The sequence below is a fragment of the Podarcis tiliguerta genome (genome assembly GCF_965153285.1).
Source record: "Podarcis tiliguerta genome assembly, chromosome: 2".
Classification (NCBI taxonomy): Eukaryota; Metazoa; Chordata; class Lepidosauria; order Squamata; family Lacertidae; genus Podarcis; species Podarcis tiliguerta.
Window position 1 is genome coordinate 66729841 of NC_139535.1, and position 576716 is coordinate 67306556.

At 41.7% G+C, this 576716-nt stretch overlaps 1 protein-coding gene across 3 annotated transcripts; it reads left to right on the forward strand.

The window, feature by feature from the left end:
- Positions 1-88859: 88859 nt before the first annotated feature.
- On the forward strand, positions 88860-432832 carry FSTL4 (follistatin like 4). 3 transcript variants are annotated; one of them, XM_083428816.1, is made up of 16 exons: positions 88860-89319; positions 103964-104099; positions 111604-111637; positions 204959-205207; positions 279700-279887; positions 285237-285357; positions 383585-383751; positions 392830-392950; positions 406368-406529; positions 408274-408408; positions 410804-410830; positions 414629-414747; positions 416293-416442; positions 425128-425235; positions 428502-428611; positions 431952-432832. In XM_083428816.1, the coding sequence occupies exons 2-16, from the start codon at positions 103974-103976 to the stop codon at positions 432652-432654; spliced, it is 2520 nt and encodes an 839-aa protein (XP_083284942.1). In that variant the 5' UTR covers positions 88860-89319; positions 103964-103973; the 3' UTR covers positions 432655-432832. The 3 variants fall into 3 exon arrangements, with proteins under 3 accessions (XP_083284942.1, XP_083284943.1, XP_083284944.1); XM_083428817.1 differs by lacking the exon at positions 410804-410830; XM_083428818.1 differs by lacking the exons at positions 383585-383751; positions 392830-392950.
- The last annotated feature ends 143884 nt before the right edge of the window (positions 432833-576716 follow it).

Consider the following 576716-nt stretch of genomic DNA (forward strand, 5'->3'; position numbering starts at 1 on the left):
TGAATTCCACCCTCAAGAGCCCTTTCTCAATGCACTGATAGGAATCCAAGTGGATCCCTGCATTTTATCTCTGTTTGCAGAGAAAGGGGAGGAACTTTCCCAATGAACAGAGAACCTTTGAGCAGTTCCTCTGTCTATTGCTGAACTAGCTCCCCCACCAAGTCATATTTATACAATCTAGTCCTTTCTTCCAAAACTTCATAAGTGTAGGACATTGCATAAACATATGTTTCAAAGAAGTATTATTCTTGTTACATCTTGTAGACAGTCCCTTCTATACAAACATAACAGAGTTCAAAAAATATTATTTTTTGTTTTATAAGACGTAATTTAAAACTCATCAACACCTTTGTTACAGAAGCTCGCACTGTCTAGGTAATCTAGGAACCTCTAATTCTTTATTCCATTCATTTCTCAGAGTCTGCATATCAAATTGATTTATTGATACCAATTATCTATAAAAAAATAGTCACCACCTTTGGGTCTCAAAGGATTTAAACAATTGTTCTAGTATCTCTGGTGTCTTAGATACTGTAAAAGTTGCTGGTCCAAACAGGGTTATTAACAAATGCTTCAATTGCAAATATTGCCATTGAGCCATCTCCAATAAGTGCCATTTATCTTTTAACACAGCATATGCATAGAATTAATCTCATTCACATATCAATTGGTCCAGAGTCAATATACCTGCATACATTTAATCCTTCCATACTACTCCCCCAATTTTTAGAGTAGAGTTTCCCCACCGTCAGTTTACTGTACAGTGGTACCTCGGGTTACATACGCTTCAGGTTACAAACTCTGCTAACCCAGAAATAGTACCTCGGGTTAAGAACTTTGCTTCAGGATGAGAACAGAAATCGTGCTCTGGCGGCGCGGCAGCAGCGGGAGGCCCCATTAGCTAAAGTGGTGCTTCAGGTTAAGAACAGTTTCAGGTACCACTGTATAAGTAAATAAATTTTCGCCTAATAGCATTAATTCTGATTTAGCCCAGTTTACAGAGTATCCAGATATTTTACCAAAGGTATAGATTGTTTGCATCAATGCAGCAATACTATTGTGAGGTTTTGAAACAAACAAAAGTATATAATCATGGAATTGTGTCTTGAAAAGGCCACATCAGTTTTGATTCAGCATTCGATATGGCAATAGTGCTGTTAACCAAGTTAAGAGATCCCAAGTTAGGGATATTCGTATTTTGCAAAGCAGTTCTGGTGGTGAATCACAGCTTCATTCAAAGAAAGGTGCAGCTGTGTGAGGACTGGAAAATATTCCAAGCATTCATTTAAAGAATAATGGCATAGTAATCTCACCTGTAAATCTCCTCTGTGCTCACATCCCATTCAATTTATCTTCTATGAACATTCATACAAGTGATAGCCATCCATAATCTTTATCTTTAAATTACTAAACAATTCTTTTTAAAGATTTGGCTCAGTGTGGCTAAATAAATCCACAATTCCTGTAGAAGTACTTTCTATGGGAGATGACACATTTATTGTTTTCTTCTAGTCTTTACTCTTTGGTGAAGGTTAGCCTGGCCCTCTCCTGATGTAGGCCGACAGCTTTTGAAGTATTGTGCCATTCCTTAGCTTGAATATAGAATTATGACAAAAGTAGAATTTTGACAAATCTGTATTATAGCACTTACTTAAGAACAAAAGGGGAGCCCTGCTGGATTGGATCAGCATCCTTTTCTCAGATTGTCCAACCAGATGCCTATGGGAAGCCCATAAGCAGGATATGAGTGCAACAAGACTCTTTCACTCATGACCTCCAGCAACATTTTGCTATCACAGCTGGTGCTTTGCTTTAGACAGGATAAGTAGCAACCCACAGTAATCCTTAGGTGGAGTTACCTTGGAAGGTGATGGGACTATGAGCATCTAAGATGGATACCTTAGCTGGGTCTGCCACATCCTCAGAAGGATGGCCAAAGGCATAGAGATTCACATGCATCAGTTCACCAAAGGCATAGAGATTCACATGCATCAGTTCACCACCTCTAGATGTTCCCAGATAGTCAGACTGGACTGATCTCTACCAGTAGTCAGGCCAAGATACACCCAACCTTTTGTATGGCTGCTAAAGTTGTGATGTACTATTCACCCAGCTCTGTTTCATTGGCTCTCTCATTTCTTCCATCCACATTCCTGCTGCAGGTAAAATGAGAGATTTTAGAAAAGTGCATCAGAAAAAATGTTCCTGGAAGGCAAAGTGCTGTTGTTGATAACATGCAGAAAGCTTCATAGATTATGAGGCATTCTTTGATTTTTCTGGAAATTTCTTCATAGCAGAACTAATACGGGTAACTTTTGTTGGGTGGTTGACAAAAGGACAAAGGCGCAAATATAAGAAGGTGGGGGAATCACTTTGCTACCTAAACTATAAGAGAGAATTGTTAAGCAGAAGTGGCTCGCTGGTTAAAGTAAATGAAGCAGAGAATGGATAATTTTCAGAATGGAGAGATGTACACAATGAGGTCCCTTAATGGAACTGCATTATGACTGGTGCTTTGTAGCTTGTTCATATATTATCTGGAGTTAGAGGTGAGAAGTGGGGTGGCCAAGTGTATTGATGGCGTGAAAAAAAATTAGGTGATGAAAATAAAGATGGACAGTGAAGAGCTGTAGAAGGATGCCTCCAAATTAGGGAAAGGGGCATTAAAATGGCAAATGCTCAGTGGAATGGACAGTGCAAAGACAGCCCAATAATACTCTGTTGTCCCAAAAACCTGCAGCTGGCCTTGCACATTACTATCTAAACCCTGTAAGATCATTATTATATCCAGAGTCTAAAACAATAAATTGCACCACTGCTTGCTCTCAAGGAAGGAACACAGCCAGACTCAGAGAGAATGATCTGTACAGTTTTGATGTGTTTGCATGTAATCTTCCCACTCTTAGAAAAGTTATATAGGAAAGAATTAATTCAGCATTTGTCTTTTACCTCAACTTTATTCAAATGCCTCCAGAGATCAGTTAAACTGCAGGCAGCTTCTTGTGTTTCCTTCAGAAGACCCAAGTGCACCCTTAGTGGGCTTCAGTCACAAGGACATCTGAAGATGGATGGAATTGTAACAGGAGTCTAATCCATGTGTCTGCAGTGCAGAGAAGATTTGAAGTTGCTTCCCTGATGTAAAGAAAGCTGAGAGACAGACAACTTGGAGGTGAGGCTCGCTGTGTGTTTGAGCACTTTCTGTACAACTGACAGTCATAATGGAATACTGTCTGTGATTTGCGAATATGAGCGAGTGGATTGAACTATGTGGTGCTTTATTAACTGCATTGCCAATGAAGCATTATCTCATAGACTAATTGCCACAGTATAAAACCCAAGTATGAACTCCTGCTAAAGAGAATCTCCCTTCCTTGGTCCAACACCTGCATAACAGACACTATGCCATCCCAGTTGCACTGCTACTCCTCAGCCATGAAGGAATATGTGGGACTTGTGCCTATATACATATATGCAATGTTACAGGATATATGCAATACAGTGGTACCTCTGGTTACGAACTTAATTTGTTCCAGAGGTCTGTTCTTAACCTGAAACCGTTCTTAACCTGAGGTACCACTTTAGCTAATGGGGCCTCCCACTGCTGCTGCACTGCCAGCATGTGATTTCTGTTCTCATCCTGAAGTAAAGTTCTTAACCTGAGGTACTACTTCTGGGTTAGTGGAGTCTGTAACCTGAAGTGTTTGTAACCCGAGGTACCACTGTATATGCAATGTTACAGGATAGGCTTAAAATGCTATCTTTAATTGTTGGAATGCTAACAGTACCTTGTGCTTCTTGAGAAGAAAGAGATGTCCAGTGGTTATCTTTTGCCATCTAAATCCTTAAAAGCAGCCGAGTGGATCAGAAAATGAAAGCATCAGAGGGATCACGATGTGGCTTTAATGACTCATAGTGTTTCACGTGCGAGCCACTCCATACTAGAATTTTTTGACCTTCTCACCACACAGCAACACATGGAAGCATTTTGTACAGTTCTACCAACAGATGTTGACACACCAAGGCTCAGGCCTTACTACTAGTATAGAGTAGCCAGTTGTGTTCTTGCTCCGATGCTGGAACAATACTACTCTGTGGAGTCAGATTATGCATGGGGAATTGGTTAGGTCCAGTAGACCAGCTGGTCTGTGGTGCCCTTTTGGCTGAGCCAGGTCTTTACCAGCCCCACACAAGTCAAGTGCAGGGCAGTGGGTGTGTCTTGGCTGATATGGCCTGGTGGGCCTAATTAAGCCACCAGCCAGAGGTCCTCAACCCTTGAAGTAGACATTGTGAAAGTGCACTGTTGCTACCAAAAGCAGCTAGTCCATGTGGAATTCTCTGCTCCACACCCCTAACCTCTTGGGAGAAGTGTCTTCCTTAACCTCCTTATGTTGTGCACAATGACTCTCATGAGGTCTAGCCAGCATGGCCAGGGATGATGCAAACTATGGCCCAAAACATCTGGAAAGCACCAGGTTGGGAAAGGCTGGTGTAGAGCATCTCCACATCCCTGTGGTGCAGGGAAAGGGAAAGAGTGTCATCATGTCAAGCCAGATTGATTTATTGACTTAAATCATTGCCATACTGCTTTATAGACATTCTTTTAAACCCCTCAAAGTGGTTTACAACCTAAAGCATGGAACAGAACACTACAAAATATCAAAAAGAAAGAAAGAAAGAAAAAGACGACAGATGAAGGTCAAATACAACACACACATTTAAAGCAGCATAATTAACAGGAAAACAAAATGTTCCCTTAAACATTGCAGATCCCAAAATACCACAAAACAGCATCTTTAACAGCTAAATAAAACAACTGAAATAGAAGCTGCATCCATACTTCCCTCTCCCCCAGAATAACTTCTCCCAAACACATCCTTTGCAATTTCCCACACATGAGCCTCGCTCTCAAGTATTCCCTCCAACCAGACAGACAGCACAGCTAATCTGCAGTCAGCCATTTGTCACAAAGGGGACGTCTGGTTTTCCAAAAATACCTGGCATAATTTGCAACCCGCACATCCTCCCGCCTCCATTTAGGGGAAAACAGCAACACAACTGCTCCCTTCCCATCTCCCATTCAGACAAGGTTCATGTAGTTCAACCCCCTGTGCTGTAGGAATCTTTTGCCCGATGTAGGGCTTGAACCCACGACTCTGAGATTAAGAGCCTCATGCTCTACCAACTGAGCTACCCCAGCCCTCTCACACAGAGTGATATTCAAAAGACTTTGAAAGTCATGAAAACATTACAACCCAGACTCTCACTCTGGACAGTCAGAAACACAATTCCAGTTACTACCCAATAATGCACCACACACTTTCTCCCACTAATACATTCAGCAGTACAAATTTAAGATGGGTAGTGCCCTTGTGGTGACTTCAGTCACACCACTTCCTAGTCTGTGGGCTGGGGTGCAAATTTCTTAGCTGCAGCTATTTCCACTCTCCTCCTCCTCCTCCAGAGGCAGCAAGAGCACCTCAGGGTTGTAGGACAACCAGGAGCAAGGTGGGCAAAGAGATGGAATGGCATCTCCTCTGCCCCCAGGTTCTCCCCCCAGCAACAGGCAAAAAGTATAAGAGGCCAGTCGATGTGCCTGCTGTGCATCACATTAGGGGAATGCTAAACTCCAAAGCTACTGCTTTTTGTATCAGCCGTGAGGTTTCCTTCTTTGTTCGTAATTGCCTAGTTTATGTTTTATTGAGGCTTCCAAATGATTTTACAACAACATAGCGAGAACAAGAATACCCTTTTACAGCACGTTCCCATATCTATATCCGTTCTCCCTCCTGCCTTTGCCTCAGACTGCCCTGTTTTTGAAAATTATATAAATACTTAACAAGGGATTAAAATAATCCCTCCCCAGAAAAAAAGGCGGGAGGGAAAGGGGAGAACCAAGAATAGCTGCTTCTCTTTTCTATTAGTATATGCGTCTTAAGCAGTTTCCCAACATTTTTGGATTTTCTAAAATTTAGGGCAGCATACATGGTCTTTTCTCCCCCCCCCCCCACTCCCCCATTTTATCCTTAAAACAACTCTGTGAGGTAGGTTAGGATGAAAAAAATGACTATTCCAAGGTGAAATTCATGACCGAGTGAAGGTTGGAACTTGGTTCTCTTGTCCTACTTCAACACTCTAAACATTATGTCACAGGGGCCACTTCCACTCTCCCTCCAATGAGTTTCGTTGCTTCTACAAATTGGGGTGTTTTGCTTAGTTTGAGACATAATAGTTTAGCTTGAAAACAACAAAAAAGAAAAGAAGAAAAATTGCTTGCTGCACTGAAATGAGATTGAGTGTTTTCTCACATTATTAGCACGCCACTAGATGTATGCAGTGATAAGTGTCAATCTGCCACTTATCCTGGTACTTTTCACATATCCCTAGGTTTATTAAGAGACATGCTGACTGCACATCAACATTGCTTAAGTCAACTTATTTTTCCAGAACCAACTTTAGTGAAGAATTCTTTCTAACGTGCATTAAGGCTGCCTCTTGAAGCAAACTATTTTGTAGAATAGCCTGGTCAGTGCAACAGATTTCAAATATTAAGTATAAATAAAGATTTGAATAACCCACAAATCATTAACAGGCTCAATTTTCAGTTGGGGATAATTAATCCAGAATCACTTTGCTGGGGCTTTGCTGCTCTGTGTTCATTCCTCCCTTCTCCTTAAAAACCATAAACAAAAAACAAGGCTTATTGTGTATCTTCCTTTCATCTCCTCTCGGAGAACTCTAAATGCCTCTGTTTTCCCCACTGTCATTAGATCAGCTGGGTACACAGGGTTTCAAGAGACGGGGAAGAGATTACTTGCAGGATGAAGGACTTTGTTGGTAAGTTCTAATGGGCTCCTAAAATATGTCATTTGCCATATGTTGGGGGAGGGGGGGGAGGAAGGAGGTATCTTATCTTGTTTTCTGAGCCAATCCAATGCGAGTCTGGGGGAAGTTGCTCATCCCTGGTTGGCACAATACAGAGGGGCAGAAATATTTGTATTAGAGGGTCTAATTCCCCCATATGATCGGTGCACAGATTTCCATTTTTATAATGGACTTTTTGCCTTCTCCTTGTCCCACACTATCCCCCAAACTGCTCTCAGAACAGATTTAGAGATCATACAGTGGGTGGGTGAAGGCAGGAAGTCCCATTGTGCAAGTGGAAATCCTCGTACATACTTAGTGTTTAGTGTCTTGGGTACAAGCCGAACTTTCAAAGAATAAAATTTTGATGTGGCCAGAGGTAGCTTGTATGATAAACAAAATGAAGATAATTCTGGGTATTGTGTTAGCATTGAGGAATTTCTTCATATTAATATTAATAAGGGCACTTGTATGCAGTGGGAATAAAAGTCTAAATCTGTGCCCTCAAGTTAAAGCTGAGTTTCCAACCTGCACACAATCGCTTTCTCCTATCAGAAATAATATCTATCTACAATGTACCCCTCTCTGTGGTGATCTAATTAGAACGCTAACTGATGTAGCATTCTGACAAAGCCAACAGTAGGAATGAAGATTTAGTTGAATGGACAAATTAGCTTTGGATTTTCCTGCAGTCATAAAAGCTTTTATTGTAATTTTCCATTTCTGCTCCTGGCATATTTGCATTTTGCTTAACAATTTATCTTCCGTCATTTGTCAGATATTATCAATCTCTTGTTAATAAGTTAAGACAGCTCACATTAAGTCTTCTTAATATGCGTGTGTGCTCATTGTCTTAAATAGGCTTCCTTAGGCTCTAGCTGTGCAGCAAACCCATCTCCTGCTGCTTCTACTAGCAAGAGGTCAGCCATCAAGGATGGGCATAAATCTCCCATGTGTGGAGCATTAGCAGGAGGGCTTGGGTTTGACATCATGACCTCTCAAACTCTGTGTGAGCTACAGAAATGGCACAAGCCCTGTATGCTAGCATAAGGAGCGCAGGTGGTTGGCATCCCTCTGTCTCAAAGAGACAATGGAAGAGTGCGCCATCGGGGGGTAAAGTCAAACCACTGGAGAGCTGCAGGACAAAGCTACAAGGACAACATGGACAAAATGGGAAAAAGATATTTCTCAAAGGGCATTGGTAAAATTGGAAGACATCTTCTATATGGCATCAGCTAGCTTGCCTCTTAAAGCCACTTTCCCTGGTATCCATTACAATTCTATGCCAACTCCTGAGATTGGGGAGAAGGCAGTACTGCTGTGCACTCTGAGAACAGCCCAGCATCAGGGGCACTGTATCTCCCCAGGAACAGACTTTTTATTGATTATTGAGTCTCATCTCATACTTCCTAAGATGGTCAATTTTGCTGCTGCCTCTGCATCTATTATTCCTTCATGGCTAGTATGTGCTTTTCCAAGAAAAGGTAATGGTGATTGCTCATGCTTTTCCCATTCTCTAAATCAGGGGGACTTTTCTGAGCCCTTCTGGTCATCCTTCCAAGGGCTAGTGATGGGCAGGGCCAGAACCAAAAGTGGGCAGAGCTTTCAGTGTAAATTGCCCCTTTGTAAAGAAGGCTACTTTTTACATATACACGCCCCTCTCTAGTCTCCATCCAGACAAGCAAAAGGCATTATCAGAGTTCAAGGACATATGAGGTGCACAGCAACAGCAGAGCAGGGTGGTTGCCACTGAGCTGCCTTGGCCTATCCTGGCTGTTCCTCTGAAGCTCACCTGGACCACTTGCTCACTTCTCCGGGCCACCTGCCTGCTGTTCTATTGTCATGATGCAGCTCACCTATCAGTGGCCATGTGAAACCGCAGCATGACAACAGTCTCAAACCTTTTTTATATAGTAAGAAAAAAGAAAGCAAATTCCCACGAGGCTTCCTTAGAACAACTAAAAACAAATTCCACAAGGCTTCAACTACAACAGGGGATCTAATTACTATTCAAAGATGGCTCACTGCAACTGTAAGTATGCCTTCAGCAAAGGAAGTCCTGGATCTTTTCCAGTTAGCCCAAGGCAAGGCTTCACCAAAGGAACAGACAGACCATCCTGCAAAGTCCCTAAGGAACATCCAGTGAGTTCTTCTTTAAAACCTTGTCTGCATCTGCAGCTCATTGTGTCCAATGTTCTTATTCACTTACCTTCCAATTTTCCTCCCCCCTTTTTATAACCCCTCTTTCTCTCCTTATGCAAGAACGTTCTATTCCCTGTTATTGCCAAAATTATCCAATGGCCTCATGGATAATTATCCAATGGCCTCATGTTGTTAGCTGCTCCCCTCATGGTATGATACCTGCATAAAGTGTCTTTGTAAGTGTCTGAATGAAAAAGGAAGCCCCCCCCCAACTCCTAGAGCAAAACTATAAACATAGAATCATAGTATTTGAAGGGACTATGGTGGTAATCTAGGGGGTCATTCTGCATGCAATGCAGGAATCTTTTTGCTTAAACTCATGATCCTGAGATTAAGAGTCTCATGCTGTACTGACTGAGCCATCTAAGGATATATTTACTTTATGTTCCTCATATCTCTGACCATTCAACATGAATATCCCCAACATTGTTCATCTGATCTCTCCCTCCATCTTCCCTTTGCTGCTTCCAAATTGTGCCTACTCTGCATAGCATACTGTGGCAGTCTACTGTATAATCATTAAAAAAAATTCCCCTAGAAATGTTTCAGCTCCAAGAGCCTTCTGGAGGTTCCCTCATTGCGAGATGTGAGGTTGCAGGGAACCAGGCAGATGGCATTTTCAGTAGTGGCACCTGCCTTGTGGAACGCCTTTCCCTCAGATGTCAAGGAAATAAACAACTATCTGACTTTTAAAAGACATCGGAAGGCAGTCCTGTATGGGGAGGTTTTTAATGTTTGAGGTTTTTTGTATTTTAATACTTTGTTGGAAGCCAGCCAGAGTGGCTGAGGTAAGATACAGCCATTTCTGTATCTTAAAACATGCACTACATTCTGTTCTGTGTAGTTCAGCACCACTACAGCTTTCATCTTTACCTTTGTTACTTATCTTTAGGTGAAAATGTTTCTCAGAACTAGGCCTTTGGCTGATTAAACAATCTATGGCTTTTTAAAATATGTTTGGGAGGGGGGATTATTGGTTTGTTTTTGTTTCATTGTGCATTTTGTGTTCTCATTTTGTACTTTTATGTTGTGAATGGCCTGGTGATCTTTGGCTGGTGGGTGGTATACAAATATAAATCATCATCATCATCATCATCTGATTACCTGATGATGTCAAGACAGCCATTGCTCTAACTCTGAATGATGAGGGAAGAAGAAAAGCCAGGAAAATGTTCAGGCACTTAAATCAATTCTTTCTGTCTCATCACATTGGGCTGGTGTTTTCATTGCCTGCCAGTCCACAATGATCCAGCTCAAATGATCAAGTCTATTCCTGAAAGGAAGGAAATTAATTTATTAATGGTTGATTTTTAAAAAACAAACAAACCCCTGTTTGCAGAAAAATGCACCCTACAGTAAAACTGCTTATTCAATAGTAGTTCCATTGACTGCTGAAATGCCACAAGGGAGTGGATTTATGGACTCCAACAAACCACCCAACAAACACTAGTTCAATACTGGAATATTGAAAAACCAGTTTCTAAGAAAGACCAGTTTCCAAGACCAGTTTTTAAGAAAGACCTGTAACCACACAGAGATTCTATTGACAAATACTGTACTTAAGCTCAGGAATCGTTAACTGATTGATCTTCAAGTCAGATACAGTATCTGCTATGTTTCTTGAAGAACCTTTGAACAAGAAAGAAACAAGACAGCCCATCCAACAGAAAAATAATAATCTATGGAGATCCTGCATCAATAAAGAAGCTCACCAAGCTACAGAGGTTTTTAATTTTGCCAGCGACTGTATAGGGTGGGGCATGGTTTCATTCATTCTTCTGAAATATGGTAACCAGTCCTTAAATTCACTATGTTAACAAATACATTCTTCAAGTCTGAAGTGAAACATCTCAACAAAAGCTGCAGCACTCATTTTTAGTAGGGATTTGAGCTTTAAGTTAGCAAAAGTTTTAAAAATATCTGACACAGGAACCAGACTTATGTCTAACACAAGCAGTTTTCAGCTGACAAACTCTGAACTTCTGTGACCCTAAAAACCTGAAAGTGATGATGCCCTGGCTCCCTCGAGTCAACTCACTAAATTAACTGTGTTTTGGGGACCAACCAGGCTTGAGCAGACTCCAGATACTGTCATGCTTGGTAGTGCAATATGATTAAACATCAAAGCTGTTCGTTCTGCTTGTTGTGATCAAAAAGAGTTTTAGTTCCTGCCAAGGGCCCAAAACAAGTTGTTTAACAATAACAGAAATCTGAAGAGAAAACAACAGCACAACAACATGACAATCCTAGTGCACAACTCTTCAGTGTTAAAAGGAATTCTGCTTCATTATTATTATTTTAAAACACGTTATTCAGGAGTTTACAATTTCATGGCTGTTTTGATAAACTTAGTGCATGCGCTAGTCCACACATGACTCCTGCCCTCCAACACAATTATTTATTCATATTTTGTTTTATCATTACTGGAACAGTTATAGACCAGTAAGCTTTTAGCAGTACCGTACCAATGTACAAAATTAAAACAAAATACAATTTAAGATATAAAAGGCAGTTCTCATACAGTCAACCACAGTGACTATGATATAAGGCATACAGAAATAGACTTGAATCTTTCAGATGTTCCTTCATTTTTGTGAAGAACAGAGCAATATCTGCCAACTTCCCCCTGCACTCCTCCACCACACCCCACAGCATTGTGAAGACTTCCCCCTCACAATTCCCAAGAGCAGATATTTCTGTGGGAGGAATAGGATACAAAAGGGAAAGAGGCAGCAAAGCTCCATTCTGTTCTGTGACTTCTGCTCTATTTGCAGAATAAAAGTTAGGATCTAAACAATAGCACTCTCCTTTCAGAAGAAGGACAAGAGAAACTGGATGAATGCCCCTACGGCCCTAGAAACATAGCACATAGTACCGTGATAAATTTATAGGGCTAATAGCTTTCACACAAGGGTTTTGAAACTCCAGTGAAAGGGGGAAGTAGGTGGTTGGAAAAAATAGGTTGTAAACACACACACAACAGTGCACAAAGTAAAGGTAAGCATTAATGACTTCTGTAAATTGCATTAATAGCTTTCATTCTACATATACCAAACTGGGTTTACATTTCCAAAGTCAATATGGGACACTGAATTAAATGTATGGGTTTGATTCCTGGCTGGGTAATTTACATATGCTGATAGGTCTTTTTGTGCACTGCATCATTTGCAGACATACATCTTTTTTAATTGACCCAAATATTTTTGCCTTTTTTATAACAGCTGACTAAGCTATGTGCCCAGCCTGTTTTAGCACCTCTTTAAAATTAGAAGTGCACACAATTTCTATGTTCACATTTATGTAGATAGAATGAGGAATTTATTGGGAAGAACATTCCCCCACAGACCAAGTTATGTCATAGTTTGTTATTTAAACTAGAGTAGCTTTTGCACTCCAGTTCTCTCTAAAAATAAAGGGTGAATGAGCCTTGAGAGGCAACCATGCAATTTAGATAACTTTGTTGTTGTTTAGTCGTTTAGTCGTGTCTGACTCTTCGTGACCCCACAGACCAGAGCACACCAGGCACTCCTGTCTTCCACTGCCTCCCGCAGTTTGGTCAGACTCATGTTTGTAGCTTCGAGAACACTGTCCAACCATCTCATCCTCTGTCGTCCTCTTCTCCTTGTGCCCTCAATCTTTCCCAACATCAGGGTCTTTTCCAGGGAGTCTTCTCTTCCCATGAGCTGGCCAAAGTATTGGAGCCTCAGCTTCAGGATCTGTCCTTCCAGTGAGCACTCAGGGCTGATTTCCTTAAGAATGGATAGGTTAGATCTTCTTGCAGTCCATGGGACTCTCAAGAGTCTCCTCCAGCACCATAATTCAAAAGCATCAATTCTTCGGCGATCAGCCTTCTTTATGGTCCAGCTCTCACTTCCATACATCACTACTGGGAAAACCATAGCTTTAACTATACGGACCTTTGTTGGCAAGGTGATATCTCTGCTTTTTAAGATGCTGTCTAGGTTTGTCATTGCTTTTCTCCCAAGAAGAAGGAGTCTTTTAATTTCGTGACTGCTGTCACCATCTGCAGTGATCATGGAGCCCAAGAAAGTAAAATCTCTCACGGCCTCCATTTCTTCCACTTCTATTTGCCAGGAGGTGATGGGACCAGTGGCCATGAGCTTAGTTTTTTTGATGTTGAGCTTCAGTCCATATTTTGCGCTTTCCTCTTTCAACCTCATTAAAAGGTTCTTTCATTCTTCCTCACTTTCTGCCATCAAGGTTGTGTCATCTGCATATCTGAGGTTGTTCATATTTCTTCCGGCAATCTTAATTCCGTCTTGGGATTCATCCAGCCCAGCCTTTCGCATGATGAATTCTGCATACAGTGGTGCCCCGCAAGACGAATGCCTCGCAAGACGGAAAACCCGCTAGACGAAAGGGTTTTCTGTTTTGGAGGTGCTTCGCAAAACGAATTTGCTATGGGCTTGCTTCGCAAAACGAAAATGTCTTGCGATTCCTGGGGTTTTTTTTCCCTCCCAGCCTTTTCCCCAAGCCCCTAAGCCGCTTAACAGCTGTTCGCTAAGCCGCTGAACAGCTGATCTAAGCCGCTTATCAGCTGATCTAAGTCGCTAATAGCCTTTTAGCAGCTAATCCGCTAATCCCTTAAGCCTTTAATAGCCACTAATAGCCTTTTAGCAGCTAATCCGCTAATCCCTTAAGCCTTTAATAGCCGCTAATAGCCGCTAATAGCCGCTAAACCGCGACTTCCGAGTTGAGCGCCAGCGATCATGGCGGCCCCCTGCTGAGCACCGGAGGGGGAGCTCCGAAAAAAACAGGGTTCTACCGCTACGGCGACGTGGTGAACCCCTGAAAACGTAGGCGGAGGAAGCCTACGTCCGTGGGACTCGGCGGGCACCAACAGCGATCCCCTAAAACGTTTCTGGGGCTCAGGAAGAGCTCCGGAGTGTGGAGGGGGTAACGCGGTGCTGAGAGTCAATCGCTTCTTTTTCGGAGAGACGTCGCACAGCCGTGATCGGAGGAGCGCTCAACTTCTTCTTGGGACAAATTGGATTATAAAAGAACTTTCCGTGAGTAGGAGAATTACAAATTTTAAAAGGGAAAGAAACAAATTAAGGAACTTTTGGATTTGGCAAGTTAAAAAAGCAAGCTAAATTAGAACCGAAGCGGTAAGGTTTAACCAGGAAGTCAGCCTTCCGCTCTGTATATAGCTGGAAACAAAGACTTTTGCGTGCCAAACCTTTAAAAGTGCTTTTGAAGAAACGGAATCTGGCGTTTTGATAAGGATCTTTTCCCCCCCCTAAGTGGCAGGGAAAAGGGGGGGAAGGACTGGAAACTGTATTGCCTGCGTAAGAAAGAGCTGACTGTGGGGGAACCACCGCCCGGCGCGCCCAGAACCACCGCCCGGCGCGCCCGGCTCTGATCTGTCAATCTGAAAACACAGGGTAAAGGAGGGACTGCGGAGAGAGACTCTGAGATTTTAAGCTCTGCAAACTGGATTATACTGTTAAAAGCTGAGACTGTTTAAGTCTTGTTACTGGGAGGAATTAGCTGCAAAGTTGCTGGGAAGGAGAAGGAGAAGACGGGAGCCATTGTTCCCAGGGGCTATTGTATCCCCCTGGTGGACATAAGGATTGTTACAAAGACTGATACAAAGAAACAGAAAGCAACTGGGAATTTTCCACTGTTTGGTTTTAAAATCTGACAGCTTGCTGCAGCTGGGAAAGTGACTGGGGACTTTCCACTGTTTTGACTTCAAGTCTGACAGCTAGCCTCAGCTGAGAGTGACCTTGAAATAAGTTGCTGTGGTATGGCAAGTGATAAGGGAAAAGTAGACCAGCTGCAGGAGAAGACTACAAGATCTGGGAAAACCTTTTATTCAGGAAGAAGAGCCTCTATACCTGACCCAATTGGAGGTGCATCTGTACAACCTAAACCAAAAGCTATGTCTTCAACTGAGGACCTTTTCAATACAGGATTTGCAAAAATTCAAGAATCATTAAATAAATTGACAGAGGAGGTTGTAGAAACAAACAAAAAGGTGTCAGAGACATCTTCTAAAATAGATCAAAATACAGCTTGTATTAAACAAAATACGAATTTAATTCAGCAATTATTGCAGGAATCATCAAAAACAAGGAAAATTGCAGAAGAAGCTAAAGCAGCTGCAGAGGCCACAGAAGAAAAAATACCACCGATTAACAGGCAACTTGAGGACTATAGAACAAGATTTTCCATGCTTGAATTAAAAGATAAACAAACGAATCTCAGGATCAGATCCTTGCCAGAAATTGAAAAAGAAGGTCTTAAGGAATTTCTTGCACAGGAATTTGCAGATTTCTGGAAACTGGATCTGGATAAAGAAGAAATCAAAATAGTAAGTGCTTTCCGACTGGGTAAAACAAGCAGGAGAATCAAGACAAGAGACTGTTTGGTCACCTTTGGATCTAAAGAGGAGAGAGATAAAATTTTGGGACTACATTTCCAAAGGCCTTTGGAAGTTGGTGAATCAAGAGTGGAATTGTTCAGGGACATCCCCAAACATCTCTTAGACCTCAGATCTAGCTACAGAGACTTGGTCACACAGCTGAGAAAGAACAACATCATCTTTAGGTGGGAGTTCCCTGAAGGGCTTTCGTTTAGTATAAAAGGAAGGAAAATAAAAATAAAATCAGTGGAAGATAAAGACAGATTTTTAAAGGACTACGAGGAGGACTTACAGAAGGAATTCTTTAAAGACCAAGACCCGTCCGATACACAAGAGAGAAAAAGGAGAGATATAGCTAAAGCAATCTTGGATTTGGACAAGACGACACCACCGGGACCAGAAGAGAAAGAAGACACATTGGGAGCTTCTGGAGGAATATAGCAGACCAATTTCAAGATGTCTCTGCAACTATTAAGTTGGAACTGCAACGGTCTAAACGTGGTTTCTAAGAGAAAATCAATTTTTCACATTTTAAAAAAAGAACAATTGGACTTGATTTGTTTACAGGAAACACATGTAACTAGGCTCCATAGAAAAATTCTAATTAATAAAAGACTAGGTCAAGAGTTTATTTCATCGGACAAAGTTAAAAAAAGAGGAGTGGTGGTATATGCAAAAGAGAGCCTAGCACCAAAATTAATTTTTAAAGATGAACAAGGAAGATATTTGGCAATTGAAATTCAACACCATGGACAGAAATATCTGATTGTTGGCGTATACGCACCGAACGACGGAAAATCGGAATTTTTCAAAAAGTTACATGAGACATTGATGGACTATCTGGAGTACAATGTGATCTTGATGGGAGATATGAATGGAGTTGTTTCTACAAATATGGACAAGGCACAACGGCAGGTAGTCACCAAAGATGGGAGACTACCGAAAACCTTTTTTGAACTGACTGATAACCTGGACTTGGTGGATATCTGGAGAACCAAAAATCCTTTAGAAAGAGAAGGAACCTTCTTTTCTGAAGCCAAAAAGACATGGACAAGAATTGACCAAATCTGGATCACAAGAGGACTGGCACCAAAGACAAAAAAAGTAGAAATCTGCCCAAAGACTTACTCCGACCACAATGCTGTAAAGATGGTAATGAACTTACAACCAACTGGTTCTTTCAGATGGAGGATGAATGACTCTCTGTTTAGAGATGAGGAAATAACCAAGAAGGCCCAGAAAACTCTGAAAGACTATTTTGAGATAAATTTAAACACTACGGTGGAAAAAAGAACTGTATGGGACGCAAGTAAAGCTGTTATGAGAGGATTTTTGATACAACAGAACGCACTCAAGAAGAGATTACAACAGGAAAAAAGAGAAAAGATATTGGAAAAGATTAAGGAAGGTGAAAAAAGACTGAGATCAAATCCAAAATCACAACAAATCTTGAGAGAGATAAAGTTATATCAAGTACAATACATGCAAATGATAAATCAAGAGATTGAATGGAAGGTCAGACAAATGAGACAAAGAACTTTCGAATCAGCAAACAAATGTGGAAAGTTATTGGCATGGCAAATAAAGAAGAGACAGAAAATGAATACAATAACAAATTTAGAAGAGGAAGGAAGAATTATTCAGAACCCAGTGGAAATTAGGAGTGCCTTTCAAAGATACTTTAAACAGCTTTATTCACAACAACCACAGAAGGAAGCAGATATGGAGGAATTCTTGAAAGAAAATGGGCTACCGGAAATATCTCAAGAAAGTAAATTTAAATTGAGCTGCAGGATAACAGAACAAGAGGCAGAGAGCGCCATCCAAAATATGAAACTTGGCAAGTCCCCAGGACCTGATGGGTTGACGGCAAGATATTATAAATCAATGAAAGACTGGCTAATTCAACCCTTGAAGGATATATGTAATGACATATTACAGGGGAAAAAGACACCAGAAACGTGGAAAGAAGCTTTTGTGACTCTCATACCAAAGACAGAATCGGAAAAACACCAACTTAAGAACTATCGGCCTATATCATTACTTAATGTGGATTATAAAATTTTTGCTGACATTTTGGCTAGAAGATTAAAGAGGGTTTTAGCGGAGGAGATTCACAAGGACCAAGCAGGCTTTCTCCCAGGAAGGCACCTATCTGATAATGTAAGGAATATAATTGACATTTTGGAACTTTTACAGGAAAGAATAAACACAAAAGCAGCTTTAGTATTTGTGGACGCGGAGAAAGCCTTTGATAACATTTCTTGGGGTTTTATGAAAAAGAATCTCCATAGTATGGGGGTAGGCCAAGAGTTCGAAAATGGTATAGGTGCAATCTATTCTGAACAAAAAGCAAAATTAATTGTTAACAATGTTTTGACTGAAGAGTTCAGAATAGAAAAAGGAACACGACAAGGTTGTCCTATTTCCCCTCTGCTTTTTATATCGCTCCTGGAGGTGTTGCTGAATATGATTAGAAAGGACCAGATGGTAAGAGGGATACAGGTCGGAGTTAAACAATTTAAATTAAGAGCATTTGCAGATGACTTGGTTTTGACATTGCAGGAGCCAGAGTCCAGTGTGAAGAGGGTTTTAGAACTGATTCAAGAGTTTGGTCGATTAGCAGGTTTTAAACTCAACAAAACAAAAACTAAGGTTTTGACAAAGAATCTAACAGAAAAAGAGAAAGAAAGGTTTCAGAATGAGACAGGTTTGACAGTGGTGAAAAAAGTGAAATATCTGGGAATTATTATGACCTCAAAAAATGGGAACTTATATAAGGATAACTACGAAAAATGTTGGATGGAGATAAAAAAAGATCTAGATATATGGTCTAATCTAAAACTCTCACTGTTAGGTCGTATTGCTGTGATAAAGATGAATGTATTGCCAAAAATGTTATTTTTGTTCCAGACACTGCAGATTATTGATAAAATGGACTGTTTCAAGAAGTGGCAGAAAGATATATCCAGATTTGTCTGGCAGGGCAAAAAGCCAAGAATAAAATTTAAAATATTAACAGATGCAAAGGAAAGAGGAGGCTTTGCCCTGCCAGACTTGAAACTTTACTATGAAGCAGCAGCTTTTTGCTGGCTGAAAGAATGGCTACTTCTTGAAAATACAGATATACTGGACTTAGAAGGATTCAATAATGCGTTTGGGTGGCATGCTTACTTATGGTATGACAAGGTTAAAGTTCACAGAATGTTTAAGATTCACATTGTCAGGAAAGCATTGTTTAATGTATGGATTAGATATAAGGATTTCTTTGAAAACAAGACTCCAAGGTGGTTATCTCCGATGGAAGCAAAAGCAGTCAAAAAACTCAATATGGAGGCCAATTGGCCAAAATATTGGGAGATACTAGAACAAGATGGAGATAAATTGAAACTGCAGAGTTTTGACAAATTAAAAAGTAAAGTCCGTGATTGGCTCCACTATCATCAGATAATGGAGGCATATAAATTGGATAGAAAAATTGGCTTCCAGGTGGAAAAATCAAAATTGGAAACAGAATTGCTAGAACCCAAAACTAAGGTATTGTCAAGAATGTATAATCTGCTGCTGAAATGGAATACACAGGATGAGGAAGTGAAATCAGTAATGATTAAATGGGCACAAGATGTGGGTCACAACATAATGCTAGCCGACTGGGAACGGTTATGGACCACTGGGCTAAAGTTTACGGCATGTAATGCCCTAAGAGAAAATATTATGAAAATGATATACAGATGGTACATAACACCAGTCAAACTAGCAAAAATTTATCATATGCCCGATAACAAATGTTGGAAATGTAAAGAAACTGAAGGTACCTTTTTTCATCTCTGGTGGACATGCCCAAGGATTAAGACCTTTTGGGAGATGATCTATAATGAACTGAAGAAAATATTTAAATACACATTCCCAAAGAAACCGGAGGCCTTTCTCCTGGGCATGGTCAACCAAGAGGTACGTATGAAAGACAGGATATTTTTTATGTACGCCACAACAGCAGCAAGAATACTTATTGCAAAGTATTGGAAGACACAAGAATTACCCACGCTGGAGGAATGGCAGATGAAAGTCATGGACTATATGGAATCCGCAGAAATGACTGGCAGAATCAGAGACCAGGGTGAAGAGACGGTGGAGGAAGATTGGAAGAAATTTAAAGACTATTTACAGAAACACTACAAGATTAATGAATGTTAAAATAACATCAGATTGAATGTAGAAGGTTATTGGAGTAAAATTTTAAGGATCAGAAGACCCAACATTCTAAGTTCTAAGCATTGAATAAGCTATATTAAGACATTCAAATCAGAAAAGAGGTTAATTATGATAGAGGGAAGGGATTTGTTGTTTAATTGTATGAATTGGAATACAGGGAAGGGAGACTCGGGGAAGTCAGAGAAACAAGTTAATGCAAGATTAATATGAAGATAAGATTGTTTTTATTTCTGTTTTTTGTAGTATGTTATGTTTGTGTAATTCTGTATGTTTTTGGTGTATTGTTTGTTGCTTTGTTTTGCTTTGTTGTCTTTTATGCAAAAACGAATAAAATATTTATAAAAAAAAAATAAATAATAGCCGCTAAACCGCTAAGAGCGCTAATCCGCTAATGGGCTTGCTTCGCAAGACGAAAAAAACCGCAAGACGAAGAGACTCGCGGAACGGATTCTTTTCGTCTTGCGAGGCACCACTGTATAAGTTAAATAAGCAGGGAGACAAAATACAGCCTTGTCGTACTCCTTTCCCAATTTTGAACCAATCAGTTGTTCCATATCCAGTTCTAACTGTAGCTTCTTGTCCCACATAGAGATTTCTCAGGAGACAGATCAGGCCCTCCAAATTCTTTAAGAACTTGCCTTAGTTTGCTGTGGTCGACACAGTCAAATGCTTTTGCGTATTCAATGAAGCAGAAGTAGATGTTTTTCTGAAACTCTCTAGCTTTCTCCATAATCCAGCACATGTTTGCAATTTGGTCTCTGGTTCCTCTGCCCCTTCGAAATCCAGCTTGCACTTCTGGGAGTTCTCGGTCCACATACTGCTTAAGCCTGCCTTGTAGAATTTTAAGCATAGCCTTGCTAGCATGTGAAATGAGTGCAATTGTGCGGTAGTTGGAGCATTCTTTGGCACTGCCCTTCTTAAGGATTGGGATCTTCTCCAATCCTCTGGCCACTGCTGAGTTTTCCAAACTTGCTGGCATATTGAGTGTAGCACCTTAACAGCATCATCTTTTAAAATTTTAAATAGTTCAGATGGAATATCATCACTTCCACTGGCCTTGTTATTAGCAGTGCTTTGTAGGCCCATTTGACTTCACTCTCCAGGATGTCTGGCTCAAGGTCAGCAACCCCACTACCTGGGGTGTACGAGACATCCACATCTTTCTGGTATAATTCCTCTGTGTATTCTTGTCACCTCTTCTTGATGTCTTCTGCTTCTGTTAGGTCCTTACCACTTTTGTCCTTTATTATGGTAATCTTTGTACGAAATGTTCCTTTCATATCTCCAATTTTCTTGAACAGATCTCTGGTTTTCCCCATTCTATTGTTTTCCTCTATTTCTTTGCATTGCTCGTTTAAGAAGGTCCTCTTGTCTCTCCTTGCTATTCTTTGGAAATCTACGTTCAATTTCCTGTATCTTTCACTATCTCCCTCGCATTTTGCTTGCCTTCTCTCCCCCGCTATTTGTAAGGCCTCGTTGGACAGTCACTTTGCTTTCTTGCATTTCCTTTTCATTGGGATGGTTTTCGTTGCTGCCTCCTGTATAATGTTGCGAGTCTCCATCCATAGTTCTTCAGGCACTCTGTCTACCAAATCTAAACCCTTAAACCTGTTCCTCACTTCCACTGTGTATTCATAAGTGGTTTATGGAATAACTTAGGGATAACTTAGGACAGAGCTAAAAAGAAATTGAAGAGTGTTAAAAACTAGCATGTCGAGGAAGGGAGGAAGAAGTTAAAAGTGGAAGATCGAGCAAGCAATGTGAGACGGATTCTCCACATAGAGGTCTATACATCTGGTCACCCAAATCATGCAATTCTTCTTCTTTCATAAAAAATCACACAAATCAGGCTTTTGTGTGTATTAGGTCCTCCCCATGGACCACTGGAAGGTTTCTGAGCCTTGGCAGATCACTTTTCTGTCTGCCAGAGTAGTTGCATAGATGCTATATGATTTCTAAAGCTTCTTTTTCCCCCTTATATTGCATTTTTTAACCATGTATTTTATTAGTTTGAAAACATACAACTAACTAACTACATATACAATATACTAAAAAAAAACATACAAAGCTACAACCAAGAGCCTTCCTCAAGCCTCATACAACCAATCACTAAGGTAAAAATTGTGTTGAGTCTCTTTTCTTTGCCACCTTGCACCTACAGCAGTTCAGTAGCTGCATGATTGATAGGATAGGGCACACATCCACACAAATACTGGTGCCCCCCCAGGTAAGTGTCTGAACTTATTTATAGTCATAAAAAACTTTGTTTGTTAAATATTTCAGGGGCCTCAGGACAGAGCTATAGGGAAATCATTGAAGAGACAGGAAACTCTTGCTTCTCTTTATTTCAGTACCCATGTAGTGAGTTCTATCATTGCTAAGTACAGTTCATTCAGAGATTTCACAAACTTTGAAATGATATTAATTAAGAAGCTACTTAAAGGAAGTCTGAGTCAGTTATATAAAATTCTAGAAGATCTAGATAATATATTATTATCAGCGTAAATGGGAAGATGTGCTGCTTACAATTATCTCACAAGGGAAATGGAATGGTATGTTGAAGCACAGTCTGCATGAATCTCAAATAAAAAGTTTAAGTGAATGTTCAGGTGGTATTTAACAGCACAGAGACTGAGTTGAATATATACCAATATGACAGAAAAATGCTGAAGATGCAGTGTAGATTATTCTAGTGTAGATTATTCTAATTTGTTTCATACTTTTGGGACTTGCTCCCAAATTAAAAACTATCAGACTTCAATATCAAATGAGATTAAAAATATTAGTGGTTATGAGTTACCTATGAGTAGCTTAATAAATGTCCTAGGATATCTGAGAGATGCAATACTTCCAGATGATTAAATGTTTAATGACTATACATTTTATTGGCAGTGTTCTGGTTAGCTGTTGGTTAAAAATGGGGGGGGGGGGAATATTAATCTACCCTTTGGACAATTGAAGAATATGTATTTAAGGATACCTCCATTTCTTCCACTACTATTTGCCAGGAGGTGATGGGACCAGTGGCCATGAGCTTAGCTTTTTTGATGTTGAGCTTCAGTCCATATTTTGTGCTTTCCTCTTTCAACCTCATTAAAAGGTTCTTTAATTCTTCCTCACTTTCTGCCATCAAGGTTGTGTCATCTGCATATCTGAGGTTGTTCATATTTCTTCCGGCAATCTTAATTCCGGCTTGGGATTCATCCAGCCCAGCCTTTCGCATGATGAATTCTGCATATAAGTTAAATAAGCAGGGAGACAATATACAGCCTTGTCGTACTCCTTTCCCATTTTTGAACCAATCAGTTGTTCCATATCCAGTTCTAACTGTAGCTTCTTGTACTTTCCCCTAACTTTCAAGTTGCACATTATATTTGAGCTTTCACATGATGTAAAATCCACTTCTGGAACTATAGTTTAGTGTCCCTTTCATATATTCTGGGGGAGGGGTGGGGTGAAAAATCTGTTTGCAAATAGTATAGAAATGAGTGCTAAATCTGTGCTATATTCCACTATAGCTTTGCTATATCTATATTTTGCTATAGTTCCAGAAGTGGTTTTTTGGGTTTTTTTTACATACAGTGGTACCTCGGGTTACAGACGCTTCAGGTTACAGACGCTTCAGGTTACAGACTCTGTTAACCCAGAAATAGTACCTCGGGTTAAGAACTTTGGTTCAGGATGAGAACAGAAATCGCATGGTGGTGGCGCGGCGGCAGCAGGAGGCCCCATTAGCTAAAGAGGTTAAGAACGGACCTCCAGAACAAATTATGTTCTTAACCCAAGGTACCACTGTAATTTGAAAGCCCAAATATAATGAGGAAATTAACTTTTTGGGAAACATGAAAATGGAATAAACTGCCATGTGAATGCAACTTAAAGTTCATTCTGTTCCTCTCCCTAGCTTCAGATGGTAGCCAGCAGCAAAAATATTCCAAAAGGGAGGATATTAAGCAAGCATGCATTGATGATGAATGCCTCCTGTTATCCCAACAGAGTTATCATTCATTTGATTTAAGCTAGCTTCAGTGGCATCTTCTTGCCCTTGAGGATTTCTTCACTTTTTCTTTCAGAGCTCTGTGTGCTTTGTTGAATTTCTGTCTACAGCTGTGTAATTACAACATACCAAACTGGAGTCATGGCATATTGCAGTGAACGGCATGTTATTAGATCATATTATCAAAAGGCGTCCATGATCATCTTTGATGTTGCTACCAAAGCTATCCATCTCCGTCTAAGTGAAATTGGAAGCTGGGATATTTCCGATCTGTTTCAGGTGGTAATTGCCAAAGGTAGTTTCAGTCTTTGTATGGTAAATAATCCCTTGCACATAATCCCTTCTGCCATCCAGATAATGTCATCAACAACAGGGGCAATGCCTGAAAGGGTCAGATACATGCGGATGCTCAATTTGTGCAATTCTTCCACATCAAAAATATGATGGAGATCAAGCAAAAGGAGGGGTCCACATAATTTCATTCATTCAACCAATTTATTTGCAACCAAATTTTCCCTCCAAAGGAAACATCATACAACAAATACATTTTTTTAAAAAAATAGACATGAAAAATTATCTTATTTCATATTTTATATGCAAAAAACTTAGTGGCAACTTTTGACAGAGTATGCATAAGCCCATATTTTCTCTCTCATTTTGATTTATTAAAAATATTACCATTGCATTTACTTCTCTTCAGAGAGCTCTGTTTAGCCTATTATTTTATTTCATATTTATTTATATCCCACTTTTCCTCCAAGGAGTTTAAGGTGGCACATATGCTTCTCCTGCTCCCCATGTTATCCTCACAACAACCCTTTGAGCTAGGTTAGTCTGAGAGGCAGTGAATGGCACAAGGTCTCCCAGGTCATAGTCCAGCACCCTAACCATGACACCTCAACACGACTCTCAGTATGATTCAGGAATACAGCTAACCTAAACAAAGAAGTCACTATACGTAGCGGAAAGCATCTTCTCCATAAATACATGTGCACAGTAGTCAGGTAAAAGCTGTGGAGTTGTCTGTAATGTGCATTATTGCAGGGGTCAGGAAACTTTTTCAGGAGGGGGCCAGTCCACTGCCCCTCAGACCTTGTGGGGGCCAGACTATATTTTTTTTAAAAAAATTATGAATGAATTCCTCTGCCTCACAAATAACCCAGAGGTGCATTTTAAATAAAAGGACACATTCTACTCATGTAAAAACATGCTGATTCCCAGACTGTCCATGGGCCAGATTGAGAAGACGATTGGGCCGGATCCGGCACCTGGGCCTTAGTTTGCTTATTCATGCATTATTGTGTCTTCCAGGTGCTGAGAAATTATACTGAACTACAGTGCACCAAAAGCAGCATTGGGATGAAAACTGACTTCTGATTATCTATCTCCTTATAAAGAAATACTAGGTTTAAAGCCACCATAAAAGGTTAGCCTTTCCGGAGAAGAAATTAATGGCTAACCAAGGGAGGATAGATTGAATTATTTCTCTGATCACTGAGGTCCAGAATGCTCCGTAGGTGGTAATATTTCAGAAACCAACTCCACCATACTTTCAACCAGTTTCCATTTATCTCTTATGTGAAAGGCCTTCAAACATCTTGTAAAATTCCAAAGGTACAAAAGCAAGTATATTTTTATTTGACTATGATTCCACAGGATTCTGTTACATAAACTTTCAATAGTTGCTCAGCTTCTCCATAGCTTATTATACCACAATTGTCCCAGAATTAGTCAGTCCGGCAAACAGCTATGCTTGTGTTGATATAAGTGTGTATTGGGTTGCAGCCTTAATGCCCCTTAGTGGTTTTATTTGGGTTTAATGCCTGAAGAATGACTGTGATTCATATTTACTATTTTCATGGTTGATTTTTAAACTGTTGTCACCTGTCCTGGGACCTGCTGGTGAAGGGCAGATAAGAAAATATCATCATTATTGTTCTTGTTCAAAAATATGGTTCGTGCGCTGGCTAAATAAGGAAAAGAGCACCAAGACAGTGAAATTTAAAACACTAGAATCCTAGTTCCCTGTTTCACAGAGTGTCAGAGAAAACAGTAAAATAAATTTGTCCCACAAAGGAAAAGGACAATTTTGTCATTTTCTACTTCTACTTTTTATTAAGATAGTGACTAAAAAGAGAAGCAGGCAGCAGACTCACAAAGGGAAAATATATGGATAGAAATATGGTGAGATGAAAATGCCACTCTGGGATAACTACAATAGTTCTTGTTTGTGTTTTCCCATTATAAGTACTTATCATCGTAAAATGAGTTCCTGATTGTTACCTGGCCAGTTTAAAACTTGCAGTGTGAACATGCCTAAGGAGACTTTGTCCTTACCATTCTGCTTTTTTGATACTGAATGGGTGGTTGGAACATTGCTGTCAACACTGCAGACATTTGCAGAAAAAGAACCCATTTCCTTTTTACACATGAAATAATTGTGGTGTCTGAAGAGACAATTTATTCTCTCAATATGCAGCCACTTCATTTGCAGCAGGCAGAGCCTGAAAGCACTTAAAAAGAAAAGAATCAAGTATGAGCTATAAGTAGAAAGAAACACAGCCCTCCTTTAAGCTGGGATTGCTGGCAACCTCTTCCTAAATCTGGGATTTATGGGAATAGAAACAAGATCAGGGCTCTAGAAATGGGATGCTGAGTCTGGAGAAAAGTCCACCAAGCATTGCTTGTCTGGGTGAAGCTGATGGAGTAGGAATGTCAAAGCATCATGGCTTAGGAATCAATCGAGGGGCAGGAATATGCTGGAGTTTGGCAATTCTTGGAACAAAGGCAGGGAGAAAAGCTGAAGGAAGAAGCAGACAACAGGATCGGCTCATAAAAACAAGAGAAATCCAAACTGCAAACCCAAAGTTCTAGAATGCATACCTTCCAACATTTCTCCAATGAAAATAGGGACATCTCATTCCATAATGATAATTTTACTATTTATACCCCACACTTCTTACTAGGTTGCCCCAGCACTCTGGGCAGCTTCCAACATATATAAAAACATAATAAAACATTAAACATAAAAAACTTCCCTATACAGGATTGCCTTCAGATGGTTCTGTGGTCTCCATATCTTCCAACATTTCTCCAATGAAAATAGGGACCCGGAAGCTGTACGCCAGCTCCCTCGGCCAATAAAGCGAGATGAGCACCGCAACCCCAGAGTCGGTCACGACTGGACCTAATGGTCAGGGGTCCCTTTACCTTTAAGGAAAAGTGAGACATTCTAGGATCAAATCATAAATTGGGATGGCTTCTCTAAATCAGGGACGTCCCTGCAAAATAGGGACACTTGGAGAGTCTGAGAATTCAGCCTGAGAGACGAAGATGACAGATAGTTGATGAAGGACCTTGTATGAGATGCAGGAAAGAGAAGATCTTCCAGGGTGGGAGGATGGGAGAAGAAAGGGAAGCTCCCAGGTAAGACCTGGGAGGGTTCAGTTCTCTTTGCATGGGACAACTTAAGATTTACCTGTGAAAGAGGACTTCATATCCTTCTTTTTTCTTCTTCTTTGTTTTTATTGTTGTTCAGATTAGTTTGTTTTGTTTTTGTAACATACAGTGGTACCTTGGGTTAAGAACTTAATTCGTTCTGGAGGTTCGCGCTTAACCTGAAACTGTTCTTAACTTGAGGTACCACTTTAGCTAATGGGGCCTCCCGCTACCGCCATGCGATTTCTGTTCTCATCCTGAAGCAAAGTTCTTAACCTGAGGTACTATTTCTGGATTAGTGGAGTCTGTAACCTAAAGCGTCTGTAACCTAAGGTACCACTGTATTATGAAAGGTCTGAATAAAATAATATATATGAATGGAGCCTGAGGCTGGTGTCATTATGAACTCTGGGTCTGCATGGATCCACAGGACTTAATTTGCACACTGCCCTGTATCCACATATTAGGCATAGGATTGTCTGGGGGAATGCTTAAAGGCTTTGTAGGCCTCTGCTTTTTCTAGATACACATTCTAGGGCAAAGTCTGAATGCACTTCCAGCATGGCAAAGCAAGTTAAAAGTACCTCTGCATAAAACCAACAAACTTTATCTTCCACATAAATCCCACCAAGGACTGGAAGTGTTTTAAGGCGCATCAGCTTAAAGAAGTTTTAGAATGTTCTGGGAAAGAACTATAGTGCTGCAATCTATAACAGGGAACATTCGCTTGACAATAAGAAACCTGATGCACTGGGCTGCAAAATATGCTGCAGTGTAGTATTGGCTGGTTTGTGGTTTTCTTCTCAAGGCAGAATTGTACGTTTTATTGGCAATTTATCGCTGCTTCTTGATTTCAGAAATATAGTTAGTAAGCCAAAGGAATAAAGTTGCTTACTGCAAGGTAATTGTCAATGCCAGAAAGAAGAAAAAAAGTAAGATCTAGCAATATAATACGCTTAAGGGCTTTCACAAAGGGCTCTTTATTAGGAAGTGAATGTTGTGGAGACTGGTTCTCAGCAGAGTGAGGGTGGCTTTTCACCAAAGTTGTGAAGAGGATTAGATGTACATCTGGGCACCTCAGTCCACCCTGTTATGTCATTTTGGTGCGGAATCTTACCTTGGCTCAATTTGGAATTGGGAGAGACCTCATATGTTTTCCCAAGAGTTAAGAATGTAAAGAACAGTAGAAGAGTCTTGCTGGAACAGGAGAAAGGCCTATCTGGTCCAGCATCCTATTCCCCTCAGTGGCCAGCCAGATGTATCTACGAAGCCTGTCAGCAGGATGCAAGGATCGGGATTCAACTAAGGAATTTCGCTAGTGGATGCCCACACATAGATTTCCAATAGCACAATTGGGTCCCCCTCCTCATTGCACCCCTCAAATTGGCTCTGTGGGGGAGGGGCATCACAAGACTCCCCAGAACAGGAGGAGAGATGGATCATTCCATCTGGCAAGCTGAAATGATTGCACTGATGGAACAAGTGCTGTGTTGAATAATATGGGGAAAGTTCTTCACCCTTGCAGATAACCATTTGTATCTGATGAGGGGCCCACCAGCACATATCTAGTAGGATTCGGTACCTGGGCATCTCTCCCCTCTCAGACATTTTCTTGCTGCCAAACTTAGCAAGTTTGACAAACTTTCATAAAATGCTTTCTCTGTCCCATATTGTGCCTATGCCTCAAAATAACTGAGCCGATCTTTCAGGCACACCCACTACAATTTCCTTGGATAGTACAAGAGCCTATTCTAAGCTATTACGGCTTCTGCTTAATGGTCCTGTTCAAGCAGTTTTGGATGGCTAGGCCTTATCTCAGTGTCTCACCTCAGAGATTTAAATAGGCTTGTATATCAAAGCTAAGTCTTTATCTCCTATTTCTATCACTATTCTAAATCACAAGGGTACCAGGGATTTCTCCAAAGCAGCTATATGGCTTGCTGGCATTAGGCAGTACCTACAGCTATCAAAAACCACCCTTGAATATGCATGCTTAACTAGCAAATTTGTTCAAATCTAATGTTCCAGTTGCTAAGCAGTATTTTAATGCATCTCGGGACGTATCTTTTCATCAGTGGTAACCAATCTTTCCCCCCCTGTTCCACATTTATAAGGCTGTGTGTGTGTGTGTGAATTTTCATAACATCATTTCCTGAAAACAATTCTACACAGAGCTCCCTATACTTTCCTTTGATTTTCCTATGCCAGACAATTCTGTGGCAGGGGTATCTAACCTGTGACTGTCTAGATACAGCCCCAGTCAACATGGCAATGACCAGGGATGTTGAAAGCAGTGGTATGCAGTCTGTCAGGAGGGAGATGTGTGATGCTTCAATGGGTCCAAGAGCCCTCCCACCACCCGCCTGGCTTTGGGAAGGAGGCAGCAGGGCTCCAGCATCCTGTCAGAGCCCTGGCGCCCCATTCCCAAAGCCCAGTGAGTTTCTGCACAACTTAGCAAGGAAGGCACAATGCTCTCTCACACACAACATCAGGATGTCAAGATGCCACCCCCCCCCCACAAAATCACCATCACAAGTTGGCACCTGTGGCCCTAATTGTGGTCCTAATTGTTCCCCTACAAAAAAATAATAATTCACTGCATGTCACTGGATGAAAGCTTAGCCTTCCCTGCATATTTATTTTGGGTGGAAAAAAACAACCCTACACTGCCAACATGGTGGTGAACAAGATAAAATCAACAGTAAAATTATAGTGATCAATAGAAAATACATCACAAATCAGTAGATCAAATTAATGCAAATTAAGGAGTTGGATCACTCCTTAGGGAAAACCTGGGTGAACAGCTGCCTAATGTCAATATTCTAGATGCCTGCTTTATGTTCTTTCGGGGTCTGTTTTGAAGGGCAGGTGTCACCACACTAATGGTCCTTGTCTAAGTGGACACAAGATAAACCTTGCACTTCTCCAAATTTTGCATTGCAGTTCTTTAGTCAAGACAAGTGTACCAAAAATGCATTTAGTAGTGCAAAGTGTCCATATGAATGCATATATCAGAAAAATAACATACGGAAATGCATTATATTAGGGGGAAATGCTTACAAACATTTGTATATAGGGCAAAACTGCATACAAAAATGCAGCACTTTTTTCTTAAAAAAAAATGTTTAGGGGTACTCTCATTTTCCTACTAATATTGAAATACAGCCCCTCAATGAGACCAAACTTAGATTCACAAAATGTTTAGGGCTATGCGTACCCCCAGAAAAAAAGCCCTGCAGAAATGAATTTAGGAAAAAAATGCTCTAAAATGTTGATGAATTTTCATCATTGCAGAAATGTAGAGAGCTGAATTAAGATTGGAAACATGAGAAAAAAAGACAACCAAAATTGACAGGCTTGTCCATCCCTATAACGGTCTATATACTTCAGTGTTAAGAGTCAAAAATACTTTATACCCCTTCAAATAAGGATGAGAGCTCATTGCTATCTCTTTCTTACACAGCAATATATAAGAAGAGCAAAAGATGCTCAGAGAAAGTGACAAGGTCATTTGAACCAACACTTCTTATAGTGTCATTTGGACAGTCACTTCTCAATTGCTTTGCTGAGCTCCTCGGTATCATGTTTGACCAATCCTATGAAAGTGACAAGAGTTATGATTAGTCTTTGCACTTCCTTCTCTATAATAGGGTCTTCCAACAGCACTCCAGTGCCTTTCAGCATTTACTTTTTTTCAAAGCTGCAGCTCTTTATTCAGGGGCTTTCTATTATGGGTTTTTCATTGGAGATGTGCAATCCTAGAGAGGAATTTGGTCTGTAGTCTATTCAAATGACTCAGAACCATGGATTACCACTGAAAATTCATTTGTCCTGCTGGATTGTACCTGATGCCATTTCTGTTGTCCTCCATCACAGTTGTCAATTCCGATTTCCTTTTAATGAGCCGGATGTCTGAGTCCATTTGTGCTGCTCTCCATCACACTGTAACCATTGTGCGATCAAAATCCAATTGCATCATGGGCTTCATAGTGTTACTGTTAAAGTACTTCACATTCCAAGAGAATGTTCAGCACAGCTGAGAGGTATGCACTGTTTGTTCTGAGTGTGTTAAATCAATGATGGGGGGAACCCGTGGCCCTCCAGATATTGTTAGACTCCAATTCCCATCAGCCCCAGCCAGCATGGCTAAGGGTGAAGAATGATGGGAGCTGGAGGAGTCCAACAACATCTAGAAGGCAACAAGCACCACATATCTGTGTGAAGAGTTGCGTAGTTGCACTTCATATCTTTCAAATGAAGGTGAGGACACATAGTGGCACATCACTTGTAATTGTTGTTGTTCTATTTATACCCTGCCCAACTGGCTGTAACATAATATATGAAAGAAGCAAACAGGTTCTGAGAAGGAAGCGTCATTTGGGAAGTCAGCATAGGGATTAAGTAAACTGAATTGTTTGCCTTGACTTTGAATTCCTGTCAGCAGGACTTAATTCGGAGTAACCATGCACAGGATTGCTCTTAAAGGCTCACCACGACCACTTTAAGGAATTGGAGTGCTGCAGGAAAACCCTATGAAAGAAAAGTAAGTATAAATTATTATAACTACAGGTAATCTTGAATAAGAGCAATTCTCTTATATAAAAAGAAAAAAGATGCTTTAACTAGGTGGCTTAACATTTGACTAAACAGAAAAGCTCCGATCCCTCAACGTTTCTGGGTCTGGAAATCTGAGAAACTTGTGGCATCACTGCACATTGGCTGCCATGGAAAAGTCTTCCTGGTCACAAAATGGCTGCCTAGGGGACCTTCCTCAGCACCAAGGCCAAATAACCTCCCAAGAAACTGAGTACAAAAGTCAGAATTGAACACCGAGTACCAAGTCACACATTTACCCTCACAAAACACAACAGGAAAACACATTTCACAGAAGGAAAACTGTAGATGCTCAGAGGAACACAAAAAGTCCAAAAAGTCACGAAAATTAAAACCATCCACACACACCCCAAAGCCAGTAATGCATATACTCCAAGAAACATGCAAAACATCACCCCAAAGACAAAAACCACCTACACCACTTCTTAAAAATGGGCAATGCAGAAGCATACAAACACTTAAAGTAGGACCCCAGAATATCAGGTAAAATACCACCTAAAGTCATCCCCACCTATATTACTCCAGTCCTCCATCTTCCACACTTACCAGACAGCAGTCGAGTCAGCTTTAGCAGGCACCTAGAAGACCAAGCACCAGTGCCCAGCTGCCTCCTCCTCCTCCTCCTCCTCCTCCTCCTCCTCCTCCTCCTTTCCTTTCCTTAGTGAAATGTCTATGGGACTCAGAGATATTCTTGGAAAAGGAAGAGCCAGAAGTCCACATTTCATTTTCCAGGTAGCCCAGTGCCATTTGAGGTAGAGTTAAGAGGGGTATTGAAGAAAACTTTTTTAAAAATTTCCAGAAACAGCAGGGACATCCATGGGTGCCAAGCGGCACTACAGAGCCCAAGAATACCTGAAATGCACAAAAAGACATATTCTCTGTTGCCAACACTGCTACAACTTCCCATCACATCATAGAATAATTGGCCCGTGACTGTTGTTTTTGTTATCAAAATGGCCAAAAAGAAACAGAAAATCCAGTTAGAATAATTCCTAAATGCAAACCTTGTTCAATAACTAAGCAGCCCGCCTTCATTTTAGATTAAGCTATCAACATACATTAGTTGATTTGGGGGGTGGGTGGGAAGGAAACAGGCCTAAAAGACTTGAGACCTGCTAAAATGGACCTAAACTGGCAATCTATCCAGGACTTGATAAACATTGTGGGTTATCATCAGCATCATTATTACTACTGCCTGCCTGGGATTGCTAACACAAAAGGAAATCTATGAGACTATCAAGCACCTGAGAAACCACATATTGAGGGAACTCAATATATTTGCCTTGGTATGGCACAAGATGATTTAAAGACACAAGGCAGATGAAAAGATCTCAACCCTATTACTATGGAGAAATCCTTTTGATAATTTCACTTAAAGTGCTGGGAATCCAGGGATTCTGTGAGGTTTTAACTCAGGTTTTCTGACAATGAGTTAACAGTTGAAATTAAACCCTTTAAAGGGGCATAATGGCATTACTTGCTCAAGCTAATACAGCTCCAGTAATGCCTGTATTAAAATCTTTAGTATTTGAGTAGGCTACCTCATTAAACATACTGAGCTGTATTTATAGCAGGATACTGATTATTATTACTGACCAATCTGCTCCTTAATGATTCGGCAAGCATGTTGGTTTTTATAGTAATGAAAACGGAGCTCTTAATCAGGTGATCTGACAAGTGTGCAATTTGCCCAGGGAAATTATGCCAGGCTGGGAATGGGGGTGGGGAAGGAAAACACAAAGGTAAATGTCAACACTAAGCACTAGAACACAGAAACGAATGGCAACTAAATAATGCATTTATTCATTTTTCTTATGCTTTGGATCAGAGGAGTGCTCAAAGCCTTAAATGAAGGACTTGATGGCATATAAAGATACCAAGGTTAGGATAGCCTATCTTGTACCTCAGTGAAGACTAAACGATTGTTTCTTGGGTGTGGAGGGGAGTAGAATAATTAATCCATTTTATAATGTTCTGTGAATAGGACTATGACTGAGGGAAAGCTTAAGGCAAACATAGGCAACCTTTGGCCCTCCAGCTGTTTTGGACTACAATTCCCATCATCCTTGACCACTGATACTGTTAGCTAGGGATCATGGGAGTTGTAGGCCAAAACATCTGGGGGGCCGAAGGTTGCCTATGCCTGGCTTAAGGCAAAGCCTAGGTAGAAATTTTGGACTTCACAAAGGAGTGTTAATAGCCTGGGATATTCAGGTGATGTGTTTCCATGGTAACCAATTGTTACTCAATCATAGGTAAGTCTTCTGAATGAGATAAATGCAGACTTTGCTGGCCAGGGTGCAAGTTGGATGAGAAGGATGATCTTTGCGCCAATATGGAGCTAGTGTAATAATCAGGCCTAGATGAGGCCTAATACAGTGGAACCAGCTCAGGATCCAGTGGATCCCATTCCACTCACTTCTGGCTGCATGGATTCGGTCACTGCCACTTACTGCTACTATTTAGTTCATTTCTTCCCTCCCTTTCACCATGAGTTCTCAGGATAGGTTGCAACAAATTAAATATTAAAGGCAGTTTTAAAAGATTCAGTCAAGGTAATAGGATGGGTCCTAAAATATATATCTCAGATGTCAAAGGCAAGAGGGGTTTTTTGGCATATGATGAAAATTACATAATGAAAGTGTTAGGCACCTATCTGTGGGGAATAAATTCCACAACTTAAGGGCTGCCACAGAAAATCTCCTCTCTGAAACACTTCTGAGGGCATTGGACCTATCAAGCAGCTGATCTGGTGTGAGGTGGAGTAGTAGTCCCAATGTTAACCTGAACCCACCCCACCCCCACAATTGGAGCCACAGGGCAATTTGAGGGGACTATGCACAGCCCTCTCCTGCCAACCTAACAGTTTGAAAGCACGTCAAAGTGCAAGTAGATAAATAGGTACTGCTCCGGCAGGAAGGTAAACGGTGTTTCCGTGCACTGCTCTGGTTCGCCAGAAGCACTTAGTCATGCTGGCCACATGACCCAGAAGCTGTACACCTGCTCCCTCAGCCAATAAAGTGAGATGAGCGCCGCAACCCCAGAGTCGGCCATGACTGGACCTAATGGTCAGCGGTCCCTTTACCTTTACCTTATGCACAGCCCTACTGTGTACCTTTCAAATGATGTTCATGGCAGTTAACCGCAATTACGTAATACAATATGGAGTAAAAAAAAATACAAACATAAACACAGACAGGTAAGGTGCCAATAAAATGGATAAAAACAATTAGCTAAAACAAATGACAGTATATTTACAAGTGAGCTTATGCAGTGGCGTAGCAAGGTCAGGTGGTACCCGGTGCGAAAAATTTCTTGTCAACCCCCCCCCCATTGAAATTATTTAAAGAAGGAAAAATAAGATACAGTTGCAAGTGTTATTTTCTGGTTTATTTACTTAACACTGTGAGCATAAGCACTTAAAACCTTTTCTCGCGATGTGAATTTCTTATGAATGATTTTTTTTTACTGAATTTTGCAGCTTTGGCTTAATGTACAAATACAAACAAATAGCATGCACATAATGTTTATGTTACTTACCAAACTCAATATCATAGAGAAGAGGATGATCACAATGAATAAATGAAATAAAAAATTAACAAAAACAAATTCAGCACAACTAACTCAACAGAATGACGTGGGGTGACTAACCGGCACGGCAGCGGATAGGATTGGTTGTGGGTTGAGTGATGATGAGTCACTGGTTGTTTACATCTTGCTCGAGTACAAACTGCAGAGACAGACTTCAGCGAATCAGTGGAAAGAAACACCCCTTTTCCTTCCTTATCCATACGTTCTCCACTACACAGCGCTGAGTTCAGCCTATAGCTGTCAACTTCTCCCTTTTCTTGCGAGGAATCCTATTCGGAATAAGGGAATTTCCAGTAAAAAAGGGGAAACATTGACAGCTATGGTTCAGCCACGTTTCATTGCATTTGTTGACTGAACTAAAAAGTTCCAATACGTATTATGTTGACTTGCTGAGGTTAATTAATTGTCAGACAAAGTTATTAAACTCTTTTTAAATAATATTATTTTTTCAAAAAAAAGTGTTGTGAGCCCAATTTTATTTTATTTTATTTTAAAAACACCTATTTTTGCCATTTTGTCACCCCCCTCAGTGATGACACCTGGTGCGGCCTGCACCCCCCCTTCCTATGCCACTGAGTTTATGAAACAAAAGCCAGTCCAAATGAAAAAATATATCCACCAACCAGAGCAAGGGCTTCTCTCCCTCATGGCTGCCAAAGAACCGTAGTGGCAGGGTAGTGTGTTTCCCTTGTATTCAGTACAAAATCTGCATGCCCAATACAGCCTACCTGTTGGGCCCCTGATTTGCTACAAATTAGTAATGCAACCAGAGAAACGAAGGAACAGACCCGTATCTTTTTGAGAAAAAAGGATTGTTCCTCATCTAATGCAGAGCTGGCTTTGAAATGTTGGAGACTGAAAGCTTTATTCCTGTGTTCTCTGTTGCAACCAGCCGACCCCTCATTTGCCCACTCTATACCCTTGGTATGAAGAAGCTATAAAAGAGGCAGGAGGAGTAGCCACCACCCCATCAAATTATACAGCTGGGAAAAGGTCAGTGTAGGATGGAAGGGTAGTATAATTCACATGACTGCGAACAGAGTGCCAGGTCAGTGTCTGATTTTTATGCTGAAGGTTTCAAATGTGAGCAGAAAATAGCTCAAAATTGGTTCCTTTTCATGACAATCCTGGGGACTCTTATGGGGAGGGGGAGAGGCATTTGTGAATGTAATCCCATTAATTGTCATATTTGAAAGAACACAGACTCAGTATTACCAGGCTATAGTAGGGAACCTTCTGTTTTCAAAATGCCAGTTGCACACATTTTAAATTATAATTTTGAACCTTTTCCCCTGTTAAACTTTACTTAACAACCATCTTCGGTTCCTGTGTTAATGTCAAAGAGCTGGAAGGTATGTGAGATGTGATAATTGCAGGGGGTGGGTGTTAGTGTTGAAACTTGAGGAGGCGGAGGCTCTGAACTTCTTTGATGCAAGTAGGTTGTGTGTGCATGAAAATAAATACCCCAGATATCCCTTATAGAGATTACACAAGCTCCAGAATGTGCCCAGAGGAAGGAGACAGAGAAGATGAGGGCTCTAGAGACCATGTCTTATGAAAAGCTAGAAATAGGATATGTTTAGCCTGAAAAAGATGGTTAAGAGGCAATATGATAGCCATCTTCAATTTTTTGAAGGACTGCCACATAGCTCTGGAATGGAGAACTAAACTCTCATCAGCTGTAGCCAGCATGGGTAATAGTCAGGGATGGTAACTGTAGTCCAGCAACATTTGAAGGGCAGCTCATTCTCTGCTACTGGCAGAGATGATCGGGGGAAATGTTTTTGGTTCCTCCAGAGGGTAAGACCTGAACTAATAGATTCAATTTACAAATTCTGAAATTGTTCTCTGGGTCTTTGGACCTCAATAAAGATTTATATTGTTATTAATTACAGTGGTACCTCGGATTAAGTACTTAATTCGTTCCGGAGGTCCGTACTTAACCTGAAACTGTTCTTAATCTGAAGCACCACTTTAGCTAATGGGGCCTCCTGCTGCTGCTGTGCCTCCGGAGCACGATTTCTGTTCTTATCCTGAAGCAAAGTTCTTAACCTGAAGCACTATTTCTGGGTTAGCGGACTCTGTAACCTGAAGCGTATGTAACCTGAAGCGTATGTAACCCGAGGTACCACTGTACAACAATAGGGATTTAGACTAAACATTGGGAAGGCCTTCCTCTGAATATGACCAGATTGCCTTAGAAGGTGGCCGACTCTCCTTCATTAGAAATTTTTAACTGGAGATTTGTTGGCCATGTATCAGGGATACAGTAGCAGCTGATATTTTGTGTCTTCAGGCATTTCAGCTAGCTGTCAATTTAGTCCCATCCAGCTTTATATTCCATGATGCTTCAACCTAGTTTCTATTGCAGAATTTACTTCTCTGAACATTTCCAATGGGATAGAAGTTTACCAGATCCCTTTACCAGTTGATCCTTACCTACTCAGACCTACCAATTTCAAAACCATTCTGCAGTGGTATATAACTTAACTTGAGAAAACATGGGGTTTTACAACTGGTACCAAATGTAAATACTGTTAGCTTTACAAAGATTCCTCAAAATTTGTGCAGCTGCACTTGAACTAAAATCAGTAGCTTCATACAGGACTTGGGATGTTTCTGAATCCCACCCCCAATAAATTTGTCTAAGGATTATAGTTTGGAAGCAGAAGCTGGTATTTCAATGCGGAACAAATGCATTAGAAATCCTACATTTCACATACTCTCTCTTTCCTAATTTTTGAGGGAGTCTTGAGCATTTGTGGTTTGCAACAAGTTTTAGTTCCTTGCATTCATTCTGCCCTCCCCACATTCTTGATACCACATGCACATTGACAAAACATTGTAAAAAGCAGCTGTCATGTGATTGCATGTACAGTTCTATCAAGATTCTCTTTGAATTGTGTTTTGCTAACAGAATGGGTGTTCACACCAGTAATACACAGCAAAGAAAGAATGTCAGTACAATTATACCTCAATCTCATTGGTGTTCTTTTCTCTTTTGCAGTGTTTTATCAATGCACATGCATGCATTGGTAATATATGGTTGTTGGTGGTAGGAAGAATTGAACAAACTATACGAATTGAAAACTGCAGCAAAATTATCCTTCCAGAATTTTAGATACTTTCCTTGCTGTCATGGGAGACTTTGAAGGCACAAACACCAGGAAGCTAGAAAAGAACTTCCTTGCTCCTTTTAAAACAAGAGCAGAATAACAATAGGAAACCCCTGAGTCCACACAGATACAACTAAGTCCAGTGGTATCTGGCCTCATGACTAAGGTATATTATCACAAGATTCACACTGCTTAAGCAGGAGCATAATGCAAGGCAAAATGGACCCATGGAATAATGTAACTTTGCTGGTTACATGTCAGCTCCTGACAGTATTTTCACCAGGTATCCATTACAAACCAAAACAGAGACAAAGCTTTTGGGTCATCTCAAATGCTCTCTTTTGGAAAGCAACTTTCCAAGGCCACAGGTGGAAGTCTTTTTTTGGTCCTGCCAGAGATCCTTTCAGGTGAAGAGGGGTGGAATTGAACCTGCGTCATTCTGCGTGGAAAACAGATGTTCTACCTCTGTGATGTGGACAAATACAAAAGGAGTGTAGGAGGCAGACACAAAATAGGCATCAGTGGAAATCAATAAAAATGAATTCATCTCTACATGAGAGGCAAAACTACATTGTGCAATGTCTCTATAATCCCTCTGTTATTGGACATACCTGGGTGTCATTGATCATTTTGCAATACAGTGGTACCTCTAGTTAAGAACTTAATTCGTTCTGGAGGTCCGTTCTTAACTTGAAACTGTTCTTAACCTGAGGTACCACTTTAACTAATGGGGCCTCCTGATGCTGCTGTGCAATTTCTCTTCTCATCCTGAAGCAAAGTTCTTAACCTGAGGTACTATTTCTGGGTTAGCTGAGTCTGTACTCTTGAAGCGTCTGTAAGCTGAAGCGTCTGTAACCTGAGGTACCACTTTATATTTATCTGCATGGTAAACCTGGATTTTGTTTGTCTTCAATTTTTGGTCATCAAAAGCTGTTATCCTGGTCACAAGCCTCCTTGAGGACTTGGTTGTTATAGGGTGGCATATAAATACCTAAAATAAATTAAAATAAATATGGTAACCTGCACAAGGTTCTATATGACCTGCACAGGGTTGAAGTGCTTCAGTGCGACTGTCTCAATGCATTTGCCTGAATGCAAAAAATGTACCCTACACAGTATGGGTAAGACAAACGCAGAAAAGGATTTATGGCAGCCCCCAGAGAAATTCCACTCTATTCTTTTTCAAAATACTTTAAACTTCCCTTGAAATTCCTTGGAGGTTTGGCTCAAGCAGAACCCTTTGGAGCCACCTCAAATTTTGTGCCAGGTGGAATCTTGGTGTAACTTTAGCCATCTTCAGGCAAGAACAGCATCCAGCCCCCTTCCCAGCCACAATTTGTCAGTCTCTTTCTGGTGTTACAGTCGCCATGTTGGGCATAAGCTCTTGAAGAAGGGAGCCTGCTCTCTGCATGCTAAGCTCCCTGTACAATTGAGAAGCCTGATCCCCTAGCCTTGGCAGTCGGATTCTATAGACATGCATTACCATGCACTCAGTTACAAGCAGTAATTCAGCTGTTATCAATTGCACCGGGATTGGAGGCTTATAGGAAAACAAGCAAGGCAAACTGTGAGGAAAATGGCAATGAGCTGATTTTTAAAGAAATCTTTATGTTCCCTCTGTATGCTGCTGAGTAAACACATTGAAAATGTATGTGGTTTGATTTTCTATTAGAATTACCTTTGAAAGACTGTTGTTGAAATATCTGAGCCACGCACATAACTGAGTGAGAAAGGAGTGGTCCCATCTTCAGCAAGAGGCCTCAGAGAATTAGCTCATACATAGATGTATATCACTTGAAATCTCGTTATTTGATTGGTTAATGCTTAATGAGTTCCAGCTCAACATGCGAATTGGCTCCATTGGAAAACAATAAGGCTCAGGTGATTCAGGGTACTATGCAAGTTCTGCCTTGCAGAACTTCTGCAAGCATTTGACCAATGTTGGTTCTCATTCATTCACACTTTCAGACCTGCACTTGATAATATGGTGGCCATCAAGTGACTAACACAGGCATAGGCAAACTCGGCCCTCTAGATGTTTTTGGGACTACAACTCCCATCATCCCTAGCTAACAGGACCAGTGGTCAGGGATGATGGGAGTTGTAGTCTCAAAAGAATCTGGAAGGCCGAGTTAGCCTGTGCCTGGATTAATGGGTATGTGTGTGAAACAGCCCATAAGAGGCTCATAAACTTTCTAGTTCCTAATTTTTCTTAGATACCTTTCTCCACACACCGAAACACGGTAATATGCTCCAAAGGCGTATTGGAAGTCTCTGAATCCAGTCTGAGGATCAGGATGTAAGAAATTGCCCTGGAAATCTTGGCAGGTATGATTCTTGTTTGATATCATATGGTTAACCAGATTGAGTTTGGGGAAACTGTTTCATGTCATTAAGGAGCTTCTCTTCATGAATTAGCCAGAACCTGCAGCAATATTTAATTACAGAGGGTGGAATCACATGCAGCAAATACTCTCTTTTCTTTGTAATCTTCTGTTTACTTGCCTTCATAATGGCAGTGTCCCACAACTCCCTCTGGAGAGGCATCTCATGAGGTCTGAGGGGCTGCCAGAAGGAAATCTTCCTATTCCTCATCGTTCAGTACTGACACCGAGGTCGAGTTCTGAAGGCCTTCTGGAGGTTCCCTCACTGTGAGAAGTGAAGTTACAGGGAACCAGGCAGAGGGCTTTTTGTAGTAGCACCCTCCCTTTGGAACGCCCTCCCATCAAGGAGATAAACACCTACATGACTTTTAGAAGGCATCTGAAGACAACCCTGTATAGGGTGGTTTTTTGTTTGTTTTTAAAATGCTTGATGTCTCACTGTGTTTTTATATTTTCTTGGAAGCCACACAGTGTGGCTGGGGCAACCTAGTCAGATGGGCAGGGAATGATGATGATGATGATGATGATGATGATTACACTGGAAACATTTTCTGTTTGCACACTTCATGCTGATTGGGGCGGATAAGAGTTGTGGTTCAAAACATCTGGATGGTGACAGGTTTGTGGAGGCTGACATGGAGTCCCAGTCGTAAACCCAGCCAGGGATGCCAACTTGAATAAAATATTGTGGGGGCCCAGGTAAGCCCCGCCCTGCATAATTGATCACATGACGCAGTCCACACACAACATTTGAATGGGGATGCCCAGTCCCCTCAAATATTTTATCATAGGAGCCAAAGCCCCCAGGGCCCCTAGTAGTTAGCTCCTATCAACTCAGCCTTGAAACAGTACCACTCATAATATTGTAGCATATTTGTGTGTGCACATGTGTGTCTTTGTCTGTGAAATATGCCTTTGTTTTCTTTCAGATGCTACATAACAAAGTAAAAAGCATTTTTCTGTCCTTTTAGTGGCTGATGTGTTAAGTCATTTTTTGGTGTTTTAAATTGTGCTATGTGTGTGATTTATTATAATTACTGGTATTTTACTGTTTTGGTTATTATGTATTGTGTCCCTATATTAGTTTATTTTATTTTTTTATAAACTGTCCTGTGATCATTTTAGGTGAAGGGTGGTTTAAAAGGTAAAGGTAAAGGTACCCCTGCCCGTATGGGCCAGTCTTGACAGACTCTAGGGTTGTGCGCTCATCTCGCTTAAGAGGCTGGGGGCCAGCGCTGTCCGGAGACACGTCCGGGTCACATGGCCAGTGTGACATCGCTGCTCTGGCGAGCCAGCACCAGTGCAGCACACGGAACGCCGTTTACCTTCCCGCTATAAAGCGGTACCTATTTATCTACTTGCACTTTTAAGGGTGCTTTCGAACTGCTAGGTGGGCAGGAGCTGGGACCGAAAGACGGGAGCTCACCCCGCCGCGGGGATTCGAACCGCCGACCATACAATCGGCAAGTCCTAGGCACTGTTTTACCCACAGCGCCACCCACGTCCCTGAAGGGTGGTTTAGAAATTTCTTAAACAATATACAAATAAAATAAAACTTTGATGTCTTAATAGATGGATCTGTGTGGTTTTTGCCTAGTTTCCAAAACTGAGAAAGTCAGCCAACTGTGCCTCATTCATAGTTTAATTTCCCTTGCAATGTAGGAATCATTCCCCACCCTCCATATTATGATGTGGGACGCCTCTGAACAGAATAGCCACATGACACCTCCTGTAATTCACAGGCTAGTGAGTATGCAGTAAATTAAGATACAGAACCAAAGCTGAATGGTAGACTAATGCAATTACCAGGCAGCTATTCTTATTGGGACAACATCCTACCTAATAACATGTTATTTATAGTCTTTAATTTTATCAGAATAAAAAGCCTTGATTAAAATAGGCTTTTAATTTCCGTTATTTAGAGCCTTTCAAATGAACCCCCTAAAATACAAATATTCAAAATGTAGTTAGAATGTGTGAACAATTAATGTTAGCAAACTAGTATTAACTGGCACAATGACTGTATGACATGAATGTTTCTTTCACCTATTCCACTGCCACTGAAGGATCACTAATAATAATAATAATGATAATAATTTTTTTATTTATCCCACCCATCTGGCCAGGTTTCTCCAGCCACTCTGGGCATCTTACAACATATATAAAAACACACACACACACACAAAAATTAAACAAAATATCCTATACAAGCAACAAACAACCCAATAAATCAATAGAAACCAATAATAACAATAACAACAACAATAACAATTATAACAAAAGGTTTGCAGTTATAGCCGAATCAAAATAACCACCAACCCTAAGTAAACATTTAACCAACACCAACCTGACAAAAACAAAACAGAGGAACCAAAATTAGAACCATTTTAAACATTTTAGCCAGTTGCCCCAACCCAAGCATTTTTCCAGCAATGTCCCAGGAGCCTCCCAGGAGCCTCTTTTAGCTGTTCAAGGTGAGTCTGTTCCTTCCTACTAATTTATGATTAAATCAATGATGGTCAAATAGTGCTTACAGCAGGCATCCCCAAACTCGGCCCTCCAGCTGTTTTGGGACTACAATTCCCATCATCCCTGATCACTGGTCCTGTTAGCTAGGGATGATGGGAGTTGTAGTCCCCAAACAGCTGGAGGGCCAAGTTTGGGGATGCCTGGCTTACAGTGTTTAGTGGTTATGTTAATGCAGAGGGCAATGCCCAGTTCCCCAAAGTAAGCATTTAAATTGATTTTGACCCATTTATTATTATTTAACATCCTTGTTTAGGAATTCAATACGGCCAAAGTATACCAGCAGAATGCCTCCCCCTATATAGACTTAATCTGTTAGAACATCTGGGGACGTTGTTTCAAGTGTCATCTTTCTAAGATGCTAAATCAATGGGTGTCTGCCATAAGAGCTATGACCCATTTAGTCCAGCAGGACTTGAGCACCAGAGCACTCTCCACTTCTCTGCTTTCCAGCAACTGGTATTTGGAAACAATGCAGCCATCAAGTATAATAGCCGTGCATAGTCCTCTTGTCCACGAATTTAAAGCCTTCAAGGATGTGGGGTAGCAAGGTCCATAGTTTAACTATGTGCCGCCACTTCTCTGTCTCTGTGCCTGAACTGAGGAATATCTGTGCATGAATTACAAGGAGACTAGGGGGAAATCCATATGTTTCATGCTGAACTCCTAAACTAGTGTTTTAGAAAGCTTAAACTGGAGAGTCAGGCTTTAGAATCTCATCAAGGTCTCCTATATTTTTCTTATGTAATTTGAGCACTGCGAACTATATTCCCCAAGAGGAAGGCAAAGCCACAAGTCTGCTGGAGTTTAGACACAAGGGAAACCCTTTTAAAATTATTATCTCAGTCTCGTACCATCCCAGATTCAGTCCCTGGCATCTCCAGCTAGGGCTAGGAGTGCCCCCAATCTGAAACCCAGGAGAGCCTCTGCCACTCAATATAAACCAGAGGTGGGTAAACTGTAGCCATACAGATGTTTCTGGACTACGACATCCACTGTCCTTGATTATTGGCCAAGCTGGGTAGGGAAGATGTAGTTCAGCAAGAGCTGGAGGACCACAGGTTCCCCACTCCTGATGTCAGCTGAGCTAGATGGACCAATAGTCTTATTCAGTACAAGGCAGCTTCCTATCTTTGTAACGCTATGCAATCAGAATCGATAATAAAATAAAAAAATTCCTTCCAGTTGCACCTTTGTTGTTGTTTAGTCATGTCCAACTCTTCGTGACCCCATGGACCAGAGCATGCCAGGCACTCCTGTCTTCCACTGCCTCCCGCAGTTTGGTCAAACTCATGCTGGTAGCTTCGCGAACACTATCCAGCCATCTCATTCTCTGTCGTCCCCTTCTCCTTGTGCCCTCCATCTTTCCCAACATCAGGGTCTTTTCCAGGGAGTCTTCTCTTCTCATGAGGTGCCCAAACTATTGGAGCCTCAGCTTCACGATCTGTCCTTCCAGTGAGCACTCAGGGCTGGTTTCCTAAAGAATGGAGAGGTTTGATCTTCTAGCAGTCCATGGGACTCTCAAGAGACTAAGTAAGTTTGTTATTGGTATGAGCTTTCGTGTGCATGCACATCTGGTATCTGTAGAAGTGTGCATGAACACGAAAGCTCATACCAATAACAAACTTGGTTGGTCTCTAAGGTGCTACTGGAAGGATTTTTTTTATTTTGTTTGACTACAGCAGACCAACATGGCTATCTACCTGTAACTAGGATCGATAATGGCCACCACAATGTGGTGCTGATAACACCAAGGTTGCAGGTTTGATCCCTGTATGGGGCAGCGGCAGAGGGTTGGACCAGATGACCCTCAGAGTCCCTTCCAACTCTATGATTCTATATGGACTGATGCATGGAGGAATATACCTTATGGCATAAGGTTGCATTACATCTTTATTCCTTTGGCCACTATATATTTCTTTATTTTTCTCTTGCAGACAGTTGTTGACCCTGAGGTGGTAAAATAAGCAGGCACACAACTATATCATTTCTATGTCCTTGGGAATGAGGCAGTCTATTGCAATAAATCCCAAACTCTTATGTGATGAAAAACTAACAATGGTCCCTTGTTACAGCCCCTTTAAAATGTTATCATGAATCAATGAAGTATTCAGCCTTAACCGAAGAAGGGGGGGAAGGTACATAAATCAGGGATTCTTAAAACACAGAGAAAATAAGGAGTTGTCATGCTTCATATACAAAATGCGGTTTTGCATTTGAATATTTCTCCTGGATACCTTTTGCTTACATTTCACTTTTAATCAAGATAGCCGAGTGTAACCTGAAACAAGACCTTTCTCTCACGCTAAGCTTAATGATCCTTTTTAATATCAGTACAGTTTGATTTCTTCTAGCTATCTGCTGTGTCCCTTCAGCCTTGAAGCATTAAACATGTGATTAAAAAAGACTTTGGGGCATGGTTCACAAATTAACCAAAAGGCACAGTGAAACTCTATATTCACCCAGCATGAAATAGAAAGCTAATCAAATCAGATTATTATATTAGATTATTATATTACAATTATATCAGATTATTATATTAAGCTGGTAAACAATTAGATAAATTAATGCTACCTTACCTTCAACATAGTCCTTCAAGATGAACAGCTGATTTTTCTTTTTTGCAGAACTCCAACTTCTGCTTGTAAGTTATTTGTACAAGATTATATAGAAGAATTTAAGTTGCTCTGAAATTGATTTTTTGAACTGCCTTTGAAATCATGAACCATCTGTTGTGTCACATACTTGAATCAAAATATTCAGATGCTCCCTTCCTCAATGAGACTGAAAGAATTTCATTTATGACCTCCAGGACTGAAAATTGTTGATGTTTCTTTTCAAAAGCTGGTTTGTCTTCATGTATTGTTAATATTCAGTAAAAGCAATAAGTACAGCAGAGATCTATAGAAAATTATGACCTCTTTTTTCATTCTTCCATAGTTCATCCTGAGAAATTTATTTATTTCCAAAATATTTATTTCTACGAAGAACTGCTACAGCTGTAGTTTACATTTGAGAACATTAAAACTAATGTGAAATGTGAAAAATGCATGTTTGAAATTGAAAAACACCTGTAAAGAACACCTGTCAACATTACATTCCTATTCCATTAATCCAGGGAAGATTTGGAACTTTTCCTCCCACTAAAGAAGAACTCCCCATTACTTGGAGAACTTCATGCGTGCAGCAGAATATGTCACTTTGGGTGATGCAGACAAAAGAAACCTTGATGTTAATGTGTGAACAGTACCGGATTCAAATATAAGCTAAACAAGCTATAGTGTAGGGCCCTACTCTCTTGGCCCCCCCCCCCAATCACTATTAATATACTTCTTAATTGTCCAGTAGCACCTTATAGACCAACTAAGTTTGTTCTTGTGGCGATCACACCCAAGGCCCCCGGATGTTTGACGGTCTATTGACCCTGTGCTGCCACTGCAATTGCTTTTTCCGCTGCCACCACCCCGTATCTCACGGGGGCGCACGGAGTCCAGTCAGTTGTTAACATAAACAAATAATCAAGTTTATTTTTAAATGCAGGAACAAGCTTATGGTTTCAGTTAAAGTTTCTCTTGTCAGTTTCTTATTGTTAGTTCCTAACAACTCCAAACTGATTATTCCAACTATCTATCTGACTCCACCTCTCACAATTCCTCTCACTCTCTCACAATACAACTCTACCAACCCACACCTAAACCTCCCTCTTCCTTCAACTCCCAAACCTCAACCCTCAACCAAATGACTTTCAAAACCTCCCACTCTAACTTTTATTCCCCCCTTGCATTCTCATTGGCCAATCACATCACACCTATTTTAACCCTTTCCTTATGACCCATCCTAGGAGGCAAACACCACAGTTCTGCCAAAAGCTTTTGTGTGCATGCACACTTCTTCAGATATCTGCTATCTAAACAAACTTAGTTGATCTATAAGGTGCTACTGGACAATTTTTTATTTTTTTATTTTTTATTTGACTGCGTCAGATCAACACAGCTACCTACCTGAATATACTTCTTCTTAATTGTATTTCAGTTCAACAATTACTATGATAAAATACATATTTTGTTATGTGCAAATGGCTTTAGATACCTATTAGGTCCTATTAGGTCCATAAATTACCATATAGCATATATTCAACACAAAAAACCGAGACAATTTGTTGTTGACAAAGGACAGCTGGACGTATAAAGGGCCCCATTAACTTCAGTAGCTTAGGGCCTCATCAAACTGTGAAGCTGCTATTATAAAAAAGCTGGTATGCTAGGAGGCATACCAGCCAGGAAGTGACACAAGAACTTTGTCTCTCTTGGGGCTTGCCCACACTTCTGCTTTTCCTGCACCTAGAAAGCATGGGTCCGAGCAGTTTTCCGCTTGTCCCATGCTTTCTAGGCACAGGTACAAGCAGTTTTCTGTTTGTCCCACTGCTTTCCCTGGGAAAACTCGCTCTGTAGCACTGAATCGGAGCAAATGTCAACCCATGGAAAAAATGATTAAAGTTTAATCCAATTCAGCATTAACGATCAGGTTTCCCTGGGGAGAAGTGGCCAAACAAGAGGACAAGAAAGTGGTCTGAATGAACCCTTACCTTCTTAACCTACAACTAAGTGCAGTGTCGCCTAGTGACTAAACCACATAATGACACTATCCATATAGCTGCCCTTGAAAATGAAGATTTAAGCTGTGAAAAAAATCCCCTGCAGATAAAGTACCAATTGAATTATAATAGGTGTTGTTCAACCAGGTGTTACTCAGGGTAGACCTGTTTAAATTCATGAACATTACTAAGTTAGGTCCATTAATTTCAGTAGGTTTGCTCTGAATAAAGTGGTACAATTCCACCTGTTGGCATTTCGTGGACGTATAAGCATAATCCTGAATAGTGTGTTGATGACAACCGTAAGAAACTATAGTACAGTTAATTCTGGAAGAAGATCTACAAAGTAATAACTTTGCAATTTACAGTCACCAAGTTTAGTCATAGTCCAGTTCAAACTTGGAGTAGGTTCACTTTAAGTGCAACTTATAAGTGAAAGTGTAGCTCCAAACTCTGCCCATTCAAATGAATGTTTAAAGACAATCATACACAGAAGGATAGTCTGGAAATTAATACCATTGATTAATAGCTCTATGTAGATCATGGGTGCCTATAGTCATGAATTCTTCTTGGGGAAAGTGTTATTCAGTGGAGCATGTAATGTAAAATGCACAGCTCTTTCTAGCACATTACTTTTTCCATTTGATTTATCCTTTTCGGTTGCCAATTTGATTTCTAATTAAAATAAAGCAACCCATAATATTAATTTAGCTATATTAAAATGCCATCAGAACATCCTTCGTTAAGAACATTTGTCTTCGTTAATGTTGCTCTCCCAAAATATAAACACATACTTTTCATTTCTTTTTCAGATCGTATGTTAACGCAGGAATTAAACTGTGTTTATTTTTGCAGTTACATCACAGCCGATAACCGTGGCCCTTCCCACTTCTTTTGCTCCCTTTTTCTGTAGAATGGTGGGAAAAACAACAAATATTAAGATTCACCAGCTTCCAAAGGTTCTGAAAGGGGTCAAGAAAACAGGTTGCAAAAATACTGTACTCAAGGTAACATTCAGATTCACTCAAAGCATCCCCATCATCCCTCCTTGTAAACAGGTCTCCACTGGTGAAGATGAACTGCAAGCAGGTAGAAGGATATTATTCATTGAAAAATCAAATGTTGCAGAAACATTTAATCTTTAAATCTTGTTCTCTGTTCTGACAGTCCTTAATTATACATATGCCATCTGGAACGATGAAAAGGTCTTGACTTCCCTCTAACAAAGTGTTTGATTCATTTTCCAGAAGATGCTTGCATGATTTTCAAACCAAGTGGAAGCAACCTGCAATTCAGCAAGCATCTTTGAACAAAAGGGAAGGCAGGTTCTTTTCCTGGGAGCAAAGGAAAACTCAGAAGGATACATGGGAAGATATTCATGATTTCAAAGGGAAGAATCTTAAAAACTCACAGAGCACAATCCTTGCACCCATTAATATGGACTGGGCAGGACTCCAGTCAAGTCCCCCTGTGCTAGTGGACCCTGGAGGTGCCAGCACTGGCGATCTATTCCAGTGTAGTCAGTGGTTCTAGAGATAGAGTCAGAAGGACTCCAAACAGAAACTGAGGCGAGAGATCTAGTACAACTCCTTAGCTGGAGTGTTGTTTTCAGTACTGAGCATCTAGATGCAAGAACTACCTGTTGCAGCCAGTAGCAGTCAGTGAGATAAAGAAGTGCTACAGAACGTCCTTCCTAACTTCCTCCAGCCTACCTGGGCAGTGCTGGGATGGGGCATAGTGCTGGCAAGGTTGGGACTGCATGGACATACTGGTGGGAGCGTTGGATTGCTTCTCTGGCTACCACCCTGCACCACCTCTGTGCAGTCCAGATAAGGAACAGTAACATTGAGAAGGCACTCCATGACACTGCTATTTGCAGCTTTTCATCTTTACTCATCATTGGCCCTGGGTCTCTCTTGGCTTGCCCCAAGAGATGGTGAAGAGTTCTACTTCTGCTTCACAAAGAAGGCTCTCGTTTCCTTTCCGTGTGGGCAGCAGGCAAGAAAGAGATCATTCCACTTGGGATCAAAGGGTGGAGCAAATGATTAGGGTTTTCTCCCCAATCTATAGCCTCACTTTGACTATCAAAGGTTAGCAGCGGTTACTGGTCTTGGTGGCTTGGCTTTCCCTCCACTGTCAGAGGCAACAACTGTTTTGCCAAATGCAAGATGGGTCTTTTTTAAAATTAGATTCAGAAGCAATAAAAATGCAAGTGGGTGAGAGGATTACAGATTTTATTCCGAACAGCAAGCAAAATATACGTTACAGTGGCGCTTCAATCTGCAACTGAGGAGCCCTGAAGAAGTGGCAAAGTGTCCCCCAGATAGTCTTGATGCATAGCACTGTGGCCAAAAGTCTATGAGGAGCTCCTGACTGACATGCCCCGAAACTAGATATTTTATAGACCTGTGTCCTGTTGGGCTAATACTGGCTCAACCAGAGCTACTCTACATCAAAAGTCAAAAGTCCCAGGCCATACAACAAAGGCTTTTACTGAGCAGGTTAGAGAAAGCAATAAAACATAGATAAGCAGAGTCAGGAAAAGACAGAGACAGAAGAGTTGACTATGTTTGATCATTATCTCCCTGAACTCACAATAATCTTCTGCAATAATTATCCCATACAACAACATTCAGAATATCAGTTGCTTCAAACTGCAGGAGGGGAGACTCAGGTCTTGCTTGTGAGCTTCCCTGATGCAACTGGTTTGCCACTGTGAGAACAGGATGCTGAACCAAATGGGTCACTGGCCTGATCTAGCATGGCTTGTTCTTCTGCCCTGACCCCATCAGTGTTAGCCATTTTTAAAACAAAATCTCCTACACAACACCAAATTACTGGACAAACATCACATAGACTCATAGAGCTGTAGAGTTGAGAGGGACCGTGGGGTCATCTAGCCCAACCCCCTGCAATGCAGGAATCTTGCCCGATGAGGGATTCAAACCCACAACCATGCTCTACTGACTAAGCTATCCCAATGTGTTCCTATGCTAATTGTAAACCACTCTGAGGTGGTTTTTGTTTTGTTTACAATCAAACAGTGTACAATTTTTAATGATCGCATGAGTCCATCCTCAATGAAAAGAAGACTTTTCAGACTTAAACATTATGGTAATATAGGTCACTATATTCCACAGTCTCCAATGTCCATTCCCCCCCCCCTTTCCAGCATTTTTCCAGAGAGCATGCTTTTATTGACCCTCACCTGTTATGGTGCCACCATCAGTGCCAGTAAACTGCTGCATCTGGAGTTGCCCATTGGCTACAGATGCTTTCAGTGCTTTGTGCATTATACAATGTCCCCCTTATGTTTGGTGCTGCCGGATAATATTTTAATACATCATAAAAGGGAATAAAGGACTAAATAAACAACCCATTATAGTGGGAAACAATGTTCTGAAAAGGGAGGAACAATTGATCTTTGATAGACGAACGCTGCTTTCTTCTAAATCAGAATCTTTATTAATGAGGACTGAGCAAAGTATCAAGCAGTACTCTTAGCCCGACTTCACTTACATGAAAATTTCCAAATTGATTCAAACGTTTAATAAGTTTGTCTTTTAAGTCTGAACTTGAAAGGTTATCCAGCTAATATCTCCTTTGAACATTTCAGCTTGTAAAGGCATCATAGTTTGCATCCAATTCAAATATCTTTTTGTTCCCAGTGCTTAAGCAAAATGAAGTACTTTATGGATTTGGGAATGTGTTGTAATTCGAAACTTGTAGATTGCTAAGCTGCTTTGATAGTTCAGAAAAGTCTCCACTAGAAGAATGAAACTGAAGAAGCAAACTAATTAATAAAAGACTTGTTTGAACTATGGGGACCCTTTTATCAGAAAGGAAAAGGACTGATTCTTCTTCCCCTCTACTTTGAAACAGACAATTATTTTTGCTAACTGATAGGTTTACTATGCTGAAAGAGTGCATAAATTCGTTAGCTGCTTCCTTGTTCCTACTGATTGCATGCCAGGCTATAGTTGGGAAAGAGAAGGGAAACGAGATAGATTTAAAATACTGAGAGAGAGTTGTAGAAAAAGTATTTTGCTCTTATACATTCATTTCATTCATTATGAACTGTGTGCTGATTGCAACCATTGTTCTATTAGGAGCAATTTTATATAAGAAACCAAACCCATGCGCCATGATTCATGCATCTGAGCTAAACAATGAGACACAACTTCAAGAATCTCTAGATGAAATACTTAGTGACAAACTGCTTGCAAATCAAATCAAAAAGAGAGATATGTGCAAGAGTAATGAATGAAACAGTTAAAATCATTTGTGCAGCCACTGAAGTCTTCATCCCCTAATCCTCCCTGCCCATCATCACTTTTGTCTGATTTAATATGGTGCCAGGGAAGGAAGAAAAACTTATTCACTTTCTTGATGTCTCACTTAAGCCCAATTGCTTTGCTGGGATGTGCAGTGTTAGTATATCAGGTTAGAGATGGGTGAATCTGTCAGTTTTGGTTTCTTGCTTGTCCGTTCATCTCATTTCTGCATTTGAAATAGGATCAAATGGGTATTTCGAAATTCAAAAGTAGCAAAAGTTAGCTGCATATCCTCAAAGCTGCTCCACCTCAAGGAGCAAAATGTCTTTAGGCCACTCCTGCCATCTTGTGATTTTTATTTGACATGCCAACCCTATAAATAAACAATTTAACAAAATAAATGGGAAAACCCTTATTTCTTCAATAGGGTCATAAGAACCAACAGGATGAAAACTGTGGGGATTACTGACAAAAATGTACTCTTTTCCAGGGCAATTTGGGAAAGGGAAAACAGGATGATGTCTACACCCAGAAAGATTTTTGTTACCCTGGTTTATTGGGGCAAAACTAGACATGACATTAAATGTGTTTTTGTTTTTCAAATGGAGGATTTTATTTTATTTTTAATTCAAATTGCATCAGAAGCAGGGTTGATAATTAATAGGACTGGAGCAGGCATGGAGATGAAATTTAACCCTTTCCTCCTTGGCTATAGGCCTAAGGAAAATCTCTCATATGAAATTAGTATTTGTTTTGGTGTCAGTGAGGGATTTCCTCCAAAAGGAAGAAGAGGGTTTTCCTCAGGAGTCAAGCAGGGAAGAAAAGGGTTAGATTCCACTTCTGCTTTTGTTTTTACGCCCCCCCACCCCCATGTTGGTATAGTTTGCATTAAAATACAGTTTTTTAACATCAAGTGTAGTTTGGTCTCAGTGTGAAGGACAGAAACCTGGTTTATGTAAAGGTCTCTGGCATATATATTCCTCTTCACTTGTGTGTACTGTGCCTAAGTGAGGCAGACTGAGAGGTTCAGGATGTTTGTGATGGTGAGAGGTTTGCTTCACTGAAGCAAAGAAAATGGACATAGCCATTAATTAGTAAAGAAGTAAGTCTCAAATTACGTGCAAGCATTAAGGTTGTTTCAGTGAAGGCTAGGAAATTATGATGAACATAAAGGCAGCTCTTCTGCATTCAAGGAACTAAATGTCTTGTGATATTAAAGCAAAACAGCTTTGGTTTTGAAACTGATTTTTTAAAAAAAGTTGAAGAAAAATTGCTAATGGTTTTAGGACTCCATTATGGATATATATAAAAAGAAATCAAACATGCTTCTGATTGGACTCAACAGATTTGCATATGACTGGGATGCCTGCAGATCCTAGAAAAAGGAAATAGCATCCATGCAACAATGCAGAATGCCTAATGCTCCTTAGATTCTTTAAAAAAACATCACAGGGTATAATGGGACATTGAAACATGAGAATCCATCAGGGCACTGGTCTGATGCCAGAAGGGAGCGGACAGCAGCCGGAAGGCGTTAAGTGGATTTCAGTTCTCCTAAAATGGTGATTGAAGTCCAGCATGACAAAGTCATGTTGATTCTCAATTCACTACAGCGCAGCTTTTCAAAATGTACTAATTAAATGGGGCGGAAACAAGCCTTAGAACTCATCATCTTGGCACATAGTGGGCACAATTATGGGAGGAAACGTCGGGGTCACTGAATTAAATGCACAAGACCATTGCAAATTTCAGGCAAAGACTCTCCTCCTGCAAGAGAGGGGAGTGGTTGTGGTTGGGAGCCGGTCTCCGCCTCCCAATCACCTGGCTGGCGCCCACGCCCACGGGCAGGCACCCAACCAGGTGCCTGTGAGGGGGCGTGTTTAGCAGCCTAAATTGCTGCGGCACCAGCCTTCCGGCCTCACTTTTCGTCGTCCCGTCACGAGTCACCCACCCTCCACTCCCTTAGAGCTCAGGGTCTCAGTTTTCTTTTGGCCTTGCTATGGACCTTAGGTTGGTCGCCCTGGTTGTCCGGGGGGCCTGGTAGGAATTTTTCCATTTGGCATTAGACTTTTTGGTTTTTGGTTTTTTCGCCTACCTCGTAGCAATCGTCACAACTTTCGTGGTATTGCTGGGTAGGTTAGGCATTGGAATAATGTGTTGTGGTGTGTCGAAGGGCTAGGTGTGGCCATCGCCTGCACCTTCAATTTTGGGTATTCCGTTAAAGGAATCCGGCAGTCGTGTATTCTGTCCGATGCCTGTGTGATGGGAGGCCATGGCACAACCCTCGGTGACATCAGGGGAGAGCTTATAGTTGGATTAACATCAACAGGCTCCACCTACTGGTGAATAAACCCCCCTGTTTTAGACTCACCCCTCTCTGAGGGGGTGGAGTCAGCTGACGTAATCCAATGCCTAAGCCAATACCTTTTCACTTGCTGTAATCAATAAAGTTGTGGCCTTTTCTTGCCCATTAACCTTATATCACGTGTCCTTGTGTTTTCATTCCACTACCAGGGATCGGGTCCTCAAACCACAAATGATGGCTTTCAGAAGCTTCTAAACATGGCAGCAAAGGAGCTATCACAAAAGGTTGTTGATTAATTAAATTAGTATACCACCCTTTAGTCGAAGATCACAGGGAGGTTCACAACATAAAAATACCAAATGAGATCACAGAATACACAAGGGGGGGGGGCAAATTAAAAAAAACCTAAACCAATAAGGTAAATGAGGGTAGCCTTCTTTATGCACCTTGTAACTCAAGCACACATGGTCAGACCTCGAGTATACTTGCCTCATCACACACTGAACTCACTAGACAAGGAATTGTACATAGAGTAGTATAACTAATTGCTTATGAAGTGGATTTTACATTAGCTAATGGAGTTTGGATGCAAATGAAAGTAACAAAGATAATTAAAGCTGGCTTCAAATGTGTACTTAGCACATGATTAAGATTCATGTGCCGGCTTACAAAATGCACAGTTCCAGCGTGACATTGTATCTCACATTTTGCTTCTTCTTCTTTGACATCTCAGTGCATATCTGCAGTTCATAGGCCAGTCACTAGCCTTTGATTAATTGTGGGGCTGGGCCAGCATAGGACATTTTGGAACATGAGGTATAGTAACCTCGTCATAGTAAAACAAATAAAGGCAAGTCTGAGTGTGAAGGTAAGGGCTTAATCGGTCAAGGCAGCGGTGCTGTTGGTCAGAAGAAGAGCTGAACTGGGAGCAGGCTGGATTGTATTTCCCTTGAAAGACCAATCAGGTCTGCAGCTTGCTTCCGGTCCCAGTTCCACTCCCAGTGGCAGACAGGCTTGGAGTGCTTTGGCACAGTTGCACCCTATTCTGAATAAAGCTGACCTGGTCAACTGTGACACATCCCCAATCCACTGAATTACTGAAATGCACTCTATGTGAGGCTGCCTCTAAAAGCCATTCTGAAACGTCATTTGACTTCCACATCATTTCCAGATGCAATCTGAAATGCTGGTTCTTTCTTGTAAGCCCCATGTGGTTTGGGAGTAGGTTATTTGAGGGCATTCCATACACTCCTATCAACCCACTGAAGGCTCTGCTAATTGTCGCATCACATTCAGAAGCCCAAGTCATTGGAAAATGAGGCATGTGGCATCAATATTTTAGAACCCCATGAGACATTTTAGGGGCCCTCTCTTTTAAACTTTACATGAGCAGCTAAGGTCTTTTTGTTCCATCAAGCTTCCAGTGTCTCATTGTTATACTGACATTTAAAAAACCTGCTCGTTTTTAATGAGTGAAATTCATAAACTGTTTCATTGTAATTTGAGCTGCTTCTTTTGTTGTTGTTGTTGTTGTTGCTTTATAGGCTTGAGCTGTTTTATTGGTTGCATAAGCACCATTCCTTGAAAACACATTCAAAGCACATTATTTGCCCCAAAGAATTCTGGGAACTGTAGTTTACCGCTTAATAAACTACACTTCCCAGGATTCTTTGGGGGGAGCAATGTGCTTTAAATGTATGATGTGGCTGTGACCCAAGCATCCCACCTCTATTCCAGATGCAGGCACAAACATACTACCATTGAAGGAAGATACCTAGAAACTCAGTTGATAACATCCCTGCTTTTGATATATGTATCTCACAGCGTACCACTAGGCAGAGATCATGGATAAGATAGAATGTTGGCACGCTTGGTCTTTCCTCATCCAAATCAGCTCTAATTCAATGCTATCCAAGGTTATAAAAGACCTTTCTAACCTGAAAGATCTATCTGTGTTAACAAAAATAACGACAGTTACTATGCTCCATATTTCTGGGTGAGAGCAGTAAGCACTATAAGGGTGTTCTTTTAAACAGAGACTGAAATCCTAGACTGAATATGTTTGCGAAGGAAGTGAAAGCAGCCCAGGAACTCGTGGGCATCGCTTGCTCAGAGAAGGAAATGACAGTAAGTATTCTTTAAAGAATGGATTCATTTGCAACTCAACTAGTGAGGCTGTTTATCAAACAGAGAAAATCTATTATATATGCAAGCTGAGCTCTAAATGATATCAGTGAGGAAAAATTCAGTCCCCGAGAGGGTACATTTTCTGTAATATGGCTATAAAGTATTATGGGATATATAATACATACATATCTGGAGGAGTGATTGATTATTTCATTCTCTTGCGCTACCACATATATATTTTTTCTCGCACGAATCGACGAGATGTCACAAACCCAGTTGTTTTTATTCATTGTGAATAATGTTAACTGTAAATGTCATTTTCTGTTTATAAATAATTTTGAACACAATGCCAGTTACTACAATTGTATATTAATCATAATCTCAGCCTAGTTTGTGTGATTTCTTGCAATGTTTCAGACTTTCAATTAGACCTGGTACAATTGTTTATTCCAAGAGCCTGAAAAGTGGCCTGTCGTACTGTATCATTCCCACACTCGGAATGGATGACTGAGATCATTTAACCTGCAGAATAATCAATTAGGTACATCAGCTAAGAATGCAAATTGTGTGGACACACTGTATCACATTAGGGGAAATGAAGATTTAATGGACAGAGGCCATCAACAGCAGCTGGTGGACCATGGAGAGAGAAGATTTGAAGAAGAGGACAATGAGAATAGACTTCATTTTTTTGAACCACCAGAAGTAGATGCATCAGAAGGTATTTTGTGCAGCTGGTGGTGAGGAACTATAATCAGACATTTTCTCATGAACAAGGAGACGTCTTTGGGAAGTTCTATTATTATTTGTTTATGCATTTACATCCCATCATAGAATTCAAGGCAAATCATATATAATTCGCCCACCTAAGAAGTGACCAGGCCCAGACCTTGTAGCTTTGGGAGGGGAGCAAGAGGTCTCCTAGCAACTCTCAGCACCCTTAACAAACTACAATTCCCAGGATTCTTTGGGAGAATCCATGGCTGTTTCAAGTGGCATCACAGTGCTTGAAATGGGACAAGAGAATGGCTGAGCCTGCTCAGACTACCAGCCCTAGTGCTGAAAATGCCTATCTTGCTGGGCTATCCCATTTCATCAGCTTCTTTAAAAAATGGTCCAATTGATATGTATGTAAACACTCCACAGTAGCTCCAATTTTAGTAAATTATGAATTGGCCCTTTTCGGAAGCCAATTGAAAGAGGAGGAGAAGGATTCTGGTGACTGGTGATCCCCCCCCCCCCCCACAGGATCATGCAAACATCCATTAGGTGGATCTGGCATCCTGATTGATGTGCACCCTGCTTGGTAGTTTGACAAGGGGAATGCTAGATTCCAGCATGTTCCCTGACTACACAATCTTCATCTCTATGTGCAGCAGTGATAATTAGCAGATCAGAGGGGACCATAAATCTCAAGGCCATCAGGTGATTTCTTCTGGGATAGTTTCAGTCAGGGACAGATGCATTCTTAAAGGAGGACGTTTGCTCTGCCAGCTGATAGTGTCATTAGTTTGTAAAAAGAAAAGAAAAGGTGAATCGATTGTGTTTTGGAGTAAGTAGCCTTTGGCCATGATTTGTGAAGTTCATTGTGAAATCTTTCACAGGATAAATGGCTGTTTTCAAAAGGGTCCCATTGAATCTTAATCCAATGTAAACAGAAAGTTCGGCTAAATGTTCACAAACAGCTCAAACTCTTCCTTTTAACAGTTTGTGTTGTGGTATTTCAGAAATTCACATTCAAAAATTCACACTCATGGCTAACTATGTGCAGAACATTTAGGGTTACATTGATCTGACTGCAAGAGTTAAACACAAGCTTAAAGCTCCCCATTGAACTGAACTGAATTGAATTGAACTTAAAAAAAAAAAGTGTTACTTGGCAGGATCATACCAGGGCTGGCCCAAGACAGCCTATGCTGTAATTATTTTGTTAGTCTTAAAAGGTGCCACAAGAGTCTGTGTTGTTCCTGCACAAAATTACTTTGACCACTCCTACTTCTTAAGCCTTTATTATCACAACACCATCACTGCACATGAATTACTGACAGAGCGATTCTATACTACAGTGATGCCAAGACTGGATGTATGTTGGCCACTACACCAGCTGAATGGTCCCCATATCCAGTGCATGTCCAGTCTGGGACAGGAAAGGAAATATATACACAACTAAAAAAAAAAAAAAAATCAGAAGAATAGCATAAAGTAACAATGGCCCTGGAAACAATACCATGGCCCACCAATGAAGGACTGTGTTGGCAATGACACCCATATATGAGCTGTGCACAGAAGCAGCTAATGAACTCATGCTGATGGGGACACCACCACCCACAGCACATTCCATCCATCCATCCTCCCACACACTTCATGCAAGATAATGTCACAGCATTCTGCTCTATCAGCCCCATTGGGACAACCAAATGCAAAACACTACTAAACCTTAGGCTACATAAATACAATCCTGGTAACAACACATAGAAAGTAACAGGCTGTTTTTGACTATGTAACTTCTATTTCAAACACAATTCAACATATAATATCTGTCAGGTTTAGCGCTTCTCCCACACATGACACGGAACTCTGGCAGTTTAAGTAGCTGAGGTTTATTGACTCGACTGGCTTCTGACCCTTCCCAAGGCCAGATATACGTCACGTCCTCCGCCGCCTACTGCTAGCCCTCCTCTGCTCTAATCGCTTGCTCCTCCTCCTCCTTCTTGGTGACTCAGGTTACAGCCAATTCCTCTTCCTCTGGAGATTCCTCTCTGCTGGGAGTGTCCCTGACAATATCTCACAAAGTGTAATTCCATAGACAAACACATCATGCAAACTGAACATATCAAGAGAAATTAAAGTCCAATGGATGGTCAGGAGATAAAGTCCATTCGGTTCCTAAATTGGCATATTGGCAATAACCACAATATGGTATGCTTATCTTATTATGTTCCCCGTATTGCTGCTTTGAGGATTCTAACGTTCCTTGTATGTAGACATTGGATCAGATGGAAAACTTGAAGTTACGGCACATGTAGATATCCTTTTTAATCTTAAGTAGTCAAAAACAGCATGTTACGTTGTGTGTGTTGTTACTATTGCGACAACCAGCAACGACCCTTCCACTGCTACTCCAGAGGCATCCTTTTAGCCAGGGCTTTGAATGACCTTATGCTGTTCACAATATTGCTGTTTCAGAAGCACAATACATTAGGGTGAGAAAGGAGAAGACCCTCCACACAGCTTCCATGTAGTTCCCTGGACGGGATGCCTGCAAAGAGCACTCTTCACCATCAAGGGAAAGGAGTTTATGTCCCATTATCTAAGAGAAAGGCTCTTTCATGAAGCAGCCAAGCTCTAGGTGGGTTGGACAACTTAGTTTTATATGTTGGAGGTTCCTACTTTGAATCCGGGGTACAACCTGATCCTAGGAAAGCGGGGAGGGCCTCCCAAGCACATTTGAGCCAATCAGAAGATGTGGTGCATGGACCACCCTCCCAGATCTCGCATGAGCCAACCAGCACTTTTGATGTACACCATCCTTCTAGCAAACCACATGACCACCCCTCCTTCTATGTTGCCTGATAGGCCAGCGCTGCTGAAGAACATTCCAAAATAGCTAACTACTCATGCACCTTCTAACCATAATCATCCTACTCCACTGGTAGGGAACCTACTTAAACCTGGAATGGGTCCCACCATGGCCACCTCTGATGTCACATCCATATATGACATCAAGCACAGGGCAAATGAAAATGTTGTGCCAATGAATGACTGGGACAACTGACAGGCAGTGACAGTAAGTCTGCAGTGAGCAGCTATGCTACAGAATTCTACATTGGGAATGTCGGAGTGCAGCTGATCCTAGCAGGCTTCCTATAAATACCAAACAGTCATTTGGCGCTTATAGGAAGCATGAAGCAATCGGGTTTACTACAGAATTCTGCTTAAGGAACTTCATAGCTTCTCTGATCTCAATATCCGATAGGCACTTACAGGAAGCTACACTTACAGAGGGCCCAAGATAAGGCCATTTTGAACTGAAGCCAGAGATGCAAAGAACCTTCCTTTGCATGCACAGCTTGAGATACCCCTTGCATTTAGGTTTTTTGAGGAGGGGTTTGGTTCATTTGACATCACTGTGAGACCAGGCGATTGACAGGTGGGAGCCCCCAGTCACCTGTCAAGATGGTCCATGGGGCACTGGGCAGCTGAGAATCTGGTCTACTGGGAGGGTCCTGTTCCCTACCCTTATCCTCAGCCCTCCCTCTCCTCATCCCTTTCCAAATGACAGCCTCAAACACTCTGGCAGTAGCACCTATCCACTTCAGTCCTGTATTTTCCGTTCCCCTCATTCTTTCAGACACTAAACAAGCAAAAGTAATTAAGGGCACAACCCTGTGCTGAAGATTTGCCAGCATAGCGGGGCTTCTGTTGAATCCTGCAGGCCCTCCGCCGGGGGGAATCTTCGGTATAGGATTGTGCCCTTAAATGACTTTGGCTTGTTTGTTTTTTTAGTGTCTGAGAGAATAAAAAAGAAAGCAGAGAACTGAAGCTGGTATTTAACACTTAGTTCTAAAATGTCAATGTTTGTGACAACAGAAGCACAGGGGTCAGCATTGACTGGGACTTTGTCAGTGATTTACTCTCCCGGGACCTCTGCTGCAGAGTACAGTTCAATTGCTTTCACATCCACTTCTACTGAAAAGTGAAGCCCAGCCACGCACATTTCTCACCATAGTATACAAACCTCTACATGTTTTCTCATCAGTGTTTGCCAGGTGGCTTATTCCACAGGTATGTGCGCAAAGGATTGTAGCCTAGAACTATCAGCTTCATGAATAACTTCAAATGCTAATATATTCTGACTCCTTTAATAAAGTCTCTCAGAGACTAATGGAGTAGACAGGATGGAAAACTAACATCCCACTTTTAGCTCAGGTTAGATGTGGCAAGGGGCTGCTAAGGCTAAGAACTTAAGAGGAGCCTGTTGAATCTGACCAATGGCCCATCTTGTCCAACCTCCTGTTCTCACAGTGACCTGTAAACAGGACCTGAATGCAAGAGCACTCTGCCCTGGGTTTTCTAGCAATTCAGAAGCATATTACCTATGACCGTGGAGGCAGAGCACAGACACTCCCTCCTCCAAGGGGTGGTAAACCTAATATTATGCACAGGGGCTCTCTTTTACCTTCCTTGCAAGGTGAGACAGGCAGGGAGGCACCTTTTTCTGTTATTCACATTTTTCCATGTGTAGGACTGTCATTGTATGCTGGGTAATATATACTATGTAATATAATGGAGATCAGACTCAACAGTATTTGAGGGATGGGGAACCTGTTGCCCTTCTGACATTGTCGGACTCCAGCTCCCATCAGTTTCAGCCAGTATAGCCAAGGGTCAGAAATGACAGGAGTTGTCATTCAGCAGCATTTGGGGGGTGGGCACCAGTTCCCCATCTGGACTTTAAAGGAAAGAGCCAGTGTGGTGTAGTGGTTAAGAGCGGTGGACTCGTAATCTGGTGAACCGGGTTCGCTTCCCTGCTCCTCCACATGCAGCTGCTGGGTGACCTTGGGCTAGTCACACTTCTTTGAAGTCTCTCAGCCCCACTCACCTCACAGAGTGTTTGTTGTGGGGGAGGAAGGGAAAGGAGAATGTTAGCCGCTTTGAGACTCCTTGGGGTAGTGATAAAGCGAGATATCAAATCCAAACTCTTCTATATGTGTCAGTGGCCTTCTAGTAACCAAGTAGCCCTCTATGCTTTTCATTCACGATTTGTATTAAAATACTCCAATGCAAAAGAGTAAGAGACATTTGGAAGAGAAGGAGTTTTCTCAGTATCTTTTCTAAGCAATCTTTCCTCTAATACAGTCCCTAATGTTAGTCTAGTAACTTACACAAAGCATCAAGAATAATGTTATATGCAGTCAAATACATGGGGCATTGAATTCCATCCCTAGCATTTAAGGTGCCACCAGACTCTTTGTTTTTTTGTTTTTGTTTTGCTGCAACAGACTAACATGGATATTACTTGGCAAACTTTGTTTATCTAGTATCTATGAAAAGAGGGTGGAAAAGGTGGAGTGGCACAGCCTTTGGCTACTTTTTGCTTGCATCTCTAGGGCAAAACATATTAGGGATTGCTGTCAAATTCCAAACTGAGTTGGATTGTGGGTTTCTGGTCAGGTGGAATGCATTGAGAAGACTCTAGTTTGCCATTATCTATGGTAGGTTCTGCCTAGATATAGACTGTATGTCTTTTTGCAGAGATCTAGACACCAGTGTACACCAAATATATCACTGGTACACGACAACATTTAGAGGCATCAGCTAAGAATACAATATTTTTCAGGTCCTTAGCCCAACATCTAGACATTAAATTTGTGAAGCTTTTTCCAAGGGTTGGTATCTGCTGATGGACCAATACACTCAAACTGAACAGTGACAAACAGGATCAGAAGCACACACTGCTTTGTCACAAGAGACCCAATTGGCCTCTGTGGGATGTGCAAACTGCAGAACTTCAGCCACAGTGTGAGGTGGCCCTGAGTCATTGCTGTTCCTTAGTTTCCTTGCCTAACTTCAGTCTCCCATTGCAGACCTCAAAGATCAAAGCAATACAACACCTTGAAAAATGTAATTGCTATTGACTTTGTGGAGGATTTGATTAGGATGAATTGGCAGGGAAGTGATTTAATGTTAAATATTGAAGGTAGTTTCTCTCTCATGTCCAGGAGTTATTTTAGAGGGTTAAGAAAGAGGTATGCTCTCTCCCTTTCAGTAGAAAATAAATTGATTTTGAATGGATGACAGAAAAGATAAGAAGTTATGGTGATGAGAGCAAGAGAGATTATTTTTTAAGAAGGAGCCATTTCTGCCCTTTTTATTCGTGCAAGAGATAAGCTCCACAAAGTAACGCACTCACAGAAAGATGTGGCTGTATAAGCACTTAGAAATAGAAACGCAGGATTATTATTTTTTGAGGCACTTTCTTGGGACTTATTACAAATGATTGATTATGTGAATATCTGGGATGTCCCTAGACCATTAGAATAAATGTGATCTATGTTGCTAGATGCACAATTTATTTGTCAAACAAGCACTCACCCAAGTCAGGAAATATCTCAAGTTCATCATCTGCAAAAGGACTAAGAGGTCAGAAAGGACTTTTGTACATATCATGTATTCTCAATGCCGCTAGTCATACATTTGTTTCTATATGCACAAAATGCATAACCAATCAGGGTTCCCATCCCCATGGAGGAAATCACAGGCACGTGGAAGATGCTCCCTTCAGACTGAGCTACTGGGCTTTGGGATGTTGCCATGTCGCACAGTGGCATTGACAGGGAATTGGTTCATTTATGCATTTGGTACTCATGGGTACTAAGTTCCTAATAAGGCTAATGAAATGAAAGCACATGTAGTTATGTACATGCAGTCTGCAGTGTTACCATTTTAGATTTCAGAAATTCAACATTGCACACTCCTGATACACTGGCACACTGTTTGTGATGGTGGGGGGGGGAGGGGCACATGAGGGGCAGAGAAGAAAGGGGAAACTTCCACTAGCACACTGGGTTAGTTTTATCTGAGCCATAGTTATTAACCTAGTCCTAGACCATACCCTTTTAGAAAGGAAGAAACACACAATGTTTAAAAAGTAAAAGGAAACAAGAATGAAGATACTGAGAAGAGGTGTATTAGGATATGAGGGTAGATAAATAAGGCAAGACAAGGTCATGGTGTTGGTACTGGAGATCCAGGTGTGAGTTGTAAGCCAAAATGGTTGGTCAAAATGAGGTGAATCATTTTGACCAAGGAATTTGTATGGAGATGAAAGGGTTGAGGTGTCACCTTAAAAGGCTAAAGAGAAGAATGTGATAGTGAAGATGTGAAAAGATTAGAGCATGGGTAGGCAAACTAAGGCCCAATCGCCTTCTCAATCCGGCCAGCAGACAGTCTGGGAATCAGCGTGTTTTTACATGAGTAGAATGTGTGTTTTTATTTAAAATGCATCTCTGGGTTAGTTGTGGGGCATAGGAATTTGTTCGTTATTATTTTTTCCAAAATATAGTCCAGCCCCCCCACAAGATCTGAGGGACAGTGAAAAAGTTTGCTGACCCCTGGATTAGAACATGAATCAGAGTTTTCACCAAGGAGCAGAGGAGAGGAAGGGTCAGCATTTTTGCAATGCTATACAAAGGGAAGCTGTATGATTTGGCAATAGATTCAATATGGTTACCCAAAAGAGAGAAGAGTCAAAGAAAAAGTCAAGGCTTTGTTTCTGTTCAGCAGGGGGATCACAGGAAAAACTTCGTCTCGGAGAAGCTATGTTGAGTTGGGGAAATGTCAAACAGGCAGATGGAAATGTGGAATTGTACAGAGGGGCTGGTGGTTCTGGATTAGAGAGGTAGAAGTGGTTGTCATCAGCATTGTGGTGGCACTGATAACCACAGACCAAGAACAAGTGGCCCTTCCTTAATGGTGGGGAGGAGGAGGAGGAGTTTCACTCTATGGGAAGCTGAATTATCATGGTAAACAGAGAACTGGCTAAAAGAACAGAGTCTTGGAGTGCTAGCCCATGAAAAGGCTCAAGTAGAAGAAGATATTATTAAGAGTATATAAACACACAGTGTAGTTGGTTTTTGTCTTGATGCATTATTGAAAGCTGAATTTATTTCTAAAATATCTTTAAATTCTAAAACTGTAAGGTTTTTGGGTTGTTGTTTTTTAATACCTTAAAATGTTATAAAGGAAATCTTTCTGTAGCAATGAACAAAAATAAGAATAACTTCTCAGCATTATTGTATATCAATAGCCAATTATTTTCATCTGGATGTGTTCTGGCTGGCTGCTAATGGACTGACAACGAGTTAGCTTTTAGAGGAGCCATCATTTCAAAGATAGAATAGCTGACCCTTTAATTCTGAGGTATTACAGAAATTACACCCCTCACCTTTAAAAATGGCAAATGCACTAAATCATTTGATCTCTTTGTGGGCTAAGGTGCTTTCTCCTTGCTGTTATGTTTTATAAATGTATACCAGAGTAGTACTAATGTTCAATTTTGGGCATATTCCACAGTTTTTCTAAATGCTGTTTCTTTTGGCGTAAACATATTTTAGGCTGTGTGTGATTGTTTCACATGCTTGTAAGAACACAAACCTTGTGGTCACCTTCACCATTGCTAAAAAGCAGAACTATGTTTGCACATGAGTAGTAAGCCAACAGTATACTTAAAATCTGAAAGTGTTCCAATTTTGTGCTTCAGCTTGCAAGAGCTGAGACATTTGACTTCTAAAGGACCAAGTACCCAAGTCCAATTTGGCTGAGGGTTTCTCTAAAATCAGCCATGCTTACTAAGGTGTTTTTGTTTTGTTTTTGTTTTTTAAACCTTTTGTTTTTGTTTTTTAAAATCCTTCCTTTTCACAAGTTGGGTACAAGTTGTTTCCTTTTTAGAAGCCAAATGACGACTTTGTTGGGTTCTAGTACTGTGAGCTGGCATGGTAAAGTGCTAGTGGATCTCTCTGTAAACTTGGATTTTTACAATCTTCATTTTTTTAAGTCTGATAACTGTGTTGTAGTAGAGTGGTTCATGATGTAATGGCATGGGTGCCAACTTGAATAAAATATGGGGAGGGGGGTCCAGGTAGTCTCCACCCTGCATAATGAATCACAAGACATCACACACACACACACACACACACACACACACACACACACTATAAATGGCAATGCCCATCAACTTGGTGGAGGGGCAGTTTCCTCAAATATTTTATTGGGTGGGGGGCGAAGGTACCTCAGCCCCTAGGAGTTGGCTCCTACGTGTACCAGCATCTCTTAGAGTTACTGTAGCTGGTTTATGCTTGTCTTGTGTCTTGTGTCATGAGACAATAAACACTGAACTGAACTGAACTGAATAAATACTTTGAACTGAAGTGAATGGGCAAAGAGTTTTCTTACCTGGGAACTCTAGAAAACGCTGACTACTGGAAAGCTGGAAAACTCTAATGTTCTGCTGGAAGACTGTTGGAGCTGTGCATATTCTGCTGACCACACTGGCCGAAGTGTGGTGTGGTATCAACAGCAGATAGTGGGCCCAAGTTTAACTGGTTATGCGCTAACAGGTTATAAAAGTCTAACAGAGTTTATCTGTTGGGCACCTGGATTTCTGTTGAGGTTTATCTGTTGAGCTACGCAGGATAAGTTTTGGATGTTGCTATCCCAGGCTTGTTTTCCTGCAGTTGGCATACCAAGAATGCGTGGATGTGAAATTCTAGGCTGCTCATCTTGCATCATTTTGCTTGACCATTTTAAGCCCTGCAGATGTTCTAATAACTTTAAAGGATATATGGGGGGGGGGGAGACAACAACTGGGCACACAGCCGGAGGCTTCCTCATGTCACACATTCTGAAGAACCAGTGTGAAAGGAAGGATGAGGTCCATGTGCATTATTCTTCTATGTGTTTAACAATTGTGTAAAGGGAGACAGGCACATCTCCCCACTTCACACAAGAACGATGTGGGACATTCAGTGCAACTTTATGCTCTTGAACTGATAAGCCAATTAGAACAACTTCTAGGTCAATTAGGTCAACCATGTCTACACAAACACAAGTGTCATTGAATTCACTGGTAACGGGGTTTAGGATTGCAGCCTAATCTTGTAAATAGTTCTTTGAAGATCTAAATCATCACAATTTGGCTTGCAGTATCACTCAAGGAAGAGTTGCACACCAGTGTCCAAACTTAATCAAAGTAGGCATCAGTTTCCACTGCAGAAGGCACCTGTTTACTGCTGGGATTAGTCTGATAGCATACGTTTTGTTGTGGATGCTTTGGGGAATCGGGGAAGCAGCAATGTTAATTCAGGTATTAAAAGCTATCTGTTATGAACCATTCAGCCAGTGTGCCCTCTGTATCACCAAGCTAGCTGTACTGACAACCTCTAAATATATAAGAAATGTATCTTGAGTTCTCTGACATTTTATATTCCAAACTTTGCCCAGTGGCTGATGGTTTCTTCCTCAAAGTGACATATTGATTGTAGGTACATGTAGGGCGAGTATGATTGTGTTCAGTATTTTGAGCTCATCATCTGTTATCCCATTCTTATTGTCATCCTAGGCCCAGACAGTATCAAATTGGAAGCAGTAGTGTAGAAAATTACGAACAAATCAGAAAAGACTACAGCTGTGAAATGAATCAAGCCACTGTTTCCACATTTAGTATTTCCTTGGGAATAAAAGACTTTTGACATATTGGGGGGCTTACAGTTATCAAGACAAGAATGCATTTCTGTAATTACAGACCCTTGTTGGCTGTGCTGTGGAACCCAGCCAGATTGCAATAGTACCAAATCTACGGATGAATTTCTGAAATAATCAGATTTCAATCGTAGCAAACACATGGGAGTTCTCAAACATGTGGTTCAGGGGATATGAAGGTTGACATAATTAACATAATTAAACAAAACTAAAAAAAAAATCAAGACAATTGGACTCGTTTTATGTTGCCTTTTTGTATGTACAATATTGGTGACTGTACAAAAATTATAGTAAAATGTATTAAGCTGGAGGAAATCCAGGCTTGTGTCTAAACCTTTTCAACGTGTAACTCTCAAAATTCAGAGAAGTGAAAAGTTTGACTGATAACTGCCTATTGTTTTGGAAAATGTTCATATGGTAGATTGCCCTTTAGATTCCCCATTAACTGCAAAGTGGATCAAATTTCTCCCCAATTTCTGCATATGGATAAACTTTTTGCCATGCTCAGGTATCACTGGTCTAATTTTGGATCCTTGGCTTTCTACAGGGAAGGCCACTTCACACAAAATGAATTGATATGTGTTTGTTTGTGTGTTTTTTTACATACCTAACAGCCATAGGTCCAGTTTGGAACTAGATTCTTTGATCCACTTTGAGAGTACAACATGGCAGGCGGGACTCTAGACCTTTGTCCCTGTTGGAAAAAAAGGATGTACCGGTAGACTATAATCCTGGTGGCTTGTTCTACCACTCATTCAGATCATGCAGCATATGTCACCCAGCGTTAACTATCAGCTGGATCAAGGCCAAGTGAATTTAATTAAATCAAATTAAATCAAAGACTATCTCATGTGTATCAATCAAGAGGTTTGGAAACATAAATATTATTCACTTGCCTGCTCTGTTTTTAAGGCTAGGTGGATTTATCTGCCTTTGATGCTTTGTTTGTTTTGAATGTTGCTTTGATAACTGCTCTGCTGAATTCAAGTGCTTCCCAGGCTGTGCTTGTTTGCTTGTATGGTGCCATTGATGTACCTGACACTGTAGAGTTCAACCCCAAATATCTTCTCCCCCCCCCTTTTCATTTGTTGTTTCAGCTGTGTCATATTTTACATTGAAATTTCCTTGAGGCAGGAACCTGTGTTAGTATATTGCAGACACACTGGGTTGTCACCAATTAAGGTCTACAACCCCACTGAAATCAATGGTCATGACTATCAGAAGTCCATTGACAACCATCAAGAGGCTCAGTACAATTCATGCAGACTGCCATCTTAATAAGCAAATAATTAAAAGTTGGACAATGCAAATAATGCTGTCACTCTTGTATGCCATCTTTCATTTTTCTGTGACTAAGATTTCCTTCTAATTTACAGCATTTAAGGTTCCTGGGCCCTGTCATGAGAAATGCTTATTGCAACCACCGTTCTTTACATATTTTAAAATAAAATAAAGATCATGCTCCATAACAATTGTTACAAATAAATGAAGGTCTGATTAATAGAAATGTTATATTGCATTTGTTTGTCTGATATGTTTTGTCATGTCTCTTACAGTACTATCCTTACACTTCCGAGAATGATGGCAAGAAACAGTACAGTCCTATGCATGTTTACTCAGAAGTAATTCCCACTGACTATACTTCCTAGTAAGTGCACATAGAAATGCAGCATGTCATATTCTGTAAATCTTATGAAAGAACCTGGAAACCAATCCAAAAAGGCATTGTGTGATGCTGTGTGGTCCACATAAGGTTCTTTTGCTCAATGTATCCATATTTACTGGAATGGGGGCTGCAGTTTCAGTCTGTCAGAATTTTCATTTATTTGTCACACTCCCTTCTAAATCACTTTCAGGCAGAAATGCTTATTTTCATCTTCACTGACAACTGATTTCTATCCAAGCTATTTCAACTCTAATAAGGATTTGTAGAATTTCCCTTTGGTTTTTCTCTGCTCAAGGAAATGTCCAGTCCTTGTGTGTTTATAATGCACTCTCTCCTTCTTCCACAAATAAACTGCTTTGTTTCTTACAGTATTAAGTACCTGTTTACGCCGATGTCAAGTCTGAACAGCAATTGCAGACCACAAAAAGCTCCTCTGGTTCTTAATGGCACAAAAGCAAGCTATTCATTGTTGCATTCTTTGAAAAATGCTCCTTCCCCTAGCTTTCTATAGCCCAGCAAATTGAAGCTTGCAGCCTATCATAGTCTGAATGATAACAGTGTAATGATGGTTAGACAAATTCTTCTTTCATGCTTCTTTTGCCTAACTGGGGATTCGTGTTCTTAATGTTTTTTTTAAAAAAATAAATAAGGGGAAGGTGTAATCTTTTTAAGAAATGGAATGGAATGAGGGAAGAGGACATAAGAAGAGGGGCAAATAAGGGTGTCAATGACCCACCCACCCTGCAGGTGTTTACCGCTATTTTTGAGACACATCATTTAGAATTTATTTGCATCTGGTCTCTGTGCAGTGGGTTTCATTCTTGAGCTACAGGGCTTCCCCATGTGCAGACATGAATTGGTCATTATTATCCCCCAAGCTTCCCATCTCCTCCTCAGTTCCTTAACAATCTTTCTCAAAACCTATGCAATTGGTTTCATACCTCAGAAGGAAACACAGCAGATGCAAGCCTGGTATAAATGAAGTCCAGAACCTGATAGAATTCAAAGTGACTGCAACATATCTTATTAAAGATGCTGTGCACAATAGGGATGAATAAATTGGTCTCCTTCCAACCAGTGCCCCTTTTGCAGGTGTCCATTCACAAATCCAACCTTGTGAATCTTTCTTTTAAAAAATATAAAAAAATTTCATATTTAAGTACATATTTAAATAAACTACACCTTTTCACATATTTTTTGTGTGTGAGAACTACAGTGGAAACATTGGAGAAGTGTGAAATCTATAGTATAATTAACATTCTGATCCATGTTGTAGTTTCAGTTATGTGAATTAGGTTGGTTCACTTCCCTAGTGAGCAAACAGAAAATAAAATAAAATTAAGTATTCCATCAACAGGGACCGAGGAACAGAATTATTTCCTCTGCTCTGGAACTAGTGACCAGCTAGTCACACTTGTCGGGTGAGGATGACAGTGAGAGGCTGCCCCATAAACGTAAAACGGGCATTATACTGAAAACCAAAACAAATGTGTGGTTTGCTAAACCGTTCATATACAGTGGTACCATGGTTCCTGAACTCAATCCGTTCTGGAAGTCCATTCAACTTCTAAAATGTTCGCAAAGCAAGACGCGGCTTCTGATTGGCTGTTTGGCCCCAGAAACAGGGCTGACAGCCAACACTTACTTCCGGGTTTGCGATGTCCAGGAGCCAATTTGTTCAGGAACCAAGCCATTCGGAAACCAAGGTACCAGTGTTCCTTCAAAAGTAGACGTGTACCCCAGTTCCTAGGTTTATCAACAAAGCAACCCCAAAACAAATGGAAAAACTAACGAGATGTACAGTGGTACCTCGGGTTAAGAACTTAATTTGTTTTGGAGGTCCGTTCTTAACCTGAAACTGTTCTTAACCTGAAGCATCACTTAAGCTAATGGGGCCTCCCGCTGCCGCCCGTGCGCGATTTCTGTTCTCATCCTGAAGCAAAGTTCTTAACCCGAGGTACTATTTCAGGGTTAGAGGAGTCTGTAACCTGAAGTGTATGTAACTTGAGGTACCACTGTATAGTTAGAAACTATTTTTGGAGGGATGTCTGAGGAGGCCATTAGATGTCAAAGGAAGTTACTAGAGTGGGACACACAAATGCCCACAGAGCTTTTCCTGGGTCCTGCAGGGGATCTTTTCCCTCTGCACTGGAATTAGGTTTTGAAGAAGCATTCTGTTGTAGCCAATAGAATAGACTGTGGGGTGTGCCGGGTTGGGGTGTGGGTGTGATGCCCACAACACTTTTTCCCATTTACAAACATGCTTACAGGCTCCGAAAGGTTGGCAGCCACTGATCCAATGTGTAGAAATGTGGTGAAGCATTCACTTTAAGCTATCAGTACTGATCAACATTCAACAGTGAAAAGGTGGGTAGTTTCTTTCTTTCCCCATATTCATCTCACTAAAGTAACTGACATTGTGAGTGACAAAGTAAGAGGGAAGTTTTCCAGAGTGCCTGACTGACAACGTGAGTGACACAGTCTGATAGGACAACTTGAGGGGTTGGGAGGCTGCTTGTTTCTCTCGTGACCTCCATGAATACGCCCGTGTGCATCTTGCTTTTACAAATGTTTTGTGGTAACTGTTGTGTAAACCCATAAAAATACAAGCACAGACTATAAAAACGGTACAGCTTACATATACCTTGCCAGTTATACCACTAAAACATTCAACACAAGATGTGTGAGGAAATAAATACTGCCTTCACTGTGTGCAGCTATGAAGCTGTATTTTAATAAATACATTACTCATTTCAAATTGAACATTTTGATAACTCAGAGAATAAGTAAATATTATAACTGGCAAAGTTTTTTCAAACCTCAACAAATAGTAAATAATTCTTTATAGTCACTGTTTCTTTATTATTTTCTTTCTTTTTGCCTAGGGGAGATATAGAAGAATATCTGAATTTTTATTGAATACAGGAAAAAGTATTGTTTCTTGTCTATTGCAAGCTTTGGGTTTGGGATGTTTTCATTATGTAAAATGAATACACACAATATGGGCTGATGGTTTATGTCCAGACATTTCAGAGAAAGATAGCTTATTTAATTATAAATGCAGCACCAATCAGGGTAATTTATACATATAGGGTGGATTTACAGAAGTCATCCCCATTTCTTATTTGATCCCAGAATGTCCCACTTTTCCTTAGGACATCCCTATTTTCATTGTAGAAATGTTGGAGGGTATGGTAGGACGTCCCTATTTGCATCAGAAAAATGCTGGAGGGTATGGAGTTAACCGACCCACAAATCATCTGAAGGCAGCCCTGCATAGGGAACTTTTTTTCATGTGAATGTTTTATTATACAGTGGTACCTCGGATTAAGAACTTAATTTGTTCTGCAGGTCCGTTCTTAACCTGAGGTACCACTTTAGCTAATGGGACCTCCCGCTGCTGCCACATGATTTCTGTTCTCATCCTGAAGCAAAGTTCTTAACCTGAGGTACTGTTTCTGGGTTAGCGGAGTCTGTAACCTGAAGCGTCTGTAACCCGAGGTACCACTGTATTTTAATATATGTTGGAAGCCTCCCAGAGTGGCTGAGGCAACCCAGTCAGATGGGTGGGGTATGAATACAACAGCAATAACAATAATGGAGTAGAACGTTCCTATTTTCATCAGAAAAATGTTGGAAGGTATGGTATAATCACCACCATCATCATCTGCCGTTCCCTTCTCTTGCAAATCAAAGGAATTCAGATGTGAACTAGCTTCATGAATGTGTATTCTAGGCTGAAAACCTCTTCAGTTTAAAAGCAGTAGCAGCTGCCACAGAGCGAAAGAGGTGCTTGCCTGACCTCCGATCACTGTCATTGCTTAGCCTTACTGGGCAGGAAAGCAGGAGGGGTATGGTGATAGGGAGGTTGGTGCAGTGCAAATGCACTGACAGGAGCAGCATCTTGCTTCTACCAGTGCATTAGCACTGTGCCAGTGAATTCCCCATCGCCTTACCCAGTAGTGGCCTACCGGTATGTGGAGATGTAGGTGGGGCACCAGTGCTCCCCCAACTTCCAAACATGGGACATCTCTGGTGCTTACTGGAGGTAGAGGGGGAGGTGTGAGGCATGGGGATCTTGCACTACACAGCCCTATGCCTTGCCCCTCCTCCTCCGGGGCACACCAGCACCACGCTGTGTTTTGAAGCTAGGAGAGCAGAGGTGCCTCACCTACACTGCTGCATGGGCCACTACTTGCCTCACTCCTCTACCCGTTCTTCCTGGTAAGGCACAGCAACAGCAGTGATAGGAGGCCAGGTAAGCGCTGGTGCCTTTCCATGCCAATAGCTAGTGTTTAAAAGAAGAGTTAATCTCATTGCCACTTGCAGATACAGCTCATCACTACCACTGTATGCCATTCTGTTTAACCCAAATGCAAATATATAAGGAACAAATAACTGCCTGTTGTTAATAAAGTATATTAAAAAGACAACATTTATTTGAAAGATTGCTTGCATTTCTCGTTTTAAAAGCTTAAAATAACAATAATAAAATGTATGGGGAAAGCAGAGAGTCAGTATGCAGCAAGATGCCCATTGGCCTCATAGTATTTTGTGTATTAGGGTTTCCCCAGTCTTCAGAGGAAGAGAACTGGGGCTGAATGATCAATGGGAAGTGCTGAGGATAAGCAAGCCTAGCATGTATCATTGTAAAACATGCTTTTGGCTTACCATAGTGTGGAAGACAAGACAGGCATATTAACATACGATTTCCATGCTTTTTGGCACATGAGTACATTTGTAAGTGCCATCTCCTAGACTTAAGCTTTTTTTGATCCTAGGATTTTGCTTGTGCTCCAGAAAGAAAATCCACTGAATCGCATGAGCCTGGGGGTGGAGGGCACATTTAAATGGCAACATTTAACTTTGCTATGACTCAAAAATAAATACTTGGGATTTATACTGCTAAAAGCACTTGGCATATATTAGATCGGAAATCTTTCATCAGAGATGGGATATCTGTAACTCCCCAGATTTTATTGGACTCCAACTGCCATTAGCCCTAGAAAGCATGGCCACTAGTCAGTAATTATGGGAGTTGTAATCCAGCAGCATCACAGCTTTACATCAACTCTCACATAATAATAGAACTGTAGAGTGGGAAGGGACTTGAGGGACATTTATTTTAGCGCAACCCCCTGCAATGCTGACAGATGATCTTGTAAGACGGTGTTAACACACACATATCATCCATGTTTTTATTGTATTCTTAGTTCAATCAGTTTAAAAAAGAGTGTACTATGCATATGATATAGCACATTGTTTTCATTCCCATATTACTGTAAAATCTAGGGTGAGAAATTGAGGCAGAATGGCTTATGAAAACCCTGGAATGTACTCCTTGGTTATCAAACCGCAAATCACATGAATGTGACAGAGATCTCAAAAGAAATGTAGAAGAAATCACAAAGGAAAATGAGCTGACCCCCCCCCCAAGTCACAAGTCAGAAATGCCGTTTAAATGACTTAAGCTGTGGATTTAAGACTGTGTGGAGATAATTTTCTAACCAAAGCATGTTTCAAGAAGATCGTGGAAAGCATAAGAGCTTTGGAATGACGCAGCAAAAAATACCATCGCCATTTTGGCAAGTTCTGTTGAAAGACTTATGTCTGGGAGGAGGAACAGATCTGTTTTCATATTGTGGGTGAGCCTCTTCAGAGGGACTAAAGAGTGACAGATTTGCGAGATTAATGATGGAAAGAGTGTTGTTATTTATTAAAGTGATGATATATGGAAACCATCTTGATATGATGATTGGACGAATGGAAAAATTCACACAGGATTATAATTGGCATTTACCTGCTTAAGGAGATCATCAGAAGAGATCATAAAGAAAAAAAGAAAAATATACGAACAAGATGAGATGTGGAAACAGCAAGATAGAATTATGAACATTATTTGGACAGATTTGTGGATATTAACGCAGCAGCAAGAAGATGATCGGAATCCCCCTTTGGAACTTGAAATATGGGTCCCCCCAACAAAAATTTAAAATTCGGCTTTGTAATTCGGAATTTATGTGATGTGATGTGATGTGATTTGATTTGATTTGATTTGATTGGTCGGTTAATAATTATTATTTTTTTAAAAAAGAGGAAAATGAGCTGAGCCAAAGTCTCCAGATCATGTGAAGGAACAGTGACACATGCAGTGCAAACACGTGCCACAACACTTCACATGCAATTACACAAATGCCACATGTAGCAGCACTTCCAGCACAAACATGTGGGAAAATGAGCCTGCATATCACATACAAACACTGTCACATACATGCAGCACTTCATACACAAGTGTGCAGCAACATTTATTCATTCATATATCCATGTTCTTCCACGTACCCCAAAGGATGCCCAGGGTGGCTAGCAAACATAAAATCCGATAAAACCATAACCAATATCCAAAAATTAAAATAGCATCTATAAAAATTATAGTACCTGAATGTATGCAACCCCTTTCAAAAACCCTGCACAAAATCAAAATATCTTCAGATTCTGGTAGAACATGGCCAGAGAAAAGAACTGTCTGATCCCCCCTGGGGTGGAGTTTCAGAAATGGGGGACACCAGCAAGAAAGTTCTCTTTTATGTCAGAAGCAGGCACAAACACACAAATGCTTACACTCATGTAAGCAGCAAATGGCAAAGAAAAATCAAGGGTTTTTTTTATATTAATGTTAGAATTCAGGAACTTTAAAGTGTGAAAATGTCACACATTTTATGTCCAAGAATCCAAAGTTGGAGAGCACATCTTCAAAATGTCTTCCCCCATGGAGATGTTGCAGATTGGGGGAGGAGGAGAGAAGATTATTCCCAGCCTCAATAGCTTTTACTAATGCAATCGAGGGAACACTGTATTTTTGCAGGTTTTCCGGTGGATAACATAACTATTTTGTGTCCCCTAACTTATTATTGACGGTTTCACATAGCCCAATAATCCATTTCAGGTTCCGGCATCCTCTCAAGAGGAACAGCCACCAAATAACAATTTTTATTACTTTCTCACACTTTCCCCAAAGAACGTTTTCTTTCAGGGAGTCCCAGGATTCCTCATTAAACAGACTTCCGGAGGCGGCGCGACCGGTAATGGCTGCCTTCTCCGAGTAAGGAGAAGGGTGCTCCGCTGTAAACGGGTCGTCCGCTACGGCGAAGCGGAGACCCATTCAGGAAAACCACAGGTGGCAGAAGCCTGTGGTCTCGGGACCCGGCGGGCGCCAGAAGCAGCCCCCAAAACGTTGAAGGGACCCCGTAAGGGGCTCCGGATCGCGGAGGGGGTAGCGGCGCTGTGGGTCGTTGCGCAAACAGCGAAGTGAAGCCGCGTTGCTGTTGCCGGTCAGCGCTGTCCTTTCTTCCTGCAACTTTTCTGAATTTTGGAAACTACAACCCGTGAGTAAATTTGGACATTGAAAACTTTCTGAAACTTTTGTCAACTTTCTGAAACTTTTTGAGAACTTTCTGAAACTTTTAAAACTTTTTTAAAAAAAGTTGAAATTTGGCTGAAAACGGAGTGAGGATAAGCAGGAAGCCCATCTCCCGCTATACTGAACTTTAAGCAAAGAGCAGGAGGAGTGGAGACAAAAAGTTATGCGTTAACTAAATGCTGGCACCCTGTTAAAGCAGTTTTCCGAGTGAAAGACTTTGAGCTATTGACTTTTGCTGGTCATATTGGGAGTGCATTGATACTCTTCTTCTGTGGAACCAGTGGATTACAAAATAAATAAGAATCTCTGGTGCTGGAGCTGCCTGGAAGAGCACCAGTTTGCAACTTTGGATACATTGAATTCAGGTTTTGAAACATTCTGAGTTGGAACTGGATACTTTGAAACTGTCGCAGTCAAGGCACTGTAAGAAACACTGTTTTGCTTTAAGTTTTACTCTGCTAAAAATAATACATTGTGGAGGCGATGGACATGGATTTAAATTTACAAGTTTAACTTGGATTTGATCTTTTCCCTGAAGACGTACTAAGCTCCCTCTAGAGGATTTTGGATTTACAGCAGTGACTTTGTCCTACTTTCCCTTTCCCGGCCTCTGTTTGACTATTGTATCTGGGACTCTGCTTTCTCATGGGAACAACTTGGATTGACCTTGGATTACAGATAACTTTGGAATGAGTGGCGCAAGGAGAAGAGGAAGGACTAAACAAACAACTCTAACTTTATCTGCAGCCTCACAGCGCAGATCTTCTGTGCCGGCCTTGCCTTCCACTTTGCCTCCAGACATAGAGGCGGCCTCCCTAATACAGGCAGGGGAGGGAGAGACAGAGGAGCTGCACCTGGGAGATATGGCTTCAGGGACAAGTAGCTCTGTCTTGGAGAAAATTTTGGAGAAACTGGAGGCTCTGGACAAGAAGGCTGATTTGCATACAGCTAAAATTGAACAGAACACAGAAAGCTTGAATAAGCTGACTGGACAAGTTGCACGGAATGCCCAGTCTATTGGAGAATTAAAGGAGGCTGTAGGTGAAAATCGTAAACTGGCTGAAGATACTAGTCAAAGACTGGAAGAACTTGAGAAAGAAGTAAGACCACTCAGCAAACAAGTTGGAGAACATCAGATTTACTTTTCGATGACAGAACTGCGAAACAGGGAGACCAACTTGAGGATACGGTCAATACCAGAGGTGGAAGAAGATAATTTTATTGAATTTCTAACTAAGGAATTTGCCAAGTTTTGGAAGTTAGAGGAAAAAGACTTCAAAATCGTATCTGCTTTCAGGCTTGGCAGAGTCAGAAGGACAGAGAAGCCCAGAGATTGTTTGATAACACTGAGATCAAAGGAGGAAAGGGACAAGATTTTGGGCCTGCACTACGAAAAGTCACTAGACATTTTGGGCAAGAGAATTGAAATCTACAAGGACATTCCTAAGCAGTTGCTGGACCTTAGATCTAACTACACGGAATTGGCAAGACTGTTGAGAAGCAACGCAATTATCTTCAGGTGGGAGTTCCCACAAGGATTATCCTTTACCTACAGAGGGAGAAAGATCAAAATCAAAACAGTGGAAGATAGAGACAAGTTTTTGGGAGCACACGGAGAAGACCTCCACAAAGGACTTGGATTGCCAGCGCCAGAACTTCCAGGGGAGCCCGCCCCCTCGGATCCTCAAGGACCGGAGAACAAGGTACCACCCCAGAAAGAATAACCAGACCTATCCAGGATGTCTCTGCAGCTTTTGAGCTGGAACATAAATGGCTGTAACAGTCCCGAAAAAAGGTCTAAAATTTTTCATATTTTAAAAAAGGAACAATTGGACATTATATGCTTACAAGAAACACATGTGATTAGGCTCCATAGAAAGGTGTTAATAAATAAAAGGCTTGGTCAAGAATTTATATCATCGGATACAGTTAAAAAGAGAGGTGTGGTGATCTATGCAAAAGAGAGCCTTTCACCAAAATTTCTCTTTAAAGATGAAAGTGGAAGAATCCTCGCAATAGAAGTACAGTATCAAGGAGAAAAAATTTTGATATTAGGAATTTATGCTCCAAATGAAGGAAAATCGGATTTTTATAAGAAGTTGCACGAGACCATGCTGGATTATCTGGATTACAACAACGTCATCATGATGGGGGACATGAACGGGGTAGTATCAACAAATATGGATAAGTCACAGAACCAGAACATTACTAAAGAGGGAAGACTACCTAAGACCTTTTTTGAAATGACTGACAATATGGACTGGGTTGACATCTGGAGAGTTAGAAACCCCTTGGGAAGAGAAGGAACATTCTTTTCTGAAGCTCAACTGACTTGGACACGAATCGACCAAATATGGATAACTAGAAGTCTGGCACCTAAGGTGAGGAAGGTGGAAATCTGCCCTAAAACATGCTCCGACCATAACGCCTTGAGAATGGATATGACATTGATCCCAACCGGCTCCTTTAGATGGAAGATGAATGATGGCCTGTTTAGAGACCAAAGAATTGTAAAGAAGGCCCAAAAAACTTTAAAGGACTATTTTGAGATTAACTTGAACACTACGGTGGAAAAAAGAACTATCTGGGATGCAAGTAAAGCTGTGATGAGAGGGTTCTTGATTCAACAGAATTCTTTAAAGAAAAGACTGCAAAATGAAAAGAAAGATAAAATTCTGGAAAGTATCAAAGAGTTGGAGAAGAAGTTAAGATCTAACCCGAAGTCCCAACCGATTCTGAGAGAAATTAAACTTTATCAGGCACAATATTCCAAACTGATAAATCAGGAAATAGAATGGAAGATTAAAACAATGAAACAAAAAACTTTTGAATCGGCAAATAAATGTGGGAAACTGCTAGCCTGGCAGCTGAAAAGGAGACAAAGATTAAATACAGTAACAAACTTAGAGGTTGAAGGAAGGAACATTCAGAACCCGGGAGAGATTAGAAAGTGCTTCCAGAGGTATTTTAAAAAGCTATACACTCAAGGGCCACAAGATGAAATAGAGATTACACAATTTTTGGAGAGAAATGGATTAGCAAAGCTGTCAGAAGAAAATAGAACAATTTTGAATGGCAAAATAACACGACAAGAGATTGAACAGGCCATCCAGAGTCTGAAACAGGGCAAATCACCAGGGCCAGATGGACTGACCTCTAACTACTATAAGACATTGAAGGATTATTTGATACAACCTTTGTTGGAGGTCAGTAATGAAATAATGGAGGGGAAGAAGGCGCCTGAATCGTGGAAAGAAGCATTTATCACATTGATTCCAAAGTCAGAAACTGAAAAGACACAACTCAAGAACTACCGTCCCATCTCCCTTTTAAATGTGGATTACAAAATATTTGCAGATGTTTTAGCACGAAGATTTAAGAAAGTTTTAAGTGAGATAATCCATAAAGACCAGGCAGGCTTTCTCCCGGGCAGACATATGTTTACTAACACAAGGAACATCATAGACATATTGGAACTTTTACAAACAAACATAAACACTAAAGCAGTTTTAATTTTTATAGACGCGGAGAAAGCCTTCGACAACATATCTTGGAAATTTATGAAGGGGAATTTAAAAGAAATGGGAGTGGGACGGGGGTTTGAGAACGGGATTGAGGCAATATATTCAGAACAAAAGGCTAAACTGATAGTTAACAATGTGGTTACAGAAGAGTTTAAAATTGAAAAAGGTACACGACAAGGCTGCCCGATTTCCCCATTACTGTTTATTTCGGTTCTGGAAGTGCTCCTGAATATGATTAGGGGGGACAGGTTGGTGGAAGGGATTCAGGTCGGAGCGAAACAATATAAACTTAAAGCTTTTGCAGATGACCTAGTTCTGACATTACAGGAGCCGGAGTCTAGTTTGAAAAGAGTACTACAACTGATTCAAAACTTTGGTCGAGTGGCAGGATTTAAGTTAAACAAGCAAAAAACTAAAGTTTTGGGGAAAAACTTGACAGATACTGAGTTGGAACAGCTTCAGAAAGAGACAGAACTAAATGTGGTTAAAAAAGTTAAATACCTAGGGGTAAACATAACAGCAAAAAATCTGAGTTTATTTAAAGATAATTATGAAAAATGTTGGTCAGAGATTAAGAGAGACTTGGATAGTTGGTCAAGACTAAAACTTTCTTTGTTGGGCCGAATAGCTGCCATCAAGATGAATGTATTGCCAAAAATGTTATTTTTGTTTCAGACACTGCAGATTGTAGACAAGACAGAGTGCTTCCGGAAGTGGCAGAAAGATATTTCTAAATTTGTCTGGCAGGGCAAAAAGCCCAGAATCAAATTTAAAATATTAACAGATGCGAAAGAAAGAGGGGGCTTTGCCCTGCCAGATTTAAAGTTGTATTATGAAGCTGCAGCTTTCTGCTGGTTAAAAGATTGGTTACTTCTTGAAGATACGGATGTCTTGGATTTGGAAGGTTTTAATAACGCGTTTGGATGGCATGCATATTTATGGTATGATAAAGCTAAGATAAATAAGGCCTTCAAGAACCATATTGTCAGAAAATCAGTTTTTAATGTCTGGACAAAATATAAAGACTTACTGGAGAATAAAACTCCGAGGTGGCTGTCACCCCTGGAGGCTAAGGCTCGGAAAAGAGCCAATATGGAGGCCAACTGGCCAAAATATTGGGAGATAATAGAAAAGGATGGTGACAACTGGAAATTGCAGAGTTTAGAAAAGATGAGAGACAAAGTGCGAGACTGGTTACAATATGCTCAGATTAAAGAAGTGTTTAAAAATGACAAAAAGCTAGGATTCCAAGTGGAAAAGTCAAAGTTAGAAACTGAACTGTTAGAACCTAAGACTAAGGTACTTTCAAGAATGTATAACTTGCTGCTGAAATGGAACACACATGACGAAATGGTAAAATCAACAATGATAAAATGGGCGCAGGACATTGGGTATAATATTATGTTTGAAGATTGGGAAAGGTTGTGGACCTCTGGGCTGAACTTCACTGCATGTAATGCGTTGAAGGAAAATGTGATGAAAATGATGTATAGATGGTACATGACCCCTGTTAAACTGGCTAAAATATACCATTCGTCTAATAGCAAATGTTGGAAATGTAAGGAAAATGAAGGAACATTTTTTCACCTCTGGTGGACCTGCCCTAGAGTGAAGGCCTTTTGGGAGAAGATATATAATGAATTAAAAAAGGTGTTTAAATACACCTTTACTAAGAAACCAGAGGCCTTTCTCCTGGGTATTGTAGGCCAGAGTGTGTTAAAAAAGGACAGAACATTCTTTATGTACGCAACAACAGCAGCAAGAATATTAATTGCCAAGAATTGGAAAACTCAGGAGCTACCCACTGTGGAAGAATGGCAGATGCAACTGATGGACTATATGCAATTAGCCGAGATGACCGGCAGAATTCGAGACCAGGGAGAAGAAAGGATGGAAGAAGACTGGAGGGAATTTAAGATTTATTTACAAAAATATTGTAATTTGGCTGAGTGTTGAATTGGATGCCAGTGCAGATAATTGTCTACCATTAAATTAGATTTAAGGCTGAATTATATGTCAAACCAAATTAAGATTATTAATTAAGATGAGTTAAATGATAATTTGTTTGAAATAAATTTAATAATGATGTAAGTGTATGCGGGAGGTGTGGGGGAGTCCCATGTAATAATTGAGAGATGTTAAATGGACAATGATAAGTTGTGCTTATCTAATATATGCTTTATTTGAAAACTTCAATAAATATATATTAAAAAAAAAAAAGGATTCCTCATTAAACAATGCAACCACCGGCCTTTTCGATCCCAAGAAGATGATATTGGTACATCTACACAGGAGAATGTGAAAACCTTCTTTTTTTTATTTTGCATTTGCAGCCATGGGACTCACTTGCCAGGTGACGGAAAAGAATTATTAAAACTTTGGTACCATAGCCACAAAAGACTCTGCAGGACAGAAGTCATGACCTGAGATCACCCTTTGGTTGGGCATTGCATGATGACTAATGGCAGCTTTGACCATGAAAGTTCAGCAGACAGGACAGTCTTGGAATGCATTTTATTCCCCTGCACTACTTCGTTAGAACAATGAATCTCCTTCATTCAGCTTTCATTTATCTTCACAACAATCATTACAGCTCTAGTTAACCCAACCATCCTGCCTCGCATCCTTCCCTGTAACAGAATATGAGAGCCGCCACTAAAAGCCTGTAACAAACAAGCTCAGCTCAGCTCATCTTTCCCCGTGCTGTTGTCCTGAATGCTCTCTCAGCAACAACAACTAAAATGAAGCCTCTTGCTGACTCATCTAACCTGATTCGCTTCTGTCATAATCATGCTGTACTTCTGGGTTTGTTTGTTTTTTTCCACTGGTGCAAGCAAACCCTCACTTTAACAGAGTTATATTGTGGTAAATGGCTTTACGGGTGGTGGGCAGAATGATGGTGAATTGGGCCCTATCCAATAAACCAGCTCAGAGAGTAGAGCAATGATTTACTCTGGTGATTTATAGCAGAAGTATGGTGTTCTTTACATTGCAGCTCCTGCAGTAGATCTTGGCAGAACTACACACATAATAACGATAAAGGTCATGAAAGGAGAGAATGGCTTTACAAAAACAGCCCCCTCCCTTGTCCAATCATGCTGGAGAAATGTGATTGAGCGCATTGGAACTATTTGGGGGCAAACACTCTGAAGTTTGCAGTCCAAGTATAATTAGAGTGGAAGTAAAGCTTTAATGATATTTCAGGAATCTGCATGGCATGAATTTTTAAAATGGTCCATCGTGTTCTTATCACTAAAGTGATTCGTTGAGATTGTTCTTGTTTAGCTTTGCGCTGGCGTGATTCTATCACTGGTTCATGTAACTTGAGGTTGGTTAACAATGTCACATCAATCAGAGGAATGAAAAGAAAGTGCATGCTCCTGTTTTAGTTGGGAGTTGCCAAATCCAATTAAGCAAACTCCAAAGTTATTTAGCCAAAACCAGAGTTCCAAAAGTTAAAATTTGAATAGCAAATGCAAAAGTTTTTGCATCATTTCCTCGATGCACATCAATATTTGCTTCCAAAATTGTCCTAAAGGTAAAGGGACCCCTCACCATTAGGTCCAGTTGTGGCCGACTCTGGCATTGCGGCGCTCATCTCGCTTAATTGACCGAGGGAGCTGGCATACAGCTTCCGGGTCATGTGGCCAGCATGACTAAGCTGCTTCTGGCAAACCAGAGCAGCGCACGGAAACACCGTTTACCTTCCCGCTGGAACGGTACCTATTTATCTACTTGCACTTTGATGTGCTTTCGAACTCTTAGGTTGGCAGGAGCAGGGACCAAGCAACAGTAGCTCACCCCGTTGCGGGGATTCGAATCGCCAACCTTCTGATCGGCAAGTCCTAGGCTCTGTGGTTTAACCCACAGTGCCACCCGTGTCCCAAAATTGTCCTAGAGCCTTACAAAAACATGGTGCAAGACTGTACGTTGGCACTGCCATTCTAACAACACATTTTATTTAAAGTTTAGATGCATCTTAGCCTGAACAGTACAGCTAATTAAATAATAATGATTGCAAGCAGTCATGTTTGTACCCAGACCTATGCTTATAACAGACCCATCAAAAACGTTGGCAATTAAATTAGTCATGATGACTAACTGATTCCGATAGTTCTGCTTTAAGCATGACCAAGACTGGATCCAACTCATTATCTCATTATCAAATGAGTAGATGACAATGAGCATTCCATAATGAATTTCTGGTAATGCAGAGCCTAACTGGGGGTGGGGGGTGGGGGAGAGAATAAAGAAAAAAGATGAACATTTTTGGAACTCCCTACAGCTTGTTCTACACGTCTTTATATAAAGTTCATATACAAAACAGATGTTCCACTAGAGCAGCAGACTTCCACTAGTACAAAAGAGGTTTCCCATCTTCTCCTCTGTCTCGGAGCCCCGCCCAGAACAGTTTATGTGGGTGTGGGGGGAGATGAGAGGAAGGGGAAGTCTCCAACCTTCAGTTTTCTATCCTGCCCCTGCTTCTTTTGGAAAGCTTTTGTAAAGTGTGTTTGTGTGCAAATATATATCCCATCTTGATTAGCAACAAATATTAATTCTTCAAATTGAGTTAGACATCTAAAAGAGTCAAATTTCCTAATTAAGAATGCAATCCTGAACACACTTGCTAGTGACTCAGTTCCATTGATATTAATAGGATTTGCTTCTGAATATTTCTTTACTGAAAGTGTGGAAATCAACTTGTGAAAAATGTGGCTTTATGTACACTGTGTTGGAATGATAGATATATCAATTATTTCAAGACAATGGCTATCAGTATAATTTACCAGAATTTTTTTGTTATTCTTGAGATTTAGATCCCACTTTGCAAACACGTTAGCAGGTCTGACCCCCACCCCACTCACCATTCACCCCTCCCCCTCTTTTCTTCCTAACCTAACACTGCATGCAACAGTAATGTCTCACAACAAATGAAACTGAGTTGTAGAAAACAAATTGAAACAAGAGACAATGCACACATTTTTGTAAACTAAAAAATCTTTCATAAAAATATATATTTTTAAAAAAATTTAAAAGCACAATACTTCTAACTTTGTTCTTTTTCATATTTGTTTTTCTAGTCTTCTAAATAAATAAAAACAAATGCCAATGGACCTTAACAAAATGGAGCATGTAGCTGGTAGCTGCAATGCATTGTCCATAAGTTGCAATTGTCAGCTGCAGATATAAATTAATGGAAGAACATTAGACCATGGGTGCAATCACAAGCACACTGGCAGTGTTAGCCTATACATTATTATTCGGATGGAAGTCCCATAGAGTTCTAGGGGAATTTCTCTCGGATTCAGGGGAGATATTCCCAGGTAAGTGGGTGTATTTGATTTGCTCTTGCTTATTTATATATGCCACCTTTCCACAGTAAGCTATGGCCAAAGGGGCTTACAACAAACACCCATTCATTATCAACAATCAATTTAGCAAACATAGGACAAATTCAAGATAACAACAACAAAAAACAACAACCCAAACAACTCGTCTCAAGTAGCTAAGTACAGAGCAAAAAGAAAGTTACCAGACAATGAAGTTCCAGCTGCTAGTTTTATTGCACTCTAAGTAGCCTGGCTTAAAGACAGATCACCAGCCTAGATTATTTTAAGTGGTCTCCCTGATCTTTCCTCCAGAGGACGCTGACAACAGAAGAGAAATGTTGGGAAGGACAACAATCATGAATCCTTTTTTCCAGTCTCTCAGAAGTTCAAGCCATGGGTGTAAGTCTTATGAACGACTGCAGTCCTATATATACACTTACAGGGGAGTAAGTTTCATTGAGCTCAATGGATCTTACCTCTTGGTGGATGTTTGCACTGTAAACAAGAACATTAGCATGATATACATGCTCCAGTAACCTGCATAACACCTGGCAGAGCCACATCTGAATGTCTGCCTCCCCCTCACACATTACATCTTAAGATGGTGGCCGGATGCAAACTCCATGACCTTCATCACAAACCAGCTCCCCATCATTCCACTCCCCCTTTCTCTATTTATCATCTAGCCTTCTGGAGAACTCATAAGCTTGCACACTATCTTGGTTGCTTTAATAAAGGTATTGTTCCAAGATGGATTTTAGAAATACAGTATCTGTGAAAATCATAATTTATTATTTCCTAGTCAAGTTCAAAGGATTTCCCCCCAAAACTGGAAGGCATCCTAAAGGTGATGCAGCTTGAGGCCATGCCTTAAATGTAACTTAATGGAGAGAAGCAATCACCCTGTTTCGTCAGGGAAACAATGGAGAAACAGCAGGTTTATATTGCACCCTGAGCAACCTCTGAGTCAGTATGCAAACGACTGGGCTGCAAAGGATTAAGATCTGTTTCACTGAAGGCTCTCCAGCTTAAAGTAACATGGGCTGGTTGAGATTTATTAAATTGGATGGGACATGATTCCAGCTGACTTGATTCCATGCACCACACGTCTTACTCCTTAAATTGTCCCATTTTGCATTTTATGCCTAATACAGAATTGAAGGCTCCCTTTGGCATTTAACCCAAACAAGTGATTGCAAGAGAGCCTGTTTCATATGCCGTATTGACATTGCCCATGTAGAAGTCAGCAGGAAAGAAGATAGGGACAGAACTAGAATGAGTAAGCTCTGCCTATCATTGGCTCTGGCTCCACCTACTGTTAGCCTTTCTGCCTTCAGCCCTACCCGTCCCAATGAGCACTAGCCAACACACACAGAGCTGTGTACCTTGCAGCTGCAGCAGCTATCTCTGGTCACTCACTTGCATTCTCCCTTTCAGCAGCACAGCTGCAAAGATTAGACATCCTCACCACCACCATGAGAGAGAGAGGGAGAGAGAGAGCACAAATGAACAAATGAGAGGCATCTGGACAGTGCAACAAGGAGAATTAGGCCTGCTGGTGAGTGGGGAGGCTAGGAGCCCATCAAAGGTACTGTTGCCAAGAGTCTTCTATAGCCTCAAACTGGCTGTGCTGCTGCAACCGAACTGAGCATAGGAATTGGCTGTAAAGCATTAGAATTTGTTTTGATCAATGCTCTCTAGGTTGAAGCAACATGTGTTGGTTTAGATTTCTTAAAAGCAAAAGTTCCCAGATAAGGTTGGAAACATCCCCTGCTTGAAACCCTGGGGAGATACTGTCAGCCTGTGCAAGCAATACTGAGCTAGATGGACTAATGGTCTGACATGGTATACCACAGAGTCCCAGTGTGCATACTTGCTAGGGAGGAAGCTCCAAAGAATGGATGAATCCACACAGATACGTTACATAGAGAGAGGGTAGAGGTGAGGCAGCAAAGAACAGCACCTTGCTCAGCTGCCCTCTCTTTTGCTGGGCAGCAAGATGGGGCTCGGCAGGTCCAGCCCCAGAAGCCTTCTTTTGGAAGTAGGCAGCTGAGCAGTGAAGGATAAGTGGTAATTGAGCAGATGAGGGGGAAGATGGATGGAGCATCCACCTCCAATGGCCTCTCGCTCACTCTGAGTGGCCGTGCTGGGCCCAATCCACCACCACCCAGGGAGAAAGCAAGCAAAGAAGCATCTTGTTTGCCCATTTTGGTGGCTGTGCAAATGCACCTGCCTTTCCTTCTCTCTGAGTCTGAGGAGAAGAGGAGAGGTTGTTTCCATCCCTGGCCACCACTGGAGGCAAAGATGTGGTGGGATGACCTAAGGCTCTCTCAGACGCTTCTGCCAGTGGTTGGGATTAGACACACTGATAAGGTGTTTGGGAACTCAAAACGCTTCCTAACGGTCAGCCTGTACTCTTCTGTCTATATCAGTATTGTTGGCACTGACTGGCAGCAGCTCTCCAGGGTTTGAGAAGGAGGGGATGCAGCTCAGTGGTAGAACAGCTGCTTCAGAAGATTCCAGGTTCAGCTCCCAGCACCTCCAGCTAGGGATGGGAGACACTGGAGGGACGCTGCCAACCAGTGTAGACTCTACAGAGCTTCCTCCTATGTCCGGGAGGAAAAGGTTGCTCAGGGAAGGAGAACTGGGAAGAAAAGTGAAACTGAGGGTTCTCTGGGCTGCTTGCCACACCACACCACTTTCAGTGCCCGTCCCTGAGGCCGTCTTTGGTCAAGCATGACACAGAGACAGCCAGGGGCAGCCTCGGTGCGCCTCATAATGGGCCAAACTTGCGCAGAGGGAAAAAGCAATTCTCACTTCACTGGCAGGCCGTTCAGAGACTCCAGGTGCCCATCACCCGAGCCCCGCTCCCTCCGGCAGGTTGGTTGGGGCTGATGAGAGTTGGAGCCCAGGAAACCCCTAGCGGGACACCTGGGCGCCCCGCAGCCTCCATTGCCCTTCGCCAGCTAGCCAACATCTCCGGCTGCCTTCCCTCCTTTCGCGTCTGGGACTGCCGCCTCTGCTTCCCCCCCCCCCCCCCCTTCAGCACAGGTGTCAGCTATTGGGTGGGATATGCAAATACGCCGCTGACGTCATGCAGCGCCGGTCCAGACAGCAGAAATAGGGCAGGAATTCAGCAAAGCAGCATTGGCACCTCTTCGCGCCTGGATTGCGACCGAAGCGGCTCCTCCTCCGGCCCCCTTCGTCTGTTTTTGTTCCGCTCCAGCTCGCTTTTCTCCCCTTCCCCTGCTGCCTATCCCTTCCCTCTCCCGCTCGCCGCCAGCCTTTCGCGATCTCCTCCCGCTTCGCCCTTCCAAACGTTCTTGCAGACTTCATCCCACCCCCACCCCATCCACCTTTCCTGGAGAAGATCTTGCGTGTTTCAAGAAAGCCCCCCAAACTCTGACGTCTCCTCTTCCAGTAGCTGTTGGCACTGCTGCTGCGGCGCTCTGCATCCCGAGGCTCCGTCTGCCGCGCTTGGAAGACCGCTACAGGTAAGCCTTTGATCTCCTCGGCCAGGTGGACGAAGGATGGGCGAGCCGGTAGCCGAGCAGTCGTTTCCTTTCTTTTCCTCCCCAGCAGCCCCGATTCTCAACAAGGTTCATGGATCATCCAAGTGGGGGTGACTCCCCCAAAGGATCCCATGTTCCCTTCTGGGTTCTCTGCGGAGTCTCTAAAGAGCGAGCGAGAGTTTACACGCCGGTTAACTTCGTCGGCAGAGAAGCCGGCGGGGCGCGCAGCGATTCCTGCTCCCCGGTGCAGTATGAATGGTATTCGGGGTGGAGGCGGTGCGGTAACGTCAGGGCGGAGAAGGATTGCTGGGGAGGACGGGGCTGGTGCCATCCCCGGCTCTTGCTGGAGGGAACTGTCCACCTCTGTGGTGCTGAATGGCTATGAGAGAATTCAGCCCGGCGCGGAGAGCGCGGTGAATGGCCGTTCTAGGGCAGTTCACCTTTGCTAAATTCTCTTCTTCTCCGGACACCCCTTTTCTTGCCGGTGAGGGCTGATGGTTTCAAGTTTCCTCTATATCTGCCTTGCCTCAGTTGCAGCGTTTGCGAGTGTCGGATGGACCGAGAAAGATGCTCCGGGAATCCGACCGGGTTTGCTCTGTCCTCTTGGCCAGAGGACCTCGGGTTCCTCTTCTTTTCCAGTTCCGCTCTGCTCGTGACAGAGCTCGGGGAATTGGGGATTTTTTGGCGGGGGGCGGGGCGGGAGGCTTTCTTTTCTATATTCCTTAGTTCAGCGGTGTGAATAGTTTTTCAGAGCTCAATATGCTAGAATCCAGGTTGTCCTGCAGTGGGGCAGAGAGCCATGTGAGAGATGCAGAACTCCTGGCCAAATCTTTTACAGTCCTTAACTTAAGAAAGAAATGGCACGAAGTCCCTCATTTGTTTTGCATGTTGCAAGCCATCTAGGGACTTATTCATATCAACACCTAGGTAAATTGTGCTTTGGACTTGTTGGCCCACTCTAGAGAATGGCAAAAACATTCACAAATTAAAATACAATGGTGCATTAAATTAAAATACCCAAGTAGCTTTCCCTGTCCTACAAACACACAAACCACTTTTCTTCATCATACTTCTATTTAAATTGCACACTAAGTGTACTGCTTAACTTGAAGAAGTAGGTTGCAGTCCAATCCTATCAATGTTTACTAAGAAGTTTAGTCCCACTGGGTTCGATGGCGCTGACTCATAGTATGCAAGACTGCAGGCAGGGTCTTACAACTGGGGTACTAGGCAACCAACTATTTATTCATTTTTGTTTTTGCATAATCAAAAGTTTTGCAGCACCTCCTCCCTATAGAAGCTGTAGAAATACAACTGTGCGTATTCTGCATAATCCAGTGGAGCATATGGAATAAATACTTGCAACCATCTTCAAAGATATGTAAAACTAAACATTTTGTGCTTTGCTAATCTTATCCTTTTTGCGGCAAAATAGAAATGGACTAAAGACAAAGCCTTGAGAGTTCTCTAAAATGGGAAGATAGTTGGATGTTTACAGCACAGCTAGAAAAAGAAACTGGCAATATTGGAAAGATCAGGCTGTGGTGTAACAGTAGCCATGCAGTTAGACATTCACTGTATGCTGTTTCCAATAGCTTTATCACAACAGACTTACACTGAACCACACTGTTGCAGAGACAAGCACTCTTACATTATTTAAAACAAGTGATGTGTTAGAGACATGGCCATCTGTCATGGATGCTTTAGCTGAGATTCCTGCATTGCAGGGGGTTGGACTAGATGACCCTTGGGTCCCTTCCAGCTCTAAGATTATATAATTCCATGACTGTCTTCCATGGAAAGGCACAGACAATCTACAAATGACTGATAGATCCTCTAGGATCCATTCATATAAATATTTACTTGGAGGGATGCCCCATGGGATCCAATGGGACAATGCTAGGTAAGTGGGCACAGGACTGCAGTCTAAACCACACTGTATGCTTCTTATGCTTTAATTTAAGAGTTACAGGATTTATATTCTCTGACAAGATGCTAAAATGCTCCAGAATATCTTCAGGATTTGTGTTTTGGTCCAGAAATAACTTGAAAAGTTTCATAGGGAGGTTTCTTCTTATCTAACTCTTCCTCTAATCCAATATTACACTTTCCTTTTATTTATGCTGAAATTCTAACATTTTAAATACCTTGGGTCCTCATTTGTTAGTTGCTGTATGCTTCTGTCTTTATGGAAAATACTGGCAGATATCTGATGCATTGTCCTTTAACACACTGTAATATTATGGATCAGCCATCTGGTACTTCAACAAGGATACTGGTCTTTGTGTGGGGTAGCCCTCAACTGGGTTACATACAGCAGGGATGAGTTGTCCATGAGCTGCGGTTCTGAAATTCTGCCTTAGAGTTGCACTTGTGCTTTTTCTCCTTGTTTTGCCCCTAGGTGTCGCCTCTGCTGCTACACTGGATTTAAATCTCTAAAAAGAATGATGTGTTGTTTGTTAAAAAAAGGAAAGGAAAGGGGGAAAACAGGGAAAATCCAAAGTTCAGTAGGGCAGATAGATGTCTTCTGATGTTCATGCTAGCTTCCTTCCCCTAGTGTCTTTTCCTGCACAGCCCTGAAAACCTAGGTATGCTTTGCCCTCAATAATTGCTGTGTCCTGGTTAAACAGCTAAATGTAATAGATTTTCCATGACATTCAGTAGAGGAAACTGATACTATTTCATTTCAGAGAAGTAGCATTCCTTGTTTTTTAATGCATACTTTGGAAGGACAAATTTAACAATGATTATAGGTTACAGTTGACTGCATGTATTTAACCCATCATTCATAGACTCTTGTCCATTTCTTCTTAATAGCACTATCATTCATGTGAAATGGCATTCAGTTGAAAGTGAGCTTATGCTCTTAAAAGTACAAATCAGTGTTACTTTCTGAAATCATCTTTAAACTACTACTGTGCATTTTTACCTTTAAAAGTGCTCCGTTCACATATCTTGTTTGGGTGGCTAACAAACCATAAAAGCAAAGAAGACTGAGAGCAGCAGCATAATTAGAATATCACATTAAAGCACCTGAGATAAAGAAAACAGAAGCATCATGGCAGAATAAAACTAACCAGAAAGGCCTGGGAAGGGGGGGGGGGGGAGAGAGGTTTTCACACCAAAAGATATCAAGGTGGGTGTTAGGCAAACCTCTTTAGGGAAATCATTTCACAGGCATGGTGCTACAATTGACAAGGCCCTCTCACTGTTCATCATCCCCTCAATTCAGAGGGCAAGGTCACCCAGAGAAGGCACCCCGCAATAATAATCTCAATACTTAGACAGGTATATGTTGTACAGAGTGGTTCCTGCGTTACCCAAGTACTACAGCATATTGTGCTTTTAAAGTAAGCACTAGCACTTTGAATTGTGCTCATAAATGAGCCAGCATTGTATTACTACTACTACTACTACTACTACTACTACTACTACTACTGTTATTATTATTATTGGTGTGATATAAACTTCTGGGACCAGTCTGCATGAACTCAGCACACAGCAGCTAGACTGCAAACTGAAGTTTCCAGGAAGTCTTCAAAGGAAGCTCCATGTATAACAAAATTGCCAAGATCTGTTTTAGAGTTTCCCAAGTGAATGGATAGGGACGCAGGTGATGCTGTGGTCTAAACCACCGAGCCTAGGGCTTGCCGATCAGAAGGTCAGCAGTTCGAATCCCCACGACGGTGTGAGCTCCTGTTGCTTGGTCCCTGCTCCTGCCAACCTAGCAGTTCAAAAGCACATCAAAGTGCAAGTAGATAAATAGGTACCACTCCGGCGGGAAGGTAAATGGCATTTCCGTGTGCTGCTCTGGTTCGCCCGAAGTGGCTTAGTCATGCTGGCCGCATGACCTGGAAGCTGTACACTGGCTCCCTCAGCCAATAAAGCGAGATGAGCGCCGCAACCCCAGAGTCGTCCGTGACTGGACCCAACAGTCAGGGGTCCCTTTACCTTTACCTTTAAGTGAATAGATAACTTGTCAGGCTATTTTAGACTATGAGGGGTTGCAACTAATGCATATGCTGGTGGAAGGAACTACATTGTCATGGAGGCTAACTAAGTTTGCAGCAACAAAGTTTCATCAATCAGCATCCACACATTATGCAACTGATCTTTCAAGGGCACACAACCCTTTTAAAATCAAGATGAATGGCATTTCCTTGCTGTTTTTGCAACATCCTTGATAGGCAGGGGCAGTGTATCTCGTTTTGCCACTTGAGGCAAAATAGGAAGTGCCGCATTGCCTCGCCACTCCTGCCACTGCCGCCACAACCTACCTGCTCCTGCCTCCACTGCCTGTTCTGCCGCTGCCACGTGGCCCGCTGCATCCACCACTGGCAGAGAAACAGAACCGCAGTCACACTAATTTTGGGCAAGCTCTCACCCCAAATGGACTCAATCTTGCCCCAAATCAGCACTGATGGTGGCAGCACTTCTCTGCCACTGGCAAAGGGGATGATGTACCCATGGACATGCTGCCTGGGGAACTTCTGCCACCTACCCAATGACCAGGCTGGCTCTGTTGATAGATCTCAAAGCAGCACAGAAAAGTACCATGCCCTTGCACAGCTTTTCTCTTCTTTACTAAGTTGATACTCATACGACCTTTAAATCTTTCCTTTTCTGTTCCACGTATTGAGTTTGAAATGCCTCAAATTCTATTTTCATTATAATAATATCTGGTGGTCTACTCCACTAACCTTATGGCCTATAATGTTGAGAAAACTTTTTAATAGTATTTTAGCTTTCATAATTTTTTAACTACTAATTTCTTCCACAACTCTGTAAGCAGCTCATGCCAATAATAGCTAATAATTTTCTAGCAATTTCAAATCATGAAATGGTTCAAGCACAGCTCTGATTACAATAGACATTATGTCTTCTGCCCCAAATGTTCAACAGAAAGTCCCAATCAGACAGAACTGCAAGTTCCATTAAGTACAAGTGCGTCTGCTTGAGCTTTTAACATGAATTCACTCAATTTTTCTTAACAAGTCAGTTTTCATTTGATTTGTGTAGAAAAGTAGCTATAGCACACCAAATATAAGGTGAGGGTCAAAATGGGAACAATGTTACACATACTTACATACATTGATTCATGCAAAATATAGAAAATGTATCCAGTAAATAAAAATCCAAAGAAGCATTTGCTGCTTGTACATTTTTTCAAGGTCACATTAATAATACAGAATGACAAGGTGACATGCATAATGTTGATGTTCTGGTATAGGAACCACTTCTTTAAGTCAGAAATGTCTGCTTGACTTCAACAGCAAGCTGGGAGAATGTCATGCATGCTCTAGTTTGCACTGAAAAATACTGATTTTAAAAATAGTTACAATTCAATGCAGTGCATGGGTGGTTAATTGGTTTTCTGTTCCTAATTGCTAGCAGATTGCAAAAGTGTGGGGAAGTGATCTGATCCAAAACATGGAATGTTTTGAAATGTTTGATATGAGGGAACTAGCCCAAATCCAAAAGCAATGAAATGAGACAAGTGACTGCAGCTTCTATTAACATACCAGGCTATTTGGGGGATGTAGTCAGAGTAATTTAGATGAAACCTTTTATTTGGTCCATGCAAAATGACTTCTCCTTCAGACAGATATAAGAATACTAGATCCATCTGTGATATTTTGTGTATCATAAAGTTTACACAGCTGCATCAAAGATAAAATAGTATATTTCCTCAACATGGGTACAGTATTTGTTGCTTGCTTCATTTTTATCAGCTCTTTCCAAGATATTCAAACCAAGGATCAATTCTACTCTGTCTATGATTGAGTTTCTATCTTTCAGCCTGGTTTGTACAATATATCTGTGGATACAGATAATCTAAAATATTTCTTATGGGCTTGAACAGTTGTTTCTTCTATACATCTTCACAAATGTCCCTAATGTGTGTCATAGAATCATAGAATTGTAGAGTCGGAAGGGACTTTGTGGGTCATTTAGTCCAGCCCTCTGCAATGCAGGAAACTCAGCACGTGGTTCCCCCTCCAATTTGAAACCGGACCAGACCCTGCTTAGCTTTCCAAATGTGGTAGCAGTTTTATTGCTGCACCAGACAAGCAAAATCATTTTCATGGAATAATAGAAGTGTAGAGTTAGAAGGGACCCTCAGGATCATCTAGTCCAACCCTCTGCAATGCAGGAATATGCAGCCAACCCATATGGGGGTTGAACCTTCAACTTTGCCATTATCAGCACCAGACTCTAATCACCTGAGCTATCCAATTTACATCATCCTCATCCTCTGTGCTTCTTACAAATTCCTCAGAATATTACCAACTCACCACGTCCTCAGAGTAATCCTGGCTGAAATGCAGAGTGTTCATATGAATCAAATCTCCACTGTACTTACATATTCCTCCAAAATAAGCTGTGTGATGCAGAAAGTTTGTGCAGTCCTGAAACAGAGCTAATAGTGATAGTGTTTCATCTTAGCTGCTTTGTTTATTTCCTGATCATCCCAGCATTGACAAGAAGGGAAACTCAATACTTCGTTACTTTGTGAGACTGACACAGGGGGCAAAATGAAAGCCCTGTGCTAAGTTTTCTGCTGTGTAAATTTTTACAAATGCTCTTTGTCTCAAATGGAATGCCTGGCAAAATGTAACACATTATACTTGGTGCCATTTAGGCATCTCATTCATCAAAGCCTAAGAGATTAATCCGAGATGGTGTAGATAATTAATTGGAACTGTAATTTAACTTCATGATGGTTTGCTGAAAGGGTTAGTATAGAATTGTGCTATTAATTTTCCTAGGATTAGCAGCATTTTATAAAACTGATGGGCAGTAAAATTATTTTCCAAGCCTCACAGCTATGCAGCTGCTGCAACAAATTAGCAACTTTGTTTGAGGAAGTGAAGCCCAGATTTGTTTTGGAAGCTGATTGTATTTCTTTTCGTGTGCTCAAACTAATAAAGCAGCTGAACTGACAATGCCTGAAAGGTTTGATTTGTCCTTCTTTTTGTGGCTAACTTTCAGTGGCCGTTCTTTGGCAAACTTTTCCATAGCGCTACTTTTTCTAATAGCTCTATACTGGAAGTATTCTGGAAATTGCATTATGAAACATGTGATATAAGTGTGTGTGTGTGTGCGCGCACACGCACACACATCTAGACATACAAACATATGATCTTCTAAGTGTGCATGGCTTGTTTTAAGCTATTTTTAGAATAGTGGTTCACCTGCTCTGTTGTATTTTGCACTCTAGTTTCCTTGTTCATTGTGAACTACCCCATTGTCTTACTTTTATGGGTGGCACTCTCTGAGACAGCTTGATGGTCTTGGGAGTCGGAATGGTTTCTTCTGAACTGGTGATGTAGTTGTGTTCTTTATTTCAAACACAAAGGAATCCGTGGATGAGGGAGGAAAGGCAAGTGCTGTTAGCTTGTGGGCAGATTTGATGGCATATTGTGCGCTGTCTGCCACTGAGAAGTGCTGCTTGTGGAATTACATGAAGTGTTGAGCTTTTCTCTTTTTTTGGTAGCCTTCGCGCAGTGAGAGTCAAGACTGTTGAATGGAGTTTTAACTTTTAGACTGAGGGCCTTCATTTCGCAACTCATTCCATGACTCACACACTGAGGGCAGCTCACACTACTGGGCATGAGAATCCAGCCCTGGAGGATGGGTACAAGGAGACTGATCCTGCCAGTGTCGGGACCTATTTACCCTAACAGCAGCAGCATTTTCTGCAAGTGCAATTGTTTTAGTGCTTCCCCCATTCTGTTATCAGCCAGCGTGGTATAATGGTTAAGAGTGGTGGACTCATAATCTGGTGAACTGGGTTCGCGTCTCCGCTCCTCCACATGCAGCTGCTGGGTGACCTTGGGCCAGTCACGCTTCTCTGAAGTCTCTCAGCCCCACTCACCTCACAGAGTGTTTGTTGTGGGGGAGGAAGGGAAAGCTGCTTTGAGACTCCTTAAGGAGAGTGAAAGGCGGGGCATCAAGTCCAAACTCCTCCTCCTCCTCCTCCTCCTCCTCCTCCTCTTCTTCTTCTTCTTGTTTGCACATGTTTTCCATTTAGTATGGGGAGTGCTTTACTGCATGCATTTGACATTATTCAGATGTCACAAGGGCCTTTTCAGGAAGCCACTAGATTAGTGCCTAGGCATTAGAGGGGTTAGATATAAATGTGTATGCAGACATATTTATTATTTCACTTCACTTCACTTATTATTCCCTTACTATGAACATCTCACAGGTGTTTCACAATAAAGAATAAGGGCAGTAAAAGCATCCACAATAAAACAGTTTCATATTCAATACAGAACCTGGCTGGGATACAATCAACCCAATGTCAAAGAGTCAGCAGAGAAGGCACCTGTCTGACATGCAATGGGAGGGACTTTCAAAGGGTAGGTCCCACCACACTAAATACCTGATTCCAACACTGTGCAGGGAGCAGACCTCCTGATAAGGTGCTTTCTGCAGGATACCCTCTCATGTAGGGTGCCATGATTGGTTGGGTATGTAGGGATGAGGTAATATTTTAAGTAAATAATAGATAAATCAGTAATAAGCACACCTCTCCTTAGTTCCCCTTAGGAATAAGGAAGTGGATGCTTGTGACATCAGCACCCATATGAAGAATAACTAAGTCTATCTATAGCTGGAGAACAAGGTTGTATGGATAGATCACTCCATATTTGCTCTGTGCCACTTTAAAATGTGTTTACCCATAATTCCGGCCTGTCCTGTATTATTTCCTCATCAATCTGGCCTTTAACAATTCTTTATGAAGTCTGCATTTAAATGCACTGAAAACAAATTTCTCTTAAAACATGCTTTTTTAAAAAATGTGCTTAGATATAACCTCTCTCACCACCGAAGAAACACAAGTGAATAGCAGAGAACCTGCACAAGTGACGCTGACACAAAACCCCACATATATTAAGTAAAATGGAAACATCGCCACCCGACCCCACCCCCACTCATCTTTCCCCCTTTTCTTCCTAATGTCTCAACAAATGAAACTGATCTGTAAAAAATGTTACTTGAAGAGAGAGAGAGAGAGAGAGAGAGAGAGAGAGAGAGAGAGAGATTTCTTCTTTTTCGGAGCCAAAATCTGCAGCGTGACCACTGCTGGGAATCCAAACCACATGGCTAACTCTACAGGCATGCTCAGCTACTTCTGTGAATGCAGGTTTTTACCTACTGCAAAAAAACACTTCACCCTTTCCCAAATGATGGTATTCGATGCCAACATGGGACAGACCCACGAGGATGTGTCATTACTTGAATGTATAATCATTTATTGGGTTGGGTGGTTAAGGTTCAAGATTTTGGTATGTAATGTGAAACTGTGTGAAGGGTACTAGCTTGCTTCCGACATTCTTTACCTGAGCACTGTAATCAGGGGGACTGGGTCGAGAGGGGCCTTCTGTACTCATAGAGGCTCCTCACACATTTTAGAACCCTGACTTTTTAAAGCAGTTTAAATAATGTCTGAAGAAGACTACTGTTGCAGAGACACACACGACACAGAATCTGCTACAAATATTTTAAACTGGTAATGGCGTCAGGCTGCATCCACATATAGCAGTTATTCTGTTTCCCTGACATTTCCCTAATTGTTAATTTCCATGTAATATATGACCTTTCACACGGTGCAAAAGCCACTTCTGGAAATTTAGTGGAGTATTGTGGAAGTTTAGTGCTCATTTCTGTGCTAATTGGTTTGCATACGCATTAACCCAGAAAATTGTGGGAGTAAAGTGATGAATTTTAAGGCATGCTGGCATACCATTCTTTCCTGCCGTTTTCATGGGTGAATCGTGTGAGGACAGAAGTCCACACATGTACAAAGTGTGAGGGAGTAGCGATGTTGTCCAATATCAGTTAAAAAGCCACTGTTCCATAACACAACAGTTACAAACATGTGAAAGGAATGTTAGAAAATGGGGGCAGAAACACTAGCATTATAATCAGGAAATCATAGAATCATAGAATCATAGAATCATAGAGTTGGAAGAGACCACAAGGGTCATCGAGTCCAACCCCCTGCCAAGCAGGAAACACCATCAGAGCACTCCTGACATATGGTTGTCAAGCCTCTGCTTAAAGACCTCCAAAGAAGGAGACTCCACCACACTCCTTGGCAGCAAATTCCACTGTCGAACAGCTCTTACTGTCAGGAAGTTCTTCCTAATGTTTAGGTGGAATCTTCTTTCTTGTAGTTTGTATCCATTGCTCCGTGTCTGCTTCTCTGGAGCAGCAGAAAACAACCTTTCTCCCTCCTCTATGTGACATCCTTTTATATATTTGAACATGGCTATCATATCACCCCTTAACCTCCTCTTCTCCAGGCTAAAACTAATAGCCTAAGGAAAACTAATAGCCTAAGGAAAACTAATAGCCTAAGGAAAACTAATAGCCATTAGGAAAACTAATGCAACATTCCCCATGTTGGAATATACCCTCTGTGTTTCTTATAATTATCCTAGATTGCATTTGGTATTGGGTCAGATTTCTGCCACCCTTCTCTACTGCACACAAAAAGTTGCACTTCTTAAGCAGAATCTAACCCAAGATGAGGTGCTCATAAATATGCATATGGGTTTGATTGCATTTAACCCCAGTAATTTAAATCAAAGTATGTTAAAACTCACTCTGCACAAATTTTATCACCAACTTGGTAATTGCTTGACAGCAAATCTGATTTTAGGCAGGGAAAGCACTCTAAAGCATGATGAGGAAACTGCTCTCCTGGCATGCGCGGTGGGAAATATTAAACAGTCTGGGTGCCGAGAGTAGAACAGTCTTCTTTGTCTTGTACTCTCTAAGCACAATCTGTTTAAGGAGTCTGTTCAATCTTGGCTTGAACTCTAATGTATAAATTCATTCCCTATTAATGCATGTGATCTTTTTCACCTTCCTTCCACCCAAAATGACCCAACATTTCCCTATTTACAGCCTAATCCTCAGGCAGGTGGATTTGGAAGTTAGCTCTGGAGGGCTTATTTCATACTTCAAGCTTAAGAATGAAGAGTTTTAATGAAAGACACATCTGCTGGTTTGACATCAAGATGTTAGAAGCAGAAACCTTACTGCCAAAGCTTCTAAGAATGGTGTTCCCCGACTTTCTACCCTCGGGCCCACTTGAAACGACTTAAAATTACAGCTTCTTCAAACCACAAAATGGTGATGCAATTACTTTGTTGGTCGCAAAATGGTGGCAGTGGAGACAGAGTTCAGCATAATTAGTTGGTTCCCCCCCCCCCCTTTTTAATAAAGTGATTAATTCTTTGGATTTAGTTACTTTCTTCTGAACATCAGGCTTCAGGAGGAAATACATCAGAGCATGGTGGCACTGTGGGTTAAACCAAAGAGCCTAGGACTTGCTGATCAGAAGGTCGGCGGTTCAAATCCCTGCAACGGGGTGAGCTCCCGTAGCTCGGTCCCTGCTCCTGCCAACCTAGCAGTTTGAAAGCACAAAGTGCAAGTAGATCAACAGGTACCGCTCCAGTGGGAAGGTAAATGGCGTTTCCGTGCACTGCTCTGGTTCACCAGAAGCGGCGTAGTCCTGCTGGCCACATGACCCGGAAGCTGTACGCCGGCTCCCTCGGCCAATAAAGCGAGATGAGTCCCGCAACCCCAGAGTCGGCCACGACTAGACCTAATGGTCAGGGGTCCCTTTACCTTTATGAGCTGCACTTAATTTTCTATTTGGTTATGGATTTGTGTAAGCCATCCCACTGCCTCACCTATTGCATGAGGATATTTAAAGTGACCCATTTAATGGGGTTGCCGCAAAGATTAATGAGATAATTTAGATTAAGTGGTAGAAAGAGTTGCAAATAAAATATTGTATAAAGGCTAAGGATCCAATCCAAAGTTATGCACATTTCTTTGAAATCAATGGAGATTCAGAAAACTATGTATGTATCCTTATGAAACCGGATCAGAATTTTGTGAAAGTCTTCATGTTTCACAGTTGCTTTTGGAAATGATCATATTGTAGCAGCAGTCCTATACACACACATTTGGGAGTAAATCCCAATGAACCCAAAGTGATTTATTTCTGAGTAGATATGCACATGGTTGCACTGTAGGTCTTGCACTGGTGTGTTTTCTTTCAGACTCTGTTCACTGGTGTGCAGCGCTCTCTCTCTGTGTATGCAATCCATTTCAGTCAAAATAATGCAAATTTCCCAGTGGAGCTGCATCCAGTAAAAGCACTTTTTACTCAAATGAGATACAGTATTAACTTGTGAAAATTAAACTGGATTGGGGTGGGGGGGAGGCAGCATGCTCAGCCCTAATGTCCTTGCCTTTTATTCATGGCAGCCTTTTAGCCTTTCTGGTTCAGATATTCCCTTACAAGTAGATTGTGCCAGATAACCAGGTACTTCTCCCCCACCCTAACAAGAATGCTCACACTGTAAAGGCCTAGTATAAGAGAGGAAGCCGGGATTTACCATAGTGACCATTGTTCTGCTATCATCATCAATATTTTTAAAGGGGCCTAACGTGCTGGATGCATCCAGAGATAAAAGTAAACAGGTTACGGCTTGCAGACTCACACCCTTAAATTCAAAACAAGAAATAATGACAGGGAGCCGCAATAGGTCATTGTCTTCCTGTAAGCTACCAGGTATGCTATGTAAGAGAAATATAGCTGGAGGATTTTGGTGTAATGGTGGCTCATTTCATTTTACTCTTCCCTCCCCACCCACCCCAAATAGGAATAAAATAAAAATCTAGCAATGTGTGCTGATGCAGCAAACTGGATCCTAGAGTCTTGACTTGTGCATCTTCACGTGACTCTTTTTTCCTGAAATTTCCATAAAGATTATAAGAAGTTGATAGACATCTAATCTATGGCTGCCATCCTATCCACACTTTTTCAGAAAAAGCCCCCTTGAATTCAGAAGGACTTGCTTCTCAGCAAGCATGCATGTAAGGTTGTACTGCACAAATCTTTCAATCCCTGAATATGGTTAAGGCAGGAAAATGTCTTCCTCTTTTAGCAACTAAAACTAATGCACTCTTAGAAATGTTTTTGGCGGCTCTACGCACTAGTAAGACATCTGTTCACACATGAGCTGCTTTGTCTGGCAGATTTTTTCTGTGAAAAGATGATTTTATGATACTGTGCTGATGACATGGTTAATACATCCCATCTGAGGTATTAATTTGCCTGTCACTCTATTCATATCCCTATTGTCTTCTGATCCTTAATGCTGGTGTTCTGTTAATTTAAGCATAACGTTTCTTATACTTTAACAGAGTAGGGAATCCAATTCAGCCCAAGGGCCACATTCCCTTTGACAGATCTAAAATATAAAATTGATAGACATATATTATATAGTATATAACTATTTAGCAGAGTTAAAACAGCTTGGAAGCTGGAGCCAAACCTCCACCCATAGTTTCAATCACAGACCACTAGCATGGCTTAAAAAATCAAAATAAAATACACAGGAGTACCACTGGTAAAAGAAACAAAGGTTATTCACTTACAGTTACTTCATGTTCACAAGGATGGCTTTGGATTCTATGTCTACACAATAGTTTCATGGCTGCCTTGTAGAAGAGAAGAGGTAAGGGGGAGAGCAGAAGGAAGTGACAGAACATATACATTTAGTGGGAAACCACAAGGTATATTTTCCCTGACTCTCTGTTAGTCTCAGCACTGCCCTCTACTGACTGGAGACATGCAAGGCTGCTTATGCAGTGGTACCTTGGTTCTCGAACGTAATCCATTCCAGAAGTCCATTCAAATTCTGAAACGTTTGAAAACCAAGGCACCACTTCCGATTGGCGCAGGTGCCCCGGAAACAATAGCCAACGGCCACATCAGATGTTAGGCTTCTGAAAAATGTTCGAAAACTGGAACACTTACTTCCAGGTTTTCGGCATTCGGGATCCAATTTGCTCATCAACTAAGCCGTTTGAGAACCAAGGTTCCACTTTACCTAGCACCTTTTAGTGGGACCAGAGGAAAAAGTGGGTGGAGCAATGAATGTGAACTCCCCCTCCCTTTTCTACAGCAGGCTTATGAAACAGAATGAATATCTGTCCATCAAAATGAAAGTGCAGTTATACACACCACTCTTCACTCCCACCAACCAAAAATGCAGTCCTTCCTAACGCAAACACCCACCACACATACCTAAACCCTTTAAAATAGGGATGGACAGCCCTTGGCCTTCAAGCTGTTTCTGAACTACAATTCTTATCACTTTGCAATGCTTGCTGGAGCTGATGAGAGCTGTAGTACAGCAACGCCTGTGGGGCCAAAGGCTCCCTACACCTGTGCAAAGTTACAGATCTACAAATTTGTCCAGGGTAGATATCCAGGATATTTTACTGGGCATCACAAGGGGCAACGTGGTCATCTGACTGCACAGCCAAATGAAAGTTCTGTTAACCTCACTCCATGCTGAAACTCAGTTTGGACATCAGCTGGTAAGATGCAGGTGCATTAAAACTGTGATTGGTGTGATAAGTCTTACTGCTTCATCAATGCAAATATTATTTGCTTTGGTATAGGAATCTTCACAAGCTACTCAAGTTATATGATAACTCCAGAAATAGTGTTAAAATGTGAACCTAGTCCGCACGGAATGTTGCTATTGACTCTGGTTGATCCTGTTGTTTTTCTTCTTCTCAGACATACAGCAATGAAATCAATAAGCTTCTGGTCATTCCTCATATTACTTGAGGTTTTCCCATCAACTGCTTGGGGATGGATGGAATCCAATGGGAGCAAGCAATTTTATTCTGATACTGGGAGGCTAACACATGAGGTATGGTCTAACTTTTCCTTGCTTTACAATGGCAATTCTTCTCTGTTCTTCTCTATGTCGCTATACATCCTTTCCTGAAACCCAGATTATTATTATATTATATATATTATTATATATTCAAAATGTGAATAGTCTATACTATACAGGTGGTAGTATGATTTAATGGCACAATGTCAGTTTCCATGTTCTGCTTTAAAAACAACAACACAACTTTACTAATCAGATTGATATCCCAACTTTCCCCTATAGAACTATATATATCCTATATTTGGTTTTCCATTTAACTTCAACTACAAACATGGGAGGTGGTGTTGACTTTTCCCAGAGAGATGTTGACTTCTCCCAGACTACCCAATAAACTTCATGACTGAGTGGGGACTTGAGTCAAGATCCCTACAATTCAAAATAGCCATTTATTCTGATTCAGCAGTTCTCTGCTGTTGTTCAAGAGTCTAGGATAGCCCAGACGTATGGCAAACCTAAGATCCACCCCACCCAACAAGATGCTGCTGCTTTTCACTGATCTAAAAAATAATTTTCTCATGAGCTCTGGCATGAGAATGGCAACTTCAAGTGAGCTTTACCTGGGCTTGAAATAGAAGTGAGAAAAATGACAGGCACAGAAATTATCTCAATTAGCTACCGTATGGATGAGCAGATGATAGTCTGAGTTGGGCTACCAGTGCATCTCATTTGTGTATCACATTGGTTTATAACAGGACAAATTTAAACTGCCAACATCTGATGATGAAACAGAGCTTCCTACCCAATAGTAATAATTCTGTTCTTTGCTTTGAATAATATTTTGATTCATCAACACCTTTTATAAAATGCAATATGTTCCTAAATACAAACAACATAAGTCCTCTGTGTTTATGCAAAATTTACAAATCAAGGTGGCACAAATATTCTGGTCCTCATGTTCATAAACAGACCGCAATATTTAAATTAGCTTACATTTCTTCCCTTCTATATAGTGACAAGGAAGTTAAAAGCTATCTGCTAGTCCCTTTGGGTTGTAAATTAATGGCGATACTAATTTAGGTCCATGGTTATACTCTGATTGGAACTTTCTAATCACATGGAAAAAAATTCCAATAGTCATTTTTGAATATTGTATTGAGGTAGTCTCCAAATCACTCTGAACCGAAACAAGCTGTTCTCCAAAGCAGTGAATAGGGATGCAAACTAAATCTCATGTTTAGTATACACCCCTAATTTCAATGGCCCTTAAACCCAAACAATGTATATATAGGACTGCAATATTAGATCCAGAAAGTAAAAACAACAACATTTTGTTGTTTTCTTTCCTTTGAACATTTGCATCCTGCCTTTCAATTCAAAGTATATCCTAGGTGACTTAACAATATTTAAAGCATAGAAATGTATAGATACCACATGAAACACCAGGCGGCATACACAAGAGTAAGAACAAAAGATAAAATTGCAGCATATGGCTGGAGGTTTAAAAACCTAGGGAAATGAAAAGGTAGTTAGAAGAGCATGATTTTAAGATTCAACATGCAAGGTCAACGAGGACAACAGTCTGCCAAAAATATTCATACTTCAACATTGCCTATAGTCTGATGAGTGTTCTCCTGAACTACGAAGTTACATTCAACATTGCTGCTTTTCAACATGAATACCTTTCAGTCACAGAAGTACAATCAGGGCCTACCTGTGGAGCCAGACTTATTTCCTTAGCAACCAATGCACTCTTATGTTCAAATACCTGTCAGAATTGTCCTTTTGTGTACTTTGGAGAGTTCTGGCAGAATGGAAGCTGTGACGGTTTAACCACATACAACACTTTTCTAGTTCCAAACACTTCCTGACAGAGATGGTCAGATTTTCCAGAAGCATCTCTCCAAGAACATGGCACCTCATGAAAGACTACCCTGTTTTATAAGACTCAACAATCGCTGACTATCCTACAAGTGTAACAACAAAGGGAAAGGACTTAAAAATATATATCCACTGCACAGTAAGTCATTGGCCTGCTTTAAAACTATCAGGTAATTATTTCATTAGGAAGACATTGGGTGTCTCTTAACAGAAGGAATTACTGGAAATGCCATCAGTGGATTGGTTGCACATCGAGGTTTTGCATGCCTGTGAACCATCATAATGTATCCCGTGGAACTTAGAATTCTAGAATTGTAGATTTGGAAGGGACCACGAGGGTCATCTAGTCCAACCCCCTGCAATGAGGGATCTTTTGCCCAATGTGAGGCTCAAACCCATGACCCTGAGATTAAACATCTCATGCTCTACTGACTGAGCTATCCTGGTAGCAGCAGTGGAGGAAGCCTCTCTGGCACCTGGGACGGCACGTCCAGGGGCAGGGCAAACCGCCCTTAGGGGTGGGGTGAATAGGGCAAACTGCCCATAGGGGTGGGGTGTGCAGCACCCATAGGGATGGAGTGCATGGCCCCCATAGGGGTGGGACGAGGCATGTGACACCCTTAGGGAGGGGCAGGGAGGGATGGGCAGCACCCATAGGGACGGGGCACGCCATGGGGCCTCAGCCACCCTACAGCTGGGGGGAGGCAGTGGGCGGACAGAGTGGAACCTGCAGGTGTCCGTGTGGCTTGAGTGTGCTGCAGGCCCAGCGGTGAGTGCCACCACCTGCCATTTTGTCACCCCCCTCAGTAGGGGCACCCAGGCTGGACTACAGCTACTGCACCTCCCTTGCTACGCCCCTGCCTGGTAGGCTTCTTTTTTTATCTGACAAAAGCCCCGTGCCCTCTGACTTTATGGAGGGGATCTTAGGAGATTGTGCTGGTAGGAAGAACTGAAAAAAGCACCCATACATAACACCACACAAAACACATTAGAGTCCAGTACAAAGATGGAGCTACCTTGAATATTTCTTAGCTTTGTGTTTAGGCCACATCTTCACTACACATTTAAAGCGCTCATAACTTTAAACAGGGCTCATAAACAGGGCTTTAATCCCACAGTTCAGTTTAACCACATAGGTACCTCAGGTTACAAACACCTGGGGTTACAAACACTTAGGTTACAGACTCCGCTAACCCGGAAATAGTACCTCGGGTTAAGAACTTTACCTCAGGATGAGAACACAAATTGTGCGCCGGCAGCAGCAGGAAGCCCCATTAGCTAAAGTGGTACCTCAGATTAAGAACAGTTTCAGGTTAAGAACGGACTTCCAGAACGAATTAAATTCATAACCAGAGGTACCACTGTACAATTGACTTCTGAGTAAACATTGCTGAGATGGCCCTACTTCCAGATGTTTAGTCTTTAGCCTGGCAGCCATTGAAGAGCTGTTCTACTCCTTGGATTTGTATAATTAAGTTTCAGGCTTTCTATCCAGAGACAGAACAATCTGTACCAGCTCTTTAAGAACAGTAGTAAATAACAACAACAACAACAACAATACCCCACCCATCTGACTGGATTTCCCCAGCCACTCTGGACGGCTGCCAACAGAATATTAATACAGTGGTATGAAAGCATTCTTTTTAAATACATCTGCCATACTGCTTTCAGCTCTGTCTCTCTCACTTTATTTGGTATAGTGTAGCAACTAATGCTGCAGGGATATTCCCATTGGGGTCATTAAATAGGACTTACTTCTGAAGAATCATTCAGAGGATTGTGTTCTGCGGCTGTGAGCTATGTGCAAAAGGAGCACCTGTTCCACAAATCACATCCTTACGTTCTCTTACTTATACCCTTCTCTTAGTCCTGGCCTACTTTACAAAGTTGTTGTAAGGATTCCAGAAAGAACATGCAGGAAATGCTTTGAAACATGGTGGGAGTGTTTTTGTTGTTTTAATCCATTAGGTGAATGAGTGTTTATGTTATAAATATTCCTGCTAAATAATATGTGACAGTATAGTAATGCATACTGTCAAGGGGGTGGGGGGAATGGATGTGTGGGGGCGCTCTTCTCTCTCTCTCTCCCCCCCCCCCGAAATCTGACACTGTGTTTTAATAATACTTTCCTTATCAGCAGGAACCATACTTCAGCATTAATCAAGAGCTGGTAACACAAAGTGGTCATTGTTTTTTCCAGCTTGACAGCTGGAGGCAGTCTTTCATAACAGTAGAAAAGCTATTTGTGCCGAGATGTTGTCAAATTGTATCAAGGTTCACCCAGGTGTCTTGAAGTGCTTCAGTTCAGGTGCAATGAGGCTATGCACTAGCTTCATAAGATAGCATTGTCATATAGAAAAGCATTTTTAAAACGATGGCAATTCATACCTGATAATGCTACCGCAACCTCCTTTTGAAAGTGCGGTTTGCACAGCAGCGAATATCTTGCAAACAATGCTCCTCAAAAGAGCAGGTGACAGTGACTTTGGCATAAACAATAATTATGTATTTTAAATTCATTTATATTGCATTCATGGGGGTGGGGAATAATAGATTCCGAAAGTGAGGTCTGAAGAGAAAATGTGGTGCGTGCTAAACGGCATTCAAACGGATTTTTCAGAATCTTGTTCATGAAGTGGTTTGGCAAAGCGAATTAACGTCCTGAAACCAAGACGACACATCAAAACATATGACCTGTGCCATTGCAAAATTAGATTTTTAGCTCTCATTATGTGCTGTCTTAAAATGATGCCTAGGAAATAAACCCCATTTATAAGCCTCCATTTCAAAACTTTGGTGCAATATTACTCTTCCTGAGGCAAGATATTTCACTATCATTTATTTCAAACCATTTGGCCCTGGATTTGGATGTAATCAAATATATTTGATGTGAAGGATTTAAGATAAGTGGGAACACTCCCCTCCCCACATTAAGAAACACTTGAATATTAAATTACCTTTTTGCAGTGCTTTTATTCTGGGGGTACGCAGGGGTACGCATACCCCTAAACATATTGTGAATCTTTGTACTTTAGTCCATTTCCTGTATTTATTTTCCCCAATTTGAACTATAAAATGGTGATTTTCTTGAGTCAAAATGAGAGTACCCCTAAACATTTTTTAGGGGAGAAAAGCACTGCCTTATTTTTATATCTGTGTACGCCTTGAAATGATTGTGAGAGTGAGAAACACAATGTGCAGACACTACAGCTCTTAAAGTTGTGGTAGAAAATCTCGGACCTGGGGACCAAAGAGGGTCCTCTAGTTCTCTCTATCTTTATTATGACTTACCGTAATTTATGTTTACTAAATATATCTCTGGTCCTTTGAACTCTTCCTAGGCCACACCCCTCATTGCTTTGCACCACATGTTTTTGCTTGGCTGGAATGAATCTTCAAGCTTGGATAATGTCCCTTGCTTGTGAATGGAGAATTTAGAGGGATATGTGCTTATTTGTGTAGAAAGCAGCCATTGTACAAACATAAATTTTGCATGTGTTGCTCTGTCCACTTGACGTTTTACATAAATTTTGGGTACATAATAATAATAATAATATTTTATTATTTATACCCCGCCCATCTGGCTGGGTTTCCCCAGCCACTCTGGGTGGCTTCCAACAAAACACTAAAATACAATAACCTATTAAACATGAAAAGCTTCCCTAAACAGGGCTGCCTTCAGATGTTTTCTAAAAGTTTGGTAGTTATTTTTCTCTTTGACATCTGGTGGGAGGGCGTTCCACAGGGCAGGGGCCGCTACCGAGAAGGCCTTCTGCCTGGTTCCCTGTAACTTGGCTTCTCTCAGCAAGGGAACCGCCAGAAGGCCCTCTGCACTGGACCTCAGCTGGACTTTATGTTTAATTCCCCCTTAGTCTGTGCCATTCTGAGCAATACATGGTGACTATATGGGAGAGTAAAGCAAGCTTCTTGTATCAGGCAAAAATCTAGGAACTTGGCTCAGAGTCAATGGCTACAGTGAGCTTACACAGGCCCACATCGAGATTGTGGCCTCTCCTAGCACACTGCTATTCACTGTGTTTCCTTGACAAAGACTTTGAGCTTTGAACAGCTATGTGATGGGCAGGAATTCAACAGGTGTACCTTCCTGTTACGGCAGCTCTGCTCTGGATAAAGCTATATGTTGGATTAATAGTAAATACAAAGTCTACAAATATTGTAGAAGTTAGACGTATAGCAATCATTTATTGTTTAAAATATATTCAGATGAGTTCTGTTGTGTTGGTAAATATATATTTTGGAGTGGTTCACCAACTGCCTTTCAAATGTAGGAATTCACATTTTGCTAAGGGTTCATAAATCACTTTGAAGCTTGACACTGATCTTGCTAATAAGGTGTTGGTGTTCCTATCTAGAAATGTCTCTATTGACTGTAAATTCCTCTTTGAGAGCATGTTCCTGCCTGTACTTGTACACAAAATTTGTCAGTGTTGGTGTCAATAATAAGACAACTTGAATTAGAGTGTAAGTATGTAAGTATATGATCATTGTGCTCATTCCCATTTTCAATTTCTTTTACAATTGAAACGAAAACTGAATGGGAGATGAGGTCTGTGAGGCTACTGTAACATCCATTGTAGCCTGATACTTAAGTATCTACTTCAACATATGGAAGGACATTGAGAAGAATTAACTGCAGGAAAATGGCCAAGCACTGTCACCTCTTGATGGGGTTTCCTTAGCTTCACTCTGCTACTGTACTATGATATAATCATGTTTACCAGAAATGAGACCCACTGATTTCAGTAGAATTTTATTTCCACCTGCATATCTGCATGATCTTGTTTGCATGCCGCGGTAAATAATAGTTTATGGTTTACTGTGAACATAGAATCATAGAATTGTAGAGTTGGAAGGGACCATATGGGCCATTTAGTCTAACCCCCTTCAGTGCAGAATACTTTGCTCAATGTGGAACTCAAACCCACGACTCTGAGATTAAGAGTCTCATGCTTTACCAACCGTGGGTGTCCGGGGCCATGGTGCCATGCAGTGTGCATGGCCCTGGTATTGAAATATGTGGGTGCCCAGTCCCTTCATGGAGAATTTTGTGGGTGCTCAGGCACCCAGGGCCCCAGGGAGTTGGCACCTATGTTACCAACTGAGCTGTCCCAGGCTGATGTGGCCTATGTTGCTCCTCCCCACTAGCATAGAGAAGAAACATAACATAATCCCTGGCTTAGCATTGTGCCTCAAACCAGGCTTAGTTGTTTGTTTCGCTCACTGAAACAAACCACAGTCTGTAAACCAATGAAAATTCTTGACTACCTGTTGTGGTTTGGAGCAAAATAAACCATGACCAGAGGGGAAGAACAAAGCAGCCCAGATCAGACACAAACCATTCACTGTGACATAAGAGGTAGGCCTATATTTTCCTCTGTAGGCGGCTGTCTGAAAAATGTTTAATTGGAAGCAAGTTCTTTTTTAAAAATGGAGTATACCTTAAGATAAGCATGATTATAATCAGGCTGTTACTTTCTCTGGCTCTCAGTACCTTTGTATATGTCACTTTTGTGAATGAAAACATTTTTATTTTTAATGGAATCATTAAATTAGGATTAACCATCTGATTTAATGTAAATGTGATATTCTGAAAAACAAATGTAAGCAGAGTGAAAAATAAATATATTTTTCTTTGCAGGAATCCAGAAGCTTTGAAAGCACAAGAAGAAAGGGTAAGCAATTAGATTTTTATTTCTAATAATTTTTTCTGGAAAATGTAATCATTCAGATTTAAAATAGGCATCTTTTTTAACATTTCATCCCCAAATGTTGCTCTGTAGCAAAATCTTATCAATATAATATGCTCAATATTGAGAACTGATTTCAGTGTATGAAACTTTTTACTGTCTCTTAATTGTAACAAACAACTGTTTAGATTCAACTTCACAGCCATAAATGTCTTGGAACTTTATATGATAAACTCTATTTGATGTTCTGTGAAAATTCATTTCACAAAAGGGAACAAAAAGAAGCTGCCTATAAAGGAGATTGATAGTTCAAAACCCATAGACATAAATAGTGTCCGTTTGGTGAATATTTCTACATAGCATCCTGTTCTGATACACTGGTATATTAATTCACTTTATCAAACTATAGCATGTGTAGCAAATAACAAAGAGCACAAACAGCTAAGAAAAAATGCTACTCTGTTTTAACTTGAAAAATTGTGGTAATATGCTTGTTGTACAATGTGGTTATGTACAAAGGAATCAAAGTACAGGGAAACACCAAACCGCCCCATGGTTTCATAGTTTTAATTGAAGGGGGTTTCACAGAATTGCACTAGGCTGGTGTTGCAGAAAAACTGTTTGCTTTATGTTTGGGAAGGGCTGTTTGTAAACGTTCATTTGGAGGTTACTTGGTTATAGATGAGGCTAGTTTTCTAGATGGATTAGTACTGGAAGCAAAGCGTGTTGCAGTTGTATGGATTGATGGCCTCCATTGTTGCTCTACAGCAATCCATCTTTGGTCAGTGCGTATAACTTGATAAAACGCAGAGGCTAAAATGTTTGAGTCCGCTGTGTGTTGTAATCATCGCCCGTGTCCATCTGTACCCAGTTGCCTTGAACAACCATTCACTTCGCTTCGCTTCACCTTTCAGTGGAGAGGGGGGGAGCAAGCACAACAAGTGTAGTAAGCAGCTGTTTTAATTCAGCTCTTGTCAACTGCCTCTCAAGTTAAAACCAAAAGGTTATCGGCAAAACGTCTCAGACAGTTGTGTGATTGCATTGTGATTGATGGCTGTCTAAGGACATGGAAAGAGTCATGAAGCGCTGACTAACAGCAGCAGCCAAATGCATTCCTGCCCTGCGAGCACAAGGTTGCAGCCAGTGGGCTGAGATTCTGTGGTCAGGGGAGGGGGAAAATGTTGAGAGAGGGGAAACTGGAAACAATAACGGATTCTAGGGTGTGTTGACATTAGGAGCGTATGAATTGCTCAGTTATTGGTTTTTCTCTTTTTTTTTCCATTTTTCAAATCTTAAATTTGGTTTGCCTATTTCTGCATCAGTTTGCATTTTAAATAAAATCTACATAAAAATCAGTATGAACTTTTGTGCACATTTCTATCCAAATACACATTTTTGTATCTATTTTCTCTGATTTACACATTTTTAAAAGCCATTTATTTCAATACAATGCATTTTTGCACACCGCTTTAACTGATGTACAGATTTCCATGCACACGGTCCTCTAATATATGTGTTTTGGAGAAGTGAGGTAGTGTACGGTTTAGAAAATTTGGAGATACTCAAATTCCAAATCATAGATGTGTTTCAGTTCACATCATGCTTTGGGAAGTGTGAATTAGGTGGCTTCACATTACAATGCAATCTGAAATGAATCCCCACCCCCTTTCCCTAGTTGGCACAGATAACATAATGTGCAAAACTGGGACAGCAATATATAAGGAGTGAACAAATACCTTCAGATTTCCATGTTTTCTTATTAATTGGAAGCTGTCTCAAGCTGTTCTTTATTAACACAGACAATGGACAGCTGGCTGAAAAATGGCTATCAAAGAGCTCCACTCTATTTACTGTTAACTTTTCAGTTTTGTTTAACAGATGTTTCTGGAATGCCTAATATATCTCTGTAGAAATGTGAAGTGGGAAACAGTTCTCCAATAAACAGATGACTATAATTCCCTGTTTTGTCTGCACTGTGTTTTAGATCAGGCTGTAAAACATCAGCGTACAAATTTTCTTGTAACTGAAGGGCACCACATGGGCGCCTGCTCTTGTCCATGCTTGCAAGAGTTTCAAACAAACGGGGGGGGGGGGAGGGAGGCAAGCAGCTGTGACTATAATTGAATAGGCCTTTATTGAACTCCAAGAACTCTGAGTCTTATGATGCTTTGCTACAAATGATCCAATAAATGGGTACCTAAGAACTATGAGATGTCTTTCCTTGAAAGACTGAAATGACACCCATTTTTTTCTGAATCTTGCTTTCATTTTGAATCTCCTCAACAGGCAATGCAGGACTTGAATGAGTATCGCAGGCCATAAACTTGGAAGTATAGCACTCTGCAGCTGTGACTGGGGCATGGCAATATTGTGAGATGCCAGCAAGTCTAAGTCTAAGCCTTACTTCCCCCCTTTCCCTCTTTAGAAGGCAATCCCTCAGCTAATATGTGGGATGTGTTAATGTCTGCCATCTTGCAGCTCTTTGGTGTAGTGCTATCCCTTGCTGCTATTGCCCACTGTCATTGACTGCATACCAGTGCATGGCCAATTCTGAATAAACCAATAGTCCCAAGCTGATTTAGTGAGGACTATATCCTCACTAAGACGGCATGAATAAGCAAGCTATCAAACAGGCTGTTAGCATTACTTGCCTCAATCTCCCTTTGGATCTTTGTGCCAAAAAAGGGGGGGGGGCTCCTAGAGTGGCTTTCATATCACAGAACAGGCCATCCCTGACCCCAGGTTTACAATCTACAAGACCCAACAGGGGAATGGACTGGGAGAGAAGAGGAAATAGACAAACTCTGGTTTAAGTTGTTCTAAAGACCAACTAGGATAGAAAAAAATCAAGAACAGGAGGCACCAACAGTTGCTTGTCAGCTGTACAGATGGAGTGGCCCTGCATCCCTTCTCTTATTCATTCTTATAAACTGCCCTGAGACCTTTTTGGCAAAGGTGGTATATATACATTTTTGAAGAAACAAGAACTGTGACTCATTGGGAACTGGATACAGAGGTTGCTCAAGGTGCTAACTATTGAGTATTTTTTGTTCTAACTCCTCCCTCCAAACATATTTTGGGAAGGGCTGTAGCTCAGTGGTAGATCATCTCCTTTGCATGCGGAAGGAGGTGCAGTCCTTTGATTCAATCCTCAGCATCTCCTTAGCTAGATGAACCAACTGTCTGACTCGGAATAAGGCAGTTTCCTATGCTCCTATGCCAATTATTATTTTTTCCCTAGTTATCTACACCTTCCAGAGAGATGAAGGGATAGTGGGGTTTGTGTGAAAGGTTATAATACTGTCATTTTTACATTGAATTTGAATGGTATAAATAGCTGTGGAAGGAACAGAGAAGGATTGCTCCTTCTCTCCCTCCCCACCTCAGCCTTTGCAGTTGTAGTCATATTTTGTGACATTGTGTTTGCTTTCATCAAACACTTTTTCCAATACCATCTGTCAAAGCAAGCTCCCTTGAATTGTAGACAGCAGCACAAACAGTCGGATGTGAAGAGATTCTTCAGTGCCAGCCTGAACTCTGCCTATCTGTAATCAAAGTGTGTTTGGAGATTTACAAGCAGTGGCAAGGAAGTCAACAGCAGAATGTTACTCAGACTGATAAATATATGGCTGGTCACAGAAAATATCGGAGGGGATTAACTAAACTGGTGTGGGATTTTTTATTCTTCTCTTCATATTGGCGGATACTGAAGCACTTGCCCATCTGCCCTGATCTTCTCCCATAAAAAAAAAGTCCTAAATATAAGGCACAGCACTTAGAAATAAGATACATAGATAAATCAAGTGATTATTAAATGTTGTGTAACAGCAAGATGACAAAATGCGTAAGAAAACAGGCTGGCTAGGTTGGTGATCTTTTGGAACAGAGTGTGTTCATCTGGATATGTCTAAGGCACGTAGCAAAGTTTTGATTGAAGCTCTGGACTTGGGGCTCAAAGTTGTTGTAAGAGGCAAAGAAGTGGTCCTCAGCAGTGGCAGATGGCATCCATTAGGACTAGTAGGGTGGAAGGCAAGGAGCCAAGGGTAAGTGGAGCCAGAGCCAATGACAAGTCAAGCCAGCTAAATCTATTGCTATCCCCGTTCTCCTCTCCGCTGCTGAGTTCTACCCTAAGGCTAAGGGACACGAAGCAGATAGGCAGCACCATCCCATGGGTTGGTTGTAAGTAAGAAAGCAGGTAGGTGGTGGCTAGCTGAACTAGCAATTCCCCATTCATCCAAACTAGTCCTCCACTGGTCCTCAATTCACAATGGTTACCTTCAGCACAGAGCTTCTGAAAGCAGTGCCCCTCCACAATAAGCTGGAAGCTGAATTAAAGCTATATTTCCAGATAGCACGTCACATGGTACACTGCTATCTTTCAGCAATGCTCTTCCCCGTGGTCAACATCCTTCTATACAGTTGTACAAAATGGGTTCCCCTTTATACCAAAGAGCAAAGACTTTTGGTGTAGTGGGAGATGCCCATAAAGGAGGAGAAGAGGGTATCCCCCCCCCGCCAATTCCTGCTGCAGCTCCCAGTGTTCCCGAAAAGTCTCTTCTGCTGTGTGCCTCCCCACCTTTCAGAACAGATTTTCAGAAAGCAGGGAAAGGAAATTGGGGAGACACCTTCTCTTCCATTGGTGGATGTCTGGCTGGAGCAAGTGCACGAGTATCGATTGGATTCTACCCCATAATGTTTACTGAAAAGTGAGTTTCATTCTTCAAAAATTCCTTCTATCTTCCCTCCTTGAAAGATATTACATAAACTAAAACTAACTAAAGGGCAGAACACGAATGATCATTTTCTTTTCCTTTTTAATTTTTTTTTGCTATATGGCATGATTTTATTGTGTATTATTAAGGCACACAATTGCTCAGTGTCACCAGTATATGCTCATCTGGCTCATCTAAGAAATTTCATAGAACCTTTGTTCTGAATAATGATGGAACTCATGGGTGAAGAATACTTTTATTTCAATATATCTTTATTTGTAAAGGGAAACTTTGTGCACCTTATTATTCTACTGTATTTTTGTACTTTTGTCCTTCTAGGCTGTGATGTTTTACGGTTTACATCTTGGAGTCTTAATTTTCTTACTTTTTGCTATATTTGCACTCCTTAACAAAATCAATAAAATATTTCTTAAAAATTCTTCCAAGGTTTGCTTTATGGAATTCCTGCCCTTTATTTCTTCCTGTTCACACACAGCACAGCTTAAGATGCTCATTACTGTAAGTTTCTGCTCCTTTGGGGGAGGAGGCTGCAATTCCTAACTTCCTAACATTTTATCTTAATTCCTATATAGAAAAAAAGCTCTATGTTGCTATCTTAAAATGAAAAATGAATCTTGTGCTAGTAGCTTATTCCTGTTCCAGGTCTGCAAAAGTGGATTAGTATGTTCTACATAAAATATTTGTGAAATCATACAAATGTAAAGTTGGAAGGGATCCCAGGGGTCATCTACACACAATATAGTGTGCGTGCTTATGTAGTGTTTGACTTGCCCCCAGATAACAAAAGCAGTGAGGCAGCTGCTTGCGCATGCCTCTAATTCTCACTTTCTGTGAGAACATCTGTGTCTGAGACTGGGTTTGTTCCACCAGCATATGCTGCTGGGTTCCCAGACTCCATAGAGCCAGTGTGGTGTAGTGGTTAAGAGTGGTAGTCTCGTAATCTGGGGAACCGGGTTCGATTCTCTTCTCCTCCACGTGCAGCTGCTGGGTGACCTTGGGCCAGTCACACTTCTTTGAAGTCTCTCAGCCTCACTCACCTCACAGAGTGTTTGTTGTGGGGGAGGAAGGGAAAGGAGATTGTTAGCTGCTTTGAGACTCCTTCGGGTAGTGATAAAGCGGGATATCAAATCCAAACTCTTCTTCTATTTCATCTCTAGGGCTGCATTACCTCACCGGTATCCTTCCAAGGGCAATAGATGGGGCCAGAGAAGGGGTCAGCAACCTTTTTCAGCCATGGGCCGGTCCACCTTCCCTCAGACCATGTGGTGGGCTGGACTTTATTTTGAAAAAAAACAAATTCCTATGCCCCACAAATAATCCAGAGGTGCATTTTTTTAAAAAAAAAAACACACATTCTACTCAAACATGCTGATTCCCGGACCATCCATGGGCCAGATTGAGAAGGCGATTGGGCTGCATCCGGCCCCGGGCCTTAGGTTGCCTACCCCTGGACTAGAGGCAAATACTGGGATGGCCAGAAGCAGACATGGACAATGCTGTGGATGTGACTCTTAACTTTGTACAGTAGGCTGCACTGCAGCTACACAAAAGTGAAAGGATTCTACACCCACCTGTCTCCATCCATAGAATCATAGAACTGTTGAACTGGAAGAGACTCTGGGGTCATCTAGTCCAGCCCCCTGCAATGCAGGCATCTCAACTAAAGCAGCCATGACAGATGGCCATCCACCCTCTGCTTAAAAACCTTTAAGGAAGGAGAGTCCCCCAGGCCTGAGGTCTCCCCCACAGCTCTGCTGCAGCCCCATCTTTTTATGCACAAGTGTTTCTGTTTTCCTTTGGGAACTATTGAAGAGGATGGTATTTTCGGAGAGCTAAATGCCTCTATGACCCCCCACTAAATGTGAATGTTTCAGTTTTCCTGTACATAGTGCTACATAAAGCATATGGTTTAGAGCTGATTCTTAAGGCACAATTCACATATGAAACTCAGGCAACTTTGTCCTGTCATGTGCCATTCAACCGGTTAATTGATTATTATACCATTAATGACTTGTTCCACACTGTTAAGGCCCATTCTTGCAAGGTTCTAGGAAATATGCAGAAGGGCCCGAATTGCCCTTCTTTGCTTCTGATATCCATGAAGGATGAGTCTCTTCTTAATAATATTTTTTTAAAGAACCATACACATGCCTGAGTGAGTAATTGTACTAAACTTAAGAGACCTGGATTCTCGGCCAGGGCAAATTGCAATAGCTTTCTCCCTCCTATCCCCTGTTTGTTGATGAAGCTATTCAATCTGGCTTGGAGACTCCAGCCATAATTATTCATTTGTTTATATTTTGCTTGCAGCCATCCATTCAAGAAATTGGTGTCAAATGATGGGGTTTTTTAAGTCAGCCAGCCAAGAAATGATCGAACCAATTTTTCCCTCTCCGCTCATCTGTCTAACTTTAACAAATGACATGTATCTTGAGGGTTATCAGCAGATGAATAAGACAGAACTGTGCTGCAGGTTGTTGTAGTAGATAGCTTTAAAAAAACCCTTTTTTTAAAAAAATGCATTAAATCCAGAAATGCTCAGGTGCAAGTATGCATTTGTTTTACAATGCTGTGATTTAACTTATTTCGGTTTAAACATTTAAATAATGTACATTTCATCTAGTACTGCAGATAAGTGGTAGCAAGGCTGTATTCTTTTTAATCAGAATGAATAAGAACTTTGCATATTCTTTATTTATTTGCTTCAATGTTATTTCAGCTTCAGGAAAACAAAGATTTATAGTCCCTCCACTAATGGGAGTCTTGAACCAGCCGAAGCTTCCATAAGCACTAAAGGAGAAGAGATGGTTTTTGCAAGAATCTCCTCTTTCTTCTTGTCCTCTGTGGAACTTCCCATCTAGTCTAAGGTTACCATATTTTTTTCCAATGAATCCAGGGACACTTTGCAACTTCAATGGATTTTGTATGGGGACTGATTTGTAAATCCGGGGACTGTCCCTGGGAAACAGGGACGTCCGGTAACTTTAATCTAGTCCCAAAGAGACCTCAACTCTCTGGAACCAATGATTCATTTACCAAAAGGGTCATAGCTTCTCCTGAAATTGCCACTTTAAAACTTGTGCCAAGTCACTTCAGTGAATCATCTATAGATCATATAGGAACTCCGGGTTCTTTTGCACATCAAATGGCAATGAAATTATCATGAATCTGTGGGTGCTAGACACTTCTAAATTCCTGGAACAGTAAGTGTTAGAATTTAATCAACGCTCAGAGTGTTAAAACTGGGGCCAGACCCATGTATATTAAGTTGTACACTGGACACTTCTAATCCCCTGGAATTAAGTCAGACTAAGCTTCCAATGTGAGGTGATGGATCATAGGAATTGGGCGTCAGATGGCAAATGGTTGGGGCCCCTTTCCCTCAACTGGTAAAGCCAGAGCTTAGGGTAGAGTTAGGTGACCAAGATGCAAAGCAGCACACAGAGCACAATGTTTGACATCTGTTTGTACCCAAGGAGTTCCTAGCACCTGGAACCCCTGAATCCCACACCACTCAGAGATTGGGCTGGCATTCAACAATATCCATTGTACACTTGCACACAAATTATTGGGAGAAATGTGCATTGAACTGGTCAATTAACTGTTACACAAGTTGCATTTAAGTTTATTTGATTGTGGTCATAGTAATTACAATGAATCTTTGGCAAGCAGCACCTGTTGACACTTGGTACCAGCTGCCTTTTGAGTCACTCTGTTCAACTACAGTGGCTTCTTGTGACAATGCAGAGACCAAGAATGGCCAGTAAGTGATCAAATGTGTGAATGTTTCTCCCACATACAATATTTCCTATATATGACCATTCAAAAATAAGTCCCATTGAATACAATGGAGCTTATTTCCAGGAACATGGGTGTTGGATTGCAGCCCTAATATGCAAAACTTAGAATGTTTGGGGAAAGAGGACATTGTGTTGCATTCTCTCACATGCACTCTGAAATGATACAATTTGACAGACATTTCACAGGGTCCATTCGTTTCCCCTTGCAGAACTGACCCATATTTTACTTGCCTTGGAGAGGGAAATTTCCTTGGGCATATCGTTTAGTGCTGCATGTGTTGGGACCATTGTATTGTGAATTTTTCCTTTCCTCACCAGTGAATGTCACGGACTGTGAATTTTTTGCCTATTCTCCAGTATGATGGTCAGGCCCTGCATGGGAATGTGCAGAAAACTATGCAACCAACCTGGAGAAAACCACGAGGGTGCTGTTCCTATAGGCTAGAGGCAGCCAATGTGGTGCCCTCTGTATTTTTTGGACTACAAATCCCAACAACCCCAGCCAGCATGGTTAATGGTTGGGAATGATGGGAGTTGTAGTCCACAGTATCTGGAGGGCACCACATTGACCAGACCCATGTATATTAAGTTGTGGGCCAGTGTGCTATAGGCAGTGTAACCTAGAGACTGATTCTCAGGGGGCACTTCTAATTGTATAGTAACTTGCATTTTCAACTGACAGATCATTGTGCTTTCAGTCAAACTAATGGATCAGAGGGCAGTTGCTTCATACTGGATGCAGCACCATCCTCTCAAATGAAAGAACCAAAATGTTAAAGCATTTAGCAAGACAAATAGTAGTAACACAAATCTGTGCCATATAATAATTAATACATTAATCATTCTTGCCACAAGTTTGGTAACACACATTTCCCAATGTAGACAGCTTTATCAGGAGGAAAAGCAATTGCTTTCCACATTATTTATTTTGCCCATTTTAGCAACTATTCTCATGTGGATAGTTGCTGCAACTGAGAACTCATTTCACTCTTTCTGCAGCTGTTGTCATTTTATATACATCTTCTTTGATTTTCTATTTCCCCCTAAGCATTGCCATGGAAGTTTAGTGCCCAACGAGGAATATTTGACTAGGACAACATAGGGTATGAATGTGTAACTTCTACTATTTTAGCACGTGACACTATTGACAATTTTATCCTGCCTCGTTTACAGCTTCCATTAAAGACTTGCAATTAGTTAATGGTGTTGAAAAATGCAAAACACCACACACAACAAATGTCACTGTGATGGACTTCTAGGGACTGCTCTGCTGCATCCTCTATTTCCTAACTGCTTAGATGCAGGATCAGGGCCACAGTCAACAAGGCTTGCCAACAGGGCCAGTGTGGGGAGCCTTTGGCCCTCCAGTCATAGCTAAACTACAACTCCCATCAGCCAAAGCCAACAAAGTTGATCAGAGTTTTACTTCAGCAGCAGCTGGAGGGCAAAGGTTCCACATGTCTGTGGTAAGGAATAGCTAGGAGGAGTGTTTGTAAGCACAGAAGACTTGCAGTTTCCCCTTCCAATTAGGTGGCATGACTGGTCAGATAGAAAACACCTGGGGCCAAACATAGCTGCTGACCTTCACACGCCCTCAGAGCTTTCTGTAAAAGAAACACTGGTGGAAGGAGGGAGACTGACAACACAAGGGCTAGCCAGAGTTGCCATTGACCCAAGCACAGAGAAAGCTCCCAGAAGGAGTTTCTGTGGCTGGTTGTCAACATGGAGAGTCATGTGACCACCTGCCACACCTAACAGATGCTCTGCCTGGGGAGCTGTGTGTAAAGAGACTGGAGAAGGAGTCAGAGAGCTGCTAGGTCCTGGCATGAAGGAGCGAGTCATGCTAATTCCCCAAATGAGGTAAGCACAAACATGAAATTAGACCTCTTTGTCTCAACCTTAAGAGTTTACTTATCTAGAAATGTCAGAAGTTCTCAAAATTAGAGTTGCAAGAAGAGGTATTTTCCATACACACACACATCCCTCCAGAAACGAGAGAGAGAGAGAGAGAGAGAGAGAGAGAGAGAGAGAGAGAGAGAGAGGGAGGGAGGGCTTTTTTTCCCTGGGGGGGACATAGGGGTATGCATACCCCTAAACATTTTTTGAATCTTCGTACTTTATCCATTTGTTGCATTTATTTCCCCCAATTTGAACTATAAAATGGTGATTTTCTTGAGTCAAAATGAGAGTGACCCTTAATTTTTTTGGGGGGGGGGACAACACTGGGGGGAGAGAGAGAGAGTTGGCTGTCCCCAGAAAACACTGTGTTACAGTTGTTAGAAAAAGAGCTGCCTTATTTTAACTGGTTAGGACTACAGAAGTCCTCATGAACTGGATCACAGGTGGACTGCATTAACCAAAATTACAAGAAGGAAGTTTTAATACCTAGGAGTGCTGGCTGTGAGTTGACACAGTCGTGAGGAATGCTCAGTTTTATGCCAGGGAAGAGAAGGGCTTTGCCTATGCCCAACAGTCACAAATGCCAAAAAACATTTCCTCATTCCAAATAATTTTTAGGGATTCAAATTTTGCCTCTCCCCAGGTCACTTTGAGCAAGCCAGTCTCTCCCAAGCTCAGGCTTCTCACCTGCAATATTGGGTGGTGGTAATAATACTGACCTGCTTTATAGAGAGGTTCAAGTTGAAATCCTCAAAATGGACTCCATGCTGCATGTGCAATGCTTTGGACATTTGAAAACATTGTGTTAAATATAAAGATGATGTTAGGATTACTCTGTGAAGAATGTACGTAAAAATGCCCATTGTCCCCATCCACCAAAGATGAAATACAACTGATAATTAATCTTTGTACCGCTGGAGTAGATTGAAACAACAGAAAATTACAAATTTAAAGGAAAAAATCTGGCAGCTTGTCAGACATAAATATGTACCCTTCATGAAATCAAACTTATTATCCCATCAGTTATGCACATTCTCCATTTGGAGACTAGTTCTGTAAAGATGGTGACGTTAATTATTTTATTACGGACCTGTCGGAGGGGAGACTTAATTATCAGTTTGACATGTCTTGGCCTAAAGTGAAAACTGCTTGTGGGAGAGAGAAACAGAGAGAGAGAGAGAAGGGAATAAAGCTATCAGTTCATTAACTGGTGCCAGAAACAGCAATAGCTTAACCAGAACATTCTGATTAGCACAGTGGGACCAATCTGTAATATCTTGTTAAAGACAACTTCATAGAGTTCTTGGCACTAAAATGTTGGCACAGAACTGAATATTTGAGATGAACTTTAGGTTTGCAATATATCGTCGTGAAGTTTTTCCTCAAGTTCCAGTTAAGAAAATAACTTTTTTTTTTTGGCTAGGTTGATGGAATTGGTTTGTTTTAACGATATGTCATGATTTGTCCTTTATCCTTTACCCGTATAGTCTAGCTATACATGAGGCTGCAATTTATGGTACACTCTGCTGAGTGGCACATACCACCCTCCACCAGAAGGGAAGTGTCTGGCTGGGTGACATGTTTTTCTCTGTGTGTGCTGAGATGGAAGATTTCCTGCATGGAAGAGCTTCCCTTTCTCAGTACATAGAATAAAAATGCCACGAACCCTACACAGTCAAGGTTCTGAATAGAACAGGCAGCATCCAGGAGGCTTCTCACTTCAGATCTTTGCCCTTAAGCTCATGGAGATCTGAAAATAAGAAAATGACAATGCCTTAGAGAGAGCAGGGCTTGGCAGAGTGCCTTCATATTCCCCCTTGTGTAATTCTTTTAATGACGTCACTGAACACCCAGACAGGACTGATGTGTGTGTGAATGCATAGAAAGGATCTGTGATTATGTCCTTTCCAGGCCTGCTCACATTGGGGTCTGGCCTTTCTATGACTGGAGTATGTCCCCACCCCCCAAGCTTCCTCCAGGGTAAAGTGACCCTCTGCCCCCAAACGGTTTCCTACCTTTGTGTAAACACTGAGGATTAATATACACTACATAGTTAATCTGTTTGAAGAGTCTTTTCTTCCGAGGGATTGCTGGGAATTGTAGCTCAGGGAGGCAGATGAGATTTCTAGGGTAAGAATTCCAGTGAGCTGCACTCATGTCTTAGAACTGAACCGAGATTTCTCAGAAGACATCTTTCTGACAAAATACCTCTTTTCGGAGAGGGAGAGAGGGGAAAGAGGGGGGAGAGAGAGAGAGAGAGAGAGAGAGAGACTAGGGTCAACACACTGTAGAGAAAGCAAGGCTGCCAGGCTGCCAACAGAATTGCTGCTGGTGCCAGAAAAACAACAGAAAAACAAATCCTTTGGAAAAATGAAAGTATTTTTGTCCTCTAGAGATACTTGCTGAAATGGTCTCCCTTTCCCTCCAGCCATTTTCTCTGTCCACTTAGGGTAGATAAATTTGAGGTGCCTTTTGAGCACAGTCCTGGTCTGCATAGTCTCCTAGGTCCCCTCCCATGCTTCCCCAGGTGATTGTCAGTCCTTTCCAGGTCTTCGAACTACTGTCTTTCCTGCAGTCACATTCATTTCTTTTCAAGTAGACTAAATTATCAGAAATTATGGGCAACAAATGGAAAGGTTTAGCTCTCACCAGAGATGTGTGACCATCCTGCCGCTTGCTTTCAAACAGGGCAAGGCTTTGCAAGGGCTTAAATCTAATGTCCCTACCACCAAACATTTGATTCTCAGATTTGCACACAAATTGGAGGGCGCTTGTGAAGCACAAATGGTGCCCACCTGCTCCTCTTTGCCTCTCTCCTAAGGTTCAGTCACTTACACTGGAGGAGGACCAGGGAAATCAGTGGCAGTGGAGCACCCTTCCAACCTTGTGGAGCCTCCTTTTCTGCCAGAAAAAGGAGAGAGACTACCCGCCCCAGGATTTCCATTGGGAAACTGGTGCTGAGATTTAGTTTAATGTTCAGGGAAATGGCTCTTCCTTTCCCATGTTGCTTCTCTTAGGAATACACTTTTTATTAGCCTCATTGCCCTGTTATTCAGTCAAGAAGGCTCCCAGGGAAGCTTACAAATGATCAAAAATGAGGTAGTTGCCATCAGATTTACAATCAAAAAGACATAAAAGGAAAAGAGGTGAGGAGGGGGGAAAGCAACCTCAGGCACCAGTTCTCAAAGTTAGTTTTTATAATGATCAGCTGGGATGGGAAAAGATCAGGGTTGTTGGAATGGCTGCCACTAGGAGACAGCTGAGGGATGGGCTGGTCTGCATCCTAATGACACTGTCTGGAGGCCAGCAATTGGTCTGGACAGAGTTAAACTGGGTTGAGAGAGTCATTGCTTCCCATAGTGTATTTCCAGGCCAGTCGCCATGATTGCTGAGAATGATGGGAGTTGTAGTTCAGCGACATCTGGAGGACCAAAAGTCCCCCATTCTTGGTGTATATGCATGAGTTTTTAAATTTGTGGTGTAAATATTGTTATGAGTTTGCGGTTGCTCAAAACACCTAAATTCTTGGGACTAATAGGAAATAGAATTTAATTAAGGCTAGGTGTTAAGACTAGATGCCAAACCCGTTTGTATCAAACCAGACCCAAGTGTATGAAGCTGTGTACTAGACGCTGCTAATCCTTTAATTAAGCCAAGTGCTAAAAGATAATTAAGCCAGGCTAACATCCTCATGAGGTGATAGCCTGGGGATGGCCATTAAGAACAAAGGATCATGAGCCTCTGTCAGAGATGGCAAGTGGATGGGGCCTCTCCCTCCTTCAACAGATAGAAGCCAGCATTTAGCGAGATTGGAGTTAGGGTTGCTGTGATGGGTTCCAAGGGTTAGGAGTTATGAGACTGATACACAAAGCAGCAGGCAGAGCAACAATGGCTGATGGCTATTTCGATCCAGCAAGACCCTCTTGGACTGTTAATGCTGTGAACCCCTCCATTGTCGGCTCAGTTTGTATATATGTGTAAATAAAACACATATCATAGTCTCCGCTGTGTCACAGTCCCAAAAGGAGAAACACACCCTGGGGTAAAGCATGTCTGAAACCCTTGGAATCTTGCACTGCTCAGAGATTGGGGTTGTGTGCAACAATATATATTTCTCTCCCCCCACCCCCTGCCCTGGTTTCTGAGGGATTTCTTTTTAAGATTAAATTGCACAAACTTTGCCAGAGAGAAAAGTGAGAAGAGTATGGACACCACAAGCCGTGATACACTTTCAAAATTATTTCACCTCTCTGAAACAATTATAGTTTTGTCTCCTGCCATTGATAAGCAATTTTGTGTCTCTGAAGGAGGCAATGAAGGAACTGTTTGTTCCAAAGTTGCTTTGAATCAAAATAATCAGTGCTTGCAGATTTCTTTTTTTCAGAGAAACTATTTTAGTCACTTAACGAAATCTGTTTAGCTACTCAGATTTTCCAACAGAGATGATCAAACGGTTTCCTGTGGTTAGCACCTGGCCCACAATATGATTTTAGGATAATCTGTTAATTCCCCATAGGAAATTGTACTTTCTTTCATTTGATCTCAGCACAAATCTGTGACGAATTCAGTAATTGTGGTTAAGTAGAGGTTAAGTTAACTTGCAGAAATTACTTTCTACAATGATTACTGTCAGTCCATTGTTTTGAAATCTATTACACAACAGTGATAAGTATGTTTATGTAAGATGCCTTTTTAAAACCATCATAGTGGAGGGGAATGTGTGAAATTAACTTATTTTATAGATAATAGTAGAATGGTATAAAGAAAGACTGCCTGTAAAGTGATGGTATGAAAACATTTTTCTGAAGCTTTCTGTATTTAAAGTTACTTTAAGGCAAAGTATTTGGAAACATAGAATGACTGGCCATAACAAGTGGTGTTAATAAAGAATTAAAAGCAGAGAGGATATCAGGTTAGGTGGACAGTTCTGGATACAGAATTCAAGAAGATTAAAGCAAACACAGCTAAATCTACACAAATAGCATCTTTTTATTTTCATATGTGGTGCGAATGTCCAAAAGTTCAACAAAAATGGTTTCAAATATCTGCAGAATTTTTTTAAACCATAGCTCCTGCCAACCTAGCAGTTCAAAAGCACATCAAAGTGCAAGTAGATAAATAGGTACCTCTCTGGCAGGAAGGTAAACAGCGTTTCTGTGTGCTGCTCTGGTTTCGCCAAAAGCAGCTTAGTCATGCTGGCCACATGACCCTGAAAAACTGTCCGCAGACAAACGTTGGCTCCCTCGGCCAGTAAAGCGAGATGAGTGCCGCAACCCCAGAGTTGTTCGCGACTGGACTTAACTGTCAGGGGTCCTTTCCCTTACCCTTTTAAAGTCAATATTCACTTCTCTCCAAAACTTGCTTTATTTTTGGCATGTAAAGGAAAAAATGAGGACATTGATATTTGAAGCAATAAATGAGGGCATTAAATCCAAGTACTTACCTTCTGATTCTCGCAGCTATCTATAACTCAAGGCTGGAAGACACTTCGTGGTTTCATTATAACAAACTGATGGAATAACTTTTGGAGCTTTGCTCTTCAGGAAAAACTTATATGGCAAGTCAGATTCCTAAATTGAAAGGCAAAGTAGCTTCCTTTATGGCAGTCTAATGGGAATTTTCAGACTTTGTTAAAAACCATCAGATACATCCCACTTTTCTTCCAGCAGCTATGGACCTCTGGGACAAGTAACTTGCTCTAAGTTTACCTTGGCCAGAAGAAACACAAGCATAATCCTTCCACCCGTTTGACCCTCAAATGCTTAATTGTCAACTTTCCTATACCGATCCTTTATATCCTTTACATAATAGTGTAGCAGTATTATCAACAACTGTTTTTTGCTTTATGCTTTATGTTTATGTGCATACATGACAGATGACCACCCAACCTCTGCTTAAAAACCTCCAAGGAAGGAGAGTCCACCACCTCCCAAGGGAGTCCCTTCCGCCGTCAAACAGCTCTTACTGTCAGAAAGTTCTTCTGATGTTCAGTCGGAATCTCCTTTCTTGTAACTTGAAGCCATTGGTACGGGTTAATGTAAATGTATTTAGAAAACATTTTGTTTTGAAACTCTTAATGATTTTTTAAAAAAAATTAAAAGAAAACTGTACACCAATATTTCCTTGGTGTTTGCTGTGGTAGAGTCCAAGGGGGCAAATGTCTCATCATCCTCCGCATGCTCAAGTGTTCTTTAAGTGTTTTAGGATATACAGTGGTACCTCGGGTTACATATGCTTCAGCTTACATACACTTCAGGTTACATACGCTTCAGGTTACAGACTCCACTAACCCAGGAATAGTACCTCGGGTTAAGAACTTTGCTTCAGGATGAGAACAGAAGTCGTGCTCCGGCGGCACAGCGGCAGCAGGAGGCCCCATTAGCTAAAGTGGTGCTTCAGGTTAAGAACAGTTTCAGGTTAAGAACGGACCTCCAGAATGAATTAAGTACTTAACCCGAGGTACCACTGTATATTTTTCTAGGGAGTCTCTTCTGAAGTTACCTAAATGGATTGAACCTGGACTTTATTGAACAACATCAGCTGAAGATTCAACATTCTGGAATTTTCCCATACCACATTTACAGGAAGACTCCTCTCCTATGGCCCAGGGCTTATTCTTACATGAACTGTGTAGTGCAGGAAGGAGACTCACTTTGGTGCAGGAGTGGAGAAACTTTGTCAGCCCAAGGGCTGCATTCCCTTCTGGGCAGCTTGCTGGGGATCAGAAGCCACTGGCGACTGTGTCCTGAGGCAGAAGTGGGTGGAGCAGTGGATCTGACCACTGTACAGTTGGCTGGTTTCTGTGCATACTCACACACCACTCTCTGTCCTCCATCTGGGCCAACAAGTAATATTGTCAGGGACACATTCCAGCCAGGCAAAAGCATCCAAGAAGGCTTTGATACAGATCTGTGGAGAGGGATTGTGGCCTGTGGACCAGGAGGAGAGGCATGGGTGCGGTACATCAGGCAAATTTGCCTGAGGTTCCTCTTAGAGCCTCATACACATAACCTCATCCCTGAAGCAAATTCCAGGGAACTCAGGCTGCCACATAATGGATGAACTGTCTCTCACTAATGTAGGGGAAGAAACAGATTTATGGCTTTCTTCTTACTGCAGCTATCTAATAGCCCACTTAGTTACATTTGATTGTTATCTTCAGTGAACAGGTTCTGTTATACTATACAGAGAAAGCCACACCTCCATGCTGAATGTAGAGCCCAATACCCGCACAATAAAATAACTGCTTTAACAAATACACCATAATAACAATGTATTTATGCTTCTTTAGATGGGACTCAGTAGGACCTTTTGTTCCCCTTATTTGTTCAGAGATTTCTATTTCCTCTGTAAATGTTCACTTCAGGCTATATTACTGCAAACAGGGTCCCAGCTCGGTAATTAATGCCTGTGTTTGTGTATGTATTTTTAATAAGTTGAGTCTGTAAAATGGTCCAGTTGTTTTTTTTGAGTTAAGGAATGAAAAATCTGCAGCATGTATGGTAATGTAATTACTTTTTCAAATATATTTCTAGAAGATTTTTTTTTATTGTGTGCCTAAATACATATTTACTGCACTTAGTAGACCAAAATAAACCCGAATAAGCTATTTTCGCCTGTTAAATAAATAAAAGCATGGCAAAACCCCAGAGAAGCTCATTCCATCTACCAAAAGTATCTTCATCTCCAAACAATTGATTCAAACATTAAACATTTCCTTGTTTCCTCCATCTTTTGGGGTTTATCTTGAGTTTATACATGCATTGTTTTATGTCCCCTGCATTTCAACCAATATTCTCAATATTGCTTATGCCACCACCTTGCTGAAGCTAAGCAGGTTTATGGTCTTTATCATTACCAGGGTGGGTGACTACCTGGGAATCTCATATGCACTGCCTTGAGTTCCATGACTTATTAAAAGAATAAATACAATTGTTTAAAATGGGTTGCATTAAAAACTAGCATGCATGGCTTTCAAATCAGCATCACACAACACAGATGATGAAATAGTCTAATGCTGAATTCTAGTAGTTTATGCTTGAAGTGTTAGCATTTAGTTAGGGGCCGTTGAAAATGGGTCTGTGGGATAAACCTGGCAGACCCATGTTTCTTTGGCAGATGCATAAAGAGGAGCCTTGGACCCTCCCACAAAGCTTTGTATGGAGCAATGTAGCTTCCCCTGCCTGCCTGATATCCAGGCCCAGGTAGAGGGGGTGGGCAGCTGGGTACACATGCCCCAGGGCTCGGAGGGCTAAGCTGGAGGAGAGCCCCAGGCTTATGCCAAGATTGCTCCTTGCCTTCCATCCACCCCAGGCCTCAAACAAGCACTGCAAGGTCCTGTTGCCATCCATGGGATGTTGTGGTAGCCAGCAGAAGGCCCCAAAACAAGGTGCTACAGAGTTGAGGAGGGGCCAGACTGAGCCCACTCGCTGCCATCCCACAATGACATTGGGTGCAATTGCTGTGCCAGCTGGCATAGTCATGTTACTGCCCCCCCCCACCTTCCACCCCATCTTCCACAGATGTGGCAGTGGTTCCACTGCTTCATATAATTCCTTCAGGGAAGCATGGGGAACTTTGCACTGTGCCTGTCATGAAGTGGATGAAGACATCTTCTCCCTAATTTATTGAATATGTATTTCATTGGCATCTCAAGCATGTTTTTAAACCCTTTGTACTTCCTTTGACAAACCTACAAATTTATTCTCTTCCGTGTGTGTTCCATTCTTATTCTACCACCACATGATTCCATATGTATTCTGCCTCTTTTATTTTCACTTAAAATTCATTGCTTTGCTCTTTTTCCTACTGTGATGAGCTACTCTAATTTCTTGAAATCATTACAGTTGTTTTCTATTATTTCATGCTAACCTGTTAGAGCAAAGCAGTGTGAGATGATAGACCCCAGGAAGAGCAGCAGTGACGATGCTACAAGTTGGATTCTGCATTGTGTACCTTCTGCGTTCCAGGCATCTCCAAGTCTATGTTGGCATCGGTGCAAAATGAGTAATAATTTTGTGCCAGAAAGATACCGGGGGGAGGGGGATGAGGGGTGAGAAGGAGAGCGAGAGGCAGCAGTTGATAGGAATTGGAGAGATTCTGCAATTACAACAGATGCACTGCAGAGTGGATACATAGTCATCACAGAGTGAGAAAGGAAACTGCCAGCATGGGCCCAGCATGTTCAACAGAAGACTGCCTGGTGCTCCATCAATTGTGAACATTAAATGCAATGATGAAACCTCCACTTCTCGTCTTATGCCTCAGCAAGAACTAATTACCCGCTTTAACAACACTTTAAGGATCATACCAAAAGAGCCCTTGCAGAGCTGGAAGACAACTTTTTCAAATGGGATAATTCAGCTGCCTAGAGGAAAAGGCAGTGGGTTTTCAACCAGCTCCCAGAGAAGTAGCCAAATCGCTTTGGCTTGAATTGCAGATGAAGCCACTTGCTTGCAGAGCTTGGCAGCAAGCTTCATTGTCTCCTCATTATGTGCCCTGTGAGATAAACGGCAGGTGGAAAGAGCTAAATGATCTGATCAAATACAACATGAAGGCTTTCCTGGCAACTAAACAGGAGCTAGGTGTTCTTTTTTTAAAAAAATACTGGGCTGCTCAAACTAGGTTGAGGGCAAAGGGTGTGTTACTGCTTTATGATGTATATGCATAATATATATTGTTGCACTCCACCCCAATCTCTGAACGGTGCAAGATTCTAGGGGTTCCAGGCACCAAGGGTTCGTATTTCCTTTTGGGAATGAGGCACAGTGTGTTACTGCTTTATGATGTATATGCATAATATATATTGTTGCACTCCACCCCAATCTCTGAACAGTGCAAGATTCTAGGGGTTCCAGGCACCAAGGGTTTGTGTTTCCTTTTGGGAATGAGGCACAGTGGGGACTGTGGAGTCTTTATGATATATGGTTTATTTACACATTACCACCCCAAAAAGGTATTGTTTCTGACAAAGCTGCAGCCTTGGGTCCGAACAGAAACCAGCCATTGTGCTCCGATCCTCTCTCCATCTTTCTGCCTTTGACAGCCTGCAACCCTATTTTCCCTCTAAGTCACATCCTGGCCAACCCCAAAACTCAACTTCAGACTTGCCTTTGTTTTCTAACTCACTCTGAATTGAAGAAGGGGCCTCTCCCATTTGCTGCCTGGCACAGAGCTCCCTCTTTGGCTTTCTAAATGGCTCATCACCTTCCTTTTGTTCTTCTAGTGGTTCATCTCCCAGGCAATGTCCTCATCAGGAAAACATAGGGATCATGATTCCCTCTAATAGTAAACTGCTGTGGTGAGTACAGATAGAACTGAAGGCATAATGGACTTCCTGAAAAGCAAGGCAGAGTATCAGCTTTGGGAAACCCCAAGCAGTACCCCCATTATAGATATAGATATAGATATAGATATAGATATAGATTAGATAGATATAGATATAGATACACACACAGAGAGAGAGAGAGAGAGACAGAGAGAGAGAGAGAGAGAGAGAGAGAGAGAGAGAGATGGGCCAGTTTTTAAAAGTAGCAACAGTCAAATGAGAACTAAATATACTCAGTAGCCATTGAATGTTAGGTGTCAGTTGGAAAAGAAAAAGGAAAAGGTGGTGTTGGGGTATGTGGAATGGCCCACTTGAGCCAATTGCAGACTTATTTCTCCCACAGAAAGTCAGGGCTGACCATGTGTAATCCTGCAGAATGCCATTAATAGGGTTGGGAATCCACTGCAACATTTTGTTGCGGGTCCCACTGGTAATTTATATTAATACTTAACAGATATTCTTTTACCTTTTAGAAACCAATGCTACTTTTTATCATTTTAGGAGATGGGGAAAGATTATTTCTCCATCAGGTAGGCTTGCGATGAATGTTACAAAAAAGCTAATTGAAATGCATTTTTGTTCATTTGACAAAGGACTACAACAAAGAGTGTTAATAGCATGCAATTTACTTTGTAGCATTTCATGTACCGAACTGATAGTTAGCTGGGTGCGATAATGATACACTTTCCTTTCTGAATTTATTTTACTTTGATGTCTTTAGATCTTTCCTAATAAGCTGCCTTCAGAGTGTGTTCCCAATACTAGTCCCAATACTAGCCAATGGAAATTGTACCAGCAACCAATTGTGTGGTGTGTGAGGGATGTGGCAATAGATGGGTGGTTTTGTTTTGTTTTTAGACAAAGTTTTCTTACATTTGTTAACTGTACAGAGCTTTGAGAAATACAATTAACATCCGGTTACTTCTGCAAACGGATATAATTTTATTCATCATTATAACTCCTCCATATTTTCCTGTAGAAACTATTATGATCTTGGGAGTCCTGTACAGTCCATTGTGGTCACTTTCTAGTAATTTTCCTTAAGGGCATTTCACACATAACCGTCACCTAACTAGGAGAGACTGAGAGGAAATAGGATAGCCATCTTCATATATCTGAAGGGCAGTCACAGGGAGGATGGAGAAAGCTTGTTTTCTGCTTCTCTGGAGAGTAGGACCCCAACCAATTCCTTCAAGTTACAGGAAAGGAGATTCCAACTAAACATTAGGAAGAATTTACTGATGGTAAGAGTCGTTCAAATGTGGAATGGACTACCTTGAAAGTAGAAGTAGAAGATGCCCTTTTCCACAGTCCATGGCCCTCTAAGCTTCAACAGGAGCTTAAAAATACAGTCTTTCCTTGTGTCATTTTGTATAAACACTGACACAAATAATAATATCTTTAAAGAGTTACAAATGGCCGTGGCAGCACACAATCAACCATTATGTCCTTTGTAATACAGCAAGAAAACCTTAGGAAAGTTCCTTTCCTACTTTTTTATTTTTAGAAACCATTATAGCACTTTAGCTTATTTGATGGCTAAAATACAGTAGGTGACAAGAACATATTGCAAGTCCATTCCTCAAAGCAATATCCAAGCTTTAAAATTCATCATGAATATGGAATGATGCCTACCTTATATGGGCCTTTGGCCTGATCCAGCCGCACTCCTCCTATGTTCTTATAACAAAGGGCAGACTAGCATGGCCTTTAAAACCTGACTGTTTACTCTCAATATAATGCTAGGTTGGAAAACATCCTCCCAGCCAACAAGGCAAGACAGCATTGTATGATCCAAGGGTTTCCAAACTGTGGTCCACAGACCATCAGTGGACCATCAGCTTCATTTGTCTGATGCGTACCTATGGATTTTGTGGTTGAAAATGGGAGATGGCACATTAATTTTAATATGCATTTTAATTGTTTTTAAAATTGCTTCTTTTAGTTTTCATATATTGTATTTTATTGTATTGCAATATGAAGTCTGTGGGATTAAAACGGTAATACAATAAAATACAATATATGAGGAATAAAGTAAGGAATAAAAATAGAATTAAAAGTCGTAAAGCATCTAACTCAGTGCGTTACAATTGCTACAATAGGCAAAAAAAAAATCATTAAGCAGTCCTCCAAGACCCTCAGCAATTTTCAAGTGGTTTGTGAGGGGGGAAGGTTTGGGAACCGCAGTTACTACAGCTGGTCCTCAGACAAAATGTGCTTACTTAAAAGCTACTCTGAACACTCTGGAATTTCAACATTAAACAAAATAACCCTAATTGTTTTATTATTATCAAAGCTGACCTGCTCTCTGGGCATATAAATTCTCTGGAGTGCTCTCTGTTATACATTTACAGTACTGAAGAATCTTTTTACTGAAAAGGAAGACTGGATAGAATACAAAGCTACAAAGTCTAGTACCTTTGTAGGAATAAATTAGATGCGTGATTGCCTGCCACTTATGACAGAAATAGATACCCGACTGGCAACTGGTGGTGTTGGCTATGATGATGATAAAATGTGTTATTTAAGATCTCCAAACATATATCTGCTTGATCTTACGTTGCCACCATCTTTCTTCCCTTGGTACCTTGCAAAAGTATTTCACTTCTTCCTATTTTCGCAAAATTGAAGTGTGGAGATGTTTGGAGCCAGGACCAGGGAAGGAGATGCCAGCACAATCTAACTCAAGAACATCCAGTAACAAACTGAACTTTAGCTTGTTTAACGTAGGGGCTAATGAAAAACGACAGTGTTGAAGTTCATGCATTTTTACTTGCACAATGCTAAATTGAATTTGAACGTTCATTAGTGAGAGCTAATATCTGATTTGTGCATCAAATTAGATAAGCCTGATGAATGTCACCCATTGATTTATCCACCCCCACCCCCACCCACTGCCAATGCAATCTGCTGTGTATCTGCCATAATAAGAAATGCCTAAGGCCGTTTCCCACTGCCAAATGCTTCCACGCGCCTGCATACATGGCACCACCAAGTCAAAAGAGACTAGCATAAATTGGCAGAGCAGGTGGAGAGCCAGCCGTCCTTTCTGCCATCACAGATGTCGGGGAAAGAACAACTACAGCCATGGAAACAACTGCAGGCTTTCCAGATCTATAGGGCAGTTAATACATAGGTATACACCAGTCCACTGTGCATGTGAAAGGGAGGGGTTTGGCACTAGGAAGCAACCCTTTCGTCTTCTCACTTTCCACATACTGCTCAACGCAACAAAGCCTGATGAAAAGTGAGGCAGTGCAAAAATGAAAGCTTATTTCTTCCCTCTTCCTAAGCAATGGTTATTAAACCTGCTATGAGTCTTAGGTTCCATGATTTTGAAGCTGGTTTTCAAACTATCTCAATATTGCTCCAGCTCTTTTGTGATGTGAAAAGAAGGCCTGTAATGCATACAAGTGGTAGCTTTTAAATGAGCTGAGAGAGAGAGATGCTAATTATATAAAAGCATTAACATTCCTAATTTTAGTTCCTTTAATAGCAGCTGGCGTGGGGTGTGAGGAATGAACATTCCTGAGACCATGACACAGAGGTAGGGAGGGTTAATATTTTCTTCCCACTCTGTGGTTCCAATGAAAATAAGACTCCTTAAGTGGCCACAAGTGCTGAACACAAAACTTCTTCTGGCCCCAATGAAAGCTTTCTTCTAAGGTTAGCAGGAGATTCTGGGGTGGGGCGGCATGGGGAGAAAGCCCATGCATTGCAGACTGTGGCCCCATTGGTTCATCTAGCTCAGGGACTAAAAGATCACTGAACATCAGGAAGGACGTTGTGGCGGTGAGAGCTGTTTGACCGTGGAACACACTCCCATGAGAGGTAGTGATCTCTTCTCTTTAAAGCAGAGGTTGGATGTCCATCTGTCATGTATGCTCTAGTTGAGATTCCTGCTTCGCTGGGAGTTGGACTAGATGACCCCCGGGGTTCCTTCCAGCTCTATAATTCTATGATTCTAAGCAACTCTTCAAGATTTCAGGCATGGAAGGATCTTAGGAAATGAACCTGAGACTTTCTGCATGCTCTACCAATGAGCCATAGCTCTTCCTCAACCCGGGTTGCCTTTTATTCCAACAATACTGTATTTAGTAGGGAGGGGATTGTATGAAATACATCAACCACATGTTTGACCAGCTTGTGAAGGGGCTCCCCCCGTGTATTCATGCATAAGCATCTTCCATGTGATGGAGTACCTTAGCCCAATCCCAGGTGGCCACATGTTCTTTCAACACCTTGTGCTGGTATCACCTGAACCCTCACTATGGCTTGGCAATAAAGAGCAGTGAATGCTTTGCTCAAAGAATAAAATGCTAATTCATGAAAAACAATGGGTTGTCTCGAAAGATGCTTGTATGACAGGCTTATGCAAAATGTCTCCCCCTCTCACACGAGGAGGGAGAAAATTCTCTTGCATCAGCAATGAAGTATGTTTGTACACTAAAACTGAGAGTCAGAGGAGTTCTAAACAATTTTTCCTGTTTATACATACCTGTGCTTTCCCTTTCATATAATACGAGCATATGTAAAACATGCTGGAAGAATAATTGACACATGATTCAGTGTTGGTTTACATAATAAATCTGGCATTATTTGCTATGACAGGTGCAATAAGTTGAATACCATTTTAGATCTTACATAAATATTGGACTGTTCCAAGCTCCATCCTAAGAAGCAGTGTTTCTGATGACTATCTCTTTATCAGCGGATGAGTTTGCTATTGCAAACACTAGCTCTTCTAGACACTATGCATTAAATTACTCCATGTCCCAATTCCCCTTCTGCCATAAGATGTACAGTATGTTTTTTTCTCAGGGCAATAATAAACTTTCTTTATAGAAATAATTCTTCATTTCCTTGTGTAGGATATAATTGATATGGAAAGATATTTTCACCCACACTCTTCCTTTTTCTGTCTCTACTAATGAAGTATTAATTCCCACTTCAGGCTTTATTTGTTTGCTTGTAATGGTATTCATTCATCAAGAAAGTGTATGATTTAATTCCTCTCAAATAATGTTCTGGTAAACTTTGATGCAGGATTTCTCCCTTTCTGCTATATCTAAAGTTATGGTCAATATTTTTCTGTCCTTTAGTATATAGTTATTTTGTGAGCTCCTTCAGATAACCAGTTTATTGAGCATTCATCCTGATTTGCTTGCACAGTGCTTACACTGTAGTTAGACTATGACTGGTCTGTATTGAACATTTGTTCTGATTTGTTTATGGAGCAGTGATGACCATGAGCATGCATCCTGATTTGCTTGCACGGTATTTTCACACCTTCCCAATAATTGATCTTCCTCTTTTCTTCTGTGAAACAACAATCCCTTTAAAATCTGCATGGATTCCTCTGCACAGCTGTGTCTAGCTAGCACTGTTTGCTTGTTCAAGCAATAGAATCTATTAACACATTTAACTGGATCTCAATACTATACAAGTTCATCTGAGAAGATTACCTTTAAAATGTCACCAGGGGATTTTTATTTCAGTTACAAATGTGCATATTGCTGAATATTTCTTTAATGTTTTCAGATAAAGCAAAGAGAACACCAGTATCTAGACAGAGCTAAGGAGAAACGTGTGTGTGTGTGTGTGTGTGTGTGTGTGTGTGTTTTTAATGAAGTAATTTTGGGAATGGGGGCACTCGGAATACATTTATAAAATGCTACTACAACTACTCGGGATGCGAGTGGCACTGTGGGTTAAACCATAGAGCCTAGGACTTGCCAATCAGAAGGTTGGTGGTTCGAATCACCGCAACGGGGTGAGCTCCCATTGCTCTGTCCCTGCTCCTGCCAACGTAGCAATTCGAAAGCACGTCAAAGTACCACACCTGCGGGAAGGTAAACGGCATTTGCTTGCGCTGCTCTGGTTCACCAGAAGCAGCTTAGTCTGCTACGCTAACAGAATTGCAGTACTGGATACAACCCAAAATGTCCAAAGACATGATGGGATGGGACACTGTTGTCAAAGAATTCCTTACAGCCCTGTGGTCTATCTCATTTTTATTTAAAGGGCAAGGAAGTTTGTCCATGCTAGCGAATCACCCACAACTCACCTATACGTCCTGGGTATCCTATAGCATACCAATTAATTTTGAGATGAAAAGTGATTCCAGCTGCAATCCTATGCAATGGGATTGGGGAACTGTGCTGCTCTAGATGTTTCTGAAATACAACTCTCATTATCCTTGACTGCTGGCCGTGTTGGGTGCAGCTGATAAGAGATGGAGTCCACCAACATCTGCAGCACCACAGATTCTCCATCACCTGGAAGTCCTGATGTACTCAGTGGACTTATTTCTGAAGCAACATGCACGGGACAGCACCATCAAAGTAGTGGGATGAGCATCATCTGCTTCATACCTACTTTACAGACTACAAAGGCAGCTTTAATGTTCAGCAGAGAAACTTGGTTTAATCTGGCTAACGTGAATTTTGATAATTCACACTTGTATATCCAGCTTTGTATGCTTGTCCAAGAACTCCTTCCTTACAGCCCTGTGGTCTATCTCATTTTTATGTAAAGGGCATGGAAGTTTGTCCATGCTGGTGAATCACCAACAACCCACCTAGACATCCTGGGTATCCTATAGCATGCCAATTAATTTTGAGATGAAAAGTTATTCCCCCATTGTGACTGGTCTGCCTTTTTTCCACTCCTTGTTTTATATGCACTGCTAGTGCTGCTGAAAGTGTTTGTAATGAAGAACCCTGAATACCAAACACCTTGCATTCGTATGGATGAACCCAGAAGGGCAAGTCTGAATGCTGATAATATAAAAAAACCAACAATTGACATTCAAGAGAACAGATGTTGATCTACCTTCTTACATTAGCCATATGTAGTGTCAATTTGCAACCAGAAGCCACAACGCTATGGAAAGAAATCCTCCTGAGGCTTTCCAGTTTTTACTCTCCTGTCTAAAAGACTAAACGTTTACTGGGAAATAGTGCTATGTGTTGCTCTTATTTTATTCTCCCCCTGATTCTGAACTAACCAAATTCTTACACTGTATTTTGTGGAAGGGGTGGAGAAAGAGAGAGGAAAATTTTGTAACAAGTCATCCAAGGGCAGGATGATAAATTAGGTGCTTGTGGGATTTAAGAATCCAGACGTAGGCACATGGATGATAAAGTAAGATTTCATTTATTAGGTTTCATTAATAAAGAATTTTGTGACCTGACCTTGCCAATAGCAAGTGCGTAGTAAGGCACAGAGGAGGGCACTTGGTATACCGGATTCCTTGAGCATGCATGTTGGCGTGGGCTGAGTCAGATTAATTAAAAAACAAGGATCTGTTCCAGCATCACAAAAAGAATGGCATTCTCTTTCTGGGTTTAGCACCACCACCCATGACACTGACTCCATACAAGTTGTAGAGGTGGGAAAGCCAGGATGGTTCTCAGTGCTGTTCAGGCACACAACCGAACAGGCAACACCACATTCATGACTGAAAGTTGTGTCTACAGCTTGCCTAATTGTCAATCTTTCAGACAACCAGCCTAGGCTTTTAAAGCAGGAATCAAAGTGACTGTGATAGCTGGGTGCTAAGGGAGCCTTTGGCCAAAATGGCCCAGCAGGGCTCTCCTGATGTTCTTATCATCCTGTCCTCACACTGCTCTCTTGATTTTGTAATAAACGATCAGGGCCAGATTTAGGTTTGATGAGGCCCTAAGCTAATGAAGGTGATGGGGCCCTTTATATGTCCAGCTGTCCTCTGTCAACAACAAATGGTCTTTTTTGTGTTGAATATATGCTATATGGTAATTTATGGACCTAACAGGTATCTAAAGCCATTTGCCACTGTTGCTGTATGTATGTTTTATTTTATTTGTTTTTTATTTTATATTTTGAAAATGTACATCCAGTTTTTTTCTTTAATTTTTTGGGGGGGACTGCAAGAGAGTGGGGCCCTAAGCTATAGTTTGTTTAGTTTATACATAAATATGGCAGTAAATGATCAGTAATTGTTCAATGATGCAAAGGAGGCACACATTTGCTCCAGCCTCCTGTATGTGCTTGTTTAAAAATGTGCAAAATTATTATTCAAATCCTAACTTAGTTCTTAAGTTAAGGCATTTGGTTATTTCCCTGCCCCCCCCCCCAGTTTCCCCTTTGTTTTAATGACAATGCTTTATTTATCATTTCTAAATGAAACGAAGTGGCAGAATAAACTTTTAATACATAAAACCACAGATAATGCTTGTTCTACTTGAAGTGTTCACTACCTCATTGGCTAATATTGATGACACGCTTATAGCTTCTTCTTTCCTTTACCCACATATTAGCATGGGGGGGTGCAGAACAGCACCCACATCCCACCAGTAAGTCAACTGCACACTCTACTTTCAATGACTCTGACAAGCCAATTATTTCCAGCAATCCCAGAAGTGTGGAGAATTAATGTGCGTAAATCTTCCTGCAGGTCCCTTAGGCCTGTGTATTCCACAGTGGAATTTTCAGAAGGGTAGCTGTGTAAGTCAACTGCAGCAAAAAATAACTCTTTATAGGGCTTCATTGTGTTGCTATGGGCACAGGGGCCAGCCTCTGGAGCAGATCCAAATGCCAAGCCTGCTCTCATGTCTAGTCATGGCCCAATAATGTCATTCACAACATTAGGGTCTCATTCAACTTCCAATGTGTTTCAGCAATGGCGTTTCAGCAAAACACTGGGAAACAGGCTAGTTTCTATGAAAAATAAAAATAAGTGGGCACAAATCTGACATCAGAAATGACAATACAGTGGTACCTCGGAAGTCAAATGGAATCCTTTCCCGAAGTCCATTCAACTTCCAAAATGTTTGGAAACTAAAGAACGGCTTCCGATTCGCTACAGGAGGCTTCTGCAGCCAATCGGAAGCCATGGGAGCTGTGTCAGACATTCAGGTTCCAAAGAACGTTCACAAACCAGAACACTCACTTCCAGGTTTGCGGTGTTCAGGAGCCAAAATATTCGACTCTCAAGGCATTTGGGACCCAAGGTACGACTGTATTCATCTGTCAGCAGGGGCATATTTCAATTTCTCATGAGACTCTGTAAGTTACCTCACTGGTCACCAATCTTTGAGGGCTAATGGGCACATTTGGAATGTTGAGATAGTGCCAAGGGCATGTGACATGTCACAAAATGGCTGCCACAGGGGGCCTGGCATAACAGCTGCCACATCTAAAACTGCAGAAAAAGATAGAGGACCATGTCCTACATTTTCAGAGGCCTACTTTATCTCACAGCATCAAGGTGATAAAACATTTTTTTAAAAAAATGAGGAAAGATCAACGGTACAGCATCTGGAAGCCATATGGGGAAAAGGCACCAGTTTTTATCGAAGGGTGCTACACTCCACAGCAATGTGACTTCCCAATATGTTCTGTGTATGTGCCAGCCACCATTGACTTTGCTCTGTGACTCACAGTGATATATGATTCTGCCTAATCGTTTCTTTCAGTGTGTCTCTTGGGAAGACAGCCCTTTAGGTGAAGCTAGAGATAAGATTGAAAGATTTCCTGTGATCTTCCATTAATTTTTTCCTCAACTCCCTGAAGTAAATAATGGTATCATGTGGTTTCCCAGGTGTGCTCTCAACTGAATACAAGCAAACTGCAATGCTCTGGGATAATATTTTATGAAGCTTTCCATTCGCAAATATTTAGCTGCAGCTGTTATTTTAATGTTACGTTTAATACAAAAATTATATGCTTTGTGTTTTGATATTGTATATGCAAGCCACCTTTGCAAGAATACATATATCCTAAAAAGTGGAGTGAACTGATGTTTCATGAGGTTTAACTTTCTTCTTGAAGTTCAGGAAAGCTCTCCTCCTTCGGTTCAATGTGTTCACTGTATTGATGAGTAATTTGCACATTTTTTCCTGTAGCCAACAGTTTGATGCAGTGGACTGTGTTGATACAGACATTTACACACACACACACTTCAAAAATGAAAGGCTCTATTGAAAAATCAAAGATTATCAGGAATCTTGAAAGTGGACTGGACCATTTAACATATATAATTATAAACTTTTGAACGAGATCATTTCATCTGGCAAACCGTGTGGGACCTGCCTTCCAATTACTGTGGTTCTAAAGAGTGAAAATCTTCTACCCTCTCAGGGGCTGGAGGATTAGTAGCTGTTGTAACCAATTCTCCTGTTCCCTGTTCCCATAAACACGTATTTAATTACTTACTCTCATAATTTATTTGGCAACATTTTGTTTTGCAATGCTTCACTGTGGCACTGCTCTTCAACCTTTTGGATGGCAGCTTATGCAAAATATTAATAGCAATTAGAAAGTTTTTTGCATACATAATAATTTTTGAGACATGTTTAAAGAAAGGAATATGTTGTTCATTTATCAGTTATTAATGCAAGGTACTTTATCAGAGTACTAAGTCAAATAGTTAATTAGTGAATGACACCGAAACCTATTGATAAATGATAGGTTGTTTGAGTAAATTATGACGGAAGTCTAAACCAGAATAATAAGATACATTAAAAATAGCTTTAAAAACTATTTTTACACTACAGTCATACTTTGGGTTAAAGTTGCTTCAGGTTGAGCATTTTTGGGTTGTGTTCCGTGGCGACCTGGAAGTAACGGAGCGGATTACTTCTGGGTTTCGCCACTCGAGCATGCGCAGACGCTTAAAATGACGTCATGCGCATTCGCAGAAGCGGCGAATCGCGGCCCGTGCACGCGCAGACACGGGTTGCGTTCGCTTCAGGATGCGAACAGGGCTCCGGAACGGATCCCGTTTGCATCCAGAGGTACCACTGTACTTACAACTTCACAAATCAAGGTTTGATACAAACTTAGTACTCCTGCCCCCCTGCATTGGCTTATAAGAGATCCAAACAAATTGAGCAGCATACACATCATGTATTAAAAGCATACTTTCCCCCAAAGGATCCTGGGAACTGTAAAGGATGCTGACAATTATTGCTCTATGATAAGCACAATTCTCAGGATTCTTTGGGAGTAGAAATGTGCTGTAAATGTGTTTTAAATGTATGGTGTGTGTGCCGTCTCAATTAAACTGGAAGTACCAGTAAACAGGAACACAAGGTAAAGGTAAAGGTACCCTGACCGTTAGGTCCAGTCGTGGACGACTCTGGGGTTGCGCGCTCATCTATAGGCCGAGGGACAGCTTCCGGGTCATGTGGCCAGCATGACTAAGCCACTTCTGGTGAACCAGAGCAGTGCACAGAGATGCCGTTTACCTTTCCACCGGAGCGGTACCTATTGATCTACTTGCATTTGATGTGATTTCAAACTGCTAGGTGGGCAGGAGCTGGGACCGAACAACAGGAGCTCACCCCGTTGTGGGGATTCGAACCGCTGACCTTCTGATCGGCAAGCCCTAGGCTCTGTGGTTTAGACCACAGCGCCACCCGCGTCCCAAAACAGGAACACTAGTTACTGCTAACTGGCCATATTTAGAGTTTGTGTACATCATGTTTCAGCATACCCCCAAGATGTTCAGCTTAATTTTACAAAATGTCATTTGTGTATTCAGTAACCAAAAGGACCTCCTGGGATTTCAAAGTCCTGGCATGCACTGATGACATCATCAGGCACTCCATAGGCCTCTGATGCTGTGGTACTTCTCCTAGTTGTTTATCTGGGATAGTCAACATTCACTGGAACATAAAACAACTTAAGGGAAAAACTCTCACCACAAGCAATATTTAGGCTTGAAGCCTAGTTAAAAAGAAAATTAACACAAAACCTATAGAGTGCTTTTTGCAGATTCTCTCAGGTTCTGGCTCCTTGCCTGCAAGATCCTGCTGCTTTAAAACATTTCAAGCAGTTAAAGTACTTATTCCTTACTTTACCACCTTTTTTAAAAATAAAAATACTCCCTTCTTATTTTTCTCCCACTTTTATCTTGCCTGTGTTTTTGCAGCTTCTGAAATAAAAATAAACCTGACTGCCAGTTAGTATCTCTCTCAGGGTGTGCAGTCAGGCAAATAGGATTAGAAACTTTGGTGTCCAAATTCAAGACTTAAAACTGGGAATCACAAACCCACCTCATACAAAGGATTAAAGGCATCAAAGCTAGAGTTTACCAACAGGATAGAGACTTAGCAGCAATTTTACAATTAAGGCTGAGATTTGGGGGTGAAGCAATAAACTTGTTCCTTCCCTTCATAACTCGTTCCATCCCAGGTAGTAGACGGGTTTTCCATAGATGACAGATGAGCACAACTGGCATTTTCAGCAGCTGCAAATAAATGCTTTTAGAATTGACTAGAACTGAAATGCATAGCAAAATGCATGGAGATCTATCTATGCACGGGTCTTTCTAAACTTACCATTTATAGTGGAATAGTTGCTGGACTTGCTGTTTCCTTTTTTGATTTTTGTTATGTTGCCACATGATGAATTCTGCTGGTATTCCAGAAAAATGTACTGGTGAAAACCCACTTTGTCTTCAACTGCAACAAAATCTTCTTCAGTATTTTCAGTTGTCTGGCATGTGTACATGTGTGGCAAGATGTTTTAATTTGTATAGGTCATCTTGAGTCGTCTAGAGAAAAGGCAAGATGATGATGATGATAATGCAAGTATCATCCTGCTTTTTGATTGGTGGGAGTTGGTGGGCATGGTTTGGGAGATGTTTGTTTCATGTTGCATTCCTCTCACTGGTGCAAGTTGGGGGTATGTGAGCTCAGAAAAAAACATATGGCAGGTAGAGAGAATGGTACTGAGTCAAAGTACTGCCTGTGACAGCAATCATTAGCTGCAGACAAAATTTTACCACGATAACCAGGTTTGCCATAGCTCATGCAGACACATAGTTCCTCTTCTAATCTCCTATACTCCAGTATTCCAGAATACTAGACATTAAATAATTTTTTTAAAGCTGTGAAAGGGCTATCCATGTGACATGTTCATAACTCCAATATTAACAGGCTGGAAGAACTTGATGGGGTGTGACTACTACAGCCAAATAATTTATCTCAATTCAAGGCTTATCCACACTTATCTTTTGTCTGAGTGCTCTCCCCCACCTGCATCCCCCACTGTCCCACTGAAAACCCACTGTTTAGAGCTGAAGCACAACAAACAACAGTTGGGGTTTTCTGCAGATTGCTGTTTGCTCCAATTCAACTTTAAAGAGTCAAATTCCATGGGGAAATCTCTGGAGTAAAACAGTAGAAGAGAAGAGAAGGCTCAGACATGGAGCTTTAAAACATGGATTGTGCCTGGAAAGCATGTAGGACAAGCCCTCAGGCACAACCCACCATTAGTGTGGAAAGGAAAACTTCACCCTCACACTCTGTTATTAGCAACATGTGACCAAAGGTGAAGAAAGCTACAAATTTGCTCTTAAAAACATCAGATCAAACAGCCAATTATTCCCACTAACAATGTTAAGTGCAGAAAGGCCCTAAGTTTAGGGTTCATATCAAAATAAAGTTCAAAGCTTGTGAGAAGTGTGTGTGTGTGTGTGTGTGCATGTGTGCGTGAGCGCACGCACAGACAGACACTTGCAAGTTGATGTACCCACCTGTATTTATAACTAGCAACAGGCTTTGAATTCAGAAGCCCTAGCTGGTAGAGCCACCAAAACAAACACCTCAGCCAACTCAGTTACAATTCATAAGATGCGACTGGCCAAACATATTTAAATCACATCACTGCATAATAACCTAGAATCACATTATGCATATGGATTGTGTTCTTATTTTTGACAGATGTCCCTTGAACAGAGCTTCTTCCTCAAATAGAATTATGCAGCTATTGTTTCGACACAAACTCCTTCCTCTCCCTAGCTTACAAAATACCCTTTGGACTTTTTGTTCAACACTTAAACGCCTCCCTCCCCCCCCCCCCCAGATATGTTGGGATTAACTAATGTGAATTGTTCCACGGTGCAAGCATATATAACTCAGTTTGTGTGCTATCAAAGTAGGATGGTTATCTGATGGCTATTGGAAAACAATTGGTTTATAGCAGTGTCATGAAGCTGCCAATGGGTAGGCAGTGCAGCATAAGAAGTTGGCATATGCTGAGGCATGTGAGGCATGCACATGGAAGGTGCACATCATACAGATAAATGAGGTCTCCCTTTGAAACAAAAGCTGCTAAGGGCTGGGGTTGGGTTCATCACATGATCTATCAGCCATACACCAATGAGAAGAGCACGGTGAGTCTAGCACATCACGGAAGCTTCACCAGCAAAAAAAAAACAACCCCTGCATATAACTAAACAATATAGAATTAGACCTGTCAGCTGCTTAAATATTTGATAATTGATTGTCTGGCTGTTAAACAAAATGAAAACCAAAGCACATGCTAAGAAACCTCAGTCATTTGGGTATTCTAGGTGGCTTCTGTTTATAGAATCCTATGCTAGTTTTGCCCAGAAAACTATTCATTAGCTTTGAATATAAACTAGAGATGAACAGGGAAAAAAAGATGTTTAGATTTGGTACACTGAAGGGCCACACACCTCTCATGAGCAGTATGGTCAGGTGTGAACACTGCCAAGTCTCTGCAACTGCAGAGCGGTCTGGTCTTATTTCAGCCATGTTGATTCCCCAAGTGGAAAATAATGACAACAGGAGCACTAGTGCAGAGAAGTCTAAGCACAACAAGAGCAGCAGATCTAATAGACTTCCCCTACTCCAACTCAAAGCTCGTAGCCTATAGGCTTACCCTGCACACAGATCTCATATTTAGGGTTGCCAGGCCAAGATCATTCCATATCCTGGGATTTCAGGACCCAAACCTGAAACCTAGGGATGGCCCCTGGTGTCATGAAGTAGGCACTGGAGAGAGAAAGAGTTAACTGGGAGAGAGGAGGGGAGCAGCTCAGACATTACAGAATGTTTAGGCTATAATTTACAGCTGACTCCTGGTGGGCTTAGCATGCTCACACCCCCAGAGGTTCAAGGTCACCACCTGTTACCTGGAGGGGTTGAGGCAAACCTTGAGACTCCAGATTAGACTTGGAGGTTTCGTAACCCTACTCATCTTTCCTAGCCCTACCAAATACTCAAATAATTCTCAAGCTGAGTATGGGTTTTTTTATTATAAAGAGTTTAAAACAAAATAAGAAACTTTGCAAGGGTTATTTTTGCTACTGTGGCAATGATTTTAAGCCCAACAGACATTTCTGTTATGTGTATCCCCACTCCCGTCTTTTAAGCACCTCAGTTGAGAACTGCGAGGGGGAAAAATCAATACTCACAATACTGTTCTTTTACTGAATGTCTGATGGAAGGAGTGGTGGGGGGAATATATTGTAGAAATTAAATAGCGCCTGCAGTTACACTTTCTTTAGCTTAGTCTTCCCTGCTTTAAGTCTTTCCATGGGCTGCAGGCAGGAGAAAAGGAATGTGCTTTGAACAACCCTGGGCTAGTTCCTATAACATTATGCCATGGTATTGAAATAGATTGCAAGGGAACTGAAATATCTTGGTGTCAGAGCTGGCTCCTGGTCCCAGCTCACCAAGGACCAACGCTAGCCTGTAGTAAAGTATCAAAGTCTTTATTGAAGAATAGTTTCCATTTCCAAGCCTCAGCGTCCCAGCTCTACGTCTGGAGTCTAGACCGGCGAAGCTCCGTCTGAGTCTCCGCCCCCTGTGCACCAGTTTAAGACTCTAATCTTACTCCACCTCTTCCTTCTCTCTCTCTTCCTCTGGGTCCTACTACCCCCCGGGGTCTCCTCCCTCCTGGACTCTTCTGACGCAGACGTTGACCCCTCTGACTCCTCTCCCTCTCTTCGGCGGGCTTTAGGACCTGGCTCCCTACCCGGGCTGCCCACCTTGCCGCCCTCCTGTACATTTGAACTTGGCGCGCGCGCGCGTTTAACTTTCCTGATGACCGTTTCCTCGCTCCCTGACGAGGGTGTGGTCACTCCTGCCTCATGTTCTCCCGCTGCCCGCGCGCCACCTGATCCCGATGCCTGGGACTCCTCCCCCCTACTGCACTCTGGGGGGGACGCTGGTCCGGATTTCCAGCTGCTACTCTCTGAGTCCCCTCTGGCGCCTTCTTCCCGAGGTGCCCGCCTGGGCACTCCCCTTGCCCTGACTATGGGGGCCCCTTTCTGTGAATCCTCCGAGTCACTGGAGAGACTCAGAGACCTCGGACTGCTGTCATCGCTGACATTTCTTTCGGACTCCTCCCCCTCGCTCTCCATTTCCTCCCTCTCCTGTGACTCTGCTCCTGAACCCCTGACACTTGGTATTAGCTTAGCTTATGATATTTTGCTAAACAGTTAAACACCTCCTCTCCAGTGTTTCCTGTTACATTCTTATCTTTACAGTTATTGCTCATTTTCCTGAACTCATTTTATAGAATGCAAAAAGACAAAGGTTTAGAATATTCTCGCATGAATTTTGGATGAGGTATCAAAAGAGTAATAGGTTGAGAGGGCCACCCCCCCCAAAAAAATGGGCAGACAAGAGTAGCATAATTTGCCTAACTTTTGAATCCTGAATTCATTCTGGGATAAATTTGGCAAGATATGCCTGGCCACCAGTCTTCAGAACATGGTTGGGGAACCTGTGGCCATCCAAATATTGTTGGATTATAACTTCAATAATTCATGAACACTGGGGCTGATGGGAATTGTAGTCCAACAACAAATGAAGGGACCCCCTTAGGTTCACTGGGGGTTGATTGTACTCCCATCCTATCATATGGTTCATTGCTTTTATCCAGTGATCCAATCATGCTTGTGAAAAACTGACACTTTGGAACATTATGTATTTCCTCTTAACTATTATTTTGATATGATTGCTCACATGTAATACTTGATTCCTATACTGTGAGTTGTACTGTGTTTTAGTGTTCTCTGAATCATTTCCCATGCGTCACCGTAATGAACATCTCAGCTCAGTCCAGTTTGGAAAGTTTGCAGTAGCATGGGAAATAGTAGCATATTTGCAAGCAACCTGTTTGTTGTAATGTACTAGCAGCCATGAGGGTATGTTTCCACTTTGCAAGTCTGAGTTTCTCTCTCCTGTGTTTTGCACATGCTAGCAAAGCCCACTGGACTCTGGCCTAGATATGGGCTTTGGGGACTTGTAACACTCGTCTCAAAGAAGAAGAGAGTATTAGGAGCCTGAATTCTTCTCCATATTGGATTAAAACGTGAGCCGGAGAAGAATTTGTTGTGTACCAGGTCTCTCCCATTGGGTCCTAAAAAAATGCCTTTCCTCTCACACCAGTCCCTAAACTCTACCCTTTCCTTTGATTCCATCCTACCTGGGTTGGCTGGTGATATCGATCAGTCACAAAAAGAGGGATTGCAGCTCTGAAAACCACAGGCAGGGGAGATGCTTCCACAGACACACATACATAACTCTTGAGGCAATAAAATCTTGTGAAGGGTAGTTTCCAGGGGTTTTCGGGGATGTAGTCTTTTTCCCTTACCCTATGCAATCCAGGCACATGACCACCTATGCACCTGAATGTTCAACACACACATTTTAATTTTATACACTTGATGGTATGTATGTATGTATGTATGTATTATTATTATTATTATTATTATTATTATTAATTTTTTATTTATATCCTGCCCTCCCCAGCCGAAGCCAGGCTCAGGGCGGCTAACAACAATAAAATAATACAACATTCTAAAATCATTTCATTATGTACCCTTCCCTATGAAAGGTGATTCTTCAACAATTTGAAGAATCATCACAGCACTCTTCTTCTTCTTTGCTGCCATAGATCAAGAGCAGATTCATCCATGCTCACTGCAGTATGGGAGCCACTTCTGCATGGCCTGATGCTGTACAGGTAATTAGCTATGGAAAAGCTTTAAACCCACAATAGTTGAACTGCATAAGGGGAACTAGCAGCTGTACAACTTTGGTAGAGTAAAACATTGCCATGAGGGACACTCTTCCAAAGATGCTCTTATCATAAGGATCCACTCTGGAGATGTTTCCCCATCAAAGATTTAGCCTCTTTCCCGCATTTTATTCCCTACATCTTTCTATCAGCTCTAGTTAAATTTAAAGGGAAGGTTTTAGTGGTTTAGGTATGGTAGGAGAGAGGGATATGGAACTAGACATGGGCGGGAGGTAGCTTTTATTTCTAGTTGATTGCTTTGGAAATGAACAGCACTGTATTGAATTTCGGGGGTAATAACTTGCCTCCTGTTAATCCACCCCAAATTGATTGAATATACTTTGTTACTTTTACTTTTTATTTAAAATATTAACAGTAGTAACCCTGGAAATCATAGAATCATAGAGTTGGAAGAGACCACAAGGGCCATCGAGTCCAACCCCCTGCCAAGCAGGAAACACCATCACAGCACTCCTGACATATGGTTGTCAAGCCTCTGCTTAAAGACCTCCAAAGAAGGAGACTCCACCACACTCCTTGGCAGCAAATTCCACTGTCGAACAGCTCTTACTGTCAGGAAGTTCTTCCTAATGTTTAGGTGCTTTGGGGTCTGTGATGTAACGTATATCAACAAGGTAGAACTGAACCCACAAGCTTTTTCAGAGAAATGCACAAGGAAGGGGAGTTGTTCTAACCTGTGCCTACCTTTAGCTGCTGACAAAAAAATGGCTGCCAGTTTGGGGACTCCTTTTCACAGTTTAATTAACAGCAGCAAACCTGGGAAGACTGTGGTGAGCTACAGGCTTCCTTTTTCATTACTAATGATATAACAGATAAAGCCATTTTGCCCAGAGCTGTGGGACTCCCACCTACCAATTAATGAGAAGCCTGTTAAGTCCTGGAAAGCCAGGCAGAAGACAGAGCTGTAGAGGTGGGTAAATCTATCCAAGACCCAGTTTAACTCAGCTTCCAGTGAAATAGTAGAGCGATTTACATTTAATCAATGACCACTGAACTCCAGGGAGACAAGAGAGTTTGTGGCACAACTGAGGAAACTTGTCTCAAAATGGTAAGAGTGGTGGATGTGCTTCATTACACAGCACATGTGTGAAAATGGCTGCCAAGAGATAACGGCGATAGGTTTAAATTGTCAATGAACTGGGACAATGTTCTTACTATACGGGATGAATGATGCTCCATGTGATTTTCAGTAGCATCTATATCTCAAGAGATGGAAAATAGGAGGTAGACCGATAGCAATCATGCAGTTTTGTTTGTAACCACAGTTAGCAGAAATCTTATGCAGGGCAAGTCTTGCCAGGTAGCATGATCAGTGGGAGAAAGGGATACATGACTCAGAATGTTTTGTGTGTGGCACTGTGCTCTATGGGCAGGTGTGAGATTGCATATGGCCCAATGCTTTGAAACTGGTCACAAGAAACATGACACTGCCTTGCCAAATTTGTAGAAATGAATAAGCAAACTGGTAGACTGCACGATCAGCTCTGGACCTCCCCCAGATCTCTCTTCCTTTACAGAGCACAGTCTTCTATTTGGAAGAGCTGTCAGAGGTCATTTCTGAATTTGAAGATGTCCTTTATATGAGAACTGCCCAGTCCAAGACTAGTGTAAAGATCAGGGACCACAAAAAGGGAGAGGGGGAGGGGCCTGGAAGTTGCTCATCAATCAGCACCTGGTATGAGAAGGCACCTGATGTCTACTGTGGCGAAATGTATTTCTGTAACTGTGTTGTATCCAATGCTAGTTCTATTCCATTGAAATGAATAAACCTACCCTAGTTCATGTCCATTAATTTCAATGGGGCTACTCTGAGTAGGCCTAACACTGGATACAAACCTCTGGATGATAGTCAACTAAACCATCCAGTCAGCACAAAGATTACCACTGGTTGAACAGGACTCCCTCCTTCCTTTCTTCTCTTACTACATGTGCCTTGTACTCTGAGGGGCTGGGGGAACAGATTTAGTGGGTATGTAAGGAGGAAGAGATGGGGGAGGTTCAGTAGTAGAGGTTCAGTAGAGGTTCAATGCAACTACTTAGTATTATGTTGAATACGACTCAAAATTTTAATTTTTTCTCTATTCATATAAATCACCATGTGCAAATCTTAGGCAGCTGGGCTCCTCCTTTGTCTTCCCTTCTTTCTGGTGATGTATAATTGGCTACCCTATTCAAATCATACACTCACACCTCCATGACAGCGTCATCTATGAGATGGTATGTCATGTCACCCAGCTGAAAACATTGTGCAAGTGCAAGACACCATCAAGATCATGGGCTCATGCCTGTAGGTAGACCTAAGAACATAAGAATAGCCTTACTGAATGAGGTCGATGGCCCATGTAGTCCAGCATCCTGTTCTCACAGTGGCTAACGCTAACCAGATGTCTGTGGACAGCTTGCAAGCTGAACATGGCTGCAACAACACTCTGCCTACCTGAGATTCCCAGCAAATGGTATTCAGAGACATACTGCCTCTGCCACTGTGACCAGTTGCTGTTGATAGCCTCACCCTTCATGAACTATGGAGTATTGGAGGTGTCCTGCAGGATAAAGTTATTAATTGTCCTTGGTCATAATGGCTATAATGATGCATCAGGGCTCTTTTTCTGTGGTGCCATATTGATGAAAAATACAGAAAAGTCTATTGTCTGAACCACAGTTAGCTTTAAAGCTGGTCTGGCTTTGGAACTATCAAATAAAAATGCTCAGGATTTAGACAAAATGACCGGTGGGGACTGGAAAGGAAGAAAAACAGCACACAGGAGATGCAAGGAAATATTTCAAAATATATAGAAGTGCCTGAAAAGTAATGAAGATGCCTCAGGAAAGTTGTTAACACTATGGGTGAAAGTAGGCAGCAAAGGCCTGTGAATTTAAAAATAAAATATTCCACATTTGTGGTCTGGCAGGTCACATTAGAAGACTACGTGGAGTAAAAGAAAAAGGTGAAGCTCTACAAAGCCTTGTGCAGTTGAGGGGCCATTTAAGACACACAGAAGCTGTATTAAATGAATTACATTGTTTGGGGAGTATAGGTGATGAAATACCCCGAATTGTAACTGAATGAAAAATCTGTTTAATGTGGGCACTTTTCAAATTCTACTGGATGGGAACTTATTCCTGTTGATGGTACTATTTGGACTGGGCAGATGACGCTTATGAGCCAAGTTGGAAATAGGAAGAGACGTTTTCATTTTTACCGAAAAGCAGTAAAATGAATTTGCACACCTAGGAGAAGTTCTTTAAGAAACCAGGCACCAAACACTTTACATCATATAATAACAGTGTGAGATAATTCCCACTGGCAATGATTTGAGATTGTGGCAGTTGGTAATTTATTTGACAGGGGATACTTAGCTTAGTTTGTAGGAAAAATATATATCACTTCAAAAATGGTATGAAAATGACCTCTTGAGGACATATTATACAAATATCAGGATATTTTCACAGAGGTGCCATGTAGTCTTCAGCCAGGAGACTATTGTATGCTAAAACCAGTACTCCAGGTCATTATTTCAAACCTAGATTAATTTTAATTAATTAGAAATTAATTTAAAAAGGACTGTGGAGTTGCAATGCCTGAAAAAAAGACTGCGTTTTGAAACCATTAAGTTTTGGGAATGAGTAGTACTCATTTATTCCTATAGAGAAGATAATGATATGTGCATATGTGCTGAATAGAAGTTGTTCATAAATAGGGTATAATGGAAGGAACAATATTCTATCTCAGAAATGTGGGATCTTGCATTATTAGTAATGGGAGTGTTGCTCACAGTGATGGAGAAATTGACGTTTAAATGGCTCATGTGATGATAATAATAATAATAATAATAATAATAATAATAATAATAATTAATAATAATTTTTATTTATATCCCACCCTCCCCAGCTGAAGCCGGGCTCAGGGCGGCTAACAACAATCAAATAATCCAACAATCAAATAATCCAACATTCTAAAAACATTTCATTATAAAAATTAATTAAAATCAAATTAATGGCAACCGTTAAGCAAAATTCTGTGCAGGTTGCCAGAGGAGGGAGTCAGGCTGGGCCCTGATAATTCTAAGTAGTATGTTACATCACGTATGGAAGGGACTTTTAAAATTTAATCATTTACTTTTCACAGTTTTGTTTTATTTTTTGCACTTGCTGTCTTTCAAAGGACCAATTCTTCAGGTGGTTATTATAGAGAGAAATCAGAGGGCCCCCAAAATATAGACTCAATCAATATTTAGCTGAGTTTGTAAACAGACTGAAGGTGGCTGGACTATTATTAAAGAAACAAACAGCAGCTCTTTCTGGGGCATCAGAAGTGATGTGTTTGAGAAACTGCACTCTGTGATGGATGAAATAAAAGCAATTTGGAAAGCACCTCTGCAACAGAATGTCTTTTTGCTGAAGCCCACCTTGGTTTGTGAAATCACGAACAGCAAGGTTTTGCCTAACCAGTTAATGCTTCTGTAGCCTTGGTGTAACTTCCTCAAGAAAAATGGCAAGTTGCACTGGAGAGTTTTTAAAGAAAATGAAGCATTTGAGGATGCCAAGCAATTGTTTGTTACAGACCTCGGAGATTCTGGTGCACTATCAATCTGATATTAAGAGTTGTTTTTGACATGTGATGTTTCTTATGAGATTAGAGCAGTGCTATTGGCCCACTGGAGGGGAGCATAGATCATAGGAGCCAGTAGAATTTGTGTCATGAACCTTGCTGAACTACTGAGCACTGTAATCCACAACTGGCTCATGAAGGGCAAACTGTTACATTTGAAGTTCAGAAATTTTGGTAGTATGTATATTGGTGGAAACTGACCACTTCCACTGACCATAAAGCCCTAGTTTCATTTGTTAAGAGAATAAAAGGAATGTTACTGATCACATCACCAAGGATTTACAGGAGACACGGGCTATGTCCTTGAAGACCTGTGAATAGGATAGTTGAAAAGGATGATAATAATAATAATAATAATAATAATAATAATAATAATAATAATAATATGCTGCCCATCTGATTGGGTTGCCCCAGCCACTCTTGGCAGCTCCCAGCAGAATAGTAAAAATAAGATAAAACATCACACATTAAAAACTTCTCTAAACAAGTCAAACATCAGATTATCTTTGTCAGCTACAATTGCTACAGTCTCAATATTGCGGCTCAGATCTATATGGGGTTGCAATCTGACCACAACAGTGGACTTTTTATTGCCTTGATTTGGTCTCAGAGCCATCATTTTCGACAATTTCCTTTTTCTGAAGGTATGGACCATTTCAATTAATGAAATTTTTTTGAAGCCTCTCATGCTTGACACTGAAGGTTTGTCATAACACCTTTTCTCTGGAATAGTCTGCATGCAAAGTTGTGCTACATGCAAAGTACTCCAGTTATATAATTTCAGAACATCCTTGAATTTGAACTATCTTTTAACGCCTTATAGAGTCAAGAGATGGGAGTATATCAATGTCTTAATCGAGCCATAAAACAGCACTATCCTCAAAGGAGATAAAACATTCTAGTGCTGTTCTCATTCTTTCTCTTGCATTCCATTAGCAGGTGCAGAAAATATGTCGGGCCACTGAATTGTCAAAAAGAATAAAACCCTGGAAGGGATTGTGTGAATGATTGAATTGTTTCCAAAGAGTTGTGAGCCATCAGTTAGATAATTCAGAATGGACAAGATCCTCAGGTTGGAAAATGCAGTGTGGGAACAGTATAAGGTTCTGAATACACAGTTTAAATGCACCATAGTGTATTGGGGGAGGGTATAATTGGCCTGCAAACTACATGGTGAAAAGTAGTAATTTGTGCCTCACTCTGTGCTGCACTGCCATATATTGAATAACTACAATTTTCCCCTGGTTAATTCTTTAACTGTCACACTGATAGTCACATATTAGCTGGCATTCTTGCCTGCAGTGCCTCGTGATTTATGACATTGACCCAGCACAGTAATCACCATGACCCATTTGGAGTATTTATTTGCTGGCTTAGCATGTCCAGCGTCGTCCATATAACACCCATAAGATGACACTGTTCACAGAAATGAGGTCTGCATAATATTAAGTGTATTAATCAGGTTTTCAAGAAGATGCCTAAATATTTAAGAAGGTTTCCCTCCCACCACCCTTTTAAAAGCTTTTTCTTCTTCTTGCATGGAATGCTTTGATTAGAACATTGAGAACGAGAGCTAATAAAGTGATCACAACTAAATTGAACTGTAAAGTTTATTTGCTTGAATATGATAACAGTTATGCTCAATCATTCGTGAGACATAAGTCCGTAAAACATCTTCCGAAATGAGGTTGTACCGAAACTTGGCACTGTCATAAATAACTAGGCTCACCAATTTACAGTGAGCTGTGTACTACTAATCTCTGAATAAGGAGTGAGTGGAATAATGAGAGTGGGACACAGTTAATTAAATAGTGTGTGAGATGCCGTAACCATCACAGCATTATGAATGGAAATTAAAAGCTATGTACTGGGGGCACCCATCACAGTCTGAAGTCTCAAATGTACCTGAAATGATGAATTCATGACAAATGCCTCAGTACCTCTGTGAGGTCTTTTGAATTGATTCAAGGGCATTTTGAGCGCCGTGGTCTCTTTTTCCAACCTCTCCGTCAAGATAGCAACACATTTCATTTACAAGGAAAACATCAACAGTGCGGAATATATTTCATAAATATAAAATCAGTGACCACAAGCAATACTTGTTAACTGAAAATGGAATTTGCATTTGGAAGATTGATGACTGCATTGTCACAGATGTCAAATGTTCTTCAGATAAACAACTTCTAGGTGTGGGACAAATGCATATTTCATTATATGACACTGGGGAATGTGATATGATAGATTTTAATGAGTCTTCTTGCACAGTAAAGCAGTAATTAAATCTAGTCATATCATTCTAGCCAAAAAAAGCCAACAACATTCATTTGGTTGAAAAAGATTACTTTTTTATTATTAAAAATCCACTCTGGAAATAAATGCACTTGTAGCAGAGTGGTTTTAAGAGCCATGTGAGAGAAGTGATAACTAAGTGCCAAATATTGACACCTTTAGCTGAACAAAAATTCGGATAATTTCCTTTCTTTCTTAAAAAAATAATAACTCATTTCAGAAATTAAAGTATAAAAAATGTTTCCTGGTTTAATAAAAGTTTAACCAAAATCTTTTAATATATTTATTGTCACAAAGTTCACCATAATTGCTTGAGTCACATGCTCCTGAGCTTTTTCTTTGGACTACTTCTAATGTTTTAATTAACATCAATGAAGTTCAAATGTCATACTACCTATTTTAAAAAGTATACTGTGTGCCTTGTATTTTCCCCACCCTCCAAAATATTTGCTCATCACCATTTGCTCCTTGCATCTCAAACCACTGAGAAGCTTCTTCGGCTTCTCAAAGTACATCTATGTAGCTTAGAGCATCTGTTCTGCATGCAGAATGTCTCAGGTTCAATCTCCAGTGTCTTCAGTTAGGCCCAAAATAGAACCCAGCCTGAAATCCTGGAGAGCCACTTCCAGTCTGTCATGCCAATTCTCCTAATACTCCACCCGAGCCAATTGTTTGCACATTTTGTTTCATAACTTTCTTTCTAGGAGGCCTAGAAGACTTGCTTTTTTTATTAAATGGAAGTTCAGAATCAAGGACCTCTGCTGACTGTGGGTCCAATACAATACCCATAATCACTGGAACTTGGTCATACTGGCTGGGGCTGATGCAAATTGAAGGTCTACAGATTCCCCACCTGAGCTGTAAGGAATAGAGACTGTGAAGAGGCAAAGTTTATGAAAAGTTGGTTCGGCATCAAGGAAACAACTTCCAACATGTTATACACACATCAAAGTATGTTAAAAACATATCAACATAATAAGAGTTTTGCTGAATCAGACAAAAGGTCCAACTGGGTCAGCATCCTGATTATCACAATGATGCCCCCCCCCCCCCCGATGATTCTAGGCAGCTCCCAAGCAGGGCTTGAAGGCAATAACCCCTCTCTACTGTTGTTTGCTGTCATCTGGTATTCAATGCCATGCTTCCTCTGAACCTAGATGTCCCATATAGCCATAATAATTTATAACAATGTATAAGCCGTACTATGAGTGTGCTTAATGCACTATATCATTTTAAAGCCATCTAAGCTATTGACCATCACTGAATCTTATGTATACATCGATTATGTATTGTGTGGAGTAGCACTCTTTTTTTAAAAAAAACCAAACCACTTGTACAGAATCTACTGGCCATCAGTTTCATTGGACAACTCCCTAATATCATGAGAGAGGGAGAGAAACAACATTATCACTATCCATTTTCTCCCCATCATGCATATTACTACCTGAATTACTTACCTATTCTAACCAGGAGTGGGGGAGATGCTGCCGCCATGTTGGTAGTTTATAGAACTCATATTCTTCAATGAAAAAATCACAATGGCTATAAAGTTATCTGCAACTGTTATCTATCTTTTACCATGGGAGCAGACTTCAGAAGTACCTGCTCTGACCTTCAGTGCACATCCAATTCCTTTATGTATACAGAATTTTAAAACCAGGAATCCCCCAACATTTATTGTCATGTGCCCCTTGTAATTAGCTCTCCTTCCCATCTTTCTGTCATTGTATCAGAGCAATAGGAATCCACCACCATGACTTCAAGGGAAACCTCATTCAGCTTGGATGAAAGCTGTCCCTTGCATCCCCATCCTCCCCCTTTCTTTCTTCTTTGGCAATCACTCATAGCCGAGTAAGATTGTCTTCCATTGACAGGGTCTTAACAGTGAGTCCATGACCTTGGAGGCCAATTCTGGATCAACACATCCTTCCACAGTAGGGACATAGGTTTCTGGGCACTAGTTGGTCACAGTGATAGTTTGCCAAGCATGCCCTCCTCTTATCTCATTTCTCCTTTTTGCCCTGAGTTCAGGCTTCTTCAGCCATGACACCTGTAGTAAAGGCTGTTCTCCAACTGGAGCGCTCACAGGCCAGTATTTCCCCATAATTGGTGCTTATACTACTTTTTTTTGTTAGCCTTGAGAGCATCTTTAAACCTCTTTTGTTGTCCATCGGTATTTCACTTTCCATTCTTAAGTTGGGAAATAGAGTAGTTGCTTTCGAAGATGATGAACTGGCATCTGAACAACATGACTAGTCCAACGAAGTTGATTTTGAAGAATCATTGCTTTGACACTGGTGATCTTTGCTTATTCCCGCACTTTGCACTTTGCTTATTCCGGCACTTATTCTTTGCACTGGCATTAGATTGCCTGTCTTCCCAAGTGATGTGTAAAAATTTTTGGAGACACCATTGATGGAATCTTTTGAGGAGTTGGAGATGGCCTTTATGGGTGGTCCATGTTTCACAAGCATACAGTAAAGTTGGTAGTACAATAGCTTTGTAAACAAGCATTTTGGTTTCCCTGCATTGGGTTGCATTCAGTGTCATATGGTTGGAGTTCCACTCCTGCAACAGGTGTTCCCTTTCCTCTCCTCTCCCTGTGCACTGCCTAGATCTGCTCCAAAGGGTCTCCCAACTTTGCAGAGAAGATTTTGGGGGTTGCCTATGGGCTGTAGGGAAGAGAAGAAAAGGTTTAATTTCCATTGTAGAAGTGGAAGTCTGCTGCATGAGTGGAGCTACAGCATTGCAGTCAGCCCGACGCATCTATCTTCAGGTACAGAAAATATATACTTTGCCTTTTTGTTGTCTCTCCCCCCCCCCCACCGCTTAGTGGTAATCAGATCAAGGGTACAGTGATCTAATTCACTTCCCTAGATGCACCTTTTGCTTTTCTCTCCATGTCTGTCTCACACGCACTTGCCTTAAAGTTGTTTTGCCTTGAGGGATCCTGCCACAACATTCAGCACTCAAGGGTAAGCTGCTTATTCAACCATCTGTTCTCATTCTCCACACTACCAGGAATCGGAATAGGAAACACATATGCTATATTGCTATATATTCGTTGTGTCTGAATAATTTTTAACAGAGCAATGCCATATGTCTATCTTCAGGCGGCGGCTTCCTTGCAATATATTGGAGGTTTCCTTTTTTGCAGAACACTGATGTAAAAAGTAGAACTAAGCCAGTTTTGATGAGTTGTTGTTGTTTTTGTTTTTAGCAAGGCAGAATCAGTGGGCAACTTTTACAAAACCAGACAAAGCCACACTGGATTCACCCACACACCTTCTGCCGGCAGTATCACAAGAGTGGCATTCTCTTCTTGAGCCCAAAGAACCAATCCCATGGGAGCTCAGGAGGTCATGTGGTGCTGATAGTGCTCTTGCAATAATCACACAACCAATGCTTGGATTATTTATTTATTATTTAAATTAATATTGCCTCTTTCCAAAGGTGAGGTTTACAATTAAACAATAACATGCAACATAATGTACGGTTATAATGATAGGTGTTTTGTTTTTTTTTAAATATAAGAGCAGAACAGAACAGGTCAAAGGATACCAAGCAGCAGAAGTTCTATTAGTACCACACAAGCAGCCGAAAAAAGGCATGGAATTCACACTAGATGTGAACCCCTTTTAGGTGTTATGTTATGCAAATAAGGCAAGTGTGGTGAAAAGGGCTCTAGTGTTTAACTGCACTCCTGTATTAACATGTCAAGATCTGCTCCTGCTGCCACCAAGTTGAGACATAACGTCTGATGGTGGGACATGGGTGGGAGCTTCCCTGGTAGCCCAGGGTTCTAAACTGAAATTGAAATCACCATGTGCAGAATATGTTCCCTCACATCCAATGAGGCCATGGCAGCAAAAGCTGTGTGGAGTTTGGAGAGGGTATAAATTGGGTTCACTTCACATTTAAAGGCAAAACTCCCTAATTCAGACTTTTTGAAATGATAAACAAACTGAAACCCAGCCATCCTTTGAAATTCACACCTCCAAATTTTGTAGTGCAGTTCTCGGCAAGTAATTTTGATAAAAATGCACCTTAGGGTAAAGTGCATACATAAAAAGTGTGTACTAGTGAAAATATACAGAAATGCATTATATTAGGGGGGATGCAAAAATGTGTATATTAGGCATCATTGCATGCAGTAAAATGCAGGTGAAATAAAAATCACAAATGTGGAGAACTGATTATTTGAAAAATGAGAAGTGCAAATTGTCAGATTTTCCCATCACTAGTGTGAGCACAAGTGAGCTACTCCTTCCACTGCATGCCTTCTAGTAACACTTTCAGAATTAACGATGAATTCATATGTTTATTGTGGTGGGGAATGGTTGTTGATGTACAAATGAGTTGTGCTTTTGCTGCGATGTGTGAATAGTTTGTGAAAGTGAAATGCACAGGTGGATTTTCCTCAACTGTAGCCCCCAAATTGCAACTGTGCCATTTCCTTTCCTTCCTTTCATTAAACACTACAAACAACAGATACAACCTTTACATTTTTTACCTTCTCATTTTCACCTATTTCCTTTTCATAAGTGACTCTAGAATCTCAAGTCATTGCTGCCTCCTCTTCCCCAGCTTTGTTGTGACATTAAAGTTGCCCTTGAGTGAAAACCCTAAAAGGCGGATCATTTCTTGCTATGTACACACAGCACTCGAATATTTGTAAAACTTATCCAAGTTAACTACCCATGTAATAAGTTACACTTTGCAGGAAAGCTAAACCTGACTCCAAGTTGTGAAAGTGAGTGATAAAACAATGTAATGCATGAATTCATTGCTTGTTGATAAAAAGTGGATTGTAGACTGTGCAATTTAAACATTTTTCTAAGGCTATAGAAACAATATCTTGGAACACAATGGGACAGATTATTATTACATTTTTCAAAGGCTGAAATGACAACCCAACTGTTGAAAGTGAATGCTATAAGCTCCTGAATATGCACAATTTATTTCCATACTCATTATGATATAGATTTAAAAAACAAACAAACAAAACAACCAGTTACAACCTTATATGTTTTCTGTAAGTGGACCTAAGTGAGACTCAGATGATTATTAAAACCCAAATTGGGTCACACAAGGCTTGGAACCCATTTTTATAATGAGAAGGCAGAGTTGAGTAGCAGGCAACAAACATTTGTTATGTTTCCGGGCATAAGAACATAAGATGAGCTTTGTTGTGTCAGGCCAAAGGCCCAACTAATCTCACATGCTGTTCTCACAGTGGTCAACCAGATTTCTATGGGGATCCTGCATAGCCTGACCTGAGTACCCTGCTGCTGTCCTCACTTGTGATTTCCAGCAACTTATATGCAGATGTATACTGCCTCCAATAATGAGGTCCCCATGCTTCCAGCTCGCAATTTAATCCTGCCTAGGTTTGAGTAACTTGGAAGACATGCACATATAAAAACAATTTAGTCAAAGGAAAGCAGTTGTTGTGGTTCAAAGCTAAAAACTGCCTTCAGGTTTAGATAAGCTCCAAAAATACGAATCTTGTGAGAGGAGCATAGGAAATGGCCTCATAAACTCCATCAGGCCTTTGGGCCATGTAGTTCAGTGTTGTCTATAGCGGGGTGCAGCAGCTGTCCAAGATTTCAGACAGGGGTCCTTTTCCCACCCTGCCTACAGATGCTGGTGATTTAACTTGGGACCTTTTTCATGCAAAACTGGTGCTCTGCTACTGTGTTACAGCTCTCCCTGCAAAGTACTATGCTAATTGTACTTTTAAAAGACACACTGGTTTCTGTTTTTAAGGAGTTCAGGCATTTCTCATACATTCATGGGAACATCAAGTTTTTTCCTCCCTATGACTCGCTGCAAAGAGTTTCTCAGCAATATGAAAGAAAATTGCCTTTTGGAGAAAGATTGGGGGACAGACATCTAAGCCTGTGTTGACTTGCGTTGTCACTTTCATGGTAATAAGTTATTAGTCTGAATCATACTGAAGGCAAATAGGCAGCATGAAAACCGTTTGGGATCTTGTTGAGAAAAGAGGCATGTATCTTACCAACTTTTTGTGGGAGTGTGTGTGTGTGTGTGTGTGTGTGTGTGTCAGTTTTGCAAGAGACTTACTTTCCTTTGAAAGTAAAACGAGCTGTTTCTATTATTATAAAGGAAGAGGAGATGCATTGTTTGACATCCAGCTTTCAGGTTCTGTAGCTCAGGCATTAGTGTAGGCTGACTTCTGTTCCTGCATACATACTCAATAAGTGTATCGCAAGGTTGCCAGGAGAAGGAAAAACCTACATTCAGCAACCTCAAACCTCGTAAGTGGTTATGTGAAAACCATATAAATAAACAACATGAAATTATCCTGATCCTGATCCAAAGGACTCCATATGCATCAGGGATCTTCTTAGTCTCCTTGTTGTCATGGAAGTCCTCAGTGCCATTTGACAGACCACTACCCAAATACCTTCCAATGCAGTAGAAAGAGAGTGTAGGGATATGTCGTAAATGAAGTTTAATTATTTGTCCACCTAGCCCAGTACTATCTGTTTTGACTGGCAGCAGCTTTCCAGCATTTCTGGCAGAGGTCACCACCACTCCTACCTGATTCTTTCACCTGAATATACCATGGAGGATCAAAATGGGGGTCTTCTGTATGTGCTGCTGAGGTATGACCACCTTCTTTATGCAGATCAGGGGTCAGCAGACTTTTTCCGCAGGGGGCTGGTCCACTGTCTCTCAGACCTTGTGGAGGGCTGGACTAATTATATATATATATATATAACAAACCCATGAATTTGTATGCACACTGTGAGGGGGGCAAGTAGTCCTCCTTCCCACCCCCCACCCCAGCCCCAGCCCCAGCCACCATCTCGGTTTGCCGCCTGCCTCATTTGCCGAAGGGCTGGCGACAGTGGCTTGAAACAGGCTTCCTCCCTGCCTAGAGAAAGAAGGCGCTGCACTTACCTTCCCAGGGGCTGCCGCTGCCACCACTACCACCACTACCACCGCTGCTTCTTCTCGTGAAGTGGGTAGGCAGAGCGAGCTCATCCGCTCCACCCTCTGGCCCACAGGAGTGCCAGGGTGGCGGTGGTGGTGGGAGGAAGAGGCCGAGCAGCAGCGGCTCGGCCAATCAAATGCCACGCCTGGTTTACCTCAGCGCAGCATGGGGACATCTCTGCAAATCAAATGCCACTGAGGTAAACCAGACGCAGCGTTTTATTGGTAGAGCTACCACCTCTTCCTCCTGTCACCATTGCCAGGAGTCTAGGCTTCGCGGTGGTTCCGGCTTCACGGCGTGGGCTGGATTTAGGACCCAGGTGGGCGTGATCTGGCCCAGGGGCCGTAGTTTGCTGACCCCTGATGTAGATGCTAGGGGGGAAGGCGGAAGTTCCAGTAGGCATGGCCCTGCCATTACAGAGACGTGTGTGCATGTGCACAGGGGCATAGAATCATAGAACTGTACAGTTGGAAGGAACCACAAGGATAATCTAGTCTGCACATAAACAACTCATGGAATCAGGGTTTATTGCCACACAACCCCAAAGCCTACCAACAGCTTTTGCTAGGAGATGGAGAAGCCTGTATTCAGCAACCACAGACCTCTCAAAAGATGACTGGCTCTGTCAAAACTGACAGCAATAGCCCTCTGTTTGGCCATTAGGCATGCTCAGCAACACAAGGGGTGCAAACCTCTGGATCAGTGGCAAGGCAGAATGTAATTAGAAAGCAAAATATTATTGCCCCATATAACTGTGTATTATATTGTCCTATAGGGTTATGATCCCTTCCAACTCTTCAGTTCTATGATTCCCGTATTACATATCTGGAAAACGGCAGTAGTTGACTTATGGTGTCAACATCTAAGCAATGATCTCAGATTACTTGAATAGTTGGAAAACAAAACACCCAGACACTTGCTTAGTACTTTCCTGAGTTGCTTCCAAGAGTATATAGTTTTCCCCAGCCCCCCATATGTGTGAGTAGTACTGCTAGCAGTGTTTTAATTCACAAATCAGCTTAAATTACAGTTAGAGGTTTAGTTTTACATATGTCAACGGAGCTAATCTCATGGAATAATGCCAATGGAGATACCTTGAAGTAATTCCTAAATACTCACTGAAAATTCTTCTATTTTATCTGAATGGTGAGTGAATGTTCTGAATAATACAGCCAAGCTTCCAAGTTTCCATGTGATAATTTTGTTGTTGTTGTTGCTTGCCTTGGAGATATCAGGTGTTGATATTATAAAGCTGTATGAAAGTTTTACAGATTGAGGTGAATTTCCAGGAACACAGTCCCTGAACCCAGTTTAGGTTGCTAAAACCCATGCTGAAGGGCACAGAAAAAGAATGTTTCCATTTTTTAAAGCAATTGATTTTTAGTAATTGAATTTCAACGATGTATTAAAAAAAAAAACCTATGTAAAATCATCAGTTTTCTTTAAAAATGGCTAATAGGCCATGACACATCAATTAATGTGCAGCCATTGGTTCAAATAGTGAGAAAAACTCAATTCATGCTGTGCTGTTAAAAATAGCTAATTAGTATAGGAAAAAGAGTTACATAAAGCTGTTCCACTGCTGTGTTTGACAATCTCAATGCATCACTGCAATGTGATCACACAAGGTTATAAATGCCAGCTTTGTGTTTGGGATATACTGATGAGAGAGCTCATCCCTTGTTATGCCTGTGAACTGCCATTTAAAAGGATCCCAGTGCAATTTTAGAGATGGTAGTAGGTGAGCTGACCTGCACTTATCTGAAGCGATATGGTCACTTCAGCTGTTAACTGGACATTTGAATGGAATTTCAACTAAACTAACTCCTGCGTTTTGGCTGCTTTGGTGAATATATTGTGTTTTTGGGAGCTTAGTGAGTGCAAAGAGCTGTCAAGATTCTCTCAATGTATACATAAAATTAAAATAACTTATGTTTGAGGAATGATATACAATCTGCAGAACAGTTCTGGGGGATTTTACACTGAAAATGAAACAATGTAATGTTTTTATATCTTCTAAGGAATTTTTGACTTGAAATTTGGGCTTTTCTGGCCCCTTATCTAACCTAAGTCCTTTGGAATTTTGGAATTTCCTTCCAGTGATGTCTTTTGCTACCTCAGAATGAGTGATCTGTAACTTAAGACAATGGATTGGAATGGGTCTACTCTGAATATGACCTAGTTGACTATCGCTCAAGCCTTGCCAATAGTCAGGAATTATAGGAGCTGTATTCCAATAATATCTGGAGGGCCACTGGTTCCCCAATCTCTGTAGACATCTTTATGTGCTAGCAATCCAATCTTAAAGCCATCTTCATCAACAAAAGTGGATGAAGGATGACATGTTGTGATCATTGTGCCCTACTACCAGCACAGTGTTTTAGAGTTGGGAAGGCAGAGCTGCAATCCTGCTTTATTCAGGAGAAAGTCCTGTTGAATCCAGGGGGGGGGGGGGCTTACTTTGGAGCTAACATGCATAGGAACAAGCTGCATTAATTTAATTCCGGTTTGACTGTGAGTTGTTTTATAAGTATAATCAGGTTAACACTGAAAAGTAACATTCCCTCCCTGCCTACATTTCAGCCTGCTGGAATCTCTGGAGAATGCACTCAACCAGCAAAAATCAATTCCATTCTCTGCATTTATGAGGTCAGGGGGTTCAGTTGTAAAAAGAGCAGGTAAAATGACTTACTATTTTCTAGCCATTTTTTCCTTTTGATACAGAACCATAGCAGACAAAAGAGAGAATTAGCCAATTGCAGAGGAATAAACAGGGCCTCTTTGGAAAAGCTTCCAAATGTCTTTAAGAAACAATGCTGCATTTAGGTATATCTGCTGAGCTGGATGGAACCCTGTGAGTTGTAGTTCTCTCTGTCACATACCATTTTCAAATGAAAAATTCTAGGATTATATACGGTGGAAATGATGACAGTCCAACTGCTTTAAAGCCAGTATAAGTTTGTAATGCAATTGTGTCCCTTGAATGGGGCTTTGAAAGTGAGTCTGCAGACAGCTCACAGTGTTGTGTTACAAAGAATGTAGCTCCAATTGTTCACATTAAGTTCTGCCTATTTATGGGCAGCATAAATGCTACTGCTGTTGCTTTTGGAACAGCCTGTATTCCATAGAGGGATCCTTCAAGCTGGTAAATTGCCAAGTCAGATACCTGTGTGGAGCAGTCTTCTTTGATTCTGCAAAGGGTAACCCTACTGTGGCAGTTAAGAATGAAACAGATCATTAATTTTCTAATGTGCTTGGATTTATCCAGAAAGGAAAATTCATGAGAATCCTCAACAAAAATTTCCCAGGGATCTGGATGAAATTATGCTCAAGTGTTATAGATGGAATTGGACTGCTACCTCAATCATCAAGGAACAGAGCCATGTTAAGAAACACTTCTTCTACAGCTTAGTTTTTAAATATACTAGGCTTTCTGGCTTGTTTTTATTCAGATAAATCAGAAAGCAAAACGAGGAAACCAGCATGAACTTCGCATCCAGATGAGTAGGAATCCTGCTGCAGGCTCATGACATGTGCTGAAGCTGTTGTGACTTGCTGCTGTAGTCTATGATGTGTGAGAGAGTGATTAGCCTAGCAGAATTTGACCCCATTGCCTTTTTAATTCATTACAGTGGTACCTCAGGTTACATACACTTCAGGTTACAGACCCCACTAACCCAGAAATATTACCTCGGGTTAAGAACTTTGCTTCAGGATGAGAACAGAATGAGAACAGGATGAGAACAGGATGAGAACAGAATGAGAACAGAATGAGAACAGAAATCGGGCTCTGGCAGTGCGGTGGCTGCAGGAGGCTCCATTAGCTAAAGTGGTGCTTCAGGTTAAGAACAGTTTCAGGTTAAGAACGGACCTCTGGAACAAATTAAGTACTTAACCCGAGGTACCACTGTACTGGTATGAACATTGTGTCTGAGCTTGAAGAGTATTCATGTGCTTAGAAAATGCTTTATTCCTGTCTGCAAGCATTTCATATTCTTAACATGGTGTGAGCCTCCAGCCAATATAAGGGAAGCATTGGTATAGACCAGGAGTCACAAACCTGTGGCTCCAGTTCCCATCATCCCCAGCCAGCATGGTCAGAGATGATGGACCGTGGAGTCCAACAACATGTGGAGTGCCACAAGTTCCCCATCTCAAGGCACTCAATAGGTGAGAGAGCCAGCAGTTAGGATATGTAACAAGCAAATACTGTTTCAGGGTTGCAGCCATGTGTTTGTAATATTCATAACTGAGGAGACAATTCGGTATCTATCAATGCCATAAATCTGTGATCAACACTGCCAAGAAATGGAGCAAAGCTGTCCTAATGAACAAGTAATGAAAAGGACTGATGACATATTTTGAAGTATATTTCACAACTGTATATCTTGAACGATGAAGCACTGATTTTCCCCCCTTGCAGTAGACTCAAACCACAACCATAGTTTCAATAAAGCTAGGCTGACACAATTAATTTCTCAGCTGATCAAATGAGTGAATTCATTTCTATAGAGTTTTTTAGAAGAAGAAGAAGAAGAGTTCCCTGCAACTTTCAGCTAGAGTCACTGTGAAACCCCTTGCCTTGATGGCATCTGAAACATTTAATAATGCAGTGTGCTAAGCATAATCAGAACTAAGCCCCATGGAATTCCATGGTATTGGATTATTCATTATTGCTTAAACCCCAGGTAGTGTTTCAGGTTATTCATGGGTATTACAATCAGAGAAATAGGGAAGTAAAGACATTATGAATTCAACGAGATCTTCTTCTAGGTAAGAGTGTTTAGGATTGTATCTTATGCCTGCAATCTTATGCACACACACTTGGGAGCAAATCCCATGGAACATAGTGGGATCTACTTCTGTGAAAACATGCATAGGATTGTACTGATACAGCATTTTACAGCAGTTTCTTTCACCTACCTCCCAGCATTATGTGCAATTTACCCTTTGGAGTTGAATATTAGAGAGGCACTCTCTCCGTTGTCTTTCTTGTACGTACTGAAGACCTTTCTCTTTCAACAAGCTTTTTAAGCTGAGGTCTTTCCCAGTATGCATATGTATTGGAATTGTTTTTAAGATGTTTTAAATGTGTTTTTGCTCTTTTATCGTTTGTTGATTTTGATCTTGCCAAACTCAATCCGTATTAATTGGGTCCCTATGGATATAACATTCCTGTATGGAATAGTAAAATAAAGCAATACTCCATTTTAATAGTACTCAAGCTACAGTGAATGTGAAAGGTGTCTGAAGATGTCAGCCAAGAGTATTGCCACATCTTGCGTAGCATCATAATTCCAATAAAGTGAAATCAGTAGCAGTATAAAGTCCTGGGATTAGGGTAATTTTGTACTATGCAGTACACACTGAAAAGGAGATGGGCAAGAAAGACCAGTTGCATTTCAGCTTTCTGTTGAAAGTCATCATGTCGTAAAAGGGAACTTGGGCATCTCACAGCATTTGCTGTTCATATCTTGTTGTAATTTGTATAGCTTGTACCCACTCTTGACTGCCTGCATACACTTTTCATTTTGTTGCATTTTCTCATGCCTAGTGTGATCAGCTTCTGCAGTTAACTGTTGCTAAATTCTTGTAGGAAGTAAAACTGGATACAGCAGACAGTGTAAAGGGAATTTAAAAGATAGGGAAAGGAGACCTCCTTATGTCAGTTTAAATGTCATAGCTCATGGACTAATTATATTGAAGATTTTTTAAAAAAATATAACCCCCCCCCAATTATCTATATATAGTCAACCTTATTTTAACTCTTCAGAAAAAAAAGTCAATGTCAGTTTTCATAAGTGGAGGCATCATTCAGACATTTACAAAAGCAAAGAGCAATAGGGAATTTCTATATTTAGTCTTAACTAGTGACATTTCCTTATGATTACACGGAAGAAAATGGCAAGAGCAATTCAGTGTGTTTCCCCAGCACTGGATTTTGCAGTGTCTCCTGTCAACAGCATCAAAAGTGTCACCTAGGATCAAACAGACAAAATCCACATAAATAACTATTCTGGGTATTTACAGAGCTCAAACGGATGGCTGCTCGCAGTTCTATTAGGTTGCATTAAACTGACAATTGTATTCAAGTTGTAACGGATCTCAGTCTTGTTCAGTGGCTTAGCTGTCTTAAAAATAGCCATGAAAATCAATCATTTTGATTCCTCATTGAGTGGCGAGAAAATTGTGCAAGGAACTTTAATGCAATGTTTTAATTATTAGTCTGCTCTCCAATATGATTCCTGGGGCTTATCACTCTCTTTCTCATCACTTCTGGAAATATAGACTTTCTTAATGAAATTCTGCTGTGTGCATTATTCATAGAATAATGGGAGACAGCTGTAATAAAAAAAGCCCCTCTGCTTATAAAATGCTTACCTCTGAATATCAGAGTGTAATATAAATATACTGTATTTTGATTCTGTGGTTGATTGAAAATGATGCCATTGAATTACATACAAAAAAGTTGGTTGGGGCGCTGGGAAACCTCAGTCTAGGTAGACTTCTGAACACTCAGCTCTAGCTGAATTGGAACCTTGTCCAAAGTTATGGAACTGCAGACACACAGCACTTTCCAAAATGTGTTAATAGTACTTACTAGCTTGCTTGAGAGGATGGGCAGGTGGTTGACAGCACAATCCTGTGTGCCTTTCCAATGGGAAGCAAGTTCCATTGTATCCAGCAAGACTTACTCTCAAATTAGGGAGAAATTGAAGGTTTTAAAAAGAGCAAACTTGCTGAGATAAAGCTTTCTAGCGAGAACAATTAGATGCTGGAAAGTAGTTTTGTGGTTATTATTTAAGCTTTTAAAAGTGCCATAGGTCACATAACATAAATATGACATTACCAGAGGGCCTCGTTCCGCCCTTTTTGTGCTTCACTGAAATCCTAATGCATTTTGCATTAGCAAGAAGGTGGACCTCTCATATGATTGGGCTGCATTATAATTTGTGAAGGGCGAACAACTTCAAATGACAACATTTTCAGCTAGAAAGCAGGTAATGAATGCTTTTGAGTTGTGACTGTTCAGATGAAGGTAGAATTCTCTGATTATCTCAAAGGGAGCAAAACAGGATCCAGCCAGACTCATAATTGGGCTTTCAGTAAGCTTACCTATTTTCCAAGTTTGATGGGGAATAGTTTGATTTTTCCAAGTGATGTTGTCGTCTTAGCCTGGAGGGAGGGTTCTGCTTATCACTACCAGTGTCCTATAGCACTTCCTATCATTTTTGTGGCTATTTCTAACCATGCTGCATTGTGGAGGGTGGGTTGGGATGGGATAGTATAGCAGACTCTGAGGGGGCCATTCGCAGGATGGAGTACACCTGTGATTCAACTGGAACAGTCCCTGAGGTGATATTTGCCTCTCTTGTATGCCTTCCAACCAGACCAGTGTATGGTAGAAGACCAGTGGCTGGGGGCGGAGGGTAGTTCAGCTGGAGCAAACCCTGAGGTGACCTTGCCACTCTCTCTCTCCTGTAAGCCTTCTAGCTAGACACTGTGTGGTGGTGGAGAGATAATTATCCTCAATCTGGGCATCTGGAACAGGCCATAAGGTGGTCTTTACCAGCCTCCCTGAATCTCTCTCTCTTTGAATATTGACTTGGTTTAATCTACAAACATATACATTCGTACCTTGGTTTCTGAACAGCTTAGTTCTCAAATGTTTTGGCTCCTGAATGCTGCAAATCCAGAAGTGACTCTTCCGGTCTGCAAGCTATTTTTGGAAGCCAAACGTCCGGCGGGGCTTCCATGGCTTCTGATTGGCTGCAAGAGCTTCCTGCAGCCAATCAGAAGCCACAATTTGGTTTCCAAACATTTTGGAATTTGAATGGACTTCTGGAATGGATTCCATTTGACTTCCAAGGTCTTTGGTGATCACTCATAGCCAAGTAAGATTGTCTTCCATAAGCATGGTTTTAACAATGAGTTCGTAAGTGACTGTGGAGGCCAATTCTGGATCCACACTTCCTTCCACAGTGGGGACATTGGTTTCCGGATGGGAGTTGATCATGGTGTGGATTTGCCAAGCGTTCCTTCCTCTTAACATGTTTCTCCCTTACGTCCTGAGTTTGAGTGTCTTCAAAGCCCATGACACCGTTGGTAAAGGCTGTTCTCCAATTGAAGCGCTTGCAGGCAAGTGTTTCCCAATTGTTGACCACCAGCATTACGCTTTCCATTTTTATGTCTGGAATAGAGTAGTTGCTTTGGAAGATGATAATCAGGCATCCGCACAACATGACCAGTCCAACAAAGTTGATGTTGAAGAATCATTGTTTCAACACTGGTAATCTTTGCTTCTTCCAGTACACTGATACTAGTTACCTGTCTTTCCAAGTGATGTGTAAAAAATTTTGGAGACTGTATTGATGAAGTGTTGCATACATTTTATAGACATGTATAAAGTGTATAAAGATTTCTATGTGTAATGAGGGATGCATGTGTCATTTTGGTCAAATGGAAAGCTGACCAGAGGAAGAATTAGCTGAGCTCGTTCTTTGTTCTCTTTCAGTCCTTTCTGTGTTCCTTCAAACAGGCCAAAAGACTGAAATAAACCTGGGACAAGTTTTGCAGTGTGTGACTCATCCTCCCAGACAGTCTTGCTAGAGGAATTCCTACAGCTATACCACCTTGGGCTGTGATCTTGTCGGATCCAATAAGCTAAGCAAGGTTGAGAGCAGGCGATATTCTGAGAGCAGACATTACAGGGAAATTAAAATGCTTCAGGAAGAATCTTTTTTTATTTCAGAGGCAGGGAGAAGTCTCCCCATACTCCTTCTAGGTTGTTGCTAAGGCAGTGGTTTAGCATAGCTATGTGAAAGAGCCTCATGCTTGTGAGACCCATCCTCTTCTTTTAGTGCAGCCATATGGAGGAAACTGGAAGTGTTCACTATGTTTTGTTATGTCCAAACATAGAACTGCAACTAATTTGGTTTATGGTTTATGGCAGTGATGGCCAAACTTGGCTATCCAGCTGTTTTGGGACTACAACTCCCATCATCCCTAGCTAACAGGACCAGTGGTCAGGGATGATGGGAATTGTAGTCCCAAAACCGCTGGAGGGCCAAGTTTGGCCATCACTGGTTTAGGAGATGGATGGCTCTCCAGATATTGTTGGACTACAGTTCCAATTGGCAGATGGGGATCATCAACTTCACACTCCACTGTCTCTTGAGACAAACAGATGCCACCTACAGTTCCCATTGTTTTTAACCATTGGCCTTGATAGCTGGGGCTGAAGGGAGTTGGACTCCAACAATATCTGGGGAAATAAACCAGGATTAGTAACCATGGTTTATTGTTTTCCTAAAGGCTAGGAATTGACAAATCTGTCAGTTTTAGGTTCAGCCCGCTTCTCAGTCTTCTGATCTTTAATTCACTTTGTCACATATGCATTAAAAAAACTTTTTAGTACACATTTTTCCTGACATAACCCTTTTTATACCCAATTTCGACTAATATAGAGATGTTTGCAACCATTTCCCCAAATACAGAGTTCTGTATGCTTTCCCCCCAAAAATATGCATGTCATGAAAAGTTTCCCCTAATACACACACACACACACACACACACCTACAACCATGTGACGTAGGTTAGGCTGAGAGATAATGACTTGTTCAAGGTGTCACCCTGTGGGCTTAATGACTGTTTGGGGAACTGAAACCTGGTCTACCTGGTTCTCTTCCAATACTCTAACCATTACACCACATGAAGGAGCATGCCACATTAACAGATGGTAATCCTAAGTGCACTTCCTTGAGTAATACCTGCTGATCTCAATGAGTTTTTCTTCCAAGGAGACTTGCATAGGATTGGGCTATTTGTTAGTCTATAATAGTTTCCCCAAACCTAATACCCTCCAGATGTTTTGGACCATAACTCCCATCTCTGCCAGCCATTATGGGAGTTATAGTGTAGAACATCTGGAGGGCATGAGGTTGGAGAGGGTTGGTGTATAAGATAGCCTAGCCCTTCTGGTCTTACTTTTTTAATGAACCGAAATGGAAACTCTTCTGCAATAAGTTTCTTTTCTATCAAATTGTTCACATCTTTTGATAGACTGCTAATCTCAACTAACTTGTCTCTGTAGTCTCTGACAGGAGTGAAAGACAGATTAATAACGCGGAGATACTGCTAGAAAGGGGGGATATCATCGACTGTCCCATTCCTTTTTTTTAATGTTCATTTTGCATCACCTATTTCACCACTACCCAGAGTTTCACATATATCTGACAGCTGAAAAGGCAATGTTTTGCAACTGATCATCTTTGAAGCAGCTGCAAAATTGGTATAGTAGGTCCTGATGGGCAATTGGTTTTTAATGAAATGTCAACATACCATGCCCACAAAGAAAAATTTTCATAGACTATGTCTATCCCCAAAGGGATTGGCTAAGTTCACAAAGTTTTTTGCTGACCTCTTTTTATATCTTTGGCTTCAGGTGTGCAGGCTAGTGACACACAGTCATGATTTAAATTCCTCTCCAACTACTGGAAGAGAAGAGATAGATCATGGGCGAAGTTAAATTATATTCCTTTTCTTTTTGCTGATTTCCACCATCCTACTCCAGTAAAATAGAAAAATGTTTGTTGTAAATTTCACCTGAAGCATTTCGGCAGTGACAGCTTATGTGGTTATGTTTAAAAGGATTCACACAACCATATTTCAAATGGCCCCCTTTTCTACTACAAGTGAACTTTTAAAGAAGTTTTTTTGACAAAGCATGTCTCTGAACATAATAGGTCAGGTGTAGGGAACTTTTGGCCTTCTAGATGTTGCTGAACTACAATTCCCATCAGCCCTAGAAAACATGGTCAGGGGTGAGGGTTGATGTGAGATGCAGTCCAGTAACATCTAGAAGGCCAAAGGGTCCCCACACCTGTATTAGGTAGAGCTTTTCAGATGGTTTGTCTGCGTTAGAACTTTGTGCTCAGTTATGAAGACTAATAGAACATCTGCTACATTTTGTAGCATCTTCAACAGAGTCAAGATGGTGTCGTTTGGTACTTTAGGATTAGGCCATTGATCAGACTCTTCACACTCACAACACATCTTTAACCAGCAACATGACACTTTTTAAAAACAAACTTTATCTATCTAGATTTGTGATAAAGGAGAAGGATGAAGGCTTGCATTGAACAGAAGTGTGAAGCTGGAAGGAAATAAAGTGGGCAGGGAACATAAAACAGTGTGATTTTCTGTGGGGAGGGGAGGAAATCTTAATCCCCCCCATTTAAACTCCATGTAATGGGGCCATGCCCAGCTGCCTTCTGTTACCAGTCTCCACAAGTATTATGTATCCTCAGTGTTGTAGCTTGGGATGATCTCCCCTACACACAGAATTTTCCATTTTGAATTACCGTTTTGCTTTTGTGAATGAGAAGTTAAGGACTGGAAATTGCAAAATAATAAGCAAGGACTTTCTAAAGAGTCAGTGGGTTTAGAAGATGAAGCCAGGGTGAAACGTTCATCTATATAAATTTTACATCAGACAAATCAACATTCCCCTTTGTTTTTCTTTCTGCTTGAACTCATCTGGCCTTCCACTGTGTGATGATGTGATTTCTGAAAGGACTTGCATGTCTTCAGTTGGGGCAATGTGAAATGAAATCAATTTGACTGCGAGTGAGAAGTGGAAGAGGAGATGTCATGTTAGGGGGGGGAAATGGGAGAAGTGATATAAATGGAATTTTTCTATCCAGTGGTTCAAACAGAATTCCAATGGATATGTTGCTCCTGCTTTTCACCAATTGATTTCAGTTTTCATTTTCTCCTTTTTTAAAAAAAAATATTAAAGATTTCTCAGTTTACAAAAATACATGCACTGTCTCCTTTTCTGGTTGCGTTTTCTACAGATTGGTTACATTTGTTGTGAGACATTAGTGCTGCATGCACTATAAGGTTGGGAAGAAAAAAGGGGCAAAGGGGGGTGGGAGGGTTGGTGCATGGGGTGCAGTTTGCATGCAACATCTTCTCTAACCAATTGCTCTGAACAAATTTTAGAGCTTGCTTTTCCCTGATAGGTATGGCATTGTGGCTCCATTTGACTGATCAGTTTTGAAAAGTTTCTGGTGAAACCCTACATTAAGTCAGTTGTTTGTGAAGTCAAGCTGACAGGTGTGATGTTTTCCTGGGGATGCTGAACTCGGGGAAGGATTACTTCATGCAGTAATGGAGCTAATGGTGTTACACTCAGGACAGCTGTGGGTACATCTGGTGTTAAACTACCGTTATTTAAACTTTATGATGTGAGAGACTGCCAACTCTCCCACTTGCAGCATATAAATTATGTCGATTGCTCATGCACTTTTTCTAACCCTGATTTCTCTTGAATTATGGATGATCGACAGGGCCAGTGCTTGCTTTTAGCATTCCCAAGTGACCATATGTGCTCGGAGTGCAGTGAACAGTCATAATCTCAGTGTGTTCAGTCAGGGGATGCATAAAATTGTGTGGGCTGTGGCCGTATAACGTGTATTCTAACCATTAAGGGAGCTTTTACATCTCAAAATTGACAAGCTGTTTTGGGGTAGTATATGCTTATGTTGTTCAGAAGGAAATACGTTGTGGTCATGGCTTTGCACAAAACTCCTTCAGCTAGAATTAAGGGCAGCAATATGCCAGCACATGAACTTTACATATTGTCCTCAAAATATCCATTTCTGAATGTAGTGACAATTGGCCTATAATGGAGGCAATCCCCTATTGGAAACAGAATAGATCTTTTAAAAGCTCCATGCACTCCATACTAAGACAAACATTCTTTTCAATAGTGGCCTTCTTGGCAAACTCTTGATATTCTTAAACTGTCATTAATTCTCAAGCCACAGTTATTACTTTGCACAACCTCTTTATGGAGGAGAGGGGAGATGGTTTTTCCAGTATCAGGTTCCTTTTGAAAGACAGTTATAGCACTTTATGATTTGAGGGGTGGTGAGGAGAGACGTGTTTTAAAGGACAAAGTGGAATCCAGTAGGATTCCATTAAGCAGAATAAGAACAGATTACCCAGTCTGACAAGTTTGTGGCTTTGAACTGTTAACCACTAAAGTTCAAAATGCAAATTCTGGTTCAGATCATCAGGATTCTTCCCCAGATCAGATTGTAAAATGAGGGGGAGGCTATAGGTGGAGCATCCGCTTTGCATAGTGAAGGTCTCAGGTTGAATCCCTGACATCTTTGAGTAAGGGTGTGAATGTCCCATCTGCAACCCTGGACACCCGCTGTCAATCAGTGTGGACGATGCTGAGTTAGATAGAGCACTCATTATAAGGCAGCTTCTGGCAAGAGATGGGTTGCATTTCACGGTGGTTGGCAAGAATGTATTTTCTAAAAGCCTCGTGAACCTGATCAGGAGCACTTTAGATCCTGAGGAGGCAGGAGACAATATTACAGATGACAGGGGAACACCAGGTACTGGGAATAATTAATTTCGTTGATGGGACAGGTTAGTTTCCAGGTGGCTCACAGAAATGGCTAGTACGGGAAATTAGAGTTCTAACAACATGCATGCAGAATCATCATATGTGTGAATGGTATTGTGAGCCCAGAAATAACATTTGGGGTGCTTCCAAATCACCTGTTTATTGAGCATTTGTCCCAATTTGTTTTCAAGGAGATTAAATAATGCTGGCTAATTAACAAGCATTCATTCTGATTTCCTTGCGGGCAGGATATATGACACTGCATCAAAGGCAGAGCTACTTTCTACTACACTTTTCCTCTGCCCCATCTGGTGAGTTGCTTCTGCTCCTTATCTATCCCTTCACAATCTACTTCCTAGCAGACTGAGCTGAAAAAAAAGCAGCCTGGGCTGTCTGTCCCTTACTGTTGATGGCTAGTGCTGGCATCCAGTTGAACCAACACTCTGCTATTTCACATATTTTCAATCTACCTGAACTGTCTGTCTTTCCTCTGCCCTCATTAGCTGTGTGGAAGCATAATGGCTTCCCCTAATTTAGAGTTTATTGACATATGCATGTACGTCATTTGATGTCTCATCATTCAACAACTAGCAGCTCAATGTGTCAGCTGTCCCCTTTTGAAAACTATTGTATTTGACAGTGAATGCAGATGTTACCACACCTCACTTCATTAGCATCCCTAATTATTTATGTGGGTAAGTTTTTCCATGCTGGCTCAGAAATAAATTTGGGTGCGCTCATAAAAAATCACCTCTAATGGCAAGTGAACCTTAAAACCCCTGCATTCTTCTGTGACTCAGATCAAAATCCAATCTAGTGAAGAACTGGCAGAAGAACCTCTATGTTCCCATTCTGTACCACCATTCCATTGCCCCAAGGCCCGGAGATTCAAGGGAAGGTGGCAGAGACTGGTGGTTACTCTTTCCGAGTCCTCAGGTTGGCTTGGAAAAAATGATCTTGTTCCCCCCCCCCCCTGCTTTTCTAATCATGGGGGAGAAATGATCTTCTGTGACTTGCCTCTTCCAATATTAAAGGTAAAGGTACCCCTGCCCGTACGGGCCAGTCTTGACAGACTCTAGGGTTGTGCGCCCATCTCACTCAAAGAGGCCAAGGGCCAGCGCTGTCCGAAGACACTTCCGGGTCACGTGGCCAGCGTGACATCGCTGCTCTGGCGAGCCAGAGCCGCACACGGAAATGCCGTTTACCTTCCCGCTAGTAAGCGGTCCCTATTTATCTACTTGCACCCAGGGGTGCTTTCGAACTGCTAGGTTGGCAGGCGCTGGGACCGAACAGCGGGAGCGCACCCCGCCGAGGGGATTCGAACCGCTGACCTTTCGATCGGCAAGCCCTAGGCACTGAGGCTTTAACCCACAGCGCCACCCGCGTCCCATATCTTCCAAGATTACACCACCCATAAATCACTTGTTTGAGCAGTTGTTCAGATAGATAGGGCTGCTTAAGTAGTTTGCAGGGGATTTTGAATGAAATCAGGTGACATGAGTGTTATTTTGTAGTGTTTAGCCTTTTTATACATGCAAGTTGTTATTTGATGGTGCAAACACCAAGTGATGAGAAACATGCATGCATTTGTGGATTTATTCTCAGATTATTCTTTTTATAGACATTTGAATTAGCCTACAAGAAGAAATGTTATGAACTTCTGCTATAGTTTCATAAAAATGCTTCCATATTTGGCTTTTAGTGTGTGCAGTGAGTATATCTATAGGTATAGGACCCCAACATTGCTAGTTTATATTTGGAAAAAAACATATATTAAAATAATTCACATAAAAATGTAAATAGCCAAAATGGCATTAAATTCTAAACAAATGAATGAAATTACAACAGTATAGTACTATAATCCTACAATTATCTACTCAAAATAGTGTCATTTATAAAGCTGAATCCCAGTTAGTGGATTTCAGCCTAACAAAAATAATATATTCCTGTATAGTTTTTAACAAACTTTATAAATAACATACTGTATAAAGTAAAACATGGTATAGAATGATGAAAGAAAGGAAAATGCAATCAGAGTGACTGCTGCTAGTTTTGGAATATTATATATACTTTATTACTTCCAATAAAGCCTCCCATTTTCTATGAGAAACTTTTTTTCATTTCGCCCCGTCTGTAATTCAGCAAATTAAATCTGTTTAACCATCCCAGATACTGTATTGTTCAAGTAAAACTGAGACTGCAAAGCCATGTTGGGGATGATGCTGGCAGGTTTAATTGCATTTAATTGCATTTCCATGGTACCCAGCTTGTAAGCCTCAGTTTGTATTTGCCTGTTCTTTGAATTATCCCAATACATGTTCACGGATGGCTGAATACAATCAGATCCTTGGGTATTAAAATGCTAAATGTATACCATTTCTTGATTCTTGAATGTCAAAAATTTAATTTTTAACTGCTGCTTAAAACATTCCAAATCTCACAAGAAGGAGCAAGTGAAAGATGGAAAATGGTACCTTGCCCAAAGTCTGCCAGTGGATAGCCAGACAAAATGACTGGACTGGAATGACCGGAGGGCAACCAAAATGGTCAAAGGCCTGGAAACGATGCCTTATGAGGAACGGCTAAGGGAGCTGGGCATGTTTAGCCTGGGGAAGAGGAGGTTAAGGGGTGATATGATAGCCATGTTCAAATATATAAAAGGATGTCACATAGAGGAGGGAGAAAGGTCGTTTTCTGCTGCTCCAGAGAAGCGGACACGGAGCAACGGATCCAAACTACAAGAAAGAAGATTCCACCTAAACATTAGGAAGAACTTCCTGACAGTAAGAGCTGTTCGACAGTGGAATTTGCTGCCAAGGAGTGTGGTGGAGTCTCCTTCTTTGGAGGTCTTTAAGCAGAGGCTTGACAACCATATGTCAGGAGTGCTCTGATGGTGTTTCCTGCTTGGCAGGGGGTTGGACTCGATGGCCCTTGTGGTCTCTTCCAACTCTATGATTCTATGATTCTATGACCGGAAGGTATTCAACTACTCTATTCAGTGAAAGAATTCCCACTTGTGCAATGGGGCTTTCCCCCTCCTCTCCTTTCTCCATGCCCTCCCTAAATCTGTTTTGGAGGATTGGGGGAACCCCTGGAATGGATTTAAGGGGTGTGCAGGGTGAGTACAGTGGAGGGGGGCATTCCTTTGTGCAATGAAAAATCCGGATGGAGTGAGAAACATTCAGCAGGTAGAATCCAATGTAGCTCTTAAACAAAGGTTTAGTATCTCTTATATGAGACACAGGGCATTACAGCCTTCATTTCCTCCAGTGGCATAGTTGGCTCTGTTCCCCTCTACACATCAATCTGCTTGTTACACAGAAAGTGTATTCAGGGTAATATAATGCATTCTGACTCAGGTATACTAGATTGTAAATGCGTGTTGGGAATCCATTATTGTGATAAAATCCCAAGCATCTTGTATCATGCAAAATAATGTGTGCTGCTGAGATTAATTAGTGGATAAATGAAACCGAGTTGTTTCATCTAGCTCAAAAGGTGCATTGCCTCTCTCAGTCACACTCATAAAGGTTATTGCTAAAAAGATATGCCACAAAACAAATAGGAAGGCATTTTTCTTTCTTCAATAATATTTCAAAATATTGTGCTTCCAGTTACTAGCCAAGCAAATTTATCCCTTAAAGATTGCCTAGGGAATTAAGCTATCCATTAACTTTGTACAGTTTATAGATTGAAGAAGAGCCTGCAGGATCAGGCCAATGGTCTATCAGGTCCCCTGTTCTCATCGTGGCCAACCAGATGCCTGTGGGAAGCAAGCAACGCCTTTTCTTTGCAGCTTCCAGAAAGGCTGTTATGTCTTCTCTTTCCAGATTCTAGAAAAACACTTTCTACAAGCCAAATTAGGAACATAGGAACCTGTCTTATTACCAGAAGCAGTTCATTGGCTAGAGCATGGGTAGGCAAACTAAGGCCCGGGGCTGGATCCGGCCCAATTGCCTTCTCAATCCGGCCCACGGACAGTCCGGGAATCAGAGTGTTTTTACATGAGTAGAATGTGTCCTTTTATTGAATATGCATCTCTGGGTTATTTGTGGGGCATAGGAATTTGTTCATCCCCCCCCCAAAAAAATAGTCTGGCCCCTGCACAAGGTCTGAGGGACAGTCGACTGGCCCCCTGCTGAAAAAGTTTGCTGACCCCTGGGCTAGACGCTGCTACACTAGCTTCCCAGGAGGTGGGTCGCTGTTGCTTCTCTAGAGAAAGAAGAAAGGAGGGGGCTGTAGAAAGGTCAGTGTGGCGCAAACACACAAAGAGGAGTGCTGGGTGGGCTCCATGGTGAAACCCAATTGATAACTACATTCTCAACACATTTTCCCCAAAAGGGCAGATCAGGACAGTTTGTATTAGAATTTGCAAAGATAGAAGTTGTCAGCCATTTTTACTCAAGGTCACCCAACAAGCTTCATGGTTGACTGGGGATTCAAATCCTGGTTGCCCTACTCCAAATCCATCATTTTTTCCAGTATATGGCACTACACTATATTCACATTTATTCTTTTGAATAAAGTTAGAGACCATACAAAGTTTTGAGTATGCAGATCTGGTATCTTGCCTTGAAAGGTCTACTTAAACTTCTCGTTTCCTCTACCAGACTTTTTAAAAAATTTAAATCCATTCAGCTGCATGACAAAGTAGCAGTGACAGTGATCTAATGGATCATCAGTTTCTGGAGGGTATAAGTACATTGACATAATTGTTTATTGTACCTAAAAAAAGAAAAAATCGGTTAGAGGACAATCAAAGTTCAGTCACATCTAAAGGAACAACGCAAGCAGGTCAAAACAAGTAGCACAGTATGCCGTGCTAAATCAGTGCAGACAGGCAAGTCCGGAGGAAAGAGGCTTGCAGTCCCCATGACATTTCGTGAGTTTAGGTTTCTGTGAAGTGGAGTCAGCCACTTAATCCTTGAATGAACACATTTGATGCTAATGCCCTGTGCTTTGTTGTGTACTATGATCTAATTGAGAATTAATGCATTCTCTTTTGTCCCTGGAATGAACTTGCCTACACACTCCCTCTGGACCAGGCAATACAAGTTTATCAGCAGCACCTTGCCTTTCTATAACCTTTCTCACCCAGCCTTGATGGGTGCATAGTCTCTTGTCACTTGACTTACCCACTTGAAAAGACAAGAATTGTTGTTCTGCCAGGATAGGAGACAGGCAGATTTTGGGCTACAAATGTATATTTCTTGAAATGTGCATATTTGTTTTAAGGCAGATCATTTGCCCCTTTGCATAATGACTGTTTATTTTTCCCTCTCCGTGTCAGTGTGTCAAATATGATCACAGCAGAGACACATCCATCACTCCTGGATAACATTTTCACAAAGAAATTCAAATTAGTCAGCAAAAGCATGCATGTTTTAAGCCTCTATATCTATCTATCATCTATCTATCTATCTAACTAACTATCTATCTATCATCTATCTATCTATCAATCATCTATCAATCATCTATCATCTATCTTCTATCTATCTATCATCTATCTATTTATCTATCATCTATCTATCATCTATCTATCTATCTATCTATCTATCTATCTATCTATCTATCATCTATCTATTTATCATCTATCTATCATCTATCCACACTGCTTATAAATGTTTAAGCTTCATTGGAATTATTAATAATTTTTTTCCATGGGCAAAGGATCCAAAGAATTTGGAGTGAGTCAAGAATGTCAATAGCTAGGAATACCAATTACTGGATATTACAGATGGGCAGAGTGCTGCTGCGCTCATGCAAACCAATGGAAACAGATCTCTCTCAAGGGGAGAAAGGCTGTTTCCCCCAAATCCATGGTGGGAGGCAGGGCCGGATTTAGGTTTGATGAGGCCCTAAGCTCCTGAAGATAATGGGGCCCTTTATGTGCCCAGCTGTCCTTTGTCGACAACAAATGGTCACTGTTTTTTGTGTTGAATATATGCTATACGGTAATTTATGGACCTAATAGGTATCTAAAGCCATTTGAACATAACAAAATACTCTTTGTCAACAACAATTTGTCGCTGTTTTTTGTGTTGAATATATGCTATATGGTAATTTATGGACCTAAGAATATTGGGGGGGGGGGGCCAAGAGAGTGGGGCCCTAAGCTATAGCTTGTTTAGCTTATACGTAAATCTGGCACTGGGCAGGAGTCCACACCCCACCAGCGACCTTAGGAGTAATGTGGTCCTTTCTGCTGGATTTACCCCACCCTTCCTATATTTCCTGAGGATTTATACTATTTTCCAGTCATCGCTTCTAATAAATGGACAAAATATTACAATGGATGTACCATTCCTGGAGTGGTGTAGCAGACACTTTCCTACGATCCAGTTGCACTCAGAAAAATATGGAATAATGAATACGTGGGTGGCATCATTCCTTCCCAGTGGATGTCAGTCCCCAATATCCAACCCACGTTCATCCCCGGAGGGAACTTTTACACTCCACATAGTTTTGGCTAGAATCATGATCTTTACTTTTCTTCTCTTTGATGTCAGAAGTGGGCAGCATAATGCATTATTTATTCCAGCAAACTCTCCTGTGGCAACCTGAGCTCACAAAACTCTTGTCACCAAATATTAAATTGGACCATAACTCAACTCCTATAAATCCATTAAAGTAATTTGCACTCACTGTGGAGCTAGGCTATAAATCTTTTTGTTTGGTTTTACAAGACAAGCTTCTGCCAAAAACATTTACCGGCAGGTTGTACTAATCTCACCCTTTTCTCTGTAGGTTACATATGAAGTAGACTAAAGGACACAAAGGCTGTGCTTAAAGCACATTAAGAACAAAGCAAAAATTGACAAAGCTCGTGACATTTGGAGTCTAGCCTCTCATTTTATCCCTAACTCATATGGCGAACACAGATGTAAGGAAGGGAATAAAGCAGGCGTCCAGAGGATTCTGGCCCTCCACAACTATGTCTGTCAGAGTATTTTCCAGGGGGTTCTTATTTCTTTCTACCATATTTATATGGTAGTTTTTTAGGCTCAGGTTTTCTGTTGGAAGTGCCACTAAATTTCATGTAAAGCCAAACTGAAAGAGAACATGGCAGCTCCTTAGGTGAAACAGCTGGAGCATTTTGAGGGAAGCTAAAATTATTTAGAAGATAGGTCTAGTGTTTTGAAGAAAGGAGCTCTGCACATATACCATTTATATTATCTTTAGAATTACTGGAGATGTAGCCTACTTTGCTTCCAAATTAATATGCAGTAGTTTTTCTACCTGCATTCAACAAAAGAGTTTTACAAGGACTGTTGACCTACGTTGATTGTTAGACTTTGCCATTATGCTCTTGGATTTTGTTAAAACACTTCTGTATACTGGCTTCCTTCTCTTATCTCCATTCCATAGCCCAATGATCTAAACTTGGGAATTGCCACTTGGGGACCAATTTATCCTGATTGTAGGACTGAGGTCAGGCTTGCAAAAAACAACAACCACATAATGGTGCAAATCCAGAACTGGCTGCTCAAAATGTGTTTACTGTTGACTGAGTGCAAAGGTACTACATGAGTTGCTTCTTAGCATATCTGATGGCCCTTAGGGAGACTGGAGAGAAGTTTTAGAATGAAGGTCTCTTAGAATAAGATCTCTTGGAATAAAATGGATTTATCGTACAAGGTGGTGACATCAGGCTGGCGGGGTGATCAGCAGAACTTGGTAACATGGCATTTCAGATTACAACTGGGAAGCACTCACCAAGTAGATTTTCACCCACAGCTGCAAAAGCCCTTTTGATGAAAGATAATGGCCTGCAGAAAACTGTGACACACAAACCCTCAGCAGAAAAATAGAAAAAAGAAAACAACCAAGAAACTGTGAATGGGCTAAAGTGCAGCTGTGAATGATTTATTAAAATAATTTGAGTGAATGATTTATTAAAATAATCAGGTTCGAAGCATTCACCCAGCAATTGCATCCATGATTTGACTACTGACTGTGAAGGTGCATCACTGTGATATCAGCTCAAATGGATCTTTTTATTGAGTTAGAATTTCAAGTTAATGATGCCAAAAACAGGGGACCCTGAGTAGTGAAAATAATGAAACTGCCATTTGCAAACATTATCCAAATCCGTAGTTCCAAGGTGTCTTACTTCTTCTGCCCAAAGTACTGTCCTTTTTATTACACTGCTTACCGCTAGGGTTGCCGAAACAATACCCCACTCCTTATTTTCATTTTACATGAAAAGTTGACTTTTCATCCAGCTTTCAGCTCACTCAAAATGTTCATTCGTATCCATCTGGATTTGTTTTGTGCAGGTTTTCACTGTCACTGAACAAAGTGACATCGTCATGCAATTATTACATATTCATTCACCTTCCAGCACATTTCCCCAGCATCTTTTTATTATTTGCTTTCTTGCAGCATATGACTTTATGTAGCAATATTCACAGCACAATCCTATGCATGTTTACTCAAAAGTAAATTCAGTTGTGTTCAGTGGTATTTGCTTCCTACTCTGTGCATTAAGGCTCGGTAGCCTTAGTGATATAAGCACCTCACGCATCATCACACAGCATCATTCCGTGTCTTACATGGTATTCCATTGGCTGCACTGAGCTGCTGTAATATTATTTGGAACTCATTGCTGAAAACAAAATCAATGGTAGGAAGCTGTTGCCGATGGCAACTCAGGCTCCTGTGGTACCCATCCATCCCAATAAACAAGGCTTTTCACCCATACTCACCTGGAATATTATGTATCAAGGTGGGGCACATGTTTGAACATCAATTTCTTTTTTCTTCTTTTCTTTTCTTTTTTTGCTGAGGGTTTGTGTGTCATAGTTTTCAGCAGGCCATTATCTTTCATCAAAAGGGCTTTTGCAGCTGTGGGTGAAAATCTAACCTATGAAACTTCAGCTCTGTCATTTTTATCAACTTCTTTCTTTCTCCATCATATCTGATTCAATCAGCCTATGCTACAAGCCATTGCTGCCCCAGGAAGAAATTGTTTGTGTCATAGGTTTTAGGAAGATTTTCTTTTTTTAAAAAAAAAAAGGCAAAAGCTTAATTTCACTCCTTTTAAAAATATCTACTGTTCTGCTTGGAAAGAAGAATTATCCATAGTTCTTTGGCATTCCACAGGCCGTTTTAAGGATAGCCTCATGCTGTCATGCTTGTTAGAGTAGGTCTCTTCCCAACACAAACAAGCATCAGGAAAAAAATTCCAGCTGGTGTGAAGTGGCTCATGTTTTCAGTTATGTGAAAGGAAGAATGCACACCATTCAGATACCTCTTGATTATTTTAAGGTGAAAAAGACCAAGAGACAATCACCACTCTCTCTGAAAATACCTAGAGACCTTTGCATGCAAAAGGTCCCAGGTTGAATCCATAACATCTTCATGTAGGGTTGGGAAAAAACACCTTCTGTCTAAAACTCTGGAGAGATGCTGCCAATCAGTGAAGACAAAAATTGAGCTATATGAACCAATGGTCTGAGGTATGGCTGCTGCCTATGCTCCTAAATGATGTAGAAAACATAGCTGCTCTTTGTCAGTTCTGAGCCATCAACTCTTTACCTTTCCATGAGTGTGTGGGTGGTGGAGAGCAATACTTGAATCCTAGTTTTGAACTTCAACAACTGGAACAGAAGCCTTGTAATTAGATTTAGAGTTGTGAGGCTCATTAAGTATTACCTTTGAAATATCCTCCGTGAAAGGTTAATTCCATCTCTGGGGTGTAGTACTTTAGCAAGGGGCCTGATTATCCCTCACATCCTATCTGCATTTTATCTTACCCTCTTCCCATGTCTAGTGCAAACTCCTTGTTCTTACCTTTAAAGGATTGCACAGCCTCACCTTTCTATCTTTCTGCTCTCATATCCCAATATATTACTCAGATCTGACCTCCAGCTCTACCACTTTGAGCTTGAGAAAGGCTTGCAAAAGGCAACTTGCTCTTCTAAAAGAGAGGAGACTCTTCCTTGCTTCACCCATTGTTTATCCCTCACTGCCCTTGTGTCTGGATTGGGTGGTGTGGTGGGACAGAGTTACCCTCCCAAAACCTTACTGGGAAAATGCTGGGTTAGGGCAGCAGCAAAGTCAGGGTTGTGAACTAGATTGGAGTCAGTCTAGTCTAGTCCCTGGTAATAATAATAATAATAATAATAATAATAATAATAATAATAATAATAATAATTTTATTATTTCTGCCCTGCGCATCTGGCTGGGTTTCCCCAGCCACTCTAGGTGTCTAACAGCACATAATTTTTAAAATAACATTAGACATTAAAAATTTTCCAATACAGGGTTGCCTTCAGATGTCTTCTAAAAGTCGGGTAGTTGTTTATTTCCTTGACATCTGATGGGAGGGCATTCCACAAGGCGGGCACCACTACCGAGAAGGCCCTCGGCCTGGTTCCCTGTATCTTCACTTCTCGCAGTGAGGGAACTGCCAGAAGGCCCCCGGAGGTGGACCTCAGTGTCTGGGCCAAATGATGGGGGTGGAGACACTCCTTCAGGTATACTGGTGCATCTGTACAGCCCTGACCTTGCCACCAGCCTCCCCCAGTGCCATTCAGGTAAGGTAAGGAAGGTCAACTCAGTGGCTCTGCCACACTACACCAGGCACAACTGGAACTTACTTCCAGCACACCCACATTGGTGCCTCTTTTTTCAAACCACAGTTCAGAACACTTCTGCAAAACCTTTGGCCTAACTTTATTCCCCAGCTGAGCTCTTTTGTTGTCTCTTTCCCACTGTTATCTTCTCCTTCCTATCCAGTTAGATGTATGCTCCTTGTCTTTGGGGTCTAATTGCCAGCTCATGTATTGAAAATAAGGGGAATTTTCATGTGTATGATCATCACTCAGTGATGACACACTCCATTAAATCAGGCATAAGGAACTTGTGGCCTTCCAGATGTTGTTGGATTCCCATCATCACTCCCATCATCCCTGACCATTGGCCATGCTGGGTGGAACTAACTGCAGTTCAACAACATCTGAAGGACCGTGGGTTTCTCTTTGCAATAAGGGATGGCTTGCATAGGTTGGGGTGGTGGTTGGGGGGGGGGGTAATGACTGACAGCCACTTTGAAAACAATGGTGCTCAGTGGTATCCAGGACATAGGCAAAAGGAGCTTCACGTGACACTGACTGGGTTTCAGGGAACTGAGAAGCAAGAACTTGCCACCCATGAATACCAGAGTTTATCTCAGAATTCAGGTGCAAATGTCAAACTAATCAGGCTTTGTAGTAGACCACTCGGTCTCACCACTGGCAACTGCCAATGTAAAACAAAGCTTTGGGAATTTGTTAATATAGCTACAAAGCCATTTAGAGCAACCGAAAAAGATGGTATTGTTTGTGAAAATGTTATCTCTGAGCCAAGAAAATAGCTTAGCTAAAGATAACAGGGAAATCAAAAACAAGCATTCAAAAGTGTTTGCTTTATTGTTTTCAGTTGACAATATGTTGGCCTGCTCTCAAAATGGAGTATCCAGAGTTCCCTCACGCTGGCCAAAATTGAAATAAGAATTTACAGCTTGCGTAATCCCCTTCCTTTCAGAGCATTGTGAATAGTCCTTTAAAAACAACAGCCTTCCAATTTTTCCTGCTGTCTCCTATTTACATTGTTAATCCACTTACAGCAATATGTAAATTATTGTGCCTTGTTGCCTCTTTAAAACTCATTAACTTGGGTGCCATATTTATTAGCAGTTTCAATTGTCTTAAAATGGGGGAAACCATCCAACCTATTTTTAAGCATGGTGGCAACTGGGTTCTTGACAAATATTCAACAAAGCTAAGGCACAAATTACATTTGTCTCAGGATTGCTGCTCTAACGTCCTGAGTGAGGTGAAGCCCAGGCCCCTGCTCCATGTTCCTTGAGAGATATGAGCCCTTGTTACTCAATCCTCTTCCATCTCTCTCCTCCCCTCCCCTCTTTTGTTACATAATCCCTACCATCTAACTTTAAACGCTTAACACTATACATTGCATTGTGGCTAGGTCGCTTGTGGCTGTAAACTTACTGCTAGCATAAAAACACGCTGCTTGTGGGATTAGCACTGGCAGCCAATCTGCCACCAGGCCAAGTTTGAGGTGGTACTAACATATACAGATCAGGATCACATTACTTGAGAGACTTAGGACTCAGCTACATTAGTAAAGAAACAACGATTTGGATGCAGTATAAACATGCAACACCAGATGGCGCCAGAAAGCAGGAAAATTTTATACACTATTTTCCATAGGGTTCCCTCCCCCTTTTGTTATAACTATCTAATCTCTGACTTGTTTACAGCGGCTTTCCCCCCCTCTGTGTAGATCCACCCCAGGAGAATTTATCCTTCAGGTTCCAAAAATATCAGTAGCACATTCCACAACAACTTGGAGCAGGGCTTTTTATGCGTTCCTGTTCTGTGGGCACAATCCACAAGCCATAGTGAAGATCCTTTCCCTATTTCACAGGTTCTGTAATCAAGAGGGGTGATTTATGTGATCCTCAATCACTATAAAATTGTATCAGGGTACCTCTCTACTTTTATTTCACTTCATTTCACTGCCGATCATGACCATGTATTTAAACTGACACTATGTGTGGATTATGAAATAGTTGAGGGTGGTGGTGAGAGGATACTGTTTCAAAACCACACAGGTCCACTCATTAAAAAAAAATCCCACTCAGAGACTACCAGTCTTGTCTATTTTGTCACCTTTTAGGGCAAGTGAGAAGCAGAATAAATGGACTGAGAAGGGAGCAGAACTTACACAGTGCCATAAGACATGCTCTTCTTTCCATGCATTACATCTGGCACTCATGCCATGTGTCTCTCAGGGTGGTACACAATGTCACCCCACATGCAACTTTGTGCCATGGCAGATGGTATTTGTTCACTAGCAGCTGATATTCTGAGGCATGATGTATCTTTCCAAACAAAGGCTCTACTTTCCTGGTGGTCACTGGCAGGAGTGCAGAGACTCGTGCTATTAAAGCAGCGATCCATGTTGTATATCATTCTAGTCCTCAATGCTGATATTGGAATCACTTGCCATGGAGAGGCCATTTTGTGTAGTATTTCTTTGGTAAATGCAATGTGTGGTCCAGAGAGGAGAAACAAAGGAAGGGAGAAAGAAAGGTCAAAAGAGCATTCATAATTTATAAATTCAGTAAAAGCCAGATAATCTGTGTAGGTAGCAACGTATATTAGAACATGATGTAGCACTCACATCTAGAGTATTATGCTGGGCTTCGTCAGTGAAGTAACTGCTCCCCTGGCTCCCATGTTTATAGCAATCTGAATGGTGGTGGTGATTCAGCACAATGTCTTAGCACAATCCCTACAGTGAATTTCAAAAAGCATTTACAAAAGCAGGAATCAGCTTTGAAGTCTTCAGTTTTAGGAAGCTTTTGTTTTTATTTGGTCAGCAATAATTTCACCTAGGCTAGGCAAAACTATCTGGGAGAGAGAGGGCCTAAACTCTATTTACATTATTCTGACCATGGCTATGATCTATGCTTATTTATGCGCTTTGCTTGTTTGGCAGAAAAAAAACTGTTCCAATTTTCCATCCCATCTGGCTATGACAGGGAGAAGATAGCCATACCATTCACTCTAAATGTGATAATAGTTTGAACAAGCATCCACTGCCTGGAAAGCACATTGTTCTCAAGGGACTGAATACACATTATTATTTATTAAACTAATAAACTGCCCTTCATCCAAGGATCACAGGGTGGTTTACAGTATAAAAACACAAAGATCAAGTTCAAGAAGGACACTGACAAACTGGAACGTGTCCAGAGGAGGGCAACCAAAATGGTCAAAGGCCTGGAAACGATGCCTTATGAGGAACGGCTAAGGGAGCTGGGCATGTTTAGCCTGGAGAAGAGGAGGTTAAGGGGTGATATGATAGCCATGTTCAAGTATATAAAAGGATGTCACATAGAGGAGGGAGAAAGGTTGTTTTCTGCTGCTCCAGAGAAGCGGACACGGAGCAATGGATCCAAACTACAAGAAAGAAGATTCCACCTAAACATTAGGAAGAACTTCCTGACAGTAAGAGCTGTTCGACAGTGGAATTTGCTGCCAAGGAGTGTGGTGGAGTCTCCTTCTTTGGAGGTCTTTAAGCAGAGGCTTGACAACCATATGTCAGGAGTGCTCTGATGGTGTTTCCTGCTTGGCAGGGGGTTGGACTCGATGGCCCTTGAGGTCTCTTCCAACTCTATGATTCTATTCTATAATAACAAACAAAACAATACCCCAAAGGTTTAAAATGCCATAGATAGTTTAATTAGCCAACGGCCTGGGAGAATTGGAAAGTTTTTGCCTGGTGCCTAAAGATATGTAATGAAGATGTCAGGCGAGCCTCCCTGGGGAGAGCATTGAACAAATGGGGACCACCACAGAAAAGATGTTACATCCACATGCTATTGGAGTGGGACAGAGCCAGAAAGGGCTTAGAAATCCCTTCACCTGTTTCTTAAATCCTGGTTCCAGCATCCACCCCAAGCTCCCTGTGCTTCAAAGCAAGTTATCTAGTCACTTTGAGGTCAGGTAAGAATTGTCTCTTGATCAAACCAAACATGAGAAGAGTTTTTTATTTGCCTACTCTGCCTAGTAGCTGGGTTAAATGGTGCTTAGTTAGGGTTACCCTATTTTGAAGAGAAAAAAGAGGACACATTTGCCAACTTCTACTTTTAACTGTGGATTGCTATGAGGACTCTACCCATGAAAAAAGAGTACATGTCCTGGAAAAAGAGGACACATGGCAACCCAAGGTAGGGAACCATGATAGTTCAGTAGATGTGCAAGTCCCGCTGGGGTACACAATCCCAAGGCAGATATTAGGACACAGGCCCAAAGTCCAGTTAGGCCCGGTTCCTGCCTCTGCAGCCAATCCAGAGCTCAGAGCACCTGAAGGTCAGTTGTACACAAACACAGTCCCAAAGAGCTCCTGGGAAGTTGAGCAGACACAGCACCTCAGCTCTGCTTCCATTCTATATCTCGCATGCTGATTGCAGCATCTGGGCTTGATGAGACATGTGAGCCTCACCTGTTCTGAGACTACTCCAGCTAAGGAATCACATGCCTCCCATCAAAGCTAGTGAGCCCCACCTGGCCAGCTAGAGAGCAGGGCTGTGGGCCTTGACTGTCTCAGCTTCCTAGAGTACCCTGCTTTCTTCTCCCTATACATCAGAACCTGCTTTGTTCATGGACAGGGACCCCTCTAGCTCTGGAGATGGGTCCTGCTGCTATAGTTCCTGTGCACTGAACCCCATCCCCTCACCATCCTCCGACACGCTGTGAGTACTTTCTACACCAACCTCTCCTCCTCCACCCCCAGCTTGTCCCAGTGTGCCCCAGTCATGGCTACACCCCCCGCTGCTATCCTCTTCCTCATTCCTGCTGTCCTGCCATTTCATGGCATCATACCCAGCCCTTGGAGGGCTAAGTTGGCTGGGGACCCCCCACCAGGGACCAGCTGCCTTTTTGTTTGAGTTAATAAACTGATTTTAACAAGACTCCTGCCCCAGACCTCAGACAAGCTCTGCATGTGCCACTATGAGAAGCCATTGGGCCTCTGGGTGCTGAGCCAGAGGCAGCAGGTTAGGGGATTCCTAGACTTGCCCTCAATTTCCGAGACTTTCAGGGCTTTGGGACACATGAGCAGGAAAAGGAACCACTGTGCAGCTTACCTGGTCCACACACCCAGATTTTGAGAGACGTAGTGAATCACATGAGCCTCCCTCACCCCTAGTTGGTGTGGCTAGTTGGGGCTGAAGCATACAAGTACAGTGGTACCTTGGGTTAAGTACTTAATTCGTTTTGGAAGTCTGTTCTTAATCTGAAACTGTTCTTAACCTGAAGCACCACTTTAGCTAATGGGGCCTCCCGCTGCTGCCACACCACCGGAGCACGATTTCTGTTCTTATCCTGAAGCAAAGTTCTTAACTTGAAGCACTATTTCTAGGTTTGCAGAGTCTGTAACCCGAAGCGTATGTAACCCGAGGTACCACTGTACCTTCTATATAATATTTTATGCAGTTTTCCTGTGTTATCATGTTCAGGGCAGTAATGATGGTTCAGTCCCAATTAAGCAAAGAGGGGCATGTTTTGGGGTTGCCTGAGAGAGTTCCTGTGCAGCATTCATAATTTGTGTAGAGTTCCTATGTAATGTTTGACTAATGTCCAGACCAGGGGTCAGCAACCTTTTTCAGCCGTGGGCCGGTCCACCGTCCCTCAGACCATGTGGTGGGCCGGATTATATTTTGAAAAAAATGAATGAATGAATTCCTATGCCCCACAAATAACCCAAAGGTGCATTTTAAATAAAAGCACACATTCTACTCATGTAAAAACGTGCTGATTCCCGGACCGTCCGCAGGCAGCATTGAGAAGACAATCCAGCCCCTGGGCCTTAGGTTGCCTACCCCTGGTCCAGACCCTAGGCAACCCACCTCACAGTCTTCAGTCACCACATTCCACAAGTTCAGAAAAAATTGAGAGAGACAAAATTCCCTTTGAGGAATAGAAAAGAAATGGAGGAATCATTGATCCCTCAAAAATATTGTTCTTGCAGGGGCAGTGGTGGTGGTGGGGAGTTAAGGCTACAATGTAAGTGGTTACAATGTAAGTTGCAGTAGTTAACTTTCAAGGTTAGGAAGTAGATGCAGATAATAGAGAAATAGATTTTTAAAGATTGAGACAACATCTCAGATGACATCTGACCATTTCCACGGACTCAGCTTTTAAAGAATGGCCGTGATAACTGATATGTTATTTGGACATTTATTTCATCATTGCACCACAAATTTTGTGCACGGTCTTTGCTAGAGGAATCTCACTGAAGCAATGGATGTGTGACGCTGAACTATTGATCTCACTCATCTTTTAGAATAGGCCTCTGAGTGTAAGCATTCACTGCAGTGGTCAAAGGGTAAAAGGCAACAGAAGAAGAAGAGAAAAAGAAGGATGGCCTTGGGATTAAGAGGGAAAGCCTGGGGCTGCAGGAAAGAGGTAATGAAAGAAATGAGATTCAACAAGCCCAGCTTTGAGCAATCGCCTACAGGGATTTCATATCATGCTTTTAGAAGCATTTAGAGATCTTTAGCTCTAATCGCTCAATTCCCAACTTCACTGTGATCCATACCCTAAAGCACAGATAACTGGGCATTTCTTTATTTCTTGCAACGTCCTCCAATGTCCTGACAAGGCCTAACTAAGAAAAATATACAGACATTAGATTACTTAATGGGCTCATTGGGTGGTCAACTAAGCTTTAAATTTAGGTGCCTAGCATTAAAATTAAGTTCTAAGAGAGAGTGTCCTTCCCACAGATGACAATTCAGTTATATCACCTCAATATTCACATGAGAAGGTAGTTGTAGCTCTGCCTTTATCTACTTATTTATTTCTTAAATTTCTATCCCTAAGGGGGCCTGAGGAAGCACACATCCAAGAAAAGGAACAATAAAATATCAAATAAAAAACATATTTGAAACATTAAAAACAACTAAAAAAATTAAAACAATAAGATTTTAGATTTTAGTAGCCACTGACAGCCTTTATCTTCCATGAATATCATGTGAATTAATGTTATTGCCTTACCTGTGTTACCACTATAACGTTATCCAGTTCTGCTCTCCCTCACATAAGCTTTGTCTGCCTGTCAATCATTCACTCTGCCTTCCTTTCACTCAATTCCCCATCCATGGTCTCTGGACCACCAGTGGTCCATGAGCGTCATTCAGGTGGTCCACGACATATCTGCAGATTTGTAATGAAAGATGAAAAACGGCACACTGATAGCATTAAATAGTCATATTAATTTTTAATTGTATTTTTATTACTTTTATTCCTTAACATTGTATTTTATTGTATTAGAATTCTATAGAATTCAAATTGTGAGACAACAAAATACAAAAGATAGGAAATAAAAAGAAGCACTAAAAATACAATTAAAAATAATTCTGCATCCATCACTGTGCATTACATTTGCTACAACAGGCAAAAGAAGATCCTTACGTGGTCTGCCAGACCTTCAGCAATTTTTGAGTGGTCTGTGAGGGGAAATGTTTTGGAACCACTGATCTAGACAATCTGTTATGTTAGCCCATCATAGATGAATGTATCTGGTTAGCAGATTTTTATGCATAAACTTCTGCACTATGACTAAAATATTTCTAGCTTAATCTCACCCAGCTTTTCAAGCTGTATTCCCTGGTTATAAATCAGGCGTGCTGTCCTCCTATTCCAATTCCCAGAGTGTCCTAAAATTAATATGGGGACCAATAACACTCTGTCATTCTCCTCTGAGCCCCGTGTTATCTCTTTCCAGTGGAATTCTGACTCGTTGGTGTCCTCCTCTATGTCCTCTTTAGATATTGTGGCTGAAAAATGTGCATGACCTCCAGACTTCATCAGCTAAAAGAGTGGGCTGCACTTGGTTTGTTGTTGTTGTTTTAAAAGAACCCATTAGTCTTTCCACGACTACAAGATGTTTATGCAGAGGCTAACTTGTTGTAAGCTTATGCAATATAAAGCAGAAAGAATTTTTTCTTCTAAACAAGGCATTCTTGTTGCAAGAAAAAGAGGGCGGGGGAGAAACCGTCTCCAAATCCTTGCTCTCATGTACAACAAATATGAGAAATCAGCACCGTTTGCCTGCTGAGTTGGACTTAAGCACCCCTTAGAAATTATGCCAAACCCGTCATATTGCAGTGACAAAAATGCATACTTTGGTTTGCTAGCTGAAGAGCAACGGAGCTGAATTAGCATATGACTAAATTTATATTGCTTCAAAGTATAAATTTACCTGAGGAATAGATCATAAATATGCATTGCTAAGGGAAGGAGGAAGCTCCCTTATCAGATCTGCTAGTTTATTATCCTTACAAGCAAAGTAAATTATACTTGCTCAATACGATGGGGGCACGCAGGATATTCAAATTTACTTACTATTCTTCACAGGTAATTAATGTGTAATTCATGCTTGATAGCATTTTGATGGCCTAGATGTGATCTATGCAAGCCATAAAACACTGAAATCAGTGCCATAGCATTCATATATATTTTTATGGGAATGGATTGTAACCTGCATATTTACTGAATATACAGCTAGAGACACGCACAGCTAGAGAAACTGCAGAACGTACCCTAACCATTATAATCTGAACACTTAGTGTCCTATGATTCTGCATATGAAAGGTTCTGTACTCGGGAAGATGTCTGATGCAGAATTCACATTCCTAAGCTCAGCTATCTGAGCTATCTGCGTCTTTAAAAGGAAATTTATAGTTCTCATGATCATGGAGATGCATTTAAAAACAAAACCTGCTAGTAAATTCCACAGGAGGTTTAACTCCCATTAAACTTACTGGAAGTTCAGCCAGTCAGAAATTTTGCATTGAAACTGCAGTAGAGAATAGAATTTTTAAAGAGAGGTGACAATGTATACCATAGTACGGTTATAAAAAACATAAACCATTTGAAAATATTAGAAACTGAGTTTAGCAGTGTACTGTGTTTTGTGTATTAAAGGATACTGATGAGATGTGCATGATCAAAAGCCAAAGTTAAGCACTTTGAATTCTTATTGACTTCAGTGGGGAAACAGGAATGTGCACTTAGCTGACCAATTGAAATCTACCAGAGCTAAGTATGGTGTAGCTTTGGCTAGATGATGTCCATTGAATTTAATATCAAGGACAACCATAGCTTCACAGACTTCTTCCTACTAATGTCTATACATCACTTATTTCTAACCTGAATTCATGCGATCACCAGGAGCAGTTCACAAGGGAGACAAATAGACTTCTTCTCCTGTCACACTAATGTTAATATAATATAGTACCTCCAGTCTTCGGCCATATTTGGTAAATTTAATTAGTGTCAAAAAGTGGCTTGTTTTGTAAGATGATCAGTTTTTAACCAAAGTAAATTACTTTCTTTATGACTAATAAATTAAACGAATTATATCTTTTTTATGCAGCATGGTGGGCTCATAAATCCTCCATGCAGTTAGCTAGTAGTTTCACTTGATTACCTTTTCCATTACTGTTTTTTATACTCCTTGCCAGAGTGGGGAATTCATTCAGCTTTAATAACACGAGAGAAATGTTGATGAGCGGCTTGTTTAATTAGTGAACTACATCCTGAATTTTGTCGTCGTCTCAGAAGCTGAGAAGTGACCTGAGAGATCCTTCAGTTCGCCTTGGCTGATGAGCCTTAGAAATTTCTTTTTAGGCAGTCAAGTCTTCTTTGGACAGCCATATGCTTTTAACAGACAGGCATTGTTGTAAATAGCAATCACATGAAAGAACATGCCTTTGGAGCTACTTTGCTTAATGTACCAGATGACCGAGGTCAAATGTTTAGTCGGAAGCTATTACTCACCTGTGTGTTAATTAAGAGTGCTTTTGAGAAGTCCTCTTATGAGGCTGTTCTTTGTAGTGTGGTTTGCCATGTTGGGAATGCAAAGCAGTATTTCGCTCCAAAATAGCTCATTTGTGTGGATCCTTTATTTGAAAAGAGGGGGGGAACCTATCTGGCAAAAGAACAGCTCAAAACAAAGCCAGCTTGTAGGCAACACGCTATGCGCTATTTTCCCATTCCCCTCTACCTCAGCTATTGTCTGTTTTACAATTTCACCCATGGCATGAACATTGGATAAGGATCATGGGAGTTGATGCATGCTGCTAAGCCTGAGTAGGCTTGCAGGAGAGGATGGGATCAGATGAGAAGAGTAGCAAATATCAAGTAGCATACCAGGAAGGCAGCTTTGATTGGAGGAGCAATGCATGGTTCAGGCTGGGGTGAGGGAAACAAGGTGCTATTGCGCAATGAAGTTCCACCCTCCCTGACCCAACTGATCATGCTGGCTGGGCCTGATGGAAGTCCAACATAGAAGGGTACAGGTCCCCCATCCCTGTGATATTCTATAGCCCCCTAGATAATATTGTTCAAAGAGAGAGGGAAAGTGAGTATAAAGGGGGGGCTTCTGGTCCTTGGTTTTAGCCCTGAGCCCATGGGGAACAGGTCCGCCCAGAGCTACCTCTCCAGTCCATTCACTACAATGGCTGTCAAAGGTGGGGAATCCTTCACACATTTACCACTTCATGCACAGGCCACCCAGATCCTGGAACCCTGGGTAATCCAGGATCTAGCAGCCACAGGGAAGCCTCTCAGGACTGTGGGGCAGGGAAGTTAACTCTTTCTGTCTCTGCTAACGTACCTGCAGAAGATTCATGTCCAAAGTTGCCATTGTGGAGGCTTCCCTAGAAACGCAAATAGCAACTGTGGAGAACTGATTTCTCCCCCCCCCCCATCCCCCCCAGGGCCAAAACCAGGACCAGGACATTCCTCCAGCTTGCCTGCAGCTGCTTTTTACATAACAAACCGTATGTGATAATTGCATTCCATTTGCCCAATTAATGCTGTCTAGTTTGCCTCTAAGAGCTCAGGCCTAGGACTATTTATTCAGAAGCAAATCCCACTATGTTTGACAGCGTTTCCTATGTGTGGCTTGCTAGTGACTAAATCCCCTTAAGTGTACATAGAATTGCAGCATTAGAAGCATTATTTTAAATCACCAGGGCACAAATTAAATGGATTTGGTGAAGAACAACAGTGCCTCTAGATGCCCTCTGAGTGACAGCCTTCTTAATCACAAGCACTCTGTTACAAATAGATGGTTTGATGCCTTTCACTAGGCTGAGGAACTTGGAGCTTAGCCTTTGCCAAATGTACATAACCAAAGCATGTGCTAAAATACTATCAGACTAGCACTACAACAGATTTGGTTTGTTGCTTTATTTAGAGGCCCCGCCGTGAATCTGCCCACTGGCGCAGATAAATAAGGCTTAGCCCCTGCAAACAGTTACTCATTGGCACAATTCTTTATATTCCTACAACGAAACATTCCAGATAATTAACACTGCAGCAAGTCCCAAGTAATTACACTACTGGATCCTAAATGGACAGCAGGCATGGCTTTGTGCCAAACCGACTGCGGCTGCTATTTGCCACTGTAAGGAATCCTTTTCTGTAACTTTGAATGGCATTCAGTGACATCCCGTGTATTAGTAAAAATATCAAATTATATTAATGGGAAGAGAGAGCTGTGTTTCTAAATGGGAAATGCCTTGGGGCTTTTCTCGTATTGACTCATTCGCAGCTGAAGCCTGTCTATTGTTTCTCTTGCCTGAACTGAACACTGACTGATAATTCTTGTGTGGTGCTTTAGCTCTTCAAAGGACTATACAAATATTAATTTGCCGAAGTCTAATAATCCTCTCTAGCATGTCCTTGCCAAAGAGCTCAGGGAAACATGGGTTGAATAATGCCGCTGAGCATTGGGGCTAGCTGTTCCTTATGCAGCAGGAACTCAGACTTAAGTGCTTACATGTTGAATTCCAAGGTCAGATTTTGATATTTGCAATTTTGACTGTGTGGATATAAATCCCCATGATCCACCCCTCCTCAGCAAAGCATGCCCCTCTATTGATTTTTATTCTCAAGTGAGTATTGCCGCGTTCTGCAAATTGCTAGTCCTTACCAGGCTGAAAATTAGCATCTATCTATCTGGATACAATGCCATTTTGTTACCTAGCGGTTAATTCACTAGTTCAGTGGGTGAGGGGTGTGCAGAGAGATGCAGAGCTCCAACTCCATTCACACATTACAGTGGTACCTCAGGTTACAGACACTTCAGGTTACAGATGCTTCAGGTTAAGAACTTTGCTTCAGGATGAGAACAGAAATCGGCGCAGCAGCAGCGGGAGGCCCCATTAGCTAAAGTGGCACCTCAGGTTAAGAACGGGCCTCCAGAACGAAATAAGTTCTTAACCTGAGGTACCACTGTACTTGTGAAGTCTGCACACGGAAAGAGACAGTGGAGTTGTACTGCTTGCCCTGTCCCTGAGGCCACATGACCCTACTGTGCACATATTATGTGCCAAATGGCCCACTACAGGCATAGCCTTCATCAGGAACTGGAATTACAGGACACGGCATCTCCTCAGACATCCATGCTCAATATGTGGTCATGAGCAAACAGGGTCAGATGGAGGCACATGACATCAGGGGCAGTGGTGTTGTTCTGCTCCTCCTTCCTATGTGAGGGGCACCTCCATGTCAATCAGGTGAAAGGAACCTTTGTCCTTACCACAGTGGTCTTCCTAATGCAGTGCTTTAGTTTCGCTTGAGTTTCCCAGTTGGGGTGAATAACAGTCATTCACTCATGGGGTAGGGCAAGTAAAAACTGCATGCACTTGAGCCACTATTTGGGTAGTGGCTTAGCCTGCTTCCTGATAGCACTAACCACTGAGAGTCAATGTTGTCCCTAACAACATAGCTTCCTTCTGGGTTCTGCTTCTTGGTCATGCCAACATGTGATGAATCACGTTAGGAGTTTGCTTCTATCATCATCCTCATTATCATCACCAATGATGACGTAGCACCATCAATTACACTTTATGGAATAGTGCAGGTCAATGAAATCCAGGGAAGCAGAGGGTACAGTTATCAGAGAGAAGAGGAAGGAAGGGAGCGAGGGTCCAAATATGTCCTGGGAGCTTTTTTAGATGATTAAAAAAAAAAAATCAGAGTGTGAGACTACCATGGACAGACTGTCCCAAGTCTACAACCCAACCAAAATCAAGTTTGAGTGCCCACAGTTCTCTTTTAAAATAGAGCCCTTTATATGACTGTTAGCTGTGCTGATCTTTTTCTGCAGGGCTTTTGTGCTTTAGCACTGGCACAATGTGTTCTGACAAATGTACAGTATACACTGTAATTGTACATGACCTTTGCAATCAAGCCATGCACAGGTTACAGTATTAGCAGTCCCATGGATATTGTTGCAGGGGCATGCTGAACAATTAGTAAAGTGAATAAAGGATATTCAGATGTGCCACTTAGGGACTGTAATTTTTATGCCACTTGGAGACACTTTGACCTTCTAGTTTATTATGATTCAAGAAAAAATGTCAATATTTCTCAGCCTGCCAAGGTTGGTGGGAATTTTAATAAGCTATTGAGTAGAGAAGTTAATCCTCCAATAACAGATTCCTTGCCTTTGAATCTACAGTGTTGAAAATTAAGCTTTAACTACAGCTGGAGGAAACGTGGGATTTTGTTTTCATTTTTTACATATAAAGCTGTTGACTGATGTTGCATTTCCATATTATAACTCACTTCAGTCGGCAGGGGCTTTGGAGCCCCTACCTTTGGCATGGAAGCATTTTTGTACTACATTATAATGGTGGAAAAGATGATAATGCAGTAACAACAGAAGGATTAAAGCTTGCAGTAAATTGCAAACTAACCTTTCTGTTTTGATTAGTCCTTTTGCAACATGCTTTTGTAATGCTCTACATTATGCTTATTACAATTAACGTTGCACAGTAATCTTCTAATTTCGAAAAACTTGGATAATTGAGTAAAATGCTAGTTATTAATTTTTGAACAGTACCTTCATTGGGAAATCCTTTTCTGTATCCATTTCTACTAATAGCTGTAAGCCTTCTGCTCTCTGAAACATCAGGTCCCACATTATTAGAGACTAACTTTTTTTGGGTTAGGATTTCAGTGTCATCCAATCTTTTTGTGGCACTACCTGAAAGATACGGGAATCAAATGGCATAAATATGAACCTGTGTCTAAACCCTGGTATAAATATGAACATGAGAACCTGCATGATATACATGTCAACATGTATAAACTTGGTCAATATCTCCTGGACAAGTAAGGTTGGAGGCAATCTTTTCCCAAGAACTTAAGGTGATATAATAGAGCTAGTCAGTGCTGTCTGCATACAGCTTATTTTGTTCAGCCTTAATCTCTAGTCAAACAAGTTTTGTGAGTGTTAGAAGTGTTTCAAAAACCAGTAACAAGAGAATGCCAAAATAAACAATATGTATGTATGGCTCTCAGATCACAGTCAAATGTCTTCAAATTGCTATGTGTATCCAACCTATATTTTCATCCTTGGAAACTCATCCAACAATAGAGTGTGCCCATTGTCAGCTGATAGGGACGCGGGTGGCGCTGTGGGTTAAAGCCTCAGCACCTAGGACTTGCCGATTGAAAGGTCGGCGGTTCGAATCCCCGTGGCGGGGTGCGCTCCCGTCGTTCGGTCCCAGAGCCTGCCAACCTAGCAGTTCAAAAGCACCCTCGGGTGCAAGTAGATAAATAGGGACTGCTTACCAGCAGGAAGGTAAACGGCGTTCCGTGTGCTGCGCTGGCTCGCCAGATGCAGCTTGTCACGCTGGCCACGTGACCCGGAAGTGTCTGCAGACAGCGCTGGCTCCCGGCCTTTAGAGTGAGATGAGCGCACAACCCTAGAGTCTGGCAAGACTGGCCCGTACGGGCAGGGGCACCTTTACCTTTTATTGTCAGCTGAATGCCTCCTAATTAGTCTTCATTACATTAAAGCAGGTGTAGAGTGCCCTCCAGATGTTGTTGGACTACAATTCCCATCATCCCTTATCAGACACGCCGGTGGGCCTGATGGGAGTTGTGGTCCAACAACATTTGGAGGGCACTTCATGGTTAGCCTCCTCAAAGAACCCAATGTGACCTTGTCTGGTTTTGTGACACCAGTTTTATGCTGTTCAGAACACAATAATCTTTTCACTTTACGAACAAAAGTTTCCTATTGATATCAGGCACATTGCTGCGTATACAGACACAACTTTATTGAAATCACGAGGTTGCTATGTTGTAATTACGGTATTTAATCACTGAGGCTTTAGTTTGTCACATGGCTTAGCCACCTGTTTATTCATTATTTATTTCAATAATTTATCTACCACTTAATTACAGCGGACGGGATTCAGCTCAGTTGCTGGCATGCATAGAATGCATTGCCCATTCAGACAATAGGACTTCTGTCCCTCTCATCCTTCCTATACCCCTTAAATCTGTTCTAGAGTGCTGGGCAGAAGTGTGGTTTTGCAAGCAGATCTCATTCTCTATGTGAATACCATACTTAGCATTATGTTGAATTCCACCCAATCGTCTCTAAGCAGTGTACAAGTAATTCAATACAGTAAATATAAAAAATCAGTTTAAAATATAAAATCAGAAATCAGTTAAAATGCTCAAGGGAAGGAATAAAGTATTCAGTAGATGCCAGATGTTCAACAGGGAGGCCCTTCTGACCTCAAGTGGGAAAGAGTTCCATAAAATTGGGTCCACAATACTGAACACACAGCTCCTGGTGGATATAAGCTACTTATGCTAGCAATGGGAGGTCCAATACATTACAGTGAATACCCTAAGATCTCAGGTGGTTTTTGAGATATTCTGGACTCAGATTAATGACCTTATAATTTTACACAGAAACCCTGAGGCTGACCTGGTAGCATATGGGCAGCCAGCACAAACATTTGAGCAATAATCTGTCCTCATCAGCAGCCTAGTCTCAGTGTTTTGCACCAGTTTGCAGCCTCTAGACCAGCTCAATGTATGAAGTACAAACCTAATTCTGTGTCTTTTCAAAAAGACGTGCAACATGATCATGCACATGTTTCTTCAGAAGTCCTGGGGTAGGTTCAACAGGAGGAATCCAACATAGCACTCTCATTCTATCAGTGCAAGGTTTTCTGCACGCACAACAGAACATTCTCCTCTTCTCCTCCTGCCCCCCTACATCTGTTCTAGGGGTTCTCCCAACCCTCTGGAGCAGATTTGGCATGCACAGTGGAAGGGGGAGGGAGTCCTGTTGCGGAGGCAGAAATCCTTACACTGATGGGACACGGTAGTTAGATACCACTCAATGAAATTGAATCCCTAGTAAATATGCTGACATTGCAGCCTTTAAATGTCAGAAATGTTTTAATGCTGAAGACCTACTAAGCATGCTGATAGTGAAATGACAAAGGAGCCAGGTTGCTTGTCTGTCACTGTTAACGGTGAGTCTTGGCCCAGAATAGTTCAAGAGATGAAAGTGGAACCTAACTTCCAAGTCAAAGAGATGTCTAGAGAGTGATCTACTAGAAAGGTGGTCTATGCATATGGCTAATGAATTTAACTTTTAAAATCAGCAAGTAAATAATATATAGACACCAACCAAAGACTTGACATGCTGCATGCAAGAGGCTCCTTTCACACAGTGCCCTCCTCATGTCAGCACATAGGCTCTCTGATCAGATCTTCGCTGAACCCATGTTGGTCATAGGTTGAGACTGTTGGGCAGGTTGGCATTGGGGTGGTGCCAATGAATGAAGCCTTCCATCATGTGCATATGCCTTCCATCAGTGAATATGTGGAGCACAGTGGGTGAAAATGGTGACACAGTCTCTGTGATATCTGTCTGACACAGCTTTGGAAAAGTATTTTGGCTATTAAAGTATGTTGCAGTGTTCCCTTGTTACTCAGCTTGGAGTTGTTAACACCAAAACTTTTGTTTCCTCCCACCCGCTGTTCTCCTTTTCCAGTGCTTTATGGGCAAGATGGCCTCCATGCATCATGTGAACAGAAGTACTGTGGCCGGGGAAGCAAGTGCGTTGTGAACAAGGAGACAGATAAGCCCGAATGTAGATGCATAGATGACTGCAAGCCCAGTTATATGCCGGTGTGTGGATCTGATGGCAAATTCTATGAGAATCACTGTGAACTTCATCGAGCATCCTGCTTGCAAAGGAAGAAAATCTACATTATTCACAGCAAAGACTGCTTCTTCAAAGGTAGGACTTTCTGCATGATAAACCAAATCTGGAGAATACATGTCACCTACATTCCCTTGTCAGATGATGCACTATGTTTAATTCTATAGAAAATGCAAATGCAAAGGATTACATCAAATAGATAAGTCCACAACCGTTATTAAAAAGGAATTGATCTATGAACTAATAGAGAACTGAGTTATTTGCATATACTGTATATTAAGCATATTACAGTATCAAGCAAATTTCCAATCAAGCAATCATTTGCTGTTTTGTTAATCTATGAAACTTAAAAATAAAATAAAATAATTCGTGCTTAATAGCTGGAAAAAGTGGTGGTCAGTGCCAAGTACTGTTAGGATTTTTTTCTGCATAGATCAGAGAGGTATAATTGTGTTGTCCCTAAAGGTAGAGAATATGTAAATGTATATCCCCCCCCCAATAATGTTGCAAGCTTTTGAACTCTACAAACATTTTTCAAGGAAAGGTGCTCAGAGCAAAAGGGAAATAAGATGATATAAGTCCTTACACAGTCACGCTAAGAGCTGACTTACATGAGAAGCAGGACACAGTAAGACACCCTCTAAGGGTCAGCCATATTATTTAAAATGGCTTTTTTTTTTTTTTTTACTGTGTGCTGTTCCCACCCCCATTTGTACTTTTAGCATGTGGGCAATCATTGCTGAGAGACATGCCCTTTTGGCATGGTTCTGGTGAACAGAAAGCATAAATAGGGCTCTTGTTGTGACATGTTAGTGTACTTGCTTATTCTTTACCATTCTTCTTTATTATGGTGGCCATGTGTGCCTCTTCAGCCCAAAGCTACAGACACCTGTGATTATGAATAGACAGAACAGATTCACGTTCTATTAGTTCTTTGTGCCAACTTGAATTTGACTAGGAACAAGCCCTTCGTCCAACTAGAATCAATGAGAGCAACTGAGGATAACAAGGACAGATCTCTGCCAGAAGGAATTTTCTTCCTCCAGAGGCTTACATCCTCTGTGATTTATCTGTATTGCTTTCTAGCCATCTAAGGAAAGGAAATTTCTACAGATTAAACCAGGGACCAGGAACCTGTGATTCATCACATGGTGTTGCATTCAAATTTCCATCATGGCCAATTTCCAGCTAGCATGGCCAATGGCCAGAGATAATAAGAGCTGCAGTCTCAGTAGTGGGGATGGAGGGTTGGAAAAAATATTCACATCTAGCAATCCGTGCTCTTCTTTGGTTTCAGATAGTACATGGGTAAAAGGTAAAGGGACCCCTGACCATTAGGTCCAGTCGTGACCGACTCTGGGGTTGCGGCGCTCATCTCGCTTTATTGGCCGAGGGAGCTGGTGTTTGTCCGCAGACAGCTTCCGGATCATGTGGCCAGCATGACTAAGCTGCTTCTGGCGAACCAGAGCTGCACACAGAAACGCCGCTTACCTTCCTGCTGGTGTGGTACCTATTTATCTACTTGCACTTTGATGTGCTTTCGAACTGCTAGGTTGGCAGGAGCAGGGACTGAGCAACGGGAGCTCACCCCGTCACGGGGATTCGAACTGCCAACGTTCTGATTGGCAAGTCCTAAGCTCTGTGGTTTAACCCACAGCGCCACCTGCGTCCCTTAGTACATGGGTAGACGAGTCTAAAAAGCCCAGGATTCAAATTTTCACGGCTCTCTAGCAGCTAGGGTGGCTTATTGACCAAAAGTAATGTATTTAGTGTTAATTCTGGAAGTGTATACTTGAGTCTTACCACACTAAGCCTCAGTGGCAAAAGTAGCAATATTCACTAAAATGTTTTTCTTTAAAAAAAAAAATCAAATACTTTATTATATGCACTTCACAAGTAATGATAAGCGTAGAAGAACGGCCTGCTTTGTGGCTAGTCAACATAGTTGCAGGTCAGGGGATCGTGGCCTGCTGTGAAACTTACAAGGTGATATTAGATAGCCCACTTATGCATACCCTCCAACATTTCTCCAATGAAAATAGGGACATCCCATTCCATTATGATAAGTTTACTGTTTATACCCCACACATCTTATTGGGTTGCCCCAGCACTCTGGGCAGCTTCCAACACATATAAAAACATAATAAAACATAAAAAAATAGGGACACTTGGAACGTATGCTCATACCCAGTGCTTTTTTTCTGGGGGGGCGCAGGAGTACGCATACCACCAAACATTTTGTAAATCTAAGTTTGGCCTCATTGAGGGGCAGTATTTGAATATGAGTAGGAAAACGAGAGTACCCCTAAACATTTTTAGGGGGGAAAGCATTTCTGATACCCCATCATTGAAATATTATCCAAAATGTATTTAGGCAGAGGTTGTGTCTTACTAGCACCAAGAAGCTTAAAATCAATTTAGCAGCATGCTCCGTCACCTTTTTAAAAAAGTCCTCCAAAACATATTTTTACAGGAAATGGCATTTGCCAGTTGTACGATTTGTCATACAAGGCATGATCTAAAAAATGTTAAGCACTTTTTAAAAGCATTGTTAAATGAATATCTCTTCGCTCCCACTGAAATTGATTAGATTGAAAAGTTCTTAATGTTGGTGTAGAATGCCTGTTTTGTTTTCTTAGTGCATGTATTAACCAGACTACAATCTATGACTGTTTGTGTAAGATTAAGCAGATGGGAGTCTCTTTGTGGGCCTTTTGCACTTGGACTTCTTCAGTGCAAATGAAATTCCCTATGGAACATGATCTGACTGACACCCCTGCAAATTGAATTCCTTTTCTGACATAGTTATTCAATATCCAAGTGACAAATCTCATGCCCTTTGCACATAACTAGAGGTCAAGAACATTGATAGTGTGCCAGAGGCACCCAATGAGTGACGCCAAAGCTGGGCTCCACCATCTCGGTTTTCATAATACTTTTCTGCATGTTTTTGGGCTTGGTGGTGGAGTGGGAACTTGTGGGAAGTTTTATCGGAAATAATTGAGGTTGGTTTTATCAGAAACCATAGACAGATGTAGTGGTGTGAACCCAGGAAAGTGTCTGTATTCTGTGCAAAACACAAAACAATGCTGCGCACTAGAGAAATCTGTGTGGTTTGGTTCTTCTTTGTATTCCAGCCACACACTTTAAGTACAAGGGCATCAGCAGCATATTTGCAAATTGTTGGTGAATGGTTTGTTGCTCTTTTGACAGGTATATAATACTCCTCTCCAAAAAGGAGAATGACCAGTGTTAAGAAGTTCATATGTGAGATTTCCACCCTGGAGTAACATGGAATAAATCCATTAAGGCTACAATCCTATACACTTTTACTTGGGCATAAACCCTGTTACGCTCAGTGGGGCTTACTTTTGAGAAGACATGCTTAGGATTGCACTGGATGTAAATGTCAAGAGAGACCATTGCAATCTTGTGAGCATTTTTTAAAAAAAGCAGTTTGATACATATCCCTTCTTATAGTTTTCTGTTGCAAGCAAATTCCAGCTTGAATTTTGCTACTTCCTAGAAAAGTCAGATATTGGGAAAACTCATTCTTATGTGTTTGTTAATGTTCTCACCTGTGTTTTTTCTTTCTTTCTGTGAGACCTGACCCAGATTTGTGGCTGCTTCTAAAATTAAGTTATCTACCTTTTATATGTTATGCACGTAAAGTGTGAATGTGACAAATGTGTTTGCAGGCATCCTCAAAACTAGTTGGGATTGACTCATGGTTCCTGTGGGTTACCTGCTTAGCGAACTGGAGTTTGCTGCTGCATAATGTGTGAAGTAGGCACAACACATACTGTATTCAGTTTCTTCTTGTAGGAATTGTTTCTAGTAGATGCTGGCGGGCATGTTTGTTTTTAAAACATCTATCTATGAGTCAATCTATGAGTCAATCTCCTCTTGAGGGCCTATGTAAAAAAAAAAAGGTGGTCATTTTCGTAAGTCTGTGTGAGGATTCCGTTTCCTGATTTGATTATTTGGATTCAGGATCTGAACTGAATGCAATTGAGGAACTGGTGGAATACATGCTCAGATTTGCATGATGTGAGGATGAATGTTTTGAGCAGAGCAATTCTAGATAGATGTAGAATGGACCAACAATAATAACCAGAGAAGAGACAGTTGCTTTAGCAGAGGTAGATGATAATAACATTAGAAAAACCCTGCTGCATCAAACCAAAGGCCTATCTGGACAAGCATCCTGTTCTCACAGTGGCCAACCAGAGCATTAACCAATATTTGATCAGGAAAAAACTTTTGTTCCTTTCTCCTACTTTCTCCCTCCCTTCACGTACTATAATTGAAATTATGCCCTTAAGAGGCTTTGACTTTGCCCTTTGAAAATTAACCCTAGTTGCCATCGAAAGTCAAACTGTCCTCTTAGTTTTACATTAAACTTTTGCATTCCTGTTTAATAAAACATATATTGAAATACTATTTTAAATAAACAAATTTGTTGTTTAGTCGTGTCCAACTAAATTATGCCTAAAATTGTGGTTCACATCATCCTAGCAATTCATGGAGGAGCATGAAGTCTCATGGAGAGCAACATACCTTATTGGACACCATTTAGTTTCCTTTGAAACAAATTCTGTGCCTCCTGCAGAAGATGTTACGGTTAATTAGAAATGCAATTATCTGATTATAGATTGGTTTTATGAAATGTAACGTCTGCCCCCACCCCCATTAGCTGAAGTTAATATATCCCATTTGTTCATGATTCTAATTATCTGGATATTTTGGATTGCCTATAGGACACTTAAGGAAAAGAGGTGGAATTGTGCTCACTTTGTGAAATGGTAGAATTGCCTTCCTCAAATGCCGATACAGAGTTTAGTGGGAACAGGAGAATATCTCTTTTATTAGCTCTTGCTTCTGGTGTTAATTTATACAGCACTAAACAGAGAGATGTAAGAAGAAGAAAATGCATTTTTTAAAAGAAAAGAAAAGATAGAAGTATGCAAATACAAAGTGATTAGATGATTTAGGCAAAGTAACACCAGCCTTGTAGACCTTCTCTGTCTGATACTAGTAAATCTACAGGCAACCTCCTGTCGATTTGTTCATGCATTGTGTTCATGCATGTGTTCATGCATAGTGTGTTCATGCATAGTGTGTTCATGCATAGTGAATTCATTACAGTGGTACCTCGGGTTACATACGCTTCAGGTTACATATGCTTCAGGTTACAGACTCCGCTAACCCAGAAATAGTGCTTCAGGTTAAGAACTTTGCTTCAAGATGAGAACAGAAATTGGGCTCCGGCAGTGCGGCAGCAGCAGAAGTCCCCATTAGCTAAAGTGGTACTTCAGGTTAAGTACAGTTTCAGGTTAAGAATGGACCTCCAGAACAAATTAAGTACTTAACCCGAGGTACCACTGTAGCTACTACGCCTTCATTACAATCCAGCATCCTGGCTTCAGGGAGCTGCACAGAACCCTGGTAAAAAAGCAAGTACAGAGCCTCCATTCTTTCAACTGGCTCAGCATACAGCACACTTGGTTCTATTTCCTATCCTCACCCTGGAGCTGTTCCTGCATTGCATTAAGGACTGCTTCATAATGAGGAGCTGCAAATGCCGTGATGCTTTGTCCAAATTATACAAAGGGTCACGATTAAATTTAACATGGCATCAAATTCAGAACAGCTTGGGGTGGATTTCATGGAAATCCATGATCAATGTTAACATATGTATTACCTCGATTACATTGTGCTGCCTGAGGCAAAGCCCCAGGATCAACACTTTTAAAAAGTCTTGTTGCTAATTAAACTCCTGTTTCATCTACCCACCCTCACACCTTTCCTTTCTAGGGCTGAAATCCTATGCATGCTTACCTGGGAGTAAGTCCTATTTAACTCAGTGGGGTCTACTTTTGAGTAGTCCAACAAAGGATTTTTCTGTATATCCTTTTCCCTTCTGCCTGCCCATTAGCACACACACACACACACACACAGAGAGAGAGAGAGAGAGAGAGAGAGAGAGAGAGAGAGAGAGAGAGAGAGAGACCCCTTGCTATACTTAGGGGAGAGAAGCCCTATGAGTTTGGACTGGAAGGGAAGGGGAAGGGGAAGGAGGAAAGGAGGAGAAGGAAAAGGACAAGGAAGGGAAGCCAAAAGGATGGAGGGGAAGACAGAAGAAGAGTGGAAAAGGTAAAAGGAAGATGAAATGGCAGAGGGAGAAATCAGAAGCAAGAAGGAAAAGAAAGAGGTAGGCAGACAGAAAGAAAGCATTGTAAAGTGAAAAAAAAAAAACGAAGTTAGCTGAAAAGTGGGCACATCAATATAATATTAATAACAAACAAACAAACAAATTTATACAAAAACAAAGGCTGTCACAGTGGCCATAGCAACCACTGCTTCCTTTGCCTGTATCCTCTAATGGCCTTAACATTTTGCACAGCATGCAACAAGCCAATTCTGCGATGTGCTGCCTGAACAAACTGGCTCACTTTGCCCAGTGGCTGGATGGCTCTTTTCCATGAGTTATGTCACAGGGCTTTTTCAAACGCTTTTGTGCAAGGGTTACTGTATGGGAGCTGCCACTTAGTTCCTGCCAGTCCACATGGGAAGCTGATCAAAACATTCCCACAGCAAACCATGTGGAGGTGGGGTTTGAATACGCATGATGGCGTGAGCTCCAGTTACTGTCTCCCAGCTTCTGCCAACCTAGCAGTTCAAAAGCTCCATGATCACTGCAGATGGTGACAGCAGTCATGAAATTAAAAGACGCCTGCTCCTTGGGAGAAAGGCGATGGCAAACCTAGACAGCGTCTTAAAAAGCAGAGACATCACCTTACCAACAAAGGTCCGTATAGTTAAAGCCATGGTTTTCCCAGTAGTGATATATGGAAGGGAAAGCTGGACCATAAAGAAGGCTGATCGCCGAAGAATTGATGCTTTTGAATTATGGTGCTGGAGGAGACTCTTGAGAGTCCCATGGACTGCAAGAAGATCAAACCTATCCATTCTTAAGAAAATCAGCCCTGAGTGCTCACTGGAAGGACAGATTGTGAAGCTGAGGCTCCAATACATTGGCCACCTCATGAGAAGAGAAGACTCCCTGGAAAAGACCCTGATGCTGGGAAAGATGGAGGGCACAAGGAGAAGGGGACGACAGAGGACGAGATGGTTGGACAGTGTTCTTGAAGCTACAAACATGAGTCTGACCAAACTGCGGGAGGCAGTGGAAGACAGGAGTGCCTGGCGTGCTCTGGTCCACGGGGTCACGAAGAGTCGGACACGACTAAACGACTAAACAACAACAAGGGGAGACATGATAAAGGAACATGAAATTATGTATGCTATTGAAAAAGTGGCTATAGAATTTCTCTCTCTCACACACAACACATTAGATCTTGAAGTCAACCAGTGTAATTGATGGGCAGTAGATTCAAGATGGATAAAAGAAAGAAAAGTACTTTGTCACATAATACATAATTAGTTTTACTGCCCTGAGATGTGGTGAGGGCCATTGGTTTCAATTGCTAGTAAAAAGGAATTAGACAGATTCATAGTGGATATGCCTCTCAGTGGTTATTAGCTGTGATCACTGTTCCTGGCAACCTTTAAATTATTTGCTATGGGAATATGTGGCTGGTTTTAAATGTTTTAAATGTGTGGAGCATTTTAATTGTATTGTTGTGCTGCTTTGTTGCTACCCCAAGCTCTTTGGGAGGGAGAATGGAATAGAAATTAACTAACTAAACAGCTGTATGGAACCACCAGCTTTTGAATACAACCAAATGCAAGCTTCTGAAAGAAAGGAAGGCTTTTGCCATTGTGCCCTGCTTGTGACTATCAATAAATAACTGTCTGGCTAGCACTGGATGCATGTACAAGGTGGGGCTTTGGCTGAGTCTAACAGGGCCCTTATTACGCTCTTATGACTGAATTGCATTAGCAGAGTTAGCAGAACTCACCAGATGGGGCAGAGCTGCTATGCTGGCTTCCTGGCAGGTGGGTCACTGCTGAAGTGGGAGGAGGTCAGTGTGGTGCGAACACACTAGCAGAGCCAGTCTGGCACACCTGCCAGTGTGTGGGCACTGTGCCAACCTCCCTGTTGCCTCATTCCTCCCGGTAAGCAACAGTGATGCAGTTCCTGGGAAGTTAGTGTAGTAGCTCCACCCCAACTGGAGAGCTATTTTTGACAATTAGGATCTTCTCACTGTAGGCTACAGAATGACTTGCAGTTGCAGATCTTTGCCTCCACAGCCTACAAGTTGTGTGACCTAGTTGTATACATTGTCTGTTGGTTCAGGGTCACTGAGAAGTAAAAATAACTCACTCAAAGTTTTTTTTTTTAAAAAAAAAATTGAATGAAAGATAATGAAAAACAGCTAAAATACCCCACAGAGACACACCACACACAAATTAGACTAACAAAGATAAATGGGGAAAGAACAAAAGCAAGTGATTAGAGTACAGCATGCACTTTTACAATTTTGTTTGAGAGCATCAATTTCTATAGGAGCAACGACCCTGCAGAAAGAGAACTGGAATCAAAGGGCATTATCAAATACTGTGAAACTTACTGCTGTTAGGCACAATTATACTGGAAAAGCTCATGAAACTTCCAATCAAATATTCAATATATACCATCTGCTGCTGAAGGAAATCTTTGATACAGACTTCAGTGATAATTTTATTTTTTTTGTTAGATCAGTGGGTATTTAGACCACCTGAAATTTAATCTGTGCACATCAAACACAGGGAGCAAAATACAAATCATTTTACTGAAGAATACAGGAAGCTCCTTTATTCAGAGTCAGACCACTGGTCAGCCTAGCTCAGTATTGCTCACGGTGCCAGAAGATTTCCAGGGTTTCATACAGGAGACACTCCCAACTGGAGATGTCAGGGACTAAACCAAAGCAAATTCACTAACACTGAACTACATCCATTGAACTTCCCTTCTCACCTTCAACTGATATGAGAGGCAGGGCTGTCATATATTTAAAATAGACACTCCCACCATTAACTGCATCAGCTTTGAGGGTTTTGGGTTTTTTTTGATACAATCAAGTGGTGCATAAATTTTGTAAACCAAATAACAGTTAGTCACTGAGAACCCATCAGAATAAGTGCTTTCAGAACTGTAGCAATAATAATTTACGACAACGTGGGACAGAAAGAAGTAATTGAATTTTAATCTGTGGAATGGAATCTCACCCTGTTCCTACACCTTCTCTGGTTAAGCAGTTTGTCATAAATATGCATTTGCAAGAGTAATAATTGTGTAAGCCCATGTATAAAATTGCACTTGACAAACGTCTACAGACCTAATTCTGAGAATCTATTAGATTTCACTTCTTACATCTCATCTAATTTCTGCACATCTATGAATCTTATCTAATAACCATTTTAAAATGGTCATAATGGCCACAGTATTTCTAAGAGGGGCACTGGAAATGGAAAAGACTGAATGAATTCTTGGAATGAATACTAAGCCTTGGAATACATGGTTGCTAATATATCCTGACTGAGCCAATTAAGACTTGTCTCCAAAGCAAGGCCTGTGGGAAGGTAAGGAATTGCTATGCTGGGGCTCAGTCTGGATCCCAGTATCTTCTACATGAGCCAAGGCACAAATATGAGATTGGAGTGACCATGTGTCCTCTATAAAGTAGAACACTCCTCTTTTTGAAGGGCTTTCAAAGATCAGGCCTTCACTTGAAGGAATCCTGCATTTCAGGGGCTCTTTGAAAAGCTGTTTGTTCATTCTTCTCTCTCTCTCTCTCTCTCTCTCTCTCTCTCTCTCTCTCTCACACACACACACACACACACACAAACACACACACACACACACACAGAGAGAGAGAGAGAGAGAGAGAGAGAGAGAGAGATGCTATGTGAAAGGCAGGATCTCAATTATTAGGGAGATCTCAACCAAATTTTTCTTTGCTATTCCTCTAAAGGAAAGTTAGTTAAAGAGCCTTTCGCTCTGTGATTCAGTGCCCCTTCACCCCCTTTCCCCAGAAAGATACAGATTTATTGTTGAAAATGAATTGCTGGCCAATGGTCCCTGTCAATGGAAACTCCTCAGGTTTGCTGAAGGCTAACTACATGGATGTCTTTAAGCTTTTCCTTGATTGCTATGGTCCTGAGGAAAATTCTCCTTCTGAAACTACTATTTGCATTGGGAGGAAATTCTCCATTGGTTCCAATGTTCTTAAAGGTAAAGGGACCCCTGACCATTAGTTCCAGTCGTGACTGACTCTGGGGTTGCGGCGCTCATCTCGCTTTATTGGCCGAGGGAGCCAGCCGGCGTACAGCTTCCGGGTCATGTGGCCAGCATGACTAAGCCACTTCTGGCGAACCAGAGCAGCGCACGGAAACGCCGTTTACATTCCCGCCGGAGCGGTACCTATCTACTTATTATTTATCTACTTGTTCTTAGCCCAAACTAAATTTAGAGGACGGATTTTTTTTAAAAAAGAGGAGTGAATGGAAATAATTAAATTCCCCACCATTTATGCTCTAATTATCACCCCGACTCCACTGAAGCAATTTGCATTTAAAAACAACAATACCTTCATATTAACTGCAAATGCACATTTGATGCCACTTCTGCTTTGGCCCCAGAGTAGCTCTTGTCTCTTTATAACTTTTGTCATTGTTGATCACTATTAGTTAACATTTATACCTGCAGCTTGTCAGATTGCTTCTCAGTAAACCAAGCAGGAAGCGATTAGCAGTTGACTCATGTGTTGTATTCATTTATATTATCCCTTAAACAACAGAGATCCATTTTGAAGAGCCCATTTCAATATGAAAGGAACAGGCAAACCTATAAATGGAGTACCAAAAGAATGAGATTATTCACATTTTAACATTCTAATGTGCTTGCTAAATTGTTGCTCAGAATGAATGGAGTTAATTCTTTATCTTTATGGTAGCACAAACTCACTCAACTCAGAAATTTGTTTTTTGAAAGTCTCGAACTCACTATTAATTTTATTTAAGGGAAAATGTCAAAGTGATAATGAATAATTTATTCATACAGTGCATTAACACTTGAATTGGAAGTGCAACTTGCAATGTAGGAAGTGGGAAAATGAAAATGAAAGATGCATGGCGAGGTGGAAGCTCACAAACACCGGCTCCCTCAGCCTGAAGCGAGATGAGCATCACACGCCTTTGACTATACTTCACCATCTAGGTTTTTTTTTTTTACCTTACCTTAACGTTCTTACCAATCACGGTTTCTTTGAAAATACTTGTTTTACTATATAACACTCTCATGAGGTACATAGACTGTAGTTTTTAGAGATGGGCAACATTCTAACAGCACACTTGATGCAATGCAGAGTACATTGCAGAATTCCAGTTGAGAGATTAGAGGATCGTGTAATAGTGTGGGCTCATCATCCATGTCCAGAAATGGTCATAGCTGGTGGGCCAGTCAAAGATAGTTGAAGACATTCTGTACAACTAAGTCTCCAGCAAAGTTGAATTTCAGAGCAGGGGCGTAGCTAGCTGCTCCGGCACCTGGAGCAGCGGAGGCGGGGTGAGCTGTCCATGGGGGTGCCACGGCGATCCACCCAGGGGGTGCCATGGTGAGCTGCCCACAGAGTGCGCCTGGCAGACACAAGTCCCATGCTGCCATTTCAGGCAGTGCGGGGCCCCGAGCCACCACGTCACTCCCAGGAAAGACGTGGGGCCCGGGCACGCTGCAGGCCAGGCCCCTCGGTAAGTGCTGCCCCCGCGGTGTGCCATTTGGTCACCCCCTCAAGGATGACACCCGGGGCGGACCGCAGCCCCTGCACACACACCCTTCCTACACCCCTGTCTCAGAGTACTCCTAGTCTGCATCCTCATCTAAAACGTTGGCTTACCTAATTCTCAAAACTGGAAATCAGCAATCCAGAGATCCTCTACCTTATTTGGATTTAGTCTCAGTGTACTTGCTCTCATCCAACACATCATGGTGTTAAGAAAGCAGTCTAGCACCTGGATCAGATGACATGAAGAGGTGGATCTGGGTGTCATTGACATACTAATGAACTCCAGATCCCCTAATGAATTTCATAAAACAGCATGGGGACATGCACTCCACAACATAACTTTGATGACCCATGAAGCCAAAAGTAGCAATACATGGTAGCCCACCAGAGCTTTATATGCTTTTTTTGTTGTTGCCTGCCACTGCAAAAAGCATAGAGTTTTCCAGCAACTGAGCTGCTGAGCTAATTTTAGTTTTGTAGGTGACAATTTGCACAGGACTTTCCCTTGTGATTTTGAAAGTGAGTTTTTAAAAGATCCATGTTTTCAAGCACTAATATCCCGTTAATCTGTTTGCATGAAGAAACCTTCCTGAAACGCTAGAGGTTAACATCACCTAATCCTCTTTTTTTTTAAAAAAATGAACAAAGTCATGTTTCCTTTTAATTGCTATGTTGAAAAGAAATTTAAAAACTGCTGCAATCCAGTGAGTTTCAAATTATTTGTGACCAATAACCAGAAGCCTGAGCCTTTCATGTGGAATATATTGGTAGTGACAAAAGTGCAATATCCAGTGAAGCAGGCTTTCAAAAACAGGAGGTTGTTGTCTCTCTTCATTAGATTAGGAGCAATGCAATTGCGGCTAGCTTTTGTGCTCAACGACTTTTCAGAATGACATTCCTGTTAAGTAATTATGAACATGGTGTACATAACCTGATGTTTTATCAAGTTGCACATTAGTCACAACAATACAGCCATTCCCATCATAGGAGCCCTTTCATTCACTTACTATGCTGTGGGAAGCAACACATTATGAAATTAACATTGTATTGTTTGGTCTCATTCTATAATCTACAGTGGTACCTCGGGTTAAGTACTTAATTCGTTCCAGAGGTCCGTACTTAACCTGAAACTGTTCTTAACTTGAAGCACCACTTTAGCTAATGGGGCCTCCTGCTGCCGCCACACCACCGGACCACGATTTCTGTTCTCATTCTGAAGCAAAGTTCTTAACCCGAGGTATTATTTCTGGGTTAGTGGAGTCTGTAACCTGAAGTGTATGTAACCTGAAGCATATGTAACCTGAGGTACCACTGTAAAAGCCTGTATTTTGAATTAAGTTTCTGAGATAGCAGAAGGACCATCCACATGTGGAAACAGAGGGATCACTAAAAACATGTCTCTGTCCTAGACTTGTTTTGTCCTTAGCTGAAAAATGGATTGCCCTCATCTTCCTTCATTTTGTTATTCCCATGGCAATTGCTCACTGAGCATTTTCACAACACCCAAAGCCTATACAATTTTTCATTATTTTATTCTTTCGCATACATTTCAATATTTGCCATCAAATTATATTACAAGAGCTGCATTAAGCCAGTCATAATGTCGTATGGCAAGCCTTCAAGGAATACAAATTTTCCACAGTGACAAATCAATGAGTATAATTGATTGATTGTAAAGCTGAGTAAAAGACACTGGAATGAAAAAAAAATATTGCAGAATCATAATAATTACTTTTCTGTCCAGTATTTTAAACCAATCAGCAATTAAAGGTGTTTTTGATAGGTGAACTGAACGTTTGTTGTGTTCATTGTTTAGCTGCAATAGGTATCCTCTCAAAAAGGCATTTTCCCCTCAATAAATATGCTGTCCTCATAAAATTATTGTGGACTTCTCAGGTATATTTCAACCTTTCTCACTGGTGTCAGTTTTCAAAGTCTTTTCAATCACTTTTCTTGCAACTACTATCTTGTTGATTTGCTTCTGTGAATGGACTCACGTGGATCTACAGTCAAAAAGCAGGAAGTGATAGAATGATAGATAGCAAAGAGCATCAGTATGCAAATCATGTGTTTCCAAGCAGAAAATGGGATGCTGCAGATACACAGAAAGCAATGACTAGAAAAGGCACAATTCTTATTGCATCAAGACTTGAGCATCCCTCACAGACTGTAGCACTTGCCTTATATGTCACACGCTGACTCATGAGAAACTAAAGATCCGATCGCTAAGATTCAATCTTTGTTTGGGGGTCTACTGACTTTGACCTGGAATCAAGATTGAATCAAGGAAACTTGCTTAGGACACTCACCACAGAAATTGTTTAGCCCCCAGCCTTCAAATGCTCCATATGGAGAAGTTGATGTATATAGGTCAGGGCTGTGACAGAATGCTTGTGTGGTCAGCCCACTTATAACATCTCTTCTAAAAACTCCCAGGTGTTTAGATCTGCTATAGTTGTGATTTTACAAAGCTCTGCTGATTATATAGTTCTTTATGCAGCACATTATTAGTACTCACTGTGGAACAATCCAACAAAAATAGGGTTCAAAGTATGTGAACTTGAGACAAGAAGAACACACAAGGCACCATTTAATTTTATTAGTGTTTGAAGAAAAAACCCTTTCGTGATTTTTAATATAGTGCTTGGTCTCTTTGTGTACACACAAAGGAAGAGGGACAACTGCTCAGATTCTTTTATAAATTACTACTCCCCATAGAAAAACAATACATGCAGCTGTTGAAGTCCTGCTGGATGCATATTTTGGTGTAATATAAAAAATGAAAGTGCTTTTCTACTTGGATCAAACCCAGAATGTGGGCAAGCCATTTCTTTATTCCTGAAATGCAGGGAGTTTTCATGCCAGCACCAAATGTTCTTAGAGGTGTCCATCATGAATCCTGAAACTCTGCATACTTTGGGGAGTTTTCATATGGTGAACCAGGGCTGCATGTTACATCTGGCCGCTGAGAAAACACCTTCCATGTGGATCCCTAACACACCACCCTGCTTTTAGAGAAGAAAGGATTGGCCTTACAGGATGAGTGAAAATGTCCTGAAAAGAGGATTCCAAACTTTGCCTGTGTGGTCTTCAATGTTAAGAGTCATTCCGCAATCTTGCTCTACTGCATCTGGATGCATTCCAAGTACCTCTAATAGTTTCTGACACAGCAAGTTCTGCATAAAAGCAGGCATAAAACCTAGATTGACTACTTCCAGGCTTTGTTTCATGTGTTCCCAAGATTTTCAGGAGGCTCTTATCAAGATCTCTATAGAAGAAAGTATGTATTTTATATATATAACAAAAATTATATACCACTTGATGGTAAGAAGAAAACCTTTAAGCTGTTTACAAAAAATATCCTCCCTCTGTGTGTTGCAGAGAGGCATAGGCAGCCATTATTTCTTGATATTTCTTATCTATAATACTGTTGCTGCAACATCCCGGCTTTGTGCCGATTGTTTTGAAATCTTATCCTTTTGAATGTCTTCCAATATCGGGATTTCCTCTTGTGTTTCAAATTCTGTCAAGGGAGCATTTTTTTCCTGCAGCACTTGGTCAAGGGAAATGCATTTTCCAATTGTTGCTCTGATGAAGGTTTCTGTTCAGATCTCCACGGCTGAGGAAAGTGATGCTACATGATGAAACAAAAGAGAAAGGCGAGAAGCATGGTATTCCTATGACACTGGACTTCATTTGGCTATTGGGTAGGGAAAAAATGAGTGGCTAAGTAGAAGCAGCAAATCAAGTCCAAGGGGACGTAAAAGACACATAAGGAAAGATGCAAGTTCAAATTCCTTCTGGTAAGATAAGTGAAGAGAACTCCAAGTTGTATACATGGCAGAAAGGCTCATAGCTGTACAGTTCACAGAAGCAATGTGGAAAGGGCCTCTCAATTTTAATATTTTACCTAAGACATCAAGTCAGATCCTACTAACTGAAACATGTAGGTTATTTGGGAAACAACCCACCATGATTATTATGGGTGTGCTGTTGGGTCTGCCAAGCAGGAGCTATAAATAGGCATTGATGTGGCACAGTGCTGATTATTTCACTATCGCTTTAATAGATCTCCTTTAACCTGGTGCGAAATTGACTTTGGAAAGGTCTCAACTGAACAAACAGCTCTCTTCAGCGAACAGTATGGAACCCACATATATGTAGTAAATGCTAGTATCTCCATGTCAGTGGAAAGAAATGGTCTGTCTGTAAAATGTCAGCTGGTGACAGAATTAACTGATCAGGTTAGAAGCATCCGTAAGGGCTGTTACTCAGAGGAATAGTTGATGGATAATTCCCCCAAGGTAGCTCTAATCGCTTGATGACTTTGGCATTGAGAAGGATTGCTTCTGTATGTTGTGGACATGTTGTTTGGAAAATGCCAAGCAGGTACATTTCCAAATGATATGAGATTGCATCAGAGAGTGAAAGTTAATTTTTAGGAGGATGCTTGCAACAGCTGCCTGAGGGATGGATTATCTACACTAAATTTAATATTTATTCAGTGCCTGAAAGTGAAATCCCTTGGATTCTGATTGCAATCGGCATTATCAGCTATATGGTTGAATGTGCCTAAGGTATCTTTTCAATCTGATTTCCTCTAGAATATATTTTAGATAGTTTCTCCCTTCATACCTGAAACTGCACTACTTCAGCCTAAAGCTTGTTAGTGGATGTTGTCTTTAGCTTGAACCAGGTGAGCAAAGAGAGCAAGACGACCCTGAGTTCCAATTTTTCATTTACAGGTATTGGGTGACAGGCTTTATGTTTGGGGGGCAGAACTAAGCTACTTGATTGATCAGTTAAGTATTTTTATTTATTTACTTGATTGGGGGTGACAGCTCCCCCTCCCCGCTCAATGGTCTGACTGCACAAGGCCATGTTGCAGCATTTAAAATACATTTAACTGTTTACACAAGTCAGCCACTGGGCCCAATTAGTCTTGATGTATAAAGTCCTTATAATGGCTTAGGACTCATCTAACTGAAGGTTCATAGCTCTGTTACATGTAGGAGGGCCTTCTCGACAATGGCACCTTGGCTTTGAAACATTCTCTCTCCCTCTTGGGGAGTTGGCTTGGATGATGTTCCAAAAAATGTGTAAGCTATAGGGTCTGTAACACAGTGGTACCTTGGGTTACAAACACTTCAGGTTACAGACTCTGCTAACCCAGAAGTAGTACCTCAGGTTAAGAACTTTGCCCCAGGATGAGAACAGAAATTGTGTGGCAGATGTGGGAGGCCCCATTAGCTAAAGTGGTACATCAGGTTAATAACGGTTTCAGGTTAAGAATGGACCTCCAGAACAGATTAAGTTCATAACCAGAGGTACCACTGTACTTGCCTTTTTGTCCCCCCACAAATGGGACTACTTCTAGCAAGTGGCTTGAAGCTAGAGCGCACAGTATAATATTTATATGTGCACCACTATTCATATTCTGTCTACACTCATTCCCTTAACATATTTGGGGTTCAGCATCAATCAAGACAATATATTTGGAAGTTTGGGGGAACCTTTGTTTAGCAGGATTGCCTGAAAAACCATTCTGGCAAATGCATAAGCTGTGTTATTTGTATATACAATGAATGAAACAATTTCTATGTGTTCTGATTACTTGGCATTCTCCATGTGGTGGAAAACAATTTGGGGTGAAAAATGAAAAATGATCCCACTAGTGTAACTGCAATCTACTGAAAAGGTCAAGGGAGCATATCAGACTTCAATTACCTCAAATTATCCAGCATGGAAGTTCTGATATCCACATCTTGTCACAAAGAGTAGTCCAAGCACCAAAAATAGAGATGCTCTTATCGTGTTCTGTACAAGTGACAAGATTCATCACAAGAAGAGCCAATACATTTGGGGGTGCTCAGGCTGGTTGCTATCAAGGCTATGAATTTATTCCCCTCTTTTGAAAGTACCAAGCATATTGCTGCCTCCACTAAGCAGTTTTCTTTAAAATAGCATCACTTTCTTGTGATATTGATTGTGCTCTTTAAGAAGGGGCTTTTAAAAAATTGATCTAGTTTTCTACTGGTGTATCACAGTCCCAAATCACATCTAGTGTGGCTCTTCAGTCTTGCCCAGATTAAAGTGCTGACATTGTCAAAATATTCAGATTTTCTACTAAGGTTCACACACACACACACAAAAAAAAAACTTGGCCTGAGATCTGCCTTGCTGAATTCAGAGAAGTATAAATTTCAAAATGCTTCCGTTTGCATCTTGTATTGTGAAAGTGTGAATTACGTAAATTTGCCTTTAAATACAAACTGAATCAAATTTTGTCCTCCATCCCCACAACCACAACTGCTACCTTGGATGGCTTTCAAAGAGGATTACGTAATGGAAGATAAGCCTATCAATGGCTGCTAGTCATGATGGCTATATTCTGCCTCTTAACAGTAGCTGATGGTGTGATGTGGCTGCATTGCTCACTTGACTTCCAGCTGAATCACTGCTGTAGAAGTGAGGCAGCAGTGAGGTCAGTGAAGTGCAAATGCACTAGCAGGAGCACCAGATTGATTCTGCCAGCACGACTGCACCACACCAACCACACACACCACTCCCTCTCTCCATCCTAGTATTTGGCAGTGACTCACCTGGAAGGAAAGGGACACGGGTGGCGCTGTGGGTTAAACCACAGAGCCTAGGACTTGCCGATCAGAAGGTCGGCGGTTCGAATCCCCGCAACAGGGTGAGCTCCCGTTGCTCGGTCCCTGCTCCTGCCAACCTAGCAGTTCGAAAGCACGTCAAACTGCAAGTAGATAAATAGGTATCGCTCCGGCGGGAAGGTAAACAGCAATTCCGTGTGCTGCTCTGGTTCGCCAGAAGCGGCTTAGTCATGCTGGCCACTTGACCCTGAAGCTGTACGCCGGCTCCCTCGGTCAATAAAGCGAGATGAGTGGCGCAACCCAGAGTCGGTCACGACTGGACCTAATGGTCAGGGGTCCCTTTACCTTTTACACCTGGAAGGAGGTTGAGTGAGCTCTGCAGTTCATCTGAATACCAGTTGTTCAGAATCACAAGTGGGAAGAATGTTGGCTGCTGCAATAATGTCCTGCTTGCAGGTTTCCTATAGGCATCAGGCTGGCCACTATGCGAACAGGATGCTGAGCTCGATGGATCCTTGGGGCCTTATTCCTGTATCTCTTGGCTCCAAATGTTTCCTGCGCCCCCTTGCACTAGCTGAAGGGTGTCATCTTCCAAAACCTGAAAAGGTGTCTTTAGCCATTAAAGCACATTCATATACTTTTTATAAAATTCTGGACTCCCCAGCAATTAGCTTAACAAAGGATGATCAGCCCGCACCCAGAAATAATACATCAAATGAAAGATACAGAGAGAAGGAAGTTCCCTGCTTTCAAGTAGTTAAGCAAGACTGGAGAGTGCAGATTCTTCCTTGAAAATGTCCTAGAACCTCATAATGAGGTTTGCCATATTTGTGAGCTTGTGCACAGGGAACAAAGCAGTCATAAACATGTTGACTCATAGCTCCCTATGAGCTCAATAGCAAAATTCCTATACCTGTTTTCCTGATAATAAACACTGTTGAACACAGTGGGACTTTAAGAACAGAGATGCAAATAGAGGGAAATATGTAACAAATATTTTGGCATTTCTATGGCATCATTAAGGAAATCTAATACTTTTTGACCTCAATCAGGTGTTTGACTATTAATGAATAATATTAAATCCCCCTCCCTCCCCGATGCAGAGTAGAAGTGGTAATTTGTGTCCCTCCACTGTTGCATTTGTTGTTCCTAGAAGTGAGTGAGAAGTACTAATTAGTGTTTGAAACTACTTCTGAAACTGAAAACAGTTCAATGATTTGGCAATTGTAGGAATTGCAAATAGCTGAAAGGTAAAATAATTAATGTAATAATCGACCAAGCAATTATCCTTCCATGTTCTAAGCTAACACTCATTGAATGGTAGCTCTATACAACACTGTTTTGAACTATGGAATGGATGCAGCAGGAAATCTTAATAGATTAATGAACCCCGAGGAACACGGGGGAGTTTGCTTTAAAAAAAGAAACCTGAAACTAATGGCAGGGATAAGATGAATAGATTAATGTGATTAGTGCATGATTGAGGACAATGGAAGCTGAATGAAGGAAAACTGAAAGTGTGGATTGAATCTCAGAATTAAGTGGGCATGTAGTGGGCAGGATTTTTCTTTTTTTAAAAAAAAATACTTTAAAGATAAAAGAAGAGCTGATTAAAAGCTATTCAGCACAAATGCTAATTTTCACTGGGCGTGCAGTGTAAGAATCTGTGGAGCAAATTGAAATTCTAAATGCTGGGGAATACTAAAAGCCTCAGTGCTGCAGATTCAATTAAGTGGCTTAGAAACAGACTGTACATCTCCTGTTTGAGTTCATTTAATCCCCAGCTTCATAGATGTGTGATTTAACAAACTTTTTTTCCTTTTCTTTTTTGGCTAATACACATTCAGAGGGAAAGTTCCTATAGGAGCTGTCTGAGAGCCATACCTGCAGCTTGATAAGCTGATAAGAATCCAATGCAATTCTGTGGTTGCTATTTTGCATATTGTATTGAACCTGCATTTTACTTGGAGGTACATTAACCACTCATGTTTAAGGTTATCTGTCGGAGTACTTCCTCTTTTCTGCGTTGAAACTTCACCTGGCACATTAAAGCTTGACATATGGAACTAATGAGCGCTTTGAGTTTCAGCTATTAGAAGCCTACCTTTTAACTGATACCTTTGGAACCGGAAAGTTAAATGTGTAGAATTTCAATCTAAAAGTGCATGCTTTGGTAAAGAATAGCTGTTATGGCCTGTGCATACTAATAGCTCAGCTGGTTATGGAGGATCCCTGAGTGAAGCAAGTGTTCAATCACCATGCAGAGCCCATGCTGGGATTAAAGAATGAATGAACGGAAAGGATTCAGGTTGTTGGGAATACAGCCCCAGATAGTGTGCCTTTAAGAAGGGAAGGTTGTTTGGCTGATTTACTTGCTGCAAATCAGCAGGTCTTCCTTGAAGAAGGGTTGTTAACACCTTTCTGTCTCTGCTCAGTTCTCCTGTGAAAGCATACACACAAATTCCATTAACACTAATTCCAGGAGAATCAATCAGCATTTCAAGACAAAGATGACAGCTTCCCAGTGAGCCTTCAAAATGATTACTTATCCTAATGTTTAACTATACTTTTTTCTTTTACATATCTATACTTATGTAATGCTGCATCTGAAGCGCTGCATTCTCCTCTTCCTTACTTCTGAGGCTCACTTAACAAGCAATCAAATTAGGGTGATCATAGATCAGCATCTCCCCTCCCCCCATGCATGAAGTCAAGAATATTTACCGGACCCAGGATTGGACCCCCTGCATTATCCTCCCTGTGGTGTATTTGAAATAACTGCTGCTTATGCTAACACAGCCTCACAGGGTTGTTGCAAAGTTAAAAAGAGGAGGGCACTGTGTACACAGACTTGAGCACCAGGGAGAAAAAGCAAGATCCTAATTTATAATGTAGCACCAGCCCCACAGTTCCATCATGATCAGACTTAGAGTGGCAGAGCCCAAAGCAGAAGGAATAAGAGGGGTGGGGGAATGAGGGGGACCTGATTGGTGGGAACAGGGGCTGGAGGAGATGGGCTTTTCCTGATGTGTCTCTTCAGGAGGGAGAGCAAGGTTGCCAGCTCCTCCTCCCAACTTCCTGGCAGAGCAGAAAGTATCAGTGGAGGTTGGGGCAGCTCAGGAGGCAGGAGATCAGGAACCTGAACAGGAAGGTGCATTATTGTTGCCTAGATCTAGGTACAGTGGTACTTCGGGTTAAGAATTTAATTTGTTCTGGAGGTTCGTTCTTAACCTGAAACTGTTCTTAACCTGAAGCACCACTTTAGCTAATGGGGCCTCCTGCTGCTGCTGCGCCGCCGGAGCACGATTTCTGTTCTCATCCTGAAGCAAAGTTCTTAACCCGAGGTACTATTTCTGGGTTAGTGGAGTCTGTAACCTGAAGCATCTGTAACCTGAAGCGTCAGTAACCTGAGGTACCACTGTACTGCCTCTGCAGATGGGCGTAGAGCAGGGATAGGCAACCTAAGGCCCATGGGACACAAGCGGCCCGTGGGGGTCGTTTAACTGGCCCCCAAACTGAGCTGCCCGCTTGGTGAGTCCCCATGCGCTGCGCTAAACTGGCACAGTGCGGTGCGGGGACTCGCTTCCATGGCAGAGAAAATCGCGTCTGTGCAGATGCAGATACTGGAAATAGTAAGCGCTCGCAATCCTGCCCATGAACCAGCCCAGGTGAGGTAAACCTTGCCAACCCCGGCGTAGAGCAACTGAGGAGCATTCATTTGCAAACCAGACATGATTGCAAATTAAGTCTCGGGAGTGAACACATCACACCTCATATTTAAAATATTGGTGGGTGGGGTATGGAAACTGTTGGGACATCTTAATTGCTTCTGGCTAGTCCTGAACTTCTTCCCAGGCTAGTCCCATCTTCATAACACCAAGGTTGCAGGTTTGATCCCCGTAAGGGACAGCTGCATATTCCTACATTACAGGGGGTTGGACTAGATGACCCTCAGGCTCCCTTCCAGCTCTGCAATTCTATGAGTCTATGCCTGATGCTTTGGCCCTCTTTGGTTGAAGGTGCAGCTTTGCAACCAGCTTTCCTGCAGGAAAGCTGCTTGTGAAGCAGCACCACGTAGGATCAGGTCCCCCTGCAGTGCCAGCGCACACCCCTGGGTTTTCCTTTTTAAGCACCATTTTAACTTTATATTTAAAAGCCCCTCTAAAAACTCCTAGCTCCCTACCTGCCCCACAACTTTTTCAAGTTCAGGTGGTGATCCACATGGGGTGAGTGACTCCCAGGGTAGTACAGGAGAAATCTGCCGAACCTGGGAGCCACGTCTTAGAGTCCATGCACAGCCCTAATATTAACCAGGTTGTCCATCTTAGTAGAAAAGTTGGCAAATGTGCAAATATGACCACCACACCAAAATCTATGAATTTTAAATACTTGCTGAAAGCAAAAGATTGTAATAAAATAAGGAAAATGCAATACTGGAACACATCCCCACTGCAATTCCGCAGAAAAGATGCATGTTATGAGAATTATGAGGTATAAGATATAGAATAGATGTTCATAAATGTACCAGGCAAACACATACATAAATATATAAACCACATGTCTGAAACAGTACAGGAAAATAATCCTGAAGCCATTTTGACTCTCCCTAATTGACCTCAAATATGTCTCTGCAAGGAGGAAGGAAATGGGGAACCCTCCCCATTGTCTCTTTGCTCACAAATCCTGTCTTAAGGGCACATCTGTGTATGAATAGGGTGAGCCTGTGACCTGGATTCAGGAACTGTGTATTTACCATCACAAAAGAATGGCCAGACTGCTCAGATAACGCAATCAGTGACCATTATCAGGTACCCTGGCAAACAGGATTTCTGCTGTAGACCGCCTCCTCTGCTGTTGACCACCTCCTTCTGTGATGTATGTATGATGTTTGAGGGGGTAGTCTTGGGCTACAGGGTGGGCAATTTCAAAAGTCTATATAAGAGCTTGCACACCAATGTTCGGGGTCCTCCTCCTCTCTCCTGTGTATGTGGGGAGACCCTGTTGCAACAGTTTAATAAAGATCAGGCTTACTAGCTGCTTTGCTTCTCAATATTCTCTGGTTGGCCTCTGTTATTTTCTCCTACCGATAGAGAACCTACATAAGAACTCTATATGGGCTCTTGGGTAACCCATAAGGGAAAAGGAGCAAGTTTTTTTTCTTATAACAATGCACTAGTAATATAAAATGACAAACTGCTAGATTACAGCTATTTTTAAAGGCAATTACTCTAGAAGTGTTAGGGTGTGATCAGGCTACATCTAAAGTAAATGCTGCATATAAACAATAACATTTCTTGAATTGATTGTTGTTGTTTTCCTTACTGAAATAGCCTGGTAGGTTAAGTTAAGATTAAACTATTGGGTGCCTTCCCATTTCCACCCTAAAATAACTGTGATTGCATCTCCTTTCCGCTTTGTGACTTGAAATTTATTTATTTTCTTATTTGCACTAGCTGTCAACATTTTCCTCTACCATCCAAATAATTTAGGTAATCACCACCGGCATGTGCCGTTAACAGATCTTTTTTTTTAAATGGATTTGAAAAGAAAAATAAACAGCAGAAGCAAAAACGAAGCAGTGGTTTTATTCTATCAATTTTCATTTCTTAGGATGGTCCTTTAGTACTACTCACTTTTGAGTGTCAGTAAAATCATTTTGTTCTTTTTTTAACTAGCTTACAATTAAGATTGGGAGAAAGCAATATGGTCTATAAACCACAACCACCAGTATTGACTAGCTAATGGCGGCTAGTTAGTCAGCAATTTCTTTAAGGAGCTAAACAGATTTCCAAGTAGATTCCAGGTAGGTAAAGTTTAAATGTTGTGACTAATAAAACATCTATTAGGCCAGGGAAACGACAAAGGGCCCTGCAGGTTTCAAATTCCAGACAGTTATATTTGCTTCTGGCCTGGGATCTTTGACTTCCTCTGCTCAGCCATGGACACACAAAGTAGCCCTTGGCAAGTCATTATTTCTCAGCTCATTATCTCTCAGCTCAGTTCCCAGAGTTTATCTTCATACTTTTATGGGCCACCTCTAATGAAGTTACTACTGGCCTTTAGATAGGACAGTGCTAGCCTATATGGTAAAGGTAACTGCTAGGTGGGCAGGAGCTGGGACTGAACAACGGGAGCTCACCCCGTTGCGGGGATTCGAACCGCCGACCTTCTGATCGGCAAGCCCTAGGCTCAGTGGTTTAGACCACAGCACCACCCTAGCCTATATGGTACTGGACATTATAAGAAATGAAACTAAAAGTGTAAAAGGGAAAACAATAACGAACCACCCTGCCTGCTAAACTTAGCACATCTGCCAGTGACCTCTGTATGCTTCCCTTGCTGGGGGTAAAATGGATGATAACTAGGGGAAAGGCCTTTTCCCTACTTTGGTGCCCTAATTATGGAAATCCCTACACAGACAAGTCAGTCAGGATTGCCCTCTGAGCATTCTTGTGCACAGCTGTTTATTTTACAGTTAACTTACTCTTATTATGGCTTGTTGCATTTTGCACTTTCCCCAAATTTATTTTGTAAACCACCCAGGGAGCAAACGGGGTGAAAGGTGGTTAAAATAACACACATACAATTTTAAATAAACAAATGTGTCTTTGTTGAAATAAGTGCTTTGCAGATTTATGCACGTATACAGATAAGCAGCATGGCTCCCAACAGCTGCAGAATAATGCCCCTTTCAACAAGGGTTTGTTCCTTTTCCACAAAGCAAGTTAATTGCTTAAGGGAAAGAGAATTTGTCTCTAGTCCTGAGGAATTCTCCCGTGCTCTAATCTTGTGCAGAAAAAAGAGCAAATTTCATCCAAGTGACATTCCTGTACTGTATATAGTTCATTTGAGGTCAATTGCCTGCATATATAATCTTCAGTTACACATGCTAAAATGCAGTTAGATGATATGAGCATGGAGTGGGTTGCCAAAAACAAATAAATGTATGTACAGTTTCCTACATGTTGACCACCCAGTGGCAGAGCTTCATGCTCCGGCACAGGGGGACGGAGAGCAAGTGGGGGCGTGGCCGACATGCGTCCTGGGGACAGCTGCAATGGCACCCCACCAGGATCGCGCTGCTGGGGGCGGTGCTCTCCCCCCGCACTCCTCTTCCTCTGCCAGTGTGACCACCTTTTTATGTTTGACCTGTTTAGTGAATCCATCTGTCTTTTTTGAAAAAACAAGTACTTGCTCTCCCACTTAGTTATGGATATATGTGTGTGACTCTGGAACTCTCATTGTTATCCTCAAACTTCCATTGCCTTCTCAAAGTATTGTGGGGTGCTGCTATGAAAGTGCAACAATGTTTCATCCCTGTGATACATATACAGTGGTACCTCGGGTTACAAACACTTCGGGTTACAGACTCCGCTAACCCATAAGTAGTACCTCGGGTTAAGAACTTTACCTCAGGATGAAAACAGAAATCATGCAGCGGCAGCAGGAGGCCCCATTAGCCAAAGTGGTACCTCAGGTTAAGAACGGTCCTCTGGAACGAATTAAGTTTGTAACCAGTGGTACCACTGTATTTTGGTTGGCGAAGGGGTGGGGATAGACACTGCTTTCAGACATTAGTTCCTTGTTTATAATTCTTTAAAACACACACACACACACAAACAAACAAACAAACACACACACACACACACTACTAAACAAAATGTACAAATACCTGGCATGCTTTCTTAGTGTTTTAGCACAGACATGTTCCAAGGTAATATGGATGAAGAAACATGTCTATGTCAATAGTTTAAACACTCAAATTTTGGCTAACTGGTTCAGACTGGCCGAATGCAAGCAGTATTCTAGCAAGGCATGCAAAAGCAGCTTGGCTGCCCTTTTGTACATCCCTTGCCTAAGGGCAGATGTCACTCTCTTTTTAGAGCTTATGAAATAAGCACGGACATTCATTAGTGCAAGAGCGGCAACCTTGCCCACTTACAAATGCTGGCATGCAGCTGTTGAACTCAAGTGGCTAATTGTCACCAATGAATTATTTCGCCTTTTGGGGATGGGGAGAAGCAAAATGTGGCAATGATAATTCTGCAGATATTTTGGTACCCATAAAATGAATAGATGTTCTGACAGCTACAGGCCTATCACAAGTAATTGTGCCACTAGAGTTAATTTCTCTGTCAATGCCCTTAACGAATGAGAATGGCTGATAAAAGTATACTTCAAACTGCTGCATTAATTCATTATTGAAAAATGAAGGGATATTTCTGTCACGATTGCAATGAGCAGGGCTTTTATGCAAATATTTTCCCACTTTTTAAACAATGATCACTTTTGTAGATGCAGAATTCTTGAATGCCTCCTTGATTTGTTTGTCTCAGCTGGAATGTTCAGGGTTTTCTTGGCAAGTCTGATGTGACCTTTCTCGGCCTTATCATGTGATGGTTCCAAGGACTTAAAATCCATACTTCAGAGTCGTTTGATGCACATCCTCTCATTAATTTCATTGAATCACCCACTCATTTTGTTGGTAAATAATCACTCTGTGAATGCTCAGCTATGCTATTCAATAAATGTAAATGAGACGTGTGAAAACATGCCAAATCAGAAAGGGCCTTTCAAAACAACAGAATTTCTTATATTGCAATATAGTAGTACCAAGAGTCTTGGTCCACAGAGAGACGGAAGGAGCCCACAGAGGGATTCTTGGGTTTTGATGGTGAAAGCTGATCCTTTTGGGTCCCACCATGTACTGGAGGTCGCAAAGACACTTGCCAGACCCCCCAGGCCAAGTACAGACTCTGTGTCTAACAAACAAGATGGGGTGGATGGAAGTCAGCACAACACTGTAAGAGCAAGTCCAAAGAAAAGATGTCTGAGTCTTCTTAGTGGGATTTTCTAGCTGGTTTGGGGGCATATTTCTTGCCCCCTCACCCTTGCCTCTCTCCCAGTTTAAATTGGCTTGTCTAGGAAGGATGTTTCCATTTTTACTTCTCCTCCCCTTCCATCTTTGATAGGAAATTGGAAGGCAGATGCAACAAATCCCCATGCCCTTCTTCTGGCCTCCGTGTCCATCCAAGCTCCTTTGATCAGAACTTTCCAAACTTTTCATGTAGGCGGCACACTTTTTAGACATGCATCGTTTTGCAACACAGTAATTCAGTTTTACTAGAAAACCAGAGGTTAAACTAACCCCTTATAATAGCTTTCATGTGACACACTTACACACTGCAGCCGTATTGGAACACACAGTTTGGAAAGCTCTGCCTTAGATGGTTCCATTCTAGCAGTGTTTTCAAGATGTAGGATGAATAAATTCAAACTTGCTTCACTGAGTGACTAGAAATGTGCCTTGGGCTAAGTAGACTAACCGACTTACCTTGATACATAAAGCTACCTCTGTAAATGATCTAAGACTTTTATCTACCATTTCTGTGCTGTGGTTAAAGCACTCGGTGATTATAAACCTTTTCAAATGAAGCACGTCAATGTATGTTAGGATCTCAGTCAGTTTAGACAAGCTGTGCTTGTTTTCTTTACTCCTGCATATTTTAGCTGAATGCTTGTCTCTGGAATGGCAGATCAACAAGCAGTGGTGTTTCTCTCTCCATCCAACCCCCTCCAATTTCTTTACTGAGAATGCTGAAGTGTGCAGAATGTGGTAACAAGATAACAAGCTGGTTGGCTGCTGAAACACCTGATCATTTGAAGAGTTTTGATACCCAACAGGAAAGTGAATGAGTTTGGTCGAATTTGATTAGCTGCTTGGGATTCTCTACCTTGGGCAAGGGGTGCATTTATAACTAAAACCTGTATAAATGAATTGCACAAACTCACTTCAGGACAGTTGTCTATGGATTTCATATATTTGAGGATGAACTAATTACAGGCAATAAGAAGGGTCATAAAGTAGAATTTGCTTGTTCTAAAAGGAAGCAGAAATGGAGGGGGGGGATGTGGCTGATTTTCTGCCTGGTCCAATCCTCTCCTCCTGTTCCTCTCTTTCCCCACTTTCATCTCTCATTTTCATCTGCCATTTTTCTTCATATAATCAAAGCAGATGCTGAGTTAGAATAAGTGGCATATTGCCATTGAAGACAAAGAACATTGGATGTTGAAATCAATGCAACTCTGACAATTTAATGCAGCTGAGGGCCTGGCATTATATTTTCTCTTAATGCCCTTTCTCCCTGTTCCACTCAATTGCTCCTAATCTCTCCTTTTTAGTTATGTCAGTTTCTGCTCTCTCAATCTGTCACCTCGTCTAGCCTCTTGGAAAAAAACAGCATAACCAATGAAGCCAATGTGGAATTCAAATCCAAGTCATGTTCTCAGCCATAGAGATCTATCAGCTGGGTGGGTGGTGTGAGCACCTATTTCCAACCAGCTGTTTTATTCCTGCAGATCTCCCATAGCTATTTCCACGCATATTCTAATAGAATGGACAGTGGACTAGACAATGGTTACGCAAGGAAGCAGAGGCAACAGTTTAGTGGTGGAGCACCTGCTTTAGCTTAGATGAGGAATAGGGAACATGTTTTCCTTCAGATATTGTTGGACTCCAAATCTTATCAGCCCCCACCAGCATGGCCAATGGTCAGAGATGATGGGCATTGTAGTTTTGGGGGGTCACTAGTTTCCCTATCTCTGACATTGATTTTATACATTTGTATGTTTTAAGTATGGGACGCGGGTGGCGCTGTGGGTTAAACCACAGAGCCTAGGACTTGCCGATCAGAAGGTTGGCGGTTTGAATCCCCGCAATGGGGTAAGCTCCCATTGCTCGGTCCCTGCTCCTGCCAACCTAGCAGTTCGAAAGCACTGCTGGCGGGAAGGTAAACGGCGTTTCCATGCGCTGCTCTGGTTTGCCAGAAGCAGCTTAGTCATGCTGACCACATGACCCGGAAGCTATACGCTGGCTCCCTCGGCCAATAAAGCGAGATGAGCACCGCAACCCCAGAGTCGGCCACAACTGGGCCTAATGGTGAGGAGTCCCTTAACCTTTACCTTATGTTTTAGGTAGCAGAAGCTCCAGAAGAACTGTGATCAAAGTCTCTTCCAGTGTGGCAGACATGGGGAATCTGTGGCCCTCCAGAAGTTGTTGGATTCCAATTCCCATCACCCTAACCAGCATGGCCAACAGTCAGGGATGATGGCAGACACAGCCCAGCAACACCTGGAGGGCCAAACATTCACCATCCCTGCAATACAAATGGATATACTGAGCCATGTGGAAGTATGACTCCATATAAAGTTAGTCAGTGCTGCACAAGGGGGCAGTGGACATTTTCAAGCATGTGGCTTCTGAGCCTCCCCTTGTGATGTGCGTCACCAAGTGCTTGTTGGTGCAAGAGGAGGCCAATGTATAATCATGCCAAGTGGGCCTGGGAAGCTTAGCATGTGAATTGGCCCTTGGTGATTTGAAATCAAGCTCCTCACAGGCTTGCTGGTGATCCTGTTCATGACTGCTGCATCACATAGTCACAGAAGCACAGCATGATTGTGTACATTGTCAATCATCTGAGAAAGTAAAGGAAGCTGCTAAGGAAGCATGAAAGAGCAGTTCTTGAAGCTTAAGCCAATCTGATAATTCCCAGACCTATTAGCAACGCCTCCTCTTCAGAGGCTTCTCCTTTTTCTGCGGCACTGGATATGGCCCTAAGTCGTACGGCACAAATATTATTAGACTGTTTCAACAACTGTATAACATACATGCAAACTTCCACAGCAGCAGCAATGGAGAACCTGGAGTCCAACTTCCATCAGCCCAGCCAGTATGGTCATTGATCAGTGATGATGGGAGTTGCATTTCAGCAAAAGCCAGAGGGATGCAGATCTCCTCTCCTATTTTGATTCTACATTATGTTCTCTAGATCTATTTTCCAGTATGAGCATTCCTGCTAATTAATATAAGCATGGTTTTTTAAAAAAAAATAGAACGGCTATGTTTATGTCTGAATTATGGTGGTCACCAGGCGTACGTGAGCCTATGGGTCCCAGCAGGGCCCACTGGCATTGAAGTCTACTCTGAGAGCCAGTGTGGTGTAGTGGTTAAGAGCAGTAGACTCGTAATCTGGGGAACCAGGTTCGCGTCTCCGCTCCTCCACTTGCAGCTGCTGGGTGACCTTGGGCCAGTCACACTTCTCTGAAGTCTCTCAGCCCCACTCACCTCACAGTGTGTTTGTTGTGGGGGAGGAAGGGAAAGGAGAATGTTAGCCACTTTGAGACTCCTTCGGGCAGTGATAAAGCGGGATATCAAATCCAAACTCTTCTTCTTCTTCTCTGTCTGAGCCTTAGAATAATAGAATTGGAAGGGATCCCAATACAGGAATCTCCCCTACTGTTTGCCCCATTTGGCATCGCATTGTAGGAAGTGTAACACAGAGGATTTTTTGTCATTTATTAATTTTGTTTGGTCAAGCCTCTCCAGATATGTAAATCTGACATGTATTTTCATACACAGTTTTCTCTTATAATGTATGTTTTTAACTGCTGATTTTATTTATATTTTGAAAATGTTTACAGCTGACTATTAGCAATAACTTTAACGTGTGTGTTTTCTCTGTGTTAGCTACTTAGTCTGCTTCATGGTTTGGTAGAACCCAAACTCTGTTAGGTAAAAATAAATAAAATAAATACATAATATGATGTAATAACTAAAGAACGGTGACATCAAGATGGGTCAGTCACAGGATTGTTGTCTTTTGCCTACACTGAAGCTGATGTATTATACATTTGCCACCCTGTAATTTATTTATTTATTATTACCATGTCTAGACTGATGAGACGAGAGGGGCAGATTACTGAAAATGTATAGCACAAGTCAATGAAAGTTAGCTGCTTGATATATTGGTTTTATAAAGTGTTTGTCCTTCCATAATATGTATGGCTTTCTGCAGAAAACATGGCTACCATTTCCAGATCCAGACTAATGTACTTTCAACCAGTATGGAACTGATGTTTTTGCCAAATCTTTTCATAGAATATACTTTCTTAAAAAGATGTCTGTTATGAGCTTAAAAGCATGAGACCTTGCATTTTAGAACTTGGAGGAGTATGCTGTACAGTCATACTACCAAGCTGTTAAATTTTGTGTTTCTCTAGCCCAGGGGATTTTCTGTTTCCCGCCCCTCCAAGCAAGTACATTTCCTTTACAAAAGTTTAATTTTCCACAGATACTCTCCTGGATGTTGGCACAGCTGTCCGTCTTTGACTGTGCAGGTTTGAGACTTCCAGTGATTAAGCCTTGCTCAGCATGACAGCTTGTGAACTCAGCATGGAACTACTTTAAATTCCAGCCTCGGAAATGCTGATCTCAGACATTCTGCAGAGTGCAGTGACTCAGCACAAAAGAAGCCCAATTGATTTTGGCTCATGAGCGTTCATTCCATGGCACTGCCTGCGTGAATCATGCACGTTGACCCCAGGGTCACAGCTAATATGCCATGTCTTTTTCAAAGGGCATAGGTGAAAGTATAATGCACTGTGGGCAACACAGACACAAAGAACACTCATAAATCACACTTATATGCTAGACATTTTGGCTTTGTCCTTATGCTGCCTTGTCCTACAGGCATCATTTCTTAGGAATTCTCATGATGACTTGTCTATGGCTGGATCTACACTCCTGGTTGAATGTTTTGCTTTGACTCAGGCATGGCAAAACGTGGCCCTTCAGATGTTTTGGGACTACAATTTCCATCATCCCTGACCACTGGTCCTGTTAGCTAGGGATGATGGGAGTTGTAGTCCCAAAACATCTGGAGGGCCAAGTTTGGCCATGCCTGGCTTAGAGAATCTAGATCAGTGGTTCTCAACCTGTGGGTCCCCAGATGTTGTTGGACTCCAACTCCCATCATCCCTGAGCTCTGGCCTTGCTAGCTAGGGGTGGCGGTAGTTGTAGTTCAACAACATCTGGGGACCCACAGGTTGAGAAAGGCTGATCTAGATATTCAACCAACAACAAAGACTGCAGGAATTTTGTTCTCCGGCATTGTCATAGTTGGCTTCTCTAAGGTATATTGAACTTCTCCAAGTGCCATAGAACTCTCCTCCCACCAACTGAATGCAAACTACTTTCTTTGCAGTTTTAGTATTTATACAAAGAAATGGAGATGATTGAGACAGCAACCGTAAACAAAGGCACCAAACATGTGGAAACATCTCATTGCCTATGCTGTTCCCTTAGCAGTACCACACCCCAAAGGAACAGTAATCCAGTTTTTGAAATGTTATCATTATCAGTTTCTTGCTTCATGCACCCAGTATGGCCCCAATTGACAAAATTAGCAGATTGTGTTCATCTAATTAATATGGCTGTGTTGGTTTAAAGTGGTGCCCTTGGAGTGAGTTATAAGTGAGTAGCATTTATTCATCATTTGTACAAGTGAGTTAGCCTAAGGGATTGGGTTTTTTAAAATTATAATTTCACATTTAAATGCCAATCTGCCTATTTTGCACTTTCCAAAACAATACATGACCTGAAACTTTCCTTCAAAAATTGCACTTCTCTGAATCTTGCAGTGCACTTCTCCAACCAAATATGCATATATGAAAATCCATTATATTAGGGGAACGTGCTTGCAAAAAAAGTGTGTGTGAAAATTCACACAAAAATGCTGATGATTTTTCATGAGAAATTCTGCAGGCTGATGAGACCTTACTTACGAACTGAAAAATTAGAGACTGAGAGAAACCAAACTTGACATGTTCACCATCTCCATTCTCTAGGATAAAAGCTCAAGTCTACACCAATGCACACTTTAGAGTATTTGTTTGTTACATTTATAATTTAAAAACAAATAGTGTGTCGTCTATGGAAGGAGCCCAGAAGGTTTTTTCCTCTTTGTGTGAGGACAGCCATGTTGTGTGTGGTATTAGACAATGGCTTCTTTCTCCCGTGTAGTCCAAGTTGCACAGCCAAGCTCAGGGCAGTGTTCATAAGGGGAAAGAGGGATTCTCTTTGGCATGGCTAAGGAGTCTGTCCTGGAATCAGAGAGGCAAATAAAGGCATGATTTCCCCCCCATATGCAGTACAGCTGTGGCTGGCTCAGAGCAGTGATGAGTCTGAGCCACTTCAGAACCAGGAAAGGGGTGGGAGTGGGGGAGCACAGCATCTTCAGGGCAAAGTCCACCTTGTCCACCTTCTCATGTTCAACCTAATGACATTGTCAATCTTCCACCACTGCTTGATTGACGGCGGCGAGGAAAAATAAGCCCATCAAATTGATGGATTCCATGTTGGTTGATTATATTCAGAAACTGGTTCTCAGGTGAACTGCGGAGCACAAGCAGAAATAGATGTCACATTTCAAATATCAAACGAGAAAGCTTATGAGTCCTCTTGACTGTATATCCTAGACAGCTGAAGTAAGCAGAGCCAATTTAGTTTACATCTAATAGCAGCAGTTTTTAAATCTAAAGGAGGTATATTGTATGTCTTTGGTTGGTTCTGCATTGCTTGTCCTTCCTTGTTTTTAGGGTGGCTGCTTTTGGTTTCAAGCTTTCATGGACATCCACTTTAAAAAAAAAAACCAACTAGGTGTGATATAGCTTCTATCCCCATCTTACATAGAGGGGAAGTTGAAAATGAAGCTGTCCTAGCTGGGGATGGAGGCAACATATTGGAAAGGAAAGAGAAGGAAGCTGTTTCTGCCACTTCTTCCTGCTGCGATCTGGCTGCCCGGAGCCTGAAGTTTATGAGTAGTGTCAGGGCTGGGAGCGCCACAGATGACAAATGCTTTCTTAAAAAATGCATTTATATACATATTCTTTTTCAATAATCTGCCTTAAATAGCTTTGGTTTGTGTCCAAATTTAAATTGTAAGAATGCAACTTACCAGCTTTACTATGTGAAGTTGATTTTGGCCATTTGTCAGATAATACCCACAATGGAGAATACACTCTCCACATGGCTTTGACTAAGAGGCACTGATCCTGCATAACAAATAACTTTGTAATCAGATGGTTTACTATAGATTTCAGTGTTACGGTTTGGGTTGCTTTGTTTAGCTGTTTCGTGAGCTAAACAAAAGTTGGGCAGCTCTGGCCATTTTATCCGATAATCACCCACACAAATGTGCTTGTCATGCTTGCTACAATTGCATCTGGCTTTGTCGCTGAGCCCTCTGACTCTGCAGAATCCGAATGGGCAGTTTAATATGCCTAGAAATAGTAGGCTTGGCTCTAATTCAGATTTTCTGGTCCTCTCTCATTTCTGCATTGCCGCAAAAAGAGAATAGCAATCCACTTCTGCTCGTGGAATTACGGAAGTCATTAACACGCGCACCCACTACTGTGAGGGAAGACTCAAGCCCTCTGCACCTTGCAGTTAAAAGCACTGCTCTCTCTGCAGTCACTCATGGGCTATCGTTTGTAATTTTGGCACATCAACACAGGTGCCAGGGCAAGCCTCAGCATGAATAGGTTAGCCAGGGAGCAATTCTAATACAAGGGGTGAGATACGGCATCAATGAGGCAGCTATTAGTTGTGACACCTCCAGCCCTGAGGTTGACTGTCCTGCACCCTCTAATGATAATGACTCTTGCTATGTGTATAACCTTTGTCCTGGCAGCAAGAAAACCCTCTCTCTTTTTCTCCTTTATAATATGAGGGTCATAAGTCTCCGTATATATATTCCCCGCTTGCGAGCTCTGACACACACTTGAAAGTTGCTCTGAGAGTGCTTCACCGAAAATAGGGTCATAGTTGGCAGTATTACATGCTGTCAGCTCTCCTCCGGCATCATTAGGGAGTAAGGGTTTAATAACGGCTACATTTGTTATTACATCTGTTTTGCTTTGCCCTGCCAAAAATTTTTCATTACTCTCTGTGACAGGCTGTGGCAATGGGAAGCACATGAAATCAAAGCGCACACCCCTCTTCAGAAGGGAGCACCATGGGCTCGTTTCTTTTTCTTCCCTAGGAGCAGATCTTTTGGGGATGTGCTATTTTAATATGCCTTTGATTGGCCTCTTGAATATTGCACCCCACTTTGGGGATCTTGATACATTTCAGTGGGCAATAATTTGATAAATAAAATAATTTGCATTTACAGTGGTACCTCGGGTTACAGACACTTCAGGTTACAGACTCCACTAACCCAAAAATAGTACCTTGGGTTAAGAATTTTGCTTCAGGATGAGAACAGAAATCGCGCACAGGCGGCAGCGGGAGGCCCCATTAGCTAAAGTGGTACCTCAGGTACCACTGTGTGTGTGTGTGTGTGTGTGTGTGTGTGTGTGTGTGTGTAGAAATGGGCATACACATTTTATCCCAAAAATCTATGCACTCTTTAGTGAATGGGATGTTTGGTCCCCAGAAAATCTTGTTCCCACCCCTGTTGCTGTAGCACCCCCTCCCCTGTCCAGTCTTGTGTCCCACCTTTGGATTATTTTCCAAACTTTTTGCATTTTATTTATTTCATATCGCACCTCAAGGCAGCTCACAACATGAATTAAAATACAGCTAAAACAAACACAGACACTACACACACACACACACACACACACACACACACACAGAGTGTGTTAAGTAACCCAATTAAAAACAGCACTGAAAACTCTTTAACTCGTTTCAAAGCACACACACAAAAGAGGAAGTACAGAACCCCTCACAACAGCCAGTGAGTGGTCAAAGGCCTGTCTGGGCCAAAAGTCATTTCTGGTTGGTGAAAGGAAAGCAGTGAGGTGGCTAATTTAGGAGTTCCACCATCTGGGGGCACCCACCAACAAGACCGACTCTTTTGCAAATTCACAGGGTTCCACTGAGTCCACAGACAGTAGGGATCTGGATTGGTGGAAATTTTGATTCAGTTTTCATTGTCCCTAAACTAGTCTCTACTTCTCAGCCTAACCCGCTACAGAGGATTGCTGTGAGGATTGCAAAAATTCCTTCATAGTCCTTCCTTCTTTCCTGAAACTAACATAATTTCTCATGTTTCTAGGTTCTGAATCTTTCCATTGCACATTTTACCTACTGTAAGTCACAGTTTCTGAAACAAAATATGTATCAAAACAGTCAGCCTTTCTATGATTTTTTTTAACCAAGTAACATGCACAAAACTGCATATACTAGTATAATGCACTAGCAATCTGCATATCAATGCATTTATTCATGAAAATAACATACAAAATACATTGTATTAGGGGAAAGTGTTTTTAAAAATTGTGTATCCTAGGTAGAATTGCATGCAAAAATATGCTTAGAAATTTGCTGGTGAGTTTTCATGAGGACTTCTTTTTAGACAAAATAACAATCTGATGTGGATATGTAGGAAGTGAAGAGTGGAAATATGAGAAACAGAGAACTTGAACGCATTTCCCCATCCCTAGATAATATCCCCACTCATATGTGAAAGGCACTGTTTTGGCATCATCACTCACCCCATGAGATCGGACAATAGGAGCAGTAACACCATTCTCATCTTCGTCTCTGTGTACATGCACACTTTATTCACCCAACTGGTTCTGAAGAGGTCATGATGAGCAGAGCATTTTAACTGCATAATAAGATGCCTAATAAACCTCAGTTAATTAACCTAATTACTCATTCTTCCCTTGTACACTTTCCATTCAAAGTGCAGGTTCGCGATAGTGCGGACAGCAATATGTTGTCATACCCCAAAGGCAGGGTGCTCCTGTATGTGGGCTTAACTTGCAAATGAGTCACTGAGATATCTCAAATGGATCATTGGCAACAGGGTATTGTTTTTGTTTTTTGACTTACCTGGAAAGGGTCAATCTAAATTAAATGAGGCAGGAAAGACGGACTGGCATTTTGATGGCAGTCGTGTGGGTCAGAAGCTGCAAAAAAAAATTGCATGTGTGAGGAGCACTGATACCACAATAAGCACCCATCTTGTATCACCCATGGTGCCCTCATACATTATTGCAACAAAACCCAAGAACTAGCACAAATAAATGAATGATGATTAATGTAGACTGAAATCCTAAGCACACAATGGGTAATAAACATGCATTGGTTAGCACTGACAATAAATGAAGGAAGAGATCTAGTCTACATTGTCCCTAAACTAGTCACTACTACTCAGCCTAACCCACTACAGAGGATTGCTGTGAGGATTGCAAAAATTCCTTGATAGTCCTTCCTTCTTTCCCGAAACTAACATAATTTCTCATGTTTCTAGGTTCTGAATCTTTCCATTGCACATTTTGTTGCCTTACCTAACTGAACCACATGGTGGCAAGCTTATAAACACTACAACTTCTGCCTGGAGTGCTGTTGTTAGAGCAGTACTCTATGGAAAACTAGATTTGGTGCAAGAAATAATGTACAGAACCAGGGATTCTTAATTATAACATCCTTCCTAATTTTCTCCCTGGGTATTGGGGTTCCAAACTCCCCAATGGCATCAATATACTAGCAATCTGTTATCCTTCCATTTTGATGTCCAGGCTTTTTCAATTTTTTTTGTGTGTTTGTCTACATCCTTCTTTTTGCAGTTGTTTTGATCTTTGATCCAGGTTACAGATACACACAAGGACTTGTGCAATAGAGTGCAAAAAGATTTACTGACGTGAGCATACAAAGATTCCCTATGTTTCATTAGGGTGCAGAGGTTCATGTGTGCATGTCTGGAGATCAGAGCCAAAAAGAAAATATGTTTTTGGAAACTTCCATATTAAATCAGAAGACAGAGCTGAATGGAGGTAATATTCTTAAACTTATGCAGAACCCCCAATCATTTCATTCGGTATGTCATTTTTATCAGTGATAATCTAGAGCTACAGAAATGCAAAGCCTTTTATTAAAAAGCACTTAAGCATGCGACCACAGTGTACAAAACATGTTAGAGGACTAAAACACTGACAGCCTCTGCATGGGGGTGCCATTATGTTTAAATCAGCTTTAACTTCAAGCAGATTATGCCACATGAAGTTCTAGCTGCAAATTATGACTTCAGTGAGTTGCTCAGCTGTGGAGACTTTAAAATACAGAGCTAATTTGAGAGCTGGAATATGATGTTCCCAGAAAGCCATTCATAAAATCCATGGCTGGCTCTCATTTCCACTTGCCAATCTCCTCCTTGCAGTCTTTGGAAAAGTAGCCAATTTCATGTCCTTAAGAAGTTCATGAAGCTGTATAATGAGAAGGAATCTATAATGCAGTGAAACAAGCCACAGCAGCATAGCATTCAAGACAAAGCATTTTAACATATCATACTTGGTTGAGAGCAAGAGGCTGCTGTATCCTAGCTTGCCCCACTGCTTTCCCCCAGGGAAACCCATGGTTTAGCACTAAAGAGTGGGTTTTCTGGGGGAAAGTGGTGTGGCAGAGGGAAAACAACTCAGACCCATGCCCAGGAAGTGTGAGAGAAGCAGAAAACTACTCAGACCAGTGCTTTCTAAGGACAAGCGGTAGTGCAGACAAGCCCTCAATCACCACATCAGATGTAGGTGACCATCAGGTGTTGCTTTATCTTTCCGCAGAGCAATCCCATGCGTATGGGTGCTGGGTCCAAACGGTGAAAGCAAATGGATCAGGCCAGTCATTTAACATTTGGGGACAAAAATAAATAAATCACATTGCATAGCCTAATGGTTTGGTGTATCTCTAGCTAAAGGATCATAAATACTCTTTCCAAGAGGTCACAAAGAGCTTCTGCCCAGCAGGGAAAGTATAGACTCTTGGTTTGTCTTCTGAAGACCTTCCTGTATAGCTACTTCTGTTTACAAACCAATGAGTTAAGCTTTTCCCCCCTGAAAATAAATGTCTGCGATTCCATGGGGAAACATCTGCTCCTTATCTGAAATGAGATTTTGAAAGGACTCAAATATGGCAAGACATCTGCCTTATTAGTTATTGTGCTGCACAAGCACCTTTATTCTTAGCTTACATTTCTGTTCAGTGCTGCAAACAGCAGACACTGTGGCCTAGAATGCTCAAAGAACACAGCAAGATTGTAGAGCCGTGTGAAGGAGTGGGTGCAAATCAAAGGCCAGTTAGGTGTCTCATGCACTCTATAAAGGCAACTCCTTCTGAGAGGAAATAATTATAAAGATTTGCAGAAGAGCATTCTAATTAATCTTTGTCTGGGGTCACCAGTGTGGCTCTCATGGGTGCAGTGGTCTCCTTGAGGACTTCCTCTGGAGTTCATGAAGCCTCTTCATCATGAAGTTGGAAGGGAGGAACATAGAGTTGAAGCATGAACCTTTAAAGAGTTGTACCCTTTCCCGTGTCATCTCATCTCTCTGTGCTTTCCAAGGCACATATCAGCAGCTCAGCAGCTGTTCAGAAAAAGGGCCAGAAGGGATAGGGGCACTTTGGGTGACTGAGGAAAGGGAAATGGAGTGACCAGGAGGGCTATCAGACCTTCTTGAAATTACATACAGTGGTACCTCGGGTTAAGTACTTAATTTGTTCCGGAGGTCCGTTCTTAACCTGAAACTGTTTGTAACCTGAAGCACCACTTTAGCTAATGAGGCCTCCTGCTGCTGCTGCTGCTGCTGCTGCTGCCTCGCTGCCGGAGCACGATTTCTGTTCTCATCCAGAAGCAAAGTTCTTAACCCAAGGTACTATTTCTGGGTTAACGGAGTCTGTAACCTGAAGCGTATGTAACCCGAGGTACCACTGTATTTTTCATTCTCCACCATCACTACCAAACCACATGTTACATCTGCCTCTGTTCACTAAACCAGCACAATTTACCCCTCAACTGGCCTGCCTCTGATGTCCTCCTTTTAGTTTTACTCAGCGGTGGCTCTTGAGGAGAGCAGAGGCAGTGGTCTCCTACTAGCAGTTGCAGTATTGTGCTAGTCAGGACAGCGATGGAACTGGGTGAGTCACCAAGGGCAGGGGAGCTCTGGGGCAGCAGTCCTGCAAATGTGTGTGTACCTATGGGGCCACCACCATCACCACAAACCTGGGGCTCCCCAACTTTGCTGCCTGATAAGTGCAGTGCTACCACTGGGAGGGCACCTCTGCCCCTATCCCCTCATGAGCCACCACAGCATTTACTGTCATGGAATCCTCCCTTTCTGCTACAAAGGCTGCTCAGTCCTTTTCCAACCCCACAGTGGCCAAGAGTCCCTGGAGGAAACCATGACAATTAATCACAGAGTAACCTTAACCTAGTACTAGGTATTTCCCCTCTTTGAAAACCAGTTGTCATTAGAACTCTTTTTGCCGCTGCCAGGGGCAGGTAAACAATTTATAACATCATGTTCATGAAGTTGAAAATTGAGAAGCTATTTTCGCATTTTGGAAGCTTCCTTAGCTCAAACAGGAGAACAAACTAATGACTGTGAAATTGCTTCTCTGCTGTCATCAGCTCTCCCTTGTTTCCACAGACCAGTAACTTTAAGCTGAAGTTCTGTCCTCAAATAAAGTGAAGTTGTCATTTATTAATTTGCTTGGCTCTTGAGTCATTTCACATCAGAACAGTGCTTTTTCCTCAGCATATAATGTGGTGACACGACACCACACCAAGTATCAGGTAAGAGCTAGCAGGACTTTTAAAATATAAAGGAACAATATTAAGAGTATAAAGGAATGATATTGGGCCCCAGAGATCATCAATTACAATTAAATATTCCACACACACACATTTTAGTCTCATGGGAAGAAGAAAGGACAGCTGACAAGATCAAAAACAACTTTTTAAAAATGCCAGCCCATTATGAAATGATTGCATGCCATTTTACCAACTCACTGGCTCAACAGGCTTTTGAAAAAACAAATACGGTATCCTTTTTGCCTGTGGGTGGCTCCCTTATAAAGTTACTCACCTAACCTGCTGACCCCCACATAACCAGTGTGACCCACTCCATCAGTCCTGGGACAATGGAAGAGACCCTCTGAACCACGCCACTGGTACCTGAGAAGCCTAGTTTCTACAAATGAGAATGTAAAAGCTCAGGTGCATCTGGCCATTGTGTGGGGGCTTCCTAACCATTCTAGGCTGCAGTGTGCAAGCTAAGATGTTTTGTGTAGCCCAAATTACAAGGCAGATAGCACTGATTCAGCTAAGGTTTGCATTTGCTTGAGATTGCACCACCAACAAGGCATCTCAGATCAAATCAGGAGCTCTCTAATGTCCCAAAATTTGCTTTGTGGAGTTGGGTGCCCCCCAAATGCTGCATTTGTAAAGTGATCCCTGCCCCACCCCCAATTTTTAAGTGAGACCAGACTGACTAGGGAAATGCCCTGAGCTTGAGTGGGGAGGTGTGGAGAGCTGTGGGGATCTTTCATTTTGATGGACATGTCTAGGTTTTAATCAGTGGATACTTTTCCTAGGTCATGCCTATCACAGTGATTAGTGGAAGGGATGTTTGCAAACTTTTAGGAGAGCTCATAAAGTCATTGCACTTTTCATGTGATTTAGTTATTCTTTTTTATTCTAAGCTCTTTTTGTTTTCCAACAATCAATGCCTACCTTAATTGTTTGTTTTTCATGCAGTTTATTTTCTCGCATCTCTCTGTGCTTGTTGCTTTTTATTAATTTTCAACTTGCTTGTTCAAAGCTTCTTTTCATTTTTAGGGTACTTATGATTTCATTACATTGGATTCTTGCCCTCTAATTTTTTTATTAACGTGTTCTCCCCTACACAATACATCCCCCCCAGCTAAGGCTACTTGTCCCTTTAAAAAGCCTGAGAGTTGTGTTGCTCATTGTCAGCCATTGGTTATTACCCACTTGCCCAGGGGCACCTCTCCCATGTCACCAGTCTTCAAACTGATTGTCCACAAAACAGTAAAGGGGGGATTAAGTGATTTCTATTTACCCCAAAAGATAAAGTCTGCCTTTACAGAGGAACCACTATAATTCAGAAATTTGGCATGCTTCACCCCCCTCATAAGGTGTGCCTGTGTCTGCAAATTACATCCTATTATGGGGGTGGGGGGGGGAGACTTTAAAAAATAAACTTGAAAGGTTCCCTTCATGGAAAACCCTATGGTTATCCAATTTGGTAACCTTAATCCATTTTGTGAAAAAGAAAGCTAATGTGTGGCAGTTTTTAGATTCTTATTAGAATGAATAAAGGTAAAGCGGAACTTTGGATTTAACAGACCTGCTTTGGACCTGAACTGAAAATACACAAGTTGCATTTTAAAATATATTGAAAGAAAATGTAGAGAACATAAAGCTTACTATGTCTATTAACAATACCCCAAAGTAGCCCTCAAACTGATGGCATTAGCACACATGCCCTCCCATGATTTATACCACTACTCAAAAGGCTAGAATCCTTCTCATTTTCCTCTGTCAACAGCTACTAGTCCTTTGGCTCCATCATGAATGAAAGGGTGGTAGAGAAGGGGTGGGAGAGTTAGTTTTCAGCTCTGTGCATGTGACTGGGAAGGAGGGGCTGAATCTCAATAAAAGACAAATCAAGCCCAGAACTTCATTTTGAACAGTCTGGGATAATCCCATATTGGGGGCAAAGTGTTTTGAACCTGGTATTCGGAATTTCCACCTTTGAACTTCACCCCTGATCATGAACGAAGCTGCTCTTCCACCACACAACTTGGATAAACAGTGAAAAGGAAAGGATCTAAAAGGTAGTTGGGTTTCTAAGGGAACGATTTCCCATTGGCTTTGTTTTCCCCCTCTTGCCATGCACTAGAAACCACCTCAGATATTAATGGCTTTATGTGTGAGCTAAGCAAACAATGCCTTACACTTGGAGATAGCTTTCATTGAAATCTAGCAAATTATTTGGCTTCACACCTTGAATTTCTGTAAAATGCATGTTTTTCCTGAAGGATATGCAAGAAGCATTATGTGATGATGTGTGCACTGAATATATTCCAAACTGAGCAATGAGGAGGTAAAAATAGATCAAATACTCATGCCAGCAGCTTGCATTTACTTTGTAGCACAGCAGATGGATGACAAATGACATATGTTATAATATGCCTTTGCTGGCGGTCTGTGGCTTATACGGTATAGAAGTTGGCATGAATTCAAGTCACAGGTAAAAATCAGCCCTGTAACACATCATGAATAACACACACACACGCTACCAAGGAATGGAAGTGGTGTTCGTGGTAATGTTAAGAACTTAGCTCCTATCCTGCCCACACTTATCTGTAGCACCTTTCCCAGTGTTGGTTATTGGCAATTGGTGTTGCTGATAGACAGGAGCCTCCTCCTAGGGAGGCTGTGAAGACCCATTTATTTCTGGGAAAGAAATGAAAAGAAAGTCCCGCCCCCAATCCTACTTTACTTGATAGCACCTCTTTAACAAGCGTATAAAGGATTGATTATTTAAAGCATTCTTACCCCACTATTCATCTGAAAAGATCATTAAAAATGAAGAGAGTATCCGAGGGTGCCTTGGTGCCCACACCATGCTGGGGACTCCAGTCCTATGGGGATATTGTACTCAAACAAACTGCATTACCTAAGTGGTACTTAACTTTTTTTGCAGAATATTGGTAAACTGTGTATTTGTGTGTGTAGGTGGTGCTCTTACAGTGATGGTGCATCCTTTTACTTTCCAGTTTCCTGCTATGCATTTGCTAATGACTATTTGACACTATATTTCAACATTTCAGAAACAGCATACAGCCTCTTTTATCTTCTTGCTATCTACAGCTACAAGTGTCAAATCTAAGCCTATGCAGTGAGTAGTAACCAAGTTGACAGCAATCACTGCCAGCAAGACAACTGTGTTCATGTTAACTACTGTTTACTAATCCATAAATACCATGGTGCAAATATGCTACACTTTCCTTTGGGGGGGGGTAATTTAGTGTGACCCCAGAAATAGATTAATTCACCCCCCCCCCCAATTTTGCCAGATGAGGACACAGTGGGAATCTGCCATCAGTTGTAGCTTGTATATGAAGCAAAATAGTTTAAATTAGTTTAAATTCATCACACATGATGGCATGCACCAGTGCTGTTTTCCTAGAAAAGGAGGTGCCAGGAGTCACCATGAAGACCTCCCTTGTTCTCTTATAATGCCAATGGTGCCCACCTGAGAGGTGCCAGAACTGAGTTCCAGTGAGTTCCTGCTGGGGAAAAACACCCTGGCACTCACACATGAATTATCACATGGAAATGTTATATCCAAGTTTGAAATTAAGAATGTGTGCCCTTAGGCACATCCTTTTTCTTCTGGGAACCGAGCAGGCCAGTGTGCCTAACATTGTCTTTAGGGAAGGTCCATAACTGATTCTGGTGTCAGATTTTATTCCAATGTTAGGTTTGTTTGAATTGTCCTAGATGAATCATTCTGCTATGCAGGGTGTTTTGAGACTCTTGGGTGTGTAGAAAGCAACCAATAAACTAAACATATATTGAAATAGGAAGGAGGTGGTGGTTTTGTGCAGTCATCAGTGAGGAGAAATTGGAGAGGCCATCTCCTCTGACAACCCATTTTGGATTTTGTTCTTGCCCCCGTGCCACATTTACTGTCTTCTGGCGCTGTGGGTTAAACCACAGAGGTCGGTGGTTTGAATCCCTGTGATGATGTGAGCTCCCATTGCTCGGTCCCTGCTCCTGCCAACCTAGCAGTTCAAAAGCACGTCAAAGTTCAAGTAGATAAATAGGTACTGCACCAGCAGGAAGATAAAAAATGGCGTTTCCGTGTGCTGCTCTGTTTCACCAGAAGCAGCTTAGTCATGCTGGCCACATGGCCTGGAAGCTGTACGCCGGCTCTCTAGGCCAATAAAGCGAGATGAGCGCCGCAACCCCAGAGTCGGCCACGACTGGACCTAATGGTCAGGGGTCCCTTTACCTTTACCTTTATGTGTCTGTAGGGGAGGGCTCCCATTTGCACTGTCAGTAGACAGTAAATCATGTCCATGGGAACTCCTGACACCTCTTTAGCAAAATGATTGGCTTTGGCATATCAGCATCAGCTTAGGCATCCATTCATTTTTGTTTTGTTCATTCATTTTTGGTTTTAAAGTTCACTTTCCAATCTCCAATTAAAAGAGCCTACCACAGGGAGGCTGCTTTACCCCACTGTTAAAGCAGAGGCACAACTCAGAAATGAAGTGAAGATCTCCTTGCTAAGCCTTCTTATCAGCTAGAGGTTGCTAACAGGCTTGTCCTGGATTGCAGAAAGCTTATGGGCTATAGCTTTGTTCTTCAGAGTTTGAAACTGTAGCTCTAAAAGCATTAAGTTGCATTCATTTCTGTCATGTAAGTCACCCTTGGGGTAGATGCTGTGCCTCCCATTTAGCTGTAAAATTGAATTATTATCTGCATTGTCTTTTGATAGCAAAGCTGTGTTATTAATGTATCTGCAGATTATAACCACCTCCAGTCTACTGTGGAACATGGCAAGGAAACCTTAATCAGAGATCTCTGTAGCTTGGCGACTGGCTTTGTAGATTCTTTCAGACCCTAAGCCTTTCCTCATAATTGAGATTTTTGAGGGAATGCATTTCAGGGTTTCCTTAAGTAAAACACAAAGGTTTATACTTTAGCGCGCGCGTGCACACACACACACACACACACACACACACTGCCTCACTGAATGTAATTAAAAAGCAAAACCTTAACTCCATTGTCTGTAATAGTTTTAATAGGATCTCTTTTCTCGTGGGTGTTGAAGGCTGTGTAAATATATTTCAGTACCTGATAAGGAAACACTAGTAAAAGGTCTCAAGAACAGGATTTTAATGTTATGGGCTGTGTAAATAAATGTTGGTATTTAAGAAGAAAATGCTTGTAAAAAGCTAGTAAGAACTGGGTTTAATGTTAGCGAGCTAATTACAGCAAAATGTCTAAGCAACCATACCTACATTTCATCTACACTTAGGATTAATATCAATAGTTTTCAGTTTCATCAGCTGATATATTGTTATTATTATTAATTGAATTTATATACCGCCCTATACCCACAGGTCTCAGAGCATTTTATGGAATGGTATATGACATAGGTTGATGCTGAATGCTGAGACCTGAAAGTGGATGGCATAGACACACACACACACACACACACACCATCTGGCAGTCTGCTTGTCTAGCCAATAAAACGCTAAAATGTATATTTAATTTTCACTTTATTGCAGCCCTTGTTATCCATTAGCATTATTAAGTCATTTAAGAGTCACAGTCACAGTCATTTGAGTAGGCAGGCATGAATTTCCATAAGTGTGACATAAATACAACCAAACTACAACAAAAACACATATTTGCCATTAATTTCTGTCTAATTTAACTAGCAGTTTAGGAGGCAGTATTGAATTTTAATTAATAATAGTTAAAGAAAACTGATTGCATGGAAATTAGGTGGCACTCCTGCCCCAATGGCATTTCCGGAAATGAGTTAATGTAAAATGAATTATTTTAGACTACCAGCAGAATTAGGATGGAATATGATTCTTTGATGGTGAGGGCTGACTCTGACCATCCAGCATGGTAAGGCTGCCACCTCAATTGGCTGGGAGTTAGGGATGTATCTTTCTGCAGTGTACATATTGTCTTATGAGATATTTTCATTTTGTTTTTATGTGTATATAGCTCACACAAGAATTTTACCTTAACTTTTTTTTTTTTTAAAAAAAAAAAGTTAAATTCTGTTAAGGAGAGTGGAAAGTTCTTCTGCTTTTTGCTCTTAAAGACCCTGTCACTACTTCTAAACCTGATCAGTTACTCCAGATTTCCCTCTCCCAGCTGTTCAGGATCCAAAATTAATTTTCTCTCTCTCCAGCCTGCCCCCACCCCAAATAATTATTGCCCCAGCTCTAATTTCTACAGTTTCCCAATTTGCTTCTTCTCACTTTCAGATATCCACAAAAAGTCCACAAATGTCTCTGTCAGATATCCTTGGGGTTTTTTGAATGACTTCTGGCACACATAGGGTTATTTTTTCCATTTAAAAAGCAGTTGGGCAAATTGATGTACCTCATAGCAGTGGATCAATGCATGTTTGTCAGCATTTTATTTGCAGGTATACATGTACAATGTTTTTCTTGTGTTGCCATTTCCATTCCAACCTGTTGCCTTGATGTGTGAGCACATACACAGTTTGAGAACTGAGCAGAGTCTCTGCTTGATGGTATGCCTACATATGCCCCCCCCCATCCAATTTTAGTTTTGCACATAGTTGCACATGAGAGGCAGAGTGGTTACAGTGTTTGACTAGGACCTGTGAGACTAAGCTTAAACTCCTCACTTGGCCATCATGCTTGCCCAGGGGTTCTGGGGCCAGTCAGCAATCCGAAGGATTATTGTAGTAGTAGTAGTAGTAGTAGTAGTAGTAGTAATTTATTATTTGTACCCCGCCCATCTGGCTGGGTTTCCCCAGCCACTCTGGGCAGCTTTCAACAAAGATTAAAAATACATTAAAATGTCACACATTAAAAACTTCCCTGAACAGGGCTGCCTTCAGATGTCTTCTAAATGTCAGGTAGTTGTTTATCTCTTTGACATCTAATGGGAGGGCGTTCCACGGGGCAGGCGCCACTACTGTGAAGGCCCTCTGCCTGGTTCCCTGTAGCTTTGCTTCTTACAATGAGGCCCTCGGCGCTGGACCTCAGCGCCCGGGCAGAACGATGGGGTGGAGACGCTCCTTCAGGTATACTGATGATAATATGGAATTAGACATTTATATGTAAGTTCTCAACCTCTGTTTCTCGCCTGTCTTCCAAGCTTGTATATCCAGTTGCCAATTTATTTATTCATTCGGATGCAAAGTGGACTAGATAGGAAAAGTCATTAAAAAAGGGTTCAGGATAAGGTCGGATGTTTCAACATTGTTGAACTATACCGCAGAGCTAAACTCTAGAAAGTTACCTTTGACTGAAGCAAGGTCTGGCCTCACTTTAAGACAGCCTTTTACATTTCTAGCAGAAATTGCACCTTTCCCCATGTCTCAGGCTAGCTGAAAGCAGATGGTAACCAGCTGGCAAAGCTTGAAGCATTTCTGACTCAGTGGTATTCACAAAGAAGGAACTTTCTAGAAGAGTTGCCAAGGGATCTCCACCAATGGTTTTTAGTTTCCTCAGATTCCATATCCCCACATCTGCATTTATTTATACACCTTTCTGACCTGCACCATTGCCTGGCTGTTTCAATAGAGCACCATTCTGTTTGAATAAACATCTCCTTGTATTACTGGGCTAGGTTTGAAGGGATTGCTGCTATTTGTCCTTGATGGGCATGAATTTTATCACCCTTTCCCTCACCACTTTAAGCCGCTGAGTCAGCTCTGCTTCTGTGGGAAAACCTTAGCCATTAAACATTCACAAGGACAGGAGTCCTTAATCTGTCTTCATTTTTTGAGTTATAGGTTTTTTAAAACCTGGCACTTTTCAGGTGCAGTTCTCTTCCCTCCCTCACAACAAACATCCTAGTAGGATTGTTAAAAGAGGTGAGGTCCTTCTGTGGCTTGGAAAGTGGTTTAGGTAGCAGCAAGCAGAGAATAAGAGGAAATGGACAGTTCTTCCAATGGAGGGATGCAGAGAGTGGAGTCCACAAAGATCAGAATTGGGATGTGCCTCTTAACTTGTTCATAAATGAGGCAGAGTTAGGGGTGAGCAGTGAGGTGGCCATGTTTGCCAGTGACACTAAGTTAGTGTACCTCGGGTTACAGATGCTTTGGGTTACAGACTCCACTAACCCAGAAATACAGTGGTACCTCAGGTTAAGAACTTAATTCGTTCTGGAGGTCCGTTCTTAACCTGAAACTGTTCTTAACCTGAAGCACCACTTTAGCTAATGGGGCCTCCTGCTGCTGCTGCGCTGCTGCCACACGATTTCTGTTCTCATCCTGAAGCAAAGTTCTTAACCCAAGGTACTATTTCTGGGTTAGCGGAGTCTGTAACCTGAAGCGTCTGTAACCCAAGGTACCACTGTAGTACCTTGGGTTAAGAACTTTACTTCAGGATGAGAACAGAAATCATGTGGTGGCGGTGTGGCGGCAGCGGGAGGCCCCATTAGCTTAAGTGGTACCTCAGGTTAAGAAAAGTTTCAGGTTAAGAATAGACTTCCAGAACGAATCAAGTTCTTAACCCGAGGTACCACTGTAAAACAAAGAAAGGATTGTGAAGAGTTGAAAATGGCCTTCTCCAAACTGAGTGAACTGGCAATAAAATGGCAATTGCAGTTCAATGTGAACAAGTGTAATGTGATTCACATCAGGGCAAAAACAATTTCCCCCCATGTATGCACTCAGGGGGTCACTAGTGGTGAGTGACCAGGAATGAGACCATGGGGTTGTAGTGGATAACTTAATGAAGATGTCAACTTAATGAAGATGTTAGTGTAGAGCACATCTCAACCCTGGTTGCAGCAGCTGTGAAAACTGCAAATTCCATGCTAGGGATCATTAGAAAAGAAAATGAAAAATAAAACTGCTGATATCATAATGCTGTTATACAAATCTGTGGTGCAACCACATTTGGAGTACTGTTCTGGTCACCGCATCTCAAAAAGGATACTGTAGGGTTGGAAAAGGGTTCAGCAAAGAGCAAGGGCATGGTGCAACTCCTCTATGAGGAAAAGTTTCAGCCTTTGTGTCTTTTTAGTTTAGAGAAAAGGTTAGTGAGAGGTGACGCAATATATATGGCATATTATATGTTTCCCGATCTCTTGACCCTGGTTAAGACATCAGGAGTACCTCACTGGCTTTCATATTCCCATCCTGTTCTACTGTCCACCTTTCTCTCTCCATGGTAAATTTCTTCTTTCCCTTCTTATTCCAGCTTTAACCATGTGTAACATTACATCTACAGTACGATCAACATTAACCAGACTTTGAAAGCAGTTTACCCTGGTTAACTGAGCAAAAACCTTGGTTGTGCTATACTATGTTTAGGGCTGAAAAGAGAAGTGAGAAAGTCTGCAAGATATTTCTGATCACTTTACCACGGTTAAGAAACATTATATTGGGGAAACCTATATCTTCTCTAGAGCTTTACATGTGGCAGTCAACACATTAAGTCAACAGCTGAACTGCATGCATTTTCTCAATTCTGCCTATTCATATAGAATTGGATGGACGATGTTATAAATGGCAGAAGTTTTAGTTTGCTCCCATCTGTTTTATTGCAGTTGCAACCTTCGGTATGTTTTAAATCACAGTTGAACAAACGAAATAAAAATTAATAACAAGTAAGGATTATATCAGTGCCATATATCTGTTTTAGTGACTCACCGTTTACTTACGTAGCAGAATATGTACTGTATTTTCCCGTACACAAATTTCTACACTATATGGTTTGACTACTCCCAGGATTCTATGCCTAGAGAAGTTATCTGACTGTATCATCTTAACTTATCTTTTTCAAAAAGAAAAAAGAATGCAGTGTTTTGACACTTGTCATAAATCTAAGTCATGCATGCAACTGCTATTCAAATTCCCATTGTTTGCTTATGGGTCACTTTCAAAGTCTCAGATCTGAATTAAACTAATAGGAGATGGTTGGTGTAGTTTGGAGATGACAGGCATTTTATTCCATTAGGTAGTGATATGATTTCTTTTCCATGGCATGAAATAAATGCATCTGACAGCCATAGATGCATTTTCTACTTGACTGACTGTAGCTCAACACATTGTATGATATTACAAAATCTATCACATGAAGCATAACATTATATATTAGCACTTTTTAAACTTCTCAGATGTTTGAAGAGTATAATACTATTAAAAAGACATCTAGAGGATATTTTCCTTGCTTGACTAAGGTTTATCTTTAGCTGTTTTGGATGCCTTTGAAGGAAGGAGTGCAGGATATTTATATGCTAAATAAATAAATAAATTTATCTTAGGAAATGGGCTATAGAAACATGACTTGCCATTCTCTTTCACAGACTAGCTAGCACCTAAAAAATTGCAGGTAACTGTTCCCCCCCCCTTTCCCCTTTCATGCTGATGCCTTAAAATATGCTATAAATTCTTTGCTGACGGCAGTGAAATAACAGTATTTAAAATCATCATCTTTGGGGGCTGAAAAAGTTAATATATATTTGGATTGTGCAAAGATATGAGTCTCTGGTTGGCTGTCAATGTTGGCACCCACCAAATTATTTGGTGGGTTGGCACCCACCAAATAATTTTAACTGGCTCTCAGGTGCCCTTCTGAAATTTAATCAAGATATGGTAAAAGGTTTGCCCACACTGTTTTTTGCCAACAAAGAGAGGAATATTTTTAAGTTGCGAGAGATATAGATTTACAAACATATAAAAACAGCTAAGAAAAGTTTTATAAAATAAGTACAAGTCTGGTCTGGGGGTCCATCTGTTCCTGGGAATGGACCCCCCCCCCCTCACCCCAAATCATTCTGTTATTGTTCATTTTGCCCCCATTCTGCATATGATCTCTCTCTCACACTCCTAGTTTAACTTGGAAAAAATCCATAATTAGTTCTGGGATTGGTGCAGTTGCAATTTGCCACAGATCACAAGTTTTGATTCTATCACAGCACAAAAGGGAATCTTGATGCTGTCTGACAATGAAATCAAGATTCCTTTAAGCACATTCATAAGTTCAGATTTGACCAGAGGTGTATAGTTTACAATTTATTAAAATACGAGGCTGGAACTTAATCAACAGAACATTTCCATGCTTCCTCTTTTTCAGTGGCTCAAGCAGGACTGTAAAGCATGTAGGAAGGATGCTTTTCTGTTACTGTGAGACATTTAGATGTAGAGTGGAATCCATATATTTATTGCTTGGAAGTTAATAAAAAAATACAATGTACTTACATAAAACCTGTTACACCTGATTGCCAGCGCAAATGCTTCTACTTGAGCGAGCCCCAATGAAATCAGTACAGAATTTAGCATCATTCCTTTGTGCAAGATTGAATTCTAAGTATTATGAAATGCAGAGTTTTCTACTTTCAGTGGTTCATTATTGTACTATTGATGTACAACCACCTAGATTATAAATGAGCTCAAGAGCACTGTCCTAGAATCTGTTGTGCCATTACATAGCTATCTAGAAAGGAGTTTACCATATCATCACTTACGCCAGCATGACAAAAATCATAATATGCAACATTTAGATGGTAGTGTAGTTAATTAAGATGGCATCCTCAGTAGAAATGCTTATAATCAGAGTAAAAAATCTCCACAAACCTATCTAGAAGGTCCTAATACTGTTTCTACCGAAAAAAGATGGTGTGCAACACATTATATCCATGTTATATTTCACGTGTTTCCAGATAATACAAGAACACAATTTGATACTCAGAAGTAAGTCCCATTGAGTTCAATGGAATTTACTCCCAAATTAATAGGTATAGGATTGCAGCTTTAAAAAGTATTTATGAAATGAATCAAAGCAAACTCTTTTCAAAAAACAGGGTTTTTTGTGTGTGTTGCTTTTAGTACCATTTCAGGAAAAAACGGAGTAGGTGAAAAAGTATGATGATGTTCACATGAAAGGTTAACTTCAGTGTAACTAGTTTCTTTAAGTCTGTAGTGATTTATTTATTTTTAACTCTAAGAGCATCTTTAGGTGTGTGGTTCTTAGCTCTGGGAAAACCACATGGAAATCTACATTGCATAAAGAGCTTTCAGCACGTTTCAGTAACAAGCCGTTGGTGGCAGAAATTGTGGTCTGGTGTCAGTAGTGGCTCATGGTACGATGGAGTCACCCTCATTGCAGTTTACCTCAGTAAGCCTGGGGATAAGGCAGCAGTGAGGATGGGATTCTGGAGAAGCGCCACCAGGAGCACCGGATTAGTTCTAGCATTGCATCCACGTAGCCCTGGCCACACTACATGCCCATCCAGATAAGCTGCAGTGGTATCATTGTCAGGAAGAATTTACTGAATTCTTGCAATAGTTGTGGTCTATCTCAAACTAAAACTTCTGTTGATAAGCTTTGTTGTAGGTTTTTCCTTTCATATTGATTTATTTTAATTATTCATTCTTTCATTTACAGCCCACCTTTTTCTTCAGGTGCTCACTATGGCATACCTGATTCTCCCCATTCCTCCTTTAATCCCCACAACAACCCTGTGAGGTAGGTTAGGCTGAGAGGTAGTGACTGGGCCAAGTTCACTCAGTAAGCTTCATTGCTGAGTGCGGAACTGAACCCTGGTCTCCCAGATTCTGGTCAAACGCTGTCCACTACATCACCCAGTTGTTTTGCACATATGAAATTTTCAATTACAAGTCTCTTTTTTCACTCAGCAGTGAAAAAAACAGCAGTGGGGCAGGTGGGTGGGCCACCCGTGGGGGTGCCACATCTTGAATTTCGGCTGCCTGAGAGGCTCCTTCACCCCACTTTATGAGTGGAGCAGAGATGGCTAGTATGTTTCCCACTCTCCCTTATCCTGTGGGGAGAGGATTGCCTGACTGGGGCTTATATCTTTTTGCAAGCTGCACAAGTGATGCTCTCCCCTCCTCCATGCCATCAGTGTGGCAGGCCTGTGAATCATGTTTGCAGCATCAGATTTTCATTCACGCTTTGCTCCTTTTTAACTGCCAGTCTTGGCACTGAAAGGCTTAAGAAATAAGCATCTGTTCCCATCCTCTTATTACTTTGGTAAGAAGCTTTGCTTTGTACTTTAATGGCATATAATGAAAACCCCACAGCCAACTTCTCAGGTTAGGGATATTGCTATCTTGACAGTCCTCAAGCCGATCTACCTCAGAATTGGTACCCTGAATCATAAAAAGGTTATTTGCCTTGTCAGCAGCCAAAAAAAGAGCAGCTAGTGTTCAGTTGACTATACCATTCATCATCTATCATTGCACAACCTACGAGAAACAAACGCCAAAAATGGAAGATTTCCTCTGAGAATTATTCTCAGACATGGATTGAATTTATAAACTTACCATTTTCTTTGCATCTCCAAATTCATTCTTTTTGCTGCTGGTATTAGCGATAAAGGATTTTTTTTGTTTTGTTTTCTTAAACAGTGGAATCAACGGAGTCCATTCTTGACTGGCAAAAATAATTTTTGTTTGCCTTTATTTTTCAACGAGTCTTACCTTAGCCTTGCAGCCTGTGAATCCTTTCTGTGTGGTTGGTTCCCACGCAAGAATGGAAATGTCAGAATCCTTCAGGGGCTCTTTCTGCTATAGAATCTGTGCAGGCTGAACAGGACTGACACATGAGCAACTATGCAGAGCTTTTTCTATATAGATTTCTTGGGGAAATCAGGTTATGGGGGATTATTTGTTATAACTATTTCCTGAAACTGAAAACTAGAACTTTTTTTTTTAAAGTAAAGACAGCAAACCTGATTTAGTAGCCAATGAAAACACAGATCATAAAATTGTAGTGTTGGGAGGTGCCTTTCAGTGATTTTTTAACATCTGGTTGAAGGTTTTAACTCTGTTCCTTGTGCTTTAAAGGTTTTTGTCTAATTTGCTTTGTTATAGTCTTTTATGTAAACAGTTTGGTGCCTTTTGTTAGGGGCCAAAAAGTAGAATAAAAATGATTTTATATAAATTAATTGGATAAATAATGAAAATAAGCCAAATGAGGCTTGCTCCTATCAGTGGTGCCCGTTGGGACTGGTGGGTTGGAAGGCAGGGAGACCAACAGCAGGTGAAGCCAGAGCTAAGGAGAGGCAGATTCACCTCCTGATTGGTTGTAAGTAAGGTGACTGGCAGATGGGTGCATGTTGGGGGCACACTGAGATTGGTGGGGCAGCGCTCCAGTTGCCCTAATGGACCAGCCCCCAGTGACACATAGGAAACTAATGTAAGTTCACAACCTCCATCTTGACAGGTTTAGTTGCAGTAGGATATAGGAAGGCAAAAGCTTCATGGACAAGGTAGCTTTTGAGGATGGACTTGGAAGAAGGTACCAGGGGTGCAAGGTCACAGGTGTTCTCTGATTCAGTTCGACGCCTAGGAAATGGCAGGGGAGAAAGGTAGGTATTCTCTGAGGTAGCGGGAAAACGTGAGATGTCTGAGGGTGGTAGAACTGGAGGAGCAAAGCTCATGGGTTTGATAAATAAAGGAAGCCACGGCCATTGATTAGTATGTAGCTTGTGCCGACTATGGGACTGTTCAGGAAGGCAGTGTAAGGATTTCAGGTGTAGTGTCATGTGGTCAGAGCAACACTATGTCAGCATTAGAGTGCTGCAGGTGGGTGAGAGAACCAAGAAGAGGCAGCCGGAGGCTGGAGAGGCACAGGCTGCAATAGTCACAATGAGAGATGTGAACCAGAGCTTGTTGTCAAGGATGCAGAGAGGAAGGGCCATATTTTTGTAATGTGGAAAAGGGTGAAGTGACAGAGTCAATGGCCTGAATGTGAGAACCAAAAAGAATAATCAAGTCAGTAATAGCTACATGGTATTCATGAGCCTGTGAGTCTCTCCCTGTCTCCTGTCTCTACCCCTCTGTACGTGCTTTCTCTCCATACCTTCTAATTTTGTGTCACAGCTGCATGTTCCTGATTCAGCCACCTGCATGGAGTAATGACGCTACTGTGGCATGCAGTGCTCCTTGGACTTAATCCTACAGTTATATATCGGTGCAGCATCTCATAGGCTTGTGCATTACTTACTGGAGAGATAAAATTTTGATTGTGCCATTTTATCACTTTAGTCAATTTTTACGCAGAGTGATCTATCCCACTCTTTTGGTGTCTACACACTACCCAGGGCAGCTTAGTACAGTTTAATATAACAGTGTCACAAAATACATTAAAAATGCAATAAACATACAACAATAAAATACATTATTAAAAATACAAGGGCAAAGAATCATAGATTGGGATAAATAGCCACTACAGCAGTTAATCAGCAGGCAAAAGCCTGTCATTATAAAAATGCATTTGCCAACCAGCATTCAACAGTGAGAGAGGGGGGGGCATGCACACTTAATGGGGTGAAGTGTTCCATAATATTGGTGCAACCACCAAGATGGCCCCATCTCCTGTTCCCTTCAGCCTTGGCTCCACCCCAGGTGAGACACAGAGAAGGGCCTCTCCCTCTGATCTTATGGGGAGGGAAGGATAGTACTTGATCTGGGGATTCCTCAGGCATCCTGAACTCAAGGGCTTTTAAGTGGTCAGCAACACTTTGAATTGTACATGGGAACAAACTGGAATTGAGTGCAGACATAGCAGCATAGGTGTAACATGTTTCCATAGATGCATGCTGACTAATCTCCTTGCCCCTCTATTCCAGAGTCTGTCTACTTTGTCACCAAGATCACATCTGTCTATCCCGATTAAGCTTTAATTTGTTAGCATTCATCTATTCAATTACCACATCCAGTCACAAACATTTGATTCCTACTGGTTTCTAAGGAGGAGATTGAAGCACATTTTAAATTCCCATTCAAATCAATGGGATTACATTCATCTGTAATTATGCTATGTTTTGATCCATACCACCTTATTCGTACATAGCATCCCTTCAGCATCTACCCCAAATGTCACTCTTGGTACTTAAAGAATTTATTAGAATTCTAGAAACTGGATTTGAAAGGATGGAGTCCCGGAATTGTATGTTGATTGACCGACAGACTGATATAATGAATGGTTTTTCAATTGCATGATTGACTGTTTCACTGAAACCAGTACGAAGGTTATCTTTTCTGGTTTGCTCTATTGTTCGATTGATGTTTCATCTGACAGTGTGGGGAGTTGTTTTTTTTTTTAGGGTGATTTTTATTTTAAAATATATAGCAGTCCCTCCATACAAAATGACTAAAATGGATAGCCTCAGCCCAGAAAGCCACACTTTCCTAAGCCCTGAAGTGTTGTTCAGCTTGGGATGGCAGGTTCTGATGAAGGAGGAGCTGAATGGTGAGAATCTGGATTGGAGGAATGTACTGGAATTTAGGGATGCTAAACTTCCCTTGGGTCATGTCCAATATTGATTTCAGCAAGCTCTGAAAAGAAACATTCAAATTGATAGCTATTGAATGCAAATTGAATCATCCCTCTGTCCAAGCATGTATCTGTATAATAAGGAAAGCAGCTTGATGAAAAATTGGTAAGTTTATATATTTCCTACTGAAAGCGCAATAATATTGGTTAAAATGTATCTTAATGCTAGAGGGGTTTTAACATTTATTAGAGGGTCCTCTATAATAATTAAAAACCCACCATGGATAGCTCTCTGAGGAATCCAGCCAATTTTGCTTTCTGTGGCAGGAATAAAGTAGAGCATTGCAAATGTCAAATAGCATACAGTGTAACAGCATAAATATAGGCTAATGTATCAAGCAAATATTCCATTTATCTGCTTAAATGGCCTTTCCTGGTTTGCAAATCTGAGCTATGATAATAGGCTTTAAAAAGTGATCAAATGGATGTTTTGGAACTATGGATTGGGAAGAAATTTGATTCAGTTCATATTTAGGGACAAAATCACCTAAATACACAAACTGAAATACAGACACTTATCCAATTTTGCACTTATCCAAATTTTGCAGTGCAGTTCTCTAAGAATGCTTATACTAAGATAGAGTGTGCATACAAATGCATATTAGTGAAAATAGCATTTAAAATGTATTATATGACAGAAGGTTGCTTTGCAAAAAAAAAAATGTATAGACGGCCTGGGAATTTCTTAAATGTGAAATATTGAAGGCCCAAATGCAGATGATTTCAACAAGAAAGAAAAGTGGTAGGCATCTAAAGAAACTGGTGTGGCTGCATAAGGAGCTTACAGATTTCCTGGGGGAAATCAAAATTGACCCATAACATGATTATCCCATACTTTCTTAGTTGCTTTCAGTAGGTTCTTATAAACACCAATAAAAATGGTAATTGTTATTAGACATTGGGCAAAAGTTTGCAGCATTGCCAGGGGTTGGACTACATGGCCCTCATGGTCTATTCCAATTCTGCGATTCTGCGATTCTGTGGAATCTTTTCCCCCTAAGGCTCAGCCCAGTAACCTACGATAGCTGAGCCCCAATGATTAAGATTTGCTTTGGCTCCAAGAATGTGTCTGCCATTTTGCAGCTCTGCGGCAGTAGGTTGTGTGAGCAGGAACTCACAAAGTTTTAAATCCCATTTGTTAAGAGTGCTAGGAAACATAACTTCCCCCACAAAAAAAGAGCAACCCTCCTCTTAAAATTAAAGAGCAAGGAGAACAGGTGCTTGGACAACAGATGTTGAAGTACAGCAGATGCCTGGAGGACAGCTCTGAGAAACATTCCAATTAGAAACTGTTTTGCTGATTTACGTTTCCCTTCCGTTTGGTTTTTGTTCTCCTTTTGTCCTTGAGTATCAAACGTAATTTCACTAAACCCAGCAGGTTTTGTTTTTTGACTTTTCAGTCCATCTGCTAATTGCCCATCTACCTGGAGGCTTCAATTTGCTGTCCATTGTACTGCAATCAAGGGTAGTCAGTTAACTAGTGGTAATGTAGAGGGACTAATAATGCTCTCCTGAGCCTCCTTGTGCGCTATTATTGCAAGTAGCAGAAAGGCTTTTTAAAATAGCCACACGGTGACCAGCTATTTGTGATTCTGTAACTTCTTTTCCCCCAAATGCTTTGTGAATAGAATATGCCTCCCCAAAATGGTCCCAATTACTCGACTCCATCCAAAACAAAAACAACAAAGTGTTTGGGCTGTTAGTGTATGGAGGCCTGAAAGCTGGCGACCATTTAGTTGTTCCACCAACAGCGGAATCCAAATGGACCCAGTATTTCATATCCATATTTAATGACATGCACAGTGAATTGAATGGAAAAGAGACCAGTGATAACAAACTGGACAGACTAGAGTCTGCACTGTCAGGAAGTCCTACACACGAGTAGGAGTCTGGTGGAGACACATGCCCGGCTGGCATGTTCTCTCCCTCCTGGTCGTTCATTCGGGAGATTCAAAATCTTTCTCCAGCCCGAACATCACAGCGACTGATACCAAGAGGCATCAGAACACTTCAGGATCAGCAGAGTATATAGGCAGTCAGTGTTCAGAATCAGTAGCGCAGTTTTTTAGCTAAACTACGTTTATTTACATATACACACTTGGAGCATCGTAACTCAGCTCCTTCCTCTTCAGCATCAGACAGCAAAGAGAAAGGACAAAAGGACAACTGTCCTACATCACGGAAACACAGTAATCCAAACATCCTGTCTCTGTCACTTCCCATAATGTGGAATGAAAACATACACCGACATGTGATATAAACAATACCATGACTGCACCACAGGAAAAGAATGCTATAAAACAGGCAAAGGGTATCTCCTCAGCAGTAGCTTGCTTTTCTTTTCAGAAAGGTAACCAATTTATATCAACTGCCATTCAGACTTTTTTTTTAAAAAAAAAAAGGTAAAGGGACCACTGACCATTAGGTCCAGTTGTGGCCGACTCTGGGGTTGCGGCGTACAGCTTCCGGGTCATGTGGCCAGCATGACTAAGCCGCTTTTGGCGAACCAGAGCAGCACACGGAAACACCATTCACCTTCCCACTGGAGCGGTACCTATTTATCTACTTGCACTTTGACGTGCTTTTGAACTGCTAGGTTGGCAGGAGGAGGGACCAAGCAACGGGAGCTCACCCCGTCGCAGGGATTCGAACTGCCGACCTTCTGATCGGCAAGTCCTAGGCTCTGTGGTTTAACCCACAGCTCCACCTGCATCCCGCCATTCAGATTTTTCAAGCTAAATTGTTGTCCCAGCTACTTTTTGGGATCCTCAGGCTCCCAAATTCAATCAAGGATGAAATTTTACACACTCTCATTCCTCTCCAGATTTTGGCATTCTGAATGATATAGTCCTCTTTACAAGAGGTGGGAACTCAACCTGGGGGTGCACCCTACCCCAGCATCTCTGCATGTGCCTAGCACATGCAGGCCATTCTGAGATAGAAGCTCTGAAGGCAGCATCTAGGCAGTATTTGATACAAATAAAGCTCTTGCCTCAGTTACCTAATTGGATGTAAACCCAAAGCCAAAAGGCAAATATATTTGACACCCCTAATTTCTGAGTATTCACCAGCAACAATGGAGCAACAAAGACCTTGCTTGGGATTTGCTCTTTCTTCTCATTGATCAATTTAAACCATTGCTGAGAACCACTCACCTGAGGGGCTCCCAGGGAAGAAAGTGTCGCTAATAAATACAGACAAACAGTCTACATTTTGGTGTTGCCCTGTCTGTCAAATGTGAGCAGCATGTAGCAAACCAAGATAACCAAGGTTTGGGTTAATCCAATCTCAGTGAATTTGAAGCAATCTGTTTCTGAGTACAAAGTGGGCAGAGACGTTCCTGTGCAAACAACATGATAATGTTTTAAACATAAATACAAGGTACAATCCACAAGAGCACAAGATGTCTGGGACGGAAGATTAAGCCAAAGATAGAGAGCATCATGCTTAATAGAGATGTCAGTTTTACACAGTAGGGCTTCCTTAAACTAATTACGTGTGATTTGCTGAAGCAAGGAGACAGAATTCCAGCTCTCCTTGTTTATGCAGAATGCCTCACTTGCAGATTTCAGATGCCCAAATGAAGTGTTTTACTCTTGCCAAACAGATTTTGTATGGAGACAGTGCAAAGAAGAGGAGCAAACTTAATTCAAGTATTCAGCTTTGAATTGAAATGAAACTGCAGACTCTTGATGCCCAATATTTAAGTGCAGGAGCAATGCCATCATAATCCAGAATAGGCTATAATTCCTCTAGTAAGAAATGTGAAATGTGGCCGGCTCCCTCTTGATCCAAGTCATAGGGAGATCCAATGGGGATGGTGACAAAGGAGTGGGCAAAGCTAGCAAACTCATCCTTGCTCGTTCTCTCTGTGTGTATGTATTTGAATTGTTTGAAAGATGTTCTCCAAGTTTCTAAGATTTTTTTTATTGTTATTTTATTGCTTGTTATTTGCCATGCTGGGCTTCTTTGGGAAGAAGGGCAGGATATAAATATAATAACTAACTTATTAATAAATAGATAAATAAATAAACAAACAACTGTTTTAAAAACAACAGAAAGCTATTTCCATCACTGGTTTGGCCGGCTTTGTTTCCTGAACTAGGCAATGCTGTCAAAAACACTAGATCAGCAGGTGTAGTAGAGAAACTAAAGTAGTTACTGCATGCTGACAAGGAATGACATTTAAAAAATGACAAGCTTCACGCTGTTGCAAATAACCTCTTTAATGCCACATCTGGTGTGGTAAAGAGTCACTCTGAGAATTAGTCCCACTTGAGTTTTACCTTTGGTGATGTGTCCCTGTCTTGCGGTGTGATGCTTCACCCACTGGAATAGCTGAGGCTGGAGAGTTCTCTTCCTGTGACAATCCCACAGCTAAGGACCAATTTCTCTCTGTGATAGTGTCGGGTACAGCACTCTCAGTTGCTTTACAGCTGAGCATGCGGATAGATAATCATGTGTAATTCAGCATGCAGGCTGGAGGTTGACAGCTCCTAATGTAATTCCCAATCATGACATCCTAACTCACCAGTTTCAGGCAGCGATGAAGAATAAGAAAATTTGCTGAGTTACCAAACTGCAAATACGTAAAGGGAGATTGCTGCATTGTTCAAGGAGAGGAGGATGGGTGTTTAGGCAATGCTGTTTTGAAGTGTGCTCTGCTCATATTCCACTGAAGCAGGTGGTGCATATTTATGTCTTTTAAAAACCTGTGATGGTAGGGAAATAAATTTCAAAATGGAAATCGTGTTTCAGTGTTGACTATTTTAGCTTTGAATCAATTTCTATGGGTTTTGGGGGCTTTTTTAAAGACGGTTTTGTCATGCAGTTCTGGGATGCAGGTTCACACTGACAGATTGCATCAGTTGTACGTGAGCTCATTGTGTGTTTTGATTTCTGAAATTCCTGGGGCACTCACTGCTGTGTGAGCATGGGAATTGCAGCAGTGTGAATGCATTTCTTGCACAAGTGCAAAAAAATATTTCTCCATGCAATCCTGTCAACAGGGAGAGGATTGCGTGGAAAACAAACACATATTGCACAACTTCTGTTGCAATCCAAAATTCTACCCAAAGACAGTGGTTAGTTGTTAATTGTCAAGTAGTTAAAGCTGCAGCTGATAATAAAACACATTTTCTGTGTGCAAAATATCCCAGGTTTAGTCCCTGGCATCATCAGGTAGGGCTGGGAATGACTCCTGTCTAACATCCCAAGAAGCAGGATGTTATGTGGAATAAGGACCCAAGACAACGTGCTATGGGATTAAATTGGCCACAACTTTATTAAATTTCAAATGTGGGTAGACCTTGGCTCAGGCATTGGGCGTTCTCCCTCCCCAGTCCCCAGCCAGGGACCTAGGGAGCTTCAGGGTTATTCAGTGTGTGGGGGGGGGATGGGCCGGCTCTGGAGAACATATGTTCAAGCAGAGATAGCCGCCCCCGTTACGCCGCCGCCGCAGGGGAGAGAAATGACGACCTTTCGGCATACGGTCAAAGCCTCCCTTCAGAAACCCCTTTAACGGGGAACCCTGGTATCACCGCTGCAAAGAGGAAGATGGACTAAAGGATTCCGCCCAAGGCCTGATACCTCCAAAGTTGTGACGTTTTTGCTACGGGAAAGGCGAAACCTGCCAATGCAGGGAAATTCCTTTCTGGCCCTTTTACAGTGACCTTAACGTAGCAGCGCCCGCATACCTGTGAAGAAAAGTTAACCTGCAAAACCTATGAAGAAAAGTTAACCTGCAAAAGAAGACATTAACTGAGGTTGGGTAGGGTGGGAGAAGCTCTGGAGCCAAGTGAGGATTCCCAGGTAAGATCCTCCCTCTATTGTGTGGGCAGGTAATCCCTCCCCTACCTGGCCTGGTCTCCTTGGCAACGCTTCCTCCAGGTGGGATTGGACAACTGACTGAGGTAGGCGGAGACCTCCAGGTATCCCACCAGAGGGAAGGCAAAGCCAAGCCTATGCTGATGGGGCCGCTCCAGATCTAGGGCTGCGCGCGTCCACGCAAAGGGAGCCCCCCGTTTTAAGTGGGGAGTGGTCATTACAGAGATGAAAACTTATTGACACCATATTTTTGGCAGCTGACTATATTGAGTGACACTGTGAGCTTAAAAAATTGGAAATGTCAGAAATCCCTGGAACACATCTCAACAAGAAAATCTAGATTCATGCACGATTGATTTTTTGGAGGAAGCCACATTATGTAGATTACTATATAATACAGTTATGGAGAATTCAGCACAAAAATTCCAAGTGCCAAACTAGATAATATGAGAAATGCATGATTCCCCCATTCCGTTGTTCTTCTTCTGGTTAAAAAAAGGGGGGGGGATAGTGAGTATGGTGGGTGTGATCAAGGTAATAAAGGAAATAGACATTATAGCCCTAATGATACACCCCCAATCTATTCCTTGCATGAGGGAAACTACCATTTATTGTTTCTAATATTGTTTAGTTTGGTCATCATTCATCTTATTGTGATAGCTGGTCTCTTAGGCTTCAATCCTATACCCACGTACCTGGGTGTAAGCTCTACTGAATGCAGTGCAACTTAATTCTGCCTAGACTTGGTTGTGTGGCTAACATCATTGATGTATGGTGCTGCCGTATCCTTTATCTGAAAGGCCCTTGCCCCTTTAAGAGTAGTAATGAAAATGAAAATGCCACAAGCTGTGGCTTCTCTCATCTCTGCAGCGCTGTGACAAGGAAAAAACTGCCTCCAATTAAATTCCCGTTTCTATGTGCAACACATAAAAGTAGCAGATGCCTTTTGTGAATGTAGAGCTGTGGCAGCCCCATGCTGCTTGGTTAGAATTTGAAAATGCTGGTATTATAGTATGACGCTTGTGAGGCATGATGAAACAATGAATTTGGAATAGCTAAAAAGTGTGCCTTCTAGGGAATGGTGGAGGAAATACTCAGTGGTAGAAGGAATACACTAGTTCTTATTCCTTTAATGATATGCTGTAATAAAGGACAGTTGTGTTTGAAAGGCCTGCTCCTCCCTGATTTGGTTTTCCTGCTATCCCAACACAACAGCAAGGCAGCCGCCAGAGTTCCTAGCCCCTGTTGTATGTCAGGCAGTCTTTCACAGAAGCATGTTCAAGAATACCCAAGTTTTCACTGTTCAGAGCTGCTGCCATGTTCATCCGGTTCTTGTTAATTGCATCTGCTTGAAGAACATTCAGTTAACCCCCTTCCTGACACCCGATTGACACTCTTGTTGTTTTGCAGATTTGACTTCACAAAAGTCAGTGAACTGTGGGTTGGTGTTTTAGCTCCCACAGTAATAATCTGTTTCATTTCACAGAAACCCTGGGTAGGATTTTCAAAAGTGGGCCAATTACTGAAGGAGCTGGATTAATGAGATGTCATCACTTACCACTTACCACTTACCATTCTCTGGGAGGATGGGCTTGATAAATGTAGTTCATTGCCAAGTCCTGACATAAAAACAGGACCACGCTCTATGATTCTTGGCAGGCTGATCAATATTTTATCTGCCAAAGCATGCAGAAGTGCTAAACAGAATGATTTGTGTGGCTGTTGTGTAAGAGAAGACAAAAAAAGGGGGGGATAGGCCTCTGTGAACAGAGCATGTAAATTTGATGGACATTAATATTTACGGAGCTTTTTTGCAATCAAGAGCCTGAAAGTCTGTGTTTTTCATTTTTAGAAACCGCATGAATATTGCGAGATTATAAAACATGTAAACAGATTCTTTTTCTTTTTTTAAGTGTCTTTAGAGAGCACCTGAGGGTGTGGGTGGCGCTGTGGGTTAAACCACAGAGCCTAGGACTTGCTAATCAGAAGGTCGGCGGTTCGAATCCCCGCGATGGGGTGAGCTCCCGTTGCTCGGTCCCTGCTCCTGCCAACTTATCAGTTCGAAAGCACGTCAAAGTGCAAGTAGATAAATAGGTACCGCTCCGGCGGGAAGGTAAACGGCGTTTCCGTGCGCTGCTCTGGTTCGCCAGAAGCGGCTTAGTCATGCTGGCCACATGACCCGGAAGCTGTCTGTGGACAAACACCAGCTCCCTCGGCCCATATAGCGAGATGAGCGCCGCAACCCCAGAGTCGGTCACGACTGGACCTAATGGTCAGGGGTACCTTTACCTTTAGAGAGCACCTCTGGCAGCATATGAAGGTGCTGTTGCTTTGTGCTCACTAAGAATCCTATTAAAGTTCTTAAGACACATGGAGACTGAACATGTGAAAGGGCTATTCAGAATGTTCCCCCGATGCCAACATGTGTGCTGGCTATTGTCCCTGACTGATGTGTGAAGAGCATCAATCTGATGTAGGCCTACATATGAGGACCCCAGTTCCTCTGGGAGGAGCCATATATATATACCATGAATAAGGCTTGGGTTCTTGGCTCCATTGGAAGCAATGCTTCTGAAGTTTTCCTCTTCTGAATTTCCCTCTGGATTTTGGAGATCTAAATTACCCCATCTTATTTCTGAAGTGGAACCAATCCAACAGGAATCCTGAATTGTTCCATGAAACACACACAAAACACAAATACACACGCATATGAAAGCTGGAATATAGGAAAACAGGAAGCTTCCACTCCTCCTTAATTTTATACACAGTGCATGCATGCCTAATTTTGAAATCAAGGAATGAAATAAGAAAAATGGGAGAAATCTGCTGATTGGAGTGGAAGCGTGATTTTTGAATGTAGCTTCAGTACATGCTATTGAGATTATCTATGCTCACAGTGAAAACCTCTGCTTTTTAGCTAGGGAAATGTATTGAAATCATTGCGGTGGATGTATCCTATCTGTAATATTTGTATATCATCAAAAGGATCTGAAGAAACAGAAGTGGCACTTCAGAGTGGGAGACGTGTTGACCCCCAGTAGCATCAATCATATTCTAGAAGGGGGAGGGGACAGGAATTTTGCTTTAAAAGGCTCCAGAGTGCTGTTACAATGGATTGTTAATTGAGTGGCTACATGATCTATATTTGGTGAGTCCTGATGATTAGAGGTGAGGCAGATAACTTTGAAAGTACAAACACATGTAATTAGGTTGTGTTAAGGACTTTAAATAAATAAATAAATCCAATTATAAAGAGACCTGGAAAACAAGGGATGGATTTTTCAACATAATTTCCATACAGATCCAATGAAACCTTAAGCAGCCCCTGAATTATAGGTCATGAAATGAGATTTGGAAAGACCATGAAATTCAGGGCTTTTCTGCCCCAGGTTGTAATGAAAAGCAAAATGTTGGGCAGGGGAACATTAAAAACAGCGAGAGCCACTATCCCCAACAGACTCTGCAAATGAGTAGTGTGTCACACTGCAGTGTTTCTGCAGTTGGTGTAGCCACACTGATTAGATATTTATAGCTATTATAACAGAAGGGGACGCGGGTGGCGTTGTGGGTAAAAGCCTCAGCGCCTAGAGCTTGCCGATCGAAAGGTCGGCGGTTCGAATCCCCGCGGCGGGGTGCGCTCCCGCTGTTCGGTCCCAGCGCCTGCCAACCTAGCAGTTCGAAAGCACTCCCGGGTGCAAGTAGATAAATAGGGACCGCTTACTAGCGGGAAGGTAAACGGCGTTTCCGTGTGCGGCTCTGGCTCGCCAGAGCAGCGATGTCACGCTGGCCACGTGACCCGGAAGTGTCTTCGGACAGCGCTGGCTCCCGGCCTATAGAGTGAGATGAGCGCACAACCCTAGAGTCTGGCAAGACTGGCCCGTACGGGCAGGGGTACCTTTACCTTTACCTTTTTATTATAACAGAGCTGAAATGCTTAGTCACCAGCCTTCCTGCCGAAGGCTGAATGCGCACACTGACCCTTCGCTTGGCGTTGCCACACCCTGCTGGCCCTGGCCTCTGATGATCCAGAGTTTCTGATCTCAAGCAACACCAGCATGAGTACAGCTGTACATGCACAGACCCCCCTCTGCAAAAACCTGCAAAGCCTGTGGGTGTCAGGAGAGGGGCAGTCCTTCTCCCCCATCCGCCCATGCATCTAAGCTACCCATAAAGGAGCTCATGAAAGGGGCAAATAAAAGCAAACAGGACTTTTCCCCTCCCCCATCCATGACCCCCCCCTAAAATCTGGTTGGGGGGGGGGTTGGAAGAACCCCCAGAACAGGTTGCAGGGGGAGGGGAGATTGTTCCATCTAGCAATCAGAAATTCTTATGCTGATGGAATAATTTCCTTAGTGCAAAGTTGAATTCCACCCCGAGCCTTTGAGAGCAGAAGTTATCAGAGATATTTTCAGCCCAGAGGGCAAGAAACTTGACTACTGATAAATATATCCAGTTATTTTAACACCGTCTGATTGCCTCACTACCTGCACTCTGTGAACGCTCCAGTGAAATGTTTCTAAAGCTTTAATGTCTTCAAAGTGGATGTGTCTCTCAAAACCTGTCTTGGGATGGGGAAATGGATGAAAACTGACACCCATGTTTCTGGTTTGGACACCAGGTGGTCAGACTCAAAGGTGTACCTCAAAAGACATAAAACCAGCTAATGTAGCACATAGAATATAGGTTCAATTTATGAAAGAATCAGGAGTCCTTGGGAGCTGCTAACAAGGCAACCCAGCTGTGAGCTACCTATTAAAAAGGCTCACCAATGAGGATATTCTGAAATGAGATAAATTGCTAATAATGAATTCGTGTTGTGAAGGAAAGGAAACTGCCGGAGGACACTTAACAAAGCAGAGGAAAGAACACATTTGTGAGAGCACATTTTTTAAAAAATAAAAATAAAAATGGTGTTTCATTATTCTGTCTGTCTTAGCAGCAACAGTTATAGTGCCGGAAAGGAGACACATTTGTATGAGCCACTGGTGCTGCCAAATAAAACCTAAGAAGTGAGAGTATTTAGTAGATAAAGCTAGTGGATTCCAAGTACAGCGTAAGAAGATTACAAGTGTCACTGACAGCAGCAAGAGGGTAAAGGGAAATGATAAGGAGAGAGTAGCCACTGCCCTTGCTAAGCCCTATACAAACATCTCAAATAGGATTTTAAGAACCCTTTTGTGGAGAAGGTAAGGGAGTTACAGGAATATTTTTTTTAAAAAAAATAAATAAAGCCACCCAGTTGAACAGTGCAGGAAGGGAAGCCACTTTCAGGAGTTTGGGTAAAGCTTTTGAAGAAAGTGGTGCCAGGAAGGCTAGTCTACTTCTTAGAATTTGCATCAGCCACACAGGAGGAACTCTTCCATCACAAATGCTCCTTTCCTCTCCTAGAAGGTTGCTTGCTGAAGATGCAGAAACACCCTTGCAGCATTGGAAGAGAACACAGAGGCATCAGGGGTGGCCGAATCTCTCAGTTTTGCTTTCTGTTTTTCATTTTTTCCAATCTGCAGTTTTCTGCATTCTATAACTATTTGTGGGTTTGTTTGTTTAAAAAAGTCCTCAGGGAAATTCATCTGTATTTTAGTGCAAAATCCTCCCTTTGCAAAACCAGTTCCCCATATATAATGTTTTTATTCGTTATTTTCACAAATGCATGCATTTTATGCACACACTTTCGTGTCTGGAGAACTGCGCTGCAAAATCCAGAGAAGTGCAGATTTTAAAGGATATTCAGTTCATGCATTATTTTGGAAAGTGTGTGAATTAGGTAGGTTTGCCTTTCAATGTGAACTCAATCAAATCCCCCCAACTCTCACCCGTATTTGAAACAGAGCGGGTGGTGGCATGGCAGGTGAAAGTGGGCTTTGGTGAAAATCACCCTTCCTCCTCCTCCAGCAGGCACATCCACTGGATCGCAGCCCTCCCCTTCCCTCAAAGGGCACTCTGGATCCAACCCATTTCTTTTTCTCCTTTGTTCTGATTCTTATGCATATGTAATTTTTAATTTTCATTTAATATGTGTTGTAAAAAGAACGATAATATTGAATAGAAATGGTCTCTGTGTTAACTGTTCCATTAAGTGTCCCTTGGGGAAAAGAAAGCTTTTAACTCACTCTCTCTCTTTCTCTCTCTGCTTGATGCATTAAATGCAATGATACTTATTAAGCACAATATCTGATAGCAAACCTGAGGCAAAAGTAGGGACAGGGGAAAATGCTAGATGGTTGGTATTCTTACTGAGCCCTTCTATCAGAAACCTGTGCAGCTTCTGGACCAACCTTAAGGGCAGCCCCACATAGAGAGCATTACAGCAGTCTAGTCTTCAAGTTACCAATGCATGAACCTCAGAGCTGAAGCTGACCTGGACCAGGCATGGTCATAGCTGGTGTACCAACCAAGGCAGCTTCTAAACTGTGAGTTCTGAATTGTGCAAGGAGCCTCCATGAGTACAGAAGTTGCTGCAGCCAGTACAGTGGTACCTCAGGTTAAGTACTTAATTCATTCCGGAGGTCCGTACTTAACCTGAAACTGTTCTTAACCTGAAGCACCACTTTAGCTAATGTGGCCTCCTCCTGCCGCCATGCCGCCAGAGCATGATTTCTGTTCTCATCCTGAAACAAAGTTCTTAAGCTGAAGCACTATTTCTGGGTTAGCGGAGACTGTAACCTGAAGGGTATGTAACCTGAAGCGTATGTAACCTGAGGTACCACTGTACAGGATGTGGCAGCTAGGTTGCTGAGTAGGACATCTTGCTACAGTATGTACACATTATAGCACCATTAAAGGAGTTGCAATATGGGGCTGGGTCAGATTTAAAGTTTTAGTTATAAAAAATGAGGTCAAGCTACCCTTCAACGCTGAAGGGGCAGAGATTGCCAGCCTAACCCCTCCCCTTTCCTTATGTGCTTTTAATCGTGGATGGGGGGGAATGCTTGAATAGGACTTAAGTGATGCCCTGATGTGCTAGAGGTGTCAAGCAGTGATTTTTATCTATGCAGGCGGAGGGGTAGCCATGCGTCTCACAGGATGATATTAAAGGATAAATTGGCTGAGTAGAAATGCTCCCTGTGATTAGCCATTCATATAAAAAGAGACACCTATTCATAAAAGACAAACTGAAACATGAGTAGCTTATCAAGTGCTAGCTCTGTCTTGAACCGGTCATTTGAATTCTTTTTCAATGTCGTTTTAAATATGGAGACCTCACTTTCTTTAGGTGAGGAAGACACCACCGTCTTATGTTTGAGATATTTATATGCACATTAAGGGTTATAGCCAACATTATTCCTTCTTCTTCTTCTTTACATACGGCCCTATACCTGGGGGTCTCAGGGCAGTTCACAGAATAAAATCAAGATATAAAACCACAAAATACATAATAAAAATAAAAACAACAACCCAATAGCCCCCCTCCCCCACAAAAAACACATTTTAAAAGGGCATAGGATGTAAATCAGATCAACCAAAGGCCTTGTTAAAAAGGTACATTTTTGCATGTTGCCTAAAGGTGTATAATGAAGATGCCAGGTGAAATTCCCCAGGGAGAGCATTCCACAGATGGGGAGCCACTGCAGAGAAGGCCTTTTCTCGTGTTGCCACCCTCCGGACCTCTCGAGGAAGCGGCACATGAAGCAAGGCCTCAGAAGATAATCTCAGGGTCCGGGTAGGATCATATGGAAAGAGGCAGTCCTTGAGGTATTGTGGTCCTGAGCCGTTTAATACTTTATTGGTCAAAACCAGCACTTTGAATTGGGCCCAGAAACTAATTGGTAAAGGTAAAGGGACCCCTGACCATTAGGTCTAGTCGTGACCGACTCTGGGGTTGCGGCACTCATCTCGCTTTACCGGCTGAGGGAGCCGGCGTACAGCTTCCAGGTCATGTGGCCAGCATGACTAAGCTGCTTCTGGCGAACCAGAGCAGTGCACAGAAACACTGTTTACCATCCCGCCGGAGCAGTACCTATTTATCTACTTGCACTTTGAGGTGCTTTTGAACTACTAGGTTGGCAGGAGCAGGGACCGAGCAACGGGAGCTCACCCCATCGTGGGGATTCAAACTGCCGACCTTCTGATCGGCAAGTCCTAGGCTCTGTGATTTAACCTTCAGTGCCACCTGTGTCCCTAACTAATTGGTAGCCCTACGTATAATGCATTGCAGTAATCTAACCTTGAGGTTACCAGAGCATAGACAACAGTAGCTAGGCAATCCCTGTCCAGATGGGGGTGTAGCTGGGCCAGCAGTCGAAGCTGATGGAAGGCACTCCTGGCCACTGAATACATTATTATTATTATTATTATTATTATTATTATTATTATTATTATCATTATCATTATTAATACCCCGCCCTCCCCAGCCAAGCCCGGGCTCAGGGCGACTAAAAAGCAATAATAAAAACAAGTTGAATGATTATAACTTAAAAACAAAATTAAAATACAAAATTAAAATATTGAAACATTAAAATATTAAAATGCAGCCTCATCGCAGGAGGAGAAAGGAAAAGAAAAAAGAAAGAGAGGGAGGGAGGGAGGGAGGGAGGGAGGGAATCAAATTGGCTCCAAGCCAAAGGCCAGGCGGAACAACTGTCTTACAGGCCCTGCGGAAAGAATAGAATAGACCCATTGAAATTAATGCACATGACTAACTTAGGTACTTTAATTCTAGTGGGTTTACCTTGAGTAGGACTCAGTGGAATACAAGTGCATGGGAAAAATTCAATGTAGTGCTGAGTGTGGTATGCACATGGGGAACGAGGTCATCTCTATGTGATCACCTAATTTTGTTCAGAGGGTTCCTCCAACTCCCCAAAGCAGATTTAAGGGACACCGGAGATAGGGCAAGGAGATGGTCATGTTGTGCAAATGGACCTTGTTCCATGCATACAACAAATTAGTTGAATCCCACACTATGTACTGACTGAATTGCCAGCTATGCTGCAGCGTAAACTTTCAGTGCAAGCTACAATACACACAGAGTAAAACAGCACAAGAAAATACAGCAATAGAAACAATACAAAGCATGGAAATCAATGAAAGCCAGACTATGTATAAAACAACTGCTAAAACCAGATATACAAGATACTGGAAAAACTGGGCAAATAAATTTTCCAGTCACTTTTGCACTGGGAGGAGATCGAAAATGGATCCGGATGAGCTTCTCTCTGGAGGCGTTATTGGACAGAGTCATATGATAGAAGGTAGACAAGTCTTATGCTATGCTTGGGTGGGATCATGCTATGCCTACTGGGGGTGGGAGATGAATTTGGTTCAGTTCACAGTTAAAAGTGAAGCTATTCACACTTCCCAAAACAATATACAGGCCCAATTAACATGGGGGTTACATTCCACGCTACCACACATTTAAGTGAAATCATATATATTTGAAACACCATTAAAAAATCCTGCAAACACCCCATTCCACACACCCCCACCCTGCCCCACCCCGGCCCATTCCACCCCTTTTTTGTGATGTTTTCAGGTCACTTCCAGGTTTGGTGAGATGTGCATGTGCTCAAACGAATACATATCGGAAGCACTGCCTGTAGAAACCGAAACATTGTCATCCTTTAAAATTTGTAGGCCTTGCTGCCTAGTAAGGGTGCTTCGGACTGCAACCTAAATAGTGTTTTTTTGATTAATTAAATGGCATGTCACCAATTACTGTGTTCATTAGTCAATTAAATTTACATTGATTAAATTACATTTGCTGAATTGCCCATCACCACAATGTATACTGAGACAGTGAAGGAAGTGTATAATAATTTACAACCCCATAAACAAAATCCAGTGCTGATGGGCAAAGGGAAAGGCCACTTTTAGTATTCCCCCCCATTCCTCTCAAATAGATAAACCAGAGCTAAAATGGTTACATAACAACTGTGCTATTAACTCACAGCCCCACTGATGAAAATCTGCACTTACTGATTAAAAGTGGCATCCTTTGATTAATTGCCTAAAGCTTTAGTTGATTAATATACCAATTACAGTGTGCAGCTCTACTTATTGTGGGAGTGGGGTTTTAAAAGGAAGAGTTTCTGTTCTCTCGGTGTTCTTCTCCCATGATTTGAGTTTCCATTAAAGCACGATTCACCCAAAGACACAAGAGCTAAAACGATCTGCCTCCCAGCGTCCCCACAGGCATGCAGAATCTTTTTTGGGACCTTCATGCATTTCATATGAAAAGTATAGAGCGTTTGGAACCATGTTCTGTTTAACAGTCTTAGAAACCTTCCCACAACCAGAAACTCTGTTTTACCAGGGAGGTTTCTAAACGTGTTCAACAAAATGCACATAAAAACACTCTTTAGAACATAGTCATTCTTGAAAGGATACAATTGTACCCAAGGTCCCAAGGTCAGGTGGTACCCAGTGTGGAATTTTTTTTGTCATGCCCCGCATCAATAGCTCAGGGTAGGCTTGGGAGTCATGTCCCCCCCCCCCCAGCGATGACACCTGGTCTGGTCTGCACCCCCCGCACCCCCCTTCCTACGCCTCTGGTTGTAACAAAATGTTGGCTCCTCCACTAATACATACTTCGCTTCAATGTTACTCCATTTCTGTCCACTGTTTCCCCAGTCAGACTTACTTATGGGATCTTTTTATTCTGAACATTAGTGATCCCCTACACACTTCACTGGTCCCTGTCCCAACCTCCACTGACAGAAAGGGGAAAAGAGCAGCAGCAAGCCAGCAGAAGCCCCATTTTGGTTACATATCCTATCATCCTAATCTTGATCTCATTATCAGGAAGTCAGTCCAATGGAAATCAGGATACCTTATATCCGAGGGAAACGTCTTGGAAGATTTGGAGTTGCCCTCCATCCTCTTTGCTTTACAGTGCTATTATGTACCTGGCCAGCTGAGTTCAAGTCTTTGATTAGGCCAGTTGTGCTCCCTTTTACAGTAGGGAGTTCTTTTTGCAGATGTTATCAAGTACATCCTCCGGAGATGCAGACGAAGAAGAGTGCACAGAGCATTCTGTTATGTGATGTGGTGTCAAATGGGTCAGAGCTTGAAAACAGCACAGGGGAGGGTTAAGTCATGTGGGTCCTGGTACCACAAGCCCCTTTCAAGCAGTATTGTTTCTTGTCTTTTTCTTTTTATTTATTCGTTTATTTTTTTAAAAAAAACCTTTTGAAACTTTTGTAATATAACACAGCCGCAGAACTAATGGTTTTTGAGTTTGGTAATTTGAGTTTCAGCTTGTAAATGGCATATTTACAGTGTGCAAATGATACCACAGCACTTCCGCCTGATAATCAGCAGTTCACGCCTTGAGACTCAGTTAGTTATGATCACCACTTCAAAGCCACTCTAATCTTCTCCTTATATATTAGAAAAACCGGACTGCACTGTGGAAACGCAGCGGTGCATAAACTGCGACTATGTGGGGGCAAATAAGGATACTTTTAAAAAAGCATCTAGAGGACATTTAATGCATTCAGCAGATATTACATTTTACACGGTTGTCTGCTGAGTGAAGCCGTATAATCTGTAAAGTGAGATACTGATGAAGTTCCTTGGAGGTAGGATTTAGAGAGGGGGGGAAACATTGTCTTTATGAAAGGGCATCTCATTAGGATCATCTTAAAGCACTGCTTTTGAAAACCTCAGTAGGCGCAGGGCATCTCCCTTTGGGCGGCACCTTTCCTGGCTCCGTAGAAGTGCAGATCAAGCAGGGAGAGGCATGCAGTCACGTAATCCTGTTTTATCTTTCAGGTGACATGTGTACAATGGCAGACTACCGTCAGCTGAAGGGTATCCTGCTGGACCTTCAATCTCACCGGCAGAGGCAGCAAAATCACCCAGGAGATGAGAGAATCCAGAAGCGCTTCTTAGTTGAAGATATGTTTAACCACTTGGATATAAATGGTGATGGGCACCTCAGCAGCTCTGAATTGGCTCAGGTGGGTTTGTTGTTCAATGAAAATCAAATTATGAAGTGGACTGCATTTCCCATTCAAAGTGTAAATTGAGTGTAACCACAGTGGAATCCTCAAGAGACGAGCTGTTTGTAAAACTCTGCTGAAAATTAGACTATGAAATATCTTGCCGTAGCTGACTTTTCTCCCATCTGCCTCAGGAAGCGGTGGCATTATTTTATATTGTTAAGGATATTTTGCAAAATAAGAATTTTCTATGCCACTTTTTTTTTCCCTCCTTAGCTCTCTGGCAAATATAGGTTTGCATCTGCAATCATCTTTTTTAAACATGCCCTGCTCGCTGACAGATATCAGATTTTATTTGCATTGAAAAATATTTAAATATGAAAATCAGCATAGATTCTCCCTCCTTCCTCTGAGATGCTCTAATACTAAAAATTTCATTAACAACAGTTTCTGTCCCACATGTACAATATCCTTTTGTAGCTGCAGAAGTGTTGATTGACAATTGATCAATTTAGATATATGGTGGTGAGACACACACACACACACAAAGTGATATTGTCTTTATCATCATGTTGTGGAAGGTTATTCCCATCATGCCCTGATTATGCATTTTTGAGAAAGATCCAGCTAACCAGGAAAAATGATGGATCCTTGATCTGATCCACCATGTTCATTTGTGCTTTGAGGCCCCCAAGCCCTTCCCCTGAAAATAACTTCACACTGACACCTAATTTTTAGTTTAAGTCATTGCGCAAAATTTAGGCCACAACTTTATTGATTACAGCAAAGTGAGTGGTATTGGCTTAGGCATTGGCAACAGACTATAACTGACTCCTGCCTCTCTGGCTGGAAGTCTGAAAGGGTAAACACCAAATGAGGGAGCAACATCAATGAAGACCAACCGAAGCTTACCCCAGGGTTCCTGTGGTCCTGGCACGGCCCTAGCCCCTCAAGTGGACTTCTGATGAGATCCAGGACCCCCAGATTCCTTTACCGGAATACCCTTATTCATGGAGGGGCAAGTGATGGCCGCACCTCCCCTCCCACACACTTCAATAAGCCAATGCCTAACCGCCAAACCTTACAAAGTTGTGATGATTGCTAAGGGGGTAGGCAAAAACCAAGTGACTACAGCCAATCTGCCAAATGGAAATAATTCCTACCCAGCACCTGCTCCAAAGCAGGCGACCCAATCCAAAGCAAGGCCAAAGCAGCACCGCCTAAAATTAGGGAGGGAGGGTGGGTGTTTGGCAGCGCGAAGCAAGTGCCCCCAGTTACGGCGCACTGCCACTTTTGTAGGCCCCAGGAATCGTGCCAACTGCCCCAATTGTCCCAAACAGCCTGGTGCGATCCTGGGGCCCAACGGTTAAGGCTTGGGCCATGCCCAGCAACAACTTTCCTAGCGGGGATGCCTTAGGGGCCTGTGCGCAACCAGGACCCTCATTAAGGAGGATTCCATTTGTTCTTGTAAGATGACAGAGTTGCTGAAAACCACAAGAGGGGAGAGGCTCTTGTTCTCATGTTCTGATTGTTGGTTTCCTACAGGCATCTGGCCGGGCAAGATGAGCTATTGGCCTGATCCAACAAGCTCTTCTAATGTTCTTAGGAGATTTGCTGGGTAGTTTCTCTCCTTTTCCTCTGCGAATTTTCAGGAGTGAATTTTCAGTGGAATGAGGTCTGCTTCCCATCTCTCCCACTGACAGTTGAGGGCAAGGAGGCATCAACTGATGAGGGGCTATATATTTTTGAGAGTTTTCAGGAGGCAGCAAGATGCTGCTTTACCTTCTGCAAAAGACCAGAAAAAGGCAAATTTTGCCCCATCCCTAAGTTCCCTGAACTAAGGAAGGAGAGGGGAGGGTGGGAACCACATAATGGATTTGGCTAATAAGCATCCTAACTGAAATGTTGATTAGTCCTTACACAATATTTCTTTCTCCATCTGTTTTGTTTGTTTATCTGCTGGAATGTACTCCTAGTAAGTCCCACCTTGAAAGGATTAAATAGCTGCACAACGTAATTGTCACAATAACATGGCATGTTGAGATGTTTTGAATGAGAAGTTTTGAGAAATCACCTCTTTGGCTGAGTTGTTATGATAGATCAAAGAAGGAAAGACCATATAACATCCAATGTCTGCTAAATTCATGAATGAGCACTAATTGGTTGAGCAGAAATGTGATATTTTTCAGGCTTGAAAAAACTGCAAAATGTCATTGTGTGTGTGTGTGTGATGCACTGACAAAGCAAAATGCAAATGTAATCAGGCATTGGGAGTAGCTACTATATATGATGCATGTTACAATGGAATGAAAGAAGTGGTTTTCATTATCTTACGAGCAGAATTCCCATCATTTTAGCAGATTTATTTGTTTGGAGGGAGGGCTTGCATATTGCCAAGGCTCCTGAGCACAGAGACATGAGCTGTGTTCTCATATGCCTTGAATTTCAGCTGGGCTGAGTAGTGAACACTTTACTTTTCTCCCTTAGGGGTAAACAGAAGCCATTTGTTTGTAAGGAGGAAAATAAGGACATTCACTCAGGAGCACCCTTGAGGCATGGGGCATACCTGTTCTGTGATACTTGCAGTGCCTTTCACTTAGAGTAAAATATGCTCATATCTGCACAACTACGTAAATCTAGGGCTCTCTCTCTTTGGTCATTCTAAAGTGTAACATGATCTGGCTTAAGGAGGAAGAGAGAGAGAGAGAGAGAGAGAGAGAGAGAGAGAGAGAGAGATCTATTGTTTTTATGAAGGGAAGTGGAGGGAGGACTCCTTTGTTTCAGGAACCTATTATATTCAGTCCCTGAAGCATTGCACCCTTGTATGAGTTCCCTGGCAGTGGAATCCAGACAAGACAGAGGAAGGGATGGCTGGCCATTTCCCCACACACTGAAGTGATGTTCCAAAGTGCAAAATTTTACAGGAGCAAATGGCAGCCAGTAAGTCACACATGAGAAAGTAAAGAAATGGAAGGGACACTATCTTCATAGGCTATTTACCCATGGGTTGTTTACCCACGTTTACTCAACCTTTGGATCAGGGGAGCAAATGCAGCATTCTTTCTGCTGTGTCCAGTTAGGGAAAGGGCATAGCTCAGTGGTAGAGCATCTGCCTTGCATTGTGGCATCCCCAGGTAGGACTGAGAGAAGTCCCTGTCTGAAATCCAGTCACTGTAGACAATACCAAGCTAGATGGAGCAATGGTCTGACTCAGCGCAAGACAGATTCCTATATTCTTATGTTCCAAGTGTGCAGACAAGTTTGCAGAGGGTTTGGCAGGAGGCCACTTCTTTGTTTTCGTAGCCCATCTTGACTTCCACATCATAGTTATTCTCATATAGCATGAAGTTATATATGATGTATCACTTCCTAGGCTCTCTTATGTATGTCAAATTCGGCATGTAACTGTTGCATGTAGCAGGGCTTTGTATAAGATGACAGTCTGGGCAGACTTCATATACACTGTCAGTATACACTGTCAGTGCTCTTGTATATTGTATACTGATAAATAAATGAGAAGCTATAACAATGATGTTAAATGAGAAGCCATAACAATTATATAGGAAATGATTGGTCAAAAATTAATGTAGGAACATGATAATTGCTTCTGTTGGTTTAGTTAACTTGGTTGAAAGGAAGGATAGGTTGTTGTTGTTTTTAATGTAGACCATACTTTTGTTGCAACACATCTGCCAAATCTTTCTCCCTACCCAGTATTGAACTGGTTAAAAAAAAGAGGGAAAGTTAAGGGAAAGTGGAATTTAGCCTTTGGAGAATTGCCAACTTATTTGCTTCAATTAATGTCAAATAATTCTTTTCAGAGAGAAAAGCGCCCCTAGCAATAAATAAGTAGAAGGTCATTTTTTGTTCTTTTAATTCATGGTACAAATTCAGTCTTAGCCACTAAAAACATTTGATTGAAATCCACCACACACACATCAGCCTTATTCTTGTGAAATATCAGATAAACTTCTGAGTATACAAGCCCATTAACAGCTATGGTAATTGAAATATTATTTTCATTTAAAGCTGTGTCTGTAGGGTCAGATTCATAAATCTGCTAAATTCATAACTGCTAAAGTGTTTTCTTTCCTGGCATTAAATCAAAGGAGCTTGTCAGTATTGTGAAAACTTAATCAATTTTCAATACAAAAGCAGACAAAGGGAAATTTCTATCTTTAAAAGGTAGACCCTGGAAGTTGTGGTTGATTTCACTTTTATTGACTATTTTACATGGTGGATGAAGGGTCATGTTTTTAGCATTATTACTTGACATTGTCATCAGTGAAATGAGCCACATCTGATATCATGAAGAACATGAAGCACTTGTTGACCATATCCTTGGTGACTTGAATCTTGGCCCTCTGCATTCTCATGTTTGCCCCCACCCCATCTTTGAAATGGTATCATGAAACTTCCTTGTATTGCGTTGTCACACATTTATGTGGATCCGAACGTAGGCTGATACTGCATTCTGCCCTCCCGAAGTTTTTGGAAGTAGGGATTAGCCAGTTTAGGTGTTAAATAGGAACTTTCTGAATGATTCCTGATTGGCTTTTGAGACATTTTTGCCTACTTCATAGAAAGTTGTTGTTGTTGCTGCTGCTGCTGCTGCTAGGGTTAACTTGGCTTTTCTATTACAACATGCATGTAGTATGGCCATGTATAGCTTACTTTTGATGTCTAATAATAATAATAATAATAATAATTTATTATTTATACCCCACCCATCTGGCTGGGCTTCTCCAGCCACTCTGGGCGGCTTCCAAAAAAATATTAAAATACTGTAATACATCAAACATTAAAAGCTTCCCTAAACAGGGCTGCCTTCAGATGTCTTCTAAAAGTCTGGTAGTTGTTGTTCTCTTTGACATCTGGTGGGAGGGCATTCCACAGGGAGGGCGCCACTACAGAGAAGGCCCTCTGCCTGGTTCCCTGTAACTTGGCTTCTCGCAGTGAGGGAACTGCCAGAAGGCGCTTGGCGCTGGACCTCAGTGTCCGGGTATAACAATGGGGGTGGAGACGCTCCTTCAGATATATTGCAACAAATTTTGCAACATAAAACAATCACATTGGTGATTGATGACTCCTGGTGATTTATTGGTGACTCCTGCCTTCCAACCACTTGATCTCATACAAGGTAGCTGTAGAAGCCTTCAAGCAATAATGGAAAACATCAGGAAAAGCTTAACATTCCTAACAAAATGCGATTTTTGTCTAAACATACCAAGCTTATGTACTTTTTACGGCCTATTTCCCCAGCCCACAATATCCCAGTGTTCAGTTTCCCCATGCAATAAAAAGTATATTCAATTAAATTTGGTTAAGTAATTCTAATGATTCCACCTCTTTTCCTGATCTCAACAGTTGATGAAAAGGGACGACCTGGAAGAAGTTCTCTCAGATTGTACACCAGAGGATCTTCTCCGATTTGATGATTACAACAACGATGGTTCCTTAACTCTGCAAGAACTGTATACTGCGTTCCGTAAGTGACTTTATTGCTATCTATACTTCTAAAGTGAATCCTCTGCATATGGATGTGCAGAACAAACGTAGGACAAGAAAGGGTCCTCTCATCTTGCCGGGTGCCTAAAGGACCTTTTTGCCCCTTGAACCAGCTGGATCTTCCCCAGGCAAAGTTTAATGCATATGTTCTTCATTCTGTTACCAAGCAGCAGATGACAAAAGTGGCACAAGGCATGAATGAAATTGTGGGGGGGGGGGGTTGGGGGGGTAATAATTCTGTGGAAGGTGAGCACTCTCAAGCTCATCTCATTGTTAAGTGATTGTGCAAGGGAAAGGAAGCTAGGAATGAAGGAAGGTGAACCCTCTCCTGCAAGAGATTATGGGCAGGGATTTCTTACACAAACTACATGTGGTCCCCACACTTCTTCTACTCTTACATTTGTGTTGCCAAAATGGAGTAATAAAACTGCTAGCACATTTGCAAAAGCTAAGCAGGGTCCGGTATGGTTTCAAATTCGATGGGGGACTGTGTAGTGTCGCAGGGGGTGCCGTCCAGCTCTGTGATTCTATGATCTGTGCTGTTGTTTTTAAAACCTTGTTAGATATAATTCTTCAAGAATTAGAGGTGAAAACACGTTTTCATTTCCATTAGATTTCAGTGCTGTGATAGGGTTTTGTTTGCTAGTAGGCAAATATCTATCTACTTGTGCCTAGTGTGGAGATGTGGGAGTGATGCTCATGAAAATGTTGAAAGAATATAGGGGTTCCTCCCTCCCATCGGTTGTTAATAGTAATTTATGGAACAGATGTCAGAAGAAGATTGCTTTAGTGATGGCTTTGATGGCTGCATTGTTGTGGTGTTTCATTCTTAGTGGGAGGATTATGCATGATATTTCTTGCAGCCCACAAGAAACAATTTATCAGCAACCATTTGTAATTCCCCTTTATATATCAATGGGGAGTTGATGTGTGTAATCTTGATCATAGTTGGTTTGTTTTAGCACTGAGAGGACTAAGAATTTGCCATTGTAGCTTATGCATTTTGTTTTAATGTATACAAGGTGATTTCTACATGGACTTGACTTTTCCCCTCTGTGTGTTGTCAGCAGGTAATGGAACTCCAGTTTCTGTTTAGCAACAAAACAAATTCTTTTCATAAAAGCGGGAGGTGTTCAAATATTGCTATGTGAAGTTATTTTTCTTCTCTGTTTTCTTGCTGTCACCTGAGAATAAGCAACAACTTTGAAAGGATTGCTCCTCTCTAGGGCCATATCTAAACATTTGATTCTCCAGTAATGGCAATGTGTGGCTGAAATTAATGATGATGCCTGTTGTTGGACGGCAGCTTCTGATGACAATCTCACTTCATCCCCAAGCCCATTGTAATTCAAATCCTCCAAACTTTTTAAGAAATCAGGACTGTAAGCCCTTCCTCTTGCCATTATCACTGTTCCTTCCTTTCCCCTAGCTCCTTCCTTTCTTAAATTTCCAAAGTTCCTTGTCTAGGCTTAATGCGATCCTGATGGAGGCCCATCCATAAACTTTCCCTGCACCAGGTATGAGAAAGTGTCTGGGGTGATGAGCTCAGAATAGAGTCGAGATTGTATGTATTAACTCTGAATTCTTTTGAGATGGTCTCATTTTGTATCAAGCTGGGGGTTCATCCTTCAGCAGACTAAAGCATGACAACTGCTACATTATGTGTCTTTAAGATACAATATACTGGTTATCTATTTCTGATCAACAGTAGGCTAATCAGTGTAAATAATAGGCTTATCAATATTTGAAGCCGCTGACTGAATACAGTGGTACCTCGGGTTTCAGACGCTTCAGGTTACAGACTCTGCTAACCCAGAAATAGTACCTCAGGTTAAGAACTTTGCTTCAGGATGAGAACAGAAATCGTGCGGCGGCAGCGGGAGGCCCCATTAGTTAAAGTGGTACCTCAGATTAAGAACAGTTTCAGGTTAAGAATGGACCTCCAGAATGAATTAAGTTATTAACCCAAGGTACCACTGTACAAGTAAAGCACCATCTTTCTCTTATCTACCTTTTGTAGCAAAGGTTCACACTAGAGAGTGTATACAGAAGTAATCATGTATAATTCTCCCAGCAACTTTTTGAAAAGAACGGCAGCTTTTTCTGGGATGGGGATGGATCATTTGGAGCAGACGTGCAATGGATACATGTTCAACACCTTTGTAAACATGAATTTAGAACTCCATGAGGGAGCAGGCAGAGTCAACAGAGGACCAACTTCAGGCTTGAAAGGGGCCCTTAGCACTGGGCGCCCTCCTATTCTAGTGCTCTTCAGTGGGATTACCCTGTGATTGTGGTGAGCAGTTCAGTGCCCCAGAGGGATGCTGTATGACGGGTATTGGGCAAAATTACCACTTAAGAGTTTTGTTTCAATGTAGGCAGTAGATTAACGGTTTGAATAAAAATATCATTCGCTCAGTCACCCAGTACTAAGAAATGGCGGGAGGTGATGCATGATTTAAAGGGTAACCCGCAAGAAATGTCAGACATGAACCCTGCTAGGATGCTGGAGCCCTGACACCGTCCCAGGATACCGTGAGGTGTCACCAGGCTTGTGGGGCTCATTTGGGGCAGAAAAATGAAAGATGTGGAAATGATTGAGCAAGGCTTTCTCTGCAACTCACCCACTCCCCAATGCCCCCTTCAGCAATTACTAATGCTTTAAGAAAAAGGGACCCCAGGGCAGGGTTAATGAACCTAAGTCAGTCATATCTACTAACTTCAATGTCTCTGGGTAGGGTTAGCATTGGATACAACCCCCGAATTCCAGTGCCTTCTCAATATCAGACCCAGGTTATATTAGGCCCCCCCACTTGACAGCCCTCCCCACCAGACCCCTCCTTTCCCAAGCAAACTAACCATGCTTGAAAAGGACAGGGAATCTACAGGTATAACAGGGGACATTAGAAGCCTGAGAAGCCTGGTTAAGATTTTGATGCTTCCAAGCATGTGCACGGTTGCAGTTGAAGGGGATTTTAGGACCTAGTGCATCCCAAGTCAATTAAAGTAGATTTCATGCACACAAGTGTCTAAGGATGTCCCTGAGATCAGAAGCCAGAGGCCTATACGATGCCAGCTGTTTCATACCTACCCACTTGTCTCACTCTCTCAACTATTGTTAAGGTAAATTTGCTTGGGAAAGGGAAAATCTGGCATGGAAGGGGCTTCCTTCTGAAGCTTGGTTGAATCCTTGGAAGGACCTCACTTTTTCCTGATAGTCTTCTGAGAAAATTCACAAGGTGAAACTATGAGGTGAGCCAGGGGTAGCTCACTAACTAACTCCTATGTGCCTTTTGCCAGGAATTAGACTGTAGAGGAAATTGACAATGGGACCCGAAGCATATCCAATGGAACTTTTAAACTGAAGTTTTGGGGGAAGACTACTTTGCATAACAATAATCTGCCTTTTAGGAGTTCAGAAGTTGTAAGACTTGGAACATTATTCTTTCTCTAATATTCAGAACTTCAGAATTTTATTTTTACACCAAGGCTTACGGAAGCAGTGGCATTTTGCTTCATGAATGCTTTTCTGTCCCATGTTTGTCAGACGGACCCTGCAAAAAAACCAAAAAAAAAACCCTCCAGAAATAGCATTTGACCTTTTCTGGTGACTCTCTGCCCTTCTTAAATGCAAACAAAAATAAGTGCAAGCTTCTGTTTTTGTGTTCCCATTTGAAATAAATAAAAAAAATCTTTTTAAGAAGGTTGGATGGGAAATGCTGAGCTTGGTTAACACACTGGATCTGCCTTGCACTGTGGATACTTTAAAATTCATTGCATCCTATCTGGAGTACTGGATATGTAATAAAGCACAAACCCTCCTGTGTTAAGAAGGCTATAAAGTGAATTAACCTTGCTATAAAGACTTGACATGCAGTTACTGGGGAGCATATTTGGATCAATAGTTTTTCAAAGTCACAGGAAATATGGTTAGTTTCAGCAGGCCTCAAGTATTTGTGGTTCATTGATTTTTAAATAGGCAATGAAACCCAAGACAGGTGCAAACCATTACTGAAAGACCAAAATTAGTAAGATGTGTTCGAAATTATAGGGCAGTTAAACGTACACCAAACTGTAGCCAACTGTCAAGGCAAAATGAGCTATATTCTAGCATAACCACTGGAGAGCTGCATCTGAACAGTTTCTCGGCCATTTGAGTGGCTATTCCTAATGTCAAGCAGATGACCAGAGTGTGTCCAGAAACAATAGAATTGCATCAGCTATCATAGAACAAAGGTCTGTCTTTCTGTTAAGGTTATAAGTAAGAACCGGTGGGGAATCTTACTTCAGCTTACATAAGCCCAAAGTAATCAAGGAAATGGGTTATTTCAGAATCAATGTAAATTCGGTTAACTGCAACCTTATGAGTCCTCATCTCTCCCTTCAACAAATTTATTCCTTTCCTCTCCCACATAATCTCGCCAGAAGCTCTCATTTGACTTCATGGGCTGGCACTTCAACAGTTCTGAGCAATAGGTAGGAGGGCAGGAAGACCTCTTTGCCACCTAGAACCATCAAATTGTACAGTTGGAAGGGACCCAAAGTGTCATCTAGTCCAACTTCCTACACTGCAGGAATCACAACTAACCCCTGACAACCTGATGTGATGTTACACAGTGTGGCAGTGTCAATAGTAAATACCACAGACTGGAAGTGTGGTTTCCCAAGGGCTTTTTGTGAGTCTCTTTATTTTTAAAGGGAGTTGGGCGGGGCATATTGATGAATGTAGGTAAAAGAGCAATTCTCCAGCTTGGAGTAAAATCCAAGTTGGAGAAGAATTCAGGGATTATAATTCTGTGTTTATGGCAACCAGTATCAGCTCCCAAGTCACATATTTGCAAGCCCCAAAATACAAGTCTCAGCAATACATGAAATGTGAAAAGAAAGCAAGATTTGAAAAAATGCTTACCACACATAACATAACACATAAGAGTTCACCACTCTAATCATTTCCTAGAGTGACAAGAAGGTTGTTACTATTAATCATAATGATTAATTTTATTAATGTTATTTTTATTTAGCAACACAGAAACTCATATTTAAACTCATATTTATTTAATAAAGTTATCTGCTAATTCAGTTTGTTGTACTCAAAAATGTGTGCTTGTGGCTTGATTTAATGAATGACTTTTCAAGGAACCTGTTTTTTCCTGAGTAATGATTTACAGCAAAATTCTGAATTTGTTATTTGATGGATGCCTTTCAAGGAACTATGCTTTTATGCAACATGATTTAACAGAGTGCATTAGGAATTTGGTTTCTTCTTCTTTTATGTACTTTGTAACTTCAATTAACATAGTCAAAGAACTCCTTATTAAGCAGCTACGTCTTTTTTAATCTACTTCATTTGCTTGAACCCCAAAAGACAGTATTCAGCTAGATTTGCTCTGCACTTGTTCATCTTATGAATGGGACTTTATCCACTGCCAGTTCTGATATGGGGTAGCAATGTACACAACATGTCTATGGCAGGCTTATAGCAATATAGCACCATCAGTCTTCTGATCTGTACAAGATTAAGCTGGCCTTCCTTTGGGAATGTTGGCAGGCGTTTGAAATTACAATTGTTGAGCATGCTTTGTAGCCTAATAAATATCTTAGTTCAGTGACATCACTAATTCCAGATCTAATGTACTCTCCCCAAAGTTGTATCAGACTTGTTCCAAAGGGCCTTCTTGGTAGTGGTGCCCTCCCTGTAGAACGCCCTCCCATCAGATGTCAAGGAAATAAACAGCTACCTGACCTTTAGAAAACATCTGAAGGCAGCCCTCTTTAGGGATGTTTTTAATGTTTGGTGTATTTATTCTGTTTTTAATATTCTATTGGGAGCCGCCCAGAGTGGCTGGGGAAACTCAGCCTGATGGGCAGGATGTAAATAAAATATGATGATGATGATGTCTGGCAGCAGTTTAAAGGAAGTGTAACCTTGCAGATTTGATGAGCCACGCTGTCTAGTTTTACGGCTACCCTTAGGTTTTTAAAACTTTATGGCTTTCCTGTGTGCAACTGGGACTGCAGGATTGCCAGACTGTTCCCCAGACTTTCTGTTCTTCCCATAAATGAATCCATTTTGCCATTTGGGTACAAACTGCCACAAACTTGTGATTCTGAATGTTAGACACATTTTGTGAACCCATATGTAGTATATCTAGTGCCTTCAGTGTTCACCTGTAGCAAATAAGAATTCCCTCCAGGGGAATAGATTAGGTATGTGCCTTTGCTGTACTCTTTTTGGCATCTACTGAAAACTTTCTAGTTTAGGCAAACCTGCCCAGACATGTAAATATAACATATTTTTAATATATCTCTCAGCTTATTTTTAACATAGGATTTTATTGGTTATTTTAATTTATATTTTAGGTAAGCCATGTGGAGGTTTTGATAATTAAATGGTATATAAATCCTGTTTTGTTTGTTTGTTTGTTTTTAAAAAAAGATTACTTACCATCAAATATGTAAGCTGCTCTCTCAGGAAACTATTTAGAGTTAAATAATTATATTATTTGCTAAGCAAGATTTATATTCCACTGCATCAAAAAAAACCTCTAAACAGCTTTCATAAAATGGAATGAATAAAATATTTATCAAAAGTGGCAAGAAAAATGGATTTAAAAACAATAGAAATAGTAAAACATTCAACAGTTTTAAAAGCAAACGTACAGAATAAAAGGAAATCCATGGGTAGGTGTGCCTAAACAAAAATAAGTTTTTAGTGATGTGCAGTCATATGAAAGCAATGTCTGTGGGATTTTGATCCATACTGTTTGCTCTGTGGCGACTATATCCTACATGTAAGTTATCACTTGGTCATGTGGTCATCAACTGATGAACATGCATGTGTGAACCAGCCATTGGAGATGCGCTAGTAAGTTCCTAACCTGCCTATTTTCAACATACAATGACCTACCAAAAATAAATAAACAGGAATAAGAGCAGCTATGAGCTGCAGCAGAGCACGATCCCAATTAATTGGCATGGAAACAATCTGGCAATTTGGAAAGCTTAGAGCCCAGCTGAGTAGGACTTTCAATATGCTCAGATGACTGCTTGTGGATAGATCCTTTGGAATGAAATTTGACTGGAGGTCATTAAAATTAGGCAAGTCCCTTCTAGCTTCACCTTTATGTCATTCCCTAAAGAGACAAAGAGGGGAGCAAAGTTGGCATGTGTAATGTTCTGGTTGGGGATGAAATAATGCCATCCCCTAGCGCTGCGTAATATAATCAATGTGGGCAGGTCAATTAGTAGTACAAGTGTGTCAAAGAGAAGGACAACATGTATTCAATCGCAATGATTCTGTCTTGTCAACAGTGTGAATTAATAACATGCAATTAATACTGAAGTTAAAGTCTCTGTATATTATAAACTTAATGCTCACTAGAGTTCTCCAAAATGACATTAATTCATGATGGCTTGGCTCATCATTGCATCAGGCTTCCAAACATTAGATAATAAGACAGAAGTACACTGTGGTTTCAGAAGCAAAGCCACCTTGTGTTCTCTGCTACACTACAGCCCAGTTATGGGGGAAAATCGTTTTATTGGGGTTGCTAACAACAGCATGGCTCTGTTGGCAGGCCAATCCACAAATAATGGCATCAGGTACTTTCTGAATCTCGTCTAGCTCTCACAAAGCTCACAAAGCCTTCCCTATTCTTTCCTTTCGGGTGTTCTCAAATTGCATCTCTGGATGCTCACATGTTGCGCTTTCCAATAGTACTTGTTGTTGCATAGCAGTCTGTGTGTGTCTTTTGTCACTGGGGTTTTCAATTACAGGGAAGGCAATGTGCATGTACTGCTATTTTAAGAAATAAATTACAGCTCCTGGGCAGGCCAGCATTTGTTTGTTGCCTTGCTGCAGAATCAATCCTGCAGAGGTGTTAAGAAAGAGCAGTTGTGTAAGAGTCATAAGCCTTTGGTTGCTTCTCCATATAAAGTGGTACCTTGGTTCTCAAATGCTTTGGTTCTCAAACTCCAAAAACCCGGAAGTAAGCGTTTTGGTTTTTGAACAATTTTTGGAAGCCAAACATCTGATGCGGCTTGGTTTTTGAACATTTCGGACTTCCAGACAACAAATTTGTTGTTGACCAGTGATTGCTTTCATTTTATGGATCTCATTAGATAGTAAAATTCATGTTAAATTGCTGTTTTAGGGGTTGTTTGTAAAAGTCTGGAACGGCTTAATCCATTTTGCATTACTTTCTATGGGAAAGCATGCCTTGGTTTTGGAACGCTTTGGTTTTGGAACGGGCGGACGGAATGCATTAAGTTTGAGAACCAAGGTACCACTGTATATAGGTTTGGATCCTAAGAACTGCGATTAAATTTTTGCAATCAGAAAGGGCTTTCTCAGCCTTCATTCCCCTGTTGCTGCCTTGTGTTCCCTTGAAATCATTCCAGTAGTCAGGGGCCCACAGAATATGTCACAGAGGGAAGCCCTGCTGGGGAACCCCTAAGGGAAGAAGGCTCGGAGCCCAGGAATTGGTGGTGGGAGACAATGAAGAGGGACAAGGAGGAGGGGACTGGCCCAACACACAACTGTGAATGTGCAGCACATCTGCTGAATACTTTACTGTGCAGTCCAAGACAGCAGCAAGCAGTGCACTGATGTTCGCTGATGTTCTCACAACACAGTCTCATGTGTGTCTTCTCAGAAGTAAATCCCACTGAATTCAATAAGCTTTACTCCCCGGTACATGTGTCTAGGATTGCAGCCTAGCTCTGAAATCCACAGGACAAAACTACCATGGTCCAAAAATATCAGCCAATTGGATGCTACACTTTACCCACCAGACTTAGTCGCTTCAGTCTGTGGTCTCCTTTCGTGTCCCTGCAGGTTTTTGGTGCCAAAGTAGGAAATAATTCATTAGTTTACCAACATTGATTTGTTTCTCCTGTAAGCTATGCCGTAGCCACACTTCAAAGACGCCATAGGAAGCAAGGGACTTTCTCTCGTCCCACATCAGACGGAGGCAATGTTGAAAGATGATACTTTAGCCTCCTCAGGGAAGAAATGAAGTTTCCTTCAAAGTGACTGAAGCGATTGCCTTTGAGCCATGCGTGCCTCAAAAATATACTCTGCAACAATATTATTAAACAGCTTATTTATTCGATGCCTCCCAGAAGAATGAATTATAAGCAATTCAGTGTGATAGCCCTGTTGTGGCCAAGCGGGGGATGTGGGCGGGGGGACAATCCAACAAACTTCAATGTACAGGAGCCTCGCAAATTGCTTCAGGTATGATTGGGTCCAGTGCCTGTGGAAACCATACTTTGATATTTTGCTGATTTTGGTGAATTCTCCACATATAATCCCCGACAGAGCATGGAGGCCTAAGAGCAAACTTTGCGTGATGACTGAGCACATGCATGCATGTTTATGATTTTTCAAAAATAAGAGGAAGAAGGAAGCAAAACAATTACTGGAGCTGCATTCCCCAGTATTGTCAATGCAGTTTCATCATATCTCTGTGCATAGGCGCCAATATCACAGGTCAATACCCCTGGGATTTCCCCCCAGAAGAGGCTTTTTGTTTCCCATTATGGTGTGGACTAAGGAAGCAGTCAAATATGCATTCTGGCAGAATGTTTATTTTTTTAAACAAAAACATTTGTGCCGCACACACTAATATTGTGAAGAATATCCTTCTCTGGAGGTTTTGTAGCAGAGCCCAGGTGAACTTCTGTCTGGGATGATTTAGTTCCGGTGAATCTGCACGGCACAAGGGACTGGATTAGTTAACCCAGGTCCTTTCATGCTCTATAATTTTGCAGCTTTGATCCATGAATAGAAATTTCTTCCTTTCCACTAGCAATTGTGAAGTAGCAGGAGATCTCATTTATCATCTAGACCCAATATTAATCAACGCCCAGGAAATCTGCTGTACCTATGGGATTGTGGAATTTTTGTGAAACACATTTGTCATTACTGGTTATTTTGTTGCATTTTAAAGAAGACCGGGGGTGGGGGGTGTTTTTTTGCGTCTGACAATGGGAAACATTTTACACTGGATGGCCAAAAATAATGTTGCAATGTAACATTAGTCTACATCTTGCAGATAAAGCAACTCAGAGGTGCTTTATGAGAGCTCTTTTTGCATGAGAAAAAAAAGCAACAAGTCATCTGGGATAGCATAACAGCTCTTTCCAGATCTTGGCCACCTAGCAGCACAATCCTGTGGATGTTTACTTAGAAGCAAATCCAACTGTGTCAATGGAACTTCTTTCCTAGTGTAAGTATGGTGAAGACTGCAGCCCCAAATGCTACCCCCCACACCCTTAGTTTGGCTATTGAGAAGGAATGAAGAGGCCTTCCTGTCTGAGACAGACAATGAGTGTAAACTAATGAATGTTGTGCACAGTTAGTTTGCATTGCAAATGATGGGCTTAACACAGTGGTGCATTGAATTTAGGGTGGCTGTTCTCAGTTTGAAAGGCCGCTGTCTGGTTCAAGTCCAGTTTAAAGATAACCATAAGAAAGGCAAGCTGGAGCCTTGTTGCTGCTCACCAAGAGTTAGTGTCTGGACCTTAGGCAGAATAGGCACACAGGTCACCTAGTCACAGGCTTCCACATTGTACTTTTATTTCTTTTTCAGCAATTACTTCTAAATTAGCAACTACACATATAAATCAGCATATTCACATTTTGTGCAAACGCCATGCAATTATGGGCTATTTTTGTCCTCTTTCTTGGTGATGCACAGAGTTAGGGTTGTAGCTATTAGAGAGACATCTGAGCTGAGTACAAGACTGATTATCTATAGCAGATAGGAATTTGATTCAAATCACTATGGCTGCGTGATCCAGGATTGTAGCTCTGTAAACGGGAACATAGAAACCTGTTATATTCTGATGCAGACCATGAATACATATACCGGTAGGTCAGTATCATCCACACTGACTGGCAGCTGCTCTCCAGAGTTTCATGCTGGGGACATTCCCAGTCCTACTTGGAGATGCCAGGGAAGATGCCATGACAACTTTTGCCTGCAAAGGTGAGGCTCTACCACTAAGTTACAGCTCTTCCGGTGGCACATTTCCATTGTTTCCCAAAGAAAAGTGCCCTAAACTCACTGAGTTCTGTATTACCAAGTACTGGTAATCCATGTGGGTACAGACATTGTGACTATATGCGAAAACTGCCTGAATAACCTGAATAACCTTCTAAGCCATTAAATTGAGAAATGAAGTTGGACTGATCGTCAAAATTCTGAGCTGATGGGCTCAGAGCAAACATTGAAAGATTATTGCAGCTTACTGGGATTAGCTTCAACGTGTGGTATTTGGGAGACCAAAAGAGTTTCATCAAATAATTGTTATAACAGAATTCTCTTCAGTGTTTACATTTGCAAGAGTTGGGTTTTTTTTATTATTCATTGAATTTTATAGACAGAAATAGATCAAAATATCAAATTCCCCTGACAGTTTAATTATATGGAAGAGGAGTATTATTTCCCTTAAAACCCAATGCTGTTATCTGTGTATCGTTTATACGTGGACAAAAATACTTTTGCTTTCAGAAGCTACCAGTTGCGATGAACACATTGCAAGGTAAACTTATAAAGGTCTAGTTCTTGTGGGGCTCTACCAGCTGTACCTGGACTGTACCACTACAACTGGAGGGAAGAACCTCTTTCAGGTCAAGGGCAACCTTCCCTTCTCAGCGACATTCCAGGGCCACATGCCAGAAGAAAAAGCAGTGGTAGGCTGCATACTCTCCACACACTCCCCTCCACCCACCAAGTCTGCTCACCTTGTCCATGGCATGGCAGTTGAGGCACGCCCCTGCTGCCATTGCCGTAGCCCTCAGAGGATGCCCAATGGCTGGTGGGAGACATCATGTCCTCGACCCCAGGAAAACCTTCCAGAAGGCTGGTTGATGCAGGAGATAACCAATGCATCAGTCAGACTCACTTACACCTGTAGTCAATAAAGTTGTGGCCTGATTGAACCAAAAACAAGTGGTACTGAGGTATTTTCTCTTCCTACATACATGACATTCAATGGGTGGCAGAGGCTCACGACGGCTGAGCCTGCAAGGGGTTTTATCAGAGTTCAATGATGTATTCTAACCAGACAAAAACACTTGAGAAGGCCACAGAGCAGGATTACTGAGGGATCCAGCCTGGAAAAATAAATGTGTCTCAGGAGACTCCCAAGGGCTAAGTAAAGTCACCCAGAGGGTTGTATTCAGCCCCTTGGCCTACTATTTCCCCTTCCTGCACTACAGGTCACATGCGCGACTATTCCTGCCTACCAAAACAAAAAACCACATCACTGCACATTGTGCATGAGATGTCAGCATGGGAAAGTTCATTGTGGAAAGAATCCCTTGAAGGAAGTCTTGAAAGTCCTACATCAGTAAATGATGGCCTAATTTTATATAGTTTTTGCTACTTTGTATGTCTTGTGCTAATTTACAATCTAAAAAAGGAGACATTCTAAAATGTCTCTAGTGCTATGTCTTTTTTTAGAGAGTGGGAGGGGGATGTTATTGACTAGACATGACATGAAATGGGAAACGAGAAGCAACTGGAAGAAATGACCATCTGCCAATCTGCTTCTAGCATATGATGCCATGTTTCCAAAGCCAATTCTTCAATTTTAGCCAGCATATTTTCCATCTGAATGCATGAATTGTGTATCTCTTATGTTCAGGCAGCCTGACAAATGCAGTCATAAAGAGACTGATATTTTAAGCCAAAGTCTGATTTTGTGTCTTTTGCTGCACTGAAAGAGACTGACATATCCGTGCAACATTAGTATAAGCTTGCTATTTGAAGAATTATTATTTTTCTCCCTCTTTGGCGGGGGGAAATGGTACAGCAACTTGCAGGCTTGAAATGAGTTGTTCACAGATGACAAAAAAACAAAACAAAAAACCACCCACCCATCCCTCTCTCTCTCTCTCTCTGGTTGTCATTCACTTTGCCATGCCAGCTCAAATAATAATTTGTTAGAAAGGGGCTTATTCACTTTCATAAATGATGACAAGCATGAGATCAGTGTCCTAATTAGTCACAAGTATTGCATGAGTATGAAGTACTTTCATCAAGAAGCATTAAAGAATCTAAAAGGAAGAAAGAAGCAGCTTGGTGTGAAAAGGAGCAGCGAAGGGAACTCCCAAGATAAAAAAATAAATCCTAACAATTGGGGAAATTGTACTAAGTGCATAGAAATGTATAACAGCTATGACAACACACTAGGAAGAGATAAAATAAGATCACAGAAGCTTAAACATTTTCTTCTTCTTTCTCTTTATATTACTGCATTATTATAGGATTTCTGTTCCAATGTTCTTTAAATGGGTAAGTTACCACGCTGGAGGGGAGTTTGGATGAACGCACAAGTTCTGCCTGCCCCCCTTTTTTGTTGCTTTCCATGAGTTAGAAGGCAACTAGAGCAGGAAGCCTCCTATATCTTCAGAGGCTCCACACACATTTTAGATCCCTAATTTTCCAGGGTTGGATACAAGAGGCTCCCCACTGTAGGCAGTCAACTTGTTGGGAGGGGTGTTTGGGGAATGGGATAGGGCCTTCTCAGCTATGGCACCCCAGCTATGAAATAGCCTCTCCAGCGATACTTGCCTGGTGCTGTCTTTATGGCATTTTTGTCCACTTTTTGTTGGCAAGGTTGTGGGTTCAAGTGCCACGTTGGGCAAAAAGATTCCTGCATTTCAGTGGGTTGGACTGGATGACTCTCGTGGTTTTTGCCAAAAAACTAAGAAACCTCATCAGGAGGGCTTTAAACTGACTAATGTGGGGGAGGGAGACAGTGCTCCTGAAGGTAGGAGTCTATTAATTGATGAAGATGATCATCCAAATGTCATAGACCAAATGGAGCAAACAGCAAGCAGACCTAGTGGTGGGAGGAAAAAATCCTTAAATAAGAGACACGGGGGAATGACTAATGGACTTCAATGTCTGTACACTAATGCACAAAGCATGGGAAATAAACAAGATGAGCTTGAGCTCTTGGTACAGCAAACTAAATATGACATAATAGGCATCACTGAAACCTGGTGGGATAAGTCCCACGATTGGAATGTAAAAATGGAGGGATACAATCTATTTCAGAGAAACAGACCAGACAAGAAAGGAGGAGGAGTGGCGTTATATGTCAGGGATGTGTATACCTGTGAAGAGATCCAAGATTTAGAACCTCAAAGCCAAAGTGAGAGCATTTGGGTCAAAATTAAGGGAGAGAAGAATAATAGTGACCTCATTGTGGGAGTTTACTATAGATCCCCAAGCCAAACGGAGGACATAGATGATGCCTTCCTGGAACAGATGGCCAAGCATGCAAAAGGAAGGGAGATAGTAGTAATGGGGGACTTCAATTACCCAGATATTTGTTGGAGGTCAAACTCAGCCAAGAGTATAAGGTCAAACAGATTCCTCACTGGCCTTGCAGACAACTTCATTGTCCAGAAAGTGGGAGAAGCAACAAGAGGAACAGCCATTTTAGATCTGGTCCTAACCAATGTCGATGACCTGGTTAATGGGGTAGAAGTGGAAGGATCATTAGGCGCAAGTGATCATGCTCTTCTGAAGTTTACTATACAACGGAAAGGAGCAGCCAAGCATACTAGGACTCAATTTCTTGACTTTAAGAAAGCCGACTTCATAAAACTTAGGGAAGTGCTGGGTGAGATCCCATGGACAGTAATACTAAAAGGAAAGGGAGTTCATGATGGCTGGGAGTTTGTTAAGAGGGAGATAGTAAAAGCACAACTTCAGGCAATACCATGAGACGGAAACATGGAAGGTGCCTAAAGAAGCCAGGGTGGCTATCTAAAGAACTTTTAACGAGTTAAGATTAAAAAAGGATGTGTACAAAAAATGGAAAAGGGGGGAAACCACCAAAGAGGAATTCAAACAAATAGCCAGCACGTGTAGACACAAAGTCAGAAAAGCTAAAGCACAGAATGAACTCAGGCTTGCTAGAGAGGTTAAAAGCAACAAAAAAGGCTTCTATGGGTATGTTCGTAGCAAAAGGAAGAACAAAGAAACAGTGGGGTCACTCAGAGGAGAAGATGGTGAAATGCAAACAGGGGACACAGAAAGGGCTGAACTCCTCAATGCCTTCTTTGCCTCAGTCTTCTCCGATAAAGAAAACAATGCCCGACCTGAAGAATTTGGAGGAAATGATTCAGCAGAGGAAACACAGCCCAGAATAACTAAGGAGATAGTACAAGAATACTTGGCTAGTTTAGATGTATTCAAGTCTCCAGGGCCAGATGAACTGCATCCAAGAGTATTAAAAGAACTGGCAGATGTGATCTCAGAACCACTGGCAGTCATCTTTGAGAATTCCTGGAGAACAGGCGAAGTCCCGGCAGACTGGAGGAGGGCAAATGTTGTCCCTATTTTCAAAAAGGGGAAAAGAGAGGACCCAAATAATTACCGCCCAGTCAGTCTAACATCAATACCAGGGAAGATTCTGGAGCAGATCATTAAGCAAACAATCTGTGAGCACCTAGAAAGGAATGCTGTGATCACCAATAGTCAGCATGGATTTCTGAAAAATAAGTCATGTCAGACTAACCTGATCTCATTTTTTGACAGAATTACAAGCCTGGTAGATGAAGGGAACGCAGTGGATGTAGTCTACCTTGATTTCAGCAAGGCATTTGACAAGGTGCCCCATGATATTCTTGTAAAGAAGCTGGTAAAATGCGGTCTTGACTATGCTACCACTCAGTGGATTTGTAACTGGCTGACTGACCGGACCCAAAGGGTGCTCATCAATGGTTCCTCTTCATCCTGGAGAAGAGTGACTAGTGGGGTGCCACAGGGTTCTGTCTTGGGCCCGGTCTTATTCAACATCTTTATCAACGACTTGGATGATGGACTCAAGGGCATCCTGATCAAATTTGCAGATGACACCAAACTGGGAGGGGTGGCTAACACCCCAGAAGACAGGATCACACTTCAAAACGACCTTGACAGATTAGAGAACTGGGCCAAAACAAACAAGATGAATTTTAACAGGGAGAAATGTAAAGTATTGCACTTGGGCAAAAAAAATGAGAGGCACAAATACAAGATGGGTGACACCTGGCTTGAGAGCAGTACATGTGAAAAGGATCTAGGAGTCTTGGTTGACCACAAACTTAACATGAGCCAACAGTGTGACGCGGCAGCTAAAAAAGCCAATGCAATTCTGGGCTGCATCAATAGGAGTATAGCATCTAGATCAAGGGAAGTAATAGTGCCACTGTATTCTGCTCTGGTCAGACCTCACCTGGAGTACTGCGTCCAGTTCTGGGCACCACAGTTCAAGAAGGACACTGACAAACTAGAACGTGTACAGAGGAGGGCAACCAAAATGGTCAAAGGCCTGGAAACAATGCCTTATGAGGATCGGCTAAGGGAGCTGGGCATGTTTAGCCTGGAGAAGAGGAGGTTAAGGGGTGATATGATAGCCATGTTCAAATATATAAAAGGATGTCACATAGAGGAGGGAGAAAGGTTGTTTTCTGCTGCTCCAGAGAAGCGGACACGGAGCAATGGATACAAACTACAAGAAAGAAGATTCCACCTAAACATTAGGAAGAACTTCCTGACAGTAAGAGCTGTTCGACAGTGGAATTTGCTGCCAAGGAGTGTGGTGGAGTCTCCTTCTTTGGAGGTCTTTAAGCAGAGGCTTGACAACCATATGTCAGGAGTGCTCTGATGGTGTTTCCTGCTTGGCAGGGGGTTGGACTCGATGACCCTTGTGGTCTCTTCCAACTCTATGATTCTATGATTCTATGATTCTATGATTCTATGGTTCCTTCCAACTCTACAGTTCTATGATTCTCTTATTCCTAGAACTGGAATATACTTATTTCTCCTCATGCCACCTGCTTCCACCTCCAGTCAAGAGGGCAACAGTGAGAGCCACACCATGGATTCTCCCCATGATCACAATAGGATTTCTCTGCCACAATGCAGTCCTCTACATTTCTATTCAGAAGTAAGTCCTATAGGGTTGAATGGTGCCACCTCCCAGGTAAAGTATAGAATTCTAAGTTTACTGAGGAGGCATTCTCATTGTATTCCATGGGCATATCTCTGAAAATGAGGATATGGACATATCTTTACTTCTAACGTGGATATGTCCCACAGATTTCTGACAACCTAGGACTGCAATATTTGAGATTATTGAAGTTTACTAGTAAATATCATTAATGTTACCCTAGCCCACCTGTCTACCTTTCTCCCACCCACTCAAGGCAGCTTACACAGTCAACAAAGACAGCAAGCATAAACAATATATTTAAACAACCCCAAACGAACCATCTCATAAATTAAAACATCCAGAGCATTGAAACAGGTGAAACAGGTGGGCCTAAATATCATCAAGGAGATACAATGAAGTATTTCCTCCAGATGCTCATTTTTAGATATTCGTGTGGGAAAATGTTGACACTTACAGGTGAGCAATAAAAATTAGGGAGGAAATTGGTCATTAGGCAAAGATGCATAATGATCCTTCATATTTAATAGTAAATGTCAGAGTTTTCTGGCATTTCCCACTGGTCTCTTAAAATGTTAAGTGTACTGGTAAATGTCAACATTCACCAGGTTTCTGTCCTATAAACTGAATTGTAGCTTTGTAACGTTATTCGCTAGTACAGTAAGGTTTAAGTGGTTTTCTTAGTTTTCTGAATCTATTGATCAAAAAGCCTACGGTATTTGCCTTATTGAGGGGCAGGAGCGGGTGGCGGCACTATTGTTTCCTTCCTGCGAAAATCTAGATTTGGTGCACTAATGCCTTTAGCAACTTGATATGTAGAAAACCCATCTTCTCAACTGCTCTTATAACTCTGGTTGCCTATTTTATCTCTATTACTGCAAAAATTGAGATTGGCTGAAAGAAAAGTGTTTATGTGATATAAAGGAGAGCATTTGTGTTGCTGTTCTTGGAGCCCAATGGCATCTAATAAGGCTAACATTCTGGGGGGGAAACCAAGGTCAGCTCCTGAGAAATTTATACACTCATTTGTGAGCATTGTTCTGGATGCAAGTACAGTGTAATTGCACATTGAGTTCTGGTAATTGAGCATCCATCTGAGCAGCTGGTTGTTTAGCTGGGCAGTGGCACAATGATAATGGTCTTTGCCTATGGGAACACCTGCAGTTCTTGTTCTCTCTCTGGTTGATGGCGTGTCCTTACTTCTACTTACCCTGATCTACAAATAATGATCTGCTTGCTGCATATTTTCCCAGTGCTGGCACTATCCCCTTCACAGACACAGGCAAACATACACACAAGCCAAAATGCACATTTCCCCCCCTTTTGTAAATGATGCTCTACTGACTGATTGAAAGAATGAGGATGTATATAGTGTTGTTGTTTTTTCAAAGCTATATGGGAGTGTTTTCAAAAAGGAAGATCCAATCAGCTATTATTTTTTAAACAGAGATATAGAAATGGTATGCAAGACTGTGGTGTGAACTTACAGGAATGGTACACATTGCCTCAGAGCATAACACTGCACAGTGTGTGTGTGTGTGTGTGTGTGTGTGTGTGTGTAACTTGTGGCTCTCCAACTGCTGCTAGACTACAACCCCCCCCCTCAACCCCCACCCTTGCTGCACACACTAAACTGGGAGTAATTGAATTCTCTGCTGAGTAAACATGTATGAGATTGCCCTGTCAGAGTGAGACAGAAAGAAGGACTGATAGTTCCTTTTATTCAAGGATGATACAAAGAGCCTTCATGGTTCTTCATTCTATGAATTCTATGATTCTATGATTCTATGGTTCTCCTTTGCCTCAGTTCCCGGATGTTCGGTTATGGACTATAAATGGCCCACAAAGGGGGAAAACTTCGTTAAGCCTATAGGCATTCCAGCTCCTTTTCAGATAAAAACGACAAAGAGTCTTATAGCACCTGAAAGATGAACAAAATTTATTATGACTACCAGCTATTTTGACAGATACTCCTCATCCTGATTTGGCCAGTGACTTCAGCATAGCCCATGCTGCATCCAAAATAATTCCAAGGAAAAATTTAACAAAGTAGAAAGGAGTTATCATAGAATCATAGAGTTGGAAGAGACCACAAGGGCCATCGAGTCCAACCACCTGCCAAGCAGGAAACACCATCAGAGCACTCCTGACATATGGTTGTCAAGCCTCTGCTTAAAGACCTCCAAAGAAGGAGACTCCACCACACTCCTTGGCAGCAAATTCCACTGTCGAACAGCTCTTACTGTCAGGAAGTTCTTCCTAATGTTTAGGTGGAATCTTCTTTCTTGTAGTTTGGATCCATTGCTCCATGTCCGCTTCTCTGGAGCAGCAGAAAACAACCTTTCTCCCTCCTCTATGTGACATCCTTTTATATATTTGAACATGGCTATCATATCACCCCTTAACCTCCTCTTCTCCCGGCTAAACATGCCCAGCTCCCTTAGCCGTTCTTCATAAGGCATCGTTTCCAGGCCTTTGACCATTTTGGTTGCCCTCCTCTGGACACGTTCCAGTTTGTCAGTGTCCTTCTTGAACTGTGGTGCCCAGAACTGGACACAGTACTCCAGGTGAGGTCTGACCAGAGCAGAATACAGTGGCACTATTACTTCCCTTGATCTAGATGCTATACTCCTATTGATGCAGCCCAGAATTGCATTGGCTTTTTTAGCTGCCGCGTCATACTGTTGGCTCATGTCAAGTTTGTGGTCAACCAAGACTCCTAGATCCTTTTCACATGTACTGCTCTCAAGCCAGGTGTCACCCATCTTGTATTTGTGCCTCTCATTTTTTTTTGCCCAAGTGCAATACTTTACATTTCTCCCTGTTAAAATTCATCTTGTTTGTTTTGGCCCAGTTCTCTAATCTGTCAAGGTCATTTTGAAGTGTGATCCTGTCCTCTGGGGTGTTAGCCACCCCTCCCAGTTTGGTGTCATCTGCAAATTTGATCAGGATGCCCTTGAGTCCATCATCCAAGTCGTTGATAAAGATGTTGAATAAGACCGGGCCCAAGACAGAACCCTGTGACACCCCACTAGTCACTCTTCTCCAGGATGAAGAGGAACCATTGATGAGCACCCTTTGGGTTCGGTCAGTCAGCCAGTTACAAATCCACTGAGTAGTAGCATAGTCAAGACCGCATTTTACCAGCTTCTTTACAAGACTATCATGGGGCACCTTGTCAAATGCCTTGCTGAAATCAAGGTAGGCTACATCCACTGCATTCCCTTCATCTACCAGGCTTGTAATTCTGTCAAAAAACGAGATCAGGTTAGTCTGACATGACTTATTTTTCAGAAATCCATGCTGACTATTGGTGATCACAGCATTCCTTTCTAGGTGCTCACAGACTGTTTGCTTAATGATCTGCTCCAGAATCTTCCCTGGTATTGATGTCAGACTGACTGGGCGGTAATTATTTGGGTCCTCTCTTTTCCCCTTTTTGAAAATAGGGACAACATTTGCCCTCCTCCAGTCTGCCGGGACTTTGCCTGTTCCCCAGGAATTCTCAAAGATGACTGCCAGTGGTTCTGAGATCACATCTGCCAGTTCTTTTAATACTCTTGGATGCAGTTCATCTGGCCCTGGAGACTTGAATACATCTAGACTAGCCAAGTATTCTTGTACTATCTCCTTAGTTATTCTGGGCTGTGTTTCCTCTGCTGAATCATTTGCTCCAAATTCTTCAGGTCGGGCATTGTTTTCTTTATCGGAGAAGACTGAGGCAAAGAAGGCATTGAGGAGTTCAGCCCTTTCTGTGTCCCCTGTTTGCATTTCACCATCTTCTCCTCTGAGTGACCCCACTGTTTCTTTGTTCTTCCTTTTGCTACGAACATACCCATAAAAGCCTTTTTTGTTGCTTTTAACCTCTCTAGCAAGCCTGAGTTCATTCTGTGCTTTAGCTTTTCTGACTTTGTGTCTACACGTGCTGGCTATTTGTTTGAATTCCTCTTTGGTGGTTTCCCCCCTTTTCCATTTTTTGTACACATCCTTTTTTAATCTTAACTCAGTTAAAAGTTCTTAAGATAGCCACCCTGGCTTCTTTAGGCACCTTCCATGTTTCCGTCTCATTGGTATTGCCTGAAGTTGTGCTTTTACTATCTCCCTCTTAACAAACTCCCAGCCATCATGAACTCCCTTTCCTTTTAGTATTACTGTCCATGGGATCTCACCCAGCACTTCCCTAAGTTTTATGAAGTCGGCTTTCTTAAAGTCAAGAAATTGAGTCCTAGTATGCTTGGCTGCTCCTTTCCGCTGTATAGTAAACTTCAGAAGAGCATGATCACTCGCGCCTAATGATCCTTCCACTTCTACCCCACTAACCAGGTCATCAACATTGGTTAGGACCAGATCTAAAATGGCTGTTCCTCTTATTGCTTCTCCCACTTTCTGGACAATGAAGTTGTCTGCAAGGCCAGTGAGGAATCTGTTTGACCTTATGCTCTTGGCTGCGTTTGACATCCAACAAATATCCGGGTAATTGAAGCTCCCCATTACTACTATCTCCCTTCCTTTTGCATGCTTGGCCATCTGTTCCGGGAAGGCATCATCTATGTCCTCAGTTTGGCTTGGGGATCTATAGTAAACTCCCACAATGAGGTCACTGTTATTCTTCTCTCCCTTAATTTTGACCCAAATGCTCTCACTTTGGCTTTGAGGTTCTAAATCTTGGATCTCTTCACAGGTATACACATCCCTGACATATAACGCCACTCCTCCTCCTTTCTTGTCTGGTCTGTTTCTCTGAAATAGATTGTATCCCTCCATTATTACATTCCAATCATGGGACTTATCCCACCAGGTTTCAGTGATGCCTATTATGTCATATTTAGTTTGCTGTACCAAGAGCTCAAGCTCATCTTGTTTATTTCCCATGCTTTGCGCATTAGTGTTCAGACATTGAAGTCCATTAATCATTCCCCCATGTCTCTTATTTAAGGATTTTTTCCTCCCACCACTAGGTCTGCGTGCTGTTTGCTCCATTTGGTCTATGACATTTGGATGATCATCTTCATCAATTGACAGACTCCTACCTTCAGGAGCACTGTCTCCCTCCCACAGTTTAAGGCTGTGATCTTCCAATCATTCCATCAGTGCCAGATGGAACAATCCCTCCTGTCCTCCCTCTGTGCTGTGTTCTGGAAATTCTCCTGACCTTCCAGAGTGGATTTGGGGAGACGCCCCATTGTGCTAGCTGCAGCTCTTGCACTGGCTTCTACTGGTGTGGCAGGTTAGTTGAATTCAGGCCTTTGTGTCTGGAAACCTCATAAATTGGCAAGGTAGGCAACTTTCCTTTTTTCCAAAGTGCATGAGCTCAAGGCAATTCAATCATTCTAGACACCTTTTACAAAAAACATCCCTAGCAAGCATGTGTATATTTGTTCTTGCACCACCACTGGAAGATGGGTAAGTAGATGGCATTATGCGGGAACATGAACCCTCGGATGTGGTCCTGCAGGTATTTACTTTGTTCTGTCACTTATGTCTTGAAAAGACTGGATATAAATAGGTTTTGTGTGTGTGTGTGTGTGTGTGTTTAAAGTGACTTCTGTATTGACACTTAAGAAAAGGATGGTTGCAGCTAGTGACAGACACTGTATTATTTGAAGACAATAGTGCAGTGACAAAGCAGAGACCTTTCATCAGTGCTGTGAGCACACCAGAGGTAAACTGTAGCCTCAACCTACTTATTTTGTAGAGCCATGCCTTTCTGAAAGAATTGTAGGGTCTTAATGAAAAACGATCATGATAAGTGTTTTAAGCATCCAAAGGAAAACAAAGGTGCTGTGAAATGAATATGTACAAAAATGATCCAGAGCCATGAGGAAAAGGGGCGCATGCTTGAGCATCGTAGCTCCAACACATCTGCATTTCATTGTGTATTCAAGGGTTATTTGTGGAGGCTCCCATGCACTTTGGAAACCCTGAATATAGTGGTACCTCAGGTTACATATGCTTCAGGTTACATACGCTTCAGGTTACAGACTCCGCTAACCCAGAAATAGTACCTCGGGTTAAGAACTTTGCTTCAGGATGAGAACAGAAGCGCGGCAGCAGCAGGAGGCCCAATTAGCTAAAGTGGTGCTTCAGGTTAAGAACAGTTTCAGGTTAAGTATGGACCTCCGGAAGGAATTAAGTACTTAACCCGAGGTACCACTGTAGAGTGTAATAGAGTACAGAAACTGTAGGCATCGTGATCCTGGGCATAAGGCAATGTTGAGTGTGCCAGAACAATTGTTTTACTCATCTGAGCTGCCAAAGTTTCCTTTGTGCTAATGATGAAAAGAAGATAAAATCACTTCTTCAATTATCGTCCTTTACAGTTCATGTTCAGTGTGGTATTTGGGGATTGTAGCTCTTGTTAACAATGAACCAAGCCCACACTGCCTGCTCAGTTCTTGCTACAGGCTCAGAATATACCTGTTAATCTCTGTGCTCCCCAAATAAACTGTAAAAGATAGAATCACGCCTAAGAGAATAGAGTGTGGTGGTTAAAGTTGTGCTCGGTATAATTTTTCCATGATGAGAAAAGAATTAGTAAGAATATCATCCTCGCAGGGAATTACAAATTATAAATCTTTAGCCGCAGCTAAATCTTGCAATTGGCACTGTGGGGAGCTCCTGTCTGGAGGCGGCCTAAGGACTGAATCAAAGGCTCCATTCAAACAGATGACACATATGGATGGGGGTGGGGCAGGATTAGTTCAGTCCACTTTTCAACCTGAACTTTCTGAATGCTTGATCTGAACTTTCAGATCTGATGCTCCTGAACTTTCTTGCAGATATCTGCTCAGATTTCTCCAGATTTTGCAACACATTTTCAGTGTGCAAAACATGTGCACAAAAGCTTGTGTTTTACATGAAAGCTGCGTGGAAAATGTATAGTTTATGCATGAGTATGTGGGAAAGTGTGCATTGTATGTAAAAAGTGCATGCAAAATGTGTAGAATTTATACGAGGGCTTACTGTGCCTTCTTTTCAAAACTCAGCACAAAATGGGTTGGATCTGTGGCTGAGCACCAGTAAATTTGTTGTTCAGGCATTCCTACTTACACATTGAAATGCTTCATGCGGAAGTCATGAAGTTTGTAAACAATTTACCATGCATTTGGGACTGATCACATCAGACATCTGCATACTTCATTAGTATGGCATGGTTGTTGGCTTCATGCTTCCTGGAGTCAGTCCCAACTATATGATAAGGGTTTTTTTGTACCAAAGTTATGTTCTGCATAGAGTCCTGCCATGTAAGCACTCTACCAACTATGTACTTCTTAAATTACAGAAGGTACCTCCTTCTAAATTTATCATGGAAGAGTGGTGTTGTCTCTCAAACATATTTTTAAAAGAAAAATAGGTCTTTCTTAAACACACACTCTCTCTGTGTGTGTTTGGGTCCATTTAGCTATCTTTCAGTTCACCAAGTTAGATGTATGGAAAGATTCCAGCCATTAATTGATGTTTATTGAATGCTTTGCTCTTTTATGATAGACAGATACAGTGGACTCTAATGAACACATTGAGGTATCAAGCTGATTTCACACAGAACTGAGAAATGCGAGCAAATTACCCTGGGCTCAGCATGCATTCGTGCTTCTACTGATGTGAGGATTTCTAAAGAAAAATGGCCTTAGAAATAAAACGTAAACAGAGGTCCTTTTTCCATTGCCAAGAATTTCATGGTGGCAAGTCTGGTTGAGCTTCAGTAGAAAGGCTTTGAAGCTGCAACAGGAAACTTTGTTTTTTATATTTAAAAAAGACCACCAAAAAGACAACTAATTAGTTCAAATCATCTAAGGAAATGCCATCTTTCTCAATAATCAGAACAGTCAATATGCTTCAGAAACAAAGATGGGATTGACACAAAAGGAAGTTGTGCTTAAGCCGCCCTTTCAAAAGGAAGAGATCCACGGTCATCAGCTAATTTTGAGTCTTTTGATGGTGACACATACTTATTCTCAGGCAAGAGAAGAAATAAATGATCCAATGTCTTGTTTTGCGATTACTCATCTTGATGCAGTAGTGTTATTATAACAGGGTTGGGGAACTGGATCTTGCAGTGCAGCTGATTAGAGACCCTTTGAAGCTGAGTTTTGTGGTCCATAGGGAGCTGCAGGGGGCAGGAGAGGAAGGTGATGTCCCATTGTGCAAGCAAAAGTCTGATTATAAAGCATTGGGTGCAATGTGCATCAGAATGGTTGTTATTGCTGTACTACTTTAAATTTATAACCCACCCTTTCTCGCCAAAAGAAACCCAAGGTGGCTCACAGTAGTAAAATTACATCAAAATAATTGAAAATATGCTACGTAAGGTGGGGTTGTTGTGTATCGTATTATCATTTTTAGATGAAACCTGACCTGGGACCACATGGTGACGGAAAGAGAATAATAACAATAACAATAATTCTAGTTACAGGTAGGTAGCCATGTTGGTCTGCCATAGTCAAAACAAAATATTTTTTCCCCCATCTTCCAGTAGCACCTTAGAGACCATGTTTGTTATTGGTATGAGATTTCGTGTGCTACTGGAAGGATATAACAATAATGGTAATGATAAATATTGCAGAGAGAGCTGTTAAAAGTGACAGTGTAAAAAGTTCATTAAACCACTGTCCCAAAGCCTGGGCAAATTAGGGGTGGGAGTGGGGGAATCCGGGCTTGTTTCTTAAATGCCTGATTTCCCTTAAGAGGAGGTTCCATATTGGGGACTGCCACTGAAAAGGCCCTATATTGGTTATCTGTTCTCTATACTTCTCCTACTGATGGGACCACTAACATCCTTACCTCTTCATACCTGCTGCTTGCCATTTGTATTTTTAATTGATGTTACTGTTTTGATGCTTTGTTTTCATTACTCCCCCCCCCCCATTATTTAGTTAGCCTTCCTGGCAATATTTACACTGAGGAGTAGTATACAAATCTTTAAAACATCTGCATGAAAACACACCCGAGGCTTTCTTCCAAGTAAACATGCATAGAGTTGCTTCCCTGATGCATTGGTAATAATTGGCTGTTGAGTTTAATGCATGAAATGATGGGAATGAGTAACAAGGTTTGTATCTAGCATAATAAACATGATCTCAGGAAATAATAAAGCAGCGTATGAGTGCTGCATTTCAAGCCTTGTAACTAAGTGCTAATACAATTATGTTTGGAGGATGCTCAACATTTAGAAATAATGAACTACTGGATTCTTCCCTTATCAGAACAATTTGAAAGAAACCTTGAGGAAACAGATTGCCTCTGCTATAAACATCATATTTTTTGAAACTGTGGAATACTAAAAGTGGCTCAGTGGCTGAAGCTTTTACAACTTTCCCTGAGGCCGGAGTCCTCATAAGTCTCCACAGCAATCAGCCATTGATCAAAATGATTTAGCAGATGCATATTTCATAAAGGAAGGAGGGGTCAATATATTTCTCAAAAGAATTTGTTTGAACATTTTACACAGAAATAGAACAACAGGCTGAATATTGCCTGCTAGTTTGTGTTAAGGATAGCAATCTTTGCTTCGTTGTGTAAAATGTTGATTTCTAGCTCTCATGATTGTAGAAGGAAAGAGTAAACTAACCCGCCAAACTCAAGGAGCTTCTTATGGTTAATGAATGCAGGAGAGCTTTGTTGCTATTGTGTCTTGTCCCATTTTTTCTTGGGTGTAGAAGACCAGATTCCATTTCTAATGGCAGTGCCAGAGTAAGTGAAACTGAAGATAAAAGTTGTTGATGAAGCAAGAATATTTGGCAACAGCAGTGCTCTCCCACCCCACCCCCAATTGTTATTTATCAACAATGCAAAATACAATGCTTATTCCCACAGTGGACAATATTTTAGGGCAACCACAACCTGCTGGGGCAGTTGTGGAGTGGAGTGGTGGATCTCCTGCCACATCCACAACTCTGATCAGGGTTGAAAGTGTGTATTTGGAGGGGGAAGGATTTCTTGGGTTTTCAAATAAGGTGGGGCTGAGGATTGGGCCCCTCAGGGAACTGGCATGCCAGAATCCCCAGCCTCCACTTTGCAGCAACTCAGTTCAGGACTTTCCCACAAGCTAACAGTGGCAGCTTCTGCAATCATGTAGAGATGCATGATTAGCTTTCCTTCCTCAACAGTGAAGAGGGTGTAAGTAATTAGCCGGGTAGTATTGAAAAATGGAAATACAGAGGTGCAAGTTGTGCCACCGTATTAGTAAAGACAAGCTTCAGTTCTCTTTTCTATGATTTTCATATATACGCCAACCAAACATCACTCCTAATGGAAGCCAACAAAGGGTCTGAAATAATACTGAAGTAGGATAAGAAAATGCTCCACATTTTATAAAATAAAAAGTTTGTATGAATTAAATAATAGGCCCTTGACCAGACTGCCATACATTTGCAACATCTATGCATTTATTTTCTAGTTAAATTTGAGTGACATGAAAATTCTCTGGATATGACTGCTAGGATTCACTTATGAATGAAGCGTATGGCTAAATCAGCTTTTCTGGGAAGATTCAGAGTAGCAGATGCTCTCAAGGCCATTCCCCCCCCCCCAGGGTCCCCCCCCCCCTTCTTCTATCATTTATGATTTATTGTTCAACTTGCTTTAAATTATGCTTTGCAATATTCTGTTCTACTGCCAATAAAAATACTGGTCACTTTGTATTCATAGGTTTCCCTCTCTTCCCTATATCTGAATGAATTGAGAGCATTTAGCCCTTGCTTTTAGAATTTACTGACAAACAACACTTCTCTTTTGCAATTTCAGATGGCTCAAGGGCTCATAAAAGAAGTGCCCAGCTAAGATAGCAGAGCTCTTTTATTCACAACAGTGGCGACACATTGCTTAGTGGTAATTAGCCAAGTCATTTAATATTTTCATCAAGATGGTCATGTTCGGTTGTTCATTGTGATGATGCCAGTGCTGTGGGGATACCTCTTTAAGAGGCTTGTTATGTTTTGGAGTGAAATCCTCTGGGAGGTTTATGTGGAGCCTCAGCCAGAGGGAGGGAGGGAGGGAAAGAAAGACTGAGATTGAGACTGCAGGTGGGAGTTATTTGAGTGTCAGCTAGCACAGTGTAGGGTCATCAAAAGGTAAATACAAAACCTTCCTTATGATTATAAAGTAAATGAAGCAACAGGGGAGGGTGACCAAGATGGTGAAGGGTCTGAAAACCAAGCCTTATCTGGAATGGTTGAGGGAGCTAGATATGTTTAGCTTGGTAAAGAGGAGACTGAGAGGAGATATGATAGCCATCTCAAATATCTCTAAGGCTGACACGTGGAAGAGGAAGCAAGCTTGTTTTCTCCTGCTCTGGAGGGTAGAACCCAAACCCATGGCTTCAAGTTATGAGAAAGGAGATTCTGATTAAACATCAGGAAGAACTTTTTGACAGTAAGAGCTGTTCGACAGTGGAATGGACTTCCTCAGAAGGTGGTGGACTCTCCTTCCTTGGAGGTTTGTAAGGAGAGGTTGGATAGCCATCTGTCTTGGTTGTTTTGGTTGAGATTCCTGCTTTGCAGGGGGTTAGACTAGATGGCCATCAGCATCCCTTCCAATTCTACAATTCTACGATTCCATTATTTTAACATTATGCTGAAGAAATCAGATGTCTGTCTTTGCTGGTGTATCTGCAAGAGCATCACAAGTGCCTTCCATGATGGGGCTCAATAAATGGTTACTCCCCCATTTTATCTTCCCCAAAACCAATAACTGGCTTCCACACTTTTTCTTTCTGTAAAATTTAGCAATTGCAGTGGGAGGTTCTCATTCTGTTACTGGCAGTAAAGGTGCAGATTGATTAGCAGCTAATGGTGATGGAATGTATTACAAAACAAGAGGGCAGGTTTTTGATGTCCTCTGTGATGGCTGCTACTTGCACATGGAACATGCAAGCCACCATGAGTCAACCCCTGTAAACAGTCATGTGCTAGTTGCAACCATTTGATCATGGTTACAGTTTTGAAAATGGATTCTTTTAATTGCTTGCTAGTACATTTCAGAGCAAGGGGAAGACCTTCTGGGAAACATGTTAATATTTGACTGCTTTTCACAGCTTGGCCTTTCCTGTATCCTTTGCTCCATTACTCGGCTCCCTGCATTATCCTGCTGGCCTTTGTTGTGTTCTTCAATGAGCAGCCAAACACACACATACACACATATATCCATAAAGGTCATGGCACTTGGCCATCTTATCTTCTTGTCTAGATTTAAGGTTATGCCGATAGCAGAAGTGTGGGCTGAGTAGCACAAATGTTCATTTCAGAGATGGCCTGTCACTATTATGCTTTCTACCCCTCTTTTATTCTCTCCGATAGGATATTGAGCTAAAAAAAAGAAATGATAATACTGCTGCAGAGTCTTGCAAAATAATGATGATACTGGGTTGAATTAAGTGTAGCACTAAGGACGGTCCACCTCAACCTGTTCTGGGACTTCTCCCAACCCTCAAAAGCAGATTGAGCAGAGGAGGGAGAAGTCCGATTGTGTGAGTGGACATCATTCTGCCCATGCAACAACTTAGTTCAATCATGCCCACTATCCATGAAACCATAAAAAGGAAGACCCACCTTTGTGAAACCAGTCAGATTCAGCATCCTTGGGAAAGTGTGAGGGCCTACCACTGACAGCTGCCTTGCTCAGCCCCTGCAATGCCCCCAGTGTTGTGTTACTCTGAGGCATATTGGGAATTTATAATGACAGCTGGACTCAGCTACAGAACACTGCTTGGAGGACTGTTACTGCCTGCTGCTGCCTACCACTGTCACCAATTTAGCCTGCCATGTCCCACTGACAAAAGGAGGCAGCACATGGAGGAGGATTGGGATGAGGCTACTGAGACAGTTGATGAGGAGCCAAGTGGATCATTGGGTGACAATCTGCCCTGCCACTATGTGATGTACCAGTGAAGGAGGGAGATCTGACAACCTTGCTTTGTCCCCAGCACAATGTGTCCTGCTAGTCCAATGGGACTTTCCCCCTTCCTCCCCCAAATGGCTCTGGGAGTCAGCAGAACCCCAGAACAATGTGCAAAGAGAAGAAGAAGGAGAAGGGAAACTGCTCCATCAGTGCAAGTATATCTGCTTCCCTGATGGAACAATCTCCTTAGACCTCCTTTGAATTCCACCCTTAATGTGTACACAGTCTTACACTTTTGAGACAATTGCAAAACTTGAAGAGACTCATTCCTTTTTGAAATCAATCTATTGTATTTTGGTCTTTGATATGGTACATTGTCTGTGAACAATACTTTAAAAATGAGGTGCCGGATGTGTGCGGAATCGATTTATTTAGTTTGGTTGAAACTTTTGTTTGTATTCCATTTAGGAAACATTTGTAATGCATACAGTTCACTCGCCCTAAGAAAGAACTATGTGGATTGCTTCGTGATTCCACTCTAAACCATTTATTCTTGTTTGGCTTATCATCCAGGCTTCAGCTTGGAAGAGGTTAAATTGCTGTATGGGAAAGGCCAGAAGCAGTTTGATAGATTAGTCTATAACTCAGTGTTCATTTGCAGCAGTAAATAGGCTCAACAAGCTTCTTCTCTGGCCAACTGCCTAGATAAAACTGTGTTTCATTCATTTACCATATTCACATTCACACAGAGTAATATCAAATAATTAATCCACGGACGGCTTTTGTGGTATATACAAATCTCGTTGCTTCAAGCACAAGAAACTTGCATGGTTGCTTAACAAATTGACTGCTGAAGATTTGTTCAGAGCACTCATTTTTCATTTTGACTTTTTCATTTCCCCTCCCCTTTTCTTCTTTGAAGAATGAAAAGCTTTTTGTGTTTGTGCATATTCAGGCAAGTGACAGTGCATTAGGAAAGGATGGTGAGAGTTATTTTTGCTGCCCTTGAATACAAATGCAATTGTGAAAATTAGGCCTTCCTGTGTTTGTTTGCAGAATTATATGGTACTTGCTGCTGCATCAAATCAAGCTCTCCCACTCCCAACTCCCATAGCAGAATCCATATTTGTGATCGGTTTGTTTTTAACCTTCACATACCTATGTAAAAAGTAAATTCTATCGCTTCAAAAACAAGCATGCCTTGCATTTTGCCTAAGAAAAGGCAGCGTATGGAGATGGTAGTGAAAACTCAACTGCAAGTTGTTGGGATTGGCAAGACTCTGGGTCAAAGTGAGCCTAACCTGTGATACCTACCAATATATTCTTCCTATCCTGCTTTTCCAGCAGTCTTCCTAGAGCAACACGGTCTACCTGAGCTCTAGTGTGTACTGTTGTTTCTAGCATTGCTTTTGTTCTTGCTTTGTTCTATTAGTCCTGACTTCTTTTATTTCCTCTGATCCTAATTGATTGTTGGCTCTGGCCACTGACCTGTCTCATGGCTCCACCTGAGACTGCTGTCCACTGCCTGGCCCTAACATACACACTAGAGAAGCTGGCAGAAAAGGGTAGATAAAATGGGACGCCCAAAAGAGACACTGCAACTGATTCATTTCCTGATCCAAGGGTAACATGAATGACAAAGAAAATTTCATGTTTCAACCCGGCAACTCTATTTTTGTTCCTCAAAAATGTATTGGCTATGAAAAGAATCCCATGTGCTTTTGCAGTACGTCTCCATGTGCTACCTGAACTTAACCTGAACAGCACTGAGTTCTTTGTTAATTTTCAGCTAGTCTTTTCAAATCTGCTGTCATTCATGCAATAGGTTTGCTTTCCATTGAAAGCTTTTCATTGTTAGTTGCATGATGGAAAGTACTTCTACAAAACACATTGACGGTGCTGTCGACGCATAGTGCTGAAGCCAAGCCTCTACTGAAGGCACATGCATGTACACACAAATGGCCAGTGGAAATGTAAGGAGTTGTTAGAAGTTGCTGGATGTATTAAGGTTTGTGCAAGGCTGGAAAAAAGCAGCAGAATTGGTTTAAGAAAAAGGGTATCATTGTGAATCTGGTAGGAACCAGACAAAGTCTTTTGTGTGTGCTTCCTTTCAACCCACAAAAGCTCAAGTACACCGTTGCCCACCCACTTTTTAACAAAGTCTGCAACATGTTCCCTTTGCTAGTAATGAGAGGAGAGAGAGCTGAGCAACAACTCTTCCTCTTTCATAGTTCCAAGCCAATTTCCAAAGCCTATCAAAATAGAATCCTAAGACCTTTCTCTCCCAAGGTCTTAAGCTGGGAGTGGGGAACCTTTGGCCCTCCAGATTTAGCAGCATCTTTCAGGAACACACTCTACAATGCCTTTCTTTGTGAAGCAATGGAATACTTGTGATTAACAATGTGGAGTGGATGGATTTCATTAGAACCACAAGTTTTGTTACCTGCATGGGTTTGGATTTTTTAAGCCCACCTTATAACTAAAACATGCGTGGTAGTTTCTTTTTTAAAAATAATTTTTATTAAGAATTTCAACATAACATATTATCAAAACATATCATCCTCAATTCCCCCCCCCCATAAGAAACCCCCCCCCCCGGGACTTCCCTCAGCTCCTCTCTCTGATTTTTCAACACGTGTTTTTCTCTGCATATTGTAAAATTGTAAAGATCCTTATCTGTCTATTATGTTAACAATCAATAAATTTGTGTATGTTTATTCAAAACCTGCCAAGGAGTCCAATTCATTTTGTTGTTTTGTAAAAAGTTCCCATTCTTCTTTAAAGTCACAGTTGTCCTTGTCTCGCAGTTTGTATGTCAATTTCGCCAATTCTGCGTAATCCATCAATTTCTCTTGCCACTGTTCCTTTGTCGGGATTTCCTTATTCGGTAGTTTCTTTATCAACACAGTGGTACCTTGGGTTAAGAACTTAATTCGTTCTGGAGGTCTGTTCTTAACCTGACACTGTTCTTAACCTGAAGCACCACTTTAGCTAATGGGTCCTCCTGCTGCCGCTGCGCCACCGCTGCATGTTTTCTGTTCTCATCCTGAAGCAAAGTTCTTAACCCAAGGTAACATTTGTGGGTTAGCGGAGTCTGTAAACTGAAGTGTATGTAACCTGAAGCGTATGTAACCCGAGGTACCACTGTACTACAGTACCTGTAAAAAGGTAAAGGGACCCCTGACCATTAGGTCCAGTCGTGACTGACTCTGGGGTTGCGGCGCTCATCTCACTTTACTGGCCTAGGGAGCCAGCGTACAGCTTCCAGGTCATGTGGCCAGCATGACTAAGCCGCTTCTGGTGAACCAGAGCAGTGCACAGAAATGCCATTTACCTTCCCGCCGAAGCGGTACCTATTTATCTACTTGCATGTGCTTTCGAACTAGGTTGGCAGGAGCAGGGACCGAGCAACGGAAGCTCACCCCATCATGGGGATTCAAACCGCTGACCTTCTGATCGGCAAGCCCTAGGCTCTGTGATTTACAGAGAATCTTATTTCCCTGTCTGGAAGAAGGTGGGATAAAATATTTTTTTGACGTTGGCAGTCTTTTCAACTGATAGGCTTCTTGGCTACAATATTTTTTTTTCTGTTCTTCAATGAAAACAGAGTGTATGTGTTAGGCAGTGGCAGTCAGCAGGGCAGAGTTGGGCTAGGCTGTTTGCCTCACTTCCCAGTGCCAGGGTTGCTGCATGTTTCTGAGAAGGTGAGGGGGAAGGGAGAGAGCAGGTCGGTGTGGTACGGACCAAGCTGCACATTGACTTCACTACTGTTCCCACCCTTTGCCGAACTGGCCGCCACCTCATCCCTTCCTCTCTCAGTAGCAGGCGGCAACCTCAGCTTTGTGAAGTCAGGTAAGCAGCATGGCCCCTTCCTCACCCTGCCAATGGCTATTGGTCTTAGGGATGTGCTACCTTCTCACATAAGCTGAAATGCTTCTAGCAGGGACCAAGGAGCAGGTTTCTGAGCTAAGAAATGTAGGCTTAGTTACAGGCTTATTCATTGACTTGCTATCCGTTTTTAATCTCCATTTATAATATCGAGAGAAAAGGAGAAGCAAGAATTTAGTTTAAAGTGTTGAGATAATTGTACCAAGTATATCTAACACTCAATTTCTGTCAGTGCAATTTCATTTTTAATCTATTCAAGGTAACTTGAAAGAATGCACCCCCACCCAAATCCCCTCTTCTGGTATATTAAAGGGAAGATGAACTTATTTGTTGTGGCATAGCTTGAGGCTTCTTCATCAGACTAAGTATTTAAGATGCCATAAGATACTTTGCTGCAACTAAGTAGCCCTCTGAATTTTACTTTAATCGGTATCACTTCTGGCACTCTGTATATATTTATCTGTCATACAAATCTTGGTTTAGTAGTCATTTTAAAAGAAACATAATTCAGTATCTTTTCCCTAAGAGCTTTCCCTGCCAATAAAGCCTTCTCGGGAGTTTGTAGGTGTTTGCTTTGAAAATCAGCTAGGCTTTAGAAAGAATACAGCAGAAGGCAGGGTAGATTTCACTCTCCGAAACACACAGTAGCCTTCTAAAATTATAGATACACGAGAGCTTTGTCTGCTTATCTGGTTGTCTAACAACACAGCCCTTCCATATCTGCTCAGAAGTAATTGCAATTTAATTCAAAAAGGCCTATTCCCAGGTATATGGATATAGGTTTGTAGCCTTCTTTAAGAGTTTGCCTGATTGTATCCCATGAGCATATTTCTGTGGGCCTTTGTTATGCAGCCAAAAAGTTATGTTTTCTGTTTATTTTTATAGAAACGTTTATCTATGACCTGTCAACTCCCATAAGGGCCCTCAGGGAAGCTGACGACAATGAAAACGCAATGCTGATGCAATAAACATTGAAAGCAGTAAAATCACTATAAAAACAAGCGCCATCAAAACAATAGGCAGCAAAGTTGACATACCGCTAGAACCCATTAGAAAACTGGTGAAATAAAAATGTTTTTGATTGCTCAGCTTGAAACCATCACTGACGGGGCCACTCAAACCACTCTTGGGGAGCTACCAATGAAAATGCCCAGTTTCATTAGCCACATGTCTTTTGAGAGAGAAGGGCCTCTGATGATGGACAGGCAGGTTCATGTCAGACTGTCACCCATTGTCAGTTAATTTGGGAAGTGGCCTACAATTTTATTTTATTTGCTGCTAATACATGAGGGGAAGAATTCAATGTCACACTATGTGGGACAAAACCTTAGTGCAAGCTGTTCTGCTTGTCAGACAGAACGATCCTCCCTCTCCTCACCCCACGCATTGATCTGGGGGTTTGCCTGCCCCTTTAACCAAATTTGGAGGGTGTGCGGCACATGGGGAAAGAAGCGGAGAACACCATTTTTTGCACGGCCTTCAGCTTATGAAATTCCTTAGATGAATCCTGTGATACGGTTATGGACAAATCAAGTGTGCTCTTAATCTGTAGAGTTGCTGATCTCCATTCTGTTTGTGCACCTGATGGCATTGGCATTAGTATTGCTAGCGAAAGCACTGAAACAGCTCTCCTGGATGATCAGGATAAATGATAATAAAAATGGGAGCAGTTCTCTTCAGCTTTAGCTACAGTTTTCATTTTGGTTTTGTAAATCCACTGTTATTCTGCATGATGCCCCACTCCTCCGTGGTTTTAGATGTCTTTAAATGTTTCCAGCTGTTTTAAATATGTTTTTAATTTCAGATTTAATTGTATTGTTTTATCACTTTTGTCTTTGATGCCCTGGTCTCCCTTGGAAGGAAGGGCAGGATATAAATGGAATAAACGAAGAAATGAATGTTTAAACCCATTTCCAGCAACATGTTGTCCATACATATTCATTTATATGCCGTACCTTCTTTTCCTATTTGGTTTGGTGCCTGTGCTGTAATAAGAATTTATTAGGCTTTCAGCTCTTCATTTGCAAAAATAAAAAATGGGACGTTGCAATAATGGATGTGGTCATATAACTTTAAGAAGTAAAAGAAATGGTAATACATTTGCGAAATAATATTTTAAAGTGGCTTTGTTCACGTACATACTTGAGATGGCAGACTTTGTTTTCATTGTATTTCTGTTAAAATTAAAGATGATATGTTTGCCTGTGTAGATGCATAAAGCACTGGAAGCCAGCCCGTTTAGGTGTACAAAACATAATTGCAGAGACTGGAATTATGCCATATCCTGATTTATTTTCTTCCCCCAATAAGTGCTGACAGATTTCTAATAACTACATGTGGCTAAGGCCATCGCCATACATCTCGTCAGAAGAAAAGATTCTCTTCCTCCTCTCAAACACAGATTCTTTTGCCATACAAAGCTGGATTTATAGGGAAGTGAACCCACATTAAAAAAAAAAAAACACCACCAGTTTGAAAGTAGTTCATTCACTTAGCATTTATGATTAGTGCTTCTAGGGACAGGTTGGACTGGGCCTTTATTTATGGACTTAGTAGAAGCCCTCATAATGAGAGCATCCAGGGTGCAATGGGTGAGAACCAGTGCCTTGTGTTGGAGACTTTTCAGTAGACTGCATTGTGATTGTTTACAGAGGGGCTTGCTGCAGTTGTGTAAATCATGGTGTCAACACAGAGGCACCAGCTTTGGCACACAGCACCTTTAGCAAGGGGTGAGCGTGGCTGCCAAACATGATTCTATGGTGCTTGTGTGGGAGCCACCAATGCCCATGAACCAGACTTGAAACCCAGGCAACTTTGAGACAGTTGCTCTCTTGCAGGTGGGGCTCAATCACATAACAGCAAATTCAGTAGTGTAATTAAAGTAGATTTGTTGCTCTTACACTGTTTTTAAAAAATGGTCCTTTCTTTCTTGGAAAGGAAAGTGACAAGAAAATGCAGAAATGGTGTGGGCAAAAAAAATCACTTGGCGTGAAATTGTATAATTGCCCAGTAAACAAATTAGAATGAGTGTTCAAGAAATGGACAACTTGATTTAACGTCCCCACAAACTTAGTGCAAACAAAACAGGATAAATGCTTACTAAATGGGTCATGTGGAAATCACCCTACTCATCTGTGGTATTAATTGTGGTGTTCAACAGTGGACTAGACTCCTTGGAAGGTGGTGGACTCTCCTTCGTTGGTGGTTTTTAAGCAGAGCTTGGGGGGCCATCTGTCATGCAGTGCTATTTTTCCAGAAAAAGAGGTGCTTGAACTCACCATGAATGCCTCCCTTGTTCTCTTATAATGGCAGTGGCATCCACCTGAGAGGTTCCAGAACGGAGTTCCAGAGTTCCAGCTGGAAAAAAACCCTGAGGACATGGATGCTTTAGTTGACATTCTAGCAGTGTAGGACCCACAGAGCCCCAGTGTGGTGTAGTGGTTAAGAGCGGTGGACTCATAATCCGGTGAACCGGGTTTGATTCCTCGCTCCTCCACATGCAACTGCTGGGTAACCATGGGCTAGTCACACATCTTTGAAGTCTCTCAGCCCCACTCACCTCTCAGAGTGTTTGTTGTGGAGGAGGAAGGGAAAGGAGAATGTTACTCCTTCGGGTAGTGATAAAACGGGATATCAAATCGAAATTCTTCTTCTTCTTCTACAGTTCTATGATTCTATGATTAATAGTCCAGCATCCTTTTCTAACAGTGGCCATCCAGATGCCCATGGGAAACCTGAACACAAGAGCACTCTCCCCTCCCTTGGTATTGCGGGTGATATCAGTATAATTCTTCAGAGTTAGACAACTCTCTGGCCTTTTAAAAATCTTTCTCCTTTCATACAAGAATGTTGCAAGTGGGAATTAAGCCTGGCATTGAACATAAACTGTAAGATTAGGTCATCCAATAGCACATATCTTTGCTCCATGCCTTTTACCTTGCCCTTTGTGTGCTTCAGAGGCAGGAAGGCATAAATGTCACAGGTGGTCATGACTTGTTTCTGCTTCTCCTCCTTGCGTGAATGTGTGGGGTCAATTATTTAACTATAACAGGAAACTAAAATGTTATCTTAAAGATTTCAAAATAAAACATTGCTAAAGGAAGTCAAACATAAAATGCATATTTAAAACAGCATAATTAGCAAGAGAATAAAATATTATCGTAAGCACAGAACGTGTCTGCTGCTGTTGCTATCAACCCTGCCAATGGCAGGTTGTGGCTGTGGAAGCTCAGTGACCTGCACTAAGAGACAACCAGGATGGTCTTTGGCCTCTTCAGTAGCCTCAGCTTTTGTAGCTGAAGTCAATTAGGGCCTCACCCTCCCAAACCAGGTGGGAAAAGGCCTGCAAGTCTTCCAAGACTCACATAACTGGCAGCTGGCAGCTGCAATGATCCTTGCCTTAACTCAAAAGAAATGTAAATGTAGGCCCAGGGCTCTTCTGGAGGAAGGCGCAGGGTATAAATACAATAACGCCCCATGAGATCTCTTTTCACCATAGAAAGTATGATGTTGCTTTATTCATGTAAATGATTTCGTCTTAAAGTCCAGATAGCTTCTGGCAGATAGACCCCCACCCCTCTTTTAATGGCGTATATTAAGGAAAACAATGGATCCAAGCACTTCTTGAGTTTCATGCTGCCCACAGAGCTTACATTTCATTTACAAGAAAGAACAAAGCCTTCTCCTTTTGCTGTCTTGTATTAACCTTTGCTATTTGCCCTCTTGAGTCAGCCGCATTGTCTTACAAGATCTAAAAGGCCAATCTGTTCGTTGCTTCTCTGCTGTACGCTTTGCCCTACACTTGGCTGAATCTCCCCATGGTATCAAAGGTCAGTGCTTTTCTACCAAAGTGGGAGCCAAATTCTTCCCTTGTGCTCAAATGTTTTACACCACTTTTAACTTGAATAGCTTGAGCGAAGATTTCACTTTTATAAGGAAGTCAGAATGGGACCAAAGAAAAGACATGACTTGTAAAATGCCACAATTAAAGACAAAGTTTTGACCAGTATAGGTCAAATGTGTATTTTGAATTAGAACCAGAAGGCTAGAGCTGAAAATGGGACATGATTAAAACAAATGAAACAGGACAGGAAATACAATCACAAAGAATTTGCACTGGCATTAATCTCAATCCCATAGAAACAATTAATTATCAGAAAACTCTTAAACTGTCACTGTTGCACTGAAGGTCCTTATTTCTATGCTATCGGTTTTCTTTACTCACACAGTTGATAATGAAAGTTTGTACCCACCAGGCTGTCGATTCAAGAGTGGGCCACTGCTTCCACATACGTCTTTGCCCACCTTGGCCCACACATGGCTGCCTTCGATATCAGTGCCTCCGAAATGTCCCGTCCATACTAATAGATGGTGCTTAATGGGATTTTCCCCCTTCCCTCAATTAATGCTTTCCTGCCCTACATGAGATCTTGAAATCTGAGGTCATGAGCACCTTAAAAGAAAAAAGTAAAATTCTGCATTTTTGGAGGGGTATAGTCATTAAAGTCTTAAGTCATTAGGCATCTTAAAAAGTAGAGACATCACCTTGCCAACAAAGGTCCGTATAGTTAAAGCTATGGTTTTCCCAGTAGTGATGTATGGAAGTGAGAGCTGGACCATAAAGAAGGCTGATCGCCGAAGAATTGATGCTTTTGAATGATGGTGCTGGAGGAGACTCTTGAGAGTCCCATGGACTGCAAGAAGATCAAACCTATCCATTCTTAAGAAAATCAGCCCTGAGTGCTCGCTGGAAGGACAGATCCTGAATCTGAGACTCCAATACTTTGGCCACCTCATGAGAAGAGAAGACTCCCTGGAAAAGACCCTGATGTTGGGAAAGATGGAGGGCACAAGGAGAAGGGGACGACAGAGGATGAGATGGTTGGATAGTGTTCTCGAAAATACCAGCATGAGTTTAACGAAGCTGCGGGAGGCAGTGGAAGACAGAAGTGCCTGGCGTGCTCTGGTCCATGGGGACATGAAGAGTCGGACACGACTAAACGACTAAACAACAACAACATAGTCATTTTTTAAAAAAAAAAACCTGTAAAGAAAATATAAAGGAGAAAGAATGTATTAAGATTACCAGTATGTATAGTAACTGAGATGTTTTAAGTTTAATAAAGTACTATGTGATTGAAAACAAACTCCCCAGAATGCTCCCACACAGTGCAGGGCATCCACAGTCAGGTAAGCAATTTTACATTGGATTTACTTTCCTTATCAGATTTACTCTGAATTGGAAAAAATCCAAGTTTGCTGTGGAGAAATTGTGGACTGCAAGACATGTGGACAGCATCCCCCAAACATAGATGCATGCAGCTTCAAGTTTACATTTAACTCCCATGTGGACGAGCTGTCAGACAAGGAGAACAACCCAAACTCCATTCATTGAGGGCCACTGCCTGGGTAAATGCTTTCATTCATGAGAACATTGCTGCAATACATTCTGGTGGCAAAGGTGATATCGTGAAAAAAGATTCATATATTTGCTTGTTCTTGAATTAGTAAAAGGTAAAGGGACCCCTGACAATTAGCGGTAGTTCCAGTTGCAGACAATTTTGGGGTTGCAGCGCTCATCTCGCTTTACTGGCCAATGGAGCCGGCGTACAGCTTCTGGGTCATGTGGCCAGCATGACTAAGCCGCTTCTTGCGAACCAGAGCAGCGCACGGAAACTCCATTACCTTCCCGCCAGACCTATTTATCTACTTGCACTTTTATGTGCTTTCAAACTGCTAGGTTGGCAGGAGCAGGGACCGAGCAACGAGAGCTCACCCTGTCGTAGGGATACGAACTGCTGACCTTCTGATCAGCAAGCCCCAGGCTCTGTGGTTTAACCCACAGCACCACCCGCGTCTTGAATTAGTAGGCGTGTATAATTCTCCCTACATTTTGGAGAATAGGGGGAGTACTTTCATGGCAACAGCTTAGCCCCGTAGGAGGTTGTTGCTGGTTCATTACCAAACTGATATCTTCCTTCTTCCAGCCACAATATCCTCTATTGATTGTGGTAATCCTTCTTGATGACTGGAGACTGGGCACAAGCCCAGCTGCTGGCACAGAAAGAAGTTAAGCTGGCAAAGTCTTAATGTTCAGTTGAAAGTGTCAGCTAATCTTTCTTTAACATTCATTGATGAGATAGGTTTAAGCTTCGAAATGGCAATAGTTTCAGGGGGAAAGCAGCAGAAAGGCAAGCCCCCTGTGTCCTCAAGTGCTTCCATCAGGGTTCATTGCCAAAAAGGTAGCTTGATTTGCAGTGGAATCTATTAAGCTTCATTAAAATAAAAAAAAAGATGGAGAGAAATGTGGGGAAATGTTAGGGAGATCTTTGTCTATGTATACCATTTTGCTTTACGCTGAGATTGTTGCAATCTTTTGACTTTCACAGTCAAATATTTAAGAAGAAAAGAAAAAGAAAATAACACTACTATGCCCACAAGTGCTGATTTAATTTTCCATTTATAATCCAGAGAAAAGTGCTCATCGAATTAAAGCAAGCACAAAAATAAAATATCATAGGGGCTTCTTAGCTGTCCAAATGATGTCAGTGCTTCTGTAATATTGTTTTGTAGGAAGCAGCAGCTAAGGGGAAAATGTGTTAGCTGGAATTCAGAGCTCATGTAATTGATGAGAAATTGCCTGAGAGATAATAAGTAAATAGGTGATTTTCTCACTCCATCTGTTGAGAAAACAGTGATTCATGTTCACATGACAGGGGACAATTCCTGTCCCTCTTTTTCTTTTCTTTTTTGAACCTGTGAACTTCAAAGGTGATATGTCTCCACCAGCCCTGTAGCAAGTAATCCAAACACAATATTTACTTAATTATTTCACACTGTTTGATGGGTGTCAACTGTCCTCCCTTTGAAAAGCAGAAAAACCACAACTTTTGCAAATGCCCCAAGTGCAATAGATTTATTTCAATGTAATGAGAGAGAAAAATTACACCCTGGCTGTTAAATGAACACCACACATAGCCTTGTTGTTTGTTTCAAAGGAAATGACCCACCTTTCAGTGGGGACTGTTAATGTCTTTTGTTGGCTGGCTAGATAAAAGCAGATTCTAAAACATGGAAGTCTCTAGTAGCAGGAGAATGCATTGCATTGCCATGTGGGCATGATCAAGAAATGAAATTTATTTGTTGGTCTCTCACTCTCCCCCCCCCCCATAATGTTTACAGATGTTCACCATATGACTCAGCATGAGAACATAAGACAACATCTTATGTCACACCTGGTTCAGCTTCTTGGTCTTACAGTGTGCCAACTGAATGCCTATGGGAAGTTCAGTGGTACCTCGAGTTACAAACGCCTCAGCTTACAAACGCTTCAGGTTACAAACTCCGCTAACCTGGAAGAGTTACCTCAAGTTGAAAACTTTGCCCCAGGATGAGAACGGAAATCATGTGCCAGCGGCGCAGCAGCAGCAAGAGGCCCCATTAGCGAAAACACTCCTCTAGTTAAGAATGGACATCTGGAACAAATTAAGTTCGTAACTAGAGGTACCACTGTATGCAATGAGCAAAGCGGAAATTGCGTTTTGAGTTTCCTTGAGCCTGCTGTGGGTCACACTGGCAGGATCTGTTTTGAGAGAGAACCTACGTAATTATTCTGTTGACATATGAGAAGAGCAGATAAGGATGTAGTTAGTATCTGTCATGAAAGTGTTAAACAGCTCCAAAAGAAAGGTTAGTATAGGAGGGAAGTAGAATTTCTCCCCAACTACTGTGCTGTTGCCACCCTCTGTCTACTGAAAATGCTTGTTAGGCTGCTTCCATCTGGGCTGCCTCAAGCAAGCTGATGCCATCACACTTTCTGGAATGCATTCAGATCACGCTTTCCAACATTTTTTTCCTACCTGCCCCTGCTTGTTATCTCTCCCAAGACCTGGACATGCTCAATGTGGTGAAGATCACTGTACACTGGGAGAGAGGCCCTTTCCCACTGTTGTAAATAAAAATATGCCCTTTTCCCTTATGGGGCATCCAAGAGCCAACAGACATATCCTTGAGACAAGATTTGTGAGGAAAGAGACAATGGGGAGGCTTTTCCAGTTTAACCTTGCAGAGAAAGGATTTGGTCAGTTGGTCAGTTTAGGAATCAAAATGGTTCCAGGTTGGTCTTCCTGTGTTGATCTATGTATGTGCAGTTATGAACATTACCATATATCTAATACCATAAAATTCCTATCACATTATCCCCCCTCACACCACCCAAGGGAAATGCATCTGATAATGTGTCTGAAAGCTGCAGCAGACACCTGCAGATCTAGAAGCTCAATTGGACCAAAAAGCACTGCTTCTGAATCACTGTGACTTCTTGTGTACATATACTTTTGACTGTGCCATATGCTCCTGAGGTCTGTTTGCTGTTCAACTTATTATTATTATTATTTACACAGGTTTTCTCTGCAGTGTGACCTAACCATGTGTCGGTATTACTGATGATGCCTTACCATTTTATTTTTGTAAAGGATAAATACAACATTTTCTTTCTGCTAGTGTGTGTCTGCATGTGCGCACTGTGTAGAGTGTTATGTTTTTAAATTGTGACCATTTGGGTATTATATGTTGAGAGGTATAGCAGTTTTTGGTTAATACATGAATAAAGCAATGATTCCCTTATTTTTCCTTCTATCTCAGGAGGTGTCCATTGATGTACCTCTTAAAACAACACCACATTACATCATTTTAGATAGACTTTATTTTTATTAGATGAGTACATACAGTGATTGCAACAAACTGTCACCAGGCATGTCAGTTCAGTACCTCAGATGGAATTCTTTGCAATAATGTGTCAGAAAATTTCTGTGTTCAGTATACAGATTGGGAAAATTCTCTGAAGGTGGTATAATATAATCAGCCTTAACAAAACAGCTAAACTGATACTAATTAATTTTCATTTTGTCTGTGACTCATGTGTGAAGATGTCTCCTAAGAAAGCAAACAACGCTGTTAAAACAATTCCAGAGTTTTATACCTCTTTTTACTAAGAAATATTAAAGTTCGGCAGCACACATGCTGAACATTTCAGAGGCGCCTTGACAATAGTTAAGTAACAATTGTGGGACGAGAAGATTTGATAAACCCCTTGTCATCAATTGAGCTAGCAGCTTTGCCTGCTAAAATGAAAAGAAAAGCAGTCATTAAAGTATGATACTGGATTGGGGCCATCTACAACCTCAACATTCCCATGAGGTGAGAAAATCTTGCGAGTAAGCTCACCACACATCATCTTTAAAAACATGGGAGAAGTGCGGAAACTTGTTGGGACATCTTTGCTGCTTTCATCCATTTCTGAACTTCTTGCCCAGCTCCTGAACCTTGACTTTTGACGCCGAATGCCAAGCCTGCTGCTGAGCCTATACTGTTACTTGTCTAAATAAAGATCTCTTCCTTACTCACAAGTAAGACTCTCTGTCATGGTGGTTTGGATGGGAAACAGTAGAGTAATATTTGTCTTTGCTTTGTCTACAGTTACTCATTTTGTTACTGAAGTGTTTCCACCTTCTAACTAGTTTCACTTTCAAGGCAATAGTTACGCTATTTATTACAGTGGTACCTCAGTTTAAGAACAGTCCGGTTTAAGAACGATTTGGTTTACAAACTCCTCGAAACCGGAAATAGTGTCTTGGTTTGAGAATTTTACTTTAGTCTAAGGATGGAATCCAAATGGTGGAAGGGCACCGGTGGCGGGAGGCCTCATTAAGGAAAGTGTGCCTCAGTTTAAGAACGGTTTTAGTTTAAGAACGGACTTCCGGAACAGATTAAGTTAGGAAACCGAGGTACCACTGTATCTGCAGGCAATTTCAATCTACTGAAAATCTTAAACATATGATGAAAATGACCTTCAAATCTGTATAGGCAGTTGAATTCCAGCAACCTTCTCTTAACTGATGAACACTATTACAAGGGGCTAAACCCTGTGGGGAAATAATTCTACAGTGAAGAGGTCAGCTCTTTTGAAATTGCAAGGACAACAGGGCTCTTGGGCCAAACTGTTTCCATTCCTGTCTTCTCCCAGTCCCCAGGTTTGGAAGATTACCCAGCCTCTCTTACTCTCTCCGGGAATCACCACCTGCTTCTAAAGTTGCCACGTGCATTTTTCATCCCCTTTACTCATTTGTTGCAGTGGGGTAGCTCACTAGGCAGAAACCTCAAGTGCTGCTGTGTTCTCTCCATTACCTTTCATTCCCAGGAGGGTGAAGTGGGAGTGATGCTGCTGCAGCAGCAGCACCTTTGCAAGGTCTCAATTGCTGTGTGGATAGTGTTGTTCCTGCTGACTTCAGCAGCCGGTGCCTGTACTGGAAGACATATCCACTCAGAAAACAATCTACTTGCCCCCATGCCAGCAATGGCAACCCACATCTCCATCATCTCCCATCTCCACCGTAATATTTTGCACCGAAAAGCAAGAGTAGCAACTTGTCTCCGTCCAATTTACTGCCATTTAAACACTGGAGGCTGGTCAATTAGGACAAATGGGACACTGCTCTATGAACCTCGGCCTGTCTTCAGCCCCCACCTGCCTGCCTGTCTTCCTACTTACTACCAGGTAAGGTGGTGGCTCTGCCTGCTACCTTCCTCTCTCTCAGTCTTGCCTTTGTAGAACTTGGCAAGGAAAGGGATTGAGACCAAACTAGATGTCTCAGCCTGCCGTTGGTTCTGGCTCTTTCTACTGTTGGTGTTCCACCTACCAGCCACCATTACATTCAGTAGTAGCCACTGTCAGTTTTGCTTAGTCTAGCATGCTGCTGGTGGTTGAACTACTGAAAGACTGCTCATGCATTCCCGGAGAAGCACATTGTTAGCCTATCTTGGAAGGTCCCTCATCTTTTAGAGCATTTGACCTCCAGGTTTCTCTGCCTGGCCCTCAGGACTCTTCACGGGTCCTGCTTCATCCCAGGCCACACCCCTTGTACCTAGGTCATGGTCCTTGGTGGCACTGCTTGGTCCTCATATTCTTGAGTGCTTTGGGCTGACAGAGAACGTGTCTTTCAGTGATGGTAATGCCTCTTGTTTGCCTGGAGGGAGGTTAGGGGGAGATGTCTGGGTTTGGAATGCTCTTGGTATTTTTGTGCCTGGAGTGCAGCCTACTGTAAGAATTGCACATCTGCTGCCTTGTAAACTTTTCCTCTCTGACCCAGCCTTCCTCAGAAGGTTGTTCATGAGAGAATGTGTCTCTTGGACTGAAAGGACTCTCTTTTTAGAGGTAATGGAAAGTATAAGAAACATTTGGGGTATGCTAAGGATTCATTTCCTCCCTAGACAACTACATCTGAAGCACTCATTTCATCCCTAACCTGAAAACCAGGATACAAAATAAGAATTTCAAGAGAAAGGAAGGATTGAAAATACATTGAATCCACATAATGCAGCACTTTTCCATCACCACCCAGTTCTCCTACAGCCGGCTGCATGCTTAACTTGGGCTTTTAGATACAGCTGGCTGTCAGCATACTGGCAATACTCTGGAAGGAATTTGCCAAGAGGAGCAGCTGACACTTATGTGCAGACCAGACTTAATCTAATGGGCACCAATGCATTTCCCAGCCACTGCCATGGGATGTCTCTGGCAGGATTGTAGTGCATGAGAAATCATGAGAAGTCTGAAGAGCAGGCAAGAAGTTCAACACAGAAAGTTTTGACAGAGGGATTGAGGTTATCGATGGACAAGAGAACACAGCACCCCCACACCCCGTGGATTAAAAGTCTGAAATGTCTCTAACAATGCCAGACAGTTTTACCTATTTGATAAGGTATATATTTTTCTGATTGCAACTAGTAATGGATGATTTTCCCAATTTGGCAAAAACAGCTTTTGCAACAAACAAACAAAAATTATCTCCCCCAAACACAGAGACCAGTTTGGTTTGGGAGTTTTTATGTACAAGGCCTTCCTCGTCTACCCTCAGTGAGCATCCAAGGTCCTGTTTCTTACTTATCTCTCTGTGTGCATTGGGGGGGCATTGTATCTTTCTCCCCCACCCATCCTGATGTCTAGCACACCGGTACAGCTGCATGCACAGGGAACACTGGAAAATGTAATCAGGGGTGGACTTTGGTAATCTTTCATTATACAGTGGTACCTCGGGTTACATACGCTTCAGGTTACATACGCTTCAGGTTACAGACTCCGCTAACCCAGAAGTATTACCTCGGGTTAAGAACTTTGCTTCAGGTTGAGAACGGAAATCGTCCTTCGGTGGCGCCGCGGCAGCTGGAGGCCCCATTAGCTAAAGTGGTGCTTCAGGTTAAGAACAGTTTCAGGTTAAGAATGGACCTCCAGAACGAATTAAGTACTTAACCCGAGGTACCACTGTATGGCGCCTTGTGAGACTGCAAAATTTGCACCCCCAATGGATCTCCTCAATTATGGATCTTCTCAACTTTGCACCCTCTCGGTTCAGCACCCTGTGTGGGTCAACCACCCTCACCACTCCATATCCAGCACTGACGTAGTTCCGAGCTTGACTGGCAAATAACAATAGAACTATCTCATATGTTTGCGATGAAAAGAGAGCAGAGAGATAGCATCCTCGCTTACCCCTCTAAAACGTGACGGGGCAGGGCTTAGGAGCAAATTGTTCACAGATGAGTGTGAGGAAGGGAGGGTGAGATTCAGCTTTAAATGTGAGCTGGAAAAGAACTTTAGAGATCATAGCATTTGTTTCCTATTGAGGCTGCCTTGATTAGATATTCTGAGCTATGCTTGGATGATGTTGGGGTCCCTCACTAATTGCTACAGAGAGGCCTTTGTTGCAATGGATAGAAAACACATACCTCATCAAGAAGGTAAAACTGTGACGGTTTGTTGTAAACAAAAACATGAGTCTTATTAAGCAATTTGTGTCTGTTTAAGCTACTGGATACCCCAAATAATCCCCAAAGGTTTTTTTTTTATTTTATGTCATCATTTACTGCACCATATGCATAGAAATGTGTTCATTTGGAATCTCAAATCGTGCATTTCCGTGGCCGTAAGTCATAACAGAAGCAAATATACAGGTCAGCAGGACAAATACTCAAAGCGTAATTATAAAACTGTATGCAAAACAAGAAAAAACAAATAATTAAAACAATCAGTCATCCTTAAATAATTTACAACATGAATATTCATGTACTGTTATCTTGATTTCTCTGCCGGCAAAGTAGTGCTACCTTTTCTGTAATAGACCTGCATTTGTTTGATAGTAAATACTCAAATGACACTTTTAATGAGGTGCCTGAAATCGGACACTCACAAGAAAGGTGGGTGACCTTGTGACATGTGGTGATGATCATGATGCATATGAAGATGATGTGTGGTATATTCAGGTGAATTTGCTGTGTGCTCACATGACCTTGTATCACTGATTTATTTTTTTATTAAAAAAAAAACCACTTTCCATTACTGTAACACATATATGTCAGTGCTTTTTTTCAGGGGGAACTCAAGGGTACTGACACCTCTTTTTGTTGTTGTTAAAAAGTGTGGCACATAAGGTAACAACTTCATGGTGAGTACTGGCACCTATTTTTCTAGAAAAAAAGCACTGATATATGTGTTGCTGGTCCACCAGTTACCACACTCCCCAGTAGCTAGAGAAAGAGTCACATATGCAAAAGATGCTGGTGTTGAAAAGGAGGATACCAGTAGCCAAGATGGACGCTTTTGTATCCCGTCACAGAATATTAAGCCTGGTGTAACTTGTCAACAACCAAGGCACTAAAACCAAGGTGCTTAAAACTGAAAGTGCAGAAACCTCAGGCACTTAACCACACGTTTTCTTGTGTCCCTCACCCATTTGTAAAATGACACTATTTACATATTCATTCATTCATTCATTTATTGAATTTATATAGAGTAATATTGACACACACTTTTGGGCCCACCAAGCAATCATCTCACAAACATAATAAAACTCTAACAATGAAATCAATTGATAAGGGAAAAATAACTAAGTTACTACAACTCCCATCATGCCTGATTGCTGACCACACTTGCCACCCTTGCTTTGTTGCATCTTGTCACACATGTTGGAACCTGTCCCAGCTCCTGTTTTCTGGCCTGCTTTTCTAGAATATGACTCTGGTCTGATCTGGCACTGCTTGGTAGATCTGGGTGTGTCCTTCATATATATCCCAGATCCAAGCCACAGATTATAGCCCAATAGGTGTACTACCTTGGTGCAAAGATGTTGTGGGATGGATTCCAGCGGTGAGTGAGATCAAATCCAAAAGTGGTTGGAGCAATGAATGCAACTCTTGCCTTTCTTCAGTAGACTATATTGCTATCTCTGGCTTCCACCTTCCTTTGTAGTAATCCTTTTCTTGCAATTAGACCTCCTTTTAAGGCAACAACTAGCACTTTGAATTGTCCTTGGAAACATACTGGAAACTAATGCAAATTCAATAGCAATAGAGTTGCATGCTTTGAATAATGGCCCCCCATTGAATATTCTGGAAGCAGCATTCTGAACCAACTGAATTTTTCAAGCACTCTTTAAAAAGTAGCTTCACAGTGAGTGTGTTGCAGTTGCCAAAGTAATATAATGTGGTCCTTTTTAAGAGGGATGTTAACAGAGTTTTCTTGGGCAAGTACACAGGGGACACAGAGTAACTAGATTAACAACTCAAAACAAATTTTGAAGCAGGATTAAATCCAGATTGTATTGCATCTTGAAATAATTCTGTGTAGTTAAGAAATATAAAATGCCACAATGTTTGCTTGTGTTGATCACATATAAACTGCAGATCCAAATATATTTTTCCTTGCCCTGCAAGTTTCCTCATTTGGAAGTATAAAACATTTCTTTGTTACTGAATATTCATCCTGGGATAGCGCATATGGTATGGAATCCTGTGTATTTCTGTTATCTCTTAGGAGATGCAATGCAACAATTTGGGGAAAGTGTTCTACTGTTATGGGCTTAAAACTCATTTCAAGTTGTTTTCCAATTACGTATTTCAAGTTGTTTTCCAATTAGGTATTCCATGAATGTTAAATGAAATTGCAGAGAGCTAAAATGCTAGCTGGCACTCACCCAGAAAAACAGGATCCACTTCTTGATTTCTTTATTCAAACATGTGAAATGAATTATTTTGAATTATTACAATGTAAGCCATTTTAATTTGTTCAGAAATGTCTCAGTGGACTTTCCTCTCGCAGTGTCGTCCAAACTTTTTAAACAGCTTTAATTTCTATGTTGCAGTTTACTTTGTTTTGCTATGTATTTTCTATAGCAGGCTGTTCCATAACCTAGGCCAACAATTTCTTAGATTGGACAATTTCACTAGTGGTTTCAATGCTATTACTAAGCAGGCTTTCAACGATGTGATGTTTTTGTTTGATCATCCTAGATCACAGGAACAAATGTACATCTTCCATAGTTTCACTTTGTCATTGTCCTTAGCACTCACATGGCACCCAAAGAACTCATTTGACTTATGAGACTCCAAGCCTGACCCCAAAATATTGAGAATGGAACCATTTTTCTTCCATCATGAAAACCTATAAGCAGGTCAATTTTTATCAAAGTATGGGTATTTGAGCGCCAGTGGTTGTTTCTGCTTTTGGGTCCAATTTAAAGAACACACATTTAAATTAATGAACCTAAATTAGTCATGTCTATTAATTTCCATGAATCTACTCTGATTATGACTAACATTAGATACAACCCTATGTTTCAGAATCATTGCCTAACACAATCTATCATTCTCATACCAAATGTGCTAACGGCAATATATTAGTTTTGGCATAAATAAGAGAAGGTCCAACATCTTATGGTTTCTTTCATATATTGCTTTTCTAACTCAGATACAGCGTGGATTTTTACATGAAATCACCCTATCGAAAGACTTTTTGCAATCAGAAAGGAGACTAGATCTCCTGGTAAGAAGATCCAGATAGGTGGGTGGAAATATAGAAAAATATTCACTAGATTCTGTCACATTTTAATTTCTTGTTGGATGTACAGCCATTAAAATCATCATCTTAGATACTTTCACAAAACAGCTTTCCTCATGGATCTTTACAGAATATGGTTCTCTACTAGTATGCCTGGCAGAGAGAAGCCATTGTGGCTCTAGTCACAGTACATATTAAAATTAGGTTCTTAAATCTCACTCGTTTGAACTAAAGCGGGGGTGATTATAGCTACCAATCCAAGCAGGAATCCAAGAAGCTAGCTTCTGTCAACTCACAGGGAACATTTAGTGTACTAGTTACAAAATGTTCAGAATAGAAAGTAAGTTCAGGTGAAAAAGTAGAGGAAAATATTTAAAACTGAAGGAGCAAAGTCTGAACCTCACCAGGGAATAAACAGAAGGTAAAAGAAAACTATTAAAACTGCATGTATTCAAAACTGTTTATGAGGCAAATATGCAGACCTGAAAAAGCTGGCTCGGAGAAAATAGCCAAGAGCAGCTTCAGAACTGAAGGAGGGACAAGGCAAAAAGGCAAACTTGGCTCCAAAGGCCTCAGAGCAAACAAAAATCGTATTATAAAAACTTGGAGCTAAGCAAACACAAAAGAAAGTAAAGAAGTGAGCTCAACGTTGAGGTGCGCTCTCTTTTTCATCACTTTACACCTCCAAATATTCCTGTCTTCTGATTCATCCTTTTATCTCGCCTCACCTTTTCTCACTCAAATCCAGTTTGGTGTTAGTAAATGATGTCAGGAGAAGACTCCTGCAAAACAGGTACTTTATTTTAATTTAAAATCATTACTTTGGGGAGTGACATACTTTCAAGCCTTATCAGAGTACAAGGAGTTCCATGAATTTCACTCAGAGCTGCTAATATGCCTCCTTCATCCTGGTACATGGTCTGAGCTTCTCCAAAGGCTTGCCAGTGTTCCAGAAGCAGAGTCCAGGCAGGCAAAGACCCTTCTGCCCTTGAGGGAGGCATTCAGGTTTGCTTAAACCATTGGCCAGAGTCTTCTTGACCAAAATTTGCTTCCTTTTCACTTCACAGTTTCTGGGGTGATCAGCTTAACCATGTACTCAAATTTGTCCACAGAATTGACCTGTGTAATGCACACTGGCACACACACACACCCCGGTCTTCTAGTCTTTCCACCCCCCTTTCATAAATTTACCAAGCTATGACAGTAAAGGCTAAGGAAACAGAGTTTTCTTGGCTTTTTGGAAATCCTCTCTGTTGTCATTTTTCCTCCTACAGTAGGAAGGTGTGGGAGAAGGAAAGGCTTGTGACTTAATGCTCATCCTGACACACATCACAAAGTTCTTCTGATGATGAAATATTGCACCAAGCCCCTCGAGGCAAAGGAGGGCAATTCTCGAAAAATAGCTCAGGAAAGCTCTGACCCATTAAAAAACTGGTTTAGAAAAATTATGGTACTCTACCCATCACTAGTTTTGAGTGGTGGCCTAGATCATTACCAGCCTTCTGATGAACAGAATGAAGAGAAGTGTGCTTTCTTGCAGCTGCATGCTAACAGATACCATGCGAACTCTGATAATCTGCCAGCACAATAAATTTTGTTAGGGTTGGTATAATTACTGATGGAGCATATGGAACTTAGCAAAGCTCTGGGCAATTTATAATATCCCGTCGCTTTCATTACTGTCCATATGCACAACATTGCAAAAAAACATTCTTTTGCTACTTTCTCCACATTGTTAATTTAGCCTAATCCAATTAGGCATTTTTTTTCTGCATTGGTTCTACATATCAAAGTTTAAAGAACACGGGGAGACAGTTTTAATGTAGTTTATTATATTTTAATTGATTCCCCTCAAAAAATAATGTTAAATTCAAGAAGAAAATATTATTTTTTTATGCATGAGATTTCTTTTTCAGCCTTCATCTGAATATTTATTATGTAATCCTAATTTACCACTTGGTAAATAGTTGCTTGTTGCATACACTAAATGAGCTCTGCTTGCGCAACAAGACTTCCCCTCCTCTTCACCCTCCACATGTTCTCCCCCCTAAATCTGCTACAGAGAGTTGGGAGAAACCCCAGAGCAGGTTTAGGGAGTGTGCAACTCTTAGGGGGGGGGGGGTCTCATTCTGCAAGTGGACTTCATTCCGTGCACACATACCCCACCCTATCTCCTCGAAGACTTAACCACTGTCAATATCAGGTTGAGGGAAGTGCAAGGAGAGATGATCGAACAAGCAATTCTGTTGTGCCAGCTTTTGAGATTGCCTAGTCTTGATGGAGTTACATTCCCTCTGAAGGAGTGAGTTTGTAGCTTGGGGGTTTTCTGGATCTATTACTATCATTAGAAGCTCAGGTGGCCTCAGTGGCGCAGAGTGCGTTCCATGAGCTTCATCTTGTGACCCAGCTATGGTATGTGGACAAGACATGCCTAACTTCTGGTGTCTATGCTCTGGTAACCTCTAGGTTAGATTACAGCTATGCATTGTACATGGGGCTGCCTCTGAAGATGGTTCGGAAACCAGTTAGTTTCTGGGCCCAATTCAAAGTGCTGGTTTTGAGCTATAAACCTTAAACAGCTCAGAACCACAATACCTCAAAGACCACCTCTCCCCATATGAACTGACCCAGAATGTGCAATAATAGATGCTTCTTTGTGTGCCCCATTCATGAGAGGTGTGAAGGGGGGGGGGCAACATGAGATCTTGGGATTACAACAGAAACACCCCCGTGATACTTTGAACAAATCAAAAAATTAGCTAACCTAAGCACCTCTTTCCTAGTACTCTTACTTATTGCACCCAAATGCACCCATATATTCATATATTTTTGAACCACCTCATTGAACTCCCAGTACATCTTAAATAGGCACCAGACCATTTATGAGTCAATTAAAACTGTTGTTTATTTGTCCAAATTAGAAAACAAAAGCTGGAATTTTCAGATGCAACACTGATACTGTTGTCAAGTATGTGCAATAATGTGTCATTTTGCCTTTGAATGCAAATCTCTATGTTCAAAGGTTTTATTCTGCAAACAAAAGAGACTTTGAAGTGTCTTTATTGTACAATCAGAAAATCCTGCTCAACTCATGAAAGTTAAGTCCTCCTATCTTTTTATTTATTGATTTAGGCACTAAGGAGATCAAACAAAAACTAGTGGGCACATAGTTTATTCCAAATACTCTTGCAAACATAAAGAAGCGGGGAAACCAAAGCAGCATAGTTCCACATAATTTATCTCACCTGGTTTCTGTTCTTGCACTTTAACTGCTCTCAACTGTTTTGCAATAAGTATTTTTAATAAATTCATTTATAAAAAAATAATTTTCAATTTAAAAAGTTTGTTGTTTTTTCATTGAACAGGATAACTGGCAGTTATACCTTAAATACGTAGGCATGTTGATTTAGTCCATTTCTCCGTTAAGTCCTTTAAAGGAGAATAGCCTGTCAATGTTTGGGTACCCAAATGTTTGGGTAAAATTTATAGGAGATTTATAATGCCAATAATTGAGCTGCCAGAGTAAGTCAATGGCAAAGCTTTCAATCTGCAACAATAAAAATGAAAGAAGGGGCTGACTTGGCTTCTTTGGGATTCTTTTTACTTTGAAGCTAAGAGCAGACAAAAAATGGATGCCTGTTTAGTTCCAAAAGTGACATCAGTCTAACCAATCAAATATAATTATTTAAATGCTAGTTTGAAAGCCAGACATGGCTAGCAGAGAAGAGAGACAGACGGCGAAGCATCAAGGTCACTTCTACCTCATTCTTGACTGTCAAGCTCCCATCCCAAAACACAATGACAGCAAAGCTTAATTGAAAACAAGGAAAAGATCTTTATTCAGGCTAACAGCGGCAAAGGCTCTGTACCAAGCACAAGGTACAGTAGTCAAGATTCCAAGGTTCATGAGCAAGGCAAGAGTTTCACAACTGAACAGAAGCTACAGAAGATAGCCCAATAGTTGATGCCCCTCTCACCAAGCTTTTAAAGATGAGGCAAGGCAAGTTCATTCACAAGATACTCTCTGCTTATGAACGTGCTTGGTTCATCGGAGTGGTTGCATCTGATCCCACTTATGAAGGCAGCAACTGGTTCTTGGTGAGAGGACTATGTACTCTGCCTTCAGCTCCACTACAACCTTCTCCTGGTCAGGGATGATGGGAGTTGTAGTCCCAAAACATCTGGAAGGCCGAGTTTGCCTATGCCTGATCTACAGTCACAAGGGAATAACCACCTTCCTGTATCTCTGGGTACCTGCCTTCCAGCCCTTATTTGATCCTTCTCCTTCTTCCTCCTCCTCTTGCATCTGGGGCTGCCAATCAGGCCTGATCCTGAGGCATCTGAGGGACCCATGACACGGTCTCTGCTTCACAGAACTACAGCTGCCCTTTCCACAGCATACCAATGGTGCACAGACTTTATTTCCATCTTCTACATGCATCAGTGCTAGGACTCGATTTGCAACTAGTATGGCCAGGACTAGCTCCATGCTTGAGGGGGTCCTTGATGGACTTCGCCAGTAGTGATGGCACTCCAATTCACATCTTCTTGGTGGTGAAAACAGTCATCCAGATGTTTTTGTTTTATTATGTATTTTGTGTTCTCATTTTGTGTTTTAATGTTGTGAACCACCTTGTGGTTCTATACAAATTTTAATAATAATAATACAGATACTAACAGGGATGGTTACTTCCACTTAGAATTCTTATTGAAAATGAAGGTCTTCAGTAAGTGTTGATAAGCCAATAGGGATGGTACCCATCTAATATGTAACAGTAGAGAGTTCCCAATGGTTGATGCCACTATACTTTCTTTAATGCTTTATAACTATTAAAGCAGTTATTTCATCACAGGTGAAACAATAATCTCAGTTTTGGGGGTTTTGTTTGTTTTTTTGAGGCAAGAAGATATGCTTGAAGCAACGGCAATTGTGCTGTTGGCATAGTATGTACTATGTAGGCCTACTGAACCGAACATAGTATATGCTCAGTTTGGGGAAACAGTGAGTTATCAAAGAAGAACGTGTATATGACATTCTATTTGGCTGTTCAGTTTCCCACAGTTAATATTGTGTGAGCCAGGAGAGTGGGGTATTTGCACATGATCTTCCTGGCCCCACTTTCACAACTTGCACTGGCCTTTCCCCAGTGTTGCTCACTTGTTTGTGAGAGTGTGTCCCTATTAGCAGCCAAGCATGAATGAGCTACAGTGACAGGGACAGTGAGTCAATGTGATGGGCTGTGGGGAGAAAGCGGGGTGAGCAGTGATGTTAAGTGATGCCTGGCTCATGTGATGTTAATTATGTGTAAGTGAATGCCTGACTAAGGCTTGAGGATTAATTGCATTTGGTCTGTTACACAGGGGATAAATTGACTCATTCCCCCTCTAAATGCCATGAGTTCACTGGATGAATTTAAGGAAATCACTGTCTCTTGCAGAACAATCTTATGTCTGCCTACTGAAAAGTAGCCATGTTCTACTGGACTTATCCCCAGTAAGTGGATTTAACATTACAGCCTTAGTCTCAGCATCCCACAGTTCACAGGTTGGGCTCCAGGTCCCAACATCTCCAGCCACTATAGCAAATAGATTAGGATGATAGAAGTAGTCATCAAGCAATGTCTAGAGGACTGCACCTAGAGGGGATAGTGGGCACATAGTGCTATGAATCTACTGCTAACACCAATTATGGTTGTTAGACATCACGCTCACCCAGACCAGTCACTGTAGACTTGTCACTGTAAGCACATATAAGACTTTATTCCAAACAATAGGATTAGTAATGATTTCTCTTCCTCTTTCATGTGGCTGACTACCCCCTTTTATGCTTCATTGGACTTCTATTCATCTTGACTTAAACACTCAAAGATATCAAAATAGTCTGTCAGTTCTAATGATCAGGTTTCTAAAGATTTAAAGGAACCATTTGTTCTCTTCAGCTTGTAGAACATTCTGGAACTTACATAGCCTTGGAAGCAATTCTTTTTGCTAAGCTGAACCCTGAGCATGAGCATCAGTGGTGGGGTTTTTTGTTGTTGTGTGTGTTTTTTGCTTCCTTCTGGAAAAAAAACCCTAATCTTCAGGTGTTTAGCATCTTCTTAAAGCTCACTGTACAACTTGAAATCATTTTCACTTCAACTCTATATTCAATGCTGTACATCAACTTAAAATTATATGGCAACCAGAAAAGAATGTGTATGCTTATGCTTCATAAAAGCAATAGCTGAACTGAGTAATAGACCCCTCAAAGTGATTACACCAGTCTTCACGTTCTGTTGTTACAGTTGGGTCTGTCTTAGCATTGTTTAAGATCTGATTGGATATTATTCTCTCTAATACTAAACACAGGCTGTGCTAGTTTATCAGTTAAGTCTATGGTTGAGTACAACTGGAATTTGCAGTGTTAGGGTGTCATTTGAGGGACTGGGGTAGAAATGGAAGTGGGGGGGGTGTCAACCTGCTCAAACCTCTAAAAATTTATAGTAAGTATCCTGCAGGAGGAAGAGGAACTAGGGTTGGAGGGACAAATGCCATGAGGTGAAAAGAGCTGATCAGTTGTAATTTACAAGGATGTTTCAGGAATAATCCTCTGCCGTATAATTATGCAATGTTCAGTTTTCATGTGGAAGCCCTTCAGCATTATATACCATATTCAGGAACAGTTGTGGGGCAGTGAAGAGAGAAAGTTGTTCCTTCTCCTGAAATTCCACTCTCTTGAAACTGCCCACCCTTGGCAAGGCTCCCATTTAATGCCTCCTGGGTCTCTGAACTGGGATGCTCATTTTAGGGATTAGAAATACACTGCAGCTTTGGGTTTCAGGTTCCACTTGTCGTTTAAGGTGTGGGATTCTTTGGCATAGGAGATACAGAACTGGTCTTAATAGTGAACATCAACAAAGGGAGCTTACATGAATCGCCTTAATATTTCTGAAATGCCAACATGAACTGATACCAAGTTCATGTTGATATTTTAAACAGACATGTTGCTCGCTGTTCTGTCTCTTCCTGATAATATACTAGGGGACCTTCCTGAGAGGCTTCTCAGATTTTCCACCAGGCACTTGCAAACCCCAGCTTCACTAAGCTAATGATAACAATAAGAATAAGAATTAAAAACACTGGAGAAGGAGAGCTGCCATCAACACAACAGAGTCCCTTTTCCCACTGGAGCCTTGACAGCAAGCCACATAAACCCCTTTACGAAATTACTCTTCACACATCATGTACAGTCAGAGAGGCCTTGTGGGTTTGGCATCGCCTGTGTTGATAGAAATTCTTCACTAGCTACTACACTGACCCCTTCTTCAAAATAAGCCCCTTTTCCCCCTTGGGAAAGGTGAAAGGGCCTGGTAGGGAGGTCAAGGAGAAACTGGGTGGAGTTGCAACCTTCAATTCAATTTCCTGCATTTTGCCTTGGCACTTGAAAAATGTAACCTTAAATGAACTCTCCCTTAGGTCACCTCTATATGTAAATCTCTGTTGTTGTTAATTGTTGTTCGCTTCCCCACCCCACCCCCTCTTTTGCTGTCACCAGGTCAGTGGTTAAAAAAAAGCAAAGAAAGTTGTGGAGGGCTGAAAATAATTAATCCACTCTGAAAGTTTTTAATGGAATACAAATGTTAATAATGTGTTTAGATTGTTTCAACACTATTAACAGTCCAGGAACAATATTTCTGCATTATACCATTAATGAAACACCATGCCTATGTATTCTGGCATATTTGCAATATTCCTGCCACTTGGACCTTGACAAAAATATCATTTCCACCAGAGCACAGAGCAGCGCATGCATAAAATATTAATTCTGTGCAGCATTTTATATTATTTTAATTATATTAGGTTTCTTGGCACATAATTTATTTGCAGATGTGAAGTGAAAGCTATGTGGCTGTGTTTGCACTGACTGTGTTCAGCACCTGAGGTGTAACCATAGTGTGTTTTATATGTGCATAATTTAATAGGGAAATTTGCTACCTCTTTAAATGCAAATTGTAATTCTAATAGTTATGAGTGGTCTCTGGCAAGTTTAGATTGTGCTCATTGTTACAGGTTGCATCACTTAATTCATTTCTAAGTGCTATTGATTTCATAAGGGTGGCTGTACAGATAACCATGAAATAGTGTTTTTATTGTTCTAGGGAGAATAAGTAAATAAGACTAAAATGAACGCAGTGGAAAGGTCACCTCCATTAATGGCATGAAAGGGAATTCAGCAGAGGAAAATGTAAAGATGCTGCTGTGGAAAATGAAAAGGCAGCCAGAAAATGCTATGGCCAGGATACAAAGAGCCATTTTACTGCATCCCTGTGCCCCAGTATGCCTACCCATGTGTTCCCTGAACAACACTGCCCCCCCCCTCTCTATTTAGCATAGAGATGAATATGAGAAGAGTTTTCGAAAACAGTTTTTGATCTGACATGGATCTCATAAGGTTTATGAGGCCCTTGTGTCAGGGATCTGTGGCTGAGAAGAGATCGGAATGTACAGGGAGCCGCCTCCTTTAATGAGGAGCTGCACTTCCTCCGAGAGATAAGAGGAGGAGGAGCTGTCAGGAAACAGAGAGAAAGGAACAGCCTCCAAAGCTTGGGTTTTTACGTAGGGAGAGGAGGAAAGGGGGGGGGGGGGCTCAGGGAGTTTCTATGCTGGAAAGGGAAAAGACACGAGCCACTTCCGGCAACTGATAGCGACTGAGGAAGACATGCTTTTAAGAGCTCCAGACTGTACATAGTTTTTGGACTTAATAAATCTTGTAAAAGCTGGCTGGAGACCCAGGTTGTTATCTCGGCCAGCACCCACATATTTTCCTGACAGCTCCTTCTCTTCTCTCAAGGAGGAAGTGCAGCTGCTCATTAAAGGAGGCATCTCCCTGTACATTCTGATATCTTCCCCCCTTCTCAGCCAACAGATCCCTGACACCTTGAACATGTCTTGATATAATTTTTGGAAATTATAGGACAAATATGTCTCATTCTGGAGAATTCAACTGAGTTCAAGGCCAAGCAAATGCATTGGTGGAAGTGTCCAGCACAAGTCATCAGATCTCCTCCAGCCTTATATTCATGTATTTCATGCACATATCTGCTTAGGAGACACAAGCACACATAATAGCTCTACAAATTTTATAATAGCCTCCCTAATTCAGACATACCTTTGGTTTTATGACACCTGAAAGAAGGAGCCACCTGTGCCTGCTAGCAGTTGTTGGTTGCCTCTTCAAAATGATCTGCTGAAAAGAAGCAAACATGTACTTTTGCAACTATGCCTGTCACAATAGACAGAATGACCAGAGGGAAAATCTGGAAAGAAACTACTAATTGAGGAGCTTTGTGCCTGTCCATAATAAAAGTTAGATGAGGTGAGCTGAACAGCAACTATAGTGACATGCAAGCAATCTGTGTCACTAACCCTACTTAAAAATGAAGCAAGTAAACAACTTTATACTCTTGTCCATCTGTTTCCTGCAGTTTTGGAAGAGCAATGGTAGCGTGATAATTTGTTCTTTGCAAATAACGAAGTTTTAAGTTATCAACTGACCCAGGAGTGGTATCTAACAAAGTAATTTCATTTTCTGAAGAATGTTGGAGTGTGTGTCATTAGTGCAAGGAAGTTGTACCAGAATGATCTGAACTTGTTTTAGTGGGGTAGGGGATCTGGATCAAAAGGAAAGGTGCTCAAATGCAAGGCACACAGATTGGACCATCCTACCTAATCCTCTGCAGTTCTATTATTCTATGATTCTTTGTTTTTGACATGTGTGTTTTTGTGTCTGTCTGTCTATCTACCTACCTGCCTACCTAAGTACACACATTGCTGTGATTGCAATAAGAACAATTTTCTTTCTGGGCACCAGGTATAAGGAAACTTTAGTACATCTGAGGCATCTAGGCATTGTGGCTACTGTAATTTTGGACCTTTTTATAGTGCTATCTTGCACATGTTTATTCAAAGGAAAATCCCACTTTCTCCAAAAGGGCTTACAATCTCATATGTTTAGGGCTGCAGTCTTGGCCTTCGCGCAGACTCTAAAATAAGATCAAAGGAAATGCAAGCAGCACATTTCTAATTACATGCACTTCTATCTGTGTAGTGCTTAATAAAAATTGTACAACATACGTTTTAAAAGTAATTGTATTTATTCTGCCACTGGGGTGTATTAGAAAAACTCTGATTAGAAGCGGAATGTGTATTTACACAAGCTGAAGCAATCTAATCTCCAGAGGCACAGTATTTGCACAATGCCCTTTCCATTTTCTGTCGCAGTTGTACTTGCTTTTGCAATTGTAATTTTTGCTTCCACAACTGTATGCTACATGCATTACACATGTTTTGTAATTATGAATTAATTTGATATTAAGCGATAGCTTCTGAAATCTTGTTTATTTCTTAAATGTGACATGGGGTGCTGTTTTAGTCTTAAATGTTTGATAAAACGATGTGCCTTAAATGAGAAGATTATCTAAAACATGATATTTTAATATTTCAGAGCCTAATACTGCTTTGCAAATTCAATTTCATTATTTTATTACTTGTCCACTAAAGACGCAAAGGTTTCCCCCCCTCTCCTCCCCAATAAGTGTGACATTCATAATATAACTCCAGTGAGAAAGGAAATTAGCATTAAGGTTTTATGTGGTTTTTCTATTAATCCTTCATTAGACATTTTCAAGAGGCTGCTGCTAACACAGATGGGAGCCATGGATACAGGAAATTAACTGCTCAAAGTTCTATGAAATCGAAATTGCATTTAGCGGCTGTAACATCGAAAGGGAAACTGAACAAACTTTCCTCTGCCTTCTCAGGGGACTAATACACGACCTTTGTCCTGCGTAAAACGAGAAATTAGTCCTCTGATCATCACTCTGGTATAATTTCACCATTTTCCTAATGAAGTGCCTGTAAAGTGCAAGCTTTAGCCCAGAAACACTAAATTAGGCTTTTTAGCCAAATAACAATTAAGCTCTTTACATTTGAATGAGGACCTGTAGAGAGAACTATGCTGCCATCTCAAACGGTGTATATTTACTTAGAAAAATACTGCTGGTGGTTCTGATTTGAAAGATTAAAAAAAAGGTAAAGGTAAAGGACCCCTGACAGTTAAGTCCAATCGCTGACAACTCTGGGGTTGCGGCGCTCATCTCGCTTTACAGGCCGAGGGAGCCGGCGTTTGTCCACAGACAGTTTTTCCGGGTCATGTGGCCAGCATGACTAAGCCGCTTCTGGCACAACGGAACACCGAAACCAGAGCAGCGCACGCCGGAGCAGTACCTATTTATCTACTTGCACTTTTTTTTGGCGTGCTTTCAAACTGCTAGGTTGGCAGGAGCTGGGACCAAGCAACAGGAGCTCACCTCATCATGGGGATCAAACCACTGACCTTCTGATCGGCAAGCCCAAGAGGCTCAGTGTTTTAGACCACAGTGCCACCCGCGTCCCTAATTTGAAAGATTAGAGAGACTCAAATCAAATTGGCCTCTTTGTAGTGTCATACATGAAAATCTGGGCCAAATCCGTGGCATTTGCCTGCCTAAAGTGAAGGACATGATGCTTCTTCCATCTCCATCTCCATCTCAATCTCCACCACCTCCACTTCATGTCTGGCATCCCACATGGAGAAGCTGACTAGGTCATTAAACCGGTGATGGAATAGCATGCTCCACTCGATCTAGGGCAACTGGCTATTTAAGGGGAAGCCGGGCACAACACACGTAGGTCTGTCCTCCAACACTGTATTGCCCCCAGAGTCTGCCACTTGAGTTGGCTGCCTGACTCTGCTTTGGTGATTCATCATCTCTCATCCTAATGTGCCTCACGAGGTTGCCTTCAGGCTGAAATGTTGCACTGTGTTTGGCTCTGCCCCGCTCATGTGCCACTGCTGCCCTGAACCAATGGATTTAAATCACAAGAAAGGAAATTCCAACTAAAAGCCAAGAGGAACTTTCTGTTTGACGGTGGAATGTGTCAGAAGGTGGTGGACTTGACTTCCTTGGTGGTTTTTAAACATAGTCGGATGGCCATCCATCAGGGATTATTTAGCTGTGATTCCTGCATTTCAGGGGGTTGGGCCAGATGACCCTTTGGATCCCTTCCAATTATACAATTCTATGAATCCATGGGACAGCTATTTTGTCATTTGCTGCTGAATTGCTCTGTAGGTTTAATGTCATGGCTTGACTCTGTCTTAACGTTATTATTTTATTATTTTATCCTGCTGCTGGATACATGGCAGTCTACTAATAACAAAAATATATATGGGGAATCGAAACGGAGAAGTAGTAAGTTCTGTGGCTGAGAAGAATGAGTCCAAGTCCAAAGCGCTATGTACAGAAACACATTGGCTATCAAGTCAACCACAGCCAATCATGAGCAAGCAATCTCTGACAAAGATGGTGGCAAACCTTTGCCTGGGTGGAAGGAGGAAGCTGCCAACACCCAAACACATGTAGTACCAAGATTCTCTTATTATGGTTTTAGCCATAATAGACAGATTACCATAAGAAATTATGCTGTTCACCAAGCTTCCAATTCTTCTGCTTTCCCAAGAATCTAATTGGGAAAGCAGAAGAACTGGAAGCTTGGTGAACAGCATAATTTGTTATGGTAATCTGTCTTTTTATATTTGTGTATAAATTTAATAATAGCATCTTTTTATATTTTTGTATAAATTTAATAATAGCGAAATAAGCAATAATAACAGCATACACAAGTAATCATCTTAACATAATTAGATGCCGGTGGTTGTATTGCTGTGCTAATCCACTTCCCCATTGTGAGTGAAATGCCTATCCTTTCTATCAATGCTATCTTTCTTATTCTGTAATGTTATGAAATTATGCATTTATTTCTACTATAAAGCCCTCTCTTGTTTATTATTGCATGGTGACAACAAAAGAAGACCCATGTATTTACTTTCCATTAAAATGCCCAGTGTTGCTCTCTGAATTCATGCAAACTAAATGGATCAACAAGGGAAGAAATCAAACTCTGTATGTCCCCTCATTAAGGCAGCAGTTGTAAACCCTGCTTTTCTATATTACTACCCCAGAGAGGTGCAAATTTAACCATGTGCTGCTTGCTATCATCACGATCTAATTTGCAGCACTTCTGCAAGCTTGTTCTTTGAACTTCTTTTTGAAAAAGAATTAATAAAAAAAAACTAAATTAATAAAACATTTTGAGTACAATGCAGTCATAATATGACAGGATAGGCAAACCTTGAGAAAATTTTTAAAAATCCACAAAGAACAGAGGGAGGAAGAAAATAAAAACCATAGGTCAATTTCACAGTTGAAAGTTGTTTGAGGGGAAGAAAGGAGAGGGAGAACAGTTCGTTGCTGCATAAGTCTTTCCAGAAGTTCATTTGAGAAGATGATGGGAGGAGCCCCTCTTCAAAGTTACTGATGAAGAAGAGAAAGGGAACCAAGTTGTAACAAAGGCACCAGGTTTGACATAGTCCATAGCAGCCAGATGGCATATCTGTTTTTCAGGCAAAGCTATGTGCCTAATACGCCTATACCAGCCTCATAGGTAGAAGAATTCTAGATTGTATCATTTTAAACTGGAAGTGGGATATTTATTTGCAATGCTCTCTCACACAAAAAGTCCTTCACACAGAACCTCCCCACTTCCCACAGCTTCAGCTCAAAGCCATAATATAGTCCTCTCTGAAGTTTGGAGTCTTCAGCTCTACTACTTTAGCCATGTGTCAAATTGCCCTTACTGAGCCTCCAAACAAGGAATACCATGGATAGCTGCAGTCCTTGAACTGCCTCTCCTTCATTTCAGTTGGGTTTGTGCTGATGCAGTGCTGTGGAGCAGACTTCCAGAATAATGAGAAGCATTTGGACTTTGGGCTGCTTCTTTGCAGGAGTTTGCTAATTAGATCTGTGAGCCTTGAAATAACCTTGTCTGGCTTTTGAAAGGGCTTTTGCAGGGACACTCTTAAAAGGCCTGTCTTTCTAATCAGAGCACTAGGCTCATTGCAAGGAGCTTTGACATTGCTGTAAAATAAGGCTATAATATTTGCAATATTAAATTTATTATGTGCAATAACATTTATCACTGCCACAGTGATTATCTCCCTCAAATTAGAAAAGAGGCAGGAAATCTATCAGCCATAAGATGGAAGAACATTGAAAGTAGCTAGTTAACCTTTTGTCCAAAACACCAACAGCAAAAAAAAAAAAATGCTTTTGTAATAAAACCGTCTGCTATTCTCCTGACAGCTGCAAGGTGCCAGATAAAGAAAAGTGATTAAAACAGGATCAGGGGGATTATCCTTGGACCAAATGTCATCATAAACAGGTTTATTGATTAAAATATTTAAGCAGGCATGTCTTGTGACTGAAACCGTGGAGACATTTCACATTGCAAAATAAAGCTAAGGATCTGTGTATTCCACACATTCTGTTTTGGTAAACTTTTGTGAGTTGATGAGCATGTGCAGCCTAAGGAGGAGGTTTCAGTCTAGCCAGGTCCTGAGGGATTTATGGATTGTGGTCATGACACATGGTCGGCTGAGTATTTGCCACTGAGCATGCTAATTGGTGTGGCCTGCTCTGATGTTTCTGAAATGTCATCTAAGTACATCTGTGTCTCCAGCTGCTTATGTTTCAAAAGGACAGAAAGGCTGCTAGAAAGCTCTTATTTAAAATGAAGATAGGGGGTGAAAATTTGACCCATGTACAGGTGGCATATGACAGTAGCAATCCATGTGACTCATCACTCAGGAATGCCGCTTAGAACTCCCTCTGTGTAGATCAAAGTCAGGATGCATGTGACTCTCAGGGCAGATATGCATCATCAATGCACAGCTGATGTAGTTCTTTCTGAAGCAAAGAACTTGCCTCTGGGCAATACGACTTCCAACTGTAATGGTAGAACATCCATACAAAAAAATGAAAATCTCTGAAGATAGAAAACTAGGATGTAGCCAACCACACACTCCAACAAGCTCCCATATAATAATGTGTTGCCACCAGCAACACATTATTATTATTGACGTGAGCACGTCTCATGGCCTGTGTACATCACCACAGGATATTGAGGGACCTAGGCTGCCTCCTTGAAATTTTTTAGGGGGCAATTTCCCTCTGATCCCCAGCTGGTGACCCTGCGAGATGCCATGTAACTGTCTTTGGGACACCATTCAGGATTTGTGTAGAGTATACTCCTTAGCCTTTTCTTCTCCTGAAGATGTCCCACAAGGCAGCGAGTACAGATTTCCCCCCGGGTTTACTCCCAAAGCCTTTCTGTTGAATAGTAAGGCAACGGAGGTTTAGGATCAGCGTTTTCCTTCTCCTAGATGGGCTACCTTTTCATGAGCCTCACCATTTACATATATACATTAATGATCTCATCTAAAAAGGTTGAACTTGGAAAATTTGATATGTGGTTAGTAAGGTATGAAGTTGCATGCCTTACAATATCACACGTTACTTTTCACTGGAATGAGGAGAGCACGGGAATCACTTGCAGAAATTACCAGTATGCTTTGACTGGGGATTGCAATACATCTGAATTGGCCTGCAGCAGTCATTTGAGCACTGTTGTGCTCATGTAAAAGCATCTTTCAGCACAGCTTCTACCTCCCAACCCCCCCATATGTGTTGTTCCCTTTTGCTAATGCATGTCAACAAGCCTATTTATTATGCAGATGGGAGCGAAATGTTGGTGTGTTTGTTGTGAGGATATTAATATTGCCAGGACATCCTGGGGTTGTGTGTAGGTTCTCACTGCAAGCGTGTCTTGTGGCAAACTCATTGTAGTAGCATGCATGCACAGAGAGATGTATTTTAAGAGCAGTTTGGCTTGATGTCAAAGCACTTTGTTTCTTCAGGAGATGCCTCAGCAGTAATAATATCCTTGCACAAAAGGAAGGACAAAAGCTTTGGCGTTAGCAGATAGCAGCAATGTTGTTAGAGATCCTAGCGGTTTTATAAAGCCATACATGCATACAGGAGCATGTGGGAATCTTTATTCATGTTTCACTGGCGCTTCTCTTGCTCATCCTCAGAGCTACTTTGGGAATTGTAATAACCTAATTTATAATCTATAGAGATGTGAAGAGTGACTTGCCAAATGTATTCATAGGCGAGTGGGACAGTCTTGCTCATCTCCACCAAAGTCCGGCTTGGAGCTGTATCCTCTTTTAACACTGGCCAGCCAGAAATTTCTGGGAAACCTACAAACAGAGCCCAAAGTCCACAACCCTCAAGTTCTTTGTCTACAGAATCTAGGATACAGAGATAATACTGCCTCTGGATTTGTATACTCAACAGACAATATAGACTTTCAAATTCAAAAAAAGAAAGAAATTGGCATCTCTAAGGCTCTTGAGTAAATTTAGCAGGCAGAACAAAGAGCAGGTCTTCTTATGGATCAGTTACTCCTTAAAGAACAAGAAGCAGAGGACAGGGGAAAAATTGTAGTTTTTATCATGAAAGAAAGTATGCAATTGGTTTTGCAAGGATTTCTTTTCAGTGCTGCCTGGAGTTGGAGTGAGTAGTGATGTAGCCTTATTTGTTGATGACACCAAATAACTTTGAGTGGTGAACTCTAAAGTACATTGTGGGTACTCAGGAGATGAAAAATATTTCTCCAAATTGCATACCCTGGCATGACCTTCAATATCTCCATTTTCTTCTATCTTCAGATCTGTTATCATACTAGAGAGGCAACAGAAGTTCTCCTGAGCCAGGCTTGAATTCGAGCCACAGGAGCCCATAAATTCATCCCCATTTGTGGTCAAAATCCAAGATGGAGAAGAATGTTTGGTTTCATGCACTTATCCGTGCCAGCCTCACCACTCCCTCCTGCTCCCAAATTCTAAATATGATAGCAGCATGGTCACTGTTGCTGAGTGGATCAATAACACATAAGTAATGAGATTCTGGGCATGAGCTTCTAACATGCTCATAGTATTTATATTCTCTTTTAGTATCAGGCACTCCACTTCCTCTGTTTTGGCTTTGATGTTTATGCCATTAACATATAAATTCCTGTATGTTGCATCCTTCTCCTGCACTGAGGCCTGGAGCAGTATTAAAAATATAACTTTGTCACTCCTCCAGTAATAAAACCAGTGATATTATAACATGGAAATGCCATCAGCTCTGCAATATTTGTGGAAGGATGAGCATGTCATAAATTATCTTCTGTATGGCAATTCTTAATCACACTGAGCTGCAGTATCCAATAATATATTGTAATACTAGTAGGCACGTAAGAATGATGAACATATATTTAAAACCCTAGGGAAATTAAACAATTAACCATAGAACGGGTACAGGTGTGAAGACTGCCAATCTGGTATAGATTTCAGCAGGTGTGGGTTACTAGCTGCATTCTGACAATGCATTCCTTCAATCACCCACCCAACATATAATTCTTTGTGTTCTCTTCTGGTAACTAACTTCTGATAACATCAATAATAATAAATTATAGGATTTCTCACATAAAATGTGGGTGGCCAATACAGTTAAACAAAACACATGTTTTCCTTGCTACCTCCTCAGAACTGACAGCTGCAGTGAAAATTAATATTGCTAACACATCCAGTATGTTCAAATGTATTAACATCAAATCAGATCTGACATCTACTATTACAATATCTGTAATCACAAGAAATCTACTCTGGATTCTCACACTCATTCACCTATAGAGTATTTACCTTTAGTTGCTTCAATACTTCCCTCCCTTCACAGCACCCATCCTACAGAATCCCCAAATGCCTGGGAGGAATGTATGTTCTTAGAAGGAATTATGGGAAAATAGAACCACAGATCTATCCAAAAATTTCAGAGAGCTTTGCTCCCTCTTCCTGTCAGTGGCTATGAACTCATGCAGTAATCTTTTCTTTTCTTTGTTGGTAGCCTTCTGGGAACAATAACAGAAATAAAATTGGTAGGCATTGTTGTATGCAAAATAGATTCTGTATAGCTGCAACTCGCAAAGGGGTTGGCTGATATGTAATGTCACAAAGAGAATCGGGGGGGGGGGCATTGAAAGGGCAACCTCTGTGTGAAGTTAAGGAAGGAGATAGAAGGCTTTTGTCTTCTGCACTTTCCCAGATACCAGATCTCTTCTACCCATGAAATAGGCCAGTTCTGGCCCACATTCAGAGTTCAGTTGGTAGGCCAAATAGAGATGAACAATCATTAGATACTTACTGTAGCTATCCTGGAGGTTGATCTTGCTTGGTGTTGGGGCAGAATCCTAAATAGAGACAATTGTATCCTGAATTTCTGACATCCATCCCCCTCACCCCATGATTCAGTTAGAATTTCATCTAGAATTCATTTCTCCAGCTTTGATCTAGAAGTGCATTTTTCATGCTTTCAGCAATGTCTAGGGGACTAAAGCAAGGGCCGGGAACCTGGTGTCCTCCAGATGTTGTTGAGCTACAACTCCCATCAGCCCCATCCATCAGCTATGCTGGCTAAAGCTGATGGGAGTTGGAATCTGACAACATCTAGAGGGTGCCAGGTTTTCAATCGTTGCACTAAAGGAAGCATTATTGTGACACCCAGCATGAAAGTTAGGGTAAAAAAGGCCATGGAAAGGCATTGTCTCTTTTTATTGAAATCAATTAAAGCCTTGTGCTAACTTGATAGTGCAGCCAAAGATAATTGTAAGGATCAAATCTCAGCTGTCTTGTACTTCATGTGTATTGGGCAATGTAAGAAACTGAAGCAGCATGTTGTTGATTAATTAGCCAGAATACTGCCTGCTTTGAGCCCATTGTAGCAGTAATTCTCAATCCCAACCAAAATGTTGTTTTTGAAGGACTGTGATAGGAAAGGGTTGGAAAGAATCCAGAAAAAGTAGCAGATTCCATTGCCATCACAAGAAGTGAATGATGGTCAAAGAAAGAAGAATGGAAAAGAAACTGGACTATCACAGGAGAGAGAGAGAGAGTTGGCCTTCCACATTGGGGTGTGGGGCTTACTTTCTACCTTTGTAGGGACTTAGCCTGAAAAAAGAATGGAAACAAATGCTCTCTACGTTTCAGTGAGGTAAATAATATTGTGAGAAGGGGGGAAAACCCTATAGTTCTATAAAGACAGGAATGAAATATCTAACTGTATAGATATGAAGCCTGATCATAGACAGACCTAAGTTCATTGATTTCATTACCAAACTCTACATAGAAGCAGGCTATCTATGCTTAGATATCAGCACAAAGTAATGTGACAAATTTAGTAACTACAGCTTTAGGTGAAACTACTGATTTAGATTTACCAGTTTCTCACTACTACATTTCCTTACCTATTCTCCCCTCTACTTGTTTACTTCCGGGAACATTTCCAGCTTTCGTGCCAAGCTGCTATTGTTAAAAACAAAACAGCCAACTAAAATATTTCTATCTTTAAAGTGGATTTTGCCCACTCAGTGTTACAACTGAAGTTCAGGATATATGACTTTCCATCCAGGTATAGACAGATATACAGCAAAATAGCTTATAATTTAGGTAGCAGTAACTGTACATATGCAAACAAACAAACAAATAAATCCCAGAAGAAAACAGTCTGACTTGTGGTGTGTCTGTGTGTAATATTTGAAGGATGTTTTTACACAGAGCCAATTTTAGAGGAACCTAAACAAATTCCTAACATATGCTTCCTTCTGAAACCAAAAGAGATGAACTTGTGATACTACAAGATTCTGGCTAATTGGCAGAAGCAGCAAAATACAGTAGCAACAAACAGATTTTAATACTCTCTAAAATATTTCTCCAGAGGCAATTCCTTTCTCAGCTGTGTGCTGAGCAGTAATGGTGCTGAGCAGTATTAAACTTTTACTAAGACAAAAGCCCCAAACCTTTATTGCCAGCATTTTTATCCTCACCATAAATGGGAAGCATCTCCAGAATTTGGAAAGCTACCCAAGGGATTTGAAACCAATTATTTTCACCATTCAAACAGAATAGGATTAGGCACCCACTTTCCTTTAGGTGCCTTTCAAAATGTCAGGCGTATACTATTCCACCTGAAAATTGTTAAAAGAACAGTTTCATTCATTAACGTTCTGGCTTTATTAAATACTTTAGTTATTATTTATTTCAATTAGTCATGTTGGTATCTTCAGTAGGTAAAAATGTTATGCCCGAAGGTTTCACTGTGACAACAACAACAAAATAATTTTGTTAAATTTAGCAAATGGCAACATCAGAAAGATTTCTCGTTTATTGGTACCAAACTATGCCTCTCCTGGAAATCATTAAAGGTAATTAAACTTTAAATATAATGTTGTTACATTTCTCACATAAGCAGGTTGGGGCTTTCAGGGTTTCCCCCCCATATATTGTCATGTTATGGTTTCAAAAGACTTAATACCCTTTAAAAAAAAAATCTGTTCGGTTTAATGGTTATTATGCTGGATATAAGTGGTTGGAACTTCTTGTTTAGTGTTATCCAGCATAATCACTGTGTGAAATGGTCTGAGGTAGAAAGGAGATAAAAATAAACCTGAATTTCATGAAGCCCAGGTAAGCACAATTCAATGAGAATCTTTACTGCCTTCACTAACCAAGTAATCATGTTGGATTGAGGGAAATCAATGTCCTATCAAGTATGGAATGCAGAACTAAGCAAATAACAGATCAAGATCTAGATGAGAATGTCTGTCTATGTTTGAAGGTCTACCAACCTAACCATAGAATAGTCTTCTTCCATTAAGAGGAAGAAGGTTATGCCCTAAATATCTTCAGTGCAGTTTGCGTGGACAGGCGGAGTCCCCAGATCCCGAGCGGCCCCCCCGTCATGTGGAATAACGACTTAAGACAACGTGCTATGGGATTAAATTGGCCACAACTTTATTAAATTCAAATGTGGGTAGACCTTGGCTCAGGCATTGGGCGTTCTCCCTCCCCAGTCCCCAGCCGGGGACCTAGGGAGCATCAGGGTTCTCCAGTGTTTGTGTGGGGGATGGGCCGGCTCTGGAGAACATATGTTCAAGCAGAGATAGCTGCCCCCGTTATGCCGCCGCCGCAGGGGAGAGCAATGACGACCTTTCAGCGTACGGTCAAAGCCTCCCTTCAGAAACCCCTTTAATGGGGAACCCTGGTATCACCGCTGCAAAGAGGAAGATGGACTAAAGGATTCCGCCCAAGGCCTGATACCACCAAAGTTGTGATGTTTTGCTACGGGAAAGGCGAAACCTGCTAATGCAGAGAAATTCCTTTCCAGCCCTTTGACAGCGACCTTAACGTAGCAGCGCCCACATACCTGTGAAGAAAAGTTAACCTGCAAAACCTATGAAGAAAAGTTAACCTGCAAAATAATGCATTAACTGAGGATGGGTAGGGTGGGAGAAGCTCTGGAGCCAAGTAAGGATTCCCAGGTAAGATCCTCCCTCTATTGTGTGGGCAGGTAATCCCTCCCCTACCTGGCCTGATCTCCTTGGCAACGCTTCCCCCAGGTGGGATTGGACAGCTGACTGGGGTAGACGGAGACCTCCAGGTATCCCACCTGAGGGAAGGCAAAGCCAAGCCTATGCTGATGGAGCCGCTTCAGATCCAGGGGCTGCGCGTGTCCACGCAAAGGTCACTCCCTGTTTTATGCGGGGAGCGGTCATTCTCACACTTTCATAGAATCATAGAACTACATAGTGGGAAGGGATTCTGAGGGTCATCTAGTCCAACCCCCTGCAAAGCAAGAAAATTCAACTGCTTGCTGCAATTCTGAGATCTTAGAGGCAGGCTTTGACCTAACCCAAAAGTCTGTAGAAAAAAATGGACTTCTCCATTCATCTCAAGATACGGGATACAGCATGGATGTTGTGTTCAGAGGAAAACACACAGTTGTCCATGTTCCTTTCCACCTATTGCTTTAAAGAGGTTATGCCAGCACACTGCATCTTCAGCCAAAGTACACACCAAATTCATACCATTGTATAATAAGGTCCATCTCATAAGTTGAGAAATAATAGTGCAACACAAAATAACATTTCAAAATACACATGCACCACTTTCAATCTTATTTTATTCCCCGGCTCACATTTCAGAGCTCTGTTCCTTTAGTGTATTTGTCTCATAAAATGACACATTGGAGATTTATGAGGGATCATAATTCATAATGAAAAGGCTGGAACCCTTTAAAAAGTGCCAGTTTAGCACCAATTATAGGGACAGGGCTGGTGGTAATTTTCAACATACCATTAAAGCACCCAGTTAAATCATTTGGAATATGCCCAGGTTCTCCTTTTCAAACACCCATGTCAAATTATAGGTGTAATGAACTGTATCCACACATAAATGATGGAATTATACCAAGCATGTTTTATTGGTTCCACAGTCCATTGTTTTAGGTTATCCTGAAAATGAAGCATTAAAAACAACAACAATAAAATACTGAGCGCTGCTTCTGGTTAGCTACCAGGTCCATCACATTTGATATCTAGTGGAGACATTTCTCCACTCGATCAGTTTTACAATATAGAGTACACACTAAACTAATAGCAATAAAATCCAAACTGCCATAAGCCTGCTAGCTAGTCCTTAAATTACATTACAGAAGACAGATACCTGTTGCTTCATGAGTTGAAGAACTTGTTCTACCAAGGTCAGTTCAAGTGCAGTTTGCAAGGTTATTGTTTCCTTTTATGCAATAAGTATGGAGAACAGGCCTATCTTCTGATGAAAGCCTGGGCTCTGATGATCAAGATTAATTAAGATCACAGAGTATTAAAACTGTATGTTTTCAAATCAGAAAATGCACTCATATCTGATCGTAGGCAATAAAAGCTACTGCAAAAAGTAAGCATTTTAAAAATATTTACAGACTATTGGTATAAAGGAATGGAAATTTTGCATCATATTAGGTGATCATGGAACTATATTGAGAGATGCTCAGAATTCATAAAATGTATAGGGATGTAGGGATCATGAAGTTCTCCTCAGAAGCAGGGATGCAGCAGAACTTAAGGCCTCATTTAGCCTTAAGCACATTGATTGGCAGGGTGGTGGTCCAGGATTAATGCAATAAAATGAAGTTTTTTGAGGGTAGTTGTATGTGGGGCAATTAGCAGCTGTCTGGCTAGTGAAAAAACCTTTCTCGCCCATCTGATGAATGCAGAATTTGAAAAATGAGACCCAGGGAATGGCAGGTTTTGAGGTCAAAAAGTTGGAGGTGAGGCTTTTGTGCTTACAGCCTTTTGATTTCCCAAGGTTTAGCAGCTGCTTGTTATGACAAAATTGCCTTACTTTGGGGCATTTTTATTTTTACTCCACTACTTTAGCAGACCATATAATAACTAAGGTAGCATTCTCTGATTTATTATTATAAGATACATTCAATTATATGTCGAATGATTTGATATTATTAGGAACTACATAAATTAAAATGCTTCAGAAAGCATTTTATTAAATGCCCTTTGGGTACGTACTGTATTATGTCTCATTGAAAACCATGTTATGTTTGTGAATAACACTTCATTAGGAAAGTTATGGTTTAAGTAACACATCATATAGTTTAGGAATAACAAACCAACCAATGCTCCCATTAATAGCCTAAAGCTTTCAAATGCATTAAAGATTGTTCTAAAATTATCACTGTTGGTTTTCCCTGCTCACAGAGATTATTTTGCCACTATAATCATTGCAATTGGGTCATTATATATTGTTCAAAATTGCAGTTTCCTGTCAGGCTTTAATTGTTATGTAAACTTGCAGATTTGTTTAGACTGGAGGTACATTTGTGACACTTTACACAATGCCAAAAATAATTTTTACCCAATTCATAATATGAATTATGTAATGCTTGGTGGATATTGAACACTATTTTCTTCCAAGTTCCATTTTTTTTAATGGAATGATTAATATACTATAGCATGCTTTTTGTTTTGCAATCTCCACCAAATGACAGCAACCAAATTCTGAGTGCTTTCAGAGCCCCAAAACCATCACAATTACTCTAGGCCTTGATGAGCTTCTGGCTCCTAGTATAGGAGGGTTTGGATTCTTCTCATTTGTGAGGTCTCCCTGGGGTTACTTCCCTTGGAATTCATAATTAATAAATTCTGCAAATGCCCATACTCAAATTATGAAAACAAAATGGTTTTGGTTTTTGTCTTGTGGGGTTGGAATTCATAGAAGAACTCACCTGAGTGTTTGGTTCCTTGCCTTATCGTCTTTTGTCCTCCTTTTCATCCCTCCTTCACCTTGCCTTGTTGACAATAGATGGGCTTTAATGTGTAGCTACTACAAATTGTAACCTTGACAGCTATGTATAACTCCATAAGAAGTGGGTTACATCCTCAGAGCAGCTTGTTGGCTATTGCCTTCAATTTCCAGAGCAAAAACCAACTAGACCAGAAATATATTGCAACATTTCACCGGCTGCTGTTGGGGAGTAAAATATAGCTGGAACTAATAAAATTGTGACCTTAGGACTTGAACACTTCATAAATAGTAGGCATATAATCTCTTCAGCCTTTTTGTTCTACTCAGGCTTGAAAGAACACTTTCCATGGTAATGAACATCTTGTTATATTAAGCACATCTTTGAAACTTTGGGCATTTAGTTCTGTGTTTGATGCTGACAATAAATACAGGGTAAATTGCAAAAGTTCAGTGTTTCCAGTAACTGGGGAATATACGCGCCCTGTTCTGACAACCTCCTCAAGTTCAGCTGACCTTCTGCTGCCTTACATACAAGTTCTGCACACATAGGCTTGCATGTAGGAGGGAAGAGTACTCTTTCCTGCTTGTGAGTTTCCCACAAGTATCTGGCCACTGGCCTGATCCAGAAGACTCTTCTTATGTTGTTAAGGTTAGATGAATACACAGAGGTCAGGCAGAGAGCCGGCATGTGCAATCCTTTCCCTTCCTTCCTCCTCCCCTTTTGACATCGTCAACAGATGTCATTTTCAACTGAACAGGAGTAGTCTTCATGTAGGAAAATGAAGTCAATGGATGTTCTCTTCCTTAAACACAGTTATCGCAGCATATAATTTGTATAAGTTATCAGTGAGCACTAAAGCACTTGTGAAGCCAGTGGAACAGTATGCATGCTTACGCAGATGTAAGCCCCACTAGGCTCAATAGGGCTTACTTTTTGGTAAGTGTGCATGGAGTTGATTGCAGCTTTAGAATCTGAAGTGAACACTTCTCTTGGGTGCTCTTCATTCCTGTACACCTTCATGAAAACACATTCTTCCCCATTTTCATTCCTGGGGTTCTCCAGGGGAGTGACTAAAAGTTAGGTTCCTTTTCTATTTTCCAAATTGTTCAAATATTTCATTATAGCAGCAAGTCCCTTCAGAAGTACTTTTGCTCATTGAACCCTCGAGATAGTCTAAGGCTTGTTGCCTCACTGCGGTTTACACGCAGGAGAATTGGAGAATTTCTTCCCTTATCTTTCTTCTTACTGATTGACTCCACCAGATGACATATTTATTGAGCATTCAACCTCATTTGAAGGTTAGACTATATCCAGCATTTATTACTTATTCTGATTTGTTTGCAGAGTTTTTATATAATAATGAGCATTCATCCTGATTGGCTTTCAGGTTGTTTACACATATTCTCATTGACCTTTCATCCCACACTTTTCAGTGTGTTTCCTTGTCACTTGAGAGGCAGTAACTGGCCCAAATCTCCCAGTGTGCTTCATGGAGTTGGGATTTGAACCCTCATCTCCCAGGTCCTAGTCCGGCACTCTAACCGCTTCACCACACTGGCTCTTTCCTGCTCCTCCCTTCCCAACTCCTAGAAAGAAAGAAAAAGCTAGGCAGAGAAATAAACAGAAGCACTTAATGAAGGGAGAAAGTAGCGAGTGGCCCCTGATTCGCTGGGTGTTTGCCAATGATTCCATCCATCTTTTCCTGTCTGTCTCAGGAAAAGACATCCTCACATGAGGATGTGGAAGCAGAGCTCTCATATGATGGGTTCTGCTTCTGTTGTGAGGGTAATGTCTTGGCGGTTTGTTATCTCTATAAGATCTCGGGTCTCTTGCAGCTTTTCTGGCCCTTTTCATGTAGCAGCCATAGACGCATAGCTACTGAAATCGTAACCATGCATATATTGTTTCTGAAGGTGAAAACTTTTTACAGTTTGGGCTTTAAATGGATGCTGAAATCAAATTTCTCCCTCGTCCCCAGCTACATGTCTCAATGCCCTGTAGAATGTGGAGAACTTAATTTAGGACTGGATAAATGAGAAACTGAGAGAACCAAGACTGACAGATCCTTCCATCTCTACCTGCAGCTAAATGGAAGGGTACATGGTGGGTGTTGGAGAAATCAATGCAGAACAGACAGAGCCTACCCACAAGCAGCTTAACACATTTGATGTGGTTTCATTGTATTAATTATTGCCGAAGTTTCCAAATATTGCAGACTCCAACTTCAAAACACATAATAGCAGCAGAAGCTAGTTGCAACAATTAGATGTACTGATAAATGAATCCCACGGACTTAATCGTTTTCAAAAAAGAAAAGAAAAGAAACCCCAAGTTACAAATAAGGGCCCAGTTTTTCTTGGTTATCAAAATATGCTTTTGCTCTAATTAGCAGAATACTGGAAGGCAGGAGCAATTATAGTTCTCAGTGAGCTATGCTGCCTTCGTACTTCATCATATTAGAGCCTTTTTTGTTTGGCTGGGGGAATGAAGACTGGATTACCCCTGAAGGGTCCACCCTTCAGTGGCTATTGCAATATCATATGTAATGCTTATTTGTATTTGTACATAACCTTTTGCTGGATTCAGATCCCAAGCTCTTCTATGCATGTAACTCTTCTGCAGGTCATGTATAACATGCTGCATTCTCAATAAGTTACAGGCTACTTGATCACCAACTGCCCTGTTTAGTATACCACAGCACAACAAAACACATTTACAATTTAATTAGAGAAGACAATTGACATATTGTGCACAGAGTTGACCCAATACGTTTAGCTGCCTGTGGCAAAGGACAAGATGGCAAGGTCGAATAAGCAACTGAATCTTTTTCAAACACTTGCAAATGGGCAACATCTTCCACAGCACTTGTTCCAATATAGGCATTTAAAGGCAAACCTATTCCAAAACAATTCACAAACTGAAACATAAGCACCCTTTTGAACTTTTCTGAATTTTGGGGGGTAGTTCTCCAGCCAAGTAATGTCTACAAAAATGCATATACTAGGATAAAGTGTACATAATATAGTAAGGTAAAAGGTAAGGTAAAGAACCCCTAGATGGTTAAGTCCAGTCAAATTTGACCATGGGGTATGGAGGTCATCTCCACTTTCAGGCCAAGGGGGCTACCGTTTGTCTGCAGACAGCTTTTCTGGCATGGCTAAATCACTTGTGATGAGTCCCAGAACGCACAGAAACACCATTTATCTTCCCACCACAGCGGTACCTATTTATCTATTTGCAATGATATGCTTTTGAACTACTAGGTTGGCAGGAGCTGGGACAAAGCAACGGGCGTTCACCCTGCTGTGCAGATTTGAACTGCTGACCTTACAATCTGCAAGCCCAAGAGGCTCAGTGTTTAAAGAGTACCATGAGTATTTGCAGGGGCAGGCCCTGAGCACAGTGAGGAGTTGCAGAACCAGGCCCTTGCTGTGTTTGTATTGGGGGAGTGGCCTGGCAGGTGTGGCCAGATCAGGAGATGTGCAGCACCTGGAGGGAAGCCCAAGAGAAGTATATAAGGCCAGCTTTTCACCCTGGTTCTTTACCACAGCAATGTGGTTTATATCCTGCTGTTGCCAGTTCCTGATCCAGCATGCCTGTCCTTGTTCCAGTTTCTGTTCCTCCATTCCAGCCTTATCAAGTTTCTGTCCTCCATTGTTACCAACCATACCCTGGTTCTGGCATGTAAGGTCTGGACTGTTGCTGCCTACGACCCGGACTGTGACACAGTAGTTTAGACCCCAGCATCACCCGTCTCCCATGAAAATACAGTAATGAAGGTAACACAAAAATGCATTAATTAGGGGGAAATTGTTTTGCAAAAAAATGTGTATATTAGCCAAAATTTATACAAATGTGTATGTCAGGAGAAATTCACAGTAAAATGCTGATCAATTTTTATGGGACTGTAGTAGTAGGGGATTCCCCTATCCTAACATGGTACACACAGCTCTGGCCTCCAACACCTTAATGATGCTTCTCCTCCCCATCTCATAGAATGAGGCAACTAACTGTAGGGCTGGTCCTCAATATACACTGCCAAACCACTGAAATATTCTTTCCTTCCTACTGCCAAATTCTCAATGCCCCCTTAGAATTTCTACAGATGTTTCCTTTCCACTAGGGCAGACCGTTTCACTGTCTTCTTAAACCTTTCCCTAATTTGCTAGTCTCCTCTGAGTGGTTTGTTTTGAAATCCATAATTCCCTGTGGAGACTAAATCCACTGAAACACCAAACTATGATGTCTTTGAAATGCTGATTCAAAATTTTGTTAAAAGCCCTGGGAGCCTGCCAAGAATCAAATATGAAGTCTGATGAATTACCTCCTCACTTTATGCAGTAATGTCAAAGGCTCTTAACTTCAGGGGTTCCAACTTTAAAAGACTTAATAGCAGCAAAACCTAGTTGCAACAATAGATGTGCTGATACAATGAATCCTATGGATTTCTTTGGGAATTCCTGTGCTTTCATCTCTTGTTTCTCTTGCCCTCTTGTGCTTTAGGGTTTCCTCTTTAATACTAACACATTTCTTTGTACTGCTGCGTTTACTTACTTTTCCCATTTATGCGGGTCTACAACTGTAATAAAATGATGTTGTTGTACTTCTCCCATTTTTCCATTGCCACTGTTAATAAGCGCTCTCTCTCTCTCTCTCTCTCTCTCTCTCTGTGTGTGTGTGTGTGTAGAGCACTGTGTGGTAGATATCTACTATTGCATGAACTCTGTAGTTTTCATCAATGTTTATAAAGTATGCTACATACTTATTAGAATAAATGATAGCATTGCCTGGTTATTACATTGAAGATTAAAATATTCTACAGATTTCTGAGGGGGCAACAGGCAGGTGTCACTGAGTGTCTTCAAGAAAATATTGTGAGCCTGAGGAAAATCTTGGTGAAATATTCATAATGTGTGAAAAGGAGGGTGGGAAGATGATAAAATCTTGCAGACTTAGATAACTAAACTTAACCTAAATGGACTGCATTTGTGCCACACAAAAATTGCTCTACTATGAAGTATAAATAAATGTTTCATGAAAAAATAAAGGAAACTGCTTTTCTCATGTGGCAACTTATCTTATCATAGAATGGCAATTAAAGATGTACATCACATTCTTTTTTTAAAAAAACATTTTTTATTAAAAATTTCTTGGTTTACAAAAATATGTGCAATGTCTGTTTTCAAGTTACATTTTCTACAGATCAGTTTCATTTGTTGAGACATTACTGTTACATTAGGGGGGGAAAGGGGAAGAGGTGGAGGGGGCCATGGTGAGTAGGGGTAGGGTCAGGTGGCAATGTTTCTATTTTACTTAATGTATGTGTGGGGTTTAGTGTCAGCGTCACTTGTGCAGGTTCTCTTTACTATTCGCTTGTGTTCCTTTGGTAGTGAGAAAGGTTGGGGTTGGCCTAGGGCAGACATGGCCAAACGTGGCCCTCCAGCTGTTTTGGGACTACAATTCCCATCATCCCTGACCACTAGTCCTGTTAGCTAGGGATGATTGGAGTTATAGTCCCAAAACAGCTGGAGGGCCACGTTTGGCCATGCCTGGCCTAGGGTGTGGTTGTTTGTATGTTTGTTTGTTTGTTTGTTTATTATTAAATTTGTGAGGTCCATGCCTTTACACAAAATACCATAAAACATTATTAAAAGATAACAATAAGATTATAAAAGTAAGCTAAAATTCATGCCATGCTATCCCAGCAAGGAGACTACCCAAAAACCCCCACCATTCAGGAAAGAAGATACAGCAACAGGTTAGGAAAACAATGGGAGGGACCTCACCGTTTCGTCCAGGAACCGTACCCTAGTTTTCATAGCCTTCACCACAAAGACCGCTACCACGTGAGAAATCCGTGGATCAGCGTCCACCAGTAAAAACTTTACTTGGTCCTCAGAGTTGACTATTGATTTGGGAATAGTTTGTAACATCGCATCCCTGAAGGCCGAATAGATGGGACAATACAACATGTAATGTGTGAGATCCTCTTGGGTTCTCATATGACAAAGACATATACGTTGCTCTGCTGGGATTTTTGCATATCTGCCTGTCAGGTAGGCCGTAGGAATGGTTTGAAAACGGGCCATGGTGAAGGCTCTCCGAAGGGTGGGATTGGTGATATTCGCCAAATAATTGGCACAGGTTTTGACTGTTTTCAGTCGGGGAAGCCAGTGGGAGGACCCTGGGTTCTGAATTTTTGTGATATCTAACAGAGCGTCTCTCTCCAGGATCCATTCCCGAACTTTGTCTGGGCTCCACAGTTTGAGGGTGTTAAACTCCGGTAGGGTGTATCTAACCAGGATCTCAGATAGGTTTTGACGCCAAGTGGTATTCTTTTGAAGAGATACAAAGGCTTGTTTGGCCAATAAGGTGTTTGTGGTATTTGCAAGTTTGATGTAAAATCGTAGGAATCTTAAGTGGGCCCTGGCAGACACAGAGGGTAATCCAACCTCCACCCTCAAGAGAGCTGCTGGGGTTCCTTGAGGAAGGCCTAGAATCCTCTTGAGATAATAGTTTTGAAGAATTTCAAGCCGTTCTAGCAGCTTCTGATTCCATCCCCAGAGTTCTACTCCGTATAGCATCTGGGGAATCACTTTTCCTACAAAAGCTTTTAGTGCCGGGATCACCAATTGCCCTCCCCTCAAATAAAAAAAGCTGAGCAGAGCACCGATTGTCCTACGTGTTAGGAGGGCTACAGTCTTGAAGTGGGCAAGCCAGCTAGATGTAGCTTGGAAAGTGATACCAAGATATTTAAAAGAAAGTCTCTGTTCGATTACGTGTTCATCTAAAGACCATCTGAATGTCTGGCGAGCTCTAGTAAACACCACAATTTTTGTTTTGTCATAATTTATCTTTAGAGAGTTTTGGGCACAATAAGCTGCGAGCCCCTCCAGCATGCTGTGTAGGCCCCTACGAGTAAGTGCCATGACAGCCATGTCATCAGCATATAGCAATATATTCAGATGTTTGCCTTCCAGGGCGGGAGCTGCTAACTTATACTTTGCCATATGTTGAACAATGTCATTTATATAGAAATTAAAGAGGAACGGCGCTAACAAACAACCCTGTTTTACCCCTTTCCCCAGTGGCAGTGGGTCAGTATAGTTGCCTGACATCCCGGTTCTGATTTTAACTGTGGTGTCTGAATGTAACTCTCTAAGTATATTAAGAAGTCGTCTATCAATATCCGTCTCATATAGTTTTTGCCATAATTTGTCCCTACAGATTGAGTCAAAAGCAGATGTAAGATCTACAAAAGCCACAAAAAGTTTGCTCTTGTGTACCTTTGTATACTTATCTATCATTGTCTGTAGTACCAAGCAATGGCCTGTTGTACTATGGCCCTTTCTAAACCCTGCCTGCTCCGGATTAAGCAAGTTAGAGTGGTCAGCCCAGTCAACCAGTTTATTTAGCAGGTAGCGAGTGTAAAGTTTATACACAATGTCCAGGAGGCTTATGGGGCGATAGTTTGAGGGGTCTTGGGGGTCTCCCTTCTTATAGATGGGGGCTACCAGGCTCAGTTTCCAGTTTTCTGGGATTTTGCATGTATCATTTATTACCGTAAAAAATTGGGCCAAGAAAGCAGCCCACCACTGGGCATTTAATGTAAACACCTCAGGAGGAATCATATCTTCACCAGGAGCTTTGCCATTTTTGAGTGTTTTAATTAGCTGTAAACATTCTAATTCGGTAACAGGATCCCAGCCCATTAATAGATCATTTTTAAGAGAAGGGAACTGGCTCGGTTTAGCAATGTTTGGAGCTGTATATAGCCGGGAGAAATGTTGGTACCATAAGTTGGGTGAAATACTGTTGATTATAGTTTTCCCTTTGGGTGAAACTCCCTGAGCAATAATTTCCCAGAATTTTTTGTCGTCCCGCAATTTGATCGCTTTGTCAAGTGCCTCCCATTGTTCCTTTCTGTATAGGAATTTCTTGAGTTTTAGAGTGTTTTTATAATGAGAGCGCCACCTGTGCAGGTTTTCTATTGAGGACAGGGTCCCTTCCTGTTTTACTTTATTTTGTAATTTCCTAAGCAAAGATCTTAGATTCCTACAGTCTTTGTCGAACCAGGTCCTCGAGTTGTTTAATTGTTTGGGAGGATTGGAGCTCGTAAGTAGTGGGAAGAGCGACTCTGAGACCTGCTGAAATATTGAAAAGGGATCAGAATTAGATAAAATACACTGGTCTCTCAAGGCCAGTAAGTCTGATGAATGCAGGTGTTGTTTGATTTTAAAATCCAGGTCGCTGTTCCATTTACGTCTACGAAGGGCCAGAGTTAGAGGTGGGTCTGCACAGTGAATGCGGCATTGCGGGTCCTCCAAACCACGGGGAATTAGTGAAATTGATATAGGAAGATGATCACTCTCAATTCTATTGAAAGTGCTGAAGCCCTGTGACCTCTCCAAGAGTTTTGGGGAGACCAGGATATAATCAATAACGCTCGCACCTCTAGGCCCAAGAAAAGAAAAGAAACCCCCTGACCTGTCCATATGGGTACCATGCAAATTATACAAATTATGTTTGAAGGCAGTCTCCATTAATGTAATGCCTGCCTTATTCATGACCTTGTCGTCAGAGGACCAGGGAATAAACCAATCTGCCTCTGGCAGGAACTGAGATTTAGAACAGTACGTATTAATGTTATTTCCTATCCTAGCGTTGAAATCACCTGCCAGCAGGATATCCATGCCAGGGAGTTCTAGTTCAGCCTTCTCCAAACATAGCTCTAAATCTTCCCAGATTTGTAACGAATGGGGAGGGGAGCCTATGGGAGGGATATATAAATTAAAGCAGAGAAAATCTCCTCCTTCCCTGCTAGAAACAAGTAAGATTTGTAAATTGTTACTTTTCACCCACTGCTGTTGCCGGGCCTTGCACTTTAGCTTAGTGGATATAAAAGTGACTAAACCACCACTAGGTCGGCCTCGGGTATTTGATTTTAACGCGGGGGTAACAAAGGCTTCGTATCCCTGTAGAGAAGGGGCATGGAGATCTAAACACCACGTCTCCTGTAGACATATGATCTGAAATTTTGTAAGGAAATCCAGAAGGTCGACATCGCCCTGCTTAGATAGCCATCCCGCCACATTCCAAGATAGAATGTGGAAATAGGGTGATGGTGGAAGTAGTGGCAGTCAATCTCTTTTCCGGTGGTTTGAGGCTCCTAAGTTGGGCTCCTCCTCTTTCTGCCCTGCTTGGTGGTTCCAGGTTTGAGGTCGCTGGACCCTAGGTAAGTGTGATGGCTTTAACCGAGGGGCCAGTTGGTTGATATGGCCCAGAGGATCTTCGATGGCATCGTTGCCGATATGATGTTCAGCAGGTTTTTGGAGAGCAAGGGTTTTGCCGACCCGTATAGTCTGTACAGGTAGCAGGTCAACAGCTGTATCTTGCGTCGGTACTGTTAGTGGGTCAAAAATTGACAAAAGCTGTGGATCTTGGTTGCGTATTGGGCTTGGAATAATGGAAGCCTCCAGTTCCGGCATCGAGGCATATGAGGTCGAGAGCATTTCAGACTGGTCTTGCTTGGGTAGTCCACTGTCAGGCTCGTTGCACGTAGAGACCAAGGTACCAAGCGGGGGGTGTAGGAAATCAATTAAGTCATTTGCGGGCAGGCTTGCCACTCCCTGTGGGGTAATAGATTTGCCCTTATTTGGGGTCCCCGGCTCCATTCCCCTGTCTATTTGTTCTTTATGGCGCACAGGCCCAGCATCGTCACAGACAGCACCTGTCCTGGTGCGTAGTGGTGTACGGGTCAGGTTAGTGAATACCCTTGTGAAATAAATGTGCCATTTCCTTGTATGGTTTCTTAGTTTTAGAATCTTTGCAACGAGATGGGCAGATCTAAAGTTAATAACCATACGTCTCATGTAAGGTCCAGAAGGCAGCCATGTGATGTCCGCGATATCTGCGCGGCGAAGTGCCTGCCCCAGCAGTTGGGTCAGGGAATTTATGACCGAATGTTTATCCGCCCATTTATTATAATTCAAGGGGTGGTTTCCCACCAGTACTGCAAGTTTGCTGATCTGGAGTTGCAAACTTAAGTTTTGTACTTGGTTGGGCAGGCATCTCACTTGTTTTTGTGCAAGGTTGGCCTGCACACTTGGGCAGGGGTGTGCAGAGTTTACAGTATTGTTAAGCTGAGAAAGTGAGGGGAGGCAGCGGAACAAGCCAAAAACATTTTCAAGCTTCTTTTCGATCCCATCCAGCCTTTTATATAAGTTGGTGATGGTGTGTGTTATCAGCTCAGTCTGGCAAATTAGCAGTTCCAGTACCTCACGGTCCTTATTTAACTGGGCTGGTGGCTGGGATAGTTCAGGTGAAGTTTTTTGCAGGGACTCAAGAGTCTGTTCCCTCTGTTCCTTCATACACAGGCTCGAGGCTAGTTGTGGGCCATCCACAATGCCGGCAGGCTCCTCATGAGTAGTACTGGGAGCAAGAGCCTCATAACTGTTTGCTGTAGGGAAATTTCTACAGATCTCATTTAGGTCATTGTCAGGCAAGAAGTCCCTGATATTTGTCTGTTTTTTGGCAGCACTCGTAGCTTCATTAGAAAGCTGCCTGCGGCGTTTCTTCCCTCTCATATCAGCAAGAAAATAGGGAGGGAATTTCTCAGAACTGCAGGTCAGGGCAGGTTGTGCTGTTAATGAGCCCTGCTCCCTTTAACAGTTGTGGTTGTTTGTTTGTGATTGGCTGTGGTGAACTTTGTTTTCAGGTGTGAGTGAGGTGGGTGGGTGTTTTTGAATCAGGTTAGCCATATTGATTTGTATGCTGTTGGTGGATTCTTGTTGCTGTCTTGTTAGGCTGTATATGTGATAAAAGGGAGCCATACCGGGGTGAAGGCATCTTCTTCCATTTGTCCTCGTGTCAGTTTCAGTTTATTGGTTAGTTTTTCTAATAAGGCTGTTTCCCATACTATTTGGTACCATTAGTCCATGCTTACTCCTGACAGGTCTCTCCAGTGTCTGGCTATGATGTTTCTGGCTGCTGAGAGTAGGGTCCATCACATTCTTGATTAACATGGTGAATGCTTTTAACAATATTTCAAGAAAAAAAGAAGTAAAGAATGATGGTTTAGAAGCATCTGTTGCTTATTAGTAACCTTTATTCTTAATACTTGTATTATGCCTCTCAAACTGGGTTGATTACTAGATTTCATTATCAATTTTCACATTATCAAATGATACCCTTCAAAGAACAAAGCATAGCTCTGAAAGGGTAGTATTTGTTTGAAGTGAAGCTTTACACTACTCTTAATATTTCCTCTCTGCTTCTCTCCTCTAACTCTCTCTGGCTTGTTTATTTCTCTATTTTCAAAGCAGATGTTACGATAGTATAGTTTAGTATTTTCATTATAAACTCTAGGAGCTTATGGAATAGTTATAAACATAAACACCAAGGATATTCTTGACACTTGAAGTCCAACACCATCACCTCAGACAAAATATAAATTAATCAAATTGGTTGGTTATAACATATAGGAATACAAAATGTTATTATAGTTGTTTCAGAAAGACTTCATGAATGTCTCAGTCTTTCTGGACTGTAGTCCACACAAACTTAATCCACATTAAATCTGTTAGTTTTTAAGTTGCCACAGGACTCTTGAGTTCTCTTTAATAATACAAAGTTAGAGTTCCAGTAATGGGATCATAGCTCAGGGAACACCTCCTTTATTACCATCTTACTCACTCCCCAAGATCAGAAGGAAAAGCCCTTTTCTGTGTCCCACCTGGAGTGGAAGTATGTCTGAATGGGAAAACAGAAAGGACCTTCTCATTGGCTGTATCTTAAGTATGGAACACCTTGCCCCATGATGTATGGTTGAACCCTCCACAGTTGTTATTTGTTGGTTACTGAGAACTATTTTTCTTCCATAGGCTTTAGTTGTATGTGGCAGGCACTATTTCTATATTTGATTTTAACTGCTTGGTTGTTATATTTTGCTTTTTTATGAAATTGTAATTTTAAATGTTGTAAGTCACTATGTGTACCAGAAAGAAGGGGGATATGCATGTTTTAATAAAATAAAACACAACATCACCTAATTTAAAATTAGGAGTATCTCAAAAGACATTGGACAAGGACTCCTAAAATTGTTTGCTTGATTAATAATAATAATTTATTATTTGTACCCCGCCCAACTGGCTGGGTTTCCCCAGTCACTCTGGGCGGCTTCCAACAAAGATGAAAAATACATTAAAATGTCACACATTAATAACTTTCCTGAACAGGGCTGCCTTCAGATGTCTTCTAAATGTCAGATAGTTGTTTATCTCTTTGACATTTGATGGGAGGGCATTCCACAGGGCAGGCGCCACTACCGAGAAGGCCCTCTGCCTGGTTCCCTCTAGCTTTGCTTCTTGCAACGAGGGAACTGCCAGAAGGCCCTCGGCGCTGGACCTCAGCATCTGGGCAGAACGATGGGGGTGGAGACGCTCCTTCAGGTATACTGGGCCGAGGCCATTTAGGGCTTGATGTACTACAGGATATGCTGTGGCTTTCTCCTGACTCTTCCTTCCTTCCATTCCCACTTTGATCAAGTGAGTTATTATATCATATTTAGACAAAGCCACAGTCCACTGCAGTAACCCAAATGAAAAAGCTTTGTGGGAATCTTTTTGGGTAGGTGAGGTCAGGAGGCTCTGTTCAGCAGAGGCAATATTTCTCTATGCATATTCCTCTGGCCCTAAGACCAGTCACTGTGAAAGCAGCTGCATGTTTGATACATATATCAGTGATAACTGAAATAACCAAATGTGACCTAGATTTCCATCCCTGCTTTTTTGATATGCTAGCCTTTGAGCCTCGTGCTGCTGTTTGCATACAGCATTATTCATTGCTGCTCTTTCCTATGTGTTGTTCTCCTGCCGACAGCAAATAGCTTTATATCCACTTACTGAGCACAGAAGAACAAGAAGGCATATTTAATCTACAGTGGCTGTTCTGTGTTGATGTATACTGCTGTGGCCAAAAATTAACACACACACACAGTACTACCCCACACCAACAGCACTCAGAAATATTTATGAAAGTCATTTGGCCATTAGCAATTTTACAGTGTTAGTAAAAATTGATAATGTGTGGATATGATCAAACTGAGGAGGTTTATGGAGGTTTCATATTCAAGAGAGACAGCTGTGTTGCCATAACAACAGCCAAAACATAGCCGTTGAGCCCTAGGCTGTGATATTGGATAAAGATGGAAGGCAGAATGGGAGGGGAGTTGTGGGCTCAGCATAAAGGGCCAGAGCTGAAGATCAAGAAATTATGCAGCATTGTGTAGCAGCACTTGCTAAATGCATCCCTATTCCAACAGCCAAATCTGTCCAGTGTGCCACTGTCTTTTTACCATCTGAAAGCACTCACTCTGCAATAAAAAACAAAAAACATGTATTCCAACTGTAGGATTCTGACTGGCTCCCAGCAATCACTAAGCACCTATGGTAAAGTTAATAGTTATATTCCCAAGGGTGCTGTCCCAAGGGTGCTGACCCAAAGAAATGCTTCTGTCAAGAGCACTTTTCAGAGATCCAAACTAGTAATGAGAGAAAGGAGGCCTGGGACCAGATCCTGCTTTAGCTGAGAGCATTCCCCCCACCTCCACATATATAGTCAAAGGGAAATGAAGTATCAATCCCAAATACTTGAAAAATTCTTGAATTGCTTAGCACAGTGTGAGCAAGCAGCTAGCCAGGCTTAAAGCACAGTTTGTTGTAGGCTTATGAAGCACAATCTCAAGGACAGACGTCACAGGAAGCCAAATTTGATCATAGCTTCTTAGTTTGCTTCTGTCACAAATAGTCCTGGTTTAATGTAACATGCAAAAGCTCTTTAAATTTCCCTCATGCTGGTATTCAGTTACTACGCTCTGGGCTCATGGTTCCCCAAGGCTCTGAGAAAGAAATGGAATCAAAGGTAGAAGGGCAACTAGGCTGTTTTTGTTTTTTGGTGGGTGGCTTCTTGGACAGGGCCTTCTTGGTGGCTGCTCCTAGATTCTGAAACTCTGGGAGCTAGGCTGGCACACACTCAGCTACCCTTCCTTTGTTTGTTTAGATATGCCTTAGGCCACTTATAACTGCTGTGACAGGGTCTTTTGAGGATGGGTTCTGTTGGTAGTGGTGGTAGGATGCGTGTATATGGGTACTTTTAAATAATTGTTAGGGTTTTCAGTGCGGTTTTCAATATGGTTACTTATAAATATTTATATCATTGTATGTTTTTCATTGTGTTTGTTTTAATTTACGTTGTGAGCAAACTTGGGTCCTGCACAGGGATAATGGCAGAATATGAATAAATAAAATAATAAATCATGTGCTTCTCAAAATATGGAAGCTGTTAGTAAACACCTTTGGGAGGTCAGGGCTTTTCACTGCAATTCTGCTTCATGCTACCAGTGTTCACTGAATGTGCAAACATCGCCTGAAAAGTGCATCTATATGTTGAAAAGGTGCAGCTGATTTGTCTTAGTTCTAGTCAAACCTTTTTCCCTTTTCTCATCTTGTAGGATTCAACTGACCTCTTTACTATCAGTTTTAACACATGTCCACTTGCCAGTTAAAGTTAAGTCTTTGGATGAATTATTTATCCTGATTCTGTTTTGAATGCGTTCCACCCCACCCCCCAGCTTGAATTATTTCCTATGTTCTTTCAGACTTGCTCAGAATGGAATTGGTAGTTCTTTCAGCTGAACAATTAGAGCCTTCCCCCGCCCTTGTTGTGGCACTGCATTGGGGCAGTTTTCATCACTGTTGTACCTGCAGAAAGTTAACTATCCTGTCCCCACAATATGCAATGCTGATAGAAATAAAAGGATGGGAAGCCTTATTGCCACATATCAGGTGATTTTCCTTGGAGTGGCAGCTGGGCAATGAAGGATTAGCCCTCCCTCCTTCTTGCACTAGACTGCCGATAAAAACCCATCTCTCTCCCCTGACCCTCCTTGGGTTTGGGGAAGGGAGGGATACAGTGCTGGATTTACGTATCAGCTAAACAAGCTATAGCTTAAGGTCCCACTCTCTCGGGGGGGCCCCAAATAAATTAAAGAAAAAAAACTGGAAGTACATTTCCAAAATATAAGATAAAAAACAAATAAAATAAAACCTACATACAGCAACAGTATTTTGTGTTGTGTAGGCTCCTACGATGTAAGTAATGGGCCCCACCTGCTAGCTAGCTCCCTAAAATATCACTGGTTAGATACCTATTAGGTCCATAAATTACCATATCACATATATTCAACCCAAAAACAGCGACCATTTGTTGTTGACAAAGGACAGCTGGACATGTAAAGGGCCCCATTACCTTCAGTAGCTTAGGGCCTCATCAGAACTAAATCTGGCCCTGGAGGGATCTTATCTGCACCACTGAGATTTATCTTTAGTAAACCTAAATTGTTGTGCAGGCAATTTTTCTGGAGGAAGAAAAGCAAGAATGAATGCAAGAAAAAATGGTTAATACAAGCGGGGAGAGAAGGGAGTGTCAGAGGGAGAAGGGCATGAGTGAAAGATAGAAAAGAAGTGGGTCCAACACTTCTGGAATACCCATTTTTGGTGTCAGACCCATTCCTTACCAACTCTGGCCTCATCCACTTCCAGTTAAGAGATTACAACTGTGGGCATGTGAGCCTCAGCACAAAAGATGAGGTAAATTCCACCTGCCATAACTACAAATCTGTCCTTATTTTTTGAAGGATTCGGCTTCTGGATAGATGTGGGGAGGAAGGAAAGACTGAATTGGAGGTTGTTTTTTTCTGAAGAAAAGATTGACAGAATAAATTTTACACTTTTAGCATAAGATGAAGCACAGCTCAAAGAGTCATAGCCTGTGGACTTCACAAGTAAAGGATAGGCAGGCAAGGTTTAAGCTGCTAAGTACCATCTCACTGTTATGCATTTTTTAATGCCTCAGAAAACACCATTACTAATTTAGTGGAGAATTTACTGTAAAACACTTTGAAGCAGCATACCTATGATAGGCAGTATATATACATTACATTAATACTTTGAATTATGGCAATTACAAAATATAGCTGAGATTAGCACATTTGTACTAGGATTTTAGAAATAATTTTATTATACATGTTCACTCATCCGGTTCTTTTTCTCTCACATAAGTCCAAGCACTGGAGAAGCTCTGCTCAAATAACAAGACAGTAAAACCCATCTGTAAATTGAGATTTTGAAAAACAAAGTATGCACCCAAACCTGATATCCTTTCCATATTTACATTGTACAAGGTGGACTATCTTTTACTTTTAGAACATTGTTAATTGGAGCAACTTTCTATCCTGCCACTATGGGCGGGGAGAATTTGATTTATTTGCATATTAATGAGACACTATCTAATTCACACTTATCAAACCAAAACACAGTCATCTTTAAGCATTTGCACCTCTCCAAACTTTGTACTGCGGGTCTCCTGCAAAGCAGTGTGTACAAAAATGCATATATTAGGGGAAAGTGTGTGCATGTAAATGCATAAATTAGTTGAAAATAACATGCAAACGTGCATTCTATTAGGGAAAATTGCTTGCAAAAAGATTTCTGTTAGTCAAAAATGCATACAAAAATGTACATATTAGGAGAATTTTGTGCTAAAATATTGATGAAATTTCATATGAGTTATTGTATTTTTGAAAATTGCAAATTGTTGCAGAAAAGTTGGCACATAATTAAATCTCCTTTTAAAATCAATGGGATGTAACACCCATTGATTGTTTTGCACCATAAATCTGATAAATAACTTAAAAACTGGCCCCCTCATTAGAGGCAATTTTATTTTAAGATTCTAAAGTCAAAGGCTGATTTTTAGAAGGGGCTACAATATTTCCTTCCTAACCCACAACAAAGTGAGGTAGCTAATTTTTTGAGACAAAATATTCTGGCTTTTTAATGAACAAATTCTACCTCCACTAACTCCGGGCAGTATTTATTCTGAGCTCAGACAATAATCTTAGTAAATAATCCTTTAAGAAGATTCATGCCCGATACACACAATAAACTATTTTCACTATTTCAAGCACTGAAAGGCATCTATGAGCAAATGCAAGAATAATTAAAAATTAGTAACAATCCACTGCAAAATGATATGTCCGGAGTTTAAGCAGAAAAGATCTAATTAAAGATACAAAAAGCATTTTCAAAACGAAAATTGAGTTCTCGGTGTACTACTATAGCATAAGAAAAGTAAAGCCTATGACCAACATTTGCTATGTAAATTATCTCTAAGCCATGCTAAATCAATGAGTTTTGTTCTGTAGATGCTCAATTCCAGGTTGCTCTCAGTAATGACCTCAATTATACATGTCTTCATTGTGAAATTATGATTGCCGTTGGTGGGCTGCAGATGACAGCAGAGAAAAGATTTCTGTGATAAAATAGCACAACTAGTAATACCTGACTCAATTAGCATGCAGAGGTTGCTACTGAAGTCAGTGCAGTTCCTTTCTGTTAAAGATGCTCTAATTTCAAAAAAGGAAGAAAATATAGGGGGAATATGCAAGGGTTTCTGGAGTTTAATATATAGTATACTGAAAACTTAAACAAGGCATTGGATTTTAGAATCACATGGGGCTGTTTGTATCCAGTTTTTGCCTTTGCTGCTGGTTACGTTCTTGCACAATGATCCCGCCAGTGGACCTGTTGCATTGGTTTCCTCCGTTGTACAACATTATGAAAGGCACCTCCACTAGCAAAAGGGCTATTGTGCTAGCAGACCGACAGCACTGGACACAATCTTTAATTTCTTAAATGCTGCATAACCAGCAATGGTCTGGACCCAACCATTCAGCCCTGTTTAGGGAAGTTTTTTAGGTCTGAAGTTTTATCACTTATTTATTTATTTATTTATTTATTTCTGTTGGGAGCCACCCAGAGTGGCTGGGGAAACCCAGCCAGACAGTGGCGTAGCGTGGGGGGTGCAGGGGGGGCCAGCCGCACCGGGCGCAACATCTGGGGGGGCGCACTCGCACTCGCAGCTCTCTGCCCCTACCTGGCTCACTCTCTCTCACTGCAGTGCTGGCTGTGCGAATCTGATCCGAGCCGCTGGGTCGCCGCCCACTGTGGGTGCCAGGCGTGCGGTGCGGTGCGGTGCGGTGCGGAGAGAGACCGAGGGACTATCTGGGGGAGGGACAGTGCAGCGGGGGGGCGCAAATTACTTGCCTTGCCCCGGGTGCTGACAACCCACACTACGCCACTGCAGCCAGATGTGCGGGGTATGAATAATAAAATTATTATTATTATTATTATTATTATTATTATTATTATTATTATTATTTAATAATAATAATAGTAATAATTCTACAACACATCACAGACTGTGACTTTGGACACTTAGACTGGAGTTGCTACAACTGTGGAGTCAAGGTCTCTCTGAAGTGAGTTGACTTAAATCTCAAAATGTGCAAGTCGCATGAAGATCTTAAACCCTTCCCCCTCCCCTCCCCAAAAAAAGACAACCCCAAATTCCTGCAGAAATGTTGAGAACTGAATTTAAGATTGGAAAAATGAGAAACAGAGAAAAGTGGTAGTGACAGATCCTTCCAACCCCAATTTCACGAGAACGGAGCGCTCAAAAGTGTGTTCATAAAGAGCCTGCTGATAGATTTTAGAAGTGTTTCATGGAGTCGAAGTCATTTGTGAGAAACAGGATTAAGGAAACCTTATTAAAAGACATAAAATCCAATGAGTGTACCCTTACTTTATTATACCTCTTCAAAAGAAAGCAACCCTCATTAAAGCCACTAAATGTTACGTGTTATGCTAATTACTAGTTCTTTTTCCTATCCAGTACATTCCAAATATAGCAGTGTTTTCATTAAAAAGTATGTTTGGGCACCAAATGCCTGCTTTTGTTGCACATATAACCAGTGATGCATATGACAGCACAAACTGAAGAAATGATCACAACGGGATGTCAGAAGCTGCAATTATCAAGCCATAATATCGTTGACTAAAGATAGAAGGTGCAGAGAGGCAATTTTGACCAGCAATCCAAATGATACAGAATTTATCTCAATTTACAGAGGGAACACTGGCTTCCAGGGCAACATTTTGCATAGAGTCATATATGTATTAGTGCACTATGAAAATCTGCCCTCCGGTGCCCTCCACTTTAGAGTCCATTAATGAAAGGTACTTGTTTTCAGTAAATGTGACCTTGTTTCTGAATGGCTTGCTCCAAGGGCATGCACAATTCTTGTTTTACTTGCTCAGTAATGTCTGCAGAAAACACAACAAATATATTGACATGGACCTCTTCACAGAATGCCCTCTGCAGAGTCAAATGTGCATGTGGCCTGGCAACTGAGGTCGTACTCAGACAAAGCATCACTTGATAACCTCTGCCCTGTAACTCATGCTCAGGTGCCATGGAAAACAAGATATTTGAGTATAAAGATATTTGAGTATCATCTAGTACGGGGCAATTGTTCAGCCCAAGGGCCACATTCCCCCAGGCAAACTTCTAAGGGCTGTATGTCTTTGGGCCCACAAGCAAAAAAAAGAAAGGGAAAAAAGTGGATAGAGCAATGGATGCCATTTCTACTTTTGTACAGTAGACTAGAGAAGTACTTAATTCATTCCGGAGGTCCGTACTTAACCTGAAACTGTTCTTAACCTGAAGCACCACTTTAGCTAATGGGGCTTCCTGCTGCTGCTGTGCCCCCAGAGCACGATTTCTGTTCTCATCCTGAAGCAAAGTTCTTAACCTGAAGCACTATTTCTGGGTTAGCGGAGTCTGTAACCTGAAGCGTATGTTACCTGAGGTACCACTGTATTGAAGGTTTTTGCATAGACACCCACACACACCACAGATCTTTTTTTTCCAGTCAAACATTTCAAGGGCACATTCAAACCAGGCAAACGCATTTGAAGAGGGTGCAGAGAGGGCTGGTGAGAGGTGTGGCCTAGGAAAACAGGGTGCAGGCTGGGGAGAGTTCCAAGGCCTGGATAGAAGCACCTGGAAGGCTGCATTCAGCCCCCAGGCCTGAGGCTCCCAGCTTCTGATCTTCCTATTAAGTGGAATTTACATTTTTGAATTTCAGAACTTACTCTGAATCAGGGCTCCCACCCCTCACAAACTCCAGATGGTATCATTTCAGTGCCTCTCCATAACGAGACTTAATGAAATCAGAGGAGGGTTTCGGTGTGTGCAGAGTACTTTTCCTTCACCAAGCAAAATGATCTCTTAGTCATCTGTGATTATTAGAAATAATAGCTCTAAAGCATAAGACATCATAACTGAAAGAAAACATCCTGACACTTCTCCCTGAATAAATTGTATTTTTTTTTAAAAAAAAAAATCAATTTCAGGTGATGTATTCATCCATTTTGGTTAATTACATGGTGACACCATCACCCCTAATGAAGTCTGAGAACCTTTTATGTGTCCAGGAATGCTTTTGCAACTTGGCTACGTTTGTTGATATCAACAGCTCACTGTAATTTCTATTTGAGTGTGTTCTGTTAAACGCACCCAGCCTATAAAACCTTAGCAATAAGAAGCCCTTTCCATGATGTGAAAAGGTGAATGCATTGAGAAGCAAACAACATGCCACTACCATTTGCAACTGAGAGGGTCAATAATTTGGCCTATCTTTTCTTGTATCATCTGGAGCGCTGCTCAAGGTACTTTGCCCCTAAAGGACCACTAGGATATGTCAGATGCCCTTATCTGCACTTCATTGGGGCTACTTAATTTATCTGGACATAAATAAAGAGAAGTAACTGTGAGGCACCAAAGGGTATGTGATCAGATTGCCCAGTGATTCAATTCCTAATCAAAGTTTCTCTTAAAGGCAAATCAGCCTTGACACTTATAAAGAGGAACTAGGTTGCCTTGCTCTTGCCTTCCCTACAAATCCAAGGCTGTCTGAACCTAAGGATTGTGTTGTTGCAAAACTCTGTGTGTGTAGCCCTGCCGCATGTGTACGCATTTAATGATTTTTTAGCCCACTGCTTACTTAAAGCCTGTGTTTCCTGCTTGGTTTAGCCACTTTAACAGCTTTTCTTAAAGCTGTTAAAGTGAGGAAAAGTACTTAAATCTTGCCATGTGGCAAAAATATTGCCTCTAGAAAAATGTGAGCTTTGTTGGGAAACTGCTCAATCCCAGGTCTGATTACTGTTGTTACTTCATCACAACGAGGCTCCTGGAAGTTCCCATCAAGCTTTTATTTCAGTGATGTCAAGCTTTATTATTTCTATTTTTTCTTTTAACAAAAGGGGGGCACCTTGGTTTACTGCTTTCCTTGTGGCTGTTGCAAAACCTATCCAGCAGTCAGCAAAACAACAGAAATCTACAGGCTCAATGTTAACATGAATTCCAGCGATGTCATGCCTCTTGGAATCAATGCATTTACTGTCATGTTTGTCGGGCAGATATAGATTGGACCGGCGTTGCACCAAAAGAGGTGTTGAACCAACGGCTCCATTGAAAAATAACTACGATGCAACAATCTCAATGGACTATTAACTTGAAAGCTCAGTTTGGAGCATTTTTAAATGTGTGGTGCAGCTCCAAGGCCTTCCTTTTTTTTTGCCAGTGCCTCAGATGCTGAGCCAAGAAGATGCACCAGGGAATGGTAAAACTGTAAACGTTACAGTTTTGACAAAGCATTTTGATTGCTCAGCCCCGCCTCCCTGTCTCTAGTTGAAATGCTTAATAACAGCTCTCTGCTACTGACAGTAATTCCACCATCAAGTGTCTTACCTGTCTGCAAAGCTGGGCACACCCAACAAAGTGCTTGTTGTCATATTTTATAACAGCTGGCTGTGCAAATCACAATGCTGCCATTGTTTTTTGAGCAGGCAAATGAACAGATGTCGGGATCCTGATTGGTGTTATTATCACTGGGCAGGTGTTAATCAAAATGTAATGTTAAGGGAAGGAGAAAGATTTTGAACGCTAAGAATCAATTCACAGAAAGCAATTTAACATGGTTCCCTGCCCCCTGCTGAAGAAAGAAGAGCAAATTCATTTCCTCTAAGTACAGTGGTACCTCGGGTTAAGAACTTAATTCGTTCTGGAGGTCCATTCTGAACCTGAAACTGTTCTTAACCTGAGGTACCACTTTAGCTAATGGGGCCTCCCACTGTCGCTGTGCTGCCGCGGCACGATTACAGTTTTCATCCTGAAGCAAAGTTCTTAACCTGAGGTACTATTTCTGGGTTGGCAGAGTCTGTAACCTGAAGCGTATGTAACCTGAGGCGTCTGTAACTCGAGGTACCACTGTAACAGGGAATTTGGATGACATTTCACAAAGTTGCCACCTTTTCCTGGCAGGTCTCCTCTGCCTTTATAGCAGCTCATTTTCAGGTTACATCTCCATGCTTGGTGGAGGGAACTTCTCCAGTTTAATTTTCTACATTCCATGCAACTGTTAAAGGCATTAGGAAACCTTCTGTTAGAATGTTAGCAATCTTAGTTTTCCTGTATGGTATCAAAATCTGTACAAAGATGATTGTACAGAATCTAAGCCTCACTGAAGGACCATGGCTGAATAGCAGAAAACATGCTTTGCATGCCAATAAGAACCAGGATCTGAAACCTTGAAGATCCACTGCCAGTCAGGATCGACCAGGGCAGAATATATATTGCTGCTTCTCCTGCAAAAGTATCCCCTTTCCTACAGGAGGAGGGAAAACACCATACTATGATGTACCAGTACCTAAAGGGACCCCTGACCATTAGGTCCAGTCGTGGCCGACTCTGGGGTTGCAGCGCTCATCTCGCTTTATTGGCCAAGGGAGCCGGCGTACAGCTTCCAGGTCATGTGGCCAGCATGTCTAAGCCGCTTCTGGTGAACCAGAGCAGCACACAGAAATGCTGTTTACCTTCCCACTGGAGCGGTACCTATTTATCTACTTGCACTTTGATGTGCTTTCGAACTGCTAGGTTGGCAGGAGCAGGGACCGAGCAACGGGAGCTCACCCCGTCGCGGGGATCGAACCGCCAACCTTCTGATCGGCAAGTCCTAGGCTCTGTGGTTTAACCCACAGCGCCACCCGCGTCCCATGATGTACCTACACAAGGTGATTTCAGATGCGTAAGGTCATGTGTACATTACGTATCTCTCAGATCCTAGAAAAGGTACTAGCATGGACATTCCACAGGTGGTTTTAGGAGTACATGTGAGAAACTTCAGAACTCTGCTTTTATTCATGCTTGTCAGTTTGAGGAAGGAGATGTAAATATTATTATATTTTGCTCTACAGTCTATTTAATCTGAATTCCATTTCTGCAGGGTACAAATGAGAATGGAAGACAATACTGTCTTTTCCCCCCTACATAGCTGGAAGGCTATCTGACAACCAAGGAAGCATGAAATAAAGGATTACATTGTAATCTAGGTTTATTGAGGTATATCCCATTTCATGTTGTTGTTCTAACGTTGACCTTTTTAGCAGTTCATACCTTTACTATTGCTGAAACCTCCCCAATCAATCAGTGAAAAGGCCAGATTTATTTCATGGATAATAATAATAATAATTACTTTTGTTCCATTACTTTCACAGAGGTGGTCCAACTCACACTTTCTGAAGAGCAGAAGGTCAGCGTTACCACAGTAACTGTTGGGCTGAGCACTGTATTGAACTGTGCTATCCATGGACCTCTGCGGCCTCCAATCATCTGGAAACGCAACGGGGTTGTGTTGAACTTTTTAGATCTGGAAGATATTAATGTAAGTATTCGCCGACAGATATAACAAATGGGGGTCTGCAACAAAGTGTTGCAGTGTGGAGTGCTTCTGTTTGGCATTCCAGTCCAGAACATTTTGGAATGACGTCTGTGAGCATTTATGGCACATTTGGGATATTTGCCAGTCAGAAAGGGGTAGTTTTCTTGGCATTAACTCTTCCAAATCATTATGCTCTGGTAGGACCAAGGTTTCGTTAGACAATTTGAAAATTGAACACAGTGCATTATCTCTCTTGTGGTAAAAAAAAAATCTGCATTATTCAATGATCTATTTAAAGGTACTGAGGGGGAAAGGGAGGGAGGGAAAGGCACTATACTTCTTAATGTACTTGAAGTCAGTTAATTAAATTACTTCATTCCCCACCCTTTTAGCATGCCTCAAGCAGCAACTCAATTGCATTTCTACTTTTCACAATAAGGTTAGCAATTTAGTTAATTGGAAGTGCAACAGGAGATTAATTGTACCTTTTAACTTCAAGGAAACCCTGCCTGCTTCTGGCACAGTCAAAATAACTTACAGGCTTGGAGAATTTTCAGGCACTTGGGTGTGTGTAGAAATCCACATATTGTATTTCAATTAAGCTATTGTTCTTCTAAAAGCTAACAGCGATCCAGAAAATGATATCAAAATAAGAACCCAGATTGCAGCACAGAATCTGATATCAACAAGACCCCATAAGGTTTCAAAACAGAAACTGATAGCATATGACAACAAAGGAGTAGCTCATCCTGAATGTCCACATAAATTAAAAACAGGAGACTAAAACATCCTTGCTCTGTTTTTCTGTTTCCTTTATGTGATGTTTTGATTGACACTAAAATTAATTATTTTTTCCTGTTCATTTAATGAGAAGTTTTCATAACCAGCACAATAATTTCCCTTATCAGCCAAGACCTTAACAGTTTCATCGCACAACTTTCTTACAAAAATGTTGTCCTGGTGGCACATGTAATTAAGTCTATTTATGCCAGATTGTCAGGAAAACACTCCAGATTGCCTAGATTGAAAAAATAATAATGTTTAATAGTAATGAATACTCCTGCTGCTTGGGATGCATTTCAAAGAAGCTAGCTCCATTTACTCACAAAAGTTAGGAACTTCAAATATGAGAATAATGATTTCTCACTATCATTTATCCTTCAATTGTCAATACCACATATGGGGTGCGGTGAGGGGAATAGATGACATGGGTCATATTGCATTAAGTGATCAATATCCTGGTAATGCCCTGCCTTGTAGAGATGTTGATTTACAACAGTTTTCACTTCCCTAAAAGGCTTCCAGTAGCTTAATTATTATACTATGCAGTATACTAGGGGCAGTGTTTGTACAACACAGAATTGTACAACACATCTACAGCCTACTACAGAGGCACATTTAAAATTGCCTGTGCTCTTTTTGTGGAGGAAGTGAAGTGCCAATAGTCATATCTTGTTGTTTTGGTTTTTTTAAAAAAAGAGTTTCTGAACAAAATGGCAGCTGTGGGCAACAAGAAAAGAGATGATTGTGCTCTATACTCGTGTGTACTGCCACAAAGAAACCACTGGTTGTGGTTACCGTCTTTCTGATGTTAATTCTTACACCCATGGTTGAAACTGCTGTGAATGCCCTTCTTCATATACAGATTTTAGAAACTCAGGTGGATGGATTTGTCCACGGCAAGTACACTTGAGAACTCGGAATAACTATGCCTGTAATTTTGCCCTATGCAGCCTAGCTGGCTGATCATTATATCAATAAGATTACCCTTTGCTATTCATTGTACAGGACAACTTACCACAAATCCACATTTAGTCATTACTCCCAAAATATAGTTTTCATCACCTATCATTCTCCCCCACTGTTCTCACAGATACTGAAAGTTATTTCCTGTCTTGAGATTTGATTTAAAGTCATCTGCAAGGAAGCAATTGCCTTTGGGGGAAGGGGGGTTTGCATAGGACACATCAGGGAATTTAATGCAGGGAGGCAAATGTTCTTAGAAACTATAGCTTATCTTCCCACACCTTTGATGAAAAATCAATAGTTCCCCTTCAATGCCATGTTCCCAGGAGTTAACAAACTGCAGCATGCAATTTGTTTATTACCGTTGCTTGTGTGTACCACTACCTGTGACAGATACAGTATGGCTGGAGGTACTTGTAAGGAATACATGTTCAAAGTTAAAGCAGAAAAATCAGTGGCTCAGGGTGCCAGAATAGTGTTGGACTTGGGACAGGAGACTCAACCTGAGGGATGTAAAGGAGGCAAGCCCAGCTATGAAGCTGACTGGCTTTGGGCAATTCTCTCTCTTAACCTAACCTACGGTACTTCATGGAGTTCTAATAAGGATCAAAGAGAATTGTGAATTGTGAAGGGCACTTGCAGAAGCATAGAGTGGACATCTGCTGGGCTTCTCTGACCTTTTAGGAATGTGCATCTACCCTTCACCTTCAAGATTTTCACTGTGGGGAACACTGCAGCAACCGCCATTGCTTCATAGAGTGTTAAGCAGCTTTATATGTCAAGCGTGCAAAGGGTGTTCTCTCTGCCAGATCCAAGATGCTAACAGTGGACGTTAACACTGCAGGGCTTTACTGCCTAGGCCAAGAACCTGATGTCAAATATGCAACCTTTTAAAGTTAAATGTTAAAATAAAGCAGTAGAAAATAATTTACAATTTGTACTCTTCAGAATCCTGGGATTCCTTTGAAACTTATCTGGAATTTCTCAGTAGAATTAACAGTAATAGCAGACAAGCTTCCCTAAAAGGCACCTTGCTCACTACTACTGCGATCACCTACTGGGGTTTCTTGTAGGGCACACTCTTCGTTCCTTCAGGGCAGCAGTGAAGTTGAAGAGGCCTGGCAAGGGCATTCAAATGTGCTTGGCACCCATCTTAAAGAACTTCAAAGCCCCATGCTTCTTGCTGGCAGAAGAGTCAATGTGGAAAAACTTCCCTGAAAGTTTAAAGTTTGAAAACCAAAGAAGCTCAGTAGCTTCCTCAACTCCAGTTTACCCAAAATTGTACCTCACATACCAAAAGCAAAGGAACATCCATATTGTTTCATGAAAACAGATACGATGGGCCCAAAACTGGATATGGTGCAGACACCTCAAGATGCAGGCTAGAGACAGTGTGGGGATGTCACCTTGAACCCAAAGGAGTCAGGAATAAAAAAATCTGCTGAGTGATGGCTAGGCCACCCCACGCATGATTTAGCTTTATAGCTCATTCCTTCAGAGGGAGTGCAAACCCTCCCAGAATAGATATCTCCCTGAGAAATTCCATGCCTCTTATGTTTTTCCTAGAAACTATTGGAAGTTTCACCTGAGAGGAAGAAATCTACATATTTGCTTTCCTTAAATTACAGAATTGATCAGCATGGAGTAAGACCAAGAGCAAACAATGCTAATGAAACGTACATTCCCAGCTTGTCTCTGGAAATGAATTATTAAGAGGGCCAAAGAAAATGATTTAGGTGTCCATAACTAATTTAGATGTTTATTGGTTGTGTTTACATTAATCACTCGTGAGTCTATTGTAAGAATTAAGATTAGGGACAATTTGATTAGTATGGAGAAAGTAATTTTCAAAGTGATAGACGCTGGAGATTTTGCAAGAGACAGATCTCATTAGATGCTAGGGTGGTTTGTGTTTTACAATCCTGTGAGCATCATTACAATAATGTTTCTGATATTGTGAAGAATAAGCAATATTTTCAGAACAAAACTGGTAAAAGCTATCATTTATAAGTCCTTCTCCATTAAATAAAACAGGTGATCTGTTGAGTGCAATTAACAACAACACCACCAACAATAATAAATATGAGCCAGAGTTCTAGCACTGAAGGAAATCATATGAGGCTGTGCATAACTCTTTTGTCAGCTGTATTTTGGGGGATGTCCAGTGTTATAGTCAGTGGTTGTAATGTTAGGGGCCAGAAGCAACTTCTGGGGGGGAATCATCCTGCTCTTTTATTGCCCATCTAAAGTCAAAATAAGGGTTTTGGGGGTGGCAGCATTTGTGACGAAAAGCAGAGCATAGTTTGAGTAATTAAAACATTGACCTGACAACCTATCACTCCATATCCAGCAAGGTAAGCTGAAGAGGACTGCATTACCTGTTGGATTTTTCCATCTGATTTCCCTGTTAAATAAATCCCTATTTAGGCAAAGAATTGCTTTGGATTCCATATCTGCATGGAAAAGACATGCTGGGCTCCTCAGGTGGAACTACTGATACCTTAAAGTGCTTCCATCTGTTCTTTATACAACTACATGTCCTATATAAGAGTATTCTCCTGCAAGACCAGCCTTTTCATGAATGAAGCCAACCCCTTAAGGGAACTGGGATGGAGGAAGGAGAATCTCCCATTCTCTTTGGTGCTTCCATTTCACCCATCAATACCTCTTATTTTAAGATTAGCATCCAGGCTGAATGGATGGATGGATAATCTGTTTCTATTAGTGTTCACACCCAGCATACAGCTTATTAGCAATTATCTTCGACCTATTATCAAAAGTTGGAACAGCTAGTATTTTCATTGTTCATAATTAAATTGTGATACTCACCTGAAAAACAAGGTTTCTCCCTCTCTTTCCCAATTTGAAAGGTTGGCAAAAGTTCTGTCTGAAGTATAATTGTCTGTATATTGAGTTCATGAAATGAGATTGGGAGGGAGGGTTCAATGGGTTTTTTTTGTGATATTTTAACCTTTGTGGTAGTGTTCTTTAAAATATTATTCCTTCTGCATAATTTTCCTTCTCCCCGCTTTAAGAAAAAAAGAACAGTTTTCTGAGTTTATAATCTGTAAGATTGTCTATGACAATACGAGAAAATGATCACACCTTATCTGTGACACAGATCTTGCCACCCAACAAAACCGATTACCTTGTTCTTCTTCGTTTGTGTGAGATACTTCATATCACATTAATTTTGACGGGTTAAAAAGCTAAGCCGATATCATTAAACGGAGATTGACATCCACCTTTTGACAGCTGTTGGTAATTACTGGCAATAGAAGCACTTGATCATCAAACTAATATGACAAGGCCTCACATGTCACCCTTTCAGCAGGTATTTATAAAGTGCTGGTGCTGATGTTAGGAGGAGGCCAAAGGAAAAGAGCCAGTGGGTATATGCCCCACAGACAGCTACCACCACACCCATAGCAGGACCTGCCAGCCCTATCACGAAGCACAACAAACCCTCTGAGAAGGGGTTCCTGCAACTGCAGTCCACTTCCAATGGGGACATCAGCAGAGGCAGAAAAACCTACTGTGTAAGAGTAACTCATGCAGTCGGTTCCACATTATTCTGTAGGGTTTCCACGATTCCAGAGCTGTGTGTCATTAACAATTGTGCAATGGGGAGTGGTTTCATCTGCCAAATTTCTGCAAATTCAGCTCTGCAAAAATAAACAAACAATGAAATAATGAAATGAAATGTAAAAGAAAGAAAGGGTGGTGAGTGAATAGAAAATAGTTCTGATAAGAAACTAAAACATTGGAGCAGTTCTAGAAAGGAGTTACAGAAAAGGTACCTGACAGTTGGCCAGACATTGTTTTGTTTTTTAAATTGTCTGTGCACCGTTGTGGCTTTTAAAGGATTATTGAATATAAAAGCAAGCCGAGATCAATCCAGAATGCTGGTTTTTAAACTAACAAAGCTTGAAAGTGTACTGGGATCATTTAAGCAATATTCTTTTCCAAGGGTATTTGTAAAATGTAAAAGAAACCCACTAGAGGATACAGACTTTTATTTCAAAGGGAGGAAAGTGAAGCAAACGAAGAAGGAAGCAGTTTGCTGCTATGTGTATATGTCACTGAAAAGAATATAGGAGCGTGAGTCTATGGAAAGGAAACATTTGGTTAAAGCCACAAGCAATTTCACAATGCCACTCCTGCTTTTCAGCAAGGATGAATTTGCCACACATGCCTTCTTGGGAGATGAGGGAAATTGGTCTCTTCCTTGGGAATTACCTGGGCAGGAGGAGAGCAATCAGCTGCTATTTAAGCCTGCTGTCCAGCCCTTAACCTTCTATTTTGCAGCATCCACTCTTTCTAGTTTTTTTTGCTAGGCCTGAGTAATAATTTTTAGGGGAGTGCCTGATTGACCCATGGAATTCCTCCTTCACCCACTGCAAGATCCTTTGTTTTGCTCTTGATATATTTACTTACTTGGTCTGCTTTGGACTCAGAGCAGGAAGGTAAGGGAATTTAAGAATTTAGTAGACAGGCAGTCTGAGGCATTATGGGGGTTGGCAGCAGTATTGATTCACCTTCTGCAGCCTTTGGCTTGGGTGGCGGATCCCTGAGCTGCCTTGTAGACCTGGCATGTACACCTTGGTGAACACTGGACAGCGGGGCCATTTTGAATATGATACTTCAGAAGTCAATAACTGTGATATAATTTATTAGCAATAAGGCAAGGATTCTGAGTGATTCCTTCACTGCCCTTTGGTTAACGAATTTGTGTCCATTTGATAAGGGTGTGAGGGAGGGTCTGCCATCCTTTTAAAAGTATTTTAATAATGTCTGGAGAAATGTCAGTCTTTGGAATTTTGGAGGAGAACCACAGCTGTCTAAAAGAAAGAGTTTGGATGAAGAATTTGGATTTGATATCCCGCCTTTCACTCCCTTTAAGGAGTCTCAAAGCGGCTAACATTCTCCTTTCCCTTCCTCCCCCACAACAAACACTCTGTGAGGTGAGTGGGGCTGAGAGACTTCAAAGAAGTGTGACTGGCCCAAGGTCACCCAGCAGCTGCATGTGGAGGAGCGGAGACGCGAACCTGGCTCCCCAGATTACGAGACTACTGCTCTTAACCACTACACCACACTGGCTCTTTGGAAGAAAAGAGGGTTTTCTTCCAAAAATCCTCTGTAGGGCTTCACACATTTCTTCAGTGGGCACCTAATCTTCTGGGGTCTCCTGGATATGAGCCTTTCTCTTTTTGTACCACATAGAAAGTTCCCAGTAATATTCACATATCAAAGAGAGGATATTTATTCTGCAGGCATAATTTATTATAAGCACTGCAAATATATAGCCTGCATTAATTGCAAAGAATCAAAAATAGAGTTTAAGCATCATAAATTATGTCTTTAGGCAAAAGCTTCTCTTTGGTATATGGGAATGAAATAATAAAATAGGACTTTACATCTTTGAAAAATGTATTTGCTCATACTATGCATCAGAGTAAAATAGATCATCCATAAAAAGACAATTTTAGAGCACCAACCAAGTGTTCATAACATTAATCAGAGATGTCTATTAGGAAGCAACACATGAATGACAGAGGATTTTTATTGCTTTGTTTTTCTTCAGCTCTTTTATAAATCATCTCATAAAAGTAGCCATCTAGTTTTTATTGATTTAAATTCAATCTAGACTATAATATTTCAAGCATAACAATGTCTGATAACACTAGTACTTCCATCAAAGTCTGTTTTCGGAACTGGTGCAGCTCAGAAGCTTGCTCTCGTATCCTCTTGAACTTTGGTTCGAATATGAGGTACCACATGTGTGAGAACAGTTAACAACTCACAATCTTCACACAGTGTTTGCTTTTTAAAACCTAGAACTGAGTGCCCTTGTGGCTTGGGCCATGGAAACACACCACTCATGTTTGAAAATGCAGACTACATACTTAGCGGCAGTGGTACACAAAGGGGCAGGGCAACCACCTTCTGACATTGGTTCTATTGCCTCTTGCCAGACATGGATGGTGCAGGGCAAGGCAGTGTGAGGTCAAGGGAGCTACATGTTACAAATCCAGAGCTTCCTCAAGCTCACGGCCATCTCACCCTGCCCCATCCCAGTAAACACAGCACTGCCTTCCTCCTCCTCATTCGCCACTGCTGGATCTGCATATTGATTTCTTTCCTATTTAGCACTTTCCTACTTGGCCCTCCAGATATTTTTGGACTCCATCAGCCCCAGCTAGCATGCCCAATGGTAAGGGATGATGGGGGGTGTGGCCTAACAGCATGTGGAGGACTGCAGGTTCCCCACCTGTTATGTCTCAGTTTTCAGAGTTCTGAAGTCTTTTATTGGGTCTGAAGAGTTAAACTCTTTGCCCTCGCATTCATGATTATTTTCTGCCTGATGTTTTATTAGCTGTATTGCATAATTGGAGGTATATAAGGCACTAAGGCTCTGCACGTAAAGGATTTTATTTAGCATGTGTCATACATTAAGCTAATTAAGGGAGGGGGAAATCATTCTTTAACTTAATTAAGTATGGTTTTTAAATGTGTACTTTTGGGTTTTGTATAAAAGTATCAGCACTTCAGTAAAATCCTGCATGCTAATGAAAGCAGAAGAAAAGCTGCAGCCTGTGTTTATTCCTCGATATATAGGCTTATGAAGCATCATTTGCAGTAAACCGATAAGCAGAACGCAAGGCCAACAGAGCCACATTTTGAAACCTAGCAGATAGTTCAGCTTTTCTAACATAATTATAATTCTAAATTACACCATAAGAACTAGAAGTACAGAGCAGAGTTCTTCTCCTTTTTTCAAGCAAAAAATAAAGCACATTTTAGCCAATTAAAAATCAAAAGGATTTTCAAAAAAGGAAATGCCCTTTCTTCTTCTTAACTCGTAACTAGGTTTATTGAACAATAGCAGAAATCACTGACACACAATGCTCTTGCAAATAATTGAAAGCCTGTTTCAGAGCTTCATTTAGTAGGCAGTGCTTTCATTAACCATATCCATAAACTAAAACCACATCCCAAAAACAGTTTGCCTTGTAATTTGTCAAGTATTCAATTGTCAGGCTGGATTATCATCATTTTATATAAGAGTCCCATTTTATTTTATTTTTAGAAACCAGGGAGCTTTTCAGATGAGTTAGTTTTAGTTTCTCCCATTTATGTATTGGCAGGTTATCTCTTATTCATTCCATCTTACAAATCTGCGTATGTAAAAATACCATGTTGAAAATGTAAGCCCCATTGAAAGCTGAGCAACTGTCAAAACACGCAAAGTGTTAGCATAGCCACTTGCAGCATTTAAAACAAAATTGCTAAATGATAGGTCTTTTCCCCTCCCTTGTCTTTTGTTACTTACAGGATTTTGGAGAAGATGATTCTCTCTACATCACCAAGGTAACAACTATTCACATGGGCAATTACACGTGTCATGCCTATGGCTATGAAGAACTGTATCAGACCCACATTCTTCAGGTGAATGGTTAGTAAATGGCACATGTGACAATTCGCTGAAATGTTCCTGTGAGCAATGCTGAATGTTAATATTGTTCTCACAAAAGCAGCAAAACAAAAGCATACCGCATCTTTTCACTGCTACCCGCAGAATGGGAAAGAAACCTGTTATATTGTTAATTTACACATTGAGAAACGGCAAGGGAAAAGCAAGCAGCAATAGAGAGATCAACCGAAGAGATATACAAAATATTTGTTAATTTTTTTTAACCTATAGCAGTGATGGGTGAAAAGTGGATTGGGAGATCTCTGGCTGATTTTCAGTCGTAAGGCTTTCTGACTCCTAATGGCAACAGCAAAAAGGCAACTTTCCTTCTGATTGTGCAACAGGCCTTCATTTTTATCTCCTCCACTTCATAGAGCCCCATGTATACCCAGAAATCTGCTCTGAAAGGTCCCCATATCACCTGAAGCAGATTTTGAGGGTGTGCAGGAAAGGAAAGTGAAATCAATTGCATGAGTATTTCGCTCCTGCATAGACAGTACTGGATAAGGCCCTGTGTCTTACCCCTGGCTTGGTTCACAGCGTTCTCAAAAACAAAGTAGATCCATCAGTCCTGAAGTCTGCCTTCCCTTGATCTATAGTTAATACAATTTATCAGTATAGCAGTTATGAATGTTTCCCAGGCCTTTGTCGGTTATCATCAATCTCGTGGGCCGACAACTGTTTCCTTGGGGTAAAGTTTTCTTTTCTTGGTCACTGGCAATTTTTAGCTGCAGTTTTATGAATAGGGCTATATGCAGCTTCCAGACAGGGCTCGAAACACAAGTCTGAAGCAGGGTTGTTGTTTTTAGGCCAGCCGAAGAAAAGGAGAGATGAGCTTGCAGGATGGGCTCTGCTTAAGGAACAGTGTGCGGTTAATCCATTGTGGCTGGGTGCAACAAATTGGTTTGACTTATGGGAATACTTACGTTTTGTGTGTGCATTCATATATATGCAGCTAGGTGGCCTGTGCATGTTTCAGGGAGCAAAAGAATTCCCTTCTCAAAATGTTCTTTGTGTGATAACGAAGAATGGCTTGCCCAGCAAGGCAGGGCAGCAGCAGCAATACCTCCTGGCAGGAACGCCATTGTTGCTTTTACCAGGAAGTCTGAGGCAGGAAGATCAGGGCTGTGCAGGCACACAGATAGAGCCAATGCAGCACTCCTGCTGGTGTGCCCCTGTGGACCCAACCTTGCTGCACCACAAACAAACACACACCCCTCCTGGTCTGCAGCAGTAATACCTCTTCCAGGAGTGTCTGTTGCTGCAGCTCCATGATGCCAAGTGGCCTGCTGCTGATAATTTCTAATAAATGCTGGATGGGATGAGGGGGAAGCATTTAAAATGTATATTTTATTTTTTGTATTTTCTTCGTTGTTTTCCACCTTAGGCAACTCTGGGAGGAAGGGCAGGGTTAAAATGTTAATAAATACATAAGCCAAACAGCTTGCTCCTCTGTATCTTTTCAGATATTCTGGAATGTTACTGGTGTCAGACAGCAATGTAGATTTGTTGCCATCCCTGAGAATCCAAGCCCCAGAAGGCTTTGAAACTTCAAAAGATGATTGCACAGAGTGGGACATTGTAGACAGTAGATCAAATCCAAGGCTTCCTCCAACCTGTCTTTTCAGATACAACAAGTTGAGAGGGGGGTATGTGTTCTTTGTAGATGAAAGCACAGGGAAGTGAGTTTCATGTTTGCTTTTATATATATCTGTAAAACCCTGTGAGGCATCCTCTCCTCAAAGGGCATCCTTCTCATTACAAATCTTCTTCCTTGTTTGCCTTGTAATACGTCCAAACAGCCAAGCGCTAGCAAACATGTCAAGTGTGTGGACATCAGTTTCGACAGAGTGGTGTTGGAGTCTTATGCAACACTGCAGAATGATGCCAGAGCCTGTGAGAAAGATTTGTCTGATGCAGTGTGGAAGGTTCTTGTGCTACCTCTTGAGATTTCTCCCTAAAGTGCCTTGTTGCAGCTCTTAATGTACTTCACTCCCATTGCACAACTCTTCTTTTTCACTCCAGTGATTACATGTTCCGGCAACTGATGTTGGGGCAGTGGATCAAAAAGGGATAGCAAAACAATGCTGTTTGACCTACAGAAGGCAGTGCTAGCATTTCAACATGGGTTCTTCTTCAGGGATTGCTTGCATTTCATAGTTTTGCAGTCCGAGGACAAGGTCTGAGTCTTTTCCTTGGACTGAAAGGCAGAATACTAACAAAGGCAAGGAACATGCAATTAGACTAATATATAAACTAAGTGAACTTAGCAGAAAATGACAGATAATATAATAGCATATGATAATATATTTTAAATGCATAGAGAATCAGCATTCGGGAAAATAATGCTCTAGTTTGGTGCTGCCATTATGAGCCATACCATAATACCTATTTCACAAAAGAACCTGGACCAGTGATTCAGATTGTAAGAAGCTGCCTTATTATAACAAATTGGGCCATTGGTTCATCTCGCTCAGTACTGCCCACAGCAGCTTTCCAGGGTTTCAGACATTTCCAGCCCTACTTTAAGATGCCAGCAATAGGACCTAGGACATTCTGCATACAAAGCAGAAGCTCTGCCATACATGCTCCCAATGTTCACACAAATACGCTAACAGTAACTAAATATTTAGGCCTATTCCTTTTCCTTATCTCAAAGCAAAGGCACCCCGTGGGGCACGTCTGTAGATCTTAGTAAATGCTGGTGCAAACCTCTTTTTTCCCTACCACAAAATGTGACCCACAAATACTTAAGGATTATGTTGATAAACAACAATTGTTTGTGCACTTTCACTTCGCACTGAATATTGCACCCATTTAGCACATCTGTGACCAATTACATGAACATGGTGCCCAGTTCGCATTCCTTCTATTGTTGAAGAGAAGTGTGTTATTTTTCATTATGTATCTTCCAGTTTGGGGACTGACACTTTGCAGGTGGGGGAGGCTCAACCTCCCTCCCTTTCTCTCTCATCCTGTAAAGCATATTTTGTTCTTTTTTGCACTTTCCTTACATGAGCTTCCCATATCAACTGAAGAAGATGGCGATGTCACTCACCTTCTTAGTTCCAATCATTCTCCCATTCAAATCTCTCTAGAGACATCACTACCTATTTCTTAAGAATTATTTTCATTGAGAAAGCATCAGACAGCTATCCTTGCCCATTAGCTACTCATCTGCCATACAAAAGGAAGATTATCCAGCAGCTGTAACACTAGGATAGTGCAGACACTTTCCTAAGGAATATGCATATGGCACAGAAGTTTCATAGATCTGCCCTTAGAACCTATACATAATCTGTAAGAACAAGTGTGTGGACCTAGCATTATCTGAGCAGCATGGGAGATGAAGCCCAAAGTCAAAAAGCCCAAGTTGTGTGGGAGGAATCAGAGAAATGACTCCTTCCCTTGTCAGCCTTAAATCTACCAGGAACTGGATCAGTCCCTGTGGAGGCTGGTCCATTAGGGCAAATGGGGCACTGCCCCACCAACCTCTGTCTGCCCTCAGCCAGTCCCCACCTGTCTGTCTTCTTTCTTACAATCAGTCCGAGGGGTGATACTGTCTGTCGGCTTTGTACTCCTTAGTCTCAATGTTGCCCCTTAAAGAACTCAGCGGGAAGGATGGGAAATAACTAGTATTAGTTCGATCTGCCTCACTTTGGTTCTGGCTCCACCTATTGTTGGTCTCCCACCCTTCCATTCAACCAATAGGCACCAGCCACCACTGATAAATTCTCATGTGGGGAAAAGCTGCATTGTGTGGGGATCTTCTATGTCAGCAGGGGATTCTGACATTACCAAAGTTGTATGGGAAAGACACATGACACAGAGCTTCCCAGTATGTTGAAAGAGAGTAAAAGAGGAGCATGAAGTAAAATATGGGACATTTTGAACAGGATAGTTTGAAACAGCACCATTTTGTGAAAAGTAAAACTACCAATGTTTCTCTAAGTTCTGCTCTCTTTCACAACATTTCTTTCAAGAAGATGGAATGAATCTGGTTCAATGCACTCTGTGCCTGTGAATAGTTAATAGGGGTCATAAAGAAACGTAGGTATGCTGGTAATATGCTTTCTCCCCTTATATGTGCTCATATCACATTAGAGTTTTGTATTTTATACATCAAGTTTAGAGAAAGAAAAGCCATTTATCATTTCTAACAGAAAGCTTTTTTGGGGGATAAAGAGCCTCATAAAACAGTAATCTGCTATGAAAATGGATAGTTTGCAAACCAAAAGACCCCTGAGTGCCAGGAATCATTTTCCTTGGTTGCTGCTCCGTAGAACAAGTTGACATAAATCATCGTAACGTCTTCCATGAAAATGGCTACCAAAGGTGGTTGGCTCCTCAATCCAATTTCAGAGATCATCCAAGAGAGCTGCCTAGTAATAGACAGCCATTTGGAACAATGTAATGTGTGGCAATCTGGCATTTAGAAGAAAAACAGAAAGGTAGAAAAATTCCTCCAGTTTTAGATCACAATCAAATGGCATATGAGCGATCTGTCCATGTAAATCATTGATGCAACATCACAATGTTCTTTCAGCCGAGAGCTTTACATATGAATCTGAGTAGAATATTTTTGCCTGCTTGCACATTTGGGCAAACGGGTTTTTCCCCCCTACTCTGTACTGGATTCAGGAGGTGTTCATGTTTAGAGGTTAAATAGATAGGCGTGGTTTCATGGTTAAGTCAGTTACATTGCTGGCAAGGAGGTGTGGGAAAGGTTAAGGTTAGATAAGGCAACAGGTGAGCACCCTTGGGCACTGCTATGGATTGTGAAGGTCATAGGCTTCATCCACACTTCCATTTGCCCCACTTCTTTCCCCTGGAAAACCCATGCTTTAGTGCTGAATCAGAGCAAATGGCAATCGAGTTTTCCACAGAGCAGGTTTCCTGGGGGGAAAGCAGTAAGGCAAAGGCAAAACCACTTGGACCCGTGTCTAGATAGCACAGGACAAGCAGAAAACCACTCTGGCCCATGCTTCCTAGGCCAGGTGTGGACAAGCCCTTAGCCTGTTCTGGAGACCCACCTGCCACATCTTCCCAGAGTTATGGGGCCTTGGATGGGGTGGGGCAGGAAGAGGCCCTGGCTTTGGAGCTATGCCTTGTCACGTGCCTTGAAATGGGCAGGGCTTGACTCACCCAAGGTTGAGCTTAAGTTAGGTTCCCACTCTGTAGATTTAGTTTAAATAAAATTTGGCCCTAGTTCAACTCCTCACTTATGTCTCACCCATTTATTCTTGGTTTCAGTCACAGATAGATTGGTACATTCATTCCTTGCTTCCAGTGCACAACTGGCAGTTGCCATCACCCTCATGTCGTCTCTGAATCCTCCATTTAAGGGAATAAAAGTAAAATATTTAAAAGAGGTTGGGTGAAATCAGGAGTGTATTGGAAGTCCAATGCTCCTATGGAAAGTGAAAGACTAATGTGCAGTGCCCACTAATCCTTCTGAAATGGTGACATAGTAATTTCACTTTGAGGCAATTTTAATGGAGAACTTTGATTCAGTACTGCAGGTGACTAGTGACAATCCTTCCACAGGATAAATGTGTGCATTCAGGGCTGCTGCTGAAACATGGGAAAGCTTTGTTCCATACTTCTTTGGGATCCTCAGAGAAATAAGGCGATACCTCAGCCTTTATTAATTCCAGTTGACAAGTCTTGATCATATGGCACTGAAGTCTTTGTTACTTTTGCCACTGGAACAACCACCTTGAAAGCATGCACCTATAGAAACCTATCCAAGCCTTCTGCAGCCCTATTCTCCAGCCCATCACTAGCTAGAACTGAACAGGCAGATCCCAAGAAGACAACCTTCAATGGTATCTGCACAGCTATAGAACTCTCTACCCAGGGAGACTCATCAAGCCTCCCCTTTTCCTGTCTTTAGATGCCCATTGAGAACTTAATTTCAAAACAACCCATAAGGCTTTTTACAAGTGTGTTTTATGGTGCTTTTGTATATAGCTATACTGTTGCAGCCACAAACATATTTAATTGGTGTGTTGCTGTTACGCTATTTTAATGCTGTGAGTTGCCTTAGGAAAGTGTTTCGTTCATTCTTTCTTTTAAAAAAGCATGTTAAATTAATAAATGATAGAGGTCTAACAACAACGACTACTTTGCAAAGCTTTTAAGGTTCACTTTGTAAATCACTGTGTGGGAAGATGGAGAGGGAATTATGATTGTTGTTTAAATTTGACATGCCTACTCAGAAGGAAGTCTCATTGAGTTCCATAGGGCTTGCTCTCAGGTAAATGAATTTACCTGAATTGCAGCCTTAGCCCCTGTTCACAGCCTAACCACTTCTATCAGCACATTAATGATGATGGTGGCAGTGAAGAAGTTATTGCATGAAGAGACATCTTCATTCGTTTCAACTGAAGAGAAAGTAAGATGACCAAGAGGGACATTTTCTGCTCTAGTGAAGTGAATGAATAATCCCTTCAGCATAAAAGAAGCTCTGTGTGTGTGTGTGTGTGTGTGTGTGTGATAGAAAGAGAGAGAGAGAGAGAGAGAGAGAGAGAGAGAGAGAGAGAGAGAGAGTTTTCTGACTCTAGACTGGAGCATGGATGTTGATAAAGGAAATATGGATTATTTATTTAGAAATGTGTACCTCACCCTTCGAATGCTTTTGCACTGCTAAGAGCAGCTGACGGTTAAAATACAGTATGCTGTCCAGATGCTAACTATTGATTCCCATAATAAAAGAACAATATAAAACAAGCCAATATAAAAAATTAAAACAGGCATAGCATACAAACCTCCCGAACAGAGTGCACTGTATAATACACCACCTGCCAGCCAGAAACTAGCTGGAACAGAAATGTTTTCACCAATCGATGGAAAGCAGTGAGGGAGGAGGCCAAATAAACCTCCCAGGATAAGGTCTTACATAATGCTGGTTGCAGGAAGGAGAACACAAAAACCAGAACATAGAGATTAGGCAGGCTGTTGCAGGAGGAAGTGGTTCCTTGAGTATTTTAGAGCAAAGCCATTTAAGGTTTTAAAGATAGCCACCAGCACTATGGCTTGTGCTGGGAAACACATTGGCAACTAGTGCAGTTGTAGTAGAATGGGTGACATACGACCCCGTGGCCAAGCACCCACGAGCATGAGCCTTGCAGCTACATTTTAAAGTTTCCCAATGTCTAGCTCAACAACTTTTCTGTCCGGATTTTCACTGTTTGAAATATGGCAACCCGACCAATGTCACCTTCAAGGCAACTCCATGTTGAACATACTACAATAATCCAACCTGCATGTTACTAAGCTGTATGAATTACTGTGGCCAGGTCTTACGTTATTGAGGAACAGGTGAAGCAAGAGCAGCAGCCTAAGGGCCATCTTACCCTGTACATTCCAAGTTGATCACTGAGATCACCTGGGGAAGCACCAGTGCTATTTTTCTGGAAAAAGAGGTTTGGAATTCACCATAAACGCCTCCCTCTTTCTCACTGAATGGCAACAGCACCTACCTGAGAGATGCTGAAACTGAGTTCCAGTGAGTTCCCTATGGAAAAAAGGCCTGGGGAGCACTATTAGTATTAGAAGTCATGTCTTCTGTGTTGTGGAGCCATCTCTGCGGAACTCCCTCCTACTGCAAGTCAGGCAGGCACCATCCCTGCTGAGTTTCAGATACTCGGTTAAAGCACTTTTTTTCCAAAGGCCCTTGCATCATGAATGCTTTCCTGATGTTTTAAAATATTCTGATGTTATTCATTCAAATTCCTGAGATCTCAAATTTCTGAGGCTTTAAATTTCTGAGGCTGAATTTATATATTTAAATTTTAAATATTGCATATTTCTTATCATTGTAAGCTGCTTTGAGACTTAGGTAGGGAGAAGTAGATGAAAGCGTTTCTGATACTGTGTTTTAATTGTTGTAACCTGCCCCGGGAGCTTAGGATGAAGGGGGGGGGTAAGAAATCATAATAATATGTGATATATAATATTGTTGCACGCCACTCCAAACGGTGCCAGATTCCAGGGGTTCTAGGTGCTTACACGGGGTTCTTGTTTGCTTTTGGGAATGAGGCACAGCAGAGATGGTGGTGTCTTTATGATATATGCTTTATTTACACATATATACAACCTGAGCTTGCAGTAGAGGGGTCCACAGCATTAACACCCCAAAAGGGTCTTGCTTCTCCCATAGCCACAGCCTTGGATTCCAGCAGAGGTCAACCATTTCTCTGCCTCTCTGGCTTTCCAGCAAAACTGCCCCCTCTCCCACAAAAATTGTCCCAGTGATTCCATGTAGATGATAAATATAATGAGGAAACAAAGCTGATCCTTTTGGGTCACCATATGCCATTGAAGTGTCACATGCCATTTCCACCAGAAATGGAGTCTTCTGGAGTAGGGCCTTACCCCACTCCAAAAAACAACTGGAACCATTTCAAAATGATGCCTCCCAATCCCATCTAAGGCATATAGTAGCTAAGATTCTGCTGAGAAGTCCAACAGGGACATATTTACTTTGCCCAATTCTCAGCATAGGAGAACAATAGTTTCGTTCCAAAAACAACACCTGAAGCAGGATCAAAGTGGTGGGTGTTTTAAACTCTCACTTTTTTAAAAAAAAATGGGTCTTTTGCTTTGCTCATTTCGAGCACTGCTTGTTTAAGTTATAGAGCTTCATCTTTGTTCTGCTTGTGTTGATTAGCTTTAATTAGCATTATTCACTAATGAAAGAAATACTCTTGCCATTATGCTATCAAGCACTTGCAAGGATCAAGCCACATTCTTTGCTTAAATGGCTGGTGATGAATCAGGCTATAAAGAAAGTCAGTCAAGAAAGTCAGGTTAGCACAATTGATGGGCATTCGTACCAGAAGTGTTTAAGAAAAACAGCCCAGCATTCATCTACTTGCTTTTCATACAGACAAAACTGCCTATGAATCATAACCTCCTATGAATTTGATTGTTATTTTTTCCTAATGAGCCAACCTGCTTTTTTCCTCAGATGCAATATGACTTCAGTATGTTACCATCTGCACATAATTTTGCATTGTTCTACCCTAGATTCAAGGGACAAAGAAATTAGGTAATTAACAGATTTGTTTAAATATCATCAATCTGCCCATGTTAACAAAACCCTCAGTGAGTGTGCCTATTTCCTTTTATAGATATCCTTTGAAAACAGGTTATATGAAATGAGGATGCTACTCTCATGCCTATTTAAAGATATGATGTAATGCGTGCTAAAATTAGTTTGCCCATGGCTGTAATGAGAATTGCTCAGGAGTATAGTGCTATTAATACTTTGGACTTTTCATTCTTGTTAATTTACTAAGAGAAAGTTGGCTTTTGTAGCAGCCTCAGTACACAAATCTCTTTCCTTCAGAGAGAGACTCTTAACAAATCTGGCATGCATTCTTCCAGACAGTTCATGATTAGTAGGCTTGGCAAAGTCAGAAAGCATACTGTCAGCCTGGTTAGAGACTCTTATGGTATGTGAAGCTTATTGTAATGAATGGCAGAAAATATCCTAACAGCACAGTGTGCCTTGATGGTTTTATGGATAAAATAAGATAAAACCAAATGCCTGATTTAAAATGGAAGCAAGGTCAGTTCCTATCTTCTCTCTCCACAATTGCCTCCAGTCTCTTCAGTTCAAGTTACACCTGAGCTGCCTTTTTTTACATCTTTGTAAACAAAAAGACTTGAAACCATGCTTCCCTTTCTGATATCGTTTACAGTATTCACCAGAACTGGTGACTTGAAAACTGTTTTAGGGATCGGTATGTAGGTGCAAGATAATGGAATCTTTCTGTGGATAGTCACCGGAAGGAAATAGCTCAAGGGATATTGTGGATGAATATAATTGCTAGATGTTCTTCCTTTCTGAAAATAGCACTAGAGACATATTAATTAGAAGGGTTCCTAGCAAGTTTTAATTCTGGGTTTTGGTGTTCCAAACTGAGTTACCACGCAACAACAACAACAACAACAACAACAACAACAACAACAACAACAACAAATCACACATTGTGCTGGCATCAAAAGTTTGTCAGCTGACATCAACCTCTTGAAAGTACCTTCACTGTGGCAATATTATGAACTGAGCTAGCTCAGTTTGGTGAATATGGCCCCTCTGTGATAAACTTTAAAAATGTCTAGTCAAGTTCTTGCAAAAAATGCCAGTTTAAAATGCAACCTCGGAAGATTGGAGGGCTCTCACCATGTGTGCAGATTAGTGCCAAGATGAAATAATGGGGGGAATGAATGATAAGAGTTTTTCATGGATTCCTCCACTCGCAAATGACAAATTCATGGCTAAAGATGAATTTCACAAAGATTTGATGCATGCTGATTGTAAACAAGAAATAAGTATTTTTGAATCTTGGAAATTATATAAGATTTGGTTCTAATGTGCAGTCTAATTATAGTGTCTGTATTATTTTTCCACTAGAGCTGCCAAGATACACTTTCACACCACTCTGTTACTGATTTTGCTTATTTGGGTCACACACTACTGAGTGAATGTAGGAATCAGCCCCTTCTTTCTTCAGTTCCTGTTTAAACACCAACCAAAACTATTTCAGAATACCATTTTAAATTGGATATATGAGGCTGGTTGGGGCCCATAGATAAGAGAGCATTCTCAGTATCATCACCACCATTTTTTTTTTTTTGCAGCATACAATATCAAAAATGCAATTTTCAAAAATCCATACGTACAGTTACATAAGAACCCACCCCTCCATTTTACAATGCTATAGGGGGAAAACCTTTCCTATACAAAACATATGGCAAACATAAATGTGAGTGACATCATAACAATGTGACTAAACTAACTTGGCTGAGGGGAAGGAAGTCAGCGTAAGGAAATTACCCTAAATTCACTGAAACACATCATGGTGCTGAGAAGAAGTAAAATCAAGGTAGCTTTCAACAGTGGTGAAGTTTACTTTTTCAATACAAAATGCTGCTATATACAGCTGCATATCAAACTAGCTATTTGATAAATGTGTATTTTCCTCAAATGGGGCCTTATTCTATCTATCCTTTAGAGACAAGTGAATTCAAACAGCACTTTTTATTGCATCTATTCCGGTGGCAGAAATGCTCAAACTGTGATCATCTCAGAAATGCCCTTCAGACAGGAAAGCAATGTCTTCAACATGCTCCTTCAGGATAGATATAACTCTCACTGATGTTAATGGTGTTAATTTGTATTTTATGACAGAGAAGATTCAGCCCAAATTGCTCCCTGTTGCTGGTGTTTACAGTTTTATTTATTTTTACTGAGAAGACACCAGGGAGAGGACACAGAATACTGCCCTCATTCTAACGTGTCTTCATGCCAATTCCACTTCATCACCTGCCTTTAAAATGAAGAATGAGGGTGTTGCTCCTTGCTCTCTCAAGAAAATTGTGCATTTTTTTAAAGGTTCACATCAGTGCTGGGATTGCATTCACCACCGATCCTAAGTTTTCATGAGAGCTTCCCATATTTTGTCTGCCCAAACCTCTGAAATGTCTTGCCTTGAGTCCTGTCAGGGAAAAGATAAGGTATAAATAAAAATATAAAATCATAAAATGCCCCCCTCCACCAGCAATTTTGCCACCTGAAAAAAACAGTGGGGAAAGACAGAGGGTATGTTTAAGTTCAGCATTAGTACACACCACAAGCACAGAATTCACCTCTTCAAATACCACCAGCACGGTACATCCCATCTGGGATGGTGTAAATCTGAAATTCTAATTTTGCCCATTTCATCTCAGCACTAAACCAAAGATAGTTTTACAGGCTGGACTACTAAAATGTTGAGTTGTTGACACCCATGTAGGATTGAGCTGTTTATGGCAAAATTAAGCAGTTTCTAATGCGTGCGTTGGTTATTTTTAAAAGCCCTTGGAGTAAATAAACAATTAGATTAGAGTCAAATTTGCAGCACAACCCGCTTCCCAAGAATCACTTATTAATCTCTCATGTTAGAATTCAGTAAAGACCAGTGTTTCTTTTAGTAAATTGTGTGTTATTTATTTATTTATTTATTTATTTATTTATTTATTTATTTCATTTAGTGAACTGCTTCCCATTACAAACCTCAAAGTGTTTTACACACACACACACACACACACACACACACACACACACTTACACACTTAAAACAAATGCATATATAAAAAAACATTTCTTGAAATACATATAAACAATTTAAACCGCAATAGTATGTACATAAAATCATTCAAATCCAATACAGGTATGAACTGGGATGAAGATCTCCATTTAGAAGACACAGCAAGAGGCAAAGAGAATAGAGATCTGATATATAATGGGAGGGAGTGCTAAAGGATAGGGGCTGCCACACTAAAGACCTTGACAGCATTCAGAATGGGCCTCTTGGTAGGATGACATCTCCAGGATACTTTCTCCCACAGAATGCAGTGATTGGTTGGGTATGACACAGTCCTTTGGGTATCCTGGTCCCAACCTGTCTAGGGTTTACACACCAGTACCAGCATTTCATTATTATTGTTTTGTAAATAATTTTTGTTGTTTTTCTTTTTTAAAAAAAACACAAAATATAACAGCCTTTCAGATACATATCAAATACATTTGCTCTGCTGAGCTCGTGACTTCCCTCCTTCCCTTCAGCTGGTTTTCCAATTTCTAATAAATTGTATGCGCATTTTAACTGCCAGTTTCTGTCCTTCAATATATATATCAAGTCCATTTTTGTCCATGGTCAGATACTATTTTTACATTATGTTACAAGATTTATTTCAGTCCTGCTAGTGTCTTCACATTTTTGCAATTATCTTTCAAGTACTCAATATATTTACTCCATTCTCTTTGGAATTTCTGGTCGCCCTGGTTCCGGATCTTAACAGTCAGTTTGGCTAACTCCGCATAGTCCATCACACCAATACCAGCATTTCAAACCTAGCACAGTAGCTTATTGGTAGTCAGTGCAACTCTTTCAGCAGCAGTGTAATGTGGTGTGTGTGTGTGTGTGTGTGTGTGTGAACTTTAGAGTACACAATCCAAAGCGGAAGAGTGCCACTGGAAGGTTGCCAACTCTTTCTCATTCTGCCAGCTGTCAACTCAAAATCAGTCACCCAAAAGGTGCTTTTCTTTCTGCAGGGAAAAGATACAGGCTTACCACATAGTTTCCCAGCGTTGCAGAAAGGTACTTGGAGTACAGTCTTGAGCAGATAAGTGATAGGAAAGGAAAAGTTTACAGCCCCTTAAAACACACACACACGAGAAAGAAACATGAAATTGCACATAATGTATGGTTTGGATCCATAATGTTTGAGTACTCTATATCCCTAGCTGCCACAACAATACCGTGTTGTAAGTTGTTGATGAGTAAGAGCTGACACCTAACAGCTTAGTTTAAAGCCACCCATTGTTTTGTTTTTTCTCTCTCCACAGTGCCACCAGTGATTCGTGTGTATCCTGAAACCCAGGCACAAGAACCTGGGGTATCAGCCAGCCTGAAGTGTCATGCTGAGGGGATCCCAAATCCCAAAATCTCCTGGCTAAAGAACGGCATTGGTATCATGCCCAAATTGTCTAAGCAACTGATGCTATTAGGTAAGGGTAAGAAAAGTTTGCTTTATCTGACGTCAAATGAAACCGAATTTTTGCTTTTTCTCTTTGCAAAATCAACATCAGTCAATACTTTCTACAGTTTCTTAGGTAAAATCTGGATCAAGTGCTGCTGTATTGGTTGAGATGAAAAATAATTGGCCCTGTGATGCACCAAATGGGATGAAAAATAATTGGCTCCGTGATTCACCAAATGAGCCTCAATGGTGGATGCCCTATGCAAAGGATTTTGCTGGGGCACTATGGGACTTTCTCCCCTTTCCCCACCTCATGCATCCCACATACCTCCTGTGTGAGAAGTAAGGAGAGGGGGAATCCTGTCTGACAAGCTGAAATGTCTGTGTTGACAAAGCACAACGCTGGATTCCTCCAGTACACTATCCCTTTTCATATGCATATTATTGGAATGAACAGAGCATTATTTTCTGTGTTACTGGAATTAACAGAGCAGGCCTGTTGCACATGGGGGTGTGTGGAGACTCCATGAAACAGAAACCACCACATCCCAAGCCCTGTTGGATAGCAGGGTGGGACAGTTTTTTGTTCCATCAAGGGTGTGTTGGGGAAATGAGGGGCTCTAGAATCCTGTAGATCCTTGACTGCCGCAACAACCCCAGGATGTGCTCCTGGAACACCCTGTTCCAACCTTCACCTATAGCAGAACAGCTACTTCTGGGGAGTCCTCTGCAGGCATTTTGGGTGTGTGTGTGCTCTGGCAGTACAAGTACCACCCTACTAGTGGGCCTCTCACCTTTATGCAGTATGTACACCGCTCAGAAAGCCCCTCCATGAGCCAAATGCTGGCTGACGGAATGTGCCCTAAAGCAGCTCTCAATTCTTTTCATCAGTTTACAGTAAATTTCTCAATTCCTGTATAATTGCCACTTTTAGTATCTTATATTCATAGTGTCAAACTGCCTGTAAAAAAAGCTATAATCAAAATTAATATCCCAAAATTCATGTACAGGCTTTTAAACAGACTCTGGAAGGCCACATGTTTTTCAAAGAATTTTACAATGCTGCTGAATGGAAATGATTTTATGTGGTTTTACTTCATTTTTAATGTTAAGTTACTGGCCGGTGAACTGTTTTAGACTGTTGTTTTAAGTGGCTGGCGTTACCGAAATGTGGCATTGTATTTTATGGGTGGTTTTGCTGCTTTGTGAAGGCTTTGCTTTAAAATATACCCTAGAAATATGTGAATAAATACAAGAAATGAAAATATTATCAGAAGTTCAAAGATTTATCCATCTGATGATGTATTGTCTGCTGTCATTCTCTTATTCTTAGAAAGATAAGTAAACTTTTGTGACTTTCCAATGTCATGGTAACCAATCATTCATCCTCAGTATTTCTGGACTTCTTCAACTGTAAGCAATCTCAATTCTGGAACAATGAGTTCAAAAGCATAATTGTAAGGCTAAACCCTGTGTTGTATCCAACATAGTTGCCCTGTTACTGTTAACACAAGGACTTCCTCCTGCACTATAGAACTTCCTTTCCTCTTCTCTCTCTCTCTTCCCAGTCCTCCAGAACAGATGGGCAGGTGTGCGAGGAAAGCAAAAAGTCCTTGCGCTAACAGAATTACTTTGTTGGATAAAACCCTCTGAGCCTATTTGATTTCACTGGAACTCTCTGTCAAGTAACTGCGTTTAAGACTGCAGCCTAAAAACCTCACTTTCCAGAGCTTGTTACAATTTATAGCTTTTGTGGATCTTTTTTGTTGCAGCAAATGGAAGCGAACTTCACATCAGTAGTGTTCGATATGAAGACACAGGTGCCTATACTTGCATTGCTAAAAATGAAGTGGGAGTAGATGAGGATATTTCGTCTCTCTTCATTGAAGATTCAGCTAGAAAAACTCGTAGGTTTAACTTTTACACACACTTTCTAAGCTCTTTACTATATCTAAGGTTATGGTTTGAGATTTTAAAACTGCGGACTTAATTGAATGGTACCAAACTGGGTTTTGCCTGAGTAAAGATTCACATGATCAAGCCTAATTTCAAAGTAGCTGTCTGCTTCCCATTTATCACCAACAATAGTTAATTAATTACACAATTCTAAGGGACTTTGTGGTTCCATTCGCTGTTGTTATTTAAAACTAACAAACTCTGGTTAAGAACTTCCACATTGTTCCTTAGTAGTCTGCTTTAATATATAATGAGTCTGAAGCAAAGATGGAACATGAGAAATTTAGTGATGGGTAGATTTCTCTATGGTTTGGAATTAAGCCTAACCCCCACCCCCCAATCAGTTCAGCAAACATCCAGCACAGTGTAACAGCAGCAAGAGTGCATTGGCACCTAAAGGTTTTCCTACAGACTCTGCCTCTTTTAGCTTGTCTGGAACACTTTCTGCCATATGTCCTCTTCTAGTAAATCATTCAAGGCTGGGGATAATGCAGATGGTTCCATCCAGGTCATGAGCATTATAAAAAGGTACCCCTGCCCGTACGGGCCAGTCGTGTCCGACTCTAGGGTTGTGCGCCCATCTCACTTAAGAGGCCAGGGGCCAGAGCTGTCTGGAGACACTTCTGGGTCACGTGGCCAGCGTGACATCGCTGCTCTGGTGAGCCAGCACCAGCGCAGCGCACGGAAACGCTGTTTACCTTCCCGCTTTTAAAGCGGAACCTATTTATCTACTTGCACTTAGGGGTGCTTTGGAACTGCAAGGTGGGCAGGAGCTGGGACTGAAAGACGGGAGCTCACCCCGCCACGGGGATTCGAACCGCCGACCATGTGATTGGCAAGTCCTAGGCACTGAGGTTTTACCCACAGCACCACCCATGTCCCAATCATGAGCATTATAGGCTATGGATAAATCTCTAGACCCTGTTATGCTCCTGATGACACAATCTAGAACACACCAGGGATTAGAAACCTTCAAGCTTGCTGTGATTATCTTTATATCCCCATGATGTCCTCCAAGAGATCATTGATGCTGGGGCAGCCAAACCCATACCTGTGGGGTCACAGTATTATCCAAGGCCACCATGCTCTGGCCTTATTCTGATGGCATCTGCTGGGCTATGTTATGGCCTAGAGTTTAGGGGTACTCTTTTGCTCCTATTTTGGAGTTAAAAGTGCTCACAAATCAGACCCATACCACTAATGAAACCTCATGGAAGTCTTGCTTATAAAATATCTGCAGGATGTCTCCTAATTTGAAGAAATATGTGCAACATGATACAAGGTTCAGCTTGCATAGCAGGGAAGAATGCAAGATTTTTCATTGACAGTCATAGAATTACATTTCTTGCCATGCTAATTAAAATTGCAGTCAATTTGTATCTCTCATTTTCTTGATGCCTAGAGCTAACAAGGCACTGCTGCAAAAGAAAAATATTTGAAGCTATTTGACTATTGTTTTCAAAATGCAACGTAAGATTGGTCTCACAATCCTTTGTAGCATCATGGCAACCATTGCATAGCACCGTGTACTGCCAGCTTTACACATTACATTTCTAAGATACGCCAACAAGATATTGCATTTAAAAACATGTATTTTCAAATGGGCATATAATCACAAAACAACAACCCCTAGGCAACTGGGATTGACTACAGCTCCCTAACAAATGTGCCTTCAGTCACCAACGCACAATGGAAGATCAGCCCCAGGCATTTGTTCCACAAGTAAGAAATGTAAATAAATATTAGGGAAAAGAATAATAGTAATCTCCATAGCAAGGCTGTTTTTGCCAAGAGAGGGCTGTAAAAATAAATTAATTAAATAAAACTTTGAACATCAAAATGCTCATTAATGAATATTAATGAAAAGAAAGTCTGCTTAGCATTATGATTTCTGTAATTATCTGTTAGAAAATGCATTGCATTTACAGCAAGCTTTCATGTGGTTACAGCTTCTGTGTGATTCTACAAGATAAAAGGCCATTATTGTGGAAAGAGGAGAACTGTCTGCTCATGAAGAGACATGTTTTGTAATCTTTACTTAGGCAAAAATCAAAAATATTTAATTTAATGAGAATTTTCTCTCTATAAAAACTTTAATGTTTGCTGTGGGGGAGGGGCAATAGAGGCTTCAACAGAAAAACTGAATTTGGTGAAGTTTATTTTGTCATGTCTTTACTCAAGTGACATCATGTGTCTGAATTAATACTGTAAAGCTATCAGAGGAAAAACAATTTTAAAAAACCAGAATGTTAAATTCCTTTAATTGCTGCAATGAAATTTTGACAATGTTTTTTTTTTTCCTTTTCTTGATCATTTTCTGGCTCTCCCATTTCTCTGATGCTGCAGTTGCAAACATACTGTGGCGAGAGGAAGGTACTGCAGTAAAATTGTCTTGTTGTAGTGATAATGTGCTTGTCTGCTTTAATAATTCCATAATGGACCATTCTCCACTGATTTGCCACTAACTTTAGCAATGTCAGCAGGTCTCAGCTTAGCACGCAGGCAAACCCAACAAATAACTGGTAGAATATTACTGATGCAACTTTTCTAAAAGACTCTTAAGTTTCTATGATAAAGATTTTCTGAATAGGCATTCAGAAAGTTAACAACATTTGAAAACAGATTCTTAAGTAATTATCAGCAGAAACACCAGAATGAAAGTCACAATTTGCTATACTTTAAATGGAATGTAAGTACTCTAATTTACACCAACAAATCCTGCTGTTCTTTGTTCATCTACATCACTTGAACAGATGTTTATTTTCTAGGCCACATATTTCAGCTCCATATTTTTTGCTAAATAAATATCAGAAAAGCTGTTGCTCTCCTTCCCTTCAACCATGTAGAACACTGCTTACTCCAGTGACAATTGTTTATTCAGCTCGATCAGATTTATAGTGAATCCTACAGTTCTAGTCTCTACGCAGGTTAAAATAATCCTTAAAACCTTCATGGATTTACTTATTGAGGTCTGATTCGTATATCACCACAGCAGAGCAAGATGTGTTTTCCTTGGTCTTATCTCATGTCACCATGACGATATATTAAAAAGCTGGACCACATGATGGAGCCAATTGCCAAGTGTTCTTCCTACCCAACCAGGAAGGAAAGGTGACAGTTGCCACCCCCACCCCCCCCATGATTCTAGCCTTCCGAGCATTACTGCAGCACTGTGGGATGATTCTGCAAAAAGACTCTCTTAAGTTCTCGCAGGAGCCCTAAGTATTGAGATATGTCTACAGGAAATTGTACAATGAATTGCCAGTGTAAATATTTGCTGGGCAGTAGGAAATAATAGAATTTTTCCATAGTTTCACATCAAGTGAATACCTACGATATTAATTTGCATGTGCAAAAGCTGGTCAGGGACAGTTAAACAAATGGTTGTTTAACTTATTTTGCCATGTTGATCATGAGATGGCATGTCCTAGTGGTTCACTGATTGGGCATCTATCGCAGCTGAGATGAACTCAACGTTCCACAAATGGATGAAATAATTGGCCTGTGCTGACTCCGTCCAATTAACTACCTTTAGTATCATAGGATTACTGGGTTATTTCTTCTTCCTAGAAAAAGTCTCTGCAATGCTGAAAGGGCACTGGAACACACCTTACATGAACATGATATCCTGCATCAATCAAATCTTTCCTTGGAGTCAGAGAAGCAGGATTTAGCTCTAACATCAAAATACAGTTTTTTCACAGAATACTAGAGTGGTTGTTTCTGTTGTTCTAGGCTTGTGTGCCCATTCAAGAGAAGTGTGCCATAAATGGGGAAAAGGTAGTTTAACTGTAAGATCTGGTATAGAAAATTTCAGGCTATGAACTTTTGTGGACTTATATAGATTACGTAAATTAAATAAACTCTAAAAAGTTAGTAGCCTGATATTTTAACTAGCATGCTTGGAACTGGCATATAGGAGGGACCGGGAGCTCTGTCCCTGCTCCAGAAACCTATGGCATTTCCATGCAAGGAATAGGGACCTTTCCTGCTTGGATTCTTTCCTTGGTCCTGAAGGGAAACTTCTTATCTTTAAGGGCTCTCTTCTTTAAAATGTGGTTACTTGGGGCAGGGTGTACATAGGCTTAGAAAGCTTGAGTAATGCAATGCTGGTTCTAATGAAGGCTAGAACATGGACTACTGCATTTTCCTCATGGAAAATTCATCAAGGCTATGATAATAAACCACTAATGCTTCAGCAACATGAAATTGAGTCATAGCATTACCATAAATATCTGCTTTAACGGCAGGGCAAATGAAAGCTGAAATGTGAACATGCATTTTATCAAACGATCATAAAGAGCAGGGTGGTTAATGTGCATGAATCTGAATATAGGCACAGTTCACACTTACCATAAGTTAATGCATGATTGTTATCATTTGTTTTAAACTGTCCCAACTTTAAACATCTGCAGAAATGTGCACTCATTGCATCAAGGGCCAAATCCTGCTTTCTAATGTGTGTATTCAGTCCTCATTGAAATGAAGAGGAACTGTGTGCATGCGGCAAGAAAAGGATTTTGGTCCACATTTGTTGAAAATGTCAGCCTAAGATATGCCTGAGGTATTTTAGTTCTTCAGCAGTGATGATAACATAGGAATTTGCTAGCCGTGTGTTCAGAAAATGCATGATCCCTCACTGCAGCATCACATTTAAGGATCATTGATCCTAGATCCACTTTGATGCCTTAACTGGGGTATTTCTGTGGTATAATTCAAAGGCTAAACTTCATATATCAAATTCTCAGCACACCAAACGGATATAATAAAAGCTATATAATGTGCAAGTGTCATTGTGCTTTGACGCTATGGAATATACACCAGAGGACTCAATCTTGCAAATACTCATTTTCTATTGCATACTTGTTTGCAAGATCTGTGACTCCAGGAGCAGATGTACTGAAAAGCATGATGAATTGCATCAATTTAACAGCAACAAAAAGCAAATATTGCATGGTTGTTACCTATTTTTTAAATAAGCAATATTTTCATTATTAAATTGTCAGTGCACAATCTCGCCAAAGTTAGGCATTTCTAAATCGAGCCAATTTCAGTGAGAGTTCTCTCATGTGCTTAATTATTTCCCTTTAAATAAATGGAAATGGAAAATGGTTACACTTTGGCTGAATTGTGCACTTTGTGATTCCTTGATTTCCAATCTTGGAAGCATTTAATGTCATCCAGTAACTTTTCAAGTCTGAACAGGATACACAGTTTATTAGCTTAAAAACAACAATCATCCACCAAAGGTAACTTTTTTGACAAATTGAGCTTTCATTTTCTGTACAAAACAGTTTACAGAAGTAAAACTATGGAAGTTTGGCAGATAAGTACACTATCAACTTTATTTGGGATGACAGAAGCCATTACAATACCGTATCTGTAGAATATATATATACATGTGTAGTGAAAGGATTTCTGATGAGAGTGATTGAAAGGTATTCATTACTGCATTTGCATGTAATGGAAAATGAAGTATACTAGCAACGTTTCAGGACATTTCTGATTAAGCAGAAATGTAGAATACAATTCTTTTACTAGAAACTCATTGACAGGCTATTTCCCCCCCTAAAGCTTCTGGAATGCCCCAGTTTTGATAGATGAGTGCTATTGCAATGCTAAAAGATTCCACATTTGTGAATTACAGTTTGCAAAATTTCAAAAATGTTTTTGCTTTGGTGGCTATAAGGATTTGCCCCCACCCCCTAAATGTCTCTAGGCCACTGGGAAAAAAGTATTACCCTCGACAAGTTAGTAACACCCCTTATTCCAAATTGTGTGAAATGCATGGTTGCATTCCAGCATTTGAAACATTTACCTGGAAAGGGCCAAAGTATTAGCAAACTGCTTCTAATGCAAAGGAAAGAAACCTGCATATTAATTTGATTGCATAACACATGATCCCAAGATACTGTCTTACATTTGTAACTGTTACCACCAAGGCAATACATTTTTGAGCTTATCTGTACCTCTTTCCTCACACCTTGAAGCCCTACTTGTGACATGAACTTTAATTTTGTGAATGCACCAAAAGCATCCAAATCTCTAGGGGGTTTTTGGTTTCGTTTTGTATAGTAATTTTTATTTTTGAGGTTTAGCCTACTTTTTTTTTGTTTTTAGACAGGAAATTATGACATGTTTTTTCCCTTGCTTTTTTGTTTTCTCTTCAAGGGCTCAGTGTGGGAAACATGTTCTATGTCTTTTCTGACGATGGAATCACAATAATTCAGCCAACTGACTGTGAGATCCAGAGGCACATCAAACCAAATGAGAAAGTTTTCTCAAGTTATGTAAGTTTGGGGTAATTAATCTTGGTCCGGCATCAGGGATGTAAGAAGTCCTTGTATTCCTTTCCACCCTGTATTTATCGCAGGCAGCGCTGCTTTTCTGCCGCAGTTCAGATTCTGTTAAAAACTACATTATTTATCTCACTGACTGCTGTGGCAAAATTGCGAAATTTATATATTGTACATGTAAAGAGGAATTCAGTGTTGTGCTATGTTGACCATACCATCAGCACAAGCCTTTCAGCGTGCTGGGTAGAACAACCCCTTCATCTCCCCTATGTGCTGGGGGCTCTCTCAACCTGCTGAGGCAATTTTAGGACTGCAGAGGGAATGGGGGGGGAGCCCCATCACAGAATGGGAAATCATTGCACAGGGCTTCCACTGGTGAGACTTGTGAGGTGAATCCCTACCATAATTCATGTAATTATGCCAAATTCATAAAGTTTAGAACTGGAGTTTCACAGACCTTCATCTGAATAAACCACAATGTGAGGAGCACATTTTCCTGGCCACCCAAGTTCTATTGAACTGAAGGTTGAGAAATTTATCAAGAAGCTCCTGTTGCCGAAACATATGGTTTACCTCAGGGTAGACTCTACCTTAGCTAACTTAGGGCCCTGTATTGTGAACCACAAGTTCCATAACTCAGATATGGCTCTCCCAAATATTCAATGGCTATATTATTGTTTGAATATAAATTTCAGTCTGTGATGGCTTAAAACAGGCGTAGGCAAACTCGGCCCCCCAGATGTTTTGGAACTCCCATTATCCCTAGCTAGCAGGACCAGTGGTCAGGGATGGTGGGAATTTTAGTCTCAAAACATCTGGAGGGCCGAGATTGCCTATGCCTGGCTTAAAATAGAGCTGGCTTTGCACCTCAGTTTTGCATGTCCATTCTTCCCACAGCAAACTGGGGAACAAATTTCTACTGTGAAAAATTTGAAGATGTTTTGTGGGGCAGGGAGTTGTTCTTACTTTACTAATTTAATAGCTGAAGAATGCACTTAAAACCTTTTTTTAAAAAAATGCTCCATGTGCTCTTGCAGTGATGTGAGGCTCTCTGTGCACAGGCTTCCATTGCAACAGTGTTTCCTGGAACATGTGTGTGACTATATGACATTGTGTGGGCATTCCAAGGAGTCCTGCAATGCGGGATCCTGTGTAGACAGAATCTGGTACCACTGCAAGCACACACATGGCCTTTATAAATGTTGAAATGCAAGAGAGACCCCCTCACATTTAATAAAGTAGAAATCTCAGCCAATGAAAATTCCACTTAAGCACTACCACCTCCACCTCCCTCTTTAGAGGTCTCTTCAATTTGGTCTCAGCCCCATCAAATGACCAAAAGACAGGTCCCCCAAAAGGTTTGCCAGAGAACTAGCTCAATACCACAGGTTAGATCTATTACTCTCAGCACAAGCCATACCTTCAAGGTCTCATTGTTTTACCTTCTATCGTTTTCCTCTGTGGCCGTATATAGCAGACTGCCTGGATCACAGCACTGAACCTAAACTTATTAAACCTGCTTTCATTATTTTATTTCAGGCAGAAATCTGTCCTAGAGTTGAAGGTGAAGCCATTCAGTCCTGCCTCTGGGCTTCCGCTGTCAATGTCAGAGACAAATATATTTATGTAACACAGCCAAAGTGGAATAGAATAATGATCCTTGATATCCAGACTCAGAAAGTCATTCAGGTAACTTCCCAGGGGCAACTGAATGCTTTTGGATGGGGGACAAAAAGGTTTCATACTGCCAAAAATTTGGTCTCTTCCCAAAGGAGGTTCTAGCTATTGACTTTGTTAGTAGATTTGTAAAAATACAAATCTGCAGCTGGGTTAGCAGTATGTTAGGAGTATGGCAATACCCCATGCTCGACATCCTGAGGTGGCTACTAGAAAGAGGATCGTTACTAATCATGTCGCTAATAGTTTGACAACAACATTTTGACACTATAATACCTGTCAATTGAAGTCCTCTGTTAACAACATAGGTTGTAATATGTGTCAGGGCTGGCTCCGGGTCCCAGCTCACCAAGGACCAACGCTAGCCGATAGTACAGTATCAAAGTCTTTATTGAAGAATAGTCTCCATTTACAAGTCTCAGCGTCCCAGCCCTACGTCTGGACTTTAGACCGGCGAAGCTCTGTCTGGATCTCCACCCCCTGTGCACCAGTTTAAGACTCTAATCTTACTCCACCTCTTCCTTCTCTCTCTCTTCCTCTGGGTCTTACTACCCCCCGGGGTCTCATTCCTCCTGGACTCTTCCGACGCAGAGCTTGACCCCTCTGACTCCTCCCCCTCTCTTCGGTGGGCTTTAGGACCTGGCTCCCTACCCGGGCTGCCCACCTTGCCGCCCTCCTGTACATTTGAACTTGGCGCGCGCGCGCGTTTTACTTTCCGGATGACCGTTTCCTCGCTCCCTGACGAGGGTGTGGCCACTCCTGCCTCACGTTCTCCCTCTGCCTGCGCGCTCCCTGATCCCGATGCCTTGGACTCCTCCCCCCTACTGCACTCTGGGGGGGACGCTGGTCCGGATTTCCAGCTGCTACTCTCTGAGTCCCCTCTGGCCCCTTCTTCCCGAGGTGTCCCCCTGGGCACTCCCCTTGCCCTGACCATGGGGGCCCCTTTCTGTGAATCCTCCGAGTCACTGGAGAGACTCAGAGACCTTGGACTACTGTCGCCGCTGACATTTCCTTCCGACTCCTCCCCCTCGCTCTCCGTTTCTTCCCTCTCCTGTGACTCTGCTCCTGAACCCCTGACATCCATCCCCCCCTCGAAGCCCCCCCTTCCCCCCTCCCCTTCCTCCGGCGGGGGTGCTGGGTGCTCCGTCGTTGTGGGGGTGAATGGTGGATACAGTTCGTCCCCCGTGGCGTGCATCCAGTTAGAGAAATCCGGCTCGTCCTCCATGTCTTCGCCGACCTCGTTCTCCTCTGCTTCCATCTCCGTGCCGCCATGCTCGAACCCAACGTCCTCCCCCATCACGTCCATGTCCCTCTCACCCTCGTTCCCCTCTGGGTCCGTTGCCTGCCAAGGGCCCCTCAGCCACCTCTCCTCTCCTCGATTGTCCCACCAAAACGAGCGGTCTGAGGCAAACCCCGAGGGCGAGCCCTCCGGTGAACGTGTGTCTAATGCTGGTTCTTCGTCCGAGGTGAATCCCTGGAACGTGCTGGTAGAAAGCGTGGGTGTGAAAAGCCAGTCGTCGAAATACTCGGCTGGCATGGGCCTGTGTGGGAACAAGGCATGAAACTCCTCTTTGAGGAGAGGCTCGTCCAGGGCATAGTCCGGCACCCAACTGTTGGCGCTGGCCGGGGTACCTTCCCTTGCGAGAAAATATTCTACTCCCTCTTCCCCCCATCTCGAGTCCAAAATCTCTGTGACCTGGTTGATGGGTTCCCTTCTTGGCGACTCCCTCCTTGGGGGGATCTCCTTATACTGGTCTGGTGCCGTGCCCTGCGCCTGAAATCGGTGAGGTGCTTTGTAGGGCGTGAGCACCGACCTATGGAATACTGGGTGCATTCTGGATCCTTCCGGAAGTGTCAACCGGAAGGCCACCGGATTGATCTGTGCCTCAACTAGGTAAGGTCCTAGCTGCTTATGTCCGAGTTTCTTCTTAGCTAAGGATCTGGTCGGCACTGCGTGGGCCGCTAACCACACCCAGTCTCCCACCTGTATGTCTTCACCAACCCTCCTGTGCTTGTCAGCCTGCAGTTTGTATGCGTGCTTTGCCAGCTCTAACTGCCTCCTAAGCTGCTCGTGGACTTCCTGCAATTCCGCCGCCAAGACTTCCGCTGCCTGTGGCTCCCCCTCCCCCAGTCTCTCTAATCCCGGGAAGGTTCTGGGATGCCTCCCGTTGTTGGCGAAGAACGGCGTCACCCCTGTGGACACGTGCTTCGTGTTGTTGTAAGCGAACTCAGCGAGCGGCAGGTAGTCCACCCATGTCGTCGGCTGTTGATTTGCGTAGCATCTCAGGTACTGCTGCATGACGGCGTTGACGCGTTCCGCTTGTCCATTGGTCTGCGGGTGTCTCGCCGACGCTAGGTTGATCTTGACGTTCAGGAAACCCATCAGCTTCTGCCAGAAGCTCGAAATGAACTGGCGCCCCCTGTCGGACAAGATAGACCGTGGCAGTCCATGCACTCTGAAGACGTGGTCTATGAACAGTTTGGCGGTCTGTTCTGCCGTGGCCACCTTCGCGCACGGAATGAAGTGGGCCATTTTAGTGAACATGTCCACCACCACTAGCACTGCCGTTTTACCCCTTGAGCTGGGTAAATCCGTGACAAAGTCCAGGGCCACCCTCTCCCACGGTTCGCTCGGAGTCTGCAGCGGTTCGAGCAGTCCCGCCGGAGGTTTGTGCACTGACTTGGCCCTTTGGCAGGTGTCGCACCTCGAGACGTACTCCGCGACTTCCCCCCGCATCTTGGGCCACCAAAAATCTCTGGCAACGAGTTCTGCCATCTTCTCCTTGCCAAAGTGCCCGGCGGTGGGTGCGTCGTGTAACTGCTGCAGTACTTTCGCCCGGAGGTCGTCTCCCGGTACGTAGAGGGCCCCTCTGCGGATGAGCAATCCGTCTCGTACTTGGAACTCGTCGTCCTTCACCGTGCCCTTGTGCACCTCCTCCATCTTGGCTTGTGCAAAGGGGTCCCTCTGCAGTGCTCGACGGACCGCCTCCAAGTCCACGGTTGCTGCAGCGCACGCCCACGCTTTCGGAGCAAAAATGTGCTTGGCCGCTGCTGGTGCCGCCTCTTCGAGGTATTGCGGCTTCCTGGACAGTGCATCCGCCATGATGTTGTTGTCGCCTGGGATGTATTCTATCCTGAAGTCGAAATCCGCGAAAAATTCCGCCCATCTGATGTGCCGCTGGTTTAGGAATCTTGCCGTGCGCCAGTACTCCAGGTTCTTATGATCCGTGCGGACCTGCACGGTGTGCTTGGCCCCGACGAGGAAGTGTCGCCACGCCTTGAATGCTGCATGAATGGCCAGCAACTCCCTGTCCCAGATGGTGTAGTTTTGCTCCGACTTGCTGAGCTTCCTAGAGTAGAAGGCACACGGTCTCCAGTCCCCATGCGGGTCCTCCTGTAACAGTACGGCGCCCACGGCTCTGTCTGAGGCGTCTGTTTCAACCCTCATCGGTTTGCTGGGATTCACATGCAGTAGCTGCCCTTCGGACGAGAAGAGAAGCTTAAGGTTCTGAAAGGACTGCTCCGCTTGCTCCGTCCAGATGAACTTCTTCTTCTTAGAGCTGAGCGTGTCAGTAATGGCCGCCGTCTGCATCGCGAACCCCTTGATGAACTTGCGGTAAAAGTTGGCGAACCCCACAAACCGCTGGACCTCCTTCCGATTGCGCGGGCTCTTCCAGTCCAACACTGCGCGAACCTTGGCGCTGTCCATGGCAAGCCCCTTGTCCGACAGCTTGTAGCCCAGGAAATCCACCTCCGTCCTGTCAAACTGGCACTTCTCCAGCTTGGCATACAGCCGATGCTCCTGCAGTCTCTGCAGAACTTCCTTGACGTCACCTTCGTGGGTCTCCTCAGATTCTGAGAATATCAGGATATCGTCCAAGAAGCAGACGCATGTCTTGTAGAGGAGACCCGCCAGGACGTGATGCATGAAAGCTTGAAAACAGTGGGCGCCATTTTGTAAACCGAAGGGCATAACTCTGTATTCATATGTGCCCAGGGGCGTGAACATGGCAGTCTTCCACTCGTCTCCTTCCCGTATGCGAATCAGGTTGTACGCCCCTCGCAGATCCAACTTTGTAAAAACGCGTCCTTTCCTCGCCGTCGCCAGCAGGTCATCTATCTTGGGCATGGGAAAGGCCGCGGGCTTGGTTCTGGAATTTAAAATTCTGAAGTCTACCACAAGTCTTTTTTGGGGCGTGTCCCTCTTCTTCACAAAGAATACAGGACTGCCCCCCGCTGCCTTCGACTCCCGGATGAAACCGCGCTTCAAGTTGAGGTCTATGAACTCCTTGAGCTCCTGCAGCTCGTCCTCAGACATGGAATACAGTTTCCCGGCTGGCAGCGTCGCTCCTGGCAGGAGGTCAATCTTGCAGTCATAGGGCCTGTGGGGGGGCAGCTTGTCCGCTTCCTTCTCGCAGAAAACCTCCAAAAACGCTGCGTACTTGCGCGGCACTGCTTGCAGCGTGCCTAATTGTAGCTGCGGGTCGTCCCCTCCTTCTTCCGGGCTAGGAAGGATGCAATGTTCCGCGCAATAGGAGGAGCCGAAGGTCAGTTGGCGCTGGTACCACGCCAATGCTGGGCTGTGCCTGTGCAGCCAACTCATGCCGAGGACTACAGGCGTGTCCGACAGGTGTGTGACATTAAAGCTGATGACTTCTCGGTGATTTCCAATCCGCATCACCATTGGTTGCGTTTGTTGCACCACCTGCCCCCCTAACAAGTCTCTGCCATCCACCGTGACAACGTTCAGGGGCAGCGTGGCTGGTAGCAGTGGTATATTGTGCTGCTGAATGAATTCCAGTCCTATAAAGTCAGCGTTGCTGCCGGAGTCAATGGTGATCGGCACCTCCAGAGTGCGTCCATTGGGCAGTTGGAGAGACGCTGTAAGCTGCACCACTGGTTTGGGTGGGAGGGGGTCTGTGGGTTGCAAAAGTGCTGGGGATTGTTTCATTGACTTGTCTGGCTGGACCCCAGTCCCTCTTCCTCCAGCCAGACTCCGTCGTTTAACTGTTGCTGCGTTTTCAATTGAGCTGCTTCTGCGACTGTTGCGGAGGCTGCAGTGTGCTTGTGGAGCCTCTGGGGACACTCTTTCGCCATGTGTTGAGCACTGTCGCAGATGTAGCACTTCCTGTTCCCTCTAGGAGGCTTCGGTTTGGCTGCTCCCGGCGTTAGGGCTCTGTTAGCTGACTGAGCCCTGGCACCTCCGATTTCCATCGGCTCTTCTCCCCCTCCCTGCGAGGGTGTGGAGTGCGCACGCGCTGCTTCTCTGGGAAAGAAGGGAGGTGCTCTGGCTGGTGCCCTTCCCCAACGCCCTTCTTCCCTGTTCCAAGGACGTTCTTCCAGATGCACCCCGATCTCCAGAGCCCTCTGGACTACCTGCTGGGTGCTCCTTGGTCTCTCCCCTCTTCCAATCTCCGCTTTTACATCTGCATTCAACCCCTCCCAAAAGAGGTCTCTGACTGGCGCAGAATCTTTTTCCCACCCCAGGGCATGAACCAGTCCGAAAAATCGAGTATGGTACTGCCGCACGCTGGCTTTGCCTTGTTTAAGTCCATGTATGTCCCTCCTGGCAAGATCGACGTCTACCTTTGATAAAAAGCATGAGTCCATTGCTTTAATAAAAGCCTTCGCATCTTGGAGCGCTGGATCATTGTCCCTCCATAGATTCCGCAGCCACGTTTTGGCTTCCCCATGCAAATGGGACAAGATAAACCCCACTCTCTCTCTCTCATCTCTAAAGTCTTTGTCAAGTAAATCCAGCGCAAACAGCAGGTCTGCTCTGAAGTTGGGGTACTGCTGCAAACTCCCGTCGAAATGCGATACAAGGCTTCCTCCCCTTCTCCCCAAGCCTATGCCTTCTGCCTTGGATCCCGTTTGCCCCTGTTTGGAAAGCACGTCCAACCTGGCCTGGAGATCCCGGCAGGAGGTAACCATCTCCTCCTCTCTCTTCCTGGATGCAATTACCTCCGTGCTGAGTTGTGTCACCGCTTCTTGCAGGGCTTTTATCTGCTCTTCCGTCGTCATCTTGCCTGAGTTTTGTGAGCTCTGTAAGCACCCCTCCTCTGTCCTCGCTGCGCCGACTCACGTGGCGAGGTTCTTGGTGCCAAAACTTTAAAAATGAGACAGAGCTTACTGTCAGGGCTGGCTCCGGGTCCCAGCTCACCAAGGACCAACGCTAGCCGATAGTACAGTATCAAAGTCTTTATTGAAGAATAGTCTCCATTTACAAGTCTCAGCGTCCCAGCCCTACGTCTGGACTTTAGACCGGCGAAGCTCTGTCTGGATCTCCACCCCCTGTGCACCAGTTTAAGACTCTAATCTTACTCCACCTCTTCCTTCTCTCTCTCTTCCTCTGGGTCTTACTACCCCCCGGGGTCTCATTCCTCCTGGACTCTTCCAACGCAGAGCTTGACCCCTCTGACTCCTCCCCCTCTCTTCGGCGGGCTTTAGGACCTGGCTCCCTACCCGGGCTGCCCACCTTGCCGCCCTCCTGTACATTTGAACTTGGCGCGCACGCGCGTTTTACTTTCCGGATGACCGTTTCCTCGCTCCCTGACGAGGGTGTGGCCACTCCTGCCTCACGTTCTCCCTCTGCCTGCGCGCTCCCTGATCCCGATGCCTTGGACTCCTCCCCCCTACTGCACTCTGGGGGGGACGCTGGTCCGGATTTCCAGCTGCTACTCTCTGAGTCCCCTCTGGCCCCTTCTTCCCGAGGTGTCCCCCTGGGCACTCCCCTTGCCCTGACCATGGGGGCCCCTTTCTGTGAATCCTCCGAGTCACTGGAGAGACTCAGAGACCTTGGACTACTGTCGCCGCTGACATTTCCTTCCGACTCCTCCCCCTCGCTCTCCGTTTCTTCCCTCTCCTGTGACTCTGCTCCTGAACCCCTGACAATATGTAATGCTGATAACTATATATGTAAAGTATTGTCATATTCTGAGGCTGTAATCCTCTACACATGTACCTGAAAGTAAGGTCCCACTGAACACAGTGGAAACTTACTTTTGAGAAAGCAAACACAGGATTGCAGTTTCTGTAATGTTATAATTCTATGCACTGAACTCTGTGACACTTTCAAATAAATATGCAACCCAGATACTAAAGTCAGTTTATGGCTGGCATGTTAGGCCCTTGTCATGTCCACAACACCTCTTTCTTATTCAAAAGGCTCCCACAACATGGCCACATGGAATGGAAGCATATGTAGATGAAGGGATTCACTGAGTGCTGTTCAGAAGACCTGCATAAGCCCTTGGTGGGTGTAGTGGTAGAAAGCCAGTGTGGTGTAGTGGTTAAGAATGATAGATTCGTAATCTGGTGAACCGGGTTCGGGTCTCCGCTCCTCCACATGCAGCTGCTGGGAGCTGATTGTCATCTACCCCCCGCCCAAAAAACCCCCTGCATTTATGCCAAGCTCCTTGGAGTGTAGCAAGACCAGTACCAGAAAATGCATAGTCAGTTAATGTTCATTTTTGCTTGTTCTTGTTCTTAAATCTAGATCATTGTTGGTTTTTGTAATATTGAATCGGTTTGCCAAATTGTTGGTTTTTGCTACTTTGAATTTACTAACATGTTCTGTATTTTATATTTCCTGTGTTCTCTGTTTTGAACATTTGCTGTAAGCCACTTTGGGCGCACCTCATTGTGGAAAAGCGGCACTTAAGCAAAGCCAACCAACCAATCAAGGAGTGGTTGGCAGGGGAGGGGTGGCACAATGCAGCTCATCTCCTGGCAGCGATGTGGCTGCTTCTTACTGGGAGACAGAGGGTGAGGCCAGTGGTGGAGGAAGGTGGGTGCAGGCTACCCCTGGTGTCATCACTGAAGGGGGGTGACAAAATGACAAAAATCTGAGTTAAAAAAATAATAATTGGGCTGACGAAACTTTATAGTTCAGTCAACAAATGCAACGAAAAGCAGCTGGCACTGGGCGCCACACTGCAGGGGCCGGCACTTACCACAGGGCCTGCAACATACCCGAGTCACGCTTCTCTCCTGGGAGTGGCGTGGTGGCTTGAGTACCTGCAGGCTTGGCTCTGCCTGAAAAAGCAGCATGAAGCTTGCTTCTGCCCACTGCCACTCCCTCAGCTGCCCTACAGCAAAGGGAGAGGCTGAGGAAAGGCTGTATACACACGCCCTGCCCCCATGGGCAGCTCACCCTGCCCCCAGCTGCAGGACACATGTGCTGCACCAGGCACCCGAGCAGCTAGCTGTGCTGCTGGGTGAGGCGCTGGGGAAGTTGGCACTTTGTGGGTGGAGATCATTTAGTTCCCCGCCAGTGTCCCTGCTCAGTGCCAGACTCCCTACCATCTCACCAGTCTCCATTTTAGTAAGCACCAGAGCTATGTGGTTCAAACTGCAGAGAAACAAAAGACACAGGTACCATACTGGTGTGCCACGCCATCTATGCTACACATCTGGGTGTAAATTGTGTATAGATGACAGGAGTGGTATGGAAGCAGCTATGGTAGGGCAGCAGCTGCTTTGCTGGCAACAACTTACAAAGCAGGTCTCAGTATGCCAGCGTATTAAACTGGGTGCGTACAGTGACATGCAGTGGTTTGGTGTCTGACTTGGACATGAAATGCAAAATGTGCACAAAGGCTTTCTTAATAGCTTACAGACCCTAATCAAATGTATAACTTACATTCTTTTTCATAAGGAAGAGCTAATAAAACTGTTTTTTTTGTTACTTTGAAGATCTTGGACACTGACCCTCTACCTGTAAAATTACATTATGATAAGTCACATGACCAAATTTGGGTACTTAGCTGGGGCGATATGAAGAAGTCTCATCCGGTTTTGCAGGTAAGCCTCTTACAAGCGCAATAGTTAATCACAATCTTCTTTTAGAGCCATTATTCTTATCAGCAGAAATTTAGGAAATCTTATATAAATGTGAGCCTCAACTCTGTCTCCCTCCCTCATCCTTATCACCGTTTCTTTTGTTTCAAACACTGTTTCAAACACGCTGGAAGTGCAAAGACCTGCACAAAGACAGCTTTTGAATAAACTGTGTAGACTTTTTTGTAGCTTAAGAACAGAGCTGATGGGAAAATTTATAAACCAGAAATGGGGGACGTGTGGCTTTCTAGATATTGTTGAACTCCAAGCCCCATTAACCCCAGCCAGCATGGCCCATGGTCAAGGAGAAGAGGAGTCCAAAAACTTCCATAGTTATGTCCAGCCAGTGGAAAGGAGTAGCACTACATAACTGGCCTGTTGGCTGAAACGTTGGTTGGACAGTGAGCGGGCAGGGGTGGGGTAGCAGTGAGGTTTGGGTGTACCAGCAGAGCCAATCAGGTACTTTTGCTGGTATGACCACATTGCCCCAAGGTCTCTGCTATCCTGCCCCACCCCCTCATCATCCTGGTGCACAGCAGCAATGCCACCCCTTCTCACCAGCTGCTCCTATTTGGTTAGCCACAGGTTTCCTCTCCCCAGTGTAAACTAAATAATTCTTCATCTGCCAGTGTGAGAACTGAGGACCATTTTAATTTCATTATGTTTCATCTCAAGCAGTGTTCCTCACCGTTTCCAGATCCCTGATCTGACCTGAAACATGTAACTCATTTAAAAATTATTATTATTATTATTATTATTATTATTATTACATGTATAATTAATACCTATCTAGTGGTTCTCTCCTTCTCCTTCTCCTTCTCCTTCTCCTTCTCCTTCTCCTTCTCCTTCTCCTTCTCTTTCATTTTCTCTCCTCTTTCCATGCTTCTCTTCTACCTTTTTTCTATTCCAAACCACATTTGTAGTGCCATAGCTACCATCCCAACTCAGTTGTGAATTACAACACACCAATTAATTAAATACCTATATTCTAAAGAACTCACGGTTGTTAAATTGGTTTAAGAAGAGTAAAAGTGTCTTATGGTAGAAATGGAGCAAGCTTCATGAACTTGAATGCATTGCTATATTGCTATGCTTATTCCTTGCCTCATGGGGACTTCTGGTATGAACACTTTTCTCATTCCAGGTCTCTCCTCCATGGTCATAGTAATTTGAATAAGATTGAACAACATATACAAAAATGACAATGGTTTCGGGAACAGAAATTCCTGCCTTAGGATAAAGGATTGAACTAGCTTACCTTCCAGCACTGTTATTTATGCTTCAGTAGGGCTATGATAATTAAATTACATGTTTAATTAGAATTCCAAAGATCATTAGTGCAATGTAGGCCATAAACAGAGTAAACATTTGTAGGGGGAAATTATTTGATAGATGGCAGAGTTATGGTAACTGATGCAACAGATTAGATAAAAGATGGTGGTATAGCTGTTAATGATCCACAATGAACACCCACAATGAAGTGTGGGTCTTTGATGATGCATTCTGCCATAGATTCAGCACCAATTATTTTGGGGGAATGTGAGACTAGGAACTTATATCCAAAACACCCTTGCGCCTATTAATGGATGCTAGGCCAAGGGTTTCTCTGCTAAACATCAGGTCCAGTCACGGATGACTTTGAGGTTGCAGGGCTCATCTCGCTTTACTGACCGAGGGAGTCGGCATACAGCTTCCGGGTCATGTGGCCAGCATGACTAAGCTGCTTCTGGTGAACCAGAGCAGCGCACGGAAACACCGTTTCTGCATGTAGTAGTTGCTGCCAATAGGCAACAGACAGAAGATGTGCAGTATTGTACAAATCAGTTGGGCATATAGATAGATAGAGTGCTATGTTAGGACTGGTGGCAAACAGCTACCACACCCCAGCATGAAAGCAGGCAGACCTTTAAAATGGTCGCTGTACAAATGGGGACTTTAGAGAGTGGTTCAGTTTGTAACTGACAAGTTGCTCAGTCTGAGTCAGAAACTTCATAGGGTCAGGTGGAGTCCTATTGGCCACTTTTGTCACTTTTGATCCTTGCAGAAGCATTAGCTTCGGTGATGGTGCCAAAGGTCAGCAGATTGCTCATCTGCAAGCTGCCATGATGACACAATGAACAGGTCGCTAGGAACAGGTTGTTGGGAAAGTCCTCAATTGGAAACCCCTAACACCTGACGAGTTATTTCAAACACATATTAATGAAGAAGCCTCACTATCGCAGAAGCACTAGAGGCATGGTGGAAACCTAATGTACCATACTCTACATGATTACATCAGAGCACTTTCATCAAGAAATGACAGGTTTCTCAAAAGAGCCTTACAAAAATATTGCAGCAGATCTTTTAAGGCTCTGGCACTTTCTGTAATGAACTACTTAGCTGTATATTCTGAAGATGTCCTGTTAACACAGAGATACAGTCAACACACCTAATGAACTGAACTTAGGCATCATATAAGCATTCTAAGGTTTGATTTTGATTTTTTTTAAGTCTCATCTCCATATTTTGCTGGAGTCACAGGAGAAATAACAAAGTGAGCTTTTCATTATAGCAAAGAGCTTACATTCTTCTCAGAAATAACCTTTTCAAAAAAAGGAAATACTCACTCTACCCCTTTCCATATATTCCCCCACTCCCTGGCACTGTAGATATCTTTTCAAAGAGATAATTAACTGCTGTGACTTTGCTGTCGGTCATTCAAGCCAGTGAATTAGCATGGTGCATTTAAGTGAGATTAATATATGTGAACCTGAAAACAATGTTTATAGCAGGCTGTGCAGAAAAATTATGGAAGCGTTAGAGCTGGGACATTCTTCCCATGCCTGCATGATTGCATTGTCTTCTGCTATAAACAGCTTGAAAGCAGATGGAGAACTGTTCTCTTACCTTGCAAATGTCACATAATACACGCAAATGCCATTTCATCCTTTATTTCCAGGAACCAGGAAACCCAGCATTTTGCCCTATGGGATGCTGCTGGATACATGGGGGTGGGGTCATATGAATATAGGTCAGAGGTTAATAAGCTATGACCCTCCAGATATTTTGGACTCCAACTCCCACCAGCCCCAGCCAGCATAGCCCAATGGTCTGTGATGATGGGCATTGTAGTTCAACAGCTTCTGGAGGGCCACATGTTACCCACCCCTGATTTAGGTAGTCTAGAGTTTATATTTCAGTGCCTCATCTATTGTTCTATTTCTGCTCAGCATTTTGGTTATTCCTTGTAGGTAATACCAGAAGCAAGTACAGGAGACAACCAGCATATCATTCGCACCCATTTGAACGGGATGGATGATTATTTTATTCCACATACAAACCTCATTATCAATCACATCAGGTAAGAGTCCTCTGGGCCCCAGTAGTTTGTACTTTTAATCTGATGAAATTATTATCAATCGTGATAATTACTTGCTTTGCTTTCATGGCAATCGCTGAAAGCTCCACCACACTAGAAAATAAAAACCATGAAGACCTGCTCCAAATGGCTCCATGTTAGCTAAGAGACAAGAAACAGCACATGAAATAAGAAAGATGGGAAGTACACAAAGAAGCAATGGGGGTAATAATGGCCAGCATGATTATTAGGTGCCGGGCAAAAATGCCCTTTTTATTTTCCCCTGTGCTTTTAACTTTGGATATATTCCGTTCTCCCTGCTGTAACTGTATTTAGCAAAGCCTTTCTGTGTTTTTGCTAGATTTTCATTACTTCCTGTAAACCACAAATTTTGAATTGAATAGGAGTATGGAAAAGTTTTCAATAAACAAAGTTCTGGGTTTTGCAAGATTTCAGTAGCAACTCTTTTCTCTGCCTAGCTGAGAGCCTTTGCAAATGTTCTGCTGACATAGCTTTGTGACTCTGCAGCTTTTATGCATCCTGTTGGTTGTGCAGTGTCCAGATGCCAGGAATGCCTGTGGTTTGTCGAGCATCATCATGTTAGCCCAGTGCAATTCATTGTTATGTGTTTCGGGGCAGAAAAGCATTTCTTTCTTTATTTGATGTTTTATTTGAAACATTTAACTGTTATTTAATTAAATAGCACATGTATTTACCTTTGTATTATACCAGTGGTCCTCATACACACAAATGGGTATTAGTAAGTATACCATGCTATAGGGACGCGGGTGGCGCTGTGGTCTAAACCACTGAGCCTCTTGGGCTTGCTGATCAGAAGGTCGGCGGTTCGAATCCCTACGACAGGGTGAGCTCCCATTGCTCTGTCCCAGCTCCTGCCAACCTAGCAATTTGAAAGTATGTCAAAGTGCAAGTAGATAAATAGGTACTGCTTTGGCGGGAAGGTAAACGGCATTTCCATGCGCTGCTCTGGTTTAAGTGTTCCATTGCGCCGGAGGTGGCTTAGCCATGCTGGCCACATGACCCAGAAAAACTGTCTGTGGACAAACGCCGGCTCCCTCGGCCTGTAAAGTGAAATGAGCGCCAGAGTCATTCGCGACTGGACTTGGCTGTCAGAGGTCCTTTCCCTTTACCTTTAAGTATACCATGCTACTGGTTTGCTTTACTATATTTGCTGTGCAATCCTGTATATGTCTACTCAGAAGTAAGTTCCAATCAGTTCAATAGGACTGTTCCCAAGTTAAATGTGTACAGCATCTAATGTTTTTGAAAGGTTTTGTTTAAAGTCTTCAAGTGGCTTAATTCAAAAAAAGCTGCAGGTGTCACCTTATTACTCTGCAATCGCCTATCCATTTCATTTTCTCTGCCAGTATTTCATCCATCCCACACAGCATCTTTCTGATGGATGTAAGTATAGCAACTGAATGAAACACTAAATCCCAGGAGTGTTCATGTGTGATCATACACTATGCAGGCTTACTCTTCAGGAGTAAATTGCCATGGCTGGACACTTCAGTGATGCTTTCAGCTAAAAAAAATAAGGTAGGGGGATATAAGCCTATTATATGGAGACAGCTGTGTTTTATAGGTGAAAACACAGGTCTGAAGTATGATTTTCACACAGTGGAATGCTGGCAATTTGATTGTGTAACAATTGTTCCAAAGCATGACCTCAAGAAACATTATGTGCTAGTCTTTTAGGCAGATAAGCCACATGTGTGTGGAGCACAGGTGAAATGGAGCAGATTTTCTATTGTTTTCCCTTTGAGAATTACTCAAGGGCAAACATGGCTTAATATTTTCTTCCTCTCCTTTCCAACCTTACTCTCTTTTTAACTACTTTCCTATAAGGCATGATAGGGAAGTCTTAACACACTACTTTCAATGGGTGCAAGAGAATTCTATAACCTATGCAAAAAACCCCCCACTATATCATATCAAGTACAGTAGTATCTCGTTGTGAGTCCGCCCCATTTAGCATCCATTTAGTGGAACGTCTGCAGCAAACCCGGAAGTACCAGAATGGGTTACTTCCAGGTTTTCTGCTCGTGCTCATGCAGAAGCGCTAAATCGCGGTTCACGCATGCGTAGAAGTGCAAAACAGCGCATGCACAGAGTGGTGCTTTGTCGAGCGTGCGTCCCTTTCATCGAACATCCGGGGCTCCGGAACGGATCCTGGAATCAAAACAAGGTACCACTTTATGTCTATAGGACATTAACGTTTTGTTTCCATGACTTTCTCATCTCCTTCATGGCTTGAAATATCACTATTCTATGCTATATATTCTTGAGGACTTAGGTTGGTGTTAATGTAATATATTTAGATTGTAACCCCCTTGTCAGGGGCAGGCCAGCAATAAAACAGCCAGTGTCAGTGAAGTTAACTATTTATTCAAAGAAACCAAAACAGCACAGGCCTGGTGATCACAACTCTTACCAGTAAGTCTTGTCCCAATGAAGCAGTTGAAGGTCCCTGTCTTCCCACTGCTCTCCAAGGCTCCTCTCCCACTTCCTTCTACAGCAGCCTAAGACTCTTTCATCTTGTCTCTTTTTGCTCCACCCTGTTCATTTCATTCTGCTCCATCGTATGATTCTTCTTCAAACAGGATCAGCTTTTGGGAGAAGCAGGTATCTGCAGGGAAGAGAAATCCAGAAAACCCCAATGTGTCAGAATTGGATCCTCTTTCCTGGATCCAACCCTCTCTTTCTAGGGTACAGCAGCTGTTAGCATGGGATTTTAGTTTTAATATGTCTCCTTGTCTTTAATATTGTCTACCTATGTGCTATAGTATAGTAGTTAACATGAGTCATATGATAAGCTGGGAAACCCCTGGTTAAAATCTCAGCTTAGCCATGAACTTGCTTTGTGACCTTAAGCAACAAAATGTGTCTCTGTCTAACGGACTTACTCAATATTTAATTTTATTTGGCCTAAGTGCACAAAGCATTCCACAGATACTGAAACAACCTACCCAAACAGTAAGTGTTACAGCTAGCCTCGGAAATTTTGGTGAGCGCTGAAAACCTTTTCATTTCCAGAACATTAATTTCATAAGGTCACTTCTAATACTCAACTCCTTTATTTATTAGGTGTGTCCATTCTCCATTTTGTTCTGTTATTGTTTATTAAATAATAAACATTTCAAATAAATACATACATATTGATGACAGTGTAATAGTGGCCTACCTCCTAGGATTGCGTAAGACTTAACAAGACAACATTTCTGCTCTTGGGCCAAGTGACACAAAGAATTGTTATTCTCATAACATCTTGTGGCATCTGTTTGGTTATATATATTGTTTGTCTTTTATTTCCCCATTTCAGATTTGGTTTCATCTTTAACAAGTCTAAGTCTGTCGTTCACAAAATTGATCTGGAAACTGTGGCTCACATCAAGACGATCAGCTTCAAGAACTACAGCTGTTTGCCCCTAGCCATGGCCTATACACATCTGGGTGGCTACTTCTTCGTCCAGTGCAAAACAAACATGTCAGTACCAATAACTCCACAGCTTATAATTGACAGTGTTACAGATTCTGTTATTGGCCCCAACAGCGACATATCAGGTACTCCCTACATCTCCCCTGATGGACGCTATTTGGTCAGCGCAGATGAACAGAGCGGGAGGATCAGAGTCCAGGCAATAACAATCCAAGGGGAAATCAAGTTGATTTATGACTTACAAACCACCATGCACATATCCGATCTGACATTTCAGTCCTCTTTCACCGAAGGCAATCAGTATTATATATACGCTACTTCACATTTGCAAACAGATGTGCTTTTTGTAGAGTTGTCAACAGGGAAAATGGACGTATTGAAGAATTTAAAGGACCCTATCAAATCCAAAGACTGGCCCTGGAGTAACTACAACAGAATTATCCAAGACAGTGGATTATTTGGACAATACCTTATAACACCAGCAAAGGAGTCACTATTTATAATTAATGGGAGACAAAACACATTACGCTGCGAGGTTTCAGGCATCAAGAGAGGCAACACAGTGGTTTGGGTTGGAGATGTATGAAAAGTCAAAAGGAACAGAACTGCCATAAAACAATGGACTGATTGGACCTTTAACTGCAAAAAATATATATATGCAGTAGCATTGTATATTTTTACACTGAGGGAAAAACTGTATAAGCTTCATGGTGCAACACTGGCCTACTTGCAAGGTTTATAATATAAGGTATGCTCTGCTAATAGGAATTGGTTACGCTGGGAATTTGTGTGGAAGTCGGACGTGACAGCTTGAGTTATGGAACATATACTAGGAAAAGGAATGATTTCTCAAAACTGAGATTGTATAAGCCACATTCCTTGGTGATTCTGTACAACAACACTTTTGCGTTGAAAGGCTGATGACTTCTTAAGTTCCATCAGTATTCATTCTATTGGTCCAACATAACATTGCCTGTAGTGTGTGCCGTGTGGCATGAAGTCAGGCCTGTAGCTTAGACATTTTCACATGGATGGGCACACTGGAGAACTTTAGGCGTTTATGTACTTTGTTGAAAATGCAATCTCAGTCAAAAAGTCCTTTTTTAAGCTTTTTTTAAAAAATGAAAATGTTATTTATATAATTGTTCAGTATGACACATATTATCAAGTCAGGAAATTTAAATATTCAGACAGGTAAAGAAAAATCCACTCACCTTTAAAAATAATCGGACTAAGAAGGTAAGTTGAAATATCTGGTCAATATTTTCATTTATGTTGCTTCGAAATGCAAATGGGGTGGCAATATCCCTACATGCCCTCCAATAGCTGCAGGCCTCCACGGAAGACATCACCCTTAACATCAAAGGAAAGAGGTAAGAGGTTAGAATTAAGGATTGAGGGGAGGATGTGAGAGCATATTGTCTCTGAAAGTAGTATTTAGAATGCAAAGAGATAGGAGAGAAACATACATTGTTTCTTTACGGGGAAATATAATTCAGGAAGGCTAACCCAACACCTTTCTGAGCCCAAACATGATGGAATTCTGCACTGTCAGGTATATTTCTCTGTCTCACAGCAAGCACCTAAAATTGATATGGGCAAGGAATGTTTCTCCTCTTCAGTCCTAAGGAGGACATTAAATAAAAGAGGTGGGGCAGATTTGAAAGCTAGAAAACACATGGGCAAATATGCAAATATCTTCTATGTAATCAGGAAAGAAAGCTTTATCTGTTTTTATTTTTAAGCAGCAGCTATCATTAAGTGTGCAAGATGAACTGCTATTTCAGCAGGCAAGAAAATAAGCAGTGTTGTTCCCAGTGCAGAGAGAAACATTTCCAGAAATAATTTCTTCCCCTTCATTAAAAATTTACCATTACTCGAAGTAATTGGGTTCTTCATGAAAACAATAGCTATGTCTTGAAACGTACCCTTTCCAGTAGCCTATTTTTGTGCAGAAAACTTTTAGCTTTTATATAAATCAGGCACTTAATTTACATCTGTCATCCAAATGCCTGCAAAAAAGGATTTTTTAAAAAAAATGCTGCTGCTGTTCATTTTCTTCTCCCATTCATGGTGTTCTCATTTATAGTCAATTATCATTCAGTTATGCTGCTTCCCCCCCCCAATCTAAAACCAATTAAAATATATCCAACAATGCAATAGCAGACACTGAGAACTGCAAGCAGATTTGCCATAAAGAGATGTAAAATATATGTATCTTGCTAACATTGGACACTGCAACTAATCATAGTTGGAAAACAGAGAAGATGGTTATAAATGCAATTGGATATATAATACCCAATCCCAGTGTAGTCCAAGCAATCAGAAGTGAAAATATGAAACCTTATCCAATGATTTTTAAAAGGTATTTTCAAGTTGATTTAAAAAATAACTTTTTGCAACAGCAATGTTTGTTGCATCATCATACTTGGGGAGGGGGGTGTCACAGAAAAAAAGAAAAGAGGTCAGAGTTTGGCATGAGTTTGTTGGCTGGGATTATAAAGGCATTACTGAATACATATGGTGATCTTTAGAGTACTAGTTAGCCATTTTAATATGGAGGCTGGGATTCAAATAATGCACAAGAGGCTTGTAGGGTTACACAGGGTAGCCCAGGCATAGGCAAACTCCGGCCCCCCAGATGTTTGGGACTACAATTCCCATCATCCCTAGCTAACAGGACCAGTGGTCAGGGATGATGGGAATTGTAGTCCCAAACAGCTGGAGGGCCAGAGTTTGCCCATGCCTGGGTTAGCCTCCCCCCCTCCACTACAGCCTTCCTAGTGGCCACACGCCCAACCAGCAACACATTTGGTGTACCTAAGGACTAGGCGGGACCCTATGCACCCAATTACATACAATCACAGAGGTCCCCCATGCAAATGGAGATCCTGGATCAATCAGGTTCTTCTTTCTAATGGGGACTTTTGTGCATATGTTGATATACACATAGAGCCCCTTCTCACACATGCTGACTAGGTGGATGGCAGAACAGCATGGATACTAGGAGCAAGGGAAGTGAAGGGCAGGATCACACATTCCTCATTTGGGACATCATCTGAACCCCACTGTGGCTACAATTAAGATGAATTAGGATTCATCTGACATTAGGCTTTTGAACTATAAACACTTCTACTTGTTTATTCTTTTCCCAAGTGATTTCCACGTTTATGCCTACTACCAGACATTTTAATCAAGACTGCGTCTGCCATACACGTGAGGACCAATTAGTGCTCATGTATTTCCCTCAGGTACCTTGGATACTGTAGATAGGTATCTACAGTATCCAAATGAATGGGAATGCTAGGGATTGCTAACCAAGAATTCTCAGTGGCCTCATGAATCTTTGGCTCTTAGCTTTAAGCTAGTACAGCTTAACAATCAACCAAGGTCTGTAGGTTAAGTGGAATCATTCTGGTTGCTTTGAATGCTGAAGAACGAGATCAAATGAAGTAAAAAAGCACAGAATTCTTGATGTTAGCCAGAAACCCGCTGCTTAACCTTATAGCAGAGAACGTAGGGTGTTCCAGCACATATAGACAACAGAAAGGTGTGAGAGCTCTGAACAGGAGTAGGTGGGGGCTGTGTCTCCTCTATCCCTTCTCCTCCCAGTTTGATCAGTGCTAAGATATACGTAATTTTTTGCTAAAGCCTACATAATTTTTCCCAAGAGCCATAGGAGGTTAGAACCCAGATACCTAATATTGGATGTAGCCTCCATTTAGAAATATGCAGTGGTCATTAATGGTAAAACAAAATTGTATCCATACATTGCATCTCTTCTGGAAGGTGTTTTGCCAGATCGGGGCCCTGCTCTACTGTCCCTTTTGTATGATTTCTTGAATATTTTACTCTGGATATGGTAAGTTTCCCATAAATGAAGACCTTTGTGGAATAGATATAGCAAAAATGTTACTTTTATATAAAAAAATATTTTAAAAAAATGCTTGTAAATATCTGTTCAGGTAAATATTCTTGAAATTAAGATGTGAAGGATGTGTAATAGACTTCACTGTTTTTTGTTTATCTTAACACATTGGACTAGAGTTAACTCCAAACTTTGACCTTCCAAAGATGCTCCTATGACTTTCCTCTTCTGCCCCCAAGGTCTGTTGGTGTGTTTTCTAAATATCCTACTGGCTTGGTCCTACTTAGAAGATGATATTTAATATAGATGCATCACATGTGAACAGTTCCAATGATGTTTGATCCAATATGAAAAAGTGCTGCACATTTGAGCATCATTTTTCCTTATACACACTAAGATCACAAATTTATCTGTACCACAAAAGGTGTAAAACATGTTTGTCTCCTTTAAACTTTTTTCCCCCCTCAAACATATTAAATCTCATTTGGTTGCATTTTCTGATGTAATTCATTTGGTCTGCCACACAACATGCAAAGTACCACTTCATATTTATTTCTTTGCCCAGAAATTAATAGTCACAGTGATTAAGTGAAAGTAATTTAAATTGAACTAGCATGTAATTACTTACCCTAACATGCTCGTGTATCACTTGAGAGTTCCATTTGATGGACACTGAAATCAATGAACAAAGTAACCCATTTAAGATAAGGATCAAGTCCCTGAGATCCAATGCAATGCTTACGCACTGCTTAGATGAAATAAAGGACAATGCAAACTAATTATCCATATTACAATGGGTGATTTTTAAAATAATAAATTGACTGAAAAGGCAAGGCCAGAATTCAATTTAAACATTTATCATGTTGCATGCTTTGCAGCAGTCAAGATGGAGCATGTTGTGGTGCAATTTAGAGATAAAGTGTATGGGGGGGGCAACACTCTTGCACAGATCCCACAGAACTCTATAGAGTTTTGTTCCACCATCACCTCTGGTACGCATTCAGACAGTGCAATGAGCCATTACAGAGAATGGGAGGCCTGCATCTCACATTCAGGCCATCCTTTCTGAGTGATTAAGTTATACTCCAAAACATGAGTAACTACGCAGAGATGTCATGTTGGTTAGGGATAAGGAAGTCCTATACAGATGCCACTTTTTAAGGAATGTCCTGTTGCCCTGTTTGCACACTGTGAATTGCTTTTACACATCTGCCAGGCAAGGGTTGGGTAGGAAGGAACAGTGCTTTATGGAAGAAGTACTGTATCTCTTTACTGAGATACTGACCCACCCCGAAGTGGCTTCTGAAAAAGCCGGGACATGATACAGAATAAGGTGCTGACTGAACCATCTGCTTCCCATACACCCTGGACGATATCTTGGGGGAAACAGCTGGTACCAACATAGCCTAAGGGGGGGTGGAGAATCACCTTCAAACAGCCTTGCATTTTCTTCAAGGCTTGTTTAATTAAGTCCTTCAGCGCAGAGCCCTCTGCATTGCATGGTGTCTTCGACACTTGTCAGACAGTCAGATAAAGTCAGTCAATACAAAATGACAGACAGGAAACTGGCCTGTGCTTGGCGAGCAAAACAAAGTGCACTTAGGCTTAGCCAAACAAGCCCTTCCAGAGCTTTGAAAGGTTAGCTCAAATTTAAATGCCCTTTCCCCTTAGAGCTCTGGCATTTCAAGAAATGCAAGTCAAATGAATTTCTCCGGAATTGTTACAGGCACGCTTCCTGATTTGTTCGAAAGGCACCTGCGTTCCAAGCTTTTTCCCAGGAACTCGGAGTCAAATTATGGCACGAGGCCCCTAGCTTGTATTAAAGGATAAGCATCCACTGGGGGATGAAAATCCAACCATTCTCTCGAGTGCCTTGGTATATTAGCATAACTGAATTGCAACAGTGGAGCAGCAGTGAGATTGGCATCCCAGTATAAAGCACTTGCAATCAGGCATTTGCCTGTCATGTAGGCATAATATTGCTGAGTAATCTATTTTGTGTCTATTGTCTGTTGAGATGCCCCATCCTTAGAAATTCTGTGGTGCTCCAATATGTCATGTGAAAGATCTGCATAACAGCTGGGTTTCTGGTCCTTTGGTTCAATGCTATTCAAGGCATCAGCACATAACTGCAGGCATAAGCTGCAAACATAATTGGTAACTATACCTGTACAAATGGAACCAGCTAAAAATCTAGGTGGATATAGACTGCAAGGAATGATGCTGTCCTCTATAGATGCACCTTTTCCCATCCCCAAAAGCTTAACTGGCATTATTTGACACACAAGGCAGTGCATAGTCCTCAACTACATTCTGCAAGTATAGCAATTAATACTGGATAAATAATTCAGCATCCCAAGAATCTCAGTTTTATTTTTATAAATCCAAGTAGCTAGCCCTTAAGGTCTGAAATATAGCAATGCGTGGATAATGCTTGATTATTTCACTCAGGGAAGGAAGCTTGAGCAACTTTTCCAATTTCAAACCTGCTTAAGCTCAGTTCAAATGCAGCTTCTGAATTTATGTATGATGACTACCAACCATTCCATTGCTTTCTGACCCTCAGCAGCATACATAGCACAGAATAATCTGTGGTGCACGTTAATTCAATAAATCACTATATTGTAGCTGTACTAGCACATTCCACTTTTAGCCACAAAAGAAAATGTGTTCAACAATGAATACCTTAACTCCTGAAGATGCCGACTCCTCTTCAATGATGTCTAAATACATAAAACTGCTTGGATTCATCTACTGCTTCCCTCTGTTCTTGTAGTGCTCGACTGAATTTTTGTAATGTTCTATTCTCAGTGCAAAAAATTGCTGTTATGAACGGTGCAAAGCGTCCCACCACCACAGCACATCTGCCTTCAGCTAGTCTGCTATTCTTGCACCTGTTTGCTACCATTATTCCCTTGATATATTTCTGCATTGGTGTCATTTTTTTACATTGTCCACATTCTTCTTTTCAGCACCAGGCTGTGAATTGAGTCCTTGTGCTGATGAATACTAAAAGGTTCTTTTAAAAAAACAACACCCATGCACTAATGTGCATAAATGGCTGGCTTTAATAACAGCTGAAGAATTAAAAGACAGTAATGCACATGTAGGTGGTCTAAACCACTGAGCTTGCTGATCGGAAGGTCAGCGGTTTGAATCCCTGTGATGGGGTGAGCTCCCATTGCTCAGTCCCAGCTCCTGCCAACCTAGCAGTTTGAAAGCACATCAAACTGCAAGTAGATAAATAGGTACCACTCCGGCAGGAAGGTAAACGGCGTTTCTGTGCACTGCTCTGGTTCGCCAAAAGTGGCTTAGTCATGCTGGCCACATAACCCGGAAGCTGTCTGCGGACAAACGTTGGCTCCCTCGGCAAGTAAAGCGAGATGAGCACCGCAACCCCAGAGTCGTTTGCGACTGGTCCTAATGGTCAGGGGTCCCTTTAATGCACATGTAAGAAAGTCCATTAAAAGGGCATTTTAAAGTCCTGTTGCTGGGCACAAATGACTAGACTTCCAACTCCCAAATGACACATTCGAGACTTTCAAGTGCCTCCCTAGCACCAAACATGGGTGAGGAAGCAACTTTCTAGATACACAGACATTTCAGAAACCTCCCAGTTTGGATCAGCACTTCTCTCACTGTTAAACTGCAAATTGGAACCTGCTTGGGGGCAGGCTGTGGCAGGTACTATTACTTTTTTTGCTTACGCTATAAAGTACCCTGAATAGCTGGGGCAGTAGCTCAGGTTTACAGTATAGTACTTGCCCGGGAGTGTATGTGTGGTGTGTTACCTAAAGACAGGAGTCCCCATAACTCTATAGCCCCAGGTCTGTGCTGTTGCCACGTAGCCCATTCTGCAAGATCCGGTGCTTGAGGCTCAGTCTCTGTGATAGCAGATGCCAGGTTAATTTGAGAGCTCTCGTTTGCACTTTAATGGGGCTGCACTTGACTGCTTGCCAAAGCAACGTCCTGAAGGTTTATTGCCATTGGCCCAGGAGGACTCACTCTTCATCCCGGGCATGAATGTGTCCATTAGTTAGCCATGAAACACAAGTCTAGAAATAGCATCGGGGGAAAGCCCATGGGAAATTCAAGTGGCTGCAGTCACGGCGGTCGACAGAGTTATGAAAATGAAAAGTAACGACAAGGATTCCTCCTGACCATGACTTTAATTTAGAGTGCGTGAGGTGAACTCAAGGACAGACTTGCCAGTTGTCCTTGTGAGTTAGCTTGATCATACTTTAAGGAACTAGGAAGCCTGCGATTCTCAAATATTGGGCAGTGAGACAATGGCAGGTGTCCCATTTCTTCTTATGCTAACACAAACACTTCAAACAAGTAATATTTCCACTACTGCAATTACATGTGACAAATAGGTCATAGTTTCAAAGCCCCAGGGTACTGTGCATTCCGTTAAACGTATGACCTCCATATTTACAAAGACGGTATGGGGAAATTGCCACAAATTAGTCTATAATCCCCCAAAGTATGGTACATTCTGATTACTTGCCTTCAGGATAATTTCCCTCTTCACCAATTATTAGCCTCATGGATGACTGCTAAGATTTACCAGCCATTAAAAGATAGACATGATTTACAAGAGTTTTGAACAGAATCCAAAGCTAACGCCCTCTTTTTATTTGGTGAGAAGCACTACGTCTATCAGGGACTCCATCTTTCCATAACAGAAATGTGACTGACTCACAATATGGGGTAGCCACATATATAATTTCTATGTTCTCAGCCTAAACCTTGCATAAATTCACAAATTAGGGGTTTCCCTGGGTTAATCCATCTAGCAGGCAGGCAAAGGAGTCATTCAAAGATACCTCTTTAAGTTATTTCCATGAGCTAAACCATGTGCTACATATTGCCACCCAGCCATAAATTTGGAACCTGGAATGCCCAGGATCTTCTCTGAGCCATCCCTTACTTCCCCTGTATCTGTTATGGCCCCTCTTAGAACAAAACGTAAACACGGAGGCTTTGAACATGACTTCATTTTGCCTAGAATAGCTCTGCTTGTTCCTTCCCAGGAGATAATGCATGCTGTCAGCATGTGGTTGGATACTACATTATAGCATGTAAGTAACTGGAACTAACTTTAGATGTCATGCCAAGTGTAAGGGAATAACTGGTTCTCATTTTTTATTTTGATGCAATGTATTTGAATTTTACCTTCCCGCCGGAGCAGTACCTATTTATCTACTTGCACTTTGACGTGCTTTCGAATTGCTAGGTTGGCAGGAGCTGGGACAGAGCAATGGGAGCTCACCCCGTCGCAGGGATTCAAACCGCTGACCTTCTGATCGGCAAGCCCTAGGCTCTGTGGTTTAACTAACAGCACCACCTGCATTTCTGTGCGCTGCTCTCGTTCACCAGAAGCGGCTTAGTCATGCTGGCCACATGACCAGGAAGCTGTACACCGGCTCCCTCGGCCAATAAAGCGAGATGAGCGCTGCAACCCCAGAGTCATCCATGACTGGACCAGGGGTCCCTTTACCTTTACCTATTTGAATTGCCCACTTTATCTTATTGCTTCCTTTAATAAAGAAAACCCAGCCCTGAAAGATCACGCTAAAGGCCCATCTAGTTGTTCTCATTGGCCAACCAAATGCCTAAGGGAAGCTTGCAAGCAGCACATGAGCACAACAGCGGTCTCTCCACTTGAGATTCCCAGTACTGGCATTCAGAGCTGCATACTGCCTCCAGCAAACCTTGAATCAGAACTCTGGAGTTGACTATTTTGCTAGTTCTCGTTTCTATTTCATCCACTTGCCTAACCAGTTGTCCATGCTCCAAGCATTTAGAAAGAGATAATAGGAAAGCACAAATCAAGTTCTTGCCTGGTCAAACCAGAGGGTTTGCTAAAAATTCTTTTCTACTTTCAGATGAATTTCTGCAGTTCTGAAGCACCTCCTGACAAGGGAGCAGCAAAGCAAAAAGGGAGGCAGAGAGGGAATTGGGGGGGGGGGAGAGAGAGAGAGAAAGAGAAAGAGAATATACCCCTCGGAAGACTGGGGAACAGACTTTAGAGATTTTTCAAGCAGGCTAACAAAACATCCCCTGCAGGCCAAGCATCCTTAGATGCCTGTTGCTTAGTTTCCATTTGGATACAGCAAGGAACAAAAGTTTATATGTGGCATTTTGTACCTGACACTAACAACATATCTCCACAATACCAGGATATTTGTTCCAGAATAATCAGTAATTTTTATTTTTCTGGGTCCCAGTTTTGACCTTATTAACAGAATTTTATAATACTTCTCAGATAAAATGTTAATGTGAGTACCAGTTTCCAGTTTAAATTAGATAAATGTCTCATTCAGCTGCATTGATAGGATTCACTCTTGTCCCTTTTGCTTCATCCACATATAACTATTGATCTAAAGTGTGTTCAGCATGTGCACTGGACTTTTACATAAGACCTATACAGTCTTATGTTTATGTAATTGGATTTTCAATGCAAATCACCAAATTATTAATAATAATCAGACTCACATCCCACCTTTTCTTCAAAGCGTTCATAATGACATACACTAAAGTAACTCATTTTATTCTTACAACAATCCTGTCAGATGTTCTAGACTGGCAGATAATGATGTTCTGAGGCCGTATACCAGGCTCTGTGACTGAGGCTAACCATGGCACCCTATCCACTAGGCAACACAACCTGTCTATGCTTCTTTCTCCCTTGTGGGTCCCACTTCAGAGCTAGTGAAACTGCTGCTGTGAATTTGCCACACATGCTGCATGAAAGAGCCAACGGAATAATATTTATTAGCCATTATAATTCAAATGGCCCAATTTGTCACTGAATGCATTGTTATTAGCAATTCTGGCAATGCAATGTAGATGGGAAAGGCTCACAAGATGCAATAGATCAGATTTCTTTGTTTTTAAATATTATGCCCTTGAGCCTGAATCAGAAGAGCAGGCGACAGGGGAGGGAGGAATAGGAAGGCTAGTGATAGATTACTTATCTAAGCAGAGGAGTTGGTTGGCTCTCCTCTAACAACCAGAAATCGCTCCCCAAAAGCCATATTTGATGAGAGGCAGAATTAATGTTTGTCCCCCCCCCCCCCATTTCTACTACATAAAAATAGAAGACAGGGTCACAAACGGAATACAAAAGGACATTTGTAAATCAGAGTGAAGGAAGAAGGGGCGGAAATCCCCCAAGGATAACATGGTGATATTTTTAGTGCTTGCCTAGAATTTCCCTCATGAAGGAAAATGCACATTTAAAAATGAACACACTAAAATGTTGCATCCAATATCATTGCCCACCCTACTATGGAACAAAATACACTGAGTGGGGTCCTTGAAGCATTGCCCAAGCTGTGCATGAACCTGAAATGTGTTTCTGTGAGTAGTTCTTGCATGTCTAGGAAAACATTTAAATGCCCAGCTGCTTCTGTGGAGGCCAACTGTGAGGGTCTCCTAAGGAAATCAGCAAGGGATTGATTCCATGCTCAGGTAGACCCATGTCATTATCTCCCACTGACTTGGTTGGATCATTTAAATGCTACCTCAGCCATATGAGAAAAGTCAGGGCCATGTCAGTGCACGGGCAGGACTAGTGGATTAGCAGTTGTGCTCCCACTGGTGCAACTACACAACCCATCCAAATCGCAGCAACTACACCCCACCACACAGACACACACGACTACTGTACCTAGAACAATGTTTCAGTGTCAATATTCTGCACCCACTTTTGAAGTATCCATTTAAGGAAGCTATCCATAAACAGATGGATATGGATAGCCTAGGTTGTTGGTCTGGAAATGGCTCCCCTGGGAAATACCTCTTCTGTGAAGTTCTAATAAAACCAACATGCTACTGTGATTTCAAACCAGCCAGAGATTTCAAAACACCCTTTAAGGTCAGAAATCCAGGAGGAGAAGGAGAAGGAGGAGCAACAGCAGCAGCAACAACAGAAAGAGTACAGGTGAATTAGACCAGAGGCCTACCTGACCCAACATACTACCACCCACAGTGGCCAGATAAATGCCCATACGAAGCCTGCTGTACTAGCTCTCTCCTGCAGTTCTTTCCCAGCAACGGGCATTCAGAGGCAAGCTACCTCTGATCCTGGAGACACTTCATAGCCATCGTGACTACTAGCCGCTGATAGCTTTATCAGTAGCAGACTCTGAGCTCTTAAATTTGAGTGGCACCCTGTGCAATGCTGAAACTTGGTGACCTCCCATCTCTCATGCTCCATTCTACAACATCGTTATGGTGTCCCTGCAGTGCTGCCACACCAGTCTCACAATCCTAAAACTGTATTCAGCTTTATCTTGCATTCATTTGCCTAATCCCCTTTTAAAGTCATCTGGGATGCTGGCCACCTCCACATCTTCTGGAAATGAATTCCCTAGTTTTAAGTATCCACTGTGTGAAGTACTTTCTCTTGTCTGCCCCGAATCTCCTATCATTCAGCTTCTTTGGTTGCCCCCGGATTCTAATATTATGAAAGAAGGATAAATCCATATTTAAACATGCCACACGTATTCTTAACTAACGTGTTCTCTATTATTTGTGGGAAACAGTAGTGATACCCATCAGGGTCAATCTTGCTGACATTTTTTAACTATATCTAGACGGGATCATAGGTGAACAAAATCTCCTTCCTGCCCTCAGGGAGTTACAGACATACCTCAGGTTACAGATGCTTCAGGTTGCATTTTTTCCAGGATACACCGAAACCCGGAAGTATCGGAACAGGTTACTTCCGGGTTTCGGCGGTTGCGCATGCACAGAAGCACCGGATCGCAACCCACGTGTGCGCAGATGCAGCGCTGTGGGTTGTGGACGTGCTTCCCGCACGGATCATGTTCGCAACACGAGCATCCACTGCATATCCTTTCCTTCTCAGTACGCTATGGGGTTCAGTCTTCAGTGTGAACTCAAAGAGCTATTGCTGAAACCCAAGTTCAATTTCAGTCACCATAAGATATGGAGAAGTGTGTGCCTGTTCCATTCTCTTTCAGTGATAAGTTGTGCAAATAAGTATGCTGTGGAAGGCATTCCAACACAGAACTGTGAGAGAGGCTCTAGATGTGAATTTCTTTTGAAGATCAAAACTTGAAGATCCTTGAGACATTTGTTATTAGCCCCTTGGTCACTGAAGCCACTGAAACCAAACCTATATTGCGATTGGTAGGGCTGTATGGAATATAAATCAGCCTCCACAATTTTCCTTTGTCATTGATGTATGTGACTCAACCTGCCCTTCAGGAGTACAGTTGTTTCCTATGCATCTTTCTTTTTAAGGGCATTGATGACGGTTTCCTTAAGTCATTCTAGAAGCTTTCTCTGGGTCCTCTGATGTGGTTCAAAAGGCTCAGACAGCCTGGGTTTAAATACATTAAAAATAATAATAATATCAAAACATTTATGTACTGCTCAATTAAAATTAAAACTGTACATTGCATACAGTAAAAGAATAAGGAAACAACCCCTAGCAATTGTGTTACTTCAGGGGTATTTCATAAATGACAAGAAAGTGATTGGGGCATTTTGCTTCTCCAGCCATACTTCAGTAGAATTTCAGAATTCTACTGCCAAACACTAGCCTTCCACCTTTGCAAAGAAAGCAAACTGCAACTTCTTTCAACCGTCAGAACATCCCTCATATTTTCACTCTTTTAATAGTAGACATCAGACAGGATATTCAGATATAGTTGAGGAAACAAATTACATTCATTCATTCATTTATATTTCTTGCTTTTCCATCCACTTTTTGCTCCAAGGAACTCAAAGTGGTGTCCATGGTTCTCCCACTGCACAGTTTATCCCCACAACAACCCTGTGAGGTAAATTAGGCTGTGAAACAGTCACTGAACCAAAACCACCCAGTAAGTGGAGCCTTGAACCCTGGTCTAACAGGTCCTAGTCCAACAATCTTAACCACTACACCAGGCTAGCTCCCTTATACCACACTGGCATCCGCGTCTTTCTCAGAGGTCACAGTGGTCAGCTTGCATTCCACAGCACCTCTTTAAGAAAATATCTCAGGGGGTTTCTCCAGCCAAACAGACTTTGCATTGCTCTAATAGATAGTGGTATAGAGCAGAGGTGGATCACAAGAGAGTGCAGATTTGGAACTTCTTTCAGTACAAGAGCCAGAATGCCAGGATAACTGACAGATCTTCCTTGCTCTGGAAAGTCGAGTAAGGCTTTCAAGTTTATTTGTGATGCATTAGCATAATGGAAGTCAAAGAATGAGGAAAACAATGAAGCAGAGGCTGAACACATCTTTCCTTTCCTTTGACGGGATAGCTATTTGGCACTAGCAGTTTAAATAGTAAAACATAAAACAATATTTGCAGGATTTTTTTGCAATTCCAGTTGAAGCTAAAGCTTGCATATCTGTTTGTCTAAAGGAATATTGGCAAGAACAGGGTGCAGTTTGTTTACCAGGCAGGAAATGCACTTGAAATGTGCCTCATAGGAAGTAAGTAAAGAGGTTTTCAGTGCATAATGGACTACAAAGGATGGCTTCCATTGAGGCATTCCCTCAACGGGAACAACAGGTTACTGTATAAGCATCATCTTTCACTAAATTTTATTCTATAAGTTTCACCTTACCATTTTTCCAGACTTCTCACTGCAATCCATAGTCCTTTTGGCATCTCCCCTAATCCCTATCCCATATAATCACCAGCCTTAATTGCTAAGGCAGAGGTCTTTCATTCACTTATATTATCCAACTCTGAGAAGCTTAGCATATAAAACTTATTCCCTGCCCCAGATATTTCATGGCATCAACATTTCTAGACAAAACTGCCTTATGCTCACAAGATATCTGCACTCAGGCTTTCAGAAGCCCCCCGGGTTTTCAAATCAAGGAGACTCCCCACAATGAAATCATCTTAGAGTCAGTAAATAGCACACCATGTAATGAGAAAATGTGAGAAGTGGCACTGGACACAAAGCATAACTTCTGCTTGGCTGGAAAGGGAGCTGTTTATAATTCCTTCACAATCTGTGAGTTGAAATGAGGACAGAGTCCTTGGTGAAGGTATAGTGGATTTGCCCTTATTTTGCTGGTGGTGAGTGTGTGACCTGTAATGTGCTCCTATGCATTAAAAAAAACCTAAAATGAAATTGTATGTCTTCTAATTTTACTCACCAACTCAGCCGGAAAATACTTATTTTACTCTCCAGCTCCCACAGTCCCACAGTCGTCTCTGTGTGTGTGTGTGTGTGTGTGTGTGTGTGTGCAGCTTACCAAATGGCTGGATCTTTTGCTTGTTTGACTGTTAAATTATATACTGCCATGAATATTTATTAATTTACTCTTATGGTCCAGCCTACATAAGGCATCGGGATCATGTAATATGAATGAAAGATGCCGTTCCACAACCTGAAAACTCATAATACGAATGTGGCAGTGTGTCACTTGCTCTCAGCCCAGCAAGGGGGGGGGCTTGGAGGCAAGGGGAGGGGCTCAGGAAGGCTATACACCAGGCTTCCTCAACCTTGGCCCTCCAGATGTTTTCGGCCTACAACTCCCATGATCCCTAGCTAGCAGGACCAGTGGTCAGGGATGACACAATGAAGGGAAGCTTCACAGACACTTAACCTAGGAATTTCTGGCATAACTCAGCAACCTGCTCAAAAGTAGCCTTCCACATCTTACAGGCTGCTCTAAATTGAGTGTCACCCAACTGCTCCGTTACCAGCCAATTATTCTCAGGTATAAGCAGTTATAAATAACAAGGCAGAAAACTGGGAAAGGGGGAGCAGAACTGTATTGGAAAACAGGGTGAAAGTAAGCTGCATGATGGCATAGCAGTGACCCAGTGTAGCAAGCAGCCCAAAAAGAGAGGCAGCACATGGTTATAGCAGGAATTCTGTAGCTTGAACCCTTGGCCTACCTGGTAGCAAGTCAGTATGTCAAGGTCCCAGTCCAGGGTCAATCCACATGTCCAAAGTCCAAAGCACAGTCCCACAGAGATCCTGGAGAATCCAAACTGAGGTCCCTCAACATGGGCAGTTGAGCAGACACAGCACCTCAGCTCTGCTGCCCTTGTGTACTCTGCATGCTGATTGCAGCATCTGGGCTTGATGAGGCAAATGAGCCTCACCTGTTCTGAGCCTAGAATCATAGAATCATAGAATCATAGAGTTGGAAGAGACCACAAGGGCCATCGAGTCCAACCCCCTGCCAAGCAGGAAACACCATCAGAGCACTCCTGACATATGGTTGTCAAGCCTCTGCTTAAAGACCTCCAAAGAAGGAGACTCCACCACACTCTTTGGCAGCAAATTCCACTGTCGCTAAGGAATCACACACCTCCTCCCAGAGCTAGTGAACCCCACCTGGCCAGCTAGAGAGCTGGGCTGTGGGCCTTGACTGCCTCAGCCTCCTAGAGTGCCCCTCCAGCTACTCCCTATGCCTAGTTTGTGGAGACATGTCCCTCTCTGGCTCTGGTGATGGGTCCTGCTGCTCTGGTTCTTAGGCACTGAGCCCTATCTCCTCATCATCCTCTGCCACCCTGTGAGTACTTCCTGCACCAACCTCTCTTTCCCCACTCCGCAGCTTGCCCTGGTGTTTCCCAGTCCCAGCTACACCCCTCACCAGGATCCTCTTCCTCCTCCCTGTAGTCCTGCCAGTTCATAACACTGCTAAGTCAACAGAAGCCAATCCCCCTTGGGGAAGACCACTACTGCAGACATAATCCAGGCTGAGGAGGACCCCAAACCCGCAAACATGACCATCATTTCAGTTAGTACATCCTTCATCAGAGGACTTAAATATCCAAAACTGCCATGAAAGCTTTTGACTGAAGGGTGAGTTCTTTCTTTAAGAAAAAAACAACAACAACCCTAACAGTGGAATTCAACATCATGCCAAGGTGATAATTCTGTCAATCACCCCTCTCCCCACCCCCACCCCCTGTTCATGGGTGTTCATGGGGGAATGCCCTAAACTTGAAGTCTAAACAACAAGAACTTCAGGGGACAAACAAATAGTCAGGAAATGGATCTCCAAGGTAGCATGTACAAAGAAGAAAGGTAGTCAAAGCACAACAGACCAAAGATCATGCGTTCAAGAAATACTGCTGAAAATCTAGGTTGAAGATTGTTGTTACTGACATACCTGAGGGGTGAAATATCCATTCAATCAGTCAGTCAGCCACTGTTTGTGTCCTTATCTCCTTCTACACCACAATAAAGGGTGATAAGGGGAGCTAGATTATCGCATAAAATGTTAGCTACAAAAACAGAAGAATGAATGCCTTCTGTTGCCATGAGCCTTTGTTTGTACATTAATCCCTACTCACTACTGGGAGGTTTATTTGACATCCTAATGGTTCCAAAGCAGGAAAAAAAAAATACCCCAAATATTGGGAGTTAGGCAATGGGAGAAGAGATCTTTTTAGGAAATAACAGAGTCATTTCCATAAGTTCTTTAACTTCATTCCTTCAGTCTGGGGAAAATTAGTCTGGCCGGGGGTTTTCTTCTTCAGGAAGCTGGTATAATTCTAAGACACAGATGGCTGATGATCTAAATGTGTAATAACATCTTTGAAGTCATCCTAAGGCAAAAAAGCACTTGTGACAAGCATTAGTTGCTGAAACAAATTCCACTTAATTAAGACACGAAGGCTGCAGCGAAAGACATGTCTACCGAATTAACTGTTACAAATGTTGCTGAGGGTTGTGCTTTGCAACAGCTCTTAATGGTAAAGGACAGGAAGCCTTTGAGGGATTTCTTAAGTACCCAGTGTATCCTTCCTAACTTTGTTGACTTTCATTATGTATATCCAAGTTTGTAGATGGAAGTCAATATTGCTGTTGTTGCAGCAGACGTCTGGAGGGTCTACTTGTAATCAGAATAGGCAGCAGAGATCCAAAGCAGCTATATCCACATTCTTTTTCTTTCAACACAACGGAACAGGTTAAGTAGGCTGGTGAACACCTTTGGTTTTAGACAGGGCTTTTTTTCAGCCAGAACTCTAAGAGTTCCAGCATCTCTCAGGTGAGTGCCACCACCATTCTAAGAGGTGTTCATGGTAAGTTCCAGCACCTCTTTTTCTAGAAAAATAGTACTGGTTTTAGCTAATATTGTTTTGCTCCTCAGATTGTTTGCTTCAGATCTCAGTTTCTGAGGTGCACAGCCCAACCTACAAATTATTTGACCACAAAATGAGGGACTTGATGCCCTCCAAGTGCTCTTGAAGTCCAACTGTCATCAGCACCAGCGAAAATGGCCAAAGGGGATGGTCAGGGATGATCTAAAAATATTTTTTCCTAATTTTTATTGATATATTTGTTCCTTTTCACACCGAGAGAAAGGTCCCAAAGCATTTTATAGTGTAAAAGACATTAAAATTGTACATAAAACAAGATGGTGGAAGCTGTAGCTGCAAAACATTGGGAGAGTGAAAGGTTCCTTATCCCTGCACAAGGTACTTGAATGCGGGTGACTTTGGTTTCACTATAGTCAAGTGGCACAATTCAGTCCAGAGTTAGGCATCCTTGAGCCCACAGAAATTAGTGTGCTGGACTTCAGCCAAAAGGTTTTATTTCAATCCTGCTACCTAATGCCTTATTCTCAAGAATAATAGTACGTTTCATCTTAGCATTCCCTCTGATTTTGTTTGGTCTGCTTTGTTTGAGAGATGCCTAAATAAGTCTCTTTGCTTAAACTGCCAAAGTAGAAAGCACTATGTGTCTGGATTTGGGCCACTTGAATCAGTTAAACTGGATGGATTCCAAAATTCCTAGCCACAACACAACACAGAATTAGGTGCTCAATAGGGCCTTTTGCCTCTAGTTATGCTGTCTTGCAATGGCTGCTCTTATGCATCTATTGTCAGTATTTAAAAAATGTATGTGCCTAATGTCTTAATTACAGCATTTTTTGGACCATGTAAATCATGCCTATAGTAGCCTCATTAACCCCAGCTCTGGTCATTTAGAGCTCCTCTTCCTCTGTGCTGCTTTCTCTAATATGCATACAAGCAAGCTTGAGGGAAACAGTCAAAGGACAGGCTGGTAGAAGCAGATGGTTCAGTATTCACTGTCTCCCATATGGTGGTAAAGCCATTCAAGAGGAAATAATGCATTGAGTCAATGTGTTCAGGCTGAAATGAATGATGTCAAAAAATATCGGTGTAAAGCATAGTCAATTTTCATTCCAGTCGTAGAGATCAGAGTGGTTTCACACACACACACACACACACAGGTGTGCTAACTTTGCACACTGCCCCTGCCCCAAATGTCCTTGGCCCACTTTGAGTAGGAAGGTCCAAAGGTGGATTCTACCTTCCATGTGATAAGGAATCCTGATATATAATGGAGGCTGTGGGAAGGCTTCTAAGTGCATTCAGCTATGGACTTGTGTACATACGTTGCTCTAATTGCATAATCAAGGGATCAGATGGATCCTGGAATAAGTATCGTGATACTCCTGGAAGGCAGGTTGAAGATAATGACTGGGAGATATTAGCTATTGCATACTTATCCTTAAAAAAAGAAAAGTTGAAATAAGACAATAAGAAGTTCAGGGTTCAATATTTTGTGTTCCCAGTTGAAAGTAGAAGGGTTAGAGGAAACCTTTACCAGATTCTGTAGTGAGTCACTGCCAACCACTTGAGAAGTAGGTCTTACTCAGGATTCAGAATTGCCAGCAGGATCTATTCAATTCTGTAAGAAGTCAGATTTCCTTATGTTTAGTAGCCCAAGCCCTACATGTTCCTACATTTCACATATATTTTAAATGAGTGGGAAGATGTCTCCTTATGGGAGTACCTGGGTCAAGATAAATTTTGAAAAGGTGATACATTCAACCTTTTCCTTTTCTACCAGTCCAAGAAGTCAGACATTCATTCTTGTCTTGTCTGTGCCATTTGTGACAATGACACTGGTGAACACACAGAAGACATATCTGCCATTTCAAAAGTGATTCAGCCTTCTGCCAGCATTAGTCACAACTCAACTACTAAGATGAGATACTTTCTCATTCATTATTAATTTAAGCAATTTATTGCAATTAGCAGTAACTCTCATGAGTAACTGCATTAAAAGGGAAACTACTCATAATCTAATGGGGCCCTGGACAGCATATAGAACTAACTTCCTGGAGGAAAATTGAATGTCAATTCATATCCACCAGTTCTGGAGCCAACATTTCTGATGATTCAGTGCTTTACCAACTGCACTGGCTCCCGGTGGAGTACAGGGTCAGGTTTAAGGCGCTGGTTTTGACCTTTAAAGCCCTATGTGGCCTAGGACCCACATACCTATAGGACCGCCTCTCCTGGTATGCCCCACGGAGGACCTTAAGGTCCACAAATGACAACATTTTGGAGGTCCCAGGTCACAAGGTGGTTAGTTTGGTCTCAACTAGGGCCAGGGCCTTTTCAGTACTGGCCCCAACTTGGTGGAACGCTCTGTCACAAGAGACTAGGGCCCTGCCGGACTTGACATCTTTCCGCAGGGCCTGCAAGACAGAGCTGTTCTGCCTGGCCTTTGGTTTGGGCTCAGTCTGAACCTTATGTTGCCCTCCCCTTATGGTCTTGATCTATCGGCTACTTTTAAAATGAGGATGAATTTTAAATTGCATTTTAACCTATATTTTAAATTGGTTTTTTCCCTATTATTTTTTTACTGTGATTTTATTGGTGTTAGCCGCCTTGAGCCCGGCTCTGGCTCGGGAGGGTGGGGTATAAATAAAATGTATTGTTATTTTTAAATTTATTATGGTCACATGCTTTGACTCAATCTGCTCTTGCAGTCACATTCCAACAGTGCAGTTATCCTTTAGGAAAGATGACAACATTGAAGCCACTGAATCATCCTCCAGTTTATGCCCAGAAGTGGACCAGAGGAAGAAGTTTCTCCCTCCCGCAAAGCCCCGCCCCAAGAAGCTAGCTGGCACAGTTGATTGGCTCCCTGAGTAAGGCATGAGCCCAGCTGGGTGGCACACAGCTCAGCAAGCCACCACCACAACAGGCACAAAAAGGGTGACTCAATAAATGGGGACCCAGAACATATATGAAAAGTATATTTTGTCTGCATGACAGCACACTGCATCCAGTCATCCAATAAAATACACTAAAAGGCTTGTTTGTTTGTTTTTACACCTTCACTGTGGCCAAGAGCTTGTATAGGTGATACAACAGCAGATGATATTAATGAATTGCCAACAGTGAAATTATGAATGTAAGGATGGGTTGGCAGCCTCCTAACCATTGGATAGCAGAAGTAATAGCAAATCTCCTGATGACACCACTTTCCATCAACCGAACAAATCCCTGGATCGTCCCTGAGTGTGAACTATAGCACAATCACACTATCAGACTATTTTGAACATACTGTTAAGAAACCCAAAGTGCTCTGCAACTCTCATGTTTAGGAAGACAAAAAAATGTCATATTTGTTTAAATTAAAACCCTGGTTATTTTGCAGTCTACCAATTGCCCTAGGAGGGCAGACAGAATGAATGCTTAATTGGCATTTAGAAAACCATCTGTACATGCTATGGCAATGCACCAAAACAGGTAGAAGATATGAGCCATGTGACAGCGAGTGGATTTTCCCACAACTCTCTGAAGGTTTGCTCCCATCCTGTGTACCATCCCTCTTGAATTTTGGTTTTAACAAATTAAATTTATTTCTTAAATTAATTCTGGAATGGGGTGTGCATACTCTGTGTCACTGTGTTTTATCGATATGTAAATGTACTCCTGTTCGTTGTAAAACACAACTCCCTAAATAGTCTTGATACAACTATAACAGATGCATCAAGATTCCTTTTTCTGGTGCTTTATCTGTGCACATGTGCATGTTGGTAATGCAGGGAGAGTTAGAGACATTAATGTGCATGCTTAAACTGTGTGTTTAAACTGTGGAACTCACTCTTACAAGATATAGTGATGACCACCAACTTGAATGACTTTAAAGGAGGATCCATAAAGGATAAGGGTACCAGTAATCCACAGACCAATTTAATAGGGACCATAAACAGCGTAAGAGGTAAGGAATGTAATGGATTGAAATAAGAACACAATATATTATTATAACAATAGTACATAGAAACACACGTGAAATAGGACAGGGACTGAGTGTGTGGGGTGATGTGCATGGGGATATTGGGGTGAGTCTGGCATGGATACCCCTGTCTCTCATCCAGCAATGCAACATTTATGTGTTAGTCAGTTTGCCTGAAAACACCTTGAGTGTTGTACTGGGTATAAATTCGGATAATTATAAATGATTGATGGCTGAGATTTGGATATGGAACTCAGGTTTTGCGAATTTTAAAGCTCGCTATTGTACAGCAGAGAGGTTTCCCCCTTCTCCATACCTCTTATCTTTGTAGCCCAATCGTATCTGGCTGGCATTTCCTCTCATGGTGTGAAACCTATTGAACGATAATGACACAGTATAAATGGAATATTTTCCTTTAAAATCACATCCAAAGATGGGGAGGGGAAGCTTTTGTTCAACAACACACATTGTGTCCAATATGTTACCTTCAGCTACATCCAGTGGAAGCTTATTTTTCTCTGCTTTTCTACACGTCTGCCAAGACAAGTTTCTCTCGACACTGTTCTTCAGGAATCTTCATTGCCAGTCACTCAGGCAAATGCAATACATCAGCTCAAACACAACTACATCTGTGGGAGGCAGCACACCAGGAGCAGGAATGCATGCACCATTTATCCTCAGCTACTGTGAAGAAAAAACAGGAAGGGAGAAATACATTATTTTAGTTGATTTGTCAAGTGTGATCCCCCTCCAGCTTCTTTACCTTTCAGATCCTTTCTGGTGGGTTTTCTCTGGACCAATCATAGGTTTACCCAAGCTCCCTGCCTGTGGAGCTCAGAAGGAAGAAAAGCGATTGCTTTGCAGGAAAAGGGGATCATTTGTTCTTTTGTTTGCTGTGGGAAAATAGGATGACTGAACTGCTGACCCTTTGATATCAGGGGCTGTGAGCAGAATTGGTTTTGTCATCTGACATTTGGGTGCCTGAACTTGGTTCATTTGAAAGGTGACAGAGTGACAGCTAGCAACTGTAAAAGAAAATGTATTGTCAAAATGGTTGCCCAAAACTTATGAATAGTGGTCAAACAGTCAATAGAAACTGCCTCTGTCTATTTAATTCATAGGGCTGTTACACACAGTTAAACCTATTGATTTCAGTGGACTTGAGCGCATTTCACTGTGTTGGATCATGGAAACCTACTAAGGAGTAAATACAAATCGTCACTCCAGAGTTTTGTTTGCATGCAAAGGACTCAAGTTCAGTGCCCAGAATCTCCAGGTAGCGCTGGGTAATATCCCTGTCTGAATCTCTCTGGCCTCTCCAGACATCCTTTTTTATTGCACATTTATGGTGATTTGGGCTCATGATGCCATCGGGGCAATTATACACAGTCCTGCTTTCATTACTATTTGCAAATGTTTTGGGATGGTTATGGCTATGGTTTTTGTCCCTCCTGGGCAGCAATAATGTGACAGCACTAGGGAAACATCACATAACTACACTAAAACAGAATAATGAACTATTATTGTGTCAAGTACATGTTGCAGAATATACCTTCAGTAAAAGGGCAGCAGGAGAGCAGGATAGAGAGCCACTCAGTGCTGGTGATAGTGAGCTGCATACTAGGCAATTTCCACTATTTCGAGTGTGGGCAATTCTAGTTAACACTTTGTCAGTTGATACTTTGTCAAGACTATTGTTCCTGGGTAGGACTTTGTATACTTGTGTATAAAGCATCCTTCCTCAACCTGGTGCCTTCTTGATGTTTTGGGCTACAACTCCAGTCATCCCTTGCCTTTGGCCATGCTTGCTGTGGTTGTAGCAAGTTGCAGTTGAGGAAGTCTGATCTAAGGAGCCAGGGATACACTGTTTTAAAACTGTGCCCCTCCAGCTATTGCTGGACTACAACTCTCAACATGCTTGACCATACTAGCTGGGGCTGATAGAAGTCTGTATGCTACAACATCTGGAGAGCCACAGGTTTCCCATCCCCTGTTTTTAATGCCTGCTTGATTTTATGAAAGCATATTGGTTTATCGATCCCTTCTGCTCTATGTTGTTGCTGTCACTTTTTGTAGCATAGCATGTCATTTCAACCTTCCAACAGTTTGACTTCATCCCCAAAGACTCACTCCTCCATTGTCTCCCAAGACAGATGGATGCCAAAAGGTAATTAAGTGATACATAAATATCTTAAAGAAATAAAAAAAATCAAGGAAGAATGAAGGACATCTTCATAAAGCACATCATCTCAAGCTTTGTTTTGAATGAGTGGGTGGATAAACTAAGAGAAGGCACAAATTATTCAAATCTGCTTAATACATAGATTATGTCAGATCATATCTTCCAAAATGAATCGTATCAGGTCATATCTCTCATATATATTAGCCCATCTAACAGATGACTGTGACAAGATGTACTGTAACTATATATACACCAAGAATGCATTTTTATAATTATGTTGTCCAGATGATTGACTCAGCACTCCTTGTGAAGAGGAATTGATTGTTAATCCACTCTGGAATTTGTAGCTCTATGGGGGGTGGGGTAGGGATCTCCTAACAACTCTCAGTGCCTTAACAAATTACAGCTCCTGGAATTCTTTAGGGGAAGCCATGACTGTTTAAACTGGTATCTATGGTGTGAATGTGGTTATAGAAACACAGCTCAGATACATTCCAGCATGGTCTGCCCACTGGTATGGGCCACAAGCAACAGAACAGCAATGAATACTATAAGTAAAAAAAGGGAGATGTGTGGAAGCTAATGTACCAAATGTGTACACTGAAAAAATCTGAATGGCCTACTTGTGATATACAGTTCTGATCTGGAAGCACTCCTATTTACCTAGAAGTAAATCCCATGGAACTCAATGGAGTTTATATCTGAGTGGACATGTATAGCATTACACTATAAATAACTACCATTCTACTGCAAGTGCTTTCAGTATTCATTCGTTATTAAGTGTCAGAAAGTGATAAATACAAATGAAAACAACCACACTGCTGCAAATTCACCTGTGATATAACTCTATATGTGTTTATTTTTCACTTCTACAATACTGCTTCACCCCCTTTCCCGCCCCCAAGGCTAAGCATTAGGCTGGTCCATGTTTTGATGGATTCAGTAACCAGAATTCCATTTTTGAATCAGTCAGGTGTTACACAAAAAAGGTGTCCCCATGAGTACAATGAGATTGAAAACCTTGACCTTTGGTTCCACTTTAGTAGAGCAAGTCACACTACATTGACTTGATGTATGAGCACAGATGAAGGAGTTAGGAAAAATAAGGAAATTTTAGTAGATATAAATAGGATTTACAACACTCTCATCTTTAGCAACCTGGATTTCTTTAGCTCATTGGTAATCCAGATAAATAAGGTGTTTAGATTAATCCAAAAATGTTCTTTTCTTTTACCTTGCTTAATTTATCATCATGCTCTCTACTCCTCCTCGGAAAAGGAGCCTTTTAAATGAAGTCATTGGAATCTATGGATTAAACCATTAAGCAGTTACCACTGTGAAGAACATACCGGGGGGGGGGGGAGCCTCCGCAGCTGTACTTTAGAAGCCAAATTCGAGCGGTATTTTTTAATAGATGCACACAACGCACTATTTGTAGCAGCATTAAAAACCAAAATGGATTATTAAACAGCATTTTTGCATCTAGCACATGCATATCACTATAGATCACTGACTATAAATTAATTCTTCAGAGGAAAATATAGCCATTCAGAGTAACAGAATATGGTCTAATTAATATGTAAATCCCTTAACAGCTCGGGACCAGTTTACCTATGGTATCTCCTTACCCCACATATTCGCACTTGACCACTTCGATTGGCGGAATTGACACTACTGCAGGTGCCACATAATACCCGTTCTGCATTTGTAAGGACTCGGTTGTTTAGTGGGGCAGCCCTTACACTTTGGAACTCCCTGCCTTTGGATATTAACCAGGCACCTTCACTGTACTCTGGGGCCAGTGTGGTGTAGTGGTTAAGAGCGGTAGTCTCGTAATCTGGTGAACCGGGTTCGCGTCTCCGCTCCTCCACATGCAGCTGCTGGGTGACCTTGGGCCAGTCACACTTCTTTGAAGTCTCTCAACCCCACTCACCTCACAGAGTGTTTGTTGTGGGGGAGGAAGGGAAAGGAGAATGTTAGCCGCTTTGAGACTCCTGAAGGGGAGTGAAAGGCGGGATATCAAATCCAAACTCTTCTTCTTCTTTTTCAGTACCTGCTAAAAACATTTCTGTTTCAACAAGCCTCACCAGATCCTTAGGAAGTTGAGGAAATCTTAATTTGTTTTAGTATTTTAACTTTTGCTTGCTTTAAACTACAGTTATAATTTAAAAATAGACTTTATTGTTTTATCTTCTTGTAAACCTCTTTGAGGTTTTGTTTTGTTTTTACAATCAAGCAGTGTATACGTTTCATGAAAAGATTAACTAAATCTTTGGGCACCTTGGTCCAAATGTGTATTCACACAAAATAATCAACTGTAAAGGAGATCAGCATTGCAGGTTCCCTTTCTCAGGCCTACTAATATGGCAGCAATGAATCACTACCAAAACAACTATTGCTTTTTTTATTTTTAATTTAAGACCCCTATTTCGATAGAATCCTTTTATGTTAGTGGCCTTGAATGCCCCTTGAAGAAACCTCAGCTTTGGTGCCAATTTTTCCATCTGTTGGCTGGGTAAGAAACATTCAGCAGGAAATTTGTGCTGCAATTTGATTTCTGCCTGTGACCCACACTCCTTTTTCAAGATTCTACCTATAAAATGCTGCAAATTCCCTTTCCAAATGCCATTTGCAACCTGCTACATGCTGACTTGGGAACTCAAAGGTCTACGTGGGAAATAATAAGCACTAGCATAAGGAAATAGTTATTAGCATTCAAGATTCAACTTCTCTGAATTTTGCAATGCAGATCCCCAGTCAAGTAATGGGAACAAAAAGGCATGCACAAGGATAAAATGTGCCTTGAAATACATATATAGGTGAAAATAATGCAAAAATGCATTATATACAGAGAAACTGTTTTGTGAACCTGTGCATGTTAGACAAAACTTCACACTAAAATTCTGATGAAGTTTCATGAGACCTTTTTTAAAAAAAGAAATCCCTAAACTGATGTGGAAACATGAGAACTGAACTTAAAATTGGAAAAATGAAAAACTGAGAGAAATGGTGGCTCATCATAGACTACCCATTTCAGTACAGTTAGTGTTTGCAAAAGGCTTCTGCACATGGCTTTAGGATACCAGCAGCTCGTGCATGTATTGTACTTGGTATGGAGGACATGTGGGATGCGGGTGGTGCATGGGACGTGGGTGGTGCTGTGGGTTAAACCACAAAGCCTAGGACTTGCTGATCAGAAGGCCGGCGGTTCGAATCTCCGCAACGGGGTGAATGCCCGTTGCTCGGTTCCAGCTCCTGCCCACCTAGCAGTTCAAAAGCACGTCAAAGCACCCTCCGGCGGGAAGTTAAACGGCATTTCCATGCGCTGCTCTGGTTCGCCAGAAGCGGCTTGGTCACGCTGGCCACATGACCTGGAAGCTGTATGCCAGTTCCTTCGGCCAATAAAGCAAGATGAGTGCCGCAACCCCAGAGTCGGCCACGACTGGACCTAATGGTCAGGGGTCCTTTTACTTTACCTTATTATGGAGGACATATCAACAAGAAAAGATTGACAAGGAATGGGGGGCAGGAAGAAATGCAGGCCCTTTGGAAAATCCTCTTTAGTATTTGTGTTAAAAAATAGGCCTGAGTTAGTCTCCATTTTTGCACCATTGTACAGCCTCTGAGAGCTGCCTGATTAACTAGGATCATCCAGGGCCAGTGGGGGGAGTGAATGCAAAGCAGCAGCAGAAACAAATGCTATGGATTGTTACAGAGAGCAGGGGAAAAGAGGCAAAGGTGGGGTCGGGGTTCAGAAAATGCACCCCAACTTCTCCTTTCATTTCAAAAGCTACATGAAGTCTCTGCAGTAGCCCACAGAGATTATATTTTCTAAGCAACAATAAAAGTAACAAGCAAAAGCAAGGGGGAAATAGCAAGAGTTCTACCCTGCCTCAACGCTGTATGATGCTCATAAAAATCATTATCTGCATGAATGCTGATGGCAGTTAAATTGCATTTGCTGCTTAATTTATATATTGTTTTCCAATGCAAAGTTAAGTAATAGCTGATGAGGGGGTTTTTTATATAAAGAAACGCAATAACAACTTAGTTCTTTCTAAACAACAATTTTGTAGTGTTTTTACCGAAAACATTTTTGGGGGGGGACTGCATAGCATCTGACCCTTGGTGGTGGTGGGACAAACAGATGTGCATATACATACAATGCCAAGCAGTGCTGGCCGGGGTGTGTGGAGTCAGTAGGATTATATAAGTCTCTTCTGCCTCTAGACACATCTCTTTCTCTGCCATCTCAGCACCGGTTTCATCCGGTTTCTGTCAACCAGATTTGCACAGGAATGGGTTTCTTTCACCTGTTCTACACTCTTTACCTCTGGTAAAGACTGGGCGAGAAGTGCTGGTGGGAATAGGATAAACAGGCCCACTGGCCTGGTCACTGCCGCAGGTTGATGAGGGAAAATAACAGAAACAAGTGCACTAAATGAAATCCACGAATGGGCACGAATTCTTAAGGAAATCAGAATCATCATGAGTTGTTTACCAGTCCTAGACCAGTCCTAGACCCCAAATGGTGTCATCTTTCTATTTTATCAGAATCAATGTTCACCTCCCTTTAAAACCTTTGGTAATTTTCCTTTTAGTTGTAGCTAGACTTAGAATCATAGAATCATAGAGTTGGAAGAGACCACAAGGGTCATCGAGTCCAACCCCCTGCCAAGCAGGAAACACCATCAGAGCACTCCTGACATATGGTTGTCAAGCCTCTGCTTAAAGACCTCCAAAGAAGGAGACTCCACCACACTCCTTGGCAGCAAATTCCACTGTCGAACAGCTCTTACTGTCAGGAAGTTCTTCCTAATGTTTAGGTGGAATCTTCTTTCTTGTAGTTTGTATCCATTGCTCCGTGTCCGCTTCTCTGGAGCAGCAGAAAACAACCTTTCTCCCTCCTCTATGTGACATCCTTTTATATATTTGAACATGGCTATCATATCCCCCCTTAACCTCCTCTTCTCCAGGCTAAACATGCCCAGCTCCCTTAGCCGATCCTCATAAGGCATTGTTTCCAGGCCTTTGACCATTTTGGTTGCCCTCCTCTGTACACGTTCTAGTTTGTCAGTGTCCTTCTTGAACTGTGGTGCCCAGAACTGGACACAGTACTCCAGGTGAGGTCTGACCAGAGCAGAATACAGTGGCACTATAACTTCCCTTGATCTAGATGCTATACTCCTATTGATGCAGCCCAGAATTGCATTGGCTTTTTTAGCTGCCGCGTCACACTGTTGGCTCATGTTAAGTTTGTGGTCAACCAAGACTCCTAGATCCTTTTCACATGTACTGCTCTCAAGCCAGGTGTCACCCATCTTGTATTTGTGCCTCTCATTTTTTTTGCCCAAGTGCAATACTTTACATTTCTCCCTGTTAAAATTCATCTTGTTTGTTTTGGCCCAGTTCTCTAATCTGTCAAGGTCGTTTTGAAGTGTGATCCTGTCTTCTGGGGTGTTAGCCACCCCTCCCAGTTTGGTGTCATCTGCAAATTTGATCAGGATGCCCTTGAGTCCATCATCCAAGTCGTTGATAAAGATGTTGAATAAGACCGGGCCCAAGACAGAACCCTGTGGCACCCCACTAGTCACTCTTCTCCAGGATGAAGAGGAACCATTGATGAGCACCCTTTGGGTCCGGTCAGTCAGCCAGTTACAAATCCACTGAGTGGTAGCATAGTCAAGACCGCATTTTACCAGCTTCTTTACAAGAATATCATGGGGCACCTTGTCAAATGCCTTGCTGAAATCAAGGTAGACTACATCCACTGCGTTCCCTTCATCTACCAGGCTTGTAATTCTGTCAAAAAATGAGATCAGGTTAGTCTGACATGACTTATTTTTCAGAAATCCATGCTGACTATTGGTGATCACAGCATTCCTTTCTAGGTGCTCACAGATTGTTTGCTTAATGATCTGCTCCAGAATCTTCCCTGGTATTGATGTTAGACTGACTGGGCGGTAATTATTTGGGTCCTCTCTTTTCCCCTTTTTGAAAATAGGGACAACATTTGCCCTCCTCCAGTCTGCCGGGACTTCGCCTGTTCTCCAGGAATTCTCAAAGATGACTGCCAGTGGTTCTGAGATCACATCTGCCAGTTCTTTTAATACTCTTGGATGCAGTTCATCTGGCCCTGGAGACTTGAATACATCTAAACTAGCCAAGTATTCTTGTACTATCTCCTTAGTTATTCTGGGCTGTGTTTCCTCTGCTGAATCATTTCCTCCAAATTCTTCAGGTCGGGCATTGTTTTCTTTATCGGAGAAGACTGAGGCAAAGAAGGCATTGAGGAGTTCAGCCCTTTCTGTGTCCCCTGTTTGCATTTCACCATCTTCTCCTCTGAGTGACCCCACTGTTTCTTTGTTCTTCCTTTTGCTACGAACATACCCATAGAAGCCTTTTTTGTTGCTTTTAACCTCTCTAGCAAGCCTGAGTTCATTCTGTGCTTTAGCTTTTCTGACTTTGTGTCTACACGTGCTGGCTATTTGTTTGAATTCCTCTTTGGTGGTTTCCCCCCTTTTCCATTTTTTGTACACATCCTTTTTTAATCTTAACTCAGTTAAAAGTTCTTTAGATAGCCACCCTGGCTTCTTTAGGCACCTTCCATGTTTCCGTCTCATTGGTATTGCCTGAAGTTGTGCTTTTACTATCTCCCTCTTAACAAACTCCCAGCCATCATGAACTCCCTTTCCTTTTAGTATTACTGTCCATGGGATCTCACCCAGCACTTCCCTAAGTTTTATGAAGTCGGCTTTCTTAAAGTCAAGAAATTGAGTCCTAGTATGCTTGGCTGCTCCTTTCCGTTGTATAGTAAACTTCAGAAGAGCATGATCACTTGTGCCTAATGATCCTTCCACTTCTACCCCACTAACCAGGTCATCAACATTGGTTAGGACCAGATCTAAAATGGCTGTTCCTCTTGTTGCTTCTCCCACTTTCTGGACAATGAAGTTGTCTGCAAGGCCAGTGAGGAATCTGTTTGACCTTATGCTCTTGGCTGAGTTTGACATCCAACAAATATCTGGGTAATTGAAGTCCCCCATTACTACTATCTCCCTTCCTTTTGCATGCTTGGCCATCTGTTCCAGGAAGGCATCATCTATGTCCTCCGTTTGGCTTGGGGATCTATAGTAAACTCCCACAATGAGGTCACTATTATTCTTCTCTCCCTTAATTTTGACCCAAATGCTCTCACTTTGGCTTTGAGGTTCTAAATCTTGGATCTCTTCACAGGTATACACATCCCTGACATATAACGCCACTCCTCCTCCTTTCTTGTCTGGTCTGTTTCTCTGAAATAGATTGTATCCCTCCATTTTTACATTCCAATCGTGGGACTTATCCCACCAGGTTTCAGTGATGCCTATTATGTCATATTTAGTTTGCTGTACCAAGAGCTCAAGCTCATCTTGTTTATTTCCCATGCTTTGTGCATTAGTGTACAGACATTGAAGTCCATTAGTCATTCCCCCGTGTCTCTTATTTAAGGATTTTTTCCTCCCACCACTAGGTCTGCTTGCTGTTTGCTCCATTTGGTCTATGACATTTGGATGATCATCTTCATCAATTGATAGACTCCTACCTTCAGGAGCACTGTCTCCCTCCCCCACATTAGTCAGTTTAAAGCCCTCCTGATGAGGTTTCTGAGTTTTTTGGCAAAAACATTCCTCCCAACCGTTGTGAGGTGCAGCCCATCGCTTGCCAGAAGTCCATCTTCAAGAAACTGCAGTCCGTGATCTAAGAATCCAAACCGTTCCTGTTTACACCATTTGCGAAGCCAGCTGTTTACTTCCACTATTTTCCCCTCTCTCCCTGGGCCACGTCGTTCAACTGGGAGGACAGATGAGATGACGATTTGTGCATTTAATTGCTTCAATTTCCTGCCCAGAGCCTCGTAGTCTCTTTTGATCTTCTGGAGGCTATTGCTTGCAGTGTCATTGGTTCCCACATGAACCAAGAGGAAGGGGTATTTGTCAGTGGGTTTTATGATTCCTGGCAGTCGTTCAGTTACATCTTGGATCTTGGCCCCGGGGAGACAGCACACTTCCCGAGACATCTTGTCAGGCCCACAGATCACTGCTTCTGTTCCCCTCAGTAAGGAATCCCCTATCACCACTACACGCCTTCTCTTAGGTTTGGTCAGGGTTCTTCCGTGAGCGGTCCGTTCCAAGGTCGCCTGCACATTCCCTGAGGACTGACTTTGCTGCTCATCTTCATATACGTGATCGACTGTAATGAGGGAGAGATCCTCAAATGGAGTCTGCTCTTCGTCTTCCATGCTAGGGGAGAGGACCTCAAAGCGATTGTGTATTTCTAGACAATCAGAGCGAACCCTGGGCCTCCTACTTCTTTGAGTCACGTTTCTCCACATATCGGGCTCCTGTGTTGGTGAACTAGCCGCCTCCTCAGGGGAGTCCCCTGTCTCCTCCTTGGTGGAGACGGTGTGCTCTGTTGCTTCCAAGAAGAGCTCCAGCTCTCTAATTCTTTGGAGCGTAGCTACACGTTCCTCCAGTTGCTGGACTTTGTCTTTTAGGAGGGCAATCAACATGCAATTGCTGCACGTAAAGCTGCCTGCAACCTTTGGCAAGATGGCAAACATTGCGCAGGAACCGCAGGCGACTGCAGCTGTTCCCTCCCCCTCCATCTTGAGAATGTGTCGTTGGGCTTGAGACTAGCTCCCCTAAATCTAAAAGATGGTTCAAACTGCGCGCGCCGATAGGCGCGCGCCGCTGCCCTGCAAACACTGATAAGCTCCTCCCACAGCTAATCACCTGCCTCAACAGAAACCCTGCCCCCTCTGACCTTTGACCAGGGAAAGCAGCTAATCAGCCACAAGAATCACACACACAAGAAACCCCTTTTGGCTCCTTCTTCAGCCGCTGCCCTGCAAACACTGATAAGCTCCTCCCACAGCTAATCACCTGCCTCAACAGAAACCCTGCCCCCTCTGACCTTTGACCAGGGAAAGCAGCTAATCAGCCACAAGAATCACACACACAAGAAACCCCTTTTGGCTCCTTCTTCAGCCGCTGCCCTGCAAACACTGATAAGCTCCTCCCACAGCTAATCACCTGCCTCAACAGAAACCCTGCCCCCTCTGACCTTTGACCAGGGAAAGCAGCTAATCAGCCACAAGAATCACACACACAAGAAACCCCTTTTGGCTCCTTCTTCAGCCGCTGCCCTGCAAACACTGATAAGCTCCTCCCACAGCTAATCACCTGCCTCAACAGAAACCCTGCCCCCTCTGACCTTTGACCAGGGAAAGCAGCTAATCAGCCACAAGAATCACACACACAAGAAACCCCTTTTGGCTCCTTCTTCAGCCGCTGCCCTGCAAACACTGATAAGCTCCTCCCACAGCTAATCACCTGCCTCAACAGAAACCCTGCCCCCTCTGACCTTTGACCAGGGAAAGCAGCTAATCAGCCACAAGAATCACACACACAAGAAACCCCTTTTGGCTCCTTCTTCAGCCGCTGCCCTGCAAACACTGATAAGCTCCTCCCACAGCTAATCACCTGCCTCAACAGAAACCCTGCCCCCTCTGACCTTTGACCAGGGAAAGCAGCTAATCAGCCACAAGAATCACACACACAAGAAACCCCTTTTGGCTCCTTCTTCAGCCGCTGCCCTGCAAACACTGATAAGCTCCTCCCACAGCTAATCACCTGCCTCAACAGAAACCCTGCCCCCTCTGACCTTTGACCAGGGAAAGCAGCTAATCAGCCACAAGAATCACACACACAAGAAACCCCTTTTGGCTCCTTCTTCAGCCGCTGCCCTGCAAACACTGATAAGCTCCTCCCACAGCTAATCACCTGCCTCAACAGAAACCCTGCCCCCTCTGACCTTTGACCAGGGAAAGCAGCTAATCAGCCACAAGAATCACACACACAAGAAACCCCTTTTGGCTCCTTCTTCAGCCGCTGCCCTGCAAACACTGATAAGCTCCTCCCACAGCTAATCACCTGCCTCAACAGAAACCCTGCCCCCTCTGACCTTTGACCAGGGAAAGCAGCTAATCAGCCACAAGAATCACACACACAAGAAACCCCTTTTGGCTCCTTCTTCAGCCGCTGCCCTGCAAACACTGATAAGCTCCTCCCACAGCTAATCACCTGCCTCAACAGAAACCCTGCCCCCTCTGACCTTTGACCAGGGAAAGCAGCTAATCAGCCACAAGAATCACACACACAAGAAACCCCTTTTGGCTCCTTCTTCAGCCGCTGCCCTGCAAACACTGATAAGCTCCTCCCACAGCTAATCACCTGCCTCAACAGAAACCCTGCCCCCTCTGACCTTTGACCAGGGAAAGCAGCTAATCAGCCACAAGAATCACACACACAAGAAACCCCTTTTGGCTCCTTCTTCAGCCGCTGCCCTGCAAACACTGATAAGCTCCTCCCACAGCTAATCACCTGCCTCAACAGAAACCCTGCCCCCTCTGACCTTTGACCAGGGAAAGCAGCTAATCAGCCACAAGAATCACACACACAAGAAACCCCTTTTGGCTCCTTCTTCAGCCGCTGCCCTGCAAACACTGATAAGCTCCTCCCACAGCTAATCACCTGCCTCAACAGAAACCCTGCCCCCTCTGACCTTTGACCAGGGAAAGCAGCTAATCAGCCACAAGAATCACACACACAAGAAACCCCTTTTGGCTCCTTCTTCAGCCGCTGCCCTGCAAACACTGATAAGCTCCTCCCACAGCTAATCACCTGCCTCAACAGAAACCCTGCCCCCTCTGACCTTTGACCAGGGAAAGCAGCTAATCAGCCACAAGAATCACACACACAAGAAACCCCTTTTGGCTCCTTCTTCAGCCGCTGCCCTGCAAACACTGATAAGCTCCTCCCACAGCTAATCACCTGCCTCAACAGAAACCCTGCCCCCTCTGACCTTTGACCAGGGAAAGCAGCTAATCAGCCACAAGAATCACACACACAAGAAACCCCTTTTGGCTCCTTCTTCAGCCGCTGCCCTGCAAACATCCTTGTTGTGACACATCCTTGTTGTGACACAAGGATGGAAGTCTGTTTCTGTTGTTCATGTGAACTACTGGGAGAAGAAATCTTTGTTCTTAGCCGTCTCAGAAAAATTAACCCATCATCTTAAGCTTTTGAAGGGGACTGCCAAAACAATGGACTTTGCTGCCACTTGGAGGACTTTTGTGAAGCACATGAACAAACATGTGAAGCCACTTATCCCAATGAAGGATGACTTCATTTGGCAATATCTATGATATTATTTTGTTTGACTAATTGGTCTGAATCATGCCCTGTTTCACTCAACCCACACTGTTTCACTTTACCACAACAATATTTCACCTTTTCATGTATTGCCTTATGCCTCCCGCTCTGCTTTGTACTTGGTTTTCTATGTGACCATTCCAGTGTCTGTTGCCATTTTGTTTTTCTTTATCCTGCTTAGTGTTATATTGTATTATGATTTATAATGCCGTTGTCCATTTTAAATCTTAATTGTAAAGGGTATTAAATAAAATTATTGCCTAAGGTCAAAAAGGCTGGCTTTTTAACACAAAATTCTGGCAACTAACAGAAAGTTCTGTTTTGTTTTTGTTTTCAAATGTCTAGATGGTTTTGTTTTGTTTCCTGTTAAGGAAGCTTTAGTGGTTAACAAAGCTAGTGGCAAAAGCAACAGTGTTTGGTTTGGATGTGCAAGACAAGTCACCCTGGGCAAATGTTTATCTGCTTCACAAGGTTGCCAGGATAAAAGGAGACATGAATTTAGCGTTTCTGAACCCAATAAAAAAGTGCCACGGGAAATTACAAGAACTATTATCATTAAAGATTAGCTGGAGTTGTTAAGCAAAATACTCCTCTCGGAATGTATTTTAAAAGAGAGCGGTTCAGCAGTTTGTAGAGAGCTAGGATAGGACTGAGGAGGCAAAGTCTCAAATCATCATCTAGAGCCTCTCCTCTTCCCCAAGGGGAGGTGTTGTGAGCAGGAATTGCTTCCCGCGCTCGCAGGGGGGCGTGGCCAGGCCCCTGCATCACTGGAGTCCTGTGCCCACATCATGCACCCTAGCCAGCCAATCCGGCTGGCGGGTGGGGGGGGCATTGTTTAGCTGTTTAAAAATGGCCACGGGCACATGAGCGCTGCCTTCTTGTACTGTGATGGCCACTGGGGAAAATTGGGTCAATTTCTCAGCCTGACCTACCTCCCAGGATTGTTGTGAGGATGTATTGGGGGAGAACAAAATTACCTTGACCTCCCTGGAGGAACGGTGAGACAACAATGTGATAGATAAATAGGGGACTAAGCAATATTATGTTGCTCAACTACAAGAGCTTTATTGGGCTCTATTCTCAGCAACGTGCCACTCTGATGCTAAACTAGGGTTGATTACCTCTATTAGCAGTGTAGTACCCACTGAAAAGCTACTTGGCTTTGATGGGGCCATGTGCCAGATTTATAAACAATGAACTCAATGTTTTGGCAGGCTTTAACACTCCTGCGCTGGAGCTGCATTTACACCAGGGTGCTGCTGCAAGCACAGGGCATTTCGTGTGACAAAAGAGAGCTGTAATGTTCTGTTGTGGTTGACAGTCACTTCTTGTTACATTTGGTTCAGGTTACATCTTTTAAGGTTGTGTCCCGCAGCGACCCGGAAGTACCGGAAACGGTTACTTCTGGGTTTCGCCACTCACGCATGCGCAGATGCTCAAAATGATGTCACGCGCATGCACAGAAGCGGCAAATCACAACCCGCACACGCGCAGATGCACAGACACGGGTTGCGTTCTGCTCACGTTGCAAACGGATCCCGTTCACAACCAGAGGTACCACTGTAACAAAGAACGCTTTACTTTGTTTCCAACATCTTATATCACTCTGTTATCACCAGTGATAACTGTTATCACTAGTGACATAAACTGTAACAACACTTGCTTTGAAACTACCAAATCTCATACATTACAAGAATCATAGAATTGTAGAGCTGGAATTCTGAGGGTCATCTAGTCCAACCCCCTGCAATGCAGGAATCTCAACTAAAGCATCCATGACAGATGGCCATCTAGCTTCTGCTTAAAAACCTCCAAAGAAGGAGAGCCCACAGTCTCCCAAGGGAGACCATTCCACTGTCATACAACCCTTACTGTCAGAAAGTTCTTCCTGACATTTAGTCAGAATCTCCTTTCTTGTAACTTGAAGTCATTGGTTCAAGTCCTACCCTCCAGAGCATGAGGCAACAAGCTTACTCCATCTTCCAGGTGACAGCCCTTAAGATATATGAAGATGTATAATACTTCCTCTCAGTCTCCTCTTTTCCAGGATAAACATTCCCAAGTCCCTCAACCTTTCCTCATAAGACTTGGTTTCCAGACCCATGATCATCTTAATTGCCCCTCCTCTGCACACACTCCAACTTGTCAATATCCTTCTTAAATTGGGGGGGGGGGTCAGCTCAAAGTTGTTGAGCTTTTTTTTAGGGAGGGGGAAATAATGGTTTTTTTAGGGGTGAAAGAATAAGCTTTTTGTGGGGGGGACTTCTGTTTTTTGGGGGGGTTAAACGCAAGGGACAAAGAGGTGAGGTCACTCAAACAAAATGGAGGGTGGGGTGAGGGGGTGGGGCAGGAGTCAGTTTTAGCGACGCTAAGGAAAGGGAGCCAAAACTTTGTGGGAATGTACTAGTAGATCGCAATCGACCTGTTGGACATCCCTGCTATCACACTTGAATCAGGCCTGGGATTGGAATCCCCTTGGGAAGAGGTATCTATTTCTGCTTTCCTCTTTATCCTATTTCAGGATAAAACTAATAAAACTAAAACCTTTGAACCTTGGGGATGTAGCTTGCTTTAGAGCTAACTAAATCAATTGAATGAATCAGGAGGGCATTTCTGAGGGCACAGGAGCTCCTTTCATTGCTTTCTAAATGCCCTGCCTGTGTTCCTGTACCAACTTTTATTCCCTCGCCACCAGTAACTGTCGCGTAGTCTATTATTCCAAAAATAATGCAGTATAAATGTGAGACTAATCTTTTACCATAAAAGTGACAGAGAATATGATGAAGCTCTTACCCAGGCAATTTCACCTTAATTTCAAATAAAAACGAGACTTTCAGTTTGCCAGTAATTCAAACACTTTAAAAAATCCCATAGTCTGCCAACTTCACAGGCTCCGAACCCGCCAGTTAAGAAACTGAGCTGATATACTTTTCTGTGTATCAAGGGCAGCACAGTCTCAGTCATGCATTTGGCATTTCTAGAGTGTTTGCCTAAACAAGGCCGTCCACTCTCTCTTATTCTACTTTATGTAGAAATGATATAAAATGATATGCAAAGTGATGTATATGCAGTATATTTAGCCTTAATCTACACAGAGAATTGGGATGTGGGTGGCGCTGTGGGTTAAACCACAGAGCCTAGGACTTGCTGATCAGAAGGTTGGCAGTTCGAATCCCCCGATGGGGTGAGCTCCCGTTGCTCGGTCCCAGCTCCTACCAACCTAGCAGTTTGAAAGCACGTCAAAGTGCAAGTAGATAAATAGGTACTGCTCCGGCAGGAAGATAAACGGCGTTTCCATGCACTGCTCTGGTTCGCCAGAAGGGGCTTAGTCATGCTGGCCACATGACCCGGAAGCTGTACACCAGCTCCCTTGGCCAATAAAGCGAGATGAGCGCCACAACCCCAGAGTCGGCCACGACTGGACCTAATGGTCAGGGGTCCCTTTACCTTTACCCTTTCACAGAGAATTATGCACGTGATGAGTATACAAAGCAATAATTAAATTACTTATTACCTAGAAGAATTATTCTGACCTCAACCCATGTTAGAATGTTAGCTAAAATCACATCCAAGTCACACTTGCATGTAAAACAATCTGCAACTTTATTAGTAACTCGAATACATCTCGAATGGCCAACAACTTGTAAAATCTAATGACCGAATAGCTGTAGGAGAAGGATCAATGGATGGTTGATACTGGCTGGGATAAAAGGGCTGGTGTGGATGAGAGGGAAAGATGGAAGGCCCGGCCCTCCAGGCTACAACTTAGAGGGGCAGAGAACAAAGGGGATGCTTTTTGCTCCTGAGGACAAGGATTAGATATTCAGAAGAAGATTAGCTATTCTACATAGGAACAACCAGTCAATGCATGATAATAGATATTGAGGCTTGAATGGTCACTAACAGATCAACCAAGGGAGAATTAAGCCAGTTCTAAGTCTAGAGACTATGGAGCAATATAGCATATAACAAACTTCCCCACTGGGGCAAAACAAGTAGAAGGATGGATTTCAAAATCTAAGGGCTCATGTATATATTGTTAAAATGAATAATTTAATTTATGTCCTAATTTTTAAAACACACACACTTATTTAAATATTCAAAACTGTAACTTAATCTCTGCCACCCTAAACTCAAATATATCTGCAGATATTTTATTGCAATATACATTTCAACATTAGATTGCAAAGTAATAAACCACAAGACACCACCCCAAAGCCTGGATTTAAAGTTCTAGACCACTGAAATTGCAGCCCTGACCTCAACCTTGTCCTTAGTTCAGGTCTTCCTTTTTTATGTCCCCTCCCAGAATGCCACTATCAAGAGTTTCTGTTTATTTATTTAGGTATATTGTGTCTGGATTTTGCTACCAGTATTTCTTTGTGTAAAAGTGCTAGCGACTTATAGCACCTCGGCATCATGAGAAACAGTCACTTCTAAAACAAAGGCTCAGATACAATGCATCTGGTTTATGGCCTGAAATTTCAAAACAAAACAAAGCAATGATTGTTGTTGTTGAGACAGAATAACTGTAGCTGGTCATCTTTTCTACAAAAGGAAGCTTTTTGATTGCATTTAGTTGACTCAATGGATGTATAGAATCTAACACCTCTGGCTTTCATCACACTTAGGACAACTTCCAACACTTCTTATGTTCATTTTCGCAAACTCCAAAAGAAATTGATTGGCACCAATCACATGCTGGTAGCACCAACAGGCTCCTGTGAAACCCTGCAGCAGCAATCTGTGTCATTATAGCACTCAAGCAGTCTTCATGCTGCACATCCAATAACGCTCTTTAACCCCCTGGTACACAGCTGACCTTCTGGCATCAACTAAAGACTTTGCTGGGATTACTGTGGCCTCAGAGGTCTGTAATTTAATTAAGGCCATTCTTAATGTGACTTTAACCAAGCACAACATATTTAATTTACTTTTGAAAGAGGAAAGGAAAGGGAAAAGATCAGAAAACAATTTTTTTGCACCTGGAGCTTTTATTTTTTTTAAAAAAAAAGCCAGTCATATAAAAACTGATTTGTCCATCATTGCTTTTGTGCTTGTTTGTTTGTGTGTGTCTGTGTGCACGCGCACTTGTGTGCATGCATGCATGTGCATTAGGTAGCATACATGCTGATGGAAGGAAATACCAAAATAACTCTGTGGAAAACATTGATTTCTTATGTTTCAAATGATTTGCATTTTTGTTAACAAGGTCTGGTGACCACAATATAATAAAATGTGTTGTGGGTTTGATGATTTGTAGTTAAAGAGATAGAGCTGTAAGTAAAGGTAAAGGGACTCCTGACCATTAGGTCCAGTCGTGGCCGACTCTGGGGTTGCGGCGCTCATTTTGCTTTATTGGCCAAGGGAGTCGGCGTACAGCTTCCGGGTCCTGTGGCCAGCATGACCAAGCCACTTCTGGCGAACCAGAGCAGCACACGGAAACGCCATTTACCTTCCCGCTAGAGTGGTACCTATTTATCTACTTGCACTTTGACGTGTTGTCGAACTGCTAGGTTGGCAGGAGCAGGGACCGAGCAACAGGAGATCACCCCATCACGGGGATTTGAACCACCGACCTTCTGATTGGCAAGTCCTAGGCTCTGTGGTTTAACCCACAGCGCCACCCACGTCCCTAGAGCTGTAAGTAGAAAACCCTTTTTTCTTTCCTTTTAGGTATGTTAAGATCTAAAATTAATTGAGTCGTTTATGTATAATTGTTGTAAACTGCTTCGATATTTTCTTTGGAATACATTATTTATAAACAAACAAAACAAAACAAACTTGGACTAATAGGTGCTGTTTTGACCTTCCATAGGGAAAACCTCATTTTTCACTGGCAATTCCAATAGAAAGATCTCTGGCATGAGCATTTGGATTTACATAGATCTTTGCTTTCCACAAAGCTTCCCTGAGGTACAAAGCATTCCAAAGTAAATTGCTTGTTACGTTACGGAATGACTGGACTGATTGAAAAGTACACTCAGAATGCAGTGGGAAGAGAATAGAAGCTATATGCGAGCAGTAGAAGCAGAGAGTTGCTATAGGAAGCCTACCTAACACCCGCTTATGGTAACATGGTCAGCCTGCTCAGAAGAGCAGATGGGACCTTCTAGGGGCACCACTTCCTCGGAAGCAGCTGTGCTCTTAAATGCAGGGCAAACAAACATAGTCAATGGTACAGATCCATGACATCTCCATTCCTGTAGGGAGTTGAGCTGACTGGGAATAGGTTCCCACATATAGCACCTTGTAAAACAACAACAACAACAACAACAACAACCCCACCCAATTTAGCACTAGGCTGTATTCCACCAAATGTGTTTATCACATTGCGAACTGTTTTGTCATTAACTGGTCACGTCTTGGGTACCGTGGGATGAGAGCATCTAATTCTGGGCTGGGCTGTGACAGATGTCTCTTTAGTACATGTGGAGATATTCTCTGAGCAAGATTTTAATCATTTCACATGGTGGCTAGTAGGGGAAGAAGATGGTCATGGCAGCTAAGCAGGCACTAGAGCAAATTTCTAGCTATTGCTGTGAGATCTCCCAATTTTATTTCTTAATCTGGATTTATTTCTTAATCTGGATTTACTTCTTAATCTGGATTTAAACACGAGCATTCAAGATAGGGCAGGATACACATTCCATTTTTTTAAAAAACAGCTAATTAATCAGCACATAAAAAGCCCTTCCTAATGGAATCATGGCTTTTAAAAAGAAGAGGCCATCCATTATATAATCCTCCTTCTTGCAGGCACTGTTTGCCATGTCAGTAATTCTGGATCCAGCCTCTGGGATCAGTGTATTTAAAATTCAGCCAGCCTTCTAATTTTAAAACGCTGTGTGTATCACCAACAACTTGACAAGAACCCTGCTTTTAACATCTGTTCCTACCAGCAAATGAGAGTGTTTTCCCCCCTTATTTAAGGAACTGAAAATAAATATAAAGCAATTACAAACCACTCACTCACAATGAATAATAGGTTTTTTCTTGTCAGCAAAATGATGTTCTGAAACAGAACCAGAGAAAGGGGAGGAGGAAGAGGAAATCTGGAATTTTCTAAATGTGTGACAGTTAAAAAAAGGCTGTAGCAAAAACAACTGGGACTAGAATAGGGCCCTTTCCACCAGCAAAGTCAGGTGTACTTGGGCCTATCACTATTCACTAATGGAAACATGTGCTATCTAAAGATTACAAACAGATGGGAATTGAATTAATGCCCTGCTTTGGTATTTTGCTAGACATTTGTTCCATTTGTTCCTCTTGAAAAATATGCTAATTTGGTTATCATGAAAACCAGGGGTTGCTGAAATGACTAAGGTGCACATTGTGCAGGCAGGCTGCCAGACAAGCAATAAGCACACCTCATTGCATAGATCTTAGCTCTAAGCTCCGTCTTGGTTTCTTACACAGAGGGTATTTTGCATGACTCCATAGCACTGTCTATCTACTTCTGTTTCTCAGCTGCAAGTGTGTGTGTGTGTTATTTTAAAGGGACAGTGTTTGCATCTTCATATAATATTGTGAGTACCAGGTTACCTTCTCCTTGTGATGGACAGACCATTGGGTCTTCATCATGGAGATCCTTAGCTAATCATGGCAGCAGGGGGGAAGGACTGCTAATTGGTAGAGAGTGAGACAGTAAAGGGAATTTGGCAGTTTAACTGGCAGAGAGGGCCTGGCTATAAAAATAGCTAGGTGTGCTTAGGGGGTTTGTCGGGCAGGATAAACCTATTAAATTTTTCAATTGGAGGAAAAGAACCTAGACACCAGCTAGAGGTGCTAGCTGAAGAGTCAAAGTATTTGAAGACGCAACAAAGTGAACTGGACTCCTTGGCTGGCTTTGAATAAACATTCACAAACTTTTTATTGAGAATAATCAGCTAAATAGTTTGAGGATCTATACAACTTTGTAACATGCAGAAATCAGCATTCTCAGAGAAATCAAAGGAACCTAGGACCTTCTGCATGCAAAGTAGATGCTTGACCACTGAGCTACAGTCATAAGGATGCCATATATCGACCTCCATGCACTCATTATCTCCTCTTTGGAATGTCTGCGGAGGACTCACCTTCACTTGAAGTTCATTTGTCATTGAACTTGTTTGTGATTTGGTGGCAATCCATATAAAATCAGGTGTGCTTTTCTGTTCCTGTTTCAAGTCACCTCAAAAAAGCATCAACGGAAGTAGCAAAATGACTGACTGATGCACCGAATTCTTCTCCTGTTAAGATTTAGCCATAAACATCACCTAGCAATTACCATATGCCACTGTTTGACACGTAAAGCTGGTTTTATTATGTGTGCTTATTCTCTCCTGAAACACTCATTGCAGAGGATCTGAGAATGTGTGATACATAACCCAGGGAGAATGGTGGGCATTCATCTCAGCAGAAGTATTGTTTTCGCAAGCTTCTTACTCTGTCAGGACTGGCACCGATTTAAGTGAGCAGCATTGCATGATGCTTTCTGGTTTTGCAATGGCATAATGTGTACTGTGTCTAATATAACTCTAAACAAAAGTGCTTTCATTTATCAGTTGATGATTATATTTAAACTTGGCACATTGGGATGTGGTATGGGGTGGAAGTGGAAATTATGGTCCATCAAATCTTCCTACGCTGAATACACTAGGATATTTTAGCAGGCTCTATTTTTCTTTGCATTTTTGGGAAATGACAATTTAACCATTAGAAACCACCTCTTTAAATGCATACAAAAGTGCTTTCAACAGTCATCCTCTCTGGAGTGTTACAATTTTTCCGCTCAGTCTTTCACTTATGATTCATGTTGATTCTTGACAACCTCTGATAATGTGACCCTAACAAAGTCATTCAACCTTATGCACCAAACTACCTGCAGATGGAAAGAGGAAAAAATGTCCCTGAATTGCTCTGTGTTAATATTTGGTGGCTGCAATATATTGAAAGACAAAATAGGCTCACTGACATACCTCTTGAACTGAGCATCGTGCAGAAACTAACATGACAATAGTCTGATCACAGGACATAACACCAGTATCAACAAGGAGTCAACCTCTATATGGGGGATTTTGAGGCTCAACATCTCCTTTCCTCAGTCAGTTCATTTCTACTATAGCTGCTTTTTTGATGGTGCTACTGCATTGACATTTTAAAATCATTATTATTATATGGCAAGGAGCTACAGATCCATTAAAGTATTGGGTTTCTTTATATAGGCTAATTCCATATGTTTGTATGTATAGATAATCAAATAATATCATTTTTGAACAAATGTATTTAGAAATCACAGATATGAACACCTATTTAATTTATTGTTGTCATAAAGGACAGAATTCGACTCTCAAGCAATTTTCACATTTCAGACATGTTTGTTCTGATATATAGAATTATAAATTAGAGGTGTCATGGCTACAAAAGCATTTTCTTGCTAGAGGGTATCCAAAGGATTATATAGTCTCAGCTCATTTTATAGAATCAGCAAAAATGGAGGTTCAGCATTAGGACAGCAACATTCTCCTTCGGGGGGGGGGGGGGACTGCACACAGTAGCCATACCTGTCTTTGGACTTTTCATCATGTCGGCTAGTCCTTGCAGAGGACCACATACGGAAAGAATATAGATATGAGGCAAAACCTTTTAATATTGTGTAATGGATGGTGCAAATGGACTAAAATATCAGACAGGAACATTAGAAGAACCCATCTGCCCATCTAGTCCAGCACTCTGTTCTCACAGTGGACAACCAGATGCCTTTGGGAAGCCCCACAACAGGACCTGAGTGCATTAACACTTTCCCCACCCCCCACCTGTGATTCCTGTGGTATTCAGAGACATAATGCCTCCAGCAATCAAGGTATAACATAAACATTAGGGTTAATAGCCACTGATAGATTGACCATCCATGAATTTGTCTTTTCCACAGTTTAATTATGCAGTGTGTGAAGTACATTCTAGTGATGGACCAGAATGATTCCGATATTCATTCTTGACCTTACAGTCTACATTGATCAAGTCTTCCTTCTCACATGAACATCACCCTTGTGAGCACTGAATTTAAGATTGTAGAACTGAAGTTAAGATTGGGAAAATGAGAAACAGAGAAGAACCAAGACTGACAGCTCAGCCCATCATACTAATGTGGATATTATTTTTCCTATTATCAAAGTTTTAAATAGATCTTGTTCTCCTTTTTCATTGGCAGTTTAAACAATTGCTTCCCCTTCCTATACTGTAGATTTATTTTTTTTAAAAAAAGTATTATATATGTTATTTCTTATTTGTAGTGCACTTGAATAAATGTTCTTCGAAATACACTGAGCCAATAGCAGCTTTTTTGCATGGACGCTTGAGATTTCACCTCCTCCTGCCCTCTTTCTCTTATTGGTACCTTCCTTCCTTCATTTATTTGTTTTGCCACATTGAATTGTCACATGCATGCCACTGCTTGTATTTAATACTGCTATTTGACCCCATTAAGTCTTTTGCTGTGCTTAACTGATAAACCATCATAGAATCAAAGAATCATAAGAGTTGGAAGAGACCACAAGGGCCATCGAGTCCAACCCCCTGCCAAGCAGGAAACACCATCAGAGCACTCCTGGCATATGGTTGTCAAGCCTCTGCTTAAAGACCTCCAAAGAAGGAGACTCCACCACACTCTTTGGCAGCAAATTCCACTGTTGAACAGCTCTTACTGTCAGGAAGTTCTTCCTAATGTTTAGGTGGAATCTTCTTTCTTGTAGTTTGGATCCATTGCTCCATGTCCGCTTCTCTGGAGCAGCAGAAAACAACCTTTCTCCCTCCTCTATGTGACATCCTTTTATATATTTGAACATCATGGTTACCCTTCTGGAAGTTGCAAAAACTAGGCAAACAGTACAGTGGTACCTCGGGTTACATATGCTTCAGGTTATATACGCTTCAGGTTACAGACTCCGCTAACCCAGAAATAGTACCTCAGGTTAAGAACGTTGCTTCAGGATGAGAACAGAAATTGTGCAGCAGCGGCATGGCGGCAGCAGGAGTCCCCATTAGCTAAAGTGGTGCTTCAGGTTAAGAACAGTTTCAGGTTAAGAACAGGTCTCCAGAACGAATTAATACTTAACCCGAGGTACCACTGTATTGGGAGAACAGTGATTTGCTGTGATTCTCTGTGAGGACACATATAATCCTATAACAGAGGCAGAATTCTGCAAACTCTCTGCTTTCATTAAGAACAAATACAAATTTCTAGTCCTTTTGGCTTTGAAGAGATGCTTGTAAATCAATACGTGTTGAAATCTCAGAAGCCAGAAAGGTGGGAGGGCATTCTATGGCTCGCATAGATTCTTGCTATTGTTACGGTGGGGGGGATAAATTATGCAAAATATTAAAAGGAATTGAGCCATTGATTATGTAAAATTAGAGAAATCATGCACTTCTGCTCATTTTGCAAAAATATGTGGGTCATGTTGTTCAGGTTTGTAAGTGCAAAATTCAGTTTGCTGTAAGAGGTTGTTCTTTAGTGCAAAGTTTAGCTAGCAGTGTGAAGTGATACTATCTCCTCTCGAATTTCTTGGGTCTGTTGCTTCCTGTGTGGAGCTTGGCTTGGCTCACTTGCTTGAATCAATCAGTACAGTATTTGATCTTCAGATACTTACCATATTTTTTGCTCTATAAGACTCACTTTTTCCCTCCTAAAAAGTAAGGGGAAATGTGTGTGCGTCTTATGGCACGAATGCAGGCTCCGCAGCTATCCCAGAAGCCAGAACAGCAAGAGGCATCACTCTTGTTGTTCTGGTTTCTGAGATTCAGAATATATTTTTTCTTGTTTTCCTCCTCCAAAAACTAGGTGCGTCTTATGGTCTGGTGCGTCTTATAGAGCGAAAAATGTGGTATATGTTGTGCACCTGTGGGTGCAGGGTGGGTCATATTGCATGAGCAGATCTGTAGCGAGTCACCAAAATGGGGTGGGGAAAGCTATGACTGTTAAAGTGGTATAACAGTGTGTTAAATCCATGGTGCAAATTTGGCCATATCTGTGGCAAAGCCACACCTGTGGCTAAGTCACACTCAGTGGAATTGCATTCCCACCCCCCACCATGGTAGTTGGTAGCTTTCATGCATATTTTGGATTACATGAACACTCCATCTGCCCAGGCCGTGCTTACAAGCTAACTGGTGTCAAGGGCCTGCCATGTGAATAATTTGCAAAATCATCCCCACTGAAAAAGGGAGCAGGAAAGGTGTTTATATAGCCATGAATACTGCCTCCACCACATGTTGTACAGTGGTACCTCTGGTTACGTACTTAATTCGTTCCAGAGGTCCATTCTTAACCTGAAACTGTTCTTAACCTGAAGCACCACTTTAGCTAATGGGGCCTCCTGCTGCTGCCGCCGCGCGTTATCTGTTCTCATCCTGAAGCAAAGTTCTTAAGTCAAGGTACTATTTCTGGGTTAGTGGAGTCTGTAACCTGAAGTGTATGTAACCTGAGGTACCACTGTATTGTAGGCAAGGTGCAAACATATAACTACACAGAGAAGGAAGCTCGTACCAATAAGTACATATGTAAGCTGGCAATTGGTCAATATTCCATCTCAATTATTTAGTGGCATCTGTTGAACTTGAGCGATCAGGCACTATTTTTGTTAGGTTTGCTTCATTCGCAAGGCAATTGCATATTAGCAAATATCCTGTAGGCTACTAGACTGAACAAAAGAGATGCCATCAGGCATCGCTCTCTGATATTAATAAGATGCACTTTTATAGTCACTCACTGCTGCCAGATGCATTTTCAACACTTCTGGGCAAACCCAAAAACAGTGGCAGAAAAGCCTGTTGGGACGAAAAGCAGGAGGGATACCTCTTTGAAGCACACTTGCAAATCCTCCCAAAAAGCTTGATTTCCATGAAAACCAACTGTGATTCACACTGCCAAAGCTTTTTTTTACAAATGGGAAAGCTTTGTCTGAAAGTTAGCTCAGGCTCCTGGTGTCTAACATTATTGACATCAGGTATGTTGCAGTACTTTTTTTTCTTTTTTAACAGAAGTAGATTTTTATGTGCATCAGATAAAGAAAAGCCATACAGGAATGGATAGAAAGAAGCCATACAATTGGATCTCTTGGGCTTCACATACACAAAAAGATAGCTTAGAAAACAAGCCATTCCAAAGAGGGGTATTTCCTCTCATTCAAGCTTCTCTGACAGGAGTTTAGAGGTGCTGTTCAAAGAAACCGACTACATAAAACACAAGTTTTCTTAAAGCCTGTTTAAAAAAACCCCACTGTGAACATGGGGTTCATCTTCCTAACTGTAAAATGTAATGCATTTTGCATTTACTGTAAGTAACTTTTATTCTGTCTAGAATTTTGGCTGTTAGTAATGAAAGAAGCCTAGTGGATGTGAAATCTTTTCTTATTCATATAGAGTAATTGTTATTCTGGCACTGTTCACCAATGGGGCTGTGCTGTTCTCACTTGTGGCAGCTTGGCTGTGTAAAATATATTCATTCTCCTCCTCTCCCAGGGAATAGTTTGCCTCTCCTCCCGCTCTCACACACCGTAGGAAGGGGGTGGAAGGAGTGAGTGTTTTTGAAGCGAAATAGATGCTTCTTCAATGAGGGCATATTTTGTCGCTAGTCAGCGTAAAAACAGGAAACCCACCAGTTGTGCCATAATTCCATTGAAATCAATGGGACTTTAGTCATGTCTAACCTTCTCTGCATCCAAGCCTCTGATTCCAAACCCAGATATATCACCTCCTCCATGAATGTAGTAAATTCACCCAAAGGTTTCTTTTAAATGTAGCGTAGTATATGAGAGTGCTTATTTATGATCATGTTTAGGGAGCTGCATCTAAATAACCCAACTGCATGGGCAAGGCTGATTGCACTGGACTGTGCCCTGGCACTGATGCCTTCAGAAGGACCCATGTAGAAGGTAAAGGGACCCCTGACAGTTAAGTCCAGTCACGAACGACTCTGGGGTTGTGGCGCTCATCTCGCTTTACAGGCTGAGGGAGCTGCCATTTGTCCGCAGACAGTTTTTCTGGGTCATGCAGCCAGCATGACTAAGCCGCTTCTGGCACAACGGAACACTGACACCAGAGCAGCACACATAAATGCCGTTTACCTCCCCGCTGGAGCGGTACCTATTAATCTACTTGCACTTTTGGCATGCTTTCTAACTGCTAGGTTGGCAGGAGCTGGGACCGAGCAACGGGACCTCACACCGTCGTGGGGATTTGAACCGCCAACCCTTTGATTGGCAAGCCCAAGGCTCAGTAGTTTAGACCACAGCGCCACCCACTTCCCTTAAAAGGGATACTCAACAGCATTCATATGATGAATCACCACAAATTCTTTCCATTCTTTGAAGCTTTAAAAGACTGCAATAAATCACACACATACATGCCCAAGGTGTTTTTATCTGGAAGCTGCCTAGAGTCCCATCAGGGGAAAAGGTGGAGTATAGATAAATATAGTAATAAAAATCAGAATAATAGATTTCACAGGGTTCCAGTCAACAATGTCCCTGATATTATTGAAGAATTGACATCAATTATCACCCTGTGAGCTTCAGGACATGGCGGTGGACTCATGTGCCTCAAGGTACCCACCAAAACAGAACCATCCAGACACTACAGTACTGCTTGGAAATCTCACAAATCATCCGAAAGGCCACCCCACTTTTGGGATGGGATGCAAGTCTGCACATAGTGGTGTAAGAATGTATTGTAAATGAAACTTAGTGATGCCAGTGAACTTTCAGAGCACTGATTAGATCAAGCATGTGGCATTAGTGGCCCCATTTGGCTAAAGAGAAGTATGCATGGAAGTAGCTTTTCGTGTGCATACCTCTTGCATAATCAAAGATTGTGGCTCTAAATCCAATAATGCACCTCAGAATGTGTCTTGTATTGGACATTCAAATGCAGATGGGGCCATTTTGAAGAACCATTTTGAGAATTTTAGTGTGGGGCTAAAAACTCACTCATCTCCGTGGGGAAAACTTAGGTTTACAGGTTCCACAGAATGTTTATTTTCAGAAACCCCAGACTGACTTGGGAAATAGACTAAGCTATCCCCAATTCATTCAGCTTTCTTCAGAATCAGCCCAAAGTGAGCATAGGCATGCTTGACGATATCTATAATGAATACTGTGAGTCTTAATAAGTTGCTATTTTCAAATAGTCTTAGTTAATATGGTGTCAAATAGTCTTAGTTAATATGGTGTTTTGTATAGAATTTACCAAGTGCTGTTATTCCTCCAAAAGCTTCACTTCTTGAGATTATTCGTGCAATAATTTCAAGATGGAAATTCAGCCATATTCCACACTCCCTGAGTTTTTCCTCTCCGCAGTGCAATGTTGTGGGTTACCTTGTTTACTGAACCCTGCCTGGATCTGTGGTTGGTTGTTTTGCCACACGCACATGAGCACACAAAGCAGGTCACTGCACCACTGCAAAACTGCCCAAAGCACATTTATCATTGGTATGGTGACCTGCTTTCCGTGGTGGTGGCTAAGCAAATAGAAAACTGATTTTCTGCAGATGCACCATTCATCACAAACACAGTCACCCACCACTTCCACACAATGGTTTCTGTGAATTGCCCCCTTTGCTGTATGGGAATTTAAAGTCCAATACACCAGTGTGGAAAATATGATCACTTTGGAGAAAGGAAAATAATACTGAAATGCTGTGCACACGCCATGCAGTGAGGAAATGGAGTGGGTCCCTGCTGCTGCTGCTGCCGACGCCAAAGCCCTCTCTCCCCTAGTTTGTATGTAAACATTGTTATTCTGAAATATGTTCAGACCCTGAATTGGGACAAGAGGATAGGAAAGTGCTGTGAAGCGCAAACTGATGGTCTTGTCATCTCATTCATGGTACAAGTATGTTTTAATTATTTTGGATCCTTGGAGAAATTATCAGACTCAGCTGGAAATAAACAATTTGTACATTGGCCCAGCCAAGGCTCAATATTTTGTCCCATATTTAATATTACTGCAAATCATCATAAGGCCTTTCTCCCTCAACTACTCTCCCACTGGGGGGCGGGGGCAAAATTCACTTCTAATTGTCAGGTATAAATCAAGACTCTTAATTAGCCCTGTTAATTGTGTCCTTTCCCCATTCCAATCCTGCATAGACCCACAGAATTATGTACTGCAGCTTCAAATGCAGCCCACAGGGACTTGAAACTATTTGTGCAAGTCCATACTGAGGCAGAGGACGGAGGGGAGAGAAAGAACTTTCCATTAAAGATTTCCCCACCCCAGCCTGGAAATTCTTATTGTTCTATGTCCAAGAAACTCTATACCAGGAACTATCAGCTCTTGAGGGTATGTTCTTTCATATGTGGTGGACCTATAAAAGGGTAAAAGAGCACTGGGAAATAATTCATAATGAATTGAAATAAATGTTTAAAAGTACTTTAATCCCCGCGACAGGGTGAGCTCCCGTTGCTCGGTCCCTGCTCCTGCCAACCTAGCAGTTCAAAAGCACGTTAAAATGCAAGTGCATAAATAGGTACCACTCCGGTGGGAAGGTAAACGGCGTTTCCGTGCGCTGCTCTGGCTCGCCAGAAGTGGCTTAGTCATGCTGGCCACATGACCCGGAAGCTGTACACCGGCTCCCTCGGCCAATAAAGCGAGATGAGCGCCGCAACCCCAGAGTCGGCCACAACTGGACTTAATGGTCAGGGGTCCCTTTACCTTTAAATGAATATTCAAAAATGTAAAGCAGAAAATTTAATAAAAATTATATAACTATATCTATATCTATCTATATCTATCTATCTATCATCTATCTATCATCTATCTATGAACTACCAACTCTTTAGGTATTGTCTTTGGATCTGCAGACCCATCTGGAGACCATTTTATCCACACTGCTTGAGTTTACATGAGTTGGCATTTTATTAGCAACTTTTAAAACATTGAGATTTGATGTTTAAAGTGGTATGTATCCATCTGATACACCTGCACATTACCAAGGCAACCATCATGATTTAAAAAAAATTAAATGCAAAAGCAAACAGATGGTATATTGCCATCACACCCAGGCACCCAAGAATTCTCTCCCCTCTCTTTCTCTCTCTCTATATATATATTGCACCAACAAGGCCTCCTCACTGCTCAGTTACCTGATCTATTCGAAATCTTATACCTGTTCGCAATTCCTTGTATATGTATGCATATATATTGAATTGTTGATATGATATGGAGTATTTACTGCCCCCCCAAATTTTTTTTTAATAATATTGTGGGTGCCTACGCAAGTAACCCCAGAGAGGCTGTCCCAACATTTGTCTCCGGCCACCCAGTTGATTGCATCCTTTGCAGTTAATGGCACAAGCTGGGTTTCTTTAGTATTTCATAGACACTAAAATTTGAATGGGAAATATATGCAGAAATGATAAAGAGAAAGCAAGATCGCTCGCTTACAATGTTATTTGCATTTTTTTTTTCTGTAATGGCAAAGTAACTTATGAAACATTGTCATAGGTTCCTCCTGGTCTCAACAGCTTCAGTAATTCAACAGTAGGGATGGGAAAGAAATTCCGTTTAGCTCACATTTTAAGGCAACTCTACCTAATTTGCACTTTCTGAAACAATACATGAACTGAAATGCAATCATCCTTTGAAATCCAGACGTTTGTATTTTTTTCTATATACTTCTCCAGCCAAGTAACAATGACCCTGTTGAAAGGGATCCTGGTGATTATTGTCAAGTATTACACCTTTCCCCCATCCCACTAGTGTAGGTTGTTTTTCCCAAAGTCTTTTTCTAATTAATACCTGCTCCAGAGATGATCATTATGAAAAATATGGCTTTTCATCATGTTGCCTTGTAACCAAAACACAATTATCATGCACATTAAATACATGTTCTCATGAAATTCAGCCTTATGACCAACTCCCCCCCCCACCAAAAGCTCATTTAAATGAGCAGCGTGATTAAACAAAACCTTCATCACAACTTAGAGTGTTAATTTTCTAAAGCAGAAACTCCACTCATTAGTTTCAACATGAAAGGATGGCATCTCCTGCTTGATAACACGCAAAGGGGGTGGGGAATGATTCGCTCAAGTCTATAGACAGATGAGTTTAAAATCACAAAGAGTAAATCTTTTGTGCTTGGCTAGACAGAAACATTTTGATCAATAAGGTTGTGTCCTTGTTGATTATGTGCATCACTCATCCAGCTACATAATCTATCCTAGCCCCACTCCACTCATGTAGGAAGACAACTGGAAGGGAACAAAATGCAAATAGAAAGTCTACCCCCTTGCTAGATGCATCTCCACCTTCCATTTCACCCATTTAAACTAAGGAGTAATTCAAATACTTACTAGCTTTAGTCATTAACATCTCTCTCTCTCCTATGTCTGAACTACCTCAGGTCTAAGACTTGCTCTTAATGAATACCTCATGTAATAAATAACTTAAGAAGTCAAAAATCTGTGTTGGATCTGGAACAGTTTTACAATAAAATTGTTTTATATAGGTTTATATTATCGGTGTTTTGATTCTTAAATTGCTTCTATGTTTTTTATAGGAAGGAAGCAATTCATGAATGGAATAAAATAAAATGTTATTATTTATCATATTCATTTTACCATTTATATACAATACATTATGTAATAATAACAATAGTTTATGATAGTCACAACCTGTTATCAAAACGTACTGGCCTGGGCGGGGGGGCTTGAAAACTTGACTTCTCTCAAAGGTAGTAGATTTTGTGATGGAGTACAGCACCCCATTTGAAAACTAAAGCAGGTCAGTCATGTTAGCTGCCACTTTAGACATTTGAATTAGTGTTTTCTCCTCTATCTCTCCCTCCCTCTCTCTGTCTAGCTCTATCCCTATCTCTGTAAGTAATAAAAATAAAAGCCGTCAATGAATATTCAACCAAGTCAATATATCACAACCTAGAAGGAATGTTGTTCTTGTGAGATAAATTCAGAATTTGATTGTGAAACATTGTGGGGTGAGGAATACTAATTGTATTTTGATGTTGGTTCATGTTCAGATCAACCAGGAGGAGCAAGCAGTTCCACACATACATGCATGCCCTGCAGACCTCCCCTTTACTGAAAAGCCCCTGACTCACAGATAGCCTGGAGACCAAGCCAACAAGCAATGCAGGGACAGAGTCTTACGCTCCCCCATGTGATCTCCCCATGTGACCTGCTATTGGTTTCTCAGCACTACCCACATAACTGATTGTGCAAATGGCAGTGCACATGCTTCCGAGCTGTCCTACAGAAGGGCAGTTGCTGGGATTGGCACACAGGTGATCAACATGTACTTGTGATAGCTGCCATGTGATCTAGCCAGCTCTCTTGATATTGGAGCCATAGCTTTTAGTGGCTATGCCTAACAATTCCCCCCCGCCCCCGCCTTTCAAAAAAAGAGTGGTGTATAAAACCTTCCTTTTGAAGGGATGGAGAATCAGGACAATCAAACCTACTGCCTTCTGTTGCTTCCTGCTATTGGTCCACGAGGGGTAGTGCAAGTTGCTGAAAGATGGATAGCATACAGTGAAAGTTTGAAGGGCATTTCTAAATCTAAATGCAAAGTGGTCATGTAAGGCAGAAAGGCCATTCAGTGAGTTAAGAGGCACCACAGAGACTGCAGAAATTGAGGTTTGTCCATCCCCCGTTTTTACAGCAGACTTTTGCCAAGAAAATACATTATCCTTCTGTTTGCCTGCAGCGTTGTATTATCCTAGCATTATTTCTCTCTAGCACACACACACACCCTTTTGAAATAAGGCATGTTCGTCCCAACCATGGGAATGCTGTGTCCTGATCTGAACTCAAGGATAACTATTAGCTTCAGAGACCCTGTGATACTTTCCTGTTTTGCCTCCATTCTCACTTCAATTAAAAGTTTCAAGGTTCTAATACACTTGGAGCCAGGCTTCAAACTCCTTAAATCAAGCAAGCAAAGCAAAATGCTGGAGGAAAAAAACCAGTTCTGTCCATCTTAAGGCTGCTGTTGGTTGTGACTTCCTAAATCCATTCCAATTTATGTAACTTATCTCTGGAGAGCATTGCTGCAGACTCCATGGCAGTACAGTGGTACCTCGGGTTAAGAACTTAATTCATTCTGGAGGTCCATTCTTAACCTGAAACTGTTCTGAACCTGAGGTACCACTTTAGCTAATGGAGCCTCCTACTGCCACCGCACCACCCCCATGTGATTTCTGTTCTCATCCTGAAGCAAAGTTCTTAACCCGAGGTACTGTTTCTGGGTTAGTGGAGTCTGTAACCTGAAGCGTCTGTAACCTGAAGCATCTGTAACCCGAGGTACCACTGTAGTGGCTGGAATTGTCAGACAAGGTTGTGGAGCTGTCCTCCCAGCACCACCATTCCTACTGCAGCTTACCTGCTGAACACTGGAGCAATGCAGGGGCAGGGCTTGTATCACGTCCTAATATGACTTTTTAGTCCCCATGCACAGAGTGAATATATTTAGGATGAGGTCTAACATTCTACAAGTGGATTCTTTTCCCTTCCTCGCCTTTGATCTGCTAGTGGATGAGCACAATTAGGTATCACTGTTAGATTTTATCTTGATAAATTCCATGCAGTCTAAGAAGAAAAAAGGTATACTAATCATGTTCTACAAATAACTTTTCTAAGGTCCCATCCAGATCCCTATTTATTATATCTCTCTTTTGGTGTTTCCATTTCCCCACACGCCGGGGTGGGGGAGCAGCAGCTAGGCACACAGTAATTAATTAACAAAATTATGCAGCGATGCATACAAATTACCAGAGGGCAAGATTACTCCCTCAAGACACCTAAGTATTAGACAGAGTTGTGTGATCAAAAGCAGTAAGCCGCTGGGAACTTCATTCAAGACAATTATCCTATTTGTAAAAGATAACAATTTTGGTGACTCTGATCTGCTTTCCAGAAAAGTGAAGCAAAATAAACTGCATTCATTTGTGAAGCCTGGAGATCACAGAAATGTCAAGGATCACAAGATGTTCACAAGAATTTTATATTTCAAACACCCACCCTCAAGTAGGATTAAACATTCTCTCCAGATGTTTATGCAGCCCTTTTCGGGGGGGGATCACACACCTTTCTTAGACCCGTTGCTACAGATAGTACATATGAAGCTTCCTTATAATCTGTTAAGACAACTGCTTTAACTAACTGACTGGCTTCAGCTCTCAAAAGCTTCAGACAGACATCTTTCCCAGCTAGAGTTGTAAGAAATTGAACCTAGGACTATTTGCATGAAAAATCACTGAGCTACATCCCTTCTGCCTTCCCTTAAAATTAGCTTTAGAAGTCCCCTTTATCCTGAAATGTATATCAAAAGGACACAAGTTGAAGATCTAGAGCAGGCTTCCTCAACCTCGGCGCTCCAGATGTTTTTGGCCTACAGCTCCCATGATCCCTAGTTAGCAGGACCAGTGGTCAGGGATGATGGGAATTGTAATCTCAAAACATCTGAAGCGCCGAGTTTGAGGAAGCCTGATCTAGAGTAAGGTAGCATCAGGGAGCACCACATTGCCATGCCAGAGAACTTGATAGGAGGGGGAAAGACCAGGTCAGGCCAAGATTTAAGCAGAGTGTGGCAGCCTAAGGTGCTGGAGGCAGGGCAGTGGAAATTTGTCAATAAGCTCCAGTGAAGGCCTGAGCCAAAATCTAGTTCTTTAACTGCCACCAAAATCTCATCAGTGTCAATAGCAGTCATATCTCCCCAACCAGCTCTCTCTCTCGCTGGAGGTGCTTAAGAAGTTGCTGCTCACTTCCTGGTTTTTCCTGCATTCCCTGTCAGGCTTGACAGGAGGATATGCTTGTACTGGGCCCCAGGTCAATAGGACACCCAGACTCTTAGCTTTCATTATTGTTTTTCTCAAAAAAAAGGTACGGTAAGTCAGTCTAACATTGATAAGGAAAGTTAGAAAGCCAAATGTGGAGATGCTGTTCTAAGGCTTTGGTAGGCAGCAATGTTGCCAAGGACACTCAACCACTGTTGCTAAGCAATCAGAGAAAGGAATATGAAGCATTACCTATATCTTTCCTGCTGAAGAGTTTCACTCTTTTCCAATAAAACCAGCTTACAGTGAGACGCTCCTGATCAGATACAGGACCAAAGTGAATAATGTTGAAATTAATGAGGAATAGAGGAAAGTAGAGAAATGAAAATTAAATGCATTAATGGGGCTCATCACCACAAGGACTCAGGTAAGGGGCTTTCCAGAGCTGCAGAAAAATCAGGAGAAGCTCGTGATTGTCCCCATTATGTTATTTCCTCCCCAAGTGTTCTGCATTTATAGCATAAAACACATTTAAATGATTAAATGCCCAGAATTACTTAAACTGGAGTCTGGAGTCAATTTCCGGCTTTTGATACTGTTGTGGCTGGTATTCGTCAGGCAAGGCAACTCTTGGCCCAATTTCTTCCACCACATGGAAGCCTGAGGAAGCCCTGATGTCCCAAAGTGGTGGCATGTATCTGTGCCATGTTAATGGAGCAACCTTCACAAAAGCAAATGCACATGGTTCAGAAATGCATGAAAGGCGTTTTATACTTGTTTCCAGACTCTTTGGAAACAATAACAAAAATTAACTCCTGAACATTTCATGAATGTTGCATCCTTTCCCATCCATTGTGGGTGCATTTTCCTCAGCTACTGGATATTGTGTGGTTTCAGTCTGACACATGTTGTGCATGTCTTTCTTCAGTGGCTGAATTATTTCAACTTGAGAGGTAGGATGGAGGTAGTGATTTCTGTTGCTGAAAGTCAAACACCATTGTCAGCTGGCAAGCTGGCAAGCAGGCAAGCAGTCATACGAAAGCAAAAGTTCTAGTTACAGGTAGGTAGCAGTGTTGGTCTGCCATAGTCGAAATAAAATTTAAAAATTTCTTCCAGTAGCACCTTAGAGACCAACTAAGTTTGTTATTGGTATGAGCTTTCGTGTAGGTATCTGAAGAAGTGTGCATGCACATGAAAGCTCATACCAATAACAAACTTAGTTGGTCTCTAAGGTGCAACTGGAAGAAAGCAAAAGTAATATTGTGCGTATGCTTGCAAATCCCACTACTGCTTATTTATTTAGGACTTCTCCCATGCTCTTGCAGTGCCTGTGCTTCACTCAGGGCAGATTACAGCAATTTAAGATTACAATGTCATAAAATAACATTAAATAAACAAGAAAAGCAGAGTTCACAAATAAAACATGGCCTTAATAGCAGATACAGAGCAGGCAAAGAGACTGCCAAATAAAAAATGTCTTTAGTGATTGGTAAAAGGCAAGTGAACGGGAGGGGGTCATCTGTTTTTCATGGGGTAAGTTGTTCCACGATATTGGTGCAGCCACTAAGAATGCCCTGTTTGGTTGCCTGGGAAACTGCCTTTCCCCCACCCCAATTGCCAAGCAGCCGTAAGAAAATACACATACACAAAATAATATAGAACAGAACAAATTAGAAGAGAGAGAGAACATTTTGAAGTGGATTTAGGGTTCCTTGTAATTTCCAAGCAAATTTTAAGACAAACAATAGGATCATATATTCCTGGCTGATTATGCTATATTCAGGCTCCCAATTCAGTTTGCGTTTACAAATGAATTTATCTAATTTGCACTTTCTGAAACAATATGCATACTGAATCACAGCTATCCTTCAAGATTTGCATTTATCTTAATTTGGCAGTGTTGTTCTCCAGCCAAGTAATGTATACAAAATTGCATATTGTAGGGTAAAGTGTGCATACATATATTAGGGGGGATCGCTTTGCAAAAATGTGTATATATTAGGTAACATTGCATGCAGATGTGTATATCAAGAAAAATGTGCACAAAAAGACTAATAAATTTTCATGACCTGACCTGGCCTCTGAAATCATCACCCAAGGCCCTTCTTTGTGTGCCTCCTCCATGAGAGGCCTGGAGGCTTTTTCTGTGATGGCTCCCCAATTGTGTAATGCTCTCCCCAGGGAGGCTTGCCTGACATCTTCATTACATATCTTTAGGTGCCCAGCAAAAAACATTCCTCTTCTCCAAGGCCTTTGGCTAAGTAAACAATCTATAGCCTTTTAAACTGGGAGGGTATTACTATTGTTTGTTGCTATGGTATGCTTTCTTGTGTTTTTATATTGTAAAGAGCCCTGTGATCCTCAGATGAAGGGTGATAAAGAAACAAAAACAACAAGCTGACATGGAGATGCAGAGAATAAAACGTAAGACAAGAAAAAATATAACCTGAGAGAAATTAAAATTGACTTACCCATCCCTATATGAGTGTGTGTGTCTATATTACTGTGACTCAGAAGCATGGCTTTACATTTATCTAAGATAAGAGTCTGCGTATTCCATGTCTTTGCTCCTTTAGTGATCTGACAGTGTTTTATCCAACCTCCTTTTTATGAAATGATTCAGTTCCCACTGCTCTTAGTACTACATTCACTTACCATTAATTTTGCAGAGCTTATACCTTTAGCCCTAATTCTGACCTTTAGCTCAGCAGAAATATGTCTTTTAGCTTTATAGTTTCCAGAGGCCTGATAAATTCCTGTTAAATTGAAAGGCTGTAGTTTGAAGTAAGAATGTCACAACAGGTTACTGAACCAGCTCCTCTCCTTTTAGAACAACTCCTGAGAAGAGAGGCTTTGTCAATTCTATTTTAGCTTGTCTGAATCAATAAAATAAAAAAAGGCCAATACATACACATAAGAGAAACACTTCCCCTTCTAATTACATGGAAATACAGCATCAAAGTGATGCTAGAAGACATGGGACTTCCATTCTGGTTTGCAGAATATGCTGAGACTAGAAGGACAGCAGAAATTGGGCAGCTTACAATGTATCAATTATAAAAATAGAAGGGGATCAAAGAGTCACCCATTCCATCCCCTGACCCAAGGGAAGAATTTCTACAGCATTATCCCACTTCCACAGAACAAATTAAAGCCAAAGAAATCACCCTACGTATAACTGTTTGTTGAAAATTCCACCATGCTTTCCTCAGTTCAAAGCCGCTTACAAATAAGGAACAAGCATAAAATCAACAATGATTCAACCATTAAGACACAATTTATCAATCTAAAAACAGCAGCACCAGCAATCAATATGTTAAGCAGCTGCAACGGTTTAAAGGGGAAGTTTCCAATTGCTAGTGCAACACAAACAAATATAACTTAACCTTGGGGTCACAAATGTGGTGCCCATCATACAGTGGCTCCCTTGAGGACTTTCCCTGGAACTGGTGGAGGTGGGTCCTCATTGGGACTGGTAGGGCAGAAGTCAGGGAAGTCAGGTCCCCATCACTCTCCCTGCTGAGATCTACAAAGGCAAGACTGAAACTAAGGAGGAGAAGGAAGCTGACAGCCAGTGGCCTCCCCTGGACTGGTTGTAAATGAGGAGGCAGAGAGGTGGCGGCAGGCCAAGGAAGTTCAAGTTCAGAGGAAAGAATCTTCAGGAGCTGGCAGGATGTCAGTACCACTGACACATCTCTGATTTTAGCAATGAGGGTATTCCACAACACTGGTGACCTCAATGAAGAATCCCACCTCTGTGTTACCACAAACTGATCATCATCAGGTCCTAGCAAAATGAAGTAGGTTCCGTTTGCTGATCTTAACACAGGGCAGTGGGGGGGGGGGGAGATTTTCGGGTAACCTAGTCCAGAGTTGTTTATGGCTTCATATGGAATACAGCAAATGGGAGGGCAGGCCGGGAGAGCTCTTTTCCACTTCTTCTTTCACTTCTGTGTGCATTTCACAGCTCAAATCAGCTCCTGAGAAGTTGAACACAAACCAGAACAACCAAGAGGATAGAAGAGGAAGGTGGCGAATAAGAGGAAAAGCAGGGAAAGCTTGGAGATTAGGATGGGGGGAAATGGAGCAGCCATGGAGAAGAAGGTGCTGAGAGAAGGAGAAAGAGAGAAGACTGACACTGCTGCCCCACAGTATTTACTACCTGATATTCTCTAATGGCAGGAACGGGTTAAACCACAGAGCCTAGGGCTTGCCGATCAGAAGGTTGACGGATCGAATCCCCGCCATGGGGTGAGCTCCCGTTGCTCGGTCCCTGCTCCTGCCAACCTAGCAGTTCGAAAGCACGTCAAAGTGCAAGTAGATAAATAGGTACCACTCCGGTGAGAAGGTAAATGGTGTTTCCGTGTGCTGCTCTGCTTTGCCAGAAGCGGCTGTCATGCTGCCCACATGACCCGGAAGCTGTACGCCGGCTCCCTCAGCCAATAAAGCAAGATGAATGCCGCAACCCCAGAGTTGGTCACAACTAGACCTAATGGTCAGGGGTCCCTTTACCTTTACCTTTACTCTCTAATGGCCTCAGTCTGCATGGTCAGTGAAATTCAGCTCCATTCTCCTCTGTATCCTACTCACATTTTCTGATGTGCATTTTAATATTTTAATCACTGTACAGTGGTACCTTGGGTTACATACGCTTCAGGTTACAGATTCCGCTAACCCAGAAATAGTGCTTCAGGTTAAGAACTTTGCTTCAGGATGAGAACAGAAATCGTGCTCCGGCAGTGCGGCAGCAGCAGGAGGCCCCATTAGCTAAAGTGGTGCTTCAGGTTAAGAACAGTTTCGGGTTAAGTACGGACCTCTGGAACGATTAAGTAATTAACCCGAGGTACCACTGTATTATTTAACTTTCAACTTGATTTTCACCACTCGACAGCTTCAAGAAAAATGCAGAGAGCAAAACCAACCCCTGTATATGGCATTTATTGACCTGACTAAGGCCTTCGACATTGTAAATTGTAATGCCCTGTGGACTGTCCTTTTGAAAATCAGATGCCCAGATAAATTTGTAAACATCATTCGGCTTCTCCAGGATAATATGACAGCAACAGTCGCAAATAACAATGGCTCTCAAAGTCAACCATTCACAGTGGGATCAGGTGTTAAACAGGGTTATGTTATCACCCAAACTCTATTTATTATTTTCATTGCCATGATCCTACACTTTATTGAAGGGAAACTCCCCACCAGAGGAGAAATCATATATCAAACAGATGGAAAGCTCTTTAATCTACGTGGGCGGAAAGCAAAGAGTATGGTTACCATAACTTCCATCATAGAGTTTCAGTATGCTGATGACAACGTAGTGTGTGCACACTCAGAGGATGACCTCCAAACCATCCTAAATATCTTCGCAGAAGTTTACGAAAAGCTTGGCGTATTGCTCAACATCCAAAAAACTAAAGTGCTGCACCAACAAGCACAAAACAACCCCTCTGCAGTACCACAAATCCAACTCAATGGTGTAACATTGGAAAGTGTTGGTCACTTCTCCTACCTGGGCAGTTATCTTTCCACAAGGGCCGACATTGATGCCGAAATCCAGCATCGCCTGAGCTCTGCAAGTGCAGCTTTCTCCCGATTGAAGTGCAGAGTGTTTGAGGACTGGGACATTTGCAGGGAAACCCAAATGCTTGTTTACAAAGCTGTTGTACTACCAGCCTTACTGTATGCTTGTGTAACATGGACTACTAATAAACACTATCTCCAACTCCAACAACGGTGTCTCCAAAAATTTTTACACATCACTTGGGAAGACAGGCAAACTAATGCCAGTGTACTGGAAGAAGCAAAGATCACCAGTGTCAAAGCAATTCTTCTTCAACATCAACTTCATTGGACTGCTCATGTTGTTCGGATGCCTGATTATCATCTTCGAAAACAACTATTCTATTCCAAACTTAAAAATGGAAAGCGTAATGCTGGTGGTCAACAAAAGAGGTTTAAGGACTTTCTAAGGCAAATCTTTAAAAATGTAGTATAAACACAGACAATTGGGAGACACTGGGCTGTGAGCGCTCTAATTAGAGAACAGCCTTTACCAAAAGTGTCGTGGACTTTGAAGACGCTCAAACTCAGGACGAAAGGGAGAAATGTGCTCAGAGGAAGGCACGCCTGACAAACCCTCACTGTGATCAACTCCCACCCGGAAACCTATCTCCCCACTGTGGAAGGATGTTGTAATGGTTCTAGGGGTTGCTCGTGCGTAAATCGGTGCCAACACCTGGCTGGGTTGCCTGAGTGAACCTTTCTTGTCTGGACAGCCACTCGCCCGTGGCTGTCTCAATCGCTGGCAGAATCCGTCAGTGGGCGTTTCTTGAACTTCTTCCAGCATAAAAGTTCTTTGACGCCTAGTCGCCGCCTACTTTCCCTGCGCGGAAGCCTTCTGCGCAGGGAGGGTGTGGGCATCGGAGGACCCGTGCTCTCCCTGCTGGTCCCCAGTGAGGAGTCTTGGAGCCACCTCGCCGATTCCTCCATCTGCCCCCCTCCTCCACTGGTGCTACGCTGATTTCCTTCCCCAGAAGACATGCTGCTTCTCTCCCTCCCGGGACGCTCTCTGGAATCCCTCTGAAGCCCTCCCTCTCCTTCTGGCTCTGATGGCAGTTCCCTGACAGATGTGTAGATCCAGAATTGGCCTCCACAATAACTTACGGACTCACTGTTAAAACCGTGTCATAGAAGACAATCTTACTCAGCTACAAGTAATCACCAAAAAAGGAGAAGTATTTAACTTTCTATGCATAATATCTGTGCTTGTTATGAAATTGCATCCCATGTGCCCCCAAACACAATTCTGTCTGTCCCCCCCATTGTGCTTCTAATAAAAAGCAAGGAAGCATCCTGCCCAGGTGTCTTTCAGTCTTCCTACACTTTCAACAAATCACTTCAGAAGGGAAAGAAACAAAGATCAATATTAACAATAACACAGCCATGAATCACCATGTGCACAAACCATTGTGGTGAAGAACTCCACAGAGGGGAGTCATAAAACTGGGCTTTTCAGTCATTCTATTGCCAAGAGAGAGTGAGAGAGGGAGGAGAAAGGAAAGAAACAGGTTTGATAAAAAGTCCAATTAAATTGACAGCTTGTCTGATCTTCTGAACACAAAATGCATTCAGGCCCCAAACCAATAACCTAAGATAATGTTGTCAGACAGATGGCGGCTGCTTCTACATATTTATTGTTTATGGACGCAAATCGGTGAAATGGAAACGTATTTCAAAGGATCCGACATTGGGATAATCTTGTTTGAAGAAAAATACGTTCTCAGAGCATTTTCATCTACAAAATCTGCTGAAAGGCTGCAGCAAGCATGATAGCCTGAGTGTACGTGGCTCAGTATAGGCCTTTCAAGTTCTGCCATCACACTGCAGCTCCTAAGGCAGGAACAGGGAACATCTGGCTCCACAGGCATTGCTGGAATCCAATTCCCACCAGCCAATGAAGGATGGCCAATCTTCAAGCATGACAGGAGTTGTAGTCCAGTAACACATGAAGGACTGCAGGTTTCCTCCCATGGGTCAGCTTGCATCCTACCCAGCCTGTGACCTGAGAGAATGTTTCCCATTCAAATTGTCCCTGAAAGAGCACTACATGTGGTTGCATCTACCACCATGATTTTGACCTTCACATAGCCCTCTCTGACACAGAATTGAAGGGGAAGCTCCAGTGACTGACAGCAAAGAACAGAAAGAGAGTTCCAAAGGGGAGGTGCCACGACACTAAAGGCCCAAGTCCTACACTGTGTGGAACGGACCTCTTGATAAGATTACATCTGCAGGAGGACCTCACCTGCAGAGTGCAGTAATCAGCTGGGTATATAGGGAGTCATATGATATATCATGTATCCTGGTCCCAGGCTGCATAGGGTTTTATGCAACAAAAGCAGCATCTTGAACTTAGCCCAACAGCTGATTGGTAGCCAGTGCAATTCCTTCAACAACTGGGGAACACATTTGCGATATCCTGCCCTCTTTTGTGCATACAAAGTATACTTCTCCTAAAGACAGAATGCATATTATTTTAATATGCAGGCAAGTGGAAACATGAGGTGCCCTGATACAGCTTGTGTTAATCTTCATATATCTTATGAACAAAGACGTAGTGACCATGGTTTGAGGAAATTATTGTAGCCCAAATAGCATTTTGCTGTTTCAGTAAGCAAAACATGCAGATTCCTTAATTGAAAGTGTTTGTTCTTTGGGGTCAGAAGCCTTTATAAACCTAGCATCTGTACTTTCTCTAGCATTGGAAATCAAGATCTAACACTGATGCCAATGCTGCCAGTTAACCATGTGGATTAGTGAAAGGAAGGAAGGAAGGAAGGAAGGAAGGAAGGAAGGAAGGAAGGAAGGAAGGACAACATCTCATGATACTCTATAGTTCAGTCATTTGCAATCTAGCCTTACAAGCAAACTTCATTGAACTAGTGTGGACCTGTCACCTTCACTGGAATGGTCAATACCAGTCATTGATTAATGTTTGTCAATAAAAAAGGAAAAGAAATAAGAAGGTTCTTAGTCCCAGTGAAGGTTCACCTTCACTGGAATGGTCAGTAGAAAAAGGAAAAAGGAAATGAAGGTTCTTTTAATGTATGGAAACTGCAAACTGTATGAAAACTGCAGTCTAGAATGTAGTTTTCATCTCTGCTCTTCCCCCTGAACTTGGTATTGGTATGCACTACTATTTAGTATTCTGTTTGGAGCGACAGGCTTGCCTTCAATCCTCTCAGTTTGATGCAAACAAGCCCCACGTATTTTGGCTTCTACGTCTTGGAGAAATGTGACCCTTTAGGCTTTGCTGGAGCAGAAAAGCAGAACAGCCAATGGTTGCCATTTAGGAATGCACAGATTTAACTTTATCCCTCTACAGAAGGAGCTCATCTCACACAAGTGCTCATTTCCTATCCTTATGGGAAGCAATTAGGTTTGTGTAGCAAAGTGATTTTCTTAATATAAAATAAAAAAAACCGCACAAAATTCTCCAGCACTACACCTGAAAAAAAGTAGTAGTAGCAGTATAGCTGTTTCAAGGGCCGAATTCATTAGGTAGACATAGTGAGGTGAGGTGAAAATATTCTTGAGAATGAGAATATTCTTGAGAATATTCTCCAGAGAATATTCTCCACAAACTGTACACGCTAACGTAAGAACCAATTTTACAACCCACATTTTAAAAATCTAGTAAATAATAAGTCAAGCTGTGATATTGCCAGTGTAAGTAATGAATAATGATTTATTTTGATCCAGTTACATTACTGGGCATTGTGTCATTCACCATTGACAATTCTGAAATGCGACCTACAGGAAACATTTATTTTATTTTTTGTTTTTTGTTTTAAAAATGCTATTCATTTAATTTGATGAACATTTGAATTCATATGTATTTCAACTATATGTAATAGCCTTTTTTCTATTTTGCTGTAGCCTTATTCTTAGCAATTCTACACCTTTGGCCATACAGTGTGATTTATTTATTTTTTACAGAAAGTAGCTTTAATGCTTTATAAAGTACCTAGGCCTAAACAATTATGTGTAACAGCATGTGAGGTGGCCTTAATTTAAACAGTTGATGTTTCTATATTTTTATTTAGTGCCAGTAACTGGTTTTTGCAGTGCCATTCAATGGTACAAGGATGACTGACATACTGAAATACATTATCATATAATGATAATACAGGTATATTTAATATTAATGGCTTCTTTTTTATATGTATCCATATAGTTTTGTTTATCAAGCTGCGTTTTAGTCACCAAAACAGTTATTAAGTGTTAGAGCTATTAGAAGCACAAGATAGCCTATTACTGAATTTACTTGTATCAAACCTTAACATGCCAATCGTGTTTTTTGACTTGTCCTATAACATGTACATATTCTAATGGAAGAATAAAAGATGATTTAACTACTGAGTTTCCTTATACCAAACCTTAACATGACAATTACTGGTGTCATCACCTTTTAACTTTAAAATGGTTTAACTTTAACTATAAAACATGTTTTCAAGTTTGGTGCAAAAAATCAAAGAATATGAATTCACTGCATTGCCCCATTGAATTAAAGTATCTGTACAGTTTTTGGTTGCCACCTGAACAAGTTTACCCATGAATAAACATGTATATTAACTAATTATATCATTTTCAGTGCATTAAAATTACCATATTTTTCGCTCTATAAGATGCACCAGACCACAAGACGCACCTAGATTTTGGAGGAGGAAAACAAGGGGGAAAAAATATTCTGAATCTCAGAAGCCAGAACAGCAAGAGGGATCGCTGCGCAGTGAAAGCAGCAATCTCTCTTGATGTTCTGGCTTCTGGGATAGTCGCACAGCCTGCATTCGCTCCATAAGACGCACACACATTTCCCCTTACTTTTTGGGAGGGAAAAAGTGAGTCTTATAGAGCAAAAAATACGGTATATCATTTTCAATGCATTAGAATGAATATTCTCCTATTTTAAATGAAAATCCTTTAATATTCTCATTAATTGAGAATATTCTCCAAAAGATTATTCTCGAGAATTTAACATCACTAGGTAGACGTATGTACAAATGCAGTTTGATGATTCTGGGGAATTATTGCTATTCCTTGTTGTTGGTGAGTAAGAGTTATGAGGAACCACCTAACATGGATGAATAGAAGTGGGGGGAAACAACCCATAAATATTGCAATGAAATGATGCATACTGTACACTGTTAATGTCCCAGTTTAATTCATTTGTGAATAAAATTTTATATTTATTTGAAAAAATCCAAGATTATGGGTGGAATTCAAAGCAGTGCTAAGTCTCTTGCTCCTTCAGTGCTTCTCCTGGTGTAGCAGAATGTTCTCCCCTCTCCTCATGCACCACCTATGTCTCTGGAACAGATTTGGAAAGGGCAAGGTGGGAGAGGAGGGAAAGTCTCGTTGCACAAGAAGAAGTCATTGCACTGACCAGATGCAATAGCAGAACACCACCTGGATTAACCAAATAATTCCTTGCTTCTGACATAAATTTGTAATTTGAAATGGCCAAACGGGGACTTGAACCCTGGGCCAGTCACTGCCTCTCAGCTTAACTTACCTTGCAGGATTGATGTGGGAATTAAATAAGGTAGAGAACCATGGATAATAATAATAATAATAATAATAATAATAATAATAATAATAATTTATTTATACCCCACCCATCTGGCTGAGTTTTAAAAACGATACAGCATTAAATATTAAAAACTTCCCTAAACAGGGCTGCCTTCAGATGTCTTTTAAAAAGAAGATAGCTGCTTATTCCTTCACATCTGAAGGAAGGGTGTTCCACAGGGCGGGTGCCACTACAGAGAAGGCCCTCTGCCTGGTTCCCTGTAACCTCACTTCTCACAATGAGGGAACCACCAAAAGGCCTTCGGTGCTGGATCTCAGTGTCCGGGCTGAATGATGGAGGTGGAGACGCTCCTTCAGGTATACAGGACCGAGGCCGTTTAGGGCTTTAAAGGTCAGCACCAACACTTTGAATTGTGCTCGGAAACGTACTGGGAGCCAATGCAGATCTCTCAGGACCGGTGTTATGTGGTCCCGGCGGCCACTCCCAGTCACCAGTCTAGCTGCCACATTCTGGATTAATTGCAGTTTCCGGGTCACCTTCAAAGGTAGCCCCACGTAGAGCGCATTGCAGTAGTCTAAGCGGGAGATAACTAGAGCATGCACCACTCTGGCAAGACAGTCTGGGGGCAGGTAGGGTCTCAACCTGCGTACCAGATGGAGCTGGTAGACAGCCACCCTGGACACAGAATTAACCTAAGATGCTGCCCTGTGCTCCATGGAGGAAAAGGTGGGAGGTCCATGCACTAAATAATTCTTTTCTTGTGCTTTACAGGTCACAGCTCCACCCATTGCACACCACTCCCTTTATGCCTAGGGAGCAGTGGCTATCTTGAAAGAATGCAATCAACAGAAACAAGAAAAAGACAAGCAGATTTTAACCTTGTTTGAGGAAAAGCATGTGTGGCTATAATCTGCACACCTTGAAACACATGTTCATACATCATATGTTGACTTGGCAACAAAGTTTCAGCAGAGACATAATGAAGTTTGCCACTACAACCCCTTCTTCTTGCAGTCTATTCTATTTTTATTAGGAGGGGCAGGACTTTTGTGGGGGGGGCAGAACCGATGTAATTGGTTAGTTAGTTATTTCTATTGTTTTACTTGATCTGGGGGGAGCTGCCCCCTCTTGGCTACGCCCCTGAGCCTTTTCAACATTTTTCTTCTCTTCCCTCAAAGAACCACAAACAACTGGATGTCACATGTTTCATGTAAGCATCTGCACCAATTTTCAAAAGCCTCTTACTGAGCCTGGCTTCTTTATCCAGGTTTGTGCTTGTTCTCTTTGAAAGCAAATTTACAGCTGAGCTGAAGAGACTGAGAGCCATCAAGCTTAAGCAACACTTTCTATTTGTCAGTGTCTTATCCTCTTACCTTTTGTCAGTAGCCAGTAACCCTCTCAGCTTTAGCAGTGATCATTACACTGGAGTGTAAAGATAACAAATATCCATCTATTAAATGTTTGACAGAATAAGAAGTTTTTATATACCTAGGAGAGGAACATGTTTCCAGCATTAAGGGTGAGGAAAATGCTGATTACAGGATTTTTTTTCATATACTGGGAAGCACAATCGTTTAGTCCTTGATTTAAATGTCATCTGCTTCCAGAAGTCAATCCAAAACATGAATGTGAGTCTATTAGCAAGGAGGGAACAGATAATCTCCACTGTAAATTCAGGCATCGAGACCATTTTTACCACAAACCTGCACCTCATGAGCTATCTAGGGAAGCATAGAAGTGGCACATTCTCCCCATGTGTGGATGGGTGGTACAGGTGCTACATCATCTGGTGGTTTCAGGCCAACTGTATCAAGAAAAAGGTCACTTGTATATCCACCTAGACAGAAGATCCCATTGCTAGCCCCAGTTCATTGCCAGTTCTGCCTGTTTGACAACAGTGCTTGCAAATCTTACAGAAAAAGCCAAGAGAATTATTCATCTCATAGGGGTTGTTCTGGCTCCAGTGACCTGCGGGTGTCTAAACTCCAATATATTCCCTCTGTAGTGCATGTAAATCATGTACTGGGTCATAATAAGTGTACTTGAATATTCTACCAAATATGCCTCTCTACTTCTTTGTGACTGGAAGGCAATGCTGTTCCTTGTGCTAAGGCAGCCCCATCCTCTGAGACTAAGGACAGGTGCATCATCCCGTTCTCCTTCTTTGTCCATTCTGCATGCACTCAAGTCTGTTCCATCCCATGTTTTGTAAAAAAAAAAATTAAGTACAGAAAATTTGCATTTAAATTGTGCATATTTTATATGCATTCTTCTCCTAAAATTTGCATTTTGTATGCTTTTCAAAGCATTCTGCTCTAAAATATACATATATTTGTAATGATTAATTTTATTTAGTAATACTTATATCCCATTTTATATCTTTTTTAAAAAATCAAAAGAGGTGTACAATATAAAATTATATTTTAAAAAGGCAATCAAGCACCATGAAACCATGAAACAATTATAAATATATCATTCATTCTGGCAGCTGTGTATGCAGGCAACATTACTGGTGTGGGTTTTGTTTTTTTTTTTGTAAAATGCTCTCTCTTGTTAAAATGATATTGCTGCATTGCAAAATTTACTGAAGTGCATAATCTGATTGATTTACGTAGATGGGAATGCAACTAAGTTGAGGGCCAGCACATTAAATCTGTTTGCTTTAAAAGTGGAAGGAAATATATTTTTTCCTGCATCCCTATCTGATACAGCTGTTGAAAAGCTGGCTAGAGATGACCAAGAGAACAACCCAAAAGCCTTGTGCTGAACTGAGTGGAGACATCCCTCTGCCCAGCCCTGCCAGTCTCTCACTGGCTACTAACTGCAGAGTGATGCCAGCATCACTCAACTGGTGTGGAGCTCCTCCTTCCTCCCACTAATATGCAGACAGAAGTACTGCTGGCAGATAACCAGTGGAATGCCCTCAAGCGGCCATTAAGCTGGGGGGCAGAGTTAGGATTGCTAAAATCTCAAACAAGCACTACACAGAGAGTTAAGAGAAACACCGTCCTGTCATACCCTCCAAGTGTCCCTATTTTCCAGGGACAGTCCCGGAATTACAGAAACTGTTCCAGTTTTCAATTTGATCCCAGAATGTCCCAGCTTTTCCTTCCCTCCACACCTTAGAGAACAATAAAAAATGGTGGGTGGGTGCAAAAACAGAGTCCTGTTTATCCTGAAAATAAAATACAGTGGTACCTCGGGTTACAGGCGCTTCAGGTTTCAGACGTTTCAGGTTACAGACTCCACTAACCCAGAAATAGTACCTTGGGTTAAGAACTTTGCATCAGGATGAGAACAGTCATCGAGTGGCAGCGGGAGGCCCCATTAGTTAAAGTAGTACCTCAGGTTAAGAACAGTTTCAGGTTAAGAACAGACCTCCAGAATGAATTAAGTTCTTAACCCGAGGTACCACTGTACCTACACCAAGCATGCCTCAGTGTCCAGGCTTCTCCAGCCTTTGGTTACTGTTGGCAGAAACCATCCCTCCTGGCTCCTGTGGACAGCAAGAGAGTAGGCCACTGAGGCCACCTGCTCTCTCTTGCTGCCATCCTTCGCTTGCATTCTAAAGGGCACCTATGTCAGCTGGGCCAGCCTACCTTTCCCTCCCACCACCATTGACCATGTCAATTTCCAATGAGGCTGGGCAGAAACCCAATAAACAGCCCAGTAGCTGACCAGATGGAGGAATCCTTCACTCTAGTCCACTCCAAGCCCTGCTCCCTCCACAGCTAACTAGTAATAGGGCATTCAGCCAAAGAGAGAAACACAGGGTCTGCTATGTGGTAGGCAGGTGGCTCCACTGCCAGACCCCTTCCCAACATCTCCCTCTCATCTCACAAGCCCAAGCAGCTTCCTACTCTGCTCATGCAAAACAGGGAGTCTAGCTTGAAAGCAGAAAGTCAAGTGCAACAATCTGACTACACACACACAAAAATGCCATCCTCGGGACTTATAAAGCAAGACCCCATCATATTTCAGGGCCTAAACATTACGCAGTGATTAGGGCAGCTGAAGGTTTTGAAGACTGTCTGCCCCTTCCAATTGCATTATAACAAGTACCTTTCTTGCATCTGGTATAAATCCAGCATGACCCTTTTCAGTCCCAAGAGCACTTTTTCTTATTATGGAAAACATTCTGCATAACCCTTTGCCTTTGAATGTAAGATATGTTGCAACATCTATTTTAAGTACATTTGGCGGGAAGGGAGTTTTCAGCAAACAATGAAATGGAGTCACATAAATGGTGTTATTAGTGCTGCAACACTCGGTCGCTACATGCTGGCCCATCCAAACCAGAGTGTACCACATTGGAGGAGTTTGTTTTTCCATGCAGGCTTGTTCCTAAAATTTGGTAAACCTGAGTTGGAGAGGGATCATTTTATGCTGAGTGCATGTTTGGGTAGGGGACAAGAGTCAGTGATATATTAGTGGTATAATTAGAGATGGGAATGAGAGCAAAATACAGAAAGCAGCAGTTTCTCAAAGTCCATTAATCAACCAGATGCACCCACCTAGTCACATTCTAGAGTAGTTTGTAACATAAAAAGTTTGCTTATTAGGCAGGTTCTCTCAGGTTATCTCACAAGTCCCTCACCAACATCAAAAACAACAACATCAGGGCAGTCAGTCAGTTATGGCTACCCTGAACTTTAGGGCATTGTCAAGGAATGCAACACAATTCTTCTGGTTTATTCAACACTAGGACACATCATTTCCTACAGATAACTGACAGAACAAAACAAACAAACAAACAAACAAAGGCTATTCATTTTATTGCCTTTATATTCCACCTTTCTTCCATGACAGAACCCAAGGCAGTATGATCAGAGTTCCTAAGTGGCCCACTCACCCCAGTCCAGGCACTAATCTGACCCAGACCTCCTTAGTTTCAGCAAAGTTGCTACATCATGCTCCTTCCACAACACACAATTTTAGCAATGCAGTCATTTCACTGGAAGAGATTTTAAAGTGTCAGTGTAACAGAATGCTACATCAGATCCTGATCTGTCAGAAGCTGTGCATTTGTACATTGCCACCTAATGCCTAGATGTCCAAACATGTAATTTACCAATAACCAGAACTAGACTATAAGCACCCACCTTTACAAAATATCTAAGGGGGTGCTTGTAGTTTTAGGTTCCTGGACTTCAGTAGAGATAAGTAAGAGTGAATTGTTGTTGCTGCTAAATTTATATACCACTAACTGTCAAAATCAGCTTCCAAGCAGTTAACAAAATATAAAAATCAATTACACAGCATTGTTAAGCATGCAATAAAAATACACCATGAAAATACACCATGCTTAAAATGCACAGTAAAACAATCCCATTAAAATAACACAATGAGTAAAAGAGGAGATCCAGCTCAAGAAATCAAGAGAATGCCTATGGATATAGGCATGTCTTCAAAAGCTGTAGAACATCAGTATAGAAGGGGTCTCTGGAACGTCAACAAGGTTGGAATTTCACAACACTGGAGCCACCAGCAACTGTATGCTAACTACATGGTATGGAGCTATTCACAGAAAGCAACATCCTACTGGACTTAGGTAACAAGCTGAGAGGCATTTATTTTGACCACACATGGAGTTATGTCATATCCATTCAACCCCTCTGATCTCACAAATGAACCAAATGTCACCCTGAGCATATGATTAACAGGGGGAAGGCCAAAGCTTGATGGTAGAAAATCTGCTTTGCATACAGAAGGTCCCAGGTTTAGCCCCCAGCATGTCCATGTAAGGTTGGGAATATCTCCTTTCTTAGACACTGTAGAGTCGCCACTAGTCAGGGGAGGCAGTATTATCTTCCAGTGTCATATTCCATTGAATTGAATAGATATGAAAATTGCTCTTAATTGCCTTGCAACCATGTCAAGTTGCAGTATGAGTGGGAATAAATAAAGGAATTATCTTTGGGCTTCTGTGGTTCTTGTGCAAGACGAACATTTTGGAGTGGAGACACCCTAAACCGTACGTTAATTCACTCCTCCCTTTGGTAGCTTACGTTCAAATACAATATTAAAAATATATATCAAACGTATTTGCTTGCCAGCACAAAAGCTTTAAATCAAAGAGAATGCAGTTCACATTGTAACATTTCCTCATCCATTATATACAGCAGATGGTCCTCAGAGGCTCAGGGGGGTTTGCATGCGTGCATGCGTTTTAAGATAAAGAGCCTGGCTACTTCCATATAATAACTTTCTTTAATGGCTTGTTTTCTCTAAAAAGCAAATATAACATTTGGATAATGAATGCTACAGATTCCAAACTCAGCAAAACTGGAACAAAATGAATACCACAGCATTCTCCTTTTTATTTTAAAAAAAGGTATTTTGAGAAATATTTTCTAACATAAAACTAATTGCAAATATGGCAAATCACATCAGTACTCAATTTTAATAGTATGCACCCCAATCCAGGAGCTTCATTTCACACAAATAAGCTTTAGCCTTCCCCCTCTGCTGTACTACCTTTTCTGATATATTTGCACAATGCGCTTCCCTCCCCACTGTTGAATAATAGGTGCAAGTAGAAAGATATAAAGCGTGTCTACCATGCAGCTTCAGTGTATATTATCTCAGCCAAACACAAGAAGGCCCCTGTTCCCTGATCTAGAGACATTTCATTTTGTGTTTGTACCTCATTTTTCCTCCAAAAAAAAGAGGACGTCTAAAGGGACCAACAAGAATATACCAATGCAGTATCAAAAGCAACAAACCAAATAGGCCTGAAACTTACCGTACACTGAGTGTCCAGAGATGCGGGTGCGGGCTTTGGATCTGGAGAATCAACACCTCTCCTGATTTACCCTGACACATTCCCAGAATGCCTCTGTTGGAGGTTCGAACCATCATCAGAATGCTGATGGCATTGGTATGATGGTGGGCAGAGCTTTCTGCCACCATGCTGAGGAGGCACTTGAAGGCAAACCTTACTCTCTTCCTGCAGAACAGGGGGTTCCCTGTATCCTATGAGCCCAGGGAATAGAAGATTCTAGCCTAATCCAAGTTTTATTATTTTTCTTTATTTAGGGGGGGTATATATATGTTGATGTGTTGGGTGTACGTGCCACGGAAGCTCAGTCAAGCAGTTAAGTTCACCACAGAAGACATTCATTTAGCAGAATTATATCCACTAAGCTAACACCAACATATGCCACAATACATACACTTCATTTTTAAAAGCTAACTGATGCAGAAATCAATGGTGAGACCAGAGACACTGCAAGGAACTGAAAATGACAGATTTGCCCACTGCTAGTCCTAGCTCAGGGCTTGCACATCTCTTCCCACCCAAGACTAGGAAACTGGGGCTAACTGGGGAACAATACAGCTCCCTCATGAAACATGTTGGGAGTAGAAGAGGAATGCACCAGAACAGCAAATGTTGAAGAGTCACTCTTATTATGGTTTCTTATATTATTGCTTTCGTCTTCTCATTCACTAGTCTTTATCTCCACAGAGCAAAGCATTTTGTTTATTTGTATGCAGTGTCTCAACACCCTCTCTTCCTCCTAAGAGACCTGCTGAACTACTAATTCTAATCGCACTGACTTATTTCTGTATCATCCTCTTCTATGACTCAGACTTCCCCTCCTGTCAGTCTGTCTGGCTCCTTTGCAAATGGGCTCCATGAGTGGCGGTTTCCCCGCCGAGTGCTCCTCGACTCCTGCATTTCAAATCTATAACAAGTCAAGGCTACAGAGTGACTGAATTAAACATGCTTTGTTTGGGAAGGGATAGTTTTGGGATTTTGTTCATCTCACGGCTGTAAAGAGGAACCAGAGAAGCTTTTTTAAAAAATGATTGCTTCATTGGTAAGCATTCTGATTCCTGCTTCTCTGACCTTTTCCTTTCCCAGCACTTAGTTTGAGATTCCAAAAGGACCATTGCCTTCTCAACAAAACTATGATTTTATTTGATTTGATTTGGTTAGTTGCCTTACAGCAAATTCAGAGCAGCATGAGAAATTTTGCACTCTGAATCTCTATCTTTTACCTTACATTGGGGATGGCATCAGGGCTCAGCATTGCTGGGTGCCTACCAATCTTCACTCAACAGGGGTCCAACACCAACTCCTGGAACCTTGTTTCTCTTGCTTCTCTTCCTTGCTACCATGGCCCTGTTGACTGGCCACTCTGAGCATGCAAGCAGTGAGAAGAGCAATGAGAAGTAGCCTCATAGGAAGCTGCCTTATACTGAGTCATATTGTTGGTCCATCTAGCTCAGTATTTACATTATCTGGTGGTGGCTCTCCAAACATTACAGACAGGGTTCTCTCCGAGTCCTACATGGAGATGCTGAACTTGGGAAATTTCACAGATGATCTGCCACTGAGCTACAGCTTTTCTCCTCTCCCTTCCTTGTCTGGTTCCACTGGGAGATGATGATGCAAATTAGGCCCAGAGGCAGAGGGCAAGTGAATTACCAAGAGGTAGATAAATTTAGGGAAAGGTGCCCCCTCAAGGGACATCTTGCTCAAGCCCCCTCCTCAAAGCTGAAATCAGCACTGATTTGCTTAGAAGTACATATATGGGCAAAAGCTCCATAATATTGAGCTTCATCTCCCTAAGATATAGCTTCTGGCACTAATCCTGAGAAAAATATTTGCCCTGAAGTCCCAAAGTGACAAGTTAGTCATTACTAACTTACAATTTTAATGGGCCTCAAAGAGCTCTTGACTTTAGCAGAATTAAGGTATTGGTGTACAAAGTGGTATACAGTCATACCTCGGGTTAAATATGCTTCAGGTTGAACACTTTCGGGTTGCGCTCCGTGGCGACCTGGAAGTAATGGAACGCATTACTTCCGGGTTTCGCCACTCGCGCATGCGCAGATGGTAAAAATGATGTCACGCGCCTGCGCGGAAGTGGCAAATCACAACGCTTCAGGATGCGAATGGGGATCCAGAATGGATCCCGTTCATATGCAGAGGTACCACTGTACTTATAACAAAGCGTAAATCAAAAACGCTTCTTCCTTTCCCCTACCCTGACTTCCTGCAGAAAGAAACTAAAATGTTATGAATTTCTATTCATGGTGCAAAGGCATCAAGGCCAATTTCAAATGGCAGGATGTATTAATCAGTAGACGATTACAGACCAATATTACTGCCTTAGAATCCAAAATTCATAGACCCTTATCGGTGGGTATGGGTGGCATTCCCAGGAATGCTGTGAGTGTGTCTGTTGTTTCCCTGGTGGATTTGAATATTCTTGTTATGTGTTATTCCCCTCCCTTCCTGGGCTGAGCATACACCGGATTTGCTGACACACAACCAGTAGATCTCCAGGCCCAGCTAACTGAAAATATAGGATTGCTTATCTAGATATATAAGCAAATGCCAACTGGAGTAACTGCATGGATTTTAGCTGACTTAAATACAGAGACTTCCTATGTTTTCTTCAAGTCCTTAACTCTCTGCAACCCCTGCTCAAATTATCAATGCCTTTTACTACCTCCAGTTGCTATTCAGAGTTAAGAATACTGAAAGATACTGCTAGGTGCTTATTCTTCTCAGGCTACATTGTGGAAAGTCTGATAAATATAAAATGAAGGCTTCTTCCTCACCCCACCCCCACCCTCCCCTGATGCCCACAGAGTTGCTCCTGAGCAAAACACCTTAACTCTGCAGCCACTCCAGTGTTACACAGCTTCCCTTTGGCTCTAAATGCCTGTTACGAGTGGGCAAATATCCATTTTAGCAGCAGATCTTGGAGCACCATTATTCTCTTCCTGTCTGTCTCATTGATTTTAGTCAGACTGGCTGCACCATTATTGTTTGCTCACCTTGTACTATTATAAAATTGGGATCTTATCGCTTCCCTGCCCTTTTCAAATGCAGCCTTATTCCTTTCCCATAGGTGATAATGCGCTAAGAGCAGCAAATTGATCCAACTTGATAATGCATTGTCCCCCATGAATTTTTATAGCGAAGCAGGTTATAAAGGCTCGATGAGCCAGAGTTCAAACCTTTGCAAAGCTGGCTCGGGGAGTCAGAAGCAAAGACAACAGCTGGACCTCTAACAAATCTGCTAGGAACAACAAGCTATTATTTAAAACAGTGACGTTTGTCAGAACTTTGATGAACTGAAGAACAATAAAAATCATTCCATCTGCCATCAGCATCAGTCAGACCTATAATTTAGCTAGCTATGTTTTTTAAGGGTTTATTTTATCGGTGTTGTAATAATGATGCTTCTGCGTATAGCTGGAGTTTTTAACTGGTTTGTGGATTTTATCATTTTATTTGTATGCAGCTTGAAGAGTTCGTTGATCAAGCAGATTATGATCTTATAAATAATGAAACGATTACAGGGGGAAAGACCAATGTAAACTAGTATCTAGTTCCCCCATCCAGGTCTCAGTGGTACAAACCACATCCGTTAAAATACACCCAATAGATGGATGTGCAAGCTTAGTTTTATGGAATGTAAGATAATTCAAGTAGTTTAACACTTGCAGAGCTCTCTGGCAGCCAAGTATCTATATTTAGTTTCCTTTTACCATGCATGTTCATCAATATTAGATCAGCCCCATTACATTCAGTGGAACAACTTACAAGTACATTTGTTAGTCTTACAAGACTGGCAAGGAGAGAGGTATCATATAGGTATGTATTTATTTAGTGAGAAATGTGTTATATACCTCTGATGTTAAGTTTTTTTCCTGTTACATTCGAGGTTGAGGTGCCTAGCATGCTACAAATAATCCAAAGATTTGATATAAAAATATTTGGGTATTTGTACGATACTCAGCAACTTGTCTGTTTTTCTGTTAGAGTATCAGTAGGTGGTAGCATATTGATGGTATAATGTCACTGTGAACAAACAGGACTTCAAAAAGATATACTGAATGTATTTCTCCTTAAGGGAAATGTAAGACAATCTTCCATTTCCACAACACTTTTCAGTAAGTACAGCTTCACTTTGGGGACATAGGCTTGATGATATCGAAGCATTCTACCCCATGCTGTTCACTGACAGGTATGTGTATGCTTATGAATTCATCTTAAATTCTGGCATTGTAAAACAGACAGCGAATGTTAGCATAGCAACATCCATCTAATGAAAACTTCCTTTACATGCTGTAGAACTGCAGATTTGGGGGGAGAGAGAGAGAGAGAGAGGAACATTTGGAACTAATGAACAAGCACAGCTGCTGGTTACATGGAAAAAGCTATTAGTCAAGTATCCATAATGTTTCCTTGCTAAAAGGATACATGAACTAAGAGTGCTGTAACTGAATGAACCTCTGCTCATCATACAGCTGTGGAGAGGGAAAGAAGAGATGCAATGGTGATGCACAGCTCTGCAAAGAAAAAACTTATTCCTTTGCTCCAAAATGCAGGTCAGCTGCTCTGAGTGGCACTGCTGCATGACTGTTCACTGTCAGCCACTGCATAGCATGAGGAACAGTGCAAGGGATTTGGCAAACAAGGAGATGGAAGAGAGAGGGGAAACAGGGAATTTTCTATCACATCTTGGCCATGGGAGGATTCAGCTAAGTTGTTGCATGCACAGAACGAGGTCTGCTTGTGCAACAGGATTTCCTTCTCTCCTACCATGCACCCTAAATCTTCTCTGAAGGATTGGGGGAACCACCATAACAGGTTTAGAGTGCGCACAGGGGGAGAGAGTCAAAAGTCTTGTTGCATGAGGAGACCTCATTCCATCCACTTAATGTTGAATTCCACCCCATGTATTTGGATTTGTATAATTTGTTTATGAAGATAATAACATGAGCCTACTGCAGAGGGGTGTTGTAAAGATCACCGAGGTAATGTCCAAAATGTTTGGAGCACCCAAAATGTGTTTCATATAGAATTCCCACATTTGCTATTGTTTCTAAGATCTGTATTATTTTGCTTCAACTTTTCTGAGACCTGTTTGAACTGTTGATTATACAAATGGCAAAGCGTTTTTTTAAAAAAATCTATAACTGAAGGAAAAATCTTTGTCTGCGGATGGTATGATTAGATAGACAGGGCCAAACAATCTCACCATGCATTTTACATGCTCAACCCTGGATGAACATGTATGGTAATTTTTTTCCTGTTATGACCAAATATTCCTTTCTATCAAATGCATAAGTTGATATAAGACTACAGTAGGTGTTGGTGAGGCATAAGGTTACAGGAACTGTGAGCAACCAAGCAAGCTGTGATCAGAGCTTATAATTATAAACCATGACAACAAACACAAAGATGCTCATCGCTCCGTAATTACTTATTGTTTGAAGAAATTCTGTGCTTATAGAAGTCTAAGGAAGCCAGGCACATTAATCAAAGTATTTCTTTTAATATAAGTGATTTTCTTATTCATTCCCAAAATTTAATAAATAAAATACCTATTTATTTATCCTACTGTGCTCTGAAGTCCAGTCAGATAAGAAGCCATTGCACTAGTCATCCTGCTTGGAAAGAGAAGCAAGGGGAAGAATCCAAGCCTGGTGCACACATCTCTCTCAAAACAACACATCAGCAGTGTCACTGGTTGCCAGGTGGAGCTGTATTGGAACTGTATTCTTCAGCTGAACAAGGCTGAAGAAACATACAGGTCCAAACCCATATGAAAATCCCCATTCAGATCCAGATACACCGATTTCTACATGCTTACCCTCCCTGACTAGAGTCACATTCACACCACACATTTAAAGGACTATTATGCTACTCTGAACAGTCATGGGAGCTTTAGCTTGTTAAAGATGCTGAGAGTTGTTATTAGAAGTCCCCTATTTCCCTCACAGAGCTACAATTTCCAGAGTGGTTTAACGAACAAGCCCTCATCACAGGGAACTCTGGGAAATGATTTTTAAATAAACATTGCAATTAATAAGTGACACTATTCCCAGAAGATCTATCTTACAGCCAGAACAAACTAAATTACTGTCCTAATGTAGTTAACAGCAATGTTTTTTAAATCCCACTACAAAATCACTGCGATTTTCTGGGAAGTCTACCATGATGAACTCAATGCAGCAAACTACGTCGCCTTTGTTCTGTAGTCTCTTATCCATACACCTCTGTCTACTTAGTCCCCACAGAATCAGCAGTTGTTATAATCTAATCCCCTGACTCAAGCATCTTTACATGGGCAAGATGCTAAAATAAATGAATGCCCAAATTAGCACACTGGCTTATAAATGGACTACTCTCCACCTGCTAATGATTTTAACTGCCAAGACTCACTTGAAGTCAGAAATTGATATATTTTCAGTTCAGGAAATATCTGAATGCTGTGCCAACTATAATTAAGATCTTTGTTAACTGTACACTCTCAGCTTCTTCTTTTTTAAAAAATAAATCATTTTAATTGAGTTTTCAAATGCAAAGTAAACATACCATCAAATGCACAGAAAACAATATTGACATGAAATACTTTAGCATACTTTCCTCTATCTTTTTTTTGCTCCAACAGATGAAAATTGTTCCTTCCCTCCTGCATATACACTTTGTTGCATGGCCTGCCTGCAGTTTCAAAATGTGTCCTGCCACAACAATCCATAGGTCTCTGGAGGATTCCAACTGCTCTGTTCTCTGTTACAAACGTAATAAAGTTATACCAAGTCTCTTCAAATTCTTCAGTGTTTGCTTATCCTTTAGGCCTTTTCTACTTCCACTGACAGCTTCTCCAAAAGTGTTATGTTCCAGACTTCCTGTCTCCACAACTCTAATGAAAGAATGAAAGATTTCCTCACCTTCACTGCTACCATAAAAAACACATTTGATCCTGTGCTATACTTTCCCCTTATATGAATGCCTTAATTTTAAAATATACATTAGATATTGAAAACCGAAAGAATCCCAGCCACCTCACCTCCCACCACTTTGTGCTTATTCAGATTGCAAAATGCTTTGTAGTTCCATAAGCAAGATTCCTCTTCAACAGAAGCAGTAAACTCTGTTAGAGGTACCGTATATATTCAATTAACAATCAACTTCTTGGGTTAACATGTTGCTTTAAGGGCTTTCTATGTTCACTCAAGCTCCAAAATGCTGGAAAAATGCAGCTTTTAATGACCATGTGCATAACAGATGCATTATTTGGAAATAGGGATATGGTATGAAATTTTAACATTGAGTTTGGGCTTGTTTTGTAATCCTGAAGCAAATCCTGTACTATAGGTTAATATTGCCCCACAGTGAAGAATGAGTAATAGAGCTGAGAGAGAGAGAGAGAATCTCACTTTTAAGTACCTTTTGAGTATTATTACAGTTTGAGAAGGGAGTGGTAGTTTCACATCTGGAGAGCCACGGATTCCAAATCCCAGTGATAAACCATACTTTTTTGATATGTGCAACCCATTCCACTAAATCACAAGCAGTAAGCTTCCCATGTGCAGGAAGAGAAGTCATGTTTTAATTCAAACTGTATTATAGAAATTCTAAGTTGGCTCTCACCTAGAGACATCCTGAGGTATAATTAGAGGGTGTGATATTCTACATTATTTCCAAAAAGATGAAACATAAATTATATGTGTGTTTCATAAATCCTAGGCTAAGAGGCCTATTAGACTCAAATCCCTAAGCAGCAATAGTTAATTGAATAGGCACCATAGGCTTATGACTAATTAAGCTGAAACTTTCCAGTTCACCATTCACATGACACATTTTGCTTGAAAACACAATTTCTCAGATAACTTTTGGTTCTTAATGAAGGTAAAGTAGTCAGTAAGGGAATACCTTTCAACTGATTTTTGTATGTTAATTTTCTCAGAAGTACCTTGTTTAAATGGTCTGTTCTTGCAAGATTATGGGATGATTTTGAAGGATACTTGTCTGTGCTGCTATGCAGGTCTACTGCAGAAATCTCTCTGTGTGTGTTGTATCTTGGACAATAACAAATTGGAAGCTAGTTTAATTATATAATGTCCTGCTTTGTCTTGTGGGTTCAGAGCAGTTTACAGCAGTTTTTAAAATCTGTCTCCAAGGGGCTCATGATTTAAAGAAATAAGGATTGTGCTAGAGGGGAGGCAAAGATTAATTTAGTTAGGGACTTAACACTTGGTGGTGGTTTTTTCCAGTACATCTCTCTAAATACCTGTTACTGTGGAACATGGAGGGGCAAGGCTGTCAATGGCTTCTAGTCATGCTGGCTATATTCTGCCTCCACTGTTGATGGCAGTTAACCTCTGAACACCAGGAATCAAGTGGGAAGAGAGCTGTTGTGATCAGACCCTGCTTGCTGGCTTCCCATAGGCATCTGCTTGGCCACTGTCAGAACAGGATGCTGGACTAGATGGACCATTGGACTCATCCAGCAAACTCTTCCTTTGTTCTTACTTGGTTGGCCACTTTGAAAAGAGGATGGTGAACTAGATAGGCCCTTGGGCTGATGCAGCAGGATTCTGCTCAAGTTATTCATCATTCATCCCCTCCCCCTCTTTCCTTTTTCCTTCCTCCTTCTGTGATGGAACTCCTATTTGGGGACTTCCATGGCTTTTTTCTGGCCCATGTAGAACCAGTCTGGATAGCTGGCCTTGGAGAAGACTTGACGTTTTCATCTCCAAAAAAGTTTTTGATTTGAGTTCCTACTGAAATGAGGCTGCATTTTAATGTTTTAATGTTGTATTTTAATCTTGTTTTTAAGTTGTATTTCAATCAATTGTTTTTATACCTGGTGTCAGCTGCCCTGAGCCCGGTCTTGGCTGGGGAGGTCGGGGTATAAATAAAATTTATTATTATGTATTATGTGATCTGAAGTAGTTCAGAAGGCTTCTAAGAAAGCCTGCATGGAGGATCTGGGGGCATGGCTTTCAATAATATTTTTTCCCTAGCAGAAATTCCTGCTTTTTTTTCCATTCTCCAAGAACGATTCATACTTTTGTGCTACCTAGATCATCCCTTATGTGATCTAGCCAAACAGGAAATGAAAACAGTATTCACATTCAATATGAAAGAGAGATGATAGGAGAGAATCTTCAGCAACACAAATGAAAGAGCAGAAGTCCCTTCCCGTAATCTGACAGGTGTTAAGTTTGAGCTGCTTTTCAATGGGCAGCCAGTGGTTCAAAAGCCTGTCAGATTACTGCAAATCCCTTTCCAGACATACCATATAAGGTGATTAAAAGACGTAGGAAAAGACCTGAACATTATATCACACTTTTATAATCCCATGGCTTTACACTGTGGCCCAAAATTCAAAATTCAGTCCAATGTTCCCACATTATGCTGCTCCTGTGTGTGTTCAGCTGTTTTGTATGCATGCTGATTTGTACAGCTCAACTAATGTGTAAACAGACTGGACACCTATTGAAAGTTATATGTGAATAACTGTGCAAGTGTACAGCTCAATTATTTATGTACAGCACAGAGATTACACACTCATTGAATGTAACATGCAAGGCACCCCTATTTATTTCAGTGCTCAAGTATGCTTATGTTTGTGTTGAATGGCAGTGCTGTTGCTCATGAGGTTAAATTGGTGTGAGTGTATCTACAGTAAACAGCCAAAAATATAAACTAATAGTGCAATTCAATGTATGTCTGCTCTGAAGTAAATTCTATTGAATTTGATGAGATTTATTTTCAAGTAAGTGTAGCTAAGGTTGCTGCTTAAATCCAACATCTGAAATATATATAAATCAGTGGCTTTTTCGCTATGCTGCAGATAGGGTTTATAGCCAACCATTTGGGAATGTACACTTGTACACCTGTAGACATTGCCTTCCCTTCCAATAGTAGATGTAGAAAATAGTTTCCTTTGTAATTTGCACTTCTTGTATTTTAATCAAACTAGTGAAAGAGCTTCACCTTTATTTTGCTTTCATTGAAGCACTATTTAAAATTAAAAACAAAAAGTTAATGACAATTGAAGAAGGCTGGGATCCACAAAGCTGAGTGGCTGCACAGGGACAAAAATACTCCCATTTAAGCAAATAGGTTGAGGCTGCAATTCTGTGCATACACACTGAGACGTAATTTCCCATTTATCTAGTAGAATTTACCTCCAAGTAACTGTGTACAGGTTTATAAGTCAGAATGCCTTAAAATTAATTGAATGTTTTGTGCACTTTCCCCTAAACCTCAAAAAAATTGCCAAAAAACCCCACCCTTAACTACCAATAGTCAGTATTTGATTTTGATTTGCTATCACTATTTTTCTTGATAAATTCAATCCTGAGAATGATAACCATGTTGTCACTATTGGAGGTCACAATAATCTTTCATTCCTTGTGATACAGAAAATGTAACAAAAGCTCTTTTGTGTGTGTGTGTGTTTTCACTTTCAGAATGGTTGCTTTTTTGTCTAGAAACTGTGCTTGCCAGGAGATTTGGAAGGTCACGGGAGGGATAACAGGTAAGCGGGGGAAATCTAGTTTGCTATGGGGAAAAGAACTTAATAGAACAAAACTAAACTCCACTTTCCAGCCAGCCAGCAGAAAGGCCCTCCTCATCTTCTGTGCAATCAAGCACTGCAGTTGTTTATAGGGATGAATGGGACTCTGGTGTTATAAGGATGTTTCTTGATTTTAGTTGATTGGTGTTAGAAATTTAATTCTATGTCATTGGCTTTATTTATATTATGGTGATGATTTAATTATAGTCTATACTGCTCTAAGCTTCGAAAGGATGGAATAGCCTTTCTGATTGAAATCAATGTTACTTCTGGGTACACATGATAGATTTTCACTGTGGGAGCCCAGATTTATTACCTGAGGTAAATCTGCAGCTGGAAATCAAGGGGGCACAGCTACTGGGGGTTAGACCAGAAAAACATCTCATTGGGGAAAACTTACATGTCCTCTCTTCCAACGCCATGGATCTATCTGCTCAAAATGTCTCTGATGGAGGTGAAGAAACAAGCTAAAACATTTCTGTTACCCAGGACTTTTATTGGGAGGGTAGTGACTTACATTTTCTGGCCTTTTAGTTCTCATCTTTTGCAGGAGGGGCGGGGGGTTATAAACATTCCTAGGTGAGCACATTTAAGTATTGTGTTTTATGGCTGTTTTATAAAGAGTCTTTATGTCTTATGCCATAAGTCACTTTGGGGCACTCTTGTGTGTATCACAAGCAACAAATAAATATAATAAATTAAATATAACTTCTGCTGTTAACCACTGGAGAATGTGTCCCTTCAGTATGCCTTAGGGAACAAAGACACTTGTGTCCTGTCCATAGCTGCCATACCTCATTAAACAATCAACAGAGGTGACAGGGCTGTTTGGAATTTTCCACAGCTGTTCTTAAACATAGAATGAGTGGATTAGATTAAATTAGATTAGATTAGCTAAATTCTGTTTGTGTTGATGTATAGATATTAAATACTTTTTCACTATCCTACCTGCATTCCCATAGCAGTGTTGCAAGGGCATTTGATAGGGTTGAGTGGCTACAGAGTTTATGATCAGAATAATCTGTCAATTCACAAAAGAGAATGCATTCATTATCAAGGTTAATTGGGTTCCTAATTGCTACCAGTTCAGACATCTGTGATCAGTTAATTCTTTTTTTCTTCTCTTTTTTTAGAAGACACTAAACAGAAGTATCCTGAAAGACTGGGCATAAGGTACTAGGTGGGCAGGAAGGGGTGTGTCCCTAGCTTGAATTAAAGAGAGCAGGGAGTAAAAATTTCACTGAATGCTTTTGTTTGTTTTGCAGTGAATATATATATCTCACTATCTACCTCACCATAATTTGAACTTTCCAGATAAATTAGACCTGAGAGTTGAAATGAAAGCCCTGTTGAGATGCTCTTGGAAAACAATGCATTAATTTCAGTGTAAAACTATACTGATAGCAATGCTTGACTTACTCTTATAGTTGTTATATTTTAATGCAAAATGAGGAAGGGAGGAGGTAGTAAAATCCCCACAGGACAGATCAGGGCTGCAGTTCTATGCATACTTATCTGGATGTAAGCCCCAGGCATGCATAAGATTCTGCTGTTTCTCTGATTCACTGTACATTTTCAGTCCAAACCTGTGCATAATTAAGTGCACCTAAACCCATTGCTCTCATGAATTTAAGTGAGCCTGACTGTGTACCCTGTTGCATTAGGTGACATCCAGTGTTAGTCACATTCAGAGTAGAGGGTCTGTTCTGAGTATTACTTAGTTGGATAGCACCCATTATACTTATCAGGAGCATATGATTTCCTGAAACTCCTTGTAGAGTTGATAACAAGCCCATGTTTGCCTTCACATAATGTGCAAAATGGCCTAACATCTTAAATGTGGGATTTATTTAAGGCAAAGGTAAAGAAATGATACAGAATTTGCACCGCCAGTATGGTATTGCAAACAACATGTTTGTAGGAGACAAAAATAAATGCTGGAGCTATTACAGGGCCTAATAATGCCATCTGCAACATCCAGAATTAATTCACCAGCACATCTTCCAAGGTGATATAGGACTTAATCTTCCAACAGTGTCATTCTGTATTCTACATAGGATAAACATGCTCACCTCTACACCAAAGAATGTTTTCAGAAATGGCATATGTATATATATATATATATATATATATACACACATATACACCCAGTGGGGGAATATTTCAGCCTCTGAGGACACTCTGTAATTTACCTTAAGGTGGCCATGCTGGAACAAAGGAATTTCAAAGCAACTCTGCAATTATAAACTGCTGGTGTCCATTGCCATCAGTTATGCATGGCACAACTGAACTAAGACAGTGTCTTGACTGCTTTTAACAGCAATTGTTAATCAGGCAAATATCCCTGTCACTGTAATTTTTGCATTTCATTTCTCTCTGACCTCATTGTTTACAAACTCCCCACCCCAAATGATGTGCATTGGTGATACAGGATAATCATTCATGAAGTAGATGGTTGTTCACAAATGCTTTTACCACAATAATTGTGTTAGTCTTTCAGGTGCCACAAGATTCTTTGTCGTTTCCACTGCAACAAACTAACAGGTCTGTCTTTGTGAGAATAATATAATTAATTACTTTTCTGCATCACACTGCCAAGTATGTGAATCCCCACAAAGAAATATGGAAGTAGAATGTTCAGTCTTTATTTTGTTAATGAGGAATGAATTTAGGCCTTAATCTGTTTTTCCAGAGTATCACAGCCTAATTTGATGAGATTTCTGTACATGTAGTGCAAACTGAAATTAAAGCCTGTGCATGCTTACTCAGAAACAAGTTCTCTTGAGTTCAGTGGGGATTACTCCCAGGTTAATGTGCATATGATTGCAAGTTCATTTATGCTAGTTTTAGACATGATTAGCAATAGCTAGCCAACATAAAAGAATGATATGCTAATTCAGAATAATTAAACTCTTTAAAAAGTCATATTAACATTTATACTGTGTGCAATCCACTCACGGACAGCACAGAAAGCAAGAATGTCAATAAAAGTTTTCAAAAATTTAGTATAACCTAATAAGTTAAACGTTGGTATCATGTTAAAAGATTGCACTTAGTGACAGAGGGAAATTTGAAAACCATTTAATAAAACCACTTTCAATGTTGGCTTATATAAATGAAATTCATAAATCTATTTTGGAAGAAAAACTGTTTGGGGAAAAAACACTTCAACAGCTGTTGCTTTTAGTGGTACTTAAATAAATCTACTATATATTTTGAAAAGTGGCTTGTTTATCTGTTTGTTCTCTATACGTTTGGATGCCTCTTGAGATATCATCACCAAGTTTGGTATGGGGGTTTCTGAGGTGGGAATGGGGACCTATGTCAATGTTTGGATGCCAAGCACCATTTTGAATCAAGGAGACAGACAGAAAAACCAGTCCAACAAAGATTATGTACCTAAATTATGTACCTAGGTTATTGAATACCAGCTTTATTGTGATATTTTTTAAAAAGTCCTGAAGATGCACTCACTCCCTATATAGGAGACACATTTTAGCACAACTGTCAATGAGGACACTACTTCCATTTTAGGGTAGGCATTGAAATATGGGACACATATGGGTACACAATGCTGAAATGTAATTTCAAAGTCTAAATTATGGAAGACAGCTGCTGGATAGATACTAATGTCATAAAGAACGGATTTATCATTTTATAAATGCCTGCTTCACTGTGTCCATTGCCAAGTCTCACAATACTATCTGAAAGCCTCAAATCAAATTGCTTGGACATCCTATGGAAGCATCAATTTTAAAGGTGCTGATTTTACTTCTCTGAAGTGGCTTTTTACTCTGGCTCTGTCTTGCATACAAAAGATTCCAGGATAGGCTAAGGGAGCTAAATCTGAGTGTAGAACAACTTCCTTCTGCTTATATTCTTATACAGGGTGAGTCTTTTAAAAGAGGAACATGTGTACTCTGTATCCACGGGGCCTCTTTTAAAGGACTCACCCTGTAGTTATGGCTCTCAATGAGAGGTGGGGAATCTTTTTCTGTCCAAGAGCCACATTCTAAGCTCCAGTGATGGATGTGGCCAGAGGCAAAATGGCAGGGTGTGTGTGTGTGTGTGTCAAGCCTTTGTACATTCAAGTTCTACTAGAGTCAAAAGATTCTACACACACACATACATACATACACATGCAGCTCTCCATCCAGGCAAGAAGGAAGCATTATCTCAACTCAGGGACGAATTCTGACCAGACAAAAAACACTCAAGAAGAATGTGGCCTGAAGTTAGCCAGGGAAGAGTCCCAAGAGTGGGGGATGGGGCACAGAGAGCTATGTTTACCTGCCAGACCTAATATTCCCTGCTCCTGCTCTAGTTCTGTATATTTAGGAATTCACATTCCATTTCTGCAAGTTGGGAAATTTCCCACAGCCCTCCCACATCTGCAAATGTTAGCTTCAGTAAGTCATGTCTTGTTCAACATATATGGCATATAAATAAGAAAGCCTAGGAACCCCTAGCAATGTCCAGAAAACTTCTACAGGATTTTGGATGGTAGTGTGATGCCTGTCTTTCCCTTTTACTTTTGCTAGGATGGAAGTAAAACACCCTACTTTGAAAGTGAACGTGCGGATATCATTAGGTGTATAAGTCTAGAATTTAAAATGGCAAACGTTGCAAATTAACTGAGATATCTAGGACCCTTTGACTTAATTACTAACATATGAGTTTAATCGAATTGGGTGCCTAAAACATTCTGAGTATCTAACTTTCTTTGGCACTTTCGAGAACCCAAAGGCTAATGAAACCCACATTCTGGCTGTTAGTATTTTAGTCATCATGAATAAAAGTGAGGCCAATAGGGTTAATTTAAATCTAGCTACATGGTAGGATGCTGATAAAGCAAGCCTTTTATTTGAGACCTATAAGCTGCCAAACTATTTACCTACCCAAAGTCTATAGCCTGGGGGGAAATACTGTACATGGCTCCCAAGGATGGAAGAAGAACACAAGAGGATTCGGCAACAAAGATTTATTTCATGTAAAATGTAAGAGGATATAATGGAAGTTTCACAATGCCCCTTTCATAGCATCCTAGTACACATTAGCTAGACTTTCTCTGCTTCAAGTTTCCTTTGACTATTGGTTATAACCTGTGAAATGTGGCTTTTTTATGATTAGAGCACTGTCATTTATAGGCCCAACTAAGGCCATTCATTTGGCCCCCCCAAAAAAGAAAAAGAATCATTTGTCAGGCAGAAGAGAATAATTTAGTTTCAGGAACAGTTCAGTCTTGTACATTTATGGAATTTATAAATTACTCCTGTGCAGTCAGCCAATCCAAATGTAGAATTATGTAGCCCTGATCTCTTACTTTCATCGTATGCCTTACATCCCAGAAAATTAAAAGTTTTAAAAGAAAGTACCCAGTCTGCAAAGTCTTTCAACAGAAGGTACTAGTAGGGGATTTCTCTTTGAGTCAAAAGATTTAATTCTTGAAGCCAAAATGGCAAAACATTCTATCACCCACACACAGAGACCCCACTTATCTTCAAGAGGAAACATTCTGTTTCCAGGTTTGAAATAAAAAGACGAATGCATGCCTCGAGATGGCGGCTAATGTTATATGCATGTTTGACAGTTTCAAATACAAGTATCAAAAAATAGGAATGATGATTCAGCCACTTGGGTTTAATGATTTATTGAGTTTTAGTCCAATCCTTAGAGAGCTCTCTGTGCGTATGCCTGTGTGTATCGGTACAACAGAAAATATATCCAGCACATTCCCAAAAAGAAAATTAAAGATGGCCAGATTGATCATAAAACTGGTTTGTGAGCAATAATTCCATTCATTTCAAGAATTAATCCACTATTGAATTCCCACGGGAGATGCGTTCCCAGATGTAATTTTCCTTTCAGCAGTCAGGAGAGGGAGCTAGACAATATCCAGGCAGGCATGGGGCTACCACTAATTTCGTCCACCTTTTTCTGGTAGCATTTACTCATGGACCCAGTTCACATGTAACACAATGACAAAACATGGCTTAGCATGGTTCAGGCTCCCAGAGAGATCGCTGCTGCTTTGCTCCTGCATGAGTCCTGCTACTGTTGTTGGGAGCTAAGCAAGGATTCCTGCCTTCCTTCCTTGTAGGCCCCCAGTGCTTTTATAGCTCCAGCATGTCTCTTGTATTCAGAGCGACCTGGTGAGCGGCCCTCTGTTTCAAGGTGAAGAATCTTCTCATCAGTAGGCACATGTTTAAGTTCATTTATTGATACTCCTGTCAATAAGGCCACAACTGGAGTAGGTAGCCCCACATTTTACAATCTCTTGGTGGGGCAAAGTGCCATGATGGTAGTTCCCCAAGAAGAAAATTCCACAATGGGGGTGCCACCCCTAAGAAGGTCCTGTCCCAAGTCACTGCAGTGCGCTGCAAGCCTATTAGCAAGAATCATCAGCTGGCCCTCCCTGGCCAGTCTCAGACTATGAACTGGTTAGTACTGGGAGATGCACTTTCTTAAGTATTTCAGTCTTAAACCATTAGGGTAGGGATGGGTAGTCTCAAGCCTGCAGGTCAAATGCCTTTTCATGACACCCCAAACCACCTACCTGAGGCAGTCACTTCATTCTACCCACTTAGCATGCCTGCTGCCTTGCAATTTGATTAATAGACACTAGTGTACATCTGGACGTTAGCTTTTTGTATTCATCACAGGAGTTTCATTTTTCATCAACTACCAACAGGAAGCTTGTTGTGTCCACAGAGTCATTCTTATCTATACTTTATAGAGAGAAGAAATCTCTGCATAGCTTTATTTTAAAGTGTCTCCACTATATCATTTTGTGTGCTTGTTATGATGAATTTTTCATTTATTTCATTGTGAAATATATACAGTGCTGCCAATGATAGCATGCCATGAAACTGGATGATTACATCTCAAGAGGGTGTTTAAAATTTCCCCTGCATATGTACGGTTTAATTCACTGATGGTAAAATACTGTTTAAGACAAAGGCAAAGGGGAAACGGATTAATAATTCTGGTATATCCATTATAGCACATTTTCTACTTGGAGAAGAGAAGGGGGTGGGAATCCCACAAAAGGTAGAGACTTAGATGGAAAAGGCAGATTTTGACCTAGTGAAATAGGGGTGGCTATTTAAGGAAAGTGATTTCATTACAGTTGCTATAGCAATCAGAGCTATTTGGCAAAAACTAATGAAAAGATTATGAAAGAATTAAGAAAAGGCCGAAAGTGGTCAAAGGCGCCATAGGAATTGAAAGCTTATGCATTTCTGAGCAGAATCTATCCGAAAGCACCCCATTTCCCCTGGAATATACTATATATATTCTGTCATCCACTCTGTTGCAATTGCAAAAAGATTATTAACCTCTCAAGTTATACTACAGTAGCAATCCTAAACCCACTTGCTAGGGAAGAAGCCCCAGTGAACTCAGTGGGGCATCCTTTTGAGCACTTAAAGCTGGTCAACCCATTTTCTTGTTGGCTGGCATTCTTCTGTCACAGGAGACAATGGAGGAGTATGCCTTTGGCGGGGCAAACTGTTGGAAGGTTGCAACACCTGCTGTGGAGAGACAGGTCTTCTTGCAGCTGGGGCAGATAAGGCAACCAGTTCTGCTGCTGATCATGGTGTTTCTTCTCTCTATGCTCCTCCCAATGGTCATTCCTCCTCTGGTCGCTGCTATGACTGCAGGAGTCGATTTTCAGCCTCTGTTCTTCCCCAAACTGAATTGCTCCACCACTACTCCTGCTTCTCACTACCACCCCACGTAAGTTTATAGTTGGTAGAAAGGGATTACCTTAGCCCCTTCTCCTTTCTTTTTTTACTGCACAGCTGTTCTGACTAGGAAGTTCAAAAGTTCAGTCAAAGAACTGACACTATAGATTTGATGTTCCTCTGGAGACTAAAGCAGGAAATGAAACCAAAGAAATGAGGGGAAATGTAGACATAAAAATAAACTCTCTTGCCCTTATGAACAGCCAATATTTGGGAGGGGGAGTAAACCTAAAAACACAAATATCAGTAAAGCTGGCCGATAGGGTGGTGTTAAAGTGCTGGGGAAAGCGAGAAGGCTACACCACAGTGCAAACAAAGATCAGAAAGCTCTGGCTCTGTGTTTCTTTAAAGCTCAGGTGGAGAACTAGTGGGCCCCTCATATGTTGCTGGACTACAGCTCCCATCATTCTGGGCCATTACTCCTGTGGGCTGAGGGCTGATGGGAGTTGAAGTCCAACAACATCTGGAAGCCGAACACTTAGATGCATTTCGAATTCATTATAATTTAATTTTGCTCTTATTTGTGCATTTATTGTAAAAATGTGCTTCATTTATAAAAATGACCCCAATTGCAGTGGTTCTGGGCAAGGGAAGGTACAGGGGAGGGGGAGGGGCAAGCCAGGTAAGAGCCACACCAAACAGGCAATCAGTGATTGTGCCATGTGCCAACCCCTCCTCTTCTAAGTCATGTAACTTCATAGCTTCAGTGCAAACTGAAATCTGTTTTAAAAGGATTATGGTAGGGTGGGCAGCCTTAGTCTTGCAAATATCCAGAGGTATATCATTGTAGAATGCCTTGAGTAATAAATGAGGTGGATGATTTAAGTTCTACAACTGTCTAACTAATACAGTGGTACCTTGGTTTCCGAATTTAATCCGTTCTGGAAGTCCGTTCTTAAACCAAAGCATTCTTAACCAAGGCATGCTTTCCTATAGCAACGGGGGACTCGATTTACAAATGGAACACACTCAACAGGAAGTGAAACATGTTCTTATTCCAAGGCAAAGTTCACAAACCAAAACACCTACTTCTGGGTTTGCAGCATTCTTAATCCAAGTTGTTCATAAACTAAGCTGTTCTTAAACCAAGGTACCACTGTAAAACAAATTTCAAAGGTTAGCTAGTTAGTTTATGTTACCTAATATATGTAATTGTTTAACAATGATTTGAAAACATTGAACTTTTGGACCTTTCTCATTATTTATAGTGTTCTGTGGCATTTGGAATGGTTTTATGAGTTTTATAATTGTAATGGTTTTATCTGGTTTTATAATTCTATATTACATTGTTGTAACCTGCCCTTATTAACCATCTGCGAGGGTTAATAAATAAATCTATAAACAGAACAATATAAATAATGAGAAAGGGCAAAAAGTTCAATGGTTAACATTGTTAAACAGTTGCAGATATTAAGTAACATCGAGTTCTTATTGTATTCAATAAAAGAGATCCAGCTTATTATGAATGTCTTTTGTCATCGTATTTCTTTGGAACGGATATACTGTGTTAACTGAGCCACTGAAGCAAATGCTGACATTTTTTCTATCCATTCTTTTCTAGATGATATCACTGATAGTCTCCAGGGTTTTTTCCTGCAAACAAAATTTTGACCTGATCAAGTAATTTGAGTTCTGATCTCTTGACTACATCTTAATTTCCAGATTCCTGAGACAGCCATGCTGGGCCTCTCCCTAGCCAAGCTATCAGATACTCTGAGCATCTTTAAAGATAAAAAGTGGGGAAATTGTCATTAGCAAGCTGAATGGCCTACTATATTATACTGAAGAATAACTCAAAAATGAAACTTCTATTGAAATGACCAGGAGCAGGCACCCTCCTCAATGACTCACCCAGATATAATTAATTCCCTTGATGAAGAATTGCTGTGAACTTAGTTATAGTCAAGAAGGATTTGAAAATGGAAAAAGGCAAAAAGTTCAAAGAAGCTATTTTATGCATCTGAGCAGTCAGAAGAATCAAACGAGATTCAGTTACAGGGATAGTAAGCAAAAGGCAAGGAGGGTGCTAAATGCTTTGCAGCTTTGAAGATGGACTTGCCATTACAAATTCACATTCTGATCCTACTTTAAAAGATAATGTCATTCAAGTAAAAATTGTGACCAGTGGCATGATGATCATTGAAAGAGTTGGCCCAGTACTAAGTGAAGGCATCCCTTTTACTGATTCCTTCAAAGTGAGTTGCATGTAATCTAACAATATTGCCCATTGGCCAGAGGGATTCTCTTGTTGGTCACATGTACCTTAGCAAGATTTTTATGGCAAACTGAGCCAAAGCATGACAGTCAAGGAAAGGCATTCCTTCAGGTGTATAAGCAAGCATTAGAAAGGGACATTTTCATTCTCCTTCACTTGATGTGATGAAACAGAGAGAGGGGACTTTAAAACTTGATGGACATGTCCAAAGATGCATACAGCCAGGTGAAAAAATGCCCATAGAAAACATTTTGAGAATTAACATTAAATCTTATTGCTCATCTGTAGGTTTACATTATTTGATATATTATTTCTTTTTTAAAATAATCAATTAATGGAGAAGGGAAAAGCTTACATAATTATGATAAATTTACATAGATGCTTATTCAGAAACTAAGAAGGCTTCCCTGCAGAGAAGACCTGACAACGGTCATTGTCTCTTGCTACTCGGTGACCTTGTTTGAGCACATTGCTAAACTATGCTTTAAAGGTAAAGGACCCTAACAGTTAAGTCCAGTCACGAACAACTCTGGGGTTGCGGTGCTCATCTTGCTTTACTAGCCGAGGGAGCCGGCGTTTGTCCACAGACAGTTTTTCCAGGTCATGTGGTCAGCATGACTAAGCCGCTTCTGGCGAACCAGAGCAGGGCACAGAAACGCTGTTTACCTTCCCACTGGAGCGGTACCTATTTATCTATTTGCACTTTGACATGCTTTCGAACTGCTAGGTTGGCAGGAGCTGGGACCGAGCAACGGGAGCTCACCCCGTCACGGGGATTCAAACCGCCGACCTTCCGATCAGCAAGCCCTAGGCTCAGTGGTTTAGACCACAGCACCACCCACGTCTCATAAACTATGCTTTAGCATCATGCAAATGAACCTTCTGTGTTGTAATTTTGGCAAGGAGATCACAATATTCCAAGTTTCAAATATACCTTTGTACATGACTGGCTCCAAATTTTGACAACAAACACAGGCCTCCAATTTTCTAGTGGGGGAAAAACAGGAAATATAAGTAATAATTAACTGCCAGCTCTGGGGATCATACAGATCTAAGAAGTGAGGGAGTGTGGTACGAGGGCATCATTTTCTGTAGTAAGTACACTAATTTCATGTCATCTGTGATCAAAGAGAAGTGCCACAAAGCCTTGCAAACAATGTTAATGTTGGGATGAGTGTGCATACCACAATAGAGACTCTGTCATTCATATTACTTTCAATTCAGTATAAAATTGTCATTTGTCTGTTTTAGCTCTAAAATTCTTAAAATTAAACAAAGGTTTCATCTCTGGTGTATGTGTATGTTAAAAAGGTAAGTGTTTAACATGAGATAATGAGAGCTAGAAGCATTTTGTATAAATTAAAGGTGGGTAGAATCTTTTTTAAAAAATAATAGAAGTAGAGGCTTTGTTTAAACTGCTGCAGGCTTTTAGCATCTGCTACAATGCCTACCCTGCTTAATGGCTGCTTAACGGTTCACCAGAAAAACAGGCAGATTAAGGCTGGGTAAGGAAGGGGAAGTCAAGTCACAGCAGGTAAAGTGAGATCAAGAAATGTATGGCCAAAGGGTATTTTACACAGAAGGCAAACCAAACAGGATCTTGGATAGCTCCATTTGAGCCCTGCTGATTAAAGTGCTATCCTACCAAGAAAGCTGTTTGCCAGAAGGAAACTGAAACCAATTTAAGCCCTATGTACGCTAACAAGACCTGCAGTGTGATAACCACAGTAGTGGGTTGTTAAAAGGTTGTGCCTTTGTCCTCTACCAAAGAATGCCCTGAATAAACTACTGGTGGTTCTCGCCTTTGAGAAAAAGATCTGATCCTTATCTTCATCAGAGTTGTCTCCATGGTCTCAAGGATCTGAGACCATGATAAGGCCAGTGAAATCTTAGCGAAATTGTGAAAAGTGATCATTCCTACACTCTTCGCACACACTGAACACATTCCTAGGAGGGTTTTTGGTTGTAGTTTTCTTTGCAGTGGTTGCTGCTACACAAGGGAAACTGACAAAAAGACACCCCATCATGACTTCTTGTGTGAGGAGAAACAGATGCCTGCTTTTGAAGATGGGGTGTAAATAAATCTAAAAAGAGAAAAATGAAATATGGTAATAAAGGATAGGTTCTAATTTAATTCACCCTGATGTGCTGGAGAAGAATATCATTCCATTATCAATTAAAATCTCTTTCCTGGAGACCCAGTTAATGAGAAGACTCTCTGTCTTTAATGCTGCCAAAAAAAGATAAGTTTGCATTGATTGAATAGACTAGAGTTTCCTATTATGAATTCTTTTTTTCTCCCTTGAAAGGGTTCTTCCATTTGTCTTCCTTTCTATGCTAATAATAAAAGATATTAATGTTTATCTGGGGCAATAAACAGAGCCTTGTTAGTGTGTGATGCCAGGATCATCATGTAAGCCCAAGTGTTCATAGTAAGAAATCTTTTAAAGGCTGGCATGGAAAAATACAACTCTCTTAAGTGCTGTACTTCTTCACAATGAGGGGGAAAGTGATGCATAGTTGTCTTCAGACTGTTTCCCCCAAAACGGAACAGCTCTGCATTTCTCTGAGTGTTTGAGGGGATGATCACCTTGTGTAAATCATTATGTGGCTGCCTGAAAGGATGTGGGGAGGGGAGAGACTCTTTATATGCTTTCCCCCTTGAAGTATCCTCTGTGCAGCAGAACCACAACTTGAACTGTGTTTTCTGCACCCAGGACCATTAATTTTATTACTTCTCTAACTGCCAGATCAATTAATGTATCAATCGGTATGGATTTCTCAGATGTAAGATCCGAATTCAGGAAAAGGAGGAGCTGTCTCATGCAATACATAGTTGCTTTCTCGGCAATCTGACCTTGGAACATTTCTGTCCTTTCCTTCTAAATTCACAACAATTACCGTATTGTTCCGTATTTTTCGCTCTATAAGTCGCACCAGGCCACAAGACGCACCTAGTTTTTGGAGGAGGAAAGCAAGAAATATTCTGAATCTCAGAAGCCAGAACAGCAAGAGGGATCGCTGCGCAGTGAAAGCTGCGCTGTTCTGGCTTCTGGGATAGCTGTGCAGCCTGCATTCGCTCCATAAGACACACACACATTTCCCCTTACTTTTTATGAGGGAAAAAGTGAGTCTTATAGAGCAAAAAATACGGTAGTTCTTCTGGTGGAGTAAGATTCTGTATCGTTGACTCTCCTGCTTCTGCTTCATGCTGACAGAATTTATAGCATCAAGCTACACCTTAACTCTTCATCCAGTCCCTCTTTTATTCAGTTGTGTATTTTCATACTTTTCCTCAAGGGAGGGGGGGGAGATAAGCTACCTTTTTGCTTCAAGATAGTAAATAAGGAGTGTGTATAGTATGGCTTCTTGTTTCTGAAGGTTCTCCATTATTCATTTGTGATAAGGGATCTCCCTTTAGCTCAATTCAGAACTGGCTCAGGATTTACAAGACTTTTGTTGTGTGTTCAGAAAAGCCTTGTCTGCTTTCTGATAGTTCTCTCCAGGTTTGCATCATTGGTTGATGGTGCTACACATATGCCCTGGGACTGCAGTCTGGTTTTCTGCATTCTGACACCTACCTACCAGTTCTAGATCTATTGTAATATCAACCATAGCCGCCCTGCCCTGCTACTAAGTCACACTTGGTAGTATAGTCTGGGCACATAGTTCATTCCCTTGACAAGAGTTTCATCAAAAGGATTTGTGTTGAATAACTTCAGTTCATACATCCACAATGTGATTGGCTTTGGCTGTCTGATCCGCTCAACATTGCTAGTCCATACACAGATCTAAGTAACATTCCAAGCCAGAGAAGAACTTAGGTGGCGGTGGCAGTGGCAAGTGTTTGTTTTATAATGCAGCCAAGTATTATGAGGCTGTACAAGTTCATATATTGAACCAGGTGGTTACAAATATTGGTGCCATTTGTGCTATCATTGCTGCTATTATTAACTGTATTATTCACTGGAAATGTCAGACAATATAGGAGGGGGTCTCTTCTAATGGAAGAGACTTCTTACTATTGCTTTAAAAAAACAGGAGGTTGAAATAACATCTACCTATCCCTCAAACAAGGGTTACACATGGCCTCTTCCAGCATGCTACTAGAAAACAGCAGAAGAGAAAGAAGATGGCCTGCAGGCAGGCACAAGCCCTGGAATCAAAGGATTATCACCTTGGCTCAAGCAAAACAAGCACTTAATCTAGGGAATCTCTGGGCAACTATGGTGAGGCTTTCCTTGTCTCCTGAGGGCTTCTGACGGTGTATCACTGGCCTCTATGGAGTCCCCTCATGCATCGGACTCCATTGAACACATGGTCAAGAAGACTCCAAAGTTATTCCACACCCAAAGAATTCGTTGTAGGTTCCCCAAAAGCTGGGTTTTATAAATTCATGAATTCCTCATGGGGGCCCAAGTGTCACTCCTCAACTTTCATCCCTTTGAGAATTTGCATAGCTTGTATTAGCTGTGGCAGCAAAAGGGACTGCCTTTGATTTCACAGATACTGTAGCAATATGACTTCTGAAGGTGAGGAAGAACTTGGGCCTGTTCCAACTCAGACTTTTTTCTGCTTAGGAATTAATTGACTTTCTGTGACCAATAGGTCCATAGGATGCTGCATAAAAGGGTGACTGTCCGCCAGCGCTTGATGATAGGCTAGTCTTTAGTTAAGGTCAATTATTCCTACTTGTGAAACATTATGATAAGGGACCGGGAACATCAATATGCTTCTGCTGGTACGAATAATACATATTTGTTTAGTGAGGGGAGAGGAAGGGCATGAGAATGAAAGTCCACATTTAGGGAAATTCATTATAATAACAAATCAGGGAGTTTATTTATCCACATCCTCTTAAAAGAGAAGGATGCAGTCAATCATATTGATTATATTACCCAACTGAGAGGAAGAAATAACCCTGAATACAGAAACCTAATCACTACATTGTAATTTACTAAACAAAACTAATACCAAAAGAATTGTTTCTTCTGGTATATTTTATAGCAAGCATCAACATTAAAGTGACTACAATTGCAATTCATATCAACAAATAAATAACTGGAAGCTAGCTGGAGCTTGCATAGCACAGAAGGATTATAAAAGTTTTCCTTTTCTCCTGAAGAAATACTGTAGTCAGTGTATTGGAACCTGCCTTATATTTAATCAGACCATCGGTTCTTAAAGCTCAGTCCTCAGTACTCACTACTACATTGAGTGGCAGCAGCTGTGATTTCAGATAGTTACTCCCTTGTGTAAAAGTAGTATTATAGCAGCTCACTACGTGTGTGTGTGAATGCATTTTTGCTCCAATTAAAAGATGGTGATAAAAATGCCATCCGCCATGAGAGTTATAGTGGATGTGTACCTTCAAATGCCACTCAAGTGAACTTCTCCATCCGCAGCAGGTATGCCACACACCAGCTGGAACATAGCAGGATGTACACACAGAAAAAGTGCAATATTCTAGCTAGTGTGGAAAGTCTATTGCAATTCTACTTGTAGTTTACAAGAGAGGAGCAATGATTGGGGAGCACTAAGATCAGCCTCTCTGGAAGCAACCCAAGATAAAAGTGTTATGGCCAAGATTGGTATCAGAATGCAAGGCTGACAGCTTCAGCTTTATTTGCAACCTGTCTCAAATGTGCCCTCAGCTCCAGCTTCCATTACGACATCAAGGCTAACAGAAGGAAACAAGTAAAGGTAAAAATGTTTTGTGAAAGGAATACAGGCTTTAATGACAGATGTGTGAGCTGTGAAACATCACCCACAAAGGACAAATGAAGTTCAGGGAGTGCAATAAAAGATAAGATGAGTAAAAGTGGAAACTGTAAATAAGGCCAGCAAAAACATTAAGATAAATAATAAGCAGAATTTCTCATAAATAAAGAACAAGAAATCATGTGAAATGATGGAGGCATCTAAAGAGACGACAATGAGAGGAATAATATATAGATGGGGAAAGGGAATAAGAAACATTTATCAGACCTTCCTGTTTGTTTCCCTTGATGATAATCGTATTTATCCTATGCCCATGGCCCATAACCTTGGAGTCCTATTTGATTCTAAGCTCTCCCGTAGGAATCATATTTATCAGGCAGTAAAATTGTCACAGAATCATTTAGGACTCGCTCCAGACTGTGACCTGCGCGTTCCTACCAATGGCTGAAATTGTTGTGCTGCTGGCTTTTGCAATGTCTTCTGCAGGTTATTGTAACCAATTGTTTGCTAACTTCTTGGATATTAACTTGCCTGTCAAACTCAGCTGCCACAAATGCAGCTAAATGGTATATCCTCCAAGCAATGAAAAAGAGCGTTATGATAAATAATTTTCACAGTCTTTTCATACTATGCTGATCGAGGGTGCCCAGAGTTCAGCAAAATTCTTTGTTTCCCTCCCTTCATCCCAAGCACTGCTAAGCTAGATGTGTACAATGAATTAGAAATGTGAGTATGCTTCTTAAAAACCTGAGATCAAGGTGACATTACCAGAGATGGACTGTAATTATGCAGGCAAGAAAGCAGACTTTTTCATTGCTCCTAGTTTAGAAATATTTTGTTACCTGATTTCAGAAATCAGAAAATCTGTGTTTTATTTTTTGTTGTACACACACACACACACACACACACACACACACTTTGCAGTGGCCACCTAGAAGGGAAGAAATTATGCAATAGAAGATACAAAGATAATATTCACAACTGAGGTTGCAGTCCTGTATGCACTTATCAGGGAGCAAATTCCATTGAAGTCAATAAGAGTTATGTTCCTAAGTAGACAAATAGAAGATTGCACTGTTAGATCCATATTCATTTATTCCTGTTTAACCTTGGTAGTTTAAATTTTTAAAGGAGTAAAAGGTTTGCTGAACTGGGGTGCTTAACACACAGGAGGACTTGCAGCCATAGAGCCACATGAGACCACCCCTCTCAGCCTAATTTCAATAGCCCTTTCAAAATGTAGCAATCGGTTTTGACCCCTGGTGAAAGTGATTCAACGGCCTGCTAAGCTGGGAAGGGGGCAGAAAGAGAAAAGGGGTGATTCTGCCCACTTGTCTTCCAATGTACCATCGTGTGGCTTCCCATAGGCTACCTCTGAGGAAATGCAGGCCTTGACAGACACAATCTGTTTGCCACTACAGAATAAGCCCTTTCATTTTCTTTTGTTGACAGAAGTAAGAAACTGTGAAAGGCAGGATTTCTGAACAAACTAATATCCCAATTTCTGCTTTGCTCAGCAAGTTCACCCTGCCAACTTTGTTCCTTTAGATAAATAGCTATCTCCAGACCAGGCTGGCATCAATTTGTGCATCAGCTACATCTGGCAATGTCTCTCCTGCAAATGATAAAAAAAGCTGATGTGGAGATATTAAAATGTTTAATTCAAGCAGCTGGGAATTTGCTATGTATCCCAAGCAGTTGCCCTTCTGCTGTATTGACATTCATGAGAACCTATTATTTTCATCATTGAAATTGTTGTCAAATGCAGGCAAAGTAATTCTATGAGGTGTCTGAAGAATTATTATTTTTTGTCACTGACCCAGTTAAGGTATAATACTAAGCCAAATCGTGGGGTTTACTATACATGGGTTTCCAGAGAGGAGATTGTGCCTATTTTGCTCCTACTCCAGTCCTGCTGCCACACAGAGTTGAGCTAGGTCAAACATGCTAAACCAACAACAAAAAGACCAAAGGAAGGTCAAAATTGACATGATGTTGACTCCCAGAGCCCACATGCATTTGCTTTAAGCCATGGTCTATTTTAGTGTTACATGTAAACTGAGCCTTTCTGGTGCCCCCTCCTTAATTCCTTGCAATTTACTGTTTCCACAGAGATTGACCTTTCCGTTCATTGATAGGACAAAACTATTGCTATGAGTTTGGGGTGTTAATATGCTAGACCCCTCTAGTCCCTGGATCCAGCAAGTGTTAAAAGCTAATTGAGCCTTCTAATACCTGGAATAGCCAAAATAACTTCTTGGTGAGGTGATGGGGAATTAAGGGGCTCAGTGTGAGATGGCAAATGGGGGGGCACCCTTAACAGACAGAGCCAGACTTTGCAGTAAAGTTTCAAAGTGATGTGACCCAGAAGTAAAGCAGCAAGCTGGAGAGAGCCAGAGCAATGTTTGATTTCTGCAGCTATGGGAGAAACAAGACCCTTTTGGGGTGTTAATGTTATGAACCCCTCCATCACAGGCTCAGGTTGTGTAAATAAACCATAAATCATAAAGACACCAAAATCTCCGCTGTGCCTCATTCCAAAAGGAAACATGAAACCTGGATAAACACCTGGAACACCGGGAATTTCACACCACTCAGAGATTGGGGTGGTGTGCAAGACTGTTATAATTCTGTCAAATATAATTGTAGACTTTAAATAGTTAGCAGACTCCAAAAGAAGTCTTTTTTCTATAGAAGTGCTAATTTTTCAGCACTATACTGTCACATAGATGTTTCAAACTTGCATGGCCTAAAGGAGCTATAAACATTCGCCAACAAATACCTGCAGGTAGAATGGTGATTACCCTAAATAGTCCTAGTTGTTGGAGGGAAGCCTTAATCTGGAAATTTGTCAGAGTGGACACAAAGTCTACTATTTTTGGTGTTCATCAATCACTCCAGCAGGCAGGGAAAGAAACTTTATCAAAACTAAACAAATGAAGGGCATGGTGTAATGGGCTCAGGTGGCACCGTGTCACGGGACACCCGGCATTGAAGTATCCATTTGTCAGCAAAGTCCGACATGCCAGAACCCAAACTCACCTTTTGTTTGAAGAGCTCTTGAAAGGAGGTCATGGCCCGGAAAAGGCTTGGGCTCCCTGTGGTGCCAAGTTCACTTTTGCTGTCCTAATTGAATTTTTGTGCTGAAAATAAATTTCCTTCATAAGAACAAGAAAAGGAGAGAACAAATCCTGGCTGCCTTCCAGGTAGCTATAGCCATTTCAACATCATCCAGAGATTTAGAGATCCTAAAATGAATTATAAATGGGCCAATTTTGTTCTGCTTAATGGAGGCCTATGTACAATGCAGACTGGGGGATTTCTCCTGTGCTAGTTGGGACAAGAGCCTTAAAACACTGCATGTTTTATAACAGAGACATAGTTGGAATATTCGAGATGACTTTTGTAGATGGCCAACATTGTAAAAAGTCTGCCGGGTCCCTTCTATTTTATACTAAGCAGTACAAAGCAAAGCATTTCCACAGAAGTCTGTGGAGCACAAAATTAAAACCTGCATGGATGGGGAAATGATAAAACTAATACATAAAACATTACCATGTTCAGATCCCAGGTAATACTGAGTAATGGCAGATGTTACATTTTTAGAGTACTGGTGATGACTTGTAAAAGGATTCTTTAAAAAAAAAATCACTGCTTCATTAGTGTAATAGATCGGTGGAATGCTTCACTGTTTGGTCAATTCTTGGTAGCAACTGTCTTGATTACTCTGTAACTTTTAAGGCTGCAATCTTATACATACTAACCTGGGAGTAAGCTCCATTGAAAGCAATGGAGGCCTTAATTCAGAACAGACAAGTATTGGACTACACTGTACATTGCACCAAACTGCAATGTAATTCCTGAGAATAATGTACCGTTTCAAAAAACAAAATTAAGCAAGAAATAAACAATTACTGTGAAAGTCTGCCTCCTTACTGACAGACCAGCTCAAGTGCTAAGATCGGCAGGGGGGCCATCTTGGTAGCTTCTCCACCTGCAGAGGCTCAGGGGGCTGGAGACCTGGAAGAGGGCATTCCCTATGGCAGCTCCAAGCTGTGGAACCCCCTTGTCATAGACATGTGTCTGGCACTCTCATTGTACAGCTGCTGGAGAATGCTGAAGACATACCTTTAACCCAGCTTTTGACACCTGAGGTGTATATTTTTAGGACCACCTTGTTTTTATGTTTATAAGTTGTTTTAAACTGTTTCTAATGTTGTGTTTTATTGTTGTGATGTACCCTGTGACCTTAGGGTGAAGGGCAGGAATCAATCAATTAATTAATTAATTCAGAATGCTTTGATGATATCATAGAACGCTACCCTTCAATTAAATATTTTCAGGATGGTTTACAACAAAATTACCAAAAAAACCTGGAATAAACCATGAAACAACAATGAAAGGAAGCATTATAAAGGTACAACAGAAATAAAAAGCATATCTGTGATTAGTAGACTGGGAAAACAAAAAAGAATTTGCCCGGCATCAGGAGTGAAAATACAATCATATCTGAGGTAAAAACACACACCGCATAATGGTGAATGTTCCAGTAAGATTTAACACAATCATTCAGGGAAGATTCCTACAGGAATTTTGTTGTGACTTTCATATTTTTACCATATGTTTTTACCATATATCTAGGTTGTTGGAAGCATCCTGATGTAGTGAGATTTACCGTATTTTTCCATGTATAAGACTAGGCTTTTTCCCTAAAAAATAATGTCCAAACTTTGGGGGCGTCTTATCCACGGATAGATCTCTCCCCATTTTCTTAAATCGGAATCTCCAAAAATAGGGGGTGTCTTATACATGGGGGTGTCTTATAGACAGAAAAAAACAGTAATTTTTTTCACTAAGTTTTCAATATTTTCAAAAAATAAATATCCTTAGGATTGGCTGGCAAGCAAGCCAACAAGCAAAAAACCATGAGAGATACAACCCTATGCATATTTTACAAGGAAGTTTATCCCACTGTATTCCATGGGGATTACTCTCTAAGTTTAGGATTGCAGCTGCAGACAGCCTGTTCCTCCTCAGACCCTGAGTGACTTATTGTATGCCTTAGGTTTTTTGAACAACAACAAAAAGCCTGAAAAAGACTGCCAAGCAAGTTCATAGGCCCCAAAAGGCTATTCTGATGGTAAGAATGCTAAGCTCAAATGCCCAAAGAATGCAAGGCCTCCTAAATTTGATCTGCCACATTAAAGCTTTCTGGACACACACATAATAAATCCACTGATGGGAAATGAGCTATATTTTACTATGTAAGCTTTACAGCCTTTTAAAAAGTGGAGGGGGGCGGATTCCACACGCTTCTGCTCATGTTGCCTCCAGAGTGATTTCACCTCCACCTTGGTCTCCACAGCATATGGTCTGTTGCTGCTATTCCATTTCCAGTCCCTGTGAGAGCCATTTGAAACAGTGTGAAATAGCATGGTACATTTGAGTTTATGGCGTATTAAAGGGCTACATTGAAAGGTAGCCCTGGCAATGAGGTGAGTTTTTTTATTGCCCCATTGCACTTTCCCCTGAACTGCCTTAAGTCAGGTCAGGAATTGGTCATTTCCAGTAACTTCTCTAAGGTCAAAGATGTATGTATTAATGGAGATACTTAAGAAACATTTACAGCAGCCAGACCTCTCTATGGCTTCGCATGGATCTCCTATGACAGGCTACTGTCAGAGTCATGCTGAGCAGCACAGTAATTTGAGTCTTGGGGAAATGAATGGCATATATAGTTATGTAGCCCTCTGAAGGAAGGAATCTGGGAGCAGGGAGGGACAAAGGCGTAGAGAGCTGAAGCAGCTGGCATGCCATGGTCCAATGCTGTATGAACGATCTTTGAATCAATCACGATTTACAGGTGAAATGTACAGAAATTAGGAATCGGGTAGGTAGCTGTGTTGGTCTGACGCAGTAGAAATATATATAAAAATAAAATTGTCCAGTAGCACCTTAGAGACCAACTAAGTTTGCTCTTGGTATAAGCTTCCATGTGCATACACACTTCTGTGTATCTGAAGAGGTGTGCATGCAAACGAAAGCTTATACCAAGAACAACCTTAGTTGATCTCTAAGGTGCTACTGGACAATTTTATATATATATTAGAAATTAGGAATGGCTGTGAAGTCTCTTGAGGTCAGCCTTGAAAACTAGTTTTGGGCTCTCATCAAAGTTCACCTTAAAGGAAGGGCAAGATTTGAAAGCCCTGACATTATTCTCCATCTTGGATTAAAATGTGAACCAGAGAAGAACTCCTGGCTTCTCCCCACAGTTCCCTGCCAGTCTCAAAAAGTCCTCCAATCCCTATCCCATCTCACAAAGCACCCCCTTCCCTTGGCTTACACTTCAAGTGAAAGAAGCATCCTAACATGAGAATTAGCAATCTGCCAGGGCACATAATTAAGGTTTGGTCTATTTAACAAAATTCATATCCTGACTCCCAAGGAAAGATATGCTTTCCCCTGAAATTCAGCCCCTCCTGTTGGGCTCCAATTTTGGCTATGTTTTAAATATCTGGGTGTGCGTTTTTTCTACCCTTAGGTTCCAAACAATGCCTTCAGCCCAATTGGAAGGAAAGCATAAAAGCATTCCTTTTGATCGCACACATGTTTTTGTGGCACTAGGGAGGTATGAAGGTTAGGTCTCTAACTCTTGCTGGACCACCATTCCTATTATTCTTGACCATTGGTCATACTGACTTGGCTTGATGGGACTTTGAGTCCAACAATATGTGGCGAGCCATCCATGTAACAGCCATTTAGAAACTCAGCATATTCCTATGTCCTCTCAGTACTAGAAACCAACCAACTCATTCACTGTATTTTTCGCCTCTGCAGTTTTGCAAACAAAAAAATTAAATGGTCTCTAAGATGTGGGGCTGTGGTAAAAGATGAAGAAGCTGCTGAAGAATCCCTTGGAATTAGCAAAAAACTAATCATCCTTCTGCAAGTCCACCACTTCACTTTAAGGGCTTAACTTTATGAGTAGCTGGAAATTCTGGGTCATGTTATAGCCACACAGCAAATGAGAAAAAGCCACAAACAACCCTTTCCTCCATGTTAATTCAGCAGATATACCGCCCCCAGTTCTTCTCCAACCACAAGCATAACAAAAGTACTGTCTCAGCAGTAAGGTGGTGATTACATATTTTTATGAGGCTTGATGGCACATTAATTGATTTTATTGCAAATTATCGCATTTGCATAATGATGTGAAACAGAATTAAGATCATCATGCAGAAAGTTATAAAAGTTGGTGTTCAGGAAGGGAAAGGTCTGATTCAAAAGAAATCAAATGCAAAAGGTCCATTTTCTTGCTCACATTTTCCACTTGTTTTTCAGCCAGAATATTTTCTTACATCATTCTCGGAGGAAGTTGATAGCAAATAATCCAAACATAGCATATATATGTACTGATGAATGACACCCATTAGCTAAGAATAGCTTTGGACTCTGAAACCTCTGATCAGCTTATTTGGATGAAGTGGCTGAAAAGTTCCCTTCCCCCACATTGAACTGTGATTGGCAGTAAGATGATGTTGACAGCAAAAGGTATAACAACATTACTATGTGATAAATGATTTACTTGAAAAAATTCCACTGCCTTGATTTGCTCCACACTTGTGTATGCATACAGTAAAATAAGTGTGCAGACTTATTTTGAAAGATGTAATAGCCTTTTGCAGTTTTGACTGCATTTTCTGTTAACTCCACAGAAATATATTTTCTTAACCACAGGGAGTGGTTGGAGCAGAAGACTGCGACAACACCCCTGCTGGTAACCAATTCCTTATGCACAAACCTGTGGTGCATGGGAATTCCTCTTGTTCCCTAGGGAATTGATGCATGAAACACAACGTGGGTACAACTGGAAGAAGAAAGACAACTATCTTGACACTAGCAAAAGTAGTCTATTAGCTCCTTGTCATGTCCTGAAACAGTTCCCTCCTTGCAAACAAAATTTGATCTTACTTCTAAGAATGAATCTTCAAACAGCTCCCTCAAGAACCAAGAGTAGTGCTGGTGTGCTTTTCAAACTCTTTAAGGAAAATCCTATTAACCTGATTCTGCAAATCTGATCAGTGAATTAAGACTTAAGCAAGGTTTCCTCTGAAGGTACCTGGCAGGCAGAAGAGTCCGTGTGACTTAATGTAAATCTGGCCCTACACATTCAAATTCCTGCTCAGTCGTAAAGCTTACTAGGTGTTCTTCAGCTCAGGTAACCAATCTTAATAGGTTTGTTGTGAGAATAAAGGCCGGGGGGGGGGGGGGAGAGACTATGTCGCTGAGCAATCTGGAAGAAGAGACCATTGCACTATTTGTTTTAGAAGCAAATAGAAGGAACCCCAAGGGTGATCGAATCCAGCAGCCTGCAACACAGAAATAAAAACTAAGGCTCTCATGACCATCCAACCTCTGCTTAAAAACCTACAATGAGGGAGTGTCTACCAGACCTTCTGAGAGAGTTGGGGAAAGGGAATTCCAAACAGCAATAGGGCAATGCATTCATAATTCCGAGCAATTACTGCTCTCTCTCTCTCTCTCTCTCTCTCTCTCTCTCTCACACACACACACACACACACACACACACACACTTTTCTAGGCACTTCGACTCAAAAGGCAAGTTTTCGGGCCAGTATGAAATAGTACACAGGTGGAGGGCAGATGCTGGGTACATACGTGTATGTGTGTGTTTTAAAACTTCCAGTAGCAATTAATTTAAACCTGGAGTGAAATGCTATGACAGAGAGGGGCATCTATAGGCACTAGAGAAAATCAGTGGGTGCTGTTTTAGGAACAGTGTTGATGGCACGCTAAAGACTGCAAATGGAATACTACTTCACACAGCTTTACATGCAACCAGTCATTTGTGCTTCCTGTCACAACTTTGCCCCTGACATCCCACACTGAGAAGAATGCCTCACCATGTTTTCACACCCAGAGAGACCCTTCTGTGAAGGTCAAGGTGATCAGTGCCTACCAGCCACAACGGCTCTGTTCTGCCTCAGCCGTCAGAGTCATAATGCCTCTGAATACCAGTTGCCGGGAGTCCCAGGTGGGCTGATCCACAAGCACACTCAGATACTGCATTGCAGCGGCTTGGTCTAGATGACCCCTTCCAACTCTACAATGCTATGATTCTATGATCTGGTTGATCTGACTGAGATGCTGGGCATGACGGGCCTTTGGCCTGGTGTAACAAGGCTTTCCTTATGTTATCTTTTTCTGGGCCTAGCTGCACTGCTTCACCAACAACCCTCACACATGTGCACCTTGCTGATCTAGCCGCTCACCACTTCTTCCCACCCCACACAGAGCACTGGCTGTAGAAGAACCACCCATCTTCTTGTGCCAACCTTATCTTCTCTTGTAGCAGCAGGCAATCAATTGTTGTGTCCCCATCACTCATTTGCAGTGGGAATAGCAGCATCCATTCCTGCTCACTTATAATGGACTGGATTATAGAATGACTAACCAAGCTATGGGGATTGTGCGAGGAGCCAAAGAGGGCTGGATGAAGGCTGGTTTAGGGCACTGGCTCTGCAGTGCCAAGCCAGCTGCTCCTGATTCATATTCAAGTTGTTTTTCCTCTTGGTCGTTCCCTGTTCTTTTGAGAGTTCATAAAAAATACAGCTTTTTTTCCAGAAGGAGCAGAATGGTAATGCAATATTTGCAGGTGCAAATCACCTTAGCAATAAGTATAGATTTAGCATGTGCAGCGATGTATCAGGCAATTGAGTCCTCTCCACTCCAGTACATCTGCACTATTACCTTTCTCCTCGGCACCATTTAGCAGTGTATTACATGTTTTTAAATTTCTACTAAAAAGCCTTTTCGTCTTTTTTTAAAAAAATGTTTTAGTATATTTTGTATATTGCCTTGGGATATATGTAGATAGCAATTATAGCCTCCAACCTATATTCCAAGGTGATGTAGAAAACGTAAGAAAAATAGCTTAAGAACTAATTATACAACAGTACACACACACACACACACACAACCTCAGAAGATGAGTTTCAAAAAAAGGCAAAAGGCAAAAAGGGCACCTATGGCAGAGACCTGCTCATGTAGCTGAGAAAGCTTATCAGAACAAAAAGGTATTCAAAACAAAACTGCTACCAGAAAGTGCAGATAGTGAGTGCCTGTCGTATCTCAACAGGGATGCTGTTTCACAGAACAGGGGCAACCACACCGAGAGCCCTGCTCCAAGTTACTGCAGAGCAGGCTCCTAAGATCTTTGGAACTAGCCAGAGTAACTCTCCTGCAGACTGGAGTTATCTTCTGGGTATATAAGGGATAAGACAATCTCTAAAGTAACCTAATCCTGAACTGTTTAGAGCCTTATATGTTAGTACCAACACACTGAAATTGGCCAGGTAGCAGATTGGCAGCCAGTGCAAATCCTATAAGCAATACAACATTATTGTATGCTGGCTGTGCAAAGGAAAGGAGAAGCAAATTTGTGTGGTCTCAACCACCCGCCCACCATCATTTAATGCTCTTGTGGGACTGTCACTACTTTGCCACTACAGCAGTGCTCTTGCAGGGCTTTCTAGTGGCTTTCCAGCCTCCAGCCTTTTGCTACAGTAAATAAATATTATTAAAAGCTTTCAATATTATTGAAAGCAGAAAACTGTTGAAAGATCAACAGTTTCCTACTCTTAAACCTCATATAAAAGTACTCATATAACATATATAACAGTCCATCTCAAGGCAGTTTACAAATTAAAATGATAAAACAGTGGTAAAACAGAAAGCTCAAAATAATAAATATAAGATAAGATGCCACTGATAAATAACGTTTGGAATAGTATTTGTGCAGCTGCTCTTTGAGGCCACCACTTCTGGAAGGACCCTTCATTCCCTTAGATGGTATTCTTCAGTCTTGAGATGGACAGGGACAATGGGAGCCGTATTCTGACACCATCTGGAGGGCCGAGGCTGAAGAAGACTGCCTTGGCAGTCCATTGTGAGGAGGAAGACCCTGGAGAGCTCACACTGCCATTGCTGATGTGGAAGAAAACAAGAGGAGGCAGAAGGTTGGTGTATACAGGTGGTACGTGGAGTGGCAGCAGCTCTGCCTCAGCAGAATGGCTTGTGCCAGCCCTGTACATTGTGCCCACTAATGGGTACAGAAGATAGCGGGAGGTGTGACACAAAAGCATTCTACCCACCAAAATCAGTCATAACTTACAGTGGAAGGGCAATGACTGAGTAGAGCAAGAAGCCAGTGATCTGTAACTATCCTCGTTAAGCCATGTTCTGGGCTTCATTGCAGCTGGAACAACGTTGATGCTACAGCAGGCATAGGCAAACTCAGCCTTCCAGATGTTTTGGGACTGCAAGTCCCATCATCCCTAGCTAACAGGTCCATTGGTCAGGGATGATGAGAACTGTAGTCTCAAAACATCTGGAGGGCCGAGTTTGCCTATGCCTGTGCTACAGTGTTAATGCCTTGGGACTTCCAACTCAGGCTTTTTGGTGCTGAATGACCTGAGTGTTGTTGTGCTCAGGTCCTGCTTGCAGGTTTCCCACAGACATCTGGATGCCCACTGTGAGAACAGGATGCTGGACTAGAGGTGTCCTTGGCCTGATCCAACGGCTTTATTTATGTTCTTATGATTTTGTACATGCCTCCCGATCCCACATAATAAGAAACATCATTGTATCCCCTGCTTAGTTCCGACTGCTGCTACTGATTCTGCCATGTAGCCACTTCTGGGGGGGGAACTCTTTCAGGTTTTGGTAGAAGGGAACTTACATTGCTCATGGGTGTATTAAACATTAAACTGTAAAATGCAGCTTATTTTAAGAGCATTTGTTATGGCTACTTTTATATCTCAAAATAGCCAGAGAGACAGAGATAATCCCGAGGAATTATTGCATGACAAGCAGCATGCTGGGGAAATGACTCTTCTCCTCCCCTCCTGTGATACCCCTGTCCTCTCTTATTTTGTCTGGGATTTCACTTCACCTGCAATAGTTTGAGATTCTAGTGTAGGAGTGGAGAAGCTTTTTCAGATCAAGGGCCACATTTTCTTCTGGAAGCCCTTCTAGGGGCCGTATGCCAGTGGGTGGGTGAAGCCAAGGCAAAAGTGGACAGAGCAATTAAAATTTACCCTTGTACAGTAAGCTAATTTCTACCCCCATCTCCCTCTCCACTCTCTATCCAAGCAAGGAAGAAGCATTATCAGAGTTCAAGGACCCTTCCAGCCAGGTGAAAACACTCAAGGAGAGAGTGAAGCACTTCCAGTAAGGAACATGGTCTGGGGAGAGGAAATGAAGGCCAGATTCCCAAGGGTCAGGCGGCCTGGAGGACAACAGTCAGCCTCTCCATCCAGAGGACTCATCTACACTGGTGAGTTGTAACGTTAGAAATGTGTTATAAAAATGTGACACCAAGAGGGCATTGTAGAGCAGCAATCTATCGCCAAAGGGAAATTGCATTGGGAGTTATGTTTTAATAGTGTTTTCCAGTTCACTATAGATCTAGCTCCAGTTCTAGTGACTTCCTTTCTTTGTAAGGAGGGCCAAAGGAGGAATTTCAGCGGGTGGGGTTTTCATGACAAGCTATCCCAACTGTTAAATGGGCAAGATCCCTGTCTCCTTTTGCACACCCTTCCCTGGTTCTTAGATATCTTTGTGGCACTGTGTATTGTCAGTTTATCCCCACCACCACCTTGCCATTCCTGCCTGAAGGCTTTTGTGCTGCTTGAAAGCCTACTGGCTTGACCCATTAACATAAAAATTGTGTCATCTGAACCATTCTGGGTCCTATGTGTACAGCTTAGTTATTATCTTGGCACCTGCAATTTATTTAGAGAGTGAACCCTAGCAGAACAATCAGCATCCTTAAATAATGTAAAACATTAATGGAGCATGATAATTTTAGGAGTGAATCATTACAGATTTCTACTCCTCAAGAACTCATTATCAGTGTAGCTGATTAACATAAGAGCACTACATCCTTATTCTACAGGTCCCAGGTATTAATAATGATATATATTTGTTTAAAAAATAACCTTAAAGTACATTTGTAGAAACTATTGGTGTAATTTTAGTGAGAGAAATTGGTTACCCTCTTCAAAACACTTCCTCAAGAGTACATTCCATTGAAGTTAATGAGATCTGTTTAGGACTCGAGCTTTATTATGCAGTGCCTAATATAAATGGTTTCACATTTCCTACCACAGGAAAAAAACACAAAGAACAGATTAGAACCTCAGCTAGTAAATAGGCATGCCATCATTAAGGCAGATTTCTATCTAAATATCAGTGTTTAAGCTGGAGAATAAGTAAATAATGAAAATGGGAACTCGTCCAATTTTATTCTAAGTGAAACAAGAAAGGCCTATTCTCACTGAGAAGAAATATGAGACATGTAATAGCATTAATATTTTACACTGTATTTTCCTCACAGAAATTGTGGCAATGATGCACTCTCAAGCCCCTGGGTCTTGGCTGCTGGAGAGGGTTAAAATGTTGGTGGTGACTCTCTATTGACAGGCGTGTGTGTGTGTGTGTGTGTGTGTGTATCCACTGCTCTGGATCTTCTTCTCCCCCCACACCCACCTACGCAGAAGGCCACTGCTGGCAGTCCTGTCATCAGCTGTGGAAAGCTAAAAAATATTGTGTTTTGAGGCAGGGCACTAGCGGCTTTCAATTCAAAGCCCCTGAAGATCCTAGGACCAGCACAGTTAAGCAACGAGGAAACCATACCCATATTCTGCCCTGGCCAGCACAAGCCACCATGGTTCTGGATGCAACAGTTGCTCCCCAACCAGGGGTTAGGATGGCCTGGCCCCTGCCCATCTTCTATTGAGAGAGGTGTAATGGATATAATATTGTTGACCCAAGGCTACAGCAGAGAACAATATCTAAGATTGATAATGGACCTCTTCAAAGAAACTTGACCACAATAAGACTTCTTCGGGTATTAGTAATGTCTAACCATGAAGACATGTTTACCACCACCCCTCCACATTATAATATCAATAGAAGTGTGTTGCCTCAATTCTGCCCAATTACTACCACGAAGCAACTGCAGCACCACACAGAGGGAAAAACAATTCTCCAAATTCAGCTGAGTCTTCCTACAGATCAGGAGGCCAAACGCAGTAGACAAAGCCCTAAAGACAGACAGAGCCAGCAACTTACCCAGAAAGGAGAATCCAACGAAACATAAGGAAGAACTTTCTGACAACAAGAGCAGATCAACAGTGGAAGAGACTGCCTTCAGGAGGCTGTGGACTCTCCTTCCTTGTAGGATATTAGGCAGAGGTTGGATGATCATCTGTAATGAATGCTTTAGCTGAGATTCCTGTTTTCAGGGGTTGGACTAGATGACCCTCTGGGTCCCTTCCAACTCTAAAACTTTATGATTCTATGTTTTTGAGAGCCAATCCCTAGATTTTTTTTCCAAAGACTGTTTCCAGAGTCTAGAGAAAGGATAAAAAGAAGAAGACAGGAAGCCTGTGGCAGATAAACAAACCCTTAAACCCATACAATAAGTCCATGGTTTGTCTATTGTACACAAACACACTGAGTCTGTGGCTTACTGTAAATCCCTATTTTTATTATTCTTTTTCTTTGGTGATTACCCATAGTTGAGTAAGATTGTCTTCCATGAACACGGTCTTAGGGGTGTGTCTGTAAGTGACTGTGGAGGCCATTTCTGGATCCACGCATCCTTCCACAGTGGAGATATAGTTTTCCGGGTGGGAGCTGATCATGATGAGGGTTTGCCAAATATGCCTTCCTCTTAGCACACTTCTCCCTTATTTGGAAGTTGAAAGAAGGGTTGCATAGCATCCATGCAAATATGTGCCCTGCTGTATGCTGTGATTTCACCTAGATGTAGGTTTATAGACAGCTGGTTTGGCAAAAAAGACTTTCACACAGTAGTGTTTCCTTTGTGCTCCTTTTCTGAAGTTTCCCGCAGTCATGGTTTGGCACAAAAATGACAGTTTGCACGCAGTTGCCAGGAGCTACACTGCCGGCATAGAAATCACTAAGCCCTGTGCTGTTGTCTCTGCGACCCATCAAAACAATAACTGAGCAAAAATAATTTCAGCTGCTAAGTATTCAGAGATTAGAAATCAAAAGACAGTCTTTGCATGACAAAGGGGAGCGCTGGAGTCAGAATGCCGCGCTATTGTACAACCTAAAGTTTGATTTGCCTTGACACTCTGAAGAGCAAAGGATAATTGCCATGCAGTTCTAATGCCGAAGTTACAAATAAGCTGCTATAATGATTTGCTGCTTTATTGAAAAGAAGATCTGGTATAATCTCTTGGAAAAGCACAGCAAGATGATTACTGATAGAGCTGGTCTTTAAGAAGAGATCACCCTATTGCTACAGAAATGTGACTACACATCTTAGGTAACAAGGCACTTTCTATGGAGAAGGTAGTCAAAGGTTTAAGCTAAGGCATGCAGAGTGTGTCTCTTCTCTCTTTGTGAGGGTGGAGAGGCTTAGAGTAAGGGGAGAAATCAGGTGTCACTGAAAGTCACAACATTATACCGCATTGTTTGGAGCAACATATAAGGAAAGGGCTTTCACGGAGCCGGAAATTTCGCACAGGGAAAGCTTTAAAGAATAAACAGCAGCTGTTTGCCATTATATAGTCCTCTCCTCCAAATTCTGCATGCTAAGCCAGCAGTCACTGCAGGTGACTCGTCTTAAAGCTGCAGATACATGCAGCAGCAGAGTCACTGTGGTCTGACCTCAATCTGTAGCTATTAAAGAGGTCAGCGATCAGTGTTAAATCTCCTTTTTCCATGGCCACCTTACACAGAAACATATAGACGCCCACTAACAGAACTATTCAGGAAATTACTCAGGAGTTGTCCTGTTTATTAACTCACTCTGTCAAAATTTACAAATCCAAAACTGATAAATATCAGCATGGCTGGGGAAGCAACAAGGTCTGCAAACTTTTTTTTTTTTTTTTTAACTTAAGAGGAAAATTTTTGGAGACAAACCATCGCAAAAAATAGCCACATAAACATGCTCAGGGGACATGGAATGCTGTCTGTCTGTCTGTTGGGGTGGAATGATGGGTGGAATGCAGTATCCTAGAAAAAGGGATGGGACCTGGCTAGAACCATGAACTGAAGAACTCCACATGGCAACATTTTGCCACAGGTCCCACTAGTGGGAACTGGGATCCAAGGGTGCTAGTCAACTAAGTTTTACTCAGAGTAGACCCACTGAACTTAATGGTCATGGTTAAGTTACGACCTTCCCTTTCAACGGTTCTACTCAAAGCAAAACTTTACCAAATACCAAGTCTGTCCTTTCTTCTATAAAAAATTGTGCATCTATACTACATTTATTGCACCTTCATAGAATATGTTTAACAGAGATTTCTTTACTGCTGAATGGGAACAATCCAACCAAAATGAAGCATTTTCAAAAGTCAGTGATGTACTTTCTGGTTGAAATCCATGTGTTCAGAAATTATGGTGTTTCCAAGGTGGCAGTTATAGAGCTAGGACTAATGAGAGGAGATGCCTGGGGAGAGGGGTTGTGGACTGGATATAGTCGAAGGAGCTGAGCAGAGAAGCTTGGGAAGCTACATTATGCCCCTTTCCAGCCTGAGTTTCTCTATCCTCACATTTAGAGGGGGGAAAATGCACTTCAGGACACTACAAAGGTTGACAGCTATGCAACAGCAGAGTTTGACCACAAAGCTTTCCAGATCATTGCTGGCATATTAATTTCTTAAAATCAGTGCTAACTTCGTTCCCCTTCCCACACCATTCTCCTGCCCAAGAATGCAGGGGTTTTTGTAATTTGATAGAAAGTGTTTACAAGCTGGGAAATAAATCAAGATCTTTCCGTGAGCATGATATACCTACTGCAGACAGCTTCTTAAACACTACCGTTGCGATACGTGGAAGCAAAACCACGAGATTTGTAATGACTGCAGCAATGCAGTTTTGAATCTTGGGTAATGGCTTCTTGATTGCACAGCACAGAGCTGACAAGAGCCTAAAACAGCCCATTTAAGGCGCACACTCACAAAGACATCCTATATGTACCAGCAACAAATGTGCAAACAGCATTATCCTAAGATGAAAACAAAACAGAGCAGTAAACAGTTTGCCCATGGCAATCAAATACTCCTTCCATTGTACACAACGGGAGAGGAAATGATGCGTCATTTCCAAGTTTAATTCTTTTTCAGTGTGGCCATTGATCTTGCTCGTTCACAGAATAGGAGATGCACCCTGCTACTGGCGCTCAATTAAACACCAAAGAGCAGATCGTTCCAATGGGTTCCCGCGCTCTGCAACAGAACTGCACGTCCAGAAATATAACATTATCAGCCATTTATACAGTACTGTCCTATGAGAAAGTCCCATTTTAAAGCAACAGGAGTAAGGCTGCAGTCACAATGAAGCAATCCCCTCTGAACTCAGAAGGACTTCCTTCTCCATTAACTTCTATAGGAATGCACTGTAAGTTTGGATTAAATAAACATATATGTGTGTGTGTGTGCGCGCACACACACACACACACATATCTGAACAAGTGCTACTGAGCTAAATGGGGCTTGCTCCTTTTTAACTATTTTTTTAAAATTATCTTTTTAAACCATTATTTTTTTCAGAGTACAACACAGAGATGCAACCTTTAACTCTCCCAACACATATCACTCTGTGTTAACATTGCACCTCTTAGAGCCATGATGACTCAGGAGACTACAATGCCTTTCAGATAATTTGCGCTGGGTTGCAGCTTGCTGTGCATTTTAGACGGGGCCCAATAAATGAGATCACCTTAGGTATTTGAATCCTCTTAACTGCAGAAATTATATGCTGTCACATTCTTAATAGGCTTTCTGGGGGAAATGATGTTGTGAGCCTGAGATATTAAGCTCTTTTCAAAGTTGGCCTATGCCTGAGGGCCACATTCTTTGTGTGCCTCCTCCACGAGAGGTCCAGAGGGTGGCAACACAAGAACAGGCCTTTTCTGCAGTGGCTCCCCATTTGTGGAATGCTCTCCCAATGAAGATTTGGCTGGTGCCTTCATTATGCACCTTTAGGCTCCAGGAGAAAACGTCCCTTTTCAACCAGGCCTTTGGCTGATTTACACCCTTTTAAGTGTGTTTGTGGTACTGGTTTTCCCAGTAGTGATGTATGGAAGTGAGAGCTGGACCATAAAGAAGGCTGATCGCCAAAGAATTGATGCTTTTGAATTATGGTGCTGGAGGAGACTCTTGAGAGCCCCATGGACGGCAAGAAGATCAAACGTATCCATTCTTAAGGAAATGAGCCCTGAGTGCTCACTGGAAGGACAGATCCTGAAGCTGAGGCTCCAATACTTTGGGCCACCTCATGAGAAGAGAAGACTCCCTGGAAAAGACCCTGATGTTGGGAAAGATGGAGGGCACAAGGAGAAGGGGACGACAGAGGACGAGATGGTTGGACAGTGTTCTCGAAGCTACCAGCATGAGTTTGACCAAACTGCGGGAGGCAGTGGAAGACAGACGTGCCTGGCGTGCTCTGGTCCATGGGGTCACGAAGAGTAGGGCACGACTAAACGACTAAACAACAACACAAATGTGTTTGTGGGAGGTGGTGGTGAAGGGAGATTATTGGTTAGTTGTTTTTAGTCTTTATTATTGTGCTGAATGGGGCTTAGTCCCAAACAGTTGTGGACCGAGTTTCACCCTTAAGATGCAATCCTATCTCCACCCACCTGGGAGCAAACTTCACTGAACTCAACGAGTCTCACACCTGAGAAGGTATGTATGGGATTGTGCTGTCGAGCCTGTTATTAAAGTTTTATACACTTGTCTGCACTTTTCAGACTGACATTTTTACTCCTTAGAGCATCACACAGTAAGTTCTAAGTCAATATATGATCATAAATTACTCTTTCCCCATTATTCCTAGGTCACTAATGCAAGCTGACTGAGAATAATCTGAAGTAATGCCTATGGTGCAGCATTGCATAACATGACTAGTTCAACTATCTTACTGTTCTCAATAGTGATCTATTTCATTTTTCTCCTTACATGGAAGCAATTTGAAGCACGCATGCATCGCCATAGTTATGGATGTACTGACATCCCTGTACGTGATGATGGCAGAAACTCTTGCCCCATGGAAACTACAGTCTAAATCTCACCATTGCAGCAGACAAGGAAGAATAAGGAGCAAAAGGGGTGGGGAGACGGGCAACAAGGGAATTTATATATGAGCAAATGCCCTTTGTATGGACATAGTTTCAGTAAGGTAAAAACAGAGGTTGCGATCCTGGGCACATTTATATGGGAGTAAGTATATCATTCAAATATTTCCTTTGCCTCCTCACACACCCACACATGCACATAGCTCAGTTAGCTAGAGCGTGGTGCTGATAATACCAAGGTCGCAGATTTGATCCCTGTATGGAACAACTGCATATTCCTGCATTGCAGGGGGGTTGGATTATATGATCCCCGGTGTCCCTTTCAACTCCATGAGATTTCTACATTGATCATAATGTCTGCCTAGGTACAAATGTGGTGTGGCAGGGTGTCAGCATCTATGTGATCAGTGCTCTCTCTGGTGCATTTGCACTGTTGTGACCTCACCACCACCTTCCTCTCTCCCACCCAGGAAGATGCAGCAATGGCAGTGGAAGGAGGTCAGGCGAAGGCAAGCGCATCATTCCGCCAACAGTTACCAGACATATGTACGTCCATCTGAACACATGTAGTGTGGAGTCGCATGACGTATTTAATCCAATGTCACAGTGTACAGACTGTATGGTTCTGGCTCACGAACATGGGTCTCTGTGCGGAAGGTGTGATCAATGGACTGGTGCCAGGTGGATTATCTCCCCTCCCCTATCCAGGTGTTGATCATCAGAACAGCTGCATGTCCATTATTTCATGTTCATAGGAATTTCACCGCTCTCTGTATCTGAAACCTCATTCTTTCGGGAATTCAACAGAGGGGCGAAATCTTACCAAAATAAATAAGTCATTTATATGCAGGATTGCATAAACCCTCCCCACTTTCTCTCAATAGAGGTTTTTTTCCTCAGACACAGATGCCTTTATGTAACAGAACAGCAAATCACCACTAAAACCAATACTAGGAGTAACAGCCTTATCAAGTGATAGATAGATAGATGATAGATTAGATGATAGATAGAAAGATAGATAATAGATAGAGATAGATAGATGATAGATAGATAGATAGATAGATAGATAGATAGATAGATAGATAGATTATAGATATAGATAAATAAATAAATAAATAAATGATAGATAGGTGATAGATAGATAGATAGATGATAGATGATAGATGATAGAGATAGATGATAGATGATAGATAGAAAGATAGATAATAGATAGAGATAGATAGATAGATGATAGATAGATAGATTATAGATATAGATAAATAAATAAATAAATAAATAAATAAATAAATGATAGATAGGTGATAGATAGATAGATGATAGATGATAGATGATAGATGATAGATGATAGATAGATGATAGATAGATAGATGATAGATAGATAGATAGATAGATGATAGATCTCATTTGATAAGAAACTATGGGGCAGTCTAATCCAGGCTATTCACATGTATTGTTGCTCAAGCAAACCCTTCTCACTTCATTGCAAATGAAAAAGGCAAAAATGTAAGATAAGCAGATCTATGGGAACTGGTTTCCCCACCTTCTGGCTCAAGAACACTGGGTGCAAACATTTCCTCACTTGGTTGTCACGTCATCCCATCTGTGTCTTACAGTGGCCTGGTGGCTTGTGGCAGCTCCTGCTGGTGCCCTTCAGACACTGGGCTTCTTTGAGCTCAACTGAACCTCCCAACAATCTCTAGCTTCCTTGCAACAAGCTCTATTATGATATTAGTGTTTGTTTATTTAAAAGATTTATAGCCCATTGTTCATCGATACCAGGACAGGATAAAACACAAAATAAAAAAAACACACCAAATAAATACATCAAAATTCAGACAGAGTCAGCTAAAAACAGTTGGGGAGAGTGCTGTGCCATGAACGTCTCCTGCTTTGTTTCTTTCCTCAACCGTTCTCCATCGATTTATAATAAAGTAGCTTATGTTCCAAAATTATGGACTGAGGGAGTAAATGCCAGTGAAATTCTCATGGGCTGGATATACAGAGTGTTTGTTGTTTCTTGCCTTACTTTCAAGGTGGCCAAGGTGTGTTTTTGCTTGGATCTCTGCTTTCATTCTACAAATGATCTTTCCCATGGTCTACACTCTGCAGGATACCTGGCTGCCTGCATTTCCAAACAAAAAACAAAACCACCACACAACACCCTCATCTGGACTTTTATGTAAACATTGAAAGGTGAGGAGACTGCCTACTGGGTGCCCTGTTCATTGGTTTGGGATTTTCTTCAGTGAAGTCAAAGAAATCAATGTGGAAAGACTGCAAAAGGAAGCACTTCCACTGAAAACAAAATCAGTGACCACACTCATCTCAGGCACTCACTCATTGGCCAGCTTCATGAGCTTCAGTTACCTCTCAAGAGGAGGCATCTTGAGGTAACTCCGTCCATGGAGCTTTTTCAGACCTGGAAGCACAAACTTCTGAGGACACTGCAGAGCACAGGAGAAATATGGTAATCAATGGAAATTGCAGTTATTTCTGGGTTATACGGCCTTCCCCAGCCTGATGCCATCCAGACGTTTTGAGGCCTAAGGCCTCAGAATGCCTTTATCTGACCCTGCCTAACAACCTGCAGTATCCTGAAGGAAAGTGTGGGTGGCTGTTTGGAACCCTAAAAAGAGGAGGGTAAACTGCAACATTTTGTTTCAGGTTCTATCAACTATCAGGGACGATTATAATGTTGACAGATCTAGAGGCAAAAACCTAGGCTATATGAAATGCATTGAATGTTGAATTTGGTCGTCCCCTCCACTTCCCATCCAAATGTATATATAGTAACCCTGTATAATGTTTTGCTTTTTAGTGAAACCTGAAGGCCGCCTGCTGCTGCTGTAGCCAATTAGGTTTCCATGCTACGTACTGGATTCCTTCCTTGTGTACATATTACAGGCTCATCCTTGTTTGCACATTTTATTAATTATTATATATAGCTCCATCCAGGAGCATGGCGATTTGCAGAATAATAGAAGCAGAAACATGCAGGTCGTTTCCCCAAAGGAACTGGTCATCTAAATTCTGACAGCATCCCAGGAACAAGTTGCTGTGGGACATGTTTTTTTCCAGGACAGCTGACATCCATACTAAGGACTAAGGCTCCTTGACAAAATAACATTTGTCAGGGCTCCTGCGGAGGGAAGAAGTGCACCAGCCCGTATTATGATCTGAATTCAAGAAGGGCATTTGGGATAAAGGATGCTCAGCTTGCAACACATGTGAGCACTGCAGGCTGGAGAGGTTTGCATCCCAAGGCAAATGAGCACCAACTTTGGTAATTAGCTTTTATCCTGGCAGAGGAAGGTAGGCATGGCTAAAAATTTAAACTTGCACCAACCCGAGTATTTCTCTAGCTATATGTATTCTCAGCTTGTACCAGTCCACTCAAAACACAGGTGGAAATTCTAAGACAGCTTTCAGAACATTATTTCTGACACTTAACATTTCCATTTTATTTTTTTGCTCAGGGTGTGCATGTCACCGTCGGCAAGCATAAGCCAAGCACTGGTTGGCAGCAGGGAACTCCAGTGTCCTAATCAGAGGACTGACACAGAGGAGTCGTAAAGAATTCTGAAGGCGGAAACGACAAATGCTAAATGTGATTAGTTTTCTACTTCTGTAGCCTACATCCTCTGCCGAGGCAGATTTCAACATGCTTAATTTTCATTAATAAAATCAATATGTGTGCATACTTCTAAGTGATGCACGAGGTACCACTGCAAATTAGGACTTTAAAAAAGTCACCCATTATCTGCAATACTGTCAACAAAAATACATGCTTTGGAAGTTCAGTGTGCAGCTCTTGGCTTTACATAAAGACAGAAGGATGGAAACCCGGTGGGTTATACAGTGGTGCTCCGCAAGACGAAATTAATTCGTTCTGCGAGTTTTTTCATTCTATGAGTTTTTTCGTCTTGCGAAGCACCAATGTGTATTGACGGTTTCCCATAGGAATGCATTTACGGTTTTTTAAAAAAGGCGCAAGATGTTTTCGTCTTGCGAAGCAAGCCCATAGGGAAATTCATCTTGCGAAGCAACTCAGAAAACGGAAAACCCTTTCGTCTAGCGAGTTTTTCGTCTTGCGAGGCATTCTTCTTGCGAGGTACGACTGTATCCAGCTAAATTCAGAGTAGAACCTTTGATATAAATGAACCAAAGTTAGGGCTCATCCAGACTTCCTTTTCTTCCATGTTTCTAGCTGAAGTCAGCCCACCAGCCAACGACGCAATAAACCAATGATGTCTACCACATACCTAAGCCTGTAAAAAGCAGGGGATTGGAAGGCACCTAGCAGGTCATAATATATGTCTAGTGCACTGCATTAGGGTTGGCCTGTCGCATATTGCCCAGCCTTGGATTTACAAGTTAGAATTATCACACATATTGTGCATAATTGAAGCCATACACCATGATCCGCAGTGCTCTTGCCTTTTAACTGGACATGTGGGTAGATGTACAATTTTAAATTTTGGATGAAGCTATTGTCAAATTGGGCTGGCTACTCTGATGTAATTCTCCAGGAACTCCAAAATTTATTTGCAGTTCCTGGTGGGCATGAGCCATGCATCTGGGCCATGGGGGACCATCGACAGTGACTCCCCCAAAGACTTCAGTGGACAGGCAGGGGTATAAGGGACTAGGCAGTCCTTGGCTCAAATTCTTACAAGACAAGAACATTGAATCTGGTCTGGTAGCCTTGCCCAGCTCTCTACCTCAGCACAGAATTTGAAGGCTGGTCTCCCTCCATCCAGCTTCGGAATCTGATCTATCACTTGGACTTTCTTCCAGTCAGTTTCACCCTTCAGGCACTAAGCAATGGAAATGAAGGTAGGATTCCTGCTAGCAAAGCTTGCTAGGTAAAAGCGAAGCACTTAGAAAGACAGCAGCTCCTCTGTCAGCTAATCAAAATAAGGCTTGTAAAACCTGAGCTGCCGAGATCAACACAGACTGCTGTACAAAGCCTGAAGAAGGATGGGATTTGATCTTAAATTATAGCAGCACCAAAGTCTTATATTGCTTCTGTGTTTGACACATTACAAGGGCAGATGCTGAGATATCCAGGTTGGATTGATTATGGGTCAGGTAGTGGGTGAAGATTTTATGGTAAAATCCTTTCGCTGTCTTTTTCAAAAGCTGGCAGATACTTTGGCTGCTGTTTGTATTAAGCCACTTTAAAGTACACCATATCTCAGACTGCGTTATCACATAGCAGGGAAATGTAACACACCTGCATGTGTGTTCCCTGAAATAAGTGTTGGGTCAGAGATTTGCAAATGCCAAATACAGCGAACATAGGGCCTCTACATCTGTCGATCTGGCCTCAGTGAAACAACATTTTAATTGAATCCTCGCTACACCAATGGCCATCAGCTTGGAAGGCTTCAAAAGAGGATCAGGTTAATTCAAGGAGGATAATGCTATCAATAGCTACTTGCCATGATGGCTATATGCTCCACCTCCATGTTCAGAGGCAGGAGTGCTTCTGAATAACCAATTCCTGGAAGCCACAATAGGGAAGAGAATTCTTGTGCTTGGGTCCTGGTTGCCATTTTCCCATGGGCATCTGCAGTGCTGTTTTTCTAGAAAAAGAGATTCCAGAAGTCGCCATGAACCATCATTCTCTTAGAATGGCAATGGCGCCCACCTGAAAACAGACTGGGCATCTGTTTGGCCACAGTGAGAGCAGGATGCTATACTAGATGGGCCATTGGCCTGCTTGTCTTATATTTTTATTTCTTCTTTGGAAGGAGGCTTGACTGCTGCTTAGTGCTGTCAAGGGAAGCTCCCTAAGAAATAGTATAGAAAGTTGCCAGGTTAAAAAGGAAAAAGGAAAACTTCCATTATCACCTTTAATTAAGCAATAAATTCACCAGGGGGAATAGATCACTTGGCTTGCCTTTAAAAAAAAATACTGTAGGTTTAAATTTTCATTTCTTAAGAACGCCACAGGCAGTTACACTCACAGACATTATATTGAGACTGAATTATTGCCATCCACTATCCTATTGAGCTCCCCGGAGAAAGAATGTGTTACACCTCCTAAAGACCAGCCTGGTTATTACTGAGGAACTCTGGAATATCACAGCAGCTGGTTTCAAGAAAGCTACGCAGGTTTGCTAGTTTTCGGCCACTCCAGCAAGCGGCTGACCTTTCATATGCTTTTGCAAATGTAACATTTTGCATTCGCAACCATTGAGACTGACACACGAATGTCAGAACATTCCACTGCTTTGAATATGTGGACCTTCTAATGAGCTATGGGCAAGGTGAAATGCAGCTGCATCAAGACTGATCACAATGAACGGGAATAAGGCCCTCAGCCATTTTCAAGTGGTTCAGAGGGGGTGTGGAGTCTGACAACCACTGATCTGGTGGTAATTCTCAGAACAGAGAGACATTTCTTGAAAAGAGAAGGAGGGGAGAAGACAATGGGAATATAGCTTTGTATATGAAGGGGGGATGATTTATTTTATTAATAATAACTTTAATATCTATATGAATGTATCTGAACTTTGCTTTATAAAGTGGATTGCAGATGCGCTCTAGGCAGTCTGAAGCCTGTCAACTAAATGTACTCAAACCACCAGCCATTAATTAGTGAGAACTGTTTCTTTTGTGTGCTATTTTTCCAGAAAGTGATGTTGTTATTTTGTAGCTATATATACTTTCTTTTCTTAGTCAAAAGGGGTACAAGCAGCAGAAGTCATTTGGTCTTTGCTAATAATGGAGTTTACTTTATGAAAAGCCTTGAGAAAACAACAAATTGAGAGATGCTCGATAGGCAACATAAAAGAAGATTGTGAGAGAGAGGGGGCTCATGCTGAGAGCAGAATAGAAACACAGTGCCATCTTTTGGCCTAACAAGAGGATTTTAAGCTGGGCATAGCTGGATAGGAACAATTAATTGCTTTCTCTCTTGCTGCAAACAAACGCCTGTGGAATTAAGGCAATTTTGCACATCTTCAGTTGTACGCAATGTGGTGGTTGCTACACCCACCCCCCCCACCCCCCAAAAAAAACCCTGAAGGTATCTTAACATATGCCAACACTATAATATGCTTTCATGTATAGCAGCTCTGAAAAGTTGTCAGAGACCAGGCCAAAGGGCAAAACTAGCAGCTATTGCATTTTAGTGGGGAGGGGATACAAAGCCACTTTTAGTATTACCCCCCAAAACTAGATTTATGAGTCTTCAAAGGAGCACCTGGATTGGACCTCTTTCACTACTTCTTTAGAGCTCTGAGAAAGGGAAGAAGCTTCCTTCGACCAGTGGACAAGACCATCAGCGGGCACAGAAGATATGTGATGGCTGTAGCATTGGACCTGTTGTGTTTTTTTTATTTCTTTGCTTTCATGTTTAAAAGCCACCTATCATGGATCGCATGGATCACCCAAATGCAAACCAAATAACAACGGCACAATCATCCCAGTCCACATGCTGCATTTAAACTGCAAGAAGTGGTGTAGGATGAACCCACAGTGCAGCATTTCCATGTTGCTGCTGTAATGCCCAAAGGGCACCATATTGTTGACTTATCCCCCATGATTTCAGAGAAGTAAAAGATGAAAGAGGCAGGAAGAGGAGCCACTGTTTGCGCACACTGACCCGTCCAACCTGCTCAGCCACCGCAGTGGAATTCCTACACCAGTAGTCTCTCACTTGCTGTAACAGAAGCTGATATTCCCTGACCGGAAGTGGTAGCTGTTGCTACTGCAACAGATGAGAAGCTGCTGCATTGAAAAGAAGGCTGCTCCAAATGCAAGTAGGTACTAGAACCATAGAATCCAGCATCTGTGCATCCCCTTGGGTGGGGGTGAGGAATTGCATGCCCAAACCAGTTTATGCATGCAGACAGTGTGTGTTGAAAAGCTAACATTCAATGGTTCCACTCAGTGCAATTTTTTGTAGGAAAAGAGGTGATGGAACTCACTATGAACGCTTCCCTTGTTCTCTTATAATGGTAATGGGGTCCACCTCAGGGGGGCTGGAACTGAGCTCCAGTGAGTTTCAGCTGGGGGGGTGGAGCCCTGGTTCCTCTGTTTCTGAAAGGAAAAAGGGGTCCAAATTGAATCCCTGACAATCCATTTGGCTATTCCCTAAACTATTAAGAGAATAGCTAAAAAAATAAGTTTCATTTAATGCAAATATTAAAATGGGAAAGGTTGTCCAAAATGTCAACAGTGGACAATCATATGGCCACCCAAAGGAGACTAGATAATATATTTTTAAAAACATGCAAACAAGTGTAGCAGATGCTTTGCCTAAGAAAAACGTAAGCTTGGGAGGAGAATTTTGGAGTGGGAACACAGTGGGAGAGTGTTGATTTTGTTTTTCTTGTATGTTGCTTCTCTGCTCCACATTGTCCCTCCAGGCATGCAGCTTGAACTTCATGTCTAGAGGACTAAATGTGTTTGGAACTGGGGGCAGGGAGGGAAGCACCTTGCAGAATGGGATTAGGAGCAAAAAAGCAGCTGCAAGAAGAAGAGTTAAGCAACCCCTTGCTGCTTTTCTGCTTCAATTCCCCCTTGCAAAGCTGCATTTTCTTAAACCACCAGGCTTTTGTTGTGCATGTTCCTGGACAACCTTCTTGCACGTAGACCCTGGGGCTCAGCACACATCTTTACAGTGCAATCCTATATGCAGAGGTAAGGCCCATTGAATTCAATGAGGCTTACTCCCAGACTCCAGAATTGCCGCCTAAGGCACCAAGGGCTTCTTATGTACAAAGGCAGGCATTCCTTTGCTCTTATCTCAGAAAGTCTAAGCATTTCTCACCAAGGTAAAAACGAAACTAGAAAAAAAACATTACTGCCTTGTCAGCGAAAAGTTTGTGGTTTTATTTCTTTTTTTTTATTATTTAGGCCAAGTCCCTCACTTCTTTAATATTAAGATCAATAAGGTGTCATCCCTCCACTTTAAATGCATTCCTGTGTCTATGCTTTATACTCCTATGTGTTTTTGGATCAATTCTTGCTTTGTCATTTCACTTCACCTTTTCTTTTTTTTTTAACCTTGCTGTGCTGCTGAAGAAAACAGACTGAACATCCTAAATAAATCCTTGTGTTGAAATTAGTGTGAAAGCATCAGCGAACACAAAACTGAATGAAACTATCTTAGCTAGAATGTTCCATGAAGATTTCACAGGTTGATCAAATGTTAAATGCAGAAGGCCACTGAGATACCACAAGTAGGAAAGATTATCAGCTAAAGTTGCCTTCATTTAATCAAAGGTCAAGCTAGAGAGAAATGCAGGACCAGAAGTGCCAGCAAAGACACATTGAAAGGACTGCAAAGTGGAGCTGTATCCTTCTTAAGGCTACTGCTGCAGGAAGGCTCTGCATCTGAGGAGTCTTGGTCTAGCACCATGACAATATCCGACTATCAACCCACCCCATGCAGACTTTGTTCCCCAATGAGAAACTGCCAAAAGTCAGGGTCCATTCATAATATTACCAAGACTGCGGTGATCCCCTGAAATTGTTGTATTAGCAGACCATGTATTTGGCTAAAGTACATTTAAAGTACGTTCTGCATTTTGCAGAAACATGCGCCAAATTGAGAGGTATATTGAACTGAGTGATATGTTTCTTTTCTACAGCAAACCATCCCCAAAGCAGCTCACAATAAACATCAAAATTCAGAAAAATATTGAAAAAGAATGCATTACAAATCGACAAATTCAAATAAGGCAAAGTCAATAAACACACTGTAGCGTAAAGTCAATTATAAAGAAAAGATACAATCACACTTAACCAATACAAAGCAATTATAAAAGCATGATCAAAGTTAACAGTAAAAAAAAATTAAAATATTAAATAGATATGCAAGCTCTCGTTGCTAGAGCTGGTCTTCCTGCACTCCAAGGAGCTATTGGAGCCCCGTGTAAATTGAGTTTGGATCCTGGGCCTGAGTTTTCTGTCATCTGGTAACAGCCATTACAGCAGGCTGCCTCACTGGGAGAGTTCAGTAGCAATGCCATTCCATCAGCTCTGCTGAAAGACCAACTCTATCGGGCTGCTCCCATCTCTCAATTGCTTCCACATCAGCTGATAATTATAAGATCCCCTACTTTTCTTCAAAACTGGTGACCAACTCTGCTTCCCTACCAATCCCTTTTGCCTTTTGTGTCACATCTTTTAACCTATAAATCTTGGCAGGGGTTTTGGGAGCCTCTTCATCAGAAGAGCAGGTTTAAAGTGCTCTAAAGAAACATACAGGCAGACAGATAGACAAACTTCTCACTAGGCTAGATGGTTCAGAGCTGGATCTATCAACCATGATCACAAACTGTCCTTTCCCAGAGTCCTTTGCACAGAACAGAGTGTTGAAATTATTAATACTGCGCAGTTTGAAGTGACTGGAAGCATTAAGAAGCGACTTCTTTTGGAAGATATCATTGTCCAGGCCCATAAAAGTATCATTCAAACTTTTACTGGCAGAACTCTTCAAAACAGAATAATCAAAGATACAACCAAAATGTCCATACAATGTATTGTGCTGTCCAGCACAGGCTCAGCATCTTAGAAAATATGAAATAATCCTAGCAGACCTATAAGCAAAGGTCTATTCCTCTCTCTCTTTAACAGCCTGCATTCCCACCTCCATTGGCCTTAGGCTATTTACTGTCCCTTCAGGAGAGCTTCATTTACATCTTTACTCCATGGAATTTGGGGGGGGGAAAGACTCAAAGGCAACTCCCTTGAAAATGGAGATCTGCAACCCAAAACCACTCATCACATGATCTAAGGTTACAACACTCAGGTGTTAGCTACCACAGAATAACAATCAGTTATTTAGTCATCAACTTAGCAAGAGCTCAAGAGTGTTCTCCTTTAGAAAACAACATTGGAAAAACCCCAATGACAGCAACCCTTCAAGCAATACACATTTAGCCATTTTTCATTTTAAACCTTCATTAATACACATACATTTTTCATTTGTGTGTGAATTAAATCAGTTATACTTAACACAAAGCACTTGCAGGAAACAAGGGTGTCTTTCTTTGTGGTAGAGATTCTAGGATGGTGAAAGAATCACAAGATAGACTTGAGCTACCTACCCTAGCCTCCCATGCAAAGCAATAATGAAAAAATGCTGTTTAGTAGGCTCAAAAGCCTCTAGACCCCAACCCATGTCCTGCTCCACTGATGTGTGTCTGTTGACAACCCAGAAATCTGCTAACATGCCCATGCCTATTTCACATCCCTACTAGGACTATTGCAATTCGTTTCAGCTGGCTATTCACAGTTTCTTTCTAGCTCATCAGAGAATGCAGGCAGTGACTTTTAATGATTGCCTTGCAGAACCTTTCCAAAAAGCTTCAAGCTTGGTTCCAAAAAGCATGATGAGTTGTTTATCACCTAGAACAAATCATAGGTGATAGAGCATCCCAGACAATTAAGAAGCTGAATTATTGACTTTAGATTTGACATCGGGAAGTCTATTAACTGCTCCTGTAGGCAATATGTATTTGACATTGCACTGGCACATTAAATCTCAGCAAAGCATCTGACCGGATGACAAAGTACAAAGGAACAGTCCCTGCAACGCTGCAGATATACCCTCCAGCTACAGGAATGAGACAAAGCCGCTTCTTGATTAGTCAGCACAGACAGCTTTACTAAAGGATGCAGGTACTCTCCCTAGGAAAAGAAAGGGTGTGGTATGTTGCAGACGGAAAATGCACAAAGGGAATGAAGTTTCATTTGAGTATGGTGCAAAGCTTGGCTGCATTCCCTTTTTTACACCACAGTATTGTCCCTCCAGTATTTTGGTGGGGCAGAATGAGGGCACAGATGGCGTCAGGTGTCCCTGTACAAGGGTGCTCAGAAGAGGAAGCAGACATGGAGATGTCTAATGCTAGCCCTACCCATCCATAGCTTCTTCTTACCCTGTAGGCTACAGTGAGAGATTACACCAGGCTCCCTAAGAGGCTGAGTACAATTCTTTTGCTGGACTCTGAGTTGTTTTCTTTCTTTCTTTCTTTCTTTCTTTTTTTTTTTTTTTTTTTTGCATATTGCATGCTATTTACCATGTCACAGGTATTTTTTCATTCATTCATTTATTTAAAACCATTTCTAAGTCACTCAATATTTTAAAATCTCCAAGAGATATACAAAAATAATATTAATAGAACACTACAATAAAAACGGGTGCAAGTAGATAAATAGGGACCGCTTACCAGCAGAAAAGTAAACGGCGTTCCGTGTGCTGCGCTGGCTCACCAGATGCAGCTTGTCACGCTGGCCACATGACCCGGAAGTGTCTGCGGACAGCGCTGGCTCCCGGCCTATAGAGTGAGATGAGCGCACAACCCTAGAGTCTGGCAAGACTGGCCTGTACGGGCAGGGGTACCTTTACCTTTACAATAAAAACAGTAAAACAGCATTATAGAAAATAGAGAAATACGCAGGAACAGTTAAAACGTCGTGACCAAGGCACATGCATTCTTGTATAAATGGGTGGTCTTCAGTGCTAATCCTCCTTAGAGTAGACCCATTGAAGTTAATAGACATAACTAACTAAGGTTCATTGATCTGGCAAAAACCCCTTCACTCACCAGCCAAAGGGCAGGACCTTCACATGCATCAGGACATATGTGGGGCTCATCTGCGTGGCCTCTCAGGTCCCCTTGAGTGTGTTTTGTAAAATACATTGGCAGGGGCATCTGAACCTCCCTGATGGAATTCTGATCAAAAGCTGCTTAAACATGAATTCTGTAAAATTGTCTTCTTTATTCAATAAATAACTCAAGTGATGAAGACTTCATGTACATTATAAATATTTATAATATACATATTCTATTATGTATTTTAAATACATTTAAAAGAAAGGAGGAGGCTTGATTGGTATGGGGAAATATACTGCAAGATTTGCTGTTTCAGAACACTCTGAGAACACCGTGGAACAACAACAAGTTTGGGACAAGTATTTGAAGCAGGGGGATGAAAACTGCAAACTCCCTCTTGTCATAAGAGTGGTTCTGCGAAGAGCATGTGCAAGCTGCTGCCTCTTACTTCTCCCGCTGCTTCTCCAACGTATCTTTTTTTAAGGGGGATAGGAGGGGTGATGTGGGGTCAGTGGAGACTTGCACAAAGGGGAAATTGACTGCTTGAGTATTCAAGTCAAACATACAAGCCGCCCAGCTGGTTTTTGGATTGAGCAAGTGGCTGCTCACCCATTCCTCGCATGAAAGACATACAGAATTTCAAATAACTCTCACGCTTTTTTGTCACACACCCGACTGGCCATGCAGTCAGTGGAAGAGGCCACATACCTAGATGTGAATACATAGGCATTGTGTGCACAAATGGGAATGCTGACAGCTATATCTGTTCACGCTCAGGGCCGCTTTGCAGTTCTACCAAACATGCAGCTGATGGGGATGTGGTTACCTGCAAGCGTGACCTACGTATTTCCTAAATAGATGAGGTGGGTGTTTGAAGACCTCGTAGCATCCTGTACTGAGGCAGCTAAGATCCTATCCTATGCACAATGAGCTAAACAGTTGTTTTGTCCTTCTCTTCCTTTATAACGTTCCTCTGGCACTAGGGTGAAGGAGCCACTCTGAAAACCTGAACAACATGATACTCTGAATCACCTCTTGCTGGCCACAGCTCTGAGTTCCTTGGAATGTGTGTGGGATACAAATTAATCAATCAATCAACCAACCATAATGAGAAACCCTTTCAAAACCAGGAAACTATGGCCGCCCCTTTCAGAACAAGCCAGGATCTTAAACCAACTTCAAACCAGACTAACAAACAAAATGTGAAAGTCTATTTGCATTCAGCATTAAGACACCAAGCTCAAAGCACAAACTTGAAGGTCTAACTGTCAGAACAGCCTTGTGTCACTGCTGAATTATTCTGCAACAACCTGCAGAGATACATTTTTCTCTTTCCAAAGCAAGACCTTCTCCAGAATGTTTATCAGCAATCCAACTGGCATATGCTTGCATCCGTGTGCCAACTTGGCACACAATCTTGATGAGCACACACAGCAGGAGAAATGGTGTGTGCAAATAGCAAAGTGAATGGCTGTTGAGCAGCAGTCTGCATATGGAGGGATGGTATCCATGGTTGTTGTCTCAACTGCTCAGTCATGCTCTTGGTTTAATAGTGGACTACAAAGCTGTATGGCAGGGTGGTCTATATTGCTTGCTAAAAAGAACAAGCAGCCCCAAACCAAAAGCAACTAGGCTTGCCAACTTTGCTATTCAAAGGATGGTGTGTGTGTGTGTGTGTGTGTGTGTGTGTGTGTGTGTGGTGTAGTAGTGGCAGTAAGGGGCACTCATAAACTTTCCAAAAGGAAGCCAAACTTACTCGATTTTACTTTTACTCAACTCTTATTTCTGTTGTCATTTGTCTTTTGTAAAGGTAAAAAGGTAAAGGACCCCTGAATGGTGAAGTCAACTATGGGGAGCAGCGCTCATCTCGCTTCAGGCTGAGGGAGCTGGCATTTGTCCACAGACAGCTTCCTGGGTCATGTGGCCAGCATGACTGAACTGCTTCTGGCACAACGGGGTACCGTGACGGAAGCCAGAGTGCACGGAAACACCATTGACCTTCCCGCCATAGCAGTACCTATTTATTTACTTGCACTGAGTCTAAGCTGTGAGAACAATCAAAATATGAGTGCCATGAACCCCTGGCCTACCTGTTAGCAAGACAACATGTCGAGTCCCCAGTCCAGGGTTAATCCGTGTGTCCAAACAGAAGCATTCCTGTAAAGATCCTGCAGCACCCATGAGGAGATCACTCAACATGGGCCGTTCAGCTCTGCTGCCCTTGTGTACTCTTCATGCTGATTGCAGCATCTGGGCTTGATGAAGCATCTGACCATCACCTGTTGCAAGTCTACTCCAGCTAAGGAATCAGAGCTAGCGAGCCCCACCTGGCCAGCAAGGGAGCTGTGTTGTGGTTCCTTGCCTGCCTCAGCCTCCTAAAGTTCCCCTCCCACTGCTCCCTATGTCTATATGTTTAAAACAGTATCAGGCAACTTTAAACAGTAATGGCTTCCTAGGAATGGTAGTTTGTTAAGAGTGTTGAGAGCTGTTATGAGGCTCCTGTGCCCTTAACAGAGCTACAACCATAGCTGTCAACTTTTCCCTTTTCTTGCGAGGAATCCTATTCGGAATAAGGGAATTTCCCTTAAAAAGCTGTGGCTGCAACTCTCAGAGTTGTTTACTTTCCCAGGGAACTCTGGGAATTGTAGTCTCCTAGCAGCTCTCAGCACCCTTAACAAACTACAGTCCCAAGGATTCTTAGGGGAAAGCCGTGACTACTTAAAGTGGTGTGATATTGTTTTAAATGTATTGTGCCGATGGGACCTGTATCCCATTTTTCAAACAAACCAGCTAAGAAGACAGAAAAAGCATCCAAATTCAACACAAAAAGGAGAGTCCATCCATCAGACATTTAAAAAGAGATGAGAATATCAGTTCACAACTCACCAGTTCATAATTTAAAGACTGATTTTTTAATTAAAAAAAAAAGCTATTTAAAGACAAACCACTATCATAATAGCAAAACAACACAAACATCAACTACAAGTGTAACAACCCCTGAAAATAATATTCTCAACCAGAAATCTGGCAGAAAGAGTGTGTCCTTTTGCACCCTTTTCACTAGGGCTGTTCAAATTAAGGGAATGGTAGAAATGCCCCCCCCCCCCAAAAAAAAACATGGCCCTCCTCAGTGACATGGCAACTGACCTCCCAGTGACTTTGTGCCCACATTACCAAGGAAGAGGCCCAAGAATGAATATGAATTCCATAATTCTACAATTCTGGTGCAAAAGCCTCAGAAATGTCTATTGGGCATAGTAGCTATCATTCCTGTTCATTATCTACAGCTATTTCAAGGCAGGGGAAGCTCCTGTTTCTTTCATTGTAGAAGATACCTGCTTCTCTTGTGCATCAATTATCATTTCTGCATCATGGGAAAGCACATTATTAGGCTGAGTGGCAATTCCAGAATGCTGTTTCCTAGGTCTGGGGAGTATTTTTAATTTAAAGACAGAAGATGGTACCATTGTTAATCATTTGAATTGGCTAATTTCTAACTGACCAGCTTTTCCAGCTACATAATACACAGGGAGATCCAAAAACAAAAAAGCCAGTTGTCAGATTTAAGCACTGTAGTTGGTCCCCAAGTTATGATGGGGCAGGGGGAGAGCAGGGCCCCAAACCGATGGCTCCATCATGATGGCTTTTTCACAGTAGCCCAGAAAGAGCAGCAGCATTATCCCTTGTCTGCAATATAAAAGAATTACTTGTCAAGTGATTTTTTTTACATAGCCAACTGCCATGAAATATTTTGCTTTGGGAGGGAGGGGTGAAAGTGGGGAAATACAAGCCCTCCTACTTCCACTTTCTCAGCTTCTGGCTTTGCCATTGTCTACAGCACAACCAATTTATGCTCATATCCACAGATTCTCCTACCTTTGCACCATGCTGCTGTTGTAATTTTGCCTTTTTGCCAGTTAGACCAAAGGTATCCTGCAATTGGGGGGGGGGGGGCGATGACCAGAAATCAAGGACAAAGGAGAGAAGCCAGAATGATACCTTCCATCCCTTCCATCCCCTCTCCCTGCCATGTTGTCGGTTAATTGTTTGTGCCCTCTTCTGGTTTTTTTGCTTTTAAAGAAGTTCCTTCAATAACATGCATCCTTGTTTAGAAGCTACTTCTTCCAATTACGTGTAATTATGTTTTGCGGCTGCTGTAAATTGTTTGGGACGCGTAACTACATTTAATTAGTTTCTTCCACTGACAGTACCAAAGGTGAAGGACAAAAGTGCTGTTGAATAAACACTGGGAGTAGGAGAGGAGAGGAGAGGAGAGGAGAGAGAGAGAGAGAGAGAGAGAGAGAGAGAGAGAGAAGGCATTGAAGGAAGCTGGGAAGGAGACGAGGGACACAGAAGAGCAGCAGGGAATGTGGAAGAAGGAACGTGGAGCCTGGAAGCTTCCAGGTGTCACTGAACTTCGATTCCCATCAGCCCCAGTTGGCATGGTCAGTACTCAGTCCTCCATTGAGAGAGCCACAGCCTCCCCAATCCTGGTGGATGCTATGGTACTGTGGGAAAGGGAGTAAATTGATTGGGTGCATTTTTCACCTCGCCCTAAGGCTCTCAGTCCTGGGAGGTCAGTTAAGCTGATAGACATTTACTTGCCCAAGGTCACTCAGGAGCCTCTATGGCTGAAAGGGATGTGGACCCAACCATCAGGGTCTCTGTGTGGCTGCTCCAAATGGTCAGCCACTGTTGTAGCCTCTGCCTAGACCTTTTGGTATCACAAGACCTGGATTGACCCTATATAATCAGGCATTCCATAGAATTGTAGAATCCTAGAACTGTAGAGTTGGAAAGGACCCTGAGAATCATATCGCATGTGACAACCCTTTAGATACTTGAAGGTGGCTATCCTCTCTCCTTTCAGTCTCCTCTTTTCTAGACCTACCCAACTCCCTCAGCCATTCCTCATACGTTCTTCCCCACCCCCCAGCTCTGCCAATGTACAAATGTAGATTTCATTCTGCCTTGGATCTCATATTACAAACATGCCTCCACTGTCTTGATGTGAATGCCTTTGCACAGTTTCCAAGCTTGCCACATGGCACCATTGCTCAACACAAGCATTGCTTTCTAATAAACGAGCTTGAATATATAATAAACTTGATGACGCCTAACTGATAAGTCAATTATCTCACACACTCAACAACGATCCAAAGACAGATGCTTGAGTATGTAAAAGTATGTCCTGTAGTTGCAAACTGCAGATACAATTACAGCCTTCACTTTTACTGCTGCTCATAAATGTTAAATGCAACTCAGTCTACGTTTGAAATTCATTTATTCTCATTTATTCTCGTATCGCTGAAGCCCAAACGGACTTATGAAGTTGTCATCCTGGTAATTACTCCCCTGATGAATATACAGATATGAACAGAAACATTTGTTAAACCTGATTAACAGTCCTCTTAGACCAAGGTGGGTGGCAGCAGGAGTGGGGGGGGAGAGACCTATATCAGACTATGGCAACCAAGGAAACAGAAAATATCTGCATCTGCAGTCTGAGGAAAAATTAGGGGGAGGAAGAGGCATAAATAAATATGCTATCAGCTATTAGTCTCAAAATGTGAGGCAAATATCCCTCAGGAAGGAATGGCCAATTGTCGGAAGCACAAGGTACTTCCCTCAAACTGTCTGAAAGTTTGGGGGGCACCCCAATTCTACCTAATAACAGATGCTGCTATATCTTCTTTCATCATTAATGGTTATTTCACAGGTTGTGACAATTCTGCCCAGAAGGCATTTGCTCTACAGAAATTAGCATGCAACCTACATGAATGCTGGCATGTGTAACCATATGTGTATGTGTGTACAGGTACTGTTTGTATGTCTGTATACATGTATGACAAAATACAAGCATGACCAAAAAAAATGCCTCTGCAGTTGCCTAACAAGACAACAGTTTTCTTGGCGAGAGAGGAATGCAGAGCTGTGAATCATTGGAAAGAAATATACTTACATAAAGAGGTGCTTTAACAGAAAGACGTGAGAACTGTAGCCTGGGTAGATTCTTGCAAATGGATCCTTACATAGTAGTTGTGGGCAGGGCCAGCACAAGTTATTTTGACACCTGAGGCAAACCACAAAGGAAACCCGTCACTAAGGAAGAAAGGGTGAGTGAAGATCAGGAATGAGGGAGGAATAAAGATCTACAATGGGAATGAAGGTAGAAAGAGACCAGGGACTCAGCTATACATCTGCAAATAAAATGTTTTAAGCGTGTTGTAAAGTGCATTATACAAATGTGACACTAGATGGTGATGTGAGCTATGGCAAATTCAATATATTTTTCAAAACGTTTTTAAAAAAGCATTTTCACAACTTTTTTTAAAAATATGTGTCTAGATTCTACCCAGTAGTGCCTCCTAGTCATGGGGGATGCTGCTGCTGAGGAGGTGGCAGATTCAGCCTCCAAGGAACGTGCCACAGCTGTCACTGTCACCATGGCAACAGCAGAGGACGATGCCTTCCTTGTAGGCCGGATCTGCTGATCCTGTGGATCCTGCCACCTGAGGCAGTTGCCTCACATTGCCTCATGCATGGGCCAACTCTGGTTGTGGGATTGCTCCTCAATGTCTCAAGGCTCATACATTCACCAGGCCTCAGGAGTGCCTACAAAAGTAGGGTGCACAGTTTTGTGGCGAATGTGGTTATAGGAGCATCTCCACCCCCATCGTTCAGCCCGGACACTGAGATCCAGCGCTGAGGGCCTTCTGGCAGTTCCCTCATTGCGAGAAGTGAGGTTACAGGGAACCAGACAGAGGGCCTTCTCGGTAGTGGCGCCCGCCCTGTGGAACACCCTCCCTTCAGATGTGAAGGAAATAAGCAGCTATCCTATCTTCAAAAGACATCTGAAGGCAGCCCTGTTCAGGGAAGTTTTTAATATTTAATGTTGCATTGTTTTTAACACTTGATTGGAAGCTGCCCAGAGTGGCTAGGGAAACTCAGCCAGATGGGCGGGGTATAAATAAATTATTATTATTATTATTATTATTATTATTATTATTATTATTATGATATAAAGACACGTTCAACCAAATGATAGAATTGTTGGAAACTTGAGTTCTGTCCATTTCCTCAACCAGCTTGGTTTGTACCTCAGAACAGAAAAGGGGGGTGCATGATGGTGGTTATACTTTCTGGAAAAGACAAGACAATAAGTCCATTCAGAAGGTTGGGTGCTCCCTGACCCACATTTACAAGGCCTTATTAACAATGTGAACTGACTCGGTAACATGGAAGACAACCACAAACTACCCATATTCCCTCATTATTTGGGGTACTCACAGGGCTTATCCACACCTCTAACAAATACCTATTGATGAAACTATACTCTACATTTGGGGGGGGGGGATACCAAAATATCACAGCAGTGTGCAAAACAAAAATACTGTAACACTTTTTAAAAAATCAATGTCTGTTTCAGCAATCACTTTTTTCAAACCACACAACCCAAGGTTGTCAGTTTATTCGTGAATGTGTTCTATACCGCAGAATTAACAAAAGAATTACCTCCACCTGCTTGCAGTTAAAGCATTAACCACACTTCAAGGTATGTCAGTGCTCTCCACTTCACACTAATGCACATTTGACAGGAAAGCAAAAGAAGGCAAAGGAGCTCCTTTAATCCAGGGTATTGTATGATACATCAAGCCTTTGGGCAGGCGGTGGGAGGCAGGGATAATTTTCAAAATTAATCTTGCCCAAGGCTCTTAGAAACCTTAGTTCAGACTTTGATCCTCCTTAGATTGTATACAATTTCAGTTGAAGAAAATCAAAATGCCCACATTTGATGTTGGGATTGTTGGAAGGGATGTGTGGTGGGAAGAATGACATCCACAGGCAGCCATTTTCTCCTCTCCCAACCTGCTCTGAAGCCTGATAAAAGCTGGTACTGATGCTGCTGCCTTGAAAACAATGCTGGAAGGTGTAGCTGGCTGAGAGAGGATGGGATAAGAGCTGGCTGAGAGAGGTTGTGTGTAAGAGAGATTTGAAGGTTGACGGCATAGTTATTTTATAGTACGGTTGCTTTAGTCAATACTGGCCTGGTTTGCACATCATGCTAAGCCATGGTTTGTTTAGCTTAACATGATTCATTTTATCCTACAAACCCCCGCTCAATAGCATAAGCTGGGATGGATAGGAAAGCACCACGGTTAAATGAACATTATACAACAATATTTCTGTTAACCTTATTACATTGTAGTGGCTGTTTATATGTGAATGCTTGAAAAACATTATATATGCACAAACTGTAGTGTGGATGGGTGTTTTTAAAGTGAGCATTCACATAGATAAACCTGGCAAATTTAAACAAAATCCAACTGTTTATGGTAAAGCAATGCAATCCTAGGAGGGAAATCAATTAACACAATACCACCCATAGGGAAAGATTGTTGCCTGCAAGTTGTGGTACAAAGCTAATTAGCACCTCCTGTACAAACACCTGATTTACTACAAAAAATAAAATAAATTTAATTTTACAGAACCACCCCAACTTAGGCTAGGTGCATGTTTGGGGTGTTCATTGGTGCCTTGTAAAACTATGCTCTTTGTTTTTCTTAACCCAAAGTTGCAGGGTAGGGTTATGGAATGGAGACTTACGTCCTGAGACAAAAACAATGACTTTTTGCAACAAAGCGGTGCAAAGAAGGAGCTTCATGACTCCAGAGGACATTCTGTGTTCATTTAATGGGAAAGTGTGGGAAGCTGGTTCCTCTTGTCTGCTGCAGAGATTGGCTGAAGAGCTCTGAGGAGATATCCCTGACCCATTTCTGCAGGTTGCTAACGGCAAGAAAGCTCAAAGGGGGTTGGGAAATTTGGCAGGCAACAACATAAGTGTGTGGGGGGAAAACAACCCCCATTTTTTAACAAAACAAGCCACAATTTGTTTCATCATCTTTGGAACAGCCCATCTTTTGTTTACAGTTTGTAAAACAAACCATGACTTACACAAACCATGGTTTAGGGTGACGTGCAGACAAAGGCACTTTGATTGCTTTTTGTAATGATTTTTATTGTGTTCCATTCTGAATTGTATTGCTGATCATTTCATGTAAACATTGGGCAGAATCTTGTGGGAAAGCAGGAAAGCAATATAATAATAAATGAATGATAGACTCACCCTTGGAAGTGTGATTATGAATTGGACTGCTTCTTACCCCCACCACCAGTTTGATTTCTTGGAAGCAATACACGTTGCACAATCCCCGCTTGATAAATTGCACAAAGGAATGGACACCTAGAAAGGGAATTTGTAATGAGTGACCCACTGGAGATTTTCTTAATATCCCATCCTCTTTGCCAAGTAATAGACTCCTCCAGCTGCCAACATCTGCTAAATTTATTTTGTGGCTTAAAAGGGGGATGATCTCCCATCACGGATTTACTTCTGGAGAGGTAATTCTCAACTTTTCTGGGATCACATAAAGCCGTAATATTCTTCCAGTGCATAAGTGGTTGCTAATTCTTCCTACTAAACAGAAAGAAAGAAAGAAAGAAAATTGATTGAAGCTCACTTCCCTGTTGAAAATTAGAAAATATTTTGGTTGACTGCTTCCAGTGAATGAAACTCAAGCTTAGGCTAACAGCCCATTTGTACTGTTGATGTTTGTCAGGAACTCGGGGGGGGGGGGGGGGAGAGAGAGAGACTGTGCAAGATAAAACAGCAGCCATGCAATTAACAAAGTACCCTTTGCTCAAAACAGCCAAGGAAAAGCTATCAATTCCAAGTTTAGAACCAGACGGGGAAAATAGCTCCAGGAGAAAAGGCCTGAATGGTTCCAGAATTACAAGAAGAAGAAGAAGAAGAAGAAGAAGAAGAAGAAGAAGAAGAAGAAGAAGAAGAAGAGTTTGGATTTGATATCCCGCCTTTCACTCCCCTTCAGGAGTCTCAAAGCGGCTGACAATCCCCTTTCCCTTCCTCCCCCACAACAAACACTCTGTGAGGTGAGTGGGGCTGAGAGACTTCAAAGAAGTGTGACTGGCTCAAGGTCACCCAGCAGCTGCATGTGGAGGAGCGGAGACGCGAACCCAGTTCCCCAGATTACGTGACTACCGCTCTTAACCACTACACCATACTGGCTCTCTCGGGAAGATGAAATGTTTTGACTTTTGCAACACATTGGGAACAGAAACAGCAAGAAGAAAGAATTCACAGCCCAGAACAATCACTAGAAGGAGAGCTTTTCTGCAGCTTTTGGACAAATCCCAGACCTGGACAGTCTGATTCAGGTTTTGCCCAGAGCGAGTTGAGGCAGCCCTGGATTATTCTGGGTTGGGTCTACCTGGAGCAATCTGGAGCTGCTGAACGGGAAATGCACAGGAAATCATATGTTTCATCAGTTGTAGTTGTGGGGAGAAGGAGATGCAGGCAGAGACTCTCACCTGTATGGAAATGGGCCCTGAACCAGATCCGTGGAGCCATGCACAACCCTAAACAGATGAACAACCTTGCAGTTTGGCACTCTTTGGAGGCAAGCAGCAAATACTCCTGGGCAAGCACTCCAGTGACAAGCTGCCCCTGAATGATGCATCTGTTAAGGACACGGCATGGCTTCAATTTCCCAGCATTTTGGAGCTTGAGTGGACACAAAAAGCCCTTAATATAATGTATTAAACTGAAAGTTTGTGTGTGTTAATTGAATAAATATCAATAGACAACTTTGAAGCCTTTGTTCTTACCATTCTTTATATTTGGACAGAACAAGCGTCTCCTGAGAACGCCTTTAAATAAAAGACTCTAAACTGGTCATCCTATGCTCCAGTGGTAAAGCTATGCACCGTGCAGTTACCACTGCACGGTGCATAATGCAGCACAGAAACCGAGAACAGGACATCCTTTCTCTCTGCTCTCAATTGTTTAATAAACATTAGACTTTTAATACTAGGTAAGTGGATGCATAGCCACATACACCTAGTGGCTGCTCAGTGACCATGTATGTACCACACATACACAGTGACTCATTTGTAGCCTCGTTTGCTCTAGTGGGTGCCCAGCCTAAGTGTCTGGCTCTTCATTCATGATGTGTGCCAGCTCAAGGGCCTTGCTGTCTGTGCTAGCCACTGACGTGGGCCATGGAGGCCGCACACGTCACTCAATGTGCCCTCCCCTCCATGTCAAAGGTGTACTGTCCCCTTTAATGCTAGGAGAGATGGACAGGTGGATTTGTGATGCATCTGTGCACTCTACCTTTTTCTAGCACAGGAGATGTACCAGCAGAGGGCAATGCGGCAGGCTGCCTTGCGAGTAATTTGCTTGCAAAACTGTACGACAGGACTCCAGCCACCTGCAAATCCAGCTGGTTTGGTAACCCTCCAGTTCTTCTCAAGTTTCAGTGAATAATTATACACTGTTGTCAAGCTTTTGGGACTTCAGCTGATCAGAACATTAGATTTTTAGAAGTGAAGGGAGATGAGACTACATCACCCTTTATATGAATGAGTAGATTTTAATGTCCGTGTGTTTGTGGGAAACATTCCATGCATCTGATCCTAAGATGCTGTAGATTTGTTTTGTTTAGTTTTTTTTAATAAAAAAAATCACCATTAAATATATTTGGCACTCCTGTTAGCCTGAAAGATTGTGACTGGCCCAAAATGACACTTACTGAGCTGCAAAGCTGAACAGGGTTTTGGAGCCACCTTTCCCCATCCACTGCACTGCAGCAACCACCTTAAGGAGTATTGTACATAGTACAAGTGCACAACTATG

Coding starts and splice junctions, on each gene's coding strand:
- FSTL4 (XM_083428816.1), top strand. CDS start 103,974: ATGAAATCAATAAGCTTCTGGTCATTCCTCATATTACTTGAGGTTTTC. Junction 392,951..406,367: donor CCACATTCTTCAGGTGAATG/GTTAGTAAATGG, acceptor CTCTCTCCACAG/TGCCACCAGTGATTCGTGTG. Junction 416,443..425,127: donor AGACTCAGAAAGTCATTCAG/GTAACTTCCCAG, acceptor GTTACTTTGAAG/ATCTTGGACACTGACCCTCT.